The 576,716-nt window shown below is 32.6% G+C and overlaps 4 protein-coding genes and 1 long non-coding RNA gene across 6 annotated transcripts; 2 read left to right on the top strand and 3 right to left on the bottom strand.

Moving 5' to 3' along the window:
- Positions 1-228,609: 228,609 nt before the first annotated feature.
- LOC132910934 (uncharacterized) lies at positions 228,610-239,584 on the bottom strand. The gene is made up of 3 exons (XM_060967133.1): positions 236,238-239,584; positions 230,739-231,018; positions 228,610-229,744 (listed from the first exon to the last, which is right to left on the bottom strand). The coding sequence occupies exons 1-3, from the start codon at positions 236,371-236,373 to the stop codon at positions 228,646-228,648; spliced, it is 1,515 nt and encodes a 504-aa protein (XP_060823116.1). The 5' UTR covers positions 236,374-239,584; the 3' UTR covers positions 228,610-228,645.
- An 83,669-nt stretch (positions 239,585-323,253) lies between these two features.
- LOC132910483 (uncharacterized) lies at positions 323,254-500,794 on the top strand. The gene is made up of 2 exons (XM_060966219.1): positions 323,254-323,467; positions 499,855-500,794. Exons 1-2 carry the CDS (start codon positions 323,309-323,311, stop codon positions 500,419-500,421), a joined length of 726 nt encoding a protein of 241 aa, XP_060822202.1. The 5' UTR covers positions 323,254-323,308; the 3' UTR covers positions 500,422-500,794.
- Positions 333,136-344,399, bottom strand: LOC132910480 (glutamate receptor ionotropic, kainate 2-like). Of its 2 annotated transcripts, none has more exons than XM_060966214.1 (16): positions 344,023-344,399; positions 341,124-341,236; positions 340,725-340,883; positions 340,096-340,277; positions 339,640-339,797; positions 339,418-339,559; positions 338,709-339,011; positions 338,383-338,601; positions 337,615-337,821; positions 337,441-337,525; positions 336,254-336,530; positions 335,772-335,970; positions 334,337-334,562; positions 333,677-333,792; positions 333,421-333,570; positions 333,136-333,351 (listed from the first exon to the last, which is right to left on the bottom strand). In XM_060966214.1, the coding sequence occupies exons 2-16, from the start codon at positions 341,197-341,199 to the stop codon at positions 333,169-333,171; spliced, it is 2,682 nt and encodes an 893-aa protein (XP_060822197.1). In that variant the 5' UTR covers positions 341,200-341,236; positions 344,023-344,399; the 3' UTR covers positions 333,136-333,168. The 2 variants fall into 2 exon arrangements, with proteins under 2 accessions (XP_060822197.1, XP_060822198.1); XM_060966215.1 differs by lacking the exon at positions 344,023-344,399 and adding an exon at positions 342,520-343,298.
- On the bottom strand, positions 346,618-551,387 carry LOC132910485 (glutamate receptor ionotropic, kainate 2). Its single transcript, XM_060966221.1, has 17 exons — positions 551,222-551,387; positions 546,796-546,951; positions 483,685-483,869; positions 448,801-448,958; positions 404,998-405,139; positions 390,224-390,391; positions 379,871-379,891; positions 378,679-378,831; positions 373,227-373,448; positions 369,655-369,946; positions 369,003-369,141; positions 367,467-367,604; positions 360,938-361,136; positions 359,216-359,447; positions 357,657-357,772; positions 356,365-356,520; positions 346,618-350,143 (listed from the first exon to the last, which is right to left on the bottom strand). Exons 1-17 carry the CDS (start codon positions 551,292-551,294, stop codon positions 349,949-349,951), a joined length of 2,745 nt encoding a protein of 914 aa, XP_060822204.1. The 5' UTR covers positions 551,295-551,387; the 3' UTR covers positions 346,618-349,948.
- On the top strand, positions 409,843-411,455 carry LOC132910487 (uncharacterized). Its single transcript, XR_009658784.1, has 2 exons — positions 409,843-411,178; positions 411,259-411,455. It is a non-coding gene; the product is annotated as an uncharacterized LOC132910487 (long non-coding RNA).
- Positions 551,388-576,716: the final 25,329 nt, after the last annotated feature.

Raw genomic sequence — 576,716 nt, 5'->3', positions numbered from 1 at the left:
TTATATACTATTAGCTTATAACGTATAACGTTATATAGTATTACGTTATAACGTATAACGTTATATACTATTACCTTACAACGTTTGACGTTATATAGTATTACGGTATAACGTATAACGTTATATACTATTAGCTTATAACGTATAACGTTATATAGTATTACGCTATAACGTATAACGTTATATAGTATTACATTATAACGTATAACGTTATATACTATTACCTTATAACGTTTGACGTTATAGAGTATTACGCTATAACGTATAACGTTATATACTATTAGCTTATAACGTGTAACGTTATATAGAATTACCTTATAACGTATAACGTTATAAACTATTAGCTTATAACGTATAACGTTATATACCATTACCTTATAACGTATGGCGTTATAACGTATTATGGTACAACGTATAACGTTAGATACTATTAGCTTATAACGTATAACGTTATATAGTGTTACGCTATAACGTATGACGTTATATAGTATTATGGTATAACGTATAACGTTATATACTATTAGTGTATAACGTATAACGCTATATAGTATTACGCTATAACGAATAACGTTATATACTATTAGCTTATAACGTATAACGTTATATAGTATTACGCTATTACGTATAACGTTATATAGTATTACCTTATAACGTATAACGTTATATACTATTAGCTTATAACGTATAACGTTATATAGTATTACGCTATAACGTATAACGTTATATACTATTAGCTTATAACATGTACCGATATATAGAATTACCTTGTAACGTATAACGTTATATACTATTAGCTAATAACGTATAACGTTATACACCATTACCTTATAACGTATGACGTTATATAGTATTATGGTATAACGTATAACGTTAGATACTATTAGCTTATAACGTATAACGTTATACACTATTACCTTATAACGTATAACGTTATACACTATTACCTTATAAAGTATAACGTTATATACTATTACCATATAACGTTTGACGTTATATAGTATTACGGTATAACGTATAACGTTATATAATATTAGCTTATAACGTATAACGTTATATAGTATTACGCTATAACGTATAACGTTATATAGTATTATCTTATAACGTATAACCTTATATACTATTACCTTATAACGTTTGACGTTATATACTAATACCTTATAACGTTTGATGTTATATAGTATTACGGTATAACGTATAAAGTTATATGCTATTAGCTTATATCGTATAACGTTATATAGTATTACGCTATAACGAATAACGTTATATACTATTAGCTTATAACGTATAACGTTATATAGTATTACGCTATAACGTATAACGTTATATAGTATTACCTTATAACGTATAATGTTATATACTATTCCGTTATAACGTTTGACGTTATATAGTATTACGGTATAACGTATAACGTTATATACTATTAGCTTATAACGTATAACGTTATACACTATTACCTTATAACGTATAACGTTATATACTATTACCTTATAACGTTTGACGTTATATAGTATTACGCTATAACGTATAACGTTATATACTATTAGCTTATAACGTGTAACGTTATATAGAATTACCGTATAACGTATAACGTTATATACTATTAGCTTATATCGTATAACGCTATATAGTATTACGCTATGACGTATAACGTTATATAATACTAGCTTATAACGTATAACGTTATATTCTATTAGCTTATAACGTTTGACGTTATATAGTGTTACGGTATAACGTATAACGTTATATACTATTAGTTTATAACGTATTACGCTATATAGTATTACGCTATAACGAATAACGTTATATACTATTAGCTTATAACGTATAACGTTATATAGTATTACGCTATTACGTATAACGTTATATAGTATTACCTTATAACGTATAACGTTATATACTATTAGCTTATAACGTGTACCGATATATAGAATTACCTTGTAACGTATAACGTTATATACTATTAGATTATAACGTATAACGTTATATAGTAATATGGTATAACGTTTGACGTTATATAGTATTACGTTATAACGTATAACGTTATATACTATTACCTTATTACGTTTGACGTTATATACTATTACGTTATAACGAATAACGTTATATACTATTACGTTATAACGAATAACGTTATACACTATTACCTTATAACGTATAACGTTATATACTATTACCATATAACGTTTGACGTTATATAGTATTACGGTATAACGTATAACGTTATATACTATTAGCTTATAACGTATAACGTTATATAGTATTACGCTATAACATATAACGTTATGTAGTATTACCTTATAACGTATAACCTTATATACTATTACCTTATAACGTTTGACGTTATATACTAATACCTTATAACGTTTGATGTTATGTAGTATTACGGTATAACGTATAAAGTTATATGCTATTAGCTTATATCGTATAACGCTATATAGTATTACGCTATAACGTATAACGTTATATAATACTAGCTTATAACGTATAACGTTATACTCTATTAGCTTATAACGTATAACGTTATATAGTATTACGCTATAACGTATAACGTTATTTACTATTAGCTTATAACCTTTGACGTTATATAGTATTACGGTATAACGTATAACGTTATATACTATTAGCTTATAACGTATAAGTTATACACTATTACCTTATAACGTATAACGTTATATACTATTACCTTATAACGTTTGACGTTATATAGTGTTACGGTATAACGTATAACGTTATATACTATTAGTTTATAACGTATAACGCTATATAGTATTACGCTATAACGAATAACGTTATATACTATTAGCTTATAACGTATAACGTTATATAGTATTACGCTATTACGTATAACGTTATATAGTATTACCTTATAACGTATAACGTTATATACTATTAGCTTATAACGTATAACGTTATATAGTATTACGCTATAACGTATAACGTTATATACTATTAGCTTATAACGTGTACCGATATATAGAATTACCTTGTAACGTATAACGTTATATACTATTAGCTTATAACGTATAACGTTATATAGTAATATGGTATAACGTTTGACGTTATATACTATTAGCTTATAACGTATAACGTTATATAGTAATATGGTATAACGTTTGACGTTATATAGTATTACGTTATAACGTATAACGTTATATACTATTACCTTATAACGTTTGACGTTATATACTATTACGTTATAATGAATAACGTTATATACTATTACGTTATAACGAATAACGTTATATACTATTAGCCTATAACGTATAACGTTATATAGTAATATGGTATAACGTTTGACGTTATATAGTATTACGTTATAACGTATAACGTTATATACTAATAGCTTATAACGTATAACGTTATATAGTATTACGGTATAACGTATAACGTTATATACTAATAGCTTATAACGTATAACGTTATATGGTATTACGGTATAACGTATAACGTTATATACTATTAGCTTATATCGTATAACGTTATATAGTATTACGCTATAACGTATAACGTTATATACTATTAGCTTATAACGTATAACGTTATATTGTATTACGCTATAACGTATGACGTTATATACTATTAGCATATAACGTATAACGTTGTATAGTTTTACCTTATATCGTATAACGTAATATACTATTACGTTATAACGAATAACGTTATATGCTATTACGTTATAACGAATAACGTTATATACTATTAGCTTATAACGTATAACGTTATATATTATGACGGTATAACTTATAACGTTATATATTATTAGCTTATAACGTATAACGTTATATAGTTGATGGTATAACGTATAACGTTATAACGTATGACGTTATATACTATTAGCTTATAACGTATAACGTTATATAGTATTACCTTATATCGTATAACGTAATATACTATTACGTTATAACGAATAACGTTATATACTATTACGTTATAACAAATAACGTTATATACTATTAGCTTATAACGTATAACGTTATATAGTATGACGGTATAACTTATAACGTTATATATTATTAGCTTATAACGTATAACGTTATATAGTTGATGGTATAACGTATAACGTTATAACGTATGACGTTATATACTATTAGCTTATAACGTATAACGTTATATAGTATTACGTTATAACGTATAACGTTATATACTATTACCTTACAACGTTTGACGTTATATAGTATTACGGTATAACGTATAACGTTATATACTATTAGCTTATAACGTATAACGTTATATAGTATTACGCTATAACGTATAACGTTATATAGTATTACATTATAACGTATAACGTTATATACTATTACCTTATAACGTTTGACGTTATAGAGTATTACGCTATAACGTATAACGTTATATACTATTAGCTTATAACGTGTAACGTTATATAGAATTACCTTATAACGTATAACGTTATAAACTATTAGCTTATAACGTATAACGTTATATACCATTACCTTATAACGTATGGCGTTATAACGTATTATGGTACAACGTATAACGTTAGATACTATTAGCTTATAACGTATAACGTTATATAGTGTTACGCTATAACGTATGACGTTATATAGTATTATGGTATAACGTATAACGTTATATACTATTAGTGTATAACGTATAACGCTATATAGTATTACGCTATAACGAATAACGTTATATACTATTAGCTTATAACGTATAACGTTATATAGTATTACGCTATTACGTATAACGTTATATAGTATTACCTTATAACGTATAACGTTATATACTATTAGCTTATAACGTATAACGTTATATAGTATTACGCTATAACGTATAACGTTATATACTATTAGCTTATAACATGTACCGATATATAGAATTACCTTGTAACGTATAACGTTATATACTATTAGCTAATAACGTATAACGTTATACACCATTACCTTATAACGTATGACGTTATATAGTATTATGGTATAACGTATAACGTTAGATACTATTAGCTTATAACGTATAACGTTATACACTATTACCTTATAACGTATAACGTTATACACTATTACCTTATAAAGTATAACGTTATATACTATTACCATATAACGTTTGACGTTATATAGTATTACGGTATAACGTATAACGTTATATAATATTAGCTTATAACGTATAACGTTATATAGTATTACGCTATAACGTATAACGTTATATAGTATTATCTTATAACGTATAACCTTATATACTATTACCTTATAACGTTTGACGTTATATACTAATACCTTATAACGTTTGATGTTATATAGTATTACGGTATAACGTATAAAGTTATATGCTATTAGCTTATATCGTATAACGTTATATAGTATTACGCTATAACGAATAACGTTATATACTATTAGCTTATAACGTATAACGTTATATAGTATTACGCTATAACGTATAACGTTATATAGTATTACCTTATAACGTATAATGTTATATACTATTCCGTTATAACGTTTGACGTTATATAGTATTACGGTATAACGTATAACGTTATATACTATTAGCTTATAACGTATAACGTTATACACTATTACCTTATAACGTATAACGTTATATACTATTACCTTATAACGTTTGACGTTATATAGTATTACGCTATAACGTATAACGTTATATACTATTAGCTTATAACGTGTAACGTTATATAGAATTACCGTATAACGTATAACGTTATATACTATTAGCTTATAACGTATAACGTTATATACCATTACCTTATAACGTATAACGTTATATAGTATTACGCTATTACGTATAACGTTATATAGTATTACCTTATAACGTATAACGTTATTTACTATTAGCTTATAACGTATAACGTTATATAGTATTACGCTATAACGTATAACGTTATATAGTATTACGCTATAACGTATAACGTTATATACTATTAGCTTATAACGTGTACCGATATATAGAATTACCTTGTAACGTATAACGTTATATACTATTAGCTTATAACGTATAACGTTATATAGTAATATGGTATAACGTTTGACGTTATATAGTATTACGTTATAACGTATAACGTTATATACTATTACCTTATAACGTTTGACGTTATATACTATTACGTTATAATGAATAACGTTATATACTATTACGTTATAACGAATAACGTTATATACTATTAGCTTATAACGTATAACGTTATATAGTAATATGGTATAACGTTTGACGTTATATAGTATTACGTTATAACGTATAACGTTATATACTAATAGCTTATAACGTATAACGTTATATAGTATTACGGTATAACGTATAACGTTATATACTAATAGCTTATAACGTATAACGTTATATGGTATTACGGTATAACGTATAACGTTATATACTATTAGCTTATATCGTATAACGTTATATAGTATTACGCTATAACGTATAACGTTATATACTATTAGCTTATAACGTATAACGTTATATTGTATTACGCTATAACGTATGACGTTATATACTATTAGCTTATAACGTATAACGTTATATAGTATGACGGTATAACGTATAACGTTATATAGTATGGCGGTATAACGTATAACGTTATATATTATTAGCTTATAACGTATAACGTTATATAGTTGACGGTATAACGCATAACGTTATATACTATTAGCTTATAACGTATAACGCTATATAGAATTACCATATAACGTATAACGTTATACACTATTAGTTATAACGTTGAACGTTATTTATTGTTACCTTATAGTGTATAACGTTATATACTATTAGCTTATAACGTATAACGTTATATAGTAATATGGTATAACGTTTGACGTTATATAGTATTACGTTATAACGTATAACGTTATATACTATTAGCTTATAACGTATAACGTTATATACCATTACCTTATAACGTATGACGTTATATACTATTAGCTTATAACGTATAACGTTATATAGTATTACGCTATAACGTATAACGTTATATAGTATTACATTATAACGTATAACGTTATATACTATTACCTTATAACGTTTGACATTATAGAGTATTACGCTATAACGTATATCGTTATATACTATTAGCTTATAACGTGTAACGTTATATAGAATTACCTTATAACGTATAACGTTATATACTATTAGCTTATAACGTATAACGTTATATACCATTACCTTATAACGTATGACGTTATAACGTATTATGGTACAACGTATAACGTTAGATACTATTAGCTTATAACGTATAACGTTATATAGTGTTACGCTATAACGTATGACGTTATATAGTATTATGGTATAACGTATAACGTTATATACTATTAGTTTATAACGTATAACGCTATATAGTATTACGCTATAACGAATAACGTTATATACTATTAGCTTATAACGTATAACGTTATATAGTATTACGCTATTACGTATAACGTTATATAGTATTACCTTATAACGTATAACGTTATATACTATTAGCTTATAACGTATAACGTTATATAGTATTACGCTATAACGTATAACGTTATATACTGTTAGCTTATAACGTGTACCGATATATAGAATTACCTTGTAACGTATAACGTTATATACTATTAGCTAATAACGTGTAACGTTATACACCATTACCTTATAACGTATGACGTTATATAGTATTATGGTATAACGTATAACGTTAGATACTATTAGCTTATAACGTATAACGTTATACACTATTACCTTATAACGTATAACGTTATACACTATTACCTTATAAAGTAGAACGTTATATACTATTACCATATAACGTTTGACGTTATATAGTATTACGGTATAACGTATAACGTTATATAATATTAGCTTATAACGTATAACGTTATATAGTATTACGCTATAACGTATAACGTTATATAGTATTACCTTATAACGTATAACCTTATATACTATTACCTTATAACGTTTGACGTTATATACTAATACCTTATAACGTTTGATGTTATATAGTATTACGGTATAACGTATAAAGTTAAATGCTATTAGCTTATATCGTATAACGTTATATAGTATTACGCTATAACGAATAACGTTATATACTATTAGCTTATAACGTATAACGTTATATAGTATTACGCTATAACGTATAACGTTATATAGTATTACCTTATAACGTATAATGTTATATACTATTCCGTTATAACGTTTGACGTTATATAGTATTACGGTATAACGTATAACGTTATATACTATTAGCTTATAACGTATAACGTTATACACTATTACCTTATAACGTATAACGTTATATACTATTACCTTATAACGTTTGACGTTATATAGTATTACGCTATAACGTATAACGTTATATACTATTAGCTTATAACGTGTAACGTTATATAGAATTACCGTATAACGTATAACGTTATATACTATTAGCTTATAACGTATAACGTTATATACCATTACCTTATAACGTATGACGTTATATAGTATTATGGTATAACGTATAACGTTAGATACTATTAGCTTATAACGTATAACGTTATACACTATTACCTTATAACGTTTGACGTTATATAGTGTTACGGTATAACGTATAACGTTATATACTATTAGTTTATAACGTATAACGCTATATAGTATTACGCTATAACGAATAACGTTATATACTATTAGCTTATAACGTATAACGTTATATAGTATTACGCTATTACGTATAACGTTATATAGTATTACCTTATAACGTATAACGTTATATACTATTAGCTTATAACGTATAACGTTATATAGTATTACGCTATAACGTATAACGTTATATACTATTAGCTTATAACGTGTACCGATATATAGAATTACCTTGTAACGTATAACGTTATATACTATTAGCTTATAACGTATAACGTTATATAGTAATATGGTATAACGTTTGACGTTATATAGTATTACGTTATAACGTATAACGTTATATACTATTACCTTATAACGTTTGACGTTATATACTATTACGTTATAATGAATAACGTTATATACTATTACGTTATAACGAATAACGTTATATACTATTAGCTTATAACGTATAACGTTATATAGTAATATGGTATAACGTTTGACGTTATATAGTATTACGTTATAACGTATAACGTTATATACTAATAGCTTATAACGTATAACGTTATATAGTATTACGGTATAACGTATAACGTTATATACTAATAGCTTATAACGTATAACGTTATATGGTATTACGGTATAACGTATAACGTTATATACTATTAGCTTATATCGTATAACGTTATATAGTATTACGCTATAACGTATAACGTTATATACTATTAGCTTATAACGTATAACGTTATATTGTATTACGCTATAACGTATGACGTTATATACTATTAGCTTATAACGTATAACGTTATATAGTATGACGGTATAACGTATAACGTTATATAGTATGGCGGTATAACGTATAACGTTATATATTATTAGCTTATAACGTATAACGTTATATAGTTGACGGTATAACGCATAACGTTATATACTATTAGCTTATAACGTATAACGCTATATAGAATTACCATATAACGTATAACGTTATACACTATTAGTTATAACGTTGAACGTTATTTATTGTTACCTTATAGTGTATAACGTTATATACTATTAGCTTATAACGTATAACGTTATATAGTAATATGGTATAACGTTTGACGTTATATAGTATTACGTTATAACGTATAACGTTATATACTATTAGCTTATAACGTATAACGTTATATACCATTACCTTATAACGTATGACGTTATATACTATTAGCTTATAACGTATAACGTTATATAGTATTACGCTATAACGTATAACGTTATATAGTATTACATTATAACGTATAACGTTATATACTATTACCTTATAACGTTTGACATTATAGAGTATTACGCTATAACGTATATCGTTATATACTATTAGCTTATAACGTGTAACGTTATATAGAATTACCTTATAACGTATAACGTTATATACTATTAGCTTATAACGTATAACGTTATATACCATTACCTTATAACGTATGACGTTATAACGTATTATGGTACAACGTATAACGTTAGATACTATTAGCTTATAACGTATAACGTTATACACTATTACCTTATAATGTATAACGTTATACACTATTACCTTATAAAGTAGAACGTTATATACTATTACCATATAACGTTTGACGTTATATAGTATTACGGTATAACGTATAACGTTATATAATATTAGCTTATAACGTATAACGTTATATAGTATTACGCTATAACGTATAACGTTATATAGTATTACCTTATAACGTATAACCTTATATACTATTACCTTATAACGTTTGACGTTATATACTAATACCTTATAACGTTTGATGTTATATAGTATTACGGTATAACGTATAAAGTTAAATGCTATTAGCTTATATCGTATAACGTTATATAGTATTACGCTATAACGAATAACGTTATATACTATTAGCTTATAACGTATAACGTTATATAGTATTACGCTATAACGTATAACGTTATATAGTATTACCTTATAACGTATAATGTTATATACTATTCCGTTATAACGTTTGACGTTATATAGTATTACGGTATAACGTATAACGTTATATACTATTAGCTTATAACGTATAACGTTATACACTATTACCTTATAACGTATAACGTTATATACTATTACCTTATAACGTTTGACGTTATATAGTATTACGCTATAACGTATAACGTTATATACTATTAGCTTATAACGTGTAACGTTATATAGAATTACCGTATAACGTATAACGTTATATACTATTAGCTTATAACGTATAACGTTATATACCATTACCTTATAACGTATGACGTTATATAGTATTATGGTATAACGTATAACGTTAGATACTATTAGCTTATAACGTATAACGTTATACACTATTACCTTATAACGTTTGACGTTATATAGTGTTACGGTATAACGTATAACGTTATATACTATTAGTTTATAACGTATAACGCTATATAGTATTACGCTATAACGAATAACGTTATATACTATTAGCTTATAACGTATAACGTTATATAGTATTACGCTATTACGTATAACGTTATATAGTATTACCTTATAACGTATAACGTTATATACTATTAGCTTATAACGTATAACGTTATATAGTATTACGCTATAACGTATAACGTTATATACTATTAGCTTATAACGTGTACCGATATATAGAATTACCTTGTAACGTATAACGTTATATACTATTAGCTAATAACGTATAACGTTATACACAATTACCTTATAACGTATGACGTTATATAGTATTATGGTATAACGTATAACATTAGATACTGTTAGCTTATAACGTATAACGTTATACACAATTACCTTATAACGTATGACGTTATATAGTATTATGGTATAACGTATAACGTTATATACTATTAGCTTATAACGTGTACCGATATATAGAATTACCTTGTAACGTATAACGTTATATACTATTAGCTTATAACGTATAACGTTATATAGTAATATGGTATAACGTTTGACGTTATATAGTATTACGTTATAACGTATAACGTTATATACTATTAGCTTATAACGTATAACGTTATATAGTATTACGCTATAACGTATAACGTTATATACTATTAGCTTATAACGTGTACCGATATATAGAATTACCTTGTAACGTATAACGTTATATACTATTAGCTTATAACGTATAACGTTATATAGTAATATGGTATAACGTTTGACGTTATATAGTATTACGTTATAACGTATAACGTTATATACTATTACCTTATAACGTTTGACGTTATATACTATTACGTTATAATGAATAACGTTATATACTATTACGTTATAACGAATAACGTTATATACTATTAGCTTATAACGTATAACGTTATATAGTAATATGGTATAACGTTTGACGTTATATAGTATTACGTTATAACGTATAACGTTATATACTAATAGCTTATAACGTATAACGTTATATAGTATTACGGTATAACGTATAACGTTATATACTAATAGCTTATAACGTATAACGTTATATGGTATTACGGTATAACGTATAACGTTATATACTATTAGCTTATATCGTATAACGTTATATAGTATTACGCTATAACGTATAACGTTATATACTATTAGCTTATAACGTATAACGTTATATTGTATTACGCTATAACGTATGACGTTATATACTATTAGCTTATAACGTATAACGTTATATAGTATGACGGTATAACGTATAACGTTATATAGTATGGCGGTATAACGTATAACGTTATATATTATTAGCTTATAACGTATAACGTTATATAGTTGACGGTATAACGCATAACGTTATATACTATTAGCTTATAACGTATAACGCTATATAGAATTACCATATAACGTATAACGTTATACACTATTAGTTATAACGTTGAACGTTATTTATTGTTACCTTATAGTGTATAACGTTATATACTATTAGCTTATAACGTATAACGTTATATAGTAATATGGTATAACGTTTGACGTTATATAGTATTACGTTATAACGTATAACGTTATATACTATTAGCTTATAACGTATAACGTTATATACCATTACCTTATAACGTATGACGTTATATACTATTAGCTTATAACGTATAACGTTATATAGTATTACGCTATAACGTATAACGTTATATAGTATTACATTATAACGTATAACGTTATATACTATTACCTTATAACGTTTGACATTATAGAGTATTACGCTATAACGTATATCGTTATATACTATTAGCTTATAACGTGTAACGTTATATAGAATTACCTTATAACGTATAACGTTATATACTATTAGCTTATAACGTATAACGTTATATACCATTACCTTATAACGTATGACGTTATAACGTATTATGGTACAACGTATAACGTTAGATACTATTAGCTTATAACGTATAACGTTATATAGTGTTACGCTATAACGTATGACGTTATATAGTATTATGGTATAACGTATAACGTTATATACTATTAGTTTATAACGTATAACGCTATATAGTATTACGCTATAACGAATAACGTTATATACTATTAGCTTATAACGTATAACGTTATATAGTATTACGCTATTACGTATAACGTTATATAGTATTACCTTATAACGTATAACGTTATATACTATTAGCTTATAACGTATAACGTTATATAGTATTACGCTATAACGTATAACGTTATATACTGTTAGCTTATAACGTGTACCGATATATAGAATTACCTTGTAACGTATAACGTTATATACTATTAGCTAATAACGTGTAACGTTATACACCATTACCTTATAACGTATGACGTTATATAGTATTATGGTATAACGTATAACGTTAGATACTATTAGCTTATAACGTATAACGTTATACACTATTACCTTATAACGTATAACGTTATACACTATTACCTTATAAAGTAGAACGTTATATACTATTACCATATAACGTTTGACGTTATATAGTATTACGGTATAACGTATAACGTTATATAATATTAGCTTATAACGTATAACGTTATATAGTATTACGCTATAACGTATAACGTTATATAGTATTACCTTATAACGTATAACCTTATATACTATTACCTTATAACGTTTGACGTTATATACTAATACCTTATAACGTTTGATGTTATATAGTATTACGGTATAACGTATAAAGTTAAATGCTATTAGCTTATATCGTATAACGTTATATAGTATTACGCTATAACGAATAACGTTATATACTATTAGCTTATAACGTATAACGTTATATAGTATTACGCTATAACGTATAACGTTATATAGTATTACCTTATAACGTATAATGTTATATACTATTCCGTTATAACGTTTGACGTTATATAGTATTACGGTATAACGTATAACGTTATATACTATTAGCTTATAACGTATAACGTTATACACTATTACCTTATAACGTATAACGTTATATACTATTACCTTATAACGTTTGACGTTATATAGTATTACGCTATAACGTATAACGTTATATACTATTAGCTTATAACGTGTAACGTTATATAGAATTACCGTATAACGTATAACGTTATATACTATTAGCTTATAACGTATAACGTTATATACCATTACCTTATAACGTATGACGTTATATAGTATTATGGTATAACGTATAACGTTAGATACTATTAGCTTATAACGTATAACGTTATACACTATTACCTTATAACGTTTGACGTTATATAGTGTTACGGTATAACGTATAACGTTATATACTATTAGTTTATAACGTATAACGCTATATAGTATTACGCTATAACGAATAACGTTATATACTATTAGCTTATAACGTATAACGTTATATAGTATTACGCTATTACGTATAACGTTATATAGTATTACCTTATAACGTATAACGTTATATACTATTAGCTTATAACGTATAACGTTATATAGTATTACGCTATAACGTATAACGTTATATACTATTAGCTTATAACGTGTACCGATATATAGAATTACCTTGTAACGTATAACGTTATATACTATTAGCTAATAACGTATAACGTTATACACAATTACCTTATAACGTATGACGTTATATAGTATTATGGTATAACGTATAACATTAGATACTGTTAGCTTATAACGTATAACGTTATACACAATTACCTTATAACGTATGACGTTATATAGTATTATGGTATAACGTATAACGTTAGATAATATTAGCTTATAACGTATAACGTTATATAGTATTACGCTATAACGTATAACGTTATATTCTATTAGCTTATAACGTATAACGTTATATAGTATTACGCTATAACGTATAACGTTATTTACTATTAGCTTATAACGTGTACCGGTATATAGAATTACCTTGTAACGTATAACGTTATATACTATTAGCTAATAACGTATAACGTTATACACGATTACCTTATAACGTATGACGTTATATAGTATTATGGTATAACGTATAACGTTAGATAATATTAGCTTATCACGTATAACGTTATACACCATTACCTTATAACGTATAACGTTATATACTATTACCTTATAACGTTTGACGTTATATTGTATTACGGTATAACGTATAAAGTTATATACTATTATTTTATAACGTATAACGCTATATAGTATTACGCTATAACGAATAACGTTATATACTATTAGCTTATAACGTATAACGTTATATAGTATTACGCTATTACGTATAACGTTATATAGTATTACCTTATAACGTATAACGTTATATACTATTACCTTATAACGTTTGACGTTATATAGTATTATGGTATAACGCATAACGTTATATACTATTACCTTATAACGTTTGACGTTATATGGTATTATGGTATAACGTATAACGTTAGATACTATTAGCTTATAACGTATAACGATATACACTATTACCTTATAACGTATAACGTTATATACTATTACCTTATAACGTTTGACGTTATATACTATTATGGTATAACGTATAACGTTAGATACTATTAGCTTATAACGTATAACGTTATACACTATTACCTTATAACGTATAACGTTATATACTATTAGCTTATATCGTATAACGTTATATAGTATTACGCTATAACGTATGACGTTATATACTATTACCTTATAACGTTTGACGTTATATAGTATTATGGTATAACGTATAACGTTAGATACTATTAGCTTATAACGTATAACGTTATATAGTATTGCGCTATAACGTATAACGTTATATACTATTAGCTTAAAACGTATAACGTTATATAGAATTACCATGTAACGTATAACGTTATATACTATTTGTTATAACGTTGAACGTTATTTATTATTACCTTATAGTGTATAACGTTATATACTATTAGCTTATAACGTATAACGTTATATAGTAATATGGTATAACGTTTGACGTTATATAGTATTACGGTATAACGTATAACGTTATATACTATTAGCTTCAAACGTGTAACGTTATATAGAATTACCTTATAACGTATAACGTTATATAATATTAGCTTATAACGTATAACGTTATATACCATTACCTTATAACGTATGACGTTATATAGTATTATGGTACAACGTATAACGTTAGATACTATTAGCTTATAACGTATACGTTATACACTATTACCTTATAACGTATAACGTTATATACTATTAGCTTATATCGTATAACGTTATATAGTATTACGCTATAACGTATGACGTTATATACTATTACCTTATAACGTTTGACGTTATATAGTATTATGGTATAACGTATAACGTTAGATACTATTAGCTTATAACGTATGACGTTATATAGCATTACGGTATAACGTATAACGTTATATGCTATTAGCTTATACCGTATAACGTTATATAGTATTAAGCTATAACGTATAACGTTATATACTACTAGCTTATAACGTTTGATGTTATATACAGTAGCGGACAAAAGTTTAAGACGATGATTTGTAAACCGGATTACAAACATCTTATACGCATATTGTTCTTCTATTCGGTTTGTCTCTTTGGAATAACGTAGCTGTATGTTTGACCTTCGTAACCTCAGACAGTCAGTTGTTAAATACAAACAATGTAGGAGTTACAACAGTTAGTTACCGCCTAGCACTTGGAAACAGTGGACATTAGTTTAAGACGATCTGTGTAAAACGTGAGTACGAGTACAGTTTTTGAACATTTTGATTCTGGAATGTCAAAATCATTGTTTAGTGTACCTTTTATTGCTTAAAATTCATTTAGGTAGGAACAGACTATGGGTAAATCAAAGAATTTACTTGAAAACGAAAGGGAACAAATCGTAAGGCTGCGAAAGCAAAGTAAAACCTTCACCGAAATAGCAAATATAGTGAACAGGTCAGAAACAGCTTGTAAACAAGCTTGGTATAAATTTTTAAAGACAGGCATGTATTGCGATCAACCGAAAAACGGAAGACCACGGAAAACAACACCGAAAATGGATCGCCGGATTCATCGATTGAGCGAAAAGGATCGTTTTCGTAGTGCAAATAATATTGCTGCGGAGATAAACTATGAAAACGATACACAAATTAGTGCTAGAACTGTTAGGAGAAGATTAGAAGACTTTAACTTAAGAGGACGAAAACCCCAAAAGAAACCACTGCTGAGTTCTAGGAATCGAAAAAGACGACTTGCATTTGCTAAAGCTCATAAGCATTGGACAAGTGAAGATTGGCAAAAGGTATTGTTTTCTGACGAATCGAAATTCAATCGCGTCTGTTCTGACGGGATACGGTACGTTAGACGTCGAATTGGCGAAAGTTTGAAAACACAGTGCGTTTTAAAAACTCTTAAACATGGTGGTGGCAACGTTATGGTGTGGGCGTGTTTTTCTCGAAGCGGCCCTGGTCCGATATGTCGTATCAATGGAATTATGGACCGTTTTCAATACAAGGACATACTCAAGAACACAATGTTACCTTTTGCACGCAACAATATGAGTGATGATTTTATTTTTCAAAATGATAATGATCCGAAGCACACGGCTCGGGTTGTGAAACAGTTTTTTCAAGAAGAAAATATCACCGTGCTGCCGTGGCCGTCGCAATCACCAGACATTAACCCAATCGAGAATTTGTGAAGCATCATAAAAAAGACAGTACAAGGTTATAAACCGAAAAATTTAAATGAACTTTACTCTACGATTGAAACAGCCTGGAATAATATTACGGTAGATTAATATAAAAAATTAATAGATTCTATGCCAAGAAGATGTACCGAAGGGATAAGAAATAACGGATATTGAACAAAATATTGAATTTAAACAAAAATTGTGTATATTTTTTAACCAAAAATTAATATTTTTTGTATAGTCTTAAACTTTTGACCGACGAAATATTATACAGATTTCGTTCCTTTTTTATAACTTAGCTATTGAGCAAAATATCAAAATGAAATTTTTTTTCTAAGTGTACAAACAAATGTACAATTAGTTAATACCAAAAGTAGAACACCGTATTTATATTTTTTATGGAAAGTAAATCAATTATTTATTTCTTCCATTTCGTCTTAAACTTTTGTCCGCTACTGTAGTATTACGGTATAACGTATAAAGTTATATGCTATTAGCTTATATCGTATAACGTTATATAGTACTACGCTATAACGTATAACGTTATATACTACTAGCTTATAACATATAACGTTATATAGTATTACGCTATAACGTATAACGTTATATTCTATTAGCTTATAACGTATAACGTTATATAGTATTATGCTATAACGTATAACGTTATTTACTATTAGCTTATAACGTGTACCGGTATATAAAATTACCTTGTAACGTATAACGTTATATACTATTAGCTAATAACGTATAACGTTATACACCATTACCTTATAACGTATGACGTTATATAGTATTATGGTATAACGTATAACGTTAGATAATATTAGCTTATAACGTATAACGTTATATAGTATTACGCTATTACGTATAACGTTATATAGTATTACCTTATAACGTATAACGTTATATACTATTACCTTATAACGTTTGACGTTATATGGTATTATGGTATAACGTATAACGTTAGATACTATTAGCTTATAACGTATAACGATATACACTATTACCTTATAACGTATAACGTTATATACTATTACCTTATAACGTTTGAAGTTATATAGTATTACGGTATAACGTATAAAGTTATATGCTATTAGCTTATATCGTATAACGTTATATAGTATTACGCTATAACGTATAACGTTATATACTACTAGCTTATAACATATAACGTTATATAGTATTACGCTATAACGTATAACGTTATATTCTATTAGCTTATAACGTATAACGTTATATAGTATTACGCTATAACGTATAACGTTATTTACTATTAGCTTATAACGTGTACCGGTATATAAAATTACCTTGTAACGTATAACGTTATATATTATTAGCTAATAACGTATAACGTTATACACCATTACCTTATAACGTATGACGTTATATAGTATTATGGTATAACGTATAACGTTAGAAAATATTAGCTTATAACGTATAACGTTATACACTATTACCTTATAACGTATAACGTTATATACTATTACCTTATAACGTTTGACGTTATATAGTATTACGGTATAACGTATAACGTTATATACTATTAGCTTATATCGTATAGCGTTATATAGTATTACGCTATAACGTATAACGTTGTATACTATTAGCTTATAAAGTATAACGTTATATAGTATTACGCTATAACGTATAACGTTATATACTATTAGCTTATAACGTATAACGTTATACAGTATTACGCTATAACGTATAACGTTATATACTAATAGCTAATAACGTATAACGTTATATACCTTTACCTTATATCGTATGACGTTATATAGTATTATGGTATAATGTATAACGTTATACACTATTACCTTATAACGTCTAACGTTATATACTATTACCTTATAACGTTTGACGTTATACAGTATTACGCTATAACGTATAACGTTATATACTATTAGCTTATATCGTATAACGTTATATAGTATTACGCTATAACGTATAACGTTATATACTATTAGCTTATAACGTACAACGTTATATAATATTACGCTATAACGTATAACGTTATATACTATTAGCTTATAACCTATAACGTTTTAAAGTATTATGGTATAACGTTTGATGTTATATAGTATTTCGTTATAACATATAACGTTATATACTATTAGCTTATATCGTATAACGCTATATAGTATTACGCTATAACGAATAACGTTATATACTATTAGCTTATAACGTACAACGTTATATAATATTACGCTATAACGTATAACGTTATATAGTATTACCTTATAACGTATAACGTTATATACTATAAGCTTATAACGTATAACGTTATATAATACTACCTCATAACGCATAACGTTATATACTATTAGCTTATAACGTATAACGTTATATAGTATTGTGGTCTAACGTACAACATTATATACTATTAGCTTATAACGTATAACGTTGTATAATACTACGTTATAACGTCTAACGTCATATGCTATTACCTTGTAACGTATAACGTTAGATACTATTAGTATATAACGTATAACGTTATATAGAATTACCTTATAACGTAGAACGTTATATACTATTAGCTTATAACGTAGAACGTTATATAGTATTACGCTATAACGTATGCCATAATATACTATTAGCTTATAACCTATAACGTTATGTAGTATTACGCTATAACGTATAACGTTATATATTATTAGCTTATAACGTATAACGTTATATAGTATGACGGTATAACGTATAACGTTATATAGTATGACGGTATAACGTATAACGTTATATACTATTAGCTTATAACGTATAACGTTATATAGTATTACGCTATAACGTATAACGTTATATACTATTAGCTTATAGCGTTATATAGAATTACCTTATAACGTATAACGTTATGTACTATTAGCTTATAACGTAGAACGTTATTTATTATTACCTTATAGTGTATAACGTTATATACTATTAGCTTATAACCTATAACGTTATATAGTATTATGGTATAACGTTTGATGTTATATAGTATTTCGTTATAACGTATAACGTTATATACTATTAGCTTATATCGTATAACGCTATATAGTATTACGCTATAACGAATAACGTTATATACTATTAGCTTATAACGTACAACGTTATATAATATTACGCTATAACGTATAACGTTATATAGTATTACCTTATAACGTATAACGTTATATACTATAAGCTTATAACGTATAACGTTATATAGTACTACCTCATAACGCATAACGTTATATACTATTAGCTTATAACGTATAACGTTATATAGTATTATGGTATAACGTACAACATTATATACTATTAGCTTATAACGTATAACGTTGTATAATACTACGTTATAACGTCTAACGTCATATGCTATTACCTTGTAACGTATAACGTTATATACTATTAGCATATAACGTATAACGTTATATAGAATTACCTTATAACGTATAACGTTATATACTATTAGCTTATAACGTAGAACGTTATATAGTATTACGCTATAACGTATGCCATTATATACTATTAGCTTATAACGTATAACGTTATGTAGTATTACGCTATAACGTATAACGTTATATAGTATTACCTTATAACGTATAACGTTATATACTATTAGCATATAACGTATAACGTTATATAGAATTACCTTATAACGTATAACGTTATATACTATTAGCTTATAACGTAGAACGTTATATAGTATTACGCTATAACGTATGCCATTATATACTATTAGCTTATAACGTATAACGTTATGTAGTATTACGCTATAACGTATAACGTTATATAGTATTACCTTATAACGTATAACGTTATATACTATTAGCTTATAACGTATAACGTTATATAGTATGACGGTATAACGTATAACGTTATATATTATTAGCTTATAACGTATAACGTTATATAGTATGACGGTATAACGTATAACGTTATATAGTATGACGGTATAACGTATAACGTTATATAGTATTAGCTTATAACGTATAACGTTATATAGTATTACGCTATAACGTATAACGTTATATACTATTAGCTTATAGCGTTATATAGAATTACCTTATAACGTATAACGTTATGTACTATTAGCTTATAACGTAGAACGTTATTTATTATTACCTTATAGTGTATAACGTTATATACTAATAGCTTATAACCTATAACGTTATATAGTATTATGGTATAACGTTTGATGTTATATAGTATTTCGTTATAACGTATAACGTTATATACTATTAGCTTATATCGTATAACGCTATATAGTATTACGCTATAACGAATAACGTTATATACTATTAGCTTATAACGTACAACGTTATATAATATTACGCTATAACGTATAACGTTATATAGTATTACCTTATAACGTATAACGTTATATACTATAAGCTTATAACGTATAACGTTATATAGTACTACCTCATAACGCATAACGTTATATACTATTAGCTTATGACGTATAACGTTATATAGTATTATGGTATAACGTACAACATTATATACTATTAGCTTATAACGTATAACGTTGTATAATACTACGTTATAACGTCTAACGTCATATGCTATTACCTTGTAACGTATAACGTTATATACTATTAGCATATAACGTATAACGTTATATAGAATTACCTTATAACGTATAACGTTATATACTATTAGCTTATAACGTAGAACGTTATATAGTATTACGCTATAACGTATGCCATTATATACTATTAGCTTATAACGTATAACGTTATGTAGTATTACGCTATAACGTATAACGTTATATAGTATTACCTTATAACGTATAACGTTATATACTATTAGCTTATAACGTATAACGTTATATAGTATGACGGTATAACGTATAACGTTATATATTATTAGCTTATAACGTATAACGTTATATAGTATGACGGTATAACGTATAAGGTTATATAATATTACCTTATAACGTATAACGTTATATACTATTAGCTTATAACGTATAACGTTATTTAGTATTACGCCATAACGTATAACGTTATATACTATTTCAATATAACGGATAAATTTATATACTATTACCTTATAACATATGACGTTATATAGTATTATGGTATAACGTATAACGTTATATAGTATTACGTTATGACGTAAAACGTTATATACTATTAGCTTATAACGTATGACGTTATATAGTATTATGGTATAACGTATAACGTTAGATACTATTAGCTTATAACGTATAACGTTATATAGTATGACGGTATAACGTATAACGTTATATATTATTAGCTTATAACGTATAACGTTATATAGTATGACGGTATAACGTATAAGGTTATATACTATTTCAATATAACGGATAAATTTATATACTATTACCTTATAACATATGACGTTATATAGTATTATGGTATAACGTATAACGCTATATAGTATTACGCTATAACGGATAACGTTATATACTATTAGCTTACAACGTACAGCGTTATATAATATTACGCTATAACGTATAACGTTATATAGTATTACCTTATAACGTATAACGTTATATACTATAAGCTTATAACGTATAACGTTATATAGTACTACCTCATAACGCATAACGTTATATACTATTAGCTTATAACGTATAACGTTATATAGTATTATGGTATAACGTACAACATTATATACTATTAGCTTATAACGTATAACGTTGTATAATACTACGTTATAACGTCTAACGTCATATGCTATTACCTTGTAACGTATAACGTTATATACTATTAGCATATAACGTATAACGTTATATAGAATTACCTTATAACGTATAACGTTATATACTATTAGCTTATAAAGTAGAACGTTATATAGTATTACGCTATAACGAATGCCATTATATACTATTAGCTTATAACGTATAACGTTATATAGTATGACGGTATAACGTATAACGTTATATACTATTAGCTTATAACGTATAACGTTATATAGTATTACGCTATAACGTATAACGTTATATACTATTAGCTTATAACGTTATATAGAATTACCTTATAACGTATAACGTTATGTACTATTAGCTTATAACGTAGAACGTTATTTATTATTACCTTATAGTGTATAACGTTATATACTATTAGCTTATAACCTATAACGTTATATAGTATTATGGTATAACGTTTGATGTTATATAGTATTTCGTTATAACGTATAACGTTATATACTATTAGCTTATATCGTATAACGCTATATAGTATTACGCTATAACGAATAACGTTATATATGATTAGGTTATAACGTAAAACGTTATATACTATTAGCTTAAAACGTATAACGTTATATACTATTTGCTTTTAACGTATAACGTTAAATACTATTACCTTATAACGTATATCGTTATATACTATTTCCTTATGACGATTGACGTTATATACTATTACCTTATAACGTATAACGTTATATAGCATTACGTCATAACGTATAACGTTATATAGTATTACCGTATGACGTAAAACGTTATATACTATTAGCTTATAACGTATAACGTTATTTAGTATTACGCCATAACGTATAACGTTATATACTATTTCAATATAACGGATAAAGTTATATACTATTACCTTATAACATATGACGTTATATAGTATTATGGTATAACGTATAACGTTATATAGTATTACGTTATGACGTAAAACGTTATATACTATTAGCTTATAACGTATGACGTTATATAGTATTATGGTATAACGTATAACGTTATATAGAATCACCTTATAACGTATAACGTTATATACTATTAGCTTATAACGTATAACGTTGTATACTACTACGTTATAACGTCTAACGTCATATGCTATTACCTTGTAACGTATAACGTTATATACTATTAGCATATAACGTATAACGTTATGTAGAATTACCTTATAACGTATAACGTTATATACTATTAGCTTATAACGTATAACGTTATATAGTATGACGGTATAACGTATAACGTTATATAGTATTACCGTATGACGTAAAACGTTATATACTATTATCTTATAACGTATAACGTTATTTAGTATTACGCCATAACGTATAACGTTATATACTATTTCAATATAACGGATAAAGTTATATACTATTACCTTATAACATATGACGTTATATAGTATTATGGTATAACGTATAACGTTATATAGTATTACGTTATGACGTAAAACGTTATATACTATTAGCTTATACCGTATAACGTTATATAGTATTACGCTATAACGTATAACGTTATATAGTATTACTTTATAACGTACAACGTTATATAGTATTACGATATAACGTATAACGTTATATACTAATAGCTAATAACGTATAACGTTATATAGTATTACGCTATAACGTATAAAGTTATATACCTTTACCTTATATCGTATGACGTTATATAGTATTATGGTATAATGTATAACGTTATACACTATTACCTTATAACGTCTAACGTTATATACTATTACCATATAACGTTTGACGTTATACAGTATTACGCTATAACGTATAACGTTATATACTATTAGCTTATATCGTATAACGTTATATAGTATTACGCTATAACGTATAACGTTATATACTATTAGCTTATAACGTATAACGTTATATAGTATTACCCTATAACGAATAACGTTATATACTATTAGCTTATACCGTATAACGTTATATACTACTACCTTATAACATATGACGTTATATAGTATTATGGTATAACGTATAACGTTATATAGAATTATGGTATGACGTAAAACGTTATATACTATTAGCTTATAACGGATAACGTTATATACTATTAGCTTATAACGTACAACGTTATATAATATTACGCTATAACGTATAACGTTATATAGTATTACCTTATAACGTATAACGTTATATACTATAAGCTTATAACGTATAACGTTATATAGTACTACCTCATAACGCATAACGTTATATACTATTAGCTTATAACGTATAACGTTATATAGTATTATGGTATAACGTACAACATTATATACTATTAGCTTATAACGTATAACGTTGTATAATACTACGTTATAACGTCTAACGTCATATGCTATTACCTTGTAACGTATAACGTTATATACTATTAGCATATAACGTATAACGTTATATAGAATTACCTTATAACGTATAACGTTATATACTATTAGCTTATAACGTAGAACGTTATATAGTATTACGCTATAACGTATGCCATTATATACTATTAGCTTATAACGTATAACGTTATGTAGTATTACGCTATAACGTATAACGTTATATAGTATTACCTTATAACGTATAACGTTATATACTATTAGCTTATAACGTATAACGTTATATAGTATGACGGTATAACGTATAACGTTATATAGTATGACGGTATAACGTATAACGTTATATATTATTAGCTTATAACGTTATATAGAATTACCTTATAACGTATAACGTTATGTACTATTAGCTTATAACGTAGAACGTTATTTATTATTACCTTATAGTGTATAACGTTATATACTATTAGCTTATAACCTATAACGTTATATAGTATTATGGTATAACGTTTGATGTTATATAGTATTTCGTTATAACGTATAACGTTATATACTATTAGCTTATATCGTATAACGCTATATAGTATTACGCTATAACGTATAACGTTATATAGTATTACCTTATAACGTATAACGTTATATACTATTAGCTTATAACGTATAACGTTATATAGTATGACGGTATAACGTATAACGTTATATAGTATGACGGTATAACGTATAACGTTATATATTATTAGCTTATAACGTTATATAGAATTACCTTATAACGTATAACGTTATGTACTATTAGCTTATAACGTAGAACGTTATTTATTATTACCTTATAGTGTATAACGTTATATACTATTACCTTATAACCTATAACGTTATATAGTATTATGGTATAACGTATAACGTTATATAGTATTACGTTATGACGTAAAACGTTATATACTATTAGCTTATAACGTATGACGTTATATAGTATTATGGTATAACGTATAACGTTATATAGAATCACCTTATAACGTATAACGTTATATACTATTAGCTTATAACGTATAACGTTGTATACTACTACGTTATAACGTCTAACGTCATATGCTATTACCTTGTAACGTATAACGTTATATACTATTAGCATATAACGTATAACGTTATATAGAATTACCTTATAACGTATAACGTTATATACTATTAGCTTATAACGTATAACGTTATATAGTATGACGGTATAACGTATAACGTTATATAGTATTACCGTATGACGTAAAACGTTATATACTATTATCTTATAACGTATAACGTTATTTAGTATTACGCCATAACGTATAACGTTATATACTATTTCAATATAACGGATAAAGTTATATACTATTACCTTATAACATATGACGTTATATAGTATTATGGTATAACGTATAACGTTATATAGTATTACGTTATGACGTAAAACGTTATATACTATTAGCTTATACCGTATAACGTTATATAGTATTACGCTATAACGTATAACGTTATATAGTATTACTTTATAACGTACAACGTTATATAGTATTACGATATAACGTATAACGTTATATACTAATAGCTAATAACGTATAACGTTATATAGTATTACGCTATAACGTATAAAGTTATATACCTTTACCTTATATCGTATGACGTTATATAGTATTATGGTATAATGTATAACGTTATACACTATTACCTTAGAACGTCTAACGTTATATACTATTACCATATAACGTTTGACGTTATACAGTATTACGCTATAACGTATAACGTTATATACTATTAGCTTATATCGTATAACGTTATATAGTATTACGCTATAACGTATAACGTTATATACTATTAGCTTATAACGTATAACGTTATATAGTATTACCCTATAACGAATAACGTTATATACTATTAGCTTATACCGTATAACGTTATATACTACTACCTTATAACATATGACGTTATATAGTATTATGGTATAACGTATAACGTTATATAGAATTATGGTATGACGTAAAACGTTATATACTATTAGCTTATAACGGATAACGTTATATACTATTAGCTTATAACGTACAACGTTATATAATATTACGCTATAACGTATAACGTTATATAGTATTACCTTATAACGTATAACGTTATATACTATAAGCTTATAACGCATAACGTTATATAGTACTACCTCATAACGCATAACGTTATATACTATTAGCTTATAACGTATAACGTTATATAGTATTATGGTATAACGTACAACATTATATACTATTAGCTTATAACGTATAACGTTGTATAATACTACGTTATAACGTCTAACGTCATATGCTATTACCTTGTAACGTATAACGTTATATACTATTAGCATATAACGTATAACGTTATATAGAATTACCTTATAACGTATAACGTTATATACTATTAGCTTATAACGTAGAACGTTATATAGTATTACGCTATAACGTATGCCATTATATACTATTAGCTTATAACGTATAACGTTATGTAGTATTACGCTATAACGTATAACGTTATATAGTATTACCTTATAACGTATAACGTTATATACTATTAGCTTATAACGTATAACGTTATATAGTATGACGGTATAACGTATAACGTTATATAGTATGACGGTATAACGTATAACGTTATATATTATTAGCTTATAACGTATAACGTTATATAGTATGACGGTATAACGTATAACGTTATATACTATTAGCTTATAACGTATAACGTTATATAGTATTACGCTATAACGTATAACGTTATATACTATTAGCTTATAACGTTATATAGAATTACCTTATAACGTATAACGTTATGTACTATTAGCTCATAACGTAGAACGTTATTTATTATTACCTTATAGTGTATAACGTTATATACTATTAGCTTATAACCTATAACGTTATATAGTATTATGGTATAACGTTTGATGTTATATAGTATTTCGTTATAACGTATAACGTTATATACTATTAGCTTATATCGTATAACGCTATATAGTATTGCGCTATAACGAATAACGTTATATACTATTAGCTTATAACGTACAACGTTATATAATATTACGCTATAACGTATAACGTTATATAGTATTACCTTATAACGTATAACGTTATATACTATAAGCTTATAACGTATAACGTTATATAGTACTACCTCATAACGCATAACGTTATATACTATTAGCTTATAACGTATAACGTTATATAGTATTATGGTATAACGTACAACATTATATACTATTAGCTTATAACGTATAACGTTGTATAATACTACGTTATAACGTCTAACGTCATATGCTATTACCTTGTAACGTATAACGTTATATACTATTAGCATATAACGTATAACGTTATATAGAATTACCTTATAACGTATAACGTTATATACTATTAGCTTATAACGTATAACGTTATATAGTATGACGGTATAACGTATAACGTTATATATTATTAGCTTATAACGTATAACGTTATATAGTATGACGGTATAACGTATAACGTTATATACTATTACCTTATAACGTATGTATAACGTTATATACTATTAGCTTATAACGTATAACGTTATTTAGTATGACGCTATAACGTATAACGTTATATACTATTAGGTTATAACGTAAAACGTTATATACTATTAGCTTAAAACGTATAACGTTATATACTATTTGCTTTTAACGTATAACGTTAAATACTATTACCTTATAACGTATATCGTTATATACTATTTCCTTATGACGATTGACGTTATATACTATTACCTTATAACGTATAACGTTATATAGCATTACGTCATAACGTATAACGTTATATAGTATTACCGTATGACGTAAAACGTTATATACTATTAGCTTATAACGTATAACGTTATTTAGTATTACGCCATAACGTATAACGTTATATACTAATTCAATATAACGGATAAAGTTATATACTATTACCTTATAACATATGACGTTATATAGTATTATGGTATAACGTATAACGTTATATAGTATTACGTTATGACGTAAAACGTTATATACTATTAGCTTATAACGTATGACGTTATATAGTATTATGGTATAACGTATAACGTTAGATACTATTAGCTTATAACGTATAACGTTATACACTATTACCTTATAACGTATAACGTTATATAGTATTACCTTATAACGCATAACGTTATATACTATTAGCTTATAACGTATAACGTTATACAGGGTGCGCCGTTAGAATCCGGACAAAAGAAGTTTTGTGCAGAAAGTTGTTTATTTAAGTCAATACACAAAAACACATGAAAATGTTGTTATATCTCATTTAAAGGGTCCTTGCTGAGAACTTTTATTCTATGTAACCACCCTCTGCCTCTATGACCTGCTCTATTCTTGCTCTAAAGCGCGAGCACGCTGACTTCAACTGGTCGCGTTTAATTGTCGCGAATTCTGACTCGATAGCAGCTCGTAGGGAGTTGACGTTGGGGTGCCTGCATTTATTAGTTTGTCTCTCGATAACGCCCCACACGTAATAGTCCAATGGGTTTAGGTCGGGACTGTTAGGAGGCCAGAAATCTTTCGACCAAAACATGTCCACATTGTCAGAGAGCCAATTTTGAACAAGATGACTTGTGTGAGCAGGTGCGCCATCTTGTTGAAATAAATACGGCCTTCCAGAAGCCGTAATTTCCATCCACGGCTTTATTACTGTCTTCAGGACCTCCAAATAAACCTCCTTTGTGATTCTTTCGCCTTTTTGGAAGAAGTGCGGAGGCATGACGTCGCCCTCACTTGAGACAACGCTGAACTTTTCTCGCCGGAGAAGGAGAACCCTTCTCGAACCACTCTGAGGCTGCGTATCTCTTAGCAATGTCGTATACCGTCGATCTTGGGTAGCTAAAGAATTTTATAATTTCGACCGGCGTTCTCCCGGCGCGAAGACTTTCTATAATCGCCGCTCTTCTATCGTATTCCGGGTTTTGCTTAACGAGTTCTGTCATTTTGAGGTTATAGAAGACTTATTGACATATTTAACTAACTTCAGAGTCAATCAGCACAAACATCTGAATTCTAATATGGTGGGAACTACAAATTGAATTCTGTCCGAATTCTAACGGCGCACCCTGTATAGTATGACGGTATAACGTATAACATTATATATTATTAGCTTATAACGTATAACGTTATATAGTATTATGGTATAACGTATAACATTATATACTATTAGCTTATAACGTATAACGTTGTATACTACTACGATATAACGTATAACGTCATATGCTATTACCTTATAACGTATAACGTTATATACTATTAGCATATAACGTATAACGTTATATAGAATCACCTTATAACGTATAACGTTATATACTATTAGCTTATAACGTATAACGTTGTATACTACTACGTTATAACGTATAACGTCATATGCTATTACCTTATAACGTATAACGTTATATACTATTAGCATATAACGTATAACGTTATATAGAATTACCTTATAACGTATAACGTTATATACTATTAGCTTATAACGTATAACGTTATACACTATTACCTTATAACGTATAACGTTATATAATATTATGATATAACGTATAACATTATATACATACTATTAGCTTATAACGTATAACGCTATATAGTATTACGCTATAACGAATAACGTTATATACTATTAGCTTATACCGTATAACGTTATATAGTATTACGCTATAACGAATAACGTTATATACTATTAGCTTATACCGTATAACGTTATATAGTATTACGCTATAACGTATAACGTTATATAGTATTACTTTATAACGTACAACGTTATATAGTATTACGATATAACGTATAACGTTATATACTAATAGCTAATAACGTATAACGTTATATAGTATTACGCTATAACGTATAAAGTTATATACCTTTACCTTATATCGTATGAAGTTATATAGTATTATGGTATAATGTATAACGTTATACACTATTACCTTATAACGTCTAACGTTATATACTATTACCTTATAACGTTTGACGTTATACAGTATTACGCTATAACGTATAACGTTATATACTATTAGCTTATATCGTATAACGTTATATAGTATTACGCTATAACGTATAACGTTATATACTATTAGCTTATTACGTATAACGTTATATAGTATTACGCTATAACGTATAACGTTATATACTATTAGGTTATAACGTAAAACGTTATATACTATTAGCTTAAAACGTATAACGTTATATACTATTTGCTTTTAACGTATAACGTTAAATACTATTACCTTATAACGTATATCGTTATATACTACTTCCTTATGACGACTGACGTTATATACTATTACCTTATAACGTATAACGTTATATAGCATTACGTCATAACGTATAACGTTATATAGTATTACCGTATGACGTAAAACGTTATATACTATTAGCTTATAACGTATAACGTTATTTAGTATTACGCCATAACGTAGAACGTTATATACTATCTCATTATAACGGATAAAGTTATATACTATTACCTTATAACATATGACGTTATATAGTATTATGGTATAACGTATAACGTTATATAGTATTACGTTATGACGTAAAACGTTATATACTATTAGCTTATAACATATGACGTTATATAGTATTATGGTATAACGCATAACGTTAGATACTATTAGCTTATAACGTATAACGTTATACACTATTACCTTATAACGTATAACGTTATATAGTATTACCTTATAACGCATAACGTTATATACTATTAGCTTATAACGTATAACGTTATATAGTATGACGGTATAACGTATAACATTATATATTATTAGCTTATAACGTATAACGTTATATAGTATTATGGTATAACGTATAACATTATATACTATTAGCTTATAACGTATAACGTTGTATACTACTACGCTATAACGTATAACGTCATATGCTATTACCTTATAACGTATAACGTTATATACTATTAGCATATAACGTATAACGTTATATAGAATCACCTTATAACGTATAACGTTATATACTATTAGCTTATAAAGTATAACGTTGTATACTACTACGTTATAACGTATAACGTCATATGCTATTACCTTATAACGTATAACGTTATATACTATTAGCATATAACGTATAACGTTATATAGAATTACCTTATAACGTATAACGTTATATACTATTAGCTTATAACGTATAACGTTATACACTATTACCTTATAACGTATAACGTTATATAGTATTATGATATAACGTATAACATTATATACTATTAGCTTATAACGTATAACGCTATATAGTATTACGCTATAACGAATAACGTTATATACTATTAGCTTATACCGTATAACGTTATATAGTATTACGCTATAACGTATAACGTTATATAGTATTACTTTATAACGTACAACGTTATATAGTATTACGCTATAACGTATAACGTTATATACTAATAGCTAATAACGTATAACGTTATATAGTATTACGCTATAACGTATAAAGTTATATACTTTTACCTTATATCGTATGACGTTATATAGTATTATGGTATAATGTATAACGTTATACACAATTACCTTATAACGTCTAACGTTATATACTATTACCTTATAACGTTTGACGTTATACAGTATTACGCTATAACGGATAACGTTATATACTATTAGCTTACAACGTACAGCGTTATATAATATTACGCTATAACGTATAACGTTATATAGTATTACCTTATAACGTATAACGTTATATACTATAAGCTTATAACGTATAACGTTATATAGTACTACCTCATAACGCATAACGTTATATACTATTAGCATATAACGTATAACGTTATATAGAATTACCTTATAACGTATAACGTTATATACTATTAGCTTATAACGTAGAACGTTATATAGTATTACGCTATAACGTATGCCATTATATACTATTAGCTTATAACGTATAACGTTATGTAGTATTACGCTATAACGTATAACGTTATATAGTATTACCTTATAACGTATAACGTTATATACTATTAGCTTATAACGTATAACGTTATATAGTATGACGGTATAACGTATAACGTTATATATTATTAGCTTATAACGTATAACGTTATATAGTATGACGGTATAACGTATAAGGTTATATACTATTACCTTATAACGTATAACGTTATATACTATTAGCTTATAACGTATAACGTTATTTAGTATTACGCCATAACGTATAACGTTATATACTATTTCAATATAACGGATAAATTTATATACTATTACCTTATAACATGTGACGTTATATAGTATTATGGTATAACGTATAACGTTATATAGTATTACGTTATGACGTAAAACGTTATATACTATTAGCTTATAACGTATGACGTTATATAGTATTATGGTATAACGTATAACGTTAGATACTATTAGCTTATAACGTATAACGTTATATAGTATGACGGTATAACGTATAACGTTATATATTATTAGCTTATAACGTATAACGTTATATAGTATGACGGTATAACGTATAAGGTTATATACTATTACCTTATAACGTATAACGTTATGTACTATTAGCTTATAACGTAGAACGTTATTTATTATTACCTTATAGTGTATAACGTTATATACTATTAGCTTATAATCTATAACGTTATATAGTATTATGGTATAACGTTTGATGTTATATAGTATTTCGTTATAACGTATAACGTTATATACTATTAGCTTATATCGTATAACGCTATATAGTATTACGCTATAACGGATAACGTTATATACTATTAGCTTACAACGTACAGCGTTATATAATATTACGCTATAACGTATAACGTTATATAGTATTACCTTATAACGTATAACGTTATATACTATAAGCTTATAACGTATAACGATATATAGTACTACCTCATAACGCATAACGTTATATACTATTAGCTTATAACGTATAACGTTATATAGTATTATGGTATAACGTACAACATTATATACTATTAGCTTATAACGTATAACGTTGTATAATACTACGTTATAACGTCTAACGTCATATGCTATTACCTTGTAACGTATAACGTTATATACTATTAGCATATAACGTATAACGTTATATAGAATTACCTTATAACGTATAACGTTATATACTATTAGCTTATAAAGTAGAACGTTATATAGTATTACGCTATAACGAATGCCATTATATACTATTAGCTTATAACGTATAACGTTATTTAGTATGACGGTATAACCTATAACGTTATATACTATTAGCTTATAACGTATAACGTTATATAGTATTACGCTATAACGTATAACGTTATATACTATTAGCTTATAACGTTATATAGAATTACCTTATAACGTATAACGTTATGTACTATTAGCTTATAACGTAGAACGTTATTTATTATTACCTTATAGTGTATAACGTTATATACTATTAGCTTATAACCTATAACGTTATATAGTATTATGGTATAACGTTTGATGTTATATAGTATTTCGTTATAACGTATAACGTTATATACTATTAGCTTATATCGTATAACGCTATATAGTATTACGCTATAACGAATAACGTTATATATGATTAGGTTATAACGTAAAACGTTATATACTATTAGCTTAAAACGTATAACGTTATATACTATTTGCTTTTAACGTATAACGTTAAATACTATTACCTTATAACGTATATCGTTATATACTATTTCCTTATGACGATTGACGTTATATACTATTACCTTATAACGTATAACGTTATATAGCATTACGTCATAACGTATAACGATATATAGTATTACCGTATGACGTAAAACGTTATATACTATTAGCTTATAACGTATAACGTTATTTAGTATTACGCCATAACGTATAACGTTATATACTATTTCAATATAACGGATAAAGTTATATACTATTACCTTATAACATATGACGTTATATAGTATTATGGTATAACGTATAACGTTATATAGTATTACGTTATGACGTAAAACGTTATATACTATTAGCTTATAACGTATGACGTTATATAGTATTATGGTATAACGTATAACGTTATATAGAATCACCTTATAACGTATAACGTTATATACTATTAGCTTATAACGTATAACGTTGTATACTACTACGTTATAACGTCTAACGTCATATGCTATTACCTTGTAACGTATAACGTTATATACTATTAGCATATAACGTATAACGTTATATAGAATTACCTTATAACGTATAACGTTATATACTATTAGCTTATAACGTATAACGTTATATAGTATGACGGTATAACGTATAACGTTATATAGTATTACCGTATGACGTAAAACGTTATATACTATTAGCTTATAACGTATAACGTTATTTAGTATTACGCCATAACGTATAACGTTATATACTATTTCAATATAACGGATAAAGTTATATACTATTACCTTATAACATATGACGTTATATAGTATTATGGTATAACGTATAACGTTATATAGTATTACGTTATGACGTAAAACGTTATATACTATTAGCTTATACCGTATAACGTTATATAGTATTACGCTATAACGTATAACGTTATATAGTATTACTTTATAACGTACAACGTTATATAGTATTACGATATAACGTATAACGTTATATACTAATAGCTAATAACGTATAACGTTATATAGTATTACGCTATAACGTATAAAGTTATATACCTTTACCTTATATCGTATGACGTTATATAGTATTATGGTATAATGTATAACGTTATACACTATTACCTTATAACGTCTAACGTTATATACTATTACCATATAACGTTTGACGTTATACAGTATTACGCTATAACGTATAACGTTATATACTATTAGCTTATATCGTATAACGTTATATAGTATTACGCTATAACGTATAACGTTATATACTATTAGCTTATAACGTATAACGTTATATAGTATTACCCTATAACGAATAACGTTATATACTATTAGCTTATACCGTATAACGTTATATACTACTACCTTATAACATATGACGTTATATAGTATTATGGTATAACGTATAACGTTATATAGAATTATGGTATGACGTAAAACGTTATATACTATTAGCTTATAACGGATAACGTTATATACTATTAGCTTATAACGTACAACGTTATATAATATTACGCTATAACGTATAACGTTATATAGTATTACCTTATAACGTATAACGTTATATACTATAAGCTTATAACGTATAACGTTATATAGTACTACCTCATAACGCATAACGTTATATACTATTAGCTTATAACGTATAACGTTATATAGTATTATGGTATAACGTACAACATTATATACTATTAGCTTATAACGTATAACGTTGTATAATACTACGTTATAACGTCTAACGTCATATGCTATTACCTTGTAACGTATAACGTTATATACTATTAGCATATAACGTATAACGTTATATAGAATTACCTTATAACGTATAACGTTATATACTATTAGCTTATAACGTAGAACGTTATATAGTATTACGCTATAACGTATGCCATTATATACTATTAGCTTATAACGTATAACGTTATGTAGTATTACTCTATAACGTATAACGTTATATAGTATTACCTTATAACGTATAACGTTATATACTATTAGCTTATAACGTATAACGTTATATAGTATGACGGTATAACGTATAACGTTATATAGTATGACGGTATAACGTATAACGTTATATATTATTAGCTTATAACGTATAACGTTATATAGTATGACGGTATAACGTATAACGTTATATACTATTAGCTTATAACGTATAACGTTATATAGTATTACGCTATAACGTATAACGTTATATAATATTAGCTTATAACGTTATATAGAATTACCTTATAACGTATAACGTTATGTACTATTAGCTCATAACGTAGAACGTTATTTATTATTACCTTATAGTGTATAACGTTATATACTATTAGCTTATAACCTATAACGTTATATAGTATTATGGTATAACGTTTGATGTTATATAGTATTTCGTTATAACGTATAACGTTATATACTATTAGCTTATATCGTATAACGCTATATAGTATTGCGCTATAACGAATAACGTTATATACTATTAGCTTATAACGTACAACGTTATATAATATTACGCTATAACGTATAACGTTATATAGTATTACCTTATAACGTATAACGTTATATACTATAAGCTTATAACGTATAACGTTATATAGTACTACCTCATAACGCATAACGTTATATACTATTAGCTTATAACGTATAACGTTATATAGTATTATGGTATAACGTACAACATTATATACTATTAGCTTATAACGTATAACGTTGTATAATACTACGTTATAACGTCTAACGTCATATGCTATTACCTTGTAACGTATAACGTTATATACTATTAGCATATAACGTATAACGTTATATAGAATTACCTTATAACGTATAACGTTATATACTATTAGCTTATAACGTATAACGTTATATAGTATGACGGTATAACGTATAACGTTATATATTATTAGCTTATAACGTATAACGTTATATAGTATGACGGTATAACGTATAACGTTATATACTATTACCTTATAACGTATAACGTTATATACTATTAGCTTATAACGTATAACGTTATTTAGTATGACGCTATAACGTATAACGTTATATACTATTAGGTTATAACGTAAAACGTTATATACTATTAGCTTAAAACGTATAACGTTATATACTATTAGCTTATAACGTATAACGTTATATAGTATGACGGTATAACGTATAACATTATATATTATTAGCTTATAACGTATAACGTTATATAGTATTATGGTATAACGTATAACATTATATACTATTAGCTTATAACGTATAACGTTGTATACTACTACGATATAACGTATAACGTCATATGCTATTACCTTATAACGTATAACGTTATATACTATTAGCATATAACGTATAACGTTATATAGAATCACCTTATAACGTATAACGTTATATACTATTAGCTTATAACGTATAACGTTGTATACTACTACGTTATAACGTATAACGTCATATGCTATTACCTTATAACGTATAACGTTATATACTATTAGCATATAACGTATAACGTTATATAGAATTACCTTATAACGTATAACGTTATATACTATTAGCTTATAACGTATAACGTTATACACTATTACCTTATAACGTATAACGTTATATAATATTATGATATAACGTATAACATTATATACATACTATTAGCTTATAACGTATAACGCTATATAGTATTACGCTATAACGAATAACGTTATATACTATTAGCTTATACCGTATAACGTTATATAGTATTACGCTATAACGAATAACGTTATATACTATTAGCTTATACCGTATAACGTTATATAGTATTACGCTATAACGTATAACGTTATATAGTATTACTTTATAACGTACAACGTTATATAGTATTACGATATAACGTATAACGTTATATACTAATAGCTAATAACGTATAACGTTATATAGTATTACGCTATAACGTATAAAGTTATATACCTTTACCTTATATCGTATGAAGTTATATAGTATTATGGTATAATGTATAACGTTATACACTATTACCTTATAACGTCTAACGTTATATACTATTACCTTATAACGTTTGACGTTATACAGTATTACGCTATAACGTATAACGTTATATACTATTAGCTTATATCGTATAACGTTATATAGTATTACGCTATAACGTATAACGTTATATACTATTAGCTTATAACGTATAACGTTATATAGTATTACGCTATAACGTATAACGTTATATACTATTAGGTTATAACGTAAAACGTTATATACTATTAGCTTAAAACGTATAACGTTATATACTATTTGCTTTTAACGTATAACGTTAAATACTATTGCCTTATAACGTATAACGTTATATAGCATTACGTCATAACGTATAACGTTATATAGTATTACCGTATGACGTAAAACGTTATATACTATTAGCTTATAACGTATAACGTTATTTAGTATTACGCCATAACGTATAACGTTATATACTATCTCAATATAACGGATAAAGTTATATACTATTACCTTATAACATATGACGTTATATAGTATTATGGTATAACGTATAACGTTATATAGTATTACGTTATGACGTAAAACGTTATATACTATTAGCTTATAACATATGACGTTATATAGTATTATGGTATAACGCATAACGTTAGATACTATTAGCTTATAACGTATAACGTTATACACTATTACCTTATAACGTATAACGTTATATAGTATTACCTTATAACGCATAACGTTATATACTATTAGCTTATAACGTATAACGTTATATAGTATGACGGTATAACGTATAACATTATATATTATTAGCTTATAACGTATAACGTTATATAGTATTATGGTATAACGTATAACATTATATACTATTAGCTTATAACGTATAACGTTGTATACTACTACGCTATAACGTATAACGTCATATGCTATTACCTTATAACGTATAACGTTATATACTATTAGCATATAACGTATAACGTTATATAGAATCACCTTATAACGTATAACGTTATATACTATTAGCTTATAACGTATAACGTTGTATACTACTACGTTATAACGTATAACGTCATATGCTATTACCTTATAACGTATAACGTTATATACTATTAGCATATAACGTATAACGTTATATAGAATTACCTTATAACGTATAACGTTATATACTATTAGCTTATAACGTATAACGTTATACACTATTACCTTATAACGTATAACGTTATATAGTATTATGATATAACGTATAACATTATATACTATTAGCTTATAACGTATAACGCTATATAGTATTACGCTATAACGAATAACGTTATATACTATTAGCTTATACCGTATAACGTTATATAGTATTACGCTATAACGTATAACGTTATATACTATTGGCTTATAACGTATAACGTTATATAGTATTACGCTATAACGTATAACGTTATATACTATTAGCTTATATCGTATAACGTTATATAGTATTACGCTATAACGTATAACGTTATATACTATTGGCTTATAACGTATAACGTTATATAGTATTACGCTATAACGTATAACGTTATATACTATTAGCTTATAACGTTATATAGAATTACCTTATAACGTATAACGTTATGTACTATTAGCTTATAACGTAGAACGTTATTTATTATTACCTTATAGTGTATAACGTTATATGCTATTAGCTTATAACCTATAACGTTATATAGTATTATGGTATAACGTTTGATGTTATATAGTATTTCGTTATAACGTATAACGTTATATACTATTAGCTTATATCGTATAACGCTATATAGTATTACGCTATAACGGATAACGTTATATACTATTAGCTTATAACGTACAACGTTATATAATATTACGCTATAACGTATAACGTTATATAGTATTACCTTATAACGTATAACGTTATATACTATAAGCTTATAACGTATAACGTTATATAGTACTACCTCAAACGCATAACGTTATATACTATTAGCTTATAACGTATAACGTTATATAGTATTATGGTATAACGTACAACATTATATACTATTAGCTTATAACGTATAACGTTGTACATGTCACGTACGAAATACCGCAGACAAAATCCGACTAAACAAAGCGATAAGATAACGAAATTCCAAGCGCCTTAGCATAAGTAAGCACCGGATAACATCCGGTCACTCTATACGTTCTCAGAAATATATGACCGAAGCCTTTTCCCACTCCCACGAACAAAAGAATTTAAATACTCACCCTAAAATCATCCAAGTCAGTCTTGAATAATCACGCCTAGAGCTCGGAAGTGTATCGCAAATAAAAGTTCGTTTTTTTTTATTACTTCTTCTTTTTTTTTCTTTATTATTTTACGTGACATTTTGGCGATCCTACCAGGATCCATTCGCTTCAGTGAAAACGAAATTACGATTTCGGCGTACGCGCATCATTGAAGATTGAAGGATCAGCGGACCACTGCGAATCTTTGCTACTACGACGCCCTGCAGCAACTTTCAACGTTCCACTACGGTGAAACTAGACGAGAGGACTACGGTCAGCGCAGAGCAAACCTACGAATAAGATTCGGAATCTGGAACCAACCAGAGAGGAAAACATCCCAGAGACTCCTCAACGGCCGTAGCTACTACGGTAAGCCGAAAATCTGGATTCATTTGTACACTACCGTACGAGAAAATCAAGTTTCTCAAGCGTTTCGAGCGTTTCGAGCTCAAATAGCAACAATAGTTCGGACTCAGTAAACTTAAATAGAATCATGTCCGCGCCGAGAAAAGATAAAATCGAAACCGTTAATACTGCCTCTGCAACCGAAGTTATGGACAATTCAACCCGTGCCACACTCGAGCGATTCGAACTTCTTGTGCGACGAATAGAAGAGGCGCAACGAATAGCCGATACCGAAAACAAAAAACGTGCAGCGGAGATAGAACTATTAGGAAAACATATCACTAAAATAAGTTTAGGACGTGACGGTACTACCGAGTTAGGCTCCCTTGTTACGATGGATGAGTCTAATACCAGCAATATTCAGAGAAAGCAACCACCTGTAAAACCTAACGAAGCGGACGATACGGACAGTGAAGAAGAATCAGTAAGATGTAACAACCCCATGTACGATGCAAAAACCTGCTTAGACTTTATCCCCATACTCAACGGACAAGATGATATAGGAGTAGAAGGGTTCATTAGACGGGTAAGGGAAGCTCGAGCCGAATGTAGAGAAAAACGCACATTACTACGACTAATTTTGACGCAAAGAATCATCGGAGAAGCGGAACGTAGTATCCGTCACTCTGAAATCGAGAACTACGAGGACCTATTTGAAAGCCTCAGAAAATTTGTATCTGTAAGCATTACTTCCAATGGAGCTCGTGATAAGTTGCAACGTACGCGACAAACCGAATCGGTACACAATTATGTGAAGAGGTTTCGACACAACCTCAACGAACTGATATACGCGCTCCAACATGAAATTCGCGATCCAGTACGCCGAGCAGTCGCTATAGATCTTGAAACCGAACGAGCGACCAAAATTTTCGTGCTGAATTTAAAACCCGAAATAGAGATACGCACATCAGCTACAAGGCCAAAGAATCTCCAAGAAGCGCAAGATGCAGCTTTCGAGGCGGAGTTAGTCATAGGGGAGATCGAACGCAACAAAAGATTAGGAAGAACAATATATCAACCAATTGGGAGAGCTAAAGCCCGATTCCAAGGAACACCTAAACCAATGCCAAGAAACTTCCAGCAAGCTGAGCGAACGCCACTCACCCAAAGAACTCAACTGAAGTGCTTCAAATGCAGCCAAATCGGACATGTCTCCAATCAGTGTAAAAATTTTCAAACACCCAGCCAACACCCGAGACCACCAGCAGTCCACAATCTCGAAACACACAACACAGAAACGGAAACTTACGACAAAACAACGGAAGACCAAGGAAAATTCCAAGAGTCAACACCACGACAGGCAAGCTTCTCACAATACGGTTTAACACAAGGACTGGACACGAGACACACCTCATCGACACAGGAGCAGGAATCAACCTATTGAAAAGGGACAAGGTAGACTGTCAAACCTTCAAGACCGACGAACCTCGAATGTTCTCCATGGGACAAGACAGATATACCACTAACGAATTTATTATATCTAAATTGTTTGGCAAGGAACATAAATTTTATATAGTACCGGATGACTTTCCCTTAATAGAAGATGGAATAATAGGTCTACCTTGTTTAGAGAAGTATCAATATGAAATCTCCAACGATAGATTAAAACTTGACAATAATATTTTGTACTTTCAGAAACCGGAAACGATACAACCAGGCGAAAAAAGAGTTCGAACCATCTACCTCGAAGGCAAACCAACGCGAGTATGTTTCTTCAATTCTGGTGAGACAAACCATGAAATTTCTAACGACATTGATAACAGTAAAGAATTAGATCAAATTGCTAGATTTAAAACCGTAGTGAGAACAAATCATATTGAACGCGAACTCCGCGAACCCATAGAGAAAATATTAATACATTACGTCGACGTATTCAATTTAGAAACAGACCTTTTACCATGTACTAATCTGACAAAACATACAATCACATTAAAACAAGACAAAATCATAAACACCAAATCATACAGACCACCAGAGTGCCACAAACGAGAAATCGAGGAACAAATAACAGACATGCTAAATAAAAACATTATAGAAGAATCAGACTCTCCTTTCAATTCACCAGTATGGGTTGTTCCCAAGAAGTTAGACGCGTCAGGAAAACAGAAATGGAGAATAGTTATTGACTTTAGAAAACTAAACGAACTGACTGACCAAGACGCCTACCCATTACCCGACATAGAAGACATATTAAGCCAACTAGGTGACGCGAAGTTTTTCTCAGCACTCGATCTATCATCCGGTTTTCATCAAATCCCTATGGACGAAGACTCAAAGAAATACACCGCTTTCTCAACACCACAAGGACATTTCCAATTTAACAGAATGCCTTTTGGACTCAAAAACGCACCAGCCACATTCCAAAGAATGATGGATACAGCGTTACGCGGATTAATTAATAAACATTGCTTTGCATATTTAGACGACATTATTATATTTGGAAGCACTATTCAAAAACATAATGAGAACTTAGCCATAGTATTACAAAGACTAAGAGAATTAGGACTAAAAATCCAACCAGATAAATGTGAATTTCTAAAACCAGAACTCGAATATTTAGGACACATAGTAACGTCAGAAGGAGTAAAACCCAACCCGAAGAAAATAGAAGCAGTCGAGAACTTTAAAATTCCTAGAAACCTTACCGAAGTCAAATCATTCTTAGGACTCGTGGGATACTACCGGAAATTTATACGTAACTTCTCTAAAATAGCCAAACCCCTGACGGACCTAAACAAAAAAGACACCAACTTCCATTGGACGGACAAACAACAAAACAGTTTCGATACACTCAAACGAAAACTTTGTCAAGCACCTGTTCTGTCATACCCAGATTTCTCTAAAACATTCGTATTAACGACAGACGCTAGTAACGAAGGACTAGGAGCCGTACTATCACAAGACGGACACCCGTGCTGCTACATCTCTCGAACACTAAACCCTCCAGAGAAAAATTATACGACTACAGAAAAAGAATTATTAGCTATCGTATGGGCATTGAAACGACTACGACAATACTTGTTAGGAAGAAAATTTGTTATTAGAACAGACCATCAAGCCTTGAAATGGTTGAATAATTGCAAAGACCCGTCATCTAGATTAATGCGATGGAGACTAAAACTAGAGGAGTACGAATACACGATCGAATACGTTAAAGGCAAAGAAAACCCAGTCGCAGATAGCTTATCTAGAATTCACGCGATTCAAAAGGTAGAAATCCCTGAGGGAACAGTAACATTAGATTTCTTACAACATTTTAATACATGGAAAAAGAAGTCAGAAATCCCAAAGCGATTAGAAATAAAACCTAACGACCAATCCTTCTATCAATTAACTAAAACAGAATTAGGAGAGTTCGACGAGGCAATATGGTTACGGAAAATCGACAACATATTACGAAATAACAAGAAAGTAGGTATAGGAGACAATACGTTTACAGAATTAGAAAAAAACCAGATCAAACTCATACTTATATATTTCAATGATACCCGATACCCTGTCATTTTCGCGTGGGACCTAATCCAAGAATTAACCGAGGAAGAGATAGAGAAAATAATTCACGAAAATCATAACGGTACGATAGGACATTTAGGGGTACAAAAGACCTACCAAAGAATAAAGGAGCGATATAAAATTCCATATTTATTGAATAAAGTCGAAGAGTTTATAAAGAAATGTGAAGCTTGTCAAAAGGAGAAATTAACGCGTATTAGACCGAAAGAAGAACCAATAATATCTGACACACCATTACAACCTAACGACAAAATTGCTATGGACATCATAGGACCTATGACCAAAACTAAGAAAGGAAACCAATTTATACTCTCAATACATGACGAACTGACAAAATACTTGATCCTAGTACCACTAAAAACACAACGGACAGAATCCATAATAAATGCACTCTTAGAACACTACATTTACATATTTTCTGCACCCAAAACAATTCTAACAGACCAGGGACAAAACTTCATTAGTGAACTTATGTTAAAATTCGAAGAGGCATTTAAGATTAAACACATTAAAACCACTAGCTTTCACCCTCAGTCAAACGGATCTCTAGAAAGAACACACGCCGTAGTAAAAGATTTAATCCGTACAAGTCTGCATGATAACAATGATAAAGAATGGGATGAGATATTAAACTTCATATGTTTGGGTTATAATACAGCCGTACACGAAGGTACCGGATTTTCACCTTTTAAACTAACATTCGGTAGAGACGCAAACCTACCATCGGCAATCGCGAAAACTTCGAATTTAACTTACAATGATATGTTCTCACTCTGGCAAAAGCAGTTAAATAAATATTTAGATATCGCGAGAAAAACATTAATAAACAGTAAGAAACGATACCTTCGAGACCAAAAGAGAAAGATAGTTCGAATTCAAACGGTATTTAAAGAAGGAGATTTTGTATTAATCCATAATGATCACAAAAGGGACAAATTAGACACTGAATGGTTAGGACCATACAGAATCCACTCTATCAAAACTCCTTATTACGAAATCCTAGTTGATAAGATTATAAAGAAAATACACGGTAATCGTTTAAAACCTTACTTTCCAGGTCGACGCCCCTCTTTGTCAAAATAATGTCCGCGCAAATAAGTATTACACCACTAGAAGGAAAGGATATTTGTATAGCGATACTGCCAATATTATTGTAGGATTAGACATTAGCACGCCACGAAAACCTTCGATAGTCAATCGAAGTACGAGAAACTTCGACGATGCACATAGATTGTAGTATAACTATAGGGTTTCATTATAGGGGATGCTTCGGAGTAGGCACAGTTTGATATATAATGCTTTTTCAAGCACGTTAGAAAAATAATTGGTAAACTGTGGATATTTATGCAATTTGATGTTTTTGTGACTAACCTAACACCAATCTAACTAGAAATTAAGATTTATAATAGACGTTGTACTTGAAATATCGTTTTATACTTCTGTATATTATATGCATTCTGCAGATATTTGGATCCTAAATTTACCAAAAATGCATAAGCACCCACGGTCGAATAATTGGTATGTAAAAATGAGATTGGCGATCTTTTTCTTTTTTTTATCATTCATGTAAAACACACGAATCTAATTGTACACGGCCTAAACAAGATAAGAGTATTCAAATGCGTCAAGAAATGTATACCGAATAATCCATGTATTAATTTATTTTGCTGTCGAAATGAAACCGTGATCAATAGCCACGATGCTACATCCCTACCAAGCGCCCCGGTCGCCACATCCAACGTCTATACCCCAACCGACTCATACCACTTCGAAGAAAGAGAGGGATCAGCTGTGATTTTCGAGCCACGCCGAGTCCAATTCCACAAGAGTCTCTTGAGGAAAACTTGAGGGACCAAGTTCAATCTAAGAAGGGGGGAATGTCACGTACGAAATACCGCAGACAAAATCCGACTAAACAAAGCGATAAGATAACGAAATTCCAAGCGCCTTAGCATAAGTAAGCACCGGATAACATCCGGTCACTCTATACGTTCTCAGAAATATATGACCGAAGCCTTTTCCCACTCCCACGAACAAAAGAATTTAAATACTCACCCTAAAATCATCCAAGTCAGTCTTGAATAATCACGCCTAGAGCTCGGAAGTGTATCGCAAATAAAAGTTCGTTTTTTTTTATTACTTCTTCTTTTTTTTCTTTATTATTTTACGTGACATATAATACTACGTTATAACGTCTAACGTCATATGCTATTACCTTGTAACGTATAACGTTATATACTATTAGCATATAACGTATAACGTTATATAGAATTACCTTATAACGTATAACGTTATATACTATTAGCTTATAACGTAGAACGTTATATAGTATTACGCTATAACGTATGCCATTATATACTATTAGCTTATAACGTATAACGTTATGTAGTATTACGCTATAACGTATAACGTTATATAGTATTACCTTATAACGTATAACGTTATATACTATTAGCTTATATCGTATAACGTTATATAGTATGACGGTATAACGTATAACGTTATATACTATTACCTTATAACGTATAACGTTATATACTATTAGCTTATAACGTATAACGTTATATAGTATGACGGTATAACGTATAACGTTAGATAATATTAGCTTATAACGTTATACACTATTACCTTATAACGTATAACGTTATATACTATTACCTTATAACGTTTGACGTTATATAGTATTACGGTATAACGTATAACGTTATATACTATTAGTTTATACCGTATAACGCTATATAGTATTACGCTATAACGAATAACGTATAACGTTAGATACTATTAGCTTATAACGTATAACGATATACACTATTACCTTATAACGTATAACGTTATATACTATTACCTTATAACGTTTGACGTTATATAGTATTACGGTATAACGTATAACGTTATATACTATTAGCTTATATCGTATAACGTTATATAGTATTACGCTATAACGTATAACGTTATATACTATTAGCTTATAACGTATAACGTTATATAGTATTGCGCTATAACGTATAACCTTATATACTATTAGCTTAAAACGTATAACGTTATATAGAATTACCATATAACGTATAACGATATATACTATTTGTTATAACGTTGAACGTTATTTATGATTACCTTATAGTGTATAACGTTATATACTATTAGCTTATAACGTATAACGTTATATAGTAATATGGTATAAGGTTTGACGTTATATAGTATTACGTTATAACGTATAACGTTATATACTATTACCTTATAACGTATAACGTTATATGGTATGACGGTATAACGTATAACGTTATATACTATCTCAATATAACGGATAAAGTTATATACTATTACCTTATAACATATGACGTTATATAGTATTATGGTATAACGTATAACGTTAGATACTATTAGCTTATAACGTATAACGTTATACACTATTACCTTATAACGTATAACGTTATATAGTATTACCTTATAACGCATAACGTTATATACTATTAGCTTATAACGTATAACGTTATATAGTATGACGGTATAACGTATAACATTATATATTATTAGCTTATAACGTATAACGTTATATAGTATTATGGTATAACGTATAACATTATATACTATTAGCTTATAACGTATAACGTTGTATACTACTACGCTATAACGTATAACGTCATATGCTATTACCTTATAACGTATAACGTTATATACTATTAGCATATAACGTATAACGTTATATAGAATCACCTTATAACGTATAACGTTATATACTATTAGCTTATAACGTATAACGTTGTATACTACTACGTTATAACGTATAACGTCATATGCTATTACCTTATAACGTATAACGTTATATACTATTAGCATATAACGAATAACGTAATATAGAATTACCTTATAACGTATAACGTTATGTACTATTAGCTTATAACGTATAACGTTATACACTATTACCTTATAACGTATAACGTTATATAGTATTATGATATAACGTATAACATTATATACTATTAGCTTATAACGTATAACGCTATATAGTATTACGCTATAACGAATAACGTTATATACTATTAGCTTATACCGTATAACGTTATATAGTATTACGCTATAACGTATAACGTTATATAGTATTGCTTTATAACGTACAACGTTATATAGTATTACGCTATAACGTATAACGTTATATACTAATAGCTAATAACGTATAACGTTATGTAGTATTACGCTATAACGTATAAAGTTATATACTTTTACCTTATATCGTATGACGATATATAGCATTATGGTATAATGTACAACGTTATACACTATTACCTTATAACGTCTAACGTTATATACTATTACCTTATAACGTTTGACGTTATACAGTATTACGCTATAACGTATAACGTTATATACTATTAGCTTATATCGTATAACGTTATATAGTATTACGCTATAACGTATAACGTTATATACTATTGGCTTATAACGTATAACGTTATATAGTATTACGCTATAACGTATAACGTTATATAGTATGACGGTATAACGTATAACGTTATATACTATTACCTTATAACGTATAACGTTATATACTATTAGCTTATAACGTATAACGTTATATAGTATGACGGTATAACGTATAACGTTAGATAATATTAGCTTATAACGTTATACACTATTACCTTATAACGTATAACGTTATATACTATTACCTTATAACGTTTGACGTTATATAGTATTACGGTATAACGTATAACGTTATATACTATTAGTTTATACCGTATAACGCTATATAGTATTACGCTATAACGAATAACGTATAACGTTAGATACTATTAGCTTATAACGTATAACGATATACACTATTACCTTATAACGTATAACGTTATATACTATTACCTTATAACGTTTGACGTTATATAGTATTACGGTATAACGTATAACGTTATATACTATTAGCTTATATCGTATAACGTTATATAGTATTACGCTATAACGTATAACGTTATATACTATTAGCTTATAACGTATAACGTTATATAGTATTGCGCTATAACGTATAACCTTATATACTATTAGCTTAAAACGTATAACGTTATATAGAATTACCATATAACGTATAACGATATATACTATTTGTTATAACGTTGAACGTTATTTATGATTACCTTATAGTGTATAACGTTATATACTATTAGCTTATAACGTATAACGTTATATAGTAATATGGTATAAGGTTTGACGTTATATAGTATTACGTTATAACGTATAACGTTATATACTATTACCTTATAACGTATAACGTTATATGGTATGACGGTATAACGTATAACGTTATATACTATCTCAATATAACGGATAAAGTTATATACTATTACCTTATAACATATGACGTTATATAGTATTATGGTATAACGTATAACGTTAGATACTATTAGCTTATAACGTATAACGTTATACACTATTACCTTATAACGTATAACGTTATATAGTATTACCTTATAACGCATAACGTTATATACTATTAGCTTATAACGTATAACGTTATATAGTATGACGGTATAACGTATAACATTATATATTATTAGCTTATAACGTATAACGTTATATAGTATTATGGTATAACGTATAACATTATATACTATTAGCTTATAACGTATAACGTTGTATACTACTACGCTATAACGTATAACGTCATATGCTATTACCTTATAACGTATAACGTTATATACTATTAGCATATAACGTATAACGTTATATAGAATCACCTTATAACGTATAACGTTATATACTATTAGCTTATAACGTATAACGTTGTATACTACTACGTTATAACGTATAACGTCATATGCTATTACCTTATAACGTATAACGTTATATACTATTAGCATATAACGAATAACGTAATATAGAATTACCTTATAACGTATAACGTTATGTACTATTAGCTTATAACGTATAACGTTATACACTATTACCTTATAACGTATAACGTTATATAGTATTATGATATAACGTATAACATTATATACTATTAGCTTATAACGTATAACGCTATATAGTATTACGCTATAACGAATAACGTTATATACTATTAGCTTATACCGTATAACGTTATATAGTATTACGCTATAACGTATAACGTTATATAGTATTGCTTTATAACGTACAACGTTATATAGTATTACGCTATAACGTATAACGTTATATACTAATAGCTAATAACGTATAACGTTATGTAGTATTACGCTATAACGTATAAAGTTATATACTTTTACCTTATATCGTATGACGATATATAGCATTATGGTATAATGTACAACGTTATACACTATTACCTTATAACGTCTAACGTTATATACTATTACCTTATAACGTTTGACGTTATACAGTATTACGCTATAACGTATAACGTTATATACTATTAGCTTATATCGTATAACGTTATATAGTATTACGCTATAACGTATAACGTTATATACTATTGGCTTATAACGTATAACGTTATATAGTATTACGCTATAACGTATAACGTTATATACTATTAGCTTATAACGTTATATAGAATTACCTTATAACTTATAACGTTATGTACTATTAGCTTATAACGTTTGACGTTATACAGTATTACGCTATAACGTATAACGTTATATACTATTAGCTTATATCGTATAACGTTATATAGTATTACGCTATAACGTATAACGTTATATAGTATTACGGTATAACATATAACGTTATATACTATTAGTTTATACCGTATAACGTTATATACTATTAGCTTATAACGTAGAACGTTATATAGTATTACGCTATAACGTATGCCATTATATACTATTAGCTTATAACGTATAACGTTATGTAGTATTACGCTATAACGTATAACGTTATATAGTATTACGGTATAACATATAACGTTATATACTATTAGTTTATACCGTATAACGCTATATAGTATTACGCTATAACGAATAACGTTATATACTATTACCTTATAACGTTTGTCGTTATATAGTATTATGGTATAACGTATAACGTTAGATACTATTAGCTTATAACGTATACGTTATACACTATTACCTTGTAACGTATAACGTTATACACTATTACCTTATAACGTTTGACGTTATATAGTGTTACGGTATAACGTATAACGTTATATACTATTAGTTTATAACGTATAACGCTATATAGTATTACGCTATAACGAATAACGTTATATACTATTAGCTTATAACGTATAACGTTATATAGTATTACGCTATTACGTATAACGTTATATAGTATTACCTTATAACGTTTGACGTTATATAGTATTACGCTATAACGTATAACGTTATATACTATTAGCTTATAACGTGTACCGATATATAGAATTACCTTGTAACGTATAACGTTATATACTATTAGCTAATAACGTATAACGTTATACACAATTACCTTATAACGTATGACGTTATATAGTATTATGGTATAACGTATAACGTTAGATACTGTTAGCTTATAACGTATAACGTTATACACTATTACCTTATAACGTATAACGTTATACACTATTACCTTATAACGTATAACGTTATATACTATTACCATATAACGTTTGACGTTATATAGTATTACGGTATAACGTATAACGTTATATACTATTAGCTTAAAACGTATAACGTTATATAGTATTACGCTATAACGTATAACGTTATATAGTATTACCTTATAACGTATAACCTTATATACTATTACCTTATAACGTTTGACGTTATATACTAATACCTTATAACGTTTGATGTTATATAGTATTACGGTATAACGTATAAAGTTATATGCTATTAGCTTATATCGTATAACGTTATATAGTATTACGCTATAACGTATAACGTTATATAATACTAGCTTATAACGTATAACGTTATATAGTATTACGCTATAACGTATAACGTTATATTCTACTAGCTTATAACGTATAACGTTATATAGTATTATGCTATAACGTATAACGTTATTTACTATTAGCTTATAACGTGTACCGGTATATAGAATTACCTTGTAACGTATAACGTTATATACTATTAGCTAATAACGTATAACGTTATACACCATTACCTTATAACGTATGACGTTATATAGTATTATGGTATAACGTATAGCGTTAGATAATATTAGCTTATAACGTATAACGTTATACACTATTACCTTATAACGTATAACGTTATATACTATTACCTTATAACCTTTGACGTTATATAGTATTACGGTATAACGTATAACGTTATATACTATTAGCTTATAACGAATACGTTATACACTATTACATTATAACGTATAACGTTATATACTATTACCTTATAACGTTTGACGTTATATAGTATTACGCTATAAAGTATAACGTTATATTCTATTAGCTTATAACGTATAACGCTATATAGTATTACGCTATAACGAATAACGTTATATACTATTAGCTTATAACGTATAACGTTATATAGTATTACGCTATTACGTATAACGTTATATAGTATTACCTTATAACGTATAACTTTATATACTATTACCTTATAACGTTTGACGTTATATAGTATTATGGTATAACGTTATATACTATTAGCTTATAACGTATAACGTTATATACCATTACCTTATAACGTATGACGTTATATAGTATTATGGTATAACGTATAACGTTAGATACTATTAGCTTATAACGTATAACGTTATACACTATTAGCTAATAACGTATAACGTTATACACCATTACCTTATAACGTATGACGTTATATAGTATTACGGTATAACGTATAACGTTATATACTATTACCTTATAACGTTTGACGTTATATGGTATTATGGTATAACGTAGAACGTTAGATACTATTAGCTTATAACGTATAACGATATACACTATTATCTTATAACGTATAACGTTATATACTATTACCTTATAACGTTTGACGTTATATAGTATTATGGTATAACGTATAACGTTAGATACTATTAGCTTATAAGGTATAACGTTATACACTATTACCTTATAATGTATAACGTTATATACTATTAGCTTATATCGTATAACGTTATATAGTATTACGCTATAACGTATGACGTTATATACTATTACCTTATAACGTTTGACGTTATATAGTATTATGGTATAACGTATAACGTTAGATACTATTAGCTTATAACGTATAACGTTATATAGTATTGCGCTATAACGTATAACGTTATATACTTTTAGCTTAAAACGTATAACGTTATATAGAATTACCATATAACGTATAACGTTATATACTATTTGTTATAACGTTGAACGTTATTTATTATTACCTTATAGTGTATAACGTTATATACTATTAGCTTATAACGTATAACGTTATATAGTAATATGGTATAACGTTTGACGTTATATAGTATTACGTTATAACGTATAACGTTATATACTATTACCTTATAACGTTTGACGTTATATAGTATTACGGTATAACGTTTGACGTTATATAGTATTACGGTATAACGTATAACGTTATATACTATTAGCTTCAAACGTGTAACGTTATATAGAATTACCTTATAACGTATAACGTTATATAATATTAGCTTATAACGTATAACGTTATATACCATTACCTTATAACGTATGACGTTATATAGTATTATGGTACAACGTATAACGTTAGATACTATTAGCTTATAACGTATACGTTATACACTATTACCTTATAACGTATAACGTTATATACTATTACCTTATAACGTGTAACGTTATATAGAATTACCGTATAACGTATAACGTTATATATTATTAGCTTATAACGTATAACGTTATATACCATTACCTTATAACGTATGACGTTATATAGTATTATGGTATAACGTATAACGTTAGATACTATTAGCTTATAACGTATAACGTTATATAGTATTACGCCATAACGTATAACGTTATATAGTATTACCTTATAACGTATAACGTTATATACTATTACCTTATAACGTTTGACGTTATATAGTATTACGGTATAACGTATAACGTTATATACTATTAGCTTATAACGTATAACGTTATACACTATTACCTTATAACGTATAACGTTATACACTATTACCTTATAACGTTTGACGTTATATAGTATTACGCTATAACGTATAACGTTATATACTATTAGCTTATAACGTGTAACGTTATATAGAATTACCTTATAACGTATAACGTTATATACTATTAGCTAATAACGTATAACGTTATACACCATTACCTTATAACGTATGACGTTATATAGTATTATGGTATAACGTATAACGTTAGATAATATTAGCTTATAACGTATAATGTTATATAGTATTACGCTATTACGTATAACGTTATATAGTATTACCTTATAACGTATAACGTTATAAACTATTACCTTATAACGTTTGACCTTATATGGTATTGTGGTATAACGTATAACGTTAGATACTATTAGCTTATAACGTATAACGATATACACTATTACCTTATAACGTATAACGTTATATACTATTACCTTATAACGTTTGATGTTATATAGTATTACGGTATAACGTATAAAGTTATATGCTATTAGCTTATATCGTATAACGTTATATAGTATTACGCTATAACGTATAACGTTATATACTACTAGCTTATAACATATAACGTTATATAGTATTACGCTATAACGTATAACGTTATATGCTATTAGCTTATAACGTATAACGTTATATAGTATTACGCTATAACGAATAACGTTATATACTATTAGCTTATAACGTACAACGTTATATAGTATTATGGTATAACGTACAACATTGTATACTATTAGCTTATAACGTATAACGTTGTATAATACTACGTTATAACGTCTAACGTCATATGCTATTACCTTGTAACGTATAACGTTATATACTATTAGCATATAACGTATAACGTTATATAGAATTACCTTATAACGTATAACGTTATATACTATTAGCTTATAACGTAGAACGTTATATAGTATTACGCTATAACGTATGCCATTATATACTATTAGCTTATAACGTATAACGTTATGTAGTATTACGCTATAACGTATAACGTTATATAGTATTACCTTATAACGTATAACGTTATATACTATTAGCTTATAACGTATAACGTTATATAGTATGACGGTATAACGTATAACGTTATATATTATTAGCTTATAACGTATAACGTTATATAGTATGACGGTATAACGTATAACGTTATATACTATTACCTTATAACGTATAACGTTAGATACTATTAGCTTATAACGTATAACGATATACACTATTATCTTATAACGTATAACATTATATACTATTACCTTATAACGTTTGACGTTATATAGTATTATGGTATAACGTATAACGTTAGATACTATTAGCTTATAACGTATAACGTTATACACTATTACCTTATAACGTATAACGTTATATACTATTAGCTTATATCGTATAACGTTATATAGTATTACGCTATAACGTATGACGTTATATACTATTACCTTATAACGTTTGACGTTATATAGTATTATGGTATAACGTATAACGTTAGATACTATTAGCTTATAACGTATAACGTTATATAGTATTGCGCTATAACGTATAACGTTATATACTATTAGCTTAAAACGTATAACGTTATATAGAATTACCATATAACGTATAACGTTATATACTATTTGTTATAACGTTGAACGTTATTTATTATTACCTTATAGTGTATAACGTTATATACTATTAGCTTATAACGTATAACGTTATATAGTAATATGGTATAACGTTTGACGTTATATAGTATTACGTTATAACGTATAACGTTATATACTATTACCTTATAACGTTTGACGTTATATAGTATTACGGTATAACGTTTGACGTTATATAGTATTACGGTATAACGTATAACGTTGTATACTATTAGCTTCAAACGTGTAACGTTATATAGAATTACCTTATAACGTATAACGTTATATAATATTAGCTTATAACGTATAACGTTATATACCATTACCTTATAACGTATGACGTTATATAGTATTATGGTACAACGTATAACGTTAGATACTATTAGCTTATAACGTATACGTTATACACTATTACCTTATAACGTATAACGTTATATACTATTACCTTATAACGTGTAACGTTATATAGAATTACCGTATAACGTATAACGTTATATACTATTAGCTTATAACGTATAACGTTATATACCATTACCTTATAACGTATGACGTTATATAGTATTATGGTATAACGTATAACGTTAGATACTATTAGCTTATAACGTATAACGTTATATAGTATTACGCTATAACGTATAACGTTATATAGTATTACCTTATAACGTATAACGTTATATACTATTACCTTATAACGTTTGACGTTATATAGTATTACGGTATAACGTATAACGTTATATACTATTAGCTTATAACGTATAACGTTATACACTATTACCTTATAACGTATAACGTTATACACTATTACCTTATAACGTTTGACGTTATATAGTATTACGCTATAACGTATAACGTTATATACTATTAGTTTATAACGTGTAACGTTATATAGAATTATCTTATAACGTATAACGTTATATACTATTAGCTAATAACGTATAACGTTATACACCATTACCTTATAACGTATGACGTTATATAGTATTACGGTATAACGTATAACGTTATATACTATTAGCTTATAACGTATAACGTTATATGCTATTAGCTTATATCGTATAACGTTATATAGTATTACGCTATAACGTATAACGTTATATACTACTAGCTTATAACATATAACGTTATATAGTATTACGCTATAACGTATAACGTTATATTCTATTAGCTTATAACGTATAACGTTATATAGTATTACGCTATAACGAATAACGTTATATACTATTAGCTTATAACGTACAACGTTATATAATATTACGCTATAACGTATAACGTTATATAGTATTACCTTATAATGTATAACGTTATATACAATAAGATTATAACGTATAACGTTATATAGTACTACCTCATAACGCATAACGTTATATACTATTAGCTTATAACGTATAACGTTATATAGTATTATGGTATAACGTACAACATTATATACTATTAGCTTATAACGTATAACGTTGTATAATACTACGTTATAACGTCTAACGTCATATGCTATTACCTTGTAACGTATAACGTTAGATACTATTAGCATATAACCTATAACGTTATATAGTATTATGGTATAACGTTTGATGTTATATAGTATTTCGTTATAACGTATAACGTTATATACTATTAGCTTATATCGTATAACGCTATATAGTATTACGCTATAACGAATAACGTTATATACTACTAGCTTATAACATATAACGTTATATAGTATTACGCTATAACGTATAACGTTATATTCTATTAGCTTATAACGTATAACGTTATATAGTATTACGCTATAACGTATAACGTTATATACTATTAGCATATAACGTATAACGTTATATAGAATTACCTTATAACGTATAACGTTATATACTATTAGCTTATAACGTAGAACTTTATATAGTATTACGCTATAACGTATGCCATTATATACTATTAGCTTATAACGTATAACGTTATGTAGTATTACGCTATAACGTATAACGTTATATAGTATTACCTTATAACGTATAACGTTATATACTATTAGCTTATAACGTATAACGTTATATAGTATGACGGTATAACGTATAACGTTATATATTATTAGCTTATAACGTTTGACGTTATACAGTATTACGCTATAACGTATAACGTTATATACTATTAGCTTATATCGTATAACGTTATATAGTATTACGCTATAACGTATAACGTTATATACTATTAGCTTATAACGTACAACGTTATATAATATTACGCTATAACGTATAACGTTATATAGTATTACCTTATAACGTATAACGTTATATACTATAAGCTTATAACGTATAACGTTATATAGTACTACCTCGTAACGCATAACGTTATATACTATTAGCTTATAACGTATAACGTTATATAGTATTATGGTATAACGTACAACATTATATACTATTAGCTTATAACGTATAACGTTGTATAATACTACGTTATAACGTCTAACGTCATATGCTATTACCTTGTAACGTATAACGTTATATACTATTAGCATATAACGTATAACGTTATATAGAATTACCTTATAACGTATAACGTTATATACTATTAGCTTATAACGTAGAACGTTATATAGTATTACGCTATAACGTATGCCATTATATACTATTAGCTTATAACGTATAACGTTATGTAGTATTACGCGATAACGTATAACGTTATATAGTATTACCTTATAACGTATAACGTTATATACTATTAGCTTATACCGTATAACGTTATAGAGTATGACGGTATAACGTATAACGTTATATACTATTACCTTATAACGTATAACGTTATATAATATTAGCTTATAACGTATAACGTTATATAGTATGACGGTATAACGTATAACGTTAGATAATATTAGCTTATAACGTATAACGTTATACACTATTACCTTATAACGTATAACGTTATATACTATTACCTTATAACGTTTGACGTTATATAGTATTACGGTATAACATATAACGTTATATACTATTAGTTTATACCGTATAACGCTATATAGTATTACGCTATAACGAATAACGTTATATACTATTACCTTATAACGTTTGTCGTTATATAGTATTATGGTATAACGTATAACGTTAGATACTATTAGCTTATAACGTATACGTTATACACTATTACCTTATAACGTATAACGTTATACACTATTACCTTATAACGTTTGACGTTATATAGTGTTACGGTATAACGTATAACGTTATATACTATTAGTTTATAACGTATAACGCTATATAGTATTACGCTATAACGAATAACGTTATATACTATTAGCTTATAACGTATAACGTTATATAGTATTACGCTATTACGTATAACGTTATATAGTATTACCTTATAACGTATAACGTTATATACTATTAGCTTATAACGTATAACGTTATATAGTATTACGCTATAACGTATAACGTTATATACTATTAGCTTATAACGTGTACCGATATATAGAATTACCTTGTAACGTATAACGTTATATACTATTAGCTAATAACGTATAACGTTATACACAATTACCTTATAACGTATGACGTTATATAGTATTATGGTATAACGTATAACGTTAGATACTGTTAGCTTATAACGTATAACGTTATACACTATTACCTTATAACGTATAACGTTATACACTATTACCTTATAACGTATAACGTTATATACTATTACCATATAACGTTTGACGTTATATAGTATTACGGTATAACGTATAACGTTATATACTATTAGCTTAAAACGTATAACGTTATATAGTATTACGCTATAACGTATAACGTTATATAGTATTACCTTATAACGTATAACCTTATATACTATTACCTTATAACGTTTGACGTTATATACTAATACCTTATAACGTTTGATGTTATATAGTATTACGGTATAACGTATAAAGTTATATGCTATTAGCTTATATCGTATAACGTTATATAGTATTACGCTATAACGTATAACGTTATATAATACTAGCTTATAACGTATAACGTTATATAGTATTACGCTATAACGTATAACGTTATATTCTACTAGCTTATAACGTATAACGTTATATAGTATTATGCTATAACGTATAACGTTATTTACTATTAGCTTATAACGTGTACCGGTATATAGAATTACCTTGTAACGTATAACGTTATATACTATTAGCTAATAACGTATAACGTTATACACCATTACCTTATAACGTATGACGTTATATAGTATTATGGTATAACGTATAACGTTAGATAATATTAGCTTATAACGTATAACGTTATACACTATTACCTTATAACGTATAACGTTATATACTATTACCTTATAACCTTTGACGTTATATAGTATTACGGTATAACGTATAACGTTATATACTATTAGCTTATAACGTATACGTTATACACTATTACATTATAACGTATAACGTTATATACTATTAGCTTATAACGTATAACGCTATATAGTATTACGCTATAACGAATAACGTTATATACTATTAGCTTATAACGTATAACGTTATATAGTATTACGCTATTACGTATAACGTTATATAGTATTACCTTATAACGTATAACTTTATATACTATTACCTTATAACGTTTGACGTTATATAGTATTATGGTATAACGTTATATACTATTAGCTTATAACGTATAACGTTATATACCATTACCTTATAACGTATGACGTTATATAGTATTATGGTATAACGTATAACGTTAGATACTATTAGCTTATAACGTATAACGTTATACACTATTAGCTAATAACGTATAACGTTATACGCCATTACCTTATAACGTATGACGTTATATAGTATTACGGTATAACGTATAACGTTATATACTATTACCTTATAACGTTTGACGTTATATGGTATTATGGTATAACGTAGAACGTTAGATACTATTAGCTTATAACGTATAACGATATACACTATTATCTTATAACGTATAACGTTATATACTATTACCTTATAACGTTTGACGTTATATAGTATTATGGTATAACGTATAACGTTAGATACTATTAGCTTATAAGGTATAACGTTATACACTATTACCTTATAATGTATAACGTTATATACTATTAGCTTATATCGTATAACGTTATATAGTATTACGCTATAACGTATGACGTTATATACTATTACCTTATAACGTTTGACGTTATATAGTATTATGGTATAACGTATAACGTTAGATACTATTAGCTTATAACGTATAACGTTATATAGTATTGCGCTATAACGTATAACGTTATATACTTTTAGCTTAAAACGTATAACGTTATATAGAATTACCTTATAACGTATAACGTTATATACTATTAGCTAATAACGTATAACGTTATACACCATTACCTTATAACGTATGACGTTATATAGTATTATGGTATAACGTATAACGTTAGATAATATTAGCTTATAACGTATAACGTTATATAGTATTACGCTATTACGTATAACGTTATATAGTATTACCTTATAACGTATAACGTTATAAACTATTACCTTATAACGTTTGACGTTATATGGTATTGTGGTATAACGTATAACGTTAGATACTATTAGCTTATAACGTATAACGATATACACTATTACCTTATAACGTATAACGTTATATACTATTACCTTATAACGTTTGATGTTATATAGTATTACGGTATAACGTATAAAGTTATATGCTATTAGCTTATATCGTATAACGTTATATAGTGTTACGCTATAACGTATAACGTTATATACTACTAGCTTATAACATATAACGTTATATAGTATTACGCTATAACGTATAACGTTATATTCTATTAGCTTATAACGTATAACGTTATATAGTATTACGCTATAACGAATAACGTTATATACTATTAGCTTATAACGTACAACGTTATATAATATTACGCTATAACGTATAACGTTATATAGTATTACCTTATAATGTATAACGTTATATACAATAAGCTTATAACGTATAACGTTATATAGTACTACCTCATAACGCATAACGTTATATACTATTAGCTTATAACGTATAACGTTATATAGTATTATGGTATAACGTACAACATTGTATACTATTAGCTTATATCGTATAACGTTGTATAATACTACGTTATAACGTCTAACGTCATATGCTATTACCTTGTAACGTATAACGTTATATACTATTAGCATATAACGTATAACGTTATATAGAATTACCTTATAACGTATAACGTTATATACTATTAGCTTATAACGTAGAACGTTATATAGTATTACGCTATAACGTATGCCATTATATACTATTAGCTTATAACGTATAACGTTATGTAGTATTACGCTATAACGTATAACGTTATATAGTATTACCTTATAACGTATAACGTTATATACTATTAGCTTATAACGTACAACGTTATATAGTATGACGGTATAACGTATAACGTTATATATTATTAGCTTATAACGTATAACGTTATATAGTATGACGGTATAACGTATAACGTTATATACTATTACCTTATAACGTATAACGTTAGATACTATTAGCTTATAACGTATAACGATATACACTATTATCTTATAACGTATAACATTATATACTATTACCTTATAACGTTTGACGTTATATAGTATTATGGTATAACGTATAACGTTAGATACTATTAGCTTATAACGTATAACGTTATACACTATTACCTTATAACGTATAACGTTATATACTATTAGCTTATATCGTATAACGTTATATAGTATTACGCTATAACGTATGACGTTATATACTATTACCTTATAACGTTTGACGTTATATAGAATTATGGTATAACGTATAACGTTCGATACTATTAGCTTATAACGTATAACGTTATATAGTATTGCGCTATAACGTATAACGTTATATACTATTAGCTTAAAACGTATAACGTTATATAGAATTACCATATAACGTATAACGTTATATACTATTTGTTATAACGTTGAACGTTATTTTTTATTACCTTATAGTGTATAACGTTATATACTATTAGCTTATAACGTATAACGTTATATAGTAATATGGTATAACGTTTGACGTTATATAGTATTACGTTATAACGTATAACGTTATATACTATTACCTTATAACGTTTGACGTTATATAGTATTACGGTATAACGTTTGACGTTATATAGTATTACGGTATAACGTATAACGTTGTATACTATTAGCTTCAAACGTGTAACGTTATATAGAATTACCTTACAACGTATAACGTTATATAATATTAGCTTATAACGTATAACGTTATATACCATTACCTTATAACGTATGACGTTATATAGTATTATGGTACAACGTATAACGTTAGATACTATTAGCTTATAACGTATACGTTATACACTATTACCTTATAACGTATAACGTTATATACTATTACCTTATAACGTGTAACGTTATATAGAATTACCGTATAACGTATAACGTTATATACTATTAGCTTATAACGTATAACGTTATATACCATTACCTTATAACGTATGACGTTATATAGTATTATGGTATAACGTATAACGTTAGATACTATTAGCTTATAACGTATAACGTTATATAGTATTACGCTATAACGTATAACGTTATATAGTATTACCTTATAACGTATAACGTTATATACTATTACCTTATAACGTTTGACGTTATATAGTATTACGGTATAACGTATAACGTTATATACTATTAGCTTATAACGTATAACGTTATACACTATTACCTTATAACGTATAACGTTATACACTATTACCTTATAACGTTTGACGTTATATAGTATTACGCTATAACGTATAACGTTATATACTATTAGCTTATAACGTATAACGTTATATAGTATTACGCTATAACGTATAACGTTATATAGTATTACCTTATAACGTATAACGTTATATACTATTACCGTATAACGTTTGACGTCATATACTAATACCTTATAACGTTTGATGTTATATACTATTACGGTATAACGTATAAAGTTATATGCTATTAGCTTATATCGTATAACGTTATATAGTATTACGCTATAACGTATAACGTTATATACTACTAGCTTATAACATATAACGTTATATAGTATTACGCTATAACGTATAACGTTATATTCTATTAGCTTATAACGTATAACGTTATATAGTATTATGGTATAACGTACAACATTATATACTATTAGCTTATAACGTATAACGTTGTATAATACTACGTTATAACGTCTAACGTCATATGCTATTACCTTGTAACGTATAACGTTAGATACTATTAGCATATAACCTATAACGTTATATAGTATTATGGTATAACGTTTGATGTTATATAGTATTTCGTTATAACGTATAACGTTATATACTATTAGCTTATATCGTATAACGCTATATAGTATTACGCTATAACGAATAACGTTATATACTATTAGCTTATAACGTACAACGTTATATAATATTACGCTATAACGTATAACGTTATATAGTATTACCTTGTAACGTATAACGTTATATACTATTAGCATATAACGTATAACGTTATATAGAATTACCTTATAACGTATAACGTTATATACTATTAGCTTATAACGTAGAACTTTATATAGTATTACGCTATAACGTATGCCATTATATACTATTAGCTTATAACGTATAACGTTATGTATTATTACGCTATAACGTATAACGTTATATAGTATTACCTTATAACGTATAACGTTATATACTATTAGCTTATAACGTATAACGTTATATAGTATTATGATATAACGTATAACATTATATACTATTAGCTTATAACGTATAACGCTATATAGTATTACGCTATAACGAATAACGTTATATACTATTAGCTTATAACGTATAACGTTATATAGTATTACGCTATAACGTATAACGTTATATAGTATTACTTTATAACGTACAACGTTATATAGTATTACGCTATAACGTATAACGTTATATACTAATAGCTAATAACGTATAACGTTATATAGTATTACGCTATAACGTATAAAGTTATATACTTTTACCTTATATCGTATGACGTTATATAGTATTATGGTATAATGTATAACGTTATACACTATTACCTTATAACGTCTAACGTTATATACTATTACCTTATAACGTTTGACGTTATACAGTATTACGCTAAAACGTATAACGTTATATACTATTAGCTTATATCGTATAACGTTATATAGTATTACGCTATAACGTATAACGTTATATACTATTAGCTTATAACGTACAACGTTATATAATATTACGCTATATCGTATAACGTTATATAGTATTATGGTAAAACGTATAACATTATATACTATTAGCTTATAACGTATAACGTTGTATACTACTACGATATAACGTATAACGTCATATGCTATTACCTTATAACGTATAACGTTATATACTATTAGCATATAACGTATAACGTTATATAGAATCACCTTATAACGTATAACGTTATATACTATTAGCTTATAACGTATAACGTTGTATACTACTACGTTATAACGTATAGCGTCATATGCTATTACCTTATAACGTATAACGTTATATACTATTAGCATATAACGTATAACGTTATATAGAATTACCTTATAACGTATAACGTTATATACTATTAGCTTATAACGTATAACGTTATACACTATTACCTTATAACGTATAACGTTATATAGTATTATGATATAACGTATAACATTATATACTATTAGCTTATAACGTATAACGCTATATAGTATTACGCTATAACGAATAACGTTATATACTATTAGCTTATAACGTATAACGTTATATACTATTACCGTATAACGTTTGACGTCATATACTAATACCTTATAACGTTTGATGTTATATACTATTACGGTATAACGTATAAAGTTATATGCTATTAGCTTATATCGTATAACGTTATATAGTATTACGCTATAACGTATAACGTTATATACTACTAGCTTATAACGTATAACGTTATATAGTATTACGCTATAACGTATAACGTTATATACTATTAGGTTATAACGTAAAACGTTATATACTATTAGCTTAAAACGTATAACATTATATACTATTTGCTTTTAACGTATAACGTTAAATACTATTACCTTATAACGTATATCGTTATATACTATTTCCTTATGACGATTGACGTTACATACTATTACCTTATAACGTATAACGTTATATAGCATTACGTCATAACGTATAACGTTATATAGTATTACCGTATGACGTAAAACGTTATATACTATTAGCTTATAACGTATAACGTTATTTAGTATTACGCCATAACGTCTAACGTTATATACTATCTCAATATAACGGATAAAGTTATATACTATTACCTTATAACATATGACGTTATATAGCATTATGGTATAACGTATAACGTTATATAGTATTACGTTATGACGTAAAACGTTATATACTATTAGCTTATAACGTATAACGTTATATAGTATGACGGTATAACGTATAACACTATATATTATTAGCTTATAACGTATAACGTTATATACTATTAGCTTATAACGTATAACGTTATACACTATTACCTTATAACGTATAACGTTATATAGTATTATGATATAACGTATAACATTATATACTATTAGCTTATAACGTATAACGCTATATAGTATTACGCTATAACGAATAACGTTATATACTATTAGCTTATACCGTATAACGATATATAGTATTACGCTATAACGTATAACGTTATATAGTATTACTTTATAACGTACAACGTTATATAGTATTACGCTATAACGTATAACGTTATATACTAATAGCTAATAACGTATAACGTTATATAGTATTACGCTATAACGTATAAAGTTATATACTTTTACCTTATATCGTATGACGTTATATAGTATTATGGTATAATGTATAACGTTATACACTATTACCTTATAACGTCTAACGTTATATACTATTACCTTATAACGTTTGACGTTATACAGTATTACGCTATAACGTATAACGTTATATACTATTAGCTTATATCGTATAACGTTATATAGTATTACGCTATAACGTATAACGTTATATACTATTAGCTTATAACGTACAACGTTATATAATATTACGCTATATCGTATAACGTTATATAGTATTATGGTAAAACGTATAACATTATATACTATTAGCTTATAACGTATAACGTTATACACTATTACCTTTTAACGTATAACGTTATATAGTATTACCTTATAACGCATAACGTTATATACTATTAGCTTATAACGTATAACGTTATATAGTATGACGGTATAACGTATAACATTATATATTATTAGCTTGTAACGTATAACGTTATATAGTATGACGGTATAACGTATAACACTATATATTATTAGCTTATAACTTATAACGTTATATACTATTAGCTTATAACGTATAACGTTATACACTATTACCTTATAACGTATAACGTTATATAGTATTATGATATAACGTATAACATTATATACTATTAGCTTATAACGTATAACGCTATATAGTATTACGCTATAACGAATAACGTTATATACTATTAGCTTATACCGTATAACGTTATATAGTATTACGCTATAACGTATAACGTTATATAGTATTACTTTATAACGTACAACGTTATATAGTATTACGCTATAACGTATAACGTTATATACTAATAGCTAATAACGTATAACGTTATATAGTATTACGCTATAACGTATAAAGTTATATACTTTTACCTTATATCGTATGACGTTATATAGTATTATGGTATAATGTATAACGTTATACACTATTACCTTATAACGTCTAACGTTATATACTATTAGCATATAACGTATAACGTTATATAGAATTACCTTATAACGTATAACGTTATATACTATTAGCTTATAACGTATAACGTTATACACTATTACCTTATAACGTATAACGTTATATAGTATTATGATATAACGTATAACATTATATACTATTAGCTTATAACGTATAACGCTATATAGTATTACGCTATAACGAATAACGTTATATACTATTAGCTTATAACGTATAACGTTATATACTATTACCGTATAACGTTTGACGTCATATACTAATACCTTATAACGTTTGATGTTATATACTATTACGGTATAACGTATAAAGTTATATGCTATTGGCTTATACCGTATAACGTTATATAGTATTACGCTATAACGTATAACGTTATATAGTATTACTTTATAACGTACAACGTTATATAGTATTACGATATAACGTATAACGTTATATACTAATAGCTAATAACGTATAACGTTATATAGTATTACGCTATAACGTATAAAGTTATATACCTTTACCTTATATCGTATGACGTTATATAGTATTATGGTATAATGTATAACGTTATACACTATTACCTTATAACGTATAACGTTATATAGTATTATGATATAACGTATAACATTATATACTATTAGCTTATAACGTATAACGCTATATAGTATTACGCTATAACGAATAACGTTATATACTATTACCTTATAACGTATATCGTTATATACTATTTCCTTATGACGATTGACGTTATATACTATTACCTTATAACGTATAACGTTATATAGCATTACGTCATAACGTATAACGTTATATAGTATTACCGTATGACGTAAAACGTTATATACTATTAGCTTATAACGTATAACGTTATTTAGTATTACGCCATAACGTATAACGTTATATACTATCTCAATATAACGGATAAAGTTATATACTATCACCTTATAACATATGACGTTATATAGTATTATGGTATAACGTATAACGTTATATAGTATTACGTTATGACGTACAACGTTATATACTATTAGCTTATAACGTATGACGTTATATAGTATTATGGTATAACGTATAACGTTAGATACTATTAGCTTATAACGTATAACGTTATACACTATTACCTTATAACGTATAACGTTATATAGTATTACCTTATAACGCATAACGTTATATACTATTAGCTTATAACGTATAATGTTATATAGTATGACGGTATAACGTATAACATTATATATTATTAGCTTATAACGTATAACGTTATATAGTATTATGGTATAACGTATAACATTATATACTATTAGCTTATAACGTATAACGTTGTATACTACTACGCTATAACGTATAACGTCATATGCTATTACCTTATAACGTATAACGTTATATACTATTAGCATATAACGTATAACGTTATATAGAATCACCTTATAACGTATAACGTTATATACTATTAGCTTATAACGTATAACGTTGTATACTACTACGTTATAACGTATAACGTCATATGCTATTACCTTATAACGTATAACGTTATATACTATTAGCATATAACGTATAACGTTATATAGAATTACCTTATAAGGTATAACGTTATATACTATTAGCTTATAACGTATAACGTTATACACTATTACCTTATAACGTATAACGTTATATAGTATTATGATATAACGTATAACATTATATACTATTAGCTTATAACGTATAACGCTATATAGTATTACGCTATAACGAATAACGTTATATACTATTAGCTTAATCCGTATACCGTTATATAGTATTACGCTATAACGTATAACGTTATATAGTATTACTTTATAACGTACAACGTTATATAGTATTACGCTATAACGTATAACGTTATATACTAATAGCTAATAACGTATAACGTTATATAGTATTACGCTATAACGTATAAAGTTATATAATTTTACCTTATATCGTATGACGATATATAGCATTATGGTATAATGTATAACGTTATACACTATTACCTTATAACGTCTAACGTTATATACTATTACCTTATAACGTTTGACGTTATACAGTATTACGCTATAACGTATAACGTTATATACTATTAGCTTATATCGTATAACGTTATATAGTATTACGCTATAACGTATAACGTTATATACTATTGGCTTATAACGTATAACGTTATATAGTATTACGCTATAACGTATAACGTTATATACTATTAGCTTATAACGTTATATAGAATTACCTTATAACTTATAACGTTATGTACTATTAGCTTATAACGTAGAACGTTATTTATTATTACCTTATAGTGTATAACGTTATATACTATTAGCTTATAACCTATAACGTTATATAGTATTATGGTATAACGTTTGATGTTATATAGTATTTCGTTATAACGTATAACGTTATATACTATTAGCTTATATCGTATAACGCTATATAGTATTACGCTATAACGGATAACGTTATATACTATTAGCTTATAACGTACAACGTTATATAATATTACGCTATAACGTATAACGTTATATAGTATTACCTTATAACGTATAACGTTATATACTATAAGCTTATAACGTATAACGTTATATAGTACTACCTCGTAACGCATAACGTTATATACTATTAGCTTATAACGTATAACGTTATATAGTATTATGGTATAACGTACAACATTATATACTATTAGCTTATAACGTATAACGTTGTATAATACTACGTTATAACGTCTAACGTCATATGCTATTACCTTGTAACGTATAACGTTATATACTATTAGCTTATATCGTATAACGTTATAGAGTATGACGGTATAACGTATAACGTTATATACTATTACCTTATAACGTATAACGTTATATAATATTAGCTTATAACGTATAACGTTATATAGTATGACGGTATAACGTATAACGTTAGATAATATTAGCTTATAACGTATAACGTTATACACTATTACCTTATAACGTATAACGTTATATACTATTACCTTATAACGTTTGACGTTATATAGTATTACGGTATAACATATAACGTTATATACTATTAGTTTATACCGTATAACGCTATATAGTGTTACGCTATAACGAATAACGTTATATACTATTACCTTATAACGTTTGACGTTATATAGTATTATGGTATAACGTATAACGTTAGATACTATTAGCTTATAACGTATACGTTATACACTATTACCTTATAACGTATAACGTTATACACTATTACCTTATAACGTTTGACGTTATATAGTGTTACGGTATAACGTATAACGTTATATACTATTAGTTTATAACGTATAACGCTATATAGTATTACGCTATAACGAATAACGTTATATACTATTAGCTTATAACGTGTACCGATATATAGAATTACCTTGTAACGTATAACGTTATATACTATTAGCTAATAACGTATAACGTTATACACAATTACCTTATAACGTATGACGTTATATAGTATTATGGTATAACGTATAACGTTAGATACTGTTAGCTTATAACGTATAACGTTATACACTATTACCTTATAACGTATAACGTTATACACTATTACCTTATAACGTATAACGTTATATACTATTACCATATAACGTTTGACGTTATATAGTATTACGGTATAATGTATAACGTTATATACTATTAGCTTAAAACGTATAACGTTATATAGTATTACGCTATAACGTATAACGTTATATAGTATTACCTTATAACGTATAACCTTATATACTATTACCTTATAACGTTTGACGTTATATACTAATACCTTATAACGTTTGATGTTATATAGTATTACGGTATAACGTATAAAGTTATATGCTATTAGCTTATATCGTATAACGTTATATAGTATTACGCTATAACGTATAACGTTATATAATACTAGCATATATCGTATAACGTTATATAATATTACGCTATAACGTATAACGTTATATTCTATTAGCTTATAACGTATAACGTTATATAGTATTACGCTATAACGTATAACGTTATTTACTATTAGCTTATAACGTGTACCGGTATATAAAATTACCTTGTAACGTATAACGTTATATACTATTAGCTAATAACGTATAACGTTATACACCATTACCTTATAACGTATGACGTTATATAGTATTATGGTATAACGTATACCGTTAGATAATATTAGCATATAACGTATAACGTTATACACTTTTACCTTATAACGTATAACGTTATATACTATTACCTTATAACATTTGACGTTATATAGTATTACGGTATAACGTATAACGTTATATACTATTAGCTTATAACGTATACGTTATACACTATTACCTTATAACGTATAACGTTATATACTATTACCTTATAACGTTTGACGTTATATAGTATTACGGTATAACGTATAAAGTTATATACTATTAGTTTATAACGTATAACGCTATATAGTATTACGCTATAACGAATAACGTTATATACTATTAGCTTATAACGTATAACGTTATATAGTATTACGCTATTACGTATAACGTTATTTAGTATTACCTTATAACGTATAACGTTATATACTATTACCTTATAACGTTTGACGTTATATAGTATTATGGTATAACGTATAACGTTATATACTATTAGCTTATAACGTATAACGCTATATAGTATTACGCTATAACGAATAACGTTATATACTATTAGCTTATACCGTATAACGTTATATAGTATTACGCTATAACGTATAACGTTATATAGTATTACTTTATAACGTACAACGTTATATAGTATTACGATATAACGTATAACGTTATATACTAATAGCTAATAACGTATAACGTTATATAGTATTACGCTATAACGTATAAAGTTATATACCTTTACCTTATATCGTATGACGTTATATAGTATTATGGTATAATGTATAACGTTATACACTATTACCTTATAACGTCTAACGTTATATACTATTACCTTATAACGTTTGACGTTATACAGTATTACGCTATAACGTATAACGTTATATGTATACTATTAGATTATATCGTATAACGTTATATAGTATTACGCTATAACGTATAACGTTATATACTATTAGCTTATAACGTATAACGTTATATAGTATTACGCTATAACGTATAACGTTATATACTATTAGGTTATAACGTAAAACGTTATATACTATTAGCTTAAAACGTATAACGTTATATACTATTTGCTTTTAACGTATAACGTTAAATACTATTACCTTATAACGTATATCGTTATATACTATTTCCTTATGACGATTGACGTTATATACTATTACCTTATAACGTATAACGTTATATACTATTACCGTATAACGTTTGACGTCATATACTAATACCTTATAACGTTTGATGTTATATACTATTACGGTATAACGTATAAAGTTATATGCTATTGGCTTATACCGTATAACGTTATATAGTATTACGCTATAACGTATAACGTTATAAAGTATTACTTTATAACGTACAACGTTATATAGTATTACGATATAACGTATAACGTTATATACTAATAGCTAATAACGTATAACGTTATATAGTATTACGCTATAACGTATAAAGTTATATACCTTTACCTTATATCGTATGACGTTATATAGTATTATGGTATAATGTATAACGTTATACACTATTACCTTATAACGTATAACGTTATATAGTATTATGATATAACGTATAACATTATATACTATTAGCTTATAACGTATAACGCTATATAGTATTACGCTATAACGAATAACGTTATATACTATTACCTTATAACGTATATCTTTATATACTATTTCCTTATGACGATTGACGTTATATACTATTACCTTATAACGTATAACGTTATATAGCATTACGTCATAACGTATAACGTTATATAGTATTACCGTATGACGTAAAACGTTATATACTATTAGCTTATAACGTATAACGTTATTTAGTATTACGCCATAACGTATAACGTTATATACTATCTCAATATAACGGATAAAGTTATATACTATCACCTTATAACATATGACGTTATATAGTATTATGGTATAACGTATAACGTTATATAGTATTACGTTATGACGTACAACGTTATATACTATTAGCTTATAACGTATGACGTTATATAGTATTATGGTATAACGTATAACGTTAGATACTATTAGCTTATAACGTATAACGTTATACACTATTACCTTATAACGTATAACGTTATATAGTATTACCTTATAACGCATAACGTTATATACTATTAGCTTATAACGTATAATGTTATATAGTATGACGGTATAACGTATAACATTATATATTATTAGCTTATAACGTATAACGTTATATAGTATTATGGTATAACGTATAACATTATATACTATTAGCTTATAACGTATAACGTTGTATACTACTACGCTATAACGTATAACGTCATATGCTATTACCTTATAACGTATAACGTTATATACTATTAGCATATAACGTATAACGTTATATAGAATCACCTTATAACGTATAACGTTATATACTATTAGCTTATAACGTATAACGTTGTATACTACTACGTTATAACGTATAACGTCATATGCTATTACCTTATAACGTATAACGTTATATACTATTAGCATATAACGTATAACGTTATATAGAATTACCTTATAAGGTATAACGTTATATACTATTAGCTTATAACGTATAACGTTATACACTATTACCTTATAACGTATAACGTTATATAGTATTATGATATAACGTATAACATTATATACTATTAGCTTATAACGTATAACGCTATATAGTATTACGCTATAACGAATAACGTTATATACTATTAGCTTAATCCGTATAACGTTATATAGTATTACGCTATAACGTATAACGTTATATAGTATTACTTTATAACGTACAACGTTATATAGTATTACGCTATAACGTATAACGTTATATACTAATAGCTAATAACGTATAACGTTATATAGTATTACGCTATAACGTATAAAGTTATATAATTTTACCTTATATCGTATGACGATATATAGCATTATGGTATAATGTATAACGTTATACACTATTACCTTATAACGTCTAACGTTATATACTATTACCTTATAACGTTTGACGTTATACAGTATTACGCTATAACGTATAACGTTATATACTATTAGCTTATATCGTATAACGTTATATAGTATTACGCTATAACGTATAACGTTATATACTATTGGCTTATAACGTATAACGTTATATAGTATTACGCTATAATGTATAACGTTATATACTATTAGCTTATAACGTTATATAGAATTACCTTATAACTTATAACGTTATGTACTATTAGCTTATAACATAGAACGTTATTTATTATTACCTTATAGTGTATAACGTTATATACTATTAGCTTATAACCTATAACGTTATATAGTATTATGGTATAACGTTTGATGTTATATAGTATTTCGTTATAACGTATAACGTTATATACTATTAGCTTATATCGTATAACGCTATATAGTATTACGCTATAACGGATAACGTTATATACTATTAGCTTATAACGTACAACGTTATATAATATTACGCTATAACGTATAACGTTATATAGTATTACCTTATAACGTATAACGTTATATACTATAAGCTTATAACGTATAACGTTATATAGTACTACCTCGTAACGCATAACGTTATATACTATTAGCTTATAACGTATAACGTTATATAGTATTATGGTATAACGTACAACATTATATACTATTAGCTTATAACGTATAACGTTGTATAATACTACGTTATAACGTCTAACGTTATATGCTATTACCTTGTAACGTATAACGTTATATACTATTAGCTTATATCGTATAACGTTATAGAGTATGACGGTATAACGTATAACGTTATATACTATTACCTTATAACGTATAACGTTATATAATATTAGCTTATAACGTATAACGTTATATAGTATGACGGTATAACGTATAACGTTAGATAATATTAGCTTATAACGTATAACGTTATACACTATTACCTTATAACGTATAACGTTATATACTATTACCTTATAACGTTTGACGTTATATAGTATTACGGTATAACATATAACGTTATATACTATTAGTTTATACCGTATAACGCTATATAGTGTTACGCTATAACGAATAACGTTATATACTATTACCTTATAACGTTTGACGTTATATAGTATTATGGTATAACGTATAACGTTAGATACTATTAGCTTATAACGTATACGTTATACACTATTACCTTATAACGTATAACGTTATACACTATTACCTTATAACGTTTGACGTTATATAGTGTTACGGTATAACGTATAACGTTATATACTATTAGTTTATAACGTATAACGCTATATAGTATTACGCTATAACGAATAACGTTATATACTATTAGCTTATAACGTGTACCGATATATAGAATTACCTTGTAACGTATAACGTTATATACTATTAGCTAATAACGTATAACGTTATACACAATTACCTTATAACGTATGACGTTATATAGTATTATGGTATAACGTATAACGTTAGATACTGTTAGCTTATAACGTATAACGTTATACACTATTACCTTATAACGTATAACGTTATACACTATTACCTTATAACGTATAACGTTATATACTATTACCATATAACGTTTGACGTTATATAGTATTACGGTATAATGTATAACGTTATATACTATTAGCTTAAAACGTATAACGTTATATAGTATTACGCTATAACGTATAACGTTATATAGTATTACCTTATAACGTATAACCTTATATACTATTACCTTATAACGTTTGACGTTATATACTAATACCTTATAACGTTTGATGTTATATAGTATTACGGTATAACGTATAAAGTTATATGCTATTAGCTTATATCGTATAACGTTATATAGTATTACGCTATAACGTATAACGTTATATAATACTAGCATATAACGTATAACGTTATATAATATTACGCTATAACGTATAACGTTATATTCTATTAGCTTATAACGTATAACGTTATATAGTATTACGCTATAACGTATAACGTTATTTACTATTAGCTTATAACGTGTACCGGTATATAAAATTACCTTGTAACGTATAACGTTATATACTATTAGCTAATAACGTATAACGTTATACACCATTACCTTATAACGTATGACGTTATATAGTATTATGGTATAACGTATACCGTTAGATAATATTAGCATATAACGTATAACGTTATACACTATTACCTTATAACGTATAACGTTATATACTATTACCATATAACGTTTGACGTTATATAGTATTACGGTATAATGTATAACGTTATATACTATTAGCTTAAAACGTATAACGTTATATAGTATTACGCTATAACGTATAACGTTATATAGTATTACCTTATAACGTATAACCTTATATACTATTACCTTATAACGTTTGACGTTATATACTAATACCTTATAACGTTTGATGTTATATAGTATTACGGTATAACGTATAAAGTTATATGCTATTAGCTTATATCGTATAACGTTATATAGTATTACGCTATAACGTATAACGTTATATAATACTAGCATATAACGTATAACGTTATATAATATTACGCTATAACGTATAACGTTATATTCTATTAGCTTATAACGTATAACGTTATATAGTATTACGCTATAACGTATAACGTTATTTACTATTAGCTTATAACGTGTACCGGTATATAAAATTACCTTGTAACGTATAACGTTATATACTATTAGCTAATAACGTATAACGTTATACACCATTACCTTATAACGTATGACGTTATATAGTATTATGGTATAACGTATACCGTTAGATAATATTAGCATATAACGTATAACGTTATACACTTTTACCTTATAACGTATAACGTTATATACTATTACCTTATAACATTTGACGTTATATAGTATTACGGTATAACGTATAACGTTATATACTATTAGCTTATAACGTATACGTTATACACTATTACCTTATAACGTATAACGTTATATACTATTACCTTATAACGTTTGACGTTATATAGTATTACGGTATAACGTATAAAGTTATATACTATTAGTTTATAACGTATAACGCTATATAGTATTACGCTATAACGAATAACGTTATATACTATTAGCTTATAACGTATAACGTTATATAGTATTACGCTATTACGTATAACGTTATTTAGTATTACCTTATAACGTATAACGTTATATACTATTACCTTATAACGTTTGACGTTATATAGTATTATGGTATAACGTATAACGTTATATACTATTAGCTTATAACGTATAACGCTATATAGTATTACGCTATAACGAATAACGTTATATACTATTAGCTTATACCGTATAACGTTATATAGTATTACGCTATAACGTATAACGTTATATAGTATTACTTTATAACGTACAACGTTATATAGTATTACGATATAACGTATAACGTTATATACTAATAGCTAATAACGTATAACGTTATATAGTATTACGCTATAACGTATAAAGTTATATACCTTTACCTTATATCGTATGACGTTATATAGTATTATGGTATAATGTATAACGTTATACACTATTACCTTATAACGTCTAACGTTATATACTATTACCTTATAACGTTTGACGTTATACAGTATTACGCTATAACGTATAACGTTATATGTATACTATTAGATTATATCGTATAACGTTATATAGTATTACGCTATAACGTATAACGTTATATACTATTAGCTTATAACGTATAACGTTATATAGTATTACGCTATAACGTATAACGTTATATACTATTAGGTTATAACGTAAAACGTTATATACTATTAGCTTAAAACGTATAACGTTATATACTATTTGCTTTTAACGTATAACGTTAAATACTATTACCTTATAACGTATATCGTTATATACTATTTCCTTATGACGATTGACGTTATATACTATTACCTTATAACGTATAACGTTATATACTAATACCGTATAACGTTTGACGTCATATACTAATACCTTATAACGTTTGATGTTATATACTATTACGGTATAACGTATAAAGTTATATGCTATTGGCTTATACCGTATAACGTTATATAGTATTACGCTATAACGTATAACGTTATATAGTATTACTTTATAACGTACAACGTTATATAGTATTACGATATAACGTATAACGTTATATACTAATAGCTAATAACGTATAACGTTATATAGTATTACGCTATAACGTATAAAGTTATATACCTTTACCTTATATCGTATGACGTTATATAGTATTATGGTATAATGTATAACGTTATACACTATTACCTTATAACGTATAACGTTATATAGTATTATGATATAACGTATAACATTATATACTATTAGCTTATAACGTATAACGCTATATAGTATTACGCTATAACGAATAACGTTATATACTATTACCTTATAACGTATATCGTTATATACTATTTCCTTATGACGATTGACGTTATATACTATTACCTTATAACGTATAACGTTATATAGCATTACGTCATAACGTATAACGTTATATAGTATTACCGTATGACGTAAAACGTTATATACTATTAGCTTATAACGTATAACGTTATTTAGTATTACGCCATAACGTATAACGTTATATACTATCTCAATATAACGGATAAAGTTATATACTATCACCTTATAACATATGACGTTATATAGTATTATGGTATAACGTATAACGTTATATAGTATTACGTTATGACGTACAACGTTATATACTATTAGCTTATAACGTATGACGTTATATAGTATTATGGTATAACGTATAACGTTAGATACTATTAGCTTATAACGTATAACGTTATACACTATTACCTTATAACGTATAACGTTATATAGTATTACCTTATAACGCATAACGTTATATACTATTAGCTTATAACGTATAATGTTATATAGTATGACGGTATAACGTATAACATTATATATTATTAGCTTATAACGTATAACGTTATATAGTATTATGGTATAACGTATAACATTATATACTATTAGCTTATAACGTATAACGTTGTATACTACTACGCTATAACGTATAACGTCATATGCTATTACCTTATAACGTATAACGTTATATACTATTAGCATATAACGTATAACGTTATATAGAATCACCTTATAACGTATAACGTTATATACTATTAGCTTATAACGTATAACGTTGTATACTACTACGTTATAACGTATAACGTCATATGCTATTACCTTATAACGTATAACGTTATATACTATTAGCATATAACGTATAACGTTATATAGAATTACCTTATAAGGTATAACGTTATATACTATTAGCTTATAACGTATAACGTTATACACTATTACCTTATAACGTATAACGTTATATAGTATTATGATATAACGTATAACATTATATACTATTAGCTTATAACGTATAACGCTATATAGTATTACGCTATAACGAATAACGTTATATACTATTAGCTTAATCCGTATAACGTTATATAGTATTACGCTATAACGTATAACGTTATATAGTATTACTTTATAACGTACAACGTTATATAGTATTACGCTATAACGTATAACGTTATATACTAATAGCTAATAACGTATAACGTTATATAGTATTACGCTATAACGTATAAAGTTATATAATTTTACCTTATATCGTATGACGATATATAGCATTATGGTATAATGTATAACGTTATACACTATTACCTTATAACGTCTAACGTTATATACTATTACCTTATAACGTTTGACGTTATACAGTATTACGCTATAACGTATAACGTTATATACTATTAGCTTATATCGTATAACGTTATATAGTATTACGCTATAACGTATAACGTTATATACTATTGGCTTATAACGTATAACGTTATATAGTATTACGCTATAATGTATAACGTTATATACTATTAGCTTATAACGTTATATAGAATTACCTTATAACTTATAACGTTATGTACTATTAGCTTATAACGTAGAACGTTATTTATTATTACCTTATAGTGTATAACGTTATATACTATTAGCTTATAACCTATAACGTTATATAGTATTATGGTATAACGTTTGATGTTATATAGTATTTCGTTATAACGTATAACGTTATATACTATTAGCTTATATCGTATAACGCTATATAGTATTACGCTATAACGGATAACGTTATATACTATTAGCTTATAACGTACAACGTTATATAATATTACGCTATAACGTATAACGTTATATAGTATTACCTTATAACGTATAACGTTATATACTATAAGCTTATAACGTATAACGTTATATAGTACTACCTCGTAACGCATAACGTTATATACTATTAGCTTATAACGTATAACGTTATATAGTATTATGGTATAACGTTTGATGTTATATAGTATTTCGTTATAACGTACAACATTATATACTATTAGCTTATAACGTATAACGTTGTATAATACTACGTTATAACGTCTAACGTCATATGCTATTACCTTGTAACGTATAACGTTATATACTATTAGCTTATATCGTATAACGTTATAGAGTATGACGGTATAACGTATAACGTTATATACTATTACCTTATAACGTATAACGTTATATAATATTAGCTTATAACGTATAACGTTATATAGTATGACGGTATAACGTATAACGTTAGATAATATTAGCTTATAACGTATAACGTTATACACTATTACCTTATAACGTATAACGTTATATACTATTACCTTATAACGTTTGACGTTATATAGTATTACGGTATAACATATAACGTTATATACTATTAGTTTATACCGTATAACGCTATATAGTGTTACGCTATAACGAATAACGTTATATACTATTACCTTATAACGTTTGACGTTATATAGTATTATGGTATAACGTATAACGTTAGATACTATTAGCTTATAACGTATACGTTATACACTATTACCTTATAACGTATAACGTTATACACTATTACCTTATAACGTTTGACGTTATATAGTGTTACGGTATAACGTATAACGTTATATACTATTAGTTTATAACGTATAACGCTATATAGTATTACGCTATAACGAATAACGTTATATACTATTAGCTTATAACGTGTACCGATATATAGAATTACCTTGTAACGTATAACGTTATATACTATTAGCTAATAACGTATAACGTTATACACAATTACCTTATAACGTATGACGTTATATAGTATTATGGTATAACGTATAACGTTAGATACTGTTAGCTTATAACGTATAACGTTATACACTATTACCTTATAACGTATAACGTTATACACTATTACCTTATAACGTATAACGTTATATACTATTACCATATAACGTTTGACGTTATATAGTATTACGGTATAATGTATAACGTTATATACTATTAGCTTAAAACGTATAACGTTATATAGTATTACGCTATAACGTATAACGTTATATAGTATTACCTTATAACGTATAACCTTATATACTATTACCTTATAACGTTTGACGTTATATACTAATACCTTATAACGTTTGATGTTATATAGTATTACGGTATAACGTATAAAGTTATATGCTATTAGCTTATATCGTATAACGTTATATAGTATTACGCTATAACGTATAACGTTATATAATACTAGCATATAACGTATAACGTTATATAATATTACGCTATAACGTATAACGTTATATTCTATTAGCTTATAACGTATAACGTTATATAGTATTACGCTATAACGTATAACGTTATTTACTATTAGCTTATAACGTGTACCGGTATATAAAATTACCTTGTAACGTATAACGTTATATACTATTAGCTAATAACGTATAACGTTATACACCATTACCTTATAACGTATGACGTTATATAGTATTATGGTATAACGTATACCGTTAGATAATATTAGCATATAACGTATAACGTTATACACTTTTACCTTATAACGTATAACGTTATATACTATTACCTTATAACATTTGACGTTATATAGTATTACGGTATAACGTATAACGTTATATACTATTAGCTTATAACGTATACGTTATACACTATTACCTTATAACGTATAACGTTATATACTATTACCTTATAACGTTTGACGTTATATAGTATTACGGTATAACGTATAAAGTTATATACTATTAGTTTATAACGTATAACGCTATATAGTATTACGCTATAACGAATAACGTTATATACTATTAGCTTATAACGTATAACGTTATATAGTATTACGCTATTACGTATAACGTTATTTAGTATTACCTTATAACGTATAACGTTATATACTATTACCTTATAACGTTTGACGTTATATAGTATTATGGTATAACGTATAACGTTATATACTATTAGCTTATAACGTATAACGCTATATAGTATTACGCTATAACGAATAACGTTATATACTATTAGCTTATACCGTATAACGTTATATAGTATTACGCTATAACGTATAACGTTATATAGTATTACTTTATAACGTACAACGTTATATAGTATTACGATATAACGTATAACGTTATATACTAATAGCTAATAACGTATAACGTTATATAGTATTACGCTATAACGTATAAAGTTATATACCTTTACCTTATATCGTATGACGTTATATAGTATTATGGTATAATGTATAACGTTATACACTATTACCTTATAACGTCTAACGTTATATACTATTACCTTATAACGTTTGACGTTATACAGTATTACGCTATAACGTATAACGTTATATGTATACTATTAGATTATATCGTATAACGTTATATAGTATTACGCTATAACGTATAACGTTATATACTATTAGCTTATAACGTATAACGTTATATAGTATTACGCTATAACGTATAACGTTATATACTATTAGGTTATAACGTAAAACGTTATATACTATTAGCTTAAAACGTATAACGTTATATACTATTTGCTTTTAACGTATAACGTTAAATACTATTACCTTATAACGTATATCGTTATATACTATTTCCTTATGACGATTGACGTTATATACTATTACCTTATAACGTATAACGTTATATAGCATTACGTCATAACGTATAACGTTATATAGTATTACCGTATGACGTAAAACGTTATATACTATTAGCTTATAACGTATAACGTTATTTAGTATTACGCCATAACGTATAACGTTATATACTATCTCAATATAACGGATAAAGTTATATACTATCACCTTATAACATATGACGTTATATAGTATTATGGTATAACGTATAACGTTATATAGTATTACGTTATGACGTACAACGTTATATACTATTAGCTTATAACGTATGACGTTATATAGTATTATGGTATAACGTATAACGTTAGATACTATTAGCTTATAACGTATAACGTTATACACTATTACCTTATAACGTATAACGTTATATAGTATTACCTTATAACGCATAACGTTATATACTATTAGCTTATAACGTATAATGTTATATAGTATGACGGTATAACGTATAACATTATATATTATTAGCTTATAACGTATAACGTTATATAGTATTATGGTATAACGTATAACATTATATACTATTAGCTTATAACGTATAACGTTGTATACTACTACGTTATAACGTATAACGTCATATGCTATTACCTTATAACGTATAACGTTATATACTATTAGCATATAACGTATAACGTTATATAGAATTACCTTATAAGGTATAACGTTATATACTATTAGCTTATAACGTATAACGTTATACACTATTACCTTATAACGTATAACGTTATATAGTATTATGATATAACGTATAACATTATATACTATTAGCTTATAACGTATAACGCTATATAGTATTACGCTATAACGAATAACGTTATATACTATTAGCTTATACCGTATAACGTTATATAGTATTACGCTATAACGTATAACGTTATATAGTATTACTTTATAACGTACAACGTTATATAGTATTACGCTATAACGTATAACGTTATATACTAATAGCTAATAACGTATAACGTTATATAGTATTACGCTATAACGTATAAAGTTATATAATTTTACCTTATATCGTATGACGATATATAGCATTATGGTATAATGTATAACGTTATACACTATTACCTTATAACGTCTAACGTTATATACTATTACCTTATAACGTTTGACGTTATACAGTATTACGCTATAACGTATAACGTTATATACTATTAGCTTATATCGTATAACGTTATATAGTATTACGCTATAACGTATAACGTTATATACTATTGGCTTATAACGTATAACGTTATATAGTATTACGCTATAACGTATAACGTTATATACTATTAGCTTATAACGTTATATAGAATTACCTTATAACTTATAACGTTATGTACTATTAGCTTATAACGTAGAACGTTATTTATTATTACCTTATAGTGTATAACGTTATATACTATTAGCTTATAACCTATAACGTTATATAGTATTATGGTATAACGTTTGATGTTATATAGTATTTCGTTATAACGTATAACGTTATATACTATTAGCTTATATCGTATAACGCTATATAGTATTACGCTATAACGGATAACGTTATATACTATTAGCTTATAACGTACAACGTTATATAATATTACGCTATAACGTATAACGTTATATAGTATTACCTTATAACGTATAACGTTATATACTATAAGCTTATAACGTATAACGTTATATAGTACTACCTCGTAACGCATAACGTTATATACTATTAGCTTATAACGTATAACGTTATATAGTATTATGGTATAACGTACAACATTATATACTATTAGCTTATAACGTATAACGTTGTATAATACTACGTTATAACGTCTAACGTCATATGCTATTACCTTGTAACGTATAACGTTATATACTATTAGCTTATATCGTATAACGTTATAGAGTATGACGGTATAACGTATAACGTTATATACTATTACCTTATAACGTATAACGTTATATAATATTAGCTTATAACGTATAACGTTATATAGTATGACGGTATAACGTATAACGTTAGATAATATTAGCTTATAACGTATAACGTTATACACTATTACCTTATAACGTATAACGTTATATACTATTACCTTATAACGTTTGACGTTATATAGTATTACGGTATAACATATAACGTTATATACTATTAGTTTATACCGTATAACGCTATATAGTGTTACGCTATAACGAATAACGTTATATACTATTACCTTATAACGTTTGACGTTATATAGTATTATGGTATAACGTATAACGTCAGATACTATTAGCTTATAACGTATAACGCTATATAGTATTACGCTATAACGAATAACGTTATATACTATTAGCTTATAACGTGTACCGATATATAGAATTACCTTGTAACGTATAACGTTATATACTATTAGCTAATAACGTATAACGTTATACACAATTACCTTATAACGTATGACGTTATATAGTATTATGGTATAACGTATAACGTTAGATACTGTTAGCTTATAACGTATAACGTTATACACTATTACCTTATAACGTATAACGTTATACACTATTACCTTATAACGTATAACGTTATATACTATTACCATATAACGTTTGACGTTATATAGTATTACGGTATAATGTATAACGTTATATACTATTAGCTTAAAACGTATAACGTTATATAGTATTACGCTATAACGTATAACGTTATATAGTATTACCTTATAACGTATAACCTTATATACTATTACCTTATAACGTTTGACGTTATATACTAATACCTTATAACGTTTGATGTTATATAGTATTACGGTATAACGTATAAAGTTATATGCTATTAGCTTATATCGTATAACGTTATATAGTATTACGCTATAACGTATAACGTTATATACTATTACCTTATAACATTTGACGTTATATAGTATTACGGTATAACGTATAACGTTATATACTATTAGCTTATAACGTATACGTTATACACTATTACCTTATAACGTATAACGTTATATACTATTACCTTATAACGTTTGACGTTATATAGTATTACGGTATAACATATAACGTTATATACTATTAGTTTATACCGTATAACGCTATATAGTGTTACGCTATAACGAATAACGTTATATACTATTACCTTATAACGTTTGACGTTATATAGTATTACGGTATAACGTATAAAGTTATATGCTATTAGCTTATATCGTATAACGTTATATAGTATTACGCTATAACGTATAACGTTATATAATACTAGCATATAACGTATAACGTTATATACTATTAGCTAATAACGTATAACGTTATACACCATTACCTTATAACGTATGACGTTATATAGTATTATGGTATAACGTATACCGTTAGATAATATTAGCATATAACGTATAACGTTATACACTTTTACCTTATAACGTATAACGTTATATACTATTACCTTATAACATTTGACGTTATATAGTATTACGGTATAACGTATAACGTTATATACTATTAGCTTATAACGTATACGTTATACACTATTACCTTATAACGTATAACGTTATATACTATTACCTTATAACGTTTGACGTTATATAGTATTACGGTATAACGTATAAAGTTATATACTATTAGTTTATAACGTATAACGCTATATAGTATTACGCTATAACGAATAACGTTATATACTATTAGCTTATAACGTATAACGTTATATAGTATTACGCTATTACGTATAACGTTATTTAGTATTACCTTATAACGTATAACGTTATATACTATTACCTTATAACGTTTGACGTTATATAGTATTATGGTATAACGTATAACGTTATATACTATTAGCTTATAACGTATAACGCTATATAGTATTACGCTATAACGAATAACGTTATATACTATTAGCTTATACCGTATAACGTTATATAGTATTACGCTATAACGTATAACGTTATATAGTATTACTTTATAACGTACAACGTTATATAGTATTACGATATAACGTATAACGTTATATACTAATAGCTAATAACGTATAACGTTATATAGTATTACGCTATAACGTATAAAGTTATATACCTTTACCTTATATCGTATGACGTTATATAGTATTATGGTATAATGTATAACGTTATACACTATTACCTTATAACGTCTAACGTTATATACTATTACCTTATAACGTTTGACGTTATACAGTATTACGCTATAACGTATAACGTTATATGTATACTATTAGATTATATCGTATAACGTTATATAGTATTACGCTATAACGTATAACGTTATATACTATTAGCTTATAACGTATAACGTTATATAGTATTACGCTATAACGTATAACGTTATATACTATTAGGTTATAACGTAAAACGTTATATACTATTAGCTTAAAACGTATAACGTTATATACTATTTGCTTTTAACGTATAACGTTAAATACTATTACCTTATAACGTATATCGTTATATACTATTTCCTTATGACGATTGACGTTATATACTATTACCTTATAACGTATAACGTTATATAGCATTACGTCATAACGTATAACGTTATATAGTATTACCGTATGACGTAAAACGTTATATACTATTAGCTTATAACGTATAACGTTATTTAGTATTACGCCATAACGTATAACGTTATATACTATCTCAATATAACGGATAAAGTTATATACTATCACCTTATAACATATGACGTTATATAGTATTATGGTATAACGTATAACGTTATATAGTATTACGTTATGACGTACAACGTTATATACTATTAGCTTATAACGTATGACGTTATATAGTATTATGGTATAACGTATAACGTTAGATACTATTAGCTTATAACGTATAACGTTATACACTATTACCTTATAACGTATAACGTTATATAGTATTACCTTATAACGCATAACGTTATATACTATTAGCTTATAACGTATAATGTTATATAGTATGACGGTATAACGTATAACATTATATATTATTAGCTTATAACGTATAACGTTATATAGTATTATGGTATAACGTATAACATTATATACTATTAGCTTATAACGTATAACGTTGTATACTACTACGTTATAACGTATAACGTCATATGCTATTACCTTATAACGTATAACGTTATATACTATTAGCATATAACGTATAACGTTATATAGAATTACCTTATAAGGTATAACGTTATATACTATTAGCTTATAACGTATAACGTTATACACTATTACCTTATAACGTATAACGTTATATAGTATTATGATATAACGTATAACATTATATACTATTAGCTTATAACGTATAACGCTATATAGTATTACGCTATAACGAATAACGTTATATACTATTAGCTTATACCGTATAACGTTATATAGTATTACGCTATAACGTATAACGTTATATAGTATTACTTTATAACGTACAACGTTATATAGTATTACGCTATAACGTATAACGTTATATACTAATAGCTAATAACGTATAACGTTATATAGTATTACGCTATAACGTATAAAGTTATATAATTTTACCTTATATCGTATGACGATATATAGCATTATGGTATAATGTATAACGTTATACACTATTACCTTATAACGTCTAACGTTATATACTATTACCTTATAACGTTTGACGTTATACAGTATTACGCTATAACGTATAACGTTATATACTATTAGCTTATATCGTATAACGTTATATAGTATTACGCTATAACGTATAACGTTATATACTATTGGCTTATAACGTATAACGTTATATAGTATTACGCTATAACGTATAACGTTATATACTATTAGCTTATAACGTTATATAGAATTACCTTATAACTTATAACGTTATGTACTATTAGCTTATAACGTAGAACGTTATTTATTATTACCTTATAGTGTATAACGTTATATACTATTAGCTTATAACCTATAACGTTATATAGTATTATGGTATAACGTTTGATGTTATATAGTATTTCGTTATAACGTATAACGTTATATACTATTAGCTTATATCGTATAACGCTATATAGTATTACGCTATAACGGATAACGTTATATACTATTAGCTTATAACGTACAACGTTATATAATATTACGCTATAACGTATAACGTTATATAGTATTACCTTATAACGTATAACGTTATATACTATAAGCTTATAACGTATAACGTTATATAGTACTACCTCGTAACGCATAACGTTATATACTATTAGCTTATAACGTATAACGTTATATAGTATTATGGTATAACGTACAACATTATATACTATTAGCTTATAACGTATAACGTTGTATAATACTACGTTATAACGTCTAACGTCATATGCTATTACCTTGTAACGTATAACGTTATATACTATTAGCTTATATCGTATAACGTTATAGAGTATGACGGTATAACGTATAACGTTATATACTATTACCTTATAACGTATAACGTTATATAATATTAGCTTATAACGTATAACGTTATATAGTATGACGGTATAACGTATAACGTTAGATAATATTAGCTTATAACGTATAACGTTATACACTATTACCTTATAACGTATAACGTTATATACTATTACCTTATAACGTTTGACGTTATATAGTATTACGGTATAACATATAACGTTATATACTATTAGTTTATACCGTATAACGCTATATAGTGTTACGCTATAACGAATAACGTTATATACTATTACCTTATAACGTTTGACGTTATATAGTATTATGGTATAACGTATAACGTCAGATACTATTAGCTTATAACGTATAACGCTATATAGTATTACGCTATAACGAATAACGTTATATACTATTAGCTTATAACGTGTACCGATATATAGAATTACCTTGTAACGTATAACGTTATATACTATTAGCTAATAACGTATAACGTTATACACAATTACCTTATAACGTATGACGTTATATAGTATTATGGTATAACGTATAACGTTAGATACTGTTAGCTTATAACGTATAACGTTATACACTATTACCTTATAACGTATAACGTTATACACTATTACCTTATAACGTATAACGTTATATACTATTACCATATAACGTTTGACGTTATATAGTATTACGGTATAATGTATAACGTTATATACTATTAGCTTAAAACGTATAACGTTATATAGTATTACGCTATAACGTATAACGTTATATAGTATTACCTTATAACGTATAACCTTATATACTATTACCTTATAACGTTTGACGTTATATACTAATACCTTATAACGTTTGATGTTATATAGTATTACGGTATAACGTATAAAGTTATATGCTATTAGCTTATATCGTATAACGTTATATAGTATTACGCTATAACGTATAACGTTATATAATACTAGCATATAACGTATAACGTTATATAGTATTACGCTATAACGTATAACGTTATATTCTATTAGCTTATAACGTATAACGTTATATAGTATTACGCTATAACGTATAACGTTATTTACTATTAGCTTATAACGTGTACCGGTATATAAAATTACCTTGTAACGTATAACGTTATATACTATTAGCTAATAACGTATAACGTTATACACCATTACCTTATAACGTATGACGTTATATAATATTATGGTATAACGTATACCGTTAGATAATATTAGCATATAACGTATAACGTTATACACTTTTACCTTATAACGTATAACGTTATATACTATTACCTTATAACATTTGACGTTATATAGTATTACGGTATAACGTATAACGTTATATACTATTAGCTTATAACGTATACGTTATACACTATTACCTTATAACGTATAACGTTATATACTATTACCTTATAACGTTTGACGTTATATAGTATTACGGTATAACGTATAAAGTTATATACTATTAGTTTATAACGTATAACGCTATATAGTATTACGCTATAACGAATAACGTTATATACTATTAGCTTATAACGTATAACGTTATATAGTATTACGCTATTACGTATAACGTTATTTAGTATTACCTTATAACGTATAACGTTATATACTATTACCTTATAACGTTTGACGTTATATAGTATTATGGTATAACGTATAACGTTATATACTATTAGCTTATAACGTATAACGTTATATACCATTACCTTATAACGTATGACGTTATATAGTATTATGGTATAACGTATAACGTTAGATACTATTAGCTTATAACGTATAACGTTATACACTATTACCTTATAACGTATAACGTTATATACTATTAGCTTATATCGTATAACGTTATATAGTATTACGCTATTACGTATAACGTTATTTAGTATTACCTTATAACGTATAACGTTATATACTATTACCTTATAACGTTTGACGTTATATAGTATTACGGTATAACGTTTGACGTTATATTGTATTACGGTATAACGTATAACGTTATATACTATTAGCTTCAAACGTGTAACGTTATATAGAATTACCTTATAACGTATAACGTTATATAATATTAGCTTATAACGTATAACGTTATATACCATTACCTTATAACGTATGACGTTATATAGTATTATGGTACAACGTATAACGTTAGATACTATTAGCTTATAACGTATACGTTATACACTATTAACTTATAACGTATAACGTTATATACTATTACCTTATAACGTGTAACGTTATATAGAATTATGGTATAACGTATAACGTTAGATACTATTAGCTTATAACGTATAACGTTATACAGTATTACCTTATAACGTATAACGTTATATACTATTAGCTTATATCGTATAACGTTATATAGTATTACGCTATAACGTATGACGTTATATACTATTACCTTATAACGTTTGACGTTATATAGTATTATGGTATAACGTATAACGTTAGATACTATTAGCTTATAACGTATAACGTTATATAGTATTGCGCTATAACGTATAACGTTATATACTATTAGCTTAAAACGTATAACGTTATATAGAATTACCATATAACGTATAACGTTATATACTATTTGTTATAACGTTGAACGTTATTTATTATTACCTTATAGTGTATAACGTTATATACTATTAGCTTATAACGTATAACGTTATATAGTAATATGGTATAACGTTTGACGTTATATAGTATTACGTTATAACGTATAACGTTATATACTATTACCTTATAACGTTTGACGTTATATAGTATTACGGTATAACGTATAACGTTATATACTATTAGCTTCAAACGTGTAACGTTATATAGAATTACCATATAACGTATAACGTTATATAATATTAGCTTATAACGTATAACGTTATATACCATTACCTTATAACGTATGACGTTATATAGTATTATGGTACAACGTATAACTTTAGATACTATTAGCTTATAACGTATACGTTATACACTATTACCTTATAACGTATAACGTTATATACTATTACCTTATAACGTGTAACGTTATATAGAATTACCGTATAACGTATAACGTTATATACTATTAGCTTATAACGTATAACGTTATATACCATTACCTTATAACGTATGACGTTATATAGTATTATGGTATAACGTATAACGTTAGATACTATTAGCTTATAACGTATAACGTTATATAGTATTACGCTATAACGTATAACGTTATATAGTATTACCTTATAACGTATAACGTTATATACTATTACCTTATAACGTTTGACGTTATATAGTATTACGGTATAACGTATAACGTTATATACTATTAGCTTATAACGTATAACGTTATACACTATTACCTTATAACGTATAACGTTATACACTATTACCTTATAACGTTTGACGTTATATAGTATTACGGTATAACATATAACGTTATATACTATTAGTTTATACCGTATAACGCTATATAGTATTACGCTATAACGAATAACGTTATATACTATTACCTTATAACGTTTGTCGTTATATAGTATTATGGTATAACGTATAACGTTAGATACTATTAGCTTATAACGTATACGTTATACACTATTACCTTATAACGTATAACGTTATACACTATTACCTTATAACGTTTGACGTTATATAGTGTTACGGTATAACGTATAACGTTATATACTATTAGTTTATAACGTATAACGCTATATAGTATTACGCTATAACGAATAACGTTATATACTATTAGCTTATAACGTATAACGTTATATAGTATTACGCTATTACGTATAAAGTTATATAGTATTACCTTATAACGTATAACGTTATATACTATTAGCTTATAACGTATAACGTTATATAGTATTACGCTATAACGTATAACGTTATATACTATTAGCTTATAACGTGTACCGATATATAGAATTACCTTGTAACGTATAACGTTATATACTATTAGCTAATAACGTATAACGTTATACACAATTACCTTATAACGTATGACGTTATATAGTATTATGGTATAACGTATAACGTTAGATACTGTTAGCTTATAACGTATAACGTTATACACTATTACCTTATAACGTATAACGTTATATACTATTACCATATAACGTTTGACGTTATATAGTATTACGGTATAACGTATAACGTTATATACTATTAGCTTAAAACGTATAACGTTATATAGTATTACGCTATAACGTATAACGTTATATAGTATTACCTTATAACGTATAACCTTATATACTATTACCTTATAACGTTTGACGTTATATACTAATACCTTATAACGTTTGATGTTATATAGTATTACGGTATAACGTATAAAGTTATATGCTATTAGCTTATATCGTATAACGTTATATAGTATTACGCTATAACGTATAACGTTATATAATACTAGCTTATAACGTATAACGTTATATAGTATTACGCTATAACGTATAACGTTATATTCTACTAGCTTATAACGTATAACGTTATATAGTATTATGCTATAACGTATAACGTTATTTACTATTAGCTTATAACGTGTACCGGTATATAGAATTACCTTGTAACGTATAACGTTATATACTATTAGCTAATAACGTATAACGTTATACACCATTACCTTATAACGTATGACGTTATATAGTATTATGGTATAACGTATAACGTTAGATAATATTAGCTTATAACGTATAACGTTATACACTATTACCTTATAACGTATAACGTTATATACTATTACCTTATAACCTTTGACGTTATATAGTATTACGGTATAACGTATAACGTTATATACTATTAGCTTATAACGTATACGTTATACACTATTACATTATAACGTATAACGTTATATACTATTACCTTATAACGTTTGACGTTATATAGTATTACGCTATAACGTATAACGTTATATTCTATTAGCTTATAACGTATAACGCTATATAGTATTACGCTATAACGAATAACGTTATATACTATTAGCTTATAACGTATAACGTTATATAGTATTACGCTATTACGTATAACGTTATATAGTATTACCTTATAACGTATAACTTTATATACCATTACCTTATAACGTTTGACGTTATATAGTATTATGGTATAACGTTATATACTATTAGCTTATAACGTATAACGTTATATACCATTACCTTATAACGTATGACGTTATATAGTATTATGGTATAACGTATAACGTTAGATACTATTAGCTTATAACGTATAACGTTATACACTATTAGCTAATAACGTATAACGTTATACGCCATTACCTTATAACGTATGACGTTATATAGTATTACGGTATAACGTATAACGTTATATACTATTACCTTATAACGTTTGACGTTATATGGTATTATGGTATAACGTAGAACGTTAGATACTATTAGCTTATAACGTATAACGATATACACTATTATCTTATAACGTATAACGTTATATACTATTACCTTATAACGTTTGACGTTATATAGTATTATGGTATAACGTATAACGTTAGATACTATTAGCTTATAAGGTATAACGTTATACACTATTACCTTATAATGTATAACGTTATATACTATTAGCTTATATCGTATAACGTTATATAGTATTACGCTATAACGTATGACGTTATATACTATTACCTTATAACGTTTGACGTTATATAGTATTATGGTATAACGTATAACGTTAGATACTATTAGCTTATAACGTATAACGTTATATAGTATTGCGCTATAACGTATAACGTTATATACTTTTAGCTTAAAACGTATAACGTTATATAGAATTACCATATAACGTATAACGTTATATACTATTTGTTATAACGTTGAACGTTATTTATTATTACCTTATACTGTATAACGTTATATACTATTAGCTTATAACGTATAACGTTATATAGTAATATGGTATAACGTTTGACGTTATATAGTATTACGTTATAACGTATAACGTTATATACTATTATCTTATAACGTTTGACGTTATATAGTATTACGCCATAACGTATAACGTTATATAGTATTACCTTATAACGTATAACGTTATATACTATTACCTTATAACGTTTGACGTTATATAGTATTACGGTATAACGTATAACGTTATATACTATTAGCTTATAACGTATAACGTTATACACTATTACCTTATAACGTATAACGTTATACACTATTACCTTATAACGTTTGACGTTATATAGTATTACGCTATAACGTATAACGTTATATACTATTAGCTTATAACGTGTAACGTTATATAGAATTACCTTATAACGTATAACGTTATATACTATTAGCTAATAACGTATAACGTTATACACCATTACCTTATAACGTATGACGTTATATAGTATTATGGTATAACGAATAACGTTAGATAATATTAGCTTATAACGTATAACGTTATATAGTATTACGCTATTACGTATAACGTTATATAGTATTACCTTATAACGTATAACGTTATAAACTATTACCTTATAACGTTTGACGTTATATGGTAATGTGGTATAACGTATAACGTTAGATACTATTAGCTTATAACGTATAACGATATACACTATTACCTTATAACGTATAACGTTATATACTATTACCTTATAACGTTTGATGTTATATAGTATTACGGTATAACATATAAAGTTATATGCTATTAGCTTATATCGTATAACGTTATATAGTATTACGCTATAACGTATAACGTTATATACTACTAGCTTATAACATATAACGTTATATAGTATTACGCTATAACGTATAACGTTATATTCTATTAGCTTATAACGTATAACGTTATATAGTATTACGCTATAACGAATAACGTTATATACTATTAGCTTATAACGTACAACGTTATATAATATTACGCTATAACGTATAACGTTATATAGTATTACCTTATAATGTATAACGTTATATACAATAAGCTTATAACGTATAACGTTATATAGTACTACCTCATAACGCATAACGTTATATACTATTAGCTTATAACGTATAACGTTATATAGTATTATGGTATAACGTACAACATTGTATACTATTAGCTTATAACGTATAACGTTGTATAATACTACGTTATAACGTCTAACGTCATATGCTATTACCTTGTAACGTATAACGTTATATACTATTAGCATATAACGTATAACGTTATATAGAATTACCTTATAACGTATAACGTTATATACTATTAGCTTATAACGTAGAACGTTATATAGTATTACGCTATAACGTATGCCATTATATACTATTAGCTTATAACGTATAACGTTATGTAGTATTACGCTATAACGTATAACGTTATATAGTATTACCTTATAACGTATAACGTTATATACTATTAGCTTATAACGTATAACGTTATATAGTATGACGGTATAACGTATAACGTTATATATTATTAGCTTATAACGTATAACGTTATATAGTATGACGGTATAACGTATAACGTTATATACTATTACCTTATAACGTATAACGTTAGATACTATTAGCTTATAACGTATAACGATATACACTATTATCTTATAACGTATAACATTATATACTATTACCTTATAACGTTTGACGTTATATAGTATTATGGTATAACGTATAACGTTAGATACTATTAGCTTATAACGTATAACGTTATACACTATTACCTTATAACGTATAACGTTATATACTATTAGCTTATATCGTATAACGTTATATAGTATTACGCTATAACGTATGACGTTATATACTATTACCTTATAACGTTTGACGTTATATAGAATTATGGTATAACGTATAACGTTAGATACTATTAGCTTATAACGTATAACGTTATATAGTATTGCGCTATAACGTATAACGTTATATATTATTAGCTTAAAACGTATAACGTTATATAGAATTACCATATAACGTATAACGTTATATACTATTTGTTATAACGTTGAACGTTATTTATTATTACCTTATAGTGTATAACGTTATATACTATTAGCTTATAACGTATAACGTTATATAGTAATATGGTATAACGTTTGACGTTATATAGTATTACGTTATAACGTATAACGTTATATACTATTACCTTATAACGTTTGACGTTATATAGTATTACGGTATAACGTTTGACGTTATATAGTATTACGGTATAACGTATAACGTTGTATACTATTAGCTTCAAACGTGTAACGTTATATAGAATTACCTTATAACGTATAACGTTATATAATATTAGCTTATAACGTATAACGTTATATACCATTACCTTATAACGTATGACGTTATATAGTATTATGGTACAACGTATAACGTTAGATACTATTAGCTTATAACGTATACGTTATACACTATTACCTTATAACGTATAACGTTATATACTATTACCTTATAACGTGTAACGTTATATAGAATTACCGTATAACGTATAACGTTATATACTATTAGCTTATAACGTATAACGTTATATACCATTACCTTATAACGTATGACGTTATATAGTATTATGGTATAACGTATAACGTTAGATACTATTAGCTTATAACGTATAACGTTATATAGTATTACGCTATAACGTATAACGTTATATAGTATTACCTTATAACGTATAACGTTATATACTATTACCTTATAACGTTTGACGTTATATAGTATTACGGTATAACGTATAACGTTATATACTATTAGCTTATAACGTATAACGTTATACACTATTACCTTATAACGTATAACGTTATACACTATTACCTTATAACGTTTGACGTTATATAGTATTACGCTATAACGTATAACGTTATATACTATTAGCTTATAACGTATAACGTTATATAGTATTACGCTATAACGTATAACGTTATATAGTATTACCTTATAACGTATAACGTTATATACTATTACCGTATAACGTTTGACGTCATATACTAATACCTTATAACGTTTGATGTTATATACTATTACGGTATAACGTATAAAGTTATATGCTATTAGCTTATATCGTATAACGTTATATAGTATTACGCTATAACGTATAACGTTATATACTACTAGCTTATAACATATAACGTTATATAGTATTACGCTATAACGTATAACGTTATATTCTATTAGCTTATAACGTATAACGTTATATAGTATTATGGTATAACGTACAACATTATATACTATTAGCTTATAACGTATAACGTTGTATAATACTACGTTATAACGTCTAACGTCATATGCTATTACCTTGTAACGTATAACGTTAGATACTATTAGCATATAACCTATAACGTTATATAGTATTATGGTATAACGTTTGATGTTATATACTATTAGCTTATAACGTACAACGTTATATAATATTACGCTATAACGTATAACGTTATATAGTATTACCTTGTAACGTATAACGTTATATACTATTAGCATATAACGTATAACGTTATATAGAATTACCTTATAACGTATAACGTTATATACTATTAGCTTATAACGTAGAACTTTATATAGTATTACGCTATAACGTATGCCATTATATACTATTAGCTTATAACGTATAACGTTATGTATTATTACGCTATAACGTATAACGTTATATAGTATTACCTTATAACGTATAACGTTATATACTATTAGCTTATAACGTATAACGTTATATAGTATGACGGTATAACGTATAACGTTATATATTATTAGCTTATAACGTATAACGTTATATAGTATGACGGTATAACGTATAACGTTATATACAGGGTGCGCCGTTAGAATTCGGACAGAATTCAATTTGTAGTTCCCACCATATTAGAATTCAGATGTTTGTGCTGATTGACTCTGAAGTTAGTTAAATATGTCAATAAGTCTTCTATAACCTCAAAATGACAGAACTCGTTAAGCAAAACCCGGAATACGATAGAAGAGCGGCGATTATAGAAAGTCTTCGCGCCGGGAGAACGCCGGTCGAAATTATAAAATTCTTTAGCTACCCAAGATCGACGGTATACGACATTGCTAAGAGATACGCAGCCTCAGAGTGGTTCGAGAAGGGTTCTCCTTCTCCGGCGAGAAAAGTTCAGGTTAGGGAAAAATCAACAAGGACGCCAGAAATTATTCAAAGGGCCCAAGACATGATTTTGGAAGATCCGGGAACTTCTCTCCGAAAATTAGCCTCCGTCTTGGGGGTGAGTGAAACGATTGTCCGTCGAATAGCTCAAGAGGATCTTAGATATGCCTCCTACGTTCTCAAAGTCCGTCAGATGCTCTCCGAGGCCGCCAAGCTTAAAAGATTTGCCCGTTGTCATTTGATTCTGTGTTCGTTAAAACACGAAGCTGCTCCTAACAGTTCCGACCTAAACCCATTGGACTATTACGTGTGGGGCGTTATCGAGAGACAAACTAATAAATGCAGGCACCCCAACGTCAACTCCCTACGAGCTGCTATCGAGTCAGAATTCGCGACAATTAAACGCGACCAGTTGAAGTCAGCGTGCTCGCGCTTTAGAGCAAGAATAGAGCAGGTCATAGAGGCAGAGGGTGGTTACATAGAATAAAAGTTCTCAGCAAGGACCCTTTAAATGAGATATAACAACATTTTCATGTGTTTTTGTGTATTGACTTAAATAAACAACTTTCTGCACAAAACTTCTTTTGTCCGGATTCTAACGGCGCACCCTGTACATACTATTACCTTATAACGTATAACGTTATATAGTATTACCTTGTAACGTATAACGTTATATACTATTAGCATATAACGTATAACGTTATATAGAATTACCTTATAACGTATAACGTTATATACTATTAGCTTATAACGTAGAACTTTATATAGTATTACGCTATAACGTATGCCATTATATACTATTAGCTTATAACGTATAACGTTATGTATTATTACGCTATAACGTATAACGTTATATAGTATTACCTTATAACGTATAACGTTATATACTATTAGCTTATAACGTATAACGTTATATAGTATGACGGTATAACGTATAACGTTATATATTATTAGCTTATAACGTATAACGTTATATAGTATGACGGTATAACGTATAACGTTATATACAGGGTGCGCCGTTAGAATTCGGACAGAATTCAATTTGTAGTTCCCACCATATTAGAATTCAGATGTTTGTGCTGATTGACTCTGAAGTTAGTTAAATATGTCAATAAGTCTTCTATAACCTCAAAATGACAGAACTCGTTAAGCAAAACCCGGAATACGATAGAAGAGCGGCGATTATAGAAAGTCTTCGCGCCGGGAGAACGCCGGTCGAAATTATAAAATTCTTTAGCTACCCAAGATCGACGGTATACGACATTGCTAAGAGATACGCAGCCTCAGAGTGGTTCGAGAAGGGTTCTCCTTCTCCGGCGAGAAAAGTTCAGGTTAGGGAAAAATCAACAAGGACGCCAGAAATTATTCAAAGGGCCCAAGACATGATTTTGGAAGATCCGGGAACTTCTCTCCGAAAATTAGCCTCCGTCTTGGGGGTGAGTGAAACGATTGTCCGTCGAATAGCTCAAGAGGATCTTAGATATGCCTCCTACGTTCTCAAAGTCCGTCAGATGCTCTCCGAGGCCGCCAAGCTTAAAAGATTTGCCCGTTGTCATTTGATTCTGTGTTCGTTAAAACACGAAGCTGCTCCTAACAGTCCCGACCTAAACCCATTGGACTATTACGTGTGGGGCGTTATCGAGAGACAAACTAATAAATGCAGGCACCCCAACGTCAACTCCCTACGAGCTGCTATCGAGTCAGAATTCGCGACAATTAAACGCGACCAGTTGAAGTCAGCGTGCTCGCGCTTTAGAGCAAGAATAGAGCAGGTCATAGAGGCAGAGGGTGGTTACATAGAATAAAAGTTCTCAGCAAGGACCCTTTAAATGAGATATAACAACATTTTCATGTGTTTTTGTGTATTGACTTAAATAAACAACTTTCTGCACAAAACTTCTTTTGTCCGGATTCTAACGGCGCACCCTGTACATACTATTACCTTATAACGTATAACGTTATATACTATTAGCTTATAACGTATAACGTTATTTAGTATGACGCTATAACGTATAACGTTATATACTATTAGGTTATAACGTAAAACGTTATATACTATTAGCTTAAAACGTATAACGTTATATACTATTTGCTTTTAACGTATAACGTTAAATACTATTACCTTATAACGTATATCGTTATATACTATTTCCTTATGACGATTGACGTTATATACTATTACCTTATAACGTATAACGTTATATAGCATTACGTCATAACGTATAACGTTATATAGTATTACCGTATGACGTAAAACGTTATATACTATTAGCTTATAACGTATAACGTTATTTAGTATTACGCCATAACGTCTAACGTTATATACTATCTCAATATAACGGATAAAGTTATATACTATTACCTTATAACATATGACGTTATATAGTATTATGGTATAACGTATAACGTTATATAGTATTACGCTATAACGAATAACGTTATATACTATTAGCTTATAACGTATAACGTTATATAGTATGACGGTATAACGTATAACACTATATATTATTAGCTTATAACGTATAACGTTATATACTATTAGCTTATAACGTATAACGTTATACACTATTACCTTATAACGTATAACGTTATATAGTATTAGCTTATAACGTATAACGTTGTATACTACTACGTTATAACGTATAACGTCATATGCTATTACCTTATAACGTATAACGTTATATACTATTAGCATATAACGTATAACGTTATATAGAATTACCTTATAACGTATAACGTTATATACTATTAGCTTATAACGTATAACGTTATACACTATTACCTTATAACGTATAACGTTATATAGTATTATGATATAAGGTATAACATTATATACTATTAGCTTATAACGTATAACGCTATATAGTATTACGCTATAACGAATAACGTTATATACTATTAGCTTATAACGTATAACGTTATATACTATTACCGTATAACGTTTGACGTCATATACTAATACCTTATAACGTTTGATGTTATATACTATTACGGTATAACGTATAAAGTTATATGCTATTAGCTTATATCGTATAACGTTATATAGTATTACGCTATAACGTATAACGTTATATACTACTAGCTTATAACGTATAACGTTATATAGTATTACGCTATAACGTATAACGTTATATACTATTAGGTTATAACGTAAAACGTTATATACTATTAGCTTAAAACGTATAACGTTATATACTATTTGCTTTTAACGTATAACGTTAAATACTATTACCTTATAACGTATATCGTTATATACTATTTCCTTATGACGATTGACGTTACATACTATTACCTTATAACGTATAACGTTATATAGCATTACGTCATAACGTATAACGTTATATAGTATTACCGTATGACGTAAAACGTTATATACTATTAGCTTATAACGTATAACGTTATTTAGTATTACGCCATAACGTCTAACGTTATATACTATCTCAATATAACGGATAAAGTTATATACTATTACCTTATAACATATGACGTTATATAGTATTATGGTATAACGTATAACGTTATATAGTATTACGTTATGACGTAAAACGTTATATACTATTAGCTTATAACGTATAACGTTATATAGTATGACGGTATAACGTATAACACTATATATTATTAGCTTATAACGTATAACGTTATATACTATTAGCTTATAACGTATAACGTTATACACTATTACCTTATAACGTATAACGTTATATAGTATTATGATATAACGTATAACATTATATACTATTAGCTTATAACGTATAACGCTATATAGTATTACGCTATAACGAATAACGTTATATACTATTAGCTTATAACGTATAACGTTATATAGTATTACGCTATAACGTATAACGTTATATAGTATTACTTTATAACGTACAACGTTATATAGTATTACGCTATAACGTATAACGTTATATACTAATAGCTAATAACGTATAACGTTATATAGTATTACGCTATAACGTATAAAGTTATATACTTTTACCTTATATCGTATGACGTTATATAGTATTATGGTATAATGTATAACGTTATACACTATTACCTTATAACGTCTAACGTTATATACTATTACCTTATAACGTTTGACGTTATACAGTATTACGCTAAAACGTATAACGTTATATACTATTAGCTTATATCGTATAACGTTATATAGTATTACGCTATAACGTATAACGTTATATACTATTAGCTTATAACGTACAACGTTATATAATATTACGCTATATCGTATAACGTTATATAGTATTATGGTAAAACGTATAACATTATATACTATTAGCTTATAACGTATAACGTTGTATACTACTACGATATAACGTATAACGTCATATGCTATTACCTTATAACGTATAACGTTATATACTATTAGCATATAACGTATAACGTTATATAGAATCACCTTATAACGTATAACGTTATATACTATTAGCTTATAACGTATAACGTTGTATACTACTACGTTATAACGTATAGCGTCATATGCTATTACCTTATAACGTATAACGTTATATACTATTAGCATATAACGTATAACGTTATATAGAATTACCTTATAACGTATAACGTTATATACTATTAGCTTATAACGTATAACGTTATACACTATTACCTTATAACGTATAACGTTATATAGTATTATGATATAACGTATAACATTATATACTATTAGCTTATAACGTATAACGCTATATAGTATTACGCTATAACGAATAACGTTATATACTATTAGCTTATAACGTATAACGTTATATACTATTACCGTATAACGTTTGACGTCATATACTAATACCTTATAACGTTTGATGTTATATACTATTACGGTATAACGTATAAAGTTATATGCTATTAGCTTATATCGTATAACGTTATATAGTATTACGCTATAACGTATAACGTTATATACTACTAGCTTATAACGTATAACGTTATATAGTATTACGCTATAACGTATAACGTTATATACTATTAGGTTATAACGTAAAACGTTATATACTATTAGCTTAAAACGTATAACATTATATACGATTTGCTTTTAACGTATAACGTTAAATACTATTACCTTATAACGTATATCGTTATATACTATTTCCTTATGACGATTGACGTTACATACTATTACCTTATAACGTATAACGTTATATAGCATTACGTCATAACGTATAACGTTATATAGTATTACCGTATGACGTAAAACGTTATATACTATTAGCTTATAACGTATAACGTTATTTAGTATTACGCCATAACGTCTAACGTTATATACTATCTCAATATAACGGATAAAGTTATATACTATTACCTTATAACATATGACGTTATATAGCATTATGGTATAACGTATAACGTTATATAGTATTACGTTATGACGTAAAACGTTATATACTATTAGCTTATAACGTATAACGTTATATAGTATGACGGTATAACGTATAACACTATATATTATTAGCTTATAACGTATAACGTTATATACTATTAGCTTATAACGTATAACGTTATACACTATTACCTTATAACGTATAACGTTATATAGTATTATGATATAACGTATAACATTATATACTATTAGCTTATAACGTATAACGCTATATAGTATTACGCTATAACGAATAACGTTATATACTATTAGCTTATACCGTATAACGTTATATAGTATTACGCTATAACGTATAACGTTATATAGTATTACTTTATAACGTACAACGTTATATAGTATTACGCTATAACGTATAACGTTATATACTAATAGCTAATAACGTATAACGTTATATAGTATTACGCTATAACGTATAAAGTTATATACTTTTACCTTATATCGTATGACGTTATATAGTATTATGGTATAATGTATAACGTTATACACTATTACCTTATAACGTCTAACGTTATATACTATTAGCATATAACGTATAACGTTATATAGAATTACCTTATAACGTATAACGTTATATACTATTAGCTTATAACGTATAACGTTATACACTATTACCTTATAACGTATAACGTTATATAGTATTATGATATAACGTATAACATTATATACTATTAGCTTATAACGTATAACGCTATATAGTATTACGCTATAACGAATAACGTTATATACTATTAGCTTATAACGTATAACGTTATATACTATTACCGTATAACGTTTGACGTCATATACTAATACCTTATAACGTTTGATGTTATATACTATTACGGTATAACGTATAAAGTTATATGCTATTGGCTTATACCGTATAACGTTATATAGTATTACGCTATAACGTATAACGTTATATAGTATTACTTTATAACGTACAACGTTATATAGTATTACGATATAACGTATAACGTTATATACTAATAGCTAATAACGTATAACGTTATATAGTATTACGCTATAACGTATAAAGTTATATACCTTTACCTTATATCGTATGACGTTATATAGTATTATGGTATAATGTATAACGTTATACACTATTACCTTATAACGTATAACGTTATATAGTATTATGATATAACGTATAACATTATATACTATTAGCTTATAACGTATAACGCTATATAGTATTACGCTATAACGAATAACGTTATATACTATTACCTTATAACGTATATCGTTATATACTATTTCCTTATGACGATTGACGTTATATACTATTACCTTATAACGTATAACGTTATATAGCATTACGTCATAACGTATAACGTTATATAGTATTACCGTATGACGTAAAACGTTATATACTATTAGCTTATAACGTATAACGTTATTTAGTATTACGCCATAACGTATAACGTTATATACTATCTCAATATAACGGATAAAGTTATATACTATCACCTTATAACATATGACGTTATATAGTATTATGGTATAACGTATAACGTTATATAGTATTACGTTATGACGTACAACGTTATATACTATTAGCTTATAACGTATGACGTTATATAGTATTATGGTATAACGTATAACGTTAGATACTATTAGCTTATAACGTATAACGTTATACACTATTACCTTATAACGTATAACGTTATATAGTATTACCTTATAACGCATAACGTTATATACTATTAGCTTATAACGTATAATGTTATACAGTATGACGGTATAACGTATAACATTATATATTATTAGCTTATAACGTATAACGTTATATAGTATTATGGTATAACGTATAACATTATATACTATTAGCTTATAACGTATAACGTTGTATACTACTACGCTATAACGTATAACGTCATATGCTATTACCTTATAACGTATAACGTTATATACTATTAGCATATAACGTATAACGTTATATAGAATCACCTTATAACGTATAACGTTATATACTATTAGCTTATAACGTATAACGTTGTATACTACTACGTTATAACGTATAACGTCATATGCTATTACCTTATAACGTATAACGTTATATACTATTAGCATATAACGTATAACGTTATATAGAATTACCTTATAAGGTATAACGTTATATACTATTAGCTTATAACGTATAACGTTATACACTATTACCTTATAACGTATAACGTTATATAGTATTATGATATAACGTATAACATTATATACTATTAGCTTATAACGTATAACGCTATATAGTATTACGCTATAACGAATAACGTTATATACTATTAGCTTAATCCGTATAACGTTATATAGTATTACGCTATAACGTATAACGTTATATAGTATTACTTTATAACGTACAACGTTATATAGTATTACGCTATAACGTATAACGTTATATACTAATAGCTAATAACGTATAACGTTATATAGTATTACGCTATAACGTATAAAGTTATATAATTTTACCTTATATCGTATGACGATATATAGCATTATGGTATAATGTATAACGTTATACACTATTACCTTATAACGTCTAACGTTATATACTATTACCTTATAACGTTTGACGTTATACAGTATTACGCTATAACGTATAACGTTATATACTATTAGCTTATATCGTATAACGTTATATAGTATTACGCTATAACGTATAACGTTATATACTATTGGCTTATAACGTATAACGTTATATAGTATTACGCTATAACGTATAACGTTATATACTATTAGCTTATAACGTTATATAGAATTACCTTATAACTTATAACGTTATGTACTATTAGCTTATAACGTAGAACGTTATTTATTATTACCTTATAGTGTATAACGTTATATACTATTAGCTTATAACCTATAACGTTATATAGTATTATGGTATAACGTTTGATGTTATATAGTATTTCGTTATAACGTATAACGTTATATACTATTAGCTTATATCGTATAACGCTATATAGTATTACGCTATAACGGATAACGTTATATACTATTAGCTTATAACGTACAACGTTATATAATATTACGCTATAACGTATAACGTTATATAGTATTACCTTATAACGTATAACGTTATATACTATAAGCTTATAACGTATAACGTTATATAGTACTACCTCGTAACGCATAACGTTATATACTATTAGCTTATAACGTATAACGTTATATAGTATTATGGTATAACGTACAACATTATATACTATTAGCTTATAACGTATAACGTTGTATAATACTACGTTATAACGTCTAACGTCATATGCTATTACCTTGTAACGTATAACGTTATATACTATTAGCTTATATCGTATAACGTTATAGAGTATGACGGTATAACGTATAACGTTATATACTATTACCTTATAACGTATAACGTTATATAATATTAGCTTATAACGTATAACGTTATATAGTATGACGGTATAACGTATAACGTTAGATAATATTAGCTTATAACGTATAACGTTATACACTATTACCTTATAACGTATAACGTTATATACTATTACCTTATAACGTTTGACGTTATATAGTATTACGGTATAACATATAACGTTATATACTATTAGTTTATACCGTATAACGCTATATAGTGTTACGCTATAACGAATAACGTTATATACTATTACCTTATAACGTTTGACGTTATATAGTATTATGGTATAACGTATAACGTTAGATACTATTAGCTTATAACGTATACGTTATACACTATTACCTTATAACGTATAACGTTATACACTATTACCTTATAACGTTTGACGTTATATAGTATTACGGTATAACATATAACGTTATATACTATTAGTTTATACCGTATAACGCTATATAGTGTTACGCTATAACGAATAACGTTATATACTATTAGCTTATAACGTGTACCGATATATAGAATTACCTTGTAACGTATAACGTTATATACTATTAGCTAATAACGTATAACGTTATACACAATTACCTTATAACGTATGACGTTATATAGTATTATGGTATAACGTATAACGTTAGATACTGTTAGCTTATAACGTATAACGTTATACACTATTACCTTATAACGTATAACGTTATACACTATTACCTTATAACGTATAACGTTATATACTATTACCATATAACGTTTGACGTTATATAGTATTACGGTATAATGTATAACGTTATATACTATTAGCTTAAAACGTATAACGTTATATAGTATTACGCTATAACGTATAACGTTATATAGTATTACCTTATAACGTATAACCTTATATACTATTACCTTATAACGTTTGACGTTATATACTAATACCTTATAACGTTTGATGTTATATAGTATTACGGTATAACGTATAAAGTTATATGCTATTAGCTTATATCGTATAACGTTATATAGTATTACGCTATAACGTATAACGTTATATAATACTAGCATATAACGTATAACGTTATATAATATTACGCTATAACGTATAACGTTATATTCTATTAGCTTATAACGTATAACGTTATATAGTATTACGCTATAACGTATAACGTTATTTACTATTAGCTTATAACGTGTACCGGTATATAAAATTACCTTGTAACGTATAACGTTATATACTATTAGCTAATAACGTATAACGTTATACACCATTACCTTATAACGTATGACGTTATATAGTATTATGGTATAACGTATACCGTTAGATAATATTAGCATATAACGTATAACGTTATACACTTTTACCTTATAACGTATAACGTTATATACTATTACCTTATAACATTTGACGTTATATAGTATTACGGTATAACGTATAACGTTATATACTATTAGCTTATAACGTATACGTTATACACTATTACCTTATAACGTATAACGTTATATACTATTACCTTATAACGTTTGACGTTATATAGTATTACGGTATAACGTATAAAGTTATATACTATTAGTTTATAACGTATAACGCTATATAGTATTACGCTATAACGAATAACGTTATATACTATTAGCTTATAACGTATAACGTTATATAGTATTACGCTATTACGTATAACGTTATTTAGTATTACCTTATAACGTATAACGTTATAAACTATTACCTTATAACGTTTGACGTTATATAGTATTATGGTATAACGTATAACGTTATATACTATTAGTTTATAACGTATAACGCTATATAGTATTACGCTATAACGTATAACGTTATACACTTTTACCTTATAACGTATAACGTTATATACTATTACCTTATAACATTTGACGTTATATAGTATTACGGTATAACGTATAACGTTATATACTATTAGCTTATAACGTATACGTTATACACTATTACCTTATAACGTATAACGTTATATACTATTACCTTATAACGTTTGACGTTATATAGTATTACGGTATAACGTATAAAGTTATATACTATTAGTTTATAACGTATAACGCTATATAGTATTACGCTATAACGAATAACGTTATATACTATTAGTTTATAACGTATAACGCTATATAGTATTACGCTATAACGAATAACGTTATATACTATTAGCTTATAACGTATAACGTTATATAGTATTACGCTATTACGTATAACGTTATTTAGTATTACCTTATAACGTCTAACGTTATATACTATTACCTTATAACGTTTGACGTTATACAGTATTACGCTATAACGTATAACGTTATATGTATACTATTAGATTATATCGTATAACGTTATATAGTATTACGCTATAACGTATAACGTTATATACTATTAGCTTATAACGTATAACGTTATATAGTATTACGCTATAACGTATAACGTTATATACTATTAGGTTATAACGTAAAACGTTATATACTATTAGCTTAAAACGTATAACGTTATATACTATTTGCTTTTAACGTATAACGTTAAATACTATTACCTTATAACGTATATCGTTATATACTATTTCCTTATGACGATTGACGTTATATACTATTACCTTATAACGTATAACGTTATATAGCATTACGTCATAACGTATAACGTTATATAGTATTACCGTATGACGTAAAACGTTATATACTATTAGCTTATAACGTATAACGTTATTTAGTATTACGCCATAACGTATAACGTTATATACTATCTCAATATAACGGATAAAGTTATATACTATCACCTTATAACATATGACGTTATATAGTATTATGGTATAACGTATAACGTTATATAGTATTACGTTATGACGTACAACGTTATATACTATTAGCTTATAACGTATGACGTTATATAGTATTATGGTATAACGTATAACGTTAGATACTATTAGCTTATAACGTATAACGTTATACACTATTACCTTATAACGTATAACGTTATATAGTATTACCTTATAACGCATAACGTTATATACTATTAGCTTATAACGTATAATGTTATATAGTATGACGGTATAACGTATAACATTATATATTATTAGCTTATAACGTATAACGTTATATAGTATTATGGTATAACGTATAACATTATATACTATTAGCTTATAACGTATAACGTTGTATACTACTACGCTATAACGTATAACGTCATATGCTATTACCTTATAACGTATAACGTTATATACTATTAGCATATAACGTATAACGTTATATAGAATCACCTTATAACGTATAACGTTATATACTATTAGCTTATAACGTATAACGTTGTATACTACTACGTTATAACGTATAACGTCATATGCTATTACCTTATAACGTATAACGTTATATACTATTAGCATATAACGTATAACGTTATATAGAATTACCTTATAAGGTATAACGTTATATACTATTAGCTTATAACGTATAACGTTATACACTATTACCTTATAACGTATAACGTTATATAGTATTATGATATAACGTATAACATTATATACTATTAGCTTATAACGTATAACGCTATATAGTATTACGCTATAACGAATAACGTTATATACTATTAGCTTATACCGTATAACGTTATATAGTATTACGCTATAACGTATAACGTTATATAGTATTACTTTATAACGTACAACGTTATATAGTATTACGCTATAACGTATAACGTTATATACTAATAGCTAATAACGTATAACGTTATATAGTATTACGCTATAACGTATAAAGTTATATAATTTTACCTTATATCGTATGACGATATATAGCATTATGGTATAATGTATAACGTTATACACTATTACCTTATAACGTCTAACGTTATATACTATTACCTTATAACGTTTGACGTTATACAGTATTACGCTATAACGTATAACGTTATATACTATTAGCTTATATCGTATAACGTTATATAGTATTACGCTATAACGTATAACGTTATATACTATTGGCTTATAACGTATAACGTTATATAGTATTACGCTATAACGTATAACGTTATATACTATTAGCTTATAACGTTATATAGAATTACCTTATAACTTATAACGTTATGTACTATTAGCTTATAACGTAGAACGTTATTTATTATTACCTTATAGTGTATAACGTTATATACTATTAGCTTATAACCTATAACGTTATATAGTATTATGGTATAACGTTTGATGTTATATAGTATTTCGTTATAACGTATAACGTTATATACTATTAGCTTATATCGTATAACGCTATATAGTATTACGCTATAACGGATAACGTTATATACTATTAGCTTATAACGTACAACGTTATATAATATTACGCTATAACGTATAACGTTATATAGTATTACCTTATAACGTATAACGTTATATACTATAAGCTTATAACGTATAACGTTATATAGTACTACCTCGTAACGCATAACGTTATATACTATTAGCTTATAACGTATAACGTTATATAGTATTATGGTATAACGTACAACATTATATACTATTAGCTTATAACGTATAACGTTGTATAATACTACGTTATAACGTCTAACGTCATATGCTATTACCTTGTAACGTATAACGTTATATACTATTAGCTTATATCGTATAACGTTATAGAGTATGACGGTATAACGTATAACGTTATATACTATTACCTTATAACGTATAACGTTATATAATATTAGCTTATAACGTATAACGTTATATAGTATGACGGTATAACGTATAACGTTAGATAATATTAGCTTATAACGTATAACGTTATACACTATTACCTTATAACGTATAACGTTATATACTATTACCTTATAACGTTTGACGTTATATAGTATTACGGTATAACATATAACGTTATATACTATTAGTTTATACCGTATAACGCTATATAGTGTTACGCTATAACGAATAACGTTATATACTATTACCTTATAACGTTTGACGTTATATAGTATTATGGTATAACGTATAACGTTAGATACTATTAGCTTATAACGTATAACGCTATATAGTATTACGCTATAACGAATAACGTTATATACTATTAGCTTATAACGTGTACCGATATATAGAATTACCTTGTAACGTATAACGTTATATACTATTAGCTAATAACGTATAACGTTATACACAATTACCTTATAACGTATGACGTTATATAGTATTATGGTATAACGTATAACGTTAGATACTGTTAGCTTATAACGTATAACGTTATACACTATTACCTTATAACGTATAACGTTATACACTATTACCTTATAACGTATAACGTTATATACTATTACCATATAACGTTTGACGTTATATAGTATTACGGTATAATGTATAACGTTATATACTATTAGCTTAAAACGTATAACGTTATATAGTATTACGCTATAACGTATAACGTTATATAGTATTACCTTATAACGTATAACCTTATATACTATTACCTTATAACGTTTGACGTTATATACTAATACCTTATAACGTTTGATGTTATATAGTATTACGGTATAACGTATAAAGTTATATGCTATTAGCTTATATCGTATAACGTTATATAGTATTACGCTATAACGTATAACGTTATATAATACTAGCATATAACGTATAACGTTATATAGTATTACGCTATAACGTATAACGTTATATTCTATTAGCTTATAACGTATAACGTTATATAGTATTACGCTATAACGTATAACGTTATTTACTATTAGCTTATAACGTGTACCGGTATATAAAATTACCTTGTAACGTATAACGTTATATACTATTAGCTAATAACGTATAACGTTATACACCATTACCTTATAACGTATGACGTTATATAGTATTATGGTATAACGTATACCGTTAGATAATATTAGCATATAACGTATAACGTTATACACTTTTACCTTATAACGTATAACGTTATATACTATTACCTTATAACATTTGACGTTATATAGTATTACGGTATAACGTATAACGTTATATACTATTAGCTTATAACGTATACGTTATACACTATTACCTTATAACGTATAACGTTATATACTATTACCTTATAACGTTTGACGTTATATAGTATTACGGTATAACGTATAAAGTTATATACTATTAGTTTATAACGTATAACGCTATATAGTATTACGCTATAACGAATAACGTTATATACTATTAGCTTATAACGTATAACGTTATATAGTATTACGCTATTACGTATAACGTTATTTAGTATTACCTTATAACGTATAACGTTATATACTATTACCTTATAACGTTTGACGTTATATAGTATTATGGTATAACGTATAACGTTATATACTATTAGCTTATAACGTATAACGTTATATACCATTACCTTATAACGTATGACGTTATATAGTATTATGGTATAACGTATAACGTTAGATACTATTAGCTTATAACGTATAACGTTATACACTATTACCTTATAACGTATAACGTTATATACTATTAGCTTATATCGTATAACGTTATATAGTATTACGCTATAACGTATGACGTTATATACTATTACCTTATAACGTTTGACGTTATATAGTATTACGGTATAACGTATAAAGTTATATACTATTAGTTTATAACGTATAACGCTATATAGTATTACGCTATAACGAATAACGTTATATACTATTAGCTTATAACGTATAACGTTATATAGTATTACGCTATTACGTATAACGTTATTTAGTATTACCTTATAACGTATAACGTTATATACTATTACCTTATAACGTTTGACGTTATATAGTATTATGGTATAACGTATAACGTTAGATAATATTAGCTTATAACGTATAACGTTATATAGTATTGCGCTATAACGTATAACGTTATATACTATTAGCTTAAAACGTATAACGTTATATAGAATTACCATATAACGTATAACGTTATATACTATTTGTTATAACGTTGAACGTTATTTATTATTACCTTATAGTGTATAACGTTATATACTATTAGCTTATAACGTATAACATTATATAGTAATATGGTATAACGTTTGACGTTATATAGTATTACGTTATAACGTATAACGTTATATACTATTACCTTATAACGTTTGACGTTATATAGTATTACGGTATAACGTTTGACGTTATATAGTATTACGGTATAACGTATAACGTTATATACTATTAGCTTCAAACGTGTAACGTTATATAGAATTACCTTATAACGTATAACGTTATATAATATTAGCTTATAACGTATAACGTTATATACCATTACCTTATAACGTATGACGTTATATAGTATTATGGTACAACGTATAACGTTAGATACTATTAGCTTATAACGTATACGTTATACACTATTACCTTATAACGTATAACGTTATATACTATTACCTTATAACGTGTAACGTTATATAGAATTATGGTATAACGTATAACGTTAGATACTATTAGCTTATAACGTATAACGTTATACAGTATTACCTTATAACGTATAACGTTATATACTATTAGCTTATATCGTATAACGTTATATAGTATTACGCTATAACGTATGACGTTATATACTATTACCTTATAACGTTTGACGTTATATAGTATTATGGTATAACGTATAACGTTAGATACTATTAGCTTATAACGTATAACGTTATATAGTATTGCGCTATAACGTATAACGTTATATACTATTAGCTTAAAACGTATAACGTTATATAGAATTACCTTATAACATTTGACGTTATATAGTATTACGGTATAACGTATAACGTTATATACTATTAGCTTATAACGTATACGTTATACACTATTACCTTATAACGTATAACGTTATATACTATTACCTTATAACGTTTGACGTTATATAGTATTACGGTATAACGTATAAAGTTATATACTATTAGTTTATAACGTATAACGCTATATAGTATTACGCTATAACGAATAACGTTATATACTATTAGCTTATAACGTATAACGTTATATAGTATTACGCTATTACGTATAACGTTATTTAGTATTACCTTATAACGTATAACGTTATATACTATTACCTTATAACGTTTGACGTTATATAGTATTATGGTATAACGTATAACGTTATATACTATTAGCTTATAACGTATAACGTTATATACCATTACCTTATAACGTATGACGTTATATAGTATTATGGTATAACGTATAACGTTAGATACTATTAGCTTATAACGTATAACGTTATACACTATTACCTTATAACGTATAACGTTATATACTATTAGCTTATATCGTATAACGTTATATAGTATTACGCTATAACGTATGACGTTATATACTATTACCTTATAACGTTTGACGTTATATAGTATTATGGTATAACGTATAACGTTAGATAATATTAGCTTATAACGTATAACGTTATATAGTATTGCGCTATAACGTATAACGTTATATACTATTAGCTTAAAACGTATAACGTTATATAGAATTACCATATAACGTATAACGTTATATACTATTTGTTATAACGTTGAACGTTATTTATTATTACCTTATAGTGTATAACGTTATATACTATTAGCTTATAACGTATAACATTATATAGTAATATGGTATAACGTTTGACGTTATATAGTATTACGTTATAACGTATAACGTTATATACTATTACCTTATAACGTTTGACGTTATATAGTATTACGGTATAACGTTTGACGTTATATAGTATTACGGTATAACGTATAACGTTATATACTATTAGCTTCAAACGTGTAACGTTATATAGAATTACCTTATAACGTATAACGTTATATAATATTAGCTTATAACGTATAACGTTATATACCATTACCTTATAACGTATGACGTTATATAGTATTATGGTACAACGTATAACGTTAGATACTATTAGCTTATAACGTATACGTTATACACTATTACCTTATAACGTATAACGTTATATACTATTACCTTATAACGTGTAACGTTATATAGAATTATGGTATAACGTATAACGTTAGATACTATTAGCTTATAACGTATAACGTTATACAGTATTACCTTATAACGTATAACGTTATATACTATTAGCTTATATCGTATAACGTTATATAGTATTACGCTATAACGTATGACGTTATATACTATTACCTTATAACGTTTGACGTTATATAGTATTATGGTATAACGTATAACGTTATATACTATTAGCTTAAAACGTATAACGTTATATAGAATTACCATATAACGTATAACGTTATATACTATTTGTTATAACGTTGAACGTTATTTATTATTACCTTATAGTGTATAACGTTATATACTATTAGCTTATAACGTATAACGTTATATAGTAATATGGTATAACGTTTGACGTTATATAGTATTACGTTATAACGTATAACGTTATATACTATTACCTTATAACGTTTGACGTTATATAGTATTACGGTATAACGTATAACGTTATATACTATTAGCTTCAAACGTGTAACGTTATATAGAATTACCTTATAACGTATAACGTTATATAATATTAGCTTATAACGTATAACGTTATATAGTATTACGCTATTACGTATAACGTTATATAGTATTACCTTATAACGTATAACGTTATATACTATTACCTTATAACGTTTGACGTTATATGGTATTATGGTATAACGTATAACGTTAGATACTATTAGCTTATAACGTATAACGATATACACTATTACCTTATAACGTATAACGTTATATACTATTACCTTATAACGTTTGATGTTATATAGTATTACGGTATAACGTATAAAGTTATATGCTATTAGCTTATATCGTATAACGTTATATAGTATTACGCTATAACGTATAACGTTATATACTACTAGCTTATAACATATAACGTTATATAGTATTACGCTATAACGTATAACGTTATATTCTATTAGCTTATAACGTATAACGTTATATAGTATTACGCTATAACGAATAACGTTATATACTATTAGCTTATAACGTACAACGTTATATAATATAAGCTATAACGTATAACGTTATATAGTATTACCTTATAATGTATAACGTTATATACAATAAGCTTATAACGTATAACGTTATATAGTACTACCTCATAACGCATAACGTTATATACTATTAGCTTATAACGTATAACGTTATATAGTATTATGGTATAACGTACAACATTATATACTATTAGCTTATAACGTATAACGTTGTATAATACTACGTTATAACGTCTAACGTCATATGCTATTACCTTGTAACGTATAACGTTAGATACTATTAGCATATAACCTATAACGTTATATAGTATTATGGTATAACGTTTGATGTTATATAGTATTTCGTTATAACGTATAACGTTATATACTATTAGCTTATATCGTATAACGCTATATAGTATTACGCTATAACGAATAACGTTATATACTATTAGCTTATAACGTACAACGTTATATAATATTACGCTATAACGTATAACGTTATATACTATTAGCTTATAACGTATAACGTTATATAGTATTATGGTATAACGTACAACATTATATACTATTAGCTTATAACGTATAACGTTGTATAATACTACGTTATAACGTCTAACGTCATATGCTATCACCTTGTAACGTATAACGTTATATACTATTAGCATATAACGTATAACGTTATATAGAATTACCTTATAACGTATAACGTTATATACTATTAGCTTATAACGTAGAACGTTATATAGTATTACGCTATAACGTATGCCATTATATACTATTAGCTTATAAAGTATAACGTTATGTAGTATTACGCTATAACGTATAACGTTATATAGTATTACCTTATAACGTATAACGTTATATACTATTAGCTTATAACGTATAACGTTATATAGTATGACGGTATAACGTATAACGTTATATATTATTAGCTTATAACGTATAACGTTATATAGTATGACGGTATAACGTATAACGTTATATACTATTACCTTATAACGTATAACGTTATATACTATTAGCTTATAACGTATAACGTTATTTAGTATGACGCTATAACGTATAACGTTATATACTATTAGGTTATAACGTAAAACGTTATATACTATTAGCTTAAAACGTATAACGTTATATACTATTTGCTTTTAACGTATAACGTTTAATACTATTACCTTATAACGTATAACGTTATATAGTATTACCTTATAACGTATAACGTTATATACTATTAGCTTATAACGTATAACGTTATATAGTATGACGGTATAACGTATAACGTTATATAGTATTACCTTATAACGTATAACGTTATATACTATAAGCTTATAACGTATAACGTTATATAGTACTACCTCATAACGCATAACGTTATATACTATTAGCTTATAACGTATAACGTTATATAGTATTATGGTATAACGTACAACATTATATACTATTAGCTTATAACGTATAACGTTGTATAATACTACGTTATAACGTCTAACGTCATATGCTATCACCTTGTAACGTATAACGTTATATACTATTAGCATATAACGTATAACGTTATATAGAATTACCTTATAACGTATAACGTTATATACTATTAGCTTATAACGTAGAACGTTATATAGTATTACGCTATAACGTATGCCATTATATACTATTAGCTTATAAAGTATAACGTTATGTAGTATTACGCTATAACGTATAACGTTATATAGAATTACCTTATAACGTATAACGTTATATACTATTAGCTTATAACGTAGAACGTTATATAGTATTACGCTATAACGTATGCCATTATATACTATTAGCTTATAAAGTATAACGTTATGTAGTATTACGCTATAACGTATAACGTTATATAGTATTACCTTATAACGTATAACGTTATATACTATTAGCTTATAACGTATAACGTTATATAGTATGACGGTATAACGTATAACGTTATACACTATTACCTTATAACGTATAACGTTATATAGTATTATGATATAACGTATAACATTATATACTATTAGCTTATAACGTATAACGCTATATAGTATTACGCTATAACGAATAACGTTATATACTATTAGCTTATACCGTATAACGTTATATAGTATTACGCTATAACGTATAACGATATATAGTATTACTTTATAACGTACAACGTTATATAGTATTACGCTATAACGTATAACGTTATATACTAATAGCTAATAACGTATAACGTTATATAGTATTACGCTATAACGTATAAAGTTATATACTTTTACCTTATATCGTATGACGTTATATAGTATTATGGTATAATGTATAACGTTATACACTATTACCTTATAACGTCTAACGTTATATACTATTACCTTATAACGTTTGACGTTATACAGTATTACGCTATAACGTATAACGTTATATACTATTAGCTTATATCGTATAACGTTATATACTATTACGCTATAACGTATAACGTTATGTACTATTAGCTTATAACGTACAACGTTATATAATATTACGCTATAACGTATAACGTTATATAGTATTATGGTAAAACGTATAACATTATATACTGTTAGCTTATAACGTATAACGTTGTACACTACTACGATATAACGTATAACGTCATATGCTATTACCTTATAACGTATAACGTTATATACTATTAGCATATAACGTATAACGTTATATAGAATCACCTTATAACGTATAACGTTATATACTATTAGCTTATAACGTATAACGTTATACACTATTACCTTATAACGTATAACGTTATATAGTATTATGATATAACGTATAACATTATATACTATTAGCTTATAACGTATAACGCTATATAGTATTACGCTATAACGAATAACGTTATATACTATTAGCTTATACCGTATAACGTTATATAGTATTACGCTATAACGTATAACGTTATATAGTGTTACTTTATAACGTACAACGTTATATAGTATTACGATATAACGTATAACGTTATATACTAATAGCTAATAACGTATAACGTTATATAGTATTACGCTATAACGTATAAAGTTACAGTAGCGGACAAAAGTTTAAGACGATGATTTGTAAACCGGATTACAAACATCTTATACGCATATTGTTCTTCTATTCGGTTTGTCTCTTTGGAATAACGTAGCTGTATGTTTGACCTTCGTAACCTCAGACAGTCAGTTGTTAAATACAAACAATGTAGGAGTTACAACAGTTAGTTACCGCCTAGCACTTGGAAACAGTGGACATTAGTTTAAGACGATCTGTGTAAAACGTGAGTACGAGTACAGTTTTTGAACATTTTGATTCTGGAATGTCAAAATCATTGTTTAGTGTCCCTTTAATTGCTTAAAATTCATTTAGGTAGGAACAGACTATGGGTAAATCAAAGAATTTACTTGAAAACGAAAGGGAACAAATCGTAAGGCTGCGAAAGCAAAGTAAAACCTTCACCGAAATAGCAAATATAGTGAACAGGTCAGAAACAGCTTGTAAACAAGCTTGGTATAAATGTTTAAAGACAGGCATGTATTGCGATCAACCGAAAAACGGAAGACCACGGAAAACTACACCGAAAATGGATCGCCGGATTCATCGATTGAGCGAAGAGGATCGTTTTCGTAGTGCAAATAATATTGCTGCGGAGATAAACTATGAAAACGATACACAAATTAGTGCTAGAACTGTTAGGAGAAGATTAGAAGACTTTAACTTAAGAGGACGAAAACCCCAAAAGAAACCACTGCTGAGTTCTAGGAATCGAAAAAGACGACTTGCATTTGCTAAAGCTCATAAGCATTGGACAAGTGAAGATTGGCAAAAGGTATTGTTTTCTGACGAATCGAAATTCAATCGCGTCTGTTCTGACGGGATACGGTACGTTAGACGTCGAATTGGCGAAAGTTTGAAAACACAGTGCGTTTTAAAAACTCTTAAACATGGTGGTGGCAACGTTATGGTGTGGGCGTGTTTTTCTCGAAGCGGCCCTGGTCCGATATGTCGTATCAATGGAATTATGGACCGTTTTCAATACAAGGACATACTCAAGAACACAATGTTACCTTTTGCACGCAACAATATGAGTGATGATTTTATTTTTCAAAATGATAATGATCCGAAGCACACGGCTCGGGTTGTGAAACAGTTTTTTCAAGAAGAAAATATCACCGTGCTGCCGTGGCCGTCGCAATCACCAGACATTAACCCAATCGAGAATTTGTGAAGCATCATAAAAAAGACAGTACAAGGTTATAAACCGAAAAATTTAAATGAACTTTACTCTACGATTGAAACAGCCTGGAATAATATTACGGTAGATTAATATAAAAAATTAATAGATTCTATGCCAAGAAGATGTACCGAAGGGATAAGAAATAACGGATATTGAACAAAATATTGAATTTAAACAAAAATTGTGTATATTTTTTAACCAAAAATTAATATTTTTTGTATAGTCTTAAACTTTTGACCGACGAAATATTATACAGATTTCGTTCCTTTTTTATAACTTAGCTATTGAGCAAAATATCAAAATGAAATTTTTTTTCTAAGTGTACAAACAAATGTACAATTAGTTAATACCAAAAGTAGAACACCGTATTTATATTTTTTATGGAAAGTAAATCAATTATTTATTTCTTCCATTTCGTCTTAAACTTTTGTCCGCTACTGTATATACCTTTACCTTATATCGTATGACGTTATATAGTATTATGGTATAATGTATAACGTTATACACTATTAGCTTATAACGTATAACGTTATATAGTATTACGCTATAACGTATAACGTTATATACTATTAGGTTATAACGTAAAACGTTATATACTATTAGCTTAAAACGTATAACGTTATATACTATTTGCTTTTAACGTATAACGTTAAATACTATTACCTTATAACGTATATCGTTATATACTATTCCCTTATGACGATTGACGTTATATACTATTACCTTATAACGTATAACGTTATATAGCATTACGTCATAACGTATAACGTTATATAGTATTACCGTATGACGTAAAACGTTATATACTATTAGCTTATAACGTATAACGTTATTTAGTATTACGCCATAACGTATAACGTTATATACTATCTCAATATAACGGATAAAGTTATATACTATTACCTTATAACATATGACGTTATATAGTATTATGGTATAACGTATAACGTTATATAGTATTACGTTATGACGTAAAACGTTATATACTATTAGCTTATAACGTATGACATTATTTAGTATTATGGTATAACGTATAACGTTAGATACTATTAGCTTATAACGTATAACGTTATACACTATTACCTTATAACGTATAACGTTATATAGTATTACCTTATAACGCATAACGTTATATACTATTAGCTTATAACGTATAACGTTATATAGTATGACGGTATAACGTATAACATTATATATTATTAGCTTATAACGTATAACGTTATATAGTATTATGGTATAACGTATAACATTATATACTATTAGCTTATAACGTATAACGTTGTATACTACTACGCTATAACGTATAACGTCATATGCTATTACCTTATAACGTATAACGTTATATACTATTAGCATATAACGTATAACGTTATATAGAATCACCTTATAACGTATAACGTTATATACTATTAGCTTATAACGTATAACGTTGTATACTACTGCGTTATAACGTATAACGTCATATGCTATTACCTTATAACGTATAACGTTATATACTATTAGCATATAACGTATAACGTTATATAGAATTACCTTATAACGTATAACGTTATATACTATTAGCTTATAACGTATAACGTTATACACTATTACCTTATAACGTATAACGTTATATAGTATTATGATATAACGTATAACATTATATACTATTAGCTTATAACGTATAACGCTATATAGTATTACGCTATAACGAATAACGTTATATACTATTAGCTTATACCGTATAACGTTATATAGTATTACGCTATAACGTATAACGTTATATAGTATTACTTTATAACGTACAACGTTATATAGTATTACGTTATAACGTATAACGTTATATACTAATAGCTAATAACGTATAACGTTATATAGTATTACGCTATAACGTATAAAGTTTTATACTTTTACCTTATATCGTATGACGTTATATAGTATTATGGTATAATGTATAACGTTATACACTATTACCTTATAACGTCTAACGTTATATACTATTACCTTATAACGTTTGACGTTATACAGTATTACGCTATAACGTATAACGTTATATACTATTAGCTTATATCGTATAACGTTATATAGTATTACGCTATAACGTATAACGTTATATACTATTAGCTTATAACGTTATATAGAATTACCTTATAACGTATAACGTTATGTACTATTACCTTATAACGTAGAACGTTATTTATTATTACCTTATAGTGTATAACGTTATATACTATTAGCTTATAACCTATAACGTTATATAGTATTATGGTATAACGTTTGATGTTATATAGTATTTCGTTATAACGTATAACGTTATATACTATTAGCTTATATCGTATAACGCTATATAGTATTACGCTATAACGGATAACGTTATATACTATTAGCTTATAACGTACAACGTTATATAATATTACGCTATAACGTATAACGTTATATAGTATTACCTTATAACGTATAACGTTATATACTATAAGCTTATAACGTATAACGTTATATAGTACTACCTCATAACGCATAACGTTATATACTATTAGCTTATAACGTATAACGTTATATAGTATTATGGTATAACGTACAACATTATATACTATTATCTTATAACGTATAACGTTGTATAATACTACGTTATAACGTCTAACGTCATATGCTATTACCTTGTAACGTATAACGTTATATACTATTAGCATATAACGTATAACGTTATATAGAATTACCTTATAACGTATAACGTTATATACTATTAGGTTATAACGTAGAACGTTATATAGAATTACGCTATAACGTATGCCATTATATACTATTAGCTTATGACGTATAACGTTATGTAGTATTACGCTATAACGTATAACGTTATATAGTATTACCTTATAACGTATAACGTTATATACTATTAGCTTATATCGTATAACGTTATATAGTATTACCTTATAACGTATAACGTTATATACTATAAGCTTATAACGTATAACGTTATATAGTACTACCTCATAACGCATAACGTTATATACTATTAGCTTATAACGTATAACGTTATATAGTATGACGGTATAACGTATAACGTTAGATAATATTAGCTTATAACGTATAACGTTATACACTATTACCTTATAACGTATAACGTTATATACTATTACCTTATAACGTTTGACGTTATATAGTATTACGGTATAACGTATAACGTTATATAGTATTACCTTATAACGTATAACGTTATATACTATTACCTTATAACGTTTGACGTTATATAGTATTACGGTATAACGTATAACGTTATATACTATTAGCTTATAACGTATAACGTTATACACTATTACCTTATAACGTATAACGTTATACACTATTACCTTATAACGTTTGACGTTATATAGTATTACGCTATAACGTATAACGTTATATACTATTAGCTTATAACGTGTACCGGTATATAAAATTACCTTGTAACGTATAACGTTATATACTATTAGCTAATAACGTATAACGTTATACACCATTACCTTATAACGTATGACGTTATATAGTATTATGGTATAACGTAGAACGTTATATAGAATTACGCTATAACGTATGCCATTATATACTATTAGCTTATGACGTATAACGTTATGTAGTATTACGCTATAACGTATAACGTTATATAGTATTACCTTATAACGTATAACGTTATATACTATTAGCTTATATCGTATAACGTTATATAGTATTACCTTATAACGTATAACGTTATATACTATAAGCTTATAACGTATAACGTTATATAGTACTACCTCATAACGCATAACGTTATATACTATTAGCTTATAACGTATAACGTTATATAGTATGACGGTATAACGTATAACGTTAGATAATATTAGCTTATAACGTATAACGTTATACACTATTACCTTATAACGTATAACGTTATACACTATTACCTTATAACGTTTGACGTTATATAGTATTACGCTATAACGTATAACGTTATATACTATTAGCTTATAACGTGTACCGGTATATAAAATTACCTTGTAACGTATAACGTTATATACTATTAGCTAATAACGTATAACGTTATACACCATTACCTTATAACGTATGACGTTATATAGTATTATGGTATAACGTATAACGTTAGATAATATTAGCTTATAACGTATGACGTTATATAGTATTATGGTATAACGTATAACGTTATATTCTATTAGCTTATAACGTATAACGTTATATAGTATTACGCTATAACGAATAACGTTATATACTATTAGCTTATAACGTACAACGTTATATAATATAAGCTATAACGTATAACGTTATATAGTATTACCTTATAATGTATAACGTTATATACAATAAGCTTATAACGTATAACGTTATATAGTACTACCTCATAACGCATAACGTTATATACTATTAGCTTATAACGTATAACGTTATATAGTATTATGGTATAACGTACAACATTATATACTATTAGCTTATAACGTATAACGTTGTATAATACTACGTTATAACGTCTAACGTCATATGCTATTACCTTGTAACGTATAACGTTAGATACTATTAGCATATAACCTATAACGTTATATAGTATTATGGTATAACGTTTGATGTTATATAGTATTTCGTTATAACGTATAACGTTATATACTATTAGCTTATATCGTATAACGCTATATAGTATTACGCTATAACGAATAACGTTATATACTATTAGCTTATAACGTACAACGTTATATAATATTACGCTATAACGTATAACGTTATATAGTATTACCTTATAACGTATAACGTTATATACTATAAGCTTATAACGTATAACGTTATATAGTACTACCTCATAACGCATAACGTTATATACTATTAGCTTATAACGTATAACGTTATATAGTATTATGGTATAACGTACAACATTATATACTATTAGCTTATAACGTATAACGTTGTATAATACTACGTTATAACGTCTAACGTCATATGCTATCACCTTGTAACGTATAACGTTATATACTATTAGCATATAACGTATAACGTTATATAGAATTACCTTATAACGTATAACGTTATATACTATTAGCTTATAACGTAGAACGTTATATAGTATTACGCTATAACGTATGCCATTATATACTATTAGCTTATAAAGTATAACGTTATGTAGTAATACGCTATAACGTATAACGTTATATAGTATTACCTTATAACGTATAACGTTATATACTATTAGCTTATAACGTGTACCGGTATATAAAATTACCTTGTAACGTATAACGTTATATACTATTAGCTAATAACGTATAACGTTATACACCATTACCTTATAACGTATGACGTTATATAGTATTATGGTATAACGTATAACGTTAGATAATATTAGCTTATAACGTATAACGTTATATAGTATTACGCTATTACGTATAACGTTATATAGTATTACCTTATAACGTATAACGTTATATACTATTACCTTATAACGTTTGACGTTATATGGTATTATGGTATAACGTATAACGTTAGATACTATTAGCTTATAACGTATAACGATATACACTATTACCTTATAACGTATAACGTTATATACTATTACCTTATAACGTTTGATGTTATATAGTATTACGGTATAACGTATAAAGTTATATGCTATTAGCTTATATCGTATAACGTTATATAGTATTACGCTATAACGTATAACGTTATATACTACTAGCTTATAACATATAACGTTATATAGTATTACGCTATAACGTATAACGTTATATTCTATTAGCTTATAACGTATAACGTTATATAGTATTACGCTATAACGAATAACGTTATATACTATTAGCTTATAACGTACAACGTTATATAATATAAGCTATAACGTATAACGTTATATAGTATTACCTTATAATGTATAACGTTATATACAATAAGCTTATAACGTATAACGTTATATAGTACTACCTCATAACGCATAACGTTATATACTATTAGCTTATAACGTATAACGTTATATAGTATTATGGTATAACGTACAACATTATATACTATTAGCTTATAACGTATAACGTTGTATAATACTACGTTATAACGTCTAACGTCATATGCTATTACCTTGTAACGTATAACGTTAGATACTATTAGCATATAACCTATAACGTTATATAGTATTATGGTATAACGTTTGATGTTATATAGTATTTCGTTATAACGTATAACGTTATATACTATTAGCTTATATCGTATAACGCTATATAGTATTACGCTATAACGAATAACGTTATATACTATTAGCTTATAACGTACAACGTTATATAATATTACGCTATAACGTATAACGTTATATAGTATTACCTTATAACGTATAACGTTATATACTATAAGCTTATAACGTATAACGTTATATAGTACTACCTCATAACGCATAACGTTATATACTATTAGCTTATAACGTATAACGTTATATAGTATTATGGTATAACGTACAACATTATATACTATTAGCTTATAACGTATAACGTTGTATAATACTACGTTATAACGTCTAACGTCATATGCTATCACCTTGTAACGTATAACGTTATATACTATTAGCATATAACGTATAACGTTATATAGAATTACCTTATAACGTATAACGTTATATACTATTAGCTTATAACGTAGAACGTTATATTGTATTACGCTATAACGTATGCCATTATATACTATTAGCTTATAAAGTATAACGTTATGTAGTATTACGCTATAACGTATAACGTTATATAGTATTACCTTATAACGTATAACGTTATATACTATTAGCTTATAACGTATAACGTTATATAGTATGACGGTATAACGTATAACGTTATATATTATTAGCTTATAACGTATAACGTTATATAGTATGACGGTATAACGTATAACGTTATATACTATTACCTTATAACGTATAACGTTATATACTATTAGCTTATAACGTATAACGTTATTTAGTATGACGCTATAACGTATAACGTTATATACTATTAGGTTATAACGTAAAACGTTATATACTATTAGCTTAAAACGTATAACGTTATATACTATTTGCTTTTAACGTATAACGTTTAATACTATTACCTTATAACGTATAACGTTATATAGTATTACCTTATAACGTATAACGTTATATACTATTAGCTTATAACGTATAACGTTATATAGTATGACGGTATAACGTATAACGTTATATAGTATTACCTTATAACGTATAACGTTATATACTATAAGCTTATAACGTATAACGTTATATAGTACTACCTCATAACGCATAACGTTATATACTATTAGCTTATAACGTATAACGTTATATAGTATTATGGTATAACGTACAACATTATATACTATTAGCTTATAACGTATAACGTTGTATAATACTACGTTATAACGTCTAACGTCATATGCTATCACCTTGTAACGTATAACGTTATATACTATTAGCATATAACGTATAACGTTATATAGAATTACCTTATAACGTATAACGTTATATACTATTAGCTTATAACGTAGAACGTTATATAGTATTACGCTATAACGTATGCCATTATATACTATTAGCTTATAAAGTATAACGTTATGTAGTATTACGCTATAACGTATAACGTTATATAGAATTACCTTATAACGTATAACGTTATATACTATTAGCTTATAACGTAGAACGTTATATAGTATTACGCTATAACGTATGCCATTATATACTATTAGCTTATAAAGTATAACGTTATGTAGTATTACGCTATAACGTATAACGTTATATAGTATTACCTTATAACGTATAACGTTATATACTATTAGCTTATATCGTATAACGTTATATAGTATGACGGTATAACGTATAACGTTATACACTATTACCTTATAACGTATAACGTTATATAGTATTATGATATAACGTATAACATTATATACTATTAGCTTATAACGTATAACGCTATATAGTATTACGCTATAACGAATAACGTTATATACTATTAGCTTATACCGTATAACGTTATATAGTATTACGCTATAACGTATAACGTTATATAGTATTACTTTATAACGTACAACGTTATATAGTATTACGCTATAACGTATAACGTTATATACTATTAGCTTATAACGTATAACGTTGTATACTACTACGTTATAACGTATAACTTCATATGCTATTACCTTATAACGTATAACGTTATATACTATTAGCATATAACGTATAACGTTATATAGAATTACCTTATAACGTATAACGTTATATACTATTAGCTTATAACGTATAACGTTATACACTATTACCTTATAACGTATAACGTTATATAGTATTATGATATAACGTATAACATTATATACTATTAGCTTATAACGTATAACGCTATATAGTATTACGCTATAACGAATAACGTTATATACTATTAGCTTATACCGTATAACGTTATATAGTATTACGCTATAACGTATAACGTTATATAGTGTTACTTTATAACGTACAACGTTATATAGTATTACGATATAACGTATAACGTTATATACTAATAGCTAATAACGTATAACGTTATATAGTATTACGCTATAACGTATAAAGTTATATACCTTTACCTTATATCGTATGACGTTATATAGTATTATGGTATAATGTATAACGTTATACACTATTAGCTTTTAACGTATAACGTTATATAGTATTACGCTATAACGTATAACGTTATATACTATTAGGTTATAACGTAAAACGTTATATACTATTAGCTTAAAACGTATAACGTTATATACTATTTGCTTTTAACGTATAACGTTAAATACTATTACCTTATAACGTATATCGTTATATACTATTCCCTTATGACGATTGACGTTATATACTATTACCTTATAACGTATAACGTTATATAGCATTACGTCATAACGTATAACGTTATATAGTATTACCGTATGACGTAAAACGTTATATACTATTAGCTTATAACGTATAACGTTATTTAGTATTACGCCATAACGTATAACGTTATATACTATCTCAATATAACGGATAAAGTTATATACTATTACCTTATAACATATGACGTTATATAGTATTATGGTATAACGTATAACGTTATATAGTATTACGTTATGACGTAAAACGTTATATACTATTAGCTTATAACGTATGACATTATTTAGTATTATGGTATAACGTATAACGTTAGATACTATTAGCTTATAACGTATAACGTTATACACTATTACCTTATAACGTATAACGTTATATAGTATTACCTTATAACGCATAACGTTATATACTATTAGCTTATAACGTATAACGTTATATAGTATGACGGTATAACGTATAACATTATATATTATTAGCTTATAACGTATAACGTTATATAGTATTATGGTATAACGTATAACATTATATACTATTAGCTTATAACGTATAACGTTGTATACTACTACGCTATAACGTATAACGTCATATGCTATTACCTTATAACGTATAACGTTATATACTATTAGCATATAACGTATAACGTTATATAGAATCACCTTATAACGTATAACGTTATATACTATTAGCTTATAACGTATAACGTTGTATACTACTGCGTTATAACGTATAACGTCATATGCTATTACCTTATAACGTATAACGTTATATACTATTAGCATATAACGTATAACGTTATATAGAATTACCTTATAACGTATAACGTTATATACTATTAGCTTATAACGTATAACGTTATACACTATTACCTTATAACGTATAACGTTATATAGTATTATGATATAACGTATAACATTATATACTATTAGCTTATAACGTATAACGCTATATAGTATTACGCTATAACGAATAACGTTATATACTATTAGTTTATACCGTATAACGTTATATAGTATTACGCTATAACGTATAACGTTATATAGTATTACTTTATAACGTACAACGTTATATAGTATTACGTTATAACGTATAACGTTATATACTAATAGCTAATAACGTATAACGTTATATAGTATTACGCTATAACGTATAAAGTTTTATACTTTTACCTTATATCGTATGACGTTATATAGTATTATGGTATAATGTATAACGTTATACACTATTACCTTATAACGTCTAACGTTATATACTATTACCTTATAACGTTTGACGTTATACAGTATTACGCTATAACGTATAACGTTATATACTATTAGCTTATATCGTATAACGTTATATAGTATTACGCTATAACGTATAACGTTATATACTATTAGCTTATAACGTTATATAGAATTACCTTATAACGTATAACGTTATGTACTATTAGCTTATAACGTAGAACGTTATTTATTATTACCTTATAGTGTATAACGTTATATACTATTAGCTTATAACCTATAACGTTATATAGTATTATGGTATAACGTTTGATGTTATATAGTATTTCGTTATAACGTATAACGTTATATACTATTAGCTTATATCGTATAACGCTATATAGTATTACGCTATAACGGATAACGTTATATACTATTAGCTTATAACGTACAACGTTATATAATATTACGCTATAACGTATAACGTTATATAGTATTACCTTATAACGTATAACGTTATATACTATAAGCTTATAACGTATAACGTTATATAGTACTACCTCATAACGCATAACGTTATATACTATTAGCTTATAACGTATAACGTTATATAGTATTATGGTATAACGTACAACATTATATACTATTAGCTTATAACGTATAACGTTGTATAATACTACGTTATAACGTCTAACGTCATATGCTATTACCTTGTAACGTATAACGTTATATACTATTAGCATATAACGTATAACGTTATATAGAATTACCTTATAACGTATAACGTTATATACTATTAGGTTATAACGTAGAACGTTATATAGAATTACGCTATAACGTATGCCATTATATACTATTAGCTTATGACGTATAACGTTATGTAGTATTACGCTATCACGTATAACGTTATATAGTATTACCTTATAACGTATAACGTTATATACTATTAGCTTATATCGTATAACGTTATATAGTATTACCTTATAACGTATAACGTTATATACTATAAGCTTATAACGTATAACGTTATATAGTACTACCTCATAACGCATAACGTTATATACTATTAGCTTATAACGTATAACGTTATATAGTATGACGGTATAACGTATAACGTTAGATAATATTAGCTTATAACGTATAACGTTATACACTATTACCTTATAACGTATAACGTTATATACTATTACCTTATAACGTTTGACGTTATATAGTATTACGGTATAACGTATAACGTTATATACTATTAGTTTATACCGTATAACGCTATATAGTATTACGCTATAACGAATAACGTTATATACTATTACCTTATAACGTTTGACGTTATATAGTATTATGGTATAACGTATAACGTTAGATACTATTAGCTTATAACGTATAACGTTATATAGAATCACCTTATAACGTATAACGTTATATACTATTAGCTTATAACGTATAACGTTGTATACTACTGCGTTATAACGTATAACGTCATATGCTATTACCTTATAACGTATAACGTTATATACTATTAGCATATAACGTATAACGTTATATAGAATTACCTTATAACGTATAACGTTATATACTATTAGCTTATAACGTATAACGTTATACACTATTACCTTATAACGTATAACGTTATATAGTATTATGATATAACGTATAACATTATATACTATTAGCTTATAACGTATAACGCTATATAGTATTACGCTATAACGAATAACGTTATATACTATTAGCTTATACCGTATAACGTTATATAGTATTACGCTATAACGTATAACGTTATATAGTATTACTTTATAACGTACAACGTTATATAGTATTACGTTATAACGTATAACGTTATATACTAATAGCTAATAACGTATAACGTTATATAGTATTACGCTATAACGTATAAAGTTTTATACTTTTACCTTATATCGTATGACGTTATATAGTATTATGGTATAATGTATAACGTTATACACTATTACCTTATAACGTCTAACGTTATATACTATTACCTTATAACGTTTGACGTTATACAGTATTACGCTATAACGTATAACGTTATATACTATTAGCTTATATCGTATAACGTTATATAGTATTACGCTATAACGTATAACGTTATATACTATTAGCTTATAACGTTATATAGAATTACCTTATAACGTATAACGTTATGTACTATTAGCTTATAACGTAGAACGTTATTTATTATTACCTTATAGTGTATAACGTTATATACTATTAGCTTATAACCTATAACGTTATATAGTATTATGGTATAACGTTTGATGTTATATAGTATTTCGTTATAACGTATAACGTTATATACTATTAGCTTATATCGTATAACGCTATATAGTATTACGCTATAACGGATAACGTTATATACTATTAGCTTATAACGTACAACGTTATATAATATTACGCTATAACGTATAACGTTATATAGTATTACCTTATAACGTATAACGTTATATACTATAAGCTTATAACGTATAACGTTATATAGTACTACCTCATAACGCATAACGTTATATACTATTAGCTTATAACGTATAACGTTATATAGTATTATGGTATAACGTACAACATTATATACTATTAGCTTATAACGTATAACGTTGTATAATACTACGTTATAACGTCTAACGTCATATGCTATTACCTTGTAACGTATAACGTTATATACTATTAGCATATAACGTATAACGTTATATAGAATTACCTTATAACGTATAACGTTATATACTATTAGGTTATAACGTAGAACGTTATATAGAATTACGCTATAACGTATGCCATTATATACTATTAGCTTATGACGTATAACGTTATGTAGTATTACGCTATAACGTATAACGTTATATAGTATTACCTTATAACGTATAACGTTATATACTATTAGCTTATATCGTATAACGTTATATAGTATTACCTTATAACGTATAACGTTATATACTATAAGCTTATAACGTATAACGTTATATAGTACTACCTCATAACGCATAACGTTATATACTATTAGCTTATAACGTATAACGTTATATAGTATGACGGTATAACGTATAACGTTAGATAATATTAGCTTATAACGTATAACGTTATACACTATTACCTTATAACGTATAACGTTATATACTATTACCTTATAACGTTTGACGTTATATAGTATTACGGTATAACGTATAACGTTATATACTATTAGTTTATACCGTATAACGCTGTATAGTATTACGCTATAACGAATAACGTTATATACTATTACCTTATAACGTTTGACGTTATATAGTATTATGGTATAACGTATAACGTTAGATACTATTAGCTTATAACGTATAACGATATACACTATTACCTTATAACGTATAACGTTATATACTATTACCTTATAACGTTTGACGTTATATAGTATTACGGTATAACGTATAACGTTATATACTATTAGCTTATATCGTATAACGTTATATAGTATGACGGTATAACGTATAACGTTATATACTATTAGCTTATAACGTATAACGTTATACACTATTACCTTATAACGTATAACGTTATATACTATTACCTTATAACGTTTGACGTTCTATAGTATTACGGTATAACGTATAACCTTATATACTATTAGCTTAAAACGTATAACGTTATATAGAATTACCATATAACGTATAACGTTATATACTATTTGTTATAACGTTGAACGTTATTTATGATTACCTTATAGTGTATAACGTTATATACTATTAGCTTATAACGTATAACGTTATATAGTAATATGGTATAAGGTTTGACGTTATATAGTATTACGTTATAACGTATAACGTTATATACTATTACCTTATAACTTTTGACGTTATACAGTATTATGTTATAACGTATAACGTTAGATACTATTAGCTTATAACGTATAACGATATACACTATTACCTTATAACGTATAACGTTATATACTATTACCTTATAACGTTTGACGTTATATAGTATTACGGTATAACGTATAACGTTATATACTATTAGCTTATATCGTATAACGTTATATAGTATTACGCTATAACGTATAACGTTATATACTATTAGCTTATAACGTATAACGTTATATAGTATTGCGCTATAACGTATAACGTTATATACTATTAGCTTAAAACGTATAACGTTATATAGAATTACCATATAACGTATAACGTTATATACTATTTGTTATAAAGTTGAACGTTATTTATGATTACCTTATAGTGTATAACGTTATATACTATTAGCTTATAACGTATAACGTTATATAGTAATATGGTATAAGTTTTGACGTTATATAGTATTACGTTATAACGTATAACGTTATATACTATTAGCTTATAACGTATAACGTTATATAGTATGACGGTATAACGTACAACATTATATACTATTAGCTTATAACGTATAACGTTGTATAATACTACGTTATAACGTCTAACGTCATATGCTATTACCTTGTAACGTTTGACGTTATATAGTATTACGGTATAACGTATAACGTTATATACTATTAGCTTATATCGTATAACGTTATATAGTATGACGGTATAACGTATAACGTTAGATAATATTAGCTTATAACGTATAACGTTATACACTATTACCTTATAACGTATAACGTTATATACTATTACCTTATAACGTTTGACGTTATATAGTATTACGGTATAACGTATAACGTTATATACTATTAGCTTATATCGTATAACGTTATATAGTATGACGGTATAACGTATAACGTTAGATAATATTAGCTTATAACGTACAACGTTATATAATATTACGCTATAACGTATAACGTTATATAGTATTACCTTATAACGTATAACGTTATATACTATTAGCTTATAACGTATAACGTTATATAGTATTATGGTATAACGTACAACATTATATACTATTAGCTTATAACGTATAACGTTGTATAATACTACGTTATAACGTCTAACGTCATATGCTATTACCTTGTAACGTATAACGTTAGATACTATTAGCATATAACCTATAACGTTATATAGTATTATGGTATAACGTTTGATGTTATATAGTATTTCGTTATAACGTATAACGTTATATACTATTAGCTTATATCGTATAACGCTATATAGTATTACGCTATAACGAATAACGTTATATACTATTAGCTTATAACGTACAACGTTATATAATATTACGCTATAACGTATAACGTTATATAGTATTACCTTATAACGTATAACGTTATATACTATAAGCTTATAACGTATAACGTTATATAGTACTACCTCATAACGCATAACGTTATATACTATTAGCTTATAACGTATAACGTTATATAGTATTATGGTATAACGTACAACATTATATACTATTAGCTTATAACGTATAACGTTGTATAATACTACGTTATAACGTCTAACGTCATATGCTATCACCTTGTAACGTATAACGTTATATACTATTAGCATATAACGTATAACGTTATATAGAATTACCTTATAACGTATAACGTTATATACTATTAGCTTATAACGTAGAACGTTATATAGTATTACGCTATAACGTATGCCATTATATACTATTAGCTTATAAAGTATAACGTTATGTAGTATTACGCTATAACGTATAACGTTATATAGTATTACCTTATAACGTATAACGTTATATACTATTAGCTTATAACGTGTACCGGTATATAAAATTACCTTGTAACGTATAACGTTATATACTATTAGCTAATAACGTATAACGTTATACACCATTACCTTATAACGTATGACGTTATATAGTATTATGGTATAACGTATAACGTTAGATAATATTAGCTTATAACGTATAACGTTATATAGTATTACGCTATTACGTATAACGTTATATAGTATTACCTTATAACGTATAACGTTATATACTATTACCTTATAACGTTTGACGTTATATGGTATTATGGTATAACGTATAACGTTAGATACTATTAGCTTATAACGTATAACGATATACACTATTACCTTATAACGTATAACGTTATATACTATTACCTTATAACGTTTGATGTTATATAGTATTACGGTATAACGTATAAAGTTATATGCTATTAGCTTATATCGTATAACGTTATATAGTATTACGCTATAACGTATAACGTTATATACTACTAGCTTATAACATATAACGTTATATAGTATTACGCTATAACGTATAACGTTATATTCTATTAGCTTATAACGTATAACGTTATATAGTATTACGCTATAACGAATAACGTTATATACTATTAGCTTATAACGTACAACGTTATATAATATAAGCTATAACGTATAACGTTATATAGTATTACCTTATAATGTATAACGTTATATACAATAAGCTTATAACGTATAACGTTATATAGTACTACCTCATAACGCATAACGTTATATACTATTAGCTTATAACGTATAACGTTATATAGTATTATGGTATAACGTACAACATTATATACTATTAGCTTATAACGTATAACGTTGTATAATACTACGTTATAACGTCTAACGTCATATGCTATTACCTTGTAACGTATAACGTTAGATACTATTAGCATATAACCTATAACGTTATATAGTATTATGGTATAACGTTTGATGTTATATAGTATTTCGTTATAACGTATAACGTTATATACTATTAGCTTATATCGTATAACGCTATATAGTATTACGCTATAACGAATAACGTTATATACTATTAGCTTATAACGTACAACGTTATATAATATTACGCTATAACGTATAACGTTATATAGTATTACCTTATAACGTATAACGTTATATACTATAAGCTTATAACGTATAACGTTATATAGTACTACCTCATAACGCATAACGTTATATACTATTAGCTTATAACGTATAACGTTATATAGTATTATGGTATAACGTACAACATTATATACTATTAGCTTATAACGTATAACGTTGTATAATACTACGTTATAACGTCTAACGTCATATGCTATCACCTTGTAACGTATAACGTTATATACTATTAGCATATAACGTATAACGTTATATAGAATTACCTTATAACGTATAACGTTATATACTATTAGCTTATAACGTAGAACGTTATATTGTATTACGCTATAACGTATGCCATTATATACTATTAGCTTATAAAGTATAACGTTATGTAGTATTACGCTATAACGTATAACGTTATATAGTATTACCTTATAACGTATAACGTTATATACTATTAGCTTATAACGTATAACGTTATATAGTATGACGGTATAACGTATAACGTTATATATTATTAGCTTATAACGTATAACGTTATATAGTATGACGGTATAACGTATAACGTTATATACTATTACCTTATAACGTATAACGTTATATACTATTAGCTTATAACGTATAACGTTATTTAGTATGACGCTATAACGTATAACGTTATATACTATTAGGTTATAACGTAAAACGTTATATACTATTAGCTTAAAACGTATAACGTTATATACTATTTGCTTTTAACGTATAACGTTTAATACTATTACCTTATAACGTATAACGTTATATAGTATTACCTTATAACGTATAACGTTATATACTATTAGCTTATAACGTATAACGTTATATAGTATGACGGTATAACGTATAACGTTATATAGTATTACCTTATAACGTATAACGTTATATACTATAAGCTTATAACGTATAACGTTATATAGTACTACCTCATAACGCATAACGTTATATACTATTAGCTTATAACGTATAACGTTATATAGTATTATGGTATAACGTACAACATTATATACTATTAGCTTATAACGTATAACGTTGTATAATACTACGTTATAACGTCTAACGTCATATGCTATCACCTTGTAACGTATAACGTTATATACTATTAGCATATAACGTATAACGTTATATAGAATTACCTTATAACGTATAACGTTATATACTATTAGCTTATAACGTAGAACGTTATATAGTATTACGCTATAACGTATGCCATTATATACTATTAGCTTATAAAGTATAACGTTATGTAGTATTACGCTATAACGTATAACGTTATATAGAATTACCTTATAACGTATAACGTTATATACTATTAGCTTATAACGTAGAACGTTATATAGTATTACGCTATAACGTATGCCATTATATACTATTAGCTTATAAAGTATAACGTTATGTAGTATTACGCTATAACGTATAACGTTATATAGTATTACCTTATAACGTATAACGTTATATACTATTAGCTTATATCGTATAACGTTATATAGTATGACGGTATAACGTATAACGTTATACACTATTACCTTATAACGTATAACGTTATATAGTATTATGATATAACGTATAACATTATATACTATTAGCTTATAACGTATAACGCTATATAGTATTACGCTATAACGAATAACGTTATATACTATTAGCTTATACCGTATAACGTTATATAGTATTACGCTATAACGTATAACGTTATATAGTATTACTTTATAACGTACAACGTTATATAGTATTACGCTATAACGTATAACGTTATATACTATTAGCTTATAACGTATAACGTTGTATACTACTACGTTATAACGTATAACTTCATATGCTATTACCTTATAACGTATAACGTTATATACTATTAGCATATAACGTATAACGTTATATAGAATTACCTTATAACGTATAACGTTATATACTATTAGCTTATAACGTATAACGTTATACACTATTACCTTATAACGTATAACGTTATATAGTATTATGATATAACGTATAACATTATATACTATTAGCTTATAACGTATAACGCTATATAGTATTACGCTATAACGAATAACGTTATATACTATTAGCTTATACCGTATAACGTTATATAGTATTACGCTATAACGTATAACGTTATATAGTGTTACTTTATAACGTACAACGTTATATAGTATTACGATATAACGTATAACGTTATATACTAATAGCTAATAACGTATAACGTTATATAGTATTACGCTATAACGTATAAAGTTATATACCTTTACCTTATATCGTATGACGTTATATAGTATTATGGTATAATGTATAACGTTATACACTATTAGCTTTTAACGTATAACGTTATATAGTATTACGCTATAACGTATAACGTTATATACTATTAGGTTATAACGTAAAACGTTATATACTATTAGCTTAAAACGTATAACGTTATATACTATTTGCTTTTAACGTATAACGTTAAATACTATTACCTTATAACGTATATCGTTATATACTATTCCCTTATGACGATTGACGTTATATACTATTACCTTATAACGTATAACGTTATATAGCATTACGTCATAACGTATAACGTTATATAGTATTACCGTATGACGTAAAACGTTATATACTATTAGCTTATAACGTATAACGTTATTTAGTATTACGCCATAACGTATAACGTTATATACTATCTCAATATAACGGATAAAGTTATATACTATTACCTTATAACATATGACGTTATATAGTATTATGGTATAACGTATAACGTTATATAGTATTACGTTATGACGTAAAACGTTATATACTATTAGCTTATAACGTATGACATTATTTAGTATTATGGTATAACGTATAACGTTAGATACTATTAGCTTATAACGTATAACGTTATACACTATTACCTTATAACGTATAACGTTATATAGTATTACCTTATAACGCATAACGTTATATACTATTAGCTTATAACGTATAACGTTATATAGTATGACGGTATAACGTATAACATTATATATTATTAGCTTATAACGTATAACGTTATATAGTATTATGGTATAACGTATAACATTATATACTATTAGCTTATAACGTATAACGTTGTATACTACTACGCTATAACGTATAACGTCATATGCTATTACCTTATAACGTATAACGTTATATACTATTAGCATATAACGTATAACGTTATATAGAATCACCTTATAACGTATAACGTTATATACTATTAGCTTATAACGTATAACGTTGTATACTACTGCGTTATAACGTATAACGTCATATGCTATTACCTTATAACGTATAACGTTATATACTATTAGCATATAACGTATAACGTTATATAGAATTACCTTATAACGTATAACGTTATATACTATTAGCTTATAACGTATAACGTTATACACTATTACCTTATAACGTATAACGTTATATAGTATTATGATATAACGTATAACATTATATACTATTAGCTTATAACGTATAACGCTATATAGTATTACGCTATAACGAATAACGTTATATACTATTAGTTTATACCGTATAACGTTATATAGTATTACGCTATAACGTATAACGTTATATAGTATTACTTTATAACGTACAACGTTATATAGTATTACGTTATAACGTATAACGTTATATACTAATAGCTAATAACGTATAACGTTATATAGTATTACGCTATAACGTATAAAGTTTTATACTTTTACCTTATATCGTATGACGTTATATAGTATTATGGTATAATGTATAACGTTATACACTATTACCTTATAACGTCTAACGTTATATACTATTACCTTATAACGTTTGACGTTATACAGTATTACGCTATAACGTATAACGTTATATACTATTAGCTTATATCGTATAACGTTATATAGTATTACGCTATAACGTATAACGTTATATACTATTAGCTTATAACGTTATATAGAATTACCTTATAACGTATAACGTTATGTACTATTAGCTTATAACGTAGAACGTTATTTATTATTACCTTATAGTGTATAACGTTATATACTATTAGCTTATAACCTATAACGTTATATAGTATTATGGTATAACGTTTGATGTTATATAGTATTTCGTTATAACGTATAACGTTATATACTATTAGCTTATATCGTATAACGCTATATAGTATTACGCTATAACGGATAACGTTATATACTATTAGCTTATAACGTACAACGTTATATAATATTACGCTATAACGTATAACGTTATATAGTATTACCTTATAACGTATAACGTTATATACTATAAGCTTATAACGTATAACGTTATATAGTACTACCTCATAACGCATAACGTTATATACTATTAGCTTATAACGTATAACGTTATATAGTATTATGGTATAACGTACAACATTATATACTATTAGCTTATAACGTATAACGTTGTATAATACTACGTTATAACGTCTAACGTCATATGCTATTACCTTGTAACGTATAACGTTATATACTATTAGCATATAACGTATAACGTTATATAGAATTACCTTATAACGTATAACGTTATATACTATTAGGTTATAACGTAGAACGTTATATAGAATTACGCTATAACGTATGCCATTATATACTATTAGCTTATGACGTATAACGTTATGTAGTATTACGCTATCACGTATAACGTTATATAGTATTACCTTATAACGTATAACGTTATATACTATTAGCTTATATCGTATAACGTTATATAGTATTACCTTATAACGTATAACGTTATATACTATAAGCTTATAACGTATAACGTTATATAGTACTACCTCATAACGCATAACGTTATATACTATTAGCTTATAACGTATAACGTTATATAGTATGACGGTATAACGTATAACGTTAGATAATATTAGCTTATAACGTATAACGTTATACACTATTACCTTATAACGTATAACGTTATATACTATTACCTTATAACGTTTGACGTTATATAGTATTACGGTATAACGTATAACGTTATATACTATTAGTTTATACCGTATAACGCTATATAGTATTACGCTATAACGAATAACGTTATATACTATTACCTTATAACGTTTGACGTTATATAGTATTATGGTATAACGTATAACGTTAGATACTATTAGCTTATAACGTATAACGTTATATAGAATCACCTTATAACGTATAACGTTATATACTATTAGCTTATAACGTATAACGTTGTATACTACTGCGTTATAACGTATAACGTCATATGCTATTACCTTATAACGTATAACGTTATATACTATTAGCATATAACGTATAACGTTATATAGAATTACCTTATAACGTATAACGTTATATACTATTAGCTTATAACGTATAACGTTATACACTATTACCTTATAACGTATAACGTTATATAGTATTATGATATAACGTATAACATTATATACTATTAGCTTATAACGTATAACGCTATATAGTATTACGCTATAACGAATAACGTTATATACTATTAGCTTATACCGTATAACGTTATATAGTATTACGCTATAACGTATAACGTTATATAGTATTACTTTATAACGTACAACGTTATATAGTATTACGTTATAACGTATAACGTTATATACTAATAGCTTATAACGTATAACGTTATATAGTATTACGCTATAACGTATAAAGTTTTATACTTTTACCTTATATCGTATGACGTTATATAGTATTATGGTATAATGTATAACGTTATACACTATTACCTTATAACGTCTAACGTTATATACTATTACCTTATAACGTTTGACGTTATACAGTATTACGCTATAACGTATAACGTTATATACTATTAGCTTATATCGTATAACGTTATATAGTATTACGCTATAACGTATAACGTTATATACTATTAGCTTATAACGTTATATAGAATTACCTTATAACGTATAACGTTATGTACTATTAGCTTATAACGTAGAACGTTATTTATTATTACCTTATAGTGTATAACGTTATATACTATTAGCTTATAACCTATAACGTTATATAGTATTATGGTATAACGTTTGATGTTATATAGTATTTCGTTATAACGTATAACGTTATATACTATTAGCTTATATCGTATAACGCTATATAGTATTACGCTATAACGGATAACGTTATATACTATTAGCTTATAACGTACAACGTTATATAATATTACGCTATAACGTATAACGTTATATAGTATTACCTTATAACGTATAACGTTATATACTATAAGCTTATAACGTATAACGTTATATAGTACTACCTCATAACGCATAACGTTATATACTATTAGCTTATAACGTATAACGTTATATAGTATTATGGTATAACGTACAACATTATATACTATTAGCTTATAACGTATAACGTTGTATAATACTACGTTATAACGTCTAACGTCATATGCTATTACCTTGTAACGTATAACGTTATATACTATTAGCATATAACGTATAACGTTATATAGAATTACCTTATAACGTATAACGTTATATACTATTAGGTTATAACGTAGAACGTTATATAGAATTACGCTATAACGTATGCCATTATATACTATTAGCTTATGACGTATAACGTTATGTAGTATTACGCTATAACGTATAACGTTATATAGTATTACCTTATAACGTATAACGTTATATACTATTAGCTTATATCGTATAACGTTATATAGTATTACCTTATAACGTATAACGTTATATACTATAAGCTTATAACGTATAACGTTATATAGTACTACCTCATAACGCATAACGTTATATACTATTAGCTTATAACGTATAACGTTATATAGTATGACGGTATAACGTATAACGTTAGATAATATTAGCTTATAACGTATAACGTTATACACTATTACCTTATAACGTATAACGTTATATACTATTACCTTATAACGTTTGACGTTATATAGTATTACGGTATAACGTATAACGTTATATACTATTAGTTTATACCGTATAACGCTGTATAGTATTACGCTATAACGAATAACGTTATATACTATTACCTTATAACGTTTGACGTTATATAGTATTATGGTATAACGTATAACGTTAGATACTATTAGCTTATAACGTATAACGATATACACTATTACCTTATAACGTATAACGTTATATACTATTACCTTATAACGTTTGACGTTATATAGTATTACGGTATAACGTATAACGTTATATACTATTAGCATATATCGTATAACGTTATATAGTATGACGGTATAACGTATAACGTTATATACTATTAGCTTATAACGTATAACGTTATACACTATTACCTTATAACGTATAACGTTATATACTATTACCTTATAACGTTTGACGTTCTATAGTATTACGGTATAACGTATAACCTTATATACTATTAGCTTAAAACGTATAACGTTATATAGAATTACCATATAACGTATAACGTTATATACTATTTGTTATAACGTTGAACGTTATTTATGATTACCTTATAGTGTATAACGTTATATACTATTAGCTTATAACGTATAACGTTATATAGTAATATGGTATAAGGTTTGACGTTATATAGTATTACGTTATAACGTATAACGTTATATACTATTACCTTATAACTTTTGACGTTATACAGTATTATGTTATAACGTATAACGTTAGATACTATTAGCTTATAACGTATAACGATATACACTATTACCTTATAACGTATAACGTTATATACTATTACCTTATAACGTTTGACGTTATATAGTATTACGGTATAACGTATAACGTTATATACTATTAGCTTATATCGTATAACGTTATATAGTATTACGCTATAACGTATAACGTTATATACTATTAGCTTATAACGTATAACGTTATATAGTATTGCGCTATAACGTATAACGTTATATACTATTAGCTTAAAACGTATAACGTTATATAGAATTACCATATAACGTATAACGTTATATACTATTTGTTATAAAGTTGAACGTTATTTATGATTACCTTATAGTGTATAACGTTATATACTATTAGCTTATAACGTATAACGTTATATAGTAATATGGTATAAGTTTTGACGTTATATAGTATTACGTTATAACGTATAACGTTATATACTATTAGCTTATAACGTATAACGTTATATAGTATGACGGTATAACGTATAACGTTATATATTATTAGCTTATAACGTATAACGTTATATAGTATGACGGTATAACGTATAACGTTATATACTATTACCTTATAACGTATAACGTTATATACTATTAGCTTATAACGTATAACGTTATTTAGTATGACGCTATAACGTATAACGTTATATACTATTAGGTTATAACGTAAAACGTTATATACTATTAGCTTAAAACGTATAACGTTATATACTATTTGCTTTTAACGTATAACGTTATATAGTATTATGGTATAACGTATAACATTATATACTATTAGCTTATAACGTATAACGTTATTTAGTATGACGCTATAACGTATAACGTTATATACTATTAGGTTATAACGTAAAACGTTATATACTATTAGCTTAAAACGTATAACGTTATATACTATTACCTTATAACGTATAACGTTATATAGCATTACGTCATAACGTATAACGTTATATAGTATTACCGTATGACGTAAAACGTTATATACTATTTGCTTATAACGTATAACGTTATTTAGTATTACGCCATAACGTATAACGTTATATACTATTTCAATATAACGGATAAAGTTATATACTATTACCTTATAACATATGACGTTATATAGTATTATGGTATAACGTATAACGTTATATAGTATTACGTTATGACGTAAAACGTTATATACTATTAGCTTATAACGTATGACGTTATATAGTATTATGGTATAACGTATAACGTTAGATACTATTAGCTTATAACGTATAACGTTATACACTATTACCTTATAACGTATAACGTTATATAGTATTACCTTATAACGCATAACGTTATATACTATTAGCTTATAACGTATAACGTTATATAGTATTATGATATAACGTATAACATTATATACTATTAGCTTATAACGTATAACGCTATATAGTATTACGCTATAACGAATAACGTTATATACTATTTGCATATAACGTATAACGTTATATAGAATTACCTTATAACGTATAACATTATATACTATTAGCTTATAAGGTATAACGTTATACACTATTACCTTATAACGTATAACGTTATATAGTATTATGATATAACGTATAACATTATATACTATTTGCTTATAACGTATAACGCTATATAGTATTACGCTATAACGAATAACGTTATATACTATTAGCTTATACCGTATAACGTTATATAGTATTACGCTATAACGTATAACGTTATATAGTATTACTTTATAACGTACAACGTTATATAGTATTACGCTATAACGTATAACGTTATATACTAATAGCTAATAACGTATAACGTTATATAGTATTACGCTATAACGTATAAAGTTATATACTTTTACCTTATATCGTATGACGTTATATAGTATTATGGTATAATGTATAACGTTATACACTATTACCTTATAACGTCTAACGTTATATACTATTACCTTATAACGTTTGACGTTATACAGTATTACTCTATAACGTATAACGTTATATACTATTAGCTTATATCGTATAACGTTATATAGTATTACGCTATAACGTATAACGTTATATACTATTAGCTTATAACGTTATATAGAATTACCTTATAACGTATAACGTTATGTACTATTAGCTTATAACGTAGAACGTTATTTATTATTACCTTATAGTGTATAACGTTATATACTATTAGCTTATAACCTATAACGTTATATAGTATTATGGTATAACGTTTGATGTTATATAGTATTTCGTTATAACGTATAACGTTATATACTATTAGCTTATATCGTATAACGCTATATAGTATTACGCTATAACGGATGACGTTATATACTATTAGCTTATAACGTACAACGTTATATAATATTACGCTATAACGTAAAACGTTATATAGTATTACGCTATAACGTATAACGTTATATACTATTAGCTTATAACGTATAACGTTATATAGTATTGCGCTATAACGTATAACGTTATATACTATTAGCTTAAAACGTATAACGTTATATAGAATTACCATATAACGTATAACGTTATATAATATTTGTTATAACGTTGAACGTTATTTATGATTACCTTATAGTGTATAACGTTATATACTATTAGCTTATAACGTATAACGTTATATAGTAATATAGTATAAGGTTTGACGTTATATAGTACTACGGTATAACGTATAACGTTATATACTATTAGCTTCAAACGTGTAACGTTATATAGAATTACCTTATAACGTATAACGTTATATACTATTAGCTTATAACTTATAACGTTATATACCATTACCTTATAACGTATGACGTTATATAGTATTATGGTACAACGTATAACGTTAGATACTATTAGCTTATAACGTATACGTTATACACTATTACCTTATAACGTATAACGTTATATACTATTACCTTATAACGTTTGACGTTATATAGTATTACGGTATAACGTATAACGTTATATACTATTAGCTTAAAACGTATAACGCTATATAGTATTACGCTATAACGTATAACGTTATACACTATTACCTTATAACGTATAACGTTATACACTATTACCTTATAACGTTTGACGTTATATAGTATTACGCTATAACGTATAACGTTATATACTATTAGCTTATAACGTGTAACGTTATATAGAATTACCTTATAACGTATAACGATATATACTATTAGCTTATAACGTATAACGTTATATACCATTACCTTATAACGTATAACGTTATATACTATTAGCTTATATCGTATAACGTTATATAGTATTACGCTATAACGTATGACGTTATATAGTATTATGGTATAACGTATAACGTTAGATACTATTAGCTTATAACGTATACGTTATACACTATTACCTTATAACGTATAACGTTATATACTATTACCTTATAACGTTTGACGTTATATAGTATTACGGTATAACGTATAACGTTATATACTATTAGTTTATAACGTATAACGCTATATAGTATTACGCTATAACGTATGCCATTATATACTATTAGCTTATAACGTATAACGTTATGTAGTATTACGCTATAACGTATAACGTTATATAGTATTACCTTATAACGTATAACGTTATATACTATTAGCTTATAACGTATAACGTTATATAGTATGACGGTATAACGTATAACGTTATATATTATTAGCTTATAACTTATAACTTTATATAGTATTACGGTATAACGTATAACGTTATATACTATTACCTTATAACGTATAACGTTATATACTATTAGCTTATAACGTATAACGTTATTTAGTATGACGCTATAACGTATAACGTTATATACTATTAGGTTATAACGTATAACGTTATATATTATTAGCTTATAACGTATAACGTTATATAGTATGACGGTATAACGTATAACGTCATATACTATTACCTTATAACGTATAACGTTATATACTATTAGCTTATAACGTATAACGTTATTTAGTATGACGCTATAACGTATAACGTTATATACTATTAGCTTATAACGTATAACGTTATATAGTATTATGGTATAACGTACAACATTATATACTATTAGCTTATAACGTATAACGTTGTATAATACTACGTTATAACGTCTAACGTCATATGCTATTACCTTGTAACGTATAACGTTATATACTATTAGCATATAACGTATAACGTTATATAGAATTACCTTATAACGTATAACGTTATATACTATTAGCTTATAACGTAGAACGTTATATAGTATTACGCTATAACGTATGCCATTATATACTATTAGCTTATAACGTATAACGTTATGTAGTATTACGCTATAACGTATAACGTTATATAGTATTACCTTATAACGTATAACGTTATATACTATTAGCTTATATCGTATAACGTTATATAGTATGACGGTATAACGTATAACGTTATATACTATTACCTTATAACGTATAACGTTATATACTATTAGCTTATAACGTATAACGTTATATAGTATGACGGTATAACGTATAACGTTAGATAATATTAGCTTATAACGTATAACGTTATACACTATTACCTTATAACGTATAACGTTATATACTATTACCTTATAACGTTTGACGTTATATAGTATTACGGTATAACGTATAACGTTATATATTATTAGTTTATACCGTATAACGCTATATAGTGTTTCGCTATAACGAATAACGTTATATACTATTAGCTTATAACGTATAACGTTATATAGTATTACGCTATTACGTATAACGTTATATAGTATTACCTTATAACGTATAACGTTATATACTATTAGCTTATAACGTATAACGTTATATAGTATTACGCTATTACGTATAACGTTATATAGAATTACCATATAACGTATAACGTTATATAATATTTGTTATAACGTTGAACGTTATTTATGATTACCTTATAGTGTATAACGTTATATACTATTAGCTTATAACGTATAACGTTATATAGTAATATGGTATAAGGTTTGACGTTATATAGTATTACGTTATAACGTATAACGTTATATACTATTACCTTATAACGTTTGACGTTATATAGTACTACGGTATAACGTATAACGTTATATACTATTAGCTTCAAACGTGTAACGTTATATAGAATTACCTTATAACGTATAACGTTATATACTATTAGCTTATAACTTATAACGTTATATACCATTACCTTATAACGTATGACGTTATATAGTATTATGGTACAACGTATAACGTTAGATACTATTAGCTTATAACGTATACGTTATACACTATTACCTTATAACGTATAACGTTATATACTATTACCTTATAACGTTTCACGTTATATAGTATTACGGTATAACGTATAACGTTATATACTATTAGCTTATAACGTATAACGTTATACACTATTACCTTATAACGTATAACGTTATACACTATTACCTTATAACGTTTGACGTTATATAGTATTACGCTATAACGTATAACGTTATATACTATTAGCTTATAACGTGTAACGTTATATAGAATTACCTTATAACGTATAACGATATATACTATTAGCTTATAACGTATAACGTTATATACCATTACCTTATAACGTATAACGTTATATACTATTAGCTTATATCGTATAACGTTATATAGTATTACGCTATAACGTATGACGTTATATAGTATTATGGTATAACGTATAACGTTAGATACTATTAGCTTATAACGTATACGTTATACACTATTACCTTATAACGTATAACGTTATATACTATTACCTTATAACGTTTGACGTTATATAGTATTACGGTATAACGTATAACGTTATATACTATTAGTTTATAACGTATAACGCTATATAGTATTACGCTATAACGTATGCCATTATATACTATTAGCTTATAACGTATAACGTTATGTAGTATTACGCTATAACGTATAACGTTATATAGTATTACCTTATAACGTATAACGTTATATACTATTAGCTTATAACGTATAACGTTATATAGTATGACGGTATAACGTATAACGTTATATATTATTAGCTTATAACTTATAACGTTATATAGTATTACGGTATAACGTATAACGTTATATACTATTAGCTTATAACGTACAACGTTATATAATATTACGCTATAACGTATAACGTTATATAGTATTACCTTATAACGTATAACGTTATATACTATAAACTTATAACGTATAACGTTATATAGAATTACCTTATAACGTATAACGTTATATACTATTAGCTTATAACGTATAACGTTATACACTATTACCTTATAACGTATAACGTTATATAGTATTACCTTATAACGCATAACGTTATATACTATTAGCTTATAACGTATAACGTTATATAGTATTATGATATAACGTATAACATTATATACTATTAGCTTATAACGTATAACGCTATATAGTATTACGCTATAACGAATAACGTTATATACTATTAGCATATAACGTATAACGTTATATAGAATTACCTTATAACGTATAACATTATATACTATTAGCTTATAAGGTATAACGTTATACACTATTACCTTATAACGTATAACGTTATATAGTATTATGATATAACGTATAACATTATATACTATTAGCTTATAACGTATAACGCTATATAGTATTACGCTATAACGAATAACGTTATATACTATTAGCTTATACCGTATAACGTTATATAGTATTACGCTATAACGTATAACGTTATATAGTATTACTTTATAACGTACAACGTTATATAGTATTACGCTATAACGTATAACGTTATATACTAATAGCTAATAACGTATAACGTTATATAGTATTACGCTATAACGTATAAAGTTATATACTTTTACCTTATATCGTATGACGTTATATAGTATTATGGTATAATGTATAACGTTATACACTATTACCTTATAACGTCTAACGTTATATACTATTACCTTATAACGTTTGACGTTATACAGTATTACTCTATAACGTATAACGTTATATACTATTAGCTTATATCGTATAACGTTATATAGTATTACGCTATAACGTATAACGTTATATACTATTAGCTTATAACGTTATATAGAATTACCTTATAACGTATAACGTTATGTACTATTAGCTTATAACGTAGAACGTTATTTATTATTACCTTATAGTGTATAACGTTATATACTATTAGCTTATAACCTATAACGTTATATAGTATTATGGTATAACGTTTGATGTTATATAGTATTTCGTTATAACGTATAACGTTATATACTATTAGCTTATATCGTATAACGCTATATAGTATTACGCTATAACGGATGACGTTATATACTATTAGCTTATAACGTACAACGTTATATAATATTACGCTATAACGTATAACGTTATATAGTATTACGCTATAACGTATAACGTTATATACTATTAGCGTATAACGTATAACGTTATATAGTATTGCGCTATAACGTATAACGTTATATACTATTAGCTTAAAACGTATAACGTTATATAGAATTACCATATAACGTATAACGTTATATAATATTTGTTATAACGTTGAACGTTATTTATGATTACCTTATAGTGTATAACGTTATATACTATTAGCTTATAACGTATAACGTTATATAGTAATATGGTATAAGGTTTGACGTTATATAGTACTACGGTATAACGTATAACGTTATATACTATTAGCTTCAAACGTGTAACGTTATATAGAATTACCTTATAACGTATAACGTTATATACTATTAGCTTATAACTTATAACGTTATATACCATTACCTTATAACGTATGACGTTATATAGTATTATGGTACAACGTATAACGTTAGATACTATTAGCTTATAACGTATACGTTATACACTATTACCTTATAACGTATAACGTTATATACTATTACCTTATAACGTTTGACGTTATATAGTATTACGGTATAACGTATAACGTTATATACTATTAGCTTAAAACGTATAACGCTATATAGTATTACGCTATAACGTATAACGTTATACACTATTACCTTATAACGTATAACGTTATACACTATTACCTTATAACGTTTGACGTTATATAGTATTACGCTATAACGTATAACGTTATATACTATTAGCTTATAACGTGTAACGTTATATAGAATTACCTTATAACGTATAACGATATATACTATTAGCTTATAACGTATAACGTTATATACCATTACCTTATAACGTATAACGTTATATACTATTAGCTTATATCGTATAACGTTATATAGTATTACGCTATAACGTATGACGTTATATAGTATTATGGTATAACGTATAACGTTAGATACTATTAGCTTATAACGTATACGTTATACACTATTACCTTATAACGTATAACGTTATATACTATTACCTTATAACGTTTGACGTTATATAGTATTACGGTATAACGTATAACGTTATATACTATTAGTTTATAACGTATAACGCTATATAGTATTACGCTATAACGTATGCCATTATATACTATTAGCTTATAACGTATAACGTTATGTAGTATTACGCTATAACGTATAACGTTATATAGTATTACCTTATAACGTATAACGTTATATACTATTAGCTTATAACGTATAACGTTATATAGTATGACGGTATAACGTATAACGTTATATATTATTAGCTTATAACTTATAACTTTATATAGTATTACGGTATAACGTATAACGTTATATACTATTACCTTATAACGTATAACGTTATATACTATTAGCTTATAACGTATAACGTTATTTAGTATGACGCTATAACGTATAACGTTATATACTATTAGGTTATAACGTATAACGTTATATATTATTAGCTTATAACGTATAACGTTATATAGTATGACGGTATAACGTATAACGTCATATACTATTACCTTATAACGTATAACGTTATATACTATTAGCTTATAACGTATAACGTTATTTAGTATGACGCTATAACGTATAACGTTATATACTATTAGCTTATAACGTATAACGTTATATAGTATTATGGTATAACGTACAACATTATATACTATTAGCTTATAACGTATAACGTTGTATAATACTACGTTATAACGTCTAACGTCATATGCTATTACCTTGTAACGTATAACGTTATATACTATTAGCATATAACGTATAACGTTATATAGAATTACCTTATAACGTATAACGTTATATACTATTAGCTTATAACGTAGAACGTTATATAGTATTACGCTATAACGTATGCCATTATATAATATTAGCTTATAACGTATAACGTTATGTAGTATTACGCTATAACGTATAACGTTATATAGTATTACCTTATAACGTATAACGTTATATACTATTAGCTTATATCGTATAACGTTATATAGTATGACGGTATAACGTATAACGTTATATACTATTACCTTATAACGTATAACGTTATATACTATTAGCTTATAACGTATAACGTTATATAGTATGACGGTATAACGTATAACGTTAGATAATATTAGCTTATAACGTATAACGTTATATACTATTAGCTTATAACGTATAACGTTATATAGTAATATGGTATAAGGTTTGACGTTATATAGTATTACGTTATAACGTATAACGTTATATACTATTACCTTATAACGTTTGACGTTATATAGTACTACGGTATAACGTATAACGTTATATATTATTAGTTTATACCGTATAACGCTATATAGTGTTTCGCTATAACGAATAACGTTATATACTATTAGCTTATAACGTATAACGTTATATAGTATTACGCTATTACGTATAACGTTATATAGTATTACCTTATAACGTATAACGTTATATACTATTAGCTTATAACGTATAACGTTATATAGTATTACGCTATTACGTATAACGTTATATAGAATTACCATATAACGTATAACGTTATATAATATTTGTTATAACGTTGAACGTTATTTATGATTACCTTATAGTGTATAACGTTATATACTATTAGCTTATAACGTATAACGTTATATAGTAATATGGTATAAGGTTTGACGTTATATAGTATTACGTTATAACGTATAACGTTATATACTATTACCTTATAACGTTTGACGTTATATAGTACTACGGTATAACGTATAACGTTATATACTATTAGCTTCAAACGTGTAACGTTATATAGAATTACCTTATAACGTATAACGTTATATACTATTAGCTTATAACTTATAACGTTATATACCATTACCTTATAACGTATGACGTTATATAGTATTATGGTACAACGTATAACGTTAGATACTATTAGCTTATAACGTATACGTTATACACTATTACCTTATAACGTATAACGTTATATACTATTACCTTATAACGTTTCACGTTATATACTATTACGGTATAACGTATAACGTTATATACTATTAGCTTATAACGTATAACGTTATACACTATTACCTTATAACGTATAACGTTATACACTATTACCTTATAACGTTTGACGTTATATAGTATTACGCTATAACGTATAACGTTATATACTATTAGCTTATAACGTGTAACGTTATATAGAATTACCTTATAACGTATAACGATATATACTATTAGCTTATAACGTATAACGTTATATACCATTACCTTATAACGTATAACGTTATATACTATTAGCTTATATCGTATAACGTTATATAGTATTACGCTATAACGTATGACGTTATATAGTATTATGGTATAACGTATAACGTTAGATACTATTAGCTTATAACGTAGAACGTTATATAGTATTACGCTATAACGTATGCCATTATATACTATTAGCTTATAACGTATAACGTTATGTAGTATTACGCTATAACGTATAACGTTATATAGTATTACCTTATAACGTATAACGTTATATACTATTAGCTTATAACGTATAACGTTATATAGTATGACGGTATAACGTATAACGTTATATACTATTACCTTATATCGTATAACGTTATATAGTATTACGCTATAACGTATGACGTTATATAGTATTATGGTATAACGTATAACGTTAGATACTATTAGCTTATAACGTATACGTTATACACTATTACCTTATAACGTATAACGATATATACTATTAGCTTATAACGTATAACGTTATATACCATTACCTTATAACGTATAACGTTATATACTATTAGCTTATATCGTATAACGTTATATAGTATTACGCTATAACGTATGACGTTATATAGTATTATGGTATAACGTATAACGTTAGATACTATTAGCTTATAACGTATACGTTATACACTATTACCTTATAACGTATAACGTTATATACTATTACCTTATAACGTTTGACGTTATATAGTATTACGGTATAACGTATAACGTTATATACTATTAGTTTATAACGTATAACGCTATATAGTATTACGCTATAACGTATGCCATTATATACTATTAGCTTATAACGTATAACGTTATGTAGTATTACGCTATAACGTATAACGTTATATAGTATTACCTTATAACGTATAACGTTATATACTATTAGCTTATAACGTATAACGTTATATAGTATGACGGTATAACGTATAACGTTATATATTATTAGCTTATAACTTATAACTTTATATAGTATTACGGTATAACGTATAACGTTATATACTATTACCTTATAACGTATAACGTTATATACTATTAGCTTATAACGTATAACGTTATTTAGTATGACGCTATAACGTATAACGTTATATACTATTAGGTTATAACGTATAACGTTATATATTATTAGCTTATAACGTATAACGTTATATAGTATGACGGTATAACGTATAACGTCATATACTATTACCTTATAACGTATAACGTTATATACTATTAGCTTATAACGTATAACGTTATTTAGTATGACGCTATAACGTATAACGTTATATACTATTAGCTTATAACGTATAACGTTATATAGTATTATGGTATAACGTACAACATTATATACTATTAGCTTATAACGTATAACGTTGTATAATACTACGTTATAACGTCTAACGTCATATGCTATTACCTTGTAACGTATAACGTTATATACTATTAGCATATAACGTATAACGTTATATAGAATTACCTTATAACGTATAACGTTATATACTATTAGCTTATAACGTAGAACGTTATATAGTATTACGCTATAACGTATGCCATTATATACTATTAGCTTATAACGTATAACGTTATGTAGTATTACGCTATAACGTATAACGTTATATAGTATTACCTTATAACGTATAACGTTATATACTATTAGCTTATATCGTATAACGTTATATAGTATGACGGTATAACGTATAACGTTATATACTATTACCTTATAACGTATAACGTTATATACTATTAGCTTATAACGTATAACGTTATATAGTATGACGGTATAACGTATAACGTTAGATAATATTAGCTTATAACGTATAACGTTATATACTATTAGCTTATAACGTATAACGTTATATAGTAATATGGTATAAGGTTTGACGTTATATAGTATTACGTTATAACGTATAACGTTATATACTATTACCTTATAACGTTTGACGTTATATAGTACTACGGTATAACGTATAACGTTATATATTATTAGTTTATACCGTATAACGCTATATAGTGTTTCGCTATAACGAATAACGTTATATACTATTAGCTTATAACGTATAACGTTATATAGTATTACGCTATTACGTATAACGTTATATAGTATTACCTTATAACGTATAACGTTATATACTATTAGCTTATAACGTATAACGTTATATAGTATTACGCTATTACGTATAACGTTATATAGAATTACCATATAACGTATAACGTTATATAATATTTGTTATAACGTTGAACGTTATTTATGATTACCTTATAGTGTATAACGTTATATACTATTAGCTTATAACGTATAACGTTATATAGTAATATGGTATAAGGTTTGACGTTATATAGTATTACGTTATAACGTATAACGTTATATACTATTACCTTATAACGTTTGACGTTATATAGTACTACGGTATAACGTATAACGTTATATACTATTAGCTTCAAACGTGTAACGTTATATAGAATTACCTTATAACGTATAACGTTATATACTATTAGCTTATAACTTATAACGTTATATACCATTACCTTATAACGTATGACGTTATATAGTATTATGGTACAACGTATAACGTTAGATACTATTAGCTTATAACGTATACGTTATACACTATTACCTTATAACGTATAACGTTATATACTATTACCTTATAACGTTTCACGTTATATAGTATTACGGTATAACGTATAACGTTATATACTATTAGCTTATAACGTATAACGTTATACACTATTACCTTATAACGTATAACGTTATACACTATTACCTTATAACGTTTGACGTTATATAGTATTACGCTATAACGTATAACGTTATATACTATTAGCTTATAACGTGTAACGTTATATAGAATTACCTTATAACGTATAACGATATATACTATTAGCTTATAACGTATAACGTTATATACCATTACCTTATAACGTATAACGTTATATACTATTAGCTTATATCGTATAACGTTATATAGTATTACGCTATAACGTATGACGTTATATAGTATTATGGTATAACGTATAACGTTAGATACTATTAGCTTATAACGTATACGTTATACACTATTACCTTATAACGTATAACGTTATATACTATTACCTTATAACGTTTGACGTTATATAGTATTACGGTATAACGTATAACGTTATATACTATTAGTTTATAACGTATAACGCTATATAGTATTACGCTATAACGTATGCCATTATATACTATTAGCTTATAACGTATAACGTTATGTAGTATTACGCTATAACGTATAACGTTATATAGTATTACCTGATAACGTATAACGTTATATACTATTAGCTTATAACGTATAACGTTATATAGTATGACGGTATAACGTATAACGTTATATATTATTAGCTTATAACTTATAACGTTATATAGTATTACGGTATAACGTATAACGTTATATACTATTAGCTTATAACGTACAACGTTATATAATATTACGCTATAACGTATAACGTTATATAGTATTACCTTATAACGTATAACGTTATATACTATAAGCTTATAACGTATAACGTTATATAGAATTACCTTATAACGTATAACGTTATATACTATTAGCTTATAACGTAGAACGTTATATAGTATTACGCTATAACGTATGCCATTATATACTATTAGCTTATAACGTATAACGTTATGTAGTATTACGCTATAACGTATAACGTTATATAGTATTACCTTATAACGTATAACGTTATATACTATTAGCTTATAACGTATAACGTTATATAGTATGACGGTATAACGTATAACGTTATATACTATTACCTTATAACGTATAACGTTATATACTATTAGCTTATAACGTATAACGTTATATAGTATGACGGTATAACGTATAACGTTATATATTATTAGCTTATAACTTATAACGTTATATAGTATTACGGTATAACGTATAACGTTATATACTATTACCTTATAACGTATAACGTTATATACTATTAGCTTATAACGTATAACGTTATTTAGTATGACGCTATAACGTATAACGTTATATACTATTAGGTTATAACGTATAACGTTATATATTATTAGCTTATAACGTATAACGTTATATAGTATGACGGTATAACGTATAACGTCATATACTATTACCTTATAACGTATAACGTTATATACTATTAGCTTATAACGTATAACGTTATTTAGTATGACGCTATAACGTATATCGTTATATACTATTAGCTTATAACGTATAACGTTATATAGTATTATGGTATAACGTACAACATTATATACTATTAGCTTATAACGTATAACGTTGTATAATACTACGTTATAACGTCTAACGTCATATGCTATTACCTTGTAACGTATAACGTTATATACTATTAGCTTATATCGTATAACGTTATATAGTATGACGGTATAACGTATAACGTCATATGCTATTACCTTGTAACGTATAACGTTATATACTATTAGCATATAACGTATAACGTTATATAGAATTACCTCATAACGTATAACGTTATATACTATTAGCTTATAACGTATAACGTTATATAGTATGACGGTATAACGTATAACGTTATATACTATTACCTTATAACGTATAACGTTATATACTATTAGCTTATAACGTATAACGTTATATAGAATTACCTTATAACGTATAACGTTATATACTATTAGCTTATAACGTAGAACGTTATATAGTATTACGCTATAACGTATGCCATTATATACTATTAGCTTATAACGTATAACGTTATGTAGTATTACGCTATAACGTATAACGTTATATAGTATTACCTTATAACGTATAACGTTTTATACTATTAGCTTATAACGTATAACGTTATATAGTATGACGGTATAACGTATAACGTTATATACTATTAGCTTATATCGTATAACGTTATATAGTATGACGGTATAACGTATAACGTTATATACTATTACCTTATAACGTATAACGTTATATACTATTAGCTTATAACGTATAACGTTATATAGTATGACGGTATAACGTATAACGTTATATAGTATTACCTTATAACGTATAACGTTATATACTATTACCTTATAACGTTTGCCGTTATATAGTATTATGGTATAACGTATAACGTTAGATACTATTAGCTTATAACGTATACGTTATACACTATTACCTTATAACGTATAACGTTATATACTATTACCTTATAACGTTTGACGTTATATAGTATTACGGTATAACGTATAACGTTATATACTATTAGTTTATAACGTATAACGCTATATAGTATTACGCTATAACGTATGCCATTATATACTATTAGCTTATAACGTATAACGTTATGTAGTATTACGCTATAACGTATAACGTTATATAGTATTACCTTATAACGTATAACGTTATATACTATTAGCTTATAACGTATAACGTTATATAGTATGACGGTATAACGTATAACGTTATATATTATTAGCTTATAACTTATAACTTTATATAGTATTACGGTATAACGTATAACGTTATATACTATTACCTTATAACGTATAACGTTATATACTATTAGCTTATAACGTATAACGTTATTTAGTATGACTCTATAACGTATAACGTTATATACTATTAGGTTATAACGTATAACGTTATATATTATTAGCTTATAACGTATAACGTTATATAGTATGACGGTATAACGTATAACGTCATATACTATTACCTTATAACGTATAACGTTATATACTATTAGCTTATAACGTATAACGTTATTTAGTATGACGCTATAACGTATAACGTTATATACTATTAGCTTATAACGTATAACGTTATATAGTATGACGGTATAACGTATAACGTTATATACTATTACCTTATAACGTATAACGTTATATACTATTAGCTTATATCGTATAACGTTATATAGTATTACGCTATAACGTATGACGTTATATAGTATTATGGTATAACGTATAACGTTAGATACTATTAGCTTATAACGTATACGTTATACACTATTACCTTATAACGTATAACGTTATATACTATTACCTTATAACGTTTGACGTTATATAGTATTACGGTATAACGTATAACGTTATATACTATTAGTTTATAACGTATAACGCTATATAGTATTACGCTATAACGTATGCCATTATATACTATTAGCTTATAACGTATAACGTTATGTAGTATTACGCTATAACGTATAACGTTATATAGTATTACCTTATAACGTATAACGTTATATACTATTAGCTTATAACGTATAACGTTATATAGTATGACGGTATAACGTATAACGTTATATATTATTAGCTTATAACTTATAACGTTATATAGTATTACGGTATAACGTATAACGTTATATACTATTAGCTTATAACGTACAACGTTATATAATATTACGCTATAACGTATAACGTTATATAGTATTACCTTATAACGTATAACGTTATATACTATAAGCTTATAACGTATAACGTTATATAGAATTACCTTATAACGTATAACGTTATATACTATTAGCTTATAACGTAGAACGTTATATAGTATTACGCTATAACGTATGCCATTATATACTATTAGCTTATAACGTATAACGTTATGTAGTATTACGCTATAACGTATAACGTTATATAGTATTACCTTATAACGTATAACGTTATATACTATTAGCTTATAACGTATAACGTTATATAGTATGACGGTATAACGTATAACGTTATATACTATTACCTTATAACGTATAACTTTATATACTATTAGCTTATAACGTATAACGTTATATAGTATGACGGTATAACGTATAACGTTATATATTATTAGCTTATAACTTATAACGTTATATAGTATTACGGTATAACGTATAACGTTATATACTATTACCTTATAACGTATAACGTTATATACTATTAGCTTATAACGTATAACGTTATTTAGTATGACGCTATAACGTATAACGTTATATACTATTAGGTTATAACGTATAACGTTATATATTATTAGCTTATAACGTATAACGTTATATAGTATGACGGTATAACGTATAACGTCATATACTATTACCTTATAACGTATAACGTTATATACTATTAGCTTATAACGTATAACGTTATTTAGTATGACGCTATAACGTATATCGTTATATACTATTAGCTTATAACGTATAACGTTATATAGTATTATGGTATAACGTACAACATTATATACTATTAGCTTATAACGTATAACGTTGTATAATACTACGTTATAACGTCTAACGTCATATGCTATTACCTTGTAACGTATAACGTTATATACTATTAGCTTATATCGTATAACGTTATATAGTATGACGGTATAACGTATAACGTCATATGCTATTACCTTGTAACGTATAACGTTATATACTATTAGCATATAACGTATAACGTTATATAGAATTACCTCATAACGTATAACGTTATATACTATTAGCTTATAACGTAGAACGTTATATAGTATTACGCTATAACGTATGCCATTATATACTATTAGCTTATAACGTATAACGTTATGTAGTATTACGCTATAACGTATAACGTTATATAGTATTACCTTATAACGTATAACGTTATATACTATTAGCTGATATCGTATAACGTTATATAGTATGACGGTATAACGTATAACGTTATATACTATTACCTTATAACGTATAACGTTATATACTATTAGCTTATAACGTATAACGTTATATAGTATGACGGTATAACGTATAACGTTAGATAATATTAGCTTATAACGTATAACGTTATACACTATTACCTTATAACGTTTGCCGTTATATAGTATTATGGTATAACGTATAACGTTAGATACTATTAGCTTATAACGTATAACGATATACACTATTACTTTATAACGTATAACGTTATATACTATTACCTTATAACGTTTGACGTTATATAGTATTACGGTATAACGTATAACGTTATATACTATTAGCTTATATCGTATAACGTTATATAGTATTACGCTATAACGTATAACGTTATATACTATTAGCTTATAACGTATAACGTTATACACTATTACCTTATAACGTCTAACGTTATATACTATTACCTTATAACGTTTGACGTTATACAGTATTACGCTATAACGTATAACGTTATATACTATTAGCTTATATCGTATAACGTTATATAGTATTACGCTATAACGTATAACGTTATATACTATTAGCTTATAACGTATAACGTTATGTACTATTAGCTTATAACGTAGAACGTTATTTATTATTACCTTATAGTGTATAACGTTATATACTATTAGATTATAACCTATAACGTTATATAGTATTATGGTATAACGTTTGATGTTATATAGTATTTCGTTATAACGTATAACGTTATATACTATTAGCTTATATCGTATAACGCTATATAGTATTACGCTATAACGCATAACGTTATATACTATTAGCTTATAACGTACAACGTTATATAATATTACGCTATAACGTATAACGTTATATAGTATTACCTTATAACGTATAACGTTATATACTATAAGCTTATAACGTATAACGCTATATAGTACTACCTCATAACGCATAACGTTATATACTATTAGCTTATAACGTATAACGTTATATAGTATTATGGTATAACGTACAACATTATATACTATTAGCTTATAACGTATAACGTTGTATAATACTACGTTATAACGTCTAACGTCATATGCTATTACCTTGTAACGTATAACGTTATATACTATTAGCATATAACGTATAACGTTATATAGAATTACCTTATAACGTATAACGTTATATACTATTAGCTTATAACGTAGAACGTTATATAGTATTACGCTATAACGTATGCCATTATATACTATTAGCTTATAACGTATAACGTTATGTAGTATTACGCTATAACGTATAACGTTATATAGTATTACCTTATAACGTATAACGTTATATACTATTAGCTTATAACGTATAACGTTATATAGTATGACGGTATAACGTATAACGTTATATACTATTACCTTATAACGTATAACGTTATATACTATTATCTTATAACGTATAACGTTATATAGTATGACGGTATAACGTATAACGTTAGATAATATTAGCTTATAACGTATAACGTTATACACTATTACCTTATAACGTATAACATTATATACTATTACCTTATAACGTTTGACGTTATATAGTATTACGGTATAACGTATAACGTTATATACTATTAGTTTATAACGTATAACGCTATATAGTATTACGCTATAACGTATGCCATTATATAATATTAGCTTATAACGTATAACGTTATGTAGTATTACGCTATAACGTATAACGTTATATAGTATTACCTTATAACGTATAACGTTATATACTATTAGCTTATAACGTATAACGTTATATATTATTAGCTTATAACGTATAACGTTATATAGTATGACGGTATAACGTATAACGTTATATACTATTACCTTATAACGTATAACGTTATATACTATTAGCTTATAACGTATAACGTTATTTAGTATGACGCTATAACGTATAACGTTATATACTATTAGCTTATAACGTAGAACGTTATATAGTATTACGCTATAACGAATGCCATTATATACTATTAGCTTATAACGTATAACGTTATGTAGTATTACGCTATAACGTATAACGTTATATAGTATTACCTTATAACGTATAACGTTATATACTATTAGCTTATATCGTATAACGTTATATAGTATGACGGTATAACGTATAACGTTATATACTATTACCTTATAACGTATAACGTCATATACTATTAGCTTATAACGTTTGACGTTATATAGTATTATGGTATAACGTATAAAGTTAGATACTATTAGCTTATAACGTATAACGATATACACTATTACCTTATAACGTATAACGTTATATACTATTACCTTATAACGTTTGACGTTATATAGTATTATGGTATAACGTATAACGTTAGATACTATTAGCTTATAACGTATAACGATATACACTATTACCTTATAACGTATAACGTTATATACTATTACCTTATAACGTTTGACGTTATATAGTATTACGGTATAACGTATAACGTTATATACTATTAGCTTATATCGTATAACGTTATATACTATTAGCTTATAACGTATAACGTTATATAGTATTGCGCTATAACGTATAACGTTATATACTATTAGCTTAAAACGTATAACGTTATATAGAATTACCATATAACGTATAACGTTATATAATATTTGTTATAACGTTGAACGTTATTTATGATTACCATATAGTGTATAACGTTATATACTATTAGCTTATAACGTATAACGTTATATAGTAAAATGGTATAAGGTTTGACGTTATATAGTATTACGTTATAACGTATAACGTTATATACTATTACCTTATAACGTTTGACGTTATATAGTACTACGGTATAACGTATAACGTTATATACTATTAGCTTCAAACGTGTAACGTTATATAGAATTACCTTATAACGTATAACGTTATATACTATTAGCTTATAACTTATAACGTTATATACCATTACCTTATAACGTATGACGTTATATAGTATTATGGTACAACGTATAACGTTAGATACTATTAGCTTATAACGTATACGTTATACACTATTACCTTATAACGTATAACGTTATATACTATTACCTTATAACGTTTGACGTTATATAGTATTACGGTATAACGTATAACGTTATATACTGTTAGCTTATAACGTATAACGCTATATAGTATTACGCTATAACGAATAACGTTATATACTATTAGCTTATAACGTATAACGTTATATAGTATTACGCTATAACGTATAACGTTATATAGTATTACCTTATAACGTATAACGTTATATACTATTACCTTATAACGTTTGACGTTATATAGTATTACGGTATAACGTATAACGTTATATACTATTAGCTTATAACGTATAACGTTATACACTATTACCTTATAACGTATAACGTTATACACTATTACCTTATAACGTTTGACGTTATATAGTATTACGCTATAACGTATAACGTTATATACTATTAGCTTATAACGTGTAACGTTATATAGAATTACCTTATAACGTATAACGATATATACTATTAGCTTATAACGTATAACGTTATATAGTAATATGGTATAAGGTTTGACGTTATATAGTATTACGTTATAACGTATAACGTTATATACTATTACCTTATAACGTTTGACGTTATATAGTACTACGGTATAACGTATAACGTTATATACTATTAGCTTCAAACGTGTAACGTTATATAGAATTACCTTATAACGTATAACGTTATATACTATTAGCTTATAACTTATAACGTTATATACCATTACCTTATAACGTATGACGTTATATAGTATTATGGTACAACGTATAACGTTAGATACTATTAGCTTATAACGTATACGTTATACACTATTACCTTATAACGTATAACGTTATATACTATTACCTTATAACGTTTGACGTTATATAGTATTACGGTATAACGTATAACGTTATATACTATTAGCTTATAACGTATAACGCTATATAGTATTACGCTATAACGAATAACGTTATATACTATTAGCTTATAACGTATAACGTTATATAGTATTACGCTATAACGTATAACGTTATATAGTATTACCTTATAACGTATAACGTTATATACTATTACCTTATAACGTTTGACGTTATATAGTATTACGGTATAACGTATAACGTTATATACTATTAGCTTATAACGTATAACGTTATACACTATTACCTTATAACGTATAACGTTATACACTATTACCTTATAACGTTTGACGTTATATAGTATTACGCTATAACGTATAACGTTATATACAATTAGCTTATAACGTGTAACGTTATATAGAATTACCTTATAACGTATAACGTTATATACTATTAGCTTATAACGTATAACGTTATACACTATTACCTTATAACGTATAACGTTATATAGTATTATGATATAACGTATAACATTATATACTATTAGCTTATAACGTATAACGCTATATAGAATTACGCTATAACGAATAACGTTATATACTATTAGCTTATACCGTATAACGTTATATAGTATTACGCTATCACGTATAACGTTATATAGTATTACTTTATAACGTACAACGTTATATAGTATTACGCTATAACGTATAACGTTATATACTAATAGATAATAACGTATAACGTTATATAGTATTACGCTATAACGTATAAAGTTATATACTTTTACCTTATATCGTATGACGTTATATAGTATTATGGTATAATGTATAACGTTATACACTATTACCTTATAACGTCTAACGTTATATACTATTAGCTTATATCGTATAACGTTATATAGTATTACGCTATAACGTATGACGTTATATAGTATTATGGTATAACGTATAACGTTAGATACTATTAGCTTATAACGTATACGTTATACACTATTACCTTATAACGTATAACGTTATATACTATTACCTTATAACGTTTGACGTTATATAGTATTACGGTATAACGTATAACGTTATATACTATTAGTTTATAACGTATAACGCTATATAGTATTACGCTATAACGTATGCCACTATATACTATTAGCTTATAACGTATAACGTTATGTAGTAATACGCTATAACGTATAACGTTATGTAGTATTACGCTATAACGTATAACGTTATGTAGTAATACGCTATAACGTATAACGTTATGTAGTATTACGCTATAACGTATAACGTTATATACTATTAGCTTATAACGTATAACGTTATACACTATTACCTTATAACGTATAACGTTATACACTATTACCTAATAACGTTTGACGTTATATAGTATTACGCTATAACGTATAACGTTATATACTATTAGCTTGTAACGTGTAACGTTATATAGAATTACCTTATAACGTATAACGATATATACTATTAGCTTATAACGTATAACGTTATATACCATTACCTTATAACGTATAACGTTATATACTATTAGCTTATATCGTATAACGTTATATAGTATTACGCTATAACGTATGACGTTATATAGTATTATGGTATAACGTATAACGTTAGATACTATTAGCTTATAACGTATACGTTATACACTATTACCTTATAACGTATATCGTTATATACTATTAGCTTATATCGTATAACGCTATATAGTATTACGCTATAACGTATGCCATTATATACTATTAGCTTATAACGTATAACGTTATGTAGTATTAGGCTATAACGTATAACGTTATACACTATTACCTTATAACGTATAACGTTATATACTATTACCTTATAACGTTTGACGTTATATAGTATTACGGTATAACGTATAACGTTATATACTGTTAGCTTATAACGTATAACGCTATATAGTATTACGCTATAACGAATAACGTTATATACTATTAGCTTATAACGTATAACGTTATATAGTATTACGCTATAACGTATAACGTTATATAGTATTACCTTATAACGTATAACGTTATATACTATTACCTTATAACGTTTGACGTTATATAGTATTACGGTATAACGTATAACGTTATATACTATTAGCTTATAACGTATAACGTTATACACTATTACCTTATAACGTATAACGTTATACACTATTACCTTATAACGTTTGACGTTATATAGTATTACGCTATAACGTATAACGTTATATACTATTAGCTTATAACGTGTAACGTTATATAGAATTACCTTATAACGTATAACGATATATACTATTAGCTTATAACGTATAACGTTATATAGTAATATGGTATAAGGTTTGACGTTATATAGTATTACGTTATAACGTATAACGTTATATACTATTACCTTATAACGTTTGACGTTATATAGTACTACGGTATAACGTATAACGTTATATACTATTAGCTTCAAACGTGTAACGTTATATAGAATTACCTTATAACGTATAACGTTATATACTATTAGCTTATAACTTATAACGTTATATACCATTACCTTATAACGTATGACGTTATATAGTATTATGGTACAACGTATAACGTTAGATACTATTAGCTTATAACGTATACGTTATACACTATTACCTTATAACGTATAACGTTATATACTATTACCTTATAACGTTTGACGTTATATAGTATTACGGTATAACGTATAACGTTATATACTATTAGCTTATAACGTATAACGCTATATAGTATTACGCTATAACGAATAACGTTATATACTATTAGCTTATAACGTATAACGTTATATAGTATTACGCTATAACGTATAACGTTATATAGTATTACCTTATAACGTATAACGTTATATACTATTACCTTATAACGTTTGACGTTATATAGTATTACGGTATAACGTATAACGTTATATACTATTAGCTTATAACGTATAACGTTATACACTATTACCTTATAACGTATAACGTTATACACTATTACCTTATAACGTTTGACGTTATATAGTATTACGCTATAACGTATAACGTTATATACAATTAGCTTATAACGTGTAACGTTATATAGAATTACCTTATAACGTATAACGTTATATACTATTAGCTTATAACGTATAACGTTATACACTATTACCTTATAACGTATAACGTTATATAGTATTATGATATAACGTATAACATTATATACTATTAGCTTATAACGTATAACGCTATATAGTATTACGCTATAACGAATAACGTTATATACTATTAGCTTATACCGTATAACGTTATATAGTATTACGCTATCACGTATAACGTTATATAGTATTACTTTATAACGTACAACGTTATATAGTATTACGCTATAACGTATAACGTTATATACTAATAGCTAATAACGTATAACGTTATATAGTATTACGCTATAACATATAAAGTTATATACTTTTACCTTATATCGTATGACGTTATATAGTATTATGGTATAATGTATAACGTTATACACTATTACCTTATAACGTCTAACGTTATATACTATTAGCTTATATCGTATAACGTTATATAGTATTACGCTATAACGTATGACGTTATATAGTATTATGGTATAACGTATAACGTTAGATACTATTAGCTTATAACGTATACGTTATACACTATTACCTTATAACGTATAACGTTATATACTATTACCTTATAACGTTTGACGTTATATAGTATTACGGTATAACGTATAACGTTATATACTATTAGTTTATAACGTATAACGCTATATAGTATTACGCTATAACGTATGCCACTATATACTATTAGCTTATAACGTATAACGTTATGTAGTAATACGCTATAACGTATAACGTTATGTAGTATTACGCTATAACGTATAACGTTATGTAGTAATACGCTATAACGTATAACGTTATGTAGTATTACGCTATAACGTATAACGTTATATACTATTAGCTTATAACGTATAACGTTATACACTATTACCTTATAACGTATAACGTTATACACTATTACCTAATAACGTTTGACGTTATATAGTATTACGCTATAACGTATAACGTTATATACTATTAGCTTGTAACGTGTAACGTTATATAGAATTACCTTATAACGTATAACGATATATACTATTAGCTTATAACGTATAACGTTATATACCATTACCTTATAACGTATAACGTTATATACTATTAGCTTATATCGTATAACTTTATATAGTATTACGCTATAACGTATGACGTTATATAGTATTATGGTATAACGTATAACGTTAGATACTATTAGCTTATAACGTATACGTTATACACTATTACCTTATAACGTATAACGTTATATACTATTAGCTTATATCGTATAACGCTATATAGTATTACGCTATAACGTATGCCATTATATACTATTAGCTTATAACGTATAACGTTATGTAGTATTACGCTATAACGTATAACGTTATATAGTATTACCTTATAACGTATAACGTTATATACTATTAGCTTATAACGTATAACGTTATATAGTATGACGGTATAACGTATAACGTTATATATTATTAGCTTATAACGTATAACGTTATATATCATTACGTCATAACGTATAACTTTATATAGTATTACCGTATGACGTAAAACGTTATATACTATTAGCTTATAACGTATAACGTTATTTAGTATTACGCCATAACGTATAACGTTATATACTATTTCAATATAACGGATAAAGTTATATACTATTACCTTATAACATATGAGGTTATATAGTATTATGGTATAACGTATAACGTTATATAGTATTACGTTATGACGTAAAACGTTATATACTATTAGCTTATAACGTATGACGTTATATAGTATTATGGTATAACGTATAACGTTAGATACTATTAGCTTATAACGTATAACGTTATACACTATTACCTTATAACGTATAACGTTATATAGTATTACCTTATAACGCATAACGTTATATACTATTAGCTTATAACGTATAACGTTATATAGTATGACGGTATAACGTATAACATTATATATTATTAGCTTATAACGTATAACGTTATATAGTATTATGGTATAACGTATAACATTATATACTATTAGCTTATAACGTATAACGTTGTATACTACTACGCTATAACGTATAACGTCATATGCTATTACCTTATAACGTATAACGTTATATACTATTAGCATATAACGTATAACGTTATATAGAATCACCTTATAACGTATATCGTTATATACTATTAGCTTATAACGTATAACGTTGTATACTACTGCGTTATAACGTATAACGTCATATGATATTACCTTATAACGTATAACGTTATATAGTATTACGCTATAACGTATAACGTTATATACTAATAGCTAATAACGTATAACATATATAGTATTACGCTATAACGTATAAAGTTATATACTTTTACCTTATATCGTATGACGTTATATAGTATTATGATATAACGTATAACATTATATACTATTAGCTTATAACGTATAACGCTATATAGTATTACGCTATAACGAATAACGTTATATACTATTAGCTTATACCGTATAACGTTATATAGTATTACGCTATAACGTATGCCATTATATAATATTAGCTTATAACGTATAACGTTATGTAGTATTACGCTATAACGTATAACGTTATATAGTATTACCTTATAACGTATAACGTTATATACTATTAGCTTATAACGTATAACGTTATATATTATTAGCTTATAACGTATAACGTTATACACTATTACCTTATAACGTATAACGTTATATACTATTACCTTATAACGTTTGACGTTATATAGTATTACGGTATAACGTATAACGTTATATACTATTAGTTTATAACGTATAACGCTATATAGTATTACGCTATAACGTATGCCATTATATAATATTAGCTTATAACGTATAACGTTATGTAGTATTACGCTATAACGTATAACGTTATATAGTATTACCTTATAACGTATAACGTTATATACTATTAGCTTATAACGTATAACGTTATATATTATTAGCTTATAACGTATAACGTTATATAGTATGACGGTATAACGTATAACGTTATATACTATTACCTTATAACGTATAACGTTATATACTATTAGCTTATAACGTATAACGTTATTTAGTATGACGCTATAACGTATAACGTTATATACTATTAGCTTATAACGTAGAACGTTATATAGTATTACGCTATAACGAATGCCATTATATACTATTAGCTTATAACGTATAACGTTATGTAGTATTACGCTATAACGTATAACGTTATATAGTATTACCTTATAACGTATAACGTTATATACTATTAGCTTATATCGTATAACGTTATATAGTATGACGGTATAACGTATAACGTTATATACTATTACCTTATAACGTATAACGTCATATACTATTAGCTTATAACGTTTGACGTTATATAGTATTATGGTATAACGTATAACGTTAGATACTATTAGCTTATAACGTATAACGATATACACTATTACCTTATAACGTATAACGTTATATACTATTACCTTATAACGTTTGACGTTATATAGTATTATGGTATAACGTATAACGTTAGATACTATTAGCTTATAACGTATAACGATATACACTATTACCTTATAACGTATAACGTTATATACTATTACCTTATAACGTTTGACGTTATATAGTATTACGGTATAACGTATAACGTTATATACTATTAGCTTATATCGTATAACGTTATATAGTATTACGCTATAACGTATAACGTTATATACTATTAGCTTATAACGTATAACGTTATATAGTATTGCGCTATAACGTATAACGTTATATACTATTAGCTTAAAACGTATAACGTTATATAGAATTACCATATAACGTATAACGTTATATAATATTTGTTATAACGTTGAACGTTATTTATGATTACCATATAGTGTATAACGTTATATACTATTAGCTTATAACGTATAACGTTATATAGTAAAATGGTATAAGGTTTGACGTTATATAGTATTACGTTATAACGTATAACGTTATATACTATTACCTTATAACGTTTGACGTTATATAGTACTACGGTATAACGTATAACGTTATATACTATTAGCTTCAAACGTGTAACGTTATATAGAATTACCTTATAACGTATAACGTTATATACTATTAGCTTATAACTTATAACGTTATATACCATTACCTTATAACGTATGACGTTATATAGTATTATGGTACAACGTATAACGTTAGATACTATTAGCTTATAACGTATACGTTATACACTATTACCTTATAACGTATAACGTTATATACTATTATCTTATAACGTTTGACGTTATATAGTATTACGGTATAACGTATAACGTTATATACTATTAGCTTATAACGTATAACGCTATATAGTATTACGCTATAACGAATAACGTTATATACTATTAGCTTATAACGTATAACGTTATATAGTATTACGCTATAACGTATAACGTTATATAGTATTACCTTATAACGTATAACGTTATATACTATTACCTTATAACGTTTGACGTTATATAGTATTACGGTATAACGTATAACGTTATATACTATTAGCTTATAACGTATAACGTTATACACTATTACCTTATAACGTATAACGTTATACACTATTACCTTATAACGTTTGACGTTATATAGTATTACGCTATAACGTATAACGTTATATACTATTAGCTTATAACGTGTAACGTTATATAGAATTACCTTATAACGTATAACGATATATACTATTAGCTTATAACGTATAACGTTATATAGTAATATGGTATAAGGTTTGACGTTATATAGTATTACGTTATAACGTATAACGTTATATACTATTACCTTATAACGTTTGACGTTATATAGTACTACGGTATAACGTATAACGTTATATACTATTAGCTTCAAACGTGTAACGTTATATAGAATTACCTTATAACGTATAACGTTATATACTATTAGCTTATAACTTATAACGTTATATACCATTACCTTATAACGTATGACGTTATATAGTATTATGGTACAACGTATAACGTTAGATACTATTAGCTTATAACGTATACGTTATACACTATTACCTTATAACGTATAACGTTATATACTATTACCTTATAACGTTTGACGTTACATAGTATTACGGTATAACGTATAACGTTATATACTATTAGCTTATAACGTATAACGCTATATAGTATTACGCTATAACGAATAACGTTATATACTATTAGCTTATAACGTATAACGTTATATAGTATTACGCTATAACGTATAACGTTATATAGTATTACCTTATAACGTATAACGTTATATACTATTACCTTATAACGTTTGACGTTATATAGTATTACGGTATAACGTATAACGTTATATACTATTAGCTTATAACGTATAACGTTATACACTATTACCTTATAACGTATAACGTTATACACTATTACCTTATAACGTTTGACGTTATATAGTATTACGCTATAACGTATAACGTTATATACAATTAGCTTATAACGTGTAACGTTATATAGAATTACCTTATAACGTATAACGTTATATACTATTAGCTTATAACGTATAACGTTATACACTATTACCTTATAACGTATAACGTTATATAGTATTATGATATAACGTATAACATTATATACTATTAGCTTATAACGTATAACGCTATATAGTATTACGCTATAACGAATAACGTTATATACTATTAGCTTATACCGTATAACGTTATATAGTATTACGCTATCACGTATAACGTTATATAGTATTACTTTATAACGTACAACGTTATATAGTATTACGCTATAACGTATAACGTTATATACTAATAGCTAATAACGTATAACGTTATATAGTATTACGCTATAACGTATAAAGTTATATACTTTTACCTTATATCGTATGACGTTATATAGTATTATGGTATAATGTATAACGTTATACACTATTACCTTATAACGTCTAACGTTATATACTATTAGCTTATATCGTATAACGTTATATAGTATTACGCTATAACGTATGACGTTATATAGTATTATGGTATAACGTATAACGTTAGATACTATTAGCTTATAACGTATACGTTATACACTATTACCTTATAACGTATAACGTTATATACTATTACCTTATAACGTTTGACGTTATATAGTATTACGGTATAACGTATAACGTTATATACTATTAGTTTATAACGTATAACGCTATATAGTATTACGCTATAACGTATGCCACCATATACTATTAGCTTATAACGTATAACGTTATGTAGTAATACGCTATAACGTATAACGTTATGTAGTATTACGCTATAACGTATAACGTTATATACTATTAGCTTATAACGTATAACGTTATACACTATTACCTTATAACGTATAACGTTATGCACTATTACCTAATAACGTTTGACGTTATATAGTATTACGCTATAACGTATAACGTTATATACTATTAGCTTGTAACGTGTAACGTTATATAGAATTACCTTATAACGTATAACGATATATACTATTAGCTTATAACGTATAACGTTATATACCATTACCTTATAACGTATAACGTTATATACTATTAGCTTATATCGTATAACGTTATATAGTATTACGCTATAACGTATGACGTTATATAGTATTATGGTATAACGTATAACGTTAGATACTATTAGCTTATAACGTATACGTTATACACTATTACCTTATAACGTATAACGTTATATACTATTAGCTTATATCGTATAACGCTATATAGTATTACGCTATAACGTATGCCATTATATACTATTAGCTTATAACGTATAACGTTATGTAGTATTACGCTATAACGTATAACGTTATATAGTATTACCTTATAACGTATAACGTTATATACTATTAGCTTATAACGTATAACGTTATATAGTATGACGGTATAACGTATAACGTTATATATTATTAGCTTATAACGTATAACGTTATATATCATTACGTCATAACGTATAACTTTATATAGTATTACCGTATGACGTAAAACGTTATATACTATTAGCTTATAACGTATAACGTTATTTAGTATTACGCCATAACGTATAACGTTATATACTATTTCAATATAACGGATAAAGTTATATACTATTACCTTATAACATATGACGTTATATAGTATTATGGTATAACGTATAACGTTATATAGTATTACGTTATGACGTAAAACGTTATATACTATTAGCTTATAACGTATGACGTTATATAGTATTATGGTATAACGTATAACGTTAGATACTATTAGCTTATAACGTATAACGTTATACACTATTACCTTATAACGTATAACGTTATATAGTATTACCTTATAACGCATAACGTTATATACTATTAGCTTATAACGTATAACGTTATATAGTATGACGGTATAACGTATAACATTATATATTATTAGCTTATAACGTATAACGTTATATACTATTAGCTTATAACGTATAACGTTATATAGTATTACGCTATAATGTATAACGTTATATACTATTAGGTTATAACGTAAAACGTTATATACTATTAGCTTAAAACGTATAACGTTATATACTATTTGCTTTTAACGTATAACGTTAAATACTATTACCTTATAACGTATATCGTTATATACTATTTCCTTATGACGATTGACGTTATATACTATTACCTTATAACGTATAACGTTATATAGCATTACGTCATAACGTATAACGTTATATAGTATTACCGTATGACGTAAAACGTTGTATACTATTAGCTTATAACGTATAACGTTATTTAGTATTACGCCATAACGTATAACGTTATATACTATTTCAATATAACGGATAAAGTTATATACTATTACCTTATAACATATGACGTTATATAGTATTATGGTATAACGTATAACGTTATATAGTATTACGTTATGACGTAAAACGTTATATACTATTAGCTTATAACTTATGACGTTATATAGTATTATGGTATAACGTATAACGTTAGATACTATTAGCTTATAACGTATAACGTTATACACTATTACCTTATAACGTATAACGTTATATAGTATTACCTTATAACGCATAACGTTATATACTATTAGCTTATAACGTATAACGTTATATAGTATGACGGTATAACGTATAACATTATATATTATTAGCTTATAACGTATAACGTTATATAGTATTATGGTATAACGTATAACATTATATACTATTAGCTTATAACGTATAACGTTGTATACTACTACGCTATAACGTATAACGTCATATGCTATTACCTTATAACGTATAACGTTATATACTATTAGCATATAACGTATAACGTTATATAGAATCACCTTATAACGTATATCGTTATATACTATTAGCTTATAACGTATAACGTTGTATACTACTGCGTTATAACGTATAACGTCATATGTTATTACCTTATAACGTATAACGTTATATAGTATTACGCTATAACGTATAACGTTATATACTAATAGCTAATAACGTATAACATATATAGTATTACGCTATAACGTATAAAGTTATATACTTTTACCTTATATCGTATGACGTTATATAGTATTATGGTATAATGTATAACGTTATACACTATTACCTTATAACGTCTAACGTTATATACTATTAGCTTATATCGTATAACGCTATATAGTATTACGCTATAACGGATAACGTTATATACTATTAGCTTATAACTAACAACGTTATATAATATTACGCTATAACGTATAACGTTATATAGTATTACCTTATAACGTATAACGTTATATACTATAAGCTTATAACGTATAACGTTATATAGTACTACCTCATAACGCATAACGTTATATACTATTAGCTTATAACGTATAACGTTATATAGTATTATGGTATAACGTACAACATTATATACTATTAGCTTATAACGTATAACGTTGTATAATACTACGTTATAACGTCTAACGTCATATGCTATTACCTTGTAACGTATAACGTTATATACTATTAGCATAAAGCGTATAACGTTATATAGAATTACCTTATAACGTATAACGTTATATACTATTAGCTTATAACGTAGAACGTTATATAGTATTACGCTATAACGTATGCCATTATATACTATTAGCTTATAACGTATAACGTTATGTAGTATTACGCTATAACGTATAACGTTATATAGTATTACCTTATAACGTATAACGTTATATACTATTAGCTTATATCGTATAACGTTATATAGTATGACGGTATAACGTATAACGTTATATACTATTACCTTATAACGTATAACGTTATATACTATTAGCTTATAACGTATAACGTTATATAGTATGACGGTATAACGTATAACGTTAGATAATATTAGCTTATAACGTATAACGTTATACACTATTACCTTATAACGTATAACGTTATATACTATTAGCTTATAACGTTTGACGTTATATAGTATTACGATATAACGTATAACGTTATATACTATTAGTTTATACCGTATAACGCTATATAGTATTACGCTATAACGAATAACGTTATATACTATTACCTTATAACGTTTGACGTTATATAGTATTATGGTATAACGTATAACGTTAGATACTATTAGCTTATAACGTATAACGATATACACTATTACCTTATAACGTATAACGTTATATACTATTACCTTATAACGTTTGACGTTATATAGTATTACGGTATAACGTATAACGTTATATACTATTAGCTTATATCGTATAACGTTATATAGTATTACGCTATAACGTATAACCTTATATACTATTAGCTTAAAACGTATAACGTTATATAGAATTACCATATAACGTATAACGTTATATACTATTTGTTATAACGTTGAACGTTATTTATGATTACCTTATAGTGTATAACGTTATATACTATTAGCTTATAACGTATAACGTTATATAGTAATATGGTATAAGGTTTGACGTTATATAGTATTACGTTATAACGTATAACGTTATATACTATTACCTTATAACTTTTGACGTTATATAGTATTATGGTATAACGTATAACGTTAGATACTATTAGCTTATAACGTATAACGATATACACTATCACCTTATAACGTATAACGTTATATACTATTACCTTATAACGTTTGACGTTATATAGTATTACGGTATAACGTATATCGTTATATACTATTAGCTTATATCGTATAACGTTATATAGTATTACGCTATAACGTATAACGTTATATACTATTAGCTTATAACGTATAACGTTATATAGTATTGCGCTATAACTTATAACGTTATATACTATTAGCTTAAAACGTATAACGTTATATAGAATTACCATATAACGTATAACGTTATATACTATTTGTTATAAAGTTGAACGTTATTTATGATTACCTTATAGTGTATAACGTTATATACTATTAGCTTATAACGTATAACGTTATATAGTAATATGGTATAAGGTTTCACGTTATATAGTATTACGTTATAACGTATAACGTTATATACTATTAGCTTATAACGTATAACGTTATATAGTATGACGGTATAACGTATAACGTTATATATTATTAGCTTATAACGTATAACGTTATATAGTATGACGGTATAACGTATAACGTTATATACTATTACCTTATAACGTATAACGTTATATACTATTAGCTTATAACGTATAACGTTATTTAGTATGACGCTATAACGTATAACGTTATATACTATTAGGTTATAACGTAAAACGTTATATACTATTAGCTTAAAACGTATAACGTTATATACTATTTGCTTTTAACGTATAACGTTAAATACTATTACCTTATAACGTATATCGTTATATACTGTTTCCTTATGACGATTGACGTTATATACTATTACCTTATAACGTATAACGTTATATAGCATTACGTCATAACGTATAACGTTATATAGTATTACCGTATGACGTAAAACGTTATATACTATTAGCTTATAACGTATAACGTTATTTAGTATTACGCCATAACGTATAACGTTATATACTATTTCAATATAACGGATAAAGTTATATACTATTACCTTATAACATATGACGTTATATAGTATTATGGTATAACGTATAACGTTATATAGTATTACGTTATGACGTAAAACGTTATATACTATTAGCTTATAACGTATAACGTTATATAGTATGACGGTATAACGTATAACATTATATATTATTAGCTTATAACGTATAACGTTATATAGTATTATGGTATAACGTATAACATTATATACTATTAGCTTATAACGTATAACGTTGTATACTACTACGCTATAACGTATAACGTCATATGCTATTACCTTATAACGTATAACGTTATATACTATTAGCATATAACGTATAACGTTATATAGAATCACCTTATAACGTATAACGTTATATACTATTAGCTTATAACGTATAACGTTGTATACTACTGCGTTATAACGTATAACGTCATATGCTATTACCTTATAACGTATAACGTTATATACTATTAGCATATAACGTATAACGTTATATAGAATTACCTTATAACGTATAACGTTATATACTATTAGCTTATAACGTATAACGTTATACACTATTACCTTATAACGTATAACGTTATATAGTATTATGATATAACGTATAACATTATATACTATTAGCTTATAACGTATAACGCTATATAGTATTACGCTATAACGAATAACGTTATATACTATTAGCTTATACCGTATAACGTTATATAGTATTACGCTATCACGTATAACGTTATATAGTATTACTTTATAACGTACAACGTTATATAGTATTACGCTATAACGTATAACGTTATATACTAATAGCTAATAACGTATAACGTTATATAGTATTACGCTATAACGTATAAAGTTATATACTTTTACCTTATATCGTATGACGTTATATAGTATTATGGTATAATGTATAACGTTATACACTATTACCTTATAACGTCTAACGTTATATACTATTACCTTATAACGTTTGACGTTATACAGTATTACGCTACAACGTATAACGTTATATACTATTAGCTTATATCGTATAACGTTATATAGTATTACGCTATAACGTATAACGTTATATACTATTAGCTTATAACGTATAACGTTATATAGTATTACGCTATAATGTATAACGTTATATACTATTAGGTTATAACGTAAAACGTTATATACTATTAGCTTAAAACGTATAACGTTATATACTATTTGCTTTTAACGTATAACGTTAAATACTATTACCTTATAACGTATATCGTTATATACTATTTCCTTATGACGATTGACGTTATATACTATTACCTTATAACGTATAACGTTATATAGCATTACGTCATAACGTATAACGTTATATAGTATTACCGTATGACGTAAAACGTTGTATACTATTAGCTTATAACGTATAACGTTATTTAGTATTACGCCATAACGTATAACGTTATATACTATTTCAATATAACGGATAAAGTTATATACTATTACCTTATAACATATGACGTTATATAGTATTATGGTATAACGTATAACGTTATATAGTATTACGTTATGACGTAAACCGTTATATACTATTAGCTTATAACGTATGACGTTATATAGTATTATGGTATAACGTATAACGTTAGATACTATTAGCTTATAACGTATAACGTTATACACTATTACCTTATAACGTATAACGTTATATAGTATTACCTTATAACGCATAACGTTATATACTATTAGCTTATAACGTATAACGTTATATAGTATGACGGTATAACGTATAACATTATATATTATTAGCTTATAACGTATAACGTTATATAGTATTATGGTATAACGTATAACATTATATACTATTAGCTTATAACGTATAACGTTGTATACTACTACGCTATAACGTATAACGTCATATGCTATTACCTTATAACGTATAACGTTATATACTATTAGCATATAACGTATAACGTTATATAGAATCACCTTATAACGTATATCGTTATATACTATTAGCTTATAACGTATAACGTTGTATACTACTGCGTTATAACGTATAACGTCATATGTTATTACCTTATAACGTATAACGTTATATAGTATTACGCTATAACGTATAACGTTATATACTAATAGCTAATAACGTATAACGTTATATAGTATTACGCTATAACGTATAAAGTTATATACTTTTACCTTATATCGTATGACGTTATATAGTATTATGGTATAATGTATAACGTTATACACTATTACCTTATAACGTCTAACGTTATATACTATTAGCTTATATCGTATAACGCTATATAGTATTACGCTATAACGGATAACGTTATATACTATTAGCTTATAACTAACAACGTTATATAATATTACGCTATAACGTATAACGTTATATAGTATTACCTTATAACGTATAACGTTATATACTATAAGCTTATAACGTATAACGTTATATAGTACTACCTCATAACGCATAACGTTATATACTATTAGCTTATAACGTATAACGTTATATAGTATTATGGTATAACGTACAACATTATATACTATTAGCTTATAACGTATAACGTTGTATAATACTACGTTATAACGTCTAACGTCATATGCTATTACCTTGTAACGTATAACGTTATATACTATTAGCATAAAGCGTATAACGTTATATAGAATTACCTTATAACGTATAACGTTATATACTATTAGCTTATAACGTATAACGTTATGTAGTATTACGCTATAACGTATAACGTTATATAGTATTACCTTATAACGTATAACGTTATATACTATTAGCTTATATCGTATAACGTTATATAGTATGACGGGATAACGTATAACGTTATATACTATTACCTTATAACGTATAACGTTATATACTATTAGCTTATAACGTATAACGTTATATAGTATGACGGTATAACGTATAACGTTAGATAATATTAGCTTATAACGTATAACGTTATACACTATTACCTTATAACGTATAACGTTATATACTATTACCTTATAACGTTTGACGTTATATAGTATTACGGTATAACGTATAACGTTATATACTATTAGTTTATACCGTATAACGCTATATAGTATTACGCTATAACGAATAACGTTATATACTATTACCTTATAACGTTTGACGTTATATAGTATTATGGTATAACGTATAACGTTAGATACTATTAGCTTATAACGTATCACGATATACACTATTACCTTATAACGTATAACGTTATATACTATTACCTTATAACGTTTGACGTTATATAGTATTACGGTATAACGTATAACGTTATATACTATTAGCTTATATCGTATAACGTTATATAGTATTACGCTATAACGTATAACCTTATATACTATTAGCTTAAAACGTATAACGTTATATAGAATTACCATATAACGTATAACGTTATATACTATTTGTTATAACGTTGAACGTTATTTATGATTACCTTATAGTGTATAACGTTATATACTATTAGCTTATACCGTATAACGTTATATAGTAATATGGTATAAGGTTTGACGTTATATAGTATTACGTTATAACGTATAACGTTATATACTATTACCTTATAACTTTTGACGTTATATAGTATTATGGTATAACGTATAACGTTAGATACTATTAGCTTATAACGTATAACGATATACACTATTACCTTATAACGTATAACGTTAGATACTATTACCTTATAACGTTTGACGTTATATAGTATTACGGTATAACGTATATCGTTATATACTATTAGCTTATATCGTATAACGTTATATAGTATTACGCTATAACGTATAACGTTATATACTATTAGCTTATAACGTATAACGTTATATAGTATTGCGCTATAACTTATAACGTTATATACTATTAGCTTAAAACGTATAACGTTATATAGAATTACCATATAACGTATAACGTTATATACTATTTGTTATAAAGTTGAACGTTATTTATGATTACCTTATAGTGTATAACGTTATATACTATTAGCTTATAACGTATAACGTTATATAGTAATATGGTATAAGGTTTCACGTTATATAGTATTACGTTATAACGTATAACGTTATATACTATTAGCTTATAACGTATAACGTTATATAGTATGACGGTATAACGTATAACGTTATATATTATTAGCTTATAACGTATAACGTTATATAGTATGACGGTATAACGTATAACGTTATATACTATTACCTTATAACGTATAACGTTATATACTATTAGCTTATAACGTATAACGTTATTTAGTATAACGCTATAACGTATAACGTTATATACTATTAGGTTATAACGTAAAACGTTATATACTATTAGCTTAAAACGTATAACGTTATATACTATTTGCTTTTAACGTATAACGTTAAATACTATTACCTTATAACGTATATCGTTATATACTGTTTCCTTATGACGATTGACGTTATATACTATTACCTTATAACGTATAACGTTATATAGCATTACGTCATAACGTATAACGTTATATAGTATTACCGTATGACGTAAAACGTTATATACTATTAGCTTATAACGTATAACGTTATTTAGTATTACGCCATAACGTATAACGTTATATACTATTTCAATATAACGGATAAAGTTATATACTATTACCTTATAACATATGACGTTATATAGTATTATGGTATAACGTATAACGTTATATAGTATTACGTTATGACGTAAAACGTTATATACTATTAGCTTATAACGTATGACGTTATATAGTATTATGGTATAACGTATAACGTTAGATACTATTAGCTTATAACGTATAACGTTATACACTATTACCTTATAACGTATAACGTTATATAGTATTACCTTATAACGCATAACGTTATATACTATTAGCTTATAACGTATAACGTTATATAGTATGACGGTATAACGTATAACATTATATATTATTAGCTTATAACGTATAACGTTATATAGTATTATGGTATAACGTATAACATTATATACTATTAGCTTATAACGTATAACGTTGTATACTACTACGCTATAACGTATAACGTCATATGCTATTACCTTATAACGTATAACGCTATATACTATTAGCATATAACGTATAACGTTATATAGAATCACCTTATAACGTATAACGTTATATACTATTTCAATAAAACGTATAACGTTATATACTATTACCTTATAACATATGACGTTATATAGTATTATGGTATAACGTATAACGTTATATGGTATTACGGTATTACGTAAAACGTTATATACAATTAGCTTATAACGTATAACGTTATTTAGTATTACGCTATAACGTATAACGTTATATATTATTAGGTTATAACGTAAAACGTTAAATACTATTACAATATAACGTATAACGTTATATACTATTACTTTATAACATATGACGTTATATAGTATTATTGTATAACGTATAACGTTATATAGTATTACCGTATGACGTAAAACGTTATATACTCTTAGCTTATAACGTATAACGTTATTTAGTATTACGCTATAACGTATAACGTTATATACTATTTCAATATAACGGATAAAGTTATATACTATTACCTTATAACATATGACGTTATATAGTATTATGGTATAACGTATAACGTTATATAGTATTACGGTATGGCGTAAAACGTTATATACTATTACCTTATAACATATGACGTTATATAGTATTATGGTATAACGTATATCGTTATATAGTATTACGGTATTACGTAAAACGTTATATACTATTAGCGTATAACGTATAACGTTATTTAGTATTACGCTATAACGTATAACGTTATATACTATTAGGTTATAACGTATAACGTTAAATACTATTACAATATAACGTATAACGTTATATACTATTACCTTATAACGTATATCGTTATATACTCTTTCCTTATGACGATTGACGTTATATACTATTACCTTATAACGTATAACGTTATATAGCATTACGTCATAACGTATAACGTTATATAGTATGACAGTATAACGTAAAACGTTATATACTATTAGCTTATAACGTATAACGTTAAATACCATTACAATATAACGTATAACGTTATATACTATTACCTTATTACATATGACGTTATATAGTATTATGGTATAACGTATAACGTTATATACTATTAGCTTAAAACGTATAACGTTATATGGTATTACGCTATAACGTATAACGTTATATACTATTTCAATATAACGGATAAAGTTATATACTATTACCTTATAACATATGACGTTATATAGTATTATGGTATAACGTATAACGTTATATACTATTACCTTATAACGTATAACGTTAAATACTATTACAATATAACGTATAACCTTATATACTATTAACTTATAACGTTTGAAGTTATATAGTATTACGCTATAACGTATAACGTTATATACTATTTCAATATAACGTATAACGTTATATACTACTACCTTATAACATATGACGTTATATAGTATTATGGTATAACGTATAACGTTATATAGAATTATGGTATGACGTAAAACGTTATATACTATTAGCTTATAACGTATAACGTTATATAGTATTACGCTATAACGTATAACGTTATATACTATTTCAATATAACGTATAACGTTATATACTATTACCTTATAACATATGACGTTATATAGTATTATGGTATAACGCATAACGTTATATAGTATTACGGTATTACGTAAAACGTTATATACTATTAGCTTATAACGTATAACGTTATTTAGTATTACGCTATAGCGTATAACGTTATATACTATTAGGTTATAACGTATAGCGTTATATACTATTAGCTTATATCGTATAACGCTATATAGTATTACGCTATAACGTATGCCATTATATACTATTAGCTTATAACGTATAACGTTATGTAGTATTACGCTATAACGTATAACGTTATATAGTATTACCTTATAACGTATAACGTTATATACTATTAGCTTATAACGTATAACGTTATATAGTATGACGGTATAACGTATAACGTTATATATTATTAGCTTATAACGTATAACGTTATATAGTATGACGGTATAACGTATAACGTTATATACTATTACCTTATAACGTATAACGTTATATACTATTAGCTTATAACGTATAACGTTATTTAGTATGACGCTATAACGTATATCGTTATATACTATTAGGTTATAACGTAAAACGTTATATACTATTAGCTTAAAACGTATAACGTTATATACTATTTGCTTTTAACGTATAACGTTAAATACTATTACCTTATAACGTATATCGTTATATACTATTTCCTTATGACGATTGACGTTATATACTATTACCTTATAACGTATAACGTTATATATCATTACGTCATAACGTATAACGTTATATAGTATTACCGTATGACGTAAAACGTTATATACTATTAGCTTATAACGTATAACGTTATTTAGTATTACGCCATAACGTATAACGTTATATACTATTTCAATATAACGGATAAAGTTATATACTATTACCTTATAACATATGACGTTATATAGTATTATGGTATAACGTATAACGTTATATAGTATTACGTTATGACGTAAAACGTTATATACTATTAGCTTATAACGTATGACGTTATATAGTATTATGGTATAACGTATAACGTTAGATACTATTAGCTTATAACGTATAACGTTATACACTATTACCTTATAACGTATAACGTTATATAGTATTACCTTATAACGCATAACGTTATATACTATTAGCTTATAACGTATAACGTTATATAGTATGACGGTATAACGTATAACATTATATATTATTAGCTTATAACGTATAACGTTATATAGTATTATGGTATAACGTATAACATTATATACTATTAGCTTATAACGTATAACGTTGTATACTACTACGCTATAACGTATAACGTCATATGCTATTACCTTATAACGTATAACGTTATATACTATTAGCATATAACGTATAACGTTATATAGAATCACCTTATAACGTATAACGTTATATACTATTAGCTTATAACGTATAACGTTATATAGTATTACGCTAAAACGTATAAAGTTATATACTTTTACCTTATATCGTATGACGTTATATAGTATTATGGTATAATGTATAACGTTATACACTATTACCTTATAACGTCTAACGTTATATACTATTACCTTATAACGTTTGACGTTATACAGTATTACGCTACAACGTATAACGTTATATACTATTAGCTTATATCGTATAACGTTATATAGTATTACGCTATAACGTATAACGTTATATACTATTAGCTTATAACGTATAACGTTATATAGTATTACTTTATAACGTACAACGTTATATAGTATTACGCTATAACGTATAACGTTATATACTAATAGCTAATAACGTATAACGTTATATAGTATTACGCTATAACGTATAAAGTTATATACTTTTACCTTATATCGTATGACGTTATATAGTATTATGGTATAATGTATAACGTTATACACTATTACCTTATAACGTCTAACGTTATATACTATTACCTTATAACGTTTGACGTTATACAGTATTACGCTACAACGTATAACGTTATATACTATTAGCTTATATCGTATAACGTTATATAGTATTACGCTATAACGTATAACGTTATATACTATTAGCTTATAACGTATAACGTTATATAGTATTACGCTATAATGTATAACGTTATATACTATTAGGTTATAACGTAAAACGTTATATACTATTAGCTTAAAACGTATAACGTTATATACTATTTGCTTTTAACGTATAACGTTAAATACTATTACCTTATAACGTATATCGTTATATACTATTTCCTTATGACGATTGACGTTATATACTATTACCTTATAACGTATAACGTTATATAGCATTACGTCATAACGTATAACGTTATATAGTATTACCGTATGACGTAAAACGTTGTATACTATTAGCTTATAACGTATAACGTTATTTAGTATTACGCCATAACGTATAACGTTATATACTATTTCAATATAACGGATAAAGTTATATACTATTACCTTATAACGTATACCGTTATATACTATTACCTTATAACGTTTGACGTCATATAGTATTACGCTATAACGTATAACGTTATATACTATTTCAATATAACGTATAAAGTTATATACTATTACCTTATAACATATGACGTTATATAGTATTATGGTATAACGTATAACGTCATATAGTATTACGGTATGACGGAAAACGTTATATACTATTAGCTTATAACGTATAACGTTATTTAGTATTACGCTATAACGTATAACGTTAAAAACTATTTGCTTTTAACGTATAACGTTATATACTATTACCTTATAACGTATTACGATATTTACTATTACGCTATAACGTATAACGTTATATACTATTAGCTTATAACGTATAACGTTAAATACTATTACAATATAACGTATAACGTTATATACTATTAGCTAATAACGTTTGACGTTATATAGTATTACGCTATAACGTATAACGTTATATACTATTTCAATATAACGTATAACGTTATATACTATTTCAATATAACGTATAACGTTATATACTATTACCTTATAACATATGATGTTATATAGTATTAAGGTATTACGTATAACGTTATATAGTATTACGGTATGACGTAAAACGTTATATACTATTAGCTTATAACATATAACGTTATATAGTATTACGCTATAACGTATAACGTAATATACTATTAGCTTATAACGTATAACGTTATACAGTGTTACGCTATAACGTATAACGTTATATACTATTACCTTATTACATATGACGTTATATAGTATTATGGTATAACGTATAACGTTATATACTATTAGCTTATAACGTATAACGTTATATACTATTAGCTTATAACGTATAACGTTATATAGTATTACGCTATAACGTATAACGTTATATACTATTAGCTTATAACGTATAACGTTATATACTATTACCTTATAACATATGACGTTATATAGTGTTAATGTATAACGTATAACGTTATATACTATTACCTTATAACGTATAACGTTATATAGCATTACGTCATAACGTATAACGTTATATAGTATTACGGTATGACGTAAAACGTTATATACTATTAGCTTATAACGTATAACGTTATTTAGTATTACGCTATAAGGTATAACGTTATATACTATTAGCTTATAACGTATAACGTTATATAGTATTACGCTATAACGTATAACGTTATATACTATTAGCTTATAACGTATAACGTTATATACTATTACCTTATAACATATGACGTTATATAGTGTTAATGTATAACGTATAACGTTATATACTATTACCTTATAACGTATAACGTTATATAGCATTACGTCATAACGTATAACGTTATATAGTATTACGCTATAACGTATAACGTTATATACTATTACCTTATAACGTATAACGTTATATAGTATTACCTTATAACGTATAACGTTATATAGTATTACGCTATAACGTATAACGTTATATACTATTACCTTATAACGTATAACGTTATATAGTATTACCTTATAACGTATAACGTTATATATCATTACGTCATAACGTATAACGTTATATAGTATTACCGTATGACGTAAAAAGGTTATATACTATTCGCTTATAACGTATAACGTTAAATACTATTACAATATAACGTATAACGTTATATACTATTACCTTATTACATATGACGTTATATAGTATTATCGTATAACGTATAACGTTATATAATATTAGCTTAAAACGTATAACGTTATATACTATTACGCTATAACGTATAACATTATATACTATAACAATATAACGTATAAAGTTATATACTATTACCTTATAACATATGAGGTTATATAGTATTATGGTATAACGTATAACGTTATATACTATTACCTTATAACGTATACCGTTATATACTATTACCTTATAACGTTTGACGTCATATAGTATTACGCTATAACGTATAACGTTATATACTATTTCAATATAACGTATAAAGTTATATACTATTACCTTATAACATATGACGTTATATAGTATTATGGTATAACGTATAACGTTATATAGTATTACGGTATGACGGAAAACGTTATATACTATTAGCTTATAACGTATAACGTTATTTAGTATTACGCTATAACGTATAACGTTATATACTATTAGCTTATAACGTATAACGTTAAATACTATTACAATATAACGTATAACGTTATATACTATTACCCTATAACATATGACGTTATATAGTATTATGGTATAACGTATAACGTTATATACTATTAGCTTATAACGTATAACGTTATTTAGTATTACGCTATAACGTATAACGTTAAAAACTATTTGCTTTTAACGTATAACGTTATATACTATTACCTTATAACGTATAACGATATTTACTATTACGCTATAACGTATAACGTTATATACTATTAGCTTATAACGTATAACGTTAAATACTATTACAATATAACGTATAACGTTATATACTATTACCTAATAACGTTTGACGTTATATAGTATTACGCTATAACGTATAACGTTATATACTATTTCAATATAACGTATAACGTTATATACTATTTCAATATAACGTATAACGTTATATACTATTACCTTATAACGTATAACGTTATATAGTATTACCTTATAACGTATAACGTTATATATCATTACGTCATAACGTATAACGTTATATAGTATTACCGTATGACGTAAAAAGGTTATATACTATTAGCTTATAACGTATAACGTTATTTAGTATTACGCTATAACGTATACCGTTATATACTATTACCTTATAACGTTTGACGTCATATAGTATTACGCTATAACGTATAACATTATATACTATAACAATATAACGTATAAAGTTATATACTATTACCTTATAACATATGAGGTTATATAGTATTATGGTATAACGTATAACGTTATATACTATTACCTTATAACGTATACCGTTATATACTATTACCTTATAACGTTTGACGTCATATAGTATTACGCTATAACGTATAACGTTATATACTATTTCAATATAACGTATAAAGTTATATACTATAACCTTATAACATATGACGTTATATAGTATTATGGTATAACGTATAACGTCATATAGTATTACGGTATGACGGAAAACGTTATATACTATTAGCTTATAACGTATAACGTTATTTAGTATTACGCTATAACGTATAACGTTAAAAACTATTTGCTTTTAACGTATAACGTTATATACTATTACCTTATAACGTATTACGATATTTACTATTACGCTATAACGTATAACGTTATATACTATTAGCTTATAACGTATAACGTTAAATACTATTACAATATAACGTATAACGTTATATACTATTACCTAATAACGTTTGACGTTATATAGTATTACGCTATAACGTATAACGTTATATACTATTTCAATATAACGTATAACGTTATATACTATTTCAATATAACGTATAACGTTATATACTATTACCTTATAACATATGACGTTATATAGTATTAAGGTATTACGTATAACGTTATATAGTATTACGGTATGACGTAAAACGTTATATACTATTAGCTTATAACATATAACGTTATATAGTATTACGCTATAACGTATAACGTAATATACTATTAGCTTATAACGTATAACGTTATACAGTGTTACGCTATAACGTATAACGTTATATACTATTACCTTATTACATATGACGTTATATAGTATTATGGTATAACGTATAACGTTATATACTATTAGCTTATAACGTATAACGTTATATACTATTAGCTTATAACGTATAACGTTATATAGTATTACGCTATAACGTGTAACGTTATATACTATTAGCTTATAACGTATAACGTTATATACTATTACCTTATAACATATGACGTTATATAGTGTTAATGTATAACGTATAACGTTATATACTATTACCTTATAACGTATAACGTTATATAGCATTACGTCATAACGTATAACGTTATATAGTATTACGGTATGACGTAAAACGTTATATACTATTAGCTTATAACGTATAACGTTATTTAGTATTACGCTATAACGTATAACGTTATATACTATTAGCTTATAACGTATAACGTTATATAGTGTTACGCTATAACGTATAACGTTATATACTATAAGCTTATAACGTATAACGTTATATAGTATTACGCTATAACGTATAACGTTATATAGTATTACCTTATAACGTATAACGTTATATAGTATTACGCTATAACGTATAACGTTATATACTATTACCTTATAACGTATAACGTTATATAGTATTACCTTATAACGTATAACGTTATATATCATTACGTCATAACGTATAACGTTATATAGTATTACCGTATGACGTAAAAAGGTTATATACTATTCGCTTATAACGTATAACGTTAAATACTATTACAATATAACGTATAACGTTATATACTATTACCTTATTACATATGACGTTATATAGTATTATCGTATAACGTATAACGTTATATAATATTAGCTTAAAACGTATAACGTTATATACTATTACGCTATAACGTATAACGTTAAAAACTATTTGCTTTTAACGTATAACGTTATATACTATTACCTTATAACGTATAACGATATTTACTATTACGCTATAACGTATAACGTTATATACTATTAGCTTATAACGTATAACGTTAAATACTATTACAATATAACGTATAACGTTATATACTATTAGCTTATAACGTATAACGTTAAATACTATTACAATATAACGTATAACGTTATATACTATTACCTAATAACGTTTGACGTTATATAGTATTACGCTATAACGTATAACGTTATATACTATTTCAATATAACGTATAACGTTATATACTATTTCAATATAACGTATAACGTTATATACTATTACCTTATAACATATGACGTTATATAGTATTAAGGTATTACGTATAACGTTATATAGTATTACGGTATGACGTAAAACGTTATATACTATTAGCTTATAACATATAACGTTATATAGTATTACGCTATAACGTATAACGTAATATACTATTAGCTTATAACGTATAACGTTATACAGTGTTACGCTATAACGTATAACGTTATATACTATTACCTTATTACATATGACGTTATATAGTATTATGGTATAACGTATAACGTTATATACTATTAGCTTATAACGTATAACGTTATATACTATTAGCTTATAACGTATAACGTTATATAGTATTACGCTATAACGTGTAACGTTATATACTATTAGCTTATAACGTATAACGTTATATAGTATTACGCTATAACGTGTAACGTTATATACTATTAGCTTATAACGTATAACGTTATATACTATTACCTTATAACATATGACGTTATATAGTGTTAATGTATAACGTATAACGTTATATACTATTACCTTATAACGTATAACGTTATATAGCATTACGTCATAACGTATAACGTTATATAGTATTACGGTATGACGTAAAACGTTATATACTATTAGCTTATAACGTATAACGTTATTTAGTATTACGCTATAACGTATAACGTTATATACTATTAGCTTATAACGTATAACGTTATATAGTGTTACGCTATAACGTATAACGTTATATACTATAAGCTTATAACGTATAACGTTATATAGTATTACGCTATAACGTATAACGTTATATAGTATTACCTTATAACGTATAACGTTATATAGTATTACGCTATAACGTATAACGTTATATACTATTACCTTATAACGTATAACGTTATATAGTATTACCTTATAACGTATAACGTTATATATCATTACGTCATAACGTATAACGTTATATAGTATTACCGTATGACGTAAAAAGGTTATATACTATTCGCTTATAACGTATAACGTTAAATACTATTACAATATAACGTATAACGTTATATACTATTACCTTATTACATATGACGTTATATAGTATTATCGTATAACGTATAACGTTATATAATATTAGCTTAAAACGTATAACGTTATATACTATTACGCTATAACGTATAACATTATATACTATAACAATATAACGTATAAAGTTATATACTATTACCTTATAACATATGAGGTTATATAGTATTATGGTATAACGTATAACGTTATATACTATTACCTTATAACGTATACCGTTATATACTATTACCTTATAACGTTTGACGTCATATAGTATTACGCTATAACGTATAACGTTATATACTATTTCAATATAACGTATAAAGTTATATACTATTACCTTATAACATATGACGTTATATAGTATTATGGTATAACCTATAACGTTATATAGTATTACGGTATGACGGAAAACGTTATATACTATTAGCTTATAACGTATAACGTTATTTAGTATTACGCTATAACGTATAACGTTATATACTATTAGCTTATAACGTATAACGTTAAATACTATTACAATATAACGTATAACGTTATATACTATTACCCTATAACATATGACGTTATATAGTATTATGGTATAACGTATAACGTTATATACTATTAGCTTATAACGTATAACGTTATATACTATTACCTTATAACGTATAACGTTATATAGTATTACCTTATAACGTATAACGTTATATATCATTACGTCATAACGTATAACGTTATATAGTATTACCGTATGACGTAAAAAGGTTATATACTATTCGCTTATAACGTATAACGTTAAATACTATTACAATATAACGTATAACGTTATATACTATTACCTTATTACATATGACGTTATATAGTATTATCGTATAACGTATAACGTTATATAATATTAGCTTAAAACGTATAACGTTATATACTATTACGCTATAACGTATAACATTATATACTATAACAATATAACGTATAAAGTTATATACTATTACCTTATAACATATGAGGTTATATAGTATTATGGTATAACGTATAACGTTATATACTATTACCTTATAACGTATACCGTTATATACTATTACCTTATAACGTTTGACGTCATATAGTATTACGCTATAACGTATAACGTTATATACTATTTCAATATAACGTATAAAGTTATATACTATTACCTTATAACATATGACGTTATATAGTATTATGGTATAACCTATAACGTTATATAGTATTACGGTATGACGGAAAACGTTATATACTATTAGCTTATAACGTATAACGTTATTTAGTATTACGCTATAACGTATAACGTTATATACTATTAGCTTATAACGTATAACGTTAAATACTATTACAATATAACGTATAACGTTATATACTATTACCCTATAACATATGACGTTATATAGTATTATGGTATAACGTATAACGTTATATACTATTAGCTTATAACGTATAACGTTATTTAGTATTACGCTATAACGTATAACGTTAAAAACTATTTGCTTTTAACGTATAACGTTATATACTATTACCTTATAACGTATAACGATATTTACTATTACGCTATAACGTATAACGTTATATACTATTAGCTTATAACGTATAACGTTAAATACTATTACAATATAACGTATAACGTTATATACTATTACCTAATAACGTTTGACGTTATATAGTATTACGCTATAACGTATAACGTTATATACTATTTCAATATAACGTATAACGTTATATACTATTTCAATATAACGTATAACGTTATATACTATTTCAATATAACGTATAACGTTATATACTATTACCTTATAACGTATAACGTTATATAGTATTACCTTATAACGTATAACGTTATATATCATTACGTCATAACGTATAACGTTATATAGTATTACCGTATGACGTAAAAAGGTTATATACTATTAGCTTATAACGTATAACGTTATTTAGTATTACGCTATAACGTATACCGTTATATACTATTACCTTATAACGTTTGACGTCATATAGTATTACGCTATAACGTATAACGTTATATACTATTTCAATATAACGTATAAAGTTATATACTATTACATTATAACATATGACGTTATATAGTATTATGGTATAACGTATAACGTTATATAGTATTACGGTATGACGGAAAACGTTATATACTATTAGCTTATAACGTATAACGTTATTTAGTATTACGCTATAACGTATAACGTTATATACTATTAGCTTATAACGTATAACGTTATATACTATTAGCTTATAACGTATAACGTATAACGTTATATACTATTAGCTTATAACGTATAACGTTAAATACTATTACAATATAACGTATAACGTTATATACTATTACCCTATAACATATGACGTTATATAGTATTATGGTATAACGTATAACGTTATATACTATTAGCTTATAACGTATAACGTTATTTAGTATTACGCTATAACGTATAACGTTAAAAACTATTTGCTTTTAACGTATAACGTTATATACTATTACCTTATAACGTATAACGATATTTACTATTACGCTATAACGTATAACGTTATATACTATTAGCTTATAACGTATAACGTTAAATACTATTACAATATAACGTATAACGTTATATACTATTACCGTATGACGTAAAAAGGTTATATACTATTAGCTTATAACGTATAACGTTATTTAGTATTACGCTATAACGTATACCGTTATATACTATTACCTTATAACGTTTGACGTCATATAGTATTACGCTATAACGTATAACGTTATATACTATTTCAATATAACGTATAAAGTTATATACTATTACATTATAACATATGACGTTATATAGTATTATGGTATAACGTATAACGTTATATAGTATTACGGTATGACGGAAAACGTTATATACTATTAGCTTATAACGTATAACGTTATTTAGTATTACGCTATAACGTATAACGTTATATACTATTAGCTTATAACGTATAACGTTAGATACTATTACAATATAACGTATAACGTTATATACTATTACCCTATAACATATGACGTTATATAGTATTATGGTATAACGTATAACGTTATATACTATTAGCTTATAACGTATAACGTTATTTAGTATTACGCTATAACGTATAACGTTAAAAACTATTTGCTTTTAACGTATAACGTTATATACTATTACCTTATAACGTATAACGATATTTACTATTACGCTATAACGTATAACGTTATATACTATTAGCTTATAACGTATAACGTTAAATACTATTACAATATAACGTATAACGTTATATACTATTACCTAATAACGTTTGACGTTATATAGTATTACGCTATAACGTATAACGTTATATACTATTTCAATATAACGTATAACGTTATATACTATTTCAATATAACGTATAACGTTATATACTATTACATTATAACATATGACGTTATATAGTATTATGGTATAACGTATAACGTTATATAGTATTACGGTATGACGTAAAACGTTATATACTATTAGCTTATAACGTATAACGTTATATAGTATTACGCTATAACGTATAACGTAATATACTATTAGCTTATAACGTATAACGTTATATAGTGTTACGCTATAACGTATAACGTTATATACTATTACCTTATAACATATGACGTTATATAGTATTATGGTATAACGTATAACGTTATATACTATTAGCTTATAACGTATAACGTTATATACTATTAGCTTATAACGTATAACGTTATATAGTATTACGCTATAACGTATAACGTTATATACTATTAGCTTATAACGTATAACGTTATATACTATTACCTTATAACATATGACGTTATATAGTGTTAAGGTATAACGTATAACGTTATATACTATTACCTTATAACGTATAACGTTATATAGCATTACGTCATAACGTATAACGTTATATAGCATTACGGTATGACGTAAAACGTTATATACCATTAGCTTATAACGTATAACGTTATTTAGTATTACGCTATAACGTATAACGTTATATACTATTATCTTATAACGTATAACGTTATATAGTGTTACGCTATAACGTATAACGTTATATACTATAAGCTTATAACGTATAACGTTGTATACTACTTCGTTATAACGTATAACGTTATATAATATTAGCTTATGACGTATAACGATATATACTATTACCTTATAACGTATATCATTATATAGTATTTCCTTATGACGTTTGACGTTATATACTATTACCTTATAACATATGACGTTATATAATATTATGGTATAACGTATAACGTTATATAGTATTACGCTATACCGTATAACGTTATATACTATTTGCTTTTAACGTATAACGTTATATACTATTACCTTATAACGTATATCATTATATACTATTTCCTTATGACGTTTGACGTTATATACTATTACCTTATAACGTGTAACGTTATATAGCGTTGCGTCATAACGTATAACGTTATATAGTATTACGGTATGACGTATAACGTTATATACTATTAGCTTATAACGTATAACGTTATATAGTATTACGGTATGACGTATAACGTTATATACTATTAGCTTATAAAATATAATGTTATATAGTATTACGCTATAACGTATAACGTTATGTACTATTAGCTTATAACGTATAACGTTAAATAGTATTACGGTATAACGTATTGCGTTATATACTATTAGCTTATAACGTATAACGTTATATACTATTAGCTTATAACGTATAACGTTATATACTATTAGCTTATAACGTATAACGTTATATAGTATTACGCTATATCGTATAACGTTATGTATTAGTAGCGTATAACGTATAACACTGCATAGTACTACGTTGTAACGTATAACGTTATATACTATTACCTTATAACGTATAACGTTATATACTATTACCTTATAACGTATGACGTTATATAGTATTATAGAGTAACGTATAACGTTATATATTATTAGCTTATAACGTATAACGTTATACAGTATTACGCTATAAGGTATAACGTTATATACTATTAGCTTATAACGTATAACGTTATATAGTATTACGCTATAACGTATAACGTTATGTAATATTAGCTTATAACGTATAACGTTAAATAATATTACGGTATAACGTATTACGTTATATACTATTAGCTTATAACGTATAACGTTATATACTATTAGCTTATAACGTATAACGTTATATACTATTAGATTATAACGTATAACGTTATATACTATTAGCTTATAACGTATAACGTTATATAGTATTACGCTATAACGTATAACGTTATATACTATTAGCTTATAAGGTATGACGTTATATAGTATTACGGTATGACGTATAACGTTATATACTATTAGCTTATAACGTATAATGTTATATAGTATTACGCAATAACGTATAACGTGATGTACTATTAGCTTATAACGTATAACGTTAAATAGTATTACGGTATAACGTATTACGTTATATACTATTAGCTTATAACGTATAACGTTATATACTATTAGCTTAAAACGTATAACGTTATATACTATAAGCTTATAACGTATAACGTTATATAATATTAGCTTATAACGTATACCGTTATATAGTATTACGCTATAACGTATAACGTTATGTACTATTAGCTTATAACGTATAACGTTATATAGTATTACGGTATAACGTATTACGTTATATACTATAAGCTTATAACGTATAACGTTATATACTGTTAGCTTATAACGTATAACGTTATATACTATTACCTTATAACGTATAACGTTATATACTATTACCTTATAACGTATGACGTTATATAGTATTATAGAGTAACGTATAACGTTATATACTATTAGCTTATAACGTATAACGTTATATAGTATTACGCTATAACGTATAACGTTATATACTATTAGCTTATAACGTATAACGTTATATAGTATTACGCTATAACGTATAACGTTATATAGTATTACGCTATAACGTATAACGTTATATAGTATGACAGTATAACGTATTACGTTATATAGTATGACAGTATAACGTACAACTTTATATGCTATTACCTTATAACGTATGACGTTATATAGTATTATAGAGTAACGTATAACGTTATATACTATTAGCTTATAACGTATAACGATATATACTATTACCTTATAAAGTATAATGTTATATACCATTAACTTATAATGTATGACGTTATATAGTATTATAGAGTAACGTATAACGTTATATGCTATTAGGTTATAACGTATAACGTTATATACTATCACCTTATAACGTATAACGTTATAAACTATTACCTTATAACGTTTGACGTTCTATAGTATTACGGTATAACGTATAACGTTATATACTATTAGCTTATAACGTATAACATTATATAGTATTACGCTATAACGTATAACGTTATATACTATTAGCTTATAACGTATAACGTTATATACTATTAGCTTATAACGTATAACGTTATATACTATTAGCTTATAACGTATAACGTTATATACTATTAGCTTATAACGTATAACGTTATATAGTATTACGCTATAACATATAACGTTATATACTATTAGCTTATAAGGTGTGACGTTATATAGTATTACGCTATAACGTATAACGTTATAAACTATTAGCTTATAAGGTATGACGTTATATAGTATTACGGTATGACGTATAACGTTATATACTATTAGCTTATAACGTATAATGTTATATAGTATTACGCTATAACGTATAACGTTATGTACTATTAGCTTATAACGTATAACGTTAAATAGTATTACGGTATAACATATTACGTTATATACTATTAGCTTATAACGTATAACGTTATATACTATTAGCTTATAACGTATAACGGTATATACTATTAGCTTATAACGTATAACGTTATATAGTATTACGCTATAACATATAACGTTATATACTATTAGCTTATAAGGTGTGACGTTATATAATATTACGGTATGACGTATAACGTTATATACTATTAGCTTATAACATATAATGATATATAGTATTACGCTATAACGTATAACGTTAAATAGTATTACGGTATAACGTATTACGTTATATACTATTAGCTTATAACGTATAACGTTATATACTATTAGCTTATAACGTATAACGTTATATACAATTAGCTTATAACGTATAACGTTATATGCTATTAGCTTATAACGTATAACGTTATATACTATTAGCTTATAACGTATAACGTTATATACTATTAGCTTATAACGTATAACGTTATATACTATTAGCTTATAACGTATAACGTTATATACTATTAGATTATAAGGTATAACGTTATATACTATTAGCTTATAACGTATAACGTTATATAGTATTACGCTATAACGTATAACGTTATATACTATTAGCTTATAAGGTATGACGTTATATAGTATTACGGTATGACGTATAACGTTATATACTATTAGCTTATAACGTATAATGTTATATAGTATTACGCTATAACGTATAACGTGATGTACTATTAGCTTATAACGTATAACGTTAAATAGTATTACGGTATAACGTATTACGTTATATACTATTAGCTTATAACGTATAACGTTATATACTATTAGCTTAAAACGTATAACGTTATATACTATAAGCTTATAACGTATAACGTTATATAATATTAGCTTATAACGTATAACGTTATATAGTATTACGCTATAACGTATAACGTTATGTACTATTAGCTTATAACGTATAACGTTATATACTATTACCTTATAACGTATAACGTTATATACTATTACCTTATAACGTATGACGTTATATAGTATTATAGAGTAACGTATAGCGTTATATACTATTAGCTTATAACGTATAACGTTATATAGTATTACGCTATAACGTATAACGTTATATAGTATTACGCTATAACGTATAACGTTATATAGTATGACAGTATAACGTATTACGTTATATAGTATGACAGTATAACGTACAACTTTATATGCTATTACCTTATAACGTATGACGTTATATAGTATTATAGAGTAACGTATAACGTTATATACTATTAGCTTATAACGTATAACGATATATACTATTACCTTATAAAGTATAATGTTATATACCATTAACTTATAATGTATGACGTTATATAGTATTATAGAGTAACGTATAACGTTATATGCTATTAGGTTATAACGTATAACGTTATATACTATCACCTTATAACGTATAACGTTATAAACTATTACCTTATAACGTTTGACGTTCTATAGTATTACGGTATAACGTATAACGTTATATACTATTAGCTTATAACGTATAACATTATATAGTATTACGCTATAACGTATAACGTTATATACTATTAGCTTATAACGTATAACGTTATATAGTATTACGCTATAACGTATAACGTTATATACTATTAGCTTATAACTTATAATGTTATATAGTATTACGCTATAACGTATAACGTTATGTACTATTAGCTTATAACGTATAACGTTAAATAGTATTACGGTATAACATATTACGTTATATACTATTAGCTTATAACGTATAACGTTATATACTATTAGCTTATAACGTATAACGTTATATACTATTAGCTTATAACGTATAACGTTATATACTATTAGCTTATAACGTATAACGTTATATAGTATTACGCTATAACATATAACGTTATATACTATTAGCTTATAAGGTGTGACGTTATATAGTATTACGCTATAACGTATAACGTTATAAACTATTAGCTTATAAGGTATGACGTTATATAGTATTACGGTATGACGTATAACGTTATATACTATTAGCTTATAAGGTATAATGTTATATAGTATTACGCTATAACGTATAACGTTATGTACTATTAGCTTATAACGTATAACGTTAAATAGTATTACGGTATAACATATTACGTTATATACTATTAGCTTATAACGTATAACGTTATATACTATTAGCTTATAACGTATAACGTTATATACTATTAGCTTATAACGTATAACGTTATATACTATTAGCTTATAACGTATAACGTTATATAGTATTACGCTATAACATATAACGTTATATACTATTAGCTTATAAGGTGTGACGTTATATAATATTACGGTATGACGTATAACGTTATATACTATTAGCTTATAACATATAATGATATATAGTATTACGCTATAACGTATAACGTTAAATAGTATTACGGTATAACGTATTACGTTATATACTATTAGCTTATAACGTATAACGTTATATACTATTAGCTTATAACGTATAACGTTATATACAATTAGCTTATAACGTATAACGTTATATACTATTAGCTTATAACGTATAACGTTATATAGTATTACGCTATATCGTATAACGTTATGTACTATTAGCTTATAACGTATAACGTTATATAGTATTACGGTATAACGTATTACGTTATATACTATTAGCTTATAACGTATAACGTTATATACTATTACCTTATAACGTTTAACGTTATATAGTATTACGCTATAACGTATAACATTATATAGTATGACAGTATAACGTATAACGTTATATAGTATGACAGTATAACGTATAACTTTATATGCTATTACCTTATAACGTATGACGTTATATAGTATTATGGAATAACGTATAACGTTATATACTATTAGCTTATAACGTATAACGATATATACTATTACCTTATAAAGTATAATGTTATATACCATTAACTTATAATGTATGACGTTATGTAGTATTATAGAGTAACGTATAACGTTATATACTATTAGCTTATAACGTATAACGTTATATACTATCACCTTATAACGTATAACGTTATAAACTATTACCTTATAACGTTTGACGTTATATAGTATTACGGTATAACGTATAACGTTATATACTATTAGCTTATAACGTATAACATTTTATAGTATTACGCTATAACGTATAACGTTATATAATATTAGCTTATGACGTATAGCGTTATATAGTATTACGCTATAACGTATAACGTTATATACTATTAGCTTACAAGGTATGACGTTATATAGTATTACGGTATGACGTATAACGTTATATACTATTAGCTTATAACGTATAATGTTATATAGTATTACGCTATAACGTTTAACGTTATGTACTATTAGCTTATAACGTATAACGTTAAATAGTATTACGGTATAACGTATTACGTTATATACTATTAGCTTATAACGTATAACGTTATATACTATTAGCTTAAAACGTATAACGTTATATACTATTAGCTTATAACGTATAACGTTATATAATATTAGCTTATAACGTATAACGTTATATAGTATTACGCTATAACGTATAACGTTATGTACTATTAGCTTATAACGTATAACGTTATATAGTATTACGGTATAACGTATTACGTTATATACTATTAGCTTATAACGTATAACGTTATATACTGTTAGCTTATAACGTATAACGTTATATACTATTACCTTATAACGTATAACGTTATATACTATTACCTTATAACGTATGACGTTATATAGTATTATAGAGTAACGTATAACGTTATATACTATTAGCTTATAACCAATAACGTTATATAGTATTACGCTATAACGTATAACGTTATATACTATTAGCTTATAACGTATAACGTTATATAGTATTACGCTATAACGTATAACGTTATATAGTATTACGCTATAACGTATAACGTTATATAGTATGACAGTATAACGTATTACGTTATATAGTATGACAGTATAACGTATAACTTTATATGCTATTACCTTATAACGTATGACGTTATATAGTATTATAGTGTATTATATACTATTAGCTTATAACGTATAACGTTATATAGTATTACGCTATAACGTATAACGTTATATACTATTAGCTTATAACGTATAACGTTATATAGTATTACGCTATAACGTATAACGTTATATAATATTACCTTATAACGTATAACGTTATATACTATTACCTTATAACGTATGACGTTTTATAGTATTATGGAGTAACGTATAACGTTATATACTATTACCTTATAACGTTTGACGTTATATACTATTACAATATAATGAATAACGTTATATGCTATTACCTTATAACTTATAACGTTATATAGCATTACGTCATAACGTATAACGTTATATACTATTAGCTGATAACGTATAACATTATATACTATTACCTTATAACGTATGACGTCATATAGTATTATGGTATAACGTATAACGTTATATACTATGAGCTCATAACGTATAACGTTATATAGTATTACGGTATAACGTATTACGTTATGTACAATTAGCTTATAACGTATAACGTCATATAGTATGACAGTATAACGTATAACGTTATATAGTATGACAGTATAACGTATAACGTTATGTAGTATGACAGTATAACGTATAACGTTATATAGTATGACAGTATAACGTATAACTTTATATAGTATTACCTTATAACGTTTGACGTTATATACTATTACGGTATAACGTATAACGTTATATACTATTAGCTTATAACGTGTAACGTTATATACTATTACCTTATAACGTGTAATGTTATATAGTATTTCGGTATGACGTATAACGTTATATACTATCACTTTATAACGTATAACGTTATATACTATTACCTTATAACGTTTGACGTTATATACTATTACGATATAATGAATAACGTTATATGCTATGACCTTATAACTTATAACGTTATATAGCATTACGTCATAACGTATAACGTTATATACTATTAGCTTATAACGTATAACGTTATATAGCATTACGCTATAACGTATAACGTTATATGGTATGACAGCATAAAGTATAACGTTATATAGTATGACAGTATAACGTATTGCGTTATATACTATTAGGTTATATCGTATAACGTTATACACTATTAGCTTATAACGTATAACGTTATATACTATTAGCTTATAACCTATAACGTTATATACTATTAGCTTATAACGTATAACGTTATATAGTATTACGCTATAACGTATAACGTTATATACTATTAGCTTATAACGTATAACGTTATATAGTATTACGCTATAACGTATAACGTTATATAGTATTACGCTATAACGTATAACGTTATATAGTATGACAGTATAACGTATTACGTTATATAGTATGACAGTATAACGTACAACTTTATATGCTATTACCTTATAACGTATGACGTTATATAGTATTATAGAGTAACGTATAACGTTATATACTATTAGCTTATAACGTATAACGATATATACTATTACCTTATAAAGTATAATGTTATATACCATTAACTTATAATGTATGACGTTATATAGTATTATAGAGTAACGTATAACGTTATATGCTATTAGGTTATAACGTATAACGTTATATACTATCACCTTATAACGTATAACGTTATAAACTATTACCTTATAACGTTTGACGTTCTATAGTATTACGGTATAACGTATAACGTTATATACTATTAGCTTATAACGTATAACATTATATAGTATTACGCTATAACGTATAACGTTATATACTATTAGCTTATAACGTATAACGTTATATAGTATTACGCTATAACGTATAACGTTATATACTATTAGCTTATAACGTATAACATTATATAGTATTACGCTATAACGTATAACGTTATGTACTATTAGCTTATAACGTATAACGTTAAATAGTATTACGGTATAACATATTACGTTATATACTATTAGCTTATAACGTATAACGTTATATACTATTAGCTTATAACGTATAACGTTATATACTATTAGCTTATAACGTATAACGTTATATACTATTAGCTTATAACGTATAACGTTATATACTATTAGCTTATAACGTATAACGTTATATAGTATTACGCTATAACATATAACGTTATATACTATTAGCTTATAACGTGTGACGTTATATAATATTACGGTATGACGTATAACGTTATATACTATTAGCTTATAACGTTTAACGATATATACTATTAGCTTGTAACGTATAACGTTATATAATATTAGCTTATAACGTACAACGTTATATAGTATTACGCTATAACGTATAACGTTATGTACTATTAGCTTATAACGTATAACGTTATATAGTATTACGGTATAACGTATTACGTTATATACTATTAGCTTATAACGTATAACGTTATATACTGTTAGCTTATAACGTATAACGTTATATACTATTACCTTATTATGTATAACGTTATATACTATTACCTTATAACGTATTACGTTATATAGTATTATAGAGCATCGTATAACGTTATATATTATTAGCTTATAACGTATAACGTTATATAGTATGACAGTATAACGTATAACGTTATATAGTATGACAGTATAACGTATAACTTTATATGCTATTACCTTATAACGTATGACGTCTTATAGTATTATGGTATAACGTATAACGTTATATACTATTACCTTATAACGTATGGCGTTATATAGTATTATGGTATAACGTATAACGTTATATACTATGAGCTCATAACGTATAATGTTATATAGTATTACGGTATAACGTATAACGTTATATAGTGTGACAGTATAACGTATTACGTTATATACTATTAGCTTATAACGTATAACGTTATATAGTATGACAGTATAACGTATAACGTTATATAGTATGACAGTATAACGTATAACGTTATATAGTATGACAGTATAACGTATAACTTTATATAGTATTACCTTATAACGTTTAACGTTATATACTATTACGGTATAACGTATAACGTTATATACTATTTGCTTATAACGTATAACGTTATATAGTATTACGCTATAACGTATAACGTTATATAGTATGACAGTATAACGTATAGCGTTATATAGTATGACAGTATAACGTATTACGTTATATACTATTAGCTTATAACGTATAACGTTATATGCTATTAGCTTATAACGTATAACGTTATATACTATTAGCTTATAACGTATAACGTTATATACTATTAGCTTATAACGTATAACGTTATATACTATTACCTTATAACGTATAACGTTATATACTATTACCTTACAACGTGTAATGTTATATAGTATTTCGGTATGACGTATAACGTTATATACTATTAGCTTATAACGTATAACGTTATATAGAATGACGGTATAACGTATAACGTTATATATTATTAGCTTATGACGTATAACGTTATATAGTATTACGCCATAACGTACAAACATTTATAGTATGACAGTATAACGTATTACGTTATATACTATTACCTTATAACGTATAACGTTATATACTATTACGATATAATGAATAACGTTAGATGCTATTACCTTATAACTTATAACGTTATATAGCACTACGTGATAACGTATAACGTTATGTACTATTAGCTTATAACGTATAACGATATATACTATTAGCTTATAACGTATAACGTTATATACTATCACCTTCTAACGTATAACGTTATATAGTATTACGCTATAACGTATAACGTTATATACTATTAGCTTATAAAGTATGACGTTATATAGTATTACGGTATAACGTATTACGTTATATACTATTAGCTTATAACGTATAACGTTATATACTGTTAGCTTATAACGTATAACGTTATATACTATTACCTTATTACGTATAACGTTATATACTATTACCTTATAACGTATTACGTTATATAGTATTATAGAGCATCGTATAACGTTATATATTATTAGCTTATAATGTATAACGTTATATAGTATGACAGTATAACGTATAACGTTATATAGTATGACAGTATAACGTGTAACTTTATATGCTATTACCTTATAACGTATGACGTCTTATAGTATTATGGTATAACGTATAACGTTATATACTATTACCTTATAACGTATGGCGTTATATAGTATTATGGTATAACGTATAACGTTATATACTATGAGCTCATAACGTATAACGTTATATAGTATTACGGTATAACGTATAACGTTATATAGTGTGACAGTATAACGTATTACGTTATATACTATTAGCTTATAACGTATAACGTTATATAGTATGACATTATAACGTATAACGTTATATAGTATGACAGTATAACGTATAACGTTATATAGTATGACAGTATAACGTATAACTTTATATAGTATTACCTTATAACGTTTAACGTTATATACTATTACGGTATAACGTATAACGTTATATACTATTTGCTTATAACGTATAACGTTATATAGTATTACGCTATAACGTATAACGTTATATGCTATTAGCTTATAACGTATACCGTTATATACTATTAGCTTATAACGTATAACGTTATATACTATTAGCTTATAACGTATAACGTTATATACTATTACCTTATAACGTATAACGTTATATACTATTACCTTACAACGTATGACGTTATATAGTATTATACAGTAACGTATAACGTTATATACAATTAACTTATAACGTATAACGTTATATACTATCACCTTATAACGTATAACGTTATAAACTATTTCCTTATAACGTTTGACGTTATATAGTATTACGCTATAACGTATAACGTTATATACTATTAGCTTATAAGGTATGACGTTATATAGTATTACGGTATGACGAATAAAGTTATATACTATTAGCTTATAACGTATGACGATATATACTATTAGCTTATAACGTATAACGTTATATAGTATTACGGTATAACGTATTACGTTATATACTATTAGCTTATAACGTATAACGTTATATACTATTACCTTATAACGTATGACGTTATATAGTATTATACAGTAACGTATAACGTTATATACAATTAACTTATAACGTATAACGTTATATACTATTAGCTTATAACGTATAACGTTATATAGTATTACGCTATAACGTATAACGTTATATGCTATTAGCTTATAACGTATAACGTTATATACTATTAGCTTATAACGTATAACGTTATATACAATTAACTTATAACGTATAACGTTATATACTATCACCTTATAACGTATAACGTTATAAACTATTTCCTTATAACGTTTGACGTTATATAGTATTACGCTATAACGTATAACGTTATATACTATTACCTTATAACGTTTGACGTTATATAGTATTACGCTATAACGTATAACGTGATGTACTATTAGCTTATAACGTATAACGTTAAATAGTATTACGGTATAACGTATTACGTTATATACTATTAGCTTATAACGTGTAACGTTATATACTATTAGCTTATAACGTATAACGTTATATACAATTAGCTTATAACGTATAAAGTTATATACTATTAGCTTATAACGTATAACGTTATATAGTATTACGCTATATCGTATAACGTTATGTACTATTAGCTTATAACGTATAACGTTATATAGTATTACGGTATAACGTATTACGTTATATACTATTAGCTTATAACGTATAACGTTATATACTATTACCTTATAACGTATGACGTTATATAGTATTACGGTATAGCGTATATCGTTATATACTATTAGCTCATAACATATAACGTTATGTATTAATAGCGTATAACGTATAACACTGTATAGTACTATGTTGTAACGTATAACGTTATATACTATTACCTTATAACGTATAACGTTATATACTATTACCTTATAACGTATGACGTTATATAGTATTATACAGTAACGTATAACGTTATATACTATTAACTTATAACGTATAACGTTATATAATATCACCTTATAACGTATAACGTTATAAATTATTTCCTTATAACGTTTGACGTTATATAGTATTACGGTATAACGTATAACGTTATATACTATTAGCTTATAACGTATAACATTATATAGTATTACGCTATAACGTATAACGTTATATACTATTAGCTTATAACGTATAACGTTATATAGTATTACGCTACAACGTATAACGTTATATACTATTAGCTTATAAGGTATGACGTTATATAGTAGTACGGTATGACGTATAAAGTTATATACTATTAGCTTATAACGTATAATGTTATATAGTATTACGCTATAGCGTATAACGTTATGTACTATTAGCTTATAACGTATAACGTTAAATAGTATTACGGTATAACGTATTACGTTATATACTATTAGCTTATAACGTATAACGTTATATACTATTAGCTTATAACGTTTAACGTTATATACTATTAGCTTATAACGTATAACGTTATATAATATTAGCTTATAACGTATAACGTTATATAGTATTACGCTATAACGTATAACGTTATGTACTATTAGCTTATAACCTATAACGTTATATAGTATTACGGTATAACGTATTACGTTATATACTATTAGCTTATAACGTATAACGTTATATACTGTTAGCTTATAACGTATAACGTTATATACTATTACCTTATTACGTATAACGTTATATACTATTACCTTATAACGTATGACGTTATATAGTATTATAGAGTAACGTATAACGTTATATACTATTAGCTTATAACGTATAACGTTATATAGTATTTCGCTATAACGTATAACGTTATATAGTATGACAGTATAACGTATAACGTTATATAGTATGACAGTATATCGTATAACTTTATATACTATTACTTTATAACGTATGACGTTATATAGTATTATAGAGTAACGTATAACGTTATATACTATTAGCTTAAAACGTATAACGTTATATAGTATTTCGCTATAACGTATAACGTTATATAGTATGACAGTATAACGTATAACGTTATATACTATTACTTTATAACGTATGACGTTATATAGTATTATAGAGTAACGTATAACGTTATATACTATTAGCTTAAAACGTATAACGTTATATAGTATTACGGTATAACGTATAACGTTATATACTATTAGCTTATAACGTATAACGTTATATACTGTTAGCTTATAACGTATAACGTTATATACTATTACCTTATTACGTATAACGTTATAGATTATTACCTTATAACGTATTACGTTATATAGTATTATAGAGCAACGTATAACGTTATATACTATTAGCTTATAACGTATAACGTTATATAGTTTTACGCTATAACGTATAACGTTATATACTATTAGCTTATAACGTATAACGTTATATAGTATTACGCTATAACGTATAACGTTATATAGTTTTACGCTATAACGTATAACGTTATATACTATTAGCTTATAACGTATAACGTTATATAGTATTACGCTATAACGTATAACGTTATATAGTGTGACAGTATAACGTATTACGTTATATACTATTAGCTTATAACGTATAACGTTATATAGTATTTCGCTATAACGTATAACGTTATATAGTATTACGCTATATCGTATAACGTTATGTACTATTAGCTTATAACGTATAACGTTATATAGTATTACGGTATAACGTATTACGTTATATACTATTAGCTTATAACGTATAACGTTATATACTATTACCTTATAACGTATGACGTTATATAGTATTACGGTATAGCGTATATCGTTATATACTATTAGCTCATAACATATAACGTTATGTATTAATAGCGTATAACGTATAACACTGTATAGTACTATGTTGTAACGTATAACGTTATATACTATTACCTTATAACGTATAACGTTATATACTATTACCTTATAACGTATGACGTTATATAGTATTATACAGTAACGTATAACGTTATATACTATTAACTTATAACGTATAACGTTATATAATATCACCTTATAACGTATAACGTTATAAATTATTTCCTTATAACGTTTGACGTTATATAGTATTACGGTATAACGTATAACGTTATATACTATTAGCTTATAACGTATAACATTATATAGTATTACGCTATAACGTATAACGTTATATACTATTAGCTTATAACGTATAACGTTATATAGTATTACGCTACAACGTATAACGTTATATACTATTAGCTTATAAGGTATGACGTTATATAGTAGTACGGTATGACGTATAAAGTTATATACTATTAGCTTATAACGTATAATGTTATATAGTATTACGCTATAGCGTATAACGTTATGTACTATTAGCTTATAACGTATAACGTTAAATAGTATTACGGTATAACGTATTACGTTATATACTATTAGCTTATAACGTATAACGTTATATACTATTAGCTTATAACGTTTAACGTTATATACTATTAGCTTATAACGTATAACGTTATATAATATTAGCTTATAACGTATAACGTTATATAGTATTACGCTATAACGTATAACGTTATGTACTATTAGCTTATAACCTATAACGTTATATAGTATTACGGTATAACGTATTACGTTATATACTATTAGCTTATAACGTATAACGTTATATACTGTTAGCTTATAACGTATAACGTTATATACTATTACCTTATTACGTATAACGTTATATACTATTACCTTATAACGTATGACGTTATATAGTATTATAGAGTAACGTATAACGTTATATACTATTAGCTTATAACGTATAACGTTATATAGTATTTCGCTATAACGTATAACGTTATATAGTATGACAGTATAACGTATAACGTTATATAGTATGACAGTATAACGTATAACTTTATATACTATTACTTTATAACGTATGACGTTATATAGTATTATAGAGTAACGTATAACGTTATATACTATTAGCTTATAACGTATAACGTTATATACTGTTAGCTTATAACGTATAACGTTATATACTATTACCTTATTACGTATAACGTTATATACTATTACCTTATAACGTATGGCGTCATATAGTATTATGGTATAACGTATAACGTTATATACTATTACCATATAACGTATGACGTTATATAGTATTATGGTATAACGTATAACGTTATATACTATGAGCTCATAACGTATAACGTTATATAGTATTACGCTATAACGTATAACGTTATATACTATTAGCTTATAACGTATAGCGTTATATAGTATTACGCTATAACGTATAACGTTATATACTATTAGCTTATAACGTATAACGTTGTATGCTATTACCTTATAACGTGTAATGTTATATAGTATTACGGTATGACGTATAACGTTATATACTATTAGCTTATAACGTATAACGTTATATAGAATGACGGTATAACGTATAACGTTATATATTATTAGCTTATAACGTATAACGTTATATAGTATTACGTCATAACGTACAAAGTTTTATAGTATGACGGTATAACGTATAACGTTATATACTATTAGCTTATAACGTATAACGTTATATAGTATAACCTTATAACGTATAACGTTATATACTATTATCTTATAACGTATAACGTTATATACTATTAAATTATAACGTATGACGTTATAAAGTATTACGGTATAGCGTATATCGTTATATACTATTAGCTTATAACGTATAACGTTATATACTATTAAATTATAACGTATGAAGATATAAAGTATTACGGTATAGCGTATATCGTTATATACTATTAGCTTATAACGTATAACGTTGTATGCTATTACCTTATAACTTATAACGTTATATAGCATTACGTCATAACGTATAACGTTATACACTATTAGCTTATAACGCATAACGTTATTACTATTACCTTATAACGTATAACGTTATATACTATTACCTTATAACGTGTAATGTTATATAGTATTACGGTATGACGTATAACGTTATATACTATTAGCTTATAACGTATAACGTTATATAGAATGACGGTATAACGTATAACGTTATATATTATTAGCTTATAACGTATAACGTTATATAGTATTACGTCATAACGTACAAAGTTTTATAGTATGACGGTATAACGTGTAACGTTATATACTATTAGCTTATAACGTATAACGTTATATAGTATTACCTTATAACGTATAACGTTATATACTATTATCTTATAACGTATAACGTTATATACTATTAAATTATAACGTATGACGTTATAAAGTATTACGGTATAGCGTATATCGTTATATACTATTAGCTTATAACGTATAACGTTATATACTATTAAATTATAACGTATGAAGTTATAAAGTATTACGGTATAGCGTATATCGTTATATACTATTAGCTTATAACGTATAACGTTATATAGAATGACGGTATAACGTATAACGTTATATATTATCAGCTTATAACGTATAACGTTATATAGTATTACGTCATAACGTACAAAGTTTTATAGTATGACGGTATAACGTATAACGTTATAAACTATTACCTTATAACGTTTGACGTTATATAGTATTACGGTATAACGTATAACGTTATGTACTATTAGCTTATAACGTATCACATTATATAGTATTACGCTATAACGTATAACGTTATATACTATTACGTTATAATGAATAACGTTATATACTGTTACCTTATAACGTATAACGTTAGATAGTATTACGCTATAACGTATAACGTTATATACTGTTACCTTATAACGTATAACGTTATGTAGTATTACCTTATAACGTATAACGTTATATACTATTACGTTATAATAAATAACGTTATATACTGTTACCTTATAACGTATAACGTTATATACTATTACCTTATAACGTATGACGTTATATAGTATTACGTTATAACGTATTACGGTATACGATATAACGTATTACGTTATATGGTGCAACGTCATAATGTATTACGTTATATGGTATAACGTTATAACATATTACGTTATATAGTATGACGATATACAGTATTACATTATATGATACAACGTTAATACGTATTACGATATATAGTGTAACGTCAAAACTTCTTAGGTTATATGGTATAACGTTATAACGTATTACGTTGTATGGTATAACGTTATAAAGTATTACGTTATTTAGTAGACCGCTATAACGTATTACGTTATATTGTATAACGTTAATGCGTATTATGTTACATGGAATAACAATAGACAGTATTACATTATATAATACAACGTTAATATGTAATGCTTATATTGTATTGCGTTATAACGTATTACTTATATTGTATGGCGTTATAACGTATTACGTTATATGGTATAACGTTATAACGCATTAAGTTATCAGGTGTAACGTCATGATATATTACATTATATGGTACGGCGTTGTACAGTACTACATTATATGATACAGCATTATAACTCATTACGTTATATGGTATAACGTTATAACGTATTATGTTATAGGGTATAACGTTATACAGTATTACTTTATGTGATACAACGTTAGCAGGTAACGTTATATTATTTAACGTTATACAGTTTTATGTTATATGGTATAACGATAGAACGTATTAGGTGATATGGTAAAATTTTATCGTGTAACATGTTATATAGTTTTACGTTATATGGTACAACTTCTTACAGTATGTCGTTATATGGTATAACGTCATAACGTATAACGTTATATAGTATAAAGTTATATAGTATGACGTTATATGCTGTAACGTTAGATAGTATTACGTCATACTCTATAACGCTATACCGTATAACGTAATACGTTCTAACGTTGTATCATATATAGTATTACGTTATATAGTTATACGTTATATAGTATTACGTCATACTCTGTAATATTATTCCACATAACGAAATACGTTATATCGTTGTATCATGTGATCTAATACTATATACCGTTATCCCATCTGACGTAATACGTTATATAGTTGTACCCTATAACGTCATACTATATAACGTGTTACGCTGTAACGTTATACTATATAACGTAATACGTTACGACGTTATACCATATAACATCATAGTATATATCGTCATACTATATAACGTCATATGTTATAATGTTGTAGCTTTTAACGTTGTACTTCATAACGTTATACCATATAACGGCATACTATATAACGTTATACCATATAACGTAATACGTTATTACGTTATGCCATATAACGTCATAGTATATAACGTCATACAATATAACTTCATAATATATAACACTATACCGTATAACTTAATACGTTATAACGTTGTATCATGTAACGTAATACTGTATAACGTTATACCATATAACGTAATGAATTATAACGTTGTACCATATAATGTAATACTATATACCGTTATACCATATAACGTAATACGTTATATCGTTATACCATATAACGTAATACTTCATACCGTTATACCGTATGTCGTAATACGTTATATCGTTATAGCATATATCGTCATACTATGTAACGTTATAATATATAACATCGTACTATATAACGTTTTACCATATAACGTAATACGTTATAACGTTGTACCATAGAACATAATAATATATAACGTTATACGTTATAACGTTATACCATATAACGTAATATGTTATAACGTTGTATCATATAACGTAATACTATAGATATATTATGACGTTATATGTTATTATGTTATATAGTTTTTCATTTTGTGGTTTAAAGTTATATAGTATAACGTTATATGGTATACCGTTATAAAGTATTTTGTTTTATGGTATAACGTTATGACGTATTACCTTATATGCTCTAACGTTATAACGCATTACGTTATATGGTATAACGTATTACGTTGTATGGTTTATATAGCATAGTTATATATAGCATTGCGTTATATAATATTATTTTATAACGTATTACGTTATTTAGTATTACGATATATGGTGTTGAGATTTATCGTAATACGTTATATAATGTTTCGATGTATAGTGTAACGTTATATCTTATTACGCTATATAGCATTTTGTTGTGTGATATTAGGTTATATCATATAACCTTATGTAGTATAACGTTATCACGTATTACGTTATATATATTTACGTGATATAGCATAATGTTATACATTATTACATTATAACGTATTACGTAAAGTAATAGTAAGTTATATAGTATAACGTAATACAGTATAACAGTGGATAGTATAACGTTTTACTGTATAACGTATTCCGTTATACAGCATTACATTATATAATATTATGTTATATGGTATCATGTTATATAGTATTACGAAATAAGGTATAACAGTATATGGAATAACATTATATGCTATCACGTATTACGTTATGTAGCATTACGTTATGTGATATTACGTTATATTGTAGTACGTTGTATACTATAACGGAATACTGCATAACGTTATATGATATAACGTTATATGTTATAACGTTATGTAACATTACGTTATATAGCATGTCTTTATACAGTATTATGTTTTACCGTGTTACGTTATATTATATTACGATATATAGTATAATGTCTTATCGTATTACGTTATACAGTATTTTGTTGTATAGTGTAACGTTATGTGGTATAACGTTATATAGCATTATGGTATATAGTAATTAGGTGTGTAGTATTGCTTTATAATATATTACGTTACAACAGACTATGTTTTATTATGTAACTTAATATTATATTACTTTGTGTTCTTATACTTCATAATGTCTTACGTAATTCAGTATTGCGTTATATTTTATATCGTAATATAATGTAATGTTATATAACGATTTCCACGCGCGTCGCATCCTGTCGAAGGAACGGTTCTGAAACGTACACGTCATTCGCGGAGTAAGGAACAGATGATTCTGTCGCCTATGTTGGTTGGCGTAAATCCCTGCGCGCTGTGGCATCTAAATATTCGTATCTAATTTGGCACGTCATCCCAAAGAGAATAGGACGGAATGAGGAAGGACGAACCGCGCTTCTTGCTTGATGCACACGGAATCATTTATATGCGTATTAACTTAATACTTTCCGCATTGGCAAGGAAATGCGTGTATCTCAATGGAATTCCGATTAAATTAAAAATGATTCATTCGACCAGCGTCACAGTCTCTTTCTTCTTGGTTAAATGGTTTCGTGTGGTGTGAACTGCGGGTCGACGACGGATTTCGCGTGACCCAAACGTTGACTAAATTGGGGAGCAGTTTTAAGGAAAGTATTCTAAAGGCGTTGTATGAAATTCTTAGTAGATAATTTAATTTATAAGAGTTTTTTAATCAACATATTGCCTTTATTACACGGAAAATTTTGAAATCTCGTTAGCACTTAAATAAGGTTTGATTATTACCTCACTTTCCGGAGGTACTCCATCTAAAATTGAGGAAAATCACAAACGTGTAACAATCTCTGTTATCAAATTAAAGATATGTTTTAGGATTCTATTCTTGTGTGATAAATTTCAAAGCATTTATCTACACAGGGATTTATTACGATCCTGGTAGCAATATCGTAGGTCCGTTTGCTTGCTCGTTTAGTCAGCTGGCCGTCTTTGCGGATTTGATTTTCTTCTTTTTGAAGTAACTTTAGAAATAAAATATGTTCCTGTCAACTGTGGAATTCTATTGTGCACTATATAGCAATCAAGCTTCTGCATTTGTTTTATATTATTACAATAGCTATTATTTCAAATCAATTGTGAATTAATTATTTCTGTGCTATATGAAAATAGCCAAGGCAAGCTCATGAGCATAGAAATTTAAACTATATAGCGCTATTTAATTGCAGCACTATTAAATTTTTTCTATCTCTAATCATTTCAAGTCACTATGTATATAAGTGCACCCATTTCCATAAAATACTCTGTACTCATCATGCTTCGGCATTTTATTTGTATTGCAGATAAACAATAACTATTTAAAATACTGATTTATTTCGATTACTTTATTATTTTATATCCTGGCGTGGGATAATTTTTCGAGATATTTTAATTAAACATCTTTGACCATATTGGATTAAATTAAAAAATTACCGGTAGATCGAACTGCAATAATTTTATTCTTTATATTCATCAGAAATTACATATAATAGAATATTACAATATGTTACATAAATAATGTTTAAGTTTGGCACACGCAGGTTGTTGGCACATGAAAAACTCTTGGCTCCTGGTTGTCAAGGGGTTTACCTGGACTAGGCTGACATTTGAACGGTTCTGTGATGGTTCGCGTTTACCCGGAGGAGAGCAAAATTGCAATTTTGTGAAATTTAAAGAAACCGAGCTATTTGTAGCGTTATCGTTAAACTACTATTTATGCAATAATTATATTTTGCATTATTTTCATGCAAATTTATAATTTTACGAATTAAAATAACGATTGTAGGGTAAGAAATTTAATGTATAATATAATATTTATTGTATAAAATACTACTTTGAATATTTTATATATTTTCTTATGTTATTTGATATTCTCTATATTCCTCCATCTTCAAATTTCCCATAAATGTATAAAAAGTAAATAGTTCAGCTATCATAAACTATTGCTTGATCCTTAATGAGTTATCTGGGACTCGGTTGACGATCGACTAGTTCGTTGGTGATTCACACTTATCTGGTGGCGAGAAAAAATTAAGAACAGAATTGAAGAGAACGTGCGCGCGAACGAGTACCTCGTGCGACTTACCTGGCCTCCCTACATACATCATAGCGGTCATCCCGTGTTTACCACTGCCCCGATACGTTATCCAGCCGATCCGTTCCACTTGCTGCGACTTATTATTATCCAGAACTGGGTCGATCTTGATGTGTTCCATTCACCTAGGCTCGCTTACTTCGTTAACCCTCTCAGTCTCACTGTCTGCTTTAGCGGTCGATCTGACAGCGGTGAAACCTATACAATGAAAACTACGAAACTAGAGAATTGGTATGTAAGTTATTATTCGATACAGGAGGAAGGTTATTTCGGGTTTGTTAACGCGTTGCATCTGGGCGTGTAGGATCGCTTCGGTTTATATTGAATATTTGCGATGAAAACAGGCTTCATATCGCGATGTGAAATGGCTCGTTTCGAAGAAAATAGTGGCTGCTAAGTAACTTTATCATGAATGGTAATTGAAAGGCTCAGTGCACAAGTAGTATAAACGTTTTTTGTTTTTCGTCTGTAATGAAAAACGATGCATAATATTTATATTTACTTGGAGAATTTTCTTATGGAGAGATATTGATAATTATAACGAATACAAGCCACTGCAGCCTGATTTATTCAAAATTTTGTAACTAAAATAAATTTTGTCAAGAAATAATTAAGTGTACTGATAGTTTTAAGCTATAGAATGTATGATAAAATGTTCTGATGCTTAAAAGCATACAGATTTATGTAATAATTTAAATTTATCCATACCTTTCTCAAATTAATGAAGATTTTGTCACTTGTATCAGTTTTTCATTAAGCCCTTCAACAAATATAAAATTTGGATTTTTTAAAATATTGTGTACGTAATGTATCATTGAATGTTTATTATGTATCGAAGCATTAAGCAGCTCTAAATTGAAGCGTTGGCGCAGAATGAACGCTAGGGATTTATCTACATCTTCATCATTAGTTAGTACTCGCCATCACGCTAGGAACGAGAGTAAATAACGCTTATCTCGATAATGCGGACCATACTTGTAGTGAGTGTAAAGTTGTTGCTTTGAAACGATCTGCTGGAAACATCACAGAAGTTTGTCGTACATGCATACATGCCCTATGTGTATTCCAGATCTTGTGATAGAATTTCCATGAAGAACGCTCAAAATAATGATCGTTCTTGTGAACATAATTTTCTGTGTGTTTCTACGATAAAATTGTATACGTTGGTGCATACATATGTATAAAACAATTCTTCTATTTTCTGAAAGACATCTATAATTAAATTTTTGTGTTACTTGTGTTTTACATTTAAAAGCAACTCTTACAACTGCATTGTGTAGAACATAAATCACAACATTTTCGCAAGATCAATATTAAAAATATAGTGATTTAATAAATATAAAAAACGATTAAAGATTACAGAAATATTAAATTTATTATTACTTATTATTGATTCTAATTTAAATGACTCTAACCTCTACTTCGACCAATATCTTTTCACCTCCCTCCCACCAAAAAAAGGAGATATCATTCAAAGTTGACGTTCTCTTATCAAATCCGCTATTTTTTCAGCGCATGAGAGTTCTTACAACTTCCATCTTACTAATTGAATATCACAGGATTGATATATCCGACTCTCGAGTCTAGTCGGTGAATATCGACCTAGAAGGATCAGCATCTCTACTGGAAGTCCTCGTGTAACATTCTATAAGAAAAGCGAGAGAGAGTTTGAGGGAAGCTCGTAGTTGGAAGTCACTTATCTCTTCTCCAAATAACATTCCGTGTTATCTGCATGTTTGTCTAACAAGCATGTGGGACACGCTCTGCTCATGAGCTATTAAACTTCGTTATGACCTTGCCGGTGCTTCCACGTCACTTTATGCGCGTCGTAAAATTTATCTAGAACTGTAGCCATCGTGGATTTCGAATAGCGCACGATCCAACCCTTGTTTACTACTGTAAACGCTACCCCGAACGCCGTGACAAGCACCTCGTTTCTCTCTATATCGAACTATTGGGTTGGCAATTAAGTGATTGCAGATTTTGTTAATATCACCATTTTCATAATAATTTCCTTTTTATGATTTTTGATCTAGCTTCTTGGTCTAGTTCTAATTTTTCTGAATTGCAGGCAGAGGAGGCAAGTATTGGGTTGGCAACTATGTGATTGCAGATTTTGTCATTAGGTGGTATTGACCTCAGAGAATGCTATTGCAACTCAGAAAAACTAGAGCTAGACGAAGAAACTAGACCAAGAATTATAAAAAGGAAATGATTATGAGAATGGCCTCTATGAAGATGCGATGGGCGTATATTTATGCTCACAATGTTGCCGTGAAGATGTTTTGCAATCAAAGGGGTTAAGAAGAAAAAATGATTAAATGCGATTAGATCGTTTTCTTTATAGAATAGAAGCATAATAAAAGAAGATAATAATATGAATTTAGAGTTAAAAGACTAGAATATTGACAGGTTTCGCATTCGCGGTCACAATACCGTAGCCTTTCGTAGGGACGTTTTTCAATAAAGAGAGTAGTCAATGGTGGAAATTGATCAAATGTGACTTGTTTTTTCTGTAGATGCAAGAATATGGTATAATAGAAAAGGTAAACAACACTAATTCAGAACTATAAGACTAGAATATAAATAGATTTTGCATTCACATACTGTTGTCATACTCGTTCTCGTACTAGTTCATACTGTTCACGCTACTGTTGGATTTCTTTGTGAAAACATTTGACTATTAAAAAACTGGCCAGTGAAAGAGGTTGCTTAAGTATGACTTGTTTTCCATTCCCACTACGCAGAAAAGAAAACGTCACAATAAAGGAGGTTAGCAACGCCAATTCAGCGTTTGAAGCATGAAACATAGATACAATTCGCGATATTCTTCATGGCAACAAAGAATAGTTTTTCTTTTTTTGGTAGCCAAAGAGTTATAATTTGAGCGCATCGCGCTTAAAGTGATGCGACGTGCTAGACAGAGAGAAAATTTCCCATGAGTGCATTTCATTATCATATCATTCGAGGTACCGGCGAAGTATTCGCAAAAGAGTGAAGCGAAGTTTTTTTTATTCTAATTATAGTAGTTATATCCTCCAAAGCGGCATGCATTGTTGCTTTTACCAAGTTACAAGTAAATTTCAACGAACGTTTGATCTTTGTAGGAACGGCGTAGGTTACAAGTTGCAAACGTCGCATTGTCTTCTTATCTTATTTCCCAGAGGTAATGCGGAGGTGTATTGCTGAAATAGCTCGTTCATGTCTGATTTCGAGTAATCTTCCGTTTTAATTATACAAATTTCATTTCGCGGAACGGTGTCCGCTTGTATCCAATGTTATTTTAAATACCTTCATTTTGCATAAACAGAGGATTGCGGAAGGAAATTTTCGAGAATTTTTACAGGGGAAAGATATGATGAGCCTACTCTTGTTTTTATAAGTTTTAGAACGCTTGACAGCTTAAAGGAAACATTTTAACGAGTTCCAAAATAATTGATAAGAGAACTGTTTAGATTCAAGGACATCTTACCATATATATAACTTACCATATTCTTCATTATTTGGCCTCCGTTCGGAAATAAGGAGATGAAGAATCAATAAAATACACCACAAACGATTAATTCTATTTTATTATATACATCATTCTTCCTGCTACGTGAATGCTTTGAAGTCGTTGAAAAACGTCCTCATCCTTCGATTAAGTTCATCCGCGTACCTCAACGCGGATTCATCGACCCTAACGTCCCCCATCATATCCTCGCAGTCCAAGTGTCTATCATCACAAGCTCTATGATGATGCTTTAACACATCTTCCGGATCAAAATGGTGTGCCCGTCTGGTGGACGGATTCAGTGTGGTTAGCGCGTAATGATTGTGCACCGTTAACGCGCGCCTGGTCGAGACAAAGCTCTTCACCGAGTCACCCTCTGGCGAGATGCAAGCAGTTCTGATTGTATCCAGATAATCCAGATCAGGCAGAATATTCGTGGAATTGACCTCGAAGCTAGTGCGGTCGGTTTGATTTCTGGTCTGCAGCTCAGGGAAGAAATAAACGTTTCTAACTGCATACGAGGCGAAGTCCTTGAAGTTTCTTCCAAGCTTGATCCTCTCGTCGAGCAACAGCTCATACCAGTTCTTTCTTCTGGCCGGAACGATCGCCTCGTCGATGTCGATGGGCAGCACAAATTCCGATCGATGAAGATTATCGTAGAAGCAGTGATTGTAAGGTATAAGCTCCATACGTCTCTTGATCCAGATGTCCTCGCTGAGAAACCGCCTTCTAGCGATCTTCTCGTTCGGTAGATCGCCCGGCAACGTCAGATTGAACCATCTGATCACGTTCGATCGTTCGTACAGCCTCAACACTTTCAACACGTTCTCATGAACGTTGAACACGTAAAAATAAAAGTGCTCGGCGCCTAGTATTCGGTGGAATTCGACAAAAGCGACGATCTTCCGAGAGATGTCCTCGTCGAAGTCCAAACCCTTGATGCAAAGAGTGAACTGACGACGTCGTTCCTCCGCCTCGTTCCTGTCTTCCCCGTTTATCGTTAAACTATGACTAGCATTCTGGTGGCAGGGCTCCAGGCCTACGTACACCTTCGACGGCTCGATCGCTGCATCCGGTGGTAATTGACAACCAACGAGGATCCCCGCATAGCTATCCACTGTCTCGCCCCACTCGTCCAACCAAATCGTCGACACAAGTGCCTCCACGCTGACAGCTCTGCCACGTTCTTCCTCTTTGTACCTGAACGAGCAGAGATTATAAATAAATTTCTCAATATATTTGGATAGATTTCCAAGAACATATCGCGACTTTAATTCAAGAAAGTTTTTTTATTAAACGATCCTTGCTACTTATATTTTCTTACATGTAAACGAGCAGGAACAAAGATTATTAAGTCTCGTGTTTTTAATAAAAGAAATCTTTCTCCCCGTGCCTGAAGAACGTGCAAAATCAGTAATTTCTGCTGGATCTCGAAATATTCAGATAGGTTGTGAGAAGGGGCCAACGTTTTTTGACTGAAGGAAGTTTAGTTTCGTGACCGAATTTACATAATCGTCCGAATTATGAAACAGCTGCCTGCTCCTCGAAGAAGGTCTAAAGAAAGTTTGATAGTAACCGGGCAAGAAGTCAGATGAAAGCGACTGTTCATGGACGATGAGTGCGAAATTCGATTAGCCCTATCTTATTATATGTCGCTGGATTATCTCGTTATTTTGATACATTATTATTCTAGTAACTTTTGGGCAAAAGGCTTTTAAGGATGAAAATGATATGGCTTTGCAAACACGGCGATATCTCCGAATTGTCAAAAGGTTCATCTGTGAACTGTGTACTTACTCATGCATACTTATGCATTTATGGAAGATTTAAAGATGTATAAATATACAGAATGTGCATAAAATATAGAAAACTATATATAAAATATAATACAATAGTACTGATTGTAATATTTAATAGAAAAAAGAAATCTCTATTTAAGAGTTCTATTCTCTAGTGTTCATAGAAACATTAATTTCCATAAAGATCCGTAATCTAGTAATAACATGGAGAGTTGAAGATCCACTGTGTTGAAATTTACAAATTTTCCATATAATTTTTTAGACCGTGACCATTTAATTATGCAGAATCGCGATCAACCGCCGATACCAGGGCTTTACTGTATACCGGAAGTAAGAACGGTTGAAGTGATTAGAAAAGATGGAAAGGCTGACTCGTTCGCGAAAAAATGTCTCACCAGACGGTGCAGAAAAGGCCAGAGGTCGGTAGAGGTCCACGTTTAACGCCAATCACCCTGAGGCTTGGGTAACCGGCCACTCTCAGGTCCAAGTGGGCGCTGTACAGGAAGAGCTGTCCGGGGATTGTCTCGAGCCACTTCTCATCGGTTAACTTGAACGTATTTAACGTCGTTCCGTACGTTCCATTACCGTCGCACTCCTTGGAGGGTCTGTAATCGAGTGCCAATCTCCGCGCCCATGAGTAAGCCACGATGCTTCTTGTGCCCGGGGGTTCGCCACCTGGAAAATGTGTCAGGGAGATTGAGACTGTGATAGTCGCGTGACGCATGCTACATTCTGCTCATTAACGCGGAAGCGGCGGTAGCGCACGCTTTTCGGCTAATTAATTCGATACGAGCTACGTACGCGATGCGGGTTATTAAATGGAAAGCTACATCGCGTGAAAGATAAACCATGGTCGCTTAAGTATTTACAGAGGCTCGAATGTATCCGAGCTAGATAATTAAGTTCGTTTTTCTAGGTAGCGTTTATACTAAACATTGGTTTAATCTTTTAATGGTGTACGTGGATTATGAGTTATACTCACGCATTAGTCTTAGTATTGATTTCTATGAGTATTAAGATATTTATGAAAGAATACATATTTAAAGACTTTTAGGGGAATTATTTCAAGTTTTGTGGAGTATGCATCCATTCCTCAATTAGAATTCTTATTTCCGTTTAAATGTTTAATGGATTAAATTTGGATTAAATTTGGATGGATGGATAAAATTTCAAATGTTTGAATGGAATTTTTAATGACTTGTTGTATAATGTAGTAAACACGTAAGTAATTAAATATTACAGAACTTTTTTAGTTCTGTTGAAAACTCGGAATAGTAAAACTTTGACATGGACTCAGATAACTTAATTCACCTACGGAGATTTACTACGAAGATTTATTAACTCTTCCACTGAATATATTCCGGTGATATTCGCGGAAAATCAATTTTATCGCAATAATTTACCGAGGCAAAGTAAGTTTGTTTAATTAAAATTTATAGCTTTTGCTAGCAATAATTGATTGAGCCTACACTTCCGCTGTGCGAATGAAAATAATTCTAACTAACGGAAAACCCACATTAAAAGATATTGCACCTGTAAACAGTTGGTTATCAATTTCCTTTATTATCAATCGTGTAGCTATGATAGTGTCATCGTTCTCTGCGAATAGAAAGGAAGCCTAGACACCTCGACGATCTTTTACCGGACGGAAGTACTACGTCATCGAGCGAGGCCGGACGCTGTACGTCGTGAATACGTTTACGTGTGAGTAAACGATCGTGCTACATTTAAATCGTTATTTCCATAAATTCTCGGTAATTTCTCTGTAATACCTGTTCTAAGCGATTTCGAAACACGTCACTGACCTCCAATAAGCATCGATTAGCTACCTATATAGAATTTCAATTGCTCTTTTGGTTAATTGCTCTCTAATAGCAAATATGCTTTAACGTATATCGAGGGAAAACTCGTTTTGCGTAAAAGTCACGAATGACCAGGAGTCACGACCACTAGTTACCTTGATCATACTTTTATTCCATCTTCTGCCATCATGATCGATTCGTTTAATGGATTCGATAGTGAAATATGTCATTTGTTCACGCACGGTGAAACGTAAATAGAAACTCGCCGGTTGTCAGTTCTACGAGACCGTTTGTAATCAGTGTTTGAAGCGTTCATTAACTGTTACTTGTAGAATGAATTTTTATACAACTTGCTTCTTACATATTAATTTGACATTTATATTTGAATTTTTGTTTAAACATACATGTAATTTTTTATATTTGAATTTAATTGTTTAGATTTAGATTCATTTTTAAGTTTAAATTCGAATGCGGCTTTTCAAATTTGAAACTAATTGTTTGAATTAAAACACGAGTTTCTATATTTAAATCCTATTTTTTAAAAAGAATGCCTTTCTCATTTATATCAAGTTCTTGAAAAGAACTTGTCTTACATTCGATCAAATTAACCCACCTCCGTAAATACTTTCCAAAATTAAAACTATTACTTCAGGAAAATAAGCACTGACAAATACTAAGCAAACAAAGATACACTCATTACAATGATTCCCGAATTAATCACGACCGTTAAGCTCAAGAGGCACGATACACGTTTACCGTTAATATTTCACTCCTTTCTTCTAGCCCTATCACTTCTTCAACCTAGCATAAATCTGTACTCCCAAAGCATCTCACACCTGCGCACATAAAATATCCATCTTCCGTTAATTCTCGAATTAAAGCAGCTTGGTCGACCAATTAAATCCATGCCCTTCGGCGTGCGATCAGTGTGCAAATGTTTCGATCACGCTTTCTATCTGTCTATCTGTTTGTGTCCCTGTCTCCATCTCTATCTCTGTTTGTCCCCCCCTCTCTCTTTCTCTCTCTCTCTCTCTCTCTCTCTCTCTCTCTCTGATATCCCAGCTTATGCATCCTACTATGTACAGTATACAGTCACTTTACAATCGTTAAAAGTTGTGTCTACGCTTGACCCAACGACCGCGTATTACGCTGATGCCGCGTACCATCCAAGCCTGCCCTTTAGCAACTTTGCTTCCTGCTTTCTCTCGGAGACGCCACGGTTCGCTAGTTTTACGAGAAAGCGAATTCTGCTACACGGTAATCGATAGAAATACGAGAATGAACCGACGACGGTCGAAGAACTATGAAGAGAAGAGGCTTCGAGGCTCACGTTTTCCAGTCTCGCAGAGGTGAAATAGTTGGAGAACAAGAAGAAAGAGGGTGTTACGTGGAAGAGGAGGCAATCGGTAGATGAATCGAGTTGTAAATTATGTCACCTAATGAAGTCGCTACCGCCAAGGAACCGTGTAAAGATTTGTGTCCGCGATAAGCCTGTGTCACTGCACCGCGGTTGATTTACGGCCCTCAAGGGGCGAGCTTTTTGTACGCCATTCCACTCGACTCGATTTCGACGGTTTTCTCCGAGAATTAGTACGTGCTGGTGCTTGGAGATGATAGTTGTTCGGCTTTGGGTTTAATTAATTTGGAAGACGAAGTTTGGATTATCTGATCTGATTTCTGATCTGAAATCTGATTTTAAAGTTTAGAGTAGGTGTCGATTCGATGAACGGTGAATGTTTTAACGCGTGATATCATTTATCGTATTTGATTTATCGTTTGTTGCTTATGTAGTCTTGAAGTTACAATTTCTCAGTGATCTTTATTGTACGATTATTATTTCACCACTTAAAAATTAGTTTAAATTGTTGGTAGTTGATTTAGGACTTCGAATCATTTTACACAATTAATTGTGAGTGAATTCTGAAATTTTGAATTACTTGAAAAAATTAAACGAAAGATAAAATATAGAATTTTTTTAAAAAAACACTTGAAATTATATACCGATATTAAATCGAAATTGAAATCTGCCAGTTTAGGCTTAGGAAATCCGGGATAAAGGAAAATTTCAATCCACTGTACCGAAACATAACTACAAATGTGTAGCAAGAGATCTTCTGGTTGTTCAGCTACATTGATCATGAATCGTAATAGAAAATTTACTTTTATCTTCACCGAGATTCCCCTCATGCAAACCTGTAGAGTATAAAATGAAACGTTCGATTTACATCGAATTGCTGGCCGAACAACTTATTTAAAGGAAATCTAACACGTTACTCGAAGAGAAACAGCGGGCTCGTTAAAATTGACGCGATTAAGCATAATCGTTCGAACTATGAATTAATGGTCGGTTGAAGGCACGTGTGGAATTTTCCTATTCTTTGTCGGCTAGAGCCAAACGCTGGGAAAGTATTCGCTGGTAGGAAGTAGTGCGAACAGTAAAACACAAATCTGCTACTAAACTTGGAACGAGCTATCCTAACACATGGGAATGGCTTTTGCGATTATAGAATCTTCTTGTCGCGTATCAATCGCTGTGTCAGCGAAAGAGCATTTCGTCACTTTTACTTTCGTCCGTAGCTCCATTTTCGTTGCGTCAGCCAGAAATACCTTTCTCTTGAATTACGACCGGTACTATAAACTTTACGATTTCATAAAGATGGTGAATAATTACCCTGGCTTCGGTATACTATGTAGTAGGAATTTAATATAATTTAACATCACATAACCTTTGTATCTTCGTGTTTTTTAAAACCGAACTTACTAAAAGTCTAAAATTATTTCTTGATTTTTAGTTGTATTTATTCAAAACGCTATTTATAAACATTAAGTAATATAGATAAGCCAACGTAATCATGATAGTCATGTCTTATCCGAACATAGATTGTATATTTATGCAAATTCATATTTGTATACTATATATCGTATATTTTTTACACGTAATAATGCTAATAACATTTCAAAATGTTTATATGCCGTGAAATACATAATACATTCTGAAAAAAATTTTACTACAAGTGTTCGAACAATTTCGTGAGTTAATGCATCCATCATGTTCCTGCAGAGGAATCTTAAAGTTATTATCCTTGTGCTTTCATCTTGATCTCGCTAAAAATTGTTCGCTCTTGTAAAGTTTTTCGAAGGAAAGATGTATCAATATTTGACGGATATGCTCAGGAAATTTATGACACATTTTGAAAAGCAGCGATCAACCCATCAGGAAACTTATAAATTTCTCATGGTCCCAGATCAGGGTACTTGCACTTTGCACAGCTTTGATATGCAAATACGTAGATATAGGAGAAGATAAAAGTTGCACATTTGCATATTTAAAGAAGCTGTTATCGATGATCTTTGACTCAGAGGGCTTTCATGCTAGGAAAATAAATTCGCGATTCTTGCATGGTGGAATTCACTTAGCTCCGTGTCTCGTGAAATATTGCTTTCAAAATAAGGCAAAGAGGATGTTTGGTTTGCTACATAAAATATTCCAATAAGACCAGACACCATTCCTTATCTGTTAATTAGATATTTGCTAATTACTAGTTATACTTTTCTACATATTTTTACTTCACAAAATATATTTATTTAGATATAATTACATTTTAGAACAACAATCAGAAATGTCAAGACTGAATCAAAAATTTATCGAAAAATATTTAATTTTATTAACTACTACTTTTTTTCTTATACTTAAGATGTCTGATTAATTTGAGACTTTGAAATATCAATAAGAATTCTTAGAAAAGAAGGAAAGAAAAGTAAAATTTCCATGAATATGGCGTTTAAATTTAAGAACTTCTTATTCTTCGACCCACTCTATTACAGATACCTATTCACAAGTTTACTCAACGCGAAATTTAACTAAAATCCCTCGCAAGGATTCGAAAGGGACAAAATCAGTGGCGTCTAATCGCCTAGCATGAAACAATCGAATAAAAAAGGAGATAGAAAGAAACAAAGAAAAAGTAGGCATTGTTAGGTGGCAACGACGCGTTAGTGGGTACAGGCTGCGAACCGTTCAGCGATAACGAAAGGGCAAAGGTCGCACGCTGCTGGAGGCGAAGGAGCGCAGCAACGGAGAAAATTGCTTACCAGGCGTAGGAGGAGGATCCGCTGGTGGATCCGGGAGTTGTGGCGGCGAATCGAGCAGAGTCAACACGCACAACGCGGTGACCAGCACGGCGACTAGGCCTACTCTGTATAGTCTCCTGGTTCCTGCGACCGACATATTTGCTCCAGCCCTAGTCCCCCGTGATCGGTCGAGCGCCGCCGCTCGACTTTCGATCACCGCGCGAGCCTCGAAATGCCCTTGAATCGATCCATGTCTAACCACGATTTGCAATTCAATTCTCAAGAATCCCAGGCTGAGGAATCCTCCTGAAGAGATTAACGTTCGTAAAGAACCAACGACTAGTCCTACGTAAAGACTATCGCACGATGACTACGATGAAAGTTGTTGATAAAGAACTAGGAAGTATCCAGAATCATTTTTTCGTCGTTAACCAGTCTCATCGTTGATACCAATGACTGCTATGATCGCAAAGTGGATGTACCGTTGCATAAGCCTGATTCAAGTTTCGAAGTTGCATAATCTTCGGTAGATCGATAGTAGGATTGAAATCGATCCGCGATAGCGTGACGCATTCCCAGCGATCGCTTCGAATTCGTGGCGACGGAGGAGCGGATCGATCAGCGGGATCAGGCTTTTCTGGTTCCGTCGACTGCTTTGCATAACACGCTCCGCTACACTTTCATCGTTCTTAATGCTCCTCCACGCGGGTCTAATGATCTAGCAGAGAAGCCGCGCGACATATATACGCGGCCAGCCGCTGACTGGTTCACTGGAATCGCGGAAATCTGGATTTATAGGATGCGGACGCCGCTTTAAACGCGATCTTGGCGTGCGTAGCGGGCATTCGGCACCGAGATTGAAAGTTGGCACGCGATTCGGCTTTCACGACTAGTTATTCTTGACCACTGATCGACGAACTTTCGACAATTTCTCAAGTCGATGACGGAACCTTCTTTTTCTTTTCTTCGTGATCTTCCTCCTTTGCAGATGTCTGATTGGCGTACCCTCCTGCAACCTCGATTGATATCATCGAGCAATAAAACGAACTCGTTTTGCTTTTGAAATCTTGGAGATCGGCGATCATCGCGCGTAACCGTGAAACCAACTCAAAGGATCAGTGATGGCTGGCCTTCTCGGAAAAGTCGTTTGCCAGTAAATCGACAGACCGGTACTCGCAAACGAGACGCGCAACCAGCCTGTTTAATAATCGCGGCCGACGTGTGGGTTCCAAGGTGAGCACACGAATCCGTCTTCCCGAGCTACGTAAAAACGAGCGTGGAAGCTACACGACCTCCCACGCGACGCTCCAGCTTCTTCGTAGGCCGGTGGACCATGTATGGTCGTGCTGGCAGCTCTTTCAGAGAGCAACTCCCTGGGACCGTCGATAATCTAATTAACCCGGTATCTCTGTCGCTTTAAGCGTTTTTTGTGCACCACCGTTTCTTCTGCATCCCGTCAATCCTGCTCCCGGTCGGTTCGTACGCTTTGCTCGCCTTTTTCCCTTCCTTCTTCTCCCCTTGTTTCCTTGATAGCTCTTTCTTTTCCCTTTCTACGTCTAGTTCTTTCTTGGCCTATTTGTAACACGGATCACGAGTCAATGGATCCATCCATAAGACGATCGTTACCAAACAATGGTGTCGACGGATCGGCGCGTATCTCTCGTATCGATTCACGCTAGCGTGACCATTCCAAATTCATTCGCCATCACGTTCGGTTTCGCCTCGGAACGATGATCGTGGAATGATGCTCGATGATGAGATTGCGTTTCTTTGTCGCTTGAACCAGGCTTCAAGTTCTCGACACCTTTCTGTTAATTCGAACCGTGAGAACAGATTTCTTGATCAACGTTCGTTTACGACGAATAAAATTTCCCGTTCGAATGGATAGATATGGATCTCGTATATGGACTAAGCTTTACTTATTGTTAGTTAACGAAGCATTAAGACTTTAAGAGGATTGTAATATTCGTGTTTCTACCTGGCCACTTGACTAGACGTTTTCCGTCTTGTTTTTATCGAACGTCTCCTTTCTCGATCAGCCTGACGCTCAAACACGATGTCGATGGATAGTATAACGTCACTTCCGCTCTTCATAGTCTAATGAACCGACCAGTGTATAGCCGCTCGACATGGATAAAATAAATCTAAACTTGGACTCGTCAAGTCTTTTTTTCAATCGTTCATTGCTTCAAACGACCACCCAGTAAAAATATATTCCGTATTTACAGTAGCGAATTGCTTTAATGAAACAGCGGGGTGGAATTCGCGGAGCGTTTCAGTTTATAAAATTCACCTTTTGTCTCTGGACGGAACATCTTACTTCTCTTATCTACACTTCCACATCCTCTTTTTCCATTTATTCGTCACACTATGATAGGAACAGAGCTAGAACTAGTATCTCTCACGGTCCATAGTTATCCAGATCGATCGAATTAATTCCCGATTAAATGGAACCATCTCAGAGACGTTCCGATCCACGTGTACTCTTAATCGCAAATTATATCCTTCCTCGATCGAATTCCGTCCTCGCGATTCCCATTACACCATAGCAACCACACCTCTACGTACATCCTTTGCTCGACAAATTAACACAACCGTATATCCTCAATAATCATGTCTATTTATAATCTCGATAACTCTATCGCGTTCTTAACTGCAATTTGTCCATTTCATACACGATCGAAACATCTAGAAATTGGATCATAATTACGATATATCTTAACCCTCCTCGTCCTTGTTTCACTTATGAATCCTAGAAACCTCGAAGAATACGCGTATTCATTAAAGAATTTTCTTTAATTCTGTTGAATGTGAGAAGCCAGCGCAAAACACGTGGCCTAGTGGCCCGGTCCCGTCACCAAAACACAGCCGATTCCCGTGGAACGTTCAGGGCGCACGTGGTCGCCGGATCGACCGAGCGGATTGGTGCAATCTCGCCTGCGCGAGAGTCCGAAGCGTACTGCGTTCGAGCGGGAGGTGAACGCGCCACCAGAGCCAGCTCGAGTCCCAACGTCTTTGGGCCCGTTGCTTTAGCGTTGCCTCGCCAATGCGCTTTGCCTTGCCCCATCCCTACTCGAACTCGCCTCGCCTCGGCTATAACCTAGCTCTTCCTGGCTATCCTGCCTCGAGATTCTGCTTAGCTACTCTGTTCTGTTTCTCTTCGAGACCGGATAGTTAGTTGACTTTACCTTGTCGTAGCCTTGCGAACCACGCCGCGTCTTCTTCACTTCTGTTTTCTTTTCATATTTGCTACTGCTACACACAATTATACTTCTCGTGGATATTTCGCGTGACCGTACCCTCCTGTTGTTGTTTCGATGGTGATTTTATTGGTGATTAAGATAGACGAAAGTTTTTCATGGGATATTGGCGAGGTTTAGATGGAAAGTTTGGGAAAGGTTAATGAGAAGCGTCAATTGTTCTTAGGGGATGTGTAAGTTCAGCTCATTGCTAATAAGAATCAAGTCGTTATTATACATGCCTAAGTAAGTGAGAAATTGAATGGAAAATAGTATTAGATTTTTGTAATAATGAAATTTGCTTAAGAGAAAGAAATTGTTTATATTGTATAAATAGAGGTATTATGCACATACTTGTGACGGGGAAAATCTCAATATGTGTGTCTAATTGAAATTCGAAAAATAAATTCGAATCGACATAAAATCTCAGATCTATTTATATATACACCGGTAATATCAAACGCCGATGAACACAAAATTATTACGAAGTATGCCTTCGCAATCTAAAAGATTGAATTGTAACATCTGAAATATACAATTTAAATATATAAATTTGCTCAATCTTCCCTTTTCTGGATAAATATTTCCTTTGTTGCAGATGTATATCATTTTAAAGCTGAGATTTTTCTTTTTCACAAATGTATAATTTCTAGTTTTTGACATCTAAATCTATAAGTACACCCTTTTCAAAAAAAAAAAAAAAAAAAAAAAGAAGAGAAAAAACAGCGAAACACGAATCGTCAAAAATCGTTGGAAAACATTCCCTATATTACAACCTAATAGAATGTCGTAAAATCGTCTCGAATCCAGCATGTACGCTTAATCGTTCGACGTTTTTCCAATCGTGAAACGAACTAATCTTTTTCCCTCGGTGTCCCTGGTGATCGACGATACCTTTCAGATTGCGGCACGTTCTTTCCCCTCTTCCAGTCGATAGCTTAACGTCTCTTTTTTCCGCCGTCTCGCCGACCACCGCGAAGCATCCGCCACTTGTTGTACTTGTCAAAGCGTATTGCACATTGACCGATGGCAGCTGCCTGGTGGCGGGGCCAGCCACGAAGCGAGTTTATTTGAACCGTTCTAGTCGATGTTCATCCGACAAGTCAGCCAACCTCGGAACTTTCCCATCCCAGGAAATTGCTTGGAAGTTACATTTCGCTTGGAAGTACAACCTTTAGCGTTAGGATTAGCTTAGGTAGATAGAACGGCTCATTATAGCCAGGATAGCGGTGGAAGACGCGAGGGAGTTGATGTCGAGGGCAAATGAAATTCGTAGGTGCAAACGTTTCGTTGCGGCGGCTGCCGCTTAATGTTTGCTCTGCGAAAGAGACTGATGACTACAAGAACGATTCGAGACGGTTGTCCGTGAGGAGCGTAATTATTCTGGGGCTACCCGGAGATGCGAGTCGTGTTTCAAGGCCAAGGAAATTGTAGTACTACCATAAGGATTTCAGTCCTGGAATTATACATTTCACGCATACTTCGATATATTTTATTATCTTTTTCTTTCGATAATAAATGTACGTAAATTATTGGAATATTAAAAATTAGAGGAAACGGAAAAGTGGAAATTCCTGAAATCCGTACTTCAGTTGTTAGTTTAGTTTTATTTGAGTAGTAAACCAAATGAATATATTTTGCTAATCAGTAAAACTGACTTTTTAGGTAGACGTAGATATTTGTTAAGGTAAATAGATTAATATAGTAATTTCATTATTTATTTCCTTATATTTTAATCACGACGATTAAGATGTCAGTTAAAATAATAAAAGGCCTTAAAAGCTCGAAGAACATGCATTTGACTTGAAATGATCATGAACTTATGAATTTGAAAAATCTCTTGTTTCTCATATTTGTCCTTTCAAAACAAAGTTTCAACATTTTTTCCCATTATTATATCCCAGTAAAATATAAAGGTATCCAATTTAAACGGGACACTCTGTAGACGTATATGCATACTCGATTTATGAACTATTTAAAACAAGTCTAAAAGCTCGAACGTATGATTTCCATTAGCAATACCAGATACGATCGCATTACATCAAATCGAAGTCAAAGCAAAGCACCAATTAAAACGACATGAACATAATCGATAGGGACGTCGAATCATGTATCTGCATGATTCCATTTTCCATTAAAAGAAAGTATAATAGAACCAATTTCCTGGATATCTGTCGTCTCTGGGCCGGTCGGTAATCGTACGTGCCATCATATGATTGTAATCACAGCTCTCTGGTGGGTTCTATCTGTGCTTTGAAACGGACCAGGAATTACAGTCGGGATGCTGGTGTCAGGAAGTGAAAGGGCGTGATGCATAAGTCATGAAACGGGAACAGGTGAAATCAATCAAAAGCGTGGAATCGATTTCTCTGTTGGCAATTACACGCCGGCCAGTAGATAACGTCTACAAAGGTCAGACAGCGGCTGGTTCCGATCGAACCTCTTGGACTTACAGGCCGATAGTGCTCGTGGCTTAGCTATGTTAGGGCAAAGGTTTACGACACATGCTCGTGAAACACCGATGCTTTTTTTCTACCCTAGGCATCCTTAGCGTTTACAATTAGCGTCGGTTTAGTTACGTTGTGTGCATTCTGCCGTGCAAGACCTTTATTGTTTGAAGTTTTTAAGATTTCGTCTCTCTCGTTCATTCCGCACCGAGAACCTTTCTAAAGGGTAATAGAAAGCAATTACAAAGGAATTCGAAGACTGGCCATATTAAACTTAATGATCGGGATTTAAAACAGAAAATACCGGAGAAATTTTGTCCATTAAACGGGACATCAATATTACATTGTTCTTTGCGAAGAGAAATTTTCCTACGTATATGTTAAGAACGATTGGTTTATCAATGTTTAATTATATCTCTGAGAAATCACTTACAAAACAACATACGTAATACGTAAAGATATACGCATAAAGATGGAATATTTTAGTGGTATTTATCAAAGATAATCGTACTGTTGCATTTCATCACATTGAAGAATGTCTCAGTAATTTTTGGAAATTATATTTCACAATTGTCACAATGCACGAGAATAGTCATTAATAGACTCTAATGAGACTAGACGCTGAAAAAATTTACAAAATTCATAGGATGTATAGAAGTCTATAAAATAGTCAAAACATAGTACTCATTAGAATATTTGAAGAGTAAACCGTATTTCTACTTAGATTCTTTTATTACGTTCATTAACATATAAATTCATGTAAATGTCTGCTGTCTAGTCGTTAAACATAGCAACAGCCGCATTTAAAATACCTTCTTATACGGAGGCATATACGTTGATCATCCTCACACTCACCCAAGAAGACAAGGTCCAGAAGCGAGTGTCAGTCGCCACGACGAAGAACGGTTGCGTAATCGTTCGGTCTGGCGAACGACCGTGGAACGACGTGCGAAGAAGAATCGGTGACGGGACACTTCTTTCTCCGTGACCGGTAATGCACCGTGCTCGAGAGGAAGGCGCGCGTCGTCGCATTAGGGAAGCGGGCGTGCACTCGCCGCGCGTATCTCGTCTGCTCCACGCAAGAAACAGCGGCTGCACGCATCCGCGGAATACAAACGACAATCATTCCAAACTTATTATAGCGCGTAAGAAACTCATAAATGCTTATGACTTTGCTGCTGCTTTTTACTTTAACCTTCGAGCGATCCAGTTAAAGGGCCGTTCGTTCGCTGCGATTGACTGGAGTTGGAAGAGCAGACGAGGCATAGAGAACGATGAGGATAGAAAGAAGAACAAGGGAAAGCAAATCTTAAGAGCGTAAGAAGTTAGCTCGTATTATACAACAAGGGAATATAATTTTCTACATTATTATAATTCTGATCCAAAGAGAATCATTCTCAAGACGTGCGAATGAGAATGTTAAAATAGATTAATCGTAAACGAAAACATGGTATAATTTAGAATATTAAAAAGAGGTCTTGCTTAACGCACGTGGAGGTTAAAAATAGAAGACTCTTGACAGTGTAATAAACTAGCTGGTTGGCGAAGCAACTTGACCGTGATACGACACGTTCACGAGCGAATAATATTCTAAGTACACCCTTCGATCACAATTTCTCCTCCCCGTAATAACCAGCGTGCAAAAATTGCTCGCGATTAAGTCGCAGGAGTTGCCTCCGTTTCTACGATCGAGCAAATCACCATTACGCGCCGGAAAGTATTCACCGAGATTGGGTCCTTAACAATCATCGGGACACGCTGAACGACCGTACGAACGCAGCTCCCGGGTAACTCCACGTACGATGGCATCCACGGCGAATCCCTGCAATCGCGCGCTTCCACTTTTATCCCCGTCCTGTCACGACCAGTCGCATCATTAGGCCATTCGGTATTACAAATGACGTCGAAGAAGCTCCAGCGACCGTACTCTCTTCCTTTTGTTCACTTCCCTCGCTCTTATCTGCCTCCACCCGTTCTACGACGTTCCATCTCTTTCTCCATCTTCTCCTTCGCTTCTCGTTCCATTCTCTGCCGTTTTCTTCTCCCCTTATATTATTTTGCTTCGTTTTCCATCTTCTTAAACCTTGGTCAGATTAGTCGAGTTACCTGAATTTAAGTCACTTGAGTCTAAATAACTTAAAACAACTTTAACGATTTGAATTTGTTATTTATATCGGTGATTTAAAAAGCGTAGAGGGTGCTTCTATGTTTCTGTGTTTGCCTTTATTCGTTAAATAATGCAGGTACTCGATTTTGAGAACTTTAAATTCGCATAATTTGAAGTAGTTTGCCAATGTTAACTTGACCTCTTAATTCACTTAAACTATTTTTTCAAGAAAGAATTGTATAGAAAGAAACAAATATCTTTTGGACGATTTAAAAAATTTCGTTCGACATACAAGAAGTTAAAGGATAAAAGTCAATCTGAATACGAAACTACGTCAACTGCTATCCCATAAATAGTGAAGTACGTTCTTTTTAGGTTCTTATCGTTGAATTGAAGGATCATATACCGAGTCGAGGAAATATGCATACATAAACGAGTAAAAGTTGGCCGCTCGGGGCACCGAAAGTCTCGTTACAATAGCGTTCGCAGCAACGTTATGAATCACGGTGGCGAGCACCGATTAAGAATTTCAATTTGCGCGACACCGCAGGAGATCTGTGTCGCGTAAATCTCTGGCAAACTACTTGCCAAGTGGAAAAAGAACGGACCAGGGACAGTGGTGGACATTATTCACGTGTAATCTGGCCTTCGCGCTCTAAAACGCAGGATTTATACTTACAAGAGTCCGCGTGCCAAAGCGGAGAGAAGAAGCTGCCCACACAGGTAGTATCGGGCGAGATGCGGGAGATTGTGTAGTATGTTTTACCGTGTCGCAGCGTGAAATTCTACAGCCGCGACGTGGTACCGGTGGAACTTCCAATCTTCGCGAGAACCGACAGAGCAAAAACATTCCATGCGCCAAACGCGGAACAAATTCGTGGGACACGACTTTCTTCCAGCGCCGTGACCATGATTATTGCCAGAGTTTACGCCAGTTTTGCAGATATAACACTGTAGGAAACGGTGTAATGTTCAAACACCACGAAGAACCAATGGTCTTAGGAGTTTTAATGCACTTTAAATACAAGGTTTTTAGGAGGTATCGTTTGATCTTTTCATAAGATGAAACCTCGTACTTATAATATTACAATATTATAATATGTACTTCTTCTTATACTCTATGGGTATTAAAAGGATACATGTTTATACGGTCATGTAGGCTGTAAAATTTATGTCTGCAAATTATGTTGTTTTCATAAGAAGTTACATGTAATTGATTTATTGAAATAAAATTAAAATGAAATCTGAACTATGAAATTCTAATTAGAAAATGCCATCAGACTTCATCCATTACTCATTGAACATTCATTTCATTGACTATTCATTGAAAACTAAAGGCCTCGTTCATTATTCTACTAAATATTCAACTTCTCGATTGGAGCCAATAATGAGAAAATGAGTTGAGGCATGACAGGACGTAAAGTAAATAAGAATTTATTATTTCAAATTTTGTGACATTTTGAAATTTTCACATTACATTTACGAATATTTATTGCGATTCTTCACTATACAATCTCGAATGTTATTCGCGTATACATAATATATAATTTTATCGTTTACATTAACATCGAAGAATTAAACACGATTTAAGAGGAAGTACATCAGACAACTTCGTCTGATAATTGCTTTCGTCGTTGGGAAATCGTGAATAATTTTAGATGCCGTAACTACAGTCTAGTTTACGAGTAGACCGAGCATTTAAAGTTCTATCGGAAGACTTAATAGACATTGGAGTACCGATCGTTTTACACGAGCAATAAAGCATGTCTATCTTACGCCATTTAAATACGGCTTGAAGTTTAATGTCAAGTCGAACTCGACGAGACGTTTAATTACATGCCCTTACAGCTCTGTCATCTCGTAATACACCTGGCTATCTCATAATCGAAATTTACCATGAATCAACAATAAGCTATCCGCTAATACTCGATCAGTCAAGAATGATTTATACCCAGCCCCTTGTTCACGGCATGCAAACTTTCGCAACAATCAATCTCGGACTAATCTATACCCTAAGAGATTGGACACGAGTCCAAACAGACCCAATCGACTGCAGCTTCGACAACATCTGCCGTTTGATGCTTCATTATACTAACAAACCGGGTTAACGATAGGAAAACCACTTTAGATAGCAATTTAAATAATAAGTTACCACATACTATATTTTAAAACATCTTTTTTTATAAATCGCTCATCTTTTCTGATAGAGAACTATAGTATGTATCATGGACCTTATCCCATTCGTTTTATGAATTTTTGTCAAGATTTAGAAAATTTACCGTATAAAGTTTAATATTTTGCACGATGCTTTGATAATTTAGTAATTTTTTAAGAATAAATTCAATGTGTTCTATAATATTTCAAAATATGCTTATTTTTCAATATAAAAAAATATATAATGTAGTAAACAAATGGATCTTATTTCATAATATTTGTGAATTTGTAGTTTCTTAAATTATAATATATTTCTGGAAGATAAATTTTGGAATGTAATTTCTTATTCGGCACAATATTTTATTTTACAAAGATTATATTTACTAAACATTTAGTAAAAAGCTGCTCTATTGAGTAATTACTGGTGTTCGCAGGGTAAATCTGAGATCTATGATAACGAACTGGATTGAATTAAACACGTAAAAATGTTACACGACCGATAACTACTCGATCGTTTACATGTCGCATTTCATATGCATCTCATGCATATCTCATAACGATGATTTATGCACTTTTAGAATTCCAATGGTACATTCCACTTAGGCATCTTCTTCTTCCACATCGTATCACCATATTTATAATATTCAAGAGCGATTTTACCACAGAATATAGCTTCGCTTTATGAGATAAAGCTAGTTGTATAGTAAAAGAGAATACGATTCGCCGGAGGACGGCATGAAACCGAGAAAAGAGCAAACAATACAAAGTATGAGATGCCTTAACAAACCCAATTACTCTTTTCTTTAAAGCAGAATTCGTTCTTCTTTATAGCTTATTAACATTAAATTCTATCATATATGACGACTATTAAAGTATTCTTTATTACTCATAGTGTCGTGTAATTATCGAGCAATGCTTGCAATAAAATACTTGAGTAGCAGCATAAAGATTGATTTCAAATTTAAATGTGATGACGAATTATACAATAAACTTGTATATTTGTAAAATAGTTCGTTTTTTAGTTACCTGCATATAGTGGTATGCAAAAATAAATTACTGAAAGTATCATTTAATAACATAACGTCAAATGATAATATTGTAATTATCATATATACATATATTAAAAATAATTCATAAGTAAAAGAAACAGTATAATGCAACAAAACCATTAAACATCGCAAGAGGTAAACTTTAATGACTATGACTCAGTAACTGACTGACTACACAGACATTTTCAAGATGCATCTGGTCATGTTTCATCTAACATGTTGAGTGGTCACATATATTTTTTCAGTCCACAATTTTAAGTATCCGATCTTTTTGATTTTCTTTAACAATCAAAACCTATGTCAGTCAATCGTCATCGACGTTCACATGGAACTTCTATTTTCCTACGTTTATGTTTCAAATATTTTGCGAAAAAGAATTTCAACAACTTTTAGACAATTTTATAAGTTAAAAATAACATTCACACAGGAATTTGAAAATCGAATTATTCCTGAATTTTATCCCGAATTATTCGTTGATAATTAAACTCGTTATGTTTCTCTGCAATGACACGTCCAACTTTCGATAATAACAAGACACTACAAAACTTATAAAATGACTTAATAGCTCTACAAAATCTCATTCCAAAGTCACAGCAGATTACCCTAACATTATTAACTATATACTGACGACATACTTTGTACAACTCTCCACACGTTCCTCTGCAACATGCGAGAAATCTTGGCTCATCTTACTCTTCTTCTATTGCGCCGTTGCGATATGAAAAAATACAAGGAACAAAAAATGAGAAGGAAAAGCATGCAACATCGGATCGTGGCATCGCATTGCCTAATAACTTACGATGACGCGTACGTTTTAGCGTTAAGCGGTTCCCGCGACAAGCCGTAAATTACCTCGAAAGAACGATTTAAATACGACCACGGGCCCCCTGGCAGCTTTCTATTCATCAGCAACTCGTCGTTCTGCAGCAGCGCAGGGTGTCCACTGCAAGATTATCGGTGTGCAACCCTCGGCCGACCGCCCGTTGATTTACTATTTCGTCGACTCGTCGATACACCAGACAAGATCGATGCAAGCGGCACGGTGTACCGAGCCGCCGGAGCATATTACCGCTGTTAGAATCGTGGTTGGCTATGGGTTCGCGACGGTGAATAATGCGTTCCATCTATTCGACCGCCGAAGAAGATCCTCCACTGGTGGATGAAGCGAAGAAAGAGAGAGAGAGAAAGGAGAAGAGAGACGGACAGAACGAGACAGATAAGTCCCGTTGCGTTTTTCTTTCGCAAACGCCTACGTATCGATCTAACGCGCGTAAAGTCACGTTGATCAACGCGAACGATGAAATTGCGCGGAGTAAGATCGATAGCAACCGAGACGAGCCACTCTTTTCTTCACGCCGAGAGAGCGAAACGTGTCACGATAATGGACCCCGATGCGTTTCGACGACCGCTTCTTGCACTGGACGTCTGATAAATCTGGACTTTTTGCCATCGCAGTAAGTTCTCGTTTGTCTGAATTCTATTTACAGGGATATTTGGGATAGTGCACGATTGGATGGACTTTTACTTTGATTTTGCTTATTTGAAAGTGAATTCTATTATGGGCGAAAAATGATTGTGTACATTGCGGTATTGTATAAATTATACGAACTAGTATTATAAGCACTATTATATGATAAGAAATGTCATTTATCTGAAGTCTGAATATGATGGATTAATACTGCTCGTTCTATCGTCGGAAAGGACATCCCGTAAATAAAGTTTCTTAACTGTAGTTGGATTAGTATTTTATTTTTTAGGAGTCAAATATTTATCTTTTGTGGAGTTGACTTTTATTCTAGATAATTGGATAGATAAGATTCTAACCCATGTCTACTTAGCAAAGGACTGCTATATTTCTACACAATCAACTTTCAATCCAACTCTATAGTTTGATATAGGTAGGTTACTTAACAAATTCCAAGCATCACACACACACGCGCGCGCACGCACGCAGACACACACACACGCACGCAGACACACACACACATAATATGTTCTCTTTCATGTCCCGGTTGAAGATCCCTGTGTCCATCCTCTGGGACCGTACAACCGTTAATCCTTGCCCCACTCGAACCGATAAGTCTGCAACCATGATGCAAGTGCCTTATAAAGTATGTGCTCGTTCTCGAGCCGTTCGATACCGCGGTTTATATTGCTAATTTAGTAATTGAGGGTTAAGAATGAACGGTGGAGGATAACTGCTTCGAGTTACATCGTGATAATCCTTCAAATCCCTTCCTGGTTTCACGTCCAGCACTGGAAGAGAGGATAAAACGTAAGAAGGAGAAGACAAGAGACGACCGAACGAATATAGCAGAAGCGAAACATTCAAGAAGCATACGTGACATCAGCTTACGGTTTACGGATTGGAATCTTCGATAGTCGATGGCGCGCTGAAGGCTTTGCACTGAGCAGATTTATGTATGGGTAATTACTTTCGTATTACGATCAGGCTAATAAGTAATCGCTCGGAAAAAGGGACGAATCGTTTGGTATCGAAGTTGTTGGGATGATAACGTGGCTGGATCTCAAACGGTAGACTGGAAAGCTGTTCTAGCGTGATGCCTATTCGTGCGTTGAGTGATAAAACGACCGATGCAAAACAACCTGATAATCATGGTCATGATTAACCGGGAGATATCTGGAAGCCGTGGCGTTTTATCGCAGAACTATTTTGACCGAGGGATACCGTGGCGATAACGAGGCCAACGACATCTTTGATGGCACCCCTAGTAGGAATGATGTTAACATTTAATGTGATTAATGCTCCTTCTTGCCAGAGTTAATCCAGTCCAGGATTTTGGTGTATCTGTATACAAGTTGTGAAATTAAATATTTTGTAGCGCAGGGATCTGTTTGAGAAAAAGATTTTATCTTTGATTATGACGAATGTTTTTCTGATGAGTTTCTTTAACACTTACAATCTAGACTACTTTTCCGATGGGTTTCTGATTTTCTACGTTTATTATTTAGCACATTTAATCTTCATTCTTAATAAACTCTAAAGGTAATAATTTAACATCAAGAATGAAAAGGGAGAAACACTAGGGCACTGAAGTCGATGCACCATTTCCTTGCATTAAACCAATAGTTTCAACCACACCTTAGTACCAACCATATCTTAATACCGTTTTTTCGTAACAAAAACAAGTGCCGCTTGGAGCAAAAAGCTACACGCTGAGGCACACCTTATTCCCCCATAAAATCTCCTTTTATGTTAATATCGCGCAAAGATTTTTAACTCTCATCTCCGACACATTATATGCCGCGCAGAAAAAGATACCGCATAATTAAGATCCGTGCCGCATGGACTAGGCCAGTTTGTGCATAGCTGTTTTCAATTAGTCGGAGCCCTTATATTTCAGTCGCTATCAGCACTAACACACACCTTCGCAACAAATAATGTACGTGTATGATGATAATGAATAAAAAGTATTCCCTTTCTTCAAACTGGAGTAAAGACTTGCATAGAAAAAAACAAATGGAGACTTGCGGTCGGTTTGATACGAATTTAACGCGTTCGCAAGGCTTGTCTTAACTACGCCTCGTCAGACGACTCGAAACGCAAAAAGATGTCTCATTATCCGACCTCTTTGTGCTTGTTTTCATTCGAGCGATTTTCATGTTTATTTAAATCATGTAAGAGTTGAGCATTGCACTTGTATAGTCTGTGGGCGGCGGATGAAGAACGGGAAGAGCAGCTTCTTTCAATATATTTCTTGCGTCGTTAAAATCATGCGGTTGCTATTTGCACGAACTGATAAATCCATATATCGATATTTATATAAACACATAAATATGGTATTGGAAAATGGTATTGGAAACGTGACGACTGAGATAATACAAATAAATAATATAAAATTGGTTTAATAGATTTAAACAAATTTTAATAGAGTATAATAATATACCTATTCAATGAAATTTATATATAATATTTCAATTGAGAAAGTTAGTGGATAATTGAGTGGTACAGGTAATCATAGTAAATTTATATTTATAAATCTCTATTAAATATTACGAATTAGTCATTGTAATCATTCTGCTGGTGTTAGTATTCAAAAATACCAGGATAATATTTAAAAGATTCGAATTTGAATTTCAAATCGATTCATTGTAACAACCCAACGAATCTAATTCACACGCGCCGCTTTTAACATTCGTCGTTCAATGAAACATAGATTTGCGTGGGACACGCGTAGGATAGAGCAGAAACACGGAAGAACAATACACGTAACACTTTACGAGGCGTTAGGATTGGAACGACGAGTCTGACTAACGGTGTCGTTTATATTTTTTCAGAAATTCAGCACTTGACAAAGTAACTGTAGTGCCAACGCTGCTTCCTTCAAGACCAACGGTTATAATTATTCTAACGTCAAGCGCAACCATACGCAGAGGCGAACCAGTCAGGCTAGTTATCGAACCACGTAAGTGTACCATTAGGTTCAATCATACTCGTACTTGCATTCGTTTTGGTATACTCCCATATGCTGCAATTTTTTGCCAAGAGCCGTCAATTAACAGGCTCATAAATAAAAATTACTATGGCCATTCACGTCGTTCATTCAATAAGTTCCGTGTCTTTATTGTTTACAAACGCAATCACAGCTAGAAACGATGCTCTTTGGATTTATAGACTTTCGCACAAAAAACGATTTCTTAACCCCTTCGCTTTATGATTTTTCTTTTGGTAGCTACTTAAATAAGCGTTAGCTATTCCATGCTATAACACACCATGGCGGATGGGAAATGTTGAAGTATTATACGTAATTCATATTTAGTTATTTTCACCGAATAATCGAAATTAAAGTTAGAATTGAATATAAATTTTTGTTGTTTGAATAAGAATTAGGAGTATAACGTGATATTATTACATAGTTGCATAATAAATAGACAAAGTGATTAACTGATTAACTAAATATTGAAGTGAAAATATGAACATAAACGGACTTGATTAGTTCTGCTCAAATGTCATATCAAGATAAATAGTATAAATAAGTATAACTTTTTTTAAAATGAAAATTCCTGATCTGATTGCAATTTTAGGATAGTTTATCTAATATTCAGAAACATAAATGAAACAAAATCTCGTCTTAAAACGACATTTTTGACGCAACAAACTGACACAAAGCAAGGATTTAATAAATTTATTTCTATATAATAAATGTAATAAAAAGTACCTACAAAAATAGATAGAAAGTAAATAGAAGGCGGATATTGTGAACAATAAAGGATCTACGATAATAGAGTTATTCGAGACTCGCTATAGAACTCGAATAAGGTGAAGAAGGCTATCGATAGTTCCAATCTGAATTCACATTTTCAAGTAACAATGAAATCGTAACATGGCTCCGTTACGCATTCACCGAGTTCGTCGGTGACGCGAGATCGTCGATTATTGCGTGTTTAAAGCAACATAACGCGTTCGGTATCTCAACCATCCGACAAGCAGAACGAATGAAACGTAGAGCGGAACGAAGGAAAATAAGAAAGGATCATAAAATTCTCTTGCTTTCAGTTCAAAATTCTTTTCTTATCTTTTATTAAACGTTGTGTTAACAGATATTTCTGAGAGAAACGCTCGCTCGTTTTTTATTGCAACGTTTAACGTGTCGCATATACACATGGAAACGCAATTACAATCTTGTATCGATAAGACGTGTGTCGTCCATCTGCCGTTTAACACCCAAAATTTCAATACCCAATGAAATGTTGTACTCTATAGTCTAGACCGTAACAAGTACAGAATAAATAGAATAGAGCGCATATCGTCTATCGATAGCTAGATGCATTCTCGTCCTTCCTGTCATTACACGAACCAATAATTCAATAATTCAATAACGAGCTGTCGTTAAATATTTAACGTCACTGGCAACACATCCCAGAATAATTAGCTTTCAGTTATGGGAATCAATTAACGAGTAAATGCAGAACACGGCGCTTCAACTTTTTGCAAACAGAATGAGATTGAGTTACGAGAGTCAAAGGTTGATGGTTTACGATCTTATGGCGGAAAGGAAGCCGAAGGATGCATGCTATTGCGCTCGTTAGCGATGCTTTTGGTCCCGTTTTATGTACGCTGCGTTCAGCTGAAAGATGAACGAAGGAAAAAGGGAGGGAACACTGGAAATGAAACGTGGGATGGGCTGAGGATGGTGATGATGCGAATCCTAGTTGGCAGAAACCTAGAGAGCTCTCGAGAACAAAGAGTGAACAAAATTGATTTAAGTATACAATGGTTTGCCGTGACTAAGGCTCGTTTCTAAGGAATTGGTATAAACGCCGGAGAGATGCTCGAATCCTTGGATTTGTGGAGAATGTACTGAAGTAAATATTACTTGATGTACATGAAATAATATTTATTTAAATTTATCTCATCGTCAATTATCAATCGCATAAACATTAAAACAAAATTCTATGTACTCTATGTATATACCATAAATATAAATAATTATAAAACGGTATGATGAAAATGAAATAGTAATATAATGTTACTATTTCAATCTCAATAAAGGTAACATTAACATGGTCAAAAACATTTACATGTCCTTATCGATTGTAAAATAAAAGGAAACTGAAACATGTCACTGTAACAGTTAGTAGTGCTAGTATTAAAAAAGAAATAATAAAATATCTTATCATTGGTGATCACAGATAACTTTTATGTGAGTTTTAGTGATTTTCTTTTATAAGTTTAAATTTCAATAAAAGCACTATATAAAATTTTTCGAAAATATAAATTTAACATTTTGAGCAAGTTAAAAACATCTTCTATTCCCCTATAAATGTTCAAATACTTACATGAGCCAGTTTATATTGTACAATACTATTGACAGAATATCATGGTCTACCACTCGTTTGTTTTTGAATTTACATCACACTCAGAAGGTATTCACAAAAAATGCTCGTCATTTATTCTCTGTCGCTCTTATATTGTGCCACGCTCCTTTCTTTTCGAGGTGACTACGTTTCTGTCCGCTTCGTAAAGGAACCATCGAACGTTACGAAGCCAACGTGCGCGTGCTTCGTTGTTCAGCATGATTACCAGCTGACAAGGCCATTGCTGGCTATAAATTTCCAACTACAAAGGTTACGGCCGATGCTTACGACCTTGGTCAATTCGATGCTTCGAATAAAAAGGCTCATATGGTACCATACGATGCAAATGCGTTTGTAAGCGTGTTGTCTACGTTTGTGGATGTAGTTGTAAATCAACTGTGTCATTTTTTTACCAACCCATACGACACGACACGTGGCGTAAATAATGGCACTTTTTCGACGAAGCCTCTCTAGAACGTAGCATACGGTATATAATAGGCTGCATCGCTTTGTTATAATGTTTAGTGATTTATTGGGTTTAGGCAGGTTGCGCGTGTCCATAAATCAGCCAACGTTGCGGCATCGTGATTTAATTCCGCTGACGTGAGAAAGTGTAAATTAGATTGGAAGCTTTTCTACCGAGTGAAAAAACTGACACGGTTTAGAAAGATTAATGATTGACTGAATATGCCGCCTATTGTTCGCGCATCTAGATCAAAGGGACGTGTAATTATATAAATTCGAGAAATGGAATCGCCGGTCGTACTGATGAATTTTGCGGGTTCAGACAAATTAGAGGTTCGTGATTGAAACTTGTAACTTTTATGTCTAAATTCTGAGTAAATCGTATTTTATTCATTCTATGCCAATTATTTTTAGATCCTTCTGTTGTTATGTCGTTTTCTTATGCAGAATGTTTTCTAATATGTGCGATACCTCATGTGAAGTTATAGTTATCTATAGTTTATAAAATATAGTAGAAATGAAGGCACTGAAACGAAGTGTATTAGTGTATACAAATTGTAAAAGAGTAGGAAAGATTGTAAAATATACTATTTTATAGTAATAATTAAATTATGTAGAGACCTATTAATGTAGATACGTATATCATTGATTACGAAAACTATAATCAAATCAGGAACGGCTTTTGAGAGTTATTAAGTACGAATCATACGTGATGAAATATCGAATGTGATTCATGCTGCAAAGGTTTAAACCTTAACAACCAAGCGTGTCCGATTTATCAAAACCATCTCCATCAGAAATAGTCAACACTGTTGACCAAGCAGAAACAGTTATTTATTCACTGCAGTATTAGGTATCAATTGATTTAAATCTTTAATTTGATTGATTGACTTACAATTAGAAGAAATTCATCGTCAACAATCGTGATTGATCTGATCGATTGACTAAATTAGTTATCAATTAGTTATTTAATTTCCAACTGAATTAATGATATTAACCCGAATTATTAATGACGATCGAATATCTCCTCTAATCATTAATTATAATTATTCATAGCTCGGACATGAATCTAATTGTTAATCGCAATCCATAATAATTCCTATACTTGTATTATATCTAATCGCTAATTATTAACTCTATTAATAATTACCCCATGTTGCCCTTCGCTATTATCAGACCGATCAAAATGGCCCCAATTGTTCCGCGGTTGAAAAGCAATTTCCCATGTTACACCAAGTGGATCTATCGCGCGTCTTCCCGCTCACGTTTCGGCCGCAACATTCTCGACGATCTAAAGTCGCGATAACGATTCAGGCGGTTCGCGATTCACGATTCGCGATTCACGGCCGTCCTCTTTTCTTTCACCGATCTACCGATGCAACGGTATTCGCCTATGGCGCCCCTTTCGCGCCACAAACGATCGGCCGATACAGAATTTCCGTTCCTCTTTTTTCCGCCGCTTCACGTCGCGGGAATCTCTTCTCTGTCACACCGGGATCTAGTTGGAAATCGGCGCACATCCGAGTCTTTCTTTTGTTGCTTCGATCCGCCGTGGAATACGATAGAGTCTACATAGGTAATTTATGACGCGCGATCGTGATTTTCTGCGGGATAATCGAAGCATTATCTCGCAGGCAATCTCGCGTGTCGTTCGTTCGAGAGTCAGAAACGCCCCTCCCGCGGCTACAATTCTTTATTAATTCTCCTTCCTTAGGATTCTTGTCTCTAAGATCGGTTATCGATCTTATCGGCAAATTGTTGGTTAATAATGATTCTTTCAGTTGGTTCGGAGGTGTAGATGCTTCGTGTTCTTTATGGAATAGAAATGTATTCATAGGTACGTTGTGAATAAAGTTTGAAAATTGCTTACGAATTGATTGAACATCCTGGTTCTGTGCATCGAGGTACCATTGGCGTTTATTAAGTTCACTTATGGACTAGGACGACAGATTTTACCACTAGAATCTTCTAATTCTGTACATTGAAATACTGCTGTCATTTATTGAGATTACTTATAGAACAGAAAAATAGATGTTTTGATTGAAATCTTCCAATACTTGGAGAAGCACCATTACTGCTTATTAAATAGAATATTTCAATGAAGTTCCGACGCCTTTCAACGTAACGTTATGTTTCTCGAAGGCAGAATCTTTTTTATTGACAATTTCTGAATATTTCTCTTCGATTACCAGCAGACCTACTGCACTGTCCACTTTCCTACTAAGAAAGTAACAATTCTCCAAGATATACGAACGCCACGGAGAAAAAGCAAAGTAATAGTTAAACCGATCGTAGCTCGTCGCACAGTATAGTTCTTGCGTCCTTTCTTTGTCCCAGATCTTCCTTCCTAACAAGCTTGCCATGGTTTCTCCCATACCTCTCTTGTTCTCGCTCTCACCTTGTAACTTATCCTTGCTAGGACCAGAATATCCTTTCTTGTACAAAGAAACACGCCTATGGCACGCATAATCGTCATGCTTTCGGCTGAACTCGTAAATCGCGGTTCGTTGAATACTGTTCCGTGGGGGCAACAGCGGGGAAACGGCGGAATAATAAGAGTACAGGTTCAAGAAAGAGTCGGCTGAAAGAGCCAGAAGAGTGCGTGGAAATCGACACTGCGCTTCAGCGAAAACTGCTCACGACGGTGATTTTGCCGGGTGGTGTGCTCGCAATCGAAGCGTGCTGTGCCGTGAAACAAGGACGAAAAGATGGGTGGGTAAAGAGGGGTGTGGAGTGAGGATGAACAGCAGGAATAAGGTGGATAGGGGAACGGTTGGCGCACAGTGGCTTTGAGCATGTAAAACGCCAGACTCTCGACGAACGCGAGGAGCCAGCAGCCAGCAGCCAAGAAATAACAAAACCGCTAAATTATCGGTTTGTCCCGCTTCTTCAGAATTCAACCGAGGGGGAAGGATGAGGAAAGAGAGAGCATGCGACGAGGGATAGAGGCTGGACGCTTAGAGAACGGAATATGGGTAAGACAAAGTCGCTCGCCCAGTGTCGGAGTTTCCAGATATCCTGTAATTATGGGACATGGCGGAGCTACAGAGAAGAGAGGCAGATACAAGGGAATTCAACGGAGAGTAGAGAGATAGGTTCAATTGCTTTCAGCGAGTTTCTATTCCCTGTCGTTGCTCCGAGCAGCATTTCTTTTACATTGAAATTACACGTTCCACGATAGCAGTCGCTTGGCCGCGTTTTCACACAGAGATCGTGAGCATTTGATTACATTCTATACATTGATTTGTTTACTGAGCATATTCGCCTTCTGTGTTATCGATGGTATTGTCGTAATTACCGCCACGGCTTGTTAACCCGTCGCCTGTCGATTAGACGCTGTTTCGTTCTTTCGCGTTATTGGATCATCTTTCTTTTTTATAGAATATATGTTTTGTTTGATTAATATAAACATTATTTTGCTTTTTATCAGGTTTTACTGGAAATAGGTTTATTAATTTGTTAAGGAGCGTACAGACGATCAACATTATTGTCAAAGTTTCAGGGTCTCAATATTAGCGTATGTAAGAGATCTTATAGATTCTCTTACATACATTCTCTTAGAGAATCCTCAAATATTGACGATAATTTGGACAGTAATGTTGATCATCGGAACTCTCTTTTAAGATGCGTCCAGATTATCAACATTTATTGACAGTATTTCAAGGTTTTCAACATTTTCGTAAGTAAGGGATCCTTAGACGATATCCTTATATCCTTAGGGATATATATATATATATAATATATATATATATATATATATATATATATATATATATATATAATGTTGAGAATCACGAAATATTGACAATAAATATTGATAGTCTGAACACAGTTTTAGAAATTAATGAAGACAAATGGAGACAATTTTAGTTCTTATAAAAAATAGAGAATCGTATTTTCAAGATAAAAATATCTTATTTTAAAATAAAAAGTTTTAATCTAAGTAGAACTCAACTAAATTTATGCACTTTCGCCATGATACAAACTTATTAACTTCATTTCCGAAAAAATTTTGTATTCTCGGCATTGTTTTGGACCAGTTTGATCAAATTAATATACATAAATGAAATAGGAGCAATAATTGTGTTCTCACATATCGTATTTTGAAAAAAGTAAAACATAGTTAATTCAAGGCGGAATGAATTAATGCACAAATAAAAATAATTATCAAATACTTTATGATCTTAAAATAACTAGAACAACATTTTGTCCTGATTAATCTCATTAAAATTAATTATTTTAATTCTAAATTATTAGACATTAATTACATATTTTGCATGAAAATTAAGAAACTTCCATAAAATGGAATCGATTAATTTCTGAATGGCTTGTTTATTACACAACAACCCGATATTTTCTCTAAGATATCTTATACGTTACCTCTAACTGGAAATACAAAATTTCCCTAGATTATTTCATCCGCATGAATTTATCGCCGGGAAAATCGGGCGGGGTTGTTTTACGAAGCGTGCGATTACGATTCGTGTTTCGTTGCAGGTGCCTTTAACATCCGCCATAATGTTAGCTATCTACGAAAGCATGATCATTTATATCGTGTGTAACTGTAGCCTTCGATGGTTCTTCGTTCTATGATCGACTCGTCGGACGTGTCCAACAATCTTCAACCTGGCTTCCTATTGCGTTTCGTCCTCGTCTCGAGACGTGCGACCCTCCGATCGCAGTAATTCTCAAGGGATCGCTTAAGTAGGTGCGCAGCGTGTCTATGATGGCATTCGTGAAGAATCGTGACGGTCCTCGCGTGAGCTTCAACCGAGTCACGACATAATCTTTGATTCCGATGGGACGTGACTTCTGACCGGAGCTGACGCGGAACGTCCTGGCGAATACGATACTACTTCCGCATCATCGTTCGTCGGCACACTGTATTATAATGTTACTCCTTGGAAGGAAGGGAATGGAAATTTTCATTCGCTGTAGTATATATGAAAATTTACGTATATGCTATAATTTTATTATAGCATCTGAATAAATGTTTCGGGAACGAAAATATCTAATAAACTTCCATATTTATTATAACACCGATGTAAAAATGCGTTCACACGTGTATATATATATATATACATATATATATATATACACGTGTGAACGCATTTTTACTAATTTCATTGCACTGAGATTTTATATTTTTATATATATATTTTATCTTTTTATACAGCTTTATATAAATTTGTAATTTCTTATTCTATTTAACGAATACATTTTACTTGGAAATCTTGCCATTACACATACTCCATTTCTCTATTGCGCTCGTCAAGGAAGTTGATCAGGCTATTCACGAGACAGCCGTAAATGGCGAAGCTGAACAGAGTCCTAGAACCAACGACCATAAATCTAGATGATGAAGCGTGTCTTGATGAATGAAATATGATCTACAAATGAGATTGTCCAGATTTGTCAAACAGATGCCATTGTCGGGAAGTTTCTTCGCAGATGTTTCATCGCAGGAACAGAACAGTTGCATATACTTTAATTTTTCCTCTCTTGTACATTGTAAATTGATATATGGAAACTATAGTGACATATGATGATCCTACGCGTTGGAAGATTTATGTGGAAAAAAAAGAGAGAATATACCTCAGTCAGTCACATATTCGAGTATGTACGAATTGCGATATGCAATGTAAACGTTCGTATTTTCCCCATTCCTTACGTATCGATGTCGCCTGCTGGCGTAAAACGCATATTCAATTCATATTCAATAAATGACATATTCAAAGAACACCGAGACAAATAATGTTTTACGTATGAATAAATTTTACATTCTACTGGATGGGATAAAGCTGCTAGCAGAAAGTCTGCGTATCAACTGGCTATCACGAACAGATGCCAACTAAAGTATGTTCCCTTCGATATCACATTCGAATTCTTACTTTTCAAATCGTAGCATGTATCGTATAATTAATAGGATTTATTTTTCGCCAATTCTGAGACAAGTTACGATGTGCCACGAAAATCTTACACTTTCCAGTGACGTCTCTAAAACCTGTAATAATGTTCATCATAGTGTGAAATGAAAAATTCACATTCGAACGAAGTAACCTAATCCAAACTATTGCGGTCACCTATGACCTAACAATACCACTGCAGGATTAAGAATTTTTTAGGAAGATATCGACTAGATATATACCTCAGAAGTATTCCAATACATAATATCCAACACTCTAACCTTATCTAGTAATCTCCCTATACTATTATAAATACAGCATCGCAACCTCGTTGCATCATTCTCATCCCACACTGAAACACAACGTTCCAAACTACCTAGTCTCTGAATCTCTTTAGAAACCTTTCCAAGCAGCGCACTGTATCATACATCCTGCACGACCTATCCACTCATCGTAACATCCTACTCAACCTCAAGACAGCGTTTCACTGAGCTCATGGAAAGAGAATTTTCCATTTAAACCCTCCTATCATAATCCTATCGAGAAACAGCTCGCGGGCACCTGCCGAGAAAGATGGACAGGCTTACAGGAAGAAATCGCGCCGCGTCAGGACTCCACGGACGATTTTTCCATCAGTTCCGTGGAACGATCGTTTGATCCCAAGGTTCCACGAAATGAATATAATTAGAGCAAGGAAGGTCAGTGGCGTGCACTGGCGTTCTCTACACTAATAACCGGAGAGGATCCGCTTGAGCTGGGGAATATCTCGCGCCTGGACGCGCATCGAAGGGCACAGACTGACGGGATACGCGATGGCGACGGAGGCAGCGGCGGCGGCGCTCGATTAATTGGCGGATAACCTCCTTCCTGGCGGTCAGTGTCATTTGCATGAGAGACCGCCACGGCTTTCAGATGCTTCTGCGCACACAAGAAAAGCACTATACGCGAAACGCGTACAAACGAGGCGGGAACGCGGTCGGTATTGAGACAGAACGAGCCCATTAAAGTACTGGGTTCGTATACGACCGAAGCACTGGCTTGTCGGGACGTCACCATTGGACGCATTTATACGGCCTCTTGCCACTATAATAATACAACCTTGCGGTTAACAGTGTATGAATATTCGTTAACTATTTTTTTTTTTTTTTTTTTTTTTGGAATATGATTTAGTTAGGAAATTATAATTGGAAGATCTGGAACAATCCTATGGTTTATCAGAGCTGTTGTAGAATGTTATGACACGATGCAATTTATTTTTGAAAGATAGTTTTGCAAACGTGAATTTAAAAGATTAGTATCTGTAACTGTTGAATATTATGGAGCAATTTGTTTTCAGGTGCTTTGGTTGTCGAGCTGCCGATAATACGAGTAAGTTCTCTCCGGAAGGTAGACGAACTATCCTTTTTATGATTAATTCTAGCATCGATATTTAAAATCATAATATGCCATAAATATGGCATTCATAAAATTTGAGATAAATTATTTGCATTTCATAATATACCTGTTAATTGCATAAGAAGATAATAAGTGTCGTTTCTTATCATTAGTATGTCAGGAATATACGTTGATACACGCTACAATGAAGAAATAAGAACCATATATGAAACAGAAAATTCTTTATTGTGAAAATGATCTACAAAGATAGAAATATTTGTAGAAAAAATAAAAGCTTTAAAATATTGATAGAAGGAAAGATTGTTGAGAATGGTTTACAAAGATTAAAACATGTTGAAGAAAGAGAATGTTTTAAATATTGTTACAACGAAAAAAGATTGAAAATGATCTGACAAAGACACGAATATTTGTCAAAAGAAGAAAATGATGAAATCAAGCATGTCATTAATACAACATGTAAAACTTGATACATCTTTCAACGCTTGAATCTCAAGTTTAACAACACCTTTGCAGTTAAAAAATCACTACCTCTGTCACCCTAGTCACGCGTCACATATTATCAACGTAATATCAAGTTTCATAAGCAGCAACATATAATCCCAGTCGGACAACTGTCGCTTCGCATTCCCGACGAACCGCGTGTTGTGAGAATCCCGTTCGCGCGAGCGAGCAATAAAAGAAGAACCCTTTATCCCGGCGACGCGGCGCGGTAAAACATTGTCCCGACCGTGCAACATCGGTGTTCTCCATCCCAGCTGTTCCATCGAACGCATCGCGAGCCTACGGACAACCGAGCGTTTATGCAAACGCGACCTTGCGATCTTTCGCCCGTTCATCGTCGAACATCGTGTTCTCCGACCTTGCGACATGCCACGCTATGTTTCCACATAGTCATCATCCATACTTTTGTTGTTAAGTCAATTTTTTTGGCGTAGTAGCGCACTACGTTGTGGTTATGAATTATGGACGAGTACCTTTACCATTTATAAAAAGGATACGGCCCTACAAATGTAATATTCTTTGAACAATTCATTCTCTTCTTTCGACATGTTTTTCTACCTGTATTGATAATGAAGTTATGACGAAGGATAGTTACGTAAATTACTGTGCATTACATCACACATACTTAGTCGTGTATATATGACATATGTATGTCAGTCGTTATTAAGATGCACCACAAAATTCCAAATTCTCTGTTAACGCATTTAATGCAGAAGAATTTTCACGATTCCTGGCTTTCGCGATGAAAAAAATTGGAAAAACTTGTTTAGTTGGTTTTACTTAAAAAAAAAAAAAAAAAAAAAAATAGCTACTGCTCATGTTACGTTATTGAGAAATATTTTTAAAAAGGTAATTTAGATACATGTATCGGTCTTATCTTTGAAGTGTCGCTTCGTCCCCGAGACAACTTTGCATTCCGTTAATTCTAGAATATTAAAATTTCTCTTCATGAATAATTTAATGAAAAAATTAAAAACATATAAAAACTCTAGAACTCAAAGATAATAAGAAAATTGAACCCACATCATAAACTAGGTTTAGAATGAACCATCTCTGACACCTTAATGTAGGCAAAGGAACGACTATGCACAATTCGCAGTGTACACGCATGGTCTGGTTATCGAGCGTAGCGATCTACGTCGTGTTCGCGCCGCTTTGTTCGGATTATTCTTCGCGCGAGCGACGACCAATGGCCCCGAGACGCGTATACCGTTTTTACTATTCGTCGAAGGACGTTGTTCCGGCCACAAGCAAGAACGAAGAGTCAGAGGATCGAGGCAAGAACCGAGAAGAAGAAAATGCACGGATTCAACGCGCAGCCGGACGCATCGCGGCACGATCGATCGACTCCATCGATCGCCGCTCTCATCCGTGCATAACGTCTACGAACGCGACGCGACACGACGCGACGAACCACGACGTTCCACGCTTTGCCTCTGTTGACTTTGAATGACGTCTCACAATCGGGACCGATCGGCCCGGTCGCTTGCTTTGCATACAAGGAGCGGCGTAATAACGACAAGATTAATTAAACTCGTTAGGGAAATATCGACGAGGGTTGCTACAGTCCAGATAGCATGATCGAGCACCCTGGAGACCGCCGTGGAAAATAAAAGTAGAATAAGGAAGAATTGAGAAAGTTATAGTGGGAATAAGGTTGCAGGAATACGAACGCGGTTGGAAGTTGGGACTTGATGCAAGACGTGCACTCGGTTTAAAGGATGATAATGAAGGCGTTTTCTTGGGGAGTGAGGGACAGTGATGGATGCTCTTCGGCTCTGATTTCTGCTGCTTGATGGAGGTTCGGGATTTGGTAATCGGAGATTTGTAACGGATATTGGTATGAGAGTTGGTGTATAAAAATGGTTATGTGCAATGAGATTAATTTGCGGGTAAGGAACTCTTCATTAATCACTAGATTACAGTATAAAAATTCATATTTTTATGAACTGCAAAAATGTATTAAATAGGGATTTCTTTCGCTTACTAAATATTATCTTGACGTTTTATCTTGAATATTTAATGTATTTCCCGTATATCACGTAAATTTTGTACATTTCCGCAGTCTGTTAATCATTTTAACCCTCCTCCCTCCCTTAATGAGTCTTTTAGTAAACATTTAACTTTCAACAAACTATTTAAACTTTCTTTTCATTCTAAACTTAAACCCCCCTAAAGAAATACGGAAAGTCAACAAACCAATTTACCTTTAACTGGTGTGGTAAATGTCAAATCGCTGACAGACATAATATACTGCCGAAACCAATTAGTGGGCAAAGCCACACTGATTTCTGGTTAAAAGCAACATCCACAAAACACTATTAGAACGATTCAAACTTTCCTTACTTTCTAGCAACCATAGGGACACAGGGGAGTTTCGACGGTCAAAAAGTGCCACACGGGACAGGAGCTGGCCCTCGAAGCGCGTTTATCTCTCGTATGCGTCTTCCATCGCATAACACAGCCTGACGTTGAAATATCGATACACGCGCGGCACCCGGACGGCCTCCTCTTTGGAACTTAAAATAACCTCGCGAGCAGACACAAAGGCGGCACGTAGGAATTTCCGCGGCGCCGCGGTTGAACGCGCGCGCCACCATGGAATTACTACGCGCTCGCTGCGGCAAATTGATTTATCAGAACGGCTAATAGGTATAAATCGCGGACTGATTAATGCGCCGGCGTGGGAAACACCGAGTAACACTGTAAATTCGCAGCGACCTAGACACGGGAACGATGTTCCCGTCTCCTGCATCTTGTAGACGTTCGACGAGAAGTGCATGGTGGAAAAAGGGGAGAGGAGCAGCGTATATTTATTCTTGGACAAGATACGAATCTAGTCGGCGGTGGTACGACAAGAATGATCCGCATAATTGACGAACGCCGCTCGCCTAATAGCGAGCCAACCTAGAAAACTCCACCGCTCGATCGTAACATAAATCCCGACGATAATGAGATGGGTAAATATCGGTTGCCACGCACGTTTAACTGGAATACCTTGGAACTCTCCCTCAGCTCGGCCAGCTTCGATGCCAGAGTTATTGAATCCGTCCAGTCGTGGTTAAATCGATCTACGAGGCCTAGTTTTCTTTTTCTTTACATTTTTTTTCTTTTAGTATTTTTCCCCTTCCTATGTCTCGTTAGAATGAGTGGATTTATGAATATAAGGATAATGCATGTTGTCACGAGGAGGAAAACAGGTGCTGAGGAAAATTGGGTGCAATAAGTTTTAATGATCGCTTGGGTATGCATAGTGGTGTAGGTATACCGTAGCTCGCGCAAATATTTTATAGTTGAATATTTGTACATTTCTTTCATGAATTAGTTATATTAGTGTACGAAATATTTTGAAATTTTGTTAGAACCGTGATGACAACTCACGATTATGATTATGTCGATGAAGTTTGAAACAAATTCGATAATATATATGTCAGTTACAAGTTACAAAATTATCTATACTGCTCCATCTCTTTATTTGTAGATCCATAGTCTTCTTGCTTGTTTTTGATAGGCTGACCCTAACCCTCAACGCCCTTTATTTTTTTATTTTCTCCCATATTTCTTTCTGTCAGATTTCTGTTCCGATTTGAGAAATATTCGCTATTATACTAGAGAGCCATTCTTTATAATTCCTTTTATATTCTTTTTCTGTTTCCTAGCCGTTGCAGCTTCCTCCTTTTTTTGAATGTTTCATTCATACCTTAAGGTTCTCCCTCGCTACCCTTTTTTATTACATCTCTTTATTCCCTCGTCGCTCTATATTTCTATACCTACCTACGTATTGTCGTGTCCCTGTGTATCCCTATCGTCATATCTTTGCGTCGTCACACCATGTTTTTCTTTTTTGTCCCCCTATGCCTACCTATTCAACAGTCTTCGTACTTTATATTCCTTTATCGCCACATTTTTCGATATCCGAGTTGTTCCAACCGTACGTCCCTCCATTTCTATTCTCTTTATACGTTCTTGATCAACGTTTTCTTACACCTTTTACTTTCTTCACATCTCTATCTTATTTCCATCTTTTCTTTTTTTCTCTTTATTCTATCATCCGTTCTTTATGAGTCTTTCATTACATTCATCGTCACATTTATCACTTTTGTATAAATTTTATCGGTGCCTTTACGTAGCATACGACCGTGTCCAAGGCTAGTCACTCGTAGTGCCATATACGCAGACGTTTCATTGCTCAATTAACGACCCACGCGCATATTCAGCCACGTATACGTGAACGTCGTCGTCGGACGAATCGGGATGTCGTTCAGGCTGCCCAGGCAAATGGAACACGAATTGTCGGACAGGATACTTCGTAAATATAGACGATCCTATCCAGAAGATCACAGTGTGTACGACCGGCAATTGACGAGTTACACGTGCAACAGGCTGTGTACGTGTCGAGTCTCGGATGACGAGCGAGAAAAAGACTCTGGAGGCTCCAAGCGGTCGTAAAGGGGATGTTTTCTTGTTAGTCGTACCTTTATCATTGCTGTTACCAGCGGTGATCATCGATGATCCCGATCCTGCATCGCGTTTCCTGTCAAACAGACTGATTTGCATCTCGATGTTGATGGATTTTTGACAAACACAACATCGACGGAGTTGCTGTGCTGCCTGGAGCTCATTCAGTCATCATTAGACGGTAGCCGTGAATCTTATAAGAAACAGGATTGGAGAGTTTGTTTCATACAGAACTGAAAATAAAACTAACGATATAGTATAATTATGTTTATAAAGAGATTGTAAGAATTGAATGGAGAAACCAATCTCTTAGAAAGATACAAAAGTGTTTTATTCTGAGCCGAAATATAGGTACTGCCATGAAAAACATCTTAATGAAAAGTTCTCCACGATAAATGTTCAAATATCTTCGTGAGTCAGTGTACAAAATGACGCGGTGCAGATGTGTTGAAATGTTACTTGAAAAAAGCTTTTCCAAACCATTATTTGAAAAACCTGAAGTTTTGGAAATGTTCTTTCTTTCATAATAATATCAGAACGTACGTGTTAATTCAATTAACGAAGTTTACTTCAGTCCATAGCTAGTCTTCGAGCACCCGCCCAGTATATTGCATTAAAGCAGCAGCGTAGGAGTGAAATAAGCCTAAGAATATTGATTTATGACATGCCGTTATTATTGAGTGTCCAAATTTCAAAATCTAGAAACTTATCAGCGACGATTTCTAGACCTCAATTTCTGCTTTCAAGAAACGAAAGATTAAATTCTAAAATGTCTAAAATTCCTCGAAAACAAAAATATCAAGCCAATAGGTTAACTGTAAAGACAATTAGTAAACGTAAACGTTTCGGTCAACAATATGCTACAGCTCGTGAGATTAAGACGCGCTTAAATTCGTTAGGACCTCTCGGCTTCTTTACAGCTCTGCACAATACGTTTTTGTTGGTTCAAATTGCACGAGCAGAGATAATGTTCGAAGATGGTCGTTCCCTGTTAGAAATATTCTACTTAACCTCGTTTGCGCGTTCTTCTGGTTTAATATCATCAGCCTATTTCAGTAAACGTTGTGGAGTCTCTATGGAAAGAACTCATTCGGTTGGAAACGAGGTTAAAGGCAGTTTTATATACCTGCGAGACAAAATTACTTTCTAAACGAGCTTGCGCGCAAGCTTGTTCGAAACTGGCCCGCGAGGATTCGCAATAGCGGTTGAACATTGAAAAAATGGTCGGTGATTTGGGGCAAATTGAATTTAGAAGAAATGCTCGGGACGAATGCTGATGCGAATCCAAGCTGCGCCAGTTTCACGCCTGAAACTTATCACTTTGTCATTTAAAGATAGTGTCTTCCGTTTTATGTTGTAGGAATTTTGAGATACAGACAGGATTTGATTCTTGAAATTTCAAATAAAATATCCACGATATTCAAAGATACAAATTACAAAATCTAACTACACTGTAGTCACTGCACTTTAAACCATCCTTCTCGTTTTCATTTCTATATATTAACTATCAACAAGAAAAATAAAACGTTAATGTTACAACACGAGCACAAGATTGAGAATTACATACAAAACACCTGTAATAAAACTGTCGAGCAATGGGGTATCACTATCAGAAAATGTAAAATAAGCTAAATAAACGTTTATCACATCAGAGACGATCACATATCATAAATATTCTACAACCAAGATACATGTTTTTTCCGCTGCCGGTGAAAGCGAGACCTACGAATAACGTTTAGCCATCGGTGGCTACGTAAACGCGCGACCGTAGCAACTTCCTGCAGCTCGTTAATTAACGCGTTCAAGAAAACTCGTAACTGTGTTCCTGCTTACCGTACTGTCCTCTATAATACACCTGTTTAATTTCGTGGTCGAGCCAGTTCCCTGTCGCGACTTAATTCGAGACGATTACTCTGCAAAATAGATACACTGGTCTCGTTACGTGGCTCGTTAACTCGTCCTATGTAAATCACGATTATTATATGCAGAGGAACGGATGATTTTATTTTAGGCAAGTATGCTGTTAAATGAAAGAAACACGATTTATGTCCATCTATTTGAAATGTTTCAAACTTGAATGTGACATCAATGATTGAATATAATAACTTAGCTGATATTACGTCGAATCCTAATGAGTTTAAAAAAAGGGAAAACGTTTAGGAATTTCAAAGCACGCGATGGAATCAAGGTGAATATTATATAAAGGAAGTTTCTAAGCACCTTTGCACAATGGAATTTATATTACCTATTGATAAAATTTTACGAATCACAAATTACAAGTTATCAGTGTTAATACGTATTGTTTTGTAAGAAATGGAATTTAGACAAGTATTACCAATATATGTATAAATATCTCGTTAATAATTGCCGACTCTGCTGGGGAAGGGGTATTTTAACAACACGTGGATTAGAGCATATACGTAACAGCTTCTGATTATACTCAAACAATAGAACGTAAAAGTTAAGTGAAAGTTGCATCGTTAATCACGAATACACGTGGAAGGTTTTTACTATATTCGTAAAACCAAGTTTCTAAAAACATATCTACGTAATCAAATACAATTTGCCTAATATCCTTCTAGACATTTTCATTAGTTTCTCCATAAATACATTGCCAAGAAACTGTAAATAGCTTTATTTCAAACCAACCTATCAAAGTATTAACGAAAACTACTAAATTAAAATTCTGACAAAATATATGTAAAAAAAAATACAGATAACAATTATCTGAATTAAACAATCGAAACGAATATTACCAGCAACGAAGGCGATATTACCATCACAAATTGAACGTATAAATCTATTACTTCATTTGCATCATCGTGTTCGATTCTTCGTGTTATGATACTAACATGCACGAAGAGTCATCGAGAGAAAAGCCAAGACAAAACGAAACACAAACCTAGCCAGTGGACACGCCGCGCCGCCTCGAAGCCCTTTGACGTCATAATTGCTCCGTATAATCCAGGAATATAACCGGTAATTTTCCGCGACGGTCGAGAGCCACCGACAGAAATAACGAAGACCGTTAACCCTGGCTGCGTGTCGCGAGTCGTCGTTAAGCGTCCTCGACTGGAACTTTGCGCGGTCGTCTTCGTGAAACTCATCTCGTGACCACGACGATTTGCCCGTCGGTTCTTTTCCGTTTCGTGACGATGAACGGTTTCTTGACGGTGAATGCCGACCACTTCCGCCGATTCGAACGGTTAATTGTCACTGGAAGACCCGTCATGCCATGGATATCTGGCCACTTTAGTCAGGTGTCATCATCGATAGTATTACGGGTTTAGCGACTATTGCATGTACTGCCTTGGTGAAGAAGGTGAATTAGAGGAAGGGGGAATTCGTCACCAAGGGGAAGGAAGTAAGAGGTCTTGATTGCCGACAAGTCGTGTTTAGGGCGCCGCCGTTTTAGGCAAAAAGTCTGCCGCCGGGTTCTGTTCCTTCGTCGCCGTCACACCGATGTAATTTCCGATTGGTTCCCAGGCTTTTTACGCGATGATGTTTCCGAAGAATTAATGAAGGGGCTCTGTTCTTGTGAGAAGGTCTGAAAAATTCGTGGGAACATCCGGATTTTTGTGGAGAGTGCTAAGTGTTAGATATTGCTTCAAATCGTTGTAATTTTTCATCAATGCGTCGGATTCAAGACGAGTAAGGACCAAGATAGAATTAATTTATTTCTAAGTTTCCTTATTAATTAGAATTCGATTTTAAATGATTTTACTAGAATGATCGTAGAATCTGTACTCGAATAAATAGTTGTAATAATTTACTGTTTCATCGATATTCTATGTTTGTGATATTATTACTTTCAGTGATATCGGAAAAGTACAGAGTTAGTGAAATTGCACAAAATTGCAAAGTAAAATTTGATCGAAGAAATAAGGCATAACATCCCAGGGTCAATCAAAAAGAAATCCGTCAGCTGTTCGGACAGTTCAATTACCGGAGTTCAGAAATTCGACTGTTGGATTCTTTTTCTCTTTAAAGCACATTATTATCTATCACTCAGTGACATGTAGCGTATGAAAAGGAAATTGTACCCGATCCTTAATCCCATGCAGTCATACATCAAACTTGACTTTGCGTCCTACTTCCTTCTATATACCTTTCCAACGGCATCGATTGAACTTACTATGGGCTTAAACTTTGATCTATACTATCAACTATAATAAATAATGTTTTAAAAAATAGCGGCTAATAAAATCTATTGAGAAATCTATTAACTAACATGTTCATTTCTTATATTTCTTATATATCTTGGATATTATTTCATTACAGTTATTCCAATATAAAATATAAAACAAAATAAAAACTTATTTCATTTGACTGTTAAATGATGGAATAGTTCAAAGACAAATCACCTGCTTATTAAAATAAACTATCCAATAGTCACTTCAAAATAACATCTACTCAAATGGAATGATATATCACGTAAAAAATCATTTTTCAAATATTTTAATTAAATAAACCTCAAGTTTCTTTAATGGAAACTTTCCTATAACTTCGAAACACGTAGCAAAGAAGATTTTACACTTCCTACTTTATCTACCCTTCAACTTCCTGTATTTGATAAATTCTCTCGCATTCTTGAGCCCAACGTCTCGTGCACAGTCACACTTCTCTATTACGTAGAGTAATACCAGCAAAAAGATATACTCGTCGTAAATAGCGAGAGACACCGTGCTGAGACGAAGGATTCAGGAAACGTTGAAGTCGAAATAGCATCGATTCGTCTGTAGACCGTTCAATTACCGGATCTCTTCGACCGAGTCGGTTTCTTGCAGCGTTCAACAAAATTCGTGAAACGACGGAAACACAAAATGAAAAACGAGAAGGACGAGGAAGCTTTGCAACGCTTCGCTGGTTCGCTGGCAGAACGTTCGCCGACTGTCGTCGAGGATTACGTCAGTCGGCCCAAGGCGGATCGTAATAGCGCGATGCGAGTGGCAAGAACACAGTGACATGCCTAATGTCGTATTGCCATGCTTGGGAAGGCAACACGTAATGCCTCGGACCCATGGCTGGCTCGCGGCTATACATTCATCTTCGCTTTTGTCGTCACGCGGAATCACGTCTTCGTCCCTTTTTTCTTTGCCTCTTCGGTTGCCTTGTTTCTCTGTTTGCTACGGAAATATGGACGCGTTAATACGGGTGGGAAGTTCAGCACGCTCCATGACGAATCGCCTGGGACGTAAAACTCTCGGAGTTTTACGAATCGTCGCCTTCAACGCCTGCTTTTAGCTTCTGACGCTTGAAATAGTTTGACATGCGTTGTCGATCCTGCTATGTGAAACACTGAAGCATTTTCTCACTCCGAACGTAGTTCTGACAGATAGTTCACTCTTCCTAAGATGAAATGGGTTTTATAGTTAGTTGTAAAATAGCATTTGAAAAGTTTCTTTATGCCATAATATTTAGGTCTTCGTTATTCGTCTGTTGTTGGTAAGGTATAAATAATGGGACAATTTTTCATTTTTAGAACATATAATATTTCTAGATATTTTTTTACGTATTGCTAGTAAAAACATGAAAATGTAACTTAGATTTATTTCACGCTTGATTTTTAATATTTCAAAAAGTAATATTTAACTGACCTGTAATAAAAATGAGAAAATGATACTAGTTAGTAAAATTTCATTTATTTTATTCGCAAACTTATTGCTGTTCCACGAGGATACTTATTAATATGGATAATTTGTGACTTATTAAATTTCATTAACAATGTTACTTCAATTGTGCAAGAAAGCACAGATTATACTTTGCACAGAAGATATAAAATATAAACCACTTTAAACTTTTGTTCTCGTATTTTTTTATTCGAGAATACAATGGAATAATTCAGAGCAATGAAATAATAAAAATAATAATATGAGTATGAATATAATGAAATATTAATAAAATAAATGAGTAACGCCGCTATAGTGGAATAGTTTATCTTCAAAGCGGAAACCTTCAGTGGGATACCTTATACATTTCTTTACGCTTCCAGGATGTCGACAATTTTTTGGATTGAAGGGAAAGAATATCGAAGAGACACTGACAAATGACCGAATCAACTTAATGCATTTCCAGTGTATATACGTTTTCTAATCGGCACGCGAAACTTCCATTTGGCTGAGATTCGCGTCCTGAAACTGATCGCTCCATTCCCGCCAGCGAAATCCTCTCGTGAGAGAACTATACTACCCGGAGCAGTGTAGCTTACTCTAACGGCATTGGCTTTGGTCATAGATTTAACCTTATATAACCTTATTTAACCTTAATAAATGGAGAAGTGAAAGAGGAACATAGACAGGATGTAGGAAGACTTCAGGGTCGATATACAGTACGAAAATAACGCGGTAAATATAACAAAATTAAAATAAAAGGAAGAATACAATTTCAGATTAAAGCTTTCGTCGATAGCAAAATTTTCTTCTCAGTTTCCTCTCAAGAAGCGATACGCTACTTTTATTCGACCAGATTTTGTTGTTAATTCTTGTTTGTACGAATCAGTTCAGTCAAGAATTACTGCGATACAATATTCTTTTTTGAAGTGTGAGGAAGCAACAGCAGTAAATATTTAATAAAAACGGAAAGGCAACAGTTAAGTTAAAAGTATTGTTGAAATAATTATTAGAAACATATTAAAAATTTGAATCGTAGTAATTTTGTACTTGTCGTCAATTGGATCATCGCATGGAGTAATATTTCACGCAACAATACTACTCTGAAGCAAAACGTAGTAGAAACGGAAGCAAAGACGTAGGGAAGGAAGCAACCGACAAACGAAAAGCTGTCAGTACCCAGGTGTATTGTAAGACGTCGTGCGGAAGGCTGTCGGGAAAAATAGGAAACACGGTATTCCACTTATATTAGGTGTTATCAGCAGCACTTTCATCGAGAAAATAATAAAGATAAGGGAAAGTGACGCACAAACTGACGCATGAAGTTTCCCATTATATTCGGTAAACGAAGAGTCTCGTGACGAAGTCAAGTTTCCAAGATCTATGTTTAACAAGAAAAAAAGAAAGAAAAGAAGCCTGAAGAACGTGGAACAATCTTGGAAAGGAGATAGATATCAGAGATGTACGTCTCGCGATTCACCATCAAAAAAGAGAAAGAAAATATAAAAAAAGAGTAGAAAGTTGTAAAGTCATAGAGAAGTCAAAGGTGAGAGAAAAAAGTGAGACATGGGTGAGAAACACGATATTCCACTTGGTAACTCCATCCATGATCAGTTAAGAAATTGGTATCGATTTAATGAAATGCACCAGGTACAAGTGATTGGTGACCTGGATGTTGTGGCCGATTCCATGTGTTAATTGAGATTAATGCCAGCTGTGAATTCTCAAGGATAAACGGAAAGTTTCTCGTAGACGGAATAATTACGTAGATAGAAATCTAGTACAACGGTCTATGTTGTAGCCAGGCCCCGTGTACTTTAACTACTCCCCAGGATGAGAGGCGAGCACTGATAACCGCCTTGAACCCACCGCATTTGCCCGTTGTGTGTGTCTGCCTACTTGCATTTGCAACCGAGTTGCTAGAATCTCGTATCCTTCTTACCCCCTCGAGGCTTCCCCCCATTATTCTGCGCTTCCCTTTGTTCGACAACCTCCTTCTGTTGCTATTTTCGTCTCCCTCCTTTGGATTAATGCCGGAGGTCACACCGGCCTGGAGAGATTTGATAGACTGCTTCAGAAAAGACATCCTGGCCAGATTAGGCAAGGAAACATTGTACTTTATGCATAAATTCTGACGATCTTATTTTAGATACCAGACATCGGTGTTGATGTTAGTGTTTGATAGAATCCAATTGATAATGATCTGTACGTGTACCTATAGTGGCAAGTTTTGTTGCATATTCTTACTTTTTCAAGAAGCGTTTTTTTAGCAGGATTTATATATTCGATTTTCACACATCTTTCATAGCGTAAAATTTCTGTAGTCATATAATACTACTAAAAAGTACTACTAGATGACACGAATGCTATAACAAACACAGTGGTATGTAAATACCTCTTATAGTCGTTGTATATAAAAATGTTCTATACAAAATGCAGGAAGTAAAAATTTGTTTCTGTTTGAATTATACTCTTAATTGTGATAGAATGGAAGTATATTAACATTTTGGTGGGGTTCTAAAATACCATAATAAAATATTTAGATATGACATTAGAAGTTATACTTATTAGTCTCTATCTAAGTCAAGATTATGATAGAATTTTATTTATATATAATATCTTTCGTTATTGAACACGTAAGGTACGAATTGCACAAAAATATATATCATTACATAGTTAAGAAGTGCTAAAAAGAAAATCGTGTATTTTTTACCTCTTAGGTCGAACAAAATTGTACGTCAAGGGGTTAATTTCCATTAACTGTGTTTCGTGCACTACTCGAGACACCTACTATCATTTTCTACGATCTCACTGTATCCCCATTATCAGTCCCCCATTCGCGCTGATTCCAAAACGGTTCCACACCACTCGTGACCCGGCGTTATCCTCTGCACATAAATAACCGGCGTTCCCAGTGGTTCTAGACTGCTCATGTTCAGTCGTTTCTAAAGAATTTACCGTTGCGCCGTAACATCGTGTACCTACACCCGCTATGGGCCCTCGTCCGTTCGTATGTTTGCACACGAAGATCCAGCGTCCGCGATTTAATCGGTAATCGCAGCCCGCTTAGGAAAGCCAGCCGTGGGTCACGATTCTTCGGACCAACATCGCACTCTGGAGCTCCTCCTTCTTCTGGCAGCTTCCCAACGTTGAGAAGTGTGGCCGAGGAAGTAGTTTAATCGGCGTGATAAATTGTAATCGTCGCGAAATCAGGCAATCATGACTTAGGATCGATACAGTCGAGTGGCCAGACGCGTTATGCTTTTTAAGATTGAAAACGCTATCACGTCCGTTTATTATTACACGTATTATTATATAAATGTATAAAAATTCGCATTCCATTAAGGAACATCCTTACATCAGATATTCAAAATACGTTAATAGATATTAGTAAAAGAAATGTATTCCATTAGAATTTTATCAAAAAATTTGAAAACTGAAGTGACTTATTTATCATCGATATCGACATATTACAAAACTGAGCTTACTGATATCCAATATGGTGTCCTATTTTATCAGCAAGACACTGTATCATTATACAAAATGAGACTCCTGAACCACAACAAAAAAAGCACAAAGCAAAAAAACTAGTTAAAAACGAACACACGTAAACTCGCTCTTGTTCATGATTGTCGCCTCTAATTATCCATAATTATTGGCAATACTTTCCCAGAGGCGATGACTGGACGACGACACTGACGTCTGGACGAAATGTCGTGGTGCTCCGGTAGTCGATAGTTTGAATGGAGTTTCAAGGGAACCAACAGGCGTACGACCTCGATAAAAACTAGTTTATTAATATGGGTAGCACGTTCGCTGTAATCTGCGCGTCTCAGCTGGTTCTCGAGGGCAGGCGATCGCGCGCGAGCGGCCATCGAGCGGCGCTCCACGATTAGCCGCGTGCAGTGATGGGATCTGAAACACTTCGAATCGCTTTGAATCTGTATACACTGTGATCATAAATTCGCAATACAATTGAAGTTAGGAAAATTGTATGACTCAAAATAAGAAGAAAATCAAGAGTAAGAAAATTGCTTTGGAATCGTCATTTTCGAGAAAATCAAGTTTAGAAATTCGTCATCGTATGTATAGTATCAATTTTTCAATTCGCGCGCCTTCGTAAATCAGGATAGGACCATTACATTTTACAATTACTTTTATCAATATAAAGAAACTATTCAAAATATTAACCGAATCGACAGATAAATGATTTTATACACAATTTGTTGTACTCGTTCAAATTATTATTCCTGTAGTGTATTATTTGCATTTTTCAGTTCTTCGAAAATAAAAACAGTTGTTGCTTCTAGCCCGTTAATTCTTTCTCGGCTTTTTAAAATAGTTTTTCTCAAACCCAGAGCTTCATATCCAATATCTTCATTCTACGTTTCCGAATTATTTTTCACGAGAAATCACTCTTTGCTCGGTTATAACACCAATTACCGGACACCTTGTATAATACAGATTCGAAGAGATTCGAAGTGTTTCAGATCCCATCACTAGCCGCGCGCGTTGCTTCGAGAAATCGCCCCGCGGATACTTTGAATTTCTTCGTGAACCGTTTATCCCTCGGTAAGGGGCATGATTTAGTGCACGGGTGCACGCGCAACCCGGAGTCCAGCACTCGCGTACATCCATTAGAGGATAGAACGCACGTCCGATCGCATTAACGAACCTGAACGCGATTGCGTGGACGACCGTCGTCGAGTTTCTCGAATCTAAATCTAACTAAGACGGAATAGAATGATTGAACCTTGATCGGGTGAACGCAGACGAGGATGATTCGCGTTTCTCCTGTTTATTACCGTGACGTCTATGTCGGCAGTCTCTTGAATGATTCCTTCCGTGGCTGATGAAGCGATGATTGCGGGATCTAGTTTTATGGAGATTGGTTTTGCGATTGGCCAGCGTTTTTTGTCACCATTGGCCTGAGCTTAGGAAGTTGTTAGAGAGTTTTTGTGAAATTATAGGCAGATTCTGATTCGAGTCACATCCAAAAAAAGGGTGTCTCTTGGGACCTTGTTTTAGTTGAAATAATAAAATAGATTACTGTCAAAGCTTCTGTGGTAAACTCGTTAGAATATTTATTATCAATTCTTTTAGTATAAAGCGAGTTCGAGATTGATCGTTTTCTGCAATTTTCTTCATTCTTCATAGTATCACAGCGTAATGGACGATGTTGTAGACATGTTATATTATCGAATAAACCAAACGAGATATCGCGATACCAATTCATTACTGACCATGTTGTACTAATGCAGTTTCATCTGATTTTTTAATGTTAATTTATAGTATTGAATTCTAGTTTTTAACCCTATGGTTACAGCGAGAAAGAGAGATAGAGAGGAATTTCAAGGATATATTTAATATCTTCCCCATCGTCAATCCTTCCTCTATCTATATTTTATTGAATAAAACGACAAGTTTCCAAAGATATAAGAGTAGAGACACTCGATCCTAAGATATCTCAATTTACAACGCTGTTCGGAACAAATTAATTTTGACACGGAGTTGTTTACGATGCATGCATCCAGCTCGCGTGTCTAACTCGAACAACAACTCTCGTTATTTAGATTCAAACAGCAAACTTTCTTCGAACACGCGTGTAACGCGTGTACCTATCTCTGATGAAGCATTAGCAGATAATACGTGTTCCATCATTGATAAACATCTAAAAAGCTGGCCAACCGGAGACCTGTGAATGTAAGTAGCTTAAGAGAAGATATTATCGAAGTCCGGATATCAAAATGAGAGGAAATGTGACCGCTTTCGAAATAAACTCGTTTCTTCTTTACACATGGGATCCGTATCGCGAACAACTTATTCTTCTAATCTCGTTCAACGCCGTATTAACGAGCTCGGAACGGATTACACGCTGTCTTTAATTATCCTTCACGAATGACGCTGCAATTAATCATCGTTGATACAACCACCACGAAATGCAGTCACAAAAAAAAAAAAAAAAAAAGAAAACATATTCATCCAAAACTGTGATATTGCGCTATAGTTGGTTCCATATTTTAAACTTTGTACACAATTTAAGTATAGACATTTTTATTATAATTGTGAATTACGTTTTCCTTTGTTTTCTGCACTATGTTTTTTACATTAGTATAGTAAGATAACGTGTAAGATAAAACGAAAACTGTTTAAAAATTCAAGCTACAAGTAGGTAGGTTATCTAGCTTTATAAAATTTTTAATATCTTTTATAAGTCGGTCATTTTTAATTGACTTAAATTCCTTTAATATTCAATTAATTTTGCCATCAAACTCTTACTAAATCCACCTAAATTCTCTGATAACTGTCGTTTCCAAAATTCTTTGTTAATTGCTTGAAGAGACAGTAACATGAACGCAACAAGATCTATAATCCTAGATATAGAAAAATGTTAAAAGCAGCGTGTCACAACCATTAAATGTCATCTCCTACGAAAATATTCGTGCTCGCCAACGCCGACGTTTTCCAGGTCTCACGCCAATAAATGTTTTAACAGCGACGCGCGAACCAACGTTCTCCATCGAGACTACACTTTTTGCCAGTTAAAACGGTGTTAACGCGAAACTGGCACTCGCCACGATCGCATTCCGGGACCCTATCTTCGAGGAAAAGGAGCGGCTCGCAGAGAAGAAAACAGCTCGATGCGAATCGCATTTTACGCGAAACGACGAATCCAGGATATTTGCCAAGCTGATCCAAGAACGACGTTAAACCGTGCCTTTCTATTCTTTGCTGTTTTTATATTCAATCGAACATGATTTTCTGGTCATGTTTGTAGGTTGTAAGGATTCAGCGAAATTTATCCGGTTCTTTTTTCAGTAATTGTAATTGTTGGAAACGTTTTATGCTTTACGGATTTCGTAAGTGAACAGTCGAGTTACTTTGCTTAAATCTTTATTTACGATTTGTATAATATAAACGATTATAATTATACAAGAAAAAATGCACTTCTGCTGATGTTTTTGTCACGTTCTATTTATTTTTAATTAATTATTATTTGAAATAATGCTACGTACCTCTAGCGTTTTTTACGCTTATAAATGTAGAGGAAGGATGAATGCTAGCAAATATATAGAATTAGTTAAATTTATTTTTACATTACAGTTACATATATTTTAACCATAATGCAATTAGTATTATATCCATTAAAAATCATAGTTCTATTTTGCAATAACCTCGAAAGCTAAAATAAATTATTTCAACACAACTTGTCCATCTGTAAATCCCTCTGTAAATCGAATTTACAATTTTTCGATTATTCGGAATGGAAAGAAATAAGGGAAGTAAAATATAAGACCTGTATCGTTTGAATAGTTGAATAATAATTACGTGCAACACCATATGTATATATAGACCTGTTCAGCGATAATTTTCTCTTAATCTCGAGTAATACGAGTATATTTTACATACTTGCTTTAATCTTTGATCGAGAGTCCTGTTGCAAATGAAATATAAATGTTATCATTCAATTTATCCGGTGTACATTAGGTTCCTCTTCTTTCTGGCTTTTAAAATAGATAACTCGTTAAATCGAATCGTATTTATAAGGTGTTCCTTAATTATCCTTGCGGAACGATAGAAATAAATAGGGAACGCGCAGCAAGGCATTAGCTTTCGGAACGCATCGATTTCGCAGGATGTTCTCGCGATATTATTCCTGTGCAAAGGAATATCACAAAACAGTTACTCCAATTTTCTAAGAGATTACAGTTTACTCGGCCTCCGAGTCACAACCTCCAGTCTCAGTACCTTCCCGTTCAAGAATTCATGAATTAACTCGGAACTTGCAAACACTGCCTTCTTTAATCATGTTACTTTTCATTATATATACAGAGTGTTTCACAAAGATGGAATTAAACTTCAGAAGCGTATAGTATTCATTAAAATAACCAAAAACGTCTTAATAAGCATAGGTCCAAATATCACTAATTTTGAAGTATATGTATATAACACATTCTATTCGGTGAAATGTTATCTACTTTTGTCTACACCATATTATTATGTCTTAAAGCTTAAAATCTCTTTTAGAATCATTATTTAAAATGTAAAAGTAAACTGAGCAATGTATATAATATGAAAAATCTACATGGTCATGAACCTTCTAATAATTAAACGACAAGGGACCCTATCTTATATCTTACAACCGACAAGCATTCATCTGTTACTATCACTGAATTGTATCAATGCATTTACCTAGTACTGGTATATATTATATTTACTATGCCCTGCTATTGGCTCGGTAACTTATACAACAATAAGGATTCCTGCGTCGTTACAAACTGATAGTTGAAAACATATGTCAAAAAAGTATAGTTGAATACGATACAGAAATAATTGTTTAGCTTTATTTTTTGTACATCTATTACTGTAATTATTCTATTATCTAAATTATTTTCTCCTTTTACTTGTTCGAATAAATGAAGTTCTACTGTAAATATCCCTGAAGTTTGACCTAAACTTCGTGAAACAACCTGTATACATACAGCTAGCTAACTGGAACGCACTGATTATCCTTTCGCAGGAAGTTACTCTAAATTACCACTTTTTTCCCTGCTTAATCACCGATCAACCATCTTTTCTCCTTGTCTTAATCTTGTAGCTCGTTGATTTCGCGAATTAAGCGATCAGTTCTCTGATCATCCGTAGATCGCTCTTTTTCTGTGTGTATTCGCGACCTTTTCCCACCATATTCCGCTGTTGCCCGTTCTCCGCCAATCGAGCAGGAAATTAAATGTACGAGTACACGATCGACTAGCACCTGATAACATCGCCACACGGCAATCTTCCCGCGGTGAGTAAAAATTGTATGAATGACGGCTGCAACTGGCGGAACCGCGGGTGGTCCATCGGTCGTTATAATCCTTAGACATTCAGCTCGACGATAAAGGGATATCGCCAGAATGCACGTGCATCTGGAACGTTTTATTACCGCATCGCTGCCTTTTCTGACCTTAATGAAACTAACTTCAACCGCTACACTGGCGAAAGGTTGCCAACACTGTACACATCTGAACGTGACTTACATCTCCTAGCTTTCCAACTGGTGATGAATCACGAAGTTATGAAATCAACCAGTGAACCGTATTACGAAAGTATCGATATATTTTCAAGGCTCAACGAAATTAATCGTAATTAAGGGAAAGTTTGGTGTAATCGCATTGTGTAATATGCTACAAAAAAATATGTTTGGACAGGAAGAGCGGTAGAGGAACTTAAATATGATCTTAGACTATTCATTAGTAAATTGAGTTTAGGTTTGGGTTAAGTGACATTTATTCTTTGAAATTCTTTGGGAAAATTCTCTTATGGAACAAGTTTCCAAACAGTTGATTTATCAAATGATTATATGGTGTAGTGGAGTTTTGAATAACTCTTTTGTAATTTTTTCAGATCTTTGAAAGTCGGAAGTTATGAGTTGCACGTAAACAAATACATTACGCATAATTAGAACAGAGTACAATATTTGTAGAGACAAAAACGATACAATTAGAGTAGAATCGATTATTTTCATAAAAGTTTGAATTTACATAACGAACCACAATCTGTTCATCCCACAGAATGCATTTCTGCGATATACGAGACATTTTTAACATCGAGTCTAGAAATAGAATAACATAGGGTCTCACGCTGTGTTATCCCATGAATCTCTTGAAAGCGGAAATACACTTAGATTCGTCAGTGCAATCCATTAGAGCCGTCTAAGGATACCAAAACATTCAGATACATGCAGGATCTCCAGCATGGTTAGGCATCCCTCGGCGATATCTGCTGGAAAAATGCGAGTTTACGCGGGCGCAATTTACGCCGTCCGTAAGGCACGACGGACGGGATCGAGTAAATCATCGTAGGAAGCTGCGTCGAGTGTTTTACGCACAACTTAGCCCGCGAGCACGAATTTACGATTCTTCCTTGGCAAAGATAACCGAAGATATAGTATACCAGGGGAAAAGAACACGAGGAAGAAGAAGCAGAATACGAAGGAAGAGAAGAAGTGGAAGAGAAAGAGGACGAAGAGTAGGAAGAAGCAAGCAATACGTCGCAGGCTTACGCTTATGCTTACTAGCTAGAAAGTTATACGAAGAACGAATGTGTTGGTTCTTATAGGTGTACTCTTACTTGTGCATGCGTAGGAAGGTAGCCAGGTAACGTATAGGTACGCGACACGTCGCGTCGTAGAAACTGTATTTGTACAGAGATTCCTGTGTGGGTAACTAGCTAGATCGTTATGTAGGTGGGTTCAGAACCCTGGAATTGCTTTGTGCTACTCTCTTGGGTGCAACTTTCCTTCTGCGATATCTGTGGGGTGTGCAATAAAACACGAAGCCTGTCGATCGCTCGTAAAAGCTGATGAGGATTTTCGCGTTGCAGTTTATCACCGTGCCTCCGCGTGTAGCCAACGTGCGACGATTCGTTGCACGCAACAGTCTCGAGTGTGCGATTGAGTCACAAAGACCGGAATATGTACCGAAGCGTTCCTTTTTTCAAATGCTTCTACTTTTATTTTATACTTCGTAATATGAAGACTATGGGAAAACAAGACTTATGTGTTCCATTTCTTAAAGGAACCATTTATAAAATTCAGAATACATCGTTAATTTACCCCATGTTACCAAAATTGTCCGTTTACTTAACTTTTGCGCTAAAGATATCTTCTCCCGCTCTCTTATGGTATTAAAATATTGAAGATCCTTTGAAGATATTCTTATACCGTCAGTTTTTACAAAATTTTATTAGTTATAAATTATTTTTGAGAGCCTATCTTTGAATTTAACAAGTTGTTTTCATTTCCAATTGTCTCATATTACAATACCATTTTTCGGTTATGCAGTGGAATTAGAATGAAAAAATTAACAAAAATATACTTGTATCTTTCTTGTATCATCTCCATATTCTAAAGTTGACTGACGTGTAATGCAGCAATTTAAGCGTATGCGGCTTTCTCTTTCCTGTATCGTTTAATCACATCAGTTATTCACTTTAATTTATCGAGGAAGAGACATCAAGAAGCGACTTAATTTCTATTCTGCTTACAGTGCGGATAGACTACTTCCTCCATAAATAAGTTTTTAATTAGGGATAGTTAAGATGTATAAAGTGATAGTTAATGTCTTGTTGCTCTAGGTTATAACATTATTGCTACCGCGTGTATTCCTGTTTCGGTATCAGTCGATGAAGGTCTCTTTTACTTAGAGAGCTCGAATACGTTCTCTGTTATGGAATAGCCAGCAGTCCATCGAGGTTGTCGACCTGCTATATCCTTTTTTAGCAGTCGACTTTTTTGTCAGAACTATAGTTTTTCTTATAGAATGTGCCTCCAATCTTACTCTCTGTTACCTACGTCCTGTAATTTCGAGTCGTCAAAGTCAAACATTTACATTTTATTCATATGTAATATGCATAAACCGTTATAATGTATACTGAAGTTACATTCAACGCAAAGAAATAAGAAAAGCAGAGTAAGAGATACGTTTGCTTAGAAGAAAATGAAGCAGTCATCTAACTCATGGGTAGAGAATTCCTTTTTTTTTTTTTAATTGATGAGTAATTAAATTGATAGGTAATTGAAAAATAGTTTTAATATATTCCGCAACTTGTACAATACTATTCACTTTATCCAATATGCCTCGGAATGGATAACTATATTTTTAAATCAACTAACAGCAATAAAGAGTTTAATTAATGTAGTTTCGATGCAAAAAATTAAATTAGATCCCAAATAAGGGAGACACAGCACCATTTTGAGAAATCGTAATACAAAATTCAAGTATACTTGTAATGTTACTTACAACTTTTGTAATTACTAATTATAATTTTCAACGATTTCCTCTTAACTTTACCTTAGAAATTCGAACTACAAAATAAGAGAAGGTATCACTCATAGAAGGAGTTGATATTCACAAAACGAATGTAGGAAATATTAGTCTCGGTAAGCCTTCTATGTCATTGATATAGTAGCACAATTAGAATAAATAACACGGTAAATCATCGGTTAAAGCAATGAGCCACAAGAGACTTCAGAGAAAACACGTCTAAGCATTATTTCCATCTCTGTATATCGTATTGAGTAATATAAGTAATAGAGAACACCCTGTAGCCTGACCCAGGATCACGACTTACGAATAATAGCTGAGTGCAGCTCGTCTATCCGCGCCGATACATCGATCTTGTGTACACGTATATACGTGGTCAGGCTGATTGGCGCATCCTTATAAGTCGCACACAATATAACCCCGGTCCAGGAACTCATTATCCGCCACCTAAATCGCCTACGTTCGATACGTGTTACGTGGAACACGAGAACGTCGTACCAAGGGTCGAAGGTCCGGGACAAAGTTGTTATCAACGTCGCACGATCTATTCCCTTTTCTGCGATAAAACGTCCATTTCCCTTCGTTTTCACCTTGGTGCATCAGTCTTCTTTCGAGTCTTTCTATCTTCAATATAGGTGTTCAGAAATTTGTAAGGCTACACTAGAATTTTCGTATTATACAGACGACCCTGAGAGGTGTAACAGATTATTCGACGTTGGTGTATCGTAGGGTAAAGGTTGTAAGGTTGGTTTGTTTCGATAAAAAGATAATAGGACTGATCCTTTGAAGTTTTTATTTATATACATATATATACGAAAAAATTTACGTAGAATGCCTGAAGCGATATCGAGTCACACTCGATTATATACAGGTACAACTTTCAAAAAAATTAATGTTGGAGCAGATTCGACATAGGAGTTCAAAGGATTAAATTTGTTACAATAGATATTAATAAATCATAGTAAATTAATATTTTCTGTTGCATTTACTGCTTTATTTTTTGAAGAAATTCATCAGAACGTAGAGTTCTAAATATTCTTGATTGGAGCTTCTATTTCAGTACTATATTACCACTACTTTATCATATCGTTCTGAAATTCTAATCTCTAATCTGTTCGCCATTTTCTCTATTGAACATTAAATGTTAATTAAAAAATAAATAATTAAAAAATGTCGCCCTCAGACAGAAAACAACAGCTTATTGAAAATTGACAATAAAAAAAACAGCAAGATTTATGACACCTATGACCTAATAATGTAATGATTAAAAGAACATTATTTGCCAAGAACTTTCATGAAGAAATATCAATTATTTCCAATTAAATATGCTAAAGATTAATGTGAGAGTATACATTTTTATTTCTTTGTCAAAGTGGGAAAACTGTATTAGGCAAATGTTTTACTACCGCGAGGTCGATGCGATCGTAGAACGGGAATCGAAGATTCGTTTGCGAAAGAAATACTTGATTCTTTAGATTCTACTAGGTTGCTCGTGGAAGATACGAACGATAGGTCGTAGGTTGAAATGGAATTCTGTATCCGGGGATGCGTAATGCTCATCCGGGCGTTGAATCGCTTCACGTATACATAGGAACGGATGGAAAGACATTATGCAGAATCATCAGAGCGCACAATTTTCACGGGGCTCTGTGCTAGGGTGAGTTTTAGCCTACGCAAAGGCCGGCAATCGACACTATTTTCTTTCAATCTTCGCGATTCAAGCCTTGGGTAATACATTCCGACGTGCAGGGCGCCTTCTGCTTTGCTACGTTCTCGCTGAAATTACTATCAACGTGTGGGATCTTGCTGAAGAACTGACTGCTCTACGGGCGAATTCAACTGTTTTTAACCGCTTCGCGCATTCCTTAGCTCCTTATTTGCTATAGTAAAAAGAATAATGCTTGACACAAATGATGCTGCGAAGAGTAGCGTAGAAGGTTGTTCTGAACAGCTTTTAAGATATCAAGATAAAGTGATCGGAGCGCGTCGTTATTCTACATCGCGTTTATATCGAACGATCTATTAGAATGCGAGCAAGAATAGATAGTATACTACATAAATACTTGCGTTCTCTTTAATTACTGTATCTGTAATTATTCATTGAAGGTTTGATGTAGATGTTACATCTTCCACAAAACTTATATTTATAATTCTTACATCATTATCATTAACGTATGTATATTGAAGTATCGTATAAATCAATTAAGATTGTATTTAATACTCATAGTTGGTTTTATGTGACATATATCATTGAACTTTTATGTATCAACGAAAGTTTCGTTATTTAGTTTTCAGTGTATCTAGTTTCATATATTCTAATCTTTGGCTTAACGAATTAGGAGATCGCTTATGACGCTGAAATTCAGATTCTTCCTGTTTCATTAATTTCATTAATCGATTTATTTACGTTTTACTAGATAAAAAAGTTTCTCTCAGACAAAAAACATCGTGCACAGTTGTTCCTTACTGAAAGGAGAACCGTCATACCTAATTACATGGTGAATCACGAAATTTCAAAGCAGGATCTTCATCTTTCCAAGAGACAGTGAGCTGTGTTGTACACGATCCAATGGAATTTTACGATTTTACGTTTGACTGCGGAATTGTGGTCGTTACGCGTTCAAGTCTGAATAATATTCACTGGGATACCTTAGCTAGTGTGCTCACCGCGTCCGCCGAATAAAGAGCATAGTTACGTGCAATGAATGTCGAGAGGAGAGATGAAATATATCCGGTTATCGTACTTACACTCGTCTTTCTCCCGGTTGGCATCGAAGCAACCCGTACCTACGTTATACGCTCCTCTCCTTGACACGGAAAAGAAATTCCTTCTCCGTGGCTTCTAACGAGCGTCGATCGATTTTCACTTCCATTCGAATATTGGTCGATTACTTTGTTTTCAATATCGTAAGTGGAGCTTCGGAATTCATGAAATTTCGATCGATCCTTTGGCTTGTATATAGCTATATATCATTTTCAACTGGAATTCTTTCCCATCTTCGAGTTACTTTTAGATAGGGGAATTTTGCAATCACGTCTCCGACATATTGTAATCGATGCATGTTTGGAACGTGTCGTCCAAGAATTTAAAAATTTTTAATGTCGAAAACGTGGAACAGGATGTTTGATATTACGAATATACAATTGGTATTACAGAAAATTTTGTTTCGCCGGCCGATCGTTTTAAATAATTTATAAGTCTGTTTAATTACTTGCAAGTCTTTACTTCTTACATTTACATATTATTTAAGTTTCGAACGTTTAGTTCTTTTAGTTTAGTTTAGGAACGTTTAGTTGTTTTAACACTATAATGAAACTACAAATTCCATCACTCTTAAATCACTCTCTAAAAAAATTGATCTTTTTAATCCATCCTTTAAACAATTTATAATTCCTTTTAAATATGTGGAATTACCGACTATTTTCGCGTGTTGCCTAAGCGTCGACGATTTACTTAATTTAACACCCGAACGAATGTCTAGAAAACACATTTCGCTGCAGTCAGTCACGCGATACGAAATCGACCAGCGCCAGGAAGGATCAAAAGCATCTCTTCCCACGTATAGAGCCACATAACTCTACACCATTCAGCACACAGTTCATTATCCTCACGATCTCGTCCATATACGATACCGATTTCACATGGCGAAGGTTAATACGTACAACTCGATCGGTAAAATACCACATCTCAACGAAATGATTCATCGGTTACGTAACTGTTCAGGCAATAACAGTAGCCTAACTTGGTCGACGCTGCGCAACAGTCCCAGCGTGATTTCATACGTGTTCAGCGAACTGAAATGTCGCGTTCCACACGAAGCCCCATATACAATTCGCCATAGAAAGCAGCGGTGCACGTATACGCGTGAACTTCTTCGACCTTTCCCGTCATGCTCGAGGAGAACTTCTGAATTGTGGATTCGACTTAGCACACCGTCCTTCACGCACTATGGTGTCGCATCGACTGGCATTTGAATTCGAAGTCGAGACGGACATGCTGGCGTAAATGTACGCGCTTGAATAAATTTTCCATTCCTAAAACGTGGAGTTCCCAAGGTTCGTGTTAGGGCAGGAAATTCGATAAGTTTACTGGCTCGAAAGTATAACTTTCACTGTTTCCTCTCTTTCTTCTTATTTTTGTTGTTTCTCTTCCTTCGTAAGACGCATTTTTTGAAGCGTAGACAAGTTTCATGATCGATTGACCACGTTTCGATAGAATGGTTCGTATGCCTGAGGCTGACGCCAGTGAATAACAGAGAGAGGTGATAGGTAGCTTGAATTCACGTCTGCGGGAGACGTCCTATGATTTGTGGAGTCACGAGTGAGGCTTCTTAGATATCTTCTTTTCAGTTTCTATTGCGCTTTCGCGGGTTTTTAAGAAGGCAAACTTAAAGAAGTGGAGAGAGATATCCTATTTTATTCTATTCGTAAACAAACGAATTCTACTTTATCGTTAACATAGAAGATTATGGGTTGTTCCACCCATTATAGGACATTGATTGATGGATTGGCAGTTAAATGAGACAGAGAGTAATTAATTTAGATATAACGAATTTTAGGTGAAGAATTCTTAGGAGGAAAAATTTATTCAGCCATTATTTTTTATAAATAGTATGATAATTCAATTCTTTTTAAATACAGTTTACTGATTATTAAAATATTGAACAATAAAGCGGTTGGAAATTTTGAAAGGTACGTCGTAGGAGAGCAAAGGACGTAATCTTTAATTATTTAAATGAAACGTTATATCAATCTTTCATTGTTTGAAAAAAGAAACATGCGTCCTATCAATACACAAGATCACAATGCTAGAAGTGGACATTGCTATATCCAACGAACATTACTTAAATAAAATAATAACAAATTAGGTTACGTTTAGATTATTATTATTAAGTTAAATTTAACATAATAAAGTTATTCCATTTAATGTGGATTCAATAGAATTTAATCATATAAATTGACTAAAAAAGAATCAGAAATAACAGCTTTCGTTAATTTAACTTTAATCTTCAATTGGATAAAGAAATCGATGCAATAAACGTCCGAACAAAGATATAGGACTTAACCCTAGAGGTATTTCAACGCGGCTTCCGTTCACAAAACAATCCCAGCCTTTGACAAAATGGCAGAGACGGCTAACAAATCTTTGAAGTGGTTCGTGGTCGGATTTACGTGGTGCAAGAAAATTATTACCGACGTACGTGAGTTACAACGCGCCACAGGTTACACGGCTGTCGAACAAGCAACGATCACTTTTAATGGCGCACGATTCCGGGAGCAAATTTCATTGTCAGTCCCTCGAATTCCATTCGAGGATATCCACGATAGTGTTTCTCCGCGAATTCAGGTCGCGTCGTTCAGAGAAATCGTTCTGTTTTCCCCGCGTGCAATTGTAATATCACGCGAAAATCTGTCCGCCTGTGTCGTGAATGGTAGGCATTTCGATATTGAGATTAGAAGGGAAAAAGAATCCACGCCGCGACCCGGATGCTTTGATTGCTTTGAATTCCAGTCCAGTAAAACGTGGATTCTTGTCCTGCTATTCCAGTTAAATAGGAATTCTCTTTATGCCTTGTACTGGCGTGACGACATTCTAGGGTCTTCATAAATTTATCAGCCATATTGATTCTTGTTTGAAAACGGTTTTAGATATTGAATTTTAATCTCTTTTGGTATATTTGTTACTTTAGTAAGTAAAACTATTATTAAACGTATTGAAATAATATTGAAATATTAGAGTACAACATAACGAAGATACAACGCAATATAAGAACTCAACGATTATGGTTCAGAAACTAATAATTCAGACACGCAGCTCAAGCAAATTCCTCCTTTTTGCATTATACGATGTTCATTAGCTACTTTAATGAAATTATGCAAATGTTTCCAGGATACATTCAATCATGTCCATCCAAAAACTTCAGTAACCATGCATTCTTCTTTAACATTCTAATCTCAAGTACTCAGTACGTCCTCACATTTCAGTTTTGTCAATACTGCATATTCAATTTCCGACTGTAAACAGTCACACAAAATTATCACATTTTCAAACATTTTATTCTTCCTTTTACTTGTAAAATAATTCTCTTGATATTCAATATTTCTAAATGACTACCACATATATCATCACACGTATTAGTCTTATTTTTATCTGTAAAGTAATTGTCTTAATGTTCGATATTCCTAAATAAGTTTATTACATATATAAAAAAAAGTATTCAACGTAATCAGAACACATATTTTATCATAATACCATTTTCACCCAAATTCTTATCCATCCTAATAAAACATCAATATTCAAGCTAATAAAATGTCGAACCCGCTATTCCTATCTTTTAATTCACTGATTAAGATATCCATGACACGAACCAAATAATTAAGCATCGACACAACAAATGTTTTACTATCTGGTAATGCTGGTTGTTCTCAAAGTCGCGTCGATTATATCGTCTTCATTTATCATTTCATCCAAACGACGATATCGCGCCTCGATAATTTTATTCGGCGTCGTGGAAAATTTACATCGCTAATCCGCCCTCCTGGAGAACGGTGTCAACGGTGCTCGATAATAGGCAAGCAAAACGACAAGACCAGTACGCATGTAATACGATCCTAATTGTACGTGCTCTCGAGTGAAGAAGTCAGATCGTTCAATCGCGATCTTCTATACTTATGCTCCACGTAAACAATGGACTCTTACGATGTCCCCGAAACGTTGAAAGACAACAACTTATAAAATCATTATCCCATTCACCGTTTTTCCTCGCGCGTACACCTCCGTTCATAAGTATTGGGAGACTTGCGAAATATAAGATCAAATTAATATTAATTTATTAACTTGTCATAACCCATGATTCATAGGAACTTGGATCATTTACGCACTCAGTGAAATTTCACCCAAATATTTCTTCAAACTAAATTTTTATTTTCCTTGAAATATCATTTAAACGCTTGACTCAAAAATCGTTTGTGCGATATAGTAAAGGCAGTTAGTATGTTAGAATTCTTTCAGATTTCTTGAGAACCTAGAATAGTAAAACAATTAGACGTGGACATAAACGATGCAACTTGCGCACAGAAGGTGTAAAAATATGCTTTTAACTATTAAGTCACATTAAAACCAAAAAATCAACAAACATAATTATTATATCTTTCACCTGTAATCTTTATATAGTTTTGACCAATTAACCGTCTCCTTGATAATCTGGAATAATTATCACGTTCTGTATTACATCAGCAGGTGTACTGGACCAATAACTTGTTCCAATGTCCGATACTTATGAGAGGGAGTGTACGATCACGTTGAACACGCCGTGTTTCACAGGCTGATAATGACTTCTCGATTTTTCATCTCGCGTATTCGCGAAATTCGCATGTTCAACGGCGCCTTATTAAACTCGCCGTGATTGAAAGAGGCAAAAGGAAGAAAACGTGTCCACCATACGATGGCTGTGGTAAAAACCATGCTAATGGTAACCGTGAATCACGTGCGTGTAACCAGTGATACCGGCTCTAATAACGCTGCAACATGCTTCGAAAAAATTGCAGTGTCGCGTCCCTTCGCGTCCCTGAGACCACATATTAACGAATTTTTATTCGTGTTTTCCGTTTTAGAAAAGAAAGGGTGGGGGTTAGCAACGGACGACAAATAGATTGGTTCGTTCCTGTAGGTGGTCACTTGGTGTACCTGTTCCAACGATTTAGAGGAGGCACGGGTGGACACTGTGTGTGCACACCTTTTGCTCGCGTTTCGTTATCGTTAAATGTTGTCTGGACCGGCGACTCGACGCAATATCGCTGTCTCAAGGACATCGTGTGCTCCGGGTGAACATCGCGTGGGATTGGAAGGCCCGTACGAATGTTGCGTTGAATTAAGCGCTGAGAGCTTGATACCAATTTATGTGTCCCCTTGCAACTCGTTCGGCCATTGTTGCTGACAATTTATTGCGTGTAGTCGATTCGAGAAAGTAGCAATGTCTCTGCGCTTATTTACGAGATCATTGCCTGCTTGCCTTTTTATTTCTCACGCAATGAATTCGGGATTGGGGCAACGACTGGCATGGTTACTCTTTTTGTCAGTTAAGCCAAAAATGTAGAGAAGGTTAGTAGCATTTTTGTACGTGTAATAATTGTACTGAGATATTTTGTAGAGTGTATTTGTATATTTTGTAGCGAGGAAGTTGAACACGTCTAGTGTGATGAAGTATCACAAACTGCAATCAATTTTTTGATGAAATCATATTTTACGCGTATAAATCAATAGTTAACAATTATGTTAAACTATAGAAATATGAACAATTTCATCACTTTTTAAAGATTCTTCTACACGATTGCCCCATTTTTCCATGTTCGCGGATATTAAAATAGCGCTCGGTCAACAAAATTCGGGTCATTACGAATTTTTTGTGATCGATGCACCTTTCAGCTCATTTATCTTTGGAAGAAAGTAAGTGTCACCTATTTCTGAAGGATGTGACGTTCAATGTATTAAGGGGAAAAATGGCTTTAGAGGCTCCATGTCTCGTTCAGCTGCAGGCAATTTATCAGAATACCATTTTGTGCATACGAGGTCATTTCCTCAGCAGTGAAATAAAGGAAAAAAGAAAAAATACCTCTGTGACACCAAACATGCACGATTGAGTATTAAAATTCTACTGATATCATATTTTGATAAAGCTTAAAAACTTGCGATCAGCAATTCCATTACAATTCCATATGTCTAAGAAAGAAAATCTAGCTAAAAGTATCCGATCTTACAAAAGCCTCTAATTAATTCAATCATCCGAAGGGGCTTCAACTTTTCCTAGCAAACATAGAAACCAAGATTCCACTCTGATTACTTTCTCCTCCTCCTTTTCTCCATTCCTTAATCCGCCATGATCTCCTGCATCGATTTTCCTAAAGTTCATTCAGTTTAACCTATTGTATCAGATCTTAGTCACTGTTCGGTTGTAAAGTTAAATTCAGTTACAAATGTATGCCGTGAATGTTTGCCACTGTTTTTGAGAATTACTAAATCTGTTTAAACCTAAATGTTAAATCTTTTTCCTCATTGAAACCTAAAGTCGAGGACAAAAAGTTGCTTAATAGACATACGATCACAAATCATCGTGTCAAGCAAGTTGATAGGCAAGTACTTAATGAACTCTCCAAACGTATCAAAATTCATATATAAAAAAAATTCCAACGGTATCAAAATTCATATGTAAAAAAATTTCTTGATGAAGTAATTATGAGGCTACTCAGTGGATAGCATAAAATATCACAGAAAAACACAGTATGTGAAGTCTTATTTCCATCAACATACATTATCCTCGTATTTTTCCGATTTAAAACTTTCTGAACCACTCGATATTCGTTTTTCTCTCAATGAAGCCATCCCCCAAGTTTCTCCATAACCAACAACACTGCAGGTGCAAATTTTACAAAAACACAATCGATCAGTAAGTCAATCACTGATATTAGCCACACCTTCTTAAGGATCGCGAAGTAATGTAGAGTCACGATTATCAAATATATTGCACGTACTTCCAGGTGTCATATACTCTTGGTGTATAGCCAGTATGTAAGTAAACAGTTTGCAAACTATGAAGCGCAGCTTGGACCTCGAATGGAAGGATTCAGGAACACGGTTCGAATACAAATGGAAGCGCTATTCAACGAATACGCGTATCGAACACCAAATGTCCCGGTATTCTCGTGGGGGGACTTGCCATGATCCGCGTATACCATGTACGGATTCGCGTTATTGTTTCCCTGTAAAACGTAGAACATGCATCGTGGAACGGTGTATCAACATGCGGACGTACAAACGAGCACGTCGATTCTTTGATCGAAGTAAAGGAACGAAAGTACAGCGAGCCCGTCGCCTATTCTGACTACGTGTTTCTCTACCAGCTGCGGATCCACTGTGCACGATAGCGCATTGTATCGTGCTGTTTTATGGGACTGCTCGCTGCTGTGGCCACGGTATTGCAGATCCGTGGTTAGATACACCTTCGCCACGCTGCTGTATCTTGTTTGGAATTAATTTGACGGGAATAATGAAGTTCGGTGTTTAAAAGATTGCTTCGCTGATGGGGACAGCATGACGCGACATGTGATGAAGTTTTAGGATCGTGTATATCCAGGATAATGAAATTTTAAGTGGTTAATATGTGTGGAATTTTTGAAACGGTGGGCTTCAGATCGTTTATTTTTGCGATTACTATTATTATAGCAAGCTTTTTGTAGAATTAATATTGATTTTACATGTTGATATTATGTTCATTTTCCACTATACTTCTCTTTTTATTTCGATCAAGATTTTAATTTGTGATAAGGATTTTCTACGTGATAAAGTAGTCTTTAATAAGATGTTGTTATAATTCTAATATTGATTTCGAAAAATCAGTTTATTAAAATAATATAATTTTTATTGAAGAACTAAACCATAAACACAAGCTTGGTATTCAATTTTTAAATATTTATGTTTGCGACGTTTCTACAAACGAAATTCGTTTCTTCGTGAGTTACTCTATTACAAATAATAATATCCATAAGAAAGAGAGCAATTCGAAGTATTATTGTATCTTCTTCTCAACAAAAGAATTCCACTATAACTAATGGAACAAAAGCCACGCAGTTTTATGTTTAAAGACCATTACCTACGTAGCTGGAAAGGAATACAAAACGTTTCCATTTCATTGCGTACAAATGGTCACGAAACTGCTATTATCGCAATTTTCCGGTCGATTCGCAGTAAATACATTGCCACGTGAACAAGACCAGCAGATGCTTTTTGAAATACAAAACAGGAAACATTCTTCGTCCCCTTAAACGATCATTCGCAAGATAAGCTTCATTCTGGCACATACGAACCGCCACAATTCCTTTAGTTTCCACTTCTATGACAACTGCACACTTTCATGTGGTGTATTTCGAAATCGTTTGTTTTTGCTGAAGCATCAATAATTACTCGGTCATACTTTACGATATGAAATAATAATGGAAATACATACACACATGATTTATAGAGATAATCGAACAAATGGAAATTAGTATGCTGACTACGTATATATAGAATGAATCATGAGATACACGATACAAGACATTTAAATATTTTTTCCACCAATTTTCAATTTATAACATAACATATGTATATGTAACATATGTATAGGAATGTTTGAATAAATTTCGTGCCTTCAAGCTGCATACTAACTTTTCATTCTCACTGTATTTGCTTCAGCTCGTAAATAACAAAATTAACTTCTCGAATTCCAGTCCTCCATACTTTATCGATCGTGTTAGCATTCATTGCCGAAGAAATGAAGTCCGCGCCCTTAGGTAACGGCCAGGAATTGCACGGCTCTCAGAACTCCTAAGTCACTTCTGAGTGAGATTTCACGCGTTAGGGACGGCCACGTGCACGCGGTTAGGCGACACAATGTAAACTCTCTTTCTGGTCGAAGAGGAAAGACTGTATCGAGAAGAGTAATCGCGAGGACGCGCGAAAATTGATACCTGCGAACGATTATCGCGAAACAAATCTCTGGAATCACGATTGAGACCCATTGGCGAACTCGTAAATCCTCCGCCTTTTCCGTATCGACGTTCCGAGAGTACCTCAATCGGCATACAAGCGATTCGCCATTCACGTTCCTTTGTAAACAATCGCCCGTTGGCGGTTATTACGAAAGTTATCTAACACGTTTCACCAAATTATATGTATCTGTTTACGAGCTGCACCAGAATGCCCGAAGGATGTGAGATTCTATCGTTTCATCTCGTGGATAGGTTGACGAATTGCGTTCAGACTAGATTAGAAACGTCAGATGGATCTAGTGTGGAGCACAAGAGAATTATCAGGGATGGAACACCAGAATCCTTTTGCACAATAATTTATTAAGTAATAAGTAACATTAGTGGGTGGATAAATAACATTTTGTAGGTCATAGAGTTTTATTACCTGGTCTTACGGATATGAAGAAAAAATATATAAAAATATAAATCTCTGAAATCCATGTAGTTCATAATCATATAGCTGGACTTCGATTATTCTTTCACCGAAAAAGTGTAACATTAATCAACAGGATTCTTTGATCTTTAATTTTTCTGGATTATATATAGGATAGTAATTTTTACTGCTATTATAATCTTGTATGGTGATATTGTATGTTTGTTTTTCTATTAGAGAATTATATTTATATTACAGAATTTTATATTTTGAATACTGTATTTGATTGTACGTAGGATAATAAGTTTCATTCTTATTATAATTTTGTATTTCATTTATAGCTGCAACTATATTTGTTCACTAATTATGGAGATTTTCACATTTTATTTGTGTCTCAGTTATCTGTGACAACAGCGATAAGGTTAATGGTATGGTTCCTATTACTATCGTGGAACTGTTTTGCGCTGCGAGTACGAAAAATGTTCACAATCTTTCCCACAACGGAATTTCTGCCCGATTAGATGCTACGTTTACAAATTATTTTGTTAGAAACGGTCCTCGTTGGACATCGACTTGCAAAAATAGGTTTTCATAAGAAAATATTAGCGCCAGTGCTGCCCTCAGGAATTATTTATGACGCTATAACATACCTCTGTAGTATTCAGTAACGGGCCACGTTTATTTCCACGTTGTGCATCTCATATTTCTTACTTTATTCAGATTTCATATTTTTCGTCTGGAGATAAAAAACGGAATCATGAATATCTTATGTCTCTTTTAAATTATTACACTGCGTTCCACTAAACCTACAAACCATCCAACGTTTCATATTTTATTCCTCAACTCGAACTAACCAGCTTATCACACATGCAACAAAACCTTATTAAATTACACGTTTAAATAAATACTCTCACTACAAATGAGCCATTTAATTGAAAAGTGGCGTAAGTCAAAAAGGTTGATTACTGGACAATGAGGGATAACGTAAAAATTCTGTAACGGGTCGAATGGCCGTCACTTTCACCTATTCTTCTATTCACTGAGAAAATAATGAAGATATACTTACACCACTTCTGCACAAAATAGAATGAAGGTAATGCTTTCAAGGTGTGGTGTTAAACCAAATAGGTAAAAAATTAACTTATACCATTTTTGCATTAAACGACTCAAATATAATAGCTTCTCGTACCCTTGAACAAATTTTTAATTCCAGATTTTGTCTTCCTGTTGATTCGGATATAGCGAGCACATTAAAATAAATTAACATACTTTTAATCTCAATTTTCGATCTGTAATTCCCTTTCAATCTATCTACAAGTTCAAATGAAAGCGAAAGGAAGCAGAACGCACAGTGACCGCTTTTATTATTCTTGTCACGTCCATTTTTCTCGTCGTTCGCCACGACGCGACACCACGCGAACATTTATCTTCTCGGTTGGCGATATTATAATCTGCCCATAAATTCCTACGATCCGTTAAACGCTTAAAAAGACACTAACAGCTGGCCAGCACACGAGTTCCTTTCATTTGGCGCCGCGTTTCGTTCTATCGAGCTCGATAGCTTCGTCTCATCAAATCTGTCCCCAATGCAATTAACGAAGCGACTCTCTCCATAGGATTAACATTATGAAGTTATTTGTCGCGGTCGAAGATAAATGCAGGTATCGACTACCATATGTTATACGTGGTTGGAAAGTTAGTCAGTTGAATAACACAGATGCAAGATATGTACTGTTGGTCGTTCAAAAGAAGGCATCTGGAAGAAAAGTGGGTCTGATTGGTTGTGTATGATAAATCTAATAGAACCATAAAGATAGGTTCAACAACTGTTAGTGAAGATGATTAAGTGGCAGGTTTGTACCTTCCGACATTCATGAGTTCAAATTTTACGATTTAATTAAAATAGGCACATGTAGTTGCCGAAAGTTTTACATCTGCAAATAAAATTAACATGTACATTCAATCTAGAGAGTCGTAGCGTAACTTATAGCTTAAACCGTGAAGTTTCTTTCAAAGATTCAAGATTCGAAGTTTAATGTAACATACTATTATAAACCAATCAGACCCGTATTCGTTGCTCTAGCCAACTGTCCGGCTACGAACAATACGCATAACTATCGTTATAGCACAGAGATCAACGATATTTACTCAGAGTATTTCATAGATCCTTATCCTTTCGTTATGTGAAAGTTTTTCTCTTGCGATGGACAAGCCACGGCGCTGGTATTAGCTACAATAGCATCGCAGTGCGCGCTGCTATAAATTTTCATTATAATGCCGGACCGACTGGCCGTGGATGACGACGATTCTTCATGGCTGTCAGAACGATGTCGCGGGAAACTGAAACGCGTCCAGTTGACGTCGACTTCTTGCCGTTGGTTCCATGCTGTTTAGCTTCGTTCGTTTTTGGCGTACGCTCGGTAGCGCTGTTTCATTTCCTCATAGTATGGGAATTCCGCTACTCATTGTGCAGAGTATGAGTCACGTGACGAGGAAATGAAATGGTTTGAATTTATCTGCTTATGATTGGTTCTCATATTAAAAGTGTTTATGGAATAATCATAGTTCTGGATCAATTTAAAATATGTGTAGGCCTATGTGAAGGAAATCAGGAAACAGGAAAGAAGAAATTAGGAACATAAATTGAAACTTATAGCTTTATATACAGTTTAACAAGTAGTTTTGTATAAATTTTTATTCCATACTCAGTTAGTCTTATCGTCCAAACATTAGAGTCTTTCGTTTTCATAAACATATTGCATTCTTTACATAAATACGATAAAGGAACCCAACACATGCTCTTCAATTAGTAGTTTCAAAATTTCGTTATTCCTGTCGATATATCTTCGATAATTTTTACGGCAACATCCAACTGACAGGATTGTCATGAAGGCAAGAAAAGTCGATGACAAAGCGAGTTCACGCATAATTATTCGCCATTGTGAAATCAATGCAAGGAACTGACGAAGGAGTAACGAATAGTCGTGTGGTGAACGGAACGGAGTGACTGGTAAAAAAGAAACACTTTCCGTGCTTTCCATACGTACTGCGCGTCCGAATGAGCAACTTGATTAGTTGGTATTGTGCTCACGACAAAAGAAAAAAGCACATGTACAAGCAGAAAAGATGGGCAATCATTAGCGCGATCGTTAAATCGGCTCCGTCGCGGAAGAAGACACGCGACAGGATTGCACGTACAGCATTTCCTGCGTTTCATCCGGAATTTTCTAACTGTGCTTATCACTGTTTCCTATGGACAAAGTTTCAAGAAAACTTGAAGGAAGATATAAGGAAAGGAAGATATAAACACTTAAGAAAATAGAAGTTCAAAAACTTGTTGATTTTTGAAAAATTTGGGAAACTAGAATTCTATCTTCGAGCTTTATAGAGGAAGAACACAAGAAGAATATTAAAATCTACGTACCAACGGACAAGTAGATAATCTTTACTCTGTAAACGAAAATTAGACAAATATCCATCATTGGAAAAGGTATTTTATTTAACCTAGAAAAATACATACTGAAGAAACGGAGATGAATATAAACGTACAGTTCATAAAATACCAATTCAAATCATACAAAGTCAAGCATATACTTAACAACCAGAAATCACGGAACATTATTTCAAGAAAAAGTTCGCACAAATTCAAATGATCGAAAATTAACCTACTTCTCAATAAATCTACTATATTCCATCATTTCCTTTTGATCAAATAACATGCTTTCGTGTTTGAATCCAAGGCTGAACTCATCAGACATCCTGTGGCCCCTTCACTGTTCCTACAGCGTATATTCATCTCTTTGGAAACACGGAGACTCCATCAGTCTTTTGTACAAACTCTCGTGGAAACAAGTCTATTATCGTGAACACAGGCAACATTCTGTCAGTTTTCCAAGTATCGAGGCACCGACGGTACACCGACCTCTGACCACGTGTCTCGTCATGTTGGGAACATCGGCGTTAAAGAACCAAGAAGAAATATAGCAGGTCCGATGGCGTGTAGCCTGAGAGTGATTAAGAGAACCGGGAATACCTGGAAGTGAAATGTTTTCGAAGATTGCCACGGTTAGATGAATTGGTGGGTACTATGTGTTATTTTGCTGCGCGACGATATTTTTGTTCGACGATAATTAAAGGTTCTTTAAGACAGCATTCAAGCCGGCCGCGGTGCTCTGAACACGATCATTATTCGCCTGTACGCATGATGGTTGTATTTCGTAGACAGACATTCCTACCTAAGAAGCTGAACTGCGAATCTATTTAGCTGACGGAGAAATAAACGATCGATTCCTCGTTGTGATTTATAGGAAAGCTGGGTGAATGTTTGGGGAGAATAAAAATTTTTGTTATATATATGTGCACTGTCGGTGAAAAGTTTTGAATTATTATGTACTTCATAGATCCTACAAATGTTTAAAAACGTCAACTTGGACAAGCAATTTTATTCCATTCTTACACAAACGAATACATCTATTCTCAGGAAAAGACAACGAATAGAATCTAATTAGCATAGCCATTATTTTTTTTATTTTTTAGTTGGATTCTTGAATTACTGGCATATTATTTTATTTACGAAGGATAATTTGTTCCATAATATAAGTATGCACATGATCGCTTTTATAAGTTCATGAAACACGAAATGCATGCAAATGAATAAAAATGAAATAAAGATCTAATTGGAGGCTTTTACATAATTTCTTTGAAAACAACCTATCATTATTCTTTTTATCTTTTCATACGTACTATATCTTTTTTTAGACAGCTTCCTCAACGTAAAAACAGAATTGGATGTATTTGTCGTGAATGGTGGAGAAAAATGTGAATAGGATTAAGGTTGGAGCATACAACAGGTGATTGCCTCGCAGGCCAAAAACTTGAATTCCTCTTAAACCGGTTAGTTCCGGGCATATATTAAAACATTTTTATCTTCTCTGATGAATCCTTTTAACCGGCACATTTTATGCTTACAAGTTTTTTAACATCCTATATATTCATTAAGATATTTTTGCCGTGTTTAACGGATGCGGTCAATTCATAATACTTTTACCGATACCTTTTTAATATCTTGTACCAATATATCGTACTCTTAACGATGGTTATTAAAAATATCGATTGAAAAGAGATCCAAGAAAATCGCTCAATATTCTCCTTTAATTAGATCATGTTTATCTTTGGAAATTTTTATAGTTTCATCTCCATAATTCAAACTATTTCAGATTCAATTTAAACGAACTCATTCCCTCATCGAAAGCAGCATGATATAATATTAGCAATCGAAATTAGTTACATTAATTGCTTTTAGTAGTTTATTTATTCCTTATACTGCATGTACACTCCATTTAATTCCTTATCTTGATAAATGACCACAATCTAAATTAAAGCGAAGCTAAACCAATAATCCGGGTTGTTAAAAGAAATCGTCCAACGCAACATTTCGAAGAATGCGATCTGTTCGCCTCAAGCGTTTAGCATTCCTCTCGTACCGAATTCGATTCATTTGCAATCGCACTATAATAAAATTCAGAAACCAATAAATGCCACGATACCTCGCCGACAACGTCCATTTATTGTTCCGTTTCTACGTGTATACATGAAATCCAGCATAAACTTAACATGCGATGCATCTTTATATTTGCGAAACAATTTGAGATACTTGAATTTTCTTGCCATTATGATGTCATTTTTATCGTTTTGAATTTAAATTTCTATTATTTCAAATTAATTATTTAAAGAAAATTAATTTTAATCTTCAGAATTGTAATATTACAGATAATGTACAGTGTTCTCGATTTAATTAAAAATTGTTAGATATCTCAAAGTACGGAAAAATATTTCAAACAGAACTTGTAAAGAAACAACAAGAAAAGTTAAGTTAGTTAATAAACTTTGCTGAAAGGTCTATTACATTTAACTTGTTAAATCAAAATTCACACATACGATTCTATTAATAAATATCATTGGAATCTCTTCCTAGCCTTTGAGTCTTACAAAAACCACAATAAATGAAAACTCTAAAGGCTTCTGTCCATACAAAGCAACTTGTCCTTATTACGACGTAAATTCCCGAGTCAATCACCAGGAGACTCTCGTATAGAACGGTACCAAGATTTTTTCCTTCGACCGTGATCACGACGCGATCTCGCGATACCGATCCTCGATCTCAACGTCGACCAACGGTGATCGTGCTTGTAATTTCTATGCAGAGACTGTCTTCGGTACAACTTAGCCGTTCACAGTGGATTGTTATCGGGTTATCTCTCTTGTCCGCGGCTGTAACTATTGTAAAACGACCGTACTTGAAATCGATTGGAATCTAGTTTTACGATGTTGGTAAAATTGGTGGACCGTTAGAGTCTCGATGCAGAGACGCGAAGAATGAGATTGCATTGTAGAAATGGAACAAGTTCTGACGGAACAGGTCTTTTTGTTGCAAGCAATATGACTGGTGTTCGAGAATAAAGTCGACTGGATGAATTTATGAAGCGAATTAGATGTTTTTGTTGAAACGGACAGAAGGTACTGATTCGCGGTTTTTTGAAATCTGAATTACGACGATTCGTTTGCTTTGATGACTTTAATTTAGTCTTAAACTATTTCAGACAGGTAATACGTTAATTAACTTCTTACCATCGTACGTTTTTGTGAAAGGCTTTTACACTGGATTTGATGACGAAACATTTCATTGTAACAATTTCTTACCGTTAAAAAAATTTCTTAAGTTTGAAGAGAATATGTACAAAGGACTCGCTATTTTCTCGTTCCGATTATATGCTAAAGTTTTTTAAATATATCAAGTCTGTTTGCTTGTTGAAACAAGAATAAGATGCAGAAATGACATATGCACAACTTAATAGATACAGAACACACAGTATCATTGCGAATAAAATTTTAGACAGTTGTCAAGATATTTCGTTACAAATTTTCTTCTTGACCAAGCATTTTAACAAGCAAACTATCGATTTTTATATTTAAAATGCATAAAGATATCCAAACTACAAATAACATATAAAATATATAAAATATTAAAAACAGAAAATTGCCTACTACTTTTAATATGTAAAACAAATCTTTGTTTTATTTTCACCTCTTTACTCGCCTCCAAAAACATGAATTTATATAAACATCCGCAATCTATAAATAGCTTGTACTTTTCACGGTGAGCTAATAATCTAACCGCTCTATAAATACGAATGAGAATGAAGTGCTTATCGAACGTATCGATGAAAGATAAAAAAGTGCCGAATTGGGTCCCCCCAAAAAAGAGAGAAGCGGGTGTAACCGTTATGCAGAGGATAATACATACATTTGCCACCGTGCACGAGGCCACTCGTGATTTACATTCTTTCTCCCGTGATACGCTCACCAGGTAGCAATTAGTAGCGACTAGGATGTTTTTGCTACACGCACAATTAGGCTTCCGTTCGGGCCGAAATCGGCAATCTTTTGCCCGCCTGGAGCTCGACTATAATTTACGATCATTTCGCTCGGCGATCCCACGAACGTCTCGTCATTGTGTAACGATCTTAAATATACACGGCCGGAGGACTTACGGCGTAATATTGGCTCTGATTTCACTAGCGTTTTTCTCCATTGAAATACAAAGCGTATTACAGACAACATGGTGTCAGGAGACTACGAATTTTTATGCATTTATAGGAAATTGGGAAGTGCAAAATTACAAAAAATGTACATAATATGAAAAAATATATAAAATACCCATAAACTAATTTTCTACCGAGGTCTTACTTCTTTAACGATGTTCTCAAAAATATGGATGTCACAAAAATCCGTAGTACAAATGTTTAGTTAGGATTTCTTGAAATTCAAGTTGTGACCCTTATACCTATTACCATTTTTGTCACGTATGTAGAGACTACAAATTCCTGGGTTGCAAGTTCTTTGTTAATTTTTATGTTATTTTTTTATTTTATTTTGTTATGATATTGAAAAGTTTATACGGCAATAAACGTATTTAAACAAAGAAAAAATAATACTGGTTCTGAAAACGGACAGGTATTAGTAGACATGGTCATACATCTTAAATGAGCTTAACCACAACGTTCCTGGACGAACGATTATCGAGTAATAAAATTCAAGAAGGCCATTAATTGTCCGATAGAAGTTAATTAAGCGAACAGTCATTAATTATGATAACAACTAGATGGATCGGCGATACGTTGATTGTATCGTTAGTGGACGAACACCATGGAACTGTAGAACCACCGTGGATGTCATCGTATCAACTAGCCACTGATCTAGTAAATTTCTTGTTTGCATTATGGGATGCTGGCATTTCGAATCGCCAAAGAAAAACGACCAGCCACGATCAGCTCGCGTGCACTCAATCAACGCCCACGGTTTTCTACCGAAGGGAACCCGGGATCGATGACGAAACGATAGCGACGCATTGTCGTTTCTTTATCATTTTCGAGGATCTCCCGTTTCACCTCACTGACTCGCGGCTACAACTAGTTGCTTTTGATACATGGTCTTCTTGCTGGAGATGTACGTAAAGTATTTATATTATGCAGGATGTTTGCGAAATTACCTCCCACAAACAAAATTCGATGTTCCCGTTCATGTTAGTTCGATGCTCTAAATTTCACCAGGTCATGTCGGGTCGGTGCTCCGGATCTTCACTTCCGCCAATTCTTACCATGTATCTTGTTCGAATAATATTATCAATGAAATCTTAAAAGCCATTTTCTAAATTACAAACCAACAGTTTGATAATAAAACAAGTAAAATTCCACCTTATGAATTACGAACCAACTAGTTGTCCTATTTCACATAAAATACATAAACCTGTAAAGATGCTTTATGCACAAAAGTTATAACTTATCAATTAATTAAATGTTATCAATTAATTAAATTATCGTACAAGAAGATCTAACTAAGTAAATACAATATATGGGATGGAATGAAGATAAGTCAGAAAAGGAATTATTATTTATCTGTAGTTTTAATGAGCAAAGAAACGCGTTGCATCTTAAATTTATGGCGGATTTATATCTTTATTGCCATATCATATATCGCGTGATTGCTCATTATAGCGTGTATCAATATTAATATAATCTAAAGGGAAATTTCAAAGAAACAAATTATCTTACCTTCGAACTTTGCCTGCGGATTTTATTGCAATGTGCTATGTGTGAGAGACATGAATTGTAAAACTCATTATCTGTAAAACACGATAACCGTAACGGTCAAATGCTTCGAGAAGTTAAAATTTTATGTCCGTTATGTGTCACCGTTAGGTAATTTAGAGTATTTCTCCCTGTTGATTTTCCAAGTTAACAGTGTCATTCAGATCGAAATGTTCTGGGGCAGCTGCTTCCTTTTTCCAATGTACCTTTGGGATCGTAACGAAGCAATGGAAGAGCCGCCAGTCTTCGACTGTGCAAACTTAACGGGTTGAGTTCCTTAGTGGATTAACTTAACGGACCATTTATCTCACTGGAATTTCTGCTGCTTCATTGTCTTTAATTGATCCATCGTTTTAATATTTCCAATTAAACGTGTGAAAAGGAAGGAAAACAGCATCTACAATACTAGAATTACCGATTCTTACGCATTTCGTTCTTGCGATAATCTACATAATTTTCATCTCTTAAACTAATAAGGTTTCTTAAGCGTCATGTTGTAAAAATTGTTAAATCCTTCAGTAAGAAGTAGTAATTGGACTATTGACGTAGACATGTTTACAAGGAACTTTCAAGGAAACTAGAATCCAATTACTTGTGTCAGTAAAAAGTAAGATGGCTTAAGTAGGATGGATAAAATTATGGCATAAAATCAAGACTAACGAGGTTCGACATCGTTCAATGGAATTACGATTCTTGGGAAGCAGTTTTCAGTTAAGTTTTTGTTTTATGTTAATTAAATTTTGTTAATCGACTAACAAATTTTGCGCGACTCGTTTTGGAATTGGAATAATGCCAAAAGACAAAGAACTATACTGTATATGCCTTAGGCACAAAATAAATATGTACAGAAAGGACGATAAAATTTCTCCTTTCATCACCAGATAAATTTCTGCAATTTAATATATTTTCTTGTTCAAACTTGACAATTCTATACATTTTAAAAGATTTGTGTGCTATGAAAAAGGAACAGTATGTTGTAAAGTTTACCTGTATTCAACAAAAATATTTTATACAAGAGGATAAAAAATTTAAATTTATTATACATACATATATTTATTAATTTTACCATTACATACGACTTTTCATGCAAACAATAGTACGTGTAAAGGGTTTGCTTTACGATAAGCGTATCAAAGTCTGAAATTCACTCTCAAAATTCGCATCAGAGTCTCCTTTTACCCAATCACATGAACCTATACATTCCACACGAAACGATCGATCCGCATCACAAAGAGGGATGCTTCGAAAAATATCCGTAAGACAGTCGCCACAGAGTTGCCTTTCACGTACCGGAAGTCGTTACTATCGCCGTTCTTGCGACTAGGTCGATGGATTGTCGGCCACGTTCCCTGTCGTGCGGTCTGTCCTTCGACAAATGAACAGTTACCATCGTCCGAGATCCCGGATAAGAAGTCACGGTGCACAGTGACTTCCGAGCACGCAGTGGTACGCGATCCGCCGCGTGTAAACGGCATCAACGAAGATTTTGCTCGATCCCTGTGACGTTTAACGGCACATAAGCAGCTGTTTCTGATGGCCGCGGAGGCGCGAAACGTCGCGCCGTGCGATTTACTGACCCGTGCACCGCTCAAACGCGGACGAGAGATACCGATCTCTCGTGTGAGAATTCCGTGAACTGTTTGTTAGTGGAAATTGTAGGTTGCAAGACGCGAAACGGACGTACACCACACGTGTATGATTAAATGACGATTATGTTAAGCGCGTAGATTCAAGAAAAGATCGCTGATACTTTATGAAACGACGTAATGGAATTCTAATTGCTTGGCGAGCGGTGTTTCTGCTTGAAACTTTGGATTTACTACTTTTAATAATTTGATCGATTAATTTGGTCATTTCTCAGAGCAATTACATGTTTCTAGATGATTTGAATGAGATTGGATTCGGTTGATCGTCATACGTGTTTAGAGGAAGTGGTGTTTCTATATTGAAACTTTGGTGCAGTAATTTGATTGATTAATTTGGAATCATTAGATATTCCTTCGTCTAAAGAAAGTTACATTTGATTGAGGATAATGTACATTGAGGATATAGGATGTTGATGGTCCATACTCGGACTGTAATTGAAAGAACTAATTTGTTTCATGCACACATATACAACAACTGTGCCTGCAGAATGCATAGTTCAGAACAATATAATAAGCAATTGAAAAGGTACTAAAGTAACGTTGATCATTAGAAGCAAAACGAACTCAAGCAGTAGAGTCAATGGAGTGGTGGAGTCATTAACGAACCCAACAATCAATTAACGCAGTCAAGCAGGAACAAAAAAGGCCGAAGCGGTTAAATAATTAATAACAATCATCTAATAAGAAGAAAAAGATTAAAGAATATATTACTACCTCCTGTTACCTACATATAGAATATAGGCGGGCTGAACTAATGTACAATGTTAACATTCGAGTCGCAAATAGCGAAATTAATACACAATCAGAACGTGTGCTGCATGAACGCGTTTACCACCCAATTAAACGCAAAATTGGAAAAGCTGATCGCGCGTGTATCGCCGTTACTGGATGGTTCGGCAATTTTCAATGAAGACTGACGCGACTGATATAGCTATTGTCCAAGCATAGAGGCACAAGACTATATCACGTACGCTTTTCTCTTTCACTTTTTCACCGTATAGACTTCACGTAATTAGTAGCCGCCAGTAATGCTTATACAAGCAGAAAAAAGCGTAATTTAACATGTCGGCCGACTCTCTAGAAATCGTTGAACATCGCTCGCGGCCTTAAGACCGCGTCTAATTGGTTATTAATTCCTTGCGCCAGAGTAAATTGCCTTATTTTCCGATTGATTTACATTGTTGAACCGCTAACAAGGCTAGAACGAACGTCAGTGAAACACGACGCAAGCCCTTCGAGGCGAGCAAACGCGATCTGAATATGTACCTCGTCTCGAAATTGGTCATTCAAGACTATGAATAGTCTGCGAGGATGACGGTGGCTGTTATATCTATCCTAGCTTTGTTCGATCGACGTTATGGCAGCGATAAGTTGCTCCAAAACGATAATCGTTAGAATTCTTTTATTGTATTTTTACTTATTTCCAAGAAGAAGTAAAAAATTTCTTTCCTCCTTTTTCTTAGAAATTGATTCTCGTACAGAGTTATTTTAAAATAAAATTGATTAGAGATGAGTTGGAAAGAAGATTTTATGAATGGTGATGTTTGTCGAAAGAAAAGGTGCTAGTTTTGTTATTATATTGATTTTATTATATATTGATTTTTAAAAATCAACTCAACCAATAATGATTATAAAGGATATAATTCTATAACGATTATACAGGATCCGTATACTTCTTTGAATGAAAGTGTAGACCTCGATGTAGGATAATAAATATTAGTTCTCAAGGCTACTTTATATAAGTGATTGTGGAGAGTTGTATCAAATCTTTCTTGTCAAGAATTTTTAATCAATTACTTCAACTGAATGTATTATATACACTTACATATACGTACGTAGGATAAAATGAAATTGTAAGCAATTATGAGAATAAATTAAACAAAAAGACTGAAATGCAGAACCTCCAGTCATCATGCAGAATATATATTAAATAAATTATAGTTCTTCGAAGTTAAACACAGGGATTATTCAAATAGGATCTTTCTCTTTTTTAATTAAAAGTAGGTTGGTACTTGAAGATTCAAATTTTCCAGATAACGTAACATGAGTTTTCAACGTATCAGCCAGAAAGCAGCGAGAAGATAGCTTACTCTTTTAAGATTCAACTACAGCTCAGTTCCGCCTTCGTTAATTTACATTAGTCAACCTCTGAGCTGAGATAATAAGCTACGTAACGCAAATACAGTCTTTAAACAGCGAGCGCCTTCGTAAAAGAAAAAGGAGAGGCAGGAAGTGTGCCATCTTCGACAAAATCGTGTCCTATTTTAAGCTGAGCGTGCCATGAATCCAGAGAAGAGCCATTCAAAATGGTAGAAGAAGTAAAGCATACTTTGACGTCCTTGTGATCTTGTGTTTAAGAAATTCATTATGGACTTTTACGGTGAAATCAATTTACTTCAGGAAGTTGAACTTTTGATCTTGAAGCTATTCTTGAACGAGATACTCTTCGTCACATTTTTTATCAAGTATCCACAATTTATTCTAGGCACGATGATCAGCAAAGATAGTACTATTTCCTACAAAAACTCAAAATTTTCTTACGTCTTTCGCTTCAATCAATTCAATAGAATACAGGAATTTTATTTTGCTAGCTATTTTTGATTTTGATAGAAAGATGACATGTTAAGAAATTTCATATGTGAAGATATGTATTAAAATAATATAAAACAAATACATAAAATAAAAGTACTCTTGATATCTTTTTATTATAAAAATGTCTTTGCGAATGAAATAACAAATTGATTAAAGAGAGCGATATTTTACAATTACAACCGAGAGGAACGAAATTCGTATGTATAATAATTTCATAGATAAAAAGAAATTAGTACAACTGACAACATTGACTATCAGTAGTTTTCAAAGAATTTTGAAAATAGTAAAATGATGACTTCAATCCTCCCTACTTTTGTATAAATTACAACATAGTTCAATCAAAATAAAATCATAGAATGATAGATCACAATGGCTTCAATCCTCCCTACTTTTGTATAAATTACAATGTAGTTCAATCAAAATAAAATCATAGAATGATAGATCACAATAATTCCCTTAAAATTAATATCTATCTCCTTCGTCATCATCTTTCATTTATCATTTAATCAACTTCAGTGACCATGATGACTCACGAGTTCCAGGGCCAAGTCGTATCGAGCAGATCATACAAGACACACCTTTAGTACTGTTTATACTTAACTCGCCCATCCTCCTTTGCCATTGTTTCGGAGCATCGTGTGCAGACTGCCATTCACGGCCTATTTAAAGCTCGCGCGACAGAGTGACTCGTGAGAAAACGCGGCGGGAAGTCTGATCGAGCAAAACATCGCATTTAATTTTCTAGGAAAGATTGCCGGCGCGGCGTGTATACCAGCGGGCCGGGGCCTAATATTTTATTGCCGTCTTGCAAACGTGTTCTTTCACGCGCGAACCAGCACGCTGGTTTCGAGAACCGGAACGACGTTATCGCGTGGAATCGGCCGACGACACGCTTCGAGCTTCTTGCCACTCTTCTTCCTTTCGTCGTCTTCGTCGTCGCCGTCGTCGACTTCGTCGTCTTCGTCGTTGTCCTCGAAGAAAGATTCATTCTCTCGCTACGATGAGACAGAAAGCCAAGAAGAGGCAAGGACACTCTGATCTTTTCTTTCCTGTAGTGACTCACGACAGTATTTCAACGTTTGTATAGACTTTTTACGAATACATTAGGTTTCTAAGGAATTTAAGAAAAATGCAGTAATTTGTTAATGTTCGTTACCATATGATATTGAAGAACAATGTATAAGTTATATTTTGCGTCATATACTTTTATATAATTCGATAATTTTTTATATGTATTTAAGTTTGAAAAAAACGATATAAAAAGTTGTTGAAGATATCTTTTAACATTCCATATTAAAATACACTATTACTAGACAAATTTTTAATATTCTGCAATTACTTAAAAGAGAGAAATTGCATATGAAGAAACTATAAGAATTGTCTAGAAATAAATAATTCTTATGGATTTAAAATAATAAGACTAGCTGAATAAAAAGATACATTAAATCACATAGAAATTACTTCGATAATGATAGTACTGATTCTATATATAAGACCATTTTTTATACTAAAAACTAATTTTTTATTATATAAGCGTATGTTTGCAGTATATAACTTGCAACGTCTACATACATATATATATATTTTTAAATTGGTTTAAAAATCCACTTTTATAATTGTGATAGCAGTACTAATAAAATATCAGAACACGATATATTCATAAAAATTGTCCATGGTGAGCGTTTAAATACTTTCGCGATTCACTGTACTTCGTCCGCCTTCCATATACCTTTACAATCTTCTCTGAAGCTGTCGTTAACGGAGGCAATCAAGGCGGGTGGAACCAGCTAAAGAGAAATGCGAAAGAGAAGTATAATCCGACAAGATGACACTGTCTGGGACATTCTGAAACTCTCCCAGAAAATTGCTGCCTCGTTGCTCGCGTGTTGCTGCTTAAAACCACCTCTATTTGCATCTTGATCTTTCGTTAATTTATTCGACAGCGCCAAATCGACACGCTTTCGAACACATCGAGCGGTATCGTCGTTTGCGAATCTCATTACGCCGCTCAACGTTGCTGACGGCTTGCGTGCTTCTATCTGACGTACCGTTGTCTCGATGGTCCTCGTTTCTTCTCCTCGAAATCCTAGGAAAAAGGCAAACCTTCTTTCGGAGACGCTTGTTCGCTTGACTTTTCGAATGAACGAATTGAACGTAATGTAACGTAGAAACGTAGTTGGAATGGAAACAATAAAGAAGAGTTAGGAAACTCGAAGCATCGGTAAAGTTCGGGGAGGATGATAGTCCACGATAAAAATGGAAAAATTTGGAAGAATCCTAGAATACCGTAGTGACGTGCACCATATTTCTCGATGATTATTATTCTAGTAATTTTTAATAAATAATAGTTATTTGTCATTTATCTGTAATAATTTTTTGGCATGAAAGCTGCAATATAATAGATTCTATATTAATGATCTCCCAACTAGGGTTCAATAAATTCTTAATGCACAAAAGTAATTATACGGAAGTCTGGATATCGAGAAGTTATATATCTGAGCAGACTCAGTTAATTCCATGCTTCCGTCGTCTGAGATTTCACGCGAAACGAAACGCGCGTCGAATAATCCGGTTACATAGTACGAAAACTTCTTACGACGGGTGGGGAACGTAACGACCGCCCGGCATCCTTGATAATTGCGTCCACCCCACGCTCTCAATTTATTATTTCCTTCCATGAATTCGCGTTCAAAACCGCAGCTTCCTTTTCCTCCATTCCTCTTTGAATAAATTTTAAATTGTTAAATGGTTAATAGAATAAAATTAAATCGTTCGACTACGAGCAATACGATCGTGGAAACGCGTCTTTCGCGCGTTAAATGTACAATTGTACACAAGATTATTTAAACATTTACCATAAACAACTTTTACATAAAACATTTTGGAATTTGATTAGCATTATAACGAAACATAATTGTCACGATTATATTGGTAAAATTTCAAACTACTCTGAAAATGAATATGGAAGTTACAAAATATTTATTGCAAACATATATTTATTAAAAAAATTAGCATACAGTATAAACATCTATTTTAACATACAGTCAGTGTTAAAAATGATCTCATTGAAAATATTAAGGCTTATAAATATAATGAATAATCGACCGTACGTTTTCAGTAAATATTCTATAATATTCTACAAAATTTCAGACTCGTTTCAAGTTTTATCAACATAATTACGGTAATCGGATCTCGTTACTTGTGCTAATGAAATTATAAAGCGTTGCGTACAACATACACAATATACTCCTGAACGGTTTCTACAAGTGTTCGAATACTTTCACAAACCATTTGTATAGCCGTAGAATTTACGAGTTTCTTTCGGGTCTACGAACGAATTCGCGTTTCGACGAAAACGATAGGTCCGAGAAGACAGCAGAGGGAGGGGCCACTTTGATTCTTTTCTAGCGGCGCGGTAGCGGCGGCTGTAGATGAAAAGGCAAGCTTATTGTAACGCGGTACCTAATTTCGGTTAATTGTATATTATTACGACAGGCTCGCTATCCACGGAAATTTGCGGGCCGCACCGGGCGTGTGCAGGAACGCGGACGAGCGTCGACGTCGTCATAAAACGAGCCGCGTTTCGTTCTCGCCGATCGGATCGGTCAAGCCGCGAAAGCTACCCGTAATTGAAAAATGAACGACACCCGCTAAATTAATGGCCTGATATTTATCGTGCGAATTAACATGAATCGAGACCGCCTAATAAATTGCATACCATGTTATGATGTACGTAATATTTCCAATCTTTCCATTCGGCGAAGGTTCGATAGTCAGGGACCGATCGCAGCGGTACTGCTTTATGTACGATCGTTTTTCATTAATCGCCTTGTAACCTTCAATACATGGTTGTAAAGAAACGTCAGGATGGTGTGGATACAATTTATAAATGAAGATTAAAAGAGAAAACGTGATAAGATATATTCTTCGAATTTTGCAGAAGTGAAAGATTTAAAATTCAATGCACAGTATCAAAATATCCTACGTTATCAAAATTATTGTTTTATTTAGGTCTAAAGTTAAAAGTATGTTTTTATCACTTTTTCTAATATTTAAATGTATATTACAGCTATTAAAATATTTGTCTGACTGTACCATAAGGAAATCGTTTGATAGATTCGAAGATATGAGCCCTGTAGAAATAGACGATAAATTTTTTTGTAAGAGATCTTGTAAATTCCATTCTATACAATTTCACGTTCTAAAACTTTCCACGATTGCATTAAAGCCGTATAATTAATCAAACTTACCGAACCAAAGAAGAGTGCAATGGAACACTTCTCAAACCTATCCTTCTCCAAACGAGCGACTATGTATTCACCAACGCAAGTCCGAAGCAACCTGTACATCGCGCCAGCAATTAACTTCGAACATACTGCAACATCCACATGCTCGGTAATGGGCAAGTGGGTTCGATAGCGAGCGCGATTAACGGGATAGCGGGAGAGCACACGAAGACCAAATTGGGAATCGTCCAGCGCGTAGGAGTTTCGAAGAAGCCGAGCATCTTCCCTCGATGCTTGCGCATCTGCATCTTCGGTTCTCGTTCCGCGATTTTACGACGTCGATCGTTTCTCCCCGTGTTGTCTCTTCTCCCCTTGCCTCACCCTCGTTTTCCCCTTCTCGCATTCCATGCTAATTGCAAAATGCGACTGCGTTTTTGATGCACGGAAAGCGAATTTACGTGGTCTCGACTGGACGCTGGAGCTTAGCTTAGTCATCGATATTTCCGACTATCGTTTCTAGCTGAATCGAACCAAAGAGGCGATGCACACGGTTTCGCGTGTGCGTCTTATTACCCATGGTGTGTGCAGCCGCAGAATCCGGCGCGCAGGATTCGCAGGGTCGTGGGAAACGTTCACCTTTCTGTTCGAACGATTCGCTCGCCACGCAATCACCGCGAGGCCCCGACAGTCGATCTTATCTCGCTCGGATTATCAAGTCGTCCGCGCGCGGCTGTCGGCCGGCAACAGAGATCGCCCGCTGGAAAAATGTTAAATTGATTTCTAAGACGGTGGCCTGTTGCTGTGATGCGGCTGTGATACGTCCTTTCCACGAAAGGAACGGCGCTTGTAATTACGTTTTTTGTAATCGTCATTGGTCGGCGATAGAGGCAAATGGTTGGAGATGTATGTACAGCGTGTCCGGTAACAACTGGTGGTACAACGTAGCGATGAATGATTCGGTGAAATAATGTTTTTGCGCGTGATACTTCGATTTCGACGAAACTGATTTTGAAAACCGGCTCTGTACACGTGTACTAAAACTGCTGTTCTTGCTATTTCATTATCTGCTTCTTGTCATTACCACTACCTCACCAATTCTGCTATGATTACTGGGGCACCCTGTATACTTACATGTTTGTTAAGGGTTGTAAGGTTTTCCAACCATATGGTTCTACTATGGAATCTATCGGGGGGAATCGATCGATATCACGCACAATTGATTTTATAACATCGGCACAGTCGAAGACTATATCACAGGAAAAACGTAATACGTGCATTCTTTTTTTATTTCTTGATATCGATGGCTTGATGGTTAAAGGGAAGAGAACTTTAATGTGACATAATTGGTAAGGGGAAAATATCGTAGGTTTAATGATATATTTTCTGAAAGTAGATATTTTTGTGAGAAATAATTAATTAGCAGATTTTTTATTTTTTATTCGATCTAATAGGTAACGGGGCATGGCTTCAATAGATTACGTAATCTGGTAATTCAACAATTCATATTGCTTTCTTCTTTACTTTGACAATTGATTCTAAATCCTAATTGAATTCCTTTTTTAAATCTTGTACGTAACATAGAATTTTATGGAGATTTATACGATCTGCGTTCGATTATAGAATTATAACACCTCGGTTATGACATATATATATATATATACCATTCAGGATGCGTACGTTTTACGTTCGTTTCTAAACTCCTCCATTCAACTACCATTCACCTTCTTTAGTCTGTAAAATCGATGTACAGTACTCTTGATGGTAATCGATACATCGTAAACTTGGTCGGGCATAACGTTTCGAAGTTAGGATCCACGAACCGGTTCCGTTCAAATTAGAGTTGCGCATCATTCCTTGCGTACCTGCATCGCACATACAACAGATATTATCCTTTTTAGTTTATGTATATATACGACATTAAAAATGTTGCAAGGGGGAAGATATATGGAAATAAATTATTTATTTTTCAGGAATTAAATAATCGTATATCTGGACAATGAAACTGAGAAGTTTATAATATAAGAAATTGCTCGGTTTTACTTCTACGAGGTTCGTACAGGTTTACTAACAGGGCTAACGTACGCAATACAACGGTCTATTTTAAGGTTTGTGCACACTTCTACCAAACTCTGAGACAATGTCACACTTTCAAATCTGAACTTTTTCCAGACGACATTATCGGCGCGTCTCATCAGCCGAACCGGTTTACTTTTACCTCGATCAGTTTGTTCGATAAATCAATCTCACCTCAGCCGAGGGAACGTCGTCTGCCAGGGCCGAGTTCAGGCTACCTGTCGGCGGATGTTTCAATTTGTAATCGGAAATATCTACATTTATTATGCGATTCCAGGGTGTGCATTACATCCGGTTGTCGCAGATAGCAGGCGGTGGTGACCAATGCCGAGATATTAATCATCGCCGATTTAATTCAGCATTATCAAACCAGTTTTCCATGAAATCGGCATGCAAACGCGATTAACTTCCTGTCAATTTCGTTTCGTCTTCGTAAGTCTTGTTTTCCTTGCTTTTCTGATTTTTCTTTTATTCATTGTTCATACGCTTTTTGGATGTCTTTAGGGCCTCCTAAAAATAAAATTATACGAGAGAAATCTATAATCTACAATTTGTGACTTGTCAATTTGCTGATATCATTAATTAGTAAATTATCCTGCATGACGATCAAGATCACAGGGCTGTGTGAAGTTGACGTCCGGTTTTGACGAATCTGAAGAAATTTATTATTAAATATGACGATAATGATCCGTAATTGTAATGATGTGGTATAGATGATACATTGTAATAGTGCTTTTATACTACTTGGATTTTTCCAATTTTGAAATTATTTTAATCCTTTGCACCCGAAAGGCATTCCGTGCTGCAACTCCAGTGGCAAACGAGAGACGACAATCCCTGCTTATGCTAGATTTCGACACCTGTAATTGATGAGAGTGTAATATTGGTTCGTAAATTGGTTTCTTAGCTCTTTGTGTTTTTTGTTAGAAAGTGTAAAGTGTTAGACTTTAAAATGGAGATAAAATATTTAATCCATATCCCTCCGAAACTATGATTCTGACAACGTCTCTGACGTTAGTTCAGATTCGACGAAATTAGCTCAAATGAAGATGTACTTGATTTTGAACTGTTGAAAAATGAGATCAGTTATATTCAAGAATGCATCTTGGTGATTGCTTTACAAATTAACATACAAAAAAAAAATTAATATTACAAAATCATATTTTCAAAGATGTAAATCATTTTACGCTAGCTGTAAGACACGCGCCGCTTATACGCTAAATTATCCGGAGTAGCTGTTATGCCCGACCGAAAAAGTCCTCGAGTGCAGAGGGTTAAAATTGTGCTAAAACTTTTGTACGGAGATGTACTTATTACTGATGCAAGAAACTTCTCACAATTACAGAAAAAAGAAATGCGAATGTAATCGCGGCCTTAATCGAAAGGAACTCTGCCGTCATTGCTCGATTTCGGCCGCGCAAAAATAAACAGACGAGCCGTGCCGGTTCGAGTGTAAGCTCGAAGCACCGTGTAATTTATCGCAGCATTAATTTCGCCAGATTTCACGCTCGAACGTGTGACTTTATTGCTGCGCGGGACTGGGTCATTATGCGGCTCCGGTCTGCACAAACTTCTCCTTTTAATGCGGCCAACGTAAAGTATACCAACACGATTCGAATACCTGTACTCGCGAAGAAGCCTGATTCTCTGTCGTGCGAAATTTACAGGTGTGTTTTGTGAAGTTTAAAGGGTTATCTTATTGGAAGTACGAGTTTGTCGAGTTTCAATGGGAACATAGATCTCTTGAAATGGGAAGCGAGGTTAATTATACTCTTATTCTCGTTGCATTCTTCTACTGGTAGTAACATGTGTAATTAAATCCAGTAGTAATTTTATCCCTTCAACAACGAGCGACGCATGTACGTAACACACGGCCGGATTTCTTCGCGTGTTGCCGTTTGATGTATGCATATAACACACATCGTGCCGTAGTTGCGTTTAGGCTGTTTTTGTGTGTAACATGTTGGTAACTAGGATAAAATATTTATATATCAAGCTGATGCTAATGAAGAAAATAAATCTTTTAATAATGTGATTTTTATCAGGTTGATAGTTGTATTAACGCATTTAAATCCTCTTCTAAAACTATTATCCTTACAAGGTTGATATAAGTATTATGATATTTGTTATTATTCTTTGATCTGACGGTCATGATCATATTCATGAAGGGTTAAGAATAGTTTCTGCTTGCACGCAGACAGTGTTTTCGAAACCCGGCTTGGATTTATTTCAGGATTGCCATATCTCTCGCGAAAGATATTCCTACACGTATTTGTCAAACAGGAAATCTTTGAAACAGGGAGTTTTCGATAAGAGCGTTATTCTTCTTTTCGCGCGTTATCCTATAGATTGCAGACTTCGAAGTGCTTATCAATAGGAATGTACTATTTATGTATCTTTTGTTGACAAACTCTCTGGGCAGTCAAAGAAGGGAAGAATCGATCTAAAAGCTTGGTCAACAACTTTATCTCTTACGGTCCACAGATTGCAGGAAAACTTTACGAAACGTGAGTGCTAAAATACGATCGTTTAAAAAAGTATCTTTTCCACTAAAAACTAACTCTAATAAAAATCTGTCCTTTGCAAACATTGATTTATTCACTTTATGTTTCTCATACATATTTAAGTACCAGAATATACATATTATGATTATCACAATGTGATATATACACAATTTTATGACATGCAACAGTTCATATAGGATATACCCACGTGTTTTGACAGATTCTTACAAATCTTGAAATCAGTTTGGTAGGAAAAATATATTCCAACATATATAACGATTCTGCTGATTTTCTGCTTTCAAAAACTAATGGCTATTTAATGAGAAAAAATAATTATGTAACATATTCTGCTAATAAACAATGTTTTTGCAGTGCCACAGTATTGTTGTATATTACACATACAAATTCCCATTAAAAACACAAGTTTCTTAATTCCACGATATACACATATGTTATACATACTCATGTGTTTCGAACTTAAAACCGTACACTAACAAATCGAGTAGATTGTATGTTTCTACAACAAACGACCAGTGGCTGCAGCAAGAGTCAACCTTGCTTTCAAGTAACTCTTTCCCCTTATCCGACACCTATACTTTCCCAACAAGAAAACCTATCCATTCGGTATCTTCCTATCGATCCGTCACAATAAACCTTTCTTCTTCCCCCAATTATCCGGACGTAATTAACTGGCGACCATCTTTCATACGTCTCGACGTCGAAATATTACTATGGCGATCTCACTTTCACCATAAGTAACCATTCGACGAAAAAGAGGTGGAACGCCGTATAATTCCGTCCGGACGAAACTCGGGCTGGTGCACGATTCCGTGGCATTGTTTCGAACCATGGATCCGCTTGAAGGGGAATCGTGATCGTTCGTCGTACTCTTTGCTTCTCGAAAAAGCCAGCCGGACGCGCGGCCGAGAAGATATCGCGAAGCGGAGAGAACATTCTGCAGCGACGTCCGTGCGCATCCAGGCCGAAGGTTAACTCGCCTAACGTTCGAGCAACGACGGAATATAGATGCTCGGTACCGTTCGCCGCTTCATTTCCTTGAGTTATGGTCAATTACGGCTGCCTTATCTTGCCTGGTCTTGGTCCACGACTACCGTCCCCTGGCTGCCGCGGACAGGGATAATCTACTGTCGGTGTACCTTCTGAGAAAACGTTCAGCTCACTTCGAACAGTGGTACCCTTTCTACCTATTCTCACGTATTCAACTTTCTTGATATGTATATACGATATTATACATATGTAAAGAATCGTTTAGGCTTAAAAGAGTTTGATGTAGGCGAACGCGTTAACTGATTGATTCCTTCAATGAAATGTTGGGATATTTTGGGAGTATTAGGGGAGGATTTACACGATTCGTGCATATGAAATGTGGCTTCTTTTTAATATTTAGGAAGAACAATTGTTATGCTTATGTGATTTGATACATTTTTCCAATGAATAAATGATTTCGTCTATCATAAATTATTTATTGTATCAGTATTATATTATGGATTACTTATCATGGATTTATGGAAATTAGTATTTTAAGCTGCAGAATTAAAAAATTCATGAAATGCAGTTATTACAAAATTTATTCACATTTATAGTTTATATAAAATAATTTATGTCTTAAAAAATTGTTTACGCAAAATAAACAATGTCTTTTACTTTTCTCAAATGCTAGATTTATATTTCTAGCCACTTCTATCGTACTTTTTTCAAATTTAAGCCCATCTTTAAGAAGCAGGAATATTCTGGTTATTCAATATGGATGATATAATCAGGCTCTGCTGTATTTATTATAAATCTTCCTAACACTGAATATGTTAAATTGATTCAATAATTTGATAGTGATTTATAGTTCCTTCTTTAATGTAATTAGTAATTAACTATAGATTGAAATCTAATGGATAGTATTTGTTCGTCAAATTCAACTTTCAAAAAAATTAAATTTCATATGTAGTAACTCTGTGATTTTCGCGTAAAATTATGTTTGACGTTTTCGCAAGAGATAGTTCTATTGGTTACTCTGTAATTTTCTTCATAACATAACCTGTATCTTGGTTTGTGATGCGGTACTAGTGTACAGTTGTGTTAAGTGGGTTGTACCCTGAGGTGATCGTAAGAATGAAGACGATGAGGCTTGGAGAAACTGTAGCGGAAGGTATCTCTATACATAGCTATATGCATATAGCATAGTTAATATGAAAGAGGAAACAATCTGTAAGATTGGTTTCATAGTTGTGTCTCATTGAATCTAATGAAATTTCGAAATGATTTATGTAATACAATATGGAAATAAAAGTTTTCTATGATAAATATTTAACAATTCTTATGAGTCGGTGTATTTAGAAAGCAATTTTCATGTCTATTTCTATTTAAACTCGGTATGATATCATATTGCGGAACAATCCAAGATTCTTGAACACTACTGGCTGATAGTTCGCTTCCTACTCCACTTGCATGCGATGCGGCTAAATTTTCGTCACGCTTCCGCGATCGTCGAGGGTTTAAACGAGATTGCAACGTGAACCACGATAAGCTTCAATTTCGTTCGAGGCGTTCGAGGCAATCGAGATCCTCGTCCCGGCGTGTGCTTTCGTGTCTGCTAGCAATTCGAACATCGCGCGAGGTTCGTGTCGCTCGGGCGTAATGAATGGCCATTCGCCAAGTTTTCCGTGGAGAAACTTTGTTTATTGAGAATTACATTACGGAAATGATGCGCGCGCGGCCCGGCCGTGGCGAATCCGAAGCTCACCGATCTGCTAAACGAATCATTCCGCTTGCCTACGTCTTGCTGACTCGCTCGAAACTTTCTTATCGAAGGAATTACGCCTGCGATCAGTTTCTAAAGAGGAACAGTGTCGGTCGAGGAGGTCCAGAAAGCAGAGAATTGTATTTGTAAATCATACACGTCGGTGCATATTCGAATATTACACGAATTTTTACATTTTTGATTTCAAGTTTATTTTATACCTATTATCCGCATATTACACGAAAATTTTATTTTACGTGTGAAGTGTCCTAGGAGAAAATCGAATAACTTTACCTGTATGTTTCGTAGATCATTCTGAATCATAAAGGTTATATATGCTATGGTTTCTGACTCACACGTTTTCGAAATAATTGTTATTTTCTTTACTTAAGGGCTTACTACATAAGGTGTAAGCTGAAAGTTAGAAATAAAGTGTTTCTAAAGGTGGACATAAAGGATTAACAGAAACAATACGCAATGGAAATGAGGGCGTCAGAAATTAAATTTGTAGAAGACAGTGACAACGACCATTAAAACTTTGAATAAATATATGAGTGGAGGATCATCACTTTGAACACTTCCTTTAAAGGATAAACTATTGTTCTATTCCGATTACGTAAACGCAGAATTTCTCTTGTTAAATAAATAAACGAATGGATCTCGAAATCCATAGTCTATATAACTTGTTTGATTCAGAATGATTTACGAAACATATTGGTTAGATTATTTTGTTTCCTCCTGGGACACTGTATATGCATCGGATGGAAGTTCTTTGTTTCAAAGAACACATGGTGTCCTGGAAAGAATAGAGTTCCCTAAGGATTTGTACGCAAGCTCATGTTACTTGAAACATGGGATATATAAGTTTGAAATTACTTGCACCAAGGTTATTCGAGTTTCGAATTGACACTTCATACCTCGATAAGTTTCCAACTTATCCCTGACGGTACATCATTCCACTGACATTTCAGCAACGTTATAGCTAGCTTCATCTGAGGCCCGTACTGATATTGATACACGTCTTACGGTTAATCATTTATTTCAGGATATCTATGCGCGCTTCATGGATCATTGATCACTGGTCGGGGTCTTTAATTGGTTTGATCAATTAAAAATGGGAGGGGATCGGTTGGTATACCGGTTAAATAATGGCTCGTACATTCATAGCTTTTATTAAGACGTTTCATTAGCTTCATACATCTTTTTTTGCCTCATGGCGAAACATTCTTTTGTGTTTGTCAGTTCGATTAATTGAAAACTACTTTATATGTCATGGTGTTTCTTTAGTATTGTTTCACTGTGCATTGCTTGTATACAATCAAACTTTTCCTTTTTGTAATTTGTGCTGAAATTTTTAAAGGAGAGCTTTCATTACAGCTACTCGTAATATCTTCTTTCGTTTAGGTTACAATCAACTTTTTAGGAAGATTCTTTATTAAATTTGAATTTCTGTTAAAGACAATTGTCTTTCATTTAGATTAGAACGAGGTTACATATATTCCTTCGTCATGTTCTTAATTTTTTAAATATCTTACTTAATCCTGCACTACAAACGTCAGAATTTTTATTTCATTACCACAATCTACCGGAGAATTTTAATAACTTTTGTATATTTTCAATTATAATAGAAAACGTTAATAAACAAATATTGGATGTCCCACTAATTTAGTCCACTTGAAATATCTTCGTTATTTCAAGCAATACGCGAAAATGTTTCGAATAAAAGTTACAGGATTTAAAGGAATACGTAATATGTGTAAGAAAGACAGAGAAAAACGCAAAGCGGTGTTCTTGTGCTTATGTTGACCGCCATTTATACGTTAAATATAAGTAATTAAAGTTAAAATATGTGCTAAACTGATAGTTTTTCGACATAAATATGTTAACATTTTTTTACAGAGAATACCGAGATGGGCCGATTAACGTATCAAAGAACATATGATTCCACTTAAAAAAAGAGTAGCCTTCGTATCTTCTCTACGTAACCATTTGTCAAGAAACCACTATTATCGTATTATTTATTCCCCTAAATCCTACGGTTTTTATTCGAAACATCTTTTCTTGTTCTTTGAAATAACGAAGATATTTCAGTGGACGAAGTTGCTGTATATATCATTAAACGAAATAGAGATACGCGAAGTTCGTTATAAATCGATACCAACAACTTCTACCTGTCTCACTTGTCTCAAAAAATAACGCAACATGTTCTCTTCGTGTTGCAGGTTTCTACAACTGTGAGTATCTTTTACGAATCTCATCATGCAACGATCTAACGTGGAATTCCCTTTTTCCAGCGTGTTTGCAACAACCTGGCGATTGGAAACAAGCAAGATGCAACGATATATTTATTCGCTGGAGCACGGAACTATGGAGTACGGTACGATGGGTCGTACGAAGGAAACATTGTCTGACAGTAACGTGAGTTTTCGCAACTTGTTACCAGTTGGATCGGCTACGGTCGACTCGAATCCTAACGGGTAAAATTTACATTCGCCTTCTACGCTTACAATAACGCGGCCGTCCGTAACTCGGCTTACGCGATCCGTCATGCACCGACATTTGACGTATCGTCGTCTCGATTTAAATCGTTCATATTAATTGCGTGTAGGTGTTTACCGTTAACTGATTGTGAACGAGATTTAGCACGCAGAGTATCCTCGCATTCTCCGTTGAATTATTCCCTGAAATGAATAATTCCGCTTTAACCTTTGCTCTGCGGTATTCGACTGTGGTTGATCGCTATTGCGGACGTGTTCACTGATCGACTTGGTTTTAATTCACTTGCCGTTATTATATTACCAAATTATATATCACAGCTCAAAATTATGTGATACATATAAGAAAGATTAATGATCGCTTTATTTGATTCTGTGTAAAAGAAACCTGCTTGTATCATGCTTAGATTACAATTGGCTAAAGAGCTACGAAACTACAATTTGAAGTACTTTTTCAAGCACCCATACTGATGCGCAAATATTTTAACAGTTCCATGAAGCATAGCAAATACCAAAAAATACCGCAGAATATCGAGCGCCCACCGGTTCCATTTAGCCTGTTCGAAAAGGAAGAGCACCGATAGAAAATGAGTAATCGTTTTCCCATATCGACGATGCATCACATTCGAAATGTAGAATACACGGTAGACTGTCACGCGCGAGTTATAGATGAATTCCGGTGCAGCGGCAACGCGGAGGAAATCTCATCGGACTTATTTTTCGCGCGATCGATTTATACAGTTCAACCGTGTGACGCGACATCCGTGACAACGCGACAGCCACTGCTTGCGACACACGTCGTATTGTCCGCGTTCGGCCATCACTTAATCTTGTTTTACCCGTCGAGATCTCTCCTCCATCTCGTACGTTCCGCTTCTCTTCCTCTGGGTCGAAATAGCCGCTCGAATTTGTTGCCCGTCATACCGTTTAATTCCTCTAGCCACCGGAACGGGAACGGGAAACGCGAGTTCGCCACGTCAGACTTGCTTGTCAGGGAGCTCGTGTACGAGAAACACGTCGTGTCGTCTTCTCTTTGTAGCCTTTCGAAGTTATAGCTATGTGGTAGTTAACGATGGGATCAAACACAGTAGAAACTTCCATATGCGATGTAATAGGGAGACAAAAATGGTCGGATAATGGAACGATCACTTTTCTGATTTCAAACTTTATTTGTTCGCGTATATATCGGGGAAATTGCTAGTTTGTTTTAATATCTAAGGACTTTGTATTCGTTTGAACCCGAAACTGCATAAATTTTTTGAGTGAGAAGTTATATTCTCGTCATTTTTGTTTGCTGTTTATGCTATTACACATATAATAATACATATGACATTAGTATCTGTAACAGAAATAACCATTTGTTACTAACGGATATTTTGTTCGGATAACAGGTTTGTTCAGATATTAAAATATTTGGTAAATGGAGGTCCGAATATAGAAGTGCTTCTCTCTATATATTGAACCGAATAAACATATTAATCTCATCACTAATAACGGTTGGGCAAATTAGCGTCACATGATGTACTTATGTACGAAAAGATCATCACCATATAGGTGGCTTGACTCAGGCTTTCAATTCTCTTCGTATATTATACCTATTGTGAAATTACGATTACTTCCAATCGTATAATTTTAAAACAATCTCAAAAATCTTAAATTCAGAGTTAAATACATAATGGTAGGTTGCCATAAAATTAAGGAGCTATAATAAAAACTTTATTGTTATTCTCCATAAACGGGAAGATGAATAACCAGAAGAAATATCATATTTTATGATAAGTGATTTTATCGATCCTGCAAATAATAAGTGTGTTCCTATAATAACGGTAATAACTCGCAATTAATTTGTCGTTTGAAATATCGAGTGGTGTATTACAATTCTCGTATCTGCCACTCGTCATTCTTCAGGAAAAATCACCCTATCTTTCGCGCAAGCATTCGACGAAACGTAAACGTCTTAACCATAAAGTTAGCAAGATTAAACACAGGTTCAATATTAGTGTCGTAACCGAAACTACTTCATTCTAAGATTTACTCGGAACAAGCGTTCAAAGCCAGGTCTTCCTTTACGAACGCGGATGATTACAGCCGAAAGGGTCCGAAGGCGTGTCCTTCCGATCCCTTTGTTATTATTAAATAAACAAATACGCATCCTTCGGCGTAATCACTCGTATTATTTAAATTACACATTTGGTTCACGTCGAAATTGCTGAACGGAGTTGTCTGCCGGAGATAATAACCGGCGACTTCGTGTTTATAAATGCGGCCATTAAAAGTAGGCTACAGAGGGGAACAAATTGTCGGTACATACCGAGAGCAAACAACTGGCGACCTCGAGGTCTCGAAATACCAAGAGTCGCCCTGAACTCTGCTCCCATTTTTTCAATTTACTACAGATATTTGCTTTCCAGCGAGTTATTAGTACGAAGGTCGCCCAAGGTCACAATAATTTCTTAATCTAATGGTTCGGTTGTTCATATGTAAAGTAGCGCTCGTTAAGGTAAAATATTCATGGATACTTCACGGTCAGATCTGTTTGCCAGTCTGAAGTTTCTCCTTATTCTGGCATCACAGAACGTAACGAGTTGTTTCAATATCGTAAAAAGAAGAAGCGAAATGTTACGCTACATGGAACGTTGTTAACTCGATGAAATATCGTATGTATTGATTTTTATATCGCGTTTAACGCGCGTGGAGAGGTGCCGGAAAAAACTGGTTTCGTCCTCGCGCACCACTTTCTGCGTGCGCACGCAAATCGAAGTCAACGCGCGACATGGATAAAATTTAAATTCATTATGCGGGCGTCATGCCAAGGAGAATCGTGGAAATCGACATTTCTGAGCTTCTCGAATGTTCGCTTTTGGTATTAAGTAGAGTGAATTTTTTTATTTGTATTTGATATAATATATTGTAATATTGCTTAAATAAAATAATAGTAATTGTATGTAATAGAACGATAATATAATAACAATTTACAATCCAATAAATATCATTCGTTGAAAAATAAGGATATATGCAAATAGTCACTTCCAACCTCTGTATATTCAAGAGATTAAAAACTTCGATGTAGAGTTAATTCACATTCTTCGATTGAGAGGTTAACGTCCGTCCTATTATTTTTTTCCTTTTCCGGATGTTAACCTCAAGATTATCTGTGTACTTAACGCGTCTGTTTTTTTACCGACGTCACTTCGCGAACCATTCTAAGCTATAAAAGAAATGTCGAACGCAATAAAACGCTGCGAGCCATGTTCTCGCGAAACACACACTATCATGTACTTACCACGAAACCCATTTCACTAATAAAGCTTTGATATTCTATTCCGTCGTACGAATAGTCTTTACGACCACGTTAACTATCCCCTTTATTACGTCTTCCATTCCCTATAGTCGTTACGTTCCCTCACGTCAAACTTGCGTTTCCTTTTCACTTAAACTCGCTATCTGTGGAAACTTTCGACAGTTTCCTATCAAATTCGAGACAATGGAACGAGCGTGATCCAGTAAATTCGGACGCTTAACGCGACAAGTTCTCGAGAAACGATGACGCGACCGTCGAATAGCTGCCATTCCGCGGAAACACGGCGTGGTATGGTCTAAAATAAGCGGACAATAAAGAACCGGATAATCTGGATATATCTGCGGTGTTCTCGATGCAAACGAGAAGCCTCGCTAAAAGCAGACTCGAAGGTTTCACGAATACCAGGATCCATACACCTTGCGTGAGATTCCACGGATTAGGTCGTTCAGGCTCGTCGACCAGAGTCTGTGGGAGTTTGTCACTGAAACGAGAACGTAAATCTTGACTAATTTTCCTTCAGCGTCGATTAACTCTCTAATTTTACACTTATTCGTTTCGCTTCCCTATGACGAGTAATGGGGGACTTTGCTTAGGAATTTGTCGCGATTTTCATACGAAATGACTAATTGTGGCGTAGATGGAGAATATCGCTTGAAAGAAAAATTCTCAATATATTATTAGAAAGCAGATGTTTATCTAAATTCGTATTTCATTGATGGAATTAAAGTAAAGTTTTGTTTCGCTCGTAAACCTAGTTGTAGTAGTAGTCTAAGGATCTTTTGTAACCTTCATAAAGAAGTATCTTATACATCTTACATATTCTATAAGATATTGAAGATCTTATCAATATCCCATATAAGATACTGAAGACACAATATAATGATACAATATAAAATATATTATGAAAGATTACAAGTATCAAATATTGAATACCCATCAAGCCTTGAAGACCGTTGAACACTGTAAAGCTTATTAGACTTTCAAGATTAAAAAACTTACTAGATTTTCCAGATTTATTGGAACTTTAATATCGAGACTTTAGCGTCGAAAACTTATCAAGACTTCCAAGAATTTTAAGTATCAGATTATATTCGAAGTACTTTGAATGTTTCACTGCATTTATTACACATATTCGAAGCGATCTGAAGCGTTTTATTACAACATGTAAAGTAACAAAGCAGAAAATGATAATAAATTGGAACAAATCGGTGTTCGTTAAAGCGTGTCGAATTATATCAGAATAGCTACATTCTCCGAATAGTTCCACCATTCAGTAATCGCAATATACATAAAATCTTCACAGGAAAGAATTACTAAAACACCTGTTCCTCTGAAACCACGTACATACATCAGCACTCAAATAAAAAATAAACCAAAAAGAAATTAACGCAAAAGAATCTAGCTATTCTGGCGATTGTTAAATCTGGTTCACTAATTGGACCAGGCAAAACAGGCTCTTATATGATCCATACCTCCGGAACCTTGCATCCAGTTACTCGATATCGGTTCAGCAGGAGAATCCCGGCGCCCGAAGCCATTAACCCGAGCATTCAAGTGTTCGATGACTCATCAAAGACACTATGGAGGCATCGATCGACTTCCTTTTTTCGATCGTGACCAGGTGAAACGCCATGGGGCTTGCGATCTTGCGAATTTTACGACGTCAGATCTCACGAACATCCAATCCATATCCAGAACAGAACACATACGTAAAAAGATAAGGATTGAAAGACAAAAGGAATTATATAAAACTAACTCAAACCTAACCTGCATTTAAGAATATCAATAGTATTTTTATGAATATCTGGAAAACTAAAATGGAATTACTTAGAACCATGAACCTGATAAATTCTACTTGAAAATCATTGGAATCGGTGAGATATACCTTGATCGATTATGATTACTAAAATGAGAAAAAAATGAGAACAAAAAGAGAGAAAAAGAACGGTAGTCTGGCAGCTGCTTGTTTTATTTGGTTTTATTAGCAAGGCGGCAAGTGGTAGTAGTAGTAGGCAGACAGGCGAGCAGCACTTTCGTTTGCCGGCAAGGCAGAATCGCCAAGGGTCGCGCGCATACGCACAAAGCCATATGTCATGTCCGACCGTTTAATGGCCTTTTAATACTACCTCACGACCGGCACGTATCCCCACCCGCAAGGTGGCTCGAGGATAGTGTATCCTTTGAATAGGCGTCTCGAAGGTGCGTCTATAAAGGTGGGCCGACGCGACCGCCACAGAAAGTCGTGCCGCCACCACTCGCCAACTCTCCCGGGATTCCTGAGCGTCTGTGTCATCGGTGCGGCTCCTCGCAACCTCGTAAACTCCCGGCATTAAACGCCGGCTTTCGGCGATGAAACGGAACGCCTCAAATCGCCAAGAATGTAGACCGTTCCTGGAAATAAAGTTCAACCAAGGGAATCGACACGCTTTGCTTTTTACAATTTCAACAGGGACTAACCTTCTGACGTTTCCTCCTTGTGCTTGATCGTGCGAAACGTTAGAGCTGGTTTTATTGTTTCGTGAGTTTAAGTTTCCCGTTACAATTGTTAATTGGAATAGCGGGAATCTTTCTTGGCATACGGAAGAATTTCTTATTAGCGAAAGGAGATTTTTGGGGATGAGTTGTTCCAGAGAGATTTAAGAAGGAATTCCTTTTTTGCACAATTCTTTATGCAGTTTAGATGTTAAATGTATTTGAGGAATCAAAATGAATGATATCTTGTTGAAAGATAAATAACACCATAACCAACAAATATGTAAATTTATAGATTCATTAAAAAAATCTCATATACTGCTAACAAGGGGATGGCAAGAACTGCGAAATCTGGAATGAGTTAGCTCTATGTGCATTCGATGCTTTAGGTTGATGATCGAACAGCTCTCTTTTTTCGAAAAATTAGTACGGCTTTTATAATGTGTTACTTTATAAATTCTTTCAATATCAAATATTTCAATGAGCTCTTGATTATTTTTATTTATTTAAATATGCATTCTTCCATATTTTTACAATTTTGCGGGTGGGCATTGCAATAGAAATATTTAAAACACAAGAGATTGCTGCACCGAGAACATAATTTCTCGATTAATTTCTCAAAAACAAAGGACTATGCACTCAAATCCTTTAGGGATCCTGTTTTATCATTAACCTAAAACATTGAATACACATACAGCCAATTCATTCGAGATTTCACAGTTCTTGTCATTTCCTTGTAATTTATTTAAGTTTATTTGAACCATAAAAGTTTATTTCATTCCACACGTTTCAAATAAACACGTGCGTAGCTGGACGAGTTTCGTGCTGTTTTATAGATCTCCATTTTGATAGAGGAATGCAAAAACAACATCTAAAAGCAGGGAATCCCATGATACAAATATACATCGCTTTATACTGATCCCCAAGTTTGTCTCGATTTCCATTTCGTTTAAAATTCTTCTTTAAAATATTATAAATATGCTGGTTCACAAAAGTATTTGCACACTTACCATAAAAAACCTTTACGTCCGTATGTTATATAAAATATTTTGAAATTCATTAGTACATCATCAAAATCATAAAATCATAGTAGTGAGACGTAATTGTCATGATTATATTGATAAAATTTAAACCCATTTGAAAAAAAAATATATATATGTATATAGAAGTAACAGGTACTTACTGCAAACATATATTCAATAAACAATTTGTGTTAATGAAACTTTAAAGTATGTCGTATAACATACAATAATATATATTCATAAAAGGTGTTTACAAGTGTTCGAGTGCTTCCGTGAGCAACCACACGTTTGAAAACATGTAGCGTTAATATTATTCTCGGTAAACATCTGCTCATTCAGACTCGGAGAATAAATATTTTTGCTTATTTCTAAGCAAACGCAATTCTTTCCTATCTAACGTAATATTTGCACGTCAAGCAATACGTTGCTATTTCGAGGGGACGCACCATCGTTCACTTTGGACTGCAAAAACGGCAAGGTTCATGATGCATGTGGTGGTTATGATCAAGGGGGAAGGAGCATCGAGTGGCAGCCTTTGTCCTCGTTGAAATTCCAAAGAAAGCGAAATGTTGAACGGCGGATAGCTGTTTTGCTTGCCTCTAGCTGGTTAACTTACTCGTCAACGAGTTCGGTTGCCCACTTGAAGACACTTCCGACATCGAAGAAGGGAGTGTCTTTCACTGTATAACGTGCCTCGAGGACTCTACCGTAGCCTGTTTAATGCAAACATATGGGTTCGTTTGTTCCGACGGACATATTCTTCCAATTAAGTAAAAAGACCTTGAATCTCGCGGGAATGCAACCCGATCAAACGCTTTTAAATATTCATTAAGAAAAACGGATAAGAAAACGGATAAAGGATGCTATCGTCCGATCTCAGAAGAGATTTCTTCGTTCCTGCTAAATCTAAAAATAGTTGTAGGGCGGACGAAAAAATTACTTTTAGCGGACGTCAAACAATTAGTTTAGATTCGAACTATGCCAAACTTGGTTCATATTCTCGAAAATCGTGTCGAGTATTGAAAAGAAAGTCGGTAGCTTTAATTTCATATTTCGAGATCGTACAATTTTACATAATATATCTAACTTTTTTTCAATCACCTATTCTTTTGTTGTTACAACAGATACTAGTTACTAGATTCGTTTAACTGCTAGAATTTTAAAGAAATTACTATAATTATGACAATGTATTTTTATTCCGTCCTTAATTAACAATAAGAGACCTAATAACAATGAATTAATTTAGCGAATACTCCAAAAAGGTTAAACTAATTTTCGTTTCATTTGTACTTACAATCCATAATTTCTTTTCTTCGTTATCTCTTCGTTATCTCGCAGAGACATAATTCATGTAGCGACAGCAGAGATGTATCGAGCTGCCAAAACGCGATAAACGCGACGTAAAAAATTATTTATCAGGCATAAATGAAGTCTGAAAATCAACGGGATCTTCGTGTCCAACGGCGATTGTTACGTTCGTGATGATCGGATCTACTTCTCACATCATGAATTATTCATTTCCTGATTAATGGTTTTTAATTCGATCTGATTATCGTACGAGTAGCTTTCAAACTAGTAGTTGAAACCCAAATCGTATCGTCGATTGAGAACCAGATTAGGCCGCTACCTTACCGATAAAAGTTCCACACGCTTCTGCATCGCGTAGGAGATAGCAGCACTCTACTCGCGTTCTTACAACCAATTATTAAATCCATTGCGTGGCTTGTCATCTTGTCAGCAGCGATAAGAGGAGAATTAAAGGGAAGGAAATGAATATATCTGATTTAAAACTATAAAAGAAAGATCTGTATACATTACCTGATAACGAATAGAACCGAGATAATTCTAATTTGTTGGACTTTTAAATTAGATAATGCGATAAGCGACGAAGATCGTAAAAACCGGAGAAACCAAAACGCTTTTAAAATCATGGAATTTATTTTACAATCGTATTTTATACTGATGTATTTGACTTGAATTGTGAGATAATTTAATGCGCTTCGAAGGATCTTAATCTTGGAGCACCAATTTAATGAAGTAATATTAATCTCAGCAGTTTGCATATACGATCTCAATAATTTCATGAATAATTACAACATCATTATTTGTGATTATTCGTAAGTTACATTAATAACGTATTGCGATACGGATTACTCCAGCAGGATTTAATGCCACTGACTTATAAGGTAATTATGATGTTTCTTGTTATTTTATAATGGAGTAATTTGCGTATCTAATTTTTACTGTGAAACTTGTACTTTATTTTAAAATTTAATTACTTCGGAATTTTCACTCTGTAATAACAATGAGTTATACAAACATAACTAAAAATAAAATCATGGTATGTAATTTTATTGGCAGGCACCTAGAAATTAAAAGTCAAATCGAAAGCTATGATTATTTTCGACTTAAAAGCTTTCTTTTCTCTGGGAGCTTGAATTAGTAATTGACTTTCGAAGCTCAGGATCACAGAACAAGTCATAGAACAATATTTACATTTTTACATTTGATTTAATTATTATAAACTGTAAAATTAATCATTTCTTATGTATATGTATAACTTTTGTGTAAAAATTAGTATTATTATATATATTTATTTTTTTTTGTTTATTATTCTATATTAAGCACAATTTAAAGTCATTATATCTCTCAGATACATCGTAACCTATGATCTATGAGAGAGTTAACTGTGATTTTATCATGCTTCAATGCCTTCATTCGCTTTTATATTTTTGTAACATTATATCTCATTACTTAATATATTAGCATAATAATAATATATTAGTACAACGTGAGTTACACATTTAATATATTGTTTTATCACGTATCTTATTTATCATCAGAGTTGGAAGTTTTAATCACTGGTATAAATCCATACGGGGGTGTACAACCTCTAGTACTATCTTCTCCACTTCTATTCGACGATCCTTTTCTTCTTCTCACTGGTTTAGGCGAATTATCACATTTTATAATAAACTTCAGTTCAGCCATTAGTTCTTCTTTAAAGGAAACCTGAAGTACATTTATCTAATTTAGTAAAATCGATCAATAATCGAATCAAATTGATTTTATTGTACTTACGTCTTCGCGTAAGGATGTACAACCAACTTCCCAGAGTAACTCGAATACAGTATAAAAGAAGGAGGCAGCAACACCTACAGTCAATACTAGGAATACGCCACCCACATTGTCGAGATCCAGTTCCTCCGCGGCACTCTGACCACCGTCTTCCTACGTATCATTCGCATATCATTATATAAAATTCATACCTTTACGCATAATTTATTTCTCGACTTCGTTCTTATCTCGTTTTATTGAAACATTTATCTATACGTACTCGACATGTTCCACCCCCACGTTTCTGCGTCCACCATTTTTTCTTCAATTCTGTTATCAAACCGCTTTGTTGCATCTTTAATACGGCAGTGTTTAATGGATGACGATATGGCGATCCTATGAATCAGTATACAAATTTCATTCATATATAAATAATATTCCTGGCGGTAATTCAATTATGTATTGTGATTGACGCAGACGAATTAGTATATATATATATATATATCATTAATTGCAAACAATTTTAGACATTAATTTCTAGAAACTTGTAGGAACAGCAAAACAGTACAAATATTCTATTCAAACTAAATCGAAACAGTCACACAGTTTTCATTATAAAATACAATTGTAATCATCATTTGAACTCAAAATTAATTTATATTCAATTTTCAATCGTCGTAGCCTTGCAAACAAATTAATATGCCAAATAACATTTGTATGACTATCACATTCAAACCAAATTCAATTATATTTAATAATCAATAATTAATAATCAAATATACTTGAATAAATTAATAACTTAACTAAAGTTGTAATATAACCGGTGAATGAAATTTATCTATTCCTAACTATTTGTAAAATAGTATTGTTGTGTGATTACTGAAGTCGTTAGGTTTGACTGTATTATTTAACAAGTCGTAAGTGTCATTTAAGATCTTACCCTTTTTCATAGCAATCCCATAACCCTTTGCATCAAGGAGTCCACCGATCTGAGTCACGTTGCAGTACCTTTCAGTGATGTATTCTATTGAGCTGGATTCCATTAGAAACGCGTAATCTTCTCTAAGCACCTTTGTCAACCCAGCATCATTGTTAGAAGGCAATACCTCTGCAGCGTTCTGCTGCATGTATAGGTACATCTCCTTGTACGTTGAGTAGTTGGAATCCTTGGAATGCATAATTCTTATAAAAATCTGAGTTAAAATGAACAACTGCAAATGTCATTTGCCTAACGCTTGTTTTTGTTTCGATCGGTTAGTGAGCGGTTTAATAGAGATAGAGAAATTAATGTTACATTTCCCGGTAATCTGTCATTCAGAGTAATTTACGTGAACAATAAGGAAATCAATATGTTATATTGAGTTTTCAGTTATGAAAATTATTTATGAAAATTATATTAATTATTAATGATCTTTCGTATTATCAGTCTGCTAAAAGAGTGACATGCTATAAAATAAATTCTTCAAGAGAAATTATTTATTATTCTTTCCTATATTATAAAAATTTAAGGAAAGTAAATTTTCTAGAAAATCGGTTTGAAGTAGAAAATTTATTATGAGGTTACTCGATTATTTAACAGGGAAAAAGCTATTTTGCATGATATAGCTAGTTATCTTTGAATTTTTATTTGGAGTAAAATACTATTTATATGTATTCCTTACTATTAAAATCAGTTTTGTTAATTATAATATAATTTGATTCTGTAATTACGGAACTCACATCCTAGCAAATATATATAGTTTATTTTTGCAGTCAATCTTTGCAGACATCTCTAATAGATAGTTTTCTTTTTAAATACAATATATCACTCTTTCAGAAAACTGTTAATATCAATAGAGGTCTATAAATTAATTTCGATCTAAATGTAAATAATATTACAGGGGAGTACTGTATTAATTTCACTCGGTTCTATATTATCTACTTAAACATTGCATCGAACGGGATTAAAATATTTGTGATATCACAGCGTGGTTTTAATGAACAGGATTTGTACGTTTTACAATAAATAGGCAAGATATTGCAACTATTATATTTAAGGCACTATAACTGACAGAATTTATAAAATATTTCTTCATCTTATCAACTCATACTCTACTGTTGGATACACATTAAATGAGGAATTTCTGGAATGATTCGTTAACAATACAAGTTTACAGAGAGACAGTTAATGATCGTTAAATGAAGCATCTGGATCAAATCAGGCAGTAAAATTGATCAGGACGTAAACATCTCTTACATTTGAAAGAAGTACATCGGTAGCCTGTAATCATACTGTAAAATTCGTTGCTACTGACAACCGTTTCATCAATTTTTACTGTTTTTCACGTTACGTTATCAGATATAAAAAAATGTTACGTATTCAGTTGGACACTTACTTGGAAGAACAAGTACGTAGATCCTCCTGTTTTAGCACCGTATTTAATTGTCTTTTTCCTTGCTAATTCTTCGACGTTTGAGAAGGGTGATACTATTGTCTCTACGGTTAAGAACGCAGCTAAATTGGCAGTATAGCAATTGGCGATGATCAAACAGAAGAACCACCATGAAGTGGCCATCATTCTTGTCGAAAATCCTCTGTGCGATTGTAGAAATTTTACATTAATATCGTAGAAATGTGTGTTGATTGTGTGCAAGCTTTCATTAATTAAATATAAAATGATAAAAACTGTGTTTAATAAAAAAGAAGAGAAAGAAATGGTAAAATAATAATTCCAACGATAAATATTATCTTAATATTACTAACATTTTGTTTGATATAATACAAGAACAAAAAGGAAAATATTAAAGAATAAAAGAATAATATAATATACGAATATAAGAATAAAAAAATATTAAAAATTTCGAAAATACCACTCACATGGGTGCAATCTCGGAACCCTGCTGCATAAGACTACCAATGGTAAACCATAAAGAATTTTTAAAAGTAAACTGATTCTCAAGCACCTCTGGTTCCTCGATGCAAGGATATGGATTATTCCACTCTGCAGGGCATATCCTACCGATAATGAATAGTACCACAGACACGAATATATAAGCTCCGATTAAATACCACCAAACTCCGGTCGAAAATGGCGATAAGAAGGAAAACAAACTGGGCGGCGTCTTCGTTGGTTTTCGGTACAGAATACTTATTCCTGTAGGAACAAATGAAACCAGAATTACATTAAATATCTATACGTACAGGTATTAATGACATCTTCTAGGCTGTGGATACCAATTGATTAACTGCATCAAGGTTAATCATTTTTTTTATAAAGAATGAGTCATAATTATTATGATAATAAGATAAAACAATTTTTAAGAAAAGAAACTGATTAATTTGCCCTGTGATAGGCTGATTTAATATCTTTTTGCTGGAATAGAATAACAAATACTCTGATGTCAGTTTTGTAGTGGAGTTTTGATTATACGAATCTCGTTTAATCGAAATTCCATATTATCCAAAATACCTTGAACTTTACCTATATCTTCGTTCCTTTTGAAAGTTTAACATAAAGAGTACAAAATTGTTAATAGTCAGATATAATTAAGGCAGTTAATCAAACTTTCAATCAATTAAGTTCATTAAATTTAAATATATGTACAATATTACATTATCAAAATGTTTTTTACTTTAACTTTAAATGTTTTTAACTTTATTGCACAACTTATTAGCGGCTTTATCGACCCTTTGGTATTACTCGAGTTTTCGATTATCCGAGATAGGTTCGGTACACATTGAGACTGTACTGTATTTCATAATAAAGAAATAGTAAGTAATGAAAATAAAGAAATACAGTTTGATTTTTACAAATTACCTACGAATTCAACCTTCAGTTTCAAAATTCACAATTTCTTGGACGCGTTATTAATATTCGATTTGGCGTAAATAATGTAAAAATGGCATAAAATGGCATAATTAATCACAAACACTAAAAGGAATTTTGGAAGCTATTTTTCATGATTTTCTAGTTTTCAATTTACGGAATCGATCAATACGGACTCTAAATACTTCAAATATTTTAAAACGTTTCACATAAATTTCGCATGATCTCAAAGATATACCTAAATTCATAAAAGGCATCGTAAAGTCCACCGCCCCTTCTCTCTCTGCAGTTATAGTTAAGTCTGTAATTGCCAGATCAGCTTCCTGCAACACGATTTTAACGGACATCATATTTTAACTTTGCTTTCATTTCATTTAACAATACTATCCGTTTTTATTTAAACGTTACTAACACCGGCGATTATTTTCCCAAGCATTCCCGTCCATTTGTTCAACTTCTTAGAGTATGATCCATACACGTTGTCTCTTTGAACCTCGAACGTGTAATTGAAACCCAACATTTTGCTCAATTCTTGAATAATATCGATGCCGAACCCTTCATAGCGATCATTTCCTGTCATCATATCGGCCGATTGTTTTAACATACCATAGGGATGATTCTGTAAGAATGAAAGATTATATTTATGAGCGATAAAAGAGACATTTAAAGTAAACATATATTGTATCGTTTCTCATTCGAAGCATATTAATTTTCATGATATAAGATTATTTCTTGATATTAATAATTTTATATTTTAATTAAAGGTTTATTATTTCTCATTCAAAGCATAATAAAAGGACTGTATATTAATTCCTTTGTACGATGTTGCATTATTCAGTAATATAAATAATTTTCCATTTCAATTAATGATCTGTTATTTGTCTTATTTTCAAACCAAAGGATATTAAAAGTATTATGAATTATTGCCTTCGCGTGATTTTAGGTTTTTGTATAATTTCGTTAATTTCTGATTATAATTAAAAATCTATTACTTCTATTATATCCGTCATGTCCAATTTGGAAGATATTAAAAATTATTTCTCTCGTCTCAATAGATATACATATCTTAAAAATTGTTTCTCTTATGATATTCGACAATTTTATAATAGCGATAATTTCGCATTTCGATCAAAGATCCCATGTATAAGATTCAAAAACGTAATTTTATGTTTTTACACACGATAGCAATTAGGATGAGGAACGTTTTGTTCTGCAAGCTCAACTCTTCTTCAGATTTCTGAGGACGAGCTTCCAATAGCCATTCCACGTCATTCGTACTGTTCCATATTCCGATTTTCTTTAGTCCGTTTTCCGTCACTCTCACTATATCCAGCTGGAAATTACTACGAAATCCAGCGGTGTCGAATTTGATCAAACCAGTCAGACCTTCCATTTCGCTCTGAAATGAATCCATGATAATTTCAAATGTGAAATTTCGTACTGGATATAGGCACATCGTTGGTTAACAGTAATTAAATATTTATTTTATCGGTGCAATGAACTTACGACTCGCATAAAATTATTTAGACTAAATCCGTGCTCCCAGCTCACGGCACCATCGCAAGGTAGTGTTTTTACAGTGGCTTTAATGGTGTCTCTCAAGCGTTTGAAAGCTCTGGCGAAAAGCTGTACAGCATCGTACATGAGTGCGGGTTCAACGCGCAGTTTGCTAGGATCGTCCAAACCCCATTCGTATTTATGCATCTCCACAACGCTCGTTACGAGTGGACTTTCGGGATCGATTAAACGTACCCCGGTGAAATTCACTCCTGAGTATTGGTATGGCTCCAAATCGATCGTCTGAAGATCCTGGAAGGAAGTTTAGCCTGTATAATGTATTCATAAATATACGATATCTTTTTATGAAGTCTGTGCAATTTATGTATCAATATTATATAAACTTTGTCTTACTTGTTTGTAAGAAAAGAAATCGTAATTGGTTCTAGTTTCACATTGTGACCTAACAATTAAAGGGTAATTATCTTTAGAAGTAGACTCTTTAAAAGCATATCGTAGTGAGAAATACATGAACGTGAGATTAAATATGTAATATCTAAGTATATAACATTTTATATAACGAAAAAGGTATGTATATAAAAGAGTTCTATATAAAAAAAGCTAAGTTGATCGTAAAATTATTTACGTCACATGATATCTAAGAATATTTTTTGTAATTAGTTGTACAATATATTAGATAAGGAGGAAATTATTTTACCAAGGAAGTTACTATTATTCTGTTCTTCTCCGACATAATTCCCACTTGCTGTGCCTGTTTCAATACCTCTTCCAATATATGAATCGAGCAATCAATAAGAATGTTCTCAATCTCCTCGTCTTTGATCTCCCGCATCACTTTTCTGTAAAATGTAGCCACCTATTAATTTTAATAACTAAGAGGATTTAAATGCGATTTACGAATTTCATTTGAAATATGCACCTGTAACTCGGCCCAGTTCCTAAATTGTATAAAAAGATCGTATGCTCCTTTATATCTAATTGCTCCAACAATCGGTGTGTACGAATCAGACTATCAGTGTCTGCGTACAATATTGCGAAAATCTTCCATTCAAAATCAGTTATGATTTTATTGAAGACCTGTCGGAATATCACCTTCGATTACAACATCGCGCAAAGCTATAGATTCAGCAGTGTCTACTCATTCAACGAGTCAAGTACCGCCAACTGTACTGTAAATATTCTAAAAACTAAGTTTTCAAGGAACTATATTTATTTTCAATAATTGTACTCAACCAAAAATACCTTATCAAAGTGTTCGTAAAATGTACACATAAGTACACTAATCGATACCGAAATGTGAATTCATAAAAATCTATAAAATAAATAATAAATATGGAAGCCGAAAATACGTAATAGGTTCTTGTATTCTACGTACCATAGAAAGAGTTTCTGCGTATGGAAATAAGTTTACTCCTATGCCACGAATTTGAGAGGGTTCCCATCTGCCATAAATATGTGGCACTTCCATGGTATCACACATGCTCTGCACGTGTCCTGAGGTAAATCTATTGTTCGGACCGAAAATGGCAGCCACCCCCTCAGTCATCAATTCGCATACTGAATAATTTAGAAGAAATTCTTGAATTAATGAGCAAATCGAGCTGTATAGTATACTACACAAAAGTCACAAAACACAAACGAAAATCTCTTATTTATTTATACACAAATGAATATGAAGGTACAAAGTTATTTAACGTTGATTTAAATTTGTTTTTAGTTTTTTAAAAGTATTTACTCTGGGAATTATTAATACTTTGTCGAGGAGATATTGATGAATTTGGAATAATTAAAATTTTATGTGATATATATCTCCTCTTTTTTAATATCATATATTTTATACTATTTTAATGCTCCAAATAATTTATTCGATAAAATATTTCTGAAAAATTCGTGAATTGGAAGAAAGCTGCAAATACATAGGATATTTAATCGTATAAAAATATGATTAATTGCCACAGTGACTTTTGCGTAAAAGAGAAAATATATTTCCAATGATAACTGTACCTATTTGCGACACATTGAACGGATCCGTATCAATCTCGTTGGATTTTGCCACGAAAAAAACATTTGGAAATGCATCGCTCTTGTGTCGTTGTTCGTTCACTCTCTTTATAGAAGTTTCGAAGGCGCGTTGAAGGCCATCGTTAGTGTCGAACAATCCTCCTAAAAGAATTATGTGAAGACACGTGTGACTTTGGACGCGGCAGTGTTCTATTAATATTTGCGGAATGTGAGCTGGAAACAGTGACGGCTTCAGTCATGGATTCGAGCGCGAGAAATAACTTGAGGAAACGAGACTCGAGGGTACTAATTTAGTTTAAACTTGAAATAAGATTTATTCTCTAGTTAGAAACATTTCCATGCCCAACTAACTGTTCCGCAAAATCACGCAAGTTTCCTCACCTACGTTAACACTCGCGCCTTTGCAGGATCCCAGAACGCAGGAAAAGATGATCAATGAAAGACACTTGTCCAGCATCTTGTAGTCATTCTTTACAATACGATAGCGACGTGTGCTGCGTTAAAAATGAAACAAGACAATCTTCTTCTAACGATTTGCAAGCAAATATCAATATAATATTTTTATCCTCCTAACTGGTTTATATAAGATCAGAATTGGATAGACGTGTCATTTATAAGCTATACATAAAATAATGTATATAATATAATATATAATACGTATTCTATATTATGTACTCGTGAACATGAAATATTTAGGCAGTTGAATATTTTCGTGAAACATTTTATAACACCATATAATTTTCAATACTTCCTATAAAAATACATTGTCGTACTATATATGCCGAAAAAACAATTCATTTAGGCAATATTTTAATTTGTATTGTATATCATTCGTTCGAAACAATTTAATAGAAACAGAATGGAAAATGGAATTTTAATAGAAACAATCTAAATTAATAAAATCTTGTTCGAGTCAGCAGAAACAATTAAAACAATAAAAATTGCATATTTGTGAAACAGAGGCACGACGTTGTTCTTCGTTTGGGACAACATTGTGGCGATTCAGAGCGAGTTTAAACGATAAACATTCTCAACAAAACAACAGGGATTAACTGAAATCGTCGGCATGAAAGCCTGGTCCATGAAGACGCGATTAGCTTCAAAGACAGCCAGACCAACCGGACTGACGCGAATTTATTTGCAATAAGACCGTGGTACACCCGTTTCAACGGCTGGAGCAGACCGTTGGGATTCGAACGAGCACTTAACTATCCGACGTACTGTAAACCAGCAGGGAAGCGTATACACGCTTGAATTCTCGAGCTCGCGTAAATATTTAGAACCGTCTAAAATCAATCCTCCAATATTCAGCCGGGCTATTTATTTGAAGCTACCAAAGGATCTGTCAGATCCTCCCTCGACGCTCTAAGATCGACTTTCTTCCACGTCTGGGTTTTTCTGCTGGGAAATACAAATTATTGCATACTTGATAACTTTCTTTTCCAAGCTTTAGAATAATAAATATTTGTATAGTATTAGACAAGTAAAACGGTAAAGAAAAAAATGGTATTTTGTGGTGTTCATAAAATGAAGAATTGTAAATCGAAGAGTTCATAGGAATTTTGGACAAAATTTTGGTTAAAGTTAAACTTTAATGTAAAAATCTGTATTATTGGATATTTGATATTCGTGGTACGAGCTTTTCGTTTTAGCGGAATACCTATGGTAAATTGGTGAAAAAACAGAGCTTTTAGAGTTAATGGTAGAGTTAATGGTAATCCTACATATTAATTTACATGTTACATATCGAAAATTACATATTACATTACACACGCACATTTACATATTAATTTCGATTCGAACCGCACCATCGACAAAAACGGGAACATCAGTCGGCATTTGCGACGAGATAATTTTAGCGGAGATGATTTTTGTGTATTTTCTCGTCACAAAACATCGCGACGCGGACGGAACACGCGATGCTATTGCGGAGCGTCATGCTATTGTCACCTTGCCAAATGCATGTGCTCCGTCGCATTCTTTTTTATCCATTCATTCATCGCCATGGTCATTTCGCGTAGCGTCATTGTACGCAAACGTCCACAGAATAATCCGTCAACGCGCGTCACGACGCCCGTTCCGTGTCAATGTGCCATATCCAGCCGGCCGTAATCGCTTGAAAAACACATGAAAATCTTCGAGTGCCGCGTTACGACGCCCGTTATATTTAGACGCCGGGCGTCGTCGTCACTAACGCTTGTCGCTTAAAGCGGTGTGACATAGTTTCCATCGAATCGCCATCAGCTGCAGTTCTCAAGGGAATCGGCCTACACGCTCGATGTCACATATTTTCATAAAATTTCATTTCACGTAATACTCCGTTCCGAAAATTCTTTCGACTTTCTCTTGAGTTCTATTAAAATGTTTTTATAATAATAGCTCAGTGATGGAGAAAGTGATACAAGTGTATCTTTTGTTTTCATATAGAGATAAACCAATAAAGATTTGGCATAGAAATATACTGGCCATACGCTGCGTCAATATAATCACCGGAAACTTGGTTACAAGATTCTAAGTAATTCTACTGACGTAACTATTGCGCTTTCATTCCCAGATGATGAAAAAATATATTATTTTGCTGCAAAATACTGTTTAATTATAAAATTATTATTCAACTCAAGCCAAAGATATCTTTCATAAAAAAATATACAACTCTTAAGAAAGAGTTCCGATATTTTAAATACAGTTGACATATTAAGCGACTTTGTTACTTTTTAAGCTTTCGATATTTGCTAATATACCTCAATAGTTAGAAGCATTCATATCTATTTATTCAGTTTAAATTTGATTCTTACATTCTTTTCAAATCAAATATTTCATCACCCATGCTACATTTCCTTCGCGCCTATTATAAAAAATTGATCTTCCTAAACTATATCCGATCTTTCTGAGAACTTGTGTGTTTCTCCATTAATGGATATTTTTATCTGCCTTAAGCTCAAATCAAAAAGATCCATCCAATGTACGAATACAATAATGTACAATAACTCTACGTACTTAGATGGTATCAAATACTTCTGAAACATTGTTAAAGGAGCGAAATTATCGAGTTATCGGCGTCGTTATTGCATTACTGTTATGTTGAGCACATGTGTATGCCATCAAAGTAAATTGGAAAAGTGAATTAAAAAGTTATTGAATCGAAGACACGCTACATGGAAGCATGGTACGCTGTACGTTATATTCTCGAACGAAAGTTAAAGCAGAAGAGGTCAGAGGTTAAACGGGAAGGACAATGTGGCTGTCCATATAACGAGCGTGACAGGAAAAGGAAACTCACCTGAAATTATGATTACACACGGCTGGTTACCTGGAACACAAGTTTGATATACGTGCTTTTCAGAACGAAACTCACGGCATGCACTCTAATTCCGAACGCCGGTTCCTACCAGCCATTTCACTGCGCACACGCGGACTCCCTTCCAAGCCACTTGGATTTAGTTTGTGTATTTCACTCTAATATGGCGGGCATCTAGAGCTCGAACTTAATTTATTGTTAGACACAACGCTGCCATTTTCTCAAGTGGGTATCTTTTGGACAGAAGTGTTGCAGTTTTGTTTCTTCCACGCAACATGCTGCATAAACGCAATTATTAACTAAGTAAATGGTCTTCAATTTTGACGCATTATTTATTTTCTGCGAAGACATTATTGAAATTGTGTTTCTATTATTAATAATAAAATAATATATTATTATAATAAAAGTTATAACGATGTGGTTACGCGCAAGCCTCTTTTCATGGGAATTCTGCGTTTAGCCATTTAGTGTTAGAAAGTTTGCGAAAGGTACTAGTAAGACAAAAAAGTTTGTGACATTGGCCGAGTCGTCTAGTTACGAGTGGATTCCTGAGAATAGAAGATCTACTTGGATTTAAAGAACGCTTTAACTTCGCTTAAAAACCATAAAAAATACTTCAAAATCCTGTTCGAATTTAGATTTTTAATTACCGATGTAAGAATATATAATTTTAAAGGAATACTTTTAGAAAAGGAAGACAAATTTCTTTCTTTAGCGAGGCAGATTTTATATTAGGTGAGAGATTGATTGTGATTATTAATACGTACATCGCACAACAGGTATTTCAGAATTTTTATTATGTTCGAGACAGTCTATTCCACTTAGTCGAAATTACGTTTACACGTTGATATCACATTAACGTTGTTTCTTCGACGGAAACGGAGCTCTAGAGTGAAAAAGTTAAAGAATTTTCTGACGACGACACCATAGTAAACAGTGTATAGCGAGATGTAGTTAAATTCACCGTAAAAATAAACTGGTACGTGACGCGAACGCGACGTAACGACGAGACAAACTGCTGTTACTTTTGATAGCGTGTTCGGCTTCTTCCGGAAAAAGTGTCTTTTCAGGCAGAACACGGTTTCTACAGCGGCTTTCTTCAAACGATAAAATGGCACAAAATCCTTTTTATATCCGCACTGTGGATGGCAATTCGACGAAGTGACTCGATACTTTTAGATCAGAAATCTCGAGCATTTTTTATATGGAAACGTCGAACGTTTGTCTGTTATCTTTTAAAATAGAATGGATTGGATTACGATTTTTAATTAAGGACATTCATAAGATGTAATATTTAATGTAATGAATATTATATACCTTGAATCGTTATGGATATGGAAAATTTCAAATGGTTTCCTTAATAATGAAACTACCGAGATTAAAAGATTAAAATGATTCTCTTTTGAAAGAATTAAAACGATACGTGATCTCGTTATTTCTTGTTTTTTATTTTTCCAATTTAAAGTACCTATATTTAATCCTTTCTTCCAGAGTCTCCAATAACTTTCTTTCTATCTGGAACAATAGAACTAGAAAAAGTTACTCTATGGAGTTTATTATCTTATCTAAAGAGATTCACAACCTCATTTACTTCCTTAATCTATTTCTCTCATTCTTCTCTCGCCCTAATTTTCAAGACAATTAATCAACCCCAGAATGTACGCAGCAAAACGTTTAAAAACGAACTTTCGAACGAAGAACATCAAGAAAAAGATGACTGATTAATTGTACAAAAGGCAGAGATACGCAGCGAGCGAGCCAGGATAAGAAGACATAAACCGAAGAAAAGAGAGAAAGAAGGTACAACCGGCGGAGAGATAGCAAAGTAAATTAAATAGCTCCGTTAGCGTCCTAGGGAGCAAAGAGAAGGTAAAAGCCATGGAACTTGGATACATTAGTGAATTAGTTACGTTAGCGGTTTGGGATTTAGTTCTCTAATCAAAAGAACGAAGAGTGAAGGCTGTGGCAATTGATGTAAAAGTACAACTTCTCGGGGACCAATTACGTGGTAAAGTAGAACTTCTCCGACGTAATCAACGAGAGGATTATGGCGTGAATTAAGTACATTATGCGTGGAATAATTTTCTCAATTGGAACCGGAGGAACCTGACACCAGACAATCGATCACAGGATGCACTAAACGAATGTTTGAATAACCTTACGAAGGAGAATCTTTCGACTATACCATCAGTGAAATTTTAAAGGCAAATGGAGATATCGTGGAATTAAATCGCTGATAATGATGTGAATTTTTTAAATTTAAAGAAGAATGTGTTTTAATTAATCATATAGCACAAATTTCAGTAGTTTTTATGACTGATGAATCTTTCGTTTTGTACATATATCTTATATTATAAATTATTAATTAGTTTTAATGTTGCAGAAGTTAAACAATTAATGTTGATAGAATCAATCAGTGTTTGACATTTTTTATTGTCTATATGAATTAAGATCTCAATAAAAAAATTCTTCTGAAAAGTTGCAAAAGGTCGTGCGTACGAAGTTCATTCTTCTAGGTTCTCTAAATGATAAATAAATCACACCTGATAGACAAAGTAATAAACAAAACACGCTCACTGAGAATTTACAGACGATGAGTTTTATTCACGTTTAATATGATGCTCGTAGTACACTTTATGTAAGAAGTATAATCAATTGGCTTTTAAATTCGGTACGATGCGAACGCAATGTACGCGATACAGATAATATTTACAAGTACGTGTATAATTCACGATTTATTCGCATGTATGTGCTCGTGTGAGAATATGTCGTCCATGCGGGTTTGTATCGCACCTTTTGTACGTATTTTAAAAACGATTCGATTTGGTATACACACATCGATGGATGAACGAGTCGATGATAAAAAAAAAGAACAAGAAAGAGAAATAGAAATAAAAAGTCGCGATTGTCGCATATATACGTCGTTGCATAAAAAATGGTGCATGGCGGTGAGGCGGAAATATTATCAACGCCCAAATTTCGCCATTAATCTCATTCCACTGATCTATCTGCATCCGGAAATTGATCATTCCAGAGAGGCTAAGCCAGCATCCGTGCATGTACGATATTCGCGCGTGTTTACGCCTTAGGAGAGACGGAAGACGGAAATTAATACTGCTCAGTCCAGGGCGTTCATGAACGGCGATGTACCAGCTGCAAACAGGCTTTCCATTAACTCTGTTAACCAGTTTAATCCGTGGAATCGTTGGACGCTTAAGAAAGGAACATTGCAATGCCGCGACCGGCTACTGAAATCTGTCTCGGTCTGAAGGAGATTTAATTGAATTTTCAGTCGAGTTAATTTTTTGAAAGATTATTCGAATTTGCCAGGTCTAAAATCAAATAAATGCGACATGTTCTAAAGGAAATTTAATATTTGATATTATAACGAATTCACGAGGTATGAAACGTTTAGAAAGTATTGTGAGATTTAAAGAGGATTTAAGAATTACTTATATATATGTGATACTTCGTACTGCGTTTAATAATTCAATTAATAATTGAATACTTAGTTGAGATAGCTTTTTGAAGAATAATTTGAAATCTAAATTCAGATTGCTATAAAATGTACAAAGTATGTTGAGAATATTTATTTAAAAGTATTGTATTCAGATTTTATTATTTTATCAGCAGCTCTGACCTATTCTTTTTGTAATATGTGTAATAACTTTCAATTAATACATCTGCCCTAGGTTTCAAAGGATTAATGCCGTATATGATTGAATCAATAAATTCCGAAGTCAGATACAGATAGATCAATGAAATCCTGCAATACATGATAACGAGGTCGAGAAATTCGTTAGCGAAACAACGAGTCGGAATATATCGTCGATTTGCTAGAGGAGTGACGCATCTAAAAAATTTACGCTTTTTCAAAATCCAGGGTATAAGCTGCATAAGAAAAAAACCTTTCCGTTGTTAAATAATTAGTAATTTTCTATTTCAAATAAAATTTGCTAAAAATTTGCATTCCTTAATCGTGTCACTTTCCTAGCATATCTAGAATATAACATAAAAATGTAAAATCGCTTATTCTATCTACACTCGATAAAACATCTACATACAACGTTTGCACCAATGGACACGTTATCTTACAGCATCGAAATGATACTTAAACGAAGACATACTTTTAGAAGTCGTATGAACAGATTTTTCCCCATGAACGTTCTATGATACAATGCCATAGAATAGATACGTTTAGTTTAGTTCGTAATCTTAACGATGATTATGATTATGTACACTAAACGAATGTATCCAAACGTCACCGAACAGACAGAGACAGAATTTGTACAGTGTTAATTATCTTGTGATATTTTTCTCAAGTGATCACGAATGTTTATACTTTCTTTAAAAATGAGCGACATAGTCCATAATAATGAAGTGAATTGGATTCAATGACGTTTTCCTTCGCTGTTCAAGTAACGTTTTATATGCATCAATTACAAAATCCACAGTTTTTGTTCTTTCTCTCTTTTTTCGATCGTTCTTGACATGCATACGTTCTTCAAAAAGTTTGTCATTTGTATTATAGCATATCGTGCGGAAGACATCGCATATTTGATCATTTAATTTCAATGTTTAATTAAGTTATGTGGGAGTGAGTTTATAAATTACTTTCTAATATATTCGAGAAATATACGGGCGTGGGCAATAATTATTGCCGTTTCCTGTATCCGCTACTCGTTTCTGATATTAGTCTATTGAAATTAAATACATTCAAGGTTTCAAAGCATTTTAACAAAACTGATAAAATATGGAAATACCATTACAGGATTACATTATTTCACTCTACTATGAGTTCAAACTGGAATGAAAAGTTATAAATAACCAATTTTAAACGACCAATTTTGTTCAAAAATTATTACATCGTTGACAATTATTCATGAACACATTCAATTATAATTTTAACAAAATTAATCGAATCGAATCCCTATTTCTTACTGCGCCATATGTATATGAAGCTTACAAATATGAAAAATATGATGTGATACATTTTCCGTTGTGTAGAAAGAACAATTTTAAAAAGTAGTCCCGGATTAAAACTGTGTTTGTATTTGATTTTAGGATTACATATGTGTTTCCATCGCGCTCTACGACGTTAATAAAAATCTAAAAATATTATTTGTGTAGAATAGTATCGATTAAGCTAAAGTTACATAACAACAAAGCTAATATTTTTCGTCACGTAATAAGTATCGCCGGTTCTGCAATTAATATTTCATATTAAAATACATCTTTTTACCCACAAAGTTTCATAAAAGTCGGAAAATTAACAAAAATGGACTTATCATATATTTTTCATGTGGTCTTCATACACATATAAAATCGCAGAGACAGCGACAATTAAGGATTAGAATTTCGCGGCGACAACTCACGCCGTGGCCGCTTAGGCTGGGTTTCGTTTCACAACGGCCACCTTCTTTTGCCACGAGTGGCGCAACGAAAGACAAAGGATCTCGAGACTACTCGTTAATCTTTCCGCTCAAACAGCGTGCGTCGTTGTCTTCCGCACGGCACGATAAATTCCAGTGAGCTCCAATTAACGACTGAATGACTGTACACTGTACACTGTATAAAGTGCTAGTCGAAGTACTGCCATGTTCGTTCGTTCGCGTCACTTGTAAAGACAAAGAACGAAAAAATTGAAGAAAAAAAAAAGAAAGAAAGAACCAGACTTATACACATACACACATAGAAAGAGAGAAAGAGAGAGAGAGAGAGAGAGGGATAAAGCAACTGGAGAAGGTGGATGGTTTCCATCTCGCGCTAAACTTTTAGTTCGCGCCTCGTTGCTTCTCTCGTCGTATCTCTCGTTCGTCGATTGCCTTCATAGTTCATCGAGTCGCGAGTTCGATTAGTCCCGTGCACGTTCCTCTTCTCCCTTCGACGATGATTCAGTCTCGTAGCTTCAGGTCAAAGGCGCTTTCCCCACGAAGTGTCTGTACTTGTTGCATACCGGATACCTGCCCTCCTCGGACACGATCGATAGGTTCGATCGCTGCCTCTCGCGACTACACAGTGTCTTCTTCACGGACTTTTTTGTCCCGTTCCCGCAATCCAGCGCGTAACGCAATTCGCTCGCCATCTCCGAGCACATGGACTTCTGGAAAGTTCCAGTAAACATCCGCTGCATCCCTTTAATCGTGCTCTCTTCGCGATATGCGAAGCTTCGTCAGCCAAGTGCGATGACGCGTGTACGTACAGTATAATATGCACAATGTTTCGCAATGTGTGCGTGGAAATATTTTAATCTGGTTTTGATATAGTCGAGATACGAAGTTTTATTGGCGCAATAACTTTTTATCGGTATGCTGTTCTAGAGCGATTGCGGGTTGCTAGTATGTAGTTCCTTCGTGATGGGGACTGTTAGAAGCAGAGTGCGAGAAGTTGGCAAAGAATATGTTCAAGGGAATATTTTTAAATGTACATGATTTTGTTTATAGTAGGTTCTTTTTTTTGGAGATAGCATATTTTATTGGAATAAATAACTACAAACTTTGAACAAAACTAGCTTCTTCATAATTATAGTAGTTAAAAACGTGGCATTTCAATTTCAATTGGTATCGTTATGTTACAGATAATCGTAATAATTCGCGATAAATTTAATTTTAATTTAGATTCTATATCTCACACGTTAAATACATTTACTATCATGTGCTACTTTAATATTAAGGTACTACAAATTCGGTTAGAAAATGTATACGTGGGAAGAATATGATTAACCAGAATTGTCGAGAATTGTGCTTTTGATGTTTATGCGAGGACCGTAAGAGGATCACCACATTTGTTATTTAAAACAGGATAAAACACGAAACAAATTAAAATAAAGTACATTCTCAAAAAACAAATTAACTTAACCAAAACTCCTATAGGTTGTTTGTATTTCAACAATACCAATTGAAAATTCGAAGTTCAGTAACTTATGAGGAGTACTTGTAAGTAAACAAGTTTACAGACTCTACGATAAGATAGGACTTCTAACCCAGACATCTTACAAAGGACTATAAAGTATATCGCTTCCTTAAGATTTTTGGGTTCATGGGACACTCTGCGATCCAATGATATTAACTGAAGTAGTTACAAGAATGAGTAAATAAGTTTAAAGACTCTGCAGTAGAATAGAAACTTTGAGTTAGACATCTTGATGAGGACATTAAACATATTGCTCTTTTAAAATTGTTGGGTTTATGCGACGCGTCATGGCACGAAGCTGACTTTCTCGAGATAAACAATTTTGTTGGATATATGCATGCAACCTTAATTAATAATCAATTATTTCATAGAAGCTGTGAGTAAGTGAAGGAAAAAATACAAGGAATCAAGCACACATAGTAAATCAGTTTGTGTCTTATAATTATTCGTGCGATGTTCAACAAATAATTTATAACAATCTGCTTTGTTTTTAATAAATTTTCATATGAAACGGTATCCACAAGCTGTAAATAAGGAAAATAAAGTATTAATAAAAAATTCAATTCGCAAAGGAGAAGAACATAAAACTAAGAATATTACTCACACCATACTGCGTTACAAGAATTATATTTTTGTTTTACCCTGTTTAATTAATAACAAGAAAATAACAATGATGAAAATGGAAACAATTTTTCAATACATTTATTTTAATTTCTTGTAAACTTTTCTATATATATATATGTATATATATTTATCTAACAAATAAAACAATGTTTAAACTTTGAAAAACCCAACAGATGAATAAACCGAAGGATTCTTGTAAATATTTCCTTCCTCCGTAAAAGTTCGTTTAATAATTCCATTTCCAACATTGCGGTATACCGAACGACAAAAAAAGTCGGCCGTTCGGAAAGAAATATCTCATGCTCTACGGTCTGTCAATCGACAAGTGCTATGATACAACGAGTAGCAGATACATAGTAGAAAAGAAAAGTTGCTCACCTCCTGCGTATCCATGGCGGGAGAGAAAGAGAGGCAAGAAACATTGCGACACAACTAACAATGTCATACTAAACTGTCACACATCGTGCGCGTGTCCTTCCGAACCGTACATGTGATTCATTCTTTAACACCTACGTTTCGATTGCGATCACTGTTCTCATTATTTCTTCTTTCCTTTTTTTTTTTCTCGTTTCATATCATACAAGTTTATACGAATCGAGACATATAGAATCTTCTATCGCATAATTGAATTTCTTCTCAAATATGAAGAGTCTGCAAGCTTCTGTCGGTGGAATAAAAATTTTATCATATCATTATTCGATTATATTCGATCATATTCAGAAGACGGATTTTTCATCTTTCTTTTTATTTAATTCACAAAAGAAGCTTACAGACTCTACATAGAACAGCGATTCACTCCTCGAGCTACACAATATGTATATACAATAAAACGTTTGCAACTTGACGCTATACATTAATTATCTAGTCGGTATAAAATCGTGATTGTTCATGTAAACAGTTCGTTACTCCTCACCATACGATTCAGTCGTGATCGCAGTGAATTCATTAGAAACAGAAAAAAAAGAAATCACACCGCGTTTGTATTTTTATATATTCCATTCTTTTTTTGTTCTAGCTTTTATATGTAACAATCGCGCGAGATATCGTTTATTCTCGCTGCGAGGCTTCAAGTCGGTCGTCAATTAATCTAAAAAGGTTTTGATATGAGCAAATGGCAAACGCGTTAACCTTTCCAATTTCAATATCTGCATCATTTCACGGTTCTGTCGTTAAGGGATGTTGCGGACGAAAAGAAAACGGTCGTTTTAAATCAAATGTTCCCTTTGGACTGTTCCTTCTTCTTCTTTTCTTTCTTTCTCTCGTTTTCGTTCTTTCATTTTTTTTCTCTTTTTCTTCCCTTCTTTCCATCCTTTCTCCCTTTCTCTCTACTTAATGAAATTCCAACGACACCGTACGTTACCCGATAATAATTGATTGGGTAGTGTTCCGCCGATAACGTTCCGGCTAGATTGTCGGTCGAGATTACTGTTCTCGAAGGGATAAGAGAAAAAAAAAGAACTGGAAAGGTCGAGGATCGTTGCTCCTTCGTTTTGATTATACGTTCGTTTGAACTTTCTACAGTTTGTGTCTGTCAGTGTTTCACACAGTTCTCGATCACTGATGTGGTGGAGTTCCTCCTTAGGTCCGTCGGGTCAGATACGCTTTTCTCGGGCATAGGAATCTGTTTCGTGTTTCTGTTCGTTCTCTATTGTTCCGTTCATTTTTGTCTTTCTACCTTTGTTTCGTTCGTTTTTATATTACTTTAGTTTCTGGTTCGCAAACGAATCCCTACAGGATCGCTCGCTAGTGTAGATCGGTAAAAGCTTCGCAGATCGGTTTCCCCGAGGATTTCTGCTTCTAAAACAGAACACGAAAATGCTCGGGTAAGATTGCATTAGGTGACACATCAGATCGATTAGTCGGATCGACGCGATGCACGCGAAGCATTTTTGCTTTTGATAAGAAAAATTAACTCGAGCGGGAGTAACGACAGTTGCCCGATTGGGGACGCTTGAAAACGAATGGACTGCTCGTAAATAGATAGAAACTAAAGTTCACTGAACGTCGTAGGTGAAAAATGGAAAACGCGATAAAATCGTCGTCGAACCGAAGATTGAACTCTATCGAAGATAAGATTATTGAGAGTGTAATTGCGAAATTTACAAACGATTTATGATTCGCTTTATTTATATATTTTGTCAAAGAGAAGTAAAATAATTTCATCTATCAAAATCAAATAAAACAAGAATAATTTTAGATAAAGAAAAAGAAAGAATTGAAAATCCACTGTGAAGAGTATTAAAATCCTCAATTCTCATAAGAGTTAAATGTTAAGTTCTTCGTTAATTCTACAATTTTTAAAGTCCTTAAATTCAATTAATTTATAAGTTTCATTATTTATAACTGAGGTAGGCTGCAGCATTACAAAAATAGGAGATACAGAAACTTTCATTATTGGGTAAAATTAAATGATACTGTAAGAGGATTTCGTTGATATAACTTGAAAGATAAAGTATTACTCAAGAATTACTCTGATAAAGTATTAGTACACAACCTCGAGACACACTTCAATTAAGCTATACTTGAGATGTTACAGGCCATTTTTCCTCAATATCTACCTCAAAGTTCCCCTACAATTTTTCAGCACCCTTTGCAATCAGACCCTTCCAGCAAGTCATCCTAATTCCAAAGTAAATTGAAGAAAGTATCAAAATTCTTTTTGTGTACACTGTAGAGTATACAGAAACTTCTCATAACTGAAAGAAATTCGTTTCTCTACTCAAACTCATAGAAAACGTATAGCTTGTTCACTACTGACCCAATTTTTATTACGATAATTTTGTATCAATCTAGACAGATCTTTTTTTATCCAATAGCTTAAAAACTAAATAATTTAAAAATAAATCTTTAAATATGTTTGACATACTAAATATATCATTACGTGTTGATTTTTGAGAACCAGTTCATCATTGTAAATATTTGTTGAATCGTCGTAAAGTACTTTTTTTGTAATTTATACTAATTTTTAAGTTGAAATGAGTATAAAAGAACATATGATTTGGAAATGGTTAATTCGGGATATTGGAATCTTCGATTCACATTCGCGTCCACGTAAAACGATTAGCATCTTCAAACTCGAGCAAGTATCGCGGCTACTCTGTTGCGGTCTGAAGTAGCGCGGCTCCGAAGGCGAACAGCAATACCAGACGTTTGTTGGCTGACGGAATTGTTTGCTCTCGGGTACGCGAGGTCACTGGCGCAAAGCTGCATATCCGTATTTGTGGACGAGCCCTTCTCAAATACTTGCCTGTTTGCTTACCGCTTGAACGTACGCAAACGGCAGCTCAAATACATATTGTAGACACGCGAGCTTCGTACGAGCTTTCCGCTCGAGTTTCTCCTAGCCGCGCTTTAATTTCATTGCTAAACCCACTGGAATTTTCTTTTGTGAACGAAATTCGTCGATTGTAGCCCCGTGCTTCTCATAAACCGCGCGCTCGTCAATGAATTCCATTCTCAATTTTGTTTATGAGCTATTAGTAAGACATAAAAGATACTGTGTTGGTCGTTGTCATTCTATTTGTACACACACGACTTGTCAAAAGTATGTAAACAACCACTTATTTCTGACAGAACGTAACTCAATTACCAAATTATTGTTGAGAACGATTTTATTTTTTGTGATCGTTATAACAATGTATAATAGTATAATATTCTAACTTGAAATTTAGTTTTGAAAATAATATAAAAATAATATCTATAATAATAAAATGTCTATAATAATCTATAATATAAATAATAGTGTAAAATAATAAAACTGACATTCGTAAATGGAATTTTTAATGCAGTTCTCTTCCAATATCTATTTTATTTTTATTCGATTTGTTTTGTATATCAATTTTCTTCGCTTTATGCGGAACAAACATTTTTCCGAATATATCCGCGTTCGTGAATCAGCAATCAGCATTCAATGAAATTCATTTAGTGGATTACCATGGGAATTGACTATTAAAATATCACGGTGACTGGTCATTCTAGTCGAAATCTTCGCAACCTATTTAACACGTGAAATTGTATTTTTATTTCATAAAAATAAACTGCACTCTCGTGTTTCATAACAATATACTCTCTTCTCTCCCATTTCATTTCTACATCCACTCCTGAATTCCCATTTCCCCGAATCGAAACTATCACAATTCAAACATCGCTAGTACCAAACGGACAGTGAAGTCTCGTTTTGAAATAAATTCATGTCAATCGAACAACAACTAAAATCCGGTAGAATCGACTAAAGAAACGAAGTCAAGCAACGTATCGTAAAAACAAGTGGAAACTTGGAATACCAAATTAGTGTCGTAACTTTCGTTTACCAAAGTCTGTGAATAATTATTCTCCCAAGAACAAAGACGCTTTACGCCCCAATATCTTTTCACTTATCTCGCGTCCTATATTTCTTCGAACTAAAAGACGACTAAGGAAATGGAAGACGGACGAGGACGGAAAGAGCGAATTAACGCCATGATATCAATCAACCGTATCTCTAATTAGAACCCCAAACAATTATAATGGCGAATCGTTTCAAGAACAAAGACGCTTCGCGAGTCTATAACTGGTTTTTCCCTCTGATACGTCGTGATTCCATCGATCACAGCGAGAAGTCGATCAGACCCGAGTGGTTTTGTGGGTGCACCGTGACCATTAAAGAGGAACTCCACCATCGCGCGAACATCAACTGATGTATTCGCGCGGTATATCGGGGTAGATCGCATCGGGATCGAGGTGCGTGTTGGACGACGTTACTTCAGGCGCGATCACGCCCTCTTCGACGTGCTATCTGACCTCACTCACCCGTTCCTCAATGGCGACCTTCCGGCTTTTCCAGACGAACTCGCATACCGCGATCACGCAAGCGATGCCCATACCGCCCATCAGAACCACGAACACCCCGCCTACGTTTGCCAGCCCTAGTTCGTTTGCTGTTGAACTGCTCTTCGACATGTCGTCCTGTTGCAAAAAGAGAAACATTTATGAGGGAATAATCCGAATCACCTATTTGCCGAAACGGTTAACTTTGCTCAACAAAAAGTAGGGAAAATTGATGAATTTATGTATATAAGATAGACATCAATCAACTGTCTTGCTTCTAAAATGTATAGAATTTTAAACAGTGGAATTAACTATTTTGGCTTGTAAACAATTGATATAATGTATGAATGCGTAACATTTTTCATTTACGGATATATTTTTCATCAATTTTAAACTTCTATCATTTTCGTAAATTCAAGGGGTAACTATATGAAAATATTTGTTTCGTTTGAGGGAAACAATTCAGGTAGGAGAAAAGTTAAACATACGACATATATTTTTCATTGATTTCGTTTTAGTTTCGTCAGATTACATTCATGCGCAACATCAATTTTTCCAACCATTCTGTTTCGCGAATATAAATTTTCATACAAGTGCAATTGTGCAATTTATATGACTTTGATAAAAGTCCATTGAATCTGCGGTTTTCCATTTTGACTAAAAATTATCATTTTGCAACAAATTACACTCGTTATCTCGGAAACGATAATATTTATTATAAAACAGTTTAATATGAAATAAAAAGTAATTAGACGAGCGAGGAATTTTAAATTTCGCTTCAGTTTCATTCAGCTTCATTTCTTCAATCACAAAGAAATTATTCAATATACCAAAATACTCCTCTACTCTATAGTCTCCATCATATCAAATAATTTCAATTTTAAAATCAATGAAATTTCATCTTTTTTAAAAAAAAAAAAAGGAATAGACTTTACACAACAAATACCACATAAAACCGTGCTAGTTTCAGCCAACAAATTCCAGCGACGAATAGTCACGGGAATTCATCCAAGTGGAATAATACCGGCAGATAATAGCCGTATAATAGTTCTGGCAATGATTTCACGGATTTATGAAAATGTCTTCTCTCGGTACGGTCTGTCTATACCTTCTAGAGCTCTCGTATATTTCCTGGAAACATTATAGGAGGGGAACCAGAACGAAATACACTTTCGTGGGAGATCAGAATTTTCCAGCGTATAGTTATCGACTGCACTCTCGTCCTTGTGGAAAATAAGAGAAACTCGAATCGTGTTTGCATGCTCAATGCTCACCCTGCAAGATCCTCCGCCGCGTTTCTCTTTCCACCAGCGCGTCTTCAGCAAGTGCAGTTTCCCCTCTTCTTGTAGCTTTAGGATGGCTCCGCTGATGGCCGTTCTGTATGGTGAATCTGAAGTTCCAAGGTCGTTTTGAACAGCGCCTATTCTACCGGCCGGCATTTATCGCGCGCGTGAAACTTTTTTGGAAAGCGTAATCGGTGTTATTGTTTTCGTCGCGTCGTATCTACGCGAGACTCGTGAGATTTCATTGATTTCCATCCATCACATTGCATCCCTTGGTTTCAATAGAATATGGTACTCGAAGACCCGGGGATAAGAGAAACGGTGGAGTATTTTCGAATTTTCGGAGTATTTATCTGCAAATGTTTGCACCGCTCTGGCAGAAAGTTGCAAATATGGAGGAGGGACGCGCCAATGGGTCGCGGTGAATTTTCGTTTATTTTTGTTTCAACAAATGGAAGGCATTTGGTTTTTTCGAATAATAGAGGAATTTCAATTTTATTTCCTTTTTTGTGGAAATGCAGGCATTATTTGAACTGTTAAAAGCCATATTGATCAACTACATGCATTGAAAATAAAGAAGAATGATGTTATATCTCTCAACACCGTTTTATAAAAAATTTACCTTAGAATTTATTGTTATTTATCGTTATTTATGACACGTAATAAATAAAATTGACTCGGAAAGGTTGATAAAATTACGAAATTTAGAAGTGATGTTAATCAATCTTCCTTCGTAATGATATCTCTAAGAAAATGAACTTTTTTGTAAAAACTTTTACACGTGTAAATCAAAAGTATACTTAAGAAAATATGCTATTACACAATTCTCAAGAAAAGATGACTTATTTTCATAAGCTCATTCACTACAAAGAGACGATACAAATAATAGTAAGTTCCACAATAAATGTTCAAAAATAAAGTTCATAGTATTATCACTTTTCTCTACTTTCCAATTTATAGAGTTGATCTCAATGGTTCAATTATTGGTTAGGAAGATATTCTTAAACGATATGATTGCAAGCCAATCATACGTCTAAGACTTTATTATCATCTTTCACGACCCATTGACCAAACCCATTAGCGATAACAATTAATCAACTGTTTTTCGTATTAGGCCAAATATTCACCATAAATTGATCAGAACTCCTACAAACGATCGCTGACCGGCGTCCTTCTAATTCCTCCATAAATTCACGGAACCAACATGAAAAATTATCTTTCCGATTCGGCGCCGTTTATGGGATGAACCATAAATCAAGGATATACGCGTTGATCGACCGAAATAGCCCGCACCTCTATCTCTCATCGGGAATTATTCGACTGCGCTTTAATCGGCTAACACTTTATCCAATCGATGAGTTTATACATCTAATCGTGCATATAGGTCGACTTTCTCGGAAACTAAGGTAGGTTGCGGACCATAGGTTTCGTATTCTAAATTTTCTTTTTATCTTTCCATAGAAAATCATCTCATGGTCGCCTGTTCGCGTTATTCAGCTGGATCTTATATTGATCGCGATTATGATTAAATATCAACTTGTTTCACTTACTTGGCGGCATGGCGATGCCGTATCCTTTCGAATCCAAGAGGCCGCCAACTTGGGTAAGATCACAGTTTCTCTCGATTACGTATTCGATGGAGGTGGATTCCATTAGAAACGCGTAGCTCCCTTTCCCCTTGACCACCCGTTCTACACCCTCGACGTTGCTAGTTGTAAATACCGTCGGCTTTGCCGAATCCATAAAGGACCACATACGCTGGTACGTCGAGAAATTGGAATCCTAGATCACGCCAGGAATTTCATGGTCGAGCACGCGTGCCATTAAACGGTGGAACGTCGGTCGAAATTGGTTAATCTTCAAGGAGGCCTATTACACCCGCCGACGCCCGCCTGCGGTTTCACCGGAAATCATGCGAAACCCCTATCGCGACGATCGATATGTTATAACGCGTGCCATTTTCGTTTCTGTTGGTTTCAACATTTCTTCGTCTATTTTCTCGCTTAAAGATTAACCGTTTCACATGTGGGATTTACGCAGGGTGGTAGATATGAAATTAGAAAATGTGTTGAACAACCATAGTCGTTCGTAATATACAAAATGTAATTGTACTCGCTGGTAAAGGCGAAAAGACCAAACAGAAGAAAACATTCCTAATAAATACAGGTTGAAAATTAATATCAATATATTAATGTTAATATTAGGATATTTTCCCATCCATTTCGTGAATGCTGTTTAATTTTAAGGTATTCAATCCTTTTTTTTACCACTCTGTAGTTTACTTGAAATTCGTATAAAATGTGAAATGTGAACATTTATTTATTTACAAATAGAGATCATTTCTGCTGTATGATTTTTGAATAAAGAGTAATATTTAAAGAAAAAGAAATCGCTTATAATATAGCGTTCCCTTAATGCAGCAGATGAGTTAATAAAAAGTTAAGAAAATTTATAGAAATCGTGCTGCTTCCGTGTTTTTTTTTCCTCCTCTGGCGTAATCTGTTGCAATAAAGTTTCATAATACCGAAATTAAACGGGAATTAACGTTAAGTAATGGCTGCGATGTTTTCTCAAGCAACACGCGCTCTCCCTCGTGTTTCTTCTCGTTTCTCGCGAAGTTATGCTCCTCCAGTCTACTTATGAGCCATTCTCTGATACAATTTCAACATCGTAACACATGCTGTTTGATATATGCACGATTTATCGATGGACGCAAATGGTCTACACCATCGTTCAAAAGTATCCGAACTCTTATTTATTTCTGACAAAATGTATCTTAATGAAAAAATTAAGAACGAATTGAATTCCAATAATTCCATTTCTTAAATAATCATCGTAGCTATATGTATTAATAGAATATTGTGACACGATTATACCAACTATGACTCTTACAAATAGTTTTTAAAAATTTCTTAAATAAAATTACTTTCTACGAAATTCTGATTGATCAATTGTTTTCTTAATTTGTAGGAATTATCACATTCTACATAATAAATTTAGAAATTGTCTTAATATTTATGAACAAAAATGTATATAATAGATAGTAAAAAATATAGCTATATTTTTAATAAATACTTTAGTGACTCCACAAGAATCTATCTATTGCTAATTATTAATTTACCAAGAATATGTATACTTTGACAAAATTCATATATTACTACTACAAGTAGATCGACCAAAGTGCTCAGATACTCATGAACGGTAACGTACATAACTCAAGACGATTTTACGTTTGTATAGCGCTCACTCATAAGTTATTCATCTGATCTTACCCTGAAAAAGGCCGCAGTGCTGCCTCCTTTGAGAGCCCCGTATTTGATTTTCGTCTGCTTTGCAAGATCCTCGGCGCTCTCGATCGGCGAATCCATCCTCTCGACGGTAAGGAACGCGGCCAAGTTGGCAGTGTACGAAGAAATCATGATCAAAGTGAAGAACCACCACATGCCTGCCACTATGCGCGTTGACACGGCTCTGGGAAAAAGAATTCAAGCGGTGCAATCGGTATTTTCAACAGCGATAGTCGACTCAAAATGCGTATCTTTCGCATGAATTTAAAACAACCGCACTTCATATTTGTTCAAAGACCAAATTTCTATTCCTTCAAACATACTTCAAGCGCATATACATGTAACTTTGGAAAGAAGTATGTAACAAAGATTTTACTCTCTATTTCGTAAGTTTTGATATATCTTCGTGATATTCGAGAGACATTAGATATTCGATTTAAAAATATCTCAAAATTATCGAGACAAAGCTCAAAACACGCGAAATACCATGACCAATATTTACAGAAATCATCTAAATGCATAAAAAATAATAAATACAACAAGCTTCTACGTTGCAGCGTCTCATGCAGTTCGCGCAACCTTTTCTTCAACTCTACGCATAACAACAATTAATATGAATAAAAGAGAGACTACGATAACCGTTCGAGGATAGGGGCCGTATCGTAGGAAGTTTCGGATAACGAATGGTGATCCTTCATCTAACAGTGAAAGTGTTGAATGTTCGATGCGATGAAGTTGTTGCTGCTTCCCGAAACTACTCTATATTAACCGAATTACCTAAATCAAATCCTGATTCTTGATCTCACGGCTTTACACGCCTTGTAAACTTCACGAAAACTTATCAGACCCTTCAAGTATCGTTGTGCCGCGGTGTTCTCAGTTACTTCGTGGTATCAGTTTCTGGGCTAGAGGTGGACTCCAGAGAGCAGCAACAACTTCGACTAAACGAAACGGTCGCCGTAGTGGTCGTGTTCGTTGCCGTCTTTGTCGACGAGACAGAGCGCTAGTTCTAGCGATAGCAAAGCACGTCGGCAAGTTTTCGACACGAGAACGTGATCGGTTGCAGCAAGCCTACGATATAGCATATCCAGGATATCGTCACATAACATTGGGTTAGCACCTACGGCCCCGAATCTCGCTCTTCCCTATCCCAACTAAACTTCTATCATCTCATAATTAATACTATTACACTTAGTATTTCTGTAGACTAACATTGCTGCGTTCAATACTGTTTGAGGCTTCCGCATATAAGCCATATTCAAGAGGAAAATGTTCCCAACTCTCCACTAGCATTACATTTAGTTCCATCAGAGACCGAAGGACACACTGATACTGATACTTATTGTGAGTTCCTAAACATTGAAAACCTTCCCAATTTGGATACACTTGCAGTCGGAAGCAGTAATGTTATTTAGAATACAATGTTAAGCGTAACAGTGTTAATTATAAGAACGCAATACGTAAAAGCCTGAAGGCTCTTATTCTATTACTTTCTATGCCTAGGTGAACCGTGACCGCGACTAAATTAGTTAATTAAGCAGGTTAAACGCTCGACAGTTATTCTTTGTCTAATCTCTCGTATGTATTACTGTCTCTATCTTATGTTAGTTTGACATTAAGCAATTTCGCGACGAATTAAACGGAAATATCACGCTCGTATTATACACGAGCACGTAAGTACAGAGAGATATATATTATTATTAGGTTGTTTGACTGGCTGTGTTTTCTTCGTGTCACTTACTTCGGCGCTATATCAGAGCCTTGCTGCATGAGCGAGCCTATGGTGAACCAGAGCGAGTTCATCAGGGTGAACTCGTTCTCGAGGACCTCGGACTGTCCGTTGCACGGATGGGGATTCTCCCACTCGTAAGGGCTGAACCTGCAGACACGTGAAAGGAGAAGGGAGAGGATTAGACCTCAGAGTCGCAGCACGCGCGTGATACCACGGATCCTATCCATTTGAACACGTTGATAATCTTCGCGTTCGTAATTGTCGGATTACTTGAGACCCGAATTTAATATGAGAACTTAGATATAAGTAGTATCGTATAGAGATTTGATGAACAAGCACACAGAGAAACGTTCTTTTTTCATTCAATTTGAATTTTGTTCATATTTATGATATATGTACTCTGTACGTAAATAAATAGTTTTATGTAATCAATGCAATAAAACAAATATGAACAAGACATAAAGCAACGTAGTATTGATTTCTTCTATTTTGCTTGTTCAGTGTAGCATTCATTTATAATTTCTAACTTTTTTGACTGATTTATTATTACCTATACTAATTTTCCTAGCATTTATGGAGAAATCTTTGATATACAGTAGCGGACAAAAGTTTAAGACGAAATGGAAGAAATAAATAATTGATTTACTTTCCATAAAAAATATAAATACGGTGTTCTACTTTTGGTATTAACTAATTGTACATTTGTTTGTACACTTAGAAAAAAAATTTCATTTTGATATTTTGCTCAATAGCTAAGTTATAAAAAAGGAACGAAATCTGTATAATATTTCGTCGGTCAAAAGTTTAAGACTATACAAAAAATATTAATTTTTGGTTAAAAAATATACACAATTTTTGTTTAAATTCAATATTTTGTTCAATATCCGTTATTTCTTATCCCTTCGGTACATCTTCTTGGCATAGAATCTATTAATTTTTTATATTAATCTACCGTAATATTATTCCAGGCTGTTTCAATCGTAGAGTAAAGTTCATTTAAATTTTTCGGTTTATAACCTTGTACTGTCTTTTTTATGATGCTTCACAAATTCTCGATTGGGTTAATGTCTGGTGATTGCGACGGCCACGGCAGCACGGTGATATTTTCTTCTTGAAAAAACTGTTTCACAACCCGAGCCGTGTGCTTCGGATCATTATCATTTTGAAAAATAAAATCATCACTCATATTGTTGCGTGCAAAAGGTAACATTGTGTTCTTGAGTATGTCCTTGTATTGAAAACGGTCCATAATTCCATTGATACGACATATCGGACCAGGGCCGCTTCGAGAAAAACACGCCCACACCATAACGTTGCCACCACCATGTTTAAGAGTTTTTAAAACGCACTGTGTTTTCAAACTTTCGCCAATTCGACGTCTAACGTACCGTATCCCGTCAGAACAGACGCGATTGAATTTCGATTCGTCAGAAAACAATACCTTTTGCCAATCTTCACTTGTCCAATGCTTATGAGCTTTAGCAAATGCAAGTCGTCTTTTTCGATTCCTAGAACTCAGCAGTGGTTTCTTTTGGGGTTTTCGTCCTCTTAAGTTAAAGTCTTCTAATCTTCTCCTAACAGTTCTAGCACTAATTTGTGTATCGTTTTCATAGTTTATCTCCGCAGCAATATTATTTGCACTACGAAAACGATCCTTTTCGCTCAATCGATGAATCCGGCGATCCATTTTCGGTGTTGTTTTCCGTGGTCTTCCGTTTTTCGGTTGATCGCAATACATGCCTGTCTTTAAACATTTATACCAAGCTTGTTTACAAGCTGTTTCTGACCTGTTCACTATATTTGCTATTTCGGTGAAGGTTTTACTTTGCTTTCGCAGCCTTACGATTTGTTCCCTTTCGTTTTCAAGTAAATTCTTTGATTTACCCATAGTCTGTTCCTACCTAAATGAATTTTAAGCAATAAAAGGTACACTAAACAATGATTTTGACATTCCAGAATCAAAATGTTCAAAAACTGTACTCGTACTCACGTTTTACACAGATCGTCTTAAACTAATGTCCACTGTTTCCAAGTGCTAGGCGGTAACTAACTGTTGTAACTCCTACATTGTTTGTATTTTACAACTGACTGTCTGAGGTTACGAAGGTCAAACATACAGCTACGTTATTCCAAAGAGACAAACCGAATAGAAGAACAATATGCGTATAAGATGTTTGTAATCCGGTTTACAAATCATCGTCTTAAACTTTTGTCCGCTACTGTATCTATATGTATAATCAACGAACTGATGCGACGTAGATATTGTTTGAAATTTATACAAAATTATGTTTTCAAATTTTATTGGAAAATTTTCATAAAAAATTCCATAAATATTTAAGTTATCCAATATTTTATAAAATGTGTTGAACGTGTTGACCCAATTAGCGAATCGGTGGCAATCTTATTCGCTTGGACAGTTAATCTAACTCATCAAGCTACCCCAAAAGTCAACAAGGTGAGGGTGGTGGTCAAGCTGAAGGGGAAATACTATGTTCACTGATTGATGGCGCAACCATGTACCGAGCTGCGGGTTTAACCCTTAAACACATAGTGTTGCCATTTAGTAACATACCTGTACTTCCTAATATAGCATATGCATAATACTACGTTATGCGTATTTTATAAGCGCGAATAAATGTTTCCCAAGAAATGAACTGTCCTCTTTTTGGAGTATTTTTGATACTTTTAAAGTGGATTTTAAATATTAAATAAATGAAATATATAAATTTTGTAAAGTGAATTTCTATAGTTTCATGATACATACATCGGCATTTTCTTTAAAAAATTACATCTGAGAAAGTCATGCGTTTATTGTATTGTCCGTGCAAATATTAGTGTCTAATGTATCAGCTGTAATACAATAATAATTCATCAGCTGCATTAATATAGGATTTCGGAATCACAAATTATTATTTAGGCTTTAACTTTAAGCTTTGACAAAGGAAAAGATTGAATAATAGTTTTAAAAATTGTAGGAAGTAGTAACGTGTGTGTACTAGGAATCTCCGTTGTAAATTCAAGAAGCTGAATTTAGCTGTATACTGAATAATGACAAAGACTTAATCCGAGCAAACAGACATTCGTTGCGTCCAATCAATGCGCTTCCGGTACTTGTTCGGTACTCGTTAATCCACGTAAGACTTTATCTTTAACTTGAAACGATTTCTCTGTTTTTAGAATTACACAGGAACATTTCCTGTGCGGGAGCTCCTCGGCATTGCAGAGGATTTTAGAGATTTAGGTGGAAGCGTTAAGGAGACATTAAGGTCACCTTTATTTTGCATTTTTCTTCTTTTCTAGGTCCATTCTCTTGAGGGCATAGTTCTGTCTTTCCTCGTTAGTATTTGATTACTATCATTAAGGAACGGGATATATTATGATTTTTCAATGAAAGCAAAAAGTCCTACGAAATGTTCAGCAAGATTTTTTTTACGTTAAACTCATTCGTTTTTTTATTAAAACCACTTTACCAACTTGACTATTTATCTCATTATCTATGGTTACCATGCAATTATAATCAAGTTAATGCAGTATCTTTAACTGGTAGTATTAGTCTGAAATAATATTATCCGTAATTAATATTATGTTATCCAAGAATTAAAGAAGAATATTACGTTATTAACAGAATAATATTATTAAAGTATCGAATGAAATAGGAGTATATTCTCGTCGAGACAATCTTCAAGTATGTTCCCTTTTTTTGTACCTGGAAACGCAGCTACGACTCTGAGGATCGTTGTCCGCTCGTTAATCGATATTCGTTTAAAATCTGTAAGTACTAGTCACGTTAAGGAGAGACTGCTAGGTAATTCTAAATCCTATGACACAACTTATGCGGCAATTGATCCGCTCAGAAGCCATACTGCTCAACTACGTACATTAAAAAATAAAATAAGTTAATTATATACATATTGTAAATTAACTTAGTAGTTTTTCTATTAAGAGTAAATTAGTAGTTCTTCGAAAACTTGAATATTAATCCAGATTGTCAAAAATATTTACGAAATATGTAGAATCAATTTAACATCTAAGAAGTTCAATTATTAATCTGTCTTTCAATTTATAATCTATACAATCTTATCTGCGACGTAGTCTTCTGAAAACAAGAATATTGAATCTTTCGCTTGTCGAATATCTTTCATACGAATTTCCATACATACGACTAAACAATACAAAATTTCACAATCTCCTATATGAATCTTCCCGAAATAGTAATCTTCTCGATAACAATAAATTGATTCCTCTAACAATGGTTAAATCCCAACGATCTCTCCTTAGAATAATTTTCAGATATCGAACACGATTCTGATTTCTACGATCGAACTCCCGATCCCGATCGCAAGCGACCTTCGTCGAATCCGCGTAACCCGCAACAACCGATCCCAATTGGCCAGCTAAAAGCGGTTTCACGAAATCAGTCCGCTGAATAATTCATCCTCCTACAGCGAAGGCGAGCTCGAGTATTCTAAGGTTGTGCGTTCGTGGGACATGAACAAGTAAATCGTTACGAAAGTGGATCGTCGGTTACGTAGTCATCGCTCTCGATTTACATGCGTTCAGTCGACGACACGCCGCTCAAAGGCGGTGGAGAACAACGTGTTTTTAGGTCGAATACACAACGAAACCAGCTAGAGACGCAAAATAGAACGAATAAGAAAGAAGAGGGGAAAACGTAAACGACGGTTAAAAGAAGAAAAAAAGAAAAGAGAGGGAAGTAAAAAGAAAAGGATAAAAGATAAAAGGAAATGATCAAGCGACCGTGATGCCAATCTAACGGCTTACTTGGGCAGAATGTCACAGCCCTGCCGCATTAAGGATCCGATGGTGAACCACATGCAGTTGAGCAGCTTGAAGCGATTCTCCAGATGGTCCGGGTTTTTGTTGCACGGATGAGGATTGTACCACTCGTACGGGGTGAATCTAAACTGATCAACTCTAGACAACAGTCTGATCCTTTTCAGCGTGGATGCATCTGCCTTCCACCACGGATCGTTCGCCATTTACGTACGAAGATTAACCGCGTCGACAGAACAGAAAAAGAAGGCCGAACGGAATGCGAGTCAAGTCAGCGTGTACGTCTCTTCCTTTCCTTCGTTTGCGTTGATCTTATATGTATGTATGTATTTTACTTTTATTCGCGTAACCGGACTCACTCGTGCTCGACTTCGAAACCACGTCGACCGTGAAATTAGAGTTTCTATGTATCTTCGAGAAAGATACTCGCATGTCACCGAGAATTAAATGCTTATGCGTTATGTATGCAGATTATCAGCGAACGTATAGGAGAAATTCTATTTCTACGATCAATATCCTTGTGATAACGCAACATCTGTTTACAGACGTGAATACGTAGAGTTTATCGGGGCTAGGATCGCTAATAATTCTTGTAGCGTTCGGTCGATTTAGCACGTTCACTGTCCTGTACATCATTCGTGATTCACGCCGCTCGATTCGGGCGTGTCCTCTGCATCACGCGCGATACAGGGTATCTTTCATGTAGGTATATGCAGCGTGTTTTATGCATGGAAACAATCACTGGTGAATGACGTTTATTTAAGATGTGTGATGAATAGAACTGATAAAATAGAAAAAATATTGCTCGTTCGCTATAAATTCTGAAAAAAATATATTACAAATGAAATCAATCACAACCGACATACTTGGTGTAATTCTGTAAGCATTCTGTAAAATACTGCTGCTTACAAATGGATCTATATTCAATAGAAAGATTAATAATGTACTTCATTTATGAGTTCTAAGTCTTGGTCGAGGATCACTATCGAAATATTTTTATAACGATTCCTGATATTTCAATTGTTAAGAACTTAAGAGTTAGTTGGAACTTGGTGATCGATGTTCCAGGAAAATCCACTGTAATCCAGATCTTTTATCGAAGGAACCAATAAATGCAAAATAAAATAAAGCTTTATATTAAAATAATACATCCTGTGTAGTATGATTTAAAAAAATAACATAACAATAGATCTTATATTAATTTTTGTTTGATAGAAAAATAACAATCTACAGTACGAGCAATGGAAAGATGAACGATTTGATTGAAAGGCATATCATTGGAATATGTACGGAAAATACTTGATTAATATAAAACGTTTGGGCAGTGAGCGTGTTAATTTGTCTTATTTCTCTATTTGAAAATTAACGCGAGAGATTTGTCCTCAATACAACGAAAGTCTAACCGAACGATAAAGTATACTACGTTCAGAGATTCATTCCTATCGAGTATGTAGTTCGAATGCAAAATTTCACCGATGTCGGTACAATATTTTTATCGGAGCTTGGTAAGATGGATTTACTTGCCTAGCGAGTATGAAGAGCAGCACAGAGACGCCTAGATAAGCTGTCGCCATATAAATCCAAACGTCGAGGCTAAGCGGGCTGAGGAATGAGAACAGATTCGGTGGCTGCTTTATAGGCTTACGGTACAGTATGCTGATCCCTGTAAATTTTAGATCACATGTGTAAATCCATCGTAAAAGTTGAATACATAGCGTGAAAAATATTCGTATGTTGTTTATGATATAATGAAAAGATGTTATTAAGTAAAATTTAAAAATGGTATAAAAGATATTTAAAAAAATTATACAAAAATGCATTTTAAAAATGAAATGAATATCTATGAAATGTAGAACTTTTAAGGACTTGAAAATATGTTTAAAATTTTTCCGAAGAAATTTCTTCTATAGACGGTTAGTAAAGAAATTAATTAATCTCATTAAAATATCCATATTCCATTTTATAAATTTCTGATCCTTCTTCTAATCCAAAATTTTCCATAAAATTTCAACTGAAAGAAAATATACCATCGAATCTTTCTCCATCCTGTGATGGAGTTTTCAAATATCTCAAGAATCAATCAACTCCGTTACATGTAGAGTTTTACGATCGTTAAATCAATTCCACACGATGAGCAAGGTTCTTCTTGGAATCGTAGATCAAACTGATCACTCACCTAGATTCATGAACGGCATAGTGAAGTCGACCGCCTGTTCCCGGTCGTACGTGATGGTTAGATCCGCGATCGCTAGATCCGCCTTCTGATCCAACAGTTCTTTCATCATACCGTCCCACTCTTTCGTCTTCTTGTTGTAGGAGCCATACCGTCCATCCGGTACCAGGCGGAACGTATAATTGAAACCGAGAATCCTCGATATCTCGTAAATCAAGTCGACGCTGTAGCCCTCGAACTGTGCGTTCCCGGTCAGCTTTTCGCTCGAGTCCTTCCTCATGCAGTATGGCGCGCTCTGTGAGATTAGTAAGCTATTGCCAGTAATCGAATAAGAGATTCTTTAACAGTGTATATGTATGTTGCGTGTGTATTCTGAACTGCAAAGGTAGTATTTAAAATATTCTATCCATGTTTATATAAAATTTTCTTATTATCCATAACCATATCACATATGAAACATTTTTGACAATGTTTCGTCTGGAGAAGTGGTACATCTTGTATAATATCTGCATTTATATTAGAAAGCTTGTGGAGTGATTGTAAAATTTACATTATAAATGGGTAAAAGTAGAAGCATTTTGAATTTTCGGACAAACGAATTTATAATGATTTGAAAAACTATAAGCTTACAATTGTAATTACTTATGCGTCAAGCGTAGAACACATTTTTATTTCGGCTCTCATTGAAATGCATAAAACACTGCGTTCGATACTTTGCTTGCCATTGAATTATTATTTATTACTATTATTACTAGGATTCAGATACTAATACTCGCTATTATTCAGGAACTTGAACAGTTATTTTAGGATTGGACATTGTCATTGCTAACAGATATACAATTCAAATTCAAGAATTTATCGATTAAAATCAATATAACATGATTTGATGAAAAATCATAAAATGATTTTTGTAATTGATCAAAGTGATTTTAATTAACAAATTCTTTCACCTTGATCGTATATTGGTTAGCAAAGGCAACGTTCAATTTTACGATATGCTTATAAGGTATACCCGATAAAACATTCTAACAGCATTCCATGTCGAGTATCACGAAAATGTCAATAAAACACGAGGTAATAAAGCACAACGTGAACATGTTTGGATATTTACAAATACGGATATGAACAGCCTGTTGACTGAGCACAGCAACGAAACGCAATGCATATGTGAAACTATTGCACTTAACCTAACCATATTTCGACGAGTAATAAAAATTCTAGAGTCACACAAGCTTCTTTCGGGCTTCAACACTGCTTAATTCACAGAGCTGTGATTTGCGGCTAGCAAGAGATTGAATATGCATGCGCGTGTTCGCAATTGAAAGGGTTGCACTCTCGTGTCGACAGGATTTCTTTCTTTGTTCAAAAAGGAAGCTCGTTTGATGGAACGCGGGGAACAGATGATAACCTCTGCACGAGCAGAGAGATGAAAACTCGCAGAGTTATTTGGTGATTGCACGAATGGGTGGCTGGGTGCTCCGCGCGTTTAGAATTCCGCGTGTCGCTCGCGAAATGACGCGTTTACGCGAAACGCGGTAACTAAATGCCGGCACTGACGTGGAATTTCGTAGAAGCTTCCTCGAAATTGATGTTGCGGGCGTACGTGGCCGATTCTTGAAAAACTTTGAGGCAAGTTTCTGGAGGAAAATTTGATCGTAATCGTATTTCGTGACTCTTGCGAAGTTCATTTATCAAAGTTGTGGACTTGCTATGAAATATTTATATATGTACATATTTTGTATTTTGTGTTTTTTATTGGAGAAAATAAAAACGAATAATTGGGGATGATAAATTATTTTGGAGATACGTAGTTACGTCAGTTGGAAGTTTGAATGAAAATCTATATTTAAAATGGAAATTTTACTTCGTAAAAAAAATGATGTATGCGACTGTACAAGTGAAGGGGAAATGATGTACAAAAATAACTCATCTTACTAATCTAATAATCTAAATTATCTTATTACAAATTGTCATATTCGAAAAAATATATATAGATTAATTTATCAATAACATTTTATTAATTAGCTTAAAATCAGTGTTCTCTAATAATAAGACTTAAACGCAAAAGTATTATTTTCGTTTTTAATTTTGTTTCTATAAGAAGTTTCATCGTATCCACCCGTATAGATACAGTACTTTCGATTCTATACAGCATACACGTAGATGAATATAATTTTCAAATGTTTAATGCACAGAAAAAAGAGCGGAAAATTTCATCGTTTCAAGAGGCTAGAACAGAATTGTATGTTTAACAGTTCTTAATAATTTATCGTTCTCTAATACTACTTCTGTCAACAAGAGGATAGCTTTTAACTCGCAGAAACTGGAGCGTAACTTTCAAGAGCGCAACAAATTAACGTGGTCCACTATTCAAGCACGTCGACGAATAATCCGATTAATTTCATCGTAAATACAGGGTGCTTAGACGTTTAAAGACGTCAGGCGTTAGATTGTTTAAGTTTCCAGCGGCTCGGTGTCTCGTCGGATGCGCGACGAGCATCCTTATCTCGACTACCGCAAAACTCAACCCAATTCAACTCTGTCGGACTTCTTCCAAAGGAAGACAACTTTCTTAGCCAGTTAATACATTCACGAGCACTGCATTAGTTGTCGTCGCAATTATCGCGAGAATAAGTAACACGGTCGGCTGGCTCGTCATGAAAACTTCAATTAAATCGCGTATCCCTTCGCCGTTTCCGGTTTCCTTCTGGTTTCCCTCGTCGTGGCAAGAACTAGTACCGAGAGGTGACGGTAGTACTAGGGAAAAGAGACAGGGAGTCAAAGAGAGAAGGAAAGCTAACGAGTTGGCGAAGGCGACGAAGGAAAAAGGAAAAGGAAGTGCGTCCACTTCCGCGCGGCGTTCGTTGAACTTCGTTTCTGTTTCCTTTTCATTCAAGAAAAACAAACAGTCAGGATTTTCACGATACACGAATGATTTACGTGGCAATGGCATGCTGAAACGCCGAGGAAGAGAACAATTTTTTAAATTCAGATGAGAGAACTGGCGTAGATGGAGGTCGGACCAGGAGATTTAAGGGAAATCACTTTACTTGATTAAAACGAGGATGAAATGTCCTGGTTACTTTGAAAAGTTGACTCGAGGATTAGAAATTCCGTGTGTGTGAACGTGGAATACGATCTCTTTTTTCCTGTTCGTTTAAACATGTTCACGTTGATGTAAGCGAGTGTTCCCGAGATTTTAGAAAATGTATGATAATGACGTAAGAAAATGATCCTAGGTAATAGAGCTTTTTAATTAGCGAATGGGTAATTAATTTAGCTATGATTTTAAAATTCCAGCTTTAAAGAACGTCATGTTAGCTCCGTAGATTTACGCGTAACCTAGATTTCATCTTGCAGCATTAGGGAAAAAATTTCGCAACATCTAATCGTGTAATAAATTTTAAATATTATTTGCAATATATTAACGTATACGCGCTGAGAACAATTTTCTATATATTCTAAGAAAAATTCATTATCATAATGGAAAATATTTCGTTTAATTAATATCTAATAGTTACACTTCGTAATAATCGTGAAAATCTTAAAACAATGAGTATCTTTTAACCACTTACCAGTATAGTTGTTACAATGAAAGTTTTGTTCTGAAGATTCTCCACGATTTGAGTGTACTCTTCCTTGTAACTCCTCGTAAAATTTATACCCTTGGTGCTGTTCCAGGTTCCTATCTTCTTCAGCCCCTCCTTGTTGTTCAGTTCGATGATATCTAAAATGAAGTCTGAGCGAAATCCTTGGTGATCGAACTTGATAATTCCTGTTAACCCCGTCATTTCGACCTAGAAACAAATATTAAACACTCTTGACAATTTTCGAAGAAAGACAAAGATGATACTCGTAGACACCACTTATTAACTGCTATTCTCATTCAGTAGATAATAAGATTTTTCAGGGAGCTTGATTTACATACAAAGTAAAGGTTTTATGAAAGAGAAAAGACACGGATCAAAAACTTAATAATTAATTATCCGCTACCTACTTCTTCTCGCACTCAGCAGGATAATTTTCTTAATTATAACTAAATTACATTAAAATACCTTTCCTTGATCTCCATATGAAAATTAACAAATATAGACTTGTCATATTTCTGCGCGTAGCATTTGTTTATAATCGTAGCCATTATTTCAACCTCTTCAAGATATTATAATTACTATCAAAAAATACTTTCAAAAAATTTGATTTTCCTCATATCTCTATATGTATATATATGTACACAAACAAATTAACTAATTTTGGTACACTTCCAGTCCATATTCCAGCCCTTTGGAGCCATCGAATTTCCCATTCTACGAAGGCAAACGGTATTCAATATTTACAAGTGGGGGAAATTCGAAACGTTAGAGTGCAGACGACTGGTTGATCGAGCGGACGCAATATGAACCGCACATTTGCGTAACTGAGCTAGTCGGTGTAGTTAAACACGAAATTCTGGGTGACTAGCTCTAATCAGTGGATCACGAGCATATCGCGCGATTAAACTCACTCTCGCGGTCGACGCGTGAAACGATCCACGTGAACCCATCTTCCTTCTTGTTTTTGCTTCTGATTATTCCTATCGAATCGAAAATTTCCGCCTGCAACTGGAAAAATATTCAAGCTCTGTTCAAACGATTCATCGCGTAATGAAACTGTGATCGAGTCGCAACGAGGATTTCCAATAAATTTTAGCGTTGAATCGAGCCACGTAGCCAGGGGAAAATTAGCGGGAAGTTGCCATTACCTGCATAATTACCAAGGCAGCCTTGATACGAAATTTTCGGCGGCAAATTGCGTTCGCTCATGTTTCGCGTTCGAAAGCGCCGCCTGTTCCCGGTTACGCGTCGCGTAATTAGTAGAATTGAAGGCAGAACTGCGATATGAGTCAACCAACCTGATGAGAAGTGTTTTTCTATTCAACAAATATTATTATCGTTTCACACCGAAATCGAGATCGTGTTATATTCACACGGCTACGCTTGCGAACTCATGTTTCATCAACGATGACACTAACGGCAGACATCGTTAGCAGATGCAAATATTGAAAAAAATAAAACAAACATAAAAGAAAATATCCAGATATCCAGGGAAGATATACAGTTATTACAGCCACGACTCGTTATTGATCCGGTTGATATTTGAGGTAATCGAATTCTCTGTTTACGGTGCTAATTGTTGCAATGCTCTATATATCTTATTCATTACTCTTTATATTGTTCCATTGTTCCTTTTGTGCCATATTTGGAAGAATGATGGTAGTTTCATTATTTCCCTCTGTGTTATATCCTGAAAATTTTCTGCGATATAGATTTATGCCAATTATATTTGTATTGGATAAAAAAGAATTGCGTTAAAAAAGGATTTGCACAGGAAGAATCCCTTTGTACGCACAGAAATTTTCAATTTTTATTTTATTGTGTTCCAATTAAAACTGCTTGTTAAACAACAACGTTAAAACTTCAAACGATGTTATCTTGAGATGGTTTTAAAGGAAGTACTCGTAGCCCATTCAAACCTGAATCGTGCTAACTACTCGATCGAGAGAACTTTTTGTTTTAGATACTGATATTTTAAACGATTAGAATACGAATTTCAATGATATTCAAAACACCCAATCTGCTCGAGTGTTGCATGGTACTTAACAATATATTCTTGTAGCGGTCTAAGCTCGTTAAAGCTCGTTCACTAAATGATGACTGCTTCTGAGACCCTTCTGTCTTTTCGGCTTCGATCATTAATATCTTCACTCATCTTGAGAAATAAACAATCTATCTTCTACCGAACAAATCGTACTGCTATTAACTGCTTACGGCAAGGTACTTTAATTACATAATTTTTAGAAACTCATTTAGAATGGTTCGATATAATATTTACATTATGAATAACTACTTTCTTGCTAATACGCTGCCGGACATGATATTAAGACATATATTTTATATATCCGCGATATATATCTGAATATCGTATATTTTTTATTAATATTTCCTAAGACCATATTTTTTCATTCTTCGACATCGCTAACCTATCCCCACTCTTATGTACGCTTTTTAACACGTCAACTTAATCATTATCTATCGTACAATATCCTAATAACATGGAAATAGATACAATAGTTATCCAAAAATAGCAAACATTGTCCTCCGTATTATAAACGTTGTAGAATAGCAAAAATAACACGGACAAAACTAATTATCTCAAAATAATTCTCCCTTCTACCAAGCGCTAAATCTAAAACCCCAACACTCCACTTCTAATATTCCAAAAGGAATAATCCCCATCTCCCTATTAATAATCCTGTCAGCACTTTCTACGAAGGTAGAACCAGAATCCACTGTCTTAAACTGCAGGTCACTAGGTCGGCTTCAACTTCGCCTAACCGCATTCGTGGTCGCCGCGGACGTCATCGAGGATTCACGGTCACAAAACCGCGAACTATAATTTGTCAATGGGAGTGACGGCTTCGTTTAACTCGGGAGGTAACTTTCCATTGTTCAGTGGAACAATCGGGAACCGTGGAAAGATCGTGTCGTCTGCGTGGGGTATGAAGGCGCACAGTTCCCGCAGACATTTGCATTTGCACATGGCGGCACTCGTGGCGCTCGTTAATAAGCAGGGAATCCCAAACAGAGAGAAACAGTCCGATTAAGCATATCGTTATAATGGCTTATTACATTGGCTGGACGGCCGATCGATGGCCATAATTCCGCGAAATTAATTTCCCCCTTCTGCATGATACGTTCCCGATAAACCTACTAACCTACCTATCTCTCTCGACCTCTCATGGTCTCTTCGTCCTCTCTCTGTCTCTTTATCTGCGTTTGCAGCGATAGAAACACCACAACTAGCTGCAAGATGCCTATCGACAACGGAACATTGTCGCATCTGTTACACGGGACGTTTTTGTCGTGGTGAGCTCGCTTTCGGACGATTTGCGCCACCGACAAACCTCTAATTACGCGTCCGCGCAATTAGGCTGCTTGTACGCGACGTTACTATCCTGCTTTGCATATTTCGTATCAATACAGCTTATTTATCTGCGGCTAGTTTAAGTAGACAGAAGCGTAGGTCGCGCGAAATCTTCGTTTGATTGTGCAGCTGTGAAGAAATGCATTTTTTGGGAAACAGTTGCGAGGACGTTGCGGTTGGTTGGTTTTAGATCGTGTGGCTGATAACTCAGGCTGTATTGGTTTGGTTTATTGTGTAGGGATAGGAAACGGTGAATATGTATGAGCTATAGGGAAAGGGTGAATTGGTGGAAGATTTTTAGTGTCTGCAGTGGGGTTTGGTTTGGATTCCTTTTAGATTGATTGACGGGAATTGATCTTGATTTAATCTCTTACTTTTGTAAATATTTTTAATGTAGAAAAATGGCAATAAAAAAATTCAAAAAAGATGTTTTAATGAAAAGTATTGGATTACTTTGAGATAAGATAGGAAATAATATGAATGGGATACGATAAAAAGTAAATGAAAGATTTTTAATGTTTGCGGTGTTGTTTTTCTTGGAATGGTTATTGAATTGATCTTGGATTGATCTTGATTTAGTAGTTTAGCATAGAAAAATAATAACAAAAGGAACGTTAAAAGACGTGCTTCAATGGAAAAGTATTTGATTCAATCGGAATGAAAAATTCTACAGCTTAGGAAGAGTAGAAAAAAATCAATCACAGTGTTGGAAGTTTAGATTCGTTTAATGTATTAATCCAAGTGTGAAATCCAGTTTATTTTATTATAAGAAATTTCGATTTACAATAAAGCACGAAACGTGAGATTAATGGATTTAATAGCTGATAAAATCCAAGTGAAAATCTCAATTTACACGGAAATGGCGTGAACGCGACAAATTATACAGCGTAATTATATAAAATTACTTAATTACATCGCGCATCGTAAATTGCTCGCAGTTTTGAAAATTTAAACTGGATTTCGTAATCCCGCGAGGCGATGTAGCGGTTTGAGGAGTGTTTTCGCAAAGCCCATGAGAGACGAGGGAGAAAAAATTGCTGCAGCTACGAAAGCAGCAAGCTAACCCGATAATTTCCGCGTTCCACTGCAGAGAATTCCTTTCTTTCCCTTTACCAATTACGTCATAGGCCGACGTTCCCATCGGTATATCGAATTCCCGACGTCATCGTGACGCGAACATCGTTTCCTGAACGTTCGACTCGTTTTCAATTGGAGCTTTTCCAACGATATCGCGATAGGATTAAGGCTCCAATGGAATTTCCCCATCCGTTGTGACATCGTAAACCAGCTGGCTTTGTTTGAACATCTCCCTCGCGAACAATCGTACAAACACATGCTGGCTTCTTCTCAGGCGCACAAATGGAACGCGCGAAATAAGATTTCCACGTGACAAGGTAAACGTATTTTAACATTAACTATTATTTTCATTTTCATTTATTCCAGACGTGTTATCGTATTGCTTGGTTAACCAAGTTTTTATTTTATTTTACTTATTATATTGCGAATTTTTATATACATTTATGAAAAATTTTTAAATGGAATAATATAATAACACAGAATGCAGACAATATTGGAATATATATAAAATATTCGAAGCGGGGTATTATAACATGTCTTATTTTAATCACTGGATTACGGACGTTTCTGCATTTATAGGGAAAACATAATATGCAAACATATGTATGTGAAATATTCATGTTAAGGCATGTATTGTCATATTTAATGGGTGGAACAAATCTTTATTTCATTTTCAGCTCCTGAATTACGCTCATAAAATTATGAAATTTCATAAATATCAGCAAAATATTAACCAAATTTCTTCAGATTATTTTCCAACTTCTAATTTTTAAATTTACCTTTATCCTCCGATATATCGTTTAAAATTAGCATTCGTAACATTTGTCACTTTCTACAATTACAACTTCCTAAAATATAAGTCAATAAATACACTAAAATAATATCTAAGAGCGCATGCGAAGTTCATTCATAGCTTTTCATCTTTTATCTACATTCAATACTATGAATATATCTATACATAATTTGCGATATTATAGCTCGAATACTCACGATTTTCATGTAGTTTATGAGGGAGTATCCGTGGGGCCAAGTGTCGGTGGACTCGCAGGAAAGCGGTTTGATGTCGATCTGTTGGGATGTATCCAAATCGTGCAGTGCTTTCGCAAATAAATGCACGGCGTCGTACATCAATGACGTTTCAGTCTACAAGATTCAGAGACAATAGCCAAACATATTACTCTCATGATCATTAATAAATCGTTGGAACAAATTTTTGAAATAATTTTTACATAAAAATCCATGTCACATAATTCAGATTACATTTTCAAAATATCGATGTCTATGAAACAAGATTGCATTAAGCTGAAAGTTTCTTTCATAAAAAATAAATTGTATTATTATTTATATTATCTCTGTTAGAAAAAACGAGATAGCATTGTGAAGACTTTTACGATCTTGCAATAAATAATAGTAAACTTTACTTAATGCATTTAAATTTCTTGAATTGCGATTAAAATCTTCTGAAAGCATCATTCAACAAGCAACGTCCTTGCTTGTATCGTGACTACACTTTCTTCCCTCTGAGATATACAATATCTTCACAGGATTTTACGAGACATTATTCCTGGAGCCATTTAACCGAGAATCAGGTCTGTTTATCGCGTGTATGGTATATGGTCGAATAGTTAAGTCAAAATTAAGTAATCTAGTTAACATGGAAACTTCGCAATGAGATTTTGCAATTGAATTTATATGCAACATGAGGCTTTTTCTTTAATGTAATTAAGCTAATATAAAATAATCAAAATATTTCTAAAAACTTGAGGGCATAACCGACATGGAATGACTGTGAAAATTCTTCGTAAATTTTATCAATGTAACAATAATCAAATTATTATTGCTCGAAGGTAATCGCTTGGCAGCTTCATTATCTCCTCTTTATTAATAATTTACAGCCAGGAAACATCAAAGCACTCTGATTAATTATTATATAGCTGTAAACGCTGCAAGATTGCCAGTCTATATCTTAACACACATATTGTATTGCAAGTTTCAATTAACGTGAAAACACTGTACAAATTTTCTAGAAGTTATTAAATTCACAGTACCTACCAATTCTCAAAATCAAATCTCAAGAATTTAATTTCACAATTCCTTTAATTTCTTAGGAAAACTTTTTCTAATACTTTTAACATAATATCTGATTGCTCGTAATTTTAATCAGAGATTCGTTGTGTCTTACCTTTATGCAAGTGAGATTGTTCTGTTCCAGGCGTGCATGAAACAAAAATATTTATTATTCGATTACAGATTCTTCATGTAGTCATAAAATTACTATTCTAAGATTAATAATGATAGTGTAGCATTAAACAAGTATATATATATACAATGGTAGCCAAAAGGTTTAAAACATAAACAAAAGTAGGGAAATTTTATTGTTACAAATAGAAAATAATTTCAGTTACAGTTTTATAAATATTTATATCTAGTTATATGTTTACCACTATATATTATCTTTTTCTTCGATTTCCTTACATGTTTTTCGAGCAATGCATTAATCATTCAACCTTTCTCAATATACAGAAAAACGAAAAAAAAAAGAAAAACTTCGTAACGACCAAAGCAACTAAATGACGATTACATTAACATAATCCAATTATTAGATACAAGAAGATAAGGTTAAATTTTATACGCAGATGTTCTAATGTCGCAATTACATTCAAATTGCACGTTAGGCGCCAGAAAACGGATACTTAGATGAAAACGTTTCGCGTTTTAAAATTAGCCAGTAGGTTCTACGTATTTTATTGTAAAAAGGAAAAGTCCACGTTCTATCGATCAGAATCGATCATAGTGTCGGAAATAAACGATTGCCGACATTTCTTTATCGCAGACGTGATCGAAAATTAATTATCCCCCTCGCGACCGTAACCACGAGGAAAATACGGTAAATGAAAACGTTCACGTGCCGCGGTGGAAGGATCGTGAATCGAGGTGTAAGTACCGACAGACGACAAATAACAGGCATTTCCTATCTATACTTACTACAGTTGTCAATAGCAATATACGCGTACCAATTTATCTGTAATTCAACGGATATACTGATCATTTGTCACGTGCACGCGATCCTAATTAATTATGATTTTGTTAAGTTCGTGTCGCTAGCAATCTAGTAAACACGAAAATCAAAACGATGCCTTTGTGGAATCGACTTAACGTCAACTATTATATAGAAATTCAGAATGAAATTTGCATTTGATATAACGTATTAGATTAGTCCAATGAAATATTGCTTTCTTACATAAAAGTATAACCATATACTACACATAGTTCCTTTAGAATATTCGATACACTTTGCCGAAGATTGATTCGGTTTCTTCGTATTTTTATTACAAGTCTTCTTTGAACTAATATGATTTATCAGTGTAAGGAATAAAAAAGTTCTTGAAATGGATCTACTATTGTTTCTTCATCGACAGATTCCTTTACAATAATTTATGTACTTCATGTAACAGTGTATATGTATATGCATGTTACATCAATTGTAAAATATCTACATATAATATATAATGCATGTTATATATATAATGTATTATATGAACAATCTTGAAGTATCTAGAATACAGATAGTAATAAAAAAATAAGAATGAAGTAATTCAGGATATGGAGTTCACATAGATCCAGATGACTGCTAACAATTCATTTCTTCGTCCAAATTTCTTTTGAATCGTTTCTTCTTAATGTTATTTTTAAATTTTTTAGAACATTTAACAGAAACGAATACAGATATTACAACTGCCACTTCCTTCCAAGTTATCTTAGGTATATAATTCTCTAAAAGCAAGTTATTTAAATGGAAACGAGTCCATGTTATGTAACTGTACCCGTACGAATACAAACTTGAAAGCCAGGTTAATTGAATTCATGCTTAACGATAAATACAGAAAATTTGAAAACACTCGAACCATTAGAATGAAGGGGCTATAGAAACTGGTGTAACGCTATTACAGAAATAGTAACATGGTCCTAGGATTGAACATTAAGGTAGTTCTTTGTATCGATACTATACATGCCAGCAGACGTAGCTCGACGGTCGTAAAAGAAATTCGCGGACCAGTTCGAGGGCAAATTGAATTTCGCGGGACAGAATGTAGCCTAGGTAACCGGTGAATCGCAAAAGGTTTCGCTATTCGTATCCTGCCACGGAGGCTTCCATGAATCGGCCAATAAAAAGAGACGACGAAATTTCAACTGGTCCGATTTTATCGAAACCACGCACGCATTCGAAGGCACGCGTGCTTATTATCGGATTCCATCCAGCCGAATCTTTCGGCTGCGCAAACCGTGATACGCGCCATCGAGGACCTATTCTCATTTCTTTTTTATCCATAGAACGATCTGAATTCCGGCGAACTATTTCCAGACCTGCTTCTACCTGATGAATTTTTCAATACGGTGCATATCTCGATCTATACTTTTCTATCGTACGTTTTTTTAACTAAAAAGAAGTTTTAGGCTAAAAAAAAAAAAAAAAAAGAACAAAGATTATGAAGGAGGAAATACACCGTTCTATATAAGGTTCGCTATTGTCGAAAATTATTTTGCAGCGCAGAAAATACGTGTTGTGTCGTCAATGTTCGCACGTGTAGCTCGATATCAACGACTTTTGAAATAACAATGTGGACTGTATGATTGTTAAAGATATGTGTGATTACAAAGATAAGTGTAAGTGCAACATGAGTTTATGTGGTATTTCTACCAAGTTTAATGTCTGCTCTATTATGTTTCCCATACTGTCAAGGTGTGAAAAGTGTTACATCCGCATCTTCGTTCTCTTTGTAAGGGAATAAGATGTACGAAAAACTTATCCTGACAGGGGTGATTGAGCGCTGATTAATAAAGAATTACTGGTATACGAGTTACCTTTTACAAGTTTCTCATCTAGTAAAATTGCATATAGAAAATTTAAAACTTTAAAAGTCTAAAATTAAATAACAGAAAAATCACGTTTGTGTCATAAACTCGGCATAAAATCAACTATTGCTACTGTGTTAACAAAAATTATTTCGCAGCGCAAAAAACACGAACTTTTCTCTCGTAGTCGGTGCATCATCTCCGAAGCTGATTGCTACGCAAGCCTCCGCCTCCTTCTAGCCGCGAGATTTCTTCTCTTTCGAACGCTCCTAAGATCGGTCACGTACCATCATTTACTCACATCCGCTCAATTTTCTTGCATCCATGTGCACGCGTATTTACATACTCGTCGCCGCTCTCCTAGCCAACGACTCGTACGGAATCGCTAATGCAACTCATGCTAGCCTTCGTTGCTCGTTTTCATCCAAGATCCCTAATGTTCCTTCCTTCTCCCTGCTCTAATTATTCTGCCTTCACTCTTTTTCCATTTCACGACTAACAACTTTCTGTTACCGTGTAATTGAGCTGAATTACGACGAACAATAAACGCGATTTCGTATTCGTTGAACCGTTCGCTACGTCTACTCGAAATCGAAATACTTCGTTCGACTCTCTGCTCCATGGAAATTACAGAGCTTTCCTGTTTCGTTTCTTTTTAGATTTTTTTTTAACTTTTCTAGCTTCCTTTTAGGGTGGATTTTTCCCTAAAATAGAGAGGGCAGTGCAGAAAGAAGCTCTAGCGAAATAAATCGGGTTAATTGTACGTAGAGAGAATACAAATTTCACCGGGTACGTTCTCCCCTGGTACTTTCTGTCTCGCTGTCACGAGCTGGAACTCCCGGCCTGCTCTGGAACTTCTTCGAATGTTCAATGAATAAATCAGTTCGGTTATGAAGCACAGCTACCGGAGTAAGTTCGCTCGTGGTCTTCCACTTGAATATCTCTTTCGCGACTTTTACCACGTATAACGTGGCCCTCTTGATCACAGTAATGAATGACCTGTTAGCTAGGGCAAATTATTTCCTACTTTCTTTAACGATGCATTTCAATATCGATATTTCAAAAACGTATCATGGTTGATTAATTTTTATCGATGTAGTATTATAGGCAATTGTATAGTTACAGGGGAGGACACGATATTTACGTTAACGATTATCTGTTTATATGTACGTTACAAGTGCACTACAGTTTTTACTCAAGTGAAAAATATTATAGAAAAGAAATGAAATATACAATTATTTTTTAAGGATTTTCTTACATAAATTAATAGTTTCGAAATACCGTATCATATATCTAAAAAGTGATACATTTGAAGGTCAACGTCAGAATTATAAAATATTTCGTTCATAAGGTCCGAGCTTCGTCTTAATCTTCTCCACTTTCTTCGCCAGATTTTTATTTCACAATGCTAAACACGATCCGTAATAAATTCCTCGGGACGAGAATGCAACGAATCCAGCCATGGATTGGCTTGTCTCACAAAAAGAGCCTTTGTAAGTCACCGCGACGTGCCTTTTTATTGTGGCTTCCGGGTGCGTGGCAAGAATCGATTCCTCGTCGGTTCTATCCGTTCCTCGCGAGTAAGGGAATAGCGATGAGACGCTAGCCGATTTACTTGTCAAAACGTTGTCTCTCCAAAACGGTTACGAAGGATCCGAATTTAACGAAGTCCCGGCGAAAAAAGTGCATCCTCAAGTGCACCCATCGTTGACTTCCGCCGGGTCGTTTCCTCCGCGTTATGAACGGGTCAGGGATCAAACAAGCGTGGCCTTCTCCACGGGGAAAAGAAATGAATGGAGGGTATAGGAAAGGCAGAGAGACCGTAGGTAAAAAGATATAAAGCTCGGCAACCTTAGAATGCCCCGGGGTGCCTTCCAGCGGTTCCAGCCTCCATTATTTAACTGCTCCTTGGGCCGCTGATCTCGTTCAATTGTTTGCGTTTTCATAGGTGAGCCTGTGATCTTATTTTCTGCGTTTCTGTCGGTCCCACGTGATACCTACCCTTATCCAAAGGGCAACCTTCTTTCTAAGTTGAGATACCTTCGGAATATTTTATTCAATCTTGTAATTGAGAGTCACTTGCACGGAAAAGTGGTACGAATAACAAAATATTAAGCTGGAGAAGACTAAATGAAATTGGATTTTAGTAAATAAGATTTGTATACTTTCAAACGTTAAAATGCATTACCATGATGCATCTGTGAAAGCTTGGAAGTTTGGAAGGAAATATTCTACACGAAGGCATAAATTGCATTCATGACGAAATAATGAAATAACAGTAAAATATATATTTTCTTCCTCTCGTTACGTATTTACATCAATTTTTAGGTGGAACTCGACTATTTGTAATATTTCGTCGATAGTTTAGTCAGTTTAGTGGAGCGTTTATTAGAAAATTGTTAGAGTCAGTTTATTAGAAAATTTTCTTCATTTAAAATTTGTCATGAAAGACATAAAATATATACGATAACATTTAACGTATTATAGCTATCAGCAAATATATTCTAAATTAAAGCTACTACATTCCGAATTAAATTATAATCTATGATCTATGATTGCGCTTATTTTCAATCTTTTTCCTAGCTCCTTATGATCCGGAAATGCAGAGTTGCGGATCTTCCATTAAATTCATCCATATCCACGCTCGTCATATAATGTGCGTCGACAAAAAAGTTACGGCGAAGTTCGCGCGAACGCGCGAGGGCGTCGATGCAATTTAACCTTTTTAAGGGAGTGAAAGCTGGTTTCAGTTGTGGCAGATGTTGCTTCCCACGAGATGACCGAACGTTCAGATTTGCTGCTCAACTTTTCCGCGGTTGGTGCCGTGCCAGATGCGCGCAATGATATAATCTGCCTCCGTGATGCAGGCTCACGAATCGGTCGAACGACTAACAATTAGGAACGTAACTTTCGTCCTGAACTTGTTTGGATTGTAGCTGAACGTTGGCGATTATCTCATGCGAGAAAAATTATGATAATGAAGTGGAACAATAATGAAATGTATAGAGGATGAAATAGAATAATTAGAAGACTCCAAGAATTTTTTATATTCGAAAGATGATTAAACAAATATGAACTTTGAAGAATATATTATATTCGGAAAACAATAAAAAAAATGATAGTACGATTTCAATTATTAAAAGATAACACGAAATTCATAATAGTCCAGTAACATAATAATATTAATGTTAAAGCTACTGGATGATTTTTAATGCACTATACTTTCTCTATAAAAAAGAAAAAAAAAGAAAAGATGAGTTTCTATAATCAATAACTCGTAAAATAAAATTTATTTCCATATAATATAAAAGTATTTATTCATGAAAGAATTGAAAATCAAATTAAATTTGAGTAATATATGACAAACACAATACCCTTTTTAAAAAATTTTAATTCCTTTTCATTTACTACTCACGTTTTATCTTTATTGCTGTGAGCAAAAATTCGAACGAAATAAATTTCTACCTTCATATTAAACAGCATAAAATACTTGGAACAAATTTTGGAACATTTTGTTACTTACAATTGCAAAATAGTTTGAATAAAATGTCGAATGAACTGGCGAATACGACAGGCTAAAAATTTTAGCAGCCAACTTCTACGTTCAATTGTATCATCAATCGTTTTAATAATTTCCCTAGTCGCATTTCACCAATCGAAGCAAACAGAGAAAATAGGGATACCTAATGGGAATACTAGCGAGTGTGCATGTGCGTTCGCTGTGTACGTACATATGGATTCAGGGGATCACACATATATACTCGTACACGTAATACGATGTCATTTCGTTAGCGGGTTTATATGCAGCAGAATGAGGAACACACGGAGGAAGTAGGTAAATTGCATAGGCAATTTCCGCGACGAAATTCGCGCGATCAATCGAATACCGCAGTGAAATTGGCTACGAATTAGGTTGACCTATAGAAGTATTGTAACTAGAAACAGCGTTCGCTCCCTACATTTCTTTTTCGCGAATTATAAAGTTTTACATGTACCTTTACGTAAAATAAAATTTATAAAATATTTGAAATTGAAAAAGTTTCTAAAATGAAATTAATGCCTTAAGCGATAAATTTATTAGCCAGAAAGCAATAATAATATCTTACTTTCGCAAGATAAAACATTTAAATCGCAAAATATTTATTCACAATGAAATTCGATGTATCTTCTGAACTCATATTTCAACGTAATGTAATATAGACGTCGACACGATTTGCACGTATATATACATATGTATATGGGAAATTTACATGTGAAAATTTGTATAAAATGCATATAATATGTAAAAATATTTTAAAAAGTATAAATTTAGATTCTTTTTCTTTATTCGTATTTGCAAATATATGAATTAACTAAATATGCGTGTATCTCGAGAAATATCTTTGGAAAATGAATTATTGAAATAACGTTGCGATTTCATTAAAAAAAAAGAAAAAAGATGGGCAAAAATTGTATACAATTAGGAAATTTCGTCATACATTTCAATTACTGTGGAAGAAAGTGCAATAATAATTTTCAAATTGAAAGTTTTAAACCAATAAATTTGGAGGCTGCATAATAAATAAGTAGTAGAAGTCAACGTAACACCAGGCAAATTTAACAGCGGTTTTCGAAAAGTTGCATTATCTACGTCCAAGATTTGTTACCTGTAAAACAGTGGGTAGTGTATAAGAAGTTTGAGCTTTGTAATTTGCAGGACAAAGTTTTTTATGCACCGGATTCTTCCGGATCCGCCGTTTCACTGAAAGGAAGTCGACTGTCGACTTATTTATGTGGGTTCCACAGAGCAGAAAGTTGAAAGCGACTTTGTTTCGGAACTTGAGGGAATCAAGACCGTTACAAGTCGGAAAGTCAAACAAGGGTCACGATAAAGAGGTTTCAGGGGTATTTAAAATCTCTTGTGGCGATAACAACAGTGAAAAACAAATATTTCATATTGTCTTGCAAGAAGGTCGACGATTAAAAAAATTGAAATCAGTGGAAAGAAATGTTCACATTGTAAAGTTTTATAATCGTTGCTTGAACAGTTTTCTTCCCTGTTTCATAATGAAGCTTTACAAAAGAAGTTATATTCCAATGTAAATTTATGAAAGTAAGTGGAGTAACTAATTTAAATTAACTAAAATATCAAAGAGGTTTAACTGCGAATGTTTTAAAGTTTCTTTTCTCTGTTTGAAAGAGACAGATATGTTCCATGATTTTAATTCTCTACATTTAATTCTTATTTTATATAGAAATCACATAATCACGAGGAACCGTTACATTTCTCTAACGTCACGTTGTTTCAATTTCAAATTCTTGTAGAAGAGAAGCTTCCTTAATATTACAGTGCAGTATTGCCTATAAGTTTAACCAACCAATTGGTTTAAAAAATTTGTAAGTAATTGTGTAAAACTCTCACAAATAGAACATTGTATTAGAGAATACAATCTGCAGAGTTCTCTATAGGAACTTGAAGAAAGCTTTGACTGAAGTATGTAGTTGATCACTTGGAAATTGTATAAAACATGTATCACATACACAAATTCCCTTAGACCTGTTCCCTCTTATGTGATATAATTTATTAATTAATAACATACAAGTTATAAGACATTCTTCTATTATAATCTCCCAATATTATCAAGAAGCTTCTAATAACAACTAGATTCCATCGAAATAATAAATCACGTTCGCATTACACACTACTCTCTCGATGACTAAATCAAAAAGTGTCAAATTCCAAACTAATGCAAATAAATTACTTATTTATTACCCAAAATTTTGTAAAATATATCCACTTTGGCAAAATAATTCAACGGGAAACTAATCGCGGTTTCATCTTCTCAATACTTTCATTTTTCCAACATTTCACCTATACACGTTATATATCAGAAATTCAATTTCCCGTGGCACTTTTCGAAGTTTTCGAAAGGCGAAATATCGAATTATGTAGCACATTCCAGCTTATTCTCGGTCAAACGTGAACAAGCGTACGGGTAACACCCGCTGCATTTGTAGCGGAACGTTCCGCGAGTTGGAGGAAGATCGATGTAGCTGTCAAGCTGGCTTGTGCGGGAAGAATGTAAAATTAGAGTGTTATTACAACGGGCAAAGCGGCGGCAAGCGGCTAGTATGTTCCGTTGGTGCGACGCGGAACAATCTATGCATTTGCATGCATACGGGACAGGTCTGATGAGTTCGAGCAGGCTCGTTCAGCGAGAAAATTACATCGACACCACAAGCCTGTAACTGTTAAAATCTTTCGCGCCGGCGAGGCGACGCGCCGCGACGCAGCGCGTCGCGGCGCTAATTAAGTTCGCACGCGTGTACGCTGAAATTTTGTCTGTGCTCCGTCGGCGTAACGCGCTTACGTTATGCGCGCTGCCGCGCCATGAGAAAACAAACAACCGCTTTCAACTCAACGAATTTGTACGCGGCGTACTTCTGTTAAACGTCCCGTGTTGCGGGAATGTTCTTCAATCATACAAACGAATATAATATCAAAATCAGAATGGGTCTCAAATAAAATAGAATGAACTAATTAAATTTCGATAAACGTTGCAAATGGTTATACACGATTTTAAATTATTACCGCTATGTTTAAACGACCGAACTAATACAGGATGAAATTGATGATGAAAAATTTAATTATCGTGAAAATCAATCTCTCCGCGGATAGTAGAAATACAGGGTGCGCCGTTAGAATTCGGACAGAATTCAATTTGTAGTTCCCACCATATTAGAATTCAGATGTTTGTGCTGATTGACTCTGAAGTTAGTTAAATATGTCAATAAGTCTTCTATAACCTCAAAATGACAGAACTCGTTAAGCAAAACCCGGAATACGATAGAAGAGCGGCGATTATAGAAAGTCTTCGCGCCGGGAGAACGCCGGTCGAAATTATAAAATTCTTTAGCTACCCAAGATCGACGGTATACGACATTGCTAAGAGATACGCAGCCTCAGAGTGGTTCGAGAAGGGTTCTCCTTCTCCGGCGAGAAAAGTTCAGCGTTGTCTCAAGTGAGGGCGACGTCATGCCTCCGCACTTCTTCCAAAAAGGCGAAAGAATCACAAAGGAGGTTTATTTGGAGGTCCTGAAGACAGTAATAAAGCCGTGGATGGAAATTACGGCTTCTGGAAGGCCGTATTTATTTCAACAAGATGGCGCACCTGCTCACACAAGTCATCTTGTTCAAAATTGGCTCTCTGACAATGTGGACATGTTTTGGTCGAAAGATTTCTGGCCTCCTAACAGTCCCGACCTAAACCCATTGGACTATTACGTGTGGGGCGTTATCGAGAGACAAACTAATAAATGCAGGCACCCCAACGTCAACTCCCTACGAGCTGCTATCGAGTCAGAATTCGCGACAATTAAACGCGACCAGTTGAAGTCAGCGTGCTCGCGCTTTAGAGCAAGAATAGAGCAGGTCATAGAGGCAGAGGGTGGTTACATAGAATAAAAGTTCTCAGCAAGGACCCTTTAAATGAGATATAACAACATTTTCATGTGTTTTTGTGTATTGACTTAAATAAACAACTTTCTGCACAAAACTTCTTTTGTCCGGATTCTAACGGCGCACCCTGTATATCCAATATGATGAATATTCGAAATTTACTAACTCGATCAATCGTTTCTATGTATAACCAATGACAATTATTCGAATTAATACGTAATATTAAGCGATATATTGTCGTACCTTGTTGGAACTCTGTCCCATATCGAGTTCTCGATTATAACGCTTCTCGCCGTAAATCCAATCTTGCACGACTTTCTGTATATCTTGCTTCTCTGGATCCACTAATCGAAAGGCAGTGATATTGGTCCCGCCGTGCTTGAATTCCTCCAGATCGACGCTGTGTAGGTCCTGCAAGGAATTCGGTTCACTTTATGAATTTCTTGAACCGATTGCCGACTTTTTGCATGCTGCTCGACCAAGAATTTTATTGCCTCCCCGCGATAAACGTTTAATATCACCGTCCACACTAGACGTTTGCCAGGAATCCTGAGATTTATAGAAGCTTCTATATCTGCGGATGGGGAAAATTGTCATATTTCCGATACTTGGAATTATTGTCGTTCCAGATCGAAGATACATACATATGGTCGAATAATTTCTATAACCTTAATGTGGCGAGAAAAACTTCATTAATGCTTGAAAAATAAAAATAAAAGAAATTTTATTTTCTGATTGTGAAAACTTGTATTCCTTGTAAAATATATTACATATTCGATATAAACGACAAACGTAACTGTAAAATCGCAAGATTTATCAATGTGAAGGATAGATACATCTAATTTAAGATATCTTTGAGTACATAAGAACCTTTAGCCTCATTCAGAGCTGCACTACGTTAATTTAGGATTTCTTCCCATTTCCTTCGAAAGATACAGCGTTTTACTCCATGGCAGGTTAATTTTTGCAAATGTTGGTTGCTATGTTTGAAAGGGATAGTGAAACAAATAGACACGTAGAAGCAAAATATCAACTGGCAAACACCTTTCGTTAAGATTTAACTTTTGTCAAGACTTAAGTATTTCAAAGTTCTTAAAATTGTCATTTAATATCATTATACACATATTCCGGAATAATATGTGGCTTATTTCTTTGTGCCTCCACATTACCCATAAATGGCTAAACACCCGTCTATTCGTAAATCAATAACATTCTGAGAGAGAGAGAGAGAGAGAGAGAGAGAGAGAGAGAGAGAGTCAAAAGAATCACCCTTTCATGATCGCCGTGTCATCGTTCGATTCAATTCTCTCTCTCTCGCATAACTCAATCCGTAATCACGTGTCCGGCTACGCTTTCCAGGACAGATATTACTTGGCCGGACACGCGACGCCTATCAACAGAAATAGAGATATCTCGAGTGCGGAATGGAGCGAGCAGCTTCTTCACCGAGCTATCTACATCGTAGTGGCAGCCAGCGTGATTTAAAGTCGGCCAGCCTCAAAGCACAACTCTGTGCCGCGTCCACCTTTTCGAATGCTCAAGCAGCCAGCCACGACCATTTATTATCCTTTGTCCTGTGTCCTGGCCGGGATAGATAAGTTTGCCGGTTCTCGATCCGCTGTCCCCTACAATCGAACGATCGACTAGCCTCGCGATACACCAGACACCGTGGCCGATCGATTCGAACCGGTGATCGATCATCGCCTCGCCTCGGGACGTTCGTTCATTCTTTACGTCGTGATATTGCTTCCAGCGACACACACAGGCCTTCCTTTCTCGCTTCGGATCGATAAAATTACACGAATTTCAATAGTTTCGTATCTGAATAGGATCCGTGGTGCCGAAAGAAAATCGCTGGAAGCTGTTGCTAACTTTTATTTAGGTTGTTCGAACATTGGCAAATTGGCAAACCTAAATTGTAGACATTCCCTCCTGATATAAAGGGAATTTGTACGATGTTGGTTGGTTGTTATTTATTGTGCTGTTAATGGTGGGTTTAAGTTCGTATGTAGTTATGAATGCAACTCATTATCAATTCACCAATATAGAAATTTTGTTTTAGAATACAATTACCGTTCATAACTAGTACCAATCAGTTGATCAAGATTACTGAAATCTTAAATTTTGCTACAGCGAAATCAGATGAATGTCCTTTGCTACCGAACAATAATCCTTAACAATGACACATAATCTCCAGTAGACATATATAATAAATCTTCCTCCATAACACCCGGGCTAACAATCTCATATTCAACGACATAATCTCCCATAGTGCCACAAATTACTTCACCAACTAAATGATCATTTCGAGTCAACCAAATGCAGCAAATAATTTTATCATCTTCTCGAATACTGATCTTAAGGATCAAAGACAATAAGAAGCACGCATTAATGAGTCAATGAAATGCTTGTCGCCGAATTAAGCTCGCTCCATGAAACATTGATTCAGGAAGACACGAAGTTATGGCCGTTCGCATAGACGCGGTCTCGCATTTCGAGACCACAAATTTCGACATGACCCCCGAATTCTACGACGCCGACGTATTATCGCATCTCGCTGGTCATTACGGTTATTATGCCTGTTACGGTTATGATGATTGTTATCGTGGTTATAGTACCCGCTGCCATTAAGCTTCTTATTACTAGCGTTTAGTAGACGTAGCACCGCGCCACCAGTTCTGACTCCTTATTACCATCGAGTTATTTAGCCGCGGTCGTATCATCGCGTCTCCCATTTATATTCCACATTTCCCTTAAATTCCACTCATTTCAATTACGCGGTGCAAATCGTTCACCATTATCGATTTTAATATCATCGATTGTTGGAGAATACGAGGCTAATAGATTGATATTGCTAGGCCAATCGGTCTTCAATTGTGATTAACAGCATCAATTTTTGGAAAATATACTCTCAACAGCCTGATACTGGTAGGTCGGTCGGTCGTTATTATCAATTAATAGCATCGATTTTTGAAAGATATGAGGCTAATAGATTGATATTTGTAGGCCAACCGATTGCCAATTTTGATTCATCGCGTCGATTTTCAAAAGATATACGTTTAATAGATTGATATTTCTACGTCGTTCGTTCGCCATTATCGATAAATAACGCCCGTTTTTGGAAGATTAACGGTTAATAGATTGGTAGGTGGGTCGTTCGCCATTAACGGTCGCGTTTGTTCAATTTCAGAGGAACGCTGCTTCCATGTTATTTCTCCTTTTCGTTGTCGGTATATTGCGTCGGCGATCATTAGACCGATGTAATAGAATCGCTATGATTTTATCGGTAATAATATACGCGCATTGAATACAGCTGGCATCAAAGCGCAATTACAGTTCGTTGCATGAAACTTATTTACGCCAGGTATTTCGTTTATTAATTCATTACACCTCGGGCAACATCATTTTACCGTTCGTCGAGCAGTCTACCCAACCAATACTGCCGTATTTTCTTGCTTTCACTTTGTTCCTTGCGAATAATGCGAATTATCCCAAAGAAATATGTGGTCAGCCATTAGTTCTACAGTGGCTTGCGAAAATATTTGAATATTTACCATAGAAGATTTTTACGATCTTTCATATCATGTGTGTTTGGAACATTTTGGAATTTCATTACTATCATAATGAGTAAACTTATACCAATCTGAAAATGTATACAGACGGCATAAAATATTTATTGTAAAACGTACATTTAGTAAAAAATTAATATACAGCTCCAAAGACGATCTTAAGCGTATTATAAATCTTACAGATAGTCCCACTGAATATTCAAGCTTATTAACATAATGGATGATTGACTGCTTAAATACTTTTGTAATTTCTATGAAACGTATAAGCTTAGGCCATAAATACCCTATAGCTTCTACATATATATTTAGATTTATTTCAAATCTTATCAATATGATAATGATATTCTTATCACGCTGCCAATAAAGTTCCAAAGTATTTTAAACATATAACGTACATAATATACTTGTATTTATAAAAGGTGTCTGCAAGTCTTCGAATATTTTCATGAAGACATTTCTGTGTAGGTACATATTAAGTGCAAACTGTTCAAGCAAAAATGACGCTATTCTGGGACTAGGTACATATATTTTGTTGTAATTTAATTTATGAGCACTTTCGTAAGGAAGGAAGAGTTAAATCATCGCTAAGTATTTACGCATATTTTTCATACCAGGAATAAATCGTGCTTTGACCGGTCTTCCATAATTAACAGACCCGTTATTCCGAACGGAAAGTGGTAATTTCGAGGAAAAATGACCCCGTCGATACGAGTGCTCGTTATTCATCGAATTATGACCATTTTAACATACTGGTTGACAGATAATGAACAGCTGATTTCGCGTAATTGTTCATTAATCAGTAGGTCGAATGTACATAAATTTCAACGGAGTACTCGTCGACGCGCTTCCAATTTCAGTAGATCACTGTAAAATATAGATCGTCACGATCTAATGAAAACAGTAATTAATTTGATCACCGCGAACGATACTTGAAATAACTGTTTGGATAATTTATAGAACCTCTTCTCCTGTTTCGACCGATTAAAGCCCTTTTTTCTATACGTCTTACACGTATGTGAACTACACGCTGTGAATAATAGATTTTACATTACATATGCTAGTTAAGAGCGTTTAGGTATTTATTTAAAATAATAAATGCGCGACCAAAGAAAGAAAGCCTAATATGATGTAAAGGCGCAAAATAAAAATAATTATATTTATACTAAATGCTTGAAATTATAACGTAGTAGTTAAAAATGTATCTGTGTGTATAGAAGTAGAAGAATAGAAGGATTCATATTTGTAAACTAAGACTTTAAAAGTTTTATAAAAATTTATAATAATATAATAAGTAACAAAATATTTATTTATTATTAAAGAGCTGACCACAAATCCTTCATATGCGTTTGCGAAATGTTTTTACCGTTGAAAATCTACCTCATATTTTCTACCATATTTATATAATTATAATATATATCAGTATGAAGATTTTAAAAAATTCCAAAAACTATAACTAAAGGTAATCTTATGAAATAAAGCATTATTCGTTTATTTATAGTAACAAATTTTACTAAGATAATATGAAATCCTAATATCCCATTACAACATTAATAAGCTCATTTTGAAACAGCAAAATCATATTTATTTTGCCGAAGGAAATGGACATTTCATATCACATGATATGCAAAATCAGAATTCCTTTTCAATCCATGTCGCTCACCGTCGAACTAGCGACGTGGAATGTCACTCGGCATACTAGCACCAAAAGCGTGACAAACGAAAGCAGCAGAATTTTCGCGCTAGTCATGTATAAAAAGTACCCAACACAGGCAAGCAGGCGACTATCGAGTGAACCGACGATCGATAACTATCGTTTCCCGTGATTTACACCAAGCCACGCGTATCACATACGTAATCTTCACTTGTCTTGCAGTAGAACATCCTCGAGAGTTAGATAAAAATGCCGCATACACACTTTGAATGCGAAACGTCGCGTTCTTGTGCAGTTTCGCGTAAAACATTCTTCGCTACGTGACATCATGACGTCGACGAGAAACGAAACGTTTCGAGAAGATACTGTGTATGAAGATTTTTTGACCGACAACGAGCATCATCTGGAATAATTTGATGACTACAGGCAATAAATCACATTTTTCATTTATTATAAATAAACAATTTTAAAACTCGATACATTCTTAATTAATGTCAAAATTGTGTTGTCAGTCAGTTTTGGAGCTAAACACTGTTTCAGTTTTTTGTCTTAATAATTGTCTTAATATTAAATTTCAACTCATCAGCTATTTTTAAAAGATTATTTCCATGCCCATATTAAAACTTGTAATTAATTATATTTCTCTTATTGCAATGTATTTGTAATGTGTATTTCATAGCGTTTCTTTAATAGTGCCTTTAAAACCATATAAAAAATCTATGCAGTTCAGTCGTTAATTGAGTAATATTCCTTGTCAGTGGGGAATAACTCGTTGAGCTCTCACTTAAAAAACATCGAGATAGCGCGTTAGAATATGAAAAAAAAGAAAGAAATCGTTTTAATAAATTTCGTAAATGGCGAACGGGCCGGAAGTTGTTCTCTGTCGTGAATTTTCAGTTTGAATTAACGACGGTGTAAATCTGCTCCGTGGATTTTATTGGTGCGGCAAGAGCACTGCCGCACTATGATAATAAAGATGCTATGCGGTAATAAAGAGCAATTAAGTTCGTTTTTTCTTTCACCTTTTTTATTCATCTCCGAAGCTGTTCTATATCGAGAAACGTTATATCATGTGCACAATGCTTCGCAACAAGGTTGATTAGAGAGAAAAATAGAAACTGAACGGGCTACTAATGGAAAAGCAAATTTTCGACAAATGAGGAGTTTTTAAACTGAAAACCAAATGTATCGAAACAGCGCAGCGTAGCAAACTACTTGATTTTCTTTTCTTTTTTCATTCGTTGAACTCGGTTTTTCTTGATGCTAAATTAACGTTTGAAAAACAATTTCCTATTAATCAACGCAAGTTAATTCACCGTTTAATTTATTCGCAAACAAACGCGATAGTGTTTATTTTCTATTCTTGCTTTACCTTTTTATGTACTGCCTTTTATTTTCTCTATAAGTTCATCAATCGACGATATCAACACGACGCGTGACTCGTGTCCAATGTATCTGTTTCGATTCGACGAAATTTAATAGCATCACTACGGTTAATCGGCTGTGCTTCGTTAATCAAATTTCTCAATGATTAAAATGTCATTAATTTTGTTTGTCCTTAAGCGCGAACTGCGTCAATGGATCAGTCCAATAGTTTTTTAAGGAGATCAGCAGGATCTGGTGGAAGGCCAGTTACATGATACAAATGAAAATAAATACCTAACTTCCAGACTGTCGCCTTATACACAACATTCTATTCAGAGAACGTTGAAATACTCCTATAATCACGCGGTATTCGTTATAATTAATTTCCACGCTGTCCGCTCTTTTGTGTGGTCCGCTTGCAATATCGTCCTCATACTTTCATCCGGCGACTTTTTTCGAAAGTTTTAAATTACCGCACACCTAGCTCGTTAAAAGACCGATCTGTAGTCATTCCTTTTAAAAAAAACATCGCTTGCTTATTCTCGTGGCAATTAACTCCTTGTCTCTTTGATATTAGTTAGCTTGAATCAAACCGTTTAACGCGTTCATACGAACCGCTAATTATCGTTCGATTTTCATCCCAGTGAATGATGACGTTGCACGATATTGCCAACGTAATGAGTATCGAGCGGTATTTACTTGACACTGGACCGAAACGAGCGATCAGCGCCGAGAAAGTGTTCGCTCGTGAACAAACGATTGATAATTTCATTGTTTATAAAGGGGATCGAGTTTTAATACTGTTCGACCCGCAGGAAAAATCGAGGGAGAAAATTATTCGATAGGTTTATCAACGATGAAAGTTTGATTAAATGTTCTGTAATACCAGTCTCTTTCTCGCTTGGCTTGTTTCTCGAACGTGATCCGAGATTATTTCCTAGATTACGGGAATATAGTGTCGTATATGAATTACATACATGTATATTTACTTTTTAGGATTGCTGTGATATTATTATTCAATTTCCAAGAATACCGACGCTCCATAAAATCATGTATTAACTATCGCGTCCTATCGATAGAGATTGGCCACTCGATCACAGAGCAATTATTTCCCTTCTGAGTCGTTTATCGATTACTAGTACAATGGTTAACACGTGCAGCTGACAAGGGAACAACGCAACACCATTTTTCCGTCTGTCCCGTGACTCTGCAGAATATCACAAAAAACATTTTGTCCAACCAACTGACATACTAAAATTTTGCTGAAAAATATCGCACGTTCTTAAACTTTTGATTAATATTGAAAATCGAGTACCATGGAGAACAACAGGCTTCATAAACTGCATATTATACTCTTAAATAAAAACGCTAGACGTGTTAAACTACATATGTTGCTGTTTGTGGCTTCGCGTGTTATCGGTCGTACAAGATCGACTTGTTTTGCTCAGATCCTCGCGATAAATATACGATTACGTCGCGGCTGGCTAACGAGCAACGTTGCAGAACGATTAAAAATCAATGGCCGGAAGGGTTGTTGCTCAACACCGCGACAAATCTTCATCCCTGTTCGGTGGCGAACACTAACCACCCGCGGGCGTAGCATCGGACACGGAAACCAGGGGGCGGGAACAATGCCCAGCGTCGACCTCGAGCGTCTGAACAAATACCGTCTCTAATTTACATTTTAATGGATCTAAATTGAAATCTGCTAGACACGGCCGAGATAAATTGTACCGAGGTTACACAGGCTATTTACTTTTTATCACTTATTGCTGACTGGCGGGCAGCGTTCACTCTGCTGTGTCTGTTCGCGCGCGGAGCAAATTGCGAATTGCTAATTATTCCCAGGATCGTTTAAAGTATAAATTGGGGAACGATGGTTATTACTGTTTATTCGAGACTGAAAATGGTAATTTGATGCGAAGAATCCTCCGTTGGACAGAAATATTTATGTATTGTTGAAACTTCACGATAGGGCACGTAGTTGTAATAAATAGATATAGCTAACAGGTATAATAGTAGATGCAATATTCAGTTGACGTTCGCATAATTTTCTGATACTGTGCAATGACGTGTAATACAGTGTTTATGTTCATTCGAATATGAAATATCACGAAATGTCTGCGTTTTGATATACAGAATATAAAATTACAAGTTTAGATGTACATATTTAACTTAAGGTTCATATATCAAATAGCAAAGCTCCAATTAAAATTAAAAATTGATTATATTACAGTCATATATTTGTTTTAATACCTCTAATATTTCAGTGTTACGTTTAACATATTTCGTGCTATTAACTTTGTTTTATCCATTAAACAATTTCAACGTGCCAACAGCGGTCTACTATAATTTAGTCATTACATAGTTTAGTATGCATTAATATTCAATGAGTTTTGACAGCGTTCTAGCAATTTATCAATAATCTACAGGAAGTTCGAGGAGGCATTCAATGTTTAACAAGTTCCTAGCTTGCGCATTTTGATGAATTTAAATAACTGACAAGCTAGATTATTACAAGTTCTTAATACAATTCCCATGTAATGTTTACTTTTAAGATGTCAATCTTAAAGTCAAATCAATCACAGGTCTGATTTCAACTTTTAATAGATTTTAATTACTACATTAGATAGTTAAGAATCTCTAAACACTTGGATAAGAATAAAAAAAAAAAAAAAAAATATGAAGAATTTCTTCAGGTACAAAAAAGTCAGCTGTGCTTGTGTCTAGAGTTAATATCATCTGTAATTACTGATACTTAAAATTGAAAGTAACGCAACAAGAGGAATTATACGACTAAGATATTCGCGTGATTTTAATTACAATTAAAAATCGACGGCAAGCCTGAGTAAACATAACTTTTAGATCCCAAGAACATAATAAGGCGACTCGACTTATATACGTACATCACGATTACTCAACCAGGTCAGCGATGCTTCGAAGAAGCTCGACTAACCGTGGACAACGATAAATTGCTAATTACTTTGGAATGGTTCTCTCTCTCTCTCTTTCTCTCTCTCACTCTCTCTTTCTCTTCTCATCGTCAACTACGGCGAAAGCGCAGGAAATCTCTTCTGCCTTGGCTGAACGTTTTTCACGGGAATTGGATAAAGGTAAGCGAACGCGATATTTTCGAACGCGTTTAAAACATCAAGACAAATTATAAATAATTTCTCAAGCTACGTGTGGTGTATCAGTTATGCAGCGTAATTGTTTTTTATTTATAATACAACGTTTATTAATATTAGTACATTTTTTATTAGATATTGCAACGAGAAATAAAATAACAGCAAAATTGGGAAACAAATGTAATATAAAGAGACTATATATCCTCAAAAATAAATAAATTTGTTGTCTCTGTTAAGCATTAATAAATTTTTTTAAAAAGGAAAAATTTGTTATAATACTCAACTTTAAATGCACAATTTTTCAAAGCATGGTAAGATACGCTTTGAACTTTTCAATTTCTATAAGATTTGTTGAATCTGTGCAAAGTATTTCTTGCCAAATATATGACCAAATATTTATATATAATATTATATTATATATATTAATGTATAATAATAAATATAATAATATGTTCGGACACATTACTATGGATATACATCGTCCATAAGTGTTGGGACACCTGCTGGTCCCATATAAAACGTAATAATTGGCCCAATTTATTACAAAGGCGATTATTCGGGTAGAAGCATGTATTTAGGCAAAATAACGATTCCGAATACGCAACAGAAATTTGTAAAAGTTATTTGCAACTATTGTGGGAAAATAATCCATTAAGGATTACAATTGACGTCCACGATACTTTAATTTAAATTTCATCGAGAAAATTTTAAGTGAATTATATAGTAAATTCAGGGCGTCTGCTGAAAGTTAAACGTGACTCTTGCAATCAGTCAAGGAATGTATAAAATCAAAGGATAATAAATACAGTAGACAATCTACTGATGTTACGTGAGCGTACAAATTCATCAGTGTTTGAAGGGAACCAACTTGTTTCTGTTATTTATAACATAATTGATCATATATATTTATTGTACACATAAGTTTTATCTACCCCACGATTTCAATTGAAATACTAATCCTAAGGAGTTTAATAAATCTCAAATGATTTCTTTCTTTCTCTCAAAGATTTATTTTAGTGAGTGTTCTATTATTTCTAAACAGAGGTATATGTATCTCAAAGCTAAACCAATTAACAATCATAATGATAGTATCGACCACTGTTGCAACCCTTACAGTTCTGTCTGCCTCAGGAAAATTTGAAGCACGTTGTTCATCACCTAACAGACCGTATTAATCCTCGAATCCTATTCACAACGGTCTCATTTCTGCGATTATTTTTTCCCCAAGCAGCATCCACTCGAAACAGATCGTGCCTTCCAAGATGCATCGAAAAGCATTTTATATGCACGCCGCATAAACAAGATATCCGTCTTCATTTTACCGTAACGCAAGAAACAACGTTATTTATGAGCTGACCTGATAAATGCACGCTACGAAGAAGAATACGGCCTCGAGCTAACGAATTTTCCAATTACAACGAGCAATTCGAGAGAACGACCGCGGCGAACTCCGAACAGATATCCATGGAATAATTTCTGGATGCAGCATACACAGAACACCGGACTCTTTTATCCCTCATTTCTGATCGCGCCGTGAATCATTTTCTAGACGCATCCACCGAATAATTGCGAGGCGAACCGTAGACGAGGAGAGCTACAAATTGCCCCTGTATTACGAGTAATTTATAATTATAAGGCCCAGCGAACAATCTGCGCCGATGTTTTTCGCCGTGCAACCTGTTATTTCGCGCTCGACTAAATATTCCTAGGACGCGGCGGGAAAGAAAATAGTTGCTGAAACTAACCGAGACTATCTTGCCTTCATTCCTGTACGTATGTCATGGGTGAAAAGGAGCGAAAGGATGCACACCCTCGTTCGTAAATATCTGGATACGCTATAATATCGTATAAAATGTGATAATCGTTGTAGATGATTAATGGCCATTTATCTTGAGAAAGTACAACAGGAGTTTGTAAAAAGATACCTGTAAAGAAAATGATGAATTAAAATTTATTGAAAAGATTTAGAATATATTAAGTGAAAAATTTATAGTAGTAATAGACAATTTCGAATAATCGTGAAATTTGCTTTCGAAATTGTTTTAATTTCAACTGTCTTTCAATAATATGTATTTGAACATGTATCTCTGAGATGTAATGATAAAATTCGTATTTCTGATGCAATTAATGAAATTAATTTAATGAAATCAGAAACTGTTTGAAATATTATTTTCATAAAGATTTATTTCACTACAAAATATAAGCTAAATAAGATTACTTAGTTTCATACGTAAACAACGAAATAATTTTATTTCATTTTTAACTAATGAGATAATTTGTAGGGAGATCATTTGCTCGTTCAAATAAACTTAACGCGTAATCATTTCAAAATAAAATTTAGCTATATAAAATAATGTATTATTTAAATATTTGTGTCTCAAATATTTTCTTTACATAATTTTACTCAAGAATAAATGAGAATGTGCGTTGTTTGGATAATAAAATTCAAATGTATCACTCGATCGAATAATTTTCTGGTGATTCAATACTGTTCAATATCAGTCAACTCGATACTTGATGATTAAGGAATGATAGGATACAATCAAGTAAGCAGGATAAATCGTTTATTGGCGATGATAACGCGCAGTGAATGATGTCAGCATTACAGGAATAAAAGAAGAGAAACTATTAAGTATGTCTTGGGTTGGTATATGTGGCGTAAGATTACGTATGATGATATCGTATCGGAAGGATTGATGACTTTCGTTATGTGTTGCGATAACTTGTTGAACACACTTTTGCACAGTTCTTCCTCGGTCTAAAGACTATGCTGAACGTTTTTCATCGGTAATTACAGAAGATAAAGTAATTCAGCAATCTCGACTAGTGTTTTTTTCACCTTTGTCGAAGAGATCTGTCGGACGTCCATGTGCAATCTTCAATTTGTCATGCCGCTCTTAATGCGCTATCTTATTAGAGAAACCAGAAAGCAGATGTATTCGACTTGATTGAGTTATACACGTTATTTCGTATGAAAAATATTGTTACGCGTCGTGAATTCACTTGCACTTTGACTGCGCCTCGATTATTCTATTCTGCTCTGTCTTACGAGATAAATCATCCAAAACATGCGAAAATACTTGAAAATTTAAGCTTCCCTTGACACTGTTCTCCACGTTAAATAAGAATATTTAAGAAATATTTAAAGGTAAATAAGAACAATACTATCCTTTCCACGAAAAAAGACTTTAAATTATCCAGGAAGATTATTCGAACACTACCGTAACAGACTTTTATGAATACACAGGCTCCATAATACTTTTATAAACCTAGTTTCGCGTTATTGTATATTAGAAAAAATCAAACAAAGAACAGGATGTTTCTCATCTGAAACTTTCATCAGTAAGAAAAGACGAAATTTCTTGCGATGCACAGTACTTTCTTGGCGCAAACTAGGGAAAAATAGGGATCTCGCGACACGATATGTCGATTCTATGCATCCATCTCCGGAGAATTTTATTCCCCTGCCCCTGGTCCTCTGTTACATGCCATTGAGAGAAAAGTTGAGAAAGAAAGAATATTGAGAGACGATCGGTGATATTGCACAAATCGCGCCTCCAGCTATTCTGGGACAACACGTACGGCGATTTCGTCCTTTTCCTTCCGTCCCGTACAATCCGAATCACAGAAATCCGTGCAGACTACTCGAACCTTCGGGATATTCTCTTTGCGCGAACAACTACAAAGAGGATCGGTCTCTTACGTGCATTAATGCAGGAACGTGATCGAGGAAATCGAACGAGGGACCTGTGTTCCGTGTAAACACACAGTCACACGTATATACGAGTCAAGTATTCTTTGGTATACCTTAAAATCTTGAATTTATATATTGTGGTGGTAAATTCATGGTACAATAAAAGTCAGGATGATTCTATGCCACAAAATAAAAAGGAAATCGAGAACTATAAATTGACTACATTCGAAGCTTTATTTTGGAGAACGTCGAGTTTGTAAATTCAACGTCATTAATTTTATTCGTGTTGTTTGTGAGATCCATATAGAGAGGAATGGAAAAGGTAGAGGTATCGAGACTTTTTGTCAGTTAACAGTCAGTCAATGAGTGAAGAAATGAAAGGAAGTACCGTTAAGTGGAAGGCTGAAGTCTGTGATTACTCTAACGATCCCTCCTGATAATTGGTTTTCAGCAAAATTAAAGAGAGAGAGCAACATCTTTTGAGGATTATCACCGACAGGAAACGAGACATCAGTAGCGTTACGGTAATGGTAATTATTTCTATGAAAATGCTACGTGCTAAGTATCCATCATATAGACGACCTCTTGCTCTTCTTACAGATTCGACCGTGTAAAAAAAAATAAAGAAAAAGTTGCATCTTCTCTGTGTCCATTCTAGAAACAAAAAAACGAGATACCGTTCGTCTTTCTTAAACATAAAAGATTCTAGTATATTGTATCTTGACGCGGATCGTTATAGACCTTTGCTAAAAAGGGAGAAAAAAGCAGATTCACGGATAAAACATGCTCGATAAAAGCAAGCAGTGGCAGTTCCTTCGTTTCATAATACCCACGCTTTTTTATTTTCTTCGTTTATGAAAAGAACAAACTTGATGAAAAGAACAACTTTATCGCGCGTTACAGTAGCGCTTCACACTTTCAACGATCGATATACTCGATTCGATGTATTGGCTCAATTAATTATTCTGTGTAATATAAAAAGCATTTATATTCATAAAATATAAGGAAGGAAGAAAAATAGAGTATTATAATAAAGATGCCCGATAATACGATGCATAAATTATGCAAACATTCGTAGTCCACTCATAAGGATTGAATAGCAATGCTATAAATTTTATTCGTGATTTTACGATTTTAAAACCACTGTGCGTCACTCGGCGTCGTCGAATGCGCATGTCGTTGAAAGTTCCATTATACCCGGGACAGTGTAATCTAGAACGTTCCCTCGTTGATTCAAACATCGATGGAAGACAATCTACGCTTCTGCAGCCTTGGTGCAGCCTTGGTACACCCTGTTATCGATTCCTTCTCGCTCACTTATCGATAATTTCCCACCCTTTTGGCCCGGACGCTTATCGATTCTGATCACGAGCGCACCTCTGAGCCCATCGAAAAGCAGAGAGAAAATTTGAGAGACGATAAACGAGGCGAGCTCGTGAAAATTAGTTTATACGCATAACTCGCGTGTCTGACATGACAGTTCCAATTTCAGAGATAGGTTCTGTCGTGGAAAGGAGTGGCTGATTTCGGTATGGAGAGGGTGGGAAAGTTGAACGTAACTGGAGTCGTGTCCAGCATTAATTGCATTCTCATTTAATTAAAAGACTCACCAGAGAGGTGATGAGGTAACTGTGATAGTCGCTCATCATTCCTATTTGCTGAGCCTGCTTCAACACGTCGTAAATCCTCTCGGTAGAGCAATCCAGTACAATGTGCGACTCGGCCGAGTTTTTTATCTGTTTTAGCAACGGCCTGAAACAGAAGGTAAAATGTAGGTTAGTATATGTGTGAAGGTGACGAAGGCGGAACCATAATACGTCTCCCGTGCTTCGTGGGCGGATATTTTTTCGCTAATTTTGCTATTAATACTAAAATTGTATGGTGGAATGTAACGTATATCAGTACTTCTGAAAATAATATTAGCGTGTTACTGGATATATTCTTCATACTGTTAATATTCGACATCAGATTCTCATATCGGATTTTTTCGTTGCAACATGTGTTGAATTTTGATTGTATCGCAAGAAGATGTTCATATTTTGAATTTTCAATAAAACTAAACGTGTTTCGTATATTCATATAATTCGTATGCGAAAAATTGACACTGTATGTAGCACGGATTAAAGTCACTGAAATCCTTTAGGTATATCGGACTTATAGTGAAATTTTTAGGTACGCGACTTCCTCGGTTTTAAGCGTCGCACGAGATCTTCGCGAAAGCAGTCCCTGGTGCTTTCACGCCATCTCCTTTTTTACGAACTTGGAAATATTACGGTCGTTTCATGTAATTTTCGAACATGATGTTTTCGAGAAAGCGATGCTAGTACGGTAATTCTGCGGAAGCGACTGTAGTTGATAGAATATTCTATTGTGTTCTCGTCCCTGCAAAATAAATCTTGTACATTACAGGCAGAGAAACGTTTCATCTTTGCATAAATCACCATAAAGTTTCTTTTTTTTTGTCTGATCCTTGATCCTCAAGAAAGTTTTAAGGAACATCATATTTTCTATGACCAATCGAGTCAAATAAAACAGCGAATATGTATTATGAGAATGAAAAAATGAATTGTTATGAATGAAAAACCATGTCTTTCGAATGAAAAAATCATAAAATTCAATTTTGTAATAATTAATGTTATTTTCATATTGCTACTCTTCATACAAATTCACTTACAATTAGATTTCCTGTCATTAGAATTTCAGTACCATTAAGTTGACTGGAAAGTTCTGTCGTCAGATTTCATAAGCCATATTTTCATCACCAAGATATAAAATATATATAAAAAAGGTAATATTATCGGAGAAATTACATGTTATTGATCTATTAATTGTTTTACAACTACATGTATGTTAAATGATGCATTCTGTGCGAATTATTGGAGCTAGCTTTAACAGCCATTATCATATGGAACAGTAATTTATATCGTTAATACACATGGTTGAATTTATCTTGATACATGTAACGAAATGATAGTAAAAAACATATATAGTTCCATCTAGTAAAATTATATTAATATCATAATGAATAACACTGGAAAAGAAACTTCAGAGATATTTCATTAATTTTCCATCACAAAATAAACAAACTTTCATGTTTCGCATTCTCCACAGATTATAATAAATAATTTTCAAGAAGCAACAGCGCGTGTACTCCCGAACCGGACATCTTGTACTTCACAAAACTTTGTAAATTGCTTATCGGATAAAAAATGAGAAGGCAAGGAAGAAGGAAAGTATAAAATGAAGGACAAAGAGGAACATCGGATTAGATACTTGATTGCGAATCGTGAAAATAACCATTCCTACAATGCAGTTCGCACGCATTCTGTTGGCGGTCCACCCGTTCCCACGAGGACGAAATAACTTCCGATTCCGGAGCTACGTTCCATGTACTTTTGATCAAAATTTCATAACACGAGTATCCTCTTCCCGGCCTTCCGCTCGCCTCCACTCATTCAACATGCACGATAATGCGAATCTCCTTATGCGCCCGGCGCAACTTGGACTGCTGCTCATTGCGCGAATTTTTCATGGGCCTTTACATAATTCAGCGGAAAGTCTCTTTCGTGTGCGTCGTTCCGGTGCTCCAACGCAGCTATTCTTACGATGGCCGACAATCGAGCCAGGTAGCTTTCGTCAAATCTTCCGTACAAATATGAAAACTGAAGACAGTATGCAGAAAACATCTCGTTACAGGCAAAACGAAGGAAAAAGAAAGAGTTGGACGTAGCCAAGTATAAAAGAACCCTTTGACTTCAAAAAGGAAAAGTTTGCCACCTTCTTAGAATCACATACAGTAGATTCCGTAAGTTATCTAGGCACGTTGGTCAATTAGTAGTAACAGTATGCGAATGTTGCCAAAGAGTATAAATTATGAATTAGACCACTTACTATCTTTTCATGGAATCATCATCATATACCTTGATATTTATTACACGTACTGCCGCGTACATTTGTTGTTTAGATACCACTGCACTGGTTGTATTAACATCGCAAGTATTTCTATCTTTATAAAACACTTATCAATCTATCCTATATTTATAGAATTAAGGAATTTGAAGATAAGAAACTTGTCAAGTAACAAACTAATTTTATGGTTTAACAAAAGTATCACTTATGTGCGTTCGAAAACTAATTTAATCTTACCACAATATTTTATTATACGCGTGTATAATGATTATAACGAATAAAACGTTCGAGCCAGTTAGCTTTCGTCGAGTCTTCCATAGACTACTAGACAAAAACTAGAAACAATGTGCAGAAACATTGTGTTAGAAACCGAACAACGTAAACGGCAAAAGTTGGGCGCAGGTGAGTATAAAAGCGTGGCATTTATGATGTGGAAACCGTACGATGAAGAATACTTCATGATTGGTTGAATTTATGAGGGTGTATCGCGAGGCAATGTAGAGTGGTAAGTAAGCAAGATCTAACGAGTTGAAATGTAACGACCCTCCAGTTTTACCGGCCAAACTGCTCCATTGTGCGATTCGCGACCTATTAATACGGCCATTAAGAAGTTTGAATAGGAATGATAAATCAGACTGGAGAGGCTTCTTTGTTCATTGGTGTTCGCCCCTCGCGTAATCTCGTAAGACTCGAGGAACTGCGGTAAAAGCTGGCGACATTATGCTGGCTGATTTAAAAGCAGCCTGAATTTGTATTACATCGTTCTTAATTATTTTTACTGAATATATGGGCAAGGAAACTTGTTGGAAGTTATTTACCGTTCGTGTATTCGCAGATTGTAGATTTAGCAATGCAAATGACTCTACGTGATATATTATCTGGTTTTTGTATGTATATAGTCTTTACTGAAATAGGTAAGGAATTTTTTAGTAAATGTATTTTGTAATCTATTTTTCTTTTGCATGGTAGTTCTAATATGGACACGTTAATGATTCATTTGCTTTATATTTATGTTTCAAAATATTCACGTTTTAAGTTTCGTCGTAGCAATTCAAGCGAATTGCTTATTAGTGTAATTGGATTGTTAAATTAGGAACTTCGTACATTATTTCTATTTTATTTATTATATTCAGAACAATGCTATCATTGTTAGATGATAGCAAGTTTACAAAAAGTTATATATTTTGCAAATAATTCCATAAAGTTATGAATAAACAATACTTGTCGATTAACATTTTCATGGAAAACTTTTTATTCAAGCATTACTCCAGAATAAATATTACGTAAAACATGTTCCGTACAAATGTATTCTTTAGAATATTTTTTGCGTTGCAGATACAATACTAGTTTATATATTAATCCTAGTTCTCGGAGCAGACACAAAAGTTTCAAAAGCTTTGTTAAAATTCTTTACTATTATTCGCGTGAATTCGATTGTCCTGAGATACCTGAAGGCTTCAAAAAACATAAAAGAGTTAAGGGGAAGAGGAATTTTCAAGCAAATACTGTAATAACATTACTAAAGAGAATTCAAACGTAGCTGTGGCATGATGCGAAATACATAATGTATTTTGTTATAACGTTTGACAAATTTGGTACAACTACATGTGGGAATTGTTTATTTTACATTAAAATCCCAATATGAATACTTGTATCAATAGAAGCACGGTATTGAATACGCATGCACGGTTCTGATTAATATTCCACCAAGTTGAATAATTATTATCTGAATAAATAATTTGCTCGATGTATCTGCGTACCCTATTTTATCATGAATCCAAAATAAATATTCCTGTAATTCCATAAACCTGTACGATTCTAAAGTGGATTTCCAAAAATCCAAGTTTAATATGCTGCCAGATAATTCCTATGTTATGAATTATTTCTTGATATTGTAAGTCAAGAGCTTTTAACGAGTTTAACCACGATTTACATTAGTACCAAACTTCTCATATATTTTACGTTCTAAATTTATACTTCGCCAACCCTTCCTTATGACATTTCAGTTATTCACCAAATCACGATTTTGAATCTGCTAAATCCTCCCAACGAACACACCCCAAATTCCTTTTCTGACTGGATAAACCCTTTATGATTCACTATAACCAACCCCAAACAGAAGGAAACCCTGAGTAACATTTTCAACCCTTTACACGTCAAGATTCTATCTCTAAACCCTAACACCCTATCAGAAGATTAATCAAATTATAAATAAGTCCATTTTTAAAACTTTTCACAGTAGCTAAAAATAATTAGTACTTTATTTTCAAGCTAGAAAATACTTTCCATTCCTCAACATTTTCTTGAGCCACCTTATGTAATACAATTATTAATAATATATATTAATAATAATTGTTATTATTATAATTATTTATGTAATATCTAGGTTTTATAACCAAATTATTTTTAACATATAGTAGATATTGTAAGTAATAATAATATTATCAATAGAAGACACGTGAAACACTCTAGTGATGGTGCTATATAATATAAGAAATAATGTGTAGAAACAAGATTAATATCTTTAATCATATTTAATCATACCTATAATCATATTTAATCATACCTATAATCATATTCTAAGGCGACAATGGGAAATTTTCACAACTCGAGGGTCTAACCTACGAGCAATCATTCAACAATTACGAATATTCCTTGTGTCGGGAGCATCGTTTGCCATTGTCCACTATCGCGTAAATCTTATCTTATTTCACCGTTCTGGAGGAGCAACTAGACGCTGTAAAGCTTGGTTGAAGCAATTCTTGAATCGTGCATCGTGAACCAGCGTATCAATTTAGTCAGTCGAAGCACCACGATGTAGCAGTGTAACTTTAAAAACGCACGTCCACCTTATGACACGGTGTTCGTTTAAATATCGCCCATAAGTACGCGCGTTTCGACTATGTGCTTCGTGCTTTTATTTCAAAAGCAGTTTCGCGCTTCCTGGGCAGTGGATATCTTCGTAGAGTCACCGTGGCGCCAAGGAAATGCGCATAGACGATTTTTACGCGCGACGGGATTACCTCGTTGATGGTGCCAAATATCCGAAGCTCGGCTAAACAGTACACAACGGTTCGTTTCGCTTTACAACGCGTCGTAAAGCAGCCAGGAGCCAGCCTCGCGATCCTCGAAGCCGATCGATCGTTTCCACGCTGCTGAGAACTTTTACGTAGTCATCGAAGACGCAGGGTAGGTAATCCAAGATCGAGAGCGCCGACAGCCGAGCTTATTCCGCGCAATACCCAGGAACAAGAAGGTATAAAGTTTGCATTGAGAATGATAAGGAATCGATATGAGTTTACAGAGGAACGAACCAGGTTTCCTAGCGCACCTGTTCGCGCACTGGTTTCTCCTTTTTCTATCTTCATCGTCGTTCCTCCTGTCGTCAGTTCTCCTTTCGATCCGGATCTCCTCGCCTCTGTCGTTCTTCCCTTTAACTTAATGCTATCATCGAGGCTTTATTCTGGAAAGGTTCGAGCGGTTCTGGTACCGAGCGTAAGCCGACCAACGTCTCTTATATTTCTTTCTCTTCTGCTTCCATCGTTCTGTCGCTTTCTACTTCTCTTCTCTTCTCCCTTTTTTCCGTTCGTTCTCTTACTACTTCGCTCGGCTCGTCAGCGTTGTAGATGACTTTCCAGATATCTTTCGAGATAGTCGTTCTCTCGGGAGGATAGGCTGCGACCGAAAGATACTGCTAAGAAATCGTTGGTGACAAGCCCAGTCTTACAGAATTTTTTAATCTTAAAAGAAAGAAAGAAAGTTCGACGCCTGCATCTCTTGCTGAACTCTCCAGTCGGTCGTGGAAAGGATCAGATAAGAGATAGATGAAGGAATAATGGTTACAACGGTAATCAACGCGCCCGTTACGGTGTGACTAATGAAGTACGTGGTTATGAGTTAAGATTGATGATTAGATAGGGGAATGTAGTGACGTAAGTTAAGTATGATTTCCTTTCACACAGTGCGTAGGAGTTTCTATCGACTGGGGAAAGAAGGATGAAGTTCGTCGTCTTCTTGGCAGCAGAATCACATTACAAACAAAAATTTAAAAATTGTGTAAAACAAGTGCTAAGCGTCTACTACAGACAGTGGAGCGTATAAGCGGGAGTCATAAAAAAATTCTAATACAATGTTTAATAAAACGTTTTCCATGAGACAATTGCAGCTTCTTTACTACCTTTATTAGTGTAATTTAAATTGTTGTTTAGATTTCAGCAATACAGTTTTACAATTTTATTAATTAAAATTTTGCTCTTCGAGCAGTGACAAGGAAACACTACTAGGAGCAGTGCAAAGATACACGTTTGCGAACAAAAAGCATTTACGACTGTAGGTGTACTTTATGAGTGCAGTAGATACCATATTTCAACGAGAGAATAACTTGGTTACAGCTGCTTTAAATTTACGGTAAGGATGCTATATTATAACATATATGGATGATGGTTCCAAACATTTGAGCGAGAAGATTTAACTCTTCATGCTTGTAATAATTCTGTATACTTACAATTAAAACTCTGGTGGTACTTATGAGTATTCCTTTCGTAGTATTTTATATATGTATGTATTTATGATAATCTGATAGTAAAAAATATTTGTATGTACTATATGTGTCAGATGAACAGTCTTCAATTATCTGTAATAAGGAAAATAGTAAAAAATAAGAATGACAAATAAGAATATTTAAAAAAAACTTCTAGAAAGACGACTACAAGATTATATCGTAAAGTAATCTATGTAATAATAAACGTCATTTATAATGAATTATAGCTTCTAATTACAATTGAAGTTTCTTGTAAACCCCATATTTTATCGTATACAAAACTGGAAGCCTACTACCTTTAAAAATTGATTAAACGTATGTAAATCAACTTCCAGTAGCTTTAAACACGTTACATCTCGCGCGAATTCAAATTAATCTACTACAGTACGAGTTACAACTCGCATCGACTAATTCTGACGCTGAACTTCTTTCGACGTACAGAATTTGCACAAAATTTGCATCAGCATATTCCGAACATACATCAACTCATTGGAACTCGTTTCAGGAGCCATTCTATGTACAACTGACGTGAATTCATTGCAATCCTTTCAAGCTCTTAATAGCAATGTCTCGCGTTGTAAATCTAAGCATCGAGTGGTTTGCTCTCGAGAATCTGTGCGTCTCAATAACAATCGCTTTGCTTGCAATTTGCCATACCATCACGCCCGCGGTTCGCAACTTTAATTGTTCTAACGTTATTTACATGCGGTGAATTATTCACAAGCCGCTACATTTCAACCGCACGTCGACACACGAAACGACGGTGGGTTAATATAGTCCGTATCAAACGGACTAATGGACACTGGTCTGAACCGTGGCGAAATTAGGCCACGCAACTCGCCCGACAATTCCAAATTCATTTTACAGTTCTGCTAAACTTCCATCGCTACGGGGGAGGAGGTTAAATTTCATGCGCCGTTGTCCTAGAAATTGAGTGGCTCGTAACAAAAACAACACTAGTCAAATTTGTCCATATTTTATATAATGAAAATTTATTGCAATACATTGTGGAATCGATGTTATATAAAATTGGTTGGTAATTGCGACTTCGTAATTTAATTAACTCCTTAATGTATTAACCATATTATCTTTGATATGAAGGAAATGAAGGTTTCGAAAAATAAATCAGTTTCCCTTAGATCAGTGCTAGTTCTTGCCAGATTTCTTTTATGACAAATAAAACGAGATGTAACAAGATAAGGAATCTTTAAAGAAGAAAGATTATTATGTCCAAGGATTGGTAACCAGAGCGATGAGCTGACTCACCTTTCTCGGTTTGCAAGTTCGGCAAGATCAGCAGCATTCTTGGCAACCAAATCCACCCAAAAAGTTTCTACCTATTTTTTTCATAAATTGAAGGAATATTTTATTCTGATAATAATTCAGGAATAAGAATCTTTTGTAGAAGGGAAATGACAAGAAATAATTGTAAGTGTAAATACATTACGTGTATAGTAGTTTATTGAAATATAATATTCTTTCGCTTTCTTGGAAAAAGACAAACCTGGACAATGATCCGAAAACAATCGTTCGAGAGAATCGTAGGACGGACTTCCTCCACTTCTTTTCTTGTCGAGGAAACGCGTCTTTGAGGAGAATCTTCCTGCGTCAGCCCTACCTTTCCGCCAGCTTTTACAATCGATATTCGTTGATAGAAAGAAAAACTTTAAGAAAACCTGGCGTTTCTTTAGGAAAATGGATAGCGCAATTTTACGTAATGGAAGACGCCAGAGTGGGGGTAACATTTAATCGCATTCGATTGTCGACCAAACGTGATATACGATTCGTCGCGGCCACATTTAAACTTTTTCTCTCTTCCTACCATCCTTTTTTAAATGCGGTCTCAACGACTCTGGAACTCGGCCATAAGTACATATACCACCGTAAATTCCCGTGCTCTAAGCGAATGTCCACTAATGCACACTGTTCAGAAGTAGGTAGAACTACTCGAGAATTTTGGAATGTGTAATATACAAGATAAGGGCTACGATAAAGTAAATTTTATTTGTTTTTCTTTATCCAGGCAAATCGCCTAAAATAGAATTTTCTGTGATACAATATTAGTATATATAATATATATATTAGTATTAGGTAAAATACATTATGCACGATAAGTCTACTATTATACGGATTATGAGTAAAAATTCTACTGCTTTATAAAAAATGGAATTGATCGAATATTATGAGTTAATATTTGCAAAAATCTCCATCGACGTAGAACAAATTTTGATAAATAAAAAACAATTTTATATTTTTCTGTGTAGAAATATTGAATGTTTAGATTTTTTAATAGAAGCCATCAGATGGGACAAACGATTAACTTGACAATGAAACTATCAACAAATTTATTTTTTTTATGAAACGTTTTAGGCAAAATGTCACGAGGTGAATACGATAACTGATAACGATTGAATTTGGACTTCGGATAAAAGCTTTACTTTTGCAACTATAATAATATGTCATGTGTGAATGAGATACACGTATAGTAGTTTTCACACGCAGTTTATCTTAAATAAGTAAAAACTCATATATAAAAAGTGTATACTGAAATTATTAAATTTATTTAATTTATTTCTACACTGTATCATTGAAGGAAATCTTCTTCCTTCTATGGCCAGACAATCTATCTGATTTGCTTACAAAGTCAAATTATTCTGTACACATTCTCGACTACATTATTTAATTTGAAGATAAAATTTAACAAACTAACAAAGGCATAAAATATGACGGTGTTCACATAAATAGAGAACATTTTTATATCAAACAGATAAATTAGATTAATTAAATAACAAATAGAATTTTGAAAGCCGTTCTATGTTTATGATACTTCAAAGTACAAGAAATGGATTTTTAAACCTTATATTACAGAAAAAAGGATAGAAATAAAACGTTTTATTGTGTAATTGGCTGAATTTAAGTTATATAAAGAATTTCTTTACTCCTTTGAATTCTGCTGAAAACTTGAAAAATATTAAATGCTTCGAGTAGCCTGAAATTCAATAGGTAAAAATGGCACTATTTCCTGACGCGGTATATTACGTCGTTGACACGTCGCGTCGAAACGTTCAATGTCGAAGAACACTTCAGATTGTATACGAAATGAGTAGCGAGTAAATAAAATGCGACACAGAGTCGGTTTTTCCACTCAAATTGTTTAATTTCGAATGATCGGATGTCTAACAGTTTCGCGGTTTGGCATCGATCTGGTGGCTAGTTGAAGCGTTCCGACGCCCTCTTGAGACAGGCACGAGGACCCAGACTTAACTATGAGGACTTGGAGGATGCGCGTAACGTAATCGAGCTTAATTATATCAAGGGTAAAGACCCTCAGCAGGAAGGAAGTGGAAGTCCTTCGATATTTAGCGAAAACTTTTCCACAGTGTGGGAGGATTCCTTTAAAAAAGGCGAATCGGCGGACGAAGTCTGATCGAATCGATTTAGAAACCGATTCACAGAGTTCTTCTCGAGGACCGTCTACTTGGTTGAATGCGGCGGAATCATTTCAAAGAAGTTGCTCTTTATATCAAAAGAACGTGACCTATTCAATATTTTATGGATTAACTATTCCTTCGAACAGTTCAGATTAGTTGTTTGTACTACGATTTACCTTTTTTCTCTCCATTCTTTCCAATTAACCTGGCGAAAATTAGTGTTGTTAGTTAATTTAAACAATTGTTAATTTGAAATTTTTTTCGTTTATTTATTATAATTTCATGCACTACTTGTTTTTGTTTTGTTTCACATTTATACGCTTGGCATTAAATTTTATGTTCCTATTATTTGATCAAATTTCATTTCCAAATTGGATAATGTAGTAGTCGAGGACGAATACAGTGGATCACGGAAGTATTATACTTACGACGCTGCATTTCTTATGCATCACATAAAAATATGTAACATTTCTTTACCTGTTTGTACTTATCACAGGGCGTCTTACGTTTAATAAATATCATTTTAGACTTTTGACTTAAAGACCTTATTCAAATGTTGAAAAATAGTGTCAAACTTTGAATGCTCATGTGCACTATCAGATCGTAAATTTTTCTAAAATTATGCAGTTTAATGTCTTCTCGCTGCATATCCGCATATATAATTTCCACGAAACGTATACGAAGATCAGACAACTGGCCAAAAATATCTGGTCATTCCGCAAGAACAACCCAGAGGGAGAGACAGAGAGAGAGAGAGAGAACTTTTGTTCGTTATAATGGATAGAATTAGTATGAACATCAGAATAAATTAGAACCTCCGTGGAAAGTGTCTGAAATTCCAATAACCCAGGCACAAATCGGATTACATTATCATAAATGAGAAGCTTTGCTCCAATAATATCGTCCGTACTTAAAAGACACGTCCCATAATAATCTCCAAACTACAAACAGCTAATGTACGCGCGACATGTTATTTCTATTCCTTAAATCGTTCGAGAAAAAAAGCTTTTAGCTTTCTCCTTTCTTCCATGTGACCTGGAATTGCTAATGCATTTCCTGAGCATTTTTCAATGCTGCTGAAAGTGGTAGTTCGCATCAGCGGCGAGATGAAGTTTGTTTATCATCAAAAATACACGCTAGCTGTTTATTTTCAATTAACTTGTTTACCAAGGATTACCGTCACGTAACATTAACGATACACGGTCTTCTCCTCTTTCTTCCTTTTTCAATCTTCCCGCGGATATTCGCTTCTCCATGCAACGAGATATTGTTCTATCTCCCGACTGAATTTATGCAAATCTCGGTACCAGCTAAATGAGCCGTACGACGTGAGATTATCGACTGGTTAGGCAACCAAAGAAGAACGTCTCTAACATCGGCCGGATTCTCACGTGCATGTCGGTGGAGACTTAATTTCCGCTTTCTGACATCCTCTAAAGATGACCGTCGTACATTAGATACAGTGTCCGATCGAATAATACGTAAATGCGGGCACGACACGGTTTCTTGTGTAAAAATAAGAAAAAAATATATAACAAAATTCTTTCGAGTTATCAAGTTTATCAAGTATTATCCAATCCTGGACAGGATTAGATATACGACAGCAAGTTATTTTACGTGCGGTTATTCTGCTAATAAGTCGAAAATGTCGAATACAATTTTTCCATTTAAGGTTTCATTTTTAAGAAAATAGAATTTGAAGATGTTTAAGTTAAGAATCGACCTCGTATATGCGTATGATCAATTTTCAACTTTATTTTCCTCGGAAACAAAGCATCTTGCGAAAAAATTGTATTCTACATTTTCGGTTTATTTTTAGAATGATCTTCTGTCGATTATTTGGTCTTGTCTATCGTGGAATTAGCCATGTTCAAGTCTATTTGATAACTTTTCAAACTTGATTTTCTTCAAAACTAAGCCGACAATGGCAAAATTTAATTTAATTTATTTTTCTTATCCTTACATAAGGAATTATTTATGGAAAATTTAATTTAATTTATTTTTCTTATCCTTACATAAGGAATTATGTCGTGGCTGGTTTTAAATGTTATAATATTTTATGAGTGAAAATGAGAAAAAAATATCATATAAATATAGGCTCATAAATGATTCATTAGAAAGTTATAAGAAGACTGTGGATGTTTATGTGAATTTATATTCTTAACGATGCAAGCAAAGAAAAGAATTCGAAACAGTAATGTTTTATGTAATAATGTACCAGATTCGTTTGTTTTGAGAATGTTAATGTTATATGGCGGTAACGAACTTATATGGTAGATTGCTATTCAGGAGTTCATATTATAATAATATCAGACATGATGAATTGAAAGCTTTTTTACATCGAAAAGTGCTTCATTTGATACTAATAAATTTTTGCTCGAGATATTTTTTTTATTAGAAATCATACAGATCTTTAGTTTAAGTATGGTGTGAATTGATTTAGATGAGTTTGTAGATCGCTAAGTAACGTTGGTTAGTTGAAAATGTCGTTGGAAATGCCCACAAAACGATTTGATATCGATTTTCGTTGACCGGAAGCGGCGCTGCTCGAAAATTGTTGGCGGAAATAAATCAGTGGATAGAGGGACGCTTCCAATCGACAAGATGGTTAAATTACTTCCTCGTCGCGACGCGTTTCGCGCTCTTTCAATTAATTATTCCGACCCAGATACGATTCATGTTGGAGGATTTTTTTTGAATTTTATTTCATGGTTTTTCAAATGTATTCGGGAATCTGATAATGAATAAAATTTGCCTATTGTACTGTCAGAATTTGCTAATTATCAATACACCCATAAAAAATACTGGTTAAATTAATTAAACAATTATGAGGTTAGACTCTTTTTTACAAAAACAAGAATAGGATGAGTAAATTCGTTTCTAAAAAAAATTAATGGATTTTTCTCTCCAAAAATCCTTTCAAATGAAATATACGCGAGATAATTGCAAAATCTCTTGCATTTCAATTGCATAAATGAAACTTGTCACGAACAACGATTCTTCCGAATATAGCACGGTACTAATCGGATCGATAGATCACGCGCGAAATAAACCGGTGGACAGACGGCGTGCGAATCAGTCGTCGAATTCCTGACGAACAAGGAAACACTGTCCCCGTTGTTTCCACGGGATGAACGTACACGTTTATCCAGCCGGCATTAATTGTCTGTTACCTCGTTTCGCTGGTTTCGCCTTGTTTCACCTTTCATCGACGTGTCCGTTCCCAACGTGGACAACGTCCCAACGTAGAACGACTGGAAACCATGGAAACAGTGGTATACAGATACAGTAAGCAACCTTTAGTTTTCGCATTAATCACCCATCGCGTCAGAAGAGAGAATCGTCCTGTTAGTTACAAAGACGTCTCGTACGTTAGGTCTTCCTTTTCATGAATCGCACGAGACTTTCCTAATAATAGTTTGTTCACCATTAAATGTAGTTTCATTTATTCATTTTTCCATAATCTAGACTTTTACAAATATTAATATCATTTAATATTTTATATATTGACACGACCATCTACTTTATTGCCAATTACTCGTTCATGATTCTGCTTTGTTGATTTTGTAACAGAGGTGGAAAAATTGATTTATTCCGCTGATCGGTAGTGATATCATCGATATACCAGCAATTTTTAGTTTAACATGATTTGTTTGTGATCAGTAAACTGTGGATTTTTATGCACTTTTGCAAAATTTAAAGGTACAAAAGTGAGCACAATATATCTGACATATAAAAGTATACAACATATTTAAAGTAAAGTATCTGTCATGATATTTAGACAATGAAACAGATCTCCATTTAAGTTCTGTTTCTTTAATCGTATTCATAAAAATTTAAATTTGCATAAACATACGCAGTATAATAATCAGTGGGAATGTTTATAAATAACTATTCTTAAGAATTATAAGCTTTTCAGTTACGTTTTGTGCTTTTCTAAGGAATTTCTCTCAGCATCAAGGAATTGTTTATTCTTTCTTAGATGTTCTTTTATCTGGAATGAAGAGAAACAAGCGTGTAAAAGTTGTTCGAGAGAGTGTATTGAGAGATAGCCTGCAGCGATTGTTCGCTGGAGAAACCATGGAACTGGGCGGACAGACAGTTTTATGTAACACCTGGCACGTTAGTTTGAATATCTTACTGCTAGGAGGGTTTTAAGGTCTGAGAATTTTGAGAAGTGGACGTGAACTTCGCAAATTGGTAGAGAATCGGTCGATCGAGTCGAAAGATTGGAGCTCGAGTTCTAGTTTTTCGCTTACGAAGCCATATCGTATACAGCTCTGGATTCTCCAAGAGCTGCTTACCTTCCAGCGCAATATTTTATCAATATACTATATTATACATTTAAGCCGGCATACGTATCAATTTTTTAATTACTAAAAACGATTTTCAATTATTAAAAGACGTACAGAATGAATTATGTGATTTGATTGAAATTTTCTTTTTATTAAGAAGTATGGTTCAAAGACTCTTCTTTATGTCGAGACTTTCAACACTACGTACAATTTGTTATAAATGAACCTATTATTTAATCTATTATAGTTTATCCATAATGAAATGTACTATGAGAAAAGTTGAACATTCATTTGTAAAAAATCAAACTAGTCTTGAATATTTTAATTTGAAAAGGATAGCTAATAGAAAGTGTACTACAGCCATTTGAACTCTCAATAAGGTTATGTGACATCAAAATTACATATCTACATTTTTTATAATGATATTGACTTTAGTTTCTCCACAAACAAAAAAATCTAACGTAATTACTTATACAGTTCAACCTATATGTCCTGCAAAATACTGCATCTTAATTCAAAAATTTACCTCGTGACCACAAAAGTTCTCTCCAAACAGAAGAATGCCGCGAGAACAGGGTTACGTGATCACGCGCAAAATTCGGAGCTCACAGGTTACGTATGAAAGCATGATCCTCTGCAGGAGATGCCAGGATCGTCGTACGCCGTAATAATAAATCGAGGTGGAAGAATTCTGTAGGAAACGGTTTTCGCGTGGAAAGCTTGATGCCACGCTCGAAATTAAGACCCAGAACCGTAGAGCAGAAACGAAAGGGTCGAAAAGGGTGGAACACGACGTACGTGGCCAGTAATAAAAGAAACTGTATTCCGGGCACCCAAAGTTCCTCTTCCGCTAGAATACGTTGAGACGCGAGAAGAACGAATTTTCTCGCGTCCCCTATAACTCTCACGGTGAGAGCCACGCGAAAACCAAGATAAATATCTCTTTTGCCTGCCGCGAAAACGTTCGCCCGAGGGATTTTATTCGCTCGAGATCGCACGCTTTTATTCGCGGCAGGAATTCCAAGTTGCCCGGGAAAGCGCCGGAAACCAGCGTGTATTAAGCGAAAGCAAGACAAGTGCTTGTCCGCTTGATCACTGCCTACGTAGGTAAAACTTGCCGCACCCTGAATGTTCCGACGGAAACTGCCGCAAGGTCTTTCACTTTGGTGAATACGAAACGTTCCTTCTCTTAGCAGTCGCGTGGTTACTCTATTCCCTTTGAGCGAAAGATGAAGCATAAGATATTAAGCACGAATTTTTTCAGAGGCGTTGTAGGATGTTGATTCAGTTATATGGGTGAGTAAATTGCAATGATGAAATTTATCGTTTGAAAGTGTATAATAATGGAATGATGTAGCATGATTGTACAGGAAATAACGATATTCGTTGATGTGATTGCTTTACACGGGAGATTTTTGAATTTCAAGTAGTAAAAAATTTTTCATTAAAACTGTATATTTACTGCTTTTTTGTTAATTATAAACTGGTCTTAAAGTACCTTAAATGTTATAAATATTGTCACAATGTTATTGTCAAGTAACATATAATGATGAGGTACCCAGTAATTTTTTCAAATAAACAACATCTAACTTTGAATAAAAAGCGAGGTTCGTACTCTAAAGTAATTAAATTTAATTAAATTATATGTAAGATGTGTCTGTAATTTAATTACATGTACGTATATACAATGTACATACCATGAAACATGCTATTGCGAATAGATAGGTTTGCGATAGAAACCACGTTTTGAGACCACCAACAATACAAATAATGGTGATCGAATTGCCCGAATCCTTTCTCAAACTATCGAGTTCAGTGGTATTCGTTTCAATCAATGTTCTCAAAGTTGCCGAGCTAGTTTCGGTTGCATAGACCAGTCCGTGTGTTTGCGAATGCAATTCGTAAAGTAATTAGATAGGCGGACTTCGGAGCACGTTACATGGAATTTTGATTTTCTCGTTAACGCAGAATTCGAAATCGTCTTCAGTGTTTGCGATCAATGTAATATTCTGGTTAGACGTTTCCTTGAAAATACATATACCAATATATCCGAAGCAACCACAAAAGCAATCAAAAACACCAAAAATATATTATATTTTTTTCCACAATGTTCCAACGTTGCTACAAAGATTCAAAATCCGAAAAATACAAATCGCAAGTTCGAACAGCAAACTCTCTCAAATTCTCCCCTAACTCGATCCCTCAAAAATCGAAGTAGCGAATAACACGACGAGCATATAAAATACGAACCGAAAACTTTGAGACGAGGAGAAAAGTCGGCAAGGTGGAGGACGATTTGTAAGTTAAATCCAGGTAATGGCATTCAAAGGAGTTGGCACGAATTAAAGCCCATCCAACGAGCGCGTGGAAGCTGTTTTCCTAAAAGCCGCGGCGAGTTAGAAATTACAATCCTCGTTGGTAGGTCCTCCTTCGCGGAAGCGGATTACCATTCGTAATCGTGCAAGAAAAATATGAACCCAGGAGTAAGGCTCGAAAAGCCAGAGGAGACACGAGTCATTTGCGCGAAAGTAATGTTATTATTCGACACTCGTTATCTCGACGTTTCCGAGGAGCGATGCGCAGAGAGCTTAAGAAGAACGTACTCGGGATATTTCCAACAGGAGCAACGATGAAACGTGATTCTTGGTATGCCCGGTTTGTCAGGACCAGCGAGCACTTGCAGTCGCGTTAGCCGGATCCTTCGTTTTCTTCCTGTCCTATGCCGACCAGATTACACACCGCTGCGCTGGAATGTCGACTAAAACGAGGTGAATAATTTCTACCGCTACGCGCGCCCTGCACCGTTTTAATCTAATCAGGATAACTCGTCTGACGGAGTAAGGAAAGTGGAACCTGATTCTTCCGTTTGGTCAACTGGACGACGTTTTGATGTTACGTGAATGTGGCTGTATACGGTTATGCCGAGTTTATTTTGACTGTGCTACTGGTCTTTTGATCATTATAATCAGGATTATTACGGTAGATCAATTGGTGATTTTATATAGAAATTTCATATATTTAAAATGGTTAGATTGCGAATGTTTCGAGTACTTTGCATATTTTATATACTTTTACATGTTATATGTATATAATGTATTCTTATGTCTCCAAATTTTTCACAAATACATAAAAATATAAGTCCGTATGTATCCATTATTTATTAATACATGCTCTATATTATTGTATAGTGGATCTATATAATCTATTTTAGGAATATCCTTTAAAATTTGATTAATTGGAATGTGTGCTAATTCTAGGATTTCAACTTGGGGTGCGATGTGAGCAATTGGACTGATTCTAAAATTTAATACAAAAGGTGCAATTTTACTGCTTAATGTTATACATATCGTAATGTATCATGCAGTTCCATTGTGTAGTAGTATTATATAAGGAAACATTGCGGTACATCTCGTGACTGAATTGCAAAATACTGTTGGCCTCCCGTATGCAGCTCACCTTTTTTGCTACTTCTATGCATTAATTTACATAATTAAAGGTATAGATATATAGAAATAAAATTCTGACATCTGCACATGTTGCAAACAACAAATAAATCAAATTCCAAAAACGTAAAAAATTCACACGAAATATTAATAATATTCTTATAAACCTATACTATAAAATTCAAATTTTCAGATGACTGAGTAAAATCTGCAAGGTGAAGTCTTAATAATTTCCCAGCAATCGATTCGTACGACGCCAGTGAACAAAGAGAACGCAGCATTTGATATTTGTCAGAGATGCTTTCGCTGGCAGGTAACGTGACAAACGAGAGGGCCTGGTCCCAGTGTCGTCTTTATGCGCGTGCACGTGCCTCCGCTTAACTATGGCATAACTACTGGGTCGGTGAGTCGGTGACAAAGTGCATCGTATAAATACATCGCGTGAACGCGTGCAGTTATTTTTTAGCAGATAAGCTCTTCGAAACACGGACTCATGTATGACTGACAAAATTTATGTGTATGAATTGGTCACCGTGCATAATTTATTATTAACCTTAGCTACCTAATCACCTTTTCTCGACTGTTACAATTCGAGTTTTCGGAGCATAAAGCGTATCCAATAAGAATTATATCCTAATATAGGTATAAAATATAGGTATTTTATGGGTTAAATAACAATTTGCTATATGCCAATATTACAATTTGTATCGATATACAAATATTATAATATATTTATATATGTTATATATTATGTGTATAAAAATATATTATATATTATGTGTATAAAAATATATTATATATTATATTATATTCCATATATTTTCTCATATATTGACGGTACATGGAAATTTGTTTTAACATTTAAATATTATGACGAGTATTTAAAATATTTTACATATCTTTTTCCGCAAATGCATAAACATACGCAGTCTGTATAATATTTGTAATCACATGCGTAATATCGAGATCTAATTCATATCAAATTCACATTTCACCTGACACCCTGCAAACTCTAGTCTTAAAATTCTTCTTCCTTTTCTTTCTTCATGTATATGCATGTGTATGATAACTTTCTATTCTACTTTATGACACATGATTTTTATAACACTTTCTATATAACTTGAAGATATGAAATATAGAATGTGGAAAGAACAGGGTAGTGCCAAAGGAAGTGTATTTCCAGAAAAGTTACGTAATATGGAAAGGATTATACGTGATATTGAACGTGATGTGAAAATCACATTTATCTTTTACCAGAGAGTGGAATGTTTTTTCTTTGGATGATGTGATGGAGGATCTTTGAACGAAAACAAAGTAGTACACGATATAATTTATTTCTTGAAAAAAATAAGTTGAATTGAGATACATAGCCTGAAACATAATCCAACCTCAATGATTATTTATGTATAATCAGTGTGTAATGATATTAGATTATATTGATTATATTATAAGTTATATTAGAACATAATATATTATTGTTTTAACGATACAATGATATATTACAATGTTCCAACATATCTCAATGGTGAAAAAGAAAATTGTAACAACTCAGTAATTGTAAAAATGATTCCGAACACATTTTTTCGCTAGTCTCGAGAAGCTTGAGTAGAATGCTGTTTATGTAATTAAATTTCCACAGTTATATAAATTTAAATAAGGTAAAAGATCTTCTGTATAATTTTGTTGAGTGACGCAGTTCTATTATCTCAGGTTATGAAACCTATATATTTTTTTATCCCACTGAAAAAAATATATATATATATTATTCAAGGATATCGTGGCATCTAAAGCAACGAAGTGACTCGTTGCAGCTTGTATTACCAATTAAGGCATCGCTCTAATATTGTCACTTATGGTTACGTCGTTAGACATATTTTTAGATACGAGACAGTACCACGAGACACACGTAACAGGTAAACGAAGGAAAAGTCGAAATTTCAGTGAAAACCGTGCTTTGGTATGAAAGAAGCAATTTATTCTGGTTGTCTACTTTGCTCGTCGCTCGGAACGGTGCACATTTTATTCGATCACGGTAACTGGTTATTTTTCTGCAAGTTTCGACAATAGTTAGGAGGGAAAAAGAAAATCGCAATCCCGACAAAGTTTCTCGTATCGTACGTTTATTCATCGTACACGTTGTATTTCGATATTCTTCGTTCTTTCTCATCTGTGATTTATATCGCTACTAAGGGTCGCTTCTCGTGACTTGCCGTTTCAAAGAATTTTATCAACTTTGTCAGAAATAATTTAGCAGAAAAGCATTAATTATAGTTATGAAAATTATGATGGATAAAGAATTTTAAGATTGTCAAATATCTCTTACCGTATCGTTTAATTATCAATTAATACAATTGTTAAACCGAGTTTATACTATCTCAATTTTTTTTATAAATATGCATCATCAAAATTAAAATTAAAGGGTTCAATGCGTTCAATGTATTTATAAGAAATAATCTATTATTAATAACAAAAACATTACTACGAATTCAACAACTTCACGATTTAATCGTGATTTAATTAGATACAATTCTTCTGAGATACAATTACGGATACGTTTACAACAATTGTGTAATGCTGCAAGTATTTTGTTTAAAAAAATTGAAATATGTAGCATAGATATGAGAGGTATTAAACCATTTTTCTGTTTTCTTGGTAAAGAATAGCGATTCTATAACGCATTCGAATGATATACCTCGAATTAAAGAACTTAGAAACAACGTAGTAGAAAAGTTGGATAAACACATTGTCAATGATTCAGGAATAAATTCCGATTCTGATTCGATGTTTCTTTTAGTTTCGAGCAGTGTAGCCGAGGATGACATTATTCTTGAGTCATGCATGCCGCAGCACCGTTTGGATTGGAATAAGCGAACAGCTCCCAATGGAGCATGAGCGACGAGGCTACTGGAGAGAATAACTGGTTGCTGACTGCCAGGCGTTTTGTCGAATATATCCTAGTACCACGTACCGACGCGGTGAGCCGGCTATTGCACAATAAATATCGGCCTCTCGACGAAAGCGGAAAAAAATTGATGCAACTTCCGCGTCGTCGCGGTCCCTGATTTTAACGACTTTCCGATAACACGTGTTTCCATCCTCTACATATACTTGCAAATGTAATAAACCGAAAGTTCGTCGATGAAAATATTGATCCGATCGAAGATTTAACGAAGGCAGGGAAAAATAATCGGAAGGTCTAGACTTCTGCTTCGACAATGTCTGCACCACTGTGAAAATAGCTTCTTCAACATTGTTTGCTTTTTGCTGAGCCATGTTATTTTAGGATTACGACGGATTGCGATCATATTGATGTTCCGTTCGTTATTTTGTTTTATTTTAAACGAATTTATTTTGCTTCGACTCTTTTTTGACGGATTTCTTTTTAACAACGGACAAAGTAATATAATAGTATGGATTATGATACAATCTTTGAAGAAATACAATAAAGGATTAAGAATAATTTAAAGATTAAGAATATATGTATATAGAGTTATTTATAGTAGAATCGAGTGTATCAATAGATCTGAAAAATAATTATAACTAAACCGAGGACATTCATAATTTATATTTTTGTAAAGATAGCAGAAGAAATGGAAAATATAGAGATTTGTTTCGTTGTCCAAATATTGTAACAAATATATCACTTTGCTCGCAGTATACATCCTGTAAATCATGCATATAATTATAGTATTATTTTATCACTCCGATAAAACCCGATATATCTTGAATGTAAATAAATAATATTTACAAGTGCAATTTAAAATCAGTACAGCTTGTTAATTTGCTTATATTGAATAAAGCTTGCACATGCAAATGAGGTACGTTCAATGAAATGTGATAGTATGGAGAACGTAAAAGTTAATTGATGATGACTCATGAAACAGAAAAGTAATTGTACTTTCTTGTTCGCTATACTTCTACATTCATAGTAGCTACAACTTGTAGAACAGTACTTGAAAAGATCGTCGATAAATCTGAATGGCTCGACGGTTTCCATCCATCTGCTTCACTTTATTTTATTCCAACGAAGTTGTATCAATCAAATTGTTCGATCAATGTTTAACCAGTGAAACGCAATGGAAACGTATTTGTTCTATTTGCAATAGTAGTTCGAGCAATTCGTTTGTTAAAATCACTACCACGGCATTCTTTCACATTCCGAGGAGTTATATCAGAATAAAACTCCCTAGCTATCCATGCATCGTGATTTCTTTCCGTGAGTCTCATTCCTGCGAAATCTTTCGAAGGAAATCCCAGACTTCGTCAGCCAAGAGCACAGAGCTCATCCGCGTCTTTTCCCATATGCAAATCTGAATAAATATGTGACCGACATACCATATGATTTTGATGAAAAATTGATGTTTTAGAAACAAATGTGCATTTATTATAATTTCATGCTCTAGTGATATAGATATATTTGTAATATATCCAAAATATAATATATCTTGTTTTGTTGATTTAACAATTTTTATGATACGATGAATGGATAATTCTAGCATAGTTTCACAATGAAACTTATCAATATTAAGCATTTTGTTAAAAACAGGGTGGTACATATAATCTTATTTATATGATATCCTTCATACTTCCCCCATCTCCCATCGATAAGGTAAGAAAGGAATTTCACAATCAAGTTTTATGTATTGCTCTGAAACCGCCAATAAAATACAAAAGATTAAATATAATCATTTTCATATTACATACTTCAAAAAAGAACTTACGTGTTAAAATATCTATAACCCTTATCTATATACAACTACACATTTACATATATACACATATGTATACTTTATATGCCCATTATTTCAGAAGATAAATATCTTTGCAGAATAGTAACAAGTTCACTGATAAAAAAATTATCAGTTACCCATATTTGACAAAAAATTATGAAATTATAAGATAGAGGAGTATAAGCTATAACTTAAAAATTGTCAATTTATTACTAACATTACTAGTTACCTACTAAGTCACTATATAAAAGAGCCTAGAATCTATGAAAACACCTACTAATTAAGTCTCAAAACTTGCCATAAGTGCATAAATATTCAACATCTAATAAATACATAACCAATTGGCACAAAAAGAAATCAAACCGCATCTTGCTCCTCGACTTCCAACCTCTGTTTCCGAATTTCGTTGGCTATTGTAGCATCTGCGCGGACAGCGTTTCCGGTGAAAACGCCCGCGCTCAAGATGACTCGGCTGAAATTAGGTTTCCATCAGTTAGTTTACAAATTTCCGAAAGTTACTTCCGGCCGAGTTTTGCGTCCCGACCGGATGGCTGCAGGACCGCGTTCAAACTCGCATTAGCGCGATCGGGTTGGGTACAGAGTAAACTTTTCCAGCCAGAGTTGCTCTCATCTTCGAACAGGCGTGGCAAAGACATTCCATCGAGAAGAGCGGCTGAAATGCATTCTTTGTCGTTTACTTCGTCTTGGAACTAGCACGTGTATATCGCCATTGCAATCTGCGTACATTCTTGGCACTGTCTTCTTCTTGGCTCGTCTTCCTCAACGTTTCCGGGCAATGTTCCTTCGAACGACGTCCGATTCTTTTGTCTTTGTTTTAGTCGCCGTCTTCGTCTCTTTTTTTCTTCACTAGGAACTTGGCTTTGGATTCGAACTGATCGTGATTGTTGCTTGTTTCGCAGATTCTTCGAAGTGGTACGATCAATTGAAAAGAAAGGACTTCGATTCCTTGGATGAAGTACACCAGTATCGAAGGAAATAAATATATAATCTGAGGGAAGAAACCTGGGAGTTTTATAATAAGAAGTCTAAGAAGTAGACGTTCTACGTCTAAGAAGGAGACATTTGTATTTGGTTGAGATTGTGCGATTTGGTAAAATAGAAATATTTCTTTGAATTTTTAGTGTACTGTAGAATTTAATAAAAAAGACACAGAAAGTAAATCGATGTTGAGTTCTTAGTTCACAATTTTAATTGATTACTTAACCGTAAATATATTCAATATGTTTTATATTTTATACATATTCTCGTTTCTACATATTACAAGAATTTGAAAATATATAGTGTGGATAAAAAGATATTTATTTAATTAATACGTTCTCGGATCGAAAATCGGAGATTATCCACTGTAACTACAGAATTTCTTTTCTTATATAAATACAACGCGTTCATGTACGATATCAAATGATTAATTCGCAAATATTAAAGAATGGATTGATTAATGAAAGTCGCTTAATGCTTTTCTGGAGAGTTTCATTTCCACGTATTCCCATGTGTAAAATAGAAGGCTTATAGATTTTATCCGTTTGAATTTCGATCGTCTCTCTCTCTCTCTCTCTCTCTCTCCCTCTCCCTCTCCCTCTCTCTCTGAGAGTAAGAAAAAGTTGTAGACGGTTAACCTGGACTCCTGCGGGATCATAAATCTGGACGGTCAAACATGTGTCGATGAATAAAATATGATCTTCGAGTATTCGAATCTGTCAAGCAGACACTTTATCAAATGAACTTCTCCCGTGAATCTTGGGGAATACTTCCATCTAAAATGGGAAAATTTCCATCCGAAAATATTTCTTTTTATATTATATAAAAGAAGGGATATTTTGATGAGACGAAAATTCTTGAAATAGGTACAGGTAATACTCGAACGGTTCACGTGGACCAGTGGTTGTGGAATTTTCAAGTTCACGCGAGCGCGAAAATACCATGTCCACGCTATTTTATTCCGGGATCTGTGCGTTCGATGCGAACGCCACCGTGTAGAAAGCTTTTTCCAATAAATCATGCAGCCGTCACGTTTCGACGGGCGGTAATGCGTGAACAATCCTGGGTTTACCGTGGATTAGGAACAAATTTGTAGCTTGCCGTCACCATTCTAGGAATTGTAGCTTCGTGGAAATGAGAATATCGACGATAATCAAACGATTACGAAAACGAACTTTAAAAATATGGCTCATACCGAATATGATGTTATATCAAATTTTTCCTGTAACTCTTATTAAAAGTTTTTCAGTCTCCCAATTAGTAGGTTTTAAGTATTCAAACCGAAAATGTTTCATTTTATAAATTACATTTTAATATCCATCTTCATCCCTTCAAACTGGTAAGTACACTTCTTCAATCCTCTAATTAGGAGCTTCATATTATTCAAATTACAAGGTTGACTGCTATTTCTTTAACGAGGACATAATCGTAGAAGGAAATGTCGCAAGAATACTTAAGATGAAGTAAAGAAAAAACTTCCTCGAATTTGTTCAGTCATTGACTATTTCTAGGGTTATATTAATATTGAGGATGCATACGATAATATTATCGTAAAGTGGACTTTACTTTTCAAATTTGTGTATTCGTTAAAGAATTCATTTTAGTAACTCCACTTCTAAAATCCCAACTACCTAGTTACATAAGACCATCTACAACGAACGCGGCTGCACAAATATAAACATCAGCGCACTTTTTCACGGTAGAGAATCTTCACACTGTATCCAACTCGAGCGCGAAACGAATGCAAATCGAAGTCAAGAAATTATTGCCAGCCCGTCGAACGTGCAACCACGTTCGGCGCCCCAATTCGTCGTTCAATATCCCAATAAAAGGTACCCTTTGCGCGACGGTTCTCTTCCCGGCTCCCCAATGTCTCCACGGCGATATTGTTTATCTCTGACCTTTTCCACTGCGTTGCGTTTCCCGTTCAGCTCGAACGACACTAGAAACACCGTCTTTCACTGAGAAATCTCTTGGTTCTCGCATCATTTCCGCTCGAACACATATATCGTATGAAAAAAGCCGCCTGGGAGCTTCAAATTTCGACTGTCGGATAAAGTAATACGAGATCGACGAGTGGATATTACGAAGAATTGCCCTGTAATGACAGTACAACATACTTTCTTGCTCTTTTGCATACTGGTTTCTTATTAGACGTGTGAATGTTTGAAAGAACATGTAAAGTGGAGTCTTCGCGACATTTTTACATAGGAAACTTGAAATTCTAGTAGCGAAGACAAACGACCGATTCGACTGAATCTTCAGGTATTTGCAAGTTGACGCAGAACGCGTACATGAGTCGCCGAGGTGATGCATCGTCATGCGCCACTTCCGGTGCATCCTTGCCTCTCAGCGCTGATGTTCCGCGCATTGCATCCCGCGCAACGACGATTTATTATAGCGGCAGACGTCTTCTTGGGCCCCTTCGAAAGGAATACTCGGTGTTCCAGGCGACGGTTTACAAAGTTGTGGCACGTGTTGTTACTTAAATGGGTGGCACTCTATTCTATCCTATATTTCCCAAGTACAACTGGAATCCTGGGAATCCTGGGAGCTAAATTATGTCGGAATAGGAATTCCGTGTGAATGTTTATTGCGAGTGACGGAGTTTCGAACGTTGAAAGTACGCGGAAGTAGCAAGTGTTTGAAAGTAGGGCGCGAAAGAAGAATGTATGGTTATCCCAGGGCTTGAAGCGAGGAACGGTGTGAGGACGAAGTTTGAAGTTTTCAGAGGTTTTTCGAAACCTTTTTAGAAATCTTAAGAAAATAAAAACATTAGATGTAAACATAAACAACTTTCCCTGTACAGAATACAATAATGTTTGTCTATGCAAAATTAAAATAACACATTAAGAACAATTTTACAACTTCGTTATGAATTGAGAACATAATTACAATTTTTAATATAATATTATAAGGCAGTTATATAATATAAATTATTTCACACTTGATTGAATCGAAGTATTTATTATATGAATAGAAATTAGAACGATTCGTTAAGGCAACATTTGAAAAAATTTATAAAATCAGACTCAAATATTCGATTTTTTTTTCAACAATATTCGCACACTCTTTAAACGTTTGACAAATGCTACCTTCCAAATAAAATACTTGAGCATTCAGAGTTCACTTTTAGAAGGTGTTATGTAACTAAACAGGCGTGAATTACAAAGGAATACAGCTATGACAGAAAATGTCGAGTGCAGTCGAAAAGACTAGTTAGAGCCGGATGAACGCTAGAAAAACTATCTCATTAGCAGAGATACTTGGAGGAAGAAAACTGCTGGTTCGTATATCAACCCTGTTTTTGTTTCTCTGGAAACGAAAGAGTTATGTAGGTTGATAATTATTCGCATTTTTGCAGTCAGACGTGTCTACTCTCGGTCTAGTGTTTGTTGTTAAGAGCAGGGAAAAGCTTCAACTTTGTAGTTGAACATTTCCAAGAGAACGAAATCCCATGAATACAGACGCTTAAACGTATCTTCTACCTTGTTACCGACCTTGCAACATTTTTCAGGCACGCTTTAACCATTTGTCGTCAAGAATCACGTAATTTCGAAATAGCTTTTACTTCATTCTTGCAAATTTCATAATAAATATATATTGAATCGCCTAGATTCTAAATGACATTTACGATGAAAAATCCAACAGTATGAATGAAACGTACAACGTCCTCATGCATAAATCATGAGCGAGATCGTTAGAGGCTATATCATCAAAACGTCGCGTTAAGTTGTTATAAAATCAAACAAGAAAGAATCGTATAAAATAATACCTTCGCTTTTATAATCCATAATATAAAATATTTAACAAACATTTATGCTTTACTATCATCTTTTCTCATCGTATTCAAGATAAAGAAATTTACAAATTTATTCCCGTTTCCACGTTCACCTTATACGTTCGTTGTTTCCTTTTATTAAACGTACGAAATTGCGTAATAAGTTCGTTTGTTCTTTGGCATTATGTTTCGCATAAATATAGAATATTAAAGGTAGATAGTATGAATAAATACTGCTTACAATAACATAATTCAGTAATAGCAATGGAAGAAAAATGAATGTTACGAGTGCTTAATAAAAGCATTGTTTATTGCCATACTCGTCAAATTATAGTTTTTTTCGGGACGTAAATATTTGAAAAAGTTTTCTTCCGAAATAATCATTAACAAATCAACAAACTAATTATGAAATTTTTTTTGCAAAATACACGCAACAAATTACAATATGTACCTACAAGCCTAGGAGATGCGGAACGTCGAGATGACTGTTGGATGGTAATTTAAAGTTCTTGAGGCAAAAAATGTCGAGCGGATCAGCGAAAGAAAAGTTTTCTAATTAATCGAACGAACCGGTGGATAACGGGCAGCCCCGATGAAAAATTCTATCGCGTCTCTACCGCTTCCGGCGAAAATCCAAAGATGTTGATCGAGATTACCAGCCGATAGGAGATTACAGGCCATATAGCCAGGTGGGAAGGGGTTCGAAGAATCGTTTCTCTCTAAATCTTTGCGCTAAATCAGCGTCTTTCCACTCCTCGTCGCCCCTGGATCGCACTCTTTCGAGATGCTATCGAGAGCTCGTTAAAAAGAAATTGCCCTCGTAATCGATACGGCCAGAATCTTAGAAGTTCGCGGTCTGCCTCGGCTCGAGGAATGGCCCACCAACGTGAAAAGCAACGTGGAAGACCCCATATAAATTAAGACGACTATACGTCGCAGAATGAAAACAGAATCCCCTCGTTGGACAGGGAAGAAATGAGAATTAGATGAGAGGAGGGGCGAATCATTGAGTCTGAAGAGTCTATCTGTCGGCGACAGCTGCTTTATCGGGTAACCCCGTTCCACCGTGCAATTTGATCTATGTTACCTATCCGATGAAAATTATGGTGCACGAGTCGGTGGCTTCTTCAATTATTAATTTTCACGCCATCTTTCCAATCCATAGTTCTCCGTTAGGTCAACGAGGTCGAACCATATAGCCAGGATAGTGCGAAATGATCGAACCAAAGAATCGAGCGAAAAATGAGGCTGAAACCTCTTACAGATAGGAAGAGTCCTTGTAAGAAAAATTAGAAAAAGAATTGTGAAATCTATCAACGAGAGTGGTTCCCGAAAACGTCTTCTATAATATGTAATTTAGAATACATTATTTATAAACATATAATACAATGTAAAAAATAGGAAACTTCCACATTATTGTTATCGAAGTTTTCTTCGAAGCTTCGTTGGGTAAGCATCAATCCTTAATGTTGGGCAAAGGACGTATGTAAAAATATAGACCTTTCATCATCGCTGTCGTATCGTGCCCTTCATCCAGAAAGGAACTCGTTTTTCCCTCGGTATAAATAACGTGTTCACGTGTTCGTCGTTGTACTCGAAAACGAAATCAACGGACTGCAACGCCATTTATTTCCTGTATATTTTCTCCCCTCCCCCTCTGTTCTTAACACGTTGGATGTATACTCAACCGCCATGCTCGATAGCACGCGGCATCGACTTTCCTTTTCAACGGTGGCGCCTGTTAAAATTGAATCCAGCGAGACCCGACGAAGCGTAGGAACGGAGAACGATCGGCTCCGCTGGCAAGAGGTCTAGGTAAATAAGGTGTGAACGATGAGTTATTGCCGCGCAAACTTTCTCGCCCCATCCGTTACCCACGTCGAATGAATTCTTCTAGCTGCCGTCTCGACGTCCTATTCACCATCGCATGCTCCTATCCTTCCAGGAGTCTATAACGGCATTTCCACGCACTGAAATGAGAAATAGCCCGCAAGGCGAACAAGGAGCGAACGACTCCTCGTTCGAAAAGGTCTATGAAAAGGTCTATTTCAGATACTATGCTTTTTCAGGCAAAAATTACTCTATTATGAGACACCTTGTATAGTTCATGCAATGACCGCGAATTTTAAAATTATGTTACGGGAAGGTTACAAAAAGTAGCGGTTGATTTTTAACCCTTTGAGCGCTGCGTTGTCCGACGTTAAGCGTGCGCCGTGGACTGCATTCTTTACAAAGAAACACACCGTGGGCTGCGTATTTTTTACGAAAGAGCGCAAGTTGAGCAGACTGAATTTTCATTGCAAACTATATTAATTGTAACTAAAAGAAATTTTGTAGCGATCTCAAATCCTTAATATTCATTTATTACATTAAGCAATAGTAACATGAACAATATAAAAGTTTTAAATTATATCTTTTAAATTGAAAATTTAATAACTTTGTATTGTATGGTAAATCTCAAAGCAGGGTTCAATACATAAGACAGTGTTACATTTTTTGCATTCGTAACCCGAGTCAGTCCTGCGATTATGTTTAGTGCAAGCAGCGCATTTTCGTCGTGAAGAATGTTTATTATTTTCTTTAGCTACGCAGGATGTAAGGAAATGCCTCTTCGTTAACCGAATAGAAGGTCATCCGAATGAACTCTTCCTCCTTTAGCCTCGACTCTGTGTGGTGGGTATTTTTGCAAAATATCTTTTATGAGAAGCAGATGAAAATTTGCAAACGTTCCAGTATTATTATTAGCTCTTTTGTAAAGAATATATGCATTATATATAGCGAGGTCTTAGAGGTGGAAAATTATTTTTTATACCATTTTGTGCTTTTTCGAACGCAGTGAAATGAACTCAAAGTCATATCGATTTTATCAATTTCGCCCATCAAGGCATTGTAGTCTGCTACACACTTTGGTTTTCGTTTTGGTTTGCCAGTTTGATAATTAATTTTTTTTGTTTCAACGAAATCATCAGGATGTGAGGTGGATAACATCCATACATCTTTTTTATCACGCCACTTTAACGCCACTTTTAGCCTAAATCGAATGGTTACGGGAGAACGCATATATGCGTTCATAGCGCTTAAAGGGTTAAAAGAATTAGAAGACTAACCGGAGCTATAAGATAGCAGAGAAATTTTAATCAATTGGTACCAATCTATGTAATTTTATTTGAAAAACCAAATTACATGTATTTCACGATTGACCATATTTGAATGCATATATTTATGAACGCTATCAAATTTTTGTAACCTTTTTATTGCAAAACAGTTTAACTATACACCTTCTTCTACAAATTCGACATATAAGATGATGCAAGTTCACTTTGATTATCATCTTATACAATGGATGAAACGTGAACGCTAAATGGTATTCTTTCAAATGACTATGTAACTACAGGATATCTTATTGTGCGTAAATAATTTTTATACATAAATAATATTCTAGTTAAGAATCTTCAAGGACGTAGAAAGTTAAGGTTAAAAAAAATAAAAAAATAAAAAATAGCTGATAGAAAATTATGTTTCTTTCTTAAAAATAGGTAATACAGAATCAAACTTGTGATTGCTTCTCGGCCAGGCAACTGTTTTCCAACATTTTAAACATTGCGCGCTGCTTCACCGCTTTGTCATCTCATATTGGACAGCTTGTTGAGACAGCGGCGAGTTTCCCTCACGTAAACTAACCAGTACAGTTGACCGGTATTGAACTGTGGCTAGGCCAAAATTCACTGTGAATGACGAGGTCGTGATAGGTGACTGCGATTTTCAGCACAGACCTCGTAGTTTGCTCGATGAAACAGATCTCTCCCGTGATCAATCGAGCGTTCGTTTGTCGAAGGATGCACAATGTTCGTGGCAACAGTTCCGAGACATTGAAACGCTCATGGTAATTGATTTATAGAAGCCAATTCGGACTTGAGATTTGTGGCATGGACACGTGATACATAGAACTGGTGACGTTATGGTGGATCTCGAAATTTGTAGATATACGTGGTACGCTTTGAAGGGAGAATATCTGAACCATAAGTAGGTATAGATCGAAAGTAAGGTACAGCTCGTTTGAAAAGTAGGTTAGACACAGTCAATATTACTCTTAATCTTCCATCTTCCCGATTGCAGTCGACAGGACTCACCGTCGCTGTTATTCAACTCTTCGCGAAGAAAGGAAGCACATCCGACGGCTTGTTTGCCGCGAGATAATTAACTCGAAACTTCGGCAGCGCGAGATTGAAAGTCTCTTCAGACACGTTGCCATTGTTTCCCTCTCGATGATAGTTCGGAAGAGACTCACGGTGGAAGCCTCGTAAGAAGACTTTTCTCTATTTCGAACGACTAATTCATCAAAATGAAATTTAATTATCCAAATGACGAGGCTCCTTCATCGAACCTATTCTCGCTAATTTCAATCTCAACCTGATTAAAGCCGACTCGTTTCGAGTCTACATTGTTTCACGATTGACGATTCTATACGTAGAGCGCTGTAGGTGCAGCGAGCCGTGAAGCCAACGAGGCGAACGCCTCGTTCTCGACACGCGTATCGACGAAAAATCGGTATCTCGATGAAACGACCGTCGATGATACAGCTTTCAGGCATTTTGCTCTTAATTCACCGCCCGTTTCTCGTTCCAACTCCCTTGTTTCTTTCCTTCTTTTTCATGGAGGAAGAAAGAGAAATCGGAATCGAGGATCGACAGCCTGTAACACTTCAACGTCGATGTGGCTTCTCGTCGATGTGTAAAATTAAAAAAAAAAGGGACAGCAGACACTGATGTTTTTTTTTTTTACGTTAAAATAGAGACGTGAGAGAATGCAGTTCTTGTTAGAAGCCATTCATGCTTTACAACAAATTTTAACACGAGATTTCCATTTGTATTAATATTTTTTACGAAACTTTTATGATAACGCAAATTTGAAATAAATTACCAAATTAATGTTGAATTTTAATAATACTGGTACCAAGATTAAATTACCAACTCTACCAGAAATAAAAGTCGTTATACTTTAACGATAACAATATCAGAAGTAAACGAAAAAAAGTATTAACTTGTCCTAAAAGTTTCTTTCATTTTAATCCAATAGAACAAATCCAATGGATCATACATAATTCAATAAAATAATATAAAATAAAACATGTTGTTTACTATTTCCTTATAAAAGGAAAGAAACTTTTGGGATAATCTAATAAATTGAATTCACACGAGAAAAATATCGAATGAATCTCGAATTGTATTAATATCGATACTAACATTAAATTACCATATCTATCAAAAGTAAAAATTGTTTAACAATAAAAGAGTCAGAAATAAACCGAATTCAAAATAGCGAAGCATTTGAAATTCCATCTACTAACCCCAAATCCTTTTTCACAAAACTACATCACCTGTATATTCGTTCCCATCTTAATCCTATTCCTTTCCCAAATTGAACGTCCCTGAAACGCAACCTAAAATCTCCATATATGTATACTGTATACATATATACATACATGAATAATTACATTTTCTCGAAAACGGAGGGTAACAACCGTGGATTTTCAACGCGAAGCATAATCTAAACACAGATATTACATTCGTAGATATTATTCCAATCCCTTGAAGAATAACTGGAGGTACGCAATGTAGATTATAGTCTTCAAAATTCCGAGTAAATTTCACCCCTGTAGGTGGTAACATCAAGGGAATGCCAGCTTGCGACAAAATTATTCGCCGTAAGGGGACATTCGGGCTTGTCCCATAACAATACCGTCGAAGAATGGGGTAACTAATACAAATAAAGGGGAGGCAGTAACACCAAGTGGGATGGAAGCCGAGAACCCTCTGACGGATTCGCTGTTCCGTTTAATCGCCTCCTTTGTTTTGCTCTTGGCGGAGTAGACGCGCCTCCCTCCGAGAAAACGACTAAAGGCCGAGGGGTGGAGGAGCGGAACAAGACAAGAAGACAGTTATATTGTTGCGCAAACTGGGTCAGATAAAAGTACATCGAAGCTAAACTGTGGATGGATAGTGAAAATACACCGGCTCGATTGAAATCACGTTTTCACGCGCGCCTTTTTATTTTTCTTCGCTTTCTTTTTTTGCTGTTTGTTCGAGTATCGTTTTCCTCTGGGGAGAAGAAATTTTATTGAAGAGTAGTTGAAGTAGGGATGGGTCGTGGAAGAAAGCCTTCTGATGTAATAACTTACTAATTAAAACTCAGATTAATTTTACAAAGTTCAATATTTATATTATTAGAATTGTAATTTTTTATCTTTACGCGCAATGTTGCTTACCTAAATTAAAATATCATTGAAATTCGGAGGCTGATATATGAATTTTCTGAGAATTGAAATTTACTGCCAGTAAAAGAGATCGAAAACCTGCAAGCTCAAGCCAGAGGATCGTTAAAACCTGGAGACCTTGGTATTAATGCTACCACAATTCAATCCTACAGCCATTAGAAGCAAAGAGAATCGGAAAGTTGTAAGACCGAGTTAAAAAGTCGTTGAATTTCGAAAGCTCAGGTGTTAATGGTCTTAGAATTTAAATCTACAGTCGCTAGTCGGTGGGAAACGAAAGAAATCGGGAACCTACAACCTCGGGCCAGAGAGTCGTTGAAACCTCAAAGCTGTGGTATTAACGTTCCTAGAATTCAATTCTGCAACCGCCAGAAACAAAAGAAATTGAAAATTTCCTATCTCAGGGTTAGAAGTCTCTTAAATTCAAAAGCTCGGAAAAATAATACAGTTTAAAATTAATACCCAAGTGAAAATTCCAAGCGCTCAAATATGTTAACTTGATTAATACAATTTTCATAATTGTACAACTTTTTAATTCTAATGAAAATCGAAATCGATGGAAATCGGAACTACGTGAATTTTGATAATTTTTAGAACATTACTAAGTGATTAAATATGTAAATGAAATATAAACGATGGTAACTTGAATAATTGCTCAAATCAGCAGTTATTAAATTAAAAGGGCTTGCAAGTGAATCGTGGTGATTCGTTCATCGGAAAAATGAGAAAGGAACGGCTTCGAATATATTCGTTAACTCGAGCGTAACAATGAGGTCGATTAAGCTTTCCGTTTTTATCGTCGTGTCTCATTCTTTGATTTTCCCCCGTTTTTCCTTTTTCTCATACACGTACACGTAACACGCTGCTCGTATCGGAATTCCGGCAGAGCTTGGAACTTTTTCACGCTCCACTATTCCCTAGATCTAAGTCGCAATTTCCATAAAAAAGATTTAGATCCGGCTTCCGCGCCACTCGACCGCTTCATACCTATTCATAACATGCAGATGCACGAAACGTCGTCCTTTTAGCTTGTGACCAAGGAAAAGGAACTCTCATCAGCCTTCAAAACGTTGCACAGAGTAATTTTCCGATTTTTATATTATAATTCATTTGAATTCAATAGCGAGAGATAAACTTTGTTTCTAAAACCATTTCAAATATTTCAAAATTACTAAATATTCAATATCATATTTGTCGGTTTTTACGGTGTGAATTATTTTCTTTAGAGTGAAGTGAATAAAACCATTCTACTTTATTTTTATAAAATAGGTTGCTTTAACAAACGTTATATTGTTTTATCAAATCGACCATTAAATTGACTTCGTAATCGATATTGTAACATGCTCTTTAATTCCAATAATGTAAGATCACACTTTATATCAAGATTTCTCGAGAAAACATTGTAATTAAGAAACGTTATTCTATAACATTGTGGTAATTATAATTTGTAGTAATGATAATTAAATTAAGTAATTTTCTTCTTTTATATCGTAGATACAACATATAATAGAGCGTATATATCTTACAGTATAATACAATTCTTAATCAACATAATTCAATAAAAATGTGCAGAGGCTCTGTCAACAAGTATCCAACTTACATATCCTCGTATCCATCCTAGTAGTTTAAAGAGTTAATCGCGACTCTTTTATCGCAACTTCGTTTTCCTTCGTCGCAACTTCGGAAAAGCGATATACCGCGATATTAGTAAATCTTCTCTGTTCGATACTTCCCTGGAGCTTGATAAAAAGACATATTGGTAAAGTTTGCGGGACGAAACCAAAGGACGTTAGAAACTCCCAAGTTGCATTCCTCTGTCAGGAGAATTCGAACGCGCGTCCACGCCTTTCCAAGATACGTCTACACAACGGCATAAATACTTTTGCTTTCTTCGATGGGACTTTTATTACCGTGGGGAGAAATTACTGAGAACTTATCGCGATCGTAAAGTACCACGGAGAACCATCATTTGCGACTTCAGGAGACCACATGTCCGATACCATAATCGAAATCGACGTTCCGATATCAGTTTGGATTTTCACAACGAATGTCCCTTTCCTGTTCCGATCTCCTATCGATTTTCTGTTATGGCGTCAGCGATGTTCTATCTTAACACATTTATCATAGAAATATATTGTGCGTACTTTAAGCTTTATATATGTTGCGTACGTGTGTTCTTCCTAATTCTATAATTACGTAAAAGTATTACAAATTGATTTTATCTTTTGTTAAGAGTAGCTTATAGAAAGTGTTATAAATATGAAAATGGACGAAAGTTACAGATTCCTATAGTTTGCAGAATTACAAATGATTTTTACAAATTTATAAAATGTTCTGCCGAAAAGTGATTGAAATGAACAGTATTCGTAAGGATCTCTACAGATGAAAGTTTTGAATGAAGAAAGTTAGGGTTTAAATTTTTTTAGATCTTATGAACACTTCAGTGTTGCATGTTATTAAAAACGTATTAGCTTCTTGAATTTTACTATCATCAACGTCTTCATAGCCCAGTAACGCATTGCCAAATATGATTCAAATAAATAAAATACACAAGGCCATATCAATATCAAAAACAGAAATAAAATCCATCTAATATTAATATCTAATCAAATCTATCAATACAATTACGCTGTATAGTCAAGCATACAATCGTTTAATATCTATCATTCAAATTTTTCAAAAACCAGTTCCGTCCTAATAGAGACCATTCTAGTCCATTTTCAATAATTCCCTAATCCAATATATAAAGAGTGAAAACAAAATCAACGCCGGGCTTTCACGGTTTAACGGTTGCAACAGGGATAGGAGAGCATTAATGGAGAGGAACGAAGGGAACAAAGACGCAAACGTTAACTGAAACGGTATAAGTAATTGAAATGTTTCGATAGAGGGAAGAAACGATGAAGAAGAAACGTTCGATTTCGTTTCGGCTTGACCGAACCCAGCTATACGGCAAGCACGATAAACTGAGTGCAAAGACTTCAAACGACGTATCTCGAGCAACTTCTTCCTAAATTTGGAAATGAGGAAAATGGCCACTGGTCGAGGGAAGTCGAACGCCGTATTTTGACCGGACCACTGCAGATGTTACGTCACGTTTGTAGAAACGATACGGTGGTTTGATTGATCAAAGGGAACACGTTTCTGATGAGTATCCAACCCGAGATACCTTCGTTCCCTTTTATTTTTCCCACTTTTTTTTATTTTTCTTCTTTCTTTTTTGTCTTTTTGCCCCACTTTTTCTTCCAGCCAGGACCAGGTTTTCCAGCGTCAATTACGCTCATCCACCGACCAAAATGAAGGCACTCCTCGGTAAAGTTTTTTCTTTTAGAAGTGTGCATCCCTATCTTCTGCCGGCAAAGGCACCAACGAATTGGATTTACCACCAGACTCATGCTACCCTCTCAGAGCTCTTATTTTATTTCCATTACGATCGCGACACGATCTGATCAGAGCCGATGGATGCTTTTTAGGAAAATCACAGACGAATGGAACATACATACGCTACATTGGAATGGAGAACACTAGATTGGAATCGGTGATTTGATTTGCTCGAGTGTTGCGTTACTACTGTTGGATGCTGTTGATTAATTGCTCGTGACAAATTGATGCTCCATGAAGCATATTGCTCTAACATTTCACAGATGTAAAGTTGAACGATTTTTAAAATAAATAAAGTAGAAATGCGATCGATGAAAGGTCAATTAAAATAAATAATATAGTAACACGACCGATGAGAATACGATAACCCAGCCAATCGTAAACTATAATTTGTCAAACATATAATTTCGATCCAGTGATCTAGAAATTCCTAGTAGTTATGTATGTGCAGATACGTTATTGACCAATTCTCAAGTGCAACAACAAATTTTCACGTAGAAAAGTAGATTGCCGAATGAAGTATCTAAAGTATAAAATCAAATAACGAAAGAATATTTCACGATCAGGGCCGTTAGCGTAAAAATCAATTCACCATTCTTCGAAAATTAGGCCAAAAGCCTTAGCTTACCGTCATTCGATCGTTAGCAATGTTGAATGATCCATTTGAAGGAAACAGATCGACAATCAGGGAAAGCTGCTTCGATCATCTCCCACAGGAGCCATTTCCGGAGTCAAGCTTTCCACCGAGCCCGTTTGCCGGCTACGAGCTTTCGTCGCAGCCCCAGTAAAATACCCATCAGGAGTATCCACGTCTACATCCAGTCTGGTCAGGACGTTCCGATTTGATGGACGACGTTGTCGATTCAACGACGAAGCAATTGCCGCCCGAATGCCAGCCGCGTCGCGTTACTCGAGCACTTTCGATTGTCTATTCACCTTGAAACCGCAACCGTTTCCAGAACTACCGTTTCCACGCGAGCTGCGCTATTTTCTCGCACGATCGACGGCCGCGAATTCACACGTGTTCCCATTACTCTAAATCTGCGTGACGCTTGTTCACTAGGGAAGATTACAGCTTTGGACACAGCGTGCTCTTTGCTTTTTGTGTTTTCCTTTTATTGGGAACGAGTAACTTGTTATCTCTCTGATGCGATCTCAAAATTAATTATGATTTGTAGAAATGTTTATATGAGGATAAGCTTTTATTCAGGAAATTTAAAATATATATAGGTCATAAATGAATTGATCTGCCTTTATATTTCTTCCTTTCGAATTTTTATTTATATTAAGAATGGTATCAAACATTTGACGTGATGAATTTTTGTATAATGTAGAGTATAGAGAATTTGATAGGTATCCCAGAATTGTTTCTGATCTTTTCAAAGAATAGACTAGCAGATAAATTAGATTTGGATGTAAACGGCTCTGTCTATGTAATAATACAATAATTATAAGTTAAAAATGATGATAAACTACTATTTTATATGCCAAGACTGCTATTATTTTCTTCTAGGAGACATGAAAAATTTGAGTAGATTCTTTTACGGAAATAAAAATGGAGATTTGAAGAAGCCCTCGCCCGAGAGTTGTAGAAGTAGAACGTAACTTCCATGATCCGGCGGATTTCTGTACAGTTCATACATCAAGAAATTTATTATACTTTCATTGAATCTGACCCAAGTTTAACAATACAAACGGCTCCTACTTAGAAGTATCATATTTTCCGAACGTTTTTCTCATTCAGTAAGAAGATAATCTTTTTCTTACGATCTCATGAAAGTCGATCGTAAAATATCCCACAAAAGGATCCAACTACCTAATTTACAAAGTTGTTTTCACGACGAATGAAAAAGGAAGCTGAAAAGAAAAGAATCTTATATTTTCTTATCGAATCTATTGGCCCATTGTAAAGTATCGAAAGTTTCATGCAAATCCTTGCTGAAGTTTTAACGAGGCATTTAAGACAATGCCTCGTGCAATAGACTATTGGTGGACAAGGTGAAGGCAACAAAAGGGGAAAACGTAATACCATTTGATAATATGAAAATAATTGATCGGAGTTTATATAATATATTATCAAATATGTGAATGCACGCTAGTCTAGTAGCTGAAAACATACTGACAAGAGAATCTCTTTCATTATTACGTCATACAAGAAACCTATATTGAACTTTCTATAGTAAACAATGCACCATTGTATCGTAGAAATATGTATTTGCAAACAGCTTTTCATATAAGTAATGATTAATAATACATGTAGATTAATAATGAAAATAATAATGCAGTAATAGCAACTTGATTATATCATAACTTTTGTTTTGTACGACAAAGATATTTTGTCGAAATTTTCCACGTGTATATCTTTCTCCATTTCATACGATCATTTCTATGGGACATTTAACCACTTCTATCTAAAATCTTTGTAATAATAATCTTATTCTTTTGTCAAACAATAATCTATATCACTTATTTTCAGTTCAAATATCCTTTCTTCGTACCTATAACATTCTAGACCAGGTATATGTAGGTATGTACTTATCTACTTCGTACATCTATCATCCTATTCTAAACACTCTTGACACGCTCGATAAAATCCTATCGCCTTCACAGTGATACTCTTACAAAAATGTCTGACACGCTTTTCATCATATCGTATCATGTTTCAGGCTGAAATTCCAATCTTTATATTAACTTTCCAATTTCTATAGATACCTACAGGCGCCTCTCTTCGTTCTATGTTACACGTATTTCCAAATATCTTGTTGATTCGAATCAATAAAAATCTCTGACGAAAAAACTCTCCCAGGAAAATCCAAGGGCCAATTTCTATTCAAACAGCAATATTTATATAATATATTCCACCTCGCACAAATTATTCCATCCTTCCCTAGAGGAAGGAATAATTGGGACCAAAGGACGGCCGCACAAACCGATCGTATATCCACAGAAAGTCGAAACCATGCATAGAGATCGTCGAGTATCCCACAGGACCCCATACAAAGGTCACCGTTGACCCTACGTCTGCCAAACAATTTCCCCACAATGCATTCGATATTAGCGACAGCGTGGAGACGCACGCAGGGAGCGATGAATTTTCCGGTGAAATAGATACGTGGCATCTAACAGAATTTATTCAAATCCCTATCGTTCTGGTCTCTGTGGCGCAATAAGCCAGCGCCGCCCGTGGTTTTATGAATAATGCAACGCTTTTGGTGGCTCCTTCTTTTGCGCTTAGAACGCGAGACAGCCGGCACGTATAAGAGCCATAGGTGTGCCCGGTTCTTAAGAAGTGTGCAAGCTCGTATCGGTGACAGAATGGCGGGCAAGGAGATGAAGATTTGCCCTATTCGCCGTGTGAAGCGCAGTTGACACACTTTCTAGGCTGCGATCGATACGTCACCCACACCATAGACGAGTAAGAAGATCATTGTGGTCTGTGGATTGCCAATAGAGAATGCATGTGTATATGAGAGAGAGAGAGAGAGAGAGAGAGAGAGAGAGAGAGAGAGGAGGTGAGGAGTTTAATTCGTAATGGTGTATTCTCTGCGAGTGGTACGAGTATCGATCGCGACGCAACTGCTGTTGCACGCCGTCACGCTAATGCAACGACAACGTCGATCATCGGGACCGCTGAATTTTCAACAGGACGCGTGTCTCCAGGTTCTACGATTATGCTTCGTAGTTTCGAACACTGGCTACGAGCTGATCACTACAGCGCAGTGTGGTTTGGAATCTGTGGAAGGAGGTATTCTTGATTCTGATGGCTTCTCGTGATTTAATGGCATATCAGGATTGATTCCAATTAGCGAACAGGCGTTTTAAAAATACTTTGTAGAGGTTGATTTATTTCTGACTTACAATTACAGCTTCTAATAATTTATTAGATAGATAGAAGAGTATGCTAATATGAATCAGCGTATGCGAGTATGAGTTAATCACCGTGATGTAGTTTAGGAATCGAGAAGTGAAGAATTTCTTATTTCTGGTAATTTTAATTTGAGGTAGGTTCTGGTCGATGTTTTAACGAAACGTTGTAAAAATTACTGTTTCTTTTTCATAGAATGTGAGCTAATCTGTTAGAGAAATAGATTATACTAATTGTATATTAACAAAATAAAATGAAAATTCAGATTAATCCCAAAGACTCATAGTCAGCAAATAAAAGTAAATGTTCTATTATTCAGTTCTGTAATGTATAGATATGCGATTACAAGTATTATATGATTATATATGTGTTCATAATAATAATATCAATATTGATGCTACATTTATTATTGGTACAACTACCGATACAAATGAAAATTGGAACGTGGTACGATCCAGCATGTTAGAATGTGTATTTGCAGAGTCAGTTATGTTGCATGACGTTTGATAGATTGACTGTATTTCACGTGTGATCTTGATGGATCGCCTGGCCGCAGTTGGATTTATCGCCGAATTCACCACGACGGAGCTTCTCGCGAATATTCTTCGCCCAACTAATTTGAAGCGAAGATGTCGGAGTCGCGTGAAATCCGACTTTTAAACTTAACGACAATCTCACGTGGAACTGGGTAACGTAATAGGACTTCTCAGAACTTTATCACGTGAATAATAGATAAAATCATATTTCAAGGAACTTGTTGGTTGACGGGATAGTTTGTCGGTGACAGAAATGAACGTCGTCTAATCAGCGATGACATATCTTTTCTTTCATACGTTAAAAACACATCGAAGAGTTTATCGAATACATCAATCTTCGAATTATTGTTTCTTATCTTTAATTTTGGAAAGTAACGTGCAATTAGAAGTCGAGATTTTTCAAAATATTATAATCTATGATAATACAGACTACAGGATACAGAGATAGAGAATTAAATAGTATACTATAGACACTAATAAATCGTAGTCATCGATCATTCTGTACAATCCTGTGCGCATTCGCACTCGGATAATTTTTCAAATCAGCAAAATAAATTTAGTTGCCATCATCATGCAATATGTAGAATCGGTAGACAATACCCATATATACACTACTACTCTTCAGTATACTTAGGATAAGCGTAAATTACAACACATTTAGTTATAAAATAAAATAGATATTAATCAATCGCGTGTATAAAAAACTGAATTTCTAAGATTTCATTACAATTCGTATTTAGAAGCAAACGTTCTGTGACTTACTACTGATGACCATCTACAACTATATAAATTTCAAAATTCTATTGCATCTTTTTGATAATGCACAATAGATTTACAATCCCTCTAAAAGCTCCTCAATATAACCTGCTAAAATTATTTTTGAAAAAAACCGACAGATTTAGAAGAAACCAGAAATCGATAAATCTCGTAAATAGTCGTACTACAATTTCAAACACTTCATCGAGACGCCAACGAAATTAGAGTCAGACACGTGCATCCATGAGCCATATCGAGAATGCAATCAAACTCGAGCGTTAATTCGATTAAATTCACGAACAGAGTACGCCATTCCATTTGTCGTTTATCGCGCTTTGAAACGACCAATTGACGATAACGGAACTGTAAGGAACTAGATATAGTCGATAATACATATTCGTCGCCTTAAAACAAACAATTTTATTATTACGCTATTATAAGGTCATTTACCCGAAGCTTAATTTTACGACGTGAGCTTTCTTCGAAATCCGTTTATACTTAAGTAGCTGGCTTCGAACGTTTGAATATACTGCTCACGGCTGTCCAACGTTATATCATCGTACTAGCAAATAATCTAATTCCTATAAGTGCTGACATCTCGTCTCCTTCTTTTCTAAAACCGTATTCAAATAGGAAAGTAATTCGTGGGTTAAGAAGGATTCAGACGCTAGGAAGAAACAGCAAATTTTAACGCGATGGAAATTGCTAGATTTCAAGCAAGATTTAGATTTAGAACGGAAGTCTTGATTTATAACCGTATGCTAATTGGAACATGCACTGCGGTTAAGGACTTTGTGAGAATTTGTTTGAGAAGCTGGCTTTCGGGGATTTAGAATGAATTTGAAATTGATACATTGCGAACTGGTATAATTAGAAAATTAGGCGATCAAGAATATTCATGGTCTCTTGAGTTGCACTATTCAGCGTTGTAAAAATAAAGTAGCACTCGAGATTGTTACCTTCGTCCTCTAAATATTTCTAACAGAGGTAAAAAGACATGCCCGATATAGTCGCGTTTTTTATTTCCATTTATAGCTTATGCTCCTTGAGTTTAACTAGGAAAATTGGAAAATCCAATATAAATATATAAATATAAATCCAAAATAAAATATCCAAAGTAAATTACTCGGTATAATACGCAAAAAATAATACAAATTTCTACTTGTTTCTGTAATTATTTACATAAAAATTGCGTAAGTATCCGCAGTCCAATTGTTAATACCAATTATTACAATCATAACTTTACACGTATTTCTTTCATCCAATCCTAACCCAAAGATCTAACTTCAAGATAAAACTTTCTTTGTTTCTAACCACTTTGAATTCGTTCTCTTCAAACATGGTCTACTATTTTTAGCTGTAAAAAAATTTGCAAAAGAGGAAACGTCGAACATTTATCGAGCAAACACATCTCCTTGATCGACCGTTGCTTTTCGAGTTTCTTTCGCCTAAAGCGACCAAAGTCAGGAAACTCACCGGTATTCGGATCCCTCGCTCAGCTGTCTGACCGTAATAGGGAATTCACTAGGTCCGTGTGCCTTCAGGAGCTCCTGCAACCGCACCAACCCTTCGTTATTCTCGTAGATGATGGTAAAGCTCTTCCAGCCCCAGGCTTTCACCAAATCAACGTATGCCTGAAACACAGTAGTCGCTTATTAGCCAGAATCGCGAACCTCGAACGACGATCCGTCGTCTCACTAGGAAATACTTTGCTCCGTTCCCGGTAATACCGGATTCCATGAACTAGTTTGCATGTACGAGTTTTCTGACGCGATTCGAACTTTCAAAGGTGTAATGGACCGTGCGACGACGAACACGTCGATGCACCATGCAAATGAGAGCGCACCCGACTTTATCGCGATTGATAAATTAGTCGGTTGCTGGCAAGGTTATAGACTCTGAATGGAAGATGTTTCGATTTAATAAAACGGAAACTTGTAATTCTAGTTCTTCAGTCGTATCTTATACGGTACAACTGTTTCAAGAGTTTGTGGCAAGATTTAGTTTAGACTCTACATTCTAAAAGATTTATTAGTGAACTTTTTGTTAACAATGAATTATGTTTAAGATTTGTTTGATATGAATTATTAATAAGAGTTGATTTAGAATCAGATATAATAATCAATTCATACATTATGTTATGTTATGTTACGACAATAGGCGGATATATTTCTTCAAAATATAACTCGAATGATATTTCTAGTTTTCTTGAAGGAAATACATTTATCATACAAATATTATAATGAGTGTATTTCTTGGAGAAAATTATGTTCATAGATACTTATTAATTTTATGGACATTTTATATTTCATTCTTAACATTTATCGATAACTGGTACATTTCTAAATTATTTATTAGGTACAGACATTCATCTGTAATTTTTGTATCTATTAGATATTCATATCTGAATATAGATTCACAATCATCTGAATATTTAAAAACGCATTGATTGTTTACAAGTAAACAAAGATTTATCTGTAATTCAATGATTAGTTTTTAATGGAAATAACATTCTATTTTGTAATTTTTACACTAAAAATGTAGATATATGTACTAGTTTCTTTTTAACGGATGAAGATGATTTAATTGGTATTACTAACTTTAAATGCGTAACGGTACAATTATTATAGAAATAAGTAATAATCAATGATATCTCATTACCATGTTAAATAAGTAAATAAACAACGAAAACCGAATGACTAATAGTTTATACTCGAACGATAAATATTATACATTTTAATCGAGGTTCGTCTTCTTGGAATCGTCGTCTGCCAAACTCAAATCGATCGCAGCAATTAATTTTAACAGAACGTAACGGTCTGGAAACCGGCCGCGCCCTTCAATTATCAATTTTCACTTTAGATTCCATTGGAATGTTAGATTGCAATCCGTCCCGATGAAATATCGATAACGTTACCTATAAATTGAAACTATCACGGATGTTCTATGGATGCCATTATTGCGACCATGAGATGCTATAAAATATCATGGTCATACATGTAGCAACGTCCTATCTTCATGTTGGTGATACTTTTAGTCATATCTTTGCGCGAGTTTCGTGTTCTCCGTTACAGAAACGCTGATGACGACGATCACGACCGTCGATTTTTCTGCATTCTTTGATTTCCCGAGCAAGAAGCTTAATAGTAGATATCATTCCAGTTTGACTCGATGCAACACTCTTCGTACTGCAATGTATCTTCTCTATTATTTATTATATCCAGGATCTGCATCCTTAAACGAGAAGCGAAAATGGTGAAACGATGTAAGTACAAAAAAAAAAAGAGAATGGAAAATGAGATTTTAGTGAAAAAGAGGCGTATATTTCAAACTTGATGTGCGATGAAAATAGATGATAGAAGATGATAAAAATGTAGAGATGATAGAAATTAGAATTTATTTTGATTTTTAAGACTGTCACAAGACAGAATTATGATGTCAAATGTCAAGTAAATTAAGACTAAAAAAGATAAAAAATAATTGAAGAATAACAAGCTATGAATAAGATTACATATATGTAGATATTGAATAAATTTAATTAATCCTATAAATTTATTCTTCTAATGTCAAAATTAATAGGAAAGAGTTTCTTGTTCCTACCACTGAAATTTTAATTTCTGGAATTTAAATCGTTTACCATTTCCACTTCTGAAACATTTTCAAATTGCAATTACAATGAAAAAATTGAAACTTCGTAATTCAATTGTAAAATCATTATGCATTAAATATTTGTTTAAAGTGACTGAAGACTCTGAAACTACTCGAGGTTTAATTTCGAGGACACGAAAACGCAGGAGTTAATAAAGCCTCTCGTGGTTCGCATTCAACTATTTACTTCGCGATATAAGGTCAACTATTTCGCAAGAATCTTCTCTTTAAGTTGCTCCCAAAGACGGAATTTTGACTTCGTCGGAACAATGGAAAAAGTATGAAAAATGGAAAAATCGCAAAAAATTCCCGTTGTTTTCCGTTTCAACCATTTCTATCATTGATCATCTCAGAATTCACTTCTGAGGTCCAGCTACTTCTTTATGTGCAAATAAACACAGTGCCAACTATCATTATTCCTCGACTTGTACCGACTAGATAACATTGGTATCTAATAACGTTGGTATCCTGCAACGCAATTTGTTTGTAAAACATGATAATACCTTGCGATATGGTGTCGTTCATAGGACGTTTCAATTTTCAATATGTAAAATTCAAAGTGACTGTTGTGTATTACAAATAACATTTAATCCTTTTGTTTCAATAAGAACAATTCATTACACCAAATGTCTATTGAATATTGCAAATAGCATTTGATCCTTCTTTTCCAATATGTCACATTCACTACTCTGAATTCCAAATGACACTAAATCCTTTCCCATTAGGTACAATTCGTTACACCAAATATTTATTGAATATTTCGAATAACATTTGGTTCTTTTTCCGCAATATTAAAAATTCGTCCGACTATCTATTCAAAATATGATTATATAAATCTGTCTCTTTTCGCCATACCATTTTAATCAAAAATATTGATATAATGAATTTGGATACTTATAAAGATTATTACTTTTGATGTTGTTGTGTGATGTGTTGTGTAAAAATTTCTTCATGCCTTTTCGTTCTTCCAAATATATATAACGATAAAATTTGCTGCGGCAAGAATCTTAAAAAGTAACATTTACTCATAAACCCTGAAGAATCGTGATAATAAAACGCAACAGATGTTGCAAGAATTTCGCACAACACAGTACGCAACAAGATGTTTCGTAAACGCGCAGGTGTATAAGTTTCATGAGCAAGTAGAAAAAGGTCTGGTCCGGTAATATCGATCGGAAGTTAAAGAAGTTTAGAACCGCAGTTCTACGCTCGGCAACTGTGCCGCTGATGTTTCGAAAGTTAGCAAGGGTGCGCAGACCTGGCGCGTATTTAGCCCTGGCTATAGCTTTTCTATGGGGAAGGCTGGGCTTTTACGTGGAAAACGACTATTACAGCCGGCCGGCTCTCTGCAATGGCCGAATCGAGATCCAGGAAGCAACTTCGCGACTGAGTTTTCACGAGGATCCGCCTTGGCGGTAACTCGCGTTTCGAACCCGCTTTTCCGATAATCCGAACTTCCTAAAAGCGCCGCTGTATATTTTCCGGCGAGTAACTTTCGCCAGTATGGAGCGGAGTATCCGCCTTCTCTCTCTCTCTCTCTCTTTCTCCACCCCTTTCAGTCTCCTCCACACACCCCACCCTCTTCTCAAAAGGTTATGCTTTTCAGGTTTTACAACAACCACTATGCGACGCAAACTCGTTCCCAGATTTTGCCTAGGATATCTTGAACGACACACGAAGCACCTTGGCTCGCGCACACAGGATTCAAGGATAAATTCAAATTGGCTTGTTTACTAAACCATTGATTGCCAATGCTCGGACTGCATCAATTTTTCAGCGGTTTCTACTTTATTTGCCGTTGGAATGAGCTTTTCAGACCATCTCGTTTTATCTTTGATCGGGCGCTTTTTAGACTGTTAAGAGTCCTTTCTTTGATCGAGACGACTCGTTTAATGGAGGGTTCCTCGAGAACTCGTTCTTTTGAGAAAAACTGAGGGTTGTAAAATGGGGGTAAAATGATGGTAGGTGGATTACAATGGATTGTTAGTTTTGTAGGTTGGGTGAAGGATATTGATTGTTTTAACTGAGATCTTCATTAATTAGCCTATCTGTGACCTCTTATATGATGTTCTATTAATTGATAATAGCAGTAAATTGATAACTGACATGGGTGGATAAGTTTCTATCACATAAATTGCTTTCTATCATTTTTTTCAATTTTTCTTGAAGGATGACTAACTAACTGATCTGTATAATTTGTACATTTTCGTTTCATTATCAAATATGTTGCTGTTATATCTATAAGGGAAATTATTAATGCTAATAATTTATAACTCATAGCTCCGAACTGACGGATTCATTTTTTAAATTTCTTGTTTTATAGTTTCTCCCTTATTAGTCGATGAGCCTGACAAAAATGATTTGACGTGACAATTATGATGCGGTGCCAATTACCCGGTATTAATATTAATATATCCAACATAAAAACCGATAATTAGAAATCAACGATGACATCGTGGAGCGATGTGTTTGTAATTTCCAAGAGTGGTCAGGGTTCTGATTACACCGCGTTCTGATGGAAAAAATGCGCATCAGTGAATGCGCGACAGACAGGACACGTCATAAACCTGATCGTTTAATGAACGCGTTCCACTGTCTGCGCAACGAGTATTAAATTCCTCGGCGTCTATATCGTTCATTTTTCACGTATTATCAATATTTCAAGAGCAATAAGTAGAAGGCGAATGGGTACGATGCCCTTTAAATTAGAATCATTATTAAATTATTGAGAAACGAAAATTAGTTAGCTTGAGCTATTCGTAGTTGAAGGAAGTAAAACGTGTTTTACAAATAGTACATGGCAAACGAGCAATGTCTCCAATTGTACAAAAGGATCCAGCGGAAGTGTTCAAGCAGCGAACTTTAGAACGGATCTACGAATACTCGAAATTGACTTTGTAAGATGCTTTTACGAAATCTCAGGTCACCTATGTGCTACGGATAGACAAGAAGTATTCAGAGACAGTTACAAACACGAGACGTTCCAACTTTGGCACATTCTGAATATGTCAATCACAGGGAATTTAATGAAAAGGGTATACTGAGCATATAGATTAACATATTAATACGAGTAAGGAATATTAATTTACTGACCTGGAAATATTTAATCTCCAATATTTAGCAAGCAATTTACTGTCCTGGAATGCGACCTCTTAAGTTCTAGACTCTTACGAAATATCAAGGATGCCAGGTATTTCATCTAAATTGAGGATTTCTGTTAACTTTCCTACTTTGAAAGATCCGGAAAATGTTATAAAGAAATTCTTTCCTCCGAAGCAGCAATTATTTTTAACGAAGCCTCGAGTGAAAAGAATTTATTCTATATTCTTTCATGTATTATAAAATCATCCCATTTGTACCATCAGTATTAGAACACTCTGTATATAGATAGATTCTACGTATATAAGACTAATAACACTGAATGCATGCTTAAAAAAAAAAAAATAGTGTGGAATGAATTTATTACTTAACCTAATGCTATAACGGTATTTCGATTTGCAAATTATTCTCAGCTATCCTAATTACCACAAACATGAATTTAAGAAATACCCACGCGTACTAAACTGCCAGACGCTTTTAACTCAAGTTCTCGACAATGGCATAACGTGGAAGAGCTGGCGCCTCATCGAGCGCGCGAACGGCACCCAACAAGCTCGTGAAAGCGTTTCGAGGTCTGAGCGCGAGACTTACCCAGATTTCCTCGACACGAGCACGGGGAATTAATATCGCGCACGATGCATGAAGATCGTGGTCGACTTGCGATACGGAATGACAAACGCGAACGTGCACTGTTCGGAGACGTATATGCAAATACAAGGCAATGGAGCTAGTGTAGTTCAAGAAAAAAGAAACGAAACAACCATCTGGGGAGGAATAAATCAGCCGTGAATCGGAATTGTTCAAGGGCATACCATGTGTCTACCATAATCGTAGAAAATACGCTGTAAATCTGACCGTGACAACTATGCCCGGTATTCCTACTCGAGCGTTCGGCTTTCGCGCTTTGCAAGCAGCCAGTATGTGCAAATCGTGAGTCAGGAACGGCCACGTTTTCCACTCCCGAATACACGTTGTATTTCCGCGCTGGTAACTTGGTAGACCGACATCGACGCCGCCGGTTAATTTACCTTTCGCTGCTTTAAACGCTTTCGTTTCCGAATACATAGATCGTACGATCCGTCCAAACCGGTAGCCACGAATTATTTCATTGGGGTTTGTTAACGCGGTTGCTGTAGAACGTTCTCGATTGCTTCGTTGTGGCTTTCTTGTGAAGTTCTCGGATTTGTAGATGCACAGATTCGAGAGGAAATTCGTTTCCATTCTTTTTGGTGTTGTAGTGGAATGGCTGAACCTGTTCAATTCGATTTAGTGCTTAGTAGTAGTTGTACGATGGTATCTTTATTTGCGAGAAGCGTTTGTGATGTACAGATTGGGGTAATTTGTGTTGATATGGAAGAAACACACGTATAATCATTTAATATTTATATATATATAATTTCTAAATTTAACGTGCATAATTAATTTGCTTGTAACATGTATGAATACCAATAAAATGTATTAATGTTTAATTCATTTATTTAACATATTATTTTATGATATTGAGAATATGTATGTATATAATTATTAAGAAGACTGATAATAAGAACCATTCTCAAAAACGATAAAATACTCTGGCACCTTCAACGTCTCTTGAAAATTTGTTTTTAATTTTGCTGCAACAAATATTTCAGAGAAATAATTTATAAAATATGAAAAGTTTTCGTAAATCTCATATACGAAGTTGTTTCTTAAGTATCCGAAGTTAATACTTTTTCTGAAAACTTCGAACAAAAAAGAAATATCCAGCATCTTGTTCGTTCACTTTCTTATATTCAGTGTTTACAAGAACTTACTGTCGAACAATAGAAAAAGGAAAAAGATTCAATTAAACGATTGTCTGTATTTTAAGGCCACGAATTTAAAACAATAACTCATAGTTGATTTAACAGATACGTAGGGAATTTTTTTACGAATAGTTATAGAGAGACAACAAATTGTGAAATTTATCGATATAGAATAGCTGGTATATGATACATAAAATCTGAGACACGTTGAATACTTTTCATTGCTTTACTTTCCTTATTATTTTTGCATAAATAGATTGTTATATTCGTATTACACATGTCTTATAACGTAAAATACTATACAAAATATAATAAAGTTTGAATTTACTAATAAATATAACGTGTAAGTGCCTCAATACTTTTTCTAAAAATGAAATAAATAATTGTGATAAACTTGATACAAATTGGCTTTTGTATTGTTCATTTATCATCTATTCAAATATTTAATATTTCATAACATTTATTTCAAAAAATTCCTGTCACTTTTAACCTCTTTTAACGTAGATTACCTTTCATCCATTTCATAATTCATTTCGTCCAATTATTTAAACTTTAGCTGGGAAAAATTTGAAGTAGACAAATTTTCGAAAAAATGGTCATCCCTTTCCCTACGGTAAAGGACTTTAACGTTCGCAGAGGCGTATCGCAGGAGCAATTCATTCGAGGTGTCAGTCTCAGCAGTGTACGCGGAGGTTAGGTTAATTGTTAGGTGCATAAATCGGAGAGGTCGTCGTCGGAAAGCAAATCTTTCGTTCCGAATATTTTACCGGCTAATCTGAATAATCCTTTTGGCCCGCAATCTCGGTAATCCCTGTAACACCCTTTCTCATTCCATTCCTATATTTCCCTTTCTAGCTATTCTTTTGAAAATACTCTGCCATCCCAAACGTTTTCGTTTAATTCCGAATGATAAATTATTCGCCGTGCGATCAATTCCGTTTAGGATGTCATCGAATCTGAAAATTGAAATTGGCGCGACGACGCAAGCAAATTAGTTGCTATACTAGCTACTAACCTTTTAGAGTCTGACGTATAACGATATTACAATTCTCTGTATTCATTGTGATAGAGAAAATAAACTGTCTCTCTCGTGTGATTTTATAACCATCCTAAGATCTTTCCTAGTTATACAGTCACAGAGCACAAGATACAGTGTGACCAAATTTGATTAGAAATCTATAAAATCGACTAGATTTTATTCTATCATTTTATTCTCTCATATTAAATGATACATTAATTGTATATTTTTGTAGTATACTTTTATTACTATTCATTTAATATTCCAATTGTTTAAGTAAAAGAATAATGTTAAACGTGTACGATACCGCTAAAAATCGCAAAACACGTATACAAAAATTACATTGCAGTTACCCGCCGGGAAAGATAATATGCAAATCTAAAATAAGAAATAGAGAGAAACTATAAATTCTAATAATATTAATTCTTAGAAATGATAAGCGCTCCTAATCACGGAATAGAACGTGTATTGAAATCTTAATTTAAAAAACTGCAAAGGAATCACGCCTGTATCGTGAATCTGGCTTAACCTTAATTGTTCCTGATGCTTATAACGACATTAGAACACACTGTACTCATTGTAATAAAGGAAATGCGTTTTAAGGCGAAATAAAGCTGCGGTCTTATATCATCGTAAATGAAAGAAACGTTCGTAATTAAGGTTCGCGGAATGAGACAGTCTTGATCTTTAACTACCATTACAGTTCGATGCTTCTAGTCTCTGCTCTGTTCCACTTTGCATTCAGGAAATTGAAGTTTTAATTAAAATTAAGATCTTTGAATTTTTAAACAGTTATAATTTTTAAAGCTAAGGTATTTTAATTTTTGAAAAGGTACAATTTTTAAACTTGTGATATTTCAGTCTGTAGTCTTGATTATTGTACTAAAAAGATATTGCATAAGATTGAGGAATTGCATATTCTTCAATGTATGTGTATTTGGTTTAGTATTTACAGTATTTAGCTTTATTAATAAATGTGAGCTTGATATATTACGCTAGAAGAATAATATCTATATATGAATGAACGAAAAGAGCAAATTTATCGAAAGATCATCAACTTGGTTACACAAGCCAAGTTGAAAAACGTTCGTAATTCTCAAACCAACACGACAGATCTTTTAAAAAATTAAAGAAACTCCCTTTCGATAACAATTAACAAAACGTTAATTGTGGCAAAAATATTTAACCAGAAGATGAAAAAAATATTCGAACGAAAACCACTCAGTTAATAAAAGGAAGAGTACTCCATAAAACGCATTTTGTTTCACGTTGATATATGAATTCGTTACGGAGATACAACGGTACAAAGTGAAACGTTCAAAATCCATGAGAAGCTGAATGACAATTGAGATTCCTCGAAACGTCGTGACCCACTTTTTTCCTCTGGAAATGCGTACGTTGCGGATCGCGTGTAGTAGCGGCGCTAGTAGTAGTAAAAAACCGCTGACTCAGCGTTCGTCACTGACCACCGCACGAGCGGTCCGCTTGGACTAGGTCAGTGACTGTGCGAGCGAGAAAGAGATCCGATTACGCGAAAAGGACAACGATAGCGACGCATCCGAAATGGCGTTCCACTTTAAACGATGATATCTCCGAAACAGAATGCCCTATAAATATGAAACAAAAAGCATTTTAAAGGAGAGAGATTTCCTTTTCAAATAGCATTAATTACGATCCGCTGCGTTCTTATGATTCCTCTTTGTTATTAGGTAAAGAAACGCAGCGTTTAATACTATCTGTGCTATATTTATAAGAAGTAGATCTAAATGAATGGTTCGAGAAATGATATGCAAATGGGATAAAAGTGAATGTATTGGATTTCGATGATACGCGATGAAAGTGAATGTGTTTTCAATTTTCAATACTCATTTAGCCGTAATGTATTGTAATATGGACTTTCAGAGATTCGTTTCATTATATCATTGTATTCGCATGAATTATCATTCATAGTATTGAAATATTGAAATGTAATTTACAGTATTGATTTGTATTAAAATGTAGGTTGAAATTTTAGAATAGTCCATAGATGAAGTATGTACGATATAAATGAAAACGTAGATGGAGGATGAACGAAGTCGCAAGTGCATATTAAACCAATAAGCAAGGATTATGTATAATAAATAATAAGTATTAAAGTACGGGAACAAAATATTAATCAGCCAAGTTTGCAAACGTTTGTTCACATTAGTCCAGTATCTTTATTCGAAGTGAATACTTAATAAAAAATGGATACTTAAAACAGCACATACGTAAAGTCGAATAAATGGAAGACTCACAACTTCATTTCAAACTTGAAAAGATGTTTCACTCAAAGTTAAATAACACGTCTGGATAGACAAAGTGATTTGGAACAATTAATCTGAAAGAAGCTTAAGATTTAGGTACAAATATTCCGATTTTGAATTAAAAAGTTAATACGGGAAACGATGTAAGTACCATAGGTAACATAGAAACAAAAAATACATTTCTCTTAATTTCCCTATTTATAGTACAATTGATGTTCTATTCCAATAAATCTAATCCAACTCTACAGTTCCACAGAAATTCCATATTCCCTCCAATTAATCCCTGTAAATTTATAATCCTTCAAAGAACTCACCACCGCAATTCCTTCGTTAAAAACCAACGTCTGCAGAATCGCATACACAGGATACATACATTTCTCATAAAATTGGTCGCAAGTCAAAACGCGTACCACATACACGACCTGGTTCCAGTGCAGCAACTCTGATCACAGGAAAGTCAGCCCATTGCGGAATTTCGCGATACGATCAGCGGGGTAATTTGTAAAATAGAAGAGCGACGAGCGGTAGTGCTTGGACATTACGTATTCTCCGCGTGGAACGTGGACGTGTAAGAGAGTCGCGAATTCCGCAGATGATGTAAATTACGTGGAAATATTTCAACAGTGCGCAGCGACGAAGCCACGACGCGAGTCTACCTTTATCACGGTATCGGTGAAATTCAAGTCCAGGGCCGTTGGCAACGAAGGACAGAGGGAGAGAAGCGAAATTTATCATCGCCATTACGTTACCATTTCAGGCACGTTTGTGACCGAGTGCCTTATACTTCAGAAGACGGTTACTTTTCCAGACACGTCTATAGCTATAGTATATCCGGATATCATACAGCTCCGGCGAAAATGCATACGCTTTTATCTTTCGCCACGACCTGACGCGACTTTTCATAATGGAAGTCCCGTCAATCATACTTGTCCCCTTTACCAACCATTCTTTTTGTTTCCTCTCTGTCTGTCTCTCTCTCTTTCTTTCTCCTCTTCTTTTCTTTTTTTTAATTTGTGTTCCACAATTCCTATCGCAAATTCGTGGCAGCGCTTGATGAAAGTTTATGAAAATGTATTTGGAGAAGAAAATAGAAGAACGTGTATCACCAATTGCCAGGGATTGCAGCCCTCGTGTCCCGCAATAACAGAGTAAATTGTACGGGATGAAATAGACATGAAAAAATGTAAAACTCGACTACAGAGTAATACATATAGGTAGATACAGTGGCTGAAGAAAATATTCGAGCATTTGTAGCAGTTGTTTATAAAATTTATTACGCGTGTTGTGCGAAACTTTTTGATATTTCCTTAGCACTGTAATAGGAATCGACTATCAGAATTATGCTGGAAGAGTTTGAAATAAATTTGGAAACATATATAGAAATTATAAGATATTTACTACAACTACTTATATTAATGATCGACAATAAAAATGAAACTATTTGTAATACCAATTATATATATAAGACGCTTATTCATGGTGTATACCAATCATTTATTAAATATTTGTCTGCAATAAATATCTTGTAACTTCTACATAAACTTTCAAATCGCTTTCGAATTTTACCAATATAATTATGACAGCTGTATGTTTTGTAATACCAATTATATATATAAGACGCTTATTCATGGTGTATACCAATCATTTATTAAATATTTGTCTGCAATAAATATCTTGTAACTTCTACATAAACTTTCAAATCGCTTTCAAATTTTACCAATATAATTATGACAGCTGTATGTTTTATATAGCACACACAATATGTATGTATGTAAAATTTTCCTGTGACAAGTTAAATAATGTCGCGAGTCACTGTATATCCGACTGTTCGTTGGAATAAGGTGATCCAAACATTAACCGTATTTAAATGAAACGTGATTTTTTTCAAACAAGTGCTTTTGTTCATTCTTGGATACCATAGGAAAATGAAGGATTTCGGATAGATTTACGATTCGAGATTGTGTAATGTGTATAGACGGTATAGAACAAAGGCTGGAGGTTTCTTTGAAAGGAAACAAAGTCCATTTTCGCCCAAGTCTTCGGTGTTAAATGGAAACAGAAAAACAATGCGTGTATAACACCTTTCGTAAAAATACAGATAAAAGTACGGTAAGAGAATTCTACGTTAATGACACTCCTTTGTTTTCCCGCGAACTCGTAACGAACAATAGCTGGTGGAGTCAATTGCAGCGTCGAAACAAATACGTTTTAGACACCTTCGAACCTATGTTTCGTACTAATTTGAATAAATACCGCTGCGTTTTAACAGCTCCCCGACTGTTTTGTTTTAACCTTCCGATTGCAGTCGAAAAGATATTGGCCGACAAAGTCATCTTTGTTTAATTTGGTAATGGAAGAAATTTTATGAATGTAAATGCCGATGTTTGAGCAAGCCGCGTTAGCTTTCATCATACTTTGATAACGCGAACGCGAAATGGAACTGTAAGGAAGAGCAAAACGAAAAATGTAGTTGATGTATTAAAGCTAAAGTAACTTTATGCGGAATTCTATGGGTAAATTGGGATTGACACGCAATCACTGATTTTTCCTGTCTTATATTTCATCGCTGCCATTGCATGCTAAAAAATGTCGATGTGTTTCATAAATCCTTCCTCGACGAGATATCCACATGGTATTATAACGAGTAGTAATTTTAGTTTCTTATTTTGTGCGTATAAAACATATTATGAATGATATAAAAATATCGCGACGGGAGTTTATTGGATAATCTGATATGATTTTATGAATCATTAAGAAGAATCGAATTCGTTAAAATATGTGTATTGAAATTTAACGAACATTTTGCATCTCGATTTATGACTTTTCTTTCTTAACAGATTTGCTTAATGTGGCCGCCAGAACATACGAGGAACATTCAGTTCCAAAAGTGTGTCACCTCGTTAAAAGGATTGAAGAAGATTTCTCATTTCGCGGAGGGCCTCCATACATTTTTCTTCTGTTCTATTTTTCTTGACATGACGCGCTCCAGCTCTCAGCCACATCGTTGTTAAATTTAAATAATACAATTTCGAATTGCATTTGAGATAGTCGGATGAAAATTTCATCTGTTTGGATTAACCGAATTTTAATCGTATCTTTGAAATCCGAACAGTTTATTAACAGTTACAATTTCCAAGTAGAACGGAGAGTCACTTTCTACATCTTGTTCTTGTTTTAGTTTTTATAATTCAAATTCACGTTTACCCTTTTCCTATTCATCTCTTTCCTTTTTCGAACAAAACGAAACAACCTCCTTCGTGTTTTACGTAAAACAGTTTTAAGTAAGACCTTCTGCAGTAAGCAATTTATTTCTACAAACATGCTAATTAAAAATCTCGTAGAAAAGAAGGAGCAATGAAATTACAATTAACAATGCATTTTCGCGTGGTTTCCGCAAATAGAAAATTATTCCAATGTTTTGTGACATTACGCTACTGGCCATGGATACCAGAAAACTGAAAACGTGCTTTATTGAAGAATTTATTTTAAAAATTAATTACCTCACAGTCATATTGAAGTGCACGGAGAATATCTATCTAGTACAAATATTATAAATAATTTAATTTTCTGCGTGTAGTAACATGAAAAAGTTTTCTAAATAACTAGGAAATAAAAACAATGAAGAGTATTAAATCTGTATTAAATGTCGTTTTGCACGATTGAACTAATGTTGTTTTTACGAGTTTTTACGAGCGAAATTTGACAAGTCACAAGTTACAAGTTATCAGTATTAATAAACATTTTTACATAATATTAGCAAGTTTATAAATGAATGAAATTCAATTTTTTCACATACATTCTATAAATTACATGTTATCTGATATAATCTCTCCTATTAGGATAAGAAAAATTATAAAATAGCAAAAAACGAATCTATTATCTACATGTAAAACTTGTCAATTTAATAACATTATTAGTTGATAAATTATTGTTCAAGAGATGCCCTGGTGTCCTAATAATATTTATTACTGCCAATATGCACACCTTTCATGATATAAGAAAGACGCAAAATGATAATATCGACGTTGCATCATAAACAGTGTATATAAAAGTCCTGGTTAAAAGATCGGCGATTTCTTGTTTTGCCCGCTCGTTCCTTTCAAAACGAGCCATTAACCCTGGTTGCATTATGATTTTACACTCATGCATAAAACGTATGTAACAGTGCATAGCACATCATCGTGTCTGCTAACGAACCCCTTGCCAACGTGCTCGTGACGAGGGTCGCAGAAAGAAAATGCTCGTTTGCTCGTATCTCGTACGATTGCCTTGTCTGCGCGCAGCGTCCCGCATTCGCGACTCTTTTATTAGTCTCGCAATTTTTCTAACACGACAGTTATCGTTCTCTTGAATGGAGGATATTATACCGCGTGGGAAAATTCAATAAAGTATTACCGATTCGGTGTCATGAGTTTTGTTCAGGTCGCCTGTATATAAATATATCAGTCGGACAAACTATTTGCTACTTTTGAGGATACTGATGAATATCTGGTTTATTTTGGACATATTAGTAATTCATTGTGAGTAAACTGAGTCGGTGCTAAGCGAAAGTCAATCTCCTTGGAATTCTTTCCTTCGAATTTCTACTTTTGGCGATAAATTTTAAACATTTGACTTAAATAACAGTTAGAGGTATTCCAGAATTTCTTCACATTTTTGTGAAAATTTAGAAGTGTGATAAAGCACGTTTGCTTTTTAAGCAAACTCTCCCGCTTGGAAGCAATAGATAGATAGAAGCAATAGATGAAAATCGAAATTATGTTCCCCGGTAATAAATATTGTCAATGCCTTGTGTTGGCAAATAATTGTTTCGTTTGCTAAGTACATAATGGATTCTACGAGCATTATGTGAGCTAATAAAATTATTGGGTGGTTGGTTGAATGCGTGGCCGACTCGGCCCTGGCGAGAAACGAAAATGTTCGTGTCAACACTGATCATAAAGTATCTACGAGTTAATTGTCGACAAAGTTCTGAGTAAATGATTTCCTGGTTATGTCTTTTTTTATTAACTGATAGTCAGGAAATATTGGTTCGTTGATAGGTCTTTTCTCTTTAGTAAATGCGTGAATAAAATCTGTGTCTTGCAATCGATGGTACAGCTGAGAAGATATTGATATGAAAGAGGTAACAAAAAAATATACAATAAGATTTTTACGCACGTAGTTTGAAATTTTTGCTTTGAATGTCTGTACTTCACTACTGCATATACCTCAAGTGAATGGATCTCGCTGTACATTAATGTTTCTGTTTATCTGTGTTTACTGTATCGCGTAATAGAGAGTATGCAGTAAAATACAATATTCACACACGATAAATTTTATTACTTTGTAGTAAAATAAATTTTATATCTCACAGAGATTTAATATAAAAAACAGGCTTATACGTATTCAACAAAATGGAAAATGTTTTCACTATTGTACATTTTCCGAACTACTAACATTTATCTTGAATTTTCCTGTTTTACTGTGTATTTCCCAGCACACAAACATAAACAAGAATATCTACAAGAAAGTTTATTAAATCGAGATATACAGGGTGCGCCGTTAGAATTCGGACAGAATTCAATTTGTAGTTCCCACCATATTAGAATTCAGATGTTTGTGCTGATTGACTCTGAAGTTAGTTAAATATGTCAATAAGTCTTCTATAACCTCAAAATGACAGAACTCGTTAAGCAAAACCCGGAATACGATAGAAGAGCGGCGATTATAGAAAGTCTTCGCGCCGGGAGAACGCCGGTCGAAATTATAAAATTCTTTAGCTACCCAAGATCGACGGTATACGACATTGCTAAGAGATACGCAGCCTCAGAGTGGTTCGAGAAGGGTTCTCCTTCTCCGGCGAGAAAAGTTCAGGTTAGGGAAAAATCAACAAGGACGCCAGAAATTATTCAAAGGGCCCAAGACATGATTTTGGAAGATCCGGGAACTTCTCTCCGAAAATTAGCCTCCGTCTTGGGGGTGAGTGAAACGATTGTCCGTCGAATAGCTCAAGAGGATCTTAGATATGCCTCCTACGTTCTCAAAGTCCGTCAGATGCTCTCCGAGGCCGCCAAGCTTAAAAGATTTGCCCGTTGTCATTTGATTCTGTGTTCGTTAAAACACGAAGCTGCTCCTAACAGTCCCGACCTAAACCCATTGGACTATTACGTGTGGGGCGTTATCGAGAGACAAACTAATAAATGCAGGCACCCCAACGTCAACTCCCTACGAGCTGCTATCGAGTCAGAATTCGCGACAATTAAACGCGACCAGTTGAAGTCAGCGTGCTCGCGCTTTAGAGCAAGAATAGAGCAGGTCATAGAGGCAGAGGGTGGTTACATAGAATAAAAGTTCTCAGCAAGGACCCTTTAAATGAGATATAACAACATTTTCATGTGTTTTTGTGTATTGACTTAAATAAACAACTTTCTGCACAAAACTTCTTTTGTCCGGATTCTAACGGCGCACCCTGTAGTTAAATGAATAGTTAATTGGGGGATGAGAACAGTAGGATTGGAGAATATTTAAAGTACGCGTTAATGACTTGATAAGGTGTACGCACCACCATTGACTATGAATACGATTATTGAAGATAAAATATGCCTTTAATTTAATTTTCCAATCAAATTTGTTTTTTGAGTAAAAACAGGGCACCATATCGCGTCCCATTATTCGCAAGTTTTAGTCGCAATAGCAAAAGGTGCATTTGGTAATTAATTAATAATTAGGAGGTAGTTTCAATAAATCTTCGCCATCATTGCATATATCATAAAGTCGTATGAAGTCCACGACATTATAAATTTGCCTGATATCCAATACTGCACATAACAGTTACGAAATTCAATATTACAGTTAATAATAATAAACTCTATTAGCGCCTAAAGGCATGACCCATATTATTTCTCTCTTATCGGTGCTAACAGTAGTGAACATAGATGTTATTATTGTGATCCGGAGTGTGATAACTAACTTTTAGTTGTATGGTGTTTTAATGAAGGTAAATTTGTAATTGCATTCATTATATTCTAATAAATATTTTGCAATACAATCGTAACACATGTGTTGCATAATCTATAATCAAATTTCGTAGAATTCGCTGATTAAATCTTAAAAACCATGTCTATGTGTTAGTCCGTTTAAATCATTTTCGTAGGTAAAAAACTTTTATCAAATTCTCCTCTCAATAAACAAGTACAAGGATGTCAAAAAATAATTTTGCATTGAAAGCAATGCTGCATTATGTTTAACATATTCATTGATAACCCGGCATATGTTGCGTCGACTTAATTATTGAATTAATATTACTGACTCAATTATTGTTCGATAAAACAACTTTAGAAAGTCAAAGAAAATAGTAGCCAGTGCATTGTAGCAAACATTCTTACTTAAACTAAAGAGATTTCTGGTGAAGAATGAATGCAACTTCAGAGGTGAGTTAATTATTAGTAGCAACGAATATGTTAAAGGCTACTACAGATGAAATTTTATCCCATCTGAATTTTATTCTACTACTATTATTCAGTAATGATAATATCTTAATGATATTTATTAAGTTGTCCAAAAAGTTTTTTCTGTTTTACAAGAAAATAATAGATGCACAATATTTTTTGTTTCATTTTATTTTGTTGAATTACATACGATCCGTTTTGTTCCAATAGAATATAATATAATTGCAAACAACAACTCTGTTAGTCTTCATCGAGTATCGAATAATAGTAAATTATCTGATTACATTTGTTCAACTTTATTCATTTCTAAACTACAAACATGCATTAGGATGGAATTTCATCCATAATGACATTTACGTAATTTCCTTTGACGATGTATACTACAAGTTAACACAGTAATTTCAGACGCCGCCCAAAACCAAGTGGGTCGATCATACGTATATCCTGAAATAACAAACGAGCATAATAGCCTCGAATTCTGTGAACAATCTCGTCACGGGACAAGCGTCTTGTTACGGCAATAAATAGAGGACCTAACCATACGCCCGAAACAACGAATAATGCAAGAAATAATATTGCATGCAACTGACAGGAAACGAAAGACAGTTTGCGTTGTGAAATAGAAGGCGACAGGATAATGAACGAAGATTACGAACGCGTCCCGTTCAGAGACTAGCGCAAGTCTCACGCTGACTTCGCATTAAGATACATTCACTTTCCGTCGTGGCGCACTCTGCGTACGCCAATAGACGTTCATCGTCTCGTCGATAGCTACGTGTTACATTATTCGCGACCAACGCGACGCACATTTCCATTCCCAACATCTAGTTTTCATTCAGCAAGTAACCTCGCCCCAGGTCTACGGTCTTGAATTCGTACCGACTGTTGTGTCCCAGTTCCACCGAGGGCAATTGTGACTGTAGTGTACACGGAAACGACGCGTTTAGTCTGACTAAACGTTCACAAGATTAGTTGTTTAGTTGGCTAATTTGCTCGATGAATGCGTACCTTCATCCTCCTTCCTGTTTCCGTAAGACTTGTCAGGGGTGATTAACATGACTTAGCCCTTTCCCATGTAGTGTAATAAATTGGTGGAAAATTAAAATGTATTTTGATAATAATTATTTTTTGATCATTAATATTGTTGTTTCTATATTTCTTGTGTCTAGACTGCGGATTTTTATGCAACTTTATATCTTTACAAACACAAATAAAACAGTGGAATACAGGCAGAGAACTTTTTTATGTAACTGGATTTTATGTGAATACTATTTATTTTCGTATCTTCAAAGTGCATAAAAATGAGCAGTCTATTGGTATCAATTATAAGAAATACATAGTTTTAAGTCTTGGTGGGCATGAGAATTTTAAGAATTCCGTGCTATGATACAAAATAAATTCAATATTTAGTTGTGCGAACATGAACGTTTGATTTAATTTAACTTTCTGCTTCAATCTTTCTATCTCAAACCAATTTCCTTCAAAATTGATTCCGCTTGTGTCAATCTTCGAGCAAGGGAAATGAAAGAAAAAAGAGTCAGATAAGGATAGAAACAGATATCTCAGCACGTAACGAACACTACAATTCGAAACTCCTTGAGGTTATAAAGACGATTAACAATTTAACGTAAACGTTTATTTTGCACGTAGAACGCGTATCAAAGGATGAAACTTTCGAAGAGAAGATGGAACTTGCACGAGCTCTCGGAGCACGTCTCTCTGTCGACTTCTATCTTGACTCTCGATCCGTGATCTTTGAATTTCAACGAGGAACGTACATATGTTCGTTCCTTTACCGTACACGTATGCAACGCGTAATGTGACATCGTTGGGTGGTAACTTCGATACAACCTGCACCATCCTCTATATTACAGGATTAAGATTAACGTGTACAATCCCCCTTTTTTATCGTGCGCCATCCTATTTTTAATGCGCCTATTACACTCCAAGCTATAAAGACGAGTTATTTCGACGGGCGAGCGTATTTTTTCGGTCCGGTTCTAACGAGAATCTCCCGTGTTACCGAGATTCTACGCGAATCAGCAATATGCTGCTCATGTTAGCGAGAAAAATTCAACGTATGCGGTAAATACGAGAGAGACCACGAATTTTTAAAATTTTTGCTGCAACAAAAAAACAAGTGTTTTAAAAACTTTTTTTGTAGGTATGATGTACAATATGAAAAAACAAGATGGTGAAAACTATGATCTATACTTTTTATCTTGAATCCTTTGAGAGAAGATAACAATAAAGAAAAGTAGAAAGGTTTGTAGAATTGTAAGATTTATGGGATAAAATTAATTCCGATATCTTCCATTCTAGTGTTCATGGGTATTTAGACATATAAAGACCTGCTTAGATGATAGACGTTGGATAAACGATCTTTTATAATTTTATAATTCTTAATTTATAATATTCATTTGTAAATCTTTATTTCCCTACGAAATTTGACATTATTATGCGATTATACAATCGATTAACACTAATAGATTATAGATAATTTATGATTTCCATAACACCGGTAATAATGTTGATTTAATCACGCAAGAAAGGCCAGATGTTCAAATTTCATACTTATGGTCAATAGTGCACGTGATATATTGATCGGAAGCTCTTCAACTCTTTCTTCTGTCAGTTAGCGACGAAATTAATGTCTGCTAATACATTTTGGCACGGTCATAGCGAAATTCGTTACCTATTGTATGGTTAAATCGAAGTTTCCTGAACAAACAAAGTTGTACGGGTTGTTGAAGCTGTTAGACAGAACGTTAGGGAAAGTTCGAGGCCCTTATCGTCCCTTCCTGTGCGGGCACACGTGCCAAAATTTCCCGATGTTCCCGAAAATAACAAGTTGCTGTCACAAGAGCTTCGATTATAATTTGCCCCACTTGGCCCATCATAATACAGTGTTTCTGTTGTTGTACATAACTTCTGCGATTTACATTCATATCTTCAGTTGTATTAAAACACGAAAAAAATCAAAAGCAGAAGTATCGCTCCAATATACAGTATCGCACGGAAGTATTTGAATATTCGTAGATACCTTTTATGAATATATTATGTATGTTAAACCAGACGTTTTGAAATTTCATTAGCACTGCTATGAAACACCACTGTCATGCTTATATTGGTAAATTTTTAAAACAAATCTGATATTCAATATAAAATATCCAAGTTTCATGGGCATCCTAAAAGTATTTAGGCAGTCAGTCATCCATAAGAAAATTTTGTAATAAATATCTTGCAACTTCTATATACATTTTTAAGTTCGTTTCAAATTTTACCAGTATAATATCACGGTAATGATGTCTCGTTATACTGCTAACGAAATTTCAACATTTTTTATATACCAGACACAATATATATATATATAAAAGCTTTCTGTGCCGAGTATGTATGCATATATTGGAAATTATAATAATAACGTGCAAAAATAGCGCAGTGAAAATTATAAAAATATATGAAAAAAAATGTTTCAGATAATAGCAACCTGAAAAGTAGTTCGTTGGCATTCTTTAGGTTCCCATCCTGTTATCTTGGTATCATAAAAAATAAAGGAAAACACCGTTCATTTTTTCGAAGCTTGCTCGGTGGGAAACGAGGCCGCTCGATGACAGCGTAAAAAGGGCGTGAATTTATATCGCGTTACGCGGATAATTTATTTTTCAAGAAAAAGGAGCTTCCGTTCGCAACGGCCGGTTCACGGCCCGTGGAGTTTATCGCATTAATTCAAATTTATTGGGAAAAGTGCGCGTGGGTGAACGTGGCCGCTCGGACGGTTCAGAAGTTATTCGGCGTAAATCAAATCCTTTACGGCCGTCAGATGCAAAAGTCGTATTCTGAAACAATGCCCTCCAAGTAATGTCCTTTTATTCCGATTCCCTAATGCCACCGCGGGAAAAATGCACTCTGCATTTTCCGTTCGCTCTAGATCGTTGCATTTTTCCACGCTTTTCTGCATCCTTTCCTTTTCTTCCATCGGCTTTGTCTTAGTATCGCAACTCGAATTCAGTTAGAGTTCATATTATTCCATCCTAGAGCAAGGTAGAGTTATTCGACGAGAGGATATTTGAGTCAAGCGAAATAAGTTGCCACGAAATTTGCCAAATTATGTACATAACATAATTATGAACAAGTTACAGGTGATGTTTTAAAGACAGACTATTTAACTCACCACTAGTGGTGTGATACAATGGCATAGTCAGGAAAGTTATATTTGCCGCAGAAAATTTTTATGAATATGTTATATCCACTATATGAGACATTAATGCTGTAATGAGACACGGCTATCGTAATTATTTTAGTAACATTTGAAACCACTGTTGAAAATGGAAGTTACAACTGGACACTTAATAAGAGAAATGCTATATACATAGCACGAATAGTCTGAAACATATAGTTAAATGATGGTCTCGCTAAATATTGTGGCTAATAAATATGATTACTAATTAATTATTCAAATACCCCGTTAGTTTTTACGAAATGTATGTTCGTAATAAATATCTTATATCTTCTACATGCATTTTAAATTCGTTTCAGTTTTTACCAAAATAATTGATACACGTGTCTCATTATATTGTTAAATGAAATTTCAAAATGCCTCGTACAGCATACATGACAGCTGTGTACAAGTTTTGGAACATTTTCGTGAGCCTATCCGTACAAGTTTGGTTGTTCCGTGCAAAATTCAAGATCGAATTTTAAAATGTCGAAGCTTAGGTGCCTCAACTAACTCTACCTCACTATATCTTTCTTTTTTCGAACTTTGCGAAAGCAGCTAGCATTCACCGGCTAAGACGAGTGAAATCGACGAAAGAATGCCTCCTTTTAATTCAATTCGAAGCACAATCCCGATTCTTCCAGCTAACGCGATCGTAAATAATGCATTCGCCCTGTTACTTGCCTCGTCGTTGTCGTGTTTAAAAGTGTGCAACACGGCGTTCGAGGTGAGACCGTGAGAAACGCAGCTGTGCATAGAGGGACGGAAAGGAATGCAAAGGCAAATCGTCGGCTGTAGGCGACGAAAAGCCGCGAACCGACCGACAGAATGGTTCATCGTATACATGAGATTATCCTCTAACATCTGACGATACGGCTTCAACGTTTTGATTGTGACTGAAACTCTTTCGCCTTTGTCGCGCCCTGTGGTCTATTTAGGGAGAATCGAGGTCTGACGTAACGCTAGCCACTTTCATGATAAAGTTATTCGCTCGTCAGGGAATAAAATCGTTTTATGGTATCGCGTGATCTCTCGTCGCCCCTTTGCGGTATATGCGTTATGCATTACGTTTATATTTCCCGGTGGCCCTCGTTCTCACGCGAGTTCAACGATGATAATATTCATCTAGGCCTATTTACGAAGAATCCTTGGAAAAATGCAACATTGCATGGTAAATTTTCCTGGAAGTATTTCGATTAAGTCTTATTTCGATGAAGCTTTCAAAGAAATGAATTTGATTTATTCGAGACAGATATTCGATAGTATGCAAAACACATGATTAATCCTACAACCGACTAAAAGTTTTTACGGTTTTGATACTATAGTATGAAACTATGATTTATGATGTGATGAAAATATGATTTACGGTGTGTTAAATCTTACAATCGCTTATTATGTTCCTTTCCCGTGGTCTTCATATTTAATGTGATACACTTCAATTTTAAAAATATTCGATAAACCTTGAGCACCTCAAAAATGGTATAGAGATAGTATTTTAGACAGTACGAAATCGATCCCGGACGTTTCTTGTCTGACAGTAATGGTCCGTCTTGGCGTCTGATCACAAACGTTCCTTTTCTACTTCAGCACAGAACCTTTCCCTTATTTTTTAATTTTTTACTCATGATTGAACTGTTCGTTGCTTTGTATTTTATTCGATCACATGTAATGATACTACCATTAAATATTAAATATATTTTATAATAATTTATTGTTAATGAATAACAAACATTTTTTAAAATACCAAACAAAGTATAACACATATCTAGTGTTTTCTTCAAAGAAATCTTATGAAAAGAAGATGTACGTAAAACAATTCACGTTCTAAGTGGAAGAAGCTTGGTTTACATTAATCCTAGGTGTGAAAATAAATTTTCTTTTAACAATTTCAGTCGCGAACTGCTCTTCCTTTACCCGATTATCTAACTGAACCTAACTCGCGTTGCGACTTATTTTAAACTAATCCTATTTACAAAGGTAGGTTTATTCCTCGACGGGTAGTATGGAAATAAACGGTCGCTTGTCCGAAAACCGCGCGTCGTTTATTATTTTCCGAATATTTTGGTTGTTAACGATTTATGAACTTTCCCTTCAAGGAACAAGTTACGTAACCGATAAAAAATTTTTCAACGTCGTTCTCGTTCTGTAGAAATTTCAAATAACAAGCTATGTTTCCTGACAAGCAAGCTTCATGACAGTTATTTAAAGTTTCGACGTACAAGTATTTTTAAAAAATTCTTTCATGCCCGACTATGTAAAGAAAGATAAATTGAAAACAAACAATTATAATTTTTGAAAACATAAGTATATTTAAAATATTCCGTGCCTTTCCAACGTCTTTTAAATGGACAATAGCATGTTATATTTGGCTATAATAATGACATATAAATTGTAAACAGTTCAAGTCAAGAATTTTTACCTATTCGTTTGCAACTATTAACACGTGAAACAGAAGCAAGTGCGTACGCGTTTTATAACTTGAATGAACTTAAATTAAAAAGAAACTCAAACAATATATACATAACACCATAATATATACATTTTATAAAACACATTGCCTTTTAATTGATAAAATATATTGGAATATTTCGATAACGAAAAATATTGCTCATATTAATAATAATGAAATGATGGTAATAAAGCGTGCATCGGTCATATCATTTAAAATCTTGGACAGAATATAACTCGATTATGAAATTACGGATAAAAGCATTTGGAATAATTTTATTCTTTGCTATCATTACAGTTATATGTATATATAAAAACGTGATGAAATTGGTTTTTGAAAATGATATTGCAACAAAAACATTACCAGAAATTATGAAATTATTTTATATGAAAAGCTCTTTGTATTTTGTTTTCAAATGAAATTACATGAAATGAAAACCTGAACTGGTGTAACTCCTAATTTGACAGAAAGAATACCCATATTATTACGAACTAAAATACCTAAAATTATATGTAGTGCTTAGAGAAAAATGTACCATGTAAAACAAGTAGGATATGGCCACTACTATTATTACTAACATTTTAAATAGATAATTTAAATTTATAGACGCTTGATTGCAGGAAAAGAGATGATAAAGGCAACTTCTATAATTAATTTCATCTTTCTTAGAAGTCCATAATCCTTACTATAAATTACTTACTATAAATCTATCAAAGTGTATAGATTATTATAACCAGAAGTGTACACCCACCGATTGGGAATGAACGACAAGCAGCAATAAAATCGTCTTGTAAGCAGTACTATAAAACCATAGCCATAGTGGGACGTACGAACAACGAACAATTACCGCACGACCGAAGCGTAGAAACAGCCACAAAGAAAAAAAAGCGTCGAAATGGACGGCGGTCGAATAAGCCACGGAAAATGACTACTCACAAACATTCCCCAAGGATAGAGAGGAAGAGAGAGAGAGAGAGAAAGGAAAAAAGATAGAGCCAGGCCAATTGGCTTTCAATCGAAGCCAGGAGCTACGTGGTTCGTGTTCAGTCGCGCGTTCCTTCAATGCCGTTGATTAGTAACTACTTTCGGAAATAAACGAGAACAGACGTGCGTCCGTGTGTATCCGTGTTCTATTTCTTTTCGCGGGCGAAGAAACGACGAACGACGACGACGAAAAACCAGAGACGAAGTAGAGAATTGTCGAAGCAAGAAGAGGCGAAGGAGATAAAAGGAAGGAACGAAAGTAAAGTACAGGATGAACTCTTTGTGTCGAGGGGTAGCAACCACCTTTTCCACCTTACACGAGTAACTGAATCGACCTGAAAGTGCTTATCGGCAGGGCCAGCGTGGTCTGGTTACGAGTGTGTCAGTACACGTGTACGTGTACACGTGGTGGATGCTACATGGGTTACGGATGTGTATGAAGGTGAACCGTAACGAGCAAAGGCTCGACTACGAAACGGTACAAATTGAATTTCAACGGGAACGTACCGGCTGATTCGAACGATCGTGCAACCATGGGGTCCAGTCGGTATCCAAGAGAAGAGGAGAGACGCGGTCCATTATCGGTCAGAAGGAAGGCCCGTTAAATCATTGGCACGGCAACGGCAATTCCGGTTCTCGCGGTTCATTAGAGCGACGCGGATATATGTATATCGGTCGATATACGTAGCGGCGGTTCATTGCCGATGAACGATAGTGGTGTGGTCGTGGAACAATCAGATTACCATAATGTCGAGCCGTAAGAAGGTTTTCTGTTCCCGCGTCGTTGACCTGATCTTCGCTCGTTTCTTTCTCCTTCCACGCCGAGCAATTGCGAGCGTTTGCTTGCAACCATAAACGAATTCGACGCGACGCGCGTCTCTGCCTCGTATTCCAGGGGGCTGTGTTCACAGGGGTGAGCTTCCAAGTTCAGACTTTGGATTCCGTCGAAGTTACTCGGCCACGTTTTAAGGGGATTTGGGAAACAACTTCTGACAAGATAGATATAGAAGATACAGAAGGAATCGTAGTTCCTGAGTTACGAGGATTTGTTTGATAGAGTTCTATTAAAATCGACGCTCCTCTTAGAGTAAGAAGTTATTCTCTCTTGTTTTATCCCTTCATAGAAAATAGATAATATAGCTAATAGCGTGTTCGGAATTCTTTGTGGTGTAAAGAACAAAAATAAACTCAAGAGTAATAAGAAAAGTTAACATATTAGAAGTTATTACGATACATAAAGTTGAGATACATTTAGCAGAAAATAGAACAGAAAATGGAACATGCAAACTACGGACCATATCTGCACGCTTGAAAACAGTACAAACTTTGCGAACCTAAGCCAGGCAGTGCAAAAACATCTTACGAAAGTCTTAGAGAAGATGTTAGCTTTACTACAACTGCAATAAACTTTCGAGAAACGATAATTACATTAACATAATTAACAGTAACTATTTAATAAGACGTTTTTAGGTCAGGACTCATATCGTATCAATCAATAACCGAATCAATCGTAATTAAATCGTAACATATTCTGATTTTAAACGGACGTGAAATAGACGTTTCTAAGACTCATAGGTTGACCAGGAATAGGTCTACAATCGATAACTCCATTCTCAACTCTTCATCTCGACAAAACACATATTTTCAATTACTCCAAATTGAAGTAGACTGAATACAAGCATCCGTGTTTCCTCGTGATCTCGGTCATTGTCACGGAACCGTGCAGAATTCTCTAGGAGGAAGGTCAAAGCAGCTCGGACTATCTCGACGAGAAATTCCAGCAGAGATGAAATTTTGGCGTAGAATTTAAAACGGTTCGTTAGTATACCGTCCGAATACTCCAGTGAATCTGCATGTGAACTACGATTGCGAACTGGCCGCGACTGTATGCTTGCGCTTCTGTAAACAGTGTTCATGCAGCCGTGTAATGCTGGGCTACAAGCAGTCAGCCATGTCAAAGGAATTTTCCTGATCGAAAGTCTTTTGCGAGGAGGCCAGTTTCCCTCGATCGAGCAAAACTGATTGCGAAGCATGAAGGACGAGCACTTGATCGGTATTACGGTATAAGCGCAAGTCTAATAGGCCGCATGTCCGAAACGCAAATAGCTTTGCCCATGGCAAACAGAGCTGGTCAAGATTTTAAGACGAGGCTACCCTCCGCTTGCTTCCGTCAACAGGATAATATCTTAATAGCAACGACGACTATCGTTCATAATCCCGAATCTTGTTTCAGCTTGATGAAAACGTTATCTAACCGATGACGAAATTTGTGCTATCAACATATGACATAGTAGAAATGGAATGTACAATGACAGAAAATTCAGATTAACGAATGCACAGGGTATCGTATGCATTTTAGTCGTCTGAAATATCTCTATCATCTTGAATAATAATGTATTACTTATAAAAGTTGTAGAGTTAGAAAAAATGTGAAAAACAGTGGAAGTGAATTGCGAATGAACGAGGAGTATTATTAGTAAATGTACAGGATATTCCACAAACTTTATGTACCATTTCATTATTACAAATTATGAATGAAAATGTTAGTTACTGAAGTTGTGGAATTTAAAAAATATCACTGTAGAAATGTGCTGATTGTATGAATGAAGACTATTATTAATGAAAGTACAAGATATTGCACTAACTTTATCCATTTTGTTATTTCAAGTATAATATAAATAACAATATTATTTCTACAAATCATAAAGTTGCAAAAAGATACAATATAATAGCAATATTTCCTTTACAGTTCCCTTGAAAGAGGTTAGTTAAAACGAAGGATCATGAAATAGAAAATAAGTAAAAATATTGCTATTGTTTCAGAGTTGATTTACTATGATTTGATCTTATTTTTCCACGATGTTTTTTACGAAATCATTACAAGTTCGTCAGATGTTTGCTCTCTGGTCCTTATCTGCAACAGTGGAACAATGGAAGCGAAAATCATTTGGAAGAAGTGTCTTTCTGCAGAGAACTGTCGCGTCGCCGTTGTTTTCTAGCGAAACGTCTGTCGTCGAATGCAAATTGCAGTCACCGGTGTTACATTATTGTCTTTTTGCCTACCTTAGAAGAAAATGTTCTTTTCTAACAAACTTTCATTGAACCTGACGAGCTTTAAAACTACATTATCGTTCTCGATTCATCGGGCAAATATTCCGCCAAATGAACAAAAGAACTTTCTTACCACTTCACTTTCCATCAACCTCAGTGCTTTCCCAAACGTTTCACGAACTAATCACCTTCTTTTCGTACATTGTAGGAAAAAGCGATTGGAATTACAGAGGAAGAGCGAGTTCTTTCGAATTAAAGCAAGCAGCAGCGTTGGTTCTTTCAGCTTCTTCTCTCATGAATATCGCGTTACCTTCGATCATTTCGATTCCCAAGTACGCCGAATGAAAACATTTCAGTCGTCATGGTTGAAGACCTCGAGCAGAGTGATTTCCTTCCACATAATCACAGAGCTACTTCCTCTTACTGAATTTTGTATTTCCGTTGCAAATCGAGGCCACGAAAGACTGAAAGAAAGCATCGACTGAGAAAACATAGTCAAAGGAATCACCTTGGCTAGGCGGTTGAAAAGACTCGACGTCCTACAAGCCACTTTTCTCTTCATCGCGGTAAACTTACGAGCCGTCGACCAAAATGCGAAAAATTTGCCGACAACCGGCTACAAATAAACTCCCTCTGATTCGGTTCCTCTTCCTTTTTGCACGGTAAACCGGCTTCGCCGTGCGCCAGCTGCTTCTTCCTCGTAGTCGAGGAAATCTATGTTTCCAGCAGAGTTCCGAGAACCGCGCTTCCGTAGATACGGTTTTCATAAATACTCGACGAACCAGTTTCGAGGGAGATAAGTCCATCTGCATCGCCACGAAGAAAGTTGACGTTATATTTCCTGGGCTTTTAAAGGGGAATTTTCATCTCCGATTAGCTTTCGGATTTTACGAAGATTTCTTTCGAATAATTTATGTTAGAATAACGTAACAATATTTAATCATTATAGTTTTTCGATGTATTATATTTCAAATAATTATTTCTTTAATTACAATATGTAGATAGTTTACTAGGTGGACTTTTGTTATTACTATTTTTATATTAATTATATTTAATTTTACAAGGATATAATATCTGAGTTACGCGTGGCAAGGAGTAAGTTCAACGTGTAGGTAGAATAGACAGTTATTTAGAATTGTACCTAACTTTAGATTTGAATGCAAATATACCATTTCCAATAATTAAAAATTTAACAAGCTAATCGTATTACGTTTGAGTTGAACATTTCATCACGACCAATTTTCCAAAGATTCACTTAGAGTTCATCAATTATTACGATCTCGAACCAGAGCTGAGTACTTTTTCTATCTCCTAGTACCATCTCCGCGTTTAGCTCGATTTTTCCAACAAAGTTATCTCTATTGTTCCTCCCTCTATTGTTCGAAATATTTCCAACGAAAATCTTAGAATATTTTTGTTGGCAAATGAAAAAATAACTCGCTACCTCGTCACGCAAACTTATTATGTTTAATTAAATCGACTTATTAGTGAAAACATACAGCATATCTTTGTGCACAGATAAATATTGCAGGAAGCAGAGACATTTCGAACAAAGAACGTAGCAATACGCCACTATATTCTGTAGAGAAGGAATACAAAATGGCCAATTGACAATGTCGCATGCGTTTACAAAGGAATTCTGTACGAATGTACATTGTAGCCTGTATCTTTCATTGAACGGCTATCTTCCCAAATGTTCCGCCGTTTCAAATTGAATCTGTTGAAAAATTGATCAAAGCAGTCGAAAGAAAATGTCTCCTGAAATTGAATGGCTCTTAACAAAAAATGGATCTTGCTCATGATTGTCTTTCTTCAGGACAGCAAAAAAGTATTTAATATCTGTTTAATACGTTTGAATTCTTTCAATCAATTTAATTATACAATTTCTAGGAGTATATCTGTAATTATATTGCATTGAATTATGAAGTTGTGAATCTCATAACAAAAGTTGATTTTGCAGGAACTACTAATTCATTCTCGATAGTATCAATATTGTGTATAATCATATTAAGTGTGGTTTCTAACTATTAGAGATATTATAACATAATACGTAAAACAAAAAAAAATTTGACAAGGATAAGTTCTGTTACAAGCACCTGAATTATTCTTGAAAATTAGTCTTGGAACATTTCGATATTCGAAAATGCGTAATATCGTTGCCATAAGGTGAAGAGAGTTAGCGGTGTTTAACAAATATCTTCCCAAATATTCTATTCGAAACTAAATCTGTCAAAGAATTGGTAGAAACGTAATCGAATAGGAATATTCCTTAAAATTGCTCGTTGATCTCACAATATTTTGCAACTCGCAATAACATCGATGCCAAAGCAGCCAAATAAATATATTTCTTAAAATTGCTCGTTAGCTTCGAAACATTTTAGAATTTGAGGAATTTGCAGTGTCGTTGTCGCGATACAAAGAGTTGGTTGGTGATGTCTAACACATGGCAAGAGTTCAATTTCGTTGTACAGTGCGTTTACAATATAATTGAAATTCTTACTGCGACGCAGTAATTCCTGCGCTCTTTGTACCGTGACATTGTTCTGATCTCTTTGATCGACGTTCTTCAAAGTCAGACCACGCAACCGGAAATCATCATTTATTGGTCCGCGTTGCTCTATCGAAAATCGAGAGCCGTGGCAGATTAGAAATTTTTCTCTTTCACCCTGAAAATGCTTTGTAGCCTGCTCGTTTCAGTAACTTGATTGACCATGGAACAATACCGTGTATCTCTATCGAAATTTTTGAACCTTAATTCTTTGAATCTGGTGTTTGTTAGTTAAAAAGTACCGGTTTCTTTCTGATACAAGTAGCATGTTGCGATTTCATTTTTGTTCACTCTTCTTTTGATATTTTTCATTATCTATGGTCCTACATTCAGTTCCAACTTACTCATCAAAGTTTTACCGTGCGATAAACTTCGTTCCCAAAGTAGCTTTACTTCTTGAAGTTTGAAACAGATTGAAAATGTGCAATAGTAAACCGTAAGAATACAACAATATTGAAAAGAATATTTTACATACAGAGATTACAAGAGAAGAACATGGTAGGTACATCGATTTCTTTCATCTTAATGTCACTTTATAATTAAATAAGAGACTTTTAGTATATTAGATTTAAAAATGTAAGACTTTTAAGAATACCTGATAAATTGAGTTAGTTTCGTCAAAGCCAATAGTATAATTTTTGAGACAAGTTAATACTAACATTTTATTTACCAAACGTTAAAACATATTATTTAAGAAACTCATTTAGTCAAATTATTAATTGTTATATACCTTTCGCATCGCGTTTATAATATATCTAATTCTAATCAAAACTTTGGAATAAAATTCGTGTTACAGTTTAGTATTGAAAAAATAGAACACCGTCGTTCGGCAAAGCGAAGTAATATAACTCAGAAAAATCAACACTGCCTATAGACATTGAATCTGGTCGACTGAAGTGATCAGAGCGTTACGCAAAGATAAATGGTTCGATAAATGTTGTAAAGGAATATAAATATTTTTCGCATAGCGGGCCGTATATGTTTTATCGAAATATCGTGTTAATTTCCAGCGTGACTGTCGCGAGTCGTGTACTGTCGCGGTTAACATAAAGCTCTCGTTATTGTCCGCCCTTTGTTCGACGAACATTGTTTTCAGCCATGTTTCAAATTTAAAACATCCTGTTTCGGTTTTGCCATCCATAGTAAAGCAATGTTAATGTTCAGTTTCACCCTGTCGGCGATCCGTGTTTTGCCGGGAGATTTATTTCTACGAGCTGGTGCGTTTTTAGTCTGCGCTCAACGAGGAAAATGCGTAGCCAACGAATAAAAGGAAAAAAGAGACAGTGGAAATAAAATAGAGAAAGTTTCGTCTATCGTATCGTTTGCATTAGAACACCCGCCATATTCAAGCCATCATATTAATTCCGTTTGCGTTCCACTTGCTGGTGGAAACCGACTTCCGCCGGGTTTTCAGACTTAAAACAATGCTCCGAGAGTCGATGAAATATCACTGGTTATAAAGAGGCGGAACCAGAATAAAAATACTGGCTAGGATACGAAGAAAAGCCAACAAATTTTCATGGTAAATGCGTACACGAATACGCATTTGTATCATGTATAGTGTCACAATAGTCATTGTCCAAACAACAATGTGGCGATTTTATGGCGATTTTATGGCGATTTTATGGCGATTTTATGGCGATTTAGAAAAATACATTAAAAATATGAGATAAAATTTGTTAATGTTTTAATTAGATGTTATATTCAATGGCTAGAAAAAGTATTTATCAAAAAATATTTATCGAAAAGTACTTTCCAATAAAGCCTTTTTATCATGTTTTAGATGATAGGATTGTAGTATCAAATAATACGAAATTTGATATACTTGGACTTAATTAATTAATACGTAAATCTTATTGTCGATTAAGCTATGATTACTAGGGCACAGATACGAGTTGGTGTTTCTACGCTATATCAGCGGAGACACAGCAGAGAAAGATTTTAAGCTCCGAAGCTTAACTTGGATAGCACTGCCGTAAGCCATCATAAAGACCAAAGTATGCTTTCTCCAAGTTTAGAGAATTCACTCTTGTCCTATTCTATCTGCATGTCTTGTTTCAAAAATTCTGTAGAAATGTAATATTAACTTTGCGTGCTGTGATAAAACAGGTTGTTCAACTATAAAAAACTTTATGTGATTTTGTAAAAACAAGATTGTAAACATTTTAATCTAACTTTCGAATTGAGAATCTTAAGATCAACATCATGTAATCGTACGACACGTAAGTGGTTTACGAGGAATCGAAAGAAACCTATTCAAAGTTTTATGGTCTGATTGTATCATAACAAGGGTTTACGATACGACAATCAACATCGAACGATGGGGAAGAAGCTTGAAAATTTTTGAATCCAAATTGGAATTCGAAGTTTCTGACATGAACGTCTCTTAAACTACGTGCGCAACTTCTTTGTAGTTAGAAGTAAATACGAAGTCTTGTTCATAAACTAGTCTTCAAAGTCTTAAGATATATTTTCATATAATATTAAAAGTCATGACTTTTGTTACGACATTCTATGACATCATGATATTCTTATGTGACTATTTTTATGTAATTTAATATCATAATATTTAGTTATATTTAAACATAACGTCAAAATAGTTTTGTAGGCTACTTGCAATTTTTGTGAAATTATAAATTTTGTAAAGTGAAAGTAACAGGATTGGTAGAAAATGAATGAAAAATGTTAACGTAACACGTGTTGCTTGTTTTTAGAAAAATTCGTTTCTCGAACATTTCCATTCGTTCACGTAACAACATTAATAACTTTAACAACCTCTTACATCTTCCATCTAAAGAAGGCGCTTTGATGAGGACTTGTCCTCGAACGTCGTAAGTTCGCTCTTGAGAAAACGCAGCAGAGGTAAATTTTTCGTGACAATAGGTGCTCCAAGAGACGCATCTTCGAGCAAGCAAATACTAATAGATCAGTGGTAGTCGACAGAAAAAATGTTAAAGTGTAGAAAAATTCGAGAGTGGCAAATATTAGACAACGCGTTTGCAAGATTGCATTCGAGATACGAGAGACGAAAGCCTCGTTAAGTCGAGAACAGACCGCCACTTTTAATCACTTCCCGCTAAGAACTTTCCTTTTATTAAGAGAAATTCGGAAACTTTTCCTTCTTGTGTCCCAACTTCTGACTTACAATTGTCTAAACATATGATGTGTGTGTGTGTGTTTTCTTGTCAAATGTTATGTTTATCGAATCTCATAGTAAGTAGGATAGAATAACGTTTGAAACTGTGGTATGAAGTTCTTAAGAGAATAGACAGTCTGTCAAGTGAATAGAATGTGATATATTCCTATCTACGATTCTTTTTAATTTAAACTAATATAGAAAGAATGTCGAACTAAGTAGATAAAAAATAAACTACGTGTATCACTAAATGACAACATTGTGCAATTAAGAGTTAATGAAAATCCTGATTTAAAACTTTTGAAAAATAAACCACACAAGCTTGTACCATCTTAACCAATTCTGATTAATATCAAATTTCAACATCAATTTACTATCGAGTTTATTTCAATAAAAATCCTTTATCTACTAAGAACGTATATAAATCAACGAAAAATTCCCTGTAAGACTTTAGATTACTCATTTATCATCTCGATCGATCAGTCTGGTCTATCCACGTCGATTTATCGGGGAAGAGCGTAACAATCGCGTCTGAGAATGCCAATTAACGTGACTGGGAACTCGATTGGAACTCGAGCACGTCTACTTTCCACCACGAAGGAAACGATTAGTCGACAAGCCGAAGAAAAGGGAAACGTAGAACGCGGAGATTTTCGACGGTGCTCGGTGATGCCTTGATGAGGGTATTATTCTGAGAGCTTGTACGTACCTTGGAAAGTGTGGTGGGGTGCGGATAAAGGTTGACAAGGCAGCTCTGCCGTCTGAGCCGGTAGTCCCAGCGTGTCTCCAGATGCGGAATCTCCATGGTGTCGCAAATGCTTTGTACGTGGGAGGCGGTGTGCGCGCTCTGCGGCCCAAAAATCGCCGCTACACCGCTTCGCAGCAAGTGGCACACTGAAATCAAACACGACTCTACGTTATGTACACGGATACGTACACTTATACACAATGTTATTTGCTCGTTCAAGTTTCGCGTAAATTGCTTCAATTTTCATAAAACGGAGCTTACTTTTGGAAAAATGTAATGTTGCAAGTATGTGAATTATGACACAAGTTGAAGAGTTCAACAACGGGTGTTGAGAATGGGTGATTTTAAATTTAGTTTGAGAAGATTGTTCGAGGAAAGCAGGTTGTGAAATATCCGGGGATATTACATTTTTGTTAGTTGGCTAGGGAGAACAGTTTGATGTTCAAAATGAAATGATGGCCAAAATTTTAACTTAAAGATCTATTTGCGGAATATTTCTGGATGTAATAATATTTTAAACTAACGTGGTCGAACGTGAAAAGATTATTAAGATTAATATCGTGAAGGATATAGCGGTTTGGTTATATAAATCTTTAACTTACGTGTATTCTAATATTATCGAATAAAATTCGTCTTATAATATATGCAATAAAACATCGATTAACCGAGATCTTAATGCTGACTGAAACTTACAACTGTTACGTGTATATTCTGCGTCTTGAACGAGAAATGTATTGTTTTGAAACTAAACAACAAGTGTATCATATGTCTCGTATGAGCAAAATTAATTTCCAGACCACGGTTAATCGAGCTTCTACTGTATTGTACATAAAAGAAGATAGTTGAGATTTAATTAATGAAAAACTGCAGTGATATATAAATTCTGAGTGCTGAATTCACATCGAGAATTTCCAGCCTTCTACTACTGATTTCATAATATTTATCAAATATCAAGTTCGCTGTGTTTCAGAAATACTTTTTAAAAAGGTACGTAATTCATGCCATAGAATCAAAGTATGTAGTTTGTTCGCCAAGTATATACGAAAATAGAAGCAAATATTTGGAATCGATAAAAGTTTGCTTGAATTCGCAACACCGGAAAAGATAAAATCACGAACATTATTTCCCCAGTTTCAAAAATGCACTTTTATGCTCTTAAAAGATTACGTTGCGTAATAACACGAGTAGTAAAATAAAGAAAATCGTTCGCATTCGCATCGTACAATCGTGTAGGAAAGAGCTTGAACTGTTAGAGCGCATAACGTAACTGTCACTCGGTTGCCATTATCGATTAATCAGCCAAACTCCCGAAACTTCCATCGTACAAACTTTCCTCTATATCCTGTCTTCCATCTTCCCATCTTCGACTTAAAGGGTCACCATGGCGCTTGGCAAACGAGACATCGCTCCGGTTACGATCTTTCCTATCCAACGTATTTAATCGATCCCTTTCTGTCTTTAATTTGCCAAATAAATGTTTCCTTTGTCATCAGTTTCAACTTTGATTACCGTAGGAGTTCCGAATAAATTACCAAAGTGTAGGATAAAGTTTATTCTGTTTACCAGAGCGAATTGCTTCACGATGGAAACTTTGTTTTCTTCGTTTACGTAATTGCTATCTCTGCAGAGTTATATATCTTAGATTATCCGTTTTTCAGCTGCTTGACTCTTTAACTTAGATCTCGCGTAGTTTGTAGAAACATACAAATTCGTCACGTAAACTTAATATGTATGTTATACTATATTGCACCGACCAGTATGCGTTATAAACACATACATACACATACGTACATTTATATACATGTCACCTATATATTATATATATTATATATATTATATACACAGTCTGTAAAATTTACAGAAATAAACTATTTTTTTTCTTTGAGACATTGGACATTAATTATTTGCGTGGTTAATGAAATTGAGACATTCAGAAAGTTAATCAAGTTAATCAGTTTGGCTTTTCAGAAGCTCATATAAAAATCTTCAATAAAATTGTTATATTTATCAACATAAAAATATTCTCAAACTTGAAAGAAAATAACTATCGTAATAATTATATAATAACAATGTTATACACTTCATTCCTCCATACGTTTCGTAACACAAGCTGTTGTCGACTTTAATTTTCTGTAGGGTATTTTATATTTTATATTTTTCACCATCCGCAAAAGAATACTTTCCTCTTCGGGGAAACGGCGTAGCGTTAATTAACAAGGTATTTAGGTAATCACGTTAATGTATATCGTGTTTAATACGTTTCATAACGGGATAGCGTTACGCCGCGCTGACTACGAGGAAGCAGATTATCGAATGCCAGTCACTCGTAATTAGTCGTGACAGGTAATATTTTGTAATTGGATTCGCTCCTCGTTAAAGGTGTCACTCCGTATTTATATTTATTATTCTTTTTCTGATTTTATTCGTACGATTGAATCTCGCGTAACGGGTTCTCTTCAATTTTCTGGCTCGTTAAGCGCGTTAATCTTAGACGATTTTGTCAACCGGATCTCTTTGCCATGTACATGCTTTAATTATGTACATGCAAAGAGCATTGAATTCTCTCGTAGCTTCGGTCCTTATTCCACGCAAGCTCTTCCATTCGCTTTGAAAGATTTAAGAGAAGCTAGGATAGGCATAGTAATCTTCGATTAATGATAAACGATTTTACTACATTCTTCTTTTCGTACATTAATTGAAAATGAAATTCGTAGATTAATAAACAAACAGTAAAGGAAGAAGAATTAGGCACCGAATGAAGGTGACATGCAAATATTTCCTGAACCATTCACCCTCAACTCAGCATCAAAGATCAATTTGTGAATAGAATATATCGGTTTTGTTGAGAATAATTTAATGAAAAGTAGCATTGCGTTCTATAATAAAGGAGAAGTCAGTGAGAAATTCTTCAAATCTTTCGTGAGTATTTAGTATTCACACGATACAATTCTCGGCCTTCCTTAGTCGTATCAAGGAAAATCTTCAGTTAAAATAAGCCATATAAGATACATAATATTAGATTGTTCGGAATGTTTATGGCAAAAGTTAAGAAAAGATTGGAATCCAATGAATTTACCGATATTTTGTCAATAAGCTAAATTTGTATGAGATCAATTTCCTACATTTCTAGTAGGATTTTTTCTCAGAAGACCGAAACATTGAGAGTAAACGAATATTACTTAATAATATAATAATACTAATAAACTTAATAATGAAAAGGGACGTCAGCATAAATGGAATTCTAACGTATTGACAAACTACTAACAATTAAGTAAAATATTATTTCTCGAGACAAATATTTCAGGAAGTCATCGATTATGTCTATACATTAAATACAATTTTTACGCGATATGTTTCGTAGACTACAAAGTATTAGAGCTAGAACCTTAAACATGTAATTTTGTACGTGTTTCTCACAATATACTTTGTAATGTAGCTATTGTATGCGGTTTTAGTTTTCTGTTATTCACGTTTCTCCTCGTTGATAATGAACAATACGGAGAATACACGAACGTGAAATTCCTTCTTTTTCGTTAATACGAAACCATCCGGATTTCTATACGGTTTTCGCATATACGGATTCGTGGTTCCAATCGGACCATCCAATGAAATTGCATCTGGAATTTCAATATACCGAGTATCATACTTTAACCTTTAAACGCCGCTAGCATTGTCCGGTATTGCTTTGAGATTCGACTTCTTTTTTCTCCTTTGTGGCCGCTGTCTGTGTTCCACTTGGAAGCTGACTTTGCAGACCGATTACAGAGATTCCGATTGATAGAGGATGTTCGTAAGTACCACAGGGAACCACGAAACCCTTGGTCGATCCTTTTGTGGTATAAAATCTAGCCTGCAGGGGACATTAGGTGGGTTTCCATCGAATAAATGATCAAAAGGCAGCGGACGAATAAAGCTCTTCTTATCGGTGACAACGGTGTGTGTTTGCGTGCTTCGCTGTGTTCCTTGTGCGTTCATTTTGAGTGCATCACCATGAAATTCGTTCGCAAACGCGCCACGAGCGGAATAATTTTTCGCGACATTGTCGAAATGATTAGGGAGAATAACTTTGTACGTATTGCGGTGATTCAAGAACGAATGGATTTAAAAGAATGAACCTATCTACCAAATGTAATTTGTAGATTTTTACACATTTATATATGTGAAATATCGAAATGAATAATATGTAAAATATGTAAAGTAGGGTATTCATTATCATTTTTAACGGGTAAAACGAATCTCCACCGCCGACGGTATCCTTTCTGGGAAAAAATCCAGATGAGAATCCAGGAAATGGATCTTTAAAATCATCTCGTACAAATTTAACCTACGTATTCATTCTAATATTATCGACAAAATATCTATATATCCATTTTATTAGAACATTTTCGTAATTGAACTAAATTGAACTGAAAGATTCTAAAGATACAAATAATTATCGCCGCTAATATTCTAAAACTGCTACTAAAGAGCAAGATTCTTTTACAATTACATCATAAGCTTCGCCACAAAAGCATAGGTTTCTACGAAAATCTCATGTGTTCCCTTTTATCTATTTTCGAACGAAACACCTGGAGAGTTTCTATCTAACCAAGTTATGTTTGTTCATTGGAAATGTACGCACGATTCTCCATTTTCGAAACGAACTTTCTTCATTGTTCTGGAAGAGTCGTCCTTTTATACAAATAAACGCGAAGAATAAAGGGTGGTCGGTGTCTTTCCAAAAAGAAGAAGATGAGAGAAAAGAGAAACAGACGGAAGGAAACTTACGAAGAAAGTTTTCCTCGGTCTTCGAATATTCCTTTTTACTTAGTGGCCACTGGAAGCTCGGCAAAACCAAGGAGAAAAGACACTCCTAAAGATAAGGTAAGGGAAACGCGCTTCAGCATTCACAAGATCATCGCTCGTCCTACGCGTGCTGAGGAAACGAATGCGATACCTTGAAATATGTATTTTGCAACATATCTGCGGAAGAAATACGATATATCTCGCAGCAAGACCACGTATTTCCTGCTTGAATCCAGTTCGTATCATCCCGGCTTTGCGAGTTGATAGGATTATCGCTTGTTAATGTATCAAAGCCAGTTGGCAAGCTGTGTGCAGTCTGAGAAACACCCTTCATCCCTTTTGTCCTTTGCCTAAACTGAAGTCCAACTGCATCTAACTCCTCGAGTTTCCCTTTAAACGTTCGACATACGGATAGTAATTATACAGCAGGTCGTAGTAATATCGGATACCTATCTTGCTTCTTATCTTGGAAAATTTTGTCTAAGATACAGATAGAAATAAAAAAGAATAAACTTAGGAAATTTTATTTGAACGCTATGAATTTTGTAGACTTAATGACTTCTCTACTTAGGAAATTCAATGATGGACAATCGTCAGAATTGGCAATCTGGTATTTAGTAATGTAGGCTTCTATTATCTTAGAGCAAAATATACTATGTCGTGAAACTTATTTTTAATTATTTGCACGATTCTTTAAATCGTGATACATTATACATTTTTGTGGTTTCAGAAAGCTATATTTATTTGCTACCATAGCTCGAATAGCTTCTATGAAACAGCGGGTATTCGTATTTCATACATTTTTCGTTTAACTTTGTTCTTGACATCTTGAATATTCTTTGAAACATTTATTTTGTTGTTTATTAACAAATTTTTGAAATTGACAGAGATGTAAGACACAAAGGGAACGTAGTCATTTCCATTAATAAATCAAAACAAAATTTGTACGTTACTCCTTATATAAAAAATACCAACCCCAAATCTCCACCAGTATCATGAATAAAAGAAGAGTTGAAAAGAGATCTAATTTACCAATAAATAATTCAGAAAACACTTACATAAATGGTTCCCAAATTTCATCACAAACATCGTCGATACGAAGGAAAACTTTCCTTAGATTTCTTTTCCCACGAGCGTACTTACGCGATAAATTGGAAGCCTCTTCGAATACCCATATCACGTTTGTCCCGTCGCATAAACTTCATTGTGTCAAATAATAATTGTAATATGTAATTTAGTTGGGACAGCGTTCGCGGAAAGAATAGCGTTTGTGGAACGAAGGGGAATTATTACTCGACGTATTATTCGAGCGTAGAAGGAACTGGAAAAGATACAATCCTTCTGCCGGAAACGATATATGTCTTTATCCTCAGGAGGCTTCTCTCCGTCGGATCCATTCGAGTGTTTCAGTATGTCTGTTGGTCGACTCGCCGTTCCACTTGGTTTTCCAGTACGTAGCGGACCACTCTTCTTCCGTATTCGTTCCTTATTCAAGATTAGGCCGTCTGTGTGTATACCAACCTACTATAGAGCTCTACGATTCCCTTTCTCCCTTTTCCCCTTCGTACTTTATCCTCTGGATTTTTGTCTTCACCACGAATTCTCCCGGTTTGCCGGATCCCTCCAGTCCCTTCGCTTTTAAACGAGTACTCCTTAATTCTTATTCACCGCGCGACGGCTATGCTTTGTACATTTCCTCTTCACCGTTCCTGTCTTTTCTCTTTGCAATTTTCGTTCACGATGGAACTCTGTTGAGAGTTATAATTACATATTGATAATCCTAAGTGAAACAAAAGGTCAAGAAAAATCCAAATCTGGTCGTTGTAAAACACTATCATCCTCATGATTATATATTTTCAAACTAGTCAACACAAATCTATCATTAAAAAACGTAAGCGATAACTAAGGAAACGAACTAACCATCTTTAGCATATCGTTGCCGATCACTTAGAACTCAAGCAAACTTACTTAATATCGTACAGATGGTGAAACATTCGAACTTTTATTACACCTTATATACTTAGATTCTTACCAGATGTCTGACTTGAACAATATTGAAATAGATTCTCACAATATACACGCTCAAATTCAAAAGCACGCTACTTAGAACACAAGTACTATTTCTACCTACACGCTACTCTGTTCGCTAAATAATATTCCAATAAAAAATCCTCGAAGGTTTAAAACGTTTAAAAAGAAAAAAGAAATCAAGTAAAAGGAAATAATGAAAATTATATTGCTTCCGGATTGAAAAGACACGTTGTAAGATTTCGTATAGCGACTATCGTAACCTCGAAATTTCGTCACGCCATCGCTTCGTTCAGGCTTTGATAACCCGGTTAAGATACGACACGCTACTCTACTCATTCTCCCCAGATTTCCGCGGGAACTCGAGAAGACCGTTTTATCGATAGATCGATATTTCGCGGGCGTCTACCTTCATAAAATCCCTTAAATATCTGTAACATAATAGTCAACGATACGACCACGAAAACACCATCGCTTCCGGCCAGTGGATATCGGCGCGGTTAATAGGGTAGTCCATTTTATGAGCGGATAGAGAGAAGAATCGAAAGGAAGAGAAAAATAGAGAATGGAAGGGAGAACGAGAACGTGGTTCTAGACATTTATAGCTTCTGCCCTATTGAATCCTGATCGGTGGCTCGATTGAAAAACTCGCGTATCCTCGTGATATCTGATGCACGCAGTATCGCGCCTTTAAAACGACTCGCTGTTGACTCAGAACAATGTACGCCGCTGCGAAATGCCTGATCGAACGGATTGGTTCCGCCTTTTGCTTGCCTTCTTGTTCTTCCCGTTGAGGTTTCTTGTTTTACGAAGTCTTGACGAGCTCGACATTTCTTTCGGGGCAAAGACATAAGCAAATCTGTGTTTCCAACAACAATCTTATTTCTCAGCAATACGTATGCATATCACTGATATTTTTACCTTTTATGAGAATAAAATAATGTCTTTCTGTCATCTTGTATGATGTAACACCATTTGTAAACGAATGAGCTGTTAGAATGATAAACGACGTAAATTTCAGAAAATTGGAAAATGGTTTCCTCGGCACGAGGAAAGATGGAAAATACGGAACGCGATGAAAAAAATTCTAGGTACTAAAATACTTCAGTGGATTTTCCAGGATTATCGCAACGACAGTTATCATCATAAATGTCATTTAAATTATGCGCGAGATAGATGAAACTATAATGTATAAATAAATAAATTTATTTAGATACTTTTTATCTTTTATATTCCCTTTAAATCTGAAAAAGTGGTAGATATCGAAATTTCCATTTTTGGCACTTACTTCGGTTACCATTTCTGACACACCAAGAAATAAGTATTGCTCGATTTAGCGACTTTTCAGTGAAAACAACAGCGTCGTGGAAAATACAGATTGGATTCATTCACCCAAGTGTGACTTCGTTGCTGGCCGCAACATCCGTAACTCCGAAACGTATATGCCTGATGTGGTTTATGCTAATTTACACGTAAAACCGCGATAATTTTCTAGCATGCGGCATGAGAGAGAGAAAGAGAGAGAGAGAGTGAGTGAGAGGGAGGGAGGGAGACTGTCGCTAAGCAAGGACTTCAGGCTACCGCCGTAAAGTTTCGACTAGAGCTATTCCCGCCGGCCATTTACTGGCCGACGAGTAAATTCTGATTAAATAACAGCAATTAGCAGTGGCGGGCCGGCGATTAGATCGCTTCAGATTTAATACGGCGCATAATTAATCGCGTGCTGTATCGTTGCGCGGCCAAAATTGAATTACGACTAATTCACTGCGTTACACGCGCAGAACAGTTTTCTTCGCTGAACAGATACCAGGCGTAGCGTTGTAAATCCTGCTCGTGCTGCTCCGTTCATTTTTATTCGTCGCATCGTTATTGACTTTTTACGTGAATAGTAAGTGCTATAAACCACTTTGTGTTAGATTTTAGCTATTTGGCTACGATGTACCGTTGAATATTTGAGTTAGTGTAACAAAGTTAACAGCGTTATACACTTGCACATCTTCCTTGAATTCAACATCATGTATCAGATTTAATTATCTGTTAATTGTGAACTTTGCTTACTTCGTTACTTTTGATTCTGTCCTCTATATTCTCATCTAATATGATATTTCTGTATCTTTCTCGCACATTCGTAAATCCAATTCATCAAATGTAATAACTAACCTACAAAGGAGTCTACTATCCGAACAAAACCTTTCTTACAAAATCAAGCAGGAGAAAAATTTTCCAATTACAATCACTCGATCGAAGAAGAAACAGCTCATAAATGCTGCAATTTCCGCGTCACGCCTGACAAATACCATCGTTGGAGGATTAAACGATTACATTGCTGCCTATTATCGTGAGAAGCGTGTGCTCTATTTTCTGGAACACGGCGAAATTGCATCGATACACAGAGGATAGTCAACATCGATGTCTTATCGAGAGGAGCACCTCGTAGAAAAAATTATAACTCGGATATCTCTCCACACACTCGAATAAATATACTAACCGGAATAAACTCAATTCTGTTTTATTTTATCGTTCGTTGTAACTGGTTCCATCCAATTCTCGCGTCTCCGTATCTAAGATGTATTTGCGTTGAAAAACCTGGCCATTTTCGGTTATTCCTTTTCGCGACCTCGATCCAACCTAAATCGATCACTAAGAGGTTCCTCTCGTGTCCCCGTTGCAACCAACGCCTGGAGAATCGTTTTCGTTTATCCGAAACGAGGAATTATGCTAATTTGGCAGTTCAATGAACGACAGTCGGAACGATATCCGTTCCGTGTAGGGGAAGATATATCAAGGAACGGATAAGGAAGACGATCGAGAACGCTGTAGGATGTCAAACATTCTTGAGAACGTGTTTCACCTCTTCGCGACGAGCACTAAATTATCCTCTAACCTTCCTTATACCGTGCTCGATGAGCAATTGACTATTGTGCCTAGGAACGTGGCGGATTGTTTTCTCAGACGAATCGTAAATGTCACTTTGACACCGCTTCTCGAGTACGGAATACTAATTTTCGAATTTGTAGAAGTTCCACGAAACTAGGAAAGGTGTTTGGCAATTTCGAAAATTCTTGTTTTACAGAGTAATTGGAAAATTTCTAGGAAGACGAATGAAATAGCGAAGTGTTCCAGTTTTAGATTCAGTTTTTCAAAATCACATATACTTCGTTTGGTAATTATTTTATTTTTTACTTTAAAGAATTTTATTTTTCTTTTCGTATCTACGTGATGAATAAAAACTTCATAACCTTATTTCCTGACTAGAAAATGTATTCGGATATATTTCTGAATGCAAATAGACTAAGCAGAAATGAAAGACACTGGAGAATTCTTTCGTTTTCTCAAGAAAAACAGACACGAGCAAAAGCAAGAATAACTCTTGTCCCGAGCCTTTCGATTGTTTAAAAGACTTATTACAATTCTCGCGAAAGTAAAAAGATTACCCCCTTACAGCCGATGAAGACCTTTCGAGCGACAATAACAGACAGTCTCGCTTCGTGTGTGATTCAATCGCGTTTAGCGAAGGAATGGCTTCGTTAAGCAGGATTTATGTTTAACGTCGATTCGACGAATGACCCGAGACCTGCCACGGCTCTTCATCACGGCCACAGTTGGATCGATACACGCGAGGACGCGTCCTTTCTTAAATGAAACGGCCATTGTCGCGCCAAGACGTGCTTTATCTACTGTTGCGCCATTCCTGCCGATAGGGCGGCCGCGTCCATGAAAAACCCAAGGTAGAGACGAACAAGAGGTGAAGATGAAACTAATTTCCTCCTGAGATGCTGCAACGAATCGATGTTCCACGAAATGTTGCATCGCGTGCAAGATCTTCTCCTAGTACACCGGTCTTTCGTGAAACTACGAAAACTCGAAAGATGTAATGTCTGTCGGAGAAATGGGAAAGTAAACCGCACTTTCTGCAGTCCTTTTTTAACGAGAGGAACGCTGAGCCGTAAAAATGAAATGTGTATCATTTTCGTCAATTTATATAACGTAGAGAAACATATTTCGTTACATAACGAAGAGTGTAGCTAATTCATCGGATGATGAGCCAGTTTCTGTCACTATTTTGCATCGAGTAGAAATGGCTACAAGGATAGCGTCACGTTTTAAGTGTCACGTACAAATGTAACGTCCACGTGCATGGAAATACATTATATTTGTGCATGGAAGAAGCAATGTTTTCGTAATAAATGTAACAAATTTACTAGGCGAAATTTTAATCAAAAAGGGAATATTTTTGTTTTTTAATACGATTTTTGTTAAAGACAGTGTACATAAATTTGTATTGAAAGTCAACAGTAATTATTAACTTCTGGTAACTATTACTTTTTATCATTTATGCAGTAGCAATTAAATACATATACCTATGTCACGTTGCATTCCCCATTAGAATGCCAAGCGTGTTCATTTATTCAAACAGATTTCTAGTCGCAAGTGTGTCTTATATACAATTGTACATAATATTAAAAAAATAAGAAGACTTTGATACACAGCGTCAATTAAAAATTTTTATTCTTTATTTGAGATACACCTCTTCATGCTCGATATTGCATATGCGTAAGATCATTAATTAACTCAAATAAATAAATTTATTTTTTTAATATGCATTTATTTTTTATAAAAGTGGTCAAATGCAAATGCATTACATTTCCTTCGCGAATATAGTTGCAAAAATGTGTCTCTCTTATTCATAAGTACTAAAAAGCCATTTCCTCTCAGGCTACGAAAAAATTCGTAACCTAGAAAGGTTAAGAATCTTTGCTTTAAAGCAAATGTATTTTAACGTATTTTAAAAAAGCATTTTTCGTCGCTGTTTGTCGTGTAAACATGAAATTTTATCGAGTTAATGAACAATTTTCACGTTTCTAGCAAAATTAGACGGGGAAACGTATTTGACGAGCATTTAGCTAGACATTCTGAAAGTGGAGAAGCACATTTTGCGGCCGAAGAAAGAAATGTGTGTTTTAAAAGTCGCTGAGCATTCACGAATGCGGATACACGTACGAACTTTTTTCTCCACTTTTGCCTCTCTATGTCCATTAAAAGATCTAAACGCGTGCGTTATGCGATGCCTGGTTGAAAGTTTGGTATTATCCGAGTTTTTTAGGGACTTTAGTAACAGCGCAAACATGCATGAATTTCGCACGCATTGTTTTCTAATAAAGAAACAAAATATCAAGTTATATGAAGTTAATAGCGATTATCCTGAAAGCGACAAGAAAAGAAGAAAATAATTCGAGACTTTTGGAAGTACTTTATTATTATTCTCAACTATGATGATTATACAAGAATAAAATCATAACTTGAGATCTTTGTTTTAATATTGCGAAATTTGAAAATTTACGAGGCGACAGTGAGTGAGCAGGTGATTCTATCAGAATCTCAAGCAAATTCCTTCGTCTGGGTAATTCAGGCGTCGTAGCAATGTGAAAACGTTCAACGATTTTCTCGGAAGCGATTCAAGTGAGCTGAAGAAGGGCTAAGAGAGAAAGAGAGAGAGAGAGAGACAAGAACCTCGACGTTCTATTTTCCGTATAAATTCAGCGACGTAAAAGGAGGGAAACGTCGTGCACAAGAAACGCACGCCGTCTGCACAAAGAAAACACGCCCAGGGCTAAATAATATTACGATGCCTAAACTTCATTTCGTTTCCATATCGCTTACTTCGTCAGAATTGCCTCACGGACAAGTTCCGAACCGTTTCCTCGCTCCCTTATCGCGGAAACAATTTAATTCTTATCTGGCTGTGCTATTACAAAGGTTGGAAGTTATTCTCAAGGCGTTTTCCACCACGGCAACCGATGTCTCCTCGTTCGTTCAAACGAACCGTCGCCGACTTTAGATAACCTGATATTAACTCCAGAGCCGCATCATCGCCACTTCTGGAGCCATCTTCAATTTGTTTCCCATTAATCAGTCTGTCGTTTGCGGCTAAAGACCGTAATTTAAAGTCAGTACTCCGCGAATGTTGAATTATCCGACTATTATTAGTATTTGACGTTAGATCGTTTCATTAATTTCGTCCCTTCTTTATGAGAAGTTTGACATGAAATTAAGAAGAAATATCATACTCACCTTACCGATGTATCTTCTCTTGTTTTATGTTACCTTTTTCCATATAGAAACTATTTTTTTTTATCCTATTTATAAAGTATTCGTGACTTGGAATTTGCTTGAAATTGGTTGGTCAAAAAATATTTCTGCATATAGAAGTTGCAAATAACTTTCAGTTACAGCTTGTTTTCTGGTTACTATTACTCTGTCAATCTGTTTGAAATTTCATGGGTCAAAGATTCAATATTAATCAACAAGTAATAAAGCACTGTGATTTGAACTGGAACAATATTGAAAGTCATCGAATGTTATTAAAAATCGATAATGGGAAAATGTCACAGTTTATGAAAGTAATTTGCAAATGTTTATATTAGTGAACATTTATATTAGTATTAGTTATTAGTTTATATTAGTATTAAAACACAAGTAAATAACAACAAACTCACTTAAAAATAGATTGGATTTAACTGAGCGTCACATAGAAATAGTTGAAATCCAATTAACCGGAAACTGAACATTTGTTTCCTCCGTCAACAAGAAGAAACATATTGTTTAAAAATCGTTCCTCTTACAAACAATGTTTCTCGAAAAAAGATGATTCTATCACGATCTTCGGTAAACCATACGAATTTTCTGTTGTACACAGTCTACAACTACGTCGTCAACAATCTCATTTACCTAACTCCGAATCTCTTCCGTCCAGTCCACAAATTACAAGCCGATGTATCGAAACCCAAATGTCTCGGAAAAATGTCATCTCAAGCTGAAGCAATTTGCATTCGAACATGCTGGTGAATTACAGGCTCTCTCGACTCGAATAGAGCGCGACAGCATCGACGTAAAGAATATCGCTCCGCGAAGAAATACCGATAGAAGCAAAGTGGTTCTCGTGCACCGGTATTCACGACCATAAACGGTCAGCTCGAAGCTCGTGCCTCAGCATCACGCTTAACATTATGCCTCCTAATAAAAACTCAAGAGTGTGCCACTTTTCTTATAACGATCGTTTAAATCTCGCCTCCACTGGAGAACCGGTCGCATATCAACGATACAGTATTATGAAAAAAAAAAAGAAAAAATTAAACTCGCCGAAAAATTGCCTCGATAAAAGCGGAAACGCGTTGACTATGTATTTTACGACGTTGCAACATTATAATTCACGTGCAGGACCGTTGTTAAATAACATATGTAAAAATTTCAACTTTTAGAGTGTCCAGACGGCGCCACCTTAGATTGTTGGCTATTGATACAACCAGGTATTGGTATTGGCCAGGTTATAATCAGAAGTAACAGGCTCAAACTGTGACTTGATATCGGTAAAGATTAGAATACCGTTACAGTGAAATAATATATATATAAGTTGTATAAACGTAACATTACTGAAAACATGGCCTAGGTATTGCTTCGTTAATATTATACAATATTGTACGATATTATACAATTGTAAAAAATCGATATAGTAGGTTGTCTGAAAAGTGTCTTTCTTTCGCAAACGTGCGTTTTACAACAATACACCTTCATACAAACGTAAAATCAAGTCTGTGAAATGTCGCAATGTTTATCTCAGCAGAACGAAATGGATCGTACGTAATTCGACAAAATAATATAAAACAAAGAACGTTGTGCGTCTATTATTTCCTCATAACTATCATTTCTTCATAAGAATCTTTTCGAACAACCTAATATTTATAACACAAAAAGAATTGATATTTAAATATATGATAATCTATTTTTCTTTAAATTATGAAAAGTTTTCTTGTATCTTTGATGTATGTTAATTCTTGAAAGTATCTATTACTCTAATACATTGCTTACCTTGATAAAATGGTATGCAAGTGACTTTATTTACAGTTACTTAACTTGAGTCACTTAAAGTACCCACCAGTTCTTGGTCTTTAGTGGGTTAAATAAAATTGTTCGCAAGAAGTACACGAGTATCCTTCACCACATGATATGGTTTGTACATAGTGATTTAAGAGTATCGTTGGAGGATCCGCTTTAGGATCGGTTGATCAGTAAGAGCCGTGCCACTTGCAGGAGAAGCGTGCACGGCCAGCAATGAAAAGAGAATGACGTTTCAGAAGGGCGAGCCGTATATCAGCTCGACCCACATATGAGAGTACATAATTCAGCCAGAGGATCGGCCCACTCGCAGTCACTTCTGCTCGATCGACTCGTATCGAGCTTCCAGCCTCGCGAAACTTTGCGCCCCTTCACCGCGTTTCTTTTCACTCGCCTGGAACTTTCGTTGCTCGAGCAGGCCACGAGGGAAACTTTTGAGAATTAACTGGACGTGTTAACGTGAAAAGTCTCGAGATCTCAGTCCTTTGTACTGTAAATTTAATGCGATGGTTGGACGGTTCAATTGCACTCGTATCGGTACGAGTGCCTATCGTTAAATGGCTACCAGACTTTCCTTTAAATGAAAATTTCTGAGACTCGAACATTCGTTATCCTCCTTAGTTAAGATTATCCTGTCTAGCATGTTTTTCTACTTTTCAAGACATGGCGAAATATTTCGTGTTTTTCGCATTGTTTTATATCTTTTAAATACAATTATATGAGACGCCTTTAGTTTAATTAACAGTGTTTATTTTATCCTCATTGCTGTCTGTTTTGTTTGTCTCTTAAATATTTGTATTAAGACACATAAAAATTTAACAGTTATGTAAATAATTATCGCTCAAAGTCTAGCAATTCAGTTTCAGATAATAAAAATGCCGCGACATCAGTAGCAGCGCATATATTGACCATACTTAGAATTGGTTCAATTTCTTGTGCTCTTTTTTGTAAATTTCTTACATATGGCATTTTTAGATAATTTTGAAGTAACGTCGATGTAAAGGTAGAAAGCAATATTGGGTTACATTGTTGAGAAAGATTTGGGGGTGAGTTTACATCGATGCAACTAGAGCATGTAGAATTGCAAGTCGTAATTTGAAGAGGTAACTCGCATCTGCCAAATATCTTCCTAGAAAGCTACGTGAATTTCAGGAAACACAAGCTTTACTCTAATTTGTTCAAATAGGTTGCCGTGTTTTTTGGTGTAATATATTACAGTTTCGGAATTGAAACCGTTCTCTCCAAAGTGTTCTCCTTTTATTAAATTAGATCTCGTTCCTTTAACCGAAGCTATTGAAATATATCGTACCTCTACCTTTCATTCTGTTCGCATATATAGAAACTCGGAAGTAGAAACGTTAATTAAAAAACCTAACCTATTTTATCGTTGCAACTTCAAATAATTTTAACTGGGCTCTGTTTCAGAAACTCGCCAAAGAAAAAGGAAGCAAACCAATCTACTTAAACAAACCTCAGCGCCAGAATCGAAAACAGTGGTGCTACGATTTCATCGCAATGTGTCGCAAACCACGCTCGGTCCATCCTAAACTTCTCTGGAAACCCGAATCACCCCATTGGCAAACAACCTGGGGCAGTTGGGCGACACGCTTCGAAGGAGTTGGTGAAATAAAGACGGGGTCATCGAATTCGGTGAATCGAACCTCGTGTCTCGTAATTCTGAACACAATGTTCCGGAATGATAGGATTTTATTGGCGCGACGAGCGATGAACCGTCTCGTTCGATGGCTTCTCGCGCTAGTTACGCATCGAAACGCATCCGTTTCCCATCCTGAACCATCTATGAGCTTGCAACATCGTCATCCATGCTCGTCAATTATAATAAAACTACCGTTAGCGATCGAAGCAGACGGACAAATTCCACCGACGCGATTTCCTATACAACAGACGATGATAACATCGCTGTTAAACTCATACACAAGTTCTACAACCTGTTTCGAGAACCAAGTGCTTTCGACTGACGCAATAATATGAGGGCAACAATCTGTTGAGTTATATGAGTTAAGTACGATACAATATATTGTAAAATACAACTTTGAATTTTGTACAGGATAGTTGAACTTGTTATACTTCATCAGATACTACCAGCGTCTGACACGAAGAGAAAGTGGAACTTTGGGTATAAATGAAAAATATAATGAGTCATATTTCTTGTCTTTTATGGAAGAGCAACTATAAAATTCAATATGTTACTGGCCAATTTCACGTTAAAATTTTTTAAGATCTTTTCATTTGTTTTTGGGATTAGATATATGTTTTCGTCAGTGTCATGAATATCCAAAAAGTATTAAGGATGTTAATTATGTAAACTGACATTAATCAAGTTAAACTTAATACAATCAAGTAAACTGATATTATTAATCTGTGTATTTTCGTCCAGTCGCGGGGAGACGCGTTCGCTTTGAGATGCGTCAACGGGAGTCGTAAATTCCCGTTACGATGTACGAATCGACACCGCGAGCAGGGCGATCCCCTGATTTCAGTTACAATAATAGGGGTGGTTGTGTTGGAATAACTGTAGTCTACAGTTATCTAGTATATATTTATTTATCACCATTTACGAAACGTGGGACTTACAGAAATTATTTTTAGATCTTACCCGAGGGTTTAAGTGTTAGCGCGTTATAGCCCGTGAACCTGACTCACTTAGTAAACGTGACTACCCGCGAAGTATAAGAGCAGTGTACATGACTGTCTGCGTAGTAGAAGAACAGTGAGTGAACCATCTCGTCTTATTTAGGAGGAAAGCTCGGTGTGGGTGTACCCTTGCTGAACTAAGGACGCGGATTCGTCGTTCACACTTTTCGGTAGAATAGTGAGGGTAACGATCCGCGATGCCCATTGGTTTTGGCCAATATTAATACACACAATATGAGGAGAAAGTCTCCTGCACATTTGGCTCATGGGTGTCCTTGTTCTTGGGGAAAACGCAGCATTTTCGCAGGTCACATCTGTTTTCCTCGTAATTAGCGAGAGTGCGCAATAAACTTACGGATTTTGGGACCCTCCATAAACCGATGATGTTTATATGACCACAGTTTAATGGTTAACAGATGTGGTTTATGGGGGTTCCTTGGGCCTAATGCGGGTCACTGTGACGACGGGTAGGCCTAGGCGGCCTGACCATAAGTGATGTCGCGCGGACCATCTCACGCGACGTAACAATCTGTTTCTTACGAAAGAAGGTGAAGCAAGGAGCATGGAAAACAAATAAAAGGACAATTTTGAAAAAAATTAAACTAACAATTATCATGCTCTACCTCTGCAGTCTTCAAATATAAATCATACAACGATTTACAATCAGATTCCAAGAATTGCATATCAAATTGTTTATAGTTTCACTGAAATAATCCTACCTTACCCTGAATTTACAAAATTAGGGTAAGGGTAGGGTTACAAAATTCCGTGCAATTATCTGGAATCTTATCCTTGTGTCTGCGTGTTGAATATCGAAGAAACTGACGACGATCAAGGTCCTCGACGACTAACATACTACACGATGCTAAAGCCTAAAATACGATCCATAGGGTTGAACAGAGAAAAGGAGAATGATAGTGCGAAGGTACAGCTCGTAGGAAACAGGAGTAACGAGCACTTGCTATTCTTAGGATAAAGTTCGTCTCCGACCGCCTCTTTATTTCCACTCGGCTGCTGGCTGTCTCGGATACGGTTTATCGTCATCCCGTTGCGCCGCGCCGCGCTCTCTTTGCAAATAGATGCCTAAACGCGCGCACCGTTGCTGTCGTAAACAGTTTCGACTTGGAGTGAGAAGTTCTGCTCTCCTCGCGTTGTTCTACGAGTGAAAAGGTGCGATATTTGGAGGGTCGGTTCTTGAGGGTTGCAAGTCGTGAACTTAAATCGAGCAAGGTGCGCGGCTTGGAAGGAATAACGTTTGAAATTGTTGTTTTACGGTGTACTGGCAACGCTGAGAACACGATGCTGCCGTGGCGCGATGGGTTTTTGATTTTTTTGAAATAGCTCTTACTCGAGAGAATGAAGTGAAAGGTTTTTGTGTAAAGTAGCACGGTATTGAATATGCTGCGGTTTATTTCGTGTGAAAGTATGCAAAAGAATTTTTATATTTCGAATATCGAATCTTGGTTTACTACGTTTGTATACGCGATCTGAGCTAACTCTGGAACTCAAATTTGTAGCTCCAACGGAAAATGAACGAATCATTGTGAATCGGTGGATTTTATTAAAGTATTTGTTGCTATGGAGTTGCTATGGAGTCATTAAGATCTTTCTGCACAATAATTTACCAGTAATATCAGCGAACTGAGAAGTTACAAGTTGTAGGTTACAGACTTCTTTCTCATAATTTTACAGTTTTATGTTAAATAAGGTAGTTATATGATTTGTAGATTGTAAAATCTGGTTTGATTTATTATCCAACGTGTTGCTGTTACGCAAGAAAATTTATTACTACTGGTAATTTGTGACTCGTAAATCTGTGCAGAAGAACCCAGATAAGTAATTGCTTGCTTGAAAATAATACATCGCAACAACGTACCCACTCATATTCCATTATGAGTCAAGGAATCTTTTATAGTAAGGAGATTTTTGTGCCAAGAATAAAATAAGTATTTAGAGTATCGTGTCTGATCTAATGAACACTAAATATTTTGAAGAAAATTGTATACTTTGATTCTCAAAAATCAAACATTCACCAATTTGTAATTTTGAATATAGAATGCTTTAAATCATGTCCACAGCGTTAGGAAAGGTGATTCCGTAAATCTATATTTATAACGTCGCATCGTATCGAATTCGTCCTTTCGACAGTTAACGAGATAGCGACGTTGACGTATGAGCGACACATGAAATGTCGCAATGGAAATCCCCGTATATCGACGATTTAAAAAGGGCATGAAGCTTACACGCGTTTGTTCACGTTCCACGAACCATCGCTCGAATACGCGTCATATTATCGCAAACGCTTCGATTTAATCAGATATATTCGAAATCTTGAACAAATCAAAACTGTACACGTAGGTTGACAGTTACCAGAAATGCGAGTAATCTTTATAAATCTCGCTAACAATAACAGGTGTTTAAAACAGAATCTAGTTGTAGGACGAACAAATTAAAAAATCCGGACACGTATGAAAATACCAGAAATAAGATTAAAACAGAAACTGAGAACATTTTGGTTTCCTGGAGAAGGGTAGGATAAAAGACTTTTTGAACTTCCATTTTATATAAATGAAAGTTTCGGAGGTACAGTAACGTCGAGATCGAAAATAAGTAAGATGCATCAAAATCAAAATGACAGTGATCTGAAGAGCGCATTTCGAGGAAACGTCTGGAATAAAGGGTTTACTCGCGAGTCATATTACTCCGGTGAATATTCAAAATTAAGTTTCCACCACTAAGGAGAAATTTCACTCTCGAGACGTGTTCCCCTCGCTCGGGTTACATCGCTGAATTTCAATTTTCACGCGAGCTATATTGCGGTGTAATCCGCGTTCGTCGTCTACACCCTCGAAAACTCTGCCAGCCACCCTTTCCCGAAGTATTCATGGAACAAATCAAATTCAGCAATCGTGGGAATGATGGAGGATCGACAATCGAACGTACAAAGATAAATACGATATCCGGCGGTTAAACGAAATTCGTCAATAAACTAGAAGGTAGGGTTTTCCGAGAGGAACGATCGTATTGGCATTTTTCATAACTGTTAGCCTCGTGATGAACCTCGAACGCTCTGTGGCCCACATTTCGTAGCTCGTCAACGGTTAATAACGTATCGTTCGCCCTGCTGCTGCCCATTCGATAAATCAAGTGACTTCGACCACCGAAATGGAGGGTCTCAGCTGTAGAGAGCTTTTTCCTTTTCTCCTTGGCCAAGGAAATTGCCACGGCCGAACCTTATTTTCTAGAAACTTATTTCATCCTGCATGGTTGTAAACGGTATACAAACGCTAACGCGAGCGTGATTTATTATTATGTGCCGATAGAACGACTTTACGGTCACCTTAGTTGCCAGTACGGATATTGAACCAGACACGATCTATTTTTCACCATTAATTCCAGAACTTCGAAATATGGAATCGTTAACGCTATATCAAATGATCGAACCGAAGACAGACGCGATCGTGTTTATGCGTGCCAACAATTGCGCTTCTACATAGAATAGTTTTAAAGTTTATACTGTTAGCCAATAATACATCTCTAGAACTTTGAACGAACTCGTCGTGTTTTCCACGTGTGGTTTTCAATTACAATTCAACAGAGAATTTCGAGCAGATGTTGCATACGCGCCGTGGGTCGATTTTAGGATGTCTGGTCGATTCAAATATTTACCAACAAGTCAAAACCGCCCGTGTGTGCGCTTGGAATTTGTTCCATGTCTGCGCCCTACCATTCTACGAATGTTTGAATAATAATAGCGGTTATGCAGAGTATGCGAAGGAAAATTAGCAACATCGAAACAGTCAGCACTATCGACCTTTCAATAAGCACGCCCACCAAATAGTAAAGCTACATTCATTCCTATATGTTACAGGGTTTGTTTTCTACACAGTATTTTGGTTTGATAAACTGCTCTTTATCGAGACGCGTTAAGTGCATACATTATATCAATACAGAGTTTGATAGGTATTACTCCATTTATTACACTATTAAATACATTTCATAGTAGTACAGTGGATCACAGACATGAATTAGGTACATGAAATATGAAATGATCTCTAAATTACGAATAAAAGATCGAAAATCGGTCGTGTTTTTGTACAGAATATCGCTACATATGAAAATCGCCCGGCTGTTGGAGGGTTAATGGATTAAGCTCTACGAAGCTCTCAAAAATCCCGATTTTCCCAGCAAACAAGCCTCCCGCATTACTCGTTTCCATACGTATGTGTATGCGTTTGTGGATACTCGAAACAACGGACGAAAAAAAAAAAAGGATGTGATCGTAGATTCGTGAAAATACAAGGATCGTGATACACGTGTATCGTGGTACCCTGTCGTCCACACAACATAGAACAGGGTAAGAGGTCCTGCATATGTGTTCGAGGAATTTTCACGGTTACGTCCGCCGTGCGGGCTACGGCTTATGGGTTTTATGACCCGAGACTCGTGCAACACCGGCTATGCATCGTAAGCAAAGTGCTTATTTACTCCACGGCTCGTTAATTTTCGTTCAAGTAAAATATAAGCGCGGTCATCACGCGTCTACGACCGGCTGCCTCGTGGTCGCGCAGGAATTACGATGTTTATATGTGTCCCGATAATTTTATGCCAATGTTACGGTGAGTATCATTCCGGTGGTTTCCGATACGAGCGCCGCATGAAAATGGCGGCTGAATGATTGCCAGACTACGCAATGGCAAGCGGCAACGGTCGCTTCTATTCATACATCAAAACGGTGACGATAAAACAAATTGCAGCATTATGCTGCTTTTAATTGTACCATGTCGCCATTTTACGAGTCCCCGTTATTGGTGGAATTAAGCGTAATCTAGAGATTTTTAGTGAGTTCATGAAAGCTTTGGAGGAATGTGTACATTATCGCCTGCATAGAGACTCGCGGAAGTGTTCGAACACTTTTATGCGTATATTGTACGTACCATATAAAATGTATCGAAATTTCATTAGAAATATAGCGAGACACGGCGACGTATCTACGACTACGATTACGAGAAATAACGGTTGTTATTAAAATTCCGTCCGTCTTCTTCGTCGTTTTGCATTGATAATTAAATTGTCCATTATTTCACGAATTAAGTGTAATTTATGTTACGACAGTTTCATGATCTACGGATTAAAACGTCGCGGCGAAATATGTGCGCAGCAAGTAGCAATTAGAGGTACCTGTTAAAAGATCATTAATCAGCTCACTGGAATCGGCTTAGCGTAATGCTTGATACAACGAAGATTATCTTCGTAATTTCCACTTTACCGGAGGATATTTACGTAGACGTAAAACGTGTCTCTACCCTTCCAATTACGTCTACACGCTTAAACTAAAATATCCTGGTCATATTCCGTTTCAGTCCACCGTGAAAATCAGTTCTCGCACAACTAAAATAATCACGTTAATCTTCTAAAATGGATTACGCAATTTTTATAAACATCAGCTTAAGCGAGCATAAAAGTAATTTTTCAAAGAAAATACCTCTCGATTAACCCTAAATTTGTTATATTACACATTTGGTTGAAGATATCGAAAAAAAGTATATTAAGAGTATTAACAGATTCATAAATTAAAGATGTATTAAAGTGAAGAAAATGGTGTATATTAATCGTGAAGAATAGTTTCATTTATTAATACCTAATTCTTAACTGTGCGAGTAAGTGTGCCAAAACTATACTTCGTCCTTTGCACAGCGGAGACTAGCTTGGTTCCGACTCATGCAAATATTTCACATTTGTTTCTATCTAAAATATATCTACGTTATTATTCTATCAAACTATAAGAACGATTTATGTTTCAAGCAAATTCAATTGTCATATATAGCTTCGGAAAGCTCCAAATAAAGTAAAATATTCGACATCCGTGACAACAATGATCCAGCCTCCGCTTGGCAAGAATTAAATCACTGACAACCTCTGTCATTTACGATTTCCACGCGATCGGAGGCAAATTTGGTGCACGAAACGATTCTCCTCGAATTAAACGGCCCCGTTAAATTTATCGGGAAAAGAAAAGGGCCTGGTTGTTACCGGGGCTCGATTGTTCATTGCGAACGGCGCCGTGGCACCCGTTAAATCTGCCGATCGATCGAGGGTACGCGGGAGAGCACTTTTGTCGCGTGGAAATTTATTCATTTGGAGTGCGGCCGCGGAACGCGCGATACGAAGCCCGGGCGAACCAGGTTGCGCGATTTATCGCGTTTTGCTCGGAGTTTCCGTTTTACAAAACCGTGGTAACCGTTCTCCGATCCGAATCCGTCAGCCGCGAAAGCGCTTTACCCGCATTAGCTCGCGTCTCGATTATTGATACCAGACCTCAAGCGACATCGCAACCCGTATAAACCGGAATTAAAACGGATCCAAGCGAAACCAATTTACTTCGGTGGATTTCAATTCCCTAGCCACCGGTCGAGCAGATAACAGTGAAAAACGAATTATTTCCCGAGGTCGATGATGACTCGCGGGAACACCAGATACACCTCTCATCGGTGATCATCCGGCGAAACCTTTCGTTTTTTATAGCTCTTGAAATAAGAACCACTGGCAGGGATAGATAAGTCGTATTTTGACAGGAGACCGCGGATGATTTTTCATTCGAATCGATTTTGACAGAATTGTTAGGATATAGGGAGTATCGAGGAATATTTCAACGTTATCGTACGATGGTACTGACTTTGAGTTGAAATTTGCCGAAACCGTGAAATTTAATCTGATTTTATTATATTAAGCTTGAGATAAAGGTTTCAAAGCATTATATTATCAAAAGTGAATAATATAATTCTGGATAAAATAACAATATCGAACATTGGAAATGATTTTAACTTTCATTAAATCAAATTTATGAAGCCACGAGTTATATTACGATATAAGCTTTCAATGATAAATTGGGTTTGATAAGGAAAAATACTATAACCTTGCTTTTTATACAGCGATAAACGCAAAAGTAAAATTATTTCTATTTTCGTAATTTGTGCGAAGTATATTCTTTCTACTGCTTCCTAATATAAAATACATCAGCGGAGAATAATTTCGATTAAATTCTCAGAAATATTTACATATACTCTGTATATATTCGCCTGTATATATATTTTACTGGAAACAAATATCAATTTCAATGTTTGGCGATGCAATTCTCAGATAATCCCTAGAGTTTCCGATTTTCCGTATAAATACGATATTTTGCCCTACGGCATTGCCATTAAAACGACATCGACGAAAAGTTATGGACACGAGCAAAATCGCCAGCGGCGTCGTCGGATATTTGACGATCGCGCGTCCGGATTCAAAAAAGAAAAATGAGAAAGAATGGAGACAAAAGAGGACACGTGAATATGCTGTGTGTCGCGCGGGCGTAAAAGATTTACCAGGAATTACATATTCAAAATGCTCGAGCAGACGATTTTTGATCGGCCGCCGATCGAGGAATGGTTTTCCAGCAGAATCCGTGGTATGCAAATAGAGGGGCGCGCGGTTATATTTACATACGCTGAAAGGTATGACCGGGGTTCAGCCCTTGCGCAGATCCCGAGATGAATATATGTACGTATTTTCTCACCAGATTTCACGATCACTGTGAAAAACGTGCGTCGTTGCTCTACAAAATTCCATAATATGAAAATTGGATGAAACAATTTTTTGCCACTTGATTCCATCAGATAATATAAATAGAGTTTTTTATATTAAATGAATGATCATTTCTCTCTCTCTCTCTCTCTCTCTCCTTCGATTATATCTTATTTGTAGATACTGTATTTATGACTTCGTTCGTTATTTATTTATGTTTTCGTTCATTAGAATAATAAGCTAGGTCGATACATTGATAAAGGTCCACCTGGCTAAATTGTTCTGACTGTTTCCATGTGTAATTATATGGCCATATAATTGAGATACGCCCATGCGTATGTACAAAGCGTCGATTGGCCGATTAATTAATATTTTATCGTATATGGTTCTTCAATTATTTATTTCCGCATTGGTTATGACATAAAATCAAATTAACCAAGATCGTGGCCGAATTTCGCCTCTATCGTTAAAGATTCATCGATCCCTCCTCCGATGATTTATACAGCTTTAATAATACGAAAATGTTATCTCCCGCGTGATTTATACGATGAAATATTTAGCGTGTTATTACGCAGTAGATTCTCTTTCAATATTGATAATACGCTCAAGTATTCCCATTCCAAGTATTACACTGACTAGGTGGATTTATAATATGCAACACGCCGCTCTCCTATATAGTGGTTTAATCTTTGAACCATCGACGATCGATATATTGGCAAAAACATAATAGAGCAAGCACCACTTGCGGCTACCGAGCCACTCGGGTCGTCTCTCTTTGAAGCAGACGATCGTTTAGCACACTAACCGCTTCAGCTCGATGCACGCATGTTTGGCCCACGTAAACACCGGATTCTCTTCATGTTCGCTGGATGATGCTTTCTGAAATCGTTCAACCAGCTTTCTAAGCCAACGACAAAGAACCCTTTACAATTTTATTACAATCTCTGTACAAAGTATCCAAGTCGATTGAATTTAACAAATACTATTCGCTTTTTGTACATTGATGATATAACGTGCAACCAAGCACAAAAAACATTTTAACCAATTGTTCAAAGTTCCCGGTATTTGTTCACTAACATGTGTTACTTGAACAAAGACTAAGCCGATGTATCAATTTTATTGGAAAAGTTCTGATATTGAACGAGATATAAAAAATAGAACGCGGATGAATATTTTTCTACCAGTGGAACGCTGTCTACGCGTGTCTGATCATAAACGGCCATAATCACTTGTGGGTGTCCGCACGCCAAGTTTCTTGAGCACCAACAAACGTTGTTTCAACGGATACGATCAAACATTGTAAACTTCAGTCAAGATCGATGAATCTAACGATATTTTGAGGCTGTAACAACTCGTCTAAACTCCAATTTGCCTGCGGCCGTAGAATCGCACAAGAAACACCATCCAAAGGGCAAAACGAAATCAATCACGGCAGACGAAGATCGAAACTGCCGATTAATGTGTGTTAAAGCGTTTCAGTAGAATCAGAAGTCTAGTTGGAAGGCGGTTCTAATGGTGGGAGGCCTTCTTTCAACGCGAACAAATTGCGTTCCAGTTGGGACGGCGTCAAAGAATGGGCCAGCTAAATTGATCAAGAGCAGTTTCGCCATTTTAATTACGTCGCCTTTGAAAGTCGCACGCGTATTTAATGCGAGTCCTCCAGCTACCATTCGTCGTTTATTAGCTTCCCGTGCTGCCTCCTGTATCACATCCTGCGCAACAGGATAGGAAAAAGGGTCACTTTGCAACGTTTTACTAAGAACAGAGAAAATCGAACGTTTGCCCCGAAAAACGGGACTAATAAACGATCCATTTTCTTGTCTTTCCCTAACCTTTTCCCATTTTTCTTTTTCCCTCGCTCTTTCGAAATTTCAACAACGACTACATAGCGTTCTACGCTTTTGTTCTTTGCCGTATCACGATCTAACGATGTATTGCGCGCGCTAACTGCCAGTCGACGAAAATCAATTGCGCCACGATAAACCCGCCACCAACCTTCTGATGTAAGTTCTTCAATCGATCCACAGTCGATGTTTCGTGGTCACGAACGACGAATTCCGCAGCTGTAAATCGATTGGTGATTCTTGTCGCGTATACGTCATTTATTTGAGGCGAACACCGACAACGCATGAATATCGAGTATGAGATTCATTCATGGGACACAACGTGGAAAGCGAAGGGCAGAGTGAAGTATTCGAACTCGACGAGTGCAACTACGTTATTAAAATTCATTCAGGATCAATTTCCTACAGGAGGTCGACTCTCTGACTGTAAACAAGCTCGGTGAAGTGACCCTTTCTCTTTTTTCAATTTTCATATTTTCAGAGATATTTGCAATGGAGACTGTACACGAGGAACATTTGCACTCCAACCACGATTAAATTTATTCTTCGATTTGTTCGAAATGTCAGGACAACCTTTTACTTTTTTAAATCGTGTAATAATTTTTTTTGCAATAGGATAAATTGAAAGTTTTAATCATTCAATTTAATCTTCAAATTTTTACACTTTTTCTGTGGACAAAGTCCACCAGTGTTATTTTTTAAGATAGATTAACTTTTTCTATTATTCTAATGGTTTTCGAGATATTCTAAAAAATATATTTGCGATTCTCAAGAATTGTTTTCATCCCCTAAAAAAGGGGGGATATTTACAAACAAAAAATATTTAGGACAAGTATTTTTCAAAACACTATTCTTTTTAAATATTTCATTAAGATTGGTAATAAAGAATTGAGCTAGATTTTTGGTGGCAGTTATTTACTGAATTTGGCTAAGAATTTTTCACGCAATCTGAAATTCAAGATTTCTTTCATTTTGTACTCTCTTAAAACTCCTAAAGGTGTCTACACTTTCTTGTATCTATTTAATTTCTTAGTTTATGAACTCATTATATTCCACGAAGGAGTACGAACTTTCATATAGTTTCATTTAGAACACAGGACGTAGTCTTCACACAAACGTAGTAGTAAATACAATATAGAACATCTACGACTGCGTTCATTATACACTCATGATGGCAGGTACTTCAACTTGGCTGATCCTTTAAAAGTAGGTTAGTTATCATATATTGGAAATTTTTCTAACTCGACATATTCAAAACCAACACCGAATGGAAACAAAAATTATATAACGCGTTTGTTAGTTTTGAAATATATAAATTTCACCTGAAAATCGACATCACTGATGACGAGACAAACAATGAAACATAAATCATACATGTCATCCTAGTTGGATGACATTAAATCATATTGTAACGTTTACAATTCTATGTAATGGCGAACTGGGTTATACAATAAATTATAGTTTAACATCAGCTTGCATTAATCTGACATTAAGCCAGCTGGGTGCAGAAATTCCAGGTGAATCTCAAATCCACCAAACCAAGCCTTGAATCAAGGTAGACGGCTAAAACCGGTAATTGGCTTTGAGTTGATCAACCGTTGGTGATTTCCTCTCGAGAAGAACCTCTCTGCCTCATAAAATAATCAACGCTAGGTTTATAACTTGTTTCAAACTCTCGCAGAACATCAAAGACCGCGATTATTTAATCAAAGATAGGTATGTAAACACTAGTTAGAACGATATTTGATGTATGAGAACCTAATTTAATTTAATAAAGATATTCCCTCTCTCTCTTATTTCAAATATTTGTTCTTATACTTTGATTTGTTTGTCGTAAATAAGTGAAAATTGTAGGCTAGTAAGAAAGAATGATAGGGCAAGTTCATTTAAGGTATAAAACTAAAAGTTATAACGTTTAAGGGAATAGAGGCTGCGCTACGGAGCGTGAAGACGCTAGTTGGACTCTTCCCAAGCGTTTAACAAGCCTATTGTCTGTGTTCACACACACAGTATATTAGAATCTATGGCGTTTCCGTTATGGGGTCTACATGAAAATCTATGAAGATTTATAGTCTTTGGTAATTGGACTTGAACTTAAAGTTTTCAATATTTCACACTCTTTCTCGCGAAAGTGAGCTGAACTTCCTGAAATACAAATCTTTACACGTGGTCCTAATTCAAGCACCAGCATATTTTAATGAATGTTTACATTCTGAGGACCTAAAGAATCTATATTGAAAATAAAACGCACCCTGATAAATCACATCAAATTTTAAAGAACTTAAATGTTAGTTGAAAATTAGAATTCGTTAAGACAACAATCAGAATAACTGTAAAATGTTTCACACGGTTATAATTATCGCGAAACTTTCAGTATCTGGCTGGTTTTGAGAGAACGACTCGACAATTGAATGAAGAGGTCACCAGTAATCGACAATTTTCGAGGAGCCTGGAGCACCGCGGCCTATATATGGTCGTTAACACGCGTTGTAATTAAACTGAAGTCTACAAACCAGGAGTGGTAGGTGCAGTATAGGTGAAGTGGGTCGCCGGCAAACGTGGTCCACGGCAGACACCATGGATTATTACGTACTATCCGCATAGTGTTCCGGGACCATTCCAGCCACATTGTAAGACAACGTCCTCGCTATCTACATCCTGTGTGCGAGTCTCAGTTAAGCGTACTGCTCACACGGTTATTGAAAACGACGCTCTGAGTCGAGCGTGATAACATTAACGCGACAATTTGCGATTATGTTTCCACGACAAAAGACAGAAATAAATTGAAAATTCAATTCTTTGCGTAGATTAATTGCTTCTAGTTTCTTATTCGAAATATTAACCTACATATGTAAATCTTCTTGTTATTTTCTAAAACAACTTGGAGGAAAGTTACCGAAAATTGTTGTAAAATGGCACATATCGATTCGTTTTGTATTGTGCTTTTTGTATTTCTACGTATATAGGATAATGAGAAAGAGGTGAACGATATTTATAAGGCGTGATTATAGATATCAAGACAATGAGAAAGGTTCGTGTACGAAAATATCTCCGCGTAGACGCAGTAGAATATGAAACTTTCGAAGTTTCTTTCAAGTTATCGTTTAAAAGCGCCATCGTACAAACGCGTAGAGGAATAAATCTAAATTTCCGCTTACAAGATACGATGCTTCAAAACGGTAAAAAATATTCAGATTCCGTGAAAAACTCACAAGCTTGTCATGTAACTTAACGTGAGCGATTACATCTGAATTTAGACACTTTCCAGTCACTCGAGCGCATTATCTTTCTCTCAAGGGAAGAACAAGAAGAAAACACTAGACTCAACAAGAATTATATCTAAAAGACCATTTCCAAGCATAGTACAGAAAACGTACAGAATAATGTGTTTCTCTCAAAAACGCATTTCATCCAAAAAAAGCTCAAATTTATCAGGTGCTAGATCCACGATAAAAAATGAAAAGAGAAAAGTAGTAGGTCGAACGACAAGCAGAGCATTTCTAATAAGAGAGCACCACGCCACAGAGAACATTTTTATCAAAGCAAACACATGTAAACTGTCCGTAAACTATTTCCAGCAAAAACATGTCTCACTCAAAAGCTACACATTTATTTGGTGTGACTTTTATGATAAAAAGTAAAAAAAGGAAAAACACGGTAGACAAGGGACACGCGGAACATTTTTAATAAGCTGCGCGGTTAGCTGTCGTTTCCGCGATTTCGATGAAAGTCCGCTACATTTGCGGCGCTCTGAAAATTGTTGGCGCGCCAACCGGACCGATTCTAAGCCCCGTCCCGAATACAAATATCTTCGAAGCATTCGAGGCGAAGTTGAAAAATATGATAGGTCCCGGGACTTCCATACCTATTCGTTCTGGGTTCCTGGCTCAAGTATTCATATTAAATCCACGGGGCTTCTTGCTCCGCCGGGTCAATGTCTCAGTTATATTACGTTTCTGTCCGATGGAGGGATGGTTCTTACGCGACATTATCCGAGTATCAAGAGCCAGCCGCACGTGTTCCCGTTCTATCGGAGCAACCCGAGCGGAAACAGCAGAGGAATGCGTATATATCCGGGCGAGAAAGGGACCACGAGCGGACGATGTTGCTCTCCGTCTTGATGTAAAGTCACATTATAGCGAGCCTCCGTGTTTCGCGGTATGTAGAAGACACGGTACGTATAAATTCCATGCGGAAATCTGTATTTCCGTCTGTATCTGAGTATCCTTCAAGATCCATTCTTGCTTAAAATGGCAGAAAAATTATCTACACTTTTGTTTATACGTATTAATGCAGCTGCTGATTTTATATTAGACGCGATAATTAGTTTCAATTATCAAGAAAATGAATAACCGAGCGTTAATTTTTATTTATAATCATGCAAAAATTGGTGAAGGAGGAAAATGATGAATTATATATTATAATTTGAAATATATATATGTAAGAACATAATAATCCCATAATTTTCTTATATATATATAAGAACATAATAATCCTATAATTTTCTACCGTAGAAATTTATGAAAGGTTAACAATGCGAATTGCTAAATCGTGCACAAATATATAATAATGTTTTATCGAAAGCGAAATATGTATGTACTTTATAGTAATGCAATAAAAATTATCCGAATTGATCGTGACACACGCTGTTCTAATATAATCAAAACGAACCAAAACAGTCGAATAAAATTGTTTTCATACAAAAAGTCACTTTTAAATGCTTATAATATAATATATTTAGAAATTGATAAAGTTCTTGAAGATAAATCCAGTATTTGTTCCCGTCTTTTAATCTTTCTTTTAAAGTATTTTCCATTAACAATTGTTCCAGTTATTCCCGTTCTATTAATTCACTGTATTTCATTTTTCTGTTGTTAAAGTATCCGCGAAACTGTATTGGCTTTTACACGACAAAATAAACTTTCACAAGACAAAATATTAGTTTTGTATGAAAAAAAAACTCTTTCTCCCAAAAGAATTTGCCTGAATCGAATGTGAATCGATGTAAGAAGTCGGCCAATACGATTATCATACGCGACTGGAAGAAGGGAAGAGCAGCGTGCTCGTTTTTCTTCATCTTGTTCAGCCCTTGTTGGATTCTGAGACACGAATCGCTGCGGGACATGCTTGCGGCGCTTTGAAATTGCGCTCGTAATATCGTTGTCTGGTCCGCGATATGGCAGCATAAAGTCTGCTGTTACCGAGCATTTGAATGAGCGAATTGATGCGTTTTTGCAGTCACTCGTTACAATTGCATGACAGGGGCCATCAGTCAAGTTGGAAGCAAGGAAATTGAATGATAGAAAAGGATTCTGGATAATTAGATAACTTTACGTGCAGAAGTTAAATTACATTTTTCTTTCTACTTATCAGCGGAATATTTGCAACATACTTGAGAATGATAAAATTTATACGGAATCAGTCAAGAGTATTTGAGAGTTTTGAGAACAATCGAGGACAAGAATAAAAATTCTGAATAGTAAAAGTTTCGACAAAGTAATTAGTTTCAATAAAACAGAACGTACGTATAAATATTCTTTAGTTTATCTTCTCAATCATATCCCACCATTTTATTATATTTTCTGTTTCTCGCCCCTCTAATTGTAGGATTTAAAAATTGCTTGCGGATTTAAGTATTTTGTTTAAGTTGCTTGACTTTCATGAACAATCTTTTTTGATAAAATTTACAATAAATGTCAAATCGAAATAAAGAGCGATTCGGGTATTTGTATAAGCGACACGCAAAGAAACGTTCTAACAATCGTTGAATCGTTATGGAGACGATCCAACAAAAAAAAGAGCAATCGCGCAAATAAAAGGAGATGACACACTCGAGTTTCACCTGTGTTTTCGTGTGTAACGCGGAGTTTAACAGAATACTAACCTCTGTCAACTAGGGAAATTTTATTGCGGCATAATTAAACATTAATATTTTGTAAATACGTTGCTTGTCATATGGTGTACTGTATCTGTTTGTATTGCAGTCGCAAACATTCGGTACGACGGTATAAAATATAATTCAGTACTACATCGTCCGTGTAATGTTTCGTTAAACAACCATTGTTGATGCGAACAACATTGGAACATTTCGGTTTATTTCCCTTCAAGAAACGATTTCTCTCTGTTTGTCTGTCTGTCTCTTTCTCTCTCTTTCGTTGAAATTGTCATCATGAAATTCTCATAAAATTGCGAAACTTAGAAACACTGTTTAATTTCACGCTGACGTCTTTCCTGTTCTTTCATTTAACTCTCCAGAAACAGAATTTTGCTTACATAGAAGAGACGCAGCATGTCACGAGAATTTACATACGCTTTTTTAATTTGAGATATTACAACGAAGACTTTGTCTTTCAGCGTCAAACGCTCAAAAATAACAATTTGTTATCAATAAGGAAAGAAATAAAGAAATTCAAAATATAATTTTATAAAAGTGTATATGTATAGTATATATTTGTTATACAAGTATATTTAACATTACATTAGGATTTTAAGGCTACGAGTCAATAATAGTTTACAATCATTTTGACATCGATAAACTTAAAGGTCCGGGAATTTCTGGTATAATTGCAAGACTTCTGTAAGTTAAAAGCGTTAAAAATTTGTTTAATTAATTTATCCTCGAATTACCTCAATTTGTTCTAATCAAGTTTATTCTGTGTTGACACGTAATTCTACATAATTCTGTGATAAACTGCATCTATCTGTTAATAAATCAGATACACATATCTGTTGAAGCGTATGTCGACTTCCGTGATTGATTGCATAGGTGATGAGATACGATAATAGAATAAAAGAAAAAAAAAACTTTTGAAATATAAATACAGAGATGTATACTTCCAATTTACATAGCAATACAAAGGATTAAACACACACACGAACAAAGAGAACAGAAGCCATGGAAGCGAATAATGATCGAATTACACGTTTCAAGCGAGTGTACCATGGAAAATGTAACTTCGTGAAGGAAGGTTTAACAACCCTTATATAGTCTGGTGAACTTAAATACGGAATAACGTGCAGAAAAAATACAACATCTTAGTCGATGCGCAGAAGAATTATATGTTAAGGTATCGAAATAATTGAAATAGTCGTAGCGAAACGAATAAAAGTTGTGTTGATTCGCTGTTAATAACTTCGAAACGCTAAAAAGAATACTTTCGTTAATTGCAAGTGAATTTTCATTATCCGAAGGGTTGGAATTTTATCTTCGAGATCGAGAGGACTTAAAAGATAGGTGAACAAATTGAATCCACCAGGTATAGTTGGCAAAACGAAAAAGTGGAAGAAGATAGAGAGCGGAGATAGAGAGCGGATAAAAAGATTACGTTTGTCAAAACGCCGGCACCTAACGTAAATCGTATTAATTATCAAAGTTTCGTAAAACGGCCGCGCAACACAGCTACGTCATTTCATTACAGGAGAAAGTAACATTTTAATTATCGTTCTTGGCCTGCCACGCCTTCTTTCCTTTTCTTCCGAGGGTTTCGCATTTCATCTTCGATCCTCGCGAAACTTCACCGTCCAGTTTCAGTCCGAAGCGTCTACGACGCGGAACTTTCGCCAACAATTCCGACTAACTTTAGACGAAATTAATTCGAACTACGCTGGCCCTCGTCGCGCAACAAACGGCCGGGTTAAACTTGGGACATGTCGAATTTATCACTTTTTTTTTCATAACACATGATAGTTTTTCACGAGTAAAAACCAGAAAAATACTAGTTTTGAAGCGCAGAAATCATTTCCAAAGCTATTCATATAAGTATATGTTACAGTGGTTCAGGAAAGTATTCGAACGCTTGTACACTCTTTTTATGAATACATTATGTATGTTATGTAAAACATTTTAATACTTCATTAACGTTATTATCGGATAATGTTTGAGACAAATTTGGAAAAAATTTTTAAAATAATGATCTCCGTATTTTAAAACTAGTATTTTCAAATTCTACTCGTCAAAAGCTATTATATATTGCAAAGAGGTCACAAAAATTCGATGCGACGCAAAACGAAGTCCAATCAACGATTTCAATCTGAGGACGCGAGGACAACATATCAATTTTGGGCTAGTCGAAATCAAACGCGGTTTAATAGACACCGTTCATTATATTAATTTCGCAATATATTTGTAATTAGCAGACGATCGTTAATGGCGCATAATTACTGGCTACCGCAACACGTATCTCCTCGACTATTCGATTTGACGTTAATTAACGTTTATCGTCGATGAGGGGAGACCTCTTCGAATCGTTGCCACCACACAAACTGTTGCTTTTATAGTTGAGCTACTTGCGTTTCACGCAAGTTCCCTTGTGCACAAGATCCGCACCCTAGTCGCTGACATGCCACATTAACCCTGACCCTGTCTCGAAACTTAGCTGCCTACACACGCGACGCCCTCCAACCCTTGCGCGTTTATCAAACGCTGCAACATTGTACCCTATGCAAATTAATTATACGTACTATGTTATACGTATACATACGAGATGTTTGCTGTAGGAGATATGAGCTGTAGTTACGTACGCGTGTCGATAAAGCTAGAGAATGGTAAGATTTAATAATGTTCGTGGCAAATCTCGTTGTTTGTGGATCCGTGATTTTGTGTCGTTAAACCTTCGCCTCGCTGGTTTATTTTATGGCTACACGCGATAAAGTTAACAATCAGGTCTTGGAATATTATACTTAACTTGGGTCCAATTATCTCCAATTTTATGAAGTGATATGAAATTTCAAATAACGAGGAAGATTCGTTTCAAATACGGTTCATAATCTATTATAAGTGCGATTTTATGTTGCTAGAGCAAGCGATTAATTGAGTGTGATATTCTTGGCTCGTGTGCTATTTTAGAGAAGCTCAAATCTATTTTAATATGACCACGTTACCGTATTAGATAAAAGTAACTTGTCGTATTTTCTTAAAACTGTCTTTTATAGATTATATGGTTGATTATTTGACTATTGTAAAAGGGAGGCACGATTTAAAAATGGTTAAACAACACAGTTCAGAAGGACTGACTGTGTCGTCATTGAGTGGCTTGTGTTGTACCGTGTAGTTCATAAAATATACCTATATACTTACATAAATACCTATATGTATGTATACGAGTATAAAGACTTGCATAAGATATACATATTAAGGAAATTGTTATTTGTAATTTTGTCCAAATTATAAAAGTACAAAGAATAAGCAGGTTGCAAGTAAAAAGTTTTAACTTTTATTAGAAGAATACGTGAAGCGAAGTTGAATACTGAAAACTTTGAACTAGAAATTTCGATTTTTGTATTTAAATTTTAGTTATTTGAATACGCGGGGGGAAAGGATTGTCCGTATTCTACAAGAGTTTTAAATTATACAAGATTACATTCTTACTTTTTAATAAGCTTCCTTTCTTCTCTTTCTCAATTTACGAATCCTCAACAGAATATCTTCTGTGTATGTTCATCTAATTAAATTAAAAGCCAGTGGCATCCATAATTAGAGCCACTTTCATCTTTAAATCAAATTAATTTTGAATTAACAGTTTTGTTAAACATTATATTTTATTTAATTCTTGTTGGGGGTATAGTTCATAACTTTATCGAGCGTCTTTCATTATACTCTTCATACGCCAGTGAATCGTGATTGTTATTATACCATTAAAGTTACGGTGAAGTTACGTTAGTTCTCTTCTTCGTTCTATACTTCACACGGTAAATATTATACAACTCTAATTGGCAAACGTAGTCGATGATTTTTCAATAAAAATTTTTAATAAACAGGGAAAAGGAAATTATCGCCTGTAAGATTTCTCACTTATCATCAATTTGTAAAAATTGTCGTATCGTTAAAATCGTGAACATTTTATTACACAATGAAATTTCTACGTTATTTTACATGGTTTCCTGTTTCTAAATTTATAGGTACTTCGCTACCGTAACAGGATATAATCGACAAGTTTTCAATCACACTGTAACCAGAATTTCGCATAAAGGGAGACACGAAACTATCAAGTCAGTTTCATCATACGCTCCATCCGCCAGTAACGATGTTCTTAAAGTTGTAGTGAAGTTACGTTAGTCCTTTGCTTCGTTGTGTAATTTAAGCTGCAGAAATTTTAGAACCGTAATGAACAGAACTCGACAACTATTCAGTCTCGTGGCACGATCACGACTCTCCATAATAGATAAAATGAAATGACCAATAAAATCGTAGTTTTCTCTTCTTTCAACAATCCACTAATTTGCATTATCGACTGCAGAATTCTTCTTTTTATGTGACGATTACAATTTTATCGATATCGCGGTAGAAATTACTTTTTCTGAGATTTCTAACATATCTAACTCCTAATTGAGCGATTTAAAATGAGATCAAAGCTTTTCGTCAAAAAGAAACAATGCACCAATTACCAATTGAATCCTTTTCTCCCTTTCTAACTAGTTATATTTCTACAATGATGCTTCGAATTTGAAGGGATTTATGCATGTACATCAGCTAATGTTTCCTTAGAGATTATTATTATATTATTATATATTATTATTACAACAAAAGGAAGGAACTGAATCGAATTATTAATAAATGACGTATTATCGTTATTTGCTCTGGGAAATAGCTATTACAAATTCGCACGAGAACTACAGTTAACTGACTAACTAACTGATTTAAAATTCTCGCAAACCTTGCAAGTCTTAACACTTTCCTCCTACAAATATCATTCACTAACATATCATAAAGTGGCAATAACACAGAATAATTATATTCTTCTTCACGCGATTCAACGTTAAAACGTTTTCAGATCTCAGACCTTTGATCAATTTCAAGCGACTATTTTTCAATCACGTAACCAAATTAAATGAACGAAAATAGCAAGTTCTACGATCGTCTGTTCCAGTCTGTATCACGCTCCATGGTTTTAGGACAACGAAGGAGCGCTAGCGTTCCGTTGCCCCGGAAAATGGAGCATCAGCCTCGAATACCGGATGCTGCAATACGTGTATGTACCTACTTACGTGCGCGTCTTACTTTCAACGGTACTCACTCGAGTGTACCGACGGCAATCTACGGCGTCCTGTGTATCTGAAGTGTCGCCGGTGCAATTGAGACGACGTTGCAGGAACCCCGTTACGATTTTGCCGGCACAACTGCTATTATATCGCGGGGCGTGTCTTGGGGATCTGACAGTCCCTGGGCGTATCGTACGTTCGAGGTATCCAACTGATTCTGCCGTGCAACTTCGTCGAGAATCTCATGCGCTTCGCGTGCTACTTGGTTGCTCACTGGATAAACACGAAACCGTACATATAGATACGATCCGTAGCCAAAAGTATCCGACTGTCTAACCTGCTCCTTTCTGATAGAATATAATTTGCGTAGAAAATTGGTTAAAAATTCTATGACGATTTGGCCCCTTACGATCTTTATACGTGTATAATAGTTATATTATAATAGCAAAATTGATTTTTGAAAATATGTAGAATAATAAAATTGTCGTACCGTCAAGTAAAAGAGCTGAAGGTTTATGAATTCACATCACGGTTCACGATATTTAAGATCGAAGGATGTGTTGTAGAAATTAGCTTTTTTGTAAGGATTAGTCAGTTTTATAATGCATAATTTAAATTTGCAATCTATTTATTCTGTAAATTCCGCGAAGATTTGAAGAAGTGCTCCAAAGGACATGTCGGCTTATAAAAAAATTAATGATTATTTTAATTAATATTAATCAGACACCTTCATAATGAACCGTTTGATTACCAGTTTTCACTCTACTTCAATGTCTGATTCTACGTATCACTTACAAAACAGAAACAATATCTCAAACGCACATATTAGGTCACCCGAAAACTTTCTTTCATTTTATAAGGAAATAATGGATGCACATTTTCCGTTTTATATTATTTTATCAAATTACCTATGATCCATTTTGTTCTATTAATATAAAGATTACAACGTTCGATAGATTAGGTTTCATGTTTGTATAAGGATGCGTTGTTATAAAAGACGTGTCTGGAAAAGAAAAACACTTTTCGGACAACCTAATATTTCACGTTGACAATTTGCAACATATCACCGTAAGGAACAACTTAGTGATACCATTTCGATGCAAAATCGAACTTGCAGTTGGCGATAAGGCTGATATTACGGGAAGTGTCTAAAGGATACAAGTACAGAAACAGTGACAAGGCCTATGATCGAGGGAGACTTCGTGCAACTGTGAGCCAGGAAATCGCCTAGAAACTTCCTGGGAATTTCAATGGATCGAATCGAATTGGACTGAAATTATTAATGCCAATAACGTCTTTGTCTCGACTGTCCGCCAAAGGAAAACCGCCGGAAATGGAACTTACGACGCGTCGTTCCCCATGCGACTCGACGATAAAACTTCCTCGGGGAAACGTTCTATTCGTTGCGTTCAGCCGATAACGTTACTACTTCCAAAATTGAATGTGTCAGTTTAATGTGCTAAGGGTGATTTTCATGTAGAACTCGTTTATTATCCAGTTTAGCCGGATAAAACGTTTAGATAGGTGGATGTCGGTTTTATATCAGTATCCTTCGTTTGTCGACTGTTAAAAATTCTTCAAGAGTATATGTAACATTATGGAACATTTGAAATCTCTTTTCCTGTAGAATTTGAATGTTCGTTGATGATTCGAACTTCAATTTCTCGAATCTGAACTTCTTAATTTAATATTTAAACTCGTAATAATTTGAATTTAAATTAATTCTTTTTAATATATTTATAAATTTGAACTTTCAAATACAAAATCTTGGATTAATCGACTAGAATTAGAATTTTTCATTTAAACCGTTGACGTTTAATTTTGGTCGTTAGAAATCAAACTCGTCGCTAATCTCGCAAACGTTGGAACGTCTTTACAACCATAGTAAATATTTTTAACACTTGTACAATATCAAATAATAATCCTATCGAAATAACAAGAAACAAGACCCATTCACCACCCACGAAGGAAAATATTTACGTTTTTCCCAGCATATGGAATCAACGAACTAAACGACCACTTGTTTATCATTTATACATGTAGATTCCACGACAGTACGTTTCCAACTGAAATTTTTTTACCATAAAGTCGTGGAGAAATTCGAAAGCTAGCGCCCGCGGTGGTACCAGACGCAGCAGCATTAAACTGGCGAGAAAAGAAGAAAGTTTTTACAACTTACAACCGGTGCCCGTTATGTTCCGTCGGCCGTGCGATTCACGAACGACTTTTAGACGCGTCGTGTCGCGTCAGACGCAGATCAAAAATCGAGAACTGAAAACTACACAGACGGAGAAGGGGGGAGCTAATGGAATTTCTTCCCTTTAAAATTTCCGCGATTCGAACTACGTCCCTGTGTTGATCTCCCTCTTCCTCGACGAATCCTTTGAGACTATTGGTTTCGTATACGCTCGCTTCTCCAGCCGACTCTCTCGATACTTCGCTTCAGGTCGTAAATTTCCAACGAATTTCGAAGTTTCACCGGCAACATGTTAGGATAAAGGAAACATTAAAACGTTTCCTGGCGTCGGGGACGACGGAAGGCTCGCTTTACGATGCTGCGTCGCATGTTAAAACGCGTGCGCTCATTTACAACATTCGTGGAGCTTCCGAACTTCCAACGATTAAACGATATTAACGGATGAATTATGAAAGTGATCGATATAGGGCGTAATAAAACGTGATAAAGTTGACTACGTAACTATATTCCCGTGTCGATGCGTAAAAGCTTGAGAAACGTAACGTGGAACAAGTTGCTAACCTTTGAGAATCTAAATGTTGGATGGATGAATCAATTTCCTGTATTACTTTACAAATTGTGCGCTGGCTACTATTGACTCAAAGTAGCGAGATATGATTGACGTTATCAGATTTAAAGCAGAAGCAAATCTTCTTTTCGATCTAAAACTGTATTTGGAGTCTTCAAAGGACATTAAATAAACTGAATAGAAATATTTAAGTTGCGAAGAATCATCCACGACCCTTAATATCCAATATTCTCCTACGTCGATAGCAAAATATGCTGATTCTATTGAAAAATCGAGCGGAATAAAATGAAATCATAAGCTGAAGATCGGAATTCTTTCGATTATTCGGTTCGATGAATCTGATTCAGGATCAACAATTGTGTCTAAAACTGAACGTTAACCGATTAGGTCTGCGTTTCCAAGAAAGCTTGATACGGATTATTGCCCTAAACGGTATTGTTCGGGTCTGAAGAATTGTACTACGGACTTGAAAATGCAGTGTTCTAGAACTTTTGGGATACCGTTTATTAGCCTAGTGTACAGAGCAACTTTTCAAACTTCTCGAAGGAGAAATTAATCATATTCGTATTTATACTCAAACAATGCAGTCACCATACAATAATCATATAACCAAAATCGAAACAATACAAGCCAAAATCCTTAGAACAATAGTAAACGCCCCATGGTACGTTAGAAACGAGGACATAAGGAAAGACCTCGGAATACCAACGGTCAAGGAGGAGATTACCAGATTCGCAACAAGATACAGAACAAGAATAGAAACACACCCGAACGAGCTGGCAGCTGAAACGTGCAACACAACAAATATCGCAAGAAGACTAAAAAGGAAACACCCAATAGACCTCATAAAAGATATAACTTAGAAAAAAAATGAAGCTGGCACCCCGCTGGGGGTAGCCGCCCACATGCTATATTATTTTTTATTTATATTTTTTTTTTCTTCACCAACAAGATATAACACTTTACCAAATGTCCGCAAGGACAAATTGTAAAATAACCAAAATAAAATAAAAAAAAAACCATACAATAAAACCATATTCATTAATTTACACAGTACGTAGTTAGCATATCTATGTTGCCAAATAATTATTCTGTTCGCTCCACAATCGACTCTCCTAATTCCATAAGATCCAACAAAAAAAAGAAAATAATAATAGTAATAAATAAAAATAAAAAATAGAAGAAACTACAGAGAGAGTCAAATTACCTTTGATTTAAAATCAGTGTAAAAATCTAGCAAACCATCCACGAATGCTGTTACGTCGCACGAGATGGTCCGCACGACGTCCCTCATGGTCAGGCCGCCTAGGCCTACCCGTCGTCACAGTGACCCGCATTAGGCCCAAGGAACCCCCATAAACCACATCTGTTAACCATTAAACTATGGTCATATAAACATCGTCGGTTTATGGAGGGTCCCAAAATCCGTAAGTTCATAAGAGTATAAGTTTTTAAGAGTAAACAGCGAATCCGCGTCCTTAGTTCAGAAGAACACACCCTCACCGAGTTTTCCTCAGTAAGAGCAGTAGAGCAGACAGTCAGTCAGGATCTCAAAGCGAACGCGTCTCCCCGCGACTGGACGAAAATACATGGTCCTTCGAGCCGGATTAACGTGCCAGTAAAAAGTGCTCCTAACAGTGAACATACAGTGCCACGTGATCCCACCGCCATTCAACAACATACTTGGACGTCGGAAATCAGCAACGTAAGAAGCTTTAATTTTAACTACTAATCATGTCGACCATGGCAAAAAGCAACAATATACGAAAAAGGCGCGACAAACAGTTCGAAACTGCCATCAAGTACATAAAGGAGAGCATTGATGAACCTGAGCCATCCACCGCATCACGCACTGCGTATGTGAGTACACTTCAATATCAGCTTCAGGATGCGTGGCAACGATTCCAATCCTGCCAACAAGAGTTAGACGATCTGGATGACGAGGACCTCGCGTAGGAAGCGCAGGCCTTGAAGGATTTCGGTGAGCTGAACGCGCGACTCAAAACCCTCGCTGATAAAAACCAATTATCAACTTGTCTGACGTCATCAAATCAGGAATTAGAAACCAAGTCAGAACGGACCGCCGTCAAACTGCTAGACATCCAGTTACCCAAATTCGACGGCACTATCGAAAATTGGAAGTCCTTTTACGATACGTTTGTGTCCGCCATCGATCGAAACGAGAACCTGACGCAAGTGCAGAAATACGACTACCTGCGATCGTCCGTGACCGGTAAGGCCGAGAAAAGTATAAGTTCGTTGGATAGAACCGAGTCCAACTATACAATTGCACTTAATGTGCTAAGGAACAAATTTGATTTTCACCGTCGAATATGTATGCGGCATTGGCATCTGATACGTGATTATCCCAAGATATCAACGGAAACACCTGAAGCCATAGATGATTTTCTTGAGACGGTAAAACTGAACCTGGCCGCATTAGAGAAACTAGAGGAACCAGTCACGTCAAATGTTGTTTTGGTCGACCTACTCACCTCGAAATTACCCTCATCCACTATAAACATGTGGTATCACACCTTGCCCGATAAAAGGATGCCCTCGTATACGCATCTAATAGATTTTCTGACGGCACGGACCAACGGCGATCAGCCCATTACGAGATCACAGGAAACAAAGGAGTCGACTCATCACCGTCCTAGCCGTCGACATCGCCCATCACGAGGACAAACTTTCACCACCTCAAAGCGAACGCGTCTCTCCTCGACTGGACGAAAATACAAAGAGGCATCGATTATATTAGGAGTAATAGTTGTTAGATCATCGCTGGATATTTATACGCTTGATCGTATGGATAATGGAATATTGTAAATTCATAATGCAATAGCCGGGAACTCCAAGTCAAACAATAACAAGATGATAGAGCGTACGATTCTCTCTCATGATAAACATTTCATCCATTGAAACGTTGATTTTTGACCTGATTCGCGAACATTATCGTCATCCTTCCAACTGTGTCTTATATGTATTTAGTTGAACGCATTTAGACGAAAAATGAGATGAAATTGTAATAGAATCGAGTAATCTTTTAACATAATAATTCTATAGACATGAAAACTTGCAGATAGCTTGTTATTTAATTAAAGCAAGTTTCTTGAATTGAGAATTTGAGGATATAAAGGAACATCTTCAGTCTTGATCGTATACATACATACATATATTAAATATTACTCGATTTTTAATTACCTTAATATTGTATGTCTTTAGAACTGGATGATATTCAAGTTTTTGATTAAAAGTAATAATAAAATACAATTATAGATAAAAAAAAAAGAACATGAGAATCGCACTTGCCGCGATGAAAACGGTGAAATGTATGACGACACCTCCTGGGCCGAGGTGTTCCACGATAATTCAGGGGCCGAGCAATATCACGACACTTCATGAATCGTGAAATTCAACGGCAAAGATCCTGGCAATACCGAGGATCACAACGATCCCAAATACAAGGCTGGCCACGCACCTTCAACGCAACGGTCCTTCGGCCGTACCATCGAATTCGCCCTGATGACGACGCCATCATCGAACCAGCCAACATTTCTACGGCAGCAAGCTTCTTGGATGCAAAATGCAAAACCACGGAGTCGTAAGGACTTTAAATTGAAATAATTCTTGGAAATCATTCTATAATAAGGTACCTGGCCACTGAAGAATCAGTAAAAATTGTGAGAAAAGGCAGCAGAAATCGACAAGAAGTTGAAAGAAGAAAGGACTTGGCGAAACGAGGATCGTAATCCGTGATGCGGCAAGCAGCGCGAGTAAGCGTGTATGCAAAGCAGGCGACGGTCCGCGGAGCTGTAGCTTAATGAAAAATCGATGCTCCCTGGCTGCGTGGAAGTCGAGCTAGGCCACGGTGGATGCGTTCCACCGCGAACGTTCCTGGTCATAGTAGGGTGCAAAAGGGTACGACGACACCAAAGCGGAGGGTGGATGGCCTTTCGCGCGATAAAAATCCCGCGGCTATGTAAATTCCGCGCTGTTGAAACTCTGCGGAAGATTAACAGAGGCTGAAGTTGTGTTTCTTCCTCTCTCTCTCTCTCTTCCTCTCTGGTCCTCTCTTTCTCTCGTCCTTTGCAATCGCCTCTGTATATATATTACAGTACACAGTTTTGCACGTATCGCACATTCACAAATTGCAGTCGAAGTATGGTGGTTTGAAAGATTTCTTCTTGCTTTAGTATGCTTTCTTTAGTGAAGTATGGAGACATAAGTTTATCTTGTTACTTAGAAAAATTAAAAATTAATAGAAATAAAATACATTTTTCTTCTTATTGGGCTAATTGAAATTTCCATAGAGAGATTATTTTGTAATGTGTTACACATTCATCGTTATAAAATAATATTAATTGGGCGACTCAGAAGCCATCGGTTCCGTAAGACGATTCCATACGAATGAAATTCGTAAATTGAAAAGTGAAGAAAAGTCAATTATTAGTTTATTAAATTTATCGTTCGCTCTTATTTGTCATATCATCTTCTTGTAGTAAACGAACTTGTAGACTTGGACAACTGAATATTGCTTGTATAGTTACGTAATGAAATTAAGAAATTAATAAAGAGTGGAGCCAGATCGGTTTGACTTGCGAAAGGGTCTGAAAAAATCCAATAAATGGCCTGAATTCGAGCAAATATAAATATGCAGCAATATACTAAATCCTCTTTTTCGAATTTAATTTAAAATTAATATCTGAGCAATGAAGAAAATTAAACAGAACAAACTTCTATCCTAAATATTAACTTTCCTTGAAAACGTAGATCGTGTTGATGTAAGATATACCTATCCGAGAAACGTTAAATAATACAGCGAATTTTCATCGTGCCACGTGAAGAACGTTCTTGCAATTTCCCAGATATTATCGTTCTCTATATTTTGTTTCACTGGTTGCAGATTTAATTATCATATCGTACTGTTTGAAGCAAAATGCACAAGGTGAATTTATGCGGTACGGACCGTCACGTACCGGTCGGTGACGGATAGTGTGAACGATCTCGTTTAAAACGCATGCTTCAACGTTCTGTCGTGCCGGTGTCGGTAGCATTCCGTACGTGTCGGAACGGACCCGCTACGCTATATATGAACAATGCGATCTTATTATCCGGAAGAATGTTTGTCGAAACGGATCCGTACCGTAACCATGCTGTGTAGGAACGTATAATACACGTATAACCTTAATATATCGTTCATGCACCGTTGCTGGATAATCTGACATAGAAATATTGTAACGAGAGCGTGTTCAGCAAACACTGCCGTCAGCCGCTCGTATTTAGATACTAAAATCGCGGTGAATTCGACGAGGCGAACAAAATCGTTTTTACACGTGATGAATTATTGCAGACACGACCATATTGCAAAATCTTCTCGTTGAAACACGAAAATTACATGCCGATTCAACGAGGTTTCGTTTGTTTGTAATTTAACTTCACGAATAACAGTTTGCGAGCAATTTGATGTGACCGAATTAATTAAATCAAAATCACCTAGCACACATAATAATACAAGTTCTTCCTTTGTTCAGAGAAATTATAATTCGAAACCAGACAAATCGGAAACGGCAAAGATATTTAAACATCAATATACGATGGTAATGGAGAAAAAGAGAAAAAGAAACATAAGGAAAGAAAATAATTATTCTTATTGAAATTTCTGTTATGTACTTGGTTCGACATAATATTGTCTGTTATTTATGATTGCTATTCATTCATCTGGCAAATTCATTTATTTTATTGCTCCTAAATGTTTCATTTTCGACAGTTTAAACTCAGAGTATTGGACATTTTCGTTATTAAAGACATTTGTCAAAATTTAGACAAATCACAAATCTAAAAGAGCTCGTGAAAACTATCTTCCTTGCAAACGTTCTTATTGAATATTCTTTTACCCAACGCGTACATACACGGGATAATCTACTAAGACGAACTACAACTATTCCAAGTGATGTAAAAAAGTCATACAAGAAAATTTTCCCCTATTGAATAAACATAATTTCTAATATATATTCTACGAACAAGGAGAGATTAATATCAAAATTTTGCTTATTAGAATAAGATACGACAAATCAATCGGATAGACAATGTACTAAGACGAGATAAGATAAAATAGAATAAAATCGCAACGATAGGGCGAAATTTTGGATTAAACGGAATTCGAAGTATGCTGCACTTTAATCGGTCGCGATTTTAATCGAGCAATTTTTTGCGTGGAACGCGTCCGCGGGAATGCGCGACATTGATTTACAAGCGAATCACTGGGAAACGCCGCCCCTGTTCTTGCCGCATCTCTCGCGGGAAAGCGCCGCTGGGTTATAGCTGCGTCGGCCGGCATTTGCATCGGAAAATTGCGGATTAACGCTGCGTGCGTCGTGACCGCTTCCCGTTTCTGGGGACCGTGGCGAACCGTCACGAACCGAACGAACCGGTATCCTTTTGTTTCTCGTATTCGAACGCTTTAACGAATCCCCTTCTGACCTGTTTTCGCGATAACGCGCGCGGTTTTTGCGGCGACGCGTTAGATATTTGCATGGAATCCATCAGCAAGCAGGGGAAAACTACGAAAAGGAAACGAAAATATGTTTTTCGAAGGTGTTTTTTGTTGCATAGTAATTCAAAGTGATGGAACGGTTTTTGATGAAACGGATAAGATCGTTTATCAACGTGGATAACTTTCTGGGTTGATAGAAAAATTACTTTTATGAATATTTAGAATACTACTAGAATACTGTGATCTATATCCCATATCATGAGAAAATCAAACAGACAGTTCATCGTCGCGTTTCCTCCAACCTAGTTTACTTTCCAGTCATTAAATATACAAAACGCGCATTCATGATGCGAGATCATCAAACGTAGACGTATACAAAGCACTCCTAAAATATATTCCTCTCTTATAGCTCATAAAATTTCGAGGAATTCAGGGGAAACGACGTCTGGAAGCTTCTACGAAATCTTCAAAGTCGTGACTTCTCGGTTATAACTTTTTTTCTTCGCTATTCACTTACCATCTTACCGCAAGAACTTCCACTTGCCAAGAACTTCATCCCTCTTAACTGAACAGACTACTCGATACTTAATAAAATATCCCAATGCTTCAGTTTCTAATTTTCAGACAATTCCTTCCTGCTAAAGGCAAAGGCAAAAAGTGGAGGGGAACTTGGAAGCAAGAAGTCAGTGCTCTTGATGTTTATTAATTAACACTGATTCAATATCCCTCCAACGAAGTCTTACCGCCGAACTTTCTACGCTTCCCACCACCAATCCGATTAACGTCTCTCCTGTTTCGTTTCCACCCTTCCTTATCCGTCTTTTTGTTTCTCCTTTCGTTCTCGTCAACGCGCAATCGTAATTTATTATTCTTCTTACGGAAATAATCGAAGAGTTCAACCGAAGAGAGAAAAGTTTCTTTTAAACGTTTCAAGAACAAAAGTCCTTGTTCGTGATGAAATACACTGAAATGAGGCAGTTATAACCATTGTGCCACAAGCAATTAATCAGATCCCCTTCACGATGGGTTTAAACGAGAAGCAAGCTTTTATTTCTTGTAAACATTTTCCTTTGATAATGGAATCAGGATAATTAGAAGGAAGAATCGAAGGGGCGGCGATAAAATGTGTTCGGTCAAAGTCGCTTCGATATTAATTTCAAAGTTCGTTTAAAATTCCATTACTGTTTTTCTATTAGCAATTCTAAAGATCTCTTGCGACGTATCACGTTTACGGTCCTCGCACATTTTGAATTGGCCAGTGATTTTAAATAAAGCGGAATAATATTTCTGTATGTAAATTTCACCCCGTGGTGGTTCGCGCAGAATTGCATTTGAAAAAGTATGTCATGATACTCGTATAGCAAGAGTAGTATTTTATAATCAATATCGTGATTCTATTACTGGATATTATTTATGCTAAATATAAATAATCATTCAAGTGATAAACTACGAATAACACAAAATATAAATAATATATCCAACCTCTTATTTCATACTTAATCCCGATAATATATGATTAAACATATTATCAGTATTTTTCAATATTTGGATTTCGATGATTACTTTTTGAACTTGAAAACACAGTGCAGATATTTTTAATTTTGTCACAACGAGATTTTCAGCAAGATAATATAAAATTCTTCGATATCATGGCGTTCCATTGTAAATTTCCACGGATTTCCTGATCTTCCTTTCTTGTATGGCCCTTCGGATACCTCCTACGATGCAACTACCTATGTAAGCAAGAAGAATTATACGATTCTTTACCCTGTAACGTTGTTAACTTCATGTAAGGGCGCAGTAACTTGTCGGTAGTTGTAAATCTTGACGGGTTTCGGGTAGACTGGTAATTTTTCCGGCAACCAGAAAATATTGAAGCTCATTCTTTCGGTCTCTGGTAATAAAATATTCTTGAATCTAGCCGCGCCAACATTGGAGAACTGTTTTTTCATTAATTTATCGCCAACGATAAAACGCATGGAAGAAAGGCCGCGGATATCTTGTTCTTTTGTTATGGTAAGCCGGTTTTATTAATGTCCAACTCCTCTGGAATAAATTGTACAGGCTGTGCCAAACCTGCGATATATAAGAAAGTCAAGGAGGAATTCATCATACTAATTTAATAAAGAAATTCTTTCGTAACGATCGCAAAGAACGCGAATAAAATTTACATTCGTATTACTATTTATATTTCTTTCAAGTACTATATGTGATATCGGGGAAAATTTCTGTACGTTGATATTAGTTCGAAACTAGACTTTTTACTGCTTTTTTGCCCGTATGAACTGATAATTGCGGTTGCGTGATAGGAAATCGGCGCAAGTTTTCCCCCAGGTATTTTTCAATCAGCCCACGTTTTATTGGAAAAAGTGGAAGAAGAGTGTTACGAAGCGGCGATGTGAGAGGGAAGTGAAAGGATAAAGAGAGAAAATATCGATTAATTTCACGCACCGTAGCTGTTCGAGAAAGAGACGAACGCCGATAGAACGCTGACAAGATATTGTTAATTTGCTTCTACTCTGTTTATTTGAAAGAACTTTAATTAGTGGTAACTACATTTTAAAATCTTTTGGTTGAAGCGAATAGTTTTCTTTCTAATTTACAATTGTTTATTATTATTAAATTCATTAGGTAAAATGTTTTCCCGGAGACTTAGACGCGCATTTCTATTTTATATAACTGAATAGAAAATTGCTCGTCATGCCATTTATTTTAAATTTAAAGAATAATGAAACAACAGCGAGACGGGGCGATTCATCTTCAAAGAGTATACGAGTCTTTTGCCACTAAAAATTCCTTGTTTTATCATTAAATTCACACAATTTGACATAGGCAAAAGAGAATTTTTCTCTCTTGTTTCCAATGTTATTTTCGCAAATTCAATTCTTACCATTCCAAATCCGCCCCGGCTGACAAATCACTCTGCTCAATGAATTTCAATCTATATTACGTAAAGTGGGTCGATGATGTATATGAAACCGAAAAAACCAACGAAGTTGCGCAAGAGAGAGGAAAAAGGTGTTCTCTTGTAAATTCGAGATTTTTCCACGTTCAATAAACAGGAAAGGATTTATTCCTATCGACTTTTCAATGCAAACAGCCAGCTGAAGAAATACCACGTGGATGATGCCGTTTGAATAACTGTGTAATTGAACGTGCGCGATCTGAACGAATATTTTGTGGAATATTCGGTCGGATATACGATCGAGAAGAAAAAAGGAAAATGATTTAACGAGCCCGCGTATCGAAACAACGAACAGGTACGTGCTCCAACTTCTTGACAAGGATGCAGTCTGCACCATACACGCGTGTTTTTATGATTCATCACAACTTGTTTTCGCATTTTAATTCGTTACTTCAGAATGGGAACAAATATTCGTAGTAGTTCTTCCCTTTCTTTTTTCATATCAATGATATAGAATGAAATAAATGGAGCTTGGTCGATTGAAATTCAACTTGGAAATCAGTCGGTATTATGATGGTGACGATCAGAATGCAAGCGACGCGAATTTTCTCTGAACTTTCTCGTCGATAGGATGAATTGATTGGGTTCATTAGATGGCCAGTCACGCCCTATTAAGACGCCGCGCCGTTTAGATATTCCGAATCGTTATTTCTATCTGCTCGAACGAGTGCTCGTATCTTCTTTCTCCAGCAGAGTTCGTGCAGAGGAATAAATCATCGGGATAGTTATATTTATTTATAGCATGGTTCGAAAATCCGTCAGATTACGTTCTGTTTTTTTTATATAAATCAGAAACATATTGCGAGAAAGATTCAAACTACTTTGACCCTTTGAGTGTTCACTAGTTGATGTATATTATCCATTTTTATGATTAAAATTTGACTGCGTGTGTCTGGCGTGTATTTTGATATCTTACTCTTTTATCGATTTTTTAATTTTTGTACAATTTTTGATAATCGATTTTTATATGACTCTGGATTCTAAAACTGATAACTCTCATAAATCTAAAATGATGAAATAAGCGAACCATTGAAAAAGTGCACTGAATCATGTGAAAATTATTTCTACGAAATATATATGATGTTTTGATGTTACTATTTGCTGTTTAAAGATTCGTTTGAAGGGATGTTCCATATATATCAATCTGATATTTTTCGTTACATTTCACGTGATACTACGCTAGTATCCATCAGATTGCATCTTATCGAAATCAACGATCAGTTTGAAAGAAATTGATACAATTCCGTTGTAACGCGGTTTATGCAAAACCGTCATGATCCAACGTGTCGATCTTATTTGCATGTTTAGATAAACAAATCAATAAAATCATGCATGACCATACAACTAGCATAATTCTGTTCGTGGACCGCGAATAAATAGTCACGGGTCGGGGCACGCGACAATGCTATCGGAACAACGAATTGCGATATTGCCCGTTAGTTAATTGCGGCGAGAGTTCTGATTTGCACATGACCGGCCAAGTCACGCGGACTCTCGGCCGCTTCGATTCATCGATTACGCTACGCAACGGGGACACAAATGGCGCGGACGTGCCGGAAATCGTGGAAATTCTTCGACGAAACTCTCGGAGAAATGAATTCTCTATATATCCTTATCTCATTCTAACCATTTCAAACGAGAGAACGAGGCCACCGCCTCGCCGCGACGCGGTGAAACCGTGAAACGGCGAACGCGTGAAATGTTTGCAGGCTGCTTAGCGAGTTTCTAATCTCGAACTTCGACCGCCAAAGATCGCTCGTTCCGGCTATAATCGCGACTGTAATTCCAAAACTTCTCTATCGGTAGGGGCTTCGAACCAACCAGCCAACTTCCTCGATAAAGCGTTCGTGTTCCGAGGATTACGTAAGTCATCCGCGTCGTTCTGTGTCGTCTTGTTTCGCAACGACGATAGAAATTCGGGATAAGGAAAAGGAATAAAGAGGAAAGATGAAAGAGGAAGGACAAGAAAGAGGGGAAGAAGAAAGGATCACGTGCCGTGAGCGTGGAACTTCGCCATCCGGTTAAATTAATACAAAAGAGTGCGAGAAAGTAGGTCCGCGGAAAAGTCTTGAAACTCGCCGAAAAGCCGTAAAGCATCCCTGCATATTTCACCGGTCTGTTAATTAACAGACAGCTTTCTAGGACACAGAATTTACAACGAGAATTCCCCTAGACTGCACTTAAGCGGAACATTATGAAATCCCTTATTCACTGGAAATTTTCCGGTGCGCTTGCGACGCCAGAAGCACTTGCTGGTGCGTCTAAATCTGTAATCCGCTGGATTGGTTTATCTTGTTAAACTTTACCTGTCGCTTTATTACGAAGCGGCGAAAATGATCGCGTGTGACACGTCGACGAATGAACCGTCACGGGTGTTGAAAGAGACGACAACGAGACGATAACGAGAACGAACACTACAACGAAAGGCGTTAAACGGTTGCCAGAACGCGATACAACGCGATACGATCGCGTACAGACTAGAGTGGAGGTTCGTGTAACGCGACAACCCTTAGATCATAGGAAGGTGTGCTCCGTCTTAGCAGGATTCCCGTAAGCGGCTTTGTAACGACTCTCACGGAACTTTGGCAAGAACTTCTCGTCCTCCCGTCGTGCGATCAATTTTTCGGTATACTACTTTTACACTCTCTGACTTTGGCGAGCGTGACAAGTTGGAAGGATAATTTTCCCGGATAAAAGGGTGTTACAGTGTTTCTCGTATTCGAAGAATTTGTCACTTGGTAATTCCTAACGAGTTTATCTTACTTTTTCTCGCGAAACGAGAATACTGGTTTTTAAATTCTAAAATTTGACTAACGTTACATTTAACGTGGCACGTTCGTGGGAAGTGGAATAATGTATGGGTACAGTCGACTTCGTTTAAGAATTGTTGCAGAAACCGCTCCCAAAGGGATATTAATCAAGAAAGCTGTGCGAGTTACGCGGTCATACGCGGAAAAATGCAAATGGGCCGCTTACGCCTCGCTTTTCTCGCCGAACTAATGAACAACATCCGCATAGGTACGCATATTCCTCCACAACCGCATAAGCGACGAATTTCGCACAGGTCGAGCCACGCCATTTTACGCGAGATCCGTTAAGGTTGTTAATTACCAAACTACAACTATGTTTACACCGTTATTTCCATTTTAAAGCGATACGACTTCATAATGCAGGATCAGCCGGGGTCATATTATCTCGCAAATGGCTCGACCTCCGTCATCCCGGTTTGGTCTACGGTTTGCCAGCCCCGGAGCCACGTCCAAGAATTCCAAGTAGGTTTACTAAATAACGAGAAAGCCGGTTGCCCGAGCGAACTTTCCAGCGTCGTAAATTTGTTTTAATTTCTTAGGGAAGCGCGAGGACCGTGCAGTTCGTACCGGAACGAAAATAGAAGAGAACAAGATCCGGTGGCGTGGTAGCCAACGTCAGATTGTGACCAAGAAAAAAGTACAAATGGTATAAGCCAACGGCTCGAAATATAGAAGCTAACGAACCACCGTGTGTTAGAAACAAATTAAACTGTTATTAAAATATCGAATTTTCTTTTCTCTTAATCGCTATTTGTGATGCTGTGAAATTGAAAATTCACGAAAGATATTTTAACATCCGCCAGTTTAGTTAAATTTGAGATGAACTAAGTGTTCTACTGAACATATATAGTTAACGAATAACTCAATAATAGTGATATCATTAATAAAACAGCAGTCATATATATACAATTAGTTCAAATCCATAGAGTTTTAACAGTTAGATATTTGCACAGAGCTCAAATGAGCTGTTTATGGTTAAAGGTCTTAAATGAAATGTAGCAGAGGCTATAAAAGTACTACGTTTATAGGTATTAGGTCATTACTGTTTAAACCAGCATCGGGAGAAGTAAAGATAAATATTACATTTCAGGGCTTTATTTTCCTTCCTTTTCCATCCGTTCTTTTCTTTTCGTTCCCTCGTTTCTTCTTCGTCCATAAAAGCTGTCCGCAAATACTTTCGTAACTTTGTGCATAGCAATAACGAATAAATTCAGTGATTAAGCAGCATGAAGCATGAGATCTCCTTGTCAATTACAAGAATAAAAATGTTTCTGTGTCTGTTAACTTTATCTGAATACGAGTCGAAATTGTTGCATCGACTTAGCGGAGGAAAATTCCCTGGAATATTATACGGCGGAATCTCACTATACTGTATTCGCTTTGGTAGTCATGCTCGTGGGTAATTGTTTCTTTTCCGCTCAAATTTCAAGCAACAACCCTTCTTTTCTCATGTTTATCTAGTTCATTGAATTCCGCGTATACACGAGTCTCGGGGAAATTCGATCCCAATTTATTCCGGCGCAAAATCGCGGCAACTATGGATCAGTCCCATGTGTTTGGTTGCAAACAGCTTCCGGCTATACGCTAAACACTCACGCGTCATCGACTCGTAACACGTTTTGTAAATCACACGCAACAACGAAAAGCGCGAATCTCTGCCCGAATCAGGGCTATGGAGATTGTACAAATATTTAAACGTTGAATGTTTAATTCTACACGATATTGTCATCTCTCTGGCGCGTTATCGTTCGTCGGATAAACGTGATATCTTAACACAGCTGAAGCACGATTTTAGGAAATTCCAGGTTGAGATCCGTGAATTATTTTCTGCAGAATTTACGGAATTATGAAATGATTAATATTGATGTGTATATGTTCGTAAAAATTTGTGTAAATTTATTTTATAGATTAGCAATAATCTATTAATTAAATTTAATTCGGGTGTCTATACTGTACATGCATTGTATTTCTACTAATATAGTCTTCGTATAGATTTGTTTCACCTTTTAAATGTGATGGCCACGGTGGAAAGACATGTCACATTTTCTATTTTTCGTATATGAGCAATTTTGAAATTCATTACCTTGTCAAACGCATATACTATGAAAACTCAAATCCGCTTTTTCATTAAATTTGATTGCGATCTTTATCATAAATGCATAGATAGTTACACTTTAACACAACTAATTAAATTGGAAAATTCAGGAAATACAAATTTTATGTAGAGTTGAGATTAATAAAGTCTGAAAATTTTTCATCTCTTTCTGTGCCAAATATTCAGAAATTATAATTCAATTCGAAAGTTGTAGGATAATAAATTCCTCGATTACGTGTACAATGCAAACATTTATGAAGAAGTAACGAATGAGAAATGAAACGATACGAACGAAAGTCTAGCGAATGTGAAAGCAAGAGATTAAACAGCAGACGATTTGAAATAACTGGAAAGGTGAGCATAAGAACGATTTCGAGGATTACAAGAAAAGAAGCCGTTTAATTATTTCTTGAATCATACAGCGTTTCCAGGTGGGGTTGTGTCGGCGATGTAATTGAAAAGCTCAAAGCCGTAATTACCGCTGCGCGTAACTCTAATTCGCGTTCACACGTCACGTAATCGCATGAAAAGCGAATTATGGCGGTTAAGGGCCTCACTTCTGTGGTGCATCTGAACTAAAAGTCGCTACTCCGTGACTGTAGCAACATTTTAATAAGAACTTGCTTACGTCATGATTTAATCGAATAGCACACACTTTCCAAGGTTCCTCGTGTTCCCTTAATTCGTTACAATATTTACACGCGAGTATGGTTTCTTCTTCTATTGCGTAGATGAATTACGACAGAAATATTTATGACAATTTATATTATGTATAATCATACTTTCAGTGTTTCTTCTGAAATATACGCCATAAACATATAATTCGGTTATGTTGCAAAGAGCAAAAGACTTCCTGTTTAAATAAAACGTGAACGTACAATATATGTATTCCCTATTACTCAATATACAAAGCAATAATAAATTCATTCTTACTCGCTTTGGAATAAAACATGCTAATTGTACGGTGAAATTTGTCAACATTTTACTTTAATAAACATGGCCTCATATATGAATTGTATGAATACTTTTGTGAGAAACTGTATTTGTTAAGTGACTTGGCCGTAATGTGCTTATAATTAACGGATGTTCCGCCTAAATCTTGTTGCTTTTACCGAATCTCAACTTTTAAACAATTTCCGATTGTTTTTACCGTAACATCTTCACAAGTATTTTTATTTTAGCCAGTGCAACTTCGCGGCACAATGTTCGTGGAGTTGTTCGTTGAGGTCAGGCTAAGCACTCTGTTCAAACTTTGCTTATTAGCCGTACTCACAATCATCTGACACGATAGTGGCATATTCAGAAGCAACTAGGGCTGCCGTTGTTCTACGAGAAAATCGAATCTCCGTTAGAAGCTCAGTTATCCCTTGTGGTCGGGACTGAAAGCGTCTCTGACAATTTCCGGCAACAACAGACTTCCTGCTACACGCAACTCGCGCCTCTTAAAGGTTGCTCTCTCTATTTTTATCTTCTCTTTCAACCTTAGTTTTTTTTTTTCTCTCCTCATTTTTGTCCACCCACCGTGTCAAGCGTACCGAGATACCGGCCTTATGTCCAAGGGAATAAAAAGTATTTCGCTATCGTGAAAAGCGTTTACATTATTCATGTTAGCTGTTACCTCGCTACTTTTCTACTCCCCCTCCCCCGTTTTTTATCTCCTGTTATCCCTGTTCACGGCGATGAGAACTTCGACAGCTTGAACCTTATCCTAGTTACGCGAGTTTTCTCTGTTCCGAATTTCTTTGGTGTTGGATTAAATAAACTACTATCGATTACGATAACGAGATATTATAGACACTTCTGTTATATAAACTATTCAACCTATTATTTGGATGTGAAACTGTTAAGTGATCGAATAACTGTAGATAGTGGAGAGAATTATTGGATTCTCGTTAAGTGGACTCCTGAAGTGTTTAACCGTCAGTATATTCTATATTAGAAATACCTTTTAATAAAACAAAATCTCTATAGCTCGCAAGCTTTCTTCCATATCCTACGTTCACCCATCATCTACGATCAAATTGAAAAGACCATGGTATGAACAAATCGTCACATCGAAACCACATTCTTTGCTGCGCAGCCGCACCGCGTTGGTGTGGTCGTGCCGTTTGCATTGCTGCTAATGAGTACGACGTATGCCACCTGGCTAGCATGTAATTACTCACGGGATTGGTCGTGGCCGCGTTTAATCGTCGCCCACAAATCGACGAGCTGTTAATGGAGAATAATATAAACGACAGAGTAAATGTTCGAAACGGTGTTTCGTACGGGACGGAATTACACGCACGGACCATCGTACAAGCTCGAAACATCGGGATTATCGTCAGTCGGCGAACGATAATTCTTTCCTCCTGACTGATTTCACCCAGTAGGATTTATCGCTTGATTATTTCGATCCCGCGTCGTTATTCGTATCGTATTTTTGATTACGCTCACGTTTTCCTTTCTGTTTCTCCTCTGATTATTACTGTTACGCGTTTATATTTGTATCTACATACGCGTTATCGGGATTAATTTCCTCTTTTTGACGATATAAACAAGCATACACGATGATGGTAATTTAATGACGTACCTTGGGTGCGCTCGTAAACGCTGTAAACTTTGATTTGCGGAGAGGAAATTGTTTGAGAGCTGTTATGTTTTAATTAAACTACGCCGAAAACTCGGCTAATTCCGCGATCGTTCCGATAAAGCTGATCAGCGAAATTGCGTTTACGCGATCGCGTTATACGCCATCGCTCATTTTACCGAGCTGACCTCTAAAAATTGACCAGTGGTACGGTAATTTTCGTCACCTGTGTTTCTTTATTTTTTAATCTACTAACTTGACCACTCTATACAGAGTGTCTGAAATATTACTAAAATATTCGTCATTTCAAGAAATATTTCATGTATTATTTTGTTATGACGTTCACAAATCTTACCAAGGTGGACGCGCCTCTAACATTTTAAAGATAATTTTTTTGAATTACAATAATTGTGTCTCGCTACAGTATTCAAGAACTTTCATTCATTGTTGTTCGAATCTTATCTTTGTTGAACGTCTCTATTTATCATAATAGCGGTAGTGTAAGTGTTACTTGAAATATCTTTTGGAATAAGTCGAGAGTTAATTGCCTTTAAAGTTAAATCGTCTAATGAGACATGCTGTATACACGTTGATTGATTTCAATCGCTGATTTTCAATCGTTTAATGAAACATCGCGTACAATATAAACACTTGTGGCCGGATTTAATTTAATTAAACTCGGTTAGTGAAGAAAAAAGGAAGAACTAGTAATATGTTGTGGAAAGTTAACGAAGAGAAGCAATTCTGCCGTAGAAATGCCATTCTTGGGGACGCTATCGTAAAGTTGGAAGACTCGCGTTATCGTCCTCGCGGGTTCTTGTGTAACGGTGAAACCGCGTCTGAGAACAATGTTTTCCTTCCATTATGCTTAATTGGACAGTGTACAGTTCCAGACGGGAAAAGAGCATGCTAACCGAAATCGCCGTGAGCGTTGGGAACTTCTCAGCGGTCCAATATGTTGGCCGAACTTTGGCAACTATGCGCCGGCAAGGGAAAGAAACCTTAAAAGTTACGGTGAAATTAGAAGAGCAGCTTCTAGCCATGACACGACCCGCTAGCAACTCGTTGTTCCCACGATCCCCTGTTACCAACTTTTCGTCTCTGTGCAAGGTTTTGGAAAATTGGCTGAACGAGAACAGAATGAATTGCGTCAACAAGGGAACCATTCCATCTTGTCGAGTTACATAAATCTACTTTCGATGAGTCTATCTACTTTGCCGGTAGCTATGACGTGGCGAGTTTGACGCTTTTAAAGTAAAACGATACTTTTCCTTTTAATGACTATTATTTTGTTGGATTTGTCTATAGTGAATCAGGAAAATATTTAAACATTTACCATAGAAAATTTCGTCGAATGTGTTCGGTGTATTATACAAAACCTTTTGGAATTTAATTCATCCTATGAATGCACAGAAAAGCATTTGGAGGAAGTTACAGACGTTTTCTATTCCATAGAACTCCATAGTCTTCTATTCCATTTTCTATAGACAATTTTAATATTTTGAGAAAATTATGAATGAAGAAACTGTACTGACTTCGTTTCAAGAATTTCTCAATTTTAGTACTAGCAATTCTTACAAATCTAGGAAAAAGAAACTAGTTTATTCGTCGGAACAATGCATTGAATCGTATGAACTTACAGTTGTGTTTAAAATTAGGAAATTTCATGTACATTGGTCTGATGGAATTAGTTGTAAAACTGTGAATCTCATCAAGAAAAAGTTGCTGAAATTAAATACCGCTAAAATCTCGCTATTCGATCATGACAACTTCTTTTACAATGTTTCGCTGGCATTCGCGCTTTATTGCATTATGTATCGCAATTACTTAAGTCCGATCACGAATAATCGGATCATGTGTCTCCGTCATCGGCGCCCCTTCTCTGCTCGCCGCTGTTTTCCGATAGAAAAAGCAACGAGCATCTCGAAGAAATTCCGGAATAGAGAGAACCGTATCCCATAAAACTGTATTACGTGGAACCGCGCGAAAAGGGTACGAGTCGGAACAAAGGAGCCGACACTCGGTCGTGTTTCTTCGTCATATCGTAAAAACACAGTAAAGGGAAGAACATCTGAACGACTATCCGAGTTTTCTGCTCGTTGAAATGAAAGAAAGTTCGTTGCCCGGTGACGGATCAACCCGTGTCGAATTTGAACAACCGAAGCAAACGAATTCGCAAATCCCTTTCCGTGTTGATCTACAGGGAATATGTACTTAAGTATAGTCACGTTTAACCATTGACTTTTCTCTCGAACCTCCGTGAAAACGGGTTTAGTACAGGAATGTGACATCTGCTCTAGAAATAATTAATAAGTTTCATTAAAAATTATAGCGAATTAGAGAAACATTAGAGGTAGTACGAGTTGTACATTTTTAACGAGATTTTCGCTGTTTTTCACAAGTATGTGTTACGGTTTCAACTAGTACAATCCTGACTCTTAATGCTTCTTATACTATATATTGGGATAATATTGATAGATAATAAATATATATTAAAGAGAAAGAATGACAAATATTTTATACACTGCGATATTTACAAAACAAAAAACAATGTAATTTTATGCTAACCATAAAATATTTAAAATAAATACTTTAATTTCTATATTACCCACATGATACAAACTCCTGACTTTTCCTTGGTTTACGGTATCTCATAGTAAAAAAATGGAAGGTAATAATAAGTTCAAAGAACAGAGTGAACGACAGGTATCGACGGCATTTTCAACGTCAATCTACTAAGTCTAATAAATTGGATCTACTTAGGTTACATGACAGGGTTTAATCAGATCTTGATGGGGTTCTTTCATGTTCATCTTGTTCTGTGTCAAGTATATCACAGGTATATAAATACATAATGTGCGTATATTTAATAGGACATAGATATTCCTCGTTGGAAGAAGTTAAGTTAGTTTTCACTATATAAATGTAAATGGAAATTTGCCATTCATAGAATTTTTATCTTCTAGTCACTCTACAGGGTGTTTTTTCTTTTTTTTTAACTAGAAAGGTTGGAAAGTCTCGTACAACGTTGAATGTAAAAAAACATCGTTATAATAAAAGTTATTTGATGTAAAAGCAGACAGTACACGATGTTCATTACTTTTTTCTGTCTGAACGAGACTTCTGTATCAGAGATTATCTACCTCTAACCATAAAGTCGGAAAATAATAACGCAACTAGAATTGCACAAATTTATTAGAAAAATAACTTGTTTATCTTATTTGTCGATGACAGTGCGTGTCATATATCATTTTCTATTGTAAGAGAATGTCATCGTACATTAACTCAGTTTACTGGTTCACATCGCTTGTATACGGCCTGTTTTTCCAGACCGCGAATTCGTCGCGTCACCGACAAACGGATATTTGTCAATGAGATTGCCTTTACGACTGGAACCCGTGGAACGACGCCAAATCTCTATCCATCGAGTTACAACGTGTACGCATGACTTGCTCTGTTTGCGCGTTGCCAACGACCACGGTAATCCATGTACGTTTAAAGCTAATACATAATTCGGCTTAATAAATCGAAGGGCTTAATTTGATAATTAGTTTGGCTGTTTGTGGCGTGCGAAAATAATTATCGCGTTTTGTGGCATTTCTGTAACCGATTAATAATCGGCCGACGTTTCGCGTTCCGACGAGTTTCCACTTGTCACTTCGGCAACAATTATTCCTAAGCCATTCGATCGTATAATTACGTTCGTTTTGCGATTGCCTCGAGCCGATCCGTGCTAGGATAATTAACATCGAAGGAAATTAACGATATTTGGTTTCAATTAGTCACTGTTATTCGATTGATGGGAATCGACAGATATACAGCGTTTACATAGAGCAGAGGATCTTTTTCCTCGCTGAACAATCAAGCTGGTTGAACTGCTTAATTCTATTGTGGTTCTGGAACCTTTCTCTCTTTACCGTCTTTCTCGTTTCGAAACTGCATAAAACTTATTTTATTTATAGCATCTTTGTTTTTCTTTGCACACTCTAACTTATTTAATCATTATTTCGTAACAGCTTAAGGAACTTTTCATACTGAAAAGAAAAAAACATTGGCAACTTGAAATATATCAACGTACCTCGAAAAGTAAAAATACTAGATAAAATGTTTTAACTACAGAAAGCAGCTTAGTTTCAGGCCCAAAATTCATGTTTAATGTTTAAAATTCTTCAGCTCCAAAATTTATTTCTTAATCTTCTAGAAGTTCGTAATCTTCGGAACGCAAAGAACAGACAAAAGACGAGGAAAATAAAGGAGTTACGGAACGTATCAACTACGGAAAATAATATGCAGGAGGATAACATTGTTAAGAAAGTTTCCTTGCGCGGGACACGCAACATTGACGAGAGTCAGATGCAAACTGGCACGAAAGATCTGCAACGCGGAAATACAACTCTATTTTCCATGCCAGAGCGGGGCGTGAACTCTGAAAATAGTTGGCGCAGATTCCAGGTAGCTCACGAAACAGGCGGCGACCACAGGAAAATTCTATAGAAGTTGGATTATCTTCATGGTGTTTCCTGTTGGGGAAAGTCTTCGGAAGTACATCATGGATAATTTCAACTGATCTATATAACTACGCGTGTACGAGCCAACAAAGAAGAAGGAAATCAAGTTTCCTTGTAATTTGCAACACATGTACAGCGGAGTATAATTCTTCTGAAACATAGATCTTTGATTCGCCGATAAAGATACAAAAATTCGATTAGTCTACAGTTTGACAACGTTATAAGATGTCAAGCAAGAAGATACCCATTAAGGAGGTAATTACCACGTTACCTGATTAAACTTTAACTAGCATTGAAGAATCAAAGTAGCTCAAGAACTCTGCTGTTTAACTCTGCAGTGCGTATATTCGACTAACGATAACGAAAACTCCAGTCCTCATTCCACCTAACGACTATTTGACGATTCATTCATTTTTTGCTCTATTTCAACTATTACTTACTTACCTGATTATTTTGCAAATTTATCGACTATGTTACCTAATTACGTCATTAATACAACTTATAGAAAAAACAACCGACTTACTTCCACAAATTTAATTTATTACGAACAAATTTACCGTTGCGAATTTATTAAACAAATCTATGAATTATATTTTATGAACACATTTATTGTCATTTATTATTACAAAAGGAAAAGAAGAAAAATAAACGTAAATCCCAAAGTCAATTTAGAAAAATATTTGTAACATCGTCGCTGTGTTCTATTTTCCACTTCACGTATTGATCGATATTGTTTCTCAACTTCTATTCCTACATATTCTTCACCCCCTCAATGAAATCCCATTGCCCCACATTACCAACACTAACTTCCCTAAGCAACCGCAACGCTGTTTCATTTTCGACCAGTAATTCCCCGAAATTAAACGACGCAACTGTGCAACGGTGAAAACAGGGCGCATGGGGTCGGAAGTAGAACGTGACTGCAATGATCAGATAATCTCCGCAGACCTGTTTACCCGAGCCGAAATTGAAAGCGCTTTGATACTGGAATGATGTCACCGGGGAAAACAGGTACAAGATCGGTCGAGTATACGAGAAAACCGCGACATTTACAGAGGAAACGGCCGAGTTTAATCGTAGGATGGACAAACGCTCGGAATGGAACAACAGACTCACCTCGCTTCGAAGCGTGAAAACTGTCCTGCGGTTTTATCTGCTCAATCTGGGCGCTGAGACGGGACTTGGGCAGGATATCTCGGTTGGCGTTGATCTTTTCCACGGCATAACGAAAGGCCACTTCTTGCTTGTCGTCCGACGGATGAAACAGCCCACCTGGGAAATCACACATCCATATTAAAGCGCTACTTTGACGGGAGCGAAGCGTGAGAGTGGTATTTCTTATTCTCCTCCGACCAACCGCGTGTATCTTCTTCATTTTATTTATCTATCCGCAACATCGGCCGATTGTCCCACCTGTGGGAAAATAATGCAATCGAGAACTTTATCTTCCGCGTACGCGCACCTTTCAAATATTAAATATTTATCCCCTTTGCCTTTCCACGACGAACAACAGATTTTCTGCATTTTCTATTCTGTAATCTACCCAATATCTTGTAGCTTTACACGTACACTATCATCCATATAGAACTGAATACTTTGGTGCAATTCGATCGAAAACTTGATATTAGAGCAAAGTTAAACCAAATACAAAGTTTAACCGATAGCAGTGTCGCTGTAGCTCGTCGGTCTAATCGGATTCGTCTCTTTGCATTTTCTATCTAATCTTTTTGCTGGTACATTTTTAATTAGTAGAGTTTCATGCGAAATATCCCTACTTCAGTTCGTTGAACACGGATCGATAGGATTGAGAGATTATAATGAATTACCCATGTGGTAAGTTAAACTTTCTCTAGAAATTTCAGACTGATCGCTTCAGTCGTTCCAGAACACCGCAATCCTCGATTTCGACCGGGAAGGCAGCTACCTTTCAGGGAGAATGCAGCGAATTCGAGTTGCCAACAAGAGAACGGCCGCACAGTTCTCGCGACGTTAATATGCAATGAACGTAAGAGGGCAGATAAAACGAAAGTAGGCCAGAAAAAAGAGGTAAAAAAAGGAAAGAACGGGAAGATAAAATGAAAAGGATAAAGGTTGAAGAACGAAGTTAGAGCGGTTGGTACTATATGATCACAATGAGAATTAGAAATTTAAGAATACCTCGATACCTCGCTTTGAAATTATGATTTGTTCGAGAAAGTCCAACTATGGGAAGAAGGATCTTTTCGACGACGGTTATTTAATAACGCACGATACTTGCGTCCGAGAAAGGAAAAGAATATTGCCGATGAATAATTCACGCGGCGTTAAGCGTTCGGCGAATAAGAAAACCTCGAGATTCTTGTTCGACCGCGTAAACGTCGAACAAGTTCAATCCTGGCCGAATTCTACGCGATAGGAGGAAGGAATTGGCGCCATAAATTGATTTTAATCTCGTGCGCGTCGTAAAGTAACTTAGCAAACCAGCTGCGCCAACCTGACTCTACAATTTATAGAATTTACGCGATAGATTTACGTCTCTCGTTAAAGGTCGGCCGTCGATTAACTTTAAGATGGGACATAGTTCGAGTACTGTGTTCTCATAAAAAAGTAAGAGACTCTAATAAAAGTAGTACCGCAATTTTAAGTAAAGCTACAGTTAAAGTAGATTCTGATAAACTGTCGTCTTGATAGTAAAACATCTAGAGACTAAAATGCAAATAATCTTCAGAATCTGTTAGGTCGTCAAATAAGTTCGCGTTTTGATGCATTCATCATGATGTTTTTTCATTATAATGTGACTACATGGAAGGATGAATCATAGTTTTAACATTCACTATTGTAGTATCGTGGACAAATGGCCTAAGAAATATCGGCTGAACCATAAACAATGTCGCGAGAAAGTCTAAGTGCTGACAGGCCCATCAATGTGTCATTGGCCTTCAGTCGAATAGTTACGCGGAAAAAAGGTCTACAGGTTGCGGAACACATACGTGGTAGGGCTATGAGAAAAGACAAAGGGATGCTTAAGGGAGAAAGACGAATTAACAGTCAATGCGAGTTGAGAAGTCAGAGTGTTATCAGCGTTGTCGAGAAGGATGGTCCGCGTGAAAGAGTTGTAAGGAGTTGTAAATGAACTATTTAATTATCTTAGTTATAGCGCATTACTGTATTCAGTTCACATTAAATAACCGTCGTTTCCTGTTTAATCCATTTTAAATAAATAAATAATAAAATCCTACACTATATTGTACGTTAATCCCATATTAGAATTCTCTTGTTTAACTATAAAGCGATACTAACACCAGAAAATCAAGACAAATTTACTTACCATGTCTCTGTGCTATAATCTTTGCTTACGCTCGGCAGTGCGGATCGAGAGCAAAGTGTGAGTCAATGTCTCTTTTTTAATTACCAATAATTTCGCAACGGTTTTAGCCAGTCGCAACGGCGAAATTAAAGCTAGTCTTGTTCCGCGGCTATTCACTACGACCTGCCGGAAATTTCTCGCGCGAGTAATTAAACCGGCAGCGCGGTGTTTTGTGTATAACGTTAGCCGGATATACGGTTAGCGCGGAGTATCGAAGCGGTATCAATTTGCCGTTTTTGTTTCGCAGTCGAGAGTTGTCGAGCGCGAGGGGCCAACGCGAAATAATTCATTAACAATCAATGAATATTCAAGCCCTATTAATTCGGCGAAACGGCGATGGTTTATCAGGAAAAATGGCAGAGAAAGGGCAAATCGAAGTGCAACTGGGCTCAGAGTACAGTCACACACGCGCACTCTAGTACCAATCGGCCGGTTGAGATAAAGTTTCGAGTGAGACTCGTTTTTACGTAGATCGATGGTATCGGCGTTCTTTTTATGCCGGATCATAACTCCATCGTCGTGCGATTAAACGCTCCTCATCGGAACAATTCGCTCGTTGATGAGCCTCGACGAATCGGTATATATATACCTATCTAACAATAACTAGTTCCACTAGAAGATCAAGGTTTTACGACTAGCCTAAGCTTTATCTTGACGCCGTGCCGTGGTGAGCCAAATCGACCGAGATTTACGACCGCCAAGATTAACGCTTCCTTTCGTTTGGTCTCTATTTTATTCCTTTTATGATCCATTTTATTCCTCGTAACCAAGACTTTTTGTATCATGGCGTGGAAAATTAATTATATTACCTTAGAATGTAAAATACCAAATATAAAAAGAAATGAAGCTCTCTAATAAACGCAACACGTAAATCTAATATCTGTTGCCAATAGTGTACGACCTTTGTCCGATATACGTTCAGACTTGCAAGTGCTCTTGTCAAATATGGAAAACTGTCGTGCGGTCTTAATGCATTCAATTGTTCGTTTTGTGTTCTATATAAATATATCTTGTGTGAATATCGATTTCTAACGAACGATGGATGTTTACTAAAAAATAAATCTGACACAGTGATAAACAAATAAACGGAAAGTAAAAACACATAGAGGAAGTTTCGTATAGAGCTACACAATACGTATTCATACGTATCAGCTATACGTATTCATCGACAATAAGTTGCATAACGTCAGCACGATGGTTTCATTGCAACGTTAGATTGCAACGTTAAACTTCTAGCAGACACTATTGTTCGCTGGAATCACAAGGTGATCATGACCTATCACTTTAACGCGGACATCACGCGTACAGCGTTATTCACAGTCTCTGCATTCCGAGAACGTTCGTGATTCTGCTTGTCTGACTATGCACGAGTGTTTCTACTTGCGCGACATTTAGAAGCGAGACCACGTTTTTCCCTGCGATACTATTAATCTTTCGTATCGTGATACTAGTCCCGAATAATACGCAAGAAATTTTCCAGATATAGAGGAAGTGAAAAAACAAAATATATCGTGATTGCAAATTTGTAGTACAAGCGAAGTCTAAAATGAAACGAAATTCGAAAGTCAGAAAATAGGGTTGAAGACCTCGCTTTCGAGAAAGTCCGGCTTAAAGTCTCGTCGAATATAATGAATTTACCCAATGAATTCACCTATTTAAGTAATTTAATTCACAACTGGACAGGAACAAGCAGTCGATAGGGGGTTACATGACTTTAGGAACATAATGTATAAAACAAAGTGTAAAAATAAAAGAATTTACCGACCAAGTTGCATCGTTGGATTTGCACAAGGCTCAGTTTCAATAAAATTCCGGAGCACCCTATCTATTTAATTCCTCTCAAATCATATTACCCGATCATCTGCGTTAATCGCAGCGACGTTCTGCTTAACGGATTACGCGATCGTCCCTTTAATTCACCGTGTAATCGCGATTCTAAATCCTTGTCAGGCTTCCGAAATTCCTACGCTTTCGGTAAAGGGACGTATCGATTACAATTTCGTCGCTGTGGTGTCGTTTGCCGCGTGGCCCAGGGGGTGAAATGGTCGGCGAAAATGAAACGAACGAGAAAAACGGGGTAGAAAACGCTAAGGGAAAAAGAAAGAACGAAAAAGAAAAAGAGTCTAGAGCAGAGAGAAAAAGGGCGAGAGAGGTAGAGCCTTTTAACTCGAGAAGGGAGACTGGAAAGATACTCACCTATCCTAATGATATCAGGAAGAGCCGCGGCGTGGGCGGCGAGGAGCGCCAGCAGGAGCCACCTCGCAGCCATTTCCGGTTCCGGTCCGCCCCACCGCCTCTCCCCCCTTCGCCTCCGACGCCACCGCCTCCCCCTGCGCCCCCCACGGGAGCCTGCGCCTCCCTTCTGGCGGAGAGACTCACACCGCTGGAAAACAAGATGGGATGGTGAGTTCATTAAAATGCAGTACGCAAAACCTTCGCGTCCGGCCCTAGAATATATCCTCTGGCGCGGAGAAAGACAGCGAGGGTTCGCGTTCCCTTCGATGACATCGTAACGACCAGCGTGCCACGGATTAGAAGTCGATACCGAGCCCGTTCGGCCTGTTGTCATCGAACGGAAAAGAGGACAGCGAATAATGAAGTAATGGTGTGATTCGATGTTTGATAGGGTTGAAGCTTTTATCGATCGTTTGTCAACGTTTTGTCGATCGCCATACTTCGATACTACGAAATATTCTAAAGCGTAATTACTTTGAACTTTATACATTTTTTTTCATATTACGTAAATTCTGTGCAATTTTGCACCGCCAAATTCTCTATAATTGCATAAAAATCTTAGAACTACAGAAATTCGAAAATCTGAGAATTAGTAAAACAATTTACTATTGACTGCGCAATAATTGTATGGAAAATTGTTTATACAAAATTCAAATAGTAACAAAGTAAAACAGATGGGCACACTATAGAAAGTTAATTTACTTTTACATTCATAAAACTATCATTAAATTCCTATTAATCCAACAATTTTGTACCATATATCACAATTTCATTTAGTAAATAGGAGAAAATAATTAAATAGAAGAATGTTATATGTACCGTATAAATTGAATCTAGTGAATCACGTGTCCATGGAAGTATACAATTTTCTAAAAGCCGTACCACTGAAGAGCATGCCTTTCATCGTCCTACACGACGGACTTAAAAAAAAAAATCGGTGTCACAGAGCAGCAGCCAGCAAGACGCGACGATGTCGAAGAATAAGTAAAACAGCGCGGAATAAACCCAGTGGAAAATAAAAGCAACGACTGGCGCGCTTTTTTCTAAGCTTCAGCTCGAGGCTGTTCTCGCGAGTATACAATGTGGACGCGCGGTTACAACAATGTATAGGTACGTGTACAGGTTTTTCCAGCGTGGCAGACGAGAAAACTATGGCATCGTAACGCAACAGCCGAAGAAAATAAAGAAAATAAAACCCGGTGAATGTGAGCAGAATCTGGCGGCGCGGCGTTGAAATTTCATGTGGGCACGGTGGGAAAAAAATTTTTTTTTCATTAAATTCGACCTGTGGATGAACTTTCCTGCTGGTATTTACCAGATCCTCGCGGTGATTTTTTCTATTTGCACAGTCTACACTTTTCCAGGTGGATCTCCCTTTTCCAAAAAATGATTTTCAATCCGTGACCGGTTCCGCGACTATCCCCGCTGATCGGAGATCCTCCATAAACAGAAAAACGAACGTGATCTATAACAGGGTGAATGTAACGCGAAACAAACGAAACGAAAAAAAAAGATACAGTAAGTCAAAATCGTGGATTGGATTTTTTTCGCACGAGTTTTTGTTTTTGTTTGATACTCGCGCTATCGATCTGCACGAAACCATCTGCACGAGATTGCAAACGAAATAGCGCAACGAATTTAACGCGTTCTTAAGCGCTTAGAGTTACAGACTTTGACGTGTAATTTGTTTCAATGGATAAAGTATGATTCATATCTTGCAAGTAAGAACTGCAAAATTGAGAATTATTATAGCACGTTGAATATTGCAGTGGAGTGAACTACGATTTCTCGTGACCGAGATAGCTTGATAAATATTGACAAGTAAATCAAGTGCAAATAATCTCGTAGTCAATACGTATAAGCACATCCGCAGTGACGCTGCGTGTGCAGAAAAGTCTGTCAAAGTGAGCTGAGTAAATTATGTATATTGCACTTAGATTTCGAGCAAAGGGAAATTCATCCTTTGCGTAAATAATACGGAGGAGATGATTCTACATGAGAATATAAGTCGACAAAATCAAATAAAATCATTCGAAGCCTTATTTTCAAAAATGTATCCATTTAATTACATCTTAGTTTGATGATTCTTGCTGTAAATTAATGTCTCTACATATATCTCTGTTCATTGTAATGGAGAACAGACAATGAAATAAGATATTGACGCACGATAAATTTTATTACCTTATAGAAAAAATCATTTCGTAAAAAGTTAATACGGAAACCAGAATGTAATAGAATGGCGAACATTTTTAAGAATTTCTAATAAAATTTATCGTTCACGAATATTCCCTTTCGCTGTGTATTTCCCATTACGTTCTATATCTAATAGATGATATTAATATTTAATAAAACATAACTTTTCTCATAGATATAAAAAAGTACGATCCTAAAACTATCCAAAAAAGATCTCAGAACAAAGATGTAAAAGCTTTTATTCCATATTTTCGATTTCTTTTTTTCATCTGAAGTACATTCCATTTGTATCACTTCCTGCATATCAAAACAAATCGAACCCATCGTACGCTATGTTACTCGAAATGGTAGGTTTTTAGTGAACGTAGATCGAGTACGCGTGCAAACACGTAAAATTAAGAAGTGAAAATTTAAAGTCCCGCGGACTCGTCGGCACGGAATCAAGTATTCAACTACGAGTGCTCCAAGACACTCATCGCCGACCAATTTTCTCGTCTTGGCAGCCAATAATTCTCTTTCTGCATAATTTATCATTTTCTTCTCTGATTCTTCGCCAGCATGGTGGAGTGGCATTCATCGTAAATGGCGTGACTCGTTCACTGGGGCACATTCGTAAATTTTCAATGCATAGACGAGCAACGAACGGTCAATGATATACGCGCGCCCCGGCAATTGCCCAATTTCCGAAAGTCGACAAATCGTTATCATAAATTTGAAAATTACAATTCACTGAGCCTGACGTCACAGCATCATGGAAATTCACGAAAACGCGTATCGAGGAAGCTTTAAAGATTACGATGAACCATGTAGAAATTTATATGCAATCGATATTTTTCCCAATATCTCCCAGAATACGGGAAACGTATAAATAATTCAGATGCGGTTTATTCAATTCAAAGTTCAAAGACACGCGTTTGGTTTATTACAGGAGATAAGCAGCAATCTTTCATGTATTATAGCGAAATCAGACTAAAATTTTTCTTGAAGATTGAGAAAAACTTTAATGCTACGCATCGATTCGAAATACTTTCCCGCTTACTTGGAATTAGTTTGCTTTTTAAAGTTGCGTATAAATAATATTGTATTTTAATCCTTAACACTACGACAAACGACCTATAATGTCTAGTCAAATATATTATACATAGTGTATGTGTATAAATGTGTATAAGTGATATAATAGAAATAAATAATTGCGTATAATAACATTTTAATAAAAGTCATTAATTTTGTTAATAATAAATAACTACATTCTTTTAATAGATTTATTTTCTTGTGAAACAAGAAAATCTGAAATCCATTAAATGACAAGCGTATAAATATATTGTTTTCGGTAAAATTGATTCTAATCTCAGAATTTTATGTCAACGTTGGAAAGCAGTTCAAAAAGATATTTTTCCTATAACCTAACAAATATTTAGTCCTAGAGAAGATAAACTCGAATCACGATAAATTTCTTAGTTAGTTAGAAAAGTATCTTAAACAATTTTCAATCAATAGTTCACGTATAATTGCAGATGAAAGGCCGTAATATTCGGCAATTCAACCATTTACTATTCCCAAGACGAAATTAGAGTTGATAGTGAAATCCCAGCGAGGAATCAGATTGAAACGAACCGCGACTTTAATCTGCGCATAACAAATCAGCCAATTATCAGCTAATTTCTCGTGGCCGAATTCTCTTTCCGCATAATTTATCGATTTGTCTCAGTGAGTTGGTATCTTTCGCGCGCATTGGACCTGGCTTGTTCGTAGGCCACACGTTGTCGCACATCCGTGAAATTTCCGATACAAGCTCAAACGTCCGAGATCCAACGATATCACGCAACAGGGATATACACGCCAGCAACCGTCATCTCTCTGTCACGAATTCCCCATTGGTTTTCGCCATTTCGAGTTCCATGTGAGCCAGGTTCAACCACACACGGACATTTGCGGACAAATAGCCAGTTACCACCGCGTGGATGCACCTTGGTTACTGAATAAGCTTAGTAGGATTCATCGTGTGACCGAAAGAAAAGGCTTGTACCAAGAGAGGAGACAATAAAAAGGGATAGTTCTAACACCATAGTCGTTCGAAGGTATGGATTGAATTTTAATGAATCTCCTTTGCCTTTGTACCTTAAGCTTTGCACAGATCCTCTCTTACGATCCATGGGTGCATAAAATTTTTATGCAAACACGGATCATTCGTCTCACCCTCGGTTTTTCTTCCTTCCTTCTTCGTGGACAGCGCGGTGGCTATCCAGGTTTAATCCTACGTTCACCTCGTTTCTTCACGTAATGGATAACGAGGTTTACGTTCCAACACTTCTTTCTCGATCAGAAGATTGTAAGTTGGCACAGAGGGACGTTTTATTCTTGGGGGAGCTACCGTGACACGCCTCGACGAACGAGATATCCACGTGTTATTTTTACACCCTCTTTGTGAGCTTTACAGAGAGCAATGAACTTACAGAAACTCTTTGATTAAGTACAGCTAGTTTCTCGAACGAAGGTAAGTAGTTGATAAAAGTTGATTCGATGCATAAATAAAAAGTATTCACGCATTTTCTCATTTTTGACAAGACGTATTTTAACTACGATGTTACGGATAAATCAAACTCAAATGATTATGTTCCTTGTAATCGTCACAGCTCCGTTTAATGGAATATCGTAATGCGATTAAATCGATGTTTGTAATTGTTAAATCCAGTAAAATTGTTGTATTATTTAAGAAGCTCTTTGTGTTTGATCTCTGCTTCCTCTTCTATTCGTTTGTTTTACTTTAATGAAGTTCTTTTCCATTTACAGAAGAATCGAGTTTACAAAGAAGAATCGAGGACAAAGATATTTTTCCATACATTCGTAGCTGAGGAGAGAAGAGAAAGGCATTCGTGCCCTCTTCGCAACCGTTTCTTCCTCTTGAAAAACGCATCGCCGCCCTTCGTACGATTTTCCTTACGCTTTCTCTATCTTTCTATTCTCGTTTGCATCTCAACACCCAGACCATGTCGCTGAAATCTCTTTTCCGTATCCCAACTTCCCTTCCTGCGGTGAGTCACTTGCTGACAAAGGGAGAATAGAAACAACGTGTAACGCGTACCGTCATCCTCTGTTGGGGAATCTTAAAATTCGATCACGTCATTCGGCAGTGAAATAAATATTTGAAATAATTCTCAAACGGTTGTAAATTTCATCGATACCTCGAATGAAAATGATCGCGCACGTTTAAATAAATAAAAAACAAAAAATAGTATCAGAGATTCCGTTGTGATCACGCAATTTCTTGCAAATGATTCAAAATATAGATGTCCGTTTTATCTGTCTGGCATCGCTAGTTTCCCAGTCCCTTCGAGTTTTATTCTTTCGTTCGTTTAACCTCTCCGTTCATGAAAAATAATTACGCAGATGGACAAACCTTTTGGCTACTCGTACTACCGAGAGATTTCCGGTGCGAAGATCGCCGTTAAATGGCGCAAAGATTTGTTAGATCCGGAATCATGTATTTACGTAATCCTTAGCCGACTACTTCATCTCTTTGCCAACAAACCAGATAGAGAGCTGTACGAAATATCGCAGCTTCACGCTCGAATCGCGGCAGATTTATTATTCGAACAGGCTGTATGCGGGTAATTATCTTGATAAATTGATTATCCTACGTAACAGAATGATAAAGGAGAAGGAAAGGCCGAGGAAAAGCGAGAATCGAAGATAATGGTAAAGAAGAATTGTGGAGATTATATCAGTTAGTAGAATAAGAGGAAAAGGAAAACGTGGGAATCGATCGCGGGGGGATGTATTTACTTGTAATTCAATTTTCTCTTTTACTTATAGACGGAAAAGGTTTAAAATTCCTACCAGGGAGAAAAGAAATCGTTACATGAGAAAGATATAACAACTCAGAGTCCGCGTTTCTTTGGAAGACTAATTTTAAAATTCAATCTTTACCAAACATTTCAAATTTCTAATTTCTGTTTGAATTATTGTTCTATCTTCATTTTTAAACACGTCACGCATTTATCTCAAATCTTACTGTGCAAACTAACCGCAAATAACCGAATTCCTCCACACTGCATTTTCCAGTCGCTTCAATTATTCAAAGTTGTCATTTGCATCGACCAAAGAAGATTTTTCGACTGAGCCAGGTGAGCTACGAAATAGTGGCTCATCGAAGGTACACGCATTCGCAATAATTTACGTAATAGCTAAGTGAGGTTGGTTGAACATGGCGTTTCAGAGGCGAGTAGAGAACGTTAAGTCGAGGAATCTCTTGAATATGTATGAAGTCAAAAATCAGTCGCATGGAACACGATTTACGACTGGAATAAACCGCGACGCTACCTGATGGACTGCCGAAGATCCCGAAGAATGCCGGCTGAAACGAATGCACGATCTGCGTCTTGTATCGATTGTCTTCTGATGCATTCTGTAGAGATTTCGCGTGGACTTTCGCCAACAAAGCGTTCGGCTAAGGCCGATAACCCTTCACTGACACATATTTTATTCTAGCTCGATTGTTCGATTGGTTTCTGGCTTGCGGATAAAATTCCTTCTTCAGATTGACGGAACCGAACGTATAGTAGCAATGAGAAATAGTGCTCCTTATGTGAACGGCGAATAAAATATACCTCATTTTCTCTTCATTTTAATTTTCAATTTCGTCTTATTCTAAACGTTATTATCTCCAAATATTTCACCGTTAAATATTTGTTATAATATAACGATAATAATATAATAATACACATCAACAATGCCTATAATTTACATTCTCCGTTTCCTAGAGGGATAACTCCAAAATATCAAATTTTTGATTTAATGTCATATATTACATAAATATTATAGAACCAGAAAATGGACAAAGATACTTTTCTATAATACTTCGCAGGTCATTTCCTTCTGGTCTTCGAAAGAAAGGATCACGAATGGAAATCAAATAGATTTGTAGTAAAAGGAAGATAAACGCTCGTAAAATCGAATAAAGAAGAAATAAATATCAACGACCCGATATATCGACTTGGGAGACCAGTAGCCAAATGCATTCTGCATCCAAGACACTGTCCGAGTGATGCAGCGAAAGGAATCTGAAGGAATTTTTATATCAGCAAATAGTTCGCCACCAGCATGGCATGTCCTGCACGTCGAATCAACCAGTAGTGTCGAGCAACCTTGTAAAGTTGAAGGAACGGCGCACGTCGACGACGGCTCATAAAAGACCAAGATGCACAGTTTATATGTGGATGCTGGGTATTGCGGCGTCTGCGTGCCATCATTTACAGGTGAAAGCACGAAACTCGACTAGCACGTATGTACTCTTCCCTGTACTAAATTCATCCCCCAAAAAGCGAAGATCGCCTCGCAGATAGAAAACCTCCGTTGAGACTTTAATGCAGCACCGAGAGATTTGAAATCGAAAATGTAGAATTTCACCACTATTTTGGAATGGAAGTTTTAAAGAAAATATTTGACGACGTGGAGAGATGAGAGAGATAAGAATAATTGATATGTAGTAAATTAATTAAAATTAGTAAATTAATTAAAATAAGATATAAAAATTCTTCATAAGAATCCTTCTTGTTAAACTGACAACTGTGTGGCGAGAAAATGTGACATGATTTGTATGTGCTAGGCATTATATTCAGTGAATGTTTAAACTCCTTATATACAATATGTGTTCACAATATCAAATCCATATTCTTATAAACATATTAAATGTGGCTATATACTACAAAATATCGAGGAATTGTTCTTTGCTCTCAAACACAATGAAAAAAAATATCAAATCGTGTTGAATCATACAATGTTTCGGTGATAATATCGGTGATAAAAGAATAAGAAAATTGAACCAAACAGAACGACATTTGCAGGGAAATATCGAAACCCTTTTTATATCAACGAATAATTTAAATAATTTAAGTTTTCCATCTGTATTTCGCTTACCTTCCCATGGAAACGTGCCTAAAGTATCGTACGATACCTAGCTATTAACCATCAAAAGCAAAAAACAGGAAATAAAAAAATTGTTCGCCAACAAATTAATTAACGATAATATCGACTATTTAAAGTTCATGGACACGCGTTTTAATTTTACCTGAACATTTTCCCAATCATAATTAATTTATTTTAATTTCTACATCGACAAATTAATTTTGTTAAAGATTTCAGAATATTTCATTTAACAGGCGATATATAGCGTTACATTGCATTATTTAACCGCAGCCCATTGTCTTTATTCTTGTGCAGTTTAAAACGATAAATTAATACATCTAAAAAAAGACAACAAATCTGCGATGGAACGTGTAATTGGTAATGTACCATTCGTTTCGTGTCTCTCGTTTGTTCGAGTTACACAATCGATGATGACGTCGTGAGTGAAGTAACAGTTACTAATTGGACACGAGCATTTTATCAGGATGGAACGTCCGTTAAACAACTGATTAAACAACAACGCGACCAAAAATAACTTAAGGGCGAAAAAAATTTGTTATAACTCATAGCTGACGTCGCTTAAATACGTGCTTTCCCTTTATTGACTGGAAAAATAGATTGCGCCGATAACGGTGATTTTGCACGGGCTTGTCGATAAAGCGATTTGTCGTCCATGAGACAGAAGATAAAACACGTCAACCATATTCGCGAAAGCGGTGTTAATTTTTTGAAAAAAATATCGTTCAATTGTGTTCGTTTGATCAGTCGAATGGATTTCATAAATATGTCGACGAACTTCTACCCAAAAAAAAAAAAAAAAAAAAAAGGGGGGGAATCAGTTCTCTTTGACGAAATCGTAATCAATAACGTATTTCTCAAAATTCTACCATTCTTATCATGCTCTTTATTATCGTAATAATATTTGTATCATTACAACACTCTCTTATGTAACGATATATGTACAAACGTTACCACAATGCTACACAACGCAACCGTTATCGTTGGTATTACGAAAAATATAAAAACGTAGTTTTCTATGTGCACTCGCTTTGCCTGCACACGAACGTGGCAGTGAAATATTATGCAACGAACTACAATGCCAAACAATCGGTATAATTCAATAGAACTGCAACAGAAATGGACGAAAGTTGCGCCACGCACGTTTCAACGATACATTTTCGAGCAAATAGTGATTTCGGTCGCTGTACGAAACGACAATTTTATTGAATTATAGAAGCTGTTCGATATTACGGGCTAACTTCTTGTTACGTAACGCCATCCAATTATTATTGTTCCATTGTTCCTTCATACGCGTACTCTACAGACTGCATTAACTGAAATTTCTACCCAACCTTTTGCTGAATTTTCTAAAAGTCACGTTAAAAAGGCACTTAGAAATGTTACTGGATACGTTGACAAAAATAGAAAATTGTTTTCGAATTAAGATAGAAGGTAATAGCAGATATGTTACTAACGACAGTTTGACGGTATGATACTTTTATATTCGATGCCACAGTCTAGTCTTTGAAATTATTCTCTCTGTGTTTGTACAATGGAAACTCATCCGAGCGGAAAATATTCATTACGATCCTATTACCGTATTCGTGTGCAGGAAATAGACTGGCTTCCATTTCGCTCCACGTAGGCGAATCTTGTTTTGATTCTGTGTGGAAAGCTTGTAAACGCATAGTCCAGATTTTCCTTTTTGCGGATTATACGCATAAAACGACTTTATCATTCCCACTGAAACATTACACACCGCTCGAAAGAACATCGCTCCCGTGAAACGTGAATATACAGACTCCGTGCGAATAACATGTAAAAGCGGGCACGACGTGACTCCTTGTAAAAAAATAAGAAAAAAATGTAGAATAAAATATTTTCATTCTCGACTCAATTTTCGGGATAATCGAATTTGAAAATTTCCCAAGTATATTTGAACATGGTTAATCCAAGACTGGATAGGACTATGTAACCTACAGGAAGACATTCTATATGTAAAAATAGATTTTTAAAAAAGATTTTTTCACAAGATGCTTCGTTTCCGAGAAAAATAAATTAAAACATTTATCATATGCATGTACTAGGCTGATTCTTAACTAAACATGTTCAAACTTTATTTTCTTGAAAATGAAGCCTTAAAAAATTTACTCGATATTTTCAACTTATTTTCACGCGCAGGATGACTTCCTTTCGATTATTTAGTCCTGTCCAGTCTGTAATTAGTCACGTATACTTGATAAATTTTCAAACTTAATTTTCTTAAAAACTAAACCGAAAATAAAAAGATTTTGTTCTATATTTTTCTACAAGAAATTACGTCGAGCTCGCTTTTACATGTTATTCAGTCGGACTTTACAAGTCTGATAAGCGTTGGTTATATATTTATCGATATTACTACTTCCTTCGTTATAAATATTAATTCTGTATCGAATATTTAGAACAAAGATTCTCACTTTCCACACCTTCTCTGCATCTAATGGACCATATAGCGCATCGAAGCGTCACTGTTTTAACAACGAATTATAACATGAGAATGTGCAGCAAGCAGACAATGTTTCTGACGAAAAGCACGCGTACAATGCACGCGGCATATACATATATACATCTGCGAAGTTTCTCCTGACGTGACAACGGCGTACTTTATTGGCTGAGCGTTCATGTAGCATGCATTAAATTCCTCAGTTTTATATCACCGGGTCAAATTTTCTGCTACATGCATTCCAAGAAATTCAACCGTTTATCGTCGATTAATTATCTACTTCTTAATTAATTATCTACTTCTACTAATTATGCTTCTTCTTCGTCTGTTATCCTACCTCTTTGTTTTAGTAACGAAAACACTTCTATGTAACAAAAGCGCTTTACAGAATTTTATGAAATACAAAAAATAAATTGTATAGAAATTGCGTAAAATACTGATCCAAAAATAAAAGCGCTGATTCCTTTATCAGTAGCCACGATAAAAAATAAATAAACTTCTACGAGCTACAGACCTTATTAAAATATTCAAGTTATATTCATCTTAATACAATACGGCTTTTTGTTCACATAAGATTTTACTTCATATGAATTTTAGTGTAATTTACTTTATTTCTATTGACCCGTGATAATACTAATCACAATGTTATACAAACAATAATTTTTCTACATTTCACTATTACTATATTTTCTGTTTTCTACATTTCAATATTAAGCACTAACAAAACACTTAATTGTATTTGATCGACTTCGTTGATTTTTAAAATAAAAAAAGAGGCGTTAGAGGGAAACTTCACCCATCATAAACGTTACCTCCTTTCATGGTTGCCTTATTTTATGATTAATAACAGAAACATTTCACTTTACGCGTATTAAAATAAATAACGGTAAAGAAATAAAGATAGGAAGAAACAAGGGTCAGCACTGGACTGGATTGTGGACATTGTGAAAATGTGCAGAACCGCGTTACGACGAGAACAAATTTTTGTAGATGCAACGGGTCCGCTGGTTAGAGTAAACCGCGGAAAATGCGGTCGAACGATGACATGTTTATATGACCGTCGCATACGTGTTTTATTCGACAGCGATGCGTGCCACCTACGGTTCGGCTGACCCACATCATGAACCAGCTACACTCGTAACCAACTAACGCGACCGGTGGCCCCTTAGCGATTTCCCCCAAAATTGCATTTCCCTCTCGGTCGGTTTCGCCAGAGCGTACATACATACCCGTTGTCCGTAAAATAGCAAAATTGGGCTACTACGGTACAATGGAATACAATAAGGGAACGAGACACGGTCGTTTAATACCAGTTGCCTACGCCATTGTGGTCTGTACAGTGTGTTCTAATTGCAGGCTTTTTACGAACAGAACGCACGTTCTTTTTTCTCCGTCCTAACGCTGCTCTCTTTTTTGATTAAACATTACGATTGTTTTATAGAGGACTTGGCCCAGGTCGCATTTCGAGCTTTTAAAATGAGAGTGAGTATGTGTCCGACACATGGGAAACAATCGAATGGAGCAATCGTTCTACATGCGACAATTAAAGCGCGTGCTTCGGATGCTCCTTTTGAAAGACGATGATTAAACGATTAATTAGCATTGGAGTTTGCTTTTAATCACCGCCAATGCTTTTGAATACACGTAATATGAAATTGCGTTTATTACGTAACATACTAAAGGAGCAAACAGAGTAATTATCCGTCTGACTTGCGTAAATACGAAGTTATTAGAAAACATATTGTTCCATCACGGTAGAGAAAATATATTACGATAATATGGTCGTTCAAAGCCCGTAGCGAAATTTCAGAAAAATTCAAATGTTATGTATTTCTACAAGAGTTGAAATTGTATTAAATAATATATGGCCCGTGATAACGTTTTGCTATTTGTAATGGAACAGATAAAATGAAATATTTCAACAGATGTTCGATAATATTGGTGGGCTTAACGTTGTTTTGATAAAAAATATCTGTTCTATTGACTAATCTTGAATTATTTCTCGTAATTAATTTTGTAACTGAATGACTAATAGATAGCTATAAGCACTTACGCGAATTCTGTATTTCGTTGTCTCGCAGTTCATAACAAGTGATTATTTTTTTGATATTTTATAGTTAACGATTACATCAATCGACAACACAAAAGAAAATGTCATAATGTAAGAATAAAATAGTGTGTGTGTATGTGTGTAATATTAAATATCACAAAATTGTAGGATCTAAATGGAAAAAGAGATATTGATTTAAAAAAGTCCTTGAGATTTTGATTCATATCCATAATAAATAAAGAGTACAATTCGATAACATATATCAACTTAAAAATATATTACTTTAAAAAAATATTTTATTAATCCATTGTTGGCATTTTGCAGAGAGTTTAGTGTACTATATAGGATATATTCCAAAGAATAACTCATATGTAAAAATAATAGAAGAAACAATGGGTCAAGTGATAAACAATTACAGCATAAATAAATGGAAATATCAATTTAAAACATGCGATACTGATAAAATGCCGTTTCAAAATAATGCAGTACCTACCTACATCGTGTTTCATAATATAGGTTATCATAAAGGCAGATTAAACGCGTTTCAAGTAAATTAACATCTACCTAATTCGAAATACTTCGTTAAAATAAATAGCAAATGAGATAATTGCTACTAACCAGCCGAATGAATAACATATTGCCACTTTTAGATGAACAGATGTAGATGAGAGTTTTAAACAGCCCTCTCCGCGGGCTATTTTATTAGAAAACTTTGATACGTTCGAAATTAAATTCCTTCGAACCGGTTACCCGTTTAACTTCCGCCTTCCTTACTTTCTTAATTGTAGTTAATCGCCGACCATAGTTTCGGGCATTTCCTTCGTTTGTACCATGGGAATTTCTTGACTGATGCGATAAACGTATTTTATGTTCGTTCGTTTCGTTTCCCGGTGCGAGAGTAGAAGCTACTTGCACAATGTAAAGTTAACGTGCATCGGTAATGTTAATCAGCGAGAATTTCGTGCTCTACGAAACCTCACTCGGGAAACCAATTCCGTTAAACTCGTAATTTTACGTTCTCCCTTTTTAGTCTTTGTCGTTCGTACGTAAATGATGGTATGGCACTATAAAAAGCTAAAGACGCTCTTATGTTTGATCGTAACATATGAAATGTCAATTTCTTTAATTAAAATTACATATTTTTTTTTAATAAAATTTCTTCAATTAAAATATATCCCCGCACCTAAACATTTTCATTAAATTAGGTAATAAAGATTTATTTATATGTAAACCATATTACAAACAACTTCTAGGTAACTCATCGATATAATTTATATAAAGAATCCAAAACATTCAAACTTCAAACAAATTATGAAGTTTCCGTAAAATGTATAAGTCGATAGCTCGAAGAAACATAGATATACTATATATATATTACTTATATATTTTAGAATATTATTATATACTAGCGTATTGCTGTCTAAGTGAAAGTAATATTTAAATAGCGATTAGCTAATGAAAAAGGTAGCTCTTTGTGGAAAGATCGAGATAATAATCTTACGAAGAGAACGCGCATAAAAATGTTGCTGTACAGCGAATACGTGTTCTACGCTTAAACCTTTGCATTCATTAGGCGCAGCTGTAGCGGTTGGTGAAATTTACAGTTACCAAAGTTTCAACTGAGGTCACGCTACCCACCACTTTCATATTTCGCGTATCCTATCAGTATACGTTAATATATTTAATCGGAATGTATTCCATAGTGAATAAGCCAACTTTGGTAGCAGTTTATTTCCGCTGTCAAATAATAATTTTATCGTAAAAATAAGAAACTAAAATTTTGAGATAATTGACAGTTGTTTCCTTAAGTTCTTTTTAAAAGAAAAAATACTATGCCATAGAATAATACCTTCTTTGAATGCTCCATAATGATTCGTGATCGTACGACAATTGACAAATATGTATATCTCGTATGAGATTATTTTCCAATGAAAATGGTGCTCGTACCGTTAAAACGATCCAATTACGGCCAGCTGTACCTGTATAGAGGCAAAAATTATCCATTGCCTTGCTAGTTCGCTATCTCGAAACTCAACTAATTAAACTGTCCTAAATTAAACGTTATATTCCCTCCCACTAGCTTTGATGTCCGAAAACATTCAATGCAACTCGTTCAACGGAAATTGAATTCTTTTCATAAAGTAGATTTAACTAGATACTAGAATACTTTTATCAATGTATACTGCAAGTAAAACGGAATATAAATCCCATAAAAAGAGATATCTTATTCTTTTATTTCAAAAACACACGAAACATCCTGATCTCGAATACGACCAGGATTTGTAGTCGAATCTCACATTTATCGGACAATTATCTTGGCCTATTGAACGCTGTACAGCTCGCCGATAGAAAACTTCTCCTAACTCCCATCCAACGGTAGTTCCTATCCTATAAAAATTCGCGATTTCGAATCATCAAACCCTAAAATCTCTCCAAAATGTACATTCCCGTATCCATTGCAAGTGATGATGCCGATAGCTATAATAACGAACACGAAACACAGAGCTATCTCGTTAATAATCCAACTACCCCACTTTAAATCAAAACTATCGTTATAGAGGAACAGTTTCGCTCCAGGAAACCATGAAACCATGGATCCGCCGACCCGATATTCGGAAGTTTCGGTAATTGCGCTTCGCGCGTCACTGTAACGCTCGTAATATGCGTGTACTAAAACATCGAGACTTTCGAAGCGAACGTTGCACGTGAAAGCACAGCGCACAAGATAATCTCTTATAACTTGAGAGATACGTTCCATGTTAAGCAAATTTCGTGTTATACGGGAATCAGAACGCAGAAAGTAAAATACATTGCTTTTTTAAATTAACACAATCAATTCTATGAAATTGTACAAAAATTAACGCACGACTATGATTTTCGAGTCAATTCAAAGACGTATACATTTTCCTAATACTTATGACCATCAATGTATATAACGGGATCCTAGCGTACTGTATTGACGCGTCTGAAGCCGTTGTTTTCACGGGTTCACCCGAGCTGACCAAGCGTTAATAGCAGATTCATCCACGTAACTCTAGCAGACCGTTCCATCAGCTTTCGCAAGCGCGAGGTTCGAAATGATGGAGCAGGCGTAATTGCAGATCTCTCTATAATCTTGTTGTTGCGCATCCATCACGGCTGGTTAAAAGTATGTTTCCAATTGAAACGTCGGCGGCCCTCTGGAACTTTCGAAAGCGCATTAGCCAGCCCGTCGACGCGTAAAATAAACGCCCCATGACGCTCTATGGTATTACGAGAGGCAGAAAGCGCAGTGTGACTGATTCGACGGCAGAGTTGCTGCGACAGCAAACAACCTCTCGTTGCAACGTAAACCTTTGGCTGATCCAACGATAATTGGGTCGGCCATTTACGATAATAAAACTACCCCGGTTAGATATTTACCGATTCGCGATACGTGATTTTCGCGCGAACGTCACGTTCGAAACGGTGCCAAGCGATGTGGACCGTTGTTGTTTGACCAGACTCGTGGCAGATAGGTATCTCGCCTATAATAGATGACCAGCCAGATGCGAGCAAACGTATAGCTGAGCAAACAGTCGGAGGGGAAACGAACGAGTATGGAACGACGAATGATTCGACAGCAACGAGCGAGAGAGCTGTGTTCGTCTATGGTGTATTGGAAGTTGAAGAAAAATGGCGTCCAACGAAAGATAAAACACTCGATAGCAGCGAGTAGTTTCTTATCGAATAAGGAAAGAACGAGTATCTTGGATTGCCTTGCAAAAAATTCATGCGTTCATCCTAGGAAGCCCAGAGGAGAGAGAGAATAAAGGGAGACTGAGAGAGATGGATTTAATCAAATTTCCTGTTTCAAGGAAATTTTCTTATATGGCCGGAAGTTCTAATTAACGTGACCGTTCGCTGATAGAAATTATGTAACAGTCGTCCTTGTTGAGTAATAAATTCGAGTTTGTCATCACGATGCGACGCAACAACGAGGAATGTTAGATTGGCTCGCTCGAAACACGAGTCTTGTAACGGTTAAAAGCGGAACAAGAAAGCGAGGAGGACACTCGTAAAACATGGCGAGCAGCAAATTACAGATTTGCTTATTAGGAGCATTCATCTTCTCAATGCTGGCACCGTTCGCGTGGCCAAAGTTTATCAATTAATGAGCAAGATGTGTCAAATATATGAGAAGTCCGGTATACGTAGGTAAATTCTATCAACGCGCAAACATACAATGACTCGCGGAAGTATTTGAACATTTACCATTGAAAATTTTTATGTGTTACATAAAAGATGTTGAAACTTTACTGGCATTGTAATGGGACTATTATGGTTATGTCGATAAAATTTGGGACCAATCTGAAAATGTATATAAAAGTTGCAAGTTATTTAAAAAATGTATAGAAGTATATATATTCAAATACATTCGTGAGACATTACATGTTCTTTGTAGTTCAGTAATTACCAAAGTTCATGAATTCCCACTTCAAAATAAAAGATTTATTTAATCTGAAATTTTTTTATAAAAAGAGGAATAACGTTTGCGAAAATGAAGTTGCTTATTATTAAAATATTTGATTAATATTCCTGGGCGGCATGGAGGCACGTAATTTTCGAACAGACGGTAAACTCGAGCGTCGAAGCGGTGACCCTCGTTTGTTCTATGGAGGGTAGGTGTCAAATAAATTGATTGACGGTCAGGCGGATAGACGTGCGTTAGCGAGATGCGGAAGGGAAAAATGTTGGCAAGGTGTGGCGGAAAAACGGGTTACACAACATCGTGAAAAAATCATATTTAAAAACAGAGACATCGTGTTATCAAAGCCACGACTGAAATTAAAATTTTTTAAATCCGAAAGTACAGTTACGGTTATTATTTTTTAATCATTCTGGCAATATAAACACAAATATGAAATAACAATCAATAATAAGAAAAATTCAATATTAAATGACAATAATAAATTACAGCGCGCGTCTAATACCATTTTGAAAACATTTATCGTGTTTGTAAAGAATATAAACTAAGCAATATATATTATTAAATACATTTTGCATATTTGGATTTTTCGCGTGATACATCGAGTTCGACGAAATTTCACCAAATTAAAAAACAACACGTAGAATGTTTGCGTTCGCAGCAATAATTCAGTATCTCAATTTCCAAGCGGAAAAAGAACCAGCCGTGTAACCAACGTATAAAGCGGCAACAAAGCGAGTGAAATATTTAACCAACCCCTTCTCTGATTTTGCAGCGATGTAAAACCTGCCATTACGAACGAATCGAACTGGCGATGGTACAGATGGGCAAGAAACGGCGCGCAGTATATTTGAAACGTACGGAACAGTGTTTTGCAGAATGCGAAAGCGTGTGCATGGTAACGAGTAGCACGAACGAAATTACCATAAAGTCGATTAAATTTAATGCAAGCTAAACAAGGCCGATTCCGTGGCGAGTCAAGACAAACAGTGTACCGTCAATCTTCGAGTGCCGGATAAAAACTCGATGTTCCGTTTCTGTTTATCTGAAAGTGGAGTTTCGGAGGATAAACGACCTCTCGGTATACAGGATATCACAAAATATGTGGGGGATATTTACAGCGTCGTTTCTAGACATTAAAAAAAAATGATAAAAATGGTACATATATAAAAATGTTGTTGAGAGGCCTATTTTTCAAGTTACAAATAACAGTATTTGACGCTGGAAATACACTGGTACCAATCTTGGCAACTGACGAATCTTCCTCTTTATCGCACTCATATTTCACGTTTCTATGGACTGGATACTGAATGTCGTCAAAGTGACGACATTTAAGATTTGATGCCGAAGTCAAAATTCAAAATTCGCCTCCAAAGTGTAATTATTTATTGCTCCAACTAGTTGGCAGTACTGCCAGAAATATATGCCGACCACGTAGCTCTAATATACTAACCAAAATTCTATTCGTATGCTATGTGATTTGTTCAGTTTGAGAATCTTAGAACGAAGCGGTTAGAATGGAGCGTGTGCTAACATAACATTTTTCATTGTCTACGATCAAGTCGAATATGCTATGAATATCTGCCATATATTTTGTGATATCCTGTAGAACGAAACACCGAGAATGAGAAAAAACGTTGACGAACTGTTGTCCGTAACCGCGAGGTCACTCTCTGGGGAGTAGGTTGGTGCAACTATACCAGACAATACCGGGTATAAGAGCAAACACAGTATGAAAAGCTGTAACTATGTCAGTCAAGGGTCGCACACAGTCAACTTGATCAGGATTCCAACGTAGTTTATAAATAAAATTGAATGCGACACGTCGCGAATGTCTGAGAAACATCACCGGTCATATATCTTCCGTGAAAGTAAGTAATGGAACGTGCGACATACGTTTCGCGAACAAAAACAAGCGAGTTCTCGGCCTCGAGTCGTTCCCGCGTCATTTATCGGTGCCGATGAACATCGATGGACATGAATACTTGCTGTATTATCTTGACAAATGGGAATACCCAGACTACGAAGTGCTGGTGCACTTTTCTCACAAGGATCACAGACAGAAGAAAGGAGAATAATATGAAAATTGTAGATTGCCTTCGGAATTTTAATCGTTATGATAAAAGATTAAGAGAACGTAGTGAGAATATAATAACTCACATGAAATATGATACTACTCACTTTTAGATTAATATTATTATACTATCGAATGAAATGTTTGTAGAATCGGAATAATGAATATTGAAAGAATAGTATTTTGAGCAAAGAGTCGCTCAAGAATGCATTTGAATAATTATTATAGAAAACTTGTTAAAATGTTATTAACACTGTAATGACACTATCGTATTCATAGCAGCAACATGAAACTGTAAAGAGTAAAATAAGAATAAAAAATGAATCGAGTTAGTAAATCGAGTTGATAGCCGAAAAATAATAGATTTCATGATGACTGCAGACTGGCGAGGTGATAGTTCACGAAAGAGAGGAGTAAGAAGCGAAAATAATTTATGGTTGAACTATTAGCGATTCAATTACGGATAACATTTTGTCACGGACCATGAAAGTCGCGGTAATAAAAGCGTGGTGGCATGGGCAAGCAGCACGTTCCTTTCCGCTGCTTCAACGTCCTGAACACGTGCGACGTTGGAACGCTGGAAACGAATTCGCTCGACTTTTAGTGTTCCCGTAGTAGACTGCCAGCCCGCCTTTTTCCAACAGCCACGCTCCTCGATATCGATATTCGATACGTCCGTGTGCACAAATTGTACGGCGACCGAGTAAATACATAATTCGCGACGATATTTATTCCGTTGGTGAAAAATCGTCCATGCTACTGAAGTTATTTCACGATGCTTATTCGCGGTTTACCAATATAGATTCGATACGTGGTTTCTGGTTGCTCGACCTTATAGATCGATCGTGACACGTAGCCATTAGTGAAATGTAAATTGATTACAATCGAGAGATGAAGTATCACGTCGTTGCAGATTGATGGATTAATATTTCATGTAATAAATGAACTATACTAGCGAGATTTATAGCAAACGTGTCGTTAATATGTTAAGTATATTATCGTTCATACGAATCTGGACACTTTGGCCAATTTATGGTAATAGTATGTGAATTTGAATATATCGGTATTGCAAATATGTAATATATAGTCGACACACAAAATCGAACCACATCCATTCGAATATCTACCTTGAACATTATCGGCTTAAGCAGTAGCGAACTGAAATTATGCTAAACGCCCAATCAACTATAGATGCTTCCATCAAGCGCTGCCCGACAATAATTTTATTCATATGATTTTCTATCAAAGGAATGAATATAAATCGTTTAAATTATATTCCTCTGTCCTGGCGGGAATTCATTCGGATAACGGCAAATGCAATCATCTGTAAATACATCGAACAGAAATTTGTATGGTCGATACAGAAATAATGGCTTATTCCGTAACATTTGAAACAATATCTATATAATAGACGATACAGATACAGAATTACTGTAAAATTCAAAATACAGAAAACAAGACGCGTATAATGTTTTTATGTTCACTCATCTCTTTCATTCCTATTCTACATTGAACTAATTCGATGTTCGATAATACAGAACCGAATAAAATGAACATATTTATGATATATTAATATTTCAACTAAATTGAAAAATAAAATTTACGATACATTAACATTAAGAAAACTGTCATCTAACAACGAAGATACATAAACAAGCACATCGTTAATATTCGTTCGACGTCTAATACAACAATCTCAAACAGCAATTCCATCAATGTAATATAACAACGTAATTCATTTCTAGTTGAAGAGGTCCGAGGAGACAAGCACACCGACGAGTGTCTATTATAATTGCGACCGGGTGTATTAACTTCCGAAAATCCATTCAGACGATTATATACACGGGGCAATTAAAAGTTTACCGAATAATGACGTAAAGAATGGGAATGAGTTGAACGTCGTTATTCGTCTAAACGGAATAAAAGGAGGAAGACGGCGACGCGAAGCCGCGACGTTGGGCACATCCGAAGCGAGAGCCCGAGAATCAAACTTTTAATGAATTTGCCTGACTAAGAAATCACTTGCTACCGTGCAATATCTCGAGTTTTACGGCCAGCCGCGTACCCTGTACAAAAATCCATACGCCTCTTTTTCCTTTTCCCCCATCGTGCGATCCAAGATTCCGGATTATCTTTTTTATTAAGCTTCTTTCGACGGTTCGATGAAATTCGAAAGTTGAAATACAGAACTTTCCAGATGCCCGGTCGCTGCTTATATTAAAGAATGTTTCCGTTGAATCGCTATCCAAGTCACAATTGCTATTATCACTCGCGTTCGCCGTTCGATTCGTTGTATTGTTCGTTACTGAGAGATATCGAATCGTGTTATAGAATAGAAGGATCGAAAGGATTTATTATTTTCGCGAAGGGATTTAATGAAGGGTGGCCGAGAAAGTTTCCTCGCCCGATGGATATTTTTCTTGTGCGCAACGTGCAGATGTATTTTTTCATTCGAACGATTAAAAGAAACTTTCGTCATTATCTGTATGGATTGGAAAAATATCGTTGGGTTAAAGGTGTCTAGGTAAATCCTTTCTAGAGGAATTTTCTCAAGGCACAATTGCACCGAGCTATTTCCACGCCAACTTTATTGCCTTGCATTGTCTGTTGCTCTTATAAATGTCTTTCTACATTCTGCCTCACGGTGGCGCCATTAATATCATCGAGCTCCCTTTTCGTGCTACTTTTGCGTAGCAGTCGCAAAGGAACGACCCACGTTGGATAATATCAGGTCGTTCCACACTGAAAATCATGGCAAATAGCCCACTAGTTCGGTCGAGAGCGAGAAACGAAAGAAGAAGCTAGGCCAATTCTTGGAACGAAGTACTTCAAATACAATATGTGCATTTGTTATTGCATATTAACTTCCAAACGAAAATTTTATCATCATCGTGTTTGATCATAAACAGTAAAATTGTTGCAGATTCTTTTATCCGTAAATTTTTACTGGATTGTACTATATTTCGTTGACTGAATTATATTGTCAATTGTTATATATTGTCAAAGTTAACTATATCAATCGTATATCATATTATGTCAATTATATATTGTGAAAGTGTCCAGATACTTTCAAATCCTAATGTATATAACGACGATATGCAATTTTTTTGTCATATGCACAGTCGATTTTTTTTTTTTTTTTAATGAACATGGCCGAACCAAGTATTTATATATTTTTTTAAGTTGTCTGTTGACTGTAACGTTTTTTTTTTAATACGTTGAAAAGCATTTTAAGGTGTCGAACTTTGGAACGTGATTTTAAGCCTTAAATTTAAGTTATCGCAGCTAAAGGAAATACATATCCATTATTTCTTGCTGTTCTTCAAGCCTACAGAATTTCGGTACAAATCGGAACTGGATTATTCGCGACCTTTTCTTGTAACAGAAATCCTACAAATTTTATAAACAACAAGGAAGAAGGTAATCCCTTTTTGACGGGAAAACGTATCTAGAGGAGCATAGTGCAGCGACTCAAAGTGTATTTTCAGTCGAGTTAATGGAACAGTTTTAGAAGGAAATGTCCGAGCATTTAGTTTTTACGGTTACCACGCAACAACCAGAATGATACTGGCAAAATTAAACACGGAATGTACCGAAAATGTGAGCGGGAGAAGAGAAAAAGAATGAACTTGAATTACACTGCCTTCTATTTACCTAATGCTTAGAATCACTCGTAGCTATTCTTTTTCTTTCGGGCTGCGTTTCTCTCGACTCGATTCCAAGTTTTCCTAGTTGTTTTGTGAGATTACTGTTCACCATACGTGTGAGAATAATTCTTTCACATGCTAGACGCGTTTGAAGTACATATCATGAACGTATAAAAATAAGATATTACGTAGAATATTGGTAGAATATGAAAAGAATATGTGTCCTTTCTTACAAAGTAGGTACGAAATCGTTATTCTCTTGTATTCGGTTGTCCAAAAAGTTTCTTTCGTTTTATGAGGAAATAATAGACGCACAATGTTGTTTGTTTTATATTATTTTGTCAAATTACGTACGGTCCATTTTGTTCTGTTGAGATAAACACCGTGACATTTCACAAACTTGGTTTCACGTATGTATGAAGGTGCACTGTTGTAAAAAACACATTTGTGAAAGAAAGATACTATTCGGACAACCTAATAAAAGAAATTCAAATCATGTTTAGATTATACTTTCTATTATCTCTTCTTTGATACACATATTTACGATGATTAATTTGTTTCTAGATAAAATTTCTGTTTCAATTTAAAAGACAATTCCATTGGTGATGCGAGCGTTAGGGATTATCGAAAAATCGAAATGATTCTAAAATCCTCGTAAATCATAGGTTATCGCAAACCGTCTATAAATTGAAGTGGAATCGAATCAAGATGTGCAGTCAGACATACACTCATGCAAACTCTATCTCCGTACACTCGATACTTTATCTGCTTTGTCCAAAACGAATGTAAACGAATGATATATCCTCCCTACGCTTCCTAGGCTACCAGGTTTTTCATTTTTTCGCATGTCTGCCTCATATCATTGTTTTCTCCTGTGTTTTCTTGACAAGTAGTAATAGTTATCAAACTTCACCGATTGAGATATCAATGAAATATTATTAACTGTCAGAATTATTATCGTGTGTCTTTTCAGCATTATTTTACAATTTTTCGTTACTGCAACGTTGTTATATATTCTTAAACCCTAATAATCAATTTAACGTTTTCCAGGTCTTTACATTCACAATGCTATACCAATTAAAGTCTATAATCATTCGGACAGATATTTCACATAACATCACACTTTAAAACATTATTATATAAAATGTAAATTTTACATTATATATTTAATACAATAACAGGTAAAGTTTTTTAATTATAACAAACATAAATAAACTACTTGTTAATTTTTTATCATTCGATTTTTAATTAATGTTTAACCACGTTGGTGAGAAAAGATGCAAAAAGTTAAAGCTCTGAAACTTTACAAGCTACCTTGTTAGAGAGAAATAAATAAAATAAAAAAAGATTTTTCATAGATCCGTTCTTTCGCGTAGGATCATTAATTATCTCAGTATGAACACGATGTATCGATCGAGCAAAGGTGTTGACTTCTTGAAATAGAAGAAGTATTTGCTGACAGGGCAATGTAAAATACGATATCGATCGAAGCCCTCGTAGTTAATATGACTCCCTACTTCCTCGTCCGAGGATTAATAGCCAGCCTTGATGGATAATAACGATAGTGCCAACCCGGACAATTATCGTAGCGGAAAACGACACAATGCCGTTCAAATTACGTTGATTTATCCTGTGTTGATTTCACGTAACTCGACATTAACCGATAAACCACCGAGAAAGTTAATTCCACGAGTCGGCCATATCTCAGGCTCCTATACTGACTCGAGTAATCTCATTGAGTATCGACCGAGAATACAGATTGCTCCCTGCCATCGTGGATTCCAATTAAAAGTTAAACAGTTCCAATCAGAATCGAATTAACCTCTGCATAGGTAATCAATCAACGCATTACCCAAGATCAATTATACCTCACGGCAACTAACCCCGCGAACTTATCTATTTTTGAAACCCTGCTTCTTCGTTAACTCGAGGAACAGTCTGGCAAAAGGTTTAATTACAGACGAAAGATTTCTGACCTTCTTCGTCTTCCCCGAGGAAAAGAAGGTTGAACGAGTAACAGTTTCAGAAATTAAGCGGGTAACGGGTTTAATTTCGTGGACCGACTCAAGATGCGCCATCATTTCCTGACATTATCGTGCGTAAACGCGAATCGCTCGCATTAATTTTAGACGGCGCTGGTTAGCTCGATCGATGGTTCCCTAATCAAAGCGCAAGCAATTAACGTAAACAGTGGAGATTGAGGGTACTAAATCAGATCAGATGTTGGGTAATGCATCATTTACCATAGCACTGCCGCAGTAATTCTCTTTGGCTAGTCTCCGCGATTTTCCATTTCCTCTCTAAAGGATAAACGACCGCGGTAATATGGAACCTTCAGGTTGATTTACCCGACTTAAAGAATAAATGTTTCTACGTAGTATTCTTGGAGATTCCAATTACGAAAACCTTTGATCCTTCACACACAGGATTCAATGGTTTCGTGTTAAGAAAATATTTAAAGTTACATGCTCTACTTTTATGGTTACCTATAAAAAGCGTATCTCATCAAAAGAAGCGTTTCATTTTAATCGTATCACACGAAAAACTTCCGAAAACATAAAATTTAACCTTTCACAACCGAGCTTTCCCTCTAATATTCGTTGAATCTTGGAACGCAGACAAGTTTCCCTTATTTTACGTTCCACCCTCTGCTCGTAAA

Source organism: Bombus pascuorum, chromosome 9 (genome assembly GCF_905332965.1).
Source record: "Bombus pascuorum chromosome 9, iyBomPasc1.1, whole genome shotgun sequence".
Classification (NCBI taxonomy): Eukaryota; Metazoa; Arthropoda; class Insecta; order Hymenoptera; family Apidae; genus Bombus; species Bombus pascuorum.
The sequence above is the reverse complement of the archived record's forward strand: the minus strand, read 5'-3'. Positions and strand labels throughout refer to the sequence as shown.

Bases quoted from the DNA above. Each gene is read 5' to 3' on its own strand.
- LOC132910934 (XM_060967133.1), bottom strand. From the start codon at position 236,373: ATGTCGGTCGCAGGAACCAGGAGACTATACAGAGTAGGCCTAGTCGCC. The intron at 231,019-236,237 runs GTAAGCAATTTT...CACATTTTCCAG, and splicing joins GGATCCTCCTCCTACGCCTG to GTGGCGAACCCCCGGGCACA. The intron at 229,745-230,738 runs GTGAGACATTTT...CTGCTCGTTCAG, and splicing joins GGCCTTTTCTGCACCGTCTG to GTACAAAGAGGAAGAACGTG.
- LOC132910483 (XM_060966219.1), top strand. From the start codon at position 323,309: ATGCAACGATCTAACGTGGAATTCCCTTTTTCCAGCGTGTTTGCAACA. The intron at 323,468-499,854 runs GTGAGTTTTCGC...GCTCTGTTTCAG, and splicing joins AAACATTGTCTGACAGTAAC to AAACTCGCCAAAGAAAAAGG.
- LOC132910480 (XM_060966214.1), bottom strand. From the start codon at position 341,199: ATGCTGGACAAGTGTCTTTCATTGATCATCTTTTCCTGCGTTCTGGGA. The intron at 337,526-337,614 runs GTTAGTAACGTT...ATCGTGTTGCAG, and splicing joins TTGGGAAAATAATCGCCGGT to GAAGCTGATCTGGCAATTAC. The intron at 335,971-336,253 runs GTGAGTGGTATT...ACAATCGCACAG, and splicing joins GGTTCCGAGATTGCACCCAT to AGGATTTTCGACAAGAATGA.
- LOC132910485 (XM_060966221.1), bottom strand. From the start codon at position 551,294: ATGGCTGCGAGGTGGCTCCTGCTGGCGCTCCTCGCCGCCCACGCCGCG. The intron at 379,892-390,223 runs GTACGACAATAT...CGCCTGGAACAG, and splicing joins TGGGACAGAGTTCCAACAAG to AACAATCTCACTTGCATAAA. The intron at 357,773-359,215 runs GTAAGTGAAACA...TTGGAACTTCAG, and splicing joins CGGCATCGCCATGCCGCCAA to ATTCACCATACAGAACGGCC.